The sequence below is a fragment of the Podarcis cretensis genome, assembly GCF_951804945.1.
Source record: "Podarcis cretensis genome assembly, chromosome: 12".
Classification (NCBI taxonomy): Eukaryota; Metazoa; Chordata; class Lepidosauria; order Squamata; family Lacertidae; genus Podarcis; species Podarcis cretensis.
Genome location: NC_137181.1, coordinates 15,401,170 through 15,977,885, shown reverse-complemented (window position 1 = coordinate 15,977,885; position 576,716 = coordinate 15,401,170). Strand labels below are relative to the sequence as shown.

Genomic DNA, 576,716 nt, shown 5'->3' with positions numbered 1-576,716 from the left:
TTTTTTAAAATGCCTTATTTATACTGCTGCAAAAAAAAAATAGCGAAAAGCATTTTCATTTATATAAAGGTGTGAACTAAAAATATGACATATATTAAGCAGACCTAATGTTCTTTTCGTTGCTCATAAATTACAACATTCCGTGGGGTTTTAAAATAAGCCATTTATTTAAAACAACATGGGACAAGGTGCAAAAAAAAAAAAACCTGCTCAAAATACATGCTCTGATCACCTATTATGCATCAAAAATAGAAATTTGGCAGCTTCTCTTTGAAGGTTACCTATTCTCCCACAACTTTGCTGTAAAAAGATGCCAGATGGAAGGTTAAAACTGAATGTGTGGATGAATTTTGTTTCTTTGCATCAGGGACAAAGATGTGGCGTTCCATATGCTGTTGTACCCCAACTCCCATCATAGCCAATGGTCAGGAATCATGGGAACTGTAGTCCAGCGGAATCTAGAGGGCCACAGCTTGCCTATAGGGATGGCAAAGGGAGCTTTTTTTCAGTGAGGAATAAACTGTGATACATTAAACCAAGAACTGCTACTCTGCAGCCCTCCAGATGCTGCTGAACTAACTCCCATTGGCCCTAACCAACATGGCCAATGATGAGGGAGGATGGGAATTGTAGTTCAGCAGCCTCTGAAGAGCTACAGTTTCAGATTTCACCATAGAAAACATTCTGGGACCAGACATATTCCAGACAAGGAGACAAAGGCTCCAGTCCAACAATGCACACAAGCCACAACTGTGGATGAGTAACTCCAGTCAGGCATTCAACACATTCAGTCTCCCTTCCCAAGGAACCAAGCAGTGGTATTACCAATTAGGCCCCATCTGCGCTATGCATTTAAAGCGGTATCATCCCATTTTAAACCGTCATGGCTTCTACCAAAGAATTCTGGGAGCTGTGGTTTGTTGAGGGTGTTGAGAGTTGTTAGGAGAGCCCTATTCCCCTTACAAAGCTACAATTTTCAGAGTGGTTAAGCTAGCAGACCTCCTTCCCAGGGAACTCTAGGAATTGTAGCTGGGGACAAAGTACAGTCTCCAGGATACTTTGGAGTAAGCTATGGTGGTTTAAAGTGGTACGATACTGCTTAGAATAGTGCAGATGGGGCCTTAGTTGATGAGGACTACATTTCTGTCCAGCACTGGTGGCAGAATTTGATTAAGAATGGTCCCTATTTCCACGTTATCTATGTCCCTAGGGAGGTCAGCTTGAAATTGTTGACAAGCAATTTGTGATAAAATCTAAGCCTACTTACTCATGAGAGGAACAGCCTGATCTGATTTGCTCAGTGGGACTTGCTGTCAAGTATGCAGACATGCCTGTTATCCATGGAGAGTTGGACCATAAAGAAGGTTGATCGCCGATGCTTTTGAATGGAGGAGACTCATGAGAGTCCCATGGACTGCAAGAAGATCAAACCTATCCATTCTTAAGGAAAGCAGCTCTGAGTGCTCACTGGAAGGACAGATCCTGAAGCTGAGGCTCCAGTACTTTGGCCACCTCATGAGAAGAGAAGACTCCCTGGGAAAGACCCTGATGTTGGGAAAGATGGAGGGCACAAGGAGAAGGGGACGACAGAGGACGAGATGGTTGGACAGTGTTCTCGAAGCTGCAAACATGAGTCTGACCAAACTGCAGGAGGCAGTGGAAGACAGGAGTGCCTGGTGTGCTCTGGTCCGTGGGGTCACAAAACGATTAAACAACAACAACATGCAGACATAGAATTGTAATCACTGTAACCAACACATAGGCACATAGGCAGCTGCCTTACACCGAGTCAGACCATTGGTCCATGAAAATCAGTATTGTCCGCCCTGACTGGCAGCTGCTCTCTGGGGATTCACACAGGGATCTCTCTCCCAGCACAAACTGGAGACACCAAGATTTGAACCTGGCACCTTCTGCATGCAAAGCAGAAGCTTTCCCTACTGCTGTAACAGGCATGAGAAGAGAGATGGCTGGACATGATGAACTCTCATAGAAGGACACAAGAGGGGCTGGAAGCCCAGCTGGTGTTGCTGGACAGCTCAGTTAGTAAAGCATGAGACTTAATCTCGGAGGAGTAGGTTCAAGCCTCACATTGGGCAAAAAGATTGTAGTGGGCTGGACTGGTCTCCTCCAACTCTATGATTCTATGCTAAAGCAAAGTTTCTTATGTAGGTTTGATCTAACCAGAGTCATAGTTTTGTTTTGTTTTATTTCAGGTTTTTGCTCTTGCTGTCTTTGGGTCCCTTTAATAATGTAAATTTGCACAGAGCTGATAATGGCAAATTGGACTCAGGAAAAAATAATGCTCTGATGATCAGGACCAGGTAGTATTATTATTATTATTATTATTATTATTTTAAAAAAGGAACATGACTCTGGAAAACAAAGTAGCAGCTTCAGAGTACAGCTTCTAACTGGTTATGGGGGCGTACCAGCTGTTCCTGAACTCTGACACCCTTCGCTTTCGGCTGTGCAGAGCTTACTTTATTACCGCCGTATAAAAAAAAGTTCTGCAATGACCTGAGTAGGCTAGGTTACCTTAACTTATGAAGAGCTGCATAAGCAAACCACGGCAAGGAGAAAACTTTCCCAAGTTGAGGAAGTTGAGGAACACAGCAAAGTGAGGCAGAAACTTAGCCAAGTACCAGGCAATGACTAACATACCAATAATAATAATAATAATAACGTCAGTCTTGAGTGAATGTGACTTAAGACTTAAGAGGAAGAAATTTTAATGACCTATTTTCAGGGCTGGGAGATCCAATCAATTCATCAGTTGGAATAACTGATTAAAATTGCCTCATTAATTAAAATAATTAAAATAATTAGCAGCATAGAGATATAAATAGTTGGTTATATAAAATACTTATTTTATTTATTACATTTGTACCTCACCTTCTCTTGAAAGAGTTGAAAGTGGCATCCATGGTTCCCCGCTCCCCATTTTATCCTCACAACAACCCTGTGAAGTAGGGTTAGGCTGAGAGATTTGGCTGAGTTGGGATTCGAACTCTGGTCACCCAGGTTCTAGCCCACTTCGCCATGCTGGCTATGACCAGCCTTGTTCAGCACTGGATGAATGCCTCTCTTAAGATGGTATCAGCCATGGTGCATGTGTACATCATTTAAAAATAAACTATGCTTCTTGATTCGGAAATACTATTTTATGCAAATTCATGTAAATTTAATCAGAAAAATAGTAGTCAGAAGCTCATATAATTAACTGAATTGGGTTGTGGCACTACCTGTTTCTCGTGAGTAGTTCTACTGCAAAATCGTGGGAAGTAGAAAGTTTGCCTGGATATTTCTCCCCCATTGGCTATTCCACTTGGAATAGTGGAATACAGATGGTTTTGAAAGTTGGAGGGTCACAGTTAAATTAGATGCATAAGGGGCCAGGATGGAGGCCAAAGAAAGACATCAGTACTGTCTGTGAAAGACATAAGAAGCCCCTTGGCTATAGTGGTGAGGTGAATTTGGAATTAGGGGAGTTCAAAATATGAAGTCCTCCAGTTTTGAAAGCCTCGCCCCCACTATAAGCTCAATCATGGCAGAGGCAGTTTTAAGGTAATGTGAGCTGCACGGTCACACGGGGTGGCATGCTAAAGGGAGCACCAACACTGTAGAACAGAGCGAGAGAGGTGGCATCACATAGGGCACCACTGATATTTGAGAAGCCAAAATCTGCCACTGATCCTGCCTTATGAAAGGGTTTGGGCTTGTCAGTGTTGGGATGCATCCAGGGAGACGGGGGCATTTTGCAGGCCCCCAGCTGGCTCCAGCCACCGGCTGGCAGCCAGGCAAACTCCGGTTCCCGGAACAGCATCAATCAGCGACTCGTGTCTCAGAAGCCTTCAGAGGACTTGAGCACGCTCTTATCTGCAGAGTGAATAACCTCTCACAATGGAAGAGGCAGACAGAGACATGTGTAAGCATTATTTACAAGCGTTTATTCAGCATCAGGAACAAAGGAAAAACATGTCTGCTTCCCTTTGTCTCTAAGCAAACAGCAATATAGCAAAAGCAATATACAAACGGAAGTTCCCAGCAGACTGTGCTGGAGAGTAAACAGGCATGTGACACACAACAGTCATGCCTGTTCCTTTTAAGGTGGAACGGAACTATATCCTAACAGTCAATAGTATTTTCCCCAGCCAGTCTCTCTACCCCTCACCAAGCAAAGCCAAAAACCAAAGCCCTGCCAGCCTCCTCTTTCTTGCTTCCAGAAGGGGGTCTGGCTGTCATTTTCCTCCTCCTTAGTCTGAGTTTTGCCTAGTAGAGATCAGCAGGTATCAGAATGGGAACAAAACTCAAATTAGTTTTGCTTATCGTTAGCTCCAGCTCCACCCACTGTTGGTCTGCCAGACTTCTGCCCTACCAGCTCCCAGTGAGCACCAGTCACCCTGATGTACAGGACCTAACTGTAAGCATAACTGGATTGGGCCCTTGCTCTGATTTGTTAACGTCTCTGCTGCCATTATGATGGCACTGGCAGCAGGGAATGGTCCTTAGTCTGCCTTGCACACTTGAAGAATAAATGGAGCACAATGTAAACAGTGCCTGGTTCCATCACTTTCTTAAGAGCCAAAGAATAGCACAATCAAAACTATCATCGCTTTCCTGTAATCATTTTGTCCATCAGAATGCAAGTTCTTTTAGTCTCTATTGCATGCTTTCTGTTTACTGCTCTGTGCATGCCCAGTAATTGCCATCCAGTCAACACCTCAAAAATGAGCATTTTATTTCCCATAATATCCTCGTTTTTCAAACCTCTACTTAAAATGAATAAAATGAGTTTGCACAATTTTAAATCCAAATGCATTAACTCAAATTGGTGCCTTGGAAATGAGAGATACCGTTTGGTAGACACTTCACATCCACAAACTAGAACAAACAAACAGCCAATCTATGCTTGTGAAATGCGTATATTCCATTTCAGCTCTTGTTCTTTCTGTGTGTGTGTGTGTGTGTGTGTGTGTGTGTGTATGGTTTGCAGGAGTCTGGGAAGGAGCCTTAATTATATTAGGATGGATCAGCACATTGCCTTCTGTGGGTCAAAAGACTCCTTCAATCCACTGAAGGCCTTTGAGTTCATATTTAAATGTGAACCTATAATTCACACTTTTCCCCCATTTTGATTACAATAACAATGAAACAAAACTAACATCCCTGTTCCCCGCCCTGACTCTCAGATAAAAAATTCAAGAGTTACCTAAGATCATTTTGCCAAAAGCTATTGTAAACAATGCAATAAATGCATACTAAATCTCAATAAAATCATTATTGTGACTATTGTGTTTTAATTGTTGTAACCTGCCTCTCCAACCCCCCTCTGTTTAAAGCCCATACTTGTTTGGTAAGTTTCTCCATGTTATAGTTTTCACTCAGGTCCACATATGCAAATAAGGGATTGAAAGTGACGTTCAGTGATTGGATTTTTACAGAAAGTTGTTACAGTTGCATTGTACTGGAGTTCTATATAAGCAGGCTGGCTGAACCCTTCAGTTCAGTTCTGGCCTGTGAATAAACAAGAGCTGTTTGAAGAATCGCTGTGTTGTCTGATATGTTCACCCACAACTTAACACTCTGCAAGAGCAGCTGAGCAAATTTGTTGATGCCAACAGTCTTTCAATAAATTATCCAGGCTCTTCCAGTTGCGTACCACTAGGCTACCTTGCTGCCACCAATGGAAATGTAATAAAAGCTTTATGTAGTAAGTCTCTGTTCTCCCCATCCAAAACCATCAACAGAGGTTATTGTGGGGGACAAAGAACTGACTGCTGGGTAATTGTGCTAATCTCCTGGATGATTGTCTTCTAAAATCTCCACACAACTGCCACAGGTGGTAGAAGGTTCTAATCTGCTCATATTTCTCCAACAGAGGAACATGGTAGGAGGTGCTGCTAGAGGACCCAGAGTGAGGGGAACTGGCAAATGTTGTATCCTACCTTCCACTGGCAAAAGTGATGCATATGTGGAATAGTGGTGGAAGTAGCAGTAGACAGTAGGCAAAGCAGGCCTCCTCACAGCCTGTTCGTGGTAGTTTGGAGTATGGGCTCCTGCTCACCTTGACCCTTCTCACAAGGAGTCAAGCATGGCTGGTAGCCTTTGCAAGCACCCAAGTTTGATACCTTGTGGTATCCTTAATATAGAGCCTCCATATAGGGGAACAACAAAGAGAGGGGGCTGTTGTCTCCAAGCCCTGGTTGTGGGTTCCCTGCAAGCATCTTGTGGGTTTCCTGGCTACTGCAGAAAGGACTTATTAGTGGGTTCCCTGTTGCAAAGGATTACCCTTTACCCCCAGATAGTGCTATGCTGAAATCTGTCTCCCAATTTGTCTGCAAAAGAGTTTTCCATTTTTCTGCCTTGTTCTCAGAACACTTGAGGATTTACTTAGAATTTCTTTTAGAGTTTCACTGGGAACAGGTTTTGAGCTTATTTTGCTGCTGCAAAATGGATGAGAGTGGTGTGTGTGCATGTTCCCTTTCCATTACCTGTTTCTCCAGCATTCTGCAGCCTCTTCGGCTGCCCTCACTGCCTGATCGGGGGGGGGGTGGAACCCACAGGAGGAGGTGCCTCATGATGTCTTTCCATAGGCTTTGATTTAAGCTTTGGCACCCAGGAAGGCTGCAGAGTGTGGACCATTGGAGATACTCTTTTTAGAAATGAAGGAAAGGGGTGTCATAAATGCCCCTCAGCAATCTAAGAAGTAAGATAAGATTGCCATATTTTGAGAATGGTCAGAAGATTGCAGGAGATATTCTGGCACATAAAAGGGAATTAACTGTGATCCAGTAGACTGAGGTTCCTGGAATCATCTGCTGAAAAATCTCAGCAGTGCATGTCCCATTTTACAAAAAGCAAAAAAACCAGTGCCTTAAAACATGAGCTTTCTGCTGGTTGTTTTTTTTTTTTTTAAGAGTATTTATTTAATATCACAGGTTGCTTTTCTGCTTCTTCAGTGCTGCAGTCAACTGCCTTTCATTATTCAAATTAAAAATTCTTGGGAGATCTTGCCATTGTCAACAGCCTTTGACTAGTTCCCTGTTCGAGGATCTCAGGCTTTCGCGAATCACTGTGGGTGGAAAAGTCAAGTTGGGGAATAAAGTTAAAAAATGCAAAACAAATCCCAGTTTTTGCCATGGCAACTATAAAGGCTGACCATCTTCAGTCATGAACAACTTGCTTCAGTGTGCTGAGATGTCCCCCCCCCCTTCCCAGAGAAAGCCCCCATCAAACTAGAATTAGAATGTGACATCTTAAATATCAGTTATATTTAGCATGGGCTGTTAGTTGTGCTCTCTATTAAATGGGAACTAATTCTCTTGAGGTCTGCAAGCCCCTCATATACCTCACAGTCACCATTATAAGCAAGGCACACACAGAAAGCTGCTTGCCTGGATTTATATCCAGAACATGTCCTTCCCAAGCTCCAGTCAATAAGCAGGAAAGAAAATGTTGTTGAGTTCTTGCAGAATTGGCAAAGGCTGGATGTTTTGCCTGGATTTGAAGGTTCTTTCACTTGCAGATGCATTTTGAACCACACTCCCATGTGTCTAAGCATAAGAGCCCCTTAGTGGTACATCTAGGTCAGCATCCTGTTCTCACAGTGGCCAACCAGATGCCTGTGAGAAGCCTGCAAGGTGGACATGATTGCTACAGCTCTCTGCTCACCTGTAATTCCCAGCAGCATGTATTCAGAGGCATGATTCTGGCTTCAGATGTGGTCTATAAGATATTTGGGGAGAGGCCTTTGGGCACCATTTTGGCTCTCTTCTCATCTCTAGTGTGTGCCAAGGCTCCTTATAGGGTTTTATGAAAGTAGCATTTCTGCTTATTGAAAGATCTGATTCTTGAAGTACTCTGCATGCTTCTCCAGATGTGCTAACTCGGGGGTCCATAGATACCTCATTGTCCTCAGACACACACACATGTTGGTGCCTCACAAGGCCCTCTGCCTCTCCTATTTTTTATTTTTTTAAATGAATTTTGTTGGGTTGTTCAAATTTGGATGTGCCTGTATTGGGGGGCATGTCTATGATTTTGAGATTTGGGTTTTGGGGGGAGCAGTAAAAAACAGTGGGTTTTTTCTTATCTGAAATGGGCATTTTGTTCAACATCATCTTAGATTTTCAAATATGCCCCCATGCAAAATAAAAATGAAGACCCCTGTGCTAGTGGAATAAGTTAGGGTGTATTCCTATACACCCCTGCGAGCAAATCCCGTTAAAAGTAATAGAACTTTCTTTTGGGTAGAAATGCATAAGATTGTGCTGTTAAGCCGCTGTCTTCCAGGACGACAGCATTCCTTACTTTATTTTATTTTGGCCTGGAGTCAATGGGAACTGTGCAATTTCCTTCCCTTCAAAACACCAGCAGTTGTGATTCTGTTGTTCTGCTGGCCCATTGATCAGGACAGTTGCAGCTCTGAAGCTGGCTGTATACCAGGCAGTCAAGATCTCTTTGATTAATCCCCTCCTGGTTAGTTTAAGTGAGAGAAAGCCCCCCTGAGGACTCAGGTTTGCTCTCCTCCTTTGCAGAGATCAGAGACAAATAGTTTCTTCCTGTGTTATTCTTGTCTTGTGTAAAGAGGATTTGTACAAGTAAGTCCCTGGTGTAAAGAGTATTGAAAAAAATGTTCTAAAGGATTAAAGCTTCTCTAATGATCTGACCCAGAGTGTGTGTGCCTTCGAACAGACTGTGCGGATGGAGTGAGGTTTCGGCTTCGAGTAATGAGGCACTGACTAGCAATAAGAGCCAGAGAGGATGTGGCAAAGGGGGGGGCAGGAACACTGAATCCATCTGTGTTTTATTTATTAAACTGAAGCCTGAAGATTATGAAGAAACACGGAGCAGAGGCTCAAAGGGGTGGAGGGAGGCAGCTAGACATTGCCTGAGCATTGCCTTACAAGTCTTAGCTATATGTCGGAAGTGCAGCAAGAAGGATACCTGTATAATTTCAGTTGGGAGTTCCACAGGATTGGGCCCACTACACTGAATGCACATCTTCTAGTGATTATAAGCTGTGCACCTGAGCCATGGGGAGGGGGGGGAGGGACATCAGTTTGTGATTTCTCTTTTTCAGAAAAAGAAACACGGTTTTCATGAAAATTCAACAGCAGTGTGAATTTCTCCAAATATACATGTTCCCCTAATATATACATTTTACAAAAGCAATTTTCCCCAATATAATGCATTTTTGTTTATTAGTTTCACTAATGCATGCATTTGTAGGCACACTTTGGCCCCGTACTGAATTATTATTATTTTTTGTACATATTACTTCGCTGGAGAACTGCATTGCAAAATTCAGAGAAGTGTAAATTCTGAAAGATGATTCTGTTTTGGTTTGTGTCTAGTTTCAAAAAGTTTGAATTATGTGGTTTCTGCTTTAAATGTGAACTGAACTGAGTTTCTCCCCCTGTGTGATTGGGTCATACTGGAAAGCTTCCCTGGGGTGCTTCTCTTAGCTATCACACTTTTATTTATTGTATTGTATTTTAAGACATATATCTTGGCTAATATATTATTATGAATAATATTAATAATGGCTAATATTGCCAATATTCTGGCATTAAGCAGCATGTTTGCTATTATTCTCGTTGTTAAAAAATAATTCTCATCGTCATCATGATGCTGCCGAAATTTGCTTCTAAGTGGTTTACAGAAAATAAAAACTGTTAAAATACAGAATTATCAAAATATACAATGATTCTAAAATGCACAATAAGACACTCCCTTCAAAACAACCTGGGTTTAAAGCAGGTGACTCAAGTTGAGAGTTCAAGGGAATGTCTGTGGAAGCAGGTATATCTTTTAAAGCTGGTGGCATGCCAATATAGATGGGACATCTCCTATTTCAGCAGAGAATGCATAATGCCCATCTCTCAGAGGTGGGCTTCACCACAAGCCAATAATAATAATAATAATAATAATAATAATAATAATTTTTATTTATACCCCGCCCTCCCCAGCCAAGGCCGGGCTCAGAGCGGCTTACAAGCAATAATAAAAACAAGTTGAATGATTACAACTTAAAAACAAAATTAAAATACAACATTAAAATATTAAAATGTAGCCTCATCGCAGGAGGAGAAGGAAAGGAAAAAAGAAAGAGAGGGAGGGAATCAAATTGGCTCCAAGCCAAAGGCCAGGCGGAACAACTCTGTCTTACAGGCCCTGCGGTGTGATGGCCTGGGAATCCGATTCAGAGGCTGAACCGGAGGAATCCCAGCCTGCACAGGAGTCCCCGCCTCCAGGGCCGGCTGAACTGGGGCAGGGCCTTGATGCTGAAGCGCCTGCACCTGTGCCGGATCCTCAGGAGCAGGCACCAGGTGAATCCACTCTGGCTCCGGAGGTGGTTGAGGACTCAGTGCCTACAGGTGAGTCTCCCCCTGGGTCCGGTAACCCTCCAGCCTCTCCTGAACTGCAGAGGCTCAGGGCAGAGAGGCGAAGGGAACTGGTTTCTCCCAGGAGGAGTACTCGCCTTAAGGCCAGGAGAGGCGGGTCTCCTGGGGGCCGGGACCGCCCCTGGCCTCAGAGAAGATAAAGGCCAGCCAGCCCGGTCCCAGGTTGCGGGAGCAATGTCGTTGAAGAGCTGTTTCAGCCAGCATCCAGTCCTGTTCCCCCAGAGTTCCTGTCCTTGCCCGGCTCCTTGCTGTGGACCCCGCTTCGCCCGAGGAGGACTGTCTGCTGACCCTCAACTCAGTTCCTGGACCTCGCCCCATGGTAACCTCCCCCCTGGACCAGCACGTGCGGAAAGAAATCAGATCCTGCAGGGCCCTGGTCTCATGAGGCAGAGCATTCCACCAGGCCAGAGCCAGAGTTGAAAAGGCCCTGTCTCTGGTTGAAGCCAATCTAACTTCCTTAGGGCCTGGGACCACTAGGGTGTTGCTATTTATGGACCTTGAGGCTCTCCGTGGGGCATACCGGGTGAGGCGGTCCCGTAGGTACGAGGGTCCTAGGCCGTGAAGGGCTTTAAAGGTCAAAAGCAGCACCTTAAATCTGACCCTGTACTCTACTGGGAGCCAGAGCAGTTTGAAAAGCACTGGGTGAATATGCTCTCATGGCAGAGACCCCGTGAGGAGCCTCCCTGCAGCATTCTGCACCCTCTGGAGTTTCTGGGTCAGCTTCAAGGGCAATAAATCAGGCTTCCTCAAACTCGTCCCTCCAGATGTTTTGAGACTACAATTCCCATCATCCCTGACCACTGGTCCTGCTAGCTAGGGATCATGGGAGTTGTAGGCTAAAAACATCTGGAGGGGTGAGTTTGAGGAAGCCTACCATAAATCATCAGGTAAGACTAACCAGGTTTCATTTGTTCTTCTTAATGTCTTTACGGGATTCATGAGATTAGGGATTCAAGTCCTTCACATGAGCGAGGGAGAGTGGGAACAAGCACATGAGCTCTTCCATTGCCAGCCCCATCACTCTCCACAAGTTGGAGGGATTAATGTCTGCAGCAGTGGCCCTCTTCTCATGTAGGCTCCTGGCACAATATATGGCCTTGGAATATGGGAATTCTAAGCCACACAGCAAGCTTCCATGTGCAGCAAAGTTTATCTGCTGCAGAAGTTTGCTATCCAAAAAAGGGAAGATGATGATGCTGCCTACAGCAGTGCAGTGGAGAAGGTGGGGGTCAATGGGTTTGCCTATGCTCTTCCCCTCATGCAATGTAATCATGTGTAGTGAACATCCAAGATATGTTGAATCTCAGACTGCTTTGGGGGAAGTTCCTCAGATATTGGATATACGAATGCTGAGAGTCACCTGAATGAGAGTGTTGACATTTTGCTTGTTTGTGAAGTGTGTGTGTGTGTGTGTGTGTGTGTGCGCACACACACACACACACACACACACACACTTCCTCACAGAAATCATATTGGATTGTCAACATTCACAGGTGAATGTCAACATTCATTCAACTTCAGGAGCTTCGCTTGTGAATTGTGCTGTATTACAAAACCTGTTCTTTTCCCTCCAAGACAAATGCAAAAGGAGAGAGAGAGAGAAGAAATCAGAGTATGGTTGCAATGAAAATGCAGCAGCACCCGGGGGAAAGAAAAGGAAATTGTCACTATACTGTCACTTTAAGGCTTAAGGCAACATTTCTTGTTTTTAACATCACAGCGTCATCCAATGTCACTTCTGATTCAGTAAACAGGACATTTTTGTATGGCTGTCAAAATAATCACTACAGCTCGGTGAGCCCTCAACAGCACAATTCAAACGGGATATGTTTATTTCCTATTTAGCTGGGCCTAGTTAAGGGAAGCTTTTAAATGTTGTGTCGTAAGAAGAACTTGAATGAAAAGTTTGCACTGAATGCCCATTAAAAGTCTCAGGTCAGGAACTTGTTCATGCAGCCATTCTCTGAAGAAAGCTGGCTTGGAGTCATCGACTGTCAACTGACAGGCAATAACTTCAAGCTTCACTTGATTTGGATTTTCTTTTGTAGTGCAGCTGGCCACCTAACACCAGAGTGATGTCAAGTGATTGACAGTGGGTGGGGCCCCATCCACCTATCAAACTGGTCCACCATGGTTGGGGAAGCCAGGATCACCTGAACCACCTGGATTCCGTTTGCACCTCGGTCTAGAGCAGTGTTTCCCAAACTTGGGTCTCCGATTTTGGACTACAATTCCCATCAACCCTGACCACAGGTCTTCCTGTGATGGGAGTTGTAGTCCAAAAACAGCTAGTGACCCAAGTTTGGGAAACGCTATAGAGGTATCCAAGTGCTGGTGGAGTACAATTCTTACTTTATCAGCTTTGCATTCTGTGCCTTTAGCACAGGGGTGATGAACCTATGACCTGCACGCCAAATCAGGCCCACCAAGCCTACTAGCCCCCAGGTTGTATTTACCACTAGCAACAGAAGCAAGAGCATTGAACAAGGCACCTCTTCTCCCTCTTGAATGCTGCCGCTGCAAGCAGTTCTGAGTGCTCCAAAAACAGGAAGGGAGAAATAGTGACTGGTCCATCCTATTCAAAGAAAGTGAAGCTGGAAACTTTGCCCTAATATTTGGGTGTTCACTTTACACGGCTCTTCTTTAATCCATTGGACTGTTTTTATTTATTTAGCACTTATGAAACATCTAAAGAGTAAAATGTTCAGAAGTAGCAAGGAAGTGACAGAACATGCCTTCTGTTGAATTAATGGCCTCTGAGAAATGCCCTAAAACTGAACTAAGCCACACAGCTAATACTCTATATGTGCATCCTGTGTTTTGTACAACAGCTGTTCCTCAAGCTAACGCTCTCTGAGATGTGACAGAATAAGGACTCGCTGCCAGTGCCAGTCACCCAGCTGCTGCCAGTTTTGAAGTGCCCACTCCAGAATTAGTGCCCACTTAAAGTAGCCTCTCCAAACCCTAGAAATGAAATTGCTTCAATGCAAAAATTACAGTGGAGGTGATCAAATGCATGGCAAACAAAGGATGTCCTCAAGGAAACAAACACCAAAGTGAAAATACAGAATATGAAATGATTCCTTACAAACTCTCTAGTTCTAGCAAAAATGTATTGACACTTCCAAAGGGTCAAGCAACTGTGGTGGCCTTGGGAAGAAACATACTCAAATGCTTACAGTCAGTTGTTGAAGCTGGGGAGGACAGCATCTGTTGCCCCATCAGAGGCAGATTTAGGGCAGCATGACCGGTTCCCCCACACTTGGTGTCTTACACCAGGCATAGGCAAACTCAGCCTATGCCTAGTGTAAGCACTGGTCCTGCTAGCTAGGGATCATGGGAGTTGTAGGCCAAAAACATCTGGAGGGCCGAGTTTGCCTATGCCTGTTTTACACAGACCACTGCTGAAACTCAAAAGACCAAAGGTTGCCACTGGTCCGGCAGGCTTAGTATATTTATACCAGGACAGCATGAGGCTTGGGGATCAAGCCTGTTTGGGATTATGTATTCTCAAGCTTTAGTGTCCTCTTCAGTAAATCAGGTCCTCCCTTAAAGAGGGCACGTGTTGCTGTGAGACCTGGCAACCAAACCCTGTGTTGTGGGTGGGTAAGATTGGATAGCCACAACACCCAATTGGTAGGTCCCTTGATGCAGGGTTTAATCAGGCCAATGGGACGCAAGCTAAACAGATCAAGGGACCTATTTATACCCATGCACGTGACCCAGAGCTTCCTCTTTTGGTGTGTGCATCAGAACACCCACCCACCTCTCCCTATATTTAGGGCTTTGCGCTTGACCTTGCTATGCCATTGTGTGTCGTCTGTCATTGGGACAGGGGCACGGCAGGAATTTCCCCCACTTGGCTGATTGGCTGGTGCCATTTGGGTTTCGCCTGCCGCATGGCAAATCGTCACAACTTGTAAGGTTGTGGATAGGCTCTGGTTCAGGTGATAGGGATGGGAGAATGCTCTCGCCATCCCTATGAGAAGGGTATCCAGGGACTCAATGGTTTGGTCAACCCTTGAGAGTGGGTTGTGCCCGTGCCTGAGGCATTTGGGTGGTGGAGATAGCCTGTTCCCAGCTTTCTGATTATCCAGGTGTTCACCCTAGGCTGATCTATGCTGGTGCCCTGGGTCAGCGCTACCTGCATGGCAGGGAGCTAGTCGAACCAGAGCCTATGCAACCACTCACTTGCTATAATCAATAAAGTTGTCTAAATTCTGCCAAAAACCAAACCAAAATTTGAGTCTTGTCTGAATGTATTTAAGGGGGAGGTTTAAAGGTCTGAACATGTAAAAAGGAACTGAAGTGTGCAATGTTGGTCCTTTCAACTGCTAGACAAGCCTGTGGACTGGTGAGGCCTGGTAAAAACCAATCCAGAGACTTGCTAGGTAATTGTTAGATCTGACATTGATCATTTCTACTTCTTCTTGTTGAAGAGAACTCTGGTGCTTGAGCACACGCAATATAAAATAGGTTGTGAAACAGAGATCTCTGTATTACTCTGTGGTTCTCAGTGCCAATCAGCTGAGGAAGAAGATGCAGATGATCCCATCATATTTCTTCCCTCTCCCTGCTGCCCAGCACCTGATTGGTGCTGGAAATATCTAAGGAGTAGCAGGGACATGGGTCTATGCAGTCAGTTGTTTCAAGCACCATTTAGCTGGCCATCACAGAACGGGTGATAGGATCTCAGCATCTTGGGGTGGGAGGTGAAAGAGTTTGAATTTCCCCAGTTCTGCAGTGACTTTCCAGGGTTTGAGTCAGAGGTGTTTCCCATCCCTTCCTAGGAGCCTTGGTAGGCTTAGCTTGTGTTGTACAGTCGTACCTCTACTTACATATCCCTCTGGATACTGAATCTTCAGGTTATGGCCACAGCAAACCCAGAAGTGTATACTTCTGGGTTTGCCGCGATCATATGCGCAGAAGCGCACCTCTAATTACGTAATTTTTGAGGTGCGAAGGGACCCCCAGAACCAATTAAATTCGTATCCAGAGGGTCCACTGCAATATGGACAGGATGCACCAAAGAGTTGTGTGCAACTCATTTGTGGTCCATCTTATCTCACAGATGGTGGCCAATTGCTTTCGCACATAGAAAAATGTGAACATGTGATGCTTGGAGCAGCCCCAAGAGTATGGTATGAGTTCATACTTATAGTTACATAATACCTGCCATCTTGAGATATTTGCAAGTTTGCTCAGGAGCATTTTTCATCTAGTTTAATAGGCTAAATTTGAGGCAGTTTGATGGTAATTGAAACAATGGCTATTGAATAATCAATGGACGTGGTGTCTGACTTGCACTAAATGAGTTGGCGAGTCCCTTTCAGAGTGATGAGTTGTTCACGTTGCAAAGCCAGTAGCACAAATGAATATGTTTTTTTGGAAAGCTCAGCAGAAACAGGATGAACATTGATGTGGACTTTGAGCTTGTTGCATCCCCAGGGCTGCTGATCAGGTAACAGTGCTTCATGCTCAGCATTTATATTCTAAAAAAATAACCCAAACAGCATGCTTAAAGGAAGAGAGGTCCACATAAACCTCAGCAGGTGGCAATGGAGATGGCAGGGGAAATTCATTGGTTGAATGAGTTGAATGAGAATCTACCAAATGCACATTTCCCAAAGCAATATGCAAACTGAAACATAGCTATCCTTTGAAATTCACACCTCTCTAAATTTTGTGATGCTGTTCCCAAAAGTGTATATTGGAGTGGAAAGTCTGCACAAAAATGCATATATGGGGTTTTTTTTGGGGGGGGGGGTGTTTAGAAAAAATGCATTACGTGAGGGAAAATTTCTTGCCAAAACGCATATATTGGGCAACATGCAGACAAAAATGGATGAAGGTTTTTATTTCTTACACTAAAGAGGTATATAAATTTTATGAAATATATTAAAATACGCATGACAATGTGTATGGATATTTGTGTGGATTTGTTTAAAAAAATGATACAAAAATTGAGTGAACTGTATTTAAGGTTGGAAAAAGGTGAAACTGGAACCAACACATGGATACATCCTCAGCGTTGCTCTTCTTAGAATGGTGAAGAATCTCCTAAGAAATTTTGTTAGTCTTCTCTGTGTTCTCTTTGCTTCCTCTGAAATTCCTCAAATACTTTATTGCAGTCAAGCAAATTCTCCCTTGAAATATTTTCACATCGAATGTTATTACATATATGTGTTTTAAAGCTACTAGTTTTATTTACATCTTGATAAATTTTATGAACATAAATCCTATGTTCATTCATCTTCCGATCAGTATTTTAAATGACTCTTTGATATGGTCTTATGTAAACTGCTTAGAGGTTTCTGTTGATTAAGTGGTAGATAAATCTTTTTAAATAAATAAAAATTGAACATTACTAGGCAGGATACAATGCAAGAAAAGCAGACTTCCAAATGCTCTCTGGCCATGCTCAGAAATACTGAGCTGATTATACTGAGTTTGCACACCATAAAAAAAACATAAGAAAAGCCTTGCTGGATCCAGCCTAAAAGCCCGTCTACTCAGCATCCTCCTCTCATAGTGGCCAACCAGTTTCCCATGGGAAGCTTGCAAGCAAGGACTGAGTGTAACAGCACTCTCCCCACCTGGGATTGCCAACATCTGGCATTCAAGGGTATCCAGCCTCCAAGAGTGGAGGTAGGAAATAGCCAGAGTTGTTAGTAGCCACTGATATCCTTATGGCTCCATAACATTCTCTAATTTCATCCTAAAGCCATCCAAGTTGGTGGCCCCTTGTTACTTCTTGTGGAGCATATTCCACAATGCTGTGTGTGGAAAAAGTACTTCCATTTGTTGATCCTGAACCTTCCAATATTGGGCTTCATTGGATGACCCTGGGTTCTAGTACAGTATTATCTATTTTCTTTTTACCAGTATTATCTATTTTCTTTTTATCTTATATACTTCTGTTGTATTTCCCCTTTACTTGTACCTTTTCTAAACCAAAAGAGAGAGCCCCAAACATTGTAATCTTTCTTCATACAGAAGTTTCTCCAGGTCCTTGATCATTTTGGTTGCCCTTTCTGAACCATTTCCAGCTCTCCGCTACTCTTTTTGATGTGATGTTACAAGAACTGTTGATAGTATTCTACGTGTGGTCGCACCAGAGATTTGTTTGATGGAATTAAGGTATTGGCTGCTTTATTTTCAATCCCTTTCCTAATGATCCCTAGCACGGTATTCACCTTTTTCACAGATGCCACATGCTTAGGCTGGCATCTTCATCAAGCTACCCACTATGACCCCAATATCTCTTTCCTCGTCACTCACCACCAGTTCTGACTTCATAAGCATGTGTGTGAAGTTAGGATATTGCGCCTCAATGTACCGTATTTTTTGCCCTATAGGACGCACCGTCCCATAAGGCGCACCAAGTTTTTTTGGGGGGAAATAAAGGGGAAAAGATTTATTTTCCCCGACACCAGCCCCCAGAACAGGCAACTCTCCACAAGCAGCGGGAGCCCAGCGCAGGGCTCCTGCGTCTTGCGGAGAGGTGCGCAAAGTCTGGGCACGCTGGGCTCAGCGCGCCCAGCCTTCGGCGTGCAGGCAACTCTCTGCAAGCAGCGGGAGCCCGGCGTGGGCTCCCATGGCTTGCGGAGATCTGCGGGAAGCCTGGAGAGCGAGAGGGGTCAGTGCACACCGACGCCTCTCGCTCTCCAGGCTTCAGCGAAAGCCTGCATTCGCCCCATAGGACGCACACACATTTCCCCATCATTTTTGGAGGGGAAAAAGTGCGTCCTATGGGGCGAAAAATACGGTATATCATTTTACTCTTGTGTCACCATCATGACTTGTATTTCATATTTAAGCTTGCTGATTTAAGTATTAGTTGTATCAACACAATAGGATATTTGCCTGAAACGTGAAATGTAATTGTTTCTAAAGTTCCAGTGAATATTTACACTTCTTCTGTCCCTAACATCTGTCCTGCCTCTTGGGGCTAGAATACAATGTACCAAAGAGATCTATGCGTCACACTCAAAACATGTGTCTCACTCACAGTTACCAACTTGACATCTTTAGAACATGCCCCACCGGTGAGGCCCACCTTTCAACATCTCTCTTCTCCAGCAGCAGATGTGTTGCATTGGAAAGAGAATTTTTTTCCCCACCAGCTAGCTGTAAATGCTAAACAGATCCCTGAGCTATGAAAAAGAACGCCCATCTGCTATGGATCTCTGCCACCCCAACAATAGACAGATGCTCAAACAGAATCAGGAGGAGTGTAAAAACTGCCTATAGGAAAATGCAAATCCATGTTTTGCTATGAACATCAATAATTGGACCAGGGAAAGATTTCATCAAGCTTGGCTGATTGTGCAACACACACACACACACACACACACACACACACACACGGTTCTAGCAAAGAATCTCTGTTGAACTCCTGCTCCCCCGGTCCATCTGTAGCCTGCCAGCCCTGTATGGAGGGTGCTTGGAATCTTCCCCACGCCCTGTGTTTATAGCCTTCCTTTCTGAGGCTATTTCACCAGCTATGAGCCACTTACAGTTTTGCATTTTACCCAGATTTAATGACTTGGTCTTCCTGTCAATTAGGAAGGCATCTCGCCTCATTACCAAGAGGCATCCTGGACTGCTGGAAGATGCTCTGCAGAGTGGATTTGGACCAAGATTTTCCTAGCCGTTATCGGGTACATATTTGGGTGTTTTTATTCATTTCCTTCAGATACCTCACTCTTGCCTTTCTGTTAAGACACCCAACATGGTTTGCAACTAGTTCTGACATCACGCAATAAAACCCACCATAAAACAATATTTAAAACCTGCAGTAGTCTAAAAGCATGCTTATTTTTTAATGAAAGCCATTATAGAAGCAACCATCCATTAAAAACAGCCTGGAGGAATAAAAGGTCTTCACTTGCTGCCTCAACGGTAGGCAAAGATTCTGAGGGCCAAAACTTCCAGAGATGAGCATTCTATAATGAAGACATTACCAGCGGAAAGGCTCTGTCCCCAGTCACTCCCATTCTATGCCCATGTTGCTAAGAGCACAAATTCAAAGGAAAGGACAATGGTGGGGAAAGAGACTACGGCAAGATTTTCCTTTAGGGTGTGGGAAATTTAATAGCAGCCACTTGACTTGATTTCCATTATTATGAGGGGGAAACCCCATAATCCCAGATGTCTAGTCAATTCTAATGAAATCAAGCAGAGTTGTCAGCTTTTCAAAAATGTTTCTTGTTGCATTTATATCCCACCCTTCCTCAAGGGGGATGTGTGTGGTTTCTCCCTTCCTCATTTAAACTCACAAGCCAGGCTGAAGGCTTTGACTGGCCCAAGGTCACCCAGTGGACATCATGGCTGAGTGAGGGTTGAACCTGGGTCTTCCAGGGGCCCCCCACCCGGCTCTCTGACCACTGCACCACACATGGTTCCATGTAAATGGAGATCTGAAAGCAATTGGGTTTGCTACATTGCCCAGCACACAAGGTTGAGAATCCTTCTATCAGAGACACACACACACACATACAGAGGTGACTGTCGCATTTATGGAGTGTTATAGCATACTGGTCACAGAAACAAAACCATCTACTCCTCTGGCCAGCCTTTGTACAATCATGGCTCAGCTCTGAGAAAACATCAGCATCAAGCACCGGAATAGCTGGGAAATCCATTAGAATGAAACATGCCCCCCTTTTTGTGTTCTCTCAAGCGCATAGTGGTATACATTCTGGAGATGAAATATACCTCCGAGAGACCTGCTACCAAGTTCATAATGTCAATCTTGATTTGAAATAGGTGAAAGCTCTGGAATGGATGAGTTTGAATTGCTGGCAGCGAGCGAGGATGGGAAGCAGCCAGGAGTCATTATGAAATGACTGGGGTAGCTCAGAGATGGCCACAAGGTTCTGTATTATCAGTAGCTTACTCTGTCTTCCAGACAATATCCCAGGGGTAGGGAAATGTCATATATCCCAGCCTGCCTGCCTGCCATGTTGATGGTCTTTAACAGTCAGTGCAATAAGGAGATGGATAATACATATCTTAGACAGTCCATTGTTAGACCATGGAACTCGCTCCCACAGGAGACAGTGATGGTGATCAACTTGGATGATTAGTAAGAAGTCGTGGAGGACAGAAATGGGATGAGGCCAGGATGGCTGGATCTGCAAGCTGCACACCATTCTAGTTCCCCACTATGCCATTCAGCAATGCAATGCTGGGGTCATAATAATTAATATGGTGTATGGATCACAGGCACCCACAGCAGGTTAAGAAAAGGGCTGCAGCTCTGTGGCATGCAGATGGTCACAGGTTCAACCCCTGGTGTCACCAGGCAGAGTAGAAATGCCCCTTGTCTGAATTCCTGGAGAGCTGTTACCAGTTACTGTAGACAATATTGAAGTTGATGGACCAATAAGGCATCTTCTTTTGTTCTTCTGTTCATTGTCAGCAGGTAAGCTCATCAGATGTAGGTGAGAACCCAGCAGAGGGGGCTCTCATACCTGAGGGTGAACATGAGACCCATTGCAGGTAGAAGCACTGAGAACTTTAGAAAAAGCCAGTGTGGTGTAGTGGTTAAGAGCGGTAGTCTCGTAATCTGGTGAACCGGGTTCGCGTCTCCGCTCCTCCACATGCAGCTGCTGGGTGACCTTGGGCCAGTCACACTTCTGTGAAGTATCTCAGCCACAGAGTGTTTGTTGTGGGGGAGGAAGGGAAAGGAGAATGTTGACCGCTTTGAGACTCCTTCGGGTAGTGATAAAGTGGAATATCAAATCCAAACTTTTCTTCTTCTTCTTCTAAATAGATTCAAGAGTGGTGACCAGATAAAGAAATATATGAATGCTACTGAACCCAGGCCAGGCATGTTTCAAAGGTGTTAGTGAAGCAGCTAGCAGGACTCTGATATTTTGTCAAGGTGACCTTAATCACTGGAGCTCTTTCAAAAGAAGGCACTTCAGGGCTCTCTGGCATCCGGCGCCACAGTCAAAACAGGTTACCACTATAGAATTCGAACAGAGCTGCATTTAGAGCTCTTAGCATAAGGGTAAAAGGAAGAATGGGGTTGTTAATTGTGTAATTGCATTTTTATAAAATGGTATTTATAGTTGGGGAAATTTATAATTTATATTACTGTAAGTTGTAATGGATTAATATACACTTATCAGCCTACGAACAGGCCCATTTCCATTATGCTGAAGCTTGCTAAAATGTGGAATAATCATGCTAATAGAATAAATGTACTGTTTGTCAAGCCATCATCTTTTTATGAGAAGGAATATTGGAGACATAAGCAGGGATAGACAAAGTGCATGGTGGCCAGGATGGGGGGGGGGAGGCAGGAGAGAGATTTGTCCAGAAATATGCTAATAACGTTATTCAGACTGATTCACTGCTTATGCTTATGGTGATAGTCAAACCCTTTCAACACACATTGAAAACGAATATACTCACCCTGAGTACTCCAACTGGCAAAGTCAGTCCATGAACGGGAACTGGTTCCGTTTCTCGATCTCTTCTTAGCCACTCTGGGGAAAGGCTAGAACTCAGCAGTAAAGTGCATTCTTTGAAAGCACAAGGTTCCAGGTTCAAGCCACATTTAGATTAGGGGGAAATCCTGCCTGGAGATCACTGCATACAATACTGAGCTAGATAACAGAGTAAGTAAATTTAGTTTAGGTCCTAGCTCATTTGTGGCCGAGGACTAACGAGCAAAGGTGAAGGCTTTCCGAAAGAGGTTCTGGGAGGTGAAAAGCAGCCTTGTTTGGGCGTATAGGTGGAGTCATGGAAAGGGGCCTAGTTTAGCAGTGAAGCATATGCTTAACATGCAGAAGATCTCAGCTTCAAGGTCCCCAGCATCTCCAGGTAGGTCTGGGAAAGACTCCCTGTCTGAAACCCTGGACCGCCACTTGCTAGTCCATGTAGACAATATTGAGCTAGCTGGACCAATAGTTTGACTCAATATAAGGCAGATTCCCACGTTCCCCCACTGAAGGGATGTACCTTGGTTCTCAAACGCCTTGGTTCTCAGACAACTTGGAACCCAAGCACTGCAAACCCGGAAGTAAGTGTTCCAGTTTGCAAACTTTTTTTGGAAGTCAAACATGCTCCATTTTGAGAGTTACACTTCCAATTTGAGTGCCACACTTTCATTTGGAGTGTCACACTGAGGTCTGTCTGTTTTTGTTATTTATTTTGTATTTTTGTGGCTCTTTTTTGTGTGTTTGACTGTGTGGAACACAGTTCAGCTACTGGTTGCTTGTGTGACTGCAGTACATTGTTTATTGCTTTCATTTTATAGATCAATGGTCTCATTAGATAGTAAAATTTATGTTAAATTGCTGTTTTGGGGATTGTTATTAAAAGTCTGGAATGAATTGATCCATTTTGCATTACTTTCTATGGGAAAGCGTGCCTTGGTTTTGGAATGCTTTGGTTTTGGAACAGACTTCCAGAACAGATTAAGTTTGAGAACCAAGTTACCACTGTATTCAGATTGCTGAAGATCTTAGCTATGGAAAACTAAATATCATTAGTAGGGACACATACAGGGGTGGGATGTTTGGTCTCAGCAAATCCAGTTTGGGACCTCTGTCAACATACTGCTTAATACTGCCCTGAGAACTGTTTGGAAATAACTGGGGGACACTAGTTAATCCCGAACTCCCATGTGTGGGGGGAACTAGAAAGAAAAGTGGCTGACTGCTGAATTTAAAAACAAACTAAAGTGTTTAAAGTCTGGGGGCCACTAGGTGGCGCATCGGAAGATGGCTGACAATAACATCTCTCCGACCCACATGAGGTAATTTGGAGGCTATGATGGGGGTAATTAGCCTCCTTAACCCCACCAGGATTGTGGTGGGGACGGCCCTTGCCTGCTGTGCCCTATACCACCCCCGAATTTGTGGGGGTGGGGGCACTAGGCACAAAGCCCTCCTGTGGGATTTTCGGCACTCCTTGAAGCCATCCCTGATTCGCGCCGCTGGTTGCAATGATCTTTAAAAGAAACAATTTGGACGAGATTAATTGCACATACATCAAGGAAAAAGGGGAGTCAAGACTGCTGACAGAAGAGATCTCTGATAACAAGACAACAATAAAATACGAGAAGATACATCAAGAAACGGTATGATAAATGACAGGGGGGAGGGGAGAAAAACCTGCTTTTCCCTTTTCTATGTGATTTAACAAGAATCCCCCTCCCCTAATGAGTCAGAAATTAAGGACTTAAGCTGTGGATTTAAGGCTGTGTGGAGATAAACTTTCGATCCAAAGCAATGTCTCAAGAGGAAGTTGGAAAGCTAAGAGTTTTGGAGTGACGCAATCAGGAAAAAATGCCGTTCGCCATTTTGTGAGGCATTGTGGAAGCTCTTGGGTCTGGGAGGAGTAAGAGAGAAATAGAGTTGTTTACATATCGTGAATCAACTTCTCGGTGGGACTTAAGAGCGACAAATGCCAAAATTCACGATGGAAAGAGTGACGTTATCTACGAAGGAGATATATGGAAACCATCTGGACTTAGTGGAGGAACGGGAAATCCACACAGGAATATAACACTTGCTATCGGCTTAAGGAGACTAACAGAAGAGATCGTAAAGGAAAAAGAGAAATTATACGAACAAGATATGATGTGGCAACACCAAGATAAGACTGGATAGAATTATGAACTTTGTTTGGACTGATTGGGACTGATTTGGACATTAACGCAGTAATAAGAAGATGATCTAAATCCCCCTTTGGATCTTGAAGTATGGGTTCCCCCAACAAAATTTAAAAATTTGGCTTTGTAATTTGGAATTTATATGATGTGATTTAATTTGATGTGATTGGCCAGTTAATAAAAATTATTTAAAAAAATAAAATAAAGTCTGCTCCTGGAAAAGTTTAAACAGATCTATGCAGCATTTTCAAAGTGTGGGAAATATATGTTGTTGGACCTTTAAATGCCGCAGTATTAAGCTCTCACCGTTCTTTCCTGCTTCTACCCCTCTCAGAGTGAATAGACTACAAACTTTGGTAAGTTTAAATGCTTTACTTAGAGTAATCACAGATCTCACTCATGCATCATTCAACACTACAGCAGAAACAATACAGGCAAGGTATTCTTGTTTGCAAAATACAGAAGAGGGAAAGAGAGAGGAACAGAAAACAAACAATGCTTCCTCCCTCTCCAAAGGTGAGGGAGTGTGACCTAGCCATGACTTCTCTAGAAATTTACAGCTCTGTGGTCCTTAACTCCTTCCTTACTAGTAATTATGCAAAGTTTGTTTGGCTGCATAAAATCTCTCACAAAACCATTTTAAAGAGCAAGGTATTAATGCCCTAAATAAATAAATAGACTGGGAGTTAAGTTTCCATCTAATGAACTTGCTTATTTTAAAAAATCAGAGATGTTTAGAATAAAACATCCACTTTCTTTTTTTTGTGGGGGGGGGGAATTAAGTTATGGGAATATTTGATTGTTTTGTTCTTCTCTTTCAAAATAGCTGTTAAGGCCATTTTGCCTTCCCACAGATTTCTTTCATGAAAGTAAATGCTACTTATTTGCTTTTCAAAGCTGAGGTGAAATTCATCCCCCGCAGGTGCAGCAATAATAGCAACACCCATGGTGGAAAATGCGTATTGTGCCTCTAATAATTATGCAGGAAACAGACTGCATTTAATATTAAAGAATTGGTATTTAAATATATTAACAAAAACATCCAATCAAGAAACAAAAATCCTTTCAGAAATGCACAGAATATTTAATGAAATATTCTAAAAAATGAAAATTACATACCATAGTTATTCACAAATAGCATGTCAACACTAAACTTGTTGTGCAGTACATGTCTACTCAGACGTAATGCATGTTGAGTCCAATGGGACTTGCTCCGAGGTAAGGGGCTAATTCTGGTGGCTGACTCTGTCTTTTCCACCTATAATACATTATGTGTCTGAGTGTTTGTTTTCATTATTTATTTCATTTCTATTTATTTAGAGAGTTTCTCACCCACGCTACATTGAAAACAAGCCCACAATGAGGCAGAATGTACAAAACAAATACACATATTTTGCGAAAGCAATATTACGTCAAAACTTGCCCTCCCATCAGATGACAAGGAAATAAACAACTATCTGACTTTTAGAAGACATCTGAAGGCATGCCCTGTTTAAGGAAGTTTTTAATGTTTGATGCTTTATTGTGTTTTTAATATTCTTTTGGGAGCTGCCCAGAGTGGCTGGGGAAACCAAGGCAGATGGGCGGGGTAAAAATAAATTATTTTTATCATCATCATCACATGCAATGAATTAACAAGATAGCAGTGGTGAGACACCTCCACTGAAAAGGCCCTCTCTCCTGAAACCACCTACTGCCCCTTCACCTGAGGACATTCAAAAACATGTTAGAATTCCTGCTCCATGATTGCAGTCATGGGATTTTTGTCTATCATATGACAGTGTTATGTTTTGACTCCACAGAGTGGGAAGTGATGGAGACAGGATGTTTGTGTTACTGTGTTTTGTTAAGTGGGACTATTGTCCTTTGTTTTTTCTCTTTTGTTGTCTGATGCTAGAGAGAGAGGGAGCCATTTTGCAGTGCTTCGTGTGTGTTTATATGTAAAGAAAGTAGATTAGCCAAAATGCTGAGTTCTGTTACGCAAGCTGCGCAGACTCTGCGGATCCCTAAGTGTGCCGATGTCTGTTGGCATCGGTCGCTGTGATGTTCGGGCAGAAGAAAGCTTTTGAAGCTCCCAAACAATCAACCAGGAGGGAGAGAACATGCTAGTCGGGCATGTGTCTCTGCCAGGGTCCTACTTGAGAGTAGGACAAGCTCCTGACAAAAAGATCTTGGGAATATGTAGAGAGGAGCAGTCCTTTGGGTGCTCCAGTCCCAATCAGTGGCGTAGCGTGGGGGGTGCAGGGGGGCCGGCCGCACCGGGCGCAACATCTGGGGTTAGGGCAAATCCACGGGTTAGGGGGCGCAAATCCACGGGTTAGGGGGCGCAAATTTCTTGCCTTGCCCCGGGTGCTGACAACCCACGCTACGCCACTGGTCCCAATCCAACATTTTTTTTAAAAAATAGCACATTGATTGGACCCAGAAAAAGAGAAGGAGCTATTCTGGGTGGTCAAGCACTGATGTGATGTGCTCATGTTACTCTGTCCCCCATTAGCAGCCTTGCTGACATATACTGAACTAACTGAAGTTACTAATCTTTAACTTTACGGGGGTGGGGCGTGAAATAGCATACTTTCACTGTTTCTTGTTTCACGTGGATCTCAAACAGCCTGGTCCAAAGAATCATACTTGGGAACGTGGGATCAATTTGAAATGATAATAAAAAGAGAAAGGAAGTTCCAGGTATGCAAGGTGTTTCTCACCCCTCATCTTTCCGTTTGGTGTCAAAAATGGATGCTACAGAAGGAAGCTGCCCCACTTCCAGTACCCACAAATAAATAGGCTTGTTTGAGTAACATAGGAGGTGAAGAGTCTGTTTATAACAGAAAGGAGTTTTCCAGCTATTTAGTGTTATCAATTCAGGGTGTGAGTGCGTGTAATGTGGGACGATTGCTAAGAACTCATTGTTTCTTCTAAATAAAAGGGCATGCTTCTGAATTTCTAACAAGTATAGAAAAATGCCTAATGAAAAATTATGCCATCAATAATGTAAAATGGGGAGAGAGAAGTGGAACGAGGGAGGCCTGCAGCATTATATTTATGTAAAAGAGCTGTTCCTACCCCTGCCCCTATAAAGAAGAAAAATTGTCTTAAACTGCAATAATTTCCCCCCGCAAACTATTGCTGAGCATCTAACTGCTGCAACGGCTATTTGGCACTTAGCAAAGGAGACATTTCTGCATAAGTTTAGACTTTGGGCCTTTCTGGGCGATTAAAAAGCATCTGATTTCCCCCTTCTGTGCAATACTAAAGCAATGCTCAATCAAGCACCACATAAGCAGTCCGGAATTTTGTCCCCTTGTATTAGGTGATGAATACTTAGCTGAGAAGGGATAATTTCGCCTTGTAGGAGGAAAGGAGCCCTGCTGCAACCTGCAAGTGCTCATGATAACTTTCACTTTCTAAAGGCCTACATGTCTTTAGTATCCAAGCTTAAAGACAAAGTGCAATCTCAGGCAGGTCTACTCAAATGCAAGTCTGGTTGAGTCCAATGGACTCACTTCAATGTAAGTGTATATGTAATTATAGCCTTATATGTTCACATAATGACAGTGCTTTTTCTCTGGGGGGACGCAGGTGTACACATACCCCTAAACCAGGGGTCAGCAAACTTTTTCAGCACTGTCCCTCAGACCTTGTGGGGGGCCAGACTATATTTTTTTTTTGGGGGGGGGAATTCCTATGCCCCACAAATAACCCAGAGATGCATTTTAAGTAAAAGGACACATTCTACTCATGTAAAAACACACTGATTCCCGGACTGTCTGCGGGCCGGATTTAGAAGGAGATTGGGCCGGATCCAGCCCACGTGCCTTAGTTTGCCTACCCATGCCCTAAACATTTTGTGAATCTTAGTCTGGCCTCATTGAGGGGAAAATGAGAGTACCCCTAAACATTTTTAACACTGCATAATGGTATGTGTGGATGTTTGGTGACCAGTACTGGTGAGAGACATTTCAGTGGCTAACTAGTTTTTTGTTTCTTTTCATGAATTTCAGGGATTCCTATAGCCTGGTCTCCAAATAATTCACTCATCAGTTACAGTTCTGTCTTGGCGCTCATTAGCTGAAGCACTGAAAGGTAAGGGGAGCTAGGCTGGCTTATCTCACAGAAAGTGCTTAGAAGGATGCCTCCACATTTTGCTTTATAACTTTCCTTCTAGCAGGACTAGAGTTTTCCAAGGAAGGCAAGCAGGCAGGCAAGGCCCTGGTGCATTTGCACCATTAAAATCTAGCCTTGAGGTCTAGATGCTAGATACTCTGAAGATGTCAATCAGCTATTCAGGACAGAGGGTTAAGGGGTTTTGCCCCTCCTTCTCTTTATTTATTATCCTTTTATTTCTTTTCTTCTCTCTCCTCTGCTAAACAGCTGATCGGCACTATTCAGAGTATCTGACCAAGACTAGGGGTGGATAAGAAATTTCCCTACATCATGCACCAAGTGAACTGAAATATAGCTAGCTGTCAAAATTCGCACTTCTCGGAATTTTGTGTTCCAGTTTTCCAACCAAAAGTGTGCACCAAAATGCATATATTAACAAAAATCATGTGGAGAACTATGACATATAAGATGACACTGCTCGCAAAAATGTATCTATTAGGCAACAACGAATACAAAATGTATGTTTTAGGAGACATGTGAATGAAACTGTATGCAATTTTTGGTGAGGTCTTTTTAAATTAAAAAAAAAAATCATGAATTGATGCTAAAATGTAGTGAGCTGAAGGTTGAAAAACGAGAAACTGAAACAGGTACATCAAGCCATTCATAGGTATATGTACCATCCGGCTACTTTGCATACATAAAGCTAGATCAGGGTCATGGTCCGTAAAAGGGCTTTTGGGTTTATTCGTTTACCTGTGCTGATCTATATTTATTAAATATGAAAGAAGAAACAAATAATGAGAGCATACCTTAATTATTGTTCCCCTGCTGTCATTGTAAAAAGGGGATGAGGTTTGATATAATCCTGCTATCTCATTTTGTGCAAAAAGAATCTTACAGCGTTCCTTGTGCAAAACTTCCATGAGATCCCCAAGAGGTACCAGTTAGCTGTTTGGCAGCTTTTGGCCTGCACCATTTTCTGCTGCAGCATCCAATTATTCACTGCATAATCTGCTTAGGCAATTCACCTGCTTTCAATTTGTGAAATGGAGCTAGCAGATGAGGAGACAAGGCCTCTGAGGTTCACTTTTATCCTCAGAGTTGACTAAGGAAGGATCCATGCCCATTTTGGACCACAGAAGATATAGCTGCCAGAAGAAAGCTGTGTGTGTGTGTGTGTGTGTGTGTGTGTGTGTGTGTGCATGCACGTGCGCGCACACACACACACACAAATAGAACAAAGAGATTTCCCTAGAAAGTGAAGGAATGTTTTATGAGCATAAGATTCAAAAGTAGAAATGACTACTTTCACATCTTCAGTCAATTCCTAAGATTATTTCACCGCAGAGCATATTGTTGTGCAAATAAAGTTCAGGCCAAACTTATACTGGAATCCATAAAGAACGAATTCCTCAACTACACTGGTACCTTGGTTTAAGCACAGTCTAGTTTAAGAACGATTCAGTTTATGAACTCCACAAAACCGGAAGTAGTGTCCCGGTTTGCAAACCTTACCTCAGTCTAAGAAAGGAAGCCGAATGGTGGAAGGGCATTGGCGGCGGGAGACCTCATTAGGGAAAGCATGCCTCAGTTTCAAAATGGTTTCAGTTTAAGAACAGACTTCCGGAACGGATTCAGTTCGTAAACTGAGGTACCACTGTACTCCTGAGTTATTGCTGTGGAGGGTAAGTTATGGTTTGGGATTTGATTGCAAAAGTGGTACTTCCTACTTTTTAAGCATGAGATACTCACCATCAGAGTACCACCTCATTAGAAACTGGCCTTAGCCCATCTGCAGCACATTTAAAGCTGGTTACTAGGCATCCCAGAAAGACGGGCTTCTTGCCGGCAGAATCAAAGTGGAAGGGATTCAGATCAGGAAGATGAAAATGAAAACATCCCATCCCATCTCCCCATCACATTATTCCGGGATTGGTCATGTTAATGTACAAATTCAGAAGATGGAAAGTGGGATAATAAAACTAGGACTTAAGAAGCCAGAATGATGAAAACAAACCCCTGAAATGGAAATGAAGAATGGATCATCAGAAAAGCTGACACTTTCAGTGAAAATGAGTTAAAGAAAGGTCAGATTAACTTTGGGATTTAGAAATACTAATGTGAAAGGAGGGGGAGATAAAAAGGAGTGAGGTTATTAAAGTGCTTATATACAAATGGAAGAAGCTTAGTAGCAAAGCTAGGAGAGCTGACAGCACACAAACATTTGGAATGGGTGATGATATTGCAGGACTAGCCAGACCTTTCCTAGGGAACGAGAAAGAGGAAGAGAGAAATACGGAGAGGATTATTGTGAAAGGAGATCGAGTTTTGAGGAGACAAGCAGAGATGAAAAAGAGGTTGGTGAGCTTCTCTTTCTGAAGTGAAGGGTTTGGCAGCTATGGAAAGCAGAATCCAGAAACCTTTCAAGTGAATGTTATTACCACTGACATACTGCATTTGATTCTAATTGGAAAGGGGGGGAAGGCTTTTTTATAAAGGTGCAATGTATTTCTTTAATTTTGATAACACCATTCCTTCCCTAGGAGCCCAGGGCAGTGGACAAGATAGAAAACACAATCCATATAATATTTTAAAATATCTAAAACCAAAACAAATGCATCCCTCTCCCTCCCACACACAAAACTCCCAGCTGCTGAAATTTCAGCTACCTGGCTTTGCCAGCTCAAAACCATATGTCTCTACCCTGCTGAAAAATCCACAATAATGCAGGAACAATAGCAATTCTTACCACTCAGCAAGATGATACATATTAGACATATTTACCAAATGGTTATTTGTACATTGTGGTAAGTTACCCACTTGGTAGCTGATCCATTGAGATTCACCCATAGATGCTGGTTTCCTTGTTACAGTGCATCTCTGTGCAAAACAGGGGCAATGCCTTCCAATCTCAAGGAAAACAGAGGAGCTGCAGACAGCCATACAAGATGGAATAGATCTTTAGGGAAACAAATATCAACACAAAAGCAGGAGAAGGCCTTTGATAATATTTCTTGGAAATTTATGAAGGAAAATTTGGAAGGGATGGGAGTGGGACGGGGTTTTGGAAATGGGATAGATGCAATTTATTCAGAACAAAAGGCTAAACTGATAGTAAACAATGTGATTACAGAAGAGTTCAAAATTGAAAAAGGAACACGACAAGGCTGCCCTATTTCCCCATTGTTATTTATTTCGGTCCTGGAGGTGCTCTTGAACATGATTAGAGGGGACCGGTTGGTTAAAGGGATTGAGGTCGGAGAGAAACAATATAAACTTAAAGCGTTTGCAGATGACCTAGTTTTGACTCTACAGGAGCCAGAATCTAGTACGAAAAAAGTACTACAATTGATTCAAGAGTTTGGTCGGGTAGCGGGATTCAAATTAAACAAGCAGAAAACTAAGGTGTTGGGAAAAAAATTGACAGTTACAGAGTCAGAACGGTTTCAGAAAGAGACAGAGTTAAATGTGGTTAAAAAAGTAAAATACCTAGGGGTGAACATAACAGCAAAAAATCTGAGTCTATTTAAAGATAATTATGAGAAATGTTGGGTTGAAATTAAGAGAGACTTAGAAACTTGGACAAGATTGAAACTTTCCTTGTTAGGCCGAATTGCTGCTGTAAAGATGAATGTATTGCCAAAAATGCTGTTTTTATTTCAAACATTGCAGATTGTGGACAAAACAGAGTGTTTCCGGAAGTGGCAGAGAGATATTTCTAAATTTGTCTGGCAGGGCAAAAAGCCCAGAATTAAGTTTAAGATATTAACTGATGTGAAAGAAAGAGGGGGCTTTGCCCTGCCAGACTTAAGGCTGTATTATGAATCAGCAGCTTTCTGCTGGTTAAAAGATTGGCTGCTTCTTGAGAATACTGATGTATTGGATTTGGAAGGTTTTGATAATGTGTTTGGTTGGCATGCATATTTATGGTATGACAAGGTTAAGATTAATAGGAATTTCAAGAACCATATCGTCAGAAAAGCATTGTTTAATGTCTGGACAAAATACAAAGACTTATTGGAAAACTAAACTCCAAGGTGGCTTTCACCATTGGAAGCTAAGGCCCGAAAAAGACTCAATATGGAGGCCAAATGGCCGAAATATTGGGAAATATTAGAAAAAGATGGAGACAACTGGAAATTGCAGAGTCAGGAGAAAATGAAAGACAAAGTGCGAGATTGGTTACATTATGCTCAGATTAAAGAAATTTTTAAGCTTGATAAAAAGCTAGGATTCCAGGTGGAAAAATCGAAGTTAGAAACGGAACTGTTAGAGCCTAAGACTAAGGTACTTTCAAGAATGTATAACTTGCTGTTAAAATGGAACACACAAGATGAAATTGTTAAATCGGCTATGATAAAGTGGGCACAGGACATTGGGTACAATATTATGTTTGAGGACTGGGCAAAATTGTGGACTACTGGGCTGAATTTCACTGCATGTAATGCTTTGAAAGAAAATGTAATGAAAATGATATACAGATGGTACATGACCCCAGTCAAACTTGCAAAAATATACCACTTGTCTGATAATAAGTGTTGGAAATGTAAGGAAAATGAAGGAACGTTCTTTCACCTTTGGTGGACTTGCCCTAGAGTGAAGGCTTTCTGGGAAATGATATATAATGAGCTGAAAAAGGTATTTAAGTATACCTTCCTTAAGAAACCAGAGGCCTTCCTTTTGGGTATTGTTGGCCAAGGGGTACTAAAGAAGGATCGAACATTTTTTATGTATGCAACAACAACAGCAAGGATACTCGTTGCCAAGTATTGGAAAACTCAAGATCTACCCACACTGGAAGAATGGCAGATGCAACTGATGGACTATATGGAACTGGCCGAGATGACGGGCAGAATCCGAGACCTGGGAGAGGAGACGGTGGAAGAAGATTGGAGAAAATTTAAGATTTATTTGCAAAAGTATTGTAAATTGTATGAATGTTAAGCAGGATGTTTGATCATAAACAATTGGGCACCATGGAAACAAATGAAGTGAATTATGAAGATAAGTTAAATTTATGAAAAAACTAAATTTTTAGATAATTATTGGGTTAATCTTAATGCACTGAAGATGAAATAAACATATCTAAAATTTAAGATATAACATTGTAAAAAGGGATTTTAAGGTGGGGATAAGGTGAGAAATTGCTGGTTTAATTTTTATAAATTTGGAACGTAGGAGCGGGAGATGTGCGGAAGTCCAAGGAGGATCAGAAAATATGTTATGACACATGACATTTCTGTATGTTTTATTTTGTTTGTTGTATTTAAAAAATCTTTAATAAAAATTATTTTTTAAAAAAAGGGAGTTTATTAAGTGCTGCCCAGGAGCCTCCTTCACTCTCCTACGACGCGGATATGCTCAGTAAAATTGGTAATTACATTACACAGACCCTAACTGCATCTAAGGGTTTTATAGCCTCCATATTATTTTTCACATCCTTTCTCTGAACCCGTTTTATAGTGTCAGCATAGGAAAGATTGGGCAGGGGGTTCTATCTTAAACAATGTTTGGCATTTCTTCAGATCATTTTTTTAAAGAAAATGGCGTGGATCTGACTGAAACTATAATTTGAGCAAAAGAAAATTTGAGCAGCAGCAGCAAATGAAAAGGGTGGGATAATCCACTTGAAGAAATCATGCATCCCTTTGTCAGGGAATATAAGAATGTCAGAAGAGCCTGCAGGATCAGACCAGCTAGTTAATAGTGCTGTGAGTCATTCCAGACCTTAACTGGAAGCATCTTCTTTATAAAGAAGGTGTGTTTGCATCAGCCCCATCCATGAATATAGCCCAGGAGTAGCCAACATGGCTCCCTTCAGAAATTGTTGGACTACAACCCCCATAGTCCCTGAGTATTGGCCATTCCAGCTGAGGTTGATGGGAAATGTAATTCAGCCACATCTGGAGGGCTCCATGTTGGTGGCTTTTTGGTTTAGAATAAAAACAAATGGGGGGGGGAGGATGAACCAGTTTAAAGAAATCCTTTATACACAGTTTTTTAAAAAGGTAAAGGACCCCTGACAGCTAAGTCCAGTCGCAGACGACTCTGGGGTTGCGGCTCTCATCTCGCTTTACAGGCCGAGGGAGCCGACATTTGTCTGCAGACAGTTTTTCCGGCTGCTTCCAGTGAAACCAGAGCAGCGCACAGAAACGCCGTTTACCTTCTTGCCAGAGCGGTACCTATTAATCTACTTGCACTTTGGGGCATGCTTTCAAACTGCTAGGTTGGCAGGAGCTGGGACAGAGCAACGGGAGCTCATCCTGTTGCAGGGATTCAAACCGCCAACCTTCTGATCAGCCCAGAGGCTCAGTGGTTTAGACCACAGTGCCACTGTTAGTGGTGAGTAAACCCCACTGAACTTAATGAGAATAACTTCCAAATAAATATGTGCAAGATTGCAATATAAGACGACGACAACAACAACAACTATATTCCTGGAGAGCTCCCAGAATTCTTTGAAGGAAGCAATGACTTTTTAAAGTAACATCATAGTGCTTTAAATATATGGTGTGGATGTGGCTGTTGGTTTCTGCTCTCTTCACTGTGCAGCGAAAGGCTTGTCACAAGACAATGTTTACATTCCACAGACAGCATTGCTGTTGTGTTTCTCACGGGAAAGGGAGACTGGATGTGACGTACACTGGTTTCCTGTTTTTCACTGTTCTCTCAGTGTGATTCTCTCCGTGCTTCAGAGGAGAGAGGATGCATTTTCTGCTCCAGCAGAGGCAAGATGTTTTTCTGTAAACTACCAGCTTTGAAATGTAAATAAAGCAATATAGAGCATGTTGCACGTATTCCTCATCATTCCGCTGTGCACAGGACACTATAAATCAACAGTGGCCTCAGTTTGGCACAACCTAACACTACAAAAGCACAACTAGGTTTGGGTGGTATTTAAGCAGGTTTTCCTCAGAGTAGACCTAGTGAACATAATAGGCCTCAGTTTGTCATGTCCATTAATTCCCATGGGTCTGAGTAAAAATTGGTTGAATTCCACCTTTTAGTTGGATGTGAGCCCCCACCTTTAAGATGCCATTACTCTTTTTACACATTTATGTTGGGTGAGCCTATCATCTGTGGTCACAACAACATCAGAGGGGAATAATCTTCTTGCTGGATGTTATATATAGTATTATATATTCTACTGAATCTGTGAGTACCTGAACACATTTGGCCACAGGGCACATTATTATTCTTCAAGTTGTTGCTTGACAACTTAATCCTTAGGGTAGTTCTAATGAAGATGAGAATTTTTCCCCAAGGGCGCCACTCAGGCATTAAAAAAAAGGAAGCAGAGAAGTAGAATATAAACTAGGAAAACAACTAAAAATAGGTGTCTTCCACCAGCTAATATGAAGCATGTTTCCTTGTATTCTTTGCATATGTTACCGGAAAAGGTGTGACAGACTTTTCTCATTTCTTTGAAAATCACTCCATCTCAGCAAACACACGCTCTCGCTCTCTTGTCAAACTAAGAACCTTTATGACTCTTAGAAAGTGAAAATCATAAGGAAGAGTTGTTCCCTCACACACACCCTAAAGCATAGCTGTCAACGTTCCCCTTTTTTTAAGGGAAATTCCCTTATTCCGAATAGGATTCCTCGCAAGTAAAGGGAAAAGTTGACAGCTATGCCCTAAAGAAATTTATCCATATCAGCAGCACTAGCTGGAAAAACACAGGGATGTAGCGAGTCAGACCAATGCTGCTACTTGCCGAAGATCCAGGACATACCGCCGCCTTCCGGAAATTCCCCCTGGGCATCACTTCTGCCTTTGAAATCCTGGTAATGTCCAGAAAAATCCGGACGTATGGCAGCCCTAATGCCAGGGACAGGCTGGATGAGGAGTACTTAGTAGTGGGAACCGCCAGCCCAAGAGCCCCCCTGGGAGGGGCTTGGACTGGCTAGATGAAAAAGACTAGTGGGAGCCTGCCTCTCAAGAGCGCCCCCCGGGAGAGCTCCGAAGATGGCACCTTAGAGCCTGGAGCCTGGTGGTGGGACACTGAGGAGTAGTCAGCAGAAGGGCCAAGCTGGGAGACATGAGCAATCAAGGGAGGTCAGGAGAAGGAGGGCCCTCCAGGACAGGATTAGAAGCTGAGAGTCACAGTGTGCACACACAGTCCCAGTCCTGCTGAATCTCCTCCCTCTCTAAGTTTCTGAATTTTTCTGAATTTTCTTTCAAGCTTTTTTTCTCTCAATACAAGTTGCTGGCAAGCAACTTTGGAGAGAGTAGTGTTGTGTAGCCCTCTGAAAACTTATAATATATTCCTTTCGTTGTAAACTGTTTTTAAAATAGTGGTGATACTTGCATACTTAAAATTACTTACTTACTTACTTACTTACTTAAAGGTTAAGGTACCCCTGACCATTAGGTCCAGTCGTGACTGACTCTGGGGTTGCGGCGCTCATCTCACTTTATTGGCCGAGGGAGCCGGCGTACAGCTTCCGGGTGTGGCCAGCATGACTAAGCTGCTTTTGGCGAACCAGAGCAGCGCACGGAAACGCTGCTTACCCTCCCGCCGGAGTGGTACCTATTTATCTACTTGCACTTTGACGTGCTTTCGAACTGCTAGGTTGGCAGGAGCAGGGACCGAGCAACAGGAGCTCACCCTGTCGCGGGGATTCGAACAGCCGACCTTCTGATGGGCAAGCCCAAGGCTCAGTGGTTTATACCACAGCGCCACCCGTGTCCCTTAATTACTTACTTATTTACTTACAAAGGTTACCTCAGACTCAGTTCAAAAATGGCACCAGTTATTTCCCTCTCACACATTTTGTACACTGAGCCTTAAAGTGGAGATCTTTATCCCAGTCTGCATCTAACTATCTTCATATGTGGAATTGGTTTTAAATGTTTGTATTGTTTTCATATATGGAACTGTCTTTGCTTGTTTTCACATTTGTATTGTTTTGCGGTTGCAACTGTTTTATAGTTGTATGCATCATTGCCGTAACCCACCAAGGGCCCTTGCAGAAAGGACAAGTAATAAATCTAAGTAAACATGCAAATATTTAAAGAATTCCTTTCTTGGTTTTGTCTCATGGTAACATGAAACCCAGCACACCTGGAGAGGTGGTTTTAAGCAAGAGTTATTTTTAAGCAAGCCATCACCTTGGAGCAAATAAATAATCAGAGGGGTGCATCAATGTGACCTGGATTTGGTGTTTTTATACGGAGATGAAGTACAGTGGTACCTCAGGTTAAGTACTTAATTCGTTCCAGAGGTCTGTACTTAACCTGAAACTGTTCTTAACCTGAAGCACCACTTTAGCTAATGGGGCCTCCTGCTGCTGCCGCCCCGCCGGAGCACGATTTCTGTTCTCATCCTGAAGCAAAGTTCTTAACCTGAAGCACTATTTCTGGATTAGTGGAGTTTGTAACCTGAAGCGTATGTAACCTGAAGCGTATGTAACCCGAGGTACCACTGTAATGGTTTTGAGCTGGGATATCCCCTGTTCAAATTTTACCTCCACCACAAACTCAGTAGGTAGCCTTATTCAACTCTTTTTCAGTTCCTCTTTTCCCGCCTCAAGTCACCATTTGCAATATGGGGGTAATAATAATGATCTACCTGACAGGTGGCATGTAAGTATCGCCAGGATAATGTATGCAAATTTCCTGGTGCGTTCCATGGCACTATATAAATACTAAGGATTAGGTATTCTTATAGGTGGCTATGTTGGATAAAGACAGGCAAAATTCAGCACAATGCATGCAGCTCTCAAATGGTTTAACAAATCTCTTTCCCAGTTGTATGGCACTTATTTCCACCCCATCACTCCCCCCCCCCTCTGTCTGTCTCCCCTGACATTTCACCCTCCGTACATTGCAGTTCTCAGCTCAGGATTTAAATCCAAAGCCGGGTTTTGTGTGAGGGGTTTTTATTTTTTTATTTTGGTGGCGCCACAGCCTTGAATCCAAATTGAAAGATGCAGTTCAGCTGTTCTTCTATAAATAGGCAGCAATTATAAAGAAATAAGGGTCAGAATGAAATGCCAGAGAGCCTTTATAATAACCTGCATTTGCTGTATTCATCGGGGGACATGAAAAAATACTTCATTCTCAGGAAAGTATCACAAACGAGGAATTTGCAAAGGCATAAAGTGAAAAAGTGTGTGTGTGTGCATGCGTAGATATAGATATAAATAGAGACATAGATATAGCCATGATGCCTTTTTAAATAAAAGAGAGAGAGAGAGAGAGAGAGAGAGAGATTTCTGCATTGATTTACAGGTGTCCTAACCTGAACTTTTTTTTCTGTTTCTGGTTCATGCTATAAATATGAAGCAATTTACAAGTTTATTCCAGTTTTCTTGGAGAAGCAGAATGCACTGCACTGAGCTAAACTTATTTTTTTTAAAAAAAAGAAAAAGAAAAATGTGCTAGAATGAAAGTTTACAGTGGTACCTCGGGTTGCATACGCTTCAGGTTACAGACTTGCTAACCCAGAAATAGTACCTCAAGTTAAGAACTTTGCTTCAGGGTGAGAACAGAAATCGTGCAGTGGCGGCAGCAGGAGGCCCCATTAGCTATAGTGGTGCTTCAGGTTAAGAACAGTTTCAGGTTAAGTTCTTAACCTGAGGTTCCACTGTATTTGGAAAGGAACAGTCTCTGAAATACATTCCCCACCCCTTCACCATGGATATGCAAGTCTTTGTAGCTAGTAGGTTCAGATGAATCTGACAATTTCAGTTTCTTCCAGTTTCTTCTTCTTACCGACCACTACTGGGTTTAGGGTAGATTGCTTCAGAATTTGCAAAGACAGAAGTCCATGCATTCCTATTACTCTACTGATTAAGCAAATAGTCCATTTGCAAAGAAAAAAACTCATGGTAGGAAAATGTGTTCAGCAGAAGATCTGAAGGGAACCTTTTTTATGCAGCAGCTTGGAGGGTCACAGGTTCCCCATCCCTACTCTGCACAAATACACATCTGAAAAAGGCTCAGGTTTCTTATGCTGATACCAGACAAGGCAATGCAGAGGCTTCATACTGCCCACCAAGAACAGGAGTCGATGTTGTCCCTTTACCCTTTATCTAACTTTAAGACAAGCTCAAGTGCCATACTGCCTTATACTAAGTCAGACCATTAGTTCACCTACCTTAGCGCTGTCTCCTGACTGGCAGTAGTTCTTCGGGGTTCTTTAACCCTATGTAGAGATGCCACAGATTGATCATAAGGCATTCTGCATGCAAAGCATGTGCTCTGCCACTGAGCTACAGACCCTCTCCAGAAAAGGAATCCACTTTGGAATAAAAACTATGGTTTTCCCAGTAGTGATGTATGGAAGTGAGAGCTGGACCATAAAGAAGGCTGATTGCCAAAGAATTGATGCTTTTGAATTATGGTGCTGGAGGAGACTCTTGAGAGTCCCATGGACTGCAAGAAGATCAAACCTCTCCATTCTTAAGGAAATCAGCCCTGAGTGCTCACTGGAAGGACAGATCCTGAAGCTGAGGCTCCAATACTTTGGCCACCTCATGAGAAGAGAAGACTCCCTGGGAAAGACCCTGATGTTGGGAAAGATGGAGGGCACAAGGAGAAGGGGATGACAGAGGATGAAATGGTTGGACAGTGTTTTCTAAGCTTCTAACATGAGTTTGTCAAAACTGCGGGAGACAGTGGAAGACAGGAGTGCCTGGCGTGCTCTGGTCCATGGGGTCATGAAGAGTCGGACATGACTAAATGACTAAACAACAAGCAGGATTTTTGAAAGAAAGAAAAAACGGAATTCAGATAAGGAGAATTTTGCAGGAATCCCTAATTTCCAGAAGGCATCTTGAAAGGCACTTCAATACATAAGGACTGTAGCTCAGAGCATCTGCTTTGCATGCAGAAGGTCCCAGGTTCAAAGCTTGGCATATCCAGGTAAGGCTGGCAGAGATCTCTGTTTGAAACCCAGAGAGCCAATGCTAATCAGGGTAGACAGCTCTGGGCTAGATGGACTGATTCACCTTCCTGTTTGTGTATTTCACAAAAGGCAAAAATGGGGTCAAAATCAGGACAGTGGTTTGCTGGAAAGAGGTGCCTACAGGGGCTATTTTTGGCAAGTAGCCCATGCAACTTGGCTACCAGGGAATCAGTTGCAGATCATGAGGGTCACCCAGTTCAGGTCCCTGTAACATTATTTCCCAGTAATGCCTCTGCTCAGCCAACTGTCAATATTTGTCTTCAGCGAGCAAGAAGGCAATAATTCTGAGCACAGCATCTCAAGGGAAGCTCTTTTAGACCGCTGCTCTTCATCACAGGTTGTAATTTGCGTGGTCCTGTTTTCGGCACACTTGATTTGGGAATCCCACTTAAAACTCCCTCCTGGGATTGCCTCTTCATGCCGCCAAGCAATCTTTCATTAGAAAAGCCACTTCCAAACTAAAACTCCATTTCTTGCTTGATTTAACACTCTCTCTTAATCTGGTGTTTGGGATTAGCAAAATTGCATGGGTAGCAGGATTCCGTGCGCCCTAAGAGCCTGGTGGAAAGTTTTGGCCATGAAATGCGGAAAATGAAATGACCTTTCTGGAGTGTGGGGGTGGGGGAGAAAGAAGTGTCTTTCGAGACCTTTTGTCAAAATCAAGCTTCTGTTCAGGACAAGGGCTGGCTTCAAAAGGAGCAAGAACACTCAAAAAAGGCTTTGCGCTTAATTGTTTCGACTGCAGGAAGGATACGTCTCATACACCTTGGGAAGAACGGTGGTGCATTACTCCTCTGGGTTGTTAGAGGGAGCTGATGTACCTTATGAAACTTTTGTTTTAGTCCATGCAAAGAGGAATCTGGATTTAACCCCTAGGATGTTTCATCTTCAATTCTTGGGAGGTCATGGTTTCCCTATCCCCTGCAAGAGAGAGAGAGAGAGAGAGAGAGAGAGAGAGAGAGAGAGAGAGGGATTACTACAGCAGTTTGGATTGGTGCTGAAATAGAAAACCTTCCAGCTTTCACAAAACTCTTCTTTAAATAAGATGTAGACATTAAACCTACATGTCTCTACAAGGACATCAAAAGAGCCTTGCTTTATCAGGCCAATGGTCCATCTAGTCCAGTCCTCTATTTTCACAGTAGCCAACCAGATGCCCATGGTAAACTCACAAGAAGAACCTTAGTGCAACAATACCTCCCAGCAACTAGTATTCCAAGGCATATTGCCTCTGACTGTGAAGCTAGAACATAGCCATTGTTTTAGTAGCCACGGATAGCCTTATCCCCCATGAATTTGTATCCTTCAAAGCCATTCATACAACACTATCCATTCATTTCAGCTTCCTGGTTCCAAGGTTGTTCCTTTGCCTACAACACCACTGTCCCAGAGGCTGCTTCTGAAATTTCCCCTAAGTTGCCTTGGAAAGAGATGCTCTGATAGCCCAACCTAGACTTTAACCCCCTTCCCCAATTTCTTAGCCCCTATGCTGCTTTCATTCAAAGCAGGCACATTGATATGTGCTTCAAAGAGTATCCTATCACCCAAAATATCTATACTAACTGTGAGTTAACGTGCAAAGCCAAATCACTAAACATGAGCTGATCAATTCATGCGACGGAATGTTTGCAGAGAGTAGATACATTTCCATAATAGTATGTCAGCCAATAATGCAGATAAGGTTCTTTCAATTCTCTGAATAATTTCAATACATATATCCTATACACAAATTCATGCCATGTTCCGGGAACATATATACTGAAATGAGCTTGCTCCCAATCAGGATTCTCACCACCACCAGTGAAATTGAAGCAAGATTTAATATTGTTTGCACCCTGCTATATTTCGAACATGGTAGCTCTTTAAAATGAGAAGTGTCATAATCTCTATCACCAAAATTTTCATGTTCAATATTTTTTCCTACATAAAAAAGTCCTACTGATAGGCCTATGAATCCATGGAAATAAGAGAGCAAAGGTTTACTATTGAATATAAAGTATTCTTACTGTATATCTACCTTACATATTTAGGGCAATGCATTTGACAACTGGCCTAATATGCCTCACGTTTGAAGCCTATTTATTGTTTTCTGTGTTTTCTTGGCTTTAAGGATTCTGGGCTGATTTATGCCCTGTTTTTATCTGATGATGTTTAGATTATTGAGTGCTGAATCTGTTTACATACTTGACTATGAAAAACTGTCATGGGAAGTCTGTGGAATTAAATCAGTGTTAATCCTTGCACTTCACACTAAGTGTCTGTTTTCACAATTCCCCTGGATTGATTTCTCTGGCCTGTACTAAAGGTACAGCTCTCATCTTTGGAGACAGATAAAGTCATGTGAGGAGCAGTGGAACATTGAACTTTAGCATACAATTGGCTGAAATCAGGCACTTGGAAATAAATGCTCAGAGTTTTACACAAGCTGTCCCATGTCCCACAATTACAACCTCCACTTGTAGCAGCATTTTTAAGGTACCGTGAATCTCCTGTCTGGTGAGACACTGAAATTCAGGTTGCAGCATCTGCCTTGTTTGGTATTCCCAGTTGTTTGACTGACCAGGCTATGAATCAAACCTTTCTGGACTGGAAGGACTATGATAGGGATTATCATCCCAGTTAAAACTTGCTTGAGCAGCATAGTTTTGCAGAGCTCAGCGTGTCTCTATATCCTTTGCTCCTGTCTGCTAGCTTGTATTCCAGTTTGTATGTACTGTAAGTAGTACCCACAAGGCATGATAGCAACCAGGCAGCCAAGCAGAACAGCAGGATGGTGGTTGCAGCACTGTGGACAGTTCCTAGTAAACTACTTGTTGCATCAAAAGCTGAAGGTGAACTGAGTGCTTATGTGCCTCTGCTTCCAGCTTCACCCTCTTGCTTAAAGAATGTATTCTTAAAGGGCCAAGCCCCTGACTTGAAGATGGTCCTGACTCCAGATTCGTGGTCTACATTTCTTATTATTTAATTATTATTCTTTATTTAATTTATATCCTGTTATCCAATCCAAAATTTCCCAGGGCAGTACAATGGGCCCACCACTTATGCAAGGGTTCACTTCTGGGGGTCCATGTGCAAAGGTAAAATTGTCCATGAGGTGAAGGGCTGCTTACCAGGGTCTGGGAAGGTTGCAGGACCTTGACCTTCCCAAATCCCAGTAAGGAGACAGTGCCCTCATGCCTCCTTCCCCAAACCCTCACTTACCCGGCTTTGGGAATACATCACAAGGGCTCTGGGATGCTGTCAGAGACCTTGCCCTGGTTCTTGAGGCTCCTGACCACACACTCCAGTCTCAGCTGGCTCCTGATCATCAGACTACCATCAGTGATAGGAGCCTGGTTCAGTTTCACAGCCAGCAGCATAGCAGTCTCAGACTTGGCCCACTAATCCCCCAACTCTGAGCTCAAAGTCTGGGCCATGACAGCTTGCTCCTCGGTCCTATCACCCAGCTTTTGCTTTGGTCCTGGTTTGCTTTTCAATCCTGTCCTTCAGCCATGACATGCTCTTTGGCCCTGACTCCTCACTTGCTTCTCAATCCTGTGTCCTGGTTTGAACTTTGATTCCACTGCTGCCTTTGTCTCATAGCTCCTTGTTTCCAGCTCAACACACACTCTTAACCCCTTCCAGAGCAGAGGCCTACCAGGATTTTGTATGGCTGCCTCACTAGATCTAGCTTGTAAGATATAGGAAAGAGGCGGGGGAAGAGACATTGAATTCTAAATTATACCTGGGTTGGATATAACTGCTCCAGTTTCTACAGAGTACTACAGAGTACTACAGTACTACAAAGTACTACAGCCACAGGGAAAGAACAGAAATGGAGCAGATCTCTAAACTATAGGTGTGCTTTTTCTCCTGACTTCCTTAGATTTTGGGGGATTATTCCCCTACTAGACCACTGAGATGCTGAAGTTAAGAATTCTCTGATCTAATACTGGATCCTTGATTTCCCTTCAACATTTAATTGAGGCTCATTTGTGACATGCTTGGCTTTGTCTCATAATGTAAAATTCTCTGACTGGATGATATATCAAGGAGAATTCAGCTAACTGTGCTATCTGTAGCTTACAAAAAAAAAAATTAACTACACTCTTTGCTGCATATCCATGCCTAATAACAATAATGATGATGATGACCGAAGTATTCCAGGGGGAGAAACTCTCCCTGGGATAGTTTGGCTGTCTGCATACCACCCCCCGTTTCTATAAATGAACCTTAACTGGAAGCAAAGAACTATTTGGAATGCCAAAGTCCACATTTTCCACAATGCAGCATGGCCAATCACTGTGGGACTCCTTCATTAAATGAGACAGTTAGAAACCACAGCCTTTCCCTTCTATATTGCCTGCAATAAACTATATTCAAAGCACTTCATATTTCATTAAAATTATCAGCAGAACAATTTTCATCTAATGTTATTTCTGCTTTTAATAAAAATGGGGGTCTTGAAAAAAGAATCTCCCAAAATGTATTTCTCCTTCTCCTTCTCTTCTTTACAATTATGGCCCTGAATATTCCCACAAACGAGGAAATGACCCATAAATTGAGTTATGAAGGTCATAGTCTATGAAGTACAGATATTTTCCATATTTCTACCACCAAAAAAAGAGAGGTATTGTCAGCTCTCCTTGACAGAAACGACTTTTGTTCATGCTGAATTTAAAGCCTATGTATCAGGTTTGGGGGGATAAAGATGGTTTTCAGAAGTCTGTATAGACTTTGAAGTGAAGGCTTTTAAAAACCCTCTATGTACTTGATTCTTTTCTTATTCCCCCCCCCCCCCCTTATTTTTAAGCATCCTAAGCCACCAACAATAGCCCTCCTTAAATCGCCAAGTAAAAAAGTAGTTTTGAAAGCTTTCTTTTACGCGATGCTACAGCTGTGACAATTAGATTATTTCTCTGTGATGCTGTCTATTGTTTGCTGATTAGAAGCTTTGAAACCAGGGAAATGATTAGATCAAAAATAGATGCTTTTTGGGGGGTGGGGAGGAATAACATACTGAAGAAAGATTAATGTTATTTATTATGATATCTCAGCTTTATTGTGCACATTGGTAAATATAAGCTTTGCTCCAGGTATCTCAGATGGGTGTCAAGTACTCTGGGGACACTAGACATGAGACTGCCTTATGCTGAGACTGGCCACTCCTCCATCTATTCCAGTCTTCTTTCTTTGCCAACCTGGTGCCCTCCAACAGTTTTGGACTACTAGGGGCTGTGCCCCTACTTGCATTGCTTGCCAACCCCACCCACCTGCCACACCTGCACCTCCTGGCAGCTCCTTCAACTCCCATCCCCGCTGTCCATCGGTAAGAGGTTATGGGTGACTCTGTCAATTTTGCTCCTCACAGCTCCTCATTTTTCCAATCTTAAATTCAGTTCTCCACATTTTTGCAGCAATTTGGGATTTCCTTCCATCGTCCTGAAAATTCATCAGCGTTCAGTGCGAATTTCTCCAAATAGAAACACATTTCTGCTTGCTATTTTGCCCAATAGAGACATCATTGCAAAACAATTTCCTCAGATGTAATGCGTTTCTGTATGTTGTTGTTGCTAAATACGTGCATTTTTATGCATATTACTCGGCTGTAGAACTACAATGCAAAATTCAGAGATGTACAAATTTTGAAGGATGGCTGTGTCTCAGAAAATGCAGTTTTGGTAGGTTCATATTGAAAAGCTACCTTAATCACACCCCCACCCCCAATCCCTACCTCTTTGTGTGATGACCCAGGTGAGGTGAGTATTCTATTCGGGGGGGGGGGAGCATAACTTCATGGCAGAGCAATTGCTTTGCATACATGTGAATGTAAAAAGCTAGCTTATACTGAGTCCATCTAGCTCTACCACAGGGCAAAATGTCCTGGATTTGATCCTCAGAATCTCCAGTTAAAAGAGGTGGGAAAGAGTCCTTGCCTAGGTTGCAGGCAGACTAGTCCAAGGGCCACCAATCTTTTTGGGATTGTGGGATGTGACGTTTGCCCGTTTGTTTGAAAATGTCTGTACAGAGGGAGAGAAAGGGTTAATAGGTAGACCAATAGGAAAGCCAGAGGTGGCACCTACCTGTTTATAAAAGGGCTTAGCCTGAGGTTTGAATTAGGTTTTGGGTAGTTGGTTGGTTGGGAAAGGCAGTCGGGAAAGCAGTTGGCAGACAGTTGGAAATAGAGAGACAGTTAGTGCAGTTGGTTCTTTGTAGCATAATGGCTGCCACATCTAAAAGAGCAGGAAAGAAGGTACGAAATAGTCCAGGCATGCCAGCCCCAACAAGGTGTGAGGAGGCGATCACCACACTCACTTCCAGAGAGAGGTTTTTGTGCTCTGCGCTTTTCAGAAGAGGTGAGAGTGGAGCATCCAAACCTGGCATCCAATGAAATGTGGGCATATTTAAGGGAAGACGTTCAAGACAGGAGAAGTTGATGTGGGTTTTTTAAAGGGGTATTTTCTGAGACCTTTCACAGGAACTATAAAAGGTGCTAGCAAGCACACTGGCACCCATGGGTGCTATGCTGAGGACCCCTGTTTTCTGCTTGATGCACTAATAGTCAGACTCAGCTGCCTGTAAAATCCCAACACACATTCCTATTACAATCCAGCAATTTTCTCTGGATGCATTTTACTAACCGTAATTTTTCAAAATCAGTGATAATAAGTCAGTATTAAGGTACTGAGATCATTGTCAGCTGTCCCCTGGAGCAGGCAATAGATGATCATTAATATATGGAGCGCTACGTTCACATTTAGATTGTCCCTGTCTACTTTTTACTTTATTTTTCTTTCACAGTCTAAGTGCGCTCTTTGTTTTAAACTTTGGAATTAGACAGGGACGCAGAAGATAAAGGAGATATTTAATTTGGGTCAAGAAGTTAAAAGGGGGCGAGGGAGGGGGAAATCGCTGATTACACAGCACTGTAATTTGCAAATGTATAATCACATTATATTTCCCTCTGTCTGGAAAAGCTCTAGAATTGAAGAGTGTGAAATCTAAATGGCACAGGAGGGGTTCCTGCTGGGGGATGAAATGCCACCAGAGTGTGGAACTTTTGCCAACTACATCGTTCCCCCTCAAGTAAAGGTTAAGCCATGGATGATCCTTTAGAAGGGGGAGAGGGGGAAGTAATCCTGCGTTTGGGTGAAGGTTAAGTGGAAATGGAGAAAATATTCTTCAGTGTTCTTCAGAGCTGTCGCTTAGATGCCTCAGTCCCCCACCTTGCCTCTCTTTAAATGCTGTTTATCAGAATTCTTTACAAACCACTTTAATTGCTTTCTCCAGTATCTGCCTGCTTAGTTACAGCACCTCTCGTTCTGCAGGTGTCCCATTGGAGATACCAAGGTTTTGGCCTCATCAGTCCCCTGCTGAGTCCTTTATCAGTTGCAGGCAGTGAGACTTCTGATTGGATTAGAGATTGATTATATAGTAATCATGCCATCTTGACAGGCAGACAGGCAGCTTGTGGTCAATGGGATCTTGTAATCAGCACTGGGATAATGAGATGCATACAGCTGGGCTCGTCGAACAGCAGGTTTCGACACACAAACCACCACTATATTTGGAAAGAGCCCATTTATATATCGGAGGGATGGCAGGGGAGAAACAGATAGGAGGCTTGCCAGGCAGAGACACTATGTTTTAGGTATTCCCCAGAGAGTTAAGGCTGCAGTTCAAAATCCAATCTGCAAAAGGCTCACCAGGAAGGACTCTGGGAGAGACTGGTGCTTGGTGTAGGAGATCCATCTTCTCACAAAAGCTGGGCCTGAATACATAGCCATGGTCCAAGAGAGAACATTGCCTCCTTGTGGATACTAATTCATCTTACTGCCATAGTATTAGGAAATGATCAGGGCCATAACGAATGTTGCAAGGTTTCTTTATTTTATTTTATATATTGCATTTATATTCCACAGCTTCACCCCAAGGAGCTAGCTCAAGGTCGTGCAAATGGTTCTCCCTTTCCTGATTTAATCCTCACTACCACCTTGTGATGGGACGCAGGTGGCGCTGTGGGTTAAAGCCTCAGCGCCTAGGACTTGCCGATCGAAAGGTCGGCGGTTCGAATCCCTGTGGCGGGGTGCGCTCCCGCTGCTCGGTCCCAGCGCCTGCCAACCTAGCAGTTCGAAAGCACCTTCGGGTGCAAGTAGATAAATAGGGACCGCTTACCAGCGGGAAGGTAAACAGCGTTTCTGTGTGCGGCTCTGGCTCGCCAGAGCAGCGATGTCACGCTGGCCACGTGACCCGGAAGTGTCTCCGGACAGCGCTGGCCCCTGGCCTCTTAAGTGAGATGGGCGCACAACCCCAGAGTCTGTCAAGACTGGCCCGTACGGGCAGGGGTACCTTTACCTTTACCTTACCACCTTGTGAGGTTGGTTATGCTGAGAGACAATGAGTGGCCCACAGTCACCCAGTGAGTTTCATAGCCAGGTAGGGATTTGAACTCTGGTCTCTCAGGTACTCATCTGACTTTCTAACTACTTCACTACATTGGCTGTCACACTGGTTGCGACTCAAATATTTCAATATAATATTCAATCTTGGGTGGGGAACCTCAAGCTCCAGGGACCAGGTGTGGCCCTCCAGCCCTTTTAACCTGGCCCTCAAGACTCTCCCAAGGCCACACCGTTCACCCTGCACTACTTTGCACCCTCATTCAGTGTTTTAGCTGGGCCAGAATGTGCCCTCAAACTCTTGTGTTGCCATTTCTTGGTCTAGATGTAGAATAGAGAGGGATATGAGAATTTGCGCAAAACTATATGGGATGCAGGTGGCGCTGTGGGTTAAACCACAGAGCCTAGGACTTGCTGATGGGAATGTTGGCGGTTCGAATCCCCACAACGGGGTGAGCTCCTATTGCTTGGTCCCTGCTCCTGCCCACCTAGCAGTTCAGAAGCATGTCAAAGTGCAAGTAGATAAATAGGTACCGCTCCGGCGGGAAGGTAAACGGCGTTTCCGTGCGCTGCTCTGGTTCACCAGAAGCGGCTTAGTCATGCTGGACACATGACCCAGAAGCTGTACGCCGGCTCCCTCGGCCAATAAAGCGAGATGAGCGCTGCAACCCCAGAGTTGGTCACGACTGGACCTAATGGTCAGGGGTCCCTTTACCTTTACCTAACCTACAGTATAAAGCTACAATTTGGATTCATTACTCCACCCACTTTTGCCTCTGGCCACACTCACTACTATGGGGCCCCTGGGAAGCAGATGTGGCCCTTGGTCTGTGATTTCCCACCCCTGTCTCAAACAAGCCAAATGCAGCAAAGCCAAATGCACTGATGCATCTCTCTTCCTGTTCATTTCTTGCTTCCGTTGCCCTCCTTCCAACTTCCTGTCAAAACAAATGAGATTAGTTCATTTCCCCGCACTGAGGGTAGTGGGAGAAGGGCTAGTGACAGGTTCCAGGCAGGAGGGACCTTCTCCTGCTGCTGTTAAATGGAAATGGAAGTTCTGTAGGCAGCAGATACTGCAATCCTAAATGTAAACCTGTGAGTTTTTACACTATCACTCCAGATTCACAGCAGTCACAAGAGATAGTGTGGAGACTCATATAGAGTTAGGAAGCTGCCATAGAATGACCATTGCTGCATTGCCCAGACTGAGTGGCATTGGTCCTTTGAGATTTCAGGCAAGAAACATGCCCAGCCATACCTGGTGATGCTGGTTGTTGTTGTTGTTTATTGAATTTATATACCGCCCTAAACCCAGGGAGCTCAGGGCTGTTCGCTGAATAAACTCAAGATATAAAACCCCAAAATACATAATAAAAATTAAAAACAATAACCCAATATCTCCCCCCCCCAAAAAAGCATATTTTAAAAGGGCATAGGAAGTCAATCAGATCAACCAAAGGCCTGGTTAAAAGGGAACGTTTTTGCCTGGTGCCCAAAGGTGTATAATGAAGGCGCCAGGCGAACTTCCCTGGGGAGAGCATTCCACAGACAGGGAGCCACTGCAGAGAAGGCCTGTTCTCATGTTGCCACCCTCTGGACCTCTTGAGTAGGAGCCACACAAAGAAGGGCCTCAGAATATGATCTCAGGGACACAGGGTAGGTTCATATGGGAAGAGGCAGTCCTTGAGGTATTGTGTTCCTGAGCCGCTTAAGGCTTTATAGGTCAAAACCAGCACTTTGAATTGGGCCCGGAAACTAATTGGTGGCTAGTTGAATCTGGGACCTTCTGCGTGCAAAGCAGATACCACAGAGCTATCACCTTTCACTATTATTAAGGAGGTTAAGACAATGCATGCTTTGCAGATCTTACCAGGCTCACCACATGGGTATCAGCTGGCAACTCATCTTAACTTCTTCCAAAGCCACAGAATCTCCATGAGGCAGAAAGCAGAGTTGATCTATGCAGTTCTTGGTCTCAGTGGCCCAGGCTCGTAGGGCAATGAGGAAGAAGGTTGCTTGATAAGTGGAGTTCAAATCTAGCAGGGCCTGGCATTGTACTGCACAGCTAAACACTGTTTCTTAAGTATATAGTACATTTTGAAAGGCGCTTTACTATCTCCTGAGAAAGAGAGCCATATTTCACCATTTCTCTCAGCTTGTAAACATTTGCAGGTAGTCATTATCGCATGCCCTCAGCTTGCAGGCTATAATTACCAAGCCTACTATTGCAGTGAATAGAACCCTAATCATGAAAGAAGGCTATTAACCTCGAGAAATTTAAGCAATATTATATATATTTTTCCCCATAAGGGTACATAACTACTAAATCTCGAATATATATGTCACACACACACTTTTTGTTAAATTTGGTTTAAGTTTTTTGTTTGTTTATTTTTTAAAACTTCTTTGGGGGATTAGGATGAAAAAAAGTGCTTTAGTTCCCCCAAACTCTGTACAGTTTTAAATGTCAGTTCTCGGAACATCTGAGTTCCTGAGTGGCTGGAATTAACAGGTTAAATTGCTTCATGAATTAGGAAGGGAAAGCCTTTCTTCCTGATTAGAACCTAAAAGTGACCTATCTTTCCAATGGATTGAACTGGCCCTCTCCATTCCTACAAACCTATCTTTTATGTGAAAGGGTTCATCTGAATCTGCCTATGGCTCCACAATTCCCTTAGCATCTTTGTTTGCAGCCCAGGACAGCCAAATTTACATCCCTGTGCATGCTTAAAGGTAAAGGGACCCCTGACCATTAGGTCCAGTCATGGCCGACTCTGGGGTTGTGGCGCTCATCTCGCTTTATTGGCCGAGGGAGCAGGCGTGCAGCTTCTGGGTCATGTGGCCAGCTTCTGGCGAACCAGAGCAGCGCACGGAAACACCGTTTACTTTTCCACCGGAGAGGTACCTATTTATCTACTTGCACTTTGACATGCTTTCGAACTGCTAGGTTGGCAGGAGCAGGGACCGAGCAATGGGAGCTCACCACGTTACGGAGATTCGAACCACCGACCTTCTGATCAGCAAGTCCTAGGCTCTGTGGTTTAACGCACAGCATCACCCATGTCCCATCATGCTTACTTAGGAGCAAATTCCAACAGACAGTTAGATTTCCTTCTGAAATCACATACTTTGTTCATTTCCTGATCCATGATTCCCATTCCCCCCCCTCCAAGTGCAACTCAGGTTCACAAGCCAAAAGATTGGAATGCAATGTGAAAAATGTGCCGCTGAAAAAGCCAAACCCCTGATCTTGGCAGTGATCGCCACTTCCTAATAGCAACATTGAAGATTAAGTTGAAGGTTGTCAAAAAAGCCCCTCGTCACATCATGTTCTGCTGATGAACTGACAGAGGACAATTTCGAATGGGTTTGTGAAATTGGTGCAGAGCATTCGACAAGGCTATGGAAGGAGTTGCTAAAAAGCACCGAGTGGCAGATTCACAGCCAGAGGAAGAGCAGTGGCAGAGGGCTACCAGCTCGTCAGCCAATAGGAGCGAGTCAGAGTGTAAGTATGAACAAACAACCTGTGAGAAACAAAAATTGGAGTTAACAAGGCAGTATGCTAGCAAGTGCCGAGAAATCATGTGAAATGCTTGAAGGGGTAACAGAACCTGAAGAGCGGGAGCAGAGGAGGCATCAACGAACTCTTTTACAATTTCTGCTTTAAAGCACTCAGTAGGCTTATAAGAAAGAATGTAGTGCATTTAAGAAAGGCAAAAACTGCAAAGTAAATGATGAATATTCTTAAGCCTTTGGCTGGAAATCAATAAGCTCAAGACATTCTCAACAGAAATTCTCCACACTCCGCTCAATTTGAGAGATGCTCATCATAACCAGTGGCATTGTATTATGAAGGCAAATGGCATCATCTGCAGGGGAAAATACAGCAGAAGACCAAGGTAAATGAATTTGGCCACAGAGGGACATGCCCCAGCCTGAAACTGCTTTGTTAGGAAGGGTTAAGGAGTAGATCTGTGATAGAGAGCCTCTGGTCCATGGGCCAATCTTGGCTTCCAGGGGATCCAATTTAGCCTGCAAGGCCATTGCCCCAAACTATGCCCACCCAGCCACCATCTGACACCACTGGCAATCTCAGCTGCTGGGCAGGACCTTCTCCCTTAAGCCTTGGAAAGCTTTCCCCCACCCTTTGATCCTTTCAACCTCCAAATCTGAGATTGAAAGAATCATCACAATCAAGGATTTGCAAATGCAGGGGATTTTGACAGGTGGGTGGGGCAATCCACCTGAGTAAAATGTGATGTTGTAGTGGTGCAATGTGATTGGCAGGTAGAGAGCCCCGCCCACCTTTCAAAGTGGGCCCCTGGAGTGGGAAAGGGAAGGTGAGCCAGGCAGGCTGGGAGTACCTCTGACAGAGGCAGGGTCAGAGCTAGGAAGAGATCTACCCCATCAACAGTTCTATCCTCAGCTTCTCCAGACTACGTCGGGAGAAAACCCTGTCTGAAATTCTGGAGAGCCACTGCCATTGAGTGCAAACAGTGCAGAGCTAAATCAACTAATGGTCTGACTTGGTATAAGGCTGCTTCCTATCTTCCCTGAAAACAGCCCAGCTCCAGATGAACTCTAGCCAATGGGCCAAAGGAAGGCAAGGTCCAATGCCTGTTCATTGCAGGATCTTTAATGTAGGTACAATAGCCTTGATAGATGGTGATAGATGATAGACAGTGCTGCTCCCTTCTGGGAAGAGACATAGATGTACTGCTATAGATGGGGAAAGGTCTTGTCAGGAGTGCATGCAGAAGCCAGGCCCTGTGACCAGTAGGGCTTTGCAGGACTGGGGCCTTCCTAAGTTTGTTCTGGAGAGGCAAGGCGCAGCCGCACAGGTGAGGCTGCTTGGTAACTTGCTGCACCTGGTGGCAAGAGCCAGGAAGGGATATAAGGTCAGCATTTCCCTTCGGCTCTTTGCCACAGCAACACATTTCCTGCCTTGCTGCATTTGGCTTCTTGCTTCCTGATCCTCAGACCTCGGCTTCTTGACTCGTTGCTTCTCGACCCTCAGACCCTTGACTTTGTGACTCCCTGCTTCCTGACCTTGGACCCCTGGCTTCTGGACTCTTGTTCCTGCTCCCACCCTGCCATCTTGCCCTCTGTCCCAATGTCCTCAGCCAGGACTTCGATCACCCGTAGACCGGACCATGACAGGTCTTCCAAAGCAGGACCTGTAAAGCTGGAGCTGGTGTTCCAGCTGCACACAGTGTGTTGCTCTTGTACCATCTTCAATATGTTCCACCAATAGTGTGTTGTCTATGCAGAGACTTAGGCTAAGCAAGCACAGGCAAACTAAGGGAAATAAACTATCATTCCCATCTCCCAAAAAGGTTTCATGATGGTTTTGCATTTGCTTTAATTTGTGTAGATCTGTCACACAGAATATTTGCAAAAAATATTCTGCTATGTCTTAGTCCCCCAGCCTCATGCTGCTTGGAGAGTCTCATAATGAGACATTGCCAGACAACAGGCAAAGCTGTCTCTATCACAGCAAGGTTTAAGTCCCATGGTTGTCAGTGGAACTTACTAGAATGTTTAGGTGCTCTTCACAAAGCCCTAAGAGACTCCTCCTTTGAATTTTCCACCCCTTCAAACCAGAATGTTCTCCCATGAAAGCAGATGTCCTAAGATATATGATGTATTAAGAACATCCCTACCTAGCTAGTGAATCATTTATAACTTGATGAGTTAAAAAAATACCACACCAGACTGCTTATTAGGCCAGAAAAAGGTCTGTTGAGGATTCCTGGTGGGACAGAGACACTACTTCTGAAGCAAATTCTCTTGGCTTCAATGGGAATTGTCGCAAGAGTGGTGGACATGAAAGTGAATTTTAAGTTATTGTAGGGCTATGAAGCTGGAGTGTGGCAATGGCTGCTACCATCTAGAATCAAACAATAACTTAGGGGTGTTACATAGAATCATTTGAAGGAGACTTATAATCTGCTATCAAGAGTCAGCTGCAGCCAGTAGCATTTCTTGTTCTGGGTGCCACATTTAAGAATGACGTTGACAAACTGGAGCACGTTCAGAGGAGAGTAGCCATCATAATGAGGGGTCTGGGACCCCAAACCTACCATGAGTGATGAAAACTCTTTGGGAACACTCAGAAATTATAATTTCATTATTCTTCAGATGTAATACCAACATCAGCCAACTTCTCATAACTTGCTACTACAGCTAATCTCAGTTTGAACTTCCAATATCTGTAGTTAAGTACAGTGTATTAGAATACACTGTAGAAAATACACTCTCTTTCTAAATCCAGGGACATCATGCATAAAAGCTCCAGCAAATGCCAGCACTATATTTTCTGCCTTCACTTACAATGTTTTAAAATGAGGTTCTTAAGATTCTTCATTTCTTCTTCCGATTTATTTTAAGGAAAGTGATACCATCGCGTTGGGGTATTGCTGCGGCCTCCATTACTTTGCTTTACATTGTCAGTTTTGAAGAAAAGATGCCATTTATCAGAAATGTGGCTACAGGTACAAATGTAACGGCTCTCAATGTGTCACTTGAAAAACATTATTCTGCAGCGCGGCTATAATGAAACCCAACCTCCATCTTCAGTTTAGAAACCATGGATTACGTATATACATTTTCATTGATCAGATATAATACAATAAACGTCAAGACACTCCTGGGAACTCAGATGGCTTCCAAACAGAGATGCTAGGGAAATGTTTTCACAGAAAGGGCCCTTATTGAAGAAAGGATGAGTGGATAGATAAGAATGCCAGCAGCACTCTTTCTTATGGGGAGAAAGAAATGTCTGCATAAGGAGGTTGAAGGTGAGGGTGAAAACCTAGCTTTGATTTAATTTCCTTAATGGTGATAATGTATGTATTTAAGGAAATGTGATGACTTATATGGGTATCCATTTGTCTATCGATCTATCTCTGTGATGGAGAACCCTTTCAGACCCAGAGTGCCATTTCTCCATGCACAAGTTTCCAGGTGCTACAATTCCAGGATCTGAAGTGGGTGTGTTCAGAGCCCCAAAGTGAGCAGAGCCAGGGAAATAGGTGGGTCTAGCAATGGATTTGACCTTAGCACCATAAGCTACTTCCCAGTCATGCAAAATCCAGAGGTTTCTATGCACACTCATCCATCTCTCCATCCTCTACCCAGGCAGGCAAGAAGAGGTATCATCACAGTCCACGTTCCAGCCAGGCAGAAACCCACAAGGGCTCCGAGCATGGAGACTGAAGTATGGCCTGGAGAGAGGCCCAAGGGCCACAGAGAGAAATCTAGAGGACCATCATTCAGCTCAAGGGCCTGAGATTTTCCATACCAAGCCTATTGGTACACGGCAGATAAAAACTCACAAGCAGGAAATGAATAAATAAAAGAACATCCACCAAAAAAAAAAGAAAAGAAAAGAAAAGAAAAGAAAAGAAAAGAAAAGAAATCAGAGAATATTGAAAATATTGTTATGAATTTAGCAGATCCACGTTGAGCACTTCCTTGGGAGTCCTGCCATCTTCCATTCTGTGGACATGACAAAGACAACATAGATGTCGCTGAGACAGGAGTGTGAACATGCTGGGAATGTGGGCTTAGAAGAGCACATCTTTGTTTGAGACTCTGTCCTTCCATGTGATGCCCAAAATCTTCATGATGGAAGGTGTTGTGGAGGGTCTTGAGTCATCGTTCCTTGCAGTTGTAGGACCACAGAGAGAAGAAACGCCATGGTGCATCTGCAACAGCAAAACGGGGCATTTGCATCTGCCCAAGCAGCAACAAAACATGTCTCTCTCCCTTATCAGTATCTACAGCCACAGCAGGCACTGTAACTCTCCAGTGGTTTGACTTCCCATCCAAAGACACACTCCTCTTTTGTCTCCCGAGACAGATGGATGCCACCAGCAAGAGTGAAAAGAGCATGCAAAAATGCGTTGTGGTAGGGACTATTGCGTTACAACAATGTGTCTATTAAGGCAAAATTGCATACCAAAAAAAAATTGTAGAAATTTGCAGTAAAATACAGGTGAATTTTTATGTGGACCTTTAAAAAAAAAAAATCACCAGCTAATGTAGAGAACCGAACTGAGCAAGGAGAAATGAGAAACTAACAGAAATGGAAAGAGAAACAGATCTTTCCCCATGCTCCACTTGTTAGGATCAACCCTGGCTGAATGACAGGAGCCACTGCAGTACTGATAAAAGTTTATTGATAACGCCCTCCTTTTAACTCAGATTTACACCATTGCAAAGTAGTCAGAGAGCACCATCCAGTGACAAGGCTCCTCCTGTAGCTTTTCAGAATCTGCACACAGGAATCCCACTCCAAGTGATACAACGTTGGGCACCCTCTTGACTCCACGATGGGCAGCATACATGCTGACTTCTCGGCATTTGGGAGACAGAGACACCTCAACCAGCCTCGTAAGTCGAATACAACTCAGATCGGCAGCCTAATCATGAATATGCACCATATCCGCCTTGATTCGTGGGGGCCTTGCAGCTCTCCCCAGCTAATTAACATGCCTCTTCTGAACAGGGACATAAAAGGGAAGGGAGAATATATTGCAGCTATGACAGATTGAGATTTCTCCCCACTAAATTAAATCTAGCTGAAGATATAATGCGCTACAGAGTGGACGGCCACGATAATAGGGGCTGCGGCGTCTCCCACACGCCGACGTATAAATTAATTCACTTCCCTCGCTACTTGGACTATTCTTTAAAAAGTCTTCTGTGCCAGGATCCGCAGATGCTCCTCTAACCACGGCTGCAACTTCCTCTGCTCCTGACAGTCAAAGGAGATGCGCCGTGTCACAATGCATTGCCTGCACTTTGCCAGCGCTCGCATTGCACTACATGTCGCATCCCGTCAAATATAGGTTGTGTCGTTTCCCCTCCGCACTCGGGTGATTCCACCCAACAAGACGCCTCTGGCGGACATGTCTCGCTGTGACATATTTCCCTTTCAATCAGACCTTTATCCGGTTAGGCCACCTATTTGCCAAAAGACATTTCCCATCCCTGCAGGACATGAAAGTACCTGCGATATCCATAGGGTGGGCGGGTGTTTCTTTCCCCCTCTTGCCCAATTGTTTGTGAATGACACAAAAGACACCCTGCTGGTTATTATCCCTTTTGTTGTTTTATAGAGCTCCCTCTCTCCCTTTTTAAATATATATATGTATTCTGGCAACCTAGGGCCATCGGTACTGAAACAAATTCTGTACTGACACTTCTGCTTTTATAGCTAAATTGATTTTTTCCCCTTTTCTAATTCCTGTATTTACTTCCATTACAAAACACCACCAGGGCTCCCACCTGAGTAATGCATCAGACAGCTGTGTAAAGAAGCAGTGCATCTGCGGGGCCTTGCAAAACATGGCCTCAATATAAAAAACAGCAGGGAGGTGGAACCGAAAAAGATGGAAGGGAATGGAGGAGTGGGAAAGGATGTTTTTGTTTTATCTATGTTTCTGGTGTACATATAAAAAAGGAGAAATCGTGATTAGGAAATTATATTATAGGTGCTTTCTTGGAACGAGACTTCCAGAACTACTTTTCATAAGTGTCATTGTTTTATTATCATGGAACAAGCGACATGCATGCCATCACATGTTACATCTTAGCACATGGAAGCATATGGCTTTTACCTCTGGGAAAATATAACTCAGGTGGAGAACCTGTGACCCTCCAGATGTTGTTCAACCACAACTACCATCATCCTTCTTGACCATTGGCCATGCTGGCTTGGGCAGGTAGGATTTGGAGTCCAACAACTTCTGAAGAGCTACAGATTCCACATCCCTGGGAAGAATGGATGTAACAGTGGCTATGGCTATTTTGTGTGAATTGGGTATGCACCTCAATAAAAAGAACAATGCACTGTGCCTTAAAATAACTGTAAACACTAATTGCATTGTTGTTGTTGTTAGACTCATCCACAAGTTTCATTTTCTAGTCACATCAGATCATTCCTGCCAGCAAGTGCCTCATCTACCAAATCCTAGTGCCCTAGGAAGACTGGCAGAATGGGACTGTACCCTTAATCCAGGGGCCATGGGCACTTTTGGACTTTTGAGCAAGTGCTATGCTTGCCAGCTCCTCTGGTCCCTTGTCTTCTCCCTTCCCCAAATCAGAGAAAGAGAGAGAAGGCGCATGGGAAAGCAATGAATGTCAGATCCATTAAAATCCAAGTCCTGGAAAGCTGAGAGATTGTGTCTCTCTTCCAACTTCCTCTATCAGCTCTGTGTACTTTTGAAGGGCGGGGGGGAGGTAGCCACCCAAATCACCTCATGGTCAAGACAGGTGCAAGTTTAGAGGATTTGCACACACCAGGGAAAACCTGTCCTCATTCCGTTCCAAGACTAAACAAAAGTATTTTTGCACTAGGTTTTTTACGCTGCTTTTAAATGTTTCGGTCCTGGTGGGTTGTATCATTTTATGGTGTTTTTAATTAGGCAATTTACATAATTTATGAGAATTATTCTAATACTTTTTTGTTTATTATGTATTGTGTGTTTATATTATCTTATGAAGGGTTTTTTGTGGGGGGTTGTTTTGTTGTTGTTTTTTTTTGTAAATCACCCTGTGACCATTTACAATGAAGTGCACTACAGAAATCTCTTAATAAATAAATAAGATTAATCTGTTTTATTGTGTGTCTTAATTTGCTTTTATCCTTGTTGCAAGCCACCCCTGGGAAGCCAGGTAGCATATAGTACCTAACGCAAACCGAGTATGCAAAAATGCTAGCTTTACAAGAGGCACTACATTAATGCATGTTGTGTGGAAAGGATGCAGAATGCATATGTCTGCAAATTTTGTGCAAGAAGAGCTGCACCAGCCAGCCTAGAAGGCAGGATGCAAAGTCTATTTTTATTATTATTATTTTTTAAAAGGAATGTATCCTATGATAATGTTGGGAATCATTATCTGGGGGCGTGGATCATTTCAAATATTTCAGGCAATGTCTAGTTTCAGAGGTTACATATATATATATGGAAGCAGTTTTTTCCAGAACACTTGTGGAGAATGTGAGTGCTTAAAACTAATTAAACGTGACAGATTTTAGTCTTTTCAATGAATTCACAGTGAATTGCAGTGATTAGAGAGTGCACTGGGTGCGAGCGGCTTCTCTTTCAAGGTTGTTTTATTTATCGCCTTGTTTCTAGTCACTGTTTCTACTTAAAAATGTAAAGAACGTGAGGTTTATGGTGTAGACACTGGATTGAAATCAGGGCTGACCTTGCATTAAGGTTGTGTGAGTGTCAACGTGGTGGGGTGGAGTGGCAGGGTATTTCCCTAAGTCAAATTCAATTCAAATCGAACCAAGGTAAATGTATACACTCAATCAGCATTCCCGAGTTTTCATATTTGGAGAGGAACCTTAGTATCTTCTGCAATGTCACAGCAAACAGGCAGTCATGGCTGGTGCTCATTGGGACTGGTAGGGTGGCACTGGCAAAGGAAGGTGGGTGCGGGGGAGCGCAGTGCTCCATGGGTCATCCCTGAGTGGGGGTGACATTCGGTGCGCCGCCCACCTGCAACTCGGACTCCCACGCCTACCGCGAGCCATCGGGGGAAGGGAGGAGCTGCTGCACCGCTTTGCTGGTTCCTTCCTCTCCCCTTCCCACTCACCTGCCTCCTTCCCGTCCTCTCCCCTGTGTAGGAATAACGGAGGGCGACGGGAGGTTGGATGCAGGTGAGTTGTGCAGAAGCATGCTGGCAAGCGTGCTCCAAAATAAGCTGCCGGCTAGCTCTGTAGAGGCTCCTTTTATTAGCAGAAGTCAACGATTGGAAACAGTACTGAAACCACCCTGAACATGACATATTTCCAGTAAGGCACATTTCCAACATTAGCAAAGACACGTGTCAGCAGGTGTTTCCCTAAAATGTTTTCCCCGATACTTTATTACATCTGCGTCCCCGGTCATGCTCCAGCCAAGCATTATGTTTAGTAACCAAATAGTCAGGGGGGAAACACTGTTTTCTAGCCAAGAAGGCAAACGTTCAGGGAGTGTGGGCGCAACGCTCCTTGACACATCGTTGAACGTCTGGTGCGAGGTTTGCCTTCGCAAACCGGAGCGTTACTTCCACACCCCTGCCTTCCTGCCTGCCTCCTCCAGCTGGGAGCATGGTGCAGCAGTTCCCCCCCTTCCCCTGACTGCTGGCGGTAGGTGAGGGAGTTGCTGGTGGGTGGTGTGCCGTTGCCCCGTGCTCCCGGCTGGAGGAGGCATGCAGGCAGGGGAGAGGACGGGAAGGAGGCAGGCAAGCGGGAAGGGGAGAGGAAGGAAGTGGGATCGGTGGGTGCATGTGCAGCTATCCCGCACCTGGGAGGGCACCGTCCGTGCCCCTCGGGAATGTGCCCACCCTTGTCAGCGTGGGCATATGCTCCACCCCTGTAGGTTGGAACACAGGGAGGTCAACAGTAGGGGGCACCAATGCCAATATCAGATGGAGCCATCTCATCCTCCTTCTTGGTGAGTTCTACAAACACAACACTGAGACAAAGGAGGATGAAGCTGGCAGCCATTGCACTGTTAGAATTCCTGCTCCATGATTGCAGTCATGGGATTGTTGTCTATCACATGACAGTATATGTTTTGACTCCACAGAGTGGGAAGTGATAGAGACAGGATGTTTGTGTTACTGTGTTTTGTGAAGTGGGACTGTTGTCCTTTGTTCTTGCTCTCTTTACTGTCTGATGCTTGAGAGAGAGGGAGCCATGTTGCTACGTGTGTGATTATATGTAAATGAAGTAGATTAGCCAAAATGCTGAGTTGCTGAGTTCAGTTATGCAAACTGTGCAGACTCTGCGTATCCCTAAGTGTGCCAGTGTCTGTTGGCATCGGTCGCTGTGATGTTCGGGCAGAAGAAAGCTTTTGAAGCTCCCGAACGATTGACCAGGAGGGAGAGAACATACCAGTCGGGTATGTGTCTCTACCAGGGTCCTACTCGAGTGTAGGCTGAGCTCCTGACATGGATGGAAGGCAGACATGTGGGGACTAGCTGAAGGCAAGCTGAGGTTGGTGGGGCAGCACCCCTTTTGCCCTAATGGACCAGCAGGCAGGCTAAGCACACCCCCCCCCCCCAGTTACTAGAGCCACTGACCGCTGCTATTACGGAAAAGGTCCATTCTTTCGTAGCCACCTTCTGGCCTGCTGCCTGAGGCGGCATGTACAGAAGCGCACGTAGAGCATGGCAGGAGGATAAGCTGAACAGTTAAATGCAATCATGGATTGGGGTGTTCTTTGTTGGGTTGGGTTTTTTAATTAAAAAAACTGGCTTAACACCTTTGATGCAGTGGAGACAAGCTGAACATATTTCAGGAACATTACACTTCGCCGACAGGCTGGAAAAAGCATCGCCTAATTTTTAAACAGTTAGCTCTCCTTTTTTGTCATTTTGAAGACATGAACATCTGCAAATCGGAACTTTTGCGCGGCAAGCAAAGTTAACCTCTCTGTGCACCTTCAAAGTAGGAGAACAGATGTTGCCATACCATTACCACGCTCCAGCGTTTGGAACACGTTATTGGCAGCCGCCGCTCCCTCTCGATTGAAAAATACAAGGAAGGGAAGCTAATGCAGAATGACAGAGAGCGAAAAATGCCATATGAACAAAACTGTTGGGGTGTAAAGCTTGCATATTAATGGGAGGGATTATTTATTTATTTATTTAGACGCATCTTGCCGAATATATGTTGATGAAAAGAGATATTCAATTGTTAATTTGGGCAGAATTGGATTTTAAAATAAACAAATACCTTGTCTGTAGCAGCAGAAGCACAAAAAGAAAAATAGCTTTCTTGAAGGGTTTAAAGCTAGACATAGGTAAACCACTGATATTATATTGGAGCCAATAATGATTTTCTTTTTTGAGATTGGATTTTTAGAGAATCCTAAATTGACTCATAAGGTTTCGGTGCATGTGCGCCTATACACTGCCACCAGGGATTCATAGGGTGAGGGCAAGCCATGAATAAGACCACATATATTGAACAGGCTATTAGAATGTAGAAGAGGAGAAAGGCCTTAACAGTTCAGTGGTGAATGTGGGTATTGGCCACAGCCTTGCCTGCTTGGCACCCCCCCCCCCAAGAACAGCTTCCTGGTCACATGACATGTGCCCTCCAACCAACCACAGTCTTCCTTCCTATCTTACAGTGGAGGATGGTGCTTGTAAGTACCCAAGCAGAAGTGGAAATTCTGGAGTCAAGCGGTAGGACATCATGACTGGGACTGGAAGCACCACCACTGAATAGGAAGCTGTCTTCTGCCATGATCACTAGCTCAGTCTCTAGGGCATGAGACTCTGAATCCCAGGGTTGTGGGTTCGATTCCCACATTGGGTGATAAATTCCTGCATCACAGAGGGTTGGACTAAATGACCCTCATGGCCCCTTCCAAGTCTACAATTCTATGTCAGAGCATTGGTCCCTCTCCCTCAGTATTTCCATCATTGTCTGGCAGTGGCTTTCCAGGGTTTTAGGACAGGAATCTTTCCTCAGCCCTACTTGGAGACACCAGGGACTGGATCAGGGAACTTAAAGCAACTGCTCTGCCACTGTGCTGTTGCATCCCTTCTACAGTAATGGGGATAGTACCATACATTTAAAGAACATGGCTTCCCCCCAAAAAAATTCTTAGAACTGCACTTTGTTTGGAGGGCTGGTAATTGTAGCTCTGTTGGGGGTAAACTAACATGCAACAACAGTCTTTAGTAAAGAATGACTTTCCTTAACTACCCCCAGCCACCCTATAATGAATTCCAAGCTTTGCTTTCTATCCCTTCTCTCTTGAGAATTTTCCCTTTAATATTTTCCTAATTTTGCTACCATCTGGTATTTGAATGCAGGTTGGTCAAGATGTATTTTTGTAACTCTGTGTCTGATATCAGGTGCATGGAGGGCTACAGAGGGTGGTATTCAACCAACTTTTACTCAAAGTAGACCCATTGGAACTAATGGCCTAGTCATGTTCATTCATTTCAATGGATCTATTCTGAGTAAAAACTGATTGAATACAACCCTAAGGCCTGGTGGCAGGTATACAGAAAGAAAGTCCTACAATTCCTTGGCGTATCAACATTTCAGAAACCTTACATTTCCCCTCCGTTCAGAGGTTGGGTCCTTGAGAACTGTCTCGTCACATTGGATCAGTCTTGGTTGCCTTTCAAAACTGAATCTGGACAGTCTTCAACTCTTGGCAATTCAAGATGTCTTTTTCTCTTATGCTGACAGACACACACTGCCAGTCTAGTTGTGAAATAAATTCCATGGCTGTCTTCCATCGGCTTTATTTTTAAAATCTTCCCAAAATAGCTTTTGTTCTTTTTAATGAGGCATCCTTATTAATATCAGTCTTCTTTCCCCCTCTCCTTCAGAGAAAGACGGTTGGATCCAGTGCTAATCCTGTGCCAAGCCGGCCCATTCAAGTTAATAGACATGATGAACTTAGGTTCATTAATTTCACTGGACCTATTTGGAGTAAAAAAAAAAAAAACCAGCACTGGATACAACCCATGGCTTTTTTCATGTTCAATTTGTGATGGAGGACTATCCCCACTCATTGTAAAGTTGAACATTCTCTTGCAGGTTCAATGAATACCCGCCTCACCCAGTGTTTTGGTGTGTCCATATCAGGTACCCATTCAACCAAGTTAGACTGCTGGTTGATGATGCCAGCTAAAACCAGAACTGAGGCCTTATAATTTTCTGCCTTCAGTCCACCTTTCCGGAGTTTCACCACCTTGATTTGAAGACTGCATCTTAAAGGGCCAGCTGCATGGCTTGAAGGCAACTGCTTCTTCTCTTTGTGTGCCCACATGAAGTGGAAGTTGGGCAAATTGGGCAACGTCTGTCTGTCCTCAGCCAGCCCCCACCTGTGTGCCTTCTTAGTTCAGTGTCTGGCAGTGTCTGTCAACTCCCTCCTCCTTCTAAAACTTTGTGTTGTGCTTGTGTTGCCTGGCAGGGAGGAAGTTGGGAACAAAACTAGAATTAATTGGCTCTGCCTAACATTGGCTCTGGCATCAGCTTCACTTCCTGCTTTTCAGCCCAATTAATGGGCACCAGCCTCCACTGGCTCCTTGCACCATTGGGCAGGTATCATAGTGCAGGAAGCACTAGGCTTCTCTGGTGGACCAGCCTTAGGTGATCTAGGGGATCATCTGTGAAGATCCCAGCTCAGGCTTTGCAGACTCTGGACCACCGGCCTTAGGTTTGGTGGAATCCAAACTACCAACATCAAGAGCCTGGTCTAATTCTTTGCTGATGCCACAGGAGCTCCAAGCGGTGGTGGCTTGTGCCCATTGGAATCAGTAGGGGAGTTTGCAAGGAGGCCAACAGTAGGGGGAAGTCAGAACCAATGACTGACAGAGCCACAACCAATCATAGGCAGCGTTGACTAATTCTAGTTTTGTCCATGTCAGGACAACCATTCACATCTCTTGGGTGTTAAGAGCAGCAGAGGGAGCCTTCTTAGTAGTTCCACCACCCAGAGAAGTTCAGTGGTGGTGTTCCAGGAGCGGACATTCTCTGGGCAGGCCAAAGATTTATAGAATTGTTTTTTAATATTGTTTTAATTATACTATACCTTAATATCTCTTTAACTATTATCTTTTGTATGTTTTTGTTTGGAAAATGGCCAGGATCTCCAAGGATATGCTACCAGGGAGCTGGCTTTAGGTACCAGGCCCACTGGCAGACCAACTGCAAACATGACATGAAGGCTGACAACATCAACCCTAGTGTGTGGGAATCCCTTGCAGAGGACCACAGTGTCTGGAGACAGACCAGAGGAGGAATGACCACAGAGAGGAGCACAGAGACAAGAAATGCCATGGTGCATCTGCAGCAGCACAACCAGATGCCTTCATCTGCCCCAGCTGCAACAAAACATGTCTCTCCCATAACAATCTCTACAGTCACAGCAGGCGCTGCAGCCTTCTATGAGTTTGACTCCACTCCCAAAGGTTCAGACCTCCATTGTTTCCTGAGACATACAGATACCAACAATATCCATCTGTGTTTTATCCTCCTTTTTAAAATTATTGTGCGCCACCTTAAGTCCCAGTTCTGGGGGAAAGGTAGGATATAAATAAACATAATAATGATAATAAATAAGTTGTGGAACTGCCTCCACACAGAGGTATGTCCGGCACCTTCATGATACAGCTTTCAGAGAATGCTGAAGACACACCTCTTTGACAGCTAAGATATAGGTTTTCAGAGCCCACCTTATTCCTACAATTGTAATTTGCTTTAAATGGTTTTATGAGACTGAATTTTAAATTGTTGTAGACCGCCCTTCACAATGAGTAAGAAATCAAATAAATCACAATATAGTAACCCATTCCAGTTGTTTCTGTGTGAGGAAGGGTGTGCTTCTCCCCACATATGTGAGTTAATATGTCTTAAAATCTTTATCAAATAAAGTGACTGGAGGATTAGACATATTTGATAACCTTGCCTAGGACTACCCAATGACCTCTCCTTTGGGTTGCATCCAGTCCATGGCATGTGAGGGCATAGAAGCCCTAATTGCTTCACAACTCAAACCCACATCCCATCATATTTCCACAAAAGCGGCAGATAGGGAGTTCATCAAGGCTCTCCATCTTAGATAACAATGTGGTTATTCTTTAATGCTGAGGAAAGGAAATTACACTTCCCCAGTGTGTTACAGTTATAATGCGGTTCCAAAATGGTATTTCAGCCCCAATAAGTCCAGGCCAGCCTGTGTCACTTGATTGTCAAGCAGAACAGCTCATTCGACAGAGAATTCAGCCAGCCAAGTGCTCCAAATTGCCCCTAAAATCAAAATACAGGATTAAATCTCACACAGTTTTCTTGCGGGCACAATGGTAATGGCTTGTCAAACTATAGCAGCTATTAAAGAGGTGAATAAAGCATAAGGTGAGATTTATAATAAGCAAGTTACCATTCCCTTCTCCTTTAATTGTCATATACAGTGGTACCTCTGCTTACAAACGGGATCCGTTTCGGGGTGCCGTTCGCACCCCAAAAAGTCTGTAAGAAGAGCATCACTACTGTGCATGCGTGAAGCGTGCAGATCACTCCTGCGCATGCACCTTGGGAGCTCTGGGGAAGGGAGTTCCTCAGGATTCCTTCTCTAAAGCAGTGGTCCCCAAACATTTTCCCCCACGGTCACTTGAAAATTGCTGAGGATCTTGATGGACCACTTAATGGTTTTTCTGCCTGTACAACTGTACAAGGGCTATACAAGATGCTGTATGATTTTTTAAAAATTGCATTCACAAAAGCAAAATTCTGGAGGGACTTGCCTCCAGTCACTGCTTTATTTCTCTGAGGAAGGCAGAGCCTTCTTCATCACTTCTGGTCCATCCCACTCATCTTGCAGGTAGACTGCTGCATTCAACCATAAGGACTACCTGAAGGAAGCTCATGGACCACTGACGATCCGCAGACCACACTCCTGACATGCCCCACTCCACCGTATATAAGCCATTCCTTTGTGAAATCAAGATAATAACTTTGGACATCAATGCATGAAACATCCTTACAATGACGCCATCTTTGAAAACATGGCAAACATTGCCAACAAATACAGAGAACTGAGTGCTCATCTTTCAGGTTGGATGGCTTCTTCTTCCAGCCAGCTCTTCTTCTCTAGCCCCACCTACCTGAAAGCCACTCAAAACTCACCTGCAGCCCTTATATATTTCTTTATTAGATTTCCATACCACCCTTCATCTGAGAATCACAGGGAGATTTACTAAACAGGCAACCCTCATTTTGCATCGGGGTTACATTCCAGACACCCACATGTGTTGGCAGGACCCACATAAAAAGTTCTGCCCTGCTCTGCCCTGCCCCTGTCCCACCCTTTTAGTGACATTTTCGGGTCACTTCTGGCTTCAGCATCATGCACATGCTGTTAGAATTCCTGCTTCGTGATTGCAGTCATGGGATTGTTATCTATCACATGACGGTATATATTTTGACTCCCTCCACAAAGTGGGAAGTGACGGAGACCGGATGTTTGTGTTACTGTGTTCCGTGAAGTGGGATTATTTTCCTTTGTTTTTTCTCTTTGCTGTCTGATGCTAGAGAGAGAGGGAGCCATGTTGCAGTGCTCTGTCTGTGTTTATATGTAAATAAAGTAGACTAGCCAAAATGCTGAGTTGCTGAGGTCTGTTATGCAAGCTGTGAAGACTCTGCGGATCCCTAAGTCTGTTGGCATCGGTCACTGTGATGTTTGCGCTGAAGAAAGCTTTTGAAGCTCCCAAATGAATGACCAGGAGGGAGAGAACATGCCAGTCGGGCATGTGTCTCTGCCAGGATCCTACTCAAGAGTAGGACGAGCTCCTGACACGTGCCAGAAATTGCATGTCACTTGGATTTGTATTGATCGGGAGTTGCCTGTATAAAAATTCAAAAAGTCTGGGTTTCAGTCTACTAATTCACCCTGGTTCTTCATTGGTTATTTCAAAAGGTCTGATCTGTTTCTTTTCCATGATATGCTATTCCTTTCCTTAACAATTGCCTTGTTCTCTTTTGGTTTGTTCTGCCAAACTATAGGCTCGTAGCTTTGAGTACTGAAGTTGCAATTATCAAGTGATCAGAAAGTAAGCAAACTAGTAAGGAATGATTCAGGTCATTTGTGACTCTCGTGTTCGGCACAGCGATAACTAAGACTGATCAAAACTGTCAGAGCTGCCTCTAGGTCCCAGCTCACAGAGGACCAACGCTAGGCTGTAGTAATGTACAAAAGTCTTTATTGAAGTTCAGTTTCCATTTCAAAGCCACAGCGTGCAGCCCTATGTCTTAAACCCTAGATCGGCGAAGTCCCGTCTGAGTCTCCTCCCCTATGACACCAGTTTAAGATCCTAGCCCTGCTCCACCTTTTACGCTGCTCTCTCCTCTTCTGGGTCCTCCTGCCCGCTGGGGCATTGCCCTTTCTGGACTCTTCCGACGCTGAGTCGCTTAGCTCCTCCCCCTCCCTCCGGCGGGCTTTAGGATCTGGTTCCCAATCCTCATTCTCTGCTGTCCCGCGCTCCTGTACATCTGAACTTGCCTCTCGCGCCAGCCCAGTGACCTTTCTCCTAACCGTTACACTACTTCGGTCACTGCTTCCCTCTTCTGGGACACTGGCCGGATCTGACCTCTCCTCCGTTGTCCGACTTTCTGATGGAGGCGTGGTCAGCCCTGCCTTATCTTCTCTCCCTGGTGGGGAATGCACTGGCCCCGATCCTTGGGACTCTTCCCCCCCCCACTCTGCTCTGGTGGGGAAGCTGGTCCTGATTTCCAGCTACTGCTCTGGGAGTCCCTGCTGCCCCCTTGCTCCTGGTGTGTTCCCCTTGGGAACCCCCTACCCCTGGCCACTGGCGCCCCCTTCTGTGAATCTTCTGATTCGCTGGATAGGCTCATGGAATCCCTCGGTCCACTGTCCTCTTCTCCTACGCTCCCCTCGGATTCTTCCCCTTCGCTCTCCATCTCCTCTCTTCCCTGTGCCTCTGCTCCTGAGCCCCTGACAAAAGCGTTAGCTTAACATGCCTCTTTTAAATGGCTCCCCAGCTGTAATGCACTAGCAATTTATTTTCTATACTAAAGCTTTTTTGAAAAGAAAAGAAAAAAGCTTTTTAAAAAATCCAGTGCTGTACATACAGTAAATAATGATTACATAAAATAGTTGATGAGCATTTATTTGGAAGGAGTCTGCAGCAACCAGATTAATTTGGCTTACAGTGTATAGAAAGATTTGAAACCATAGGTTAAATTTGACTTGGGGTCCCAAGAGACACTCTTCTCAGTAGGCATGCTACTCTCATCAGATGTGCTTTCATTTATTCCACTGTCCTTCATGGTAAATTAATAATCACTAATACTGAAGAAAAAGCTAATTATTTCCAACATGTATGCCAGATTTTATTTTATTTTATTTCACATTTGGGGGGGGGGGGGTGTCAAAGAAACAAGAAAGTATCAAGGGAGTAGCTGAGAAAAGAAATGTTGCTAGCGTTCAATAAATATTAGACCAAGATTGGGGCCCTTCCTTGCTGAACTTCCAGCACCTAATGGAGACTTTTAAAAATGATTATTCCAGCAGTATTTTTAATTGAATTTCTACGCATTGGTTAGAGATTATTGTAATCAAGCGGTATATATATTGTCAAAATAAAATCTACAGTATTTTGTGTGTGTGTGTGAAGTGAGTCCCAATTTTTACTGAGTCATCTTATGGTACTAGTAACATTATTCCTTGAGATGGTATAAGTGTTCTGAGGTAAAACTGAATTTAGCTGTAAACTACCACATTACAGCATAACAATGAATGGCAGGGTGCGGCTGCCAGCTACCTCTCAGCAACCTTTCACTTAATATTCCTCACATTCTGCCCTGAAACAATAGCACTGCTTTTACGAGTAAGACAAAAGAAACGAGAGGGTGTCAGTTTAAATTCCTGTGAACTTATTTCCCTGCTTTGTGTGCTGAAACCTCACCTACCAGAGAATGTATTTGTTTAAGATGGTGATTATATCTGATTATAAGCTTATATTTAAGAAGCTAATATATACTTTGCCAAGTGTTGCTTTATCACACTTTAGTGCTTAAATATTATAATCCTACTCTGTGTAAATGGATAAAATACCAGCCAGAGCAGCTCCCAGCGGGGTAGCCTCGTGTCTCATTGGAGGACGGCTGCTTCCAAATGGTTCTTTTTTAAAGTGGTATCTGTGCAAAACAGGAAAGGAGCGTATCAGCTTTCCCCAAGTGGGTGCCCTTGAGATATCTGAGGCTACAGCTCAGATGGGAGAGTTGTTTACTTGAACTCCCAGCACTGCCTCCCTGTGGCATACCAGGAGGGGTGGAGTGCCAGGGAGGTCGACGTGGCGCAAATGCACCAGCAGAACTTCAGGATTGGCTCTGCTGCTTTCTTTGCACCACACCCACCTCACCCAAACCCATGCCTGGTACACCACAGTGATGGCAGTGATGGAAGTTCAGGTCACCAGTGCCACCGCACCAACCACTACCAGCTAGAGGTGCATTCAGACAACTAAAGGTAAAGGTAAAAGACCCCTGACAGTTAAGTCCAGTCGCAGACGACTCTGGGGTTGCGGCGCTCATCTCGCTTTACAGGCCAAGGAAGCCAGCGTTTGTCTGCAGACAGTTTTTCCAGGTCATGTGGCCAGCATGACTAAGCTGCTTCTGGCGCAATGGAACACCGAAGCCAGAGCAGAACATGGAAACACCGTTTACTTTCCTGCCAGAACGGTACCTATTTATCTACTTGCACTTTGGGACGTGCTTTCGAACTGCTAGGTTGGCAGGAGCAGGGACCGAGCAACAGGAGCTCATGCCGTCATGGGGATTTGAACAGTTGACCTTCTGATTGGCAAGCCCAAGAGGCTCAGTGGTTTGGACAACAGCGCCACCCGCGTCCCTTTCAGACAACTAGAGGTGCATTATTTTTCCTGATGATAATGCTAGAGCTTCCATCATGTTTTCTACTGTTCCTGTCACACTGCAGTGCATTCTTGCATTCTGGACCTGTGGCTGTTTGACTGGTACACTGGCATGTCACACGAAATGGCATTCACAGCAGTGGGCATGACAGGGCACAACAGCAAACAATCATTGGACATTGTTGCTATTCCTCCAACCTTTCCGCCCATGTGTGCTTCTCTTCCTCCATTATTCTCCCATGAAGACAACAGGAAAGAACTGTATGCCAGTATACGGCCCCATTTTGTCACTTCACTTCTTAATCCTTCTTAATGAATTTAATCCATTTGACTCCCAAAACAGTTCAAAAACCAATGCCACGGAAGCCGCGTTGGATGTGAAGCTTCGAAAAATGTTTGCAAACCAGAACACTCACTTCTGGGTTTGCGGTGTTTGGGAGCCAAAACGTCCGAGTACCAAGGCATTCGACAACCAAGGTACGACTGCATGGAAATTAATGATTAGGGAAACAGAGTAAATACAACCTGGGGGTGATGGAAATTCTAGCCTAATTTATCAGGAGGGCACAAATTTGAGGAAGTCTGGTGCATATAGAGGACTGCCATTTTAGCTCTTTCGTATGCAAAAGACATCTGATAAATCTTGCATCTGATGAAGCAGGCTCTGCCATACTAAAACTGCTAGTTTTTCAGGAGCTCTAAATCTGTTTGGTTTTTTGTTGCTGTTGCAACATACCAGCAGGACTGCTTCTCTGGGACTTGGAAAATAGGTGTCTCTTGAATAGCAAAGTTCAACAATAGATTTCCAGCCGTGAAATTTGCAGTAAATGGGAAATGGAGTGAGACCTCTGAATTGATTCTCCTTGGCTAAACTTAGGTATATTGTTTAATATCTGGTGCATTTTTAAGTGGGATAGCAATGATCACCAATACTAAAAAAAAACCCACTCCAGCCTCCCCAATAAACCACAAAGTGCTTCCAAAGTTTGGGAAATGTTCTGATCTCATTTGCCCATTTCCAACCTTCTTGACATCTCACAAAATGAATTTCACCATACACAGATTATTTCATGCTCTTTTCAGCTAGAAGGCCTGAGGACATCTGCAGAATATTCATCATCAAAATGCTCAAAGGGGGGGGGGAATGGGAAGGCAAATTCATGTGTTCTCAAACACAATTCTCATCAAGGTGAGCTTAATTCGCTTCTGTTTGTTTGCAGGTTGGGGGTACCACTTAATGTGCAAATTCAAGAGAATCCATTTTAATTCTACTGGATCCAACTTTTACCCAGATGTCGTGGAAAAGCAAAAATATATATATCTGTGTGTATGTGTGCAGTGGTGGACCTTGGCATCCCAAATTTCAGTGGTGCCCTATGTGACATCAAAATCTGAGTGCCCCTGCCTCTCACCTTCCATTGGACTTCATAGTTGTGGTGCCTACTGCAACACTCCAGAAACTACCCGCCCAATGCAACTGAACCATTCACACTCCCCTAAATCCATCTTTGGTGTGTGCTTTCTATCCGTTGGTGATGGGGGGAGAATGGACCAGAAGGGGTGGTGCTCACAGCACCCTCTCAACATTCCAAATGTACCCCTAGGCACCCTGCAAAGGAGCACGTCACAGGATTGGCCCCTCTGGTCTCAGTAGGGAGTGCAATGTCTCCTTTCCCCTCCCCTTCCTGACATAGGTTTAATTATGTTTATTTTTAAAATTCTGATTAGTCCTGCCCTTGAACTCATCAGGAACCAGATCCAGGGCAGGGTAGGTGGTCCCCAGATTAACTAAGAGTAGGTCAACCTGATTTGAGACCCCAGATGTAGACCATGAGGCATGTGGGGGGCTGTGTACAGCCCTAATAAATGCACACACACACACACAAAATAATGTCTAATTTTGGCATTAAGCAGTACAGTCGTACCTTGGAAGTCAAACAGCTTAGTTCCCAAACGTTTTGGCTCCCAAATGTTGCAAACCCAGAAGTGACTGTTCCGATTTGCGAACTATTTTTGGAAGCCAAACATCTGACGGGGTTTCCGGGGCTTCTGGTTGGCTGTAGGTGCTTCCTGCAGCCAATCAGAAGCCTCACTTTGGTTTTTGAATGCTTTGGCAGTCAAACGGACTTCCCGAATGGATTCCGTTCGACTTCCAAGGTACGACTGTATATAAATTTAATAATAATAGCAGTATATTATATAGCAGGAAATATTATTAGTCATGCCAGCTTAGTATTTTAAAATTGGGAGGCACTTTGTACAAGAAGGAAATTAGTACTAACAAGAAACAGCTATTAGTAACAAGTACTAATAAGAACAGTATTCTGTTGCCTTCACTGCTTCCAAATGTCTATATGCAAATAATAACTCTAGTCACTAAAGAATTTTGACATGTAGCTGCAGTGATGTCCAGCTATGGCACCAAAGCTTCATTATTATTCCCCCACCTCATGAACTACCTCAGGATCTGATGAAGGCAACTAAGAAGGAGCCAGTCACTGACTTGTAGCAAATGATCCATAACAGTGGTTTCAACAAGGTGGCACATTTTTGAGGCATTTGGGGGGAAAGGAGCCCAAGGAGAAATAACAAAAGAGGAGGAGACTCCTGTTTTGAGCTGGCTAGCTAGCCTTTGAACAATATTTTTTTCTCTTTCACTGGCTAGCACCCATCTTTTCCTTTCCCTTTTAATTGCTGCTGAAACAGAATTCTTCCATAGACTTGTTAATAATATTATCTTTGTTTTATGACTTCCATTTCTTTTTTACAAAGAGCTGTGGATTTTTCTCTCTCCTGACTTCTTCTGATAAGCCCATGCGCTAGAAGGAACACAATGAGACTATTGGTGCAAATTACTGAACAGATAATGTTGCCTGACATTAAGGTCAATGGTGTTGTTTGCTGTGGGAAAGGTAGTTAAATTTAAATAAAAGATTGCTCAAATTAGGGGGACCCAATGTCATTGGCTAGACACGGGTAAAATTATAAAAATGCTAATAGGTTCTTCTATCATAATAAATTTATTTGGTTGCTAATAAAGTGAAGGGGAAATCCAATCATGGTTAAATATATAGTTGGCAGTTTTCACATCATTATCTAAAGACTGGACTTTAATTTTTGTACTCATACAATGGGCTACAATGAGAAGTTCACACAATTTGGATGCTTTTCTCATTATGAGTTTCTCAAAACTTTCTTTCTGTATTACTTCATTTCTTTGCGGACTTACAGGACCAAATTTTACAAATTATGTTTCTGCTCTGTCCACAGTCCCTGTCAAATCTCAACCTTGGCTGGATAGCACAGGACTCACATTGGCAAAGTCTGTGAATAAGGTTAGCAAACGATTTTCATGAAGCACAAAAAATCAACCCAAAAGGATAGTGAATATATATATATTTAACATGGATGACAACTGTTTTACTTTTCATTGTTTTTAGAAAAGTAAACAGTGGGACCAAAAGGCCACAATATGCAAGAGATGTAATCTTTGTCATTCTTGTGGAAAGACTAAATGTGTACGAGACCAGCACTGGGACCATTTGCAACATCAGGAATTGACACTAGAACAAGGGGACACTCCCAATTTGTCGCCTTTTGATCCCACTGTTTACAGTTTGACTGAACCACCCTACAATCTTTCTATCTTCACCATGCAAATTTAACACCTAAATCCTAGGAGAGAAAGCCTTGATCTGCATTAAATCCCACTCAAACAGAATCAAACTTACAAATAAATTCTGCTTCAGCTGTTTCAAAGGCAAGTCTCCCTGTGAAGTTCTTTTGTTGGACCATTCTGACATGCATTTCAGAGCAAGCTATTTGACCAAACTCATGCCTGCCACCTTAAGAAACACCTTTATGGATCTCAAATTCCAGGTGCTGCCAGGGATGATGGGAGTTGTAGTCCCAAAACATCTGGAGGGCCGAGTTTGCCTATGCTTGCAATAGACTATGATGAATGTTAGTGACTTCAGGTTCCCCATTTAATTAAAAAAATACCAACAACCCTGTTTGTGAGAGGAATTCCAGTTACTACTTTTCTTCAACAGCTATGCAGTGTCTCTCAGGCTGGTGCTTCCTGATTTGTTTGAAAAGTTCTGTCATGTTTTTCTCTTTAAAAACAAGCATTTATTTTGGAAAATGTATTCACTTCTACTGACTCAGTTACAGCCTGGACGTTGTATGGCTCAATTCTGTCTCAAAGTCTTCCCTTCAGTTTGTTGTCTTGCCAGCTCAATTCTCTACGCATTCATTCAGAAGTTCAATAGGGCTTACTGTCAGGTAAGTGGGTATAAGATTGCTGCCTACATGTTTTAACAACTCATTTACTCTGAGTTATGACAGTGGAAGAAAAGTGAAAATACAGCACACACAGAGGTAACCAAAGTTGTTGGTTGTGACTTGCCTGGACAACAGCAGTGGGACCATAGCTCAGGAACAGACCCTGTGTACTGCATTCAGAAGGTCTTGGGTTCAGTTCATGACTTCTGCAGTTATCAGGATCTTAGGAATTAGGGCTTGGAAGGGTGTCTTTTTGAGGCACTCAAAAAATGATGCCAGTCACAACAACCAACATGTTGTTGTTGTTGTTTAGTCGTTTAGTCATGTCTGACACTTCGTGACCCCATGGACCAGAGCACGCCAGGCACTCCTGTCTTCCACTGCCTCCTGCAGTTTGGTCAAACTCATGCTGGTAGCTTCGAGAACACTGTCCAACCATCTCGTCCTCTGATGTCCCCGTCTCCTTGTGCCCTCCATCTTTCCCAACATCAGGGTCTTTTCCAGGGAATCTTCTCTTCTCATGAGGTGGCCAAAGTATTGGAGCCTCAGCCTCACGATCTGTCCTTCCAGTGAGCACTCAGGACTGATTTCCTTAAGAATGGAGAGGTTTGATCTTCTTGCAGTCCATGGGACTCTCAAGAGTCTCCTCCAGCACCATAATTCAAAAGCATCAACCAACCAACATGGTGCCCTCCAAAGGCTGTTAGACTCCAACTTAGCTGAATACCAACCACAGTTTATTTGTCTAAAGATTGTATAAGAGTTGTCTAAAGATTGTATAAGAGTTTGCGGCTTTCTTTTTCCTTCATATGTGAGTTGGATGGACTAAAATTCACATTGTTACATTACAGTATTAATGCAGTCTACTTTCCCCCCTCTAATTCAGTTTGTACAGGCAAACTGAACAATGCTGCAAAATACATTAACACCAGGTCATCTGCTTTGCATTTCCAACAATAGGACCACATTTTCATAAAGGGTAATGTTAAGCCACAGTGTATGTTTTCCAAGACGTCGCATGTCTTTATCTTAAAATTCAAATTAAGTCGACAATAGGAGATGGCTAAGAACTGGACCATAATTATCCTTTCCTCCATGATGTGTGACACACAAAATAACCTTTTCTTAAAGAGGTCAGGACATTTGAAAAGGAAAGAGGATGAAGACAGCAGGGTTTTCTCCCCCCCCCCCTTTTTATTTACGACTATTATACTAACATTGCTGGATGACTGCTGCACTAGAACAGAGTTTCAGAAGGAGTTTTGAAGAAATTTATGATGGCACAAGCTTTCATGTTTCCACTCCTACAAGATGCTAGGAGGGGGATGACATGGAGCAGAACATTTTCCCAAGTTTGGAACCCCATCCTGAAGGAAATACAGTCCACTCCCAAACTTTTTCTTTTTCTATTTTGCTGGCCATTTCCTCAAGGAGTTGCTGTTTTTTTTAGCCTTCTGTTTTACTGCTTTCCTGCCCAGTTGTTTGCTCTGTGGCTTATGGAATTTTATGGGTAATTTTACGGTGGTTTTTACTTGTATTTTGTAAATATTTATGTAAATTATATCAATTGTTTATTATTTATTTACTTTCCTTTATTCATAAAAATATTCACACGCTGCCAATTCACATAAGAAGATATCAAGTCATAGACAATATTAGAAGTGCAATGAAGCACCATAAAAGCAATGCAAGGCCTTTTTGGTGGCTGCTCTCAGACTTAGGAACACCCTTCCTAGAAAGGTTAGACTGGCTCCCTCCTTGCTGTCCTTTCATTGGCAAATTAATTCCCGCAGGCTTTGGGGGAAATGACTGCTTTTAAGGAAAGGGCTTTTAAGAGTGCTGCACTGTTTTCACTATCTGCATTTTGTTTTCATATCATTTTAATTCCATTATAGTTTAATTACTTTTTAACTATTGTCTTCTCTATGTTTTTAGCTTTCCATGTTTTATTCATGTATGTTTTGTGAGCCAGTTCTGGGAGAAAGGCAGGATATGAATTTTAAAAATGATAATACAGTCGTACCTCTGCTTACTTATGCCTCTGGATACGTAAAATTCAGGATGCAAACATGGCAAACCCCGAAGTATTTTTCTGGGTTTCACTGTGTGCACATGCACAGAAGTGCTCTACGCACCACACACATGCACAGGAGCACTAAACCATGCCACGCACATGCGCAGAAGCGGTCCTCCAGTTGTGAACTCCTCAAGATGTGACCGGACCTCTGGAACGGATCCTGTTCACAACCGGAGGTACCATTGTACAAAGCAATCCTTAAAATGAAAGGCCAATAAAGATTGAATAACAAAATAAAAAATAAAAAGCAGGTAGTGCAATAGATTCAACACTTTGGCTCGCATGCCCTTGGGCCTTCTCATACTACAATAATGAATACCATGCAGCCTTTTGAGATCACCAGGTGTGGTTGACAAGAGCTTCCCCCCTTATGGAAAAACACAAGAAGCATCTCATGCATGTTTAAATGGAAATAAATATCAGTACGTACTGATGGTCACTTCCTCACAGAAAATCTTGCTCACAGGAAAGCATGGGTAGGATAGCAGCCCTACATTGCAATTGTATAAATTCCTACTCAGAATTAAGCCCTACTCAGTTCAGAGGGCCGTGTTAGAACAGCAGCAATTGCATCCATCAGCTGTTGGGGGAGAGGGTCTGAATTTAATCCCATCTCCTTCCTAAGTGCATTTGCCGCCGCTGCTTTTTTAAAAGAGGGCTGCCCATGCACAATGGCGTAACTGTGCTAGGTGTCTCGACTGGACTTAATCGTCCAGGGCTCCTTTACCTTTTTTACCTTTATAGGAATTGTGCAGAATTTATAGTATCCCTCCACAGGCGGATTCTCAGTCAATTCTGCCTCTCTTTCTCTATTAAGAGAGGTTTTCAGTAAAATCTCCTCTTTCAGTGTGAAGGTTGTCAGGCAGGGAAACATCCCTCCCTGGACACTAAAATGGCTCTGTGTAGCCATGTGTTTCCAGCTGCCGCCTAATCGCTCAGAAAGACGTCCTTCGTGTTTATAGCTTGCATCACAGTCAGAAGCCCAAAGGCAGATGATGATTTTTAAAGGCTGCAATCCTATGCAGAATCAGACACACCTAAGCCCACTGATTCCAGCTGACCTAGACCTGCTTAACGCAGCATAGGAGCCAACTGGAAATGGGCTAAAAGTGATTATCATCAGCATTATTATTATTATTATTGCAAATTTTAAAACCCAAAGAAAAGGTCTTATCCTTCTATTTTTAAACCCTGTGTAATTCTGTGATGCTTTTCCATTTAATTAATGTGCCAGTATAATAAAATAACACACAAAATCATTATTTCATGACATTAATGAAGTCTACTTTTCCAGTGCAATTTGAATAGGCAATTGAACAACAGTGCTCTAAAACACATTAAAACCAGGTCATCTGCTTTGCATTCCTAACAATATGCCCACACTTCCATGAAGGGTAATCTTAAACTACTTTTTTTTTCCAGAGCAGACATTACATCTTTATCTTAAAATTCCAAATGTTTCAACAATGGATGATTGTAAAGAACTAGACAATTATTTTTCAGCACCCATTGATTAATGACTTAGTCTATGACACAGAGAGAAAGTGTAGAACAAAGGAGTCTATTATAATAATGCATAGGCATTAAACCATCTTCATTAATGGGGCTTTTTTGGCTTCTGCTTAGCATAAAACAAAATGCACCATAAAGAAAGTGAAGACGTATTAACTTGAGATGTCTTTTTAAATGCAATTGACAAAAGGCATGCATGGAAGTGGTATCCCTGGTACTCATTTTAGAAATATTTGTGCATTTTCTATTTGCAGTTCCCTGAAGGAGAGCTTATCTGAACAGGGGTTGAGGTTTTCAGAGATGACATCCCATTTGAGAGGCCCAATCCTAGCAGAACCTGCAAGAACAAAACAAAACAAAAAATCAAAGGCAAATGTTCCCGTACTCTTACTTACTTTACAATGGAACGAATTTAGTCAGGCACCTCATACCATCCTCTGAAAACCTCCTTTCTGTGCAATTATTAAGAACTCAAGAGACCTGCTTTCCTTTGCATCTGGTCACTGTGCCTTAGCCACCACCTCTAGCATCACAAACACATCCAGCATATTTTGCCTTCAAGCGCCATTGGTCAGTCAGTAGACACATCAGTTACCATGGCTAGGCTATAGGGTAACAGGGAATTTAGTGCAGAGAAGATGGGATCACCCAATGGACCACTGGCTTTCCTGGCAAGTAGCTGTACATGGGCAGCAGAGATTAGACTTTTCTAAAAGTCACAGCTTACCAGGACTTAAGTTCTCATAAAAAGAGCTAACTGACACGGATGGACCAATTTGTGTATTTTGGTTTCTCATCTTTCCAGTCTTAAGTTCAGCTCTTTACATTCCGAGATCAGTTTGTGGTTTGGTTTGGGGTTTTTTTAAGTGCTCATGGAAATATCTGCCTTGAAGTGTGGATTTCTCCTAATTTTTGCAAAGCAGGTTTGCAGAATATGGTGCATTGTTGTTTGTTATTCTCACTAATATATACATTTGTATGCATGCTTTATCCTTTTTGTAAGCATTCCTTTGCAAGATTTGAAGATGTGTGAATACTGAAGTAATATGTGTTTCAGTTCACATGTTTCAGAAACTGAATGAGGAAGTTTCTCCTTTAAATGCAAACTTGATCAAATTTGTCCCCCACTCCTACCAACTGAGCATACCCAGAGTATTGTAATATTATTGCATCAATAGATGCTACTTTTCCTAAATCTTCAAAGTGCTTTATACATATTTATGCAGCAATCTTTATAAACTCCATTTACATATACCAGCATATTATCATTCCTATATGATGGACTGAGATGACAGGATAGAGATGAGGGAGAAAGTCAGTTCACTATTAATGTGAACCAACCTAAACTGTACTTCCCAAAATAATACATGAATCAAAACTATCTTTCAAAACTTGCACTTCTCTGAATGTTGTGATGTAGTTATGCAACCAAAAAAAGTGTGCGGAAATGTGTATTTTTAAACAAATGTACATTAAATGGATATATTACAGACAACAATATACAAAAAAAATGCATTACATTAAGGTAAATTGCTTGCAAACATTTGTATATTAGGGGAAATTGGCACAAAAATGCTGATAAATTCTCTTGCAGACTTTAAACAAAATGAATCACACACTGGTGCAGAAAAATGGCAAAGCGAAATTAAGGCTGGAAGAATGAGAAACCGAGAGAAACTGAAATTGACAGATGCATCCATCCATAACTGAAAAGCCAAAATGAGCTCATGGCTTAGGCGAGATTTAAAGCAGTGATTGGTTCCACCAGCGCATTTGCTTAATAATTGCTTACCCTATGCTGCCTCTCCAATTCAGAACCTAAACTCTCCAAGCATCAGGCTTAAGGCTGCAGCATTTCTGGGTCCAAGGGCACAGCATCCAGGTAGGACTAAGCTCTGGTGGGACAGCTAGGTAATTTTAGACTTTGAACTTCATGGTGTCACGGCTGTGTCCCCTCCCCTTTCTTCAGATGGCGGCATGTGGTACTTTGCTTACTTCAAAATGTAGTAAGTCAATCCTACTGCATTTGAGGGCACTTCTTCTCATTCTGCTGGTGGGGGCCCTTCCAGCCCAAAATATGTGCCTGGCTAGGGATGAGGGGAAAGTATGATTTAGTTGGCATCTAAAGGCATACCTACCTAATCTGAACTAATTGAAACGACACATGAACGAAAGCACAGCCACCCTCTGAAATTTGCACTTCTCCGTATTTTGCAATGCACTTCTCCACCCAAGTAATGTGAGCAAAAATGCATATATTAGGGTAAAGTGTGCATAAAAATGCATTTACTAGTGAAAATAGCACACAAAAAATGTTATGGGAAATTGCTTTGCAAAAATGTGTATATTAGGCAAAATTTCATAAGAATAGGTGTATATTAGGAGAAATTCACACCAAAGTGCTATTTTTTATATAAATTGCAAAACAATGTGGAAAGGTTGAGAACTGACTTTCAGACTGGAAAAATGACAGAAGGGGAGAAACCGAAACTGACAGATTGTCCTGACAAGTCAACCGCCAAGCTCCAGTTCTGCCTACATTTTTGAAGATGAATCAATTCCACATAAAGGAATCCCCATGATCACCTATGCTGTTTGAGCAACCCTGTTCAAGACAGTTCTGCTCAGACTTTGGGATGGATATTCCACATAATGGACCCATACAACTGTGACTCCTTGTCTGTAATTACAATACAGGTTACATGTTTGAGAATGTTAGTCTTGTTCTCTGTGTTTGGATCTATCATCTGGCAAACAATTGTGTGAATGGCCCTGAATTTTTATGCCATCATAGCATTTATAAATCCATAATCAGCTGAATGGGAAAGAGAGTGAAATATGACCAAGTCAGAGTCCAGACTTCGAGAGGAAGAGTCAGGCTGAGTATTCAGGAGATTAGTGAAACGTATGAATAAATCACAGTGAATGATTTGACGAAGTTAACCTCTCTTTCTGCTGGTAGAATATCAATGAATAGATCTCACTACCACTTGCTTCATACATTGTCTGTATTCATTCATTTTCAAGGAAGGCCTTTGAATGATTTTGTTGTTGATGATGTTATGGGTTCTAGGATGCTCTTCAGTATTAGATCAGGGTTGCTGGGCTGTAAGTGGGGCAGTTCATTCATTTGAATGTGAAGCCCACTGTAACACAACAGCTCAAATGAATTAAAAATAAATTTACAAAACTATCCCATTAAAATCCAATGAAAAGGGCATAAAAACCTAACAGAGGCAAAATTGCACAACCTAAAGCCATTGTGTTAACCCCTTCCCAAGTCAAGAAATAAAGGTCTTGCAACATTCTTGTGTTAAACTAAAATTGTTGTTGTTTAGTCGTTTAGTCGTGTCCTACTCTTCGTGACCCCATGGACCAGAGCACGCCAGGCCCTCCTGTCTTCCACTGCCTCCCACAGTTTGGTCAAAATCTAGCTATTCTCATCAAAGGGACTGTCAGAAATAGATATGTGGTGGTTTGCTAAAAGTTGCCTCTTCTTCACAGCAAGAAACTGCAGAGGAATGTTTTTCAGTGTGAATAAGCCCTCTTCATAACTGCATGAGAAGTACCCTTCTAGATCAAGCCAGCATCCTGTTCTCACAATGGCCAGATACCATGGGAAGTCCTCAAGCAGAACATTGGCTCATCCGCACTCTCCACGTTTGTGATTCCCAGCAACTGGCATTCAGAGGCAGACTGTCTCCTACACTTGAGGTAGCACAAAGGCATCCTGGTTACTGACCACAGATAGCCTTCTCCATGAATTTCTCTAATTTCAGGCAAATGAATTTCAGGCATTTTAGGTTGAAGTTATGCAACTGCCCAGAGGGGGCAGTGTAGACAATTGCACTAGCTCTGCCCTGTCACCATTCCTGCCACCCTCTGTAATCTGGAGGATGGCTGTCTACAGCCAGGAACCTACTCTACTCATGTAGGCTCTATATGTATATTTTAGAATCCTGATTTTTCAGGGTTCTAAATTGTTCAGGATGCCTCCTCTGAACAATAGGAGGTACCCTTCTTCAGACATTCACCCTCTAATACATGGTGGGCGACTGGAATGGTGAGGCATTGGAGGTAGTATACTTGCTTCTGGTGCTGCCTCTCATGCATTTACACGGGTGGCGCTGTGATCTAAACCACTGAGCCTCTTGGGCTTGCCGATCGGAAGGTTGGCGGTTCAAATCCGCATGATAAGGTGAGTTCCTGTTGCTCTGTCCCAGCTCCTGCCTACCTAGCAGTTCGAAAGCATGCCAGTGCAAATAGATAAATAGGTACTGCTGTGGCAGGAAGGTAAACGGTGTTTCCGTGTGCTCTGGTTTCTGTCATGGTGTTCTGTTGTGCCAGAAGCGGTTTAGTCATGCTGGCCACATGACCTGGAAAGCTGTCTGCGGACAAACGCCAGCTCCCTTGACCTGAAAGTGAGATGAGTGCCGCAACTCCATAGTTGCCTTTGACTGGACTTAACCGTCCAGGGGCCCTTTACCTTTACTTAGCTGTATTACAGAATATCTAAAGACGACTCTAGATACTTTTGAAACAACCACCCTGGGGCTGTTTGTTTCTGTGATCTGGTCTAACATGGAACAGCCCTTCCTGGTCTTTACCACTCCGGCTATAGGTTAAGGATCAGATGTTTGAACATTCTTCCATGTGGAAATCTCTTTACAAGTTGAAACTGGTCTGTCAGGAAGGTTATATAAGTGAAGGGGGGGAATCTTCCTTTCATGCAATTTTTCCATAAGTATTGAAGTAGTTATGTGGGGAGGCATTCAAATATTTGGCACCCCCCTCCACCTACGGACTGAAGTGGTATAGTCCAGGAAGCACTGCACCACATTATATTCCTGAACATGGCGCTCAGTCTTCTCACTTCAGAGCATAAACTAGCCAGAAACATTCTGTATTGTATCTGTATTCTATAGCATTGTTTTGTAGCTGAAAAGAAAGAGACTCTCTGTTTGAAATTCAGTTTAAGGAACAAATGCTACAGTATTCATTACAGTTTTAATTACCAAAGCTGATATTTTCGTTCTCACCTGAGTGACAAACCGTGGAGCCATCTGATTTTTTTTTCTGATGCCAGTTCCACTTGGGGTAATGTCATATACCACACAGCGTATCTTAAAACAATAATTGCTGTTAGTTTTGTTTTGCAGCCAGATGTAACAGTGTGTTGATTAAGTATTTTTTTAAACTTTAATTGCACAAGCTTAAATGTGTGTGTCTGATAAAATATTTACTGACAGCTTAGCTGGCAAGGACATGCATGGTTCAATAATCGTGAGTGGTGGCGCAGTTTGTACATATTTTATAACTTTAATTTGCTGGTCAATGTTTATGACTTAACACCACTGCATCTCATCTTGTATTCTGTGGCGTTTATTGATAAACAATCATGGTATGTATTTTAAAAAACTTTTTTTAAAAAAAGCTCTCGCCTTCTTTATGATCTCACTACCGACGCAGAACAAAAATTAGCATTAATTAAAACGCGTTTATCGCACAGCGGCCCATTATTTTAGACATGGGCACATGAGAGAACACATTGCATTACAAAAGATTTGTATTTTTCTGTGTTATACTTCCCCTCCCAAAGTAGTAATTAAGTTGCTTTAAAAATAGCAGAGGGCCTCATTGTGATAAGTGATTCTGCTCTCGTCTATCAGCTAGTTTGGAGGCTATTGTTCTTACCAGATGTCTTTTATTATCTATTTTTATGCCTTCCTCCCCCACTTCCTTTTATATCATATCTCGACGAGGTCCTTCACGGGATCATGCAACTAGTAGCACCTCAAAACTCCAGGAGTTCTTCCCACAGCTTCATGGCCTGATCCTTAACTCACCTAACAGGGGAGAGTCTGCAGCACAGCAGCAGACCACAGGCAGATGTAGATAGATGTAGATCCCACTTGGTCATTTCCAGGTGGGGCTGGGAATACCCACTGCCTGAAGACTGAAGAGCTTCTGCCAACCCATGTAGGCAGTACTGAGCTAGATGGACCAATGATCTGAGCTCTGCAGAAGGCAGAGCTCTATGTTTCGCTAAGGGACCTGGTTGGATCATTTTTTGGATTTTCAGATTAAAATTTTGCAGTCGCATATCCAACGTACAACAAAAAAACAAGGTTCCAAAGGATCTCTTGGACTTCCCTCCTCCCCTTTGTGGGTCCTGTTGTTAATCATTTCCTCCTGCATCTTTTATAAGAATCCAAATCTTTTATGGGACGCAGGTGGCGCTGTGGGTTAAAGCCTCAGCGCCTAGGACTTGCTGATCGAAAGGTCGGCGGTTCGAATCCCTGCGGCGGGGTGCGCTCCCGCTGCTCGGTCCCAGCGCCTGCCAACCTAGCAGTTCGAAAGCACCTCCGGGTGCAAGTAGATAAATAGGGACCGCTTACCAGCGGGAAGGTAAACGGCGTTTCCGTGTGCGACTCTGGCTCTGGCTCTGGTTCTGGCCAGAGCAGCGATGTCACGCTGGCCACGTGACCCGGAAGTGTCTCCGGACAGCGCTGGCCCCTGGCCTCTTAAGTGAGATGGGCGCACAAACCCAGAGTCTGTCAAGACTGGCCCGTACGGGCAGGGGTACCTTTACCTTTACCTTTAAATCTTTTATCTCTCTATTGTATACAAAATTCACCATTAAACTACAAGTGATATTCCAGTCCTGCTAACGATTTTAATTGTTTACAATGGCCTTTAAGATAATTAAAAAAAAAAAAAATCCCCATTCCTTTTTAAAATTTGGGTCTTCCTGATTTCTGACTCTTCCGGTCATTTTAGCCATTTCGGCATAGTCCATCAACTTGATCTGCCATTCTTCTCTGGCAGGGACTTTATCTTCTGGTTTGAGCTTCGTAGTTGGAGGGTGGGATGCAGTCCAGCAGGACAATCGGCTGATCATTGGGACATCAAAGCATCAAAGTGTGGTGCTCTCTGCAAGGGGCTTCCAAAGAACCCTGTTCTTGGAACTCAGCAACCAAAGGACTGTTGGGGCTTCATTGCATCACCTGACATAACTGTGAGCATAATTGTCCCACCAGCCAAATCCAGTCCCCCACCTGTCATAAAGGAATTCAAACCCCTGTGTACAGGAATGCCTGGGGTCTGATTCTGACTGGGGCACAGTACCTCCTGCTTGGCTTTGACCAACTTTGACCACTGGAATCACTATGCAATCCTTCCCTTACAAACTGCCCCCTTGTAGTTGGGAACATTTAGGGCATATTGGCCACATCCACCCATTTCCATTTGATTGGAGTGAGACCCATTGTCAGAGAGCAATGGCTGTGGGACTTTTACCAAGCCTGCTTAAGGCATGCTTTGTGATTCATCTGGCTACGAAGGCTGAGGTAGACAACCTTATATAAGAAGGTAGGAGTGTAGGGAGCTGTTTTACAGTGACTCAGACCACAGACCTATCTAGCTCAGTATTGTGTATGCTGACTGACAGAGGCCCTCCTGTAGAAAGGGGGAGGAATATCATTCCAATTTGCACTTCTTGATCCAATGAGCAAACTGCAACAGAGCTCTCATTCAAAATTTGCACTTCTCTGAATTTTGTGATATGGTTCTCCAATTCAGAAATGTGCAAAAATGTATATATAGTAATGAAAATAATGTGCCAAGCTTCTTCATATTAGGGGGAATTACTTGCAAAAATGTGTACGTTGGGCAAAATTGTGCTGTATCGGGAAGTTTTTGATATTTGAAGTTTTATAGTTTTTATATTTTGCTGGAAGCCACCCAGAGTGGCTGGGGAAACCCAGCCGGATGGGTAGGGTATAGCAGCAGCAACAACAACTACAACAACACATATTTACCCTGGCTTTTGACACCTGAGATATGTGTGTTCAAGACTCTTGTGAATTTAATATTTTAACTGTTTTAATTCTGCATTTTAGAATTTCTGCAATCCTCCCTCCACCAAAATCTCCTGTGGAAGACTGGGTGGGAAGAGGAGGAGGAGGAGGAGAAAAAAATTGTATAGACTTTTTTAAAAGAAAAAAAGAATCACAAATTGATGCTGAAATGGGGTGAACTGAAATTAAGGTTGGAAAAACGAGATGCCAAAAGCCAGCAGTACTTATTATGGACACGGCAGGGGCAGTCATAATACAGAAGAAATTTCAAACAGTCCCTGCATGATGCATGCGTCTTGGGGGAGCCTGCTATTAAAAGTACTTGAGAACATTGTTTGGCAACACAGCCTCACAATTTGTTCTATGTATCAATAATTTTTTAAAAAAAGAAATTAAAAGTCAACCAAACCAATCCGTTTCCCAAATCCATGCCATTTTCAGTCCTAGCCTAGCACATCAACTACATTATTTGACCTTAGCAACTCTGCACACAGTACAGGCAAACAAGCTTTGAGTTATTGCTGTGCTACAACATAACAATTCCATTGCTATGACCCCTGGTGTCTGGCAAAATACAGTAGAACAATAATTGTCAATCCTTCCTGTACAATGTGTAACGTTTGACAGAGGTCAGCATTAGCTACATGACCTTTGGCTGGTACTCAAAGAGGTAATATCTCTTCTCCAGTTCAGTTGATAAAATGTTAAATAGAATCAATGTTGGCCACGCTTTTGTGGCGCTGGAGACAAAACCAATTTTTTACACTAAAGCGTGCTTTTTAACAGACAGAAAATAGCTTCGGTGACAGCCTTTCTCCAACTACCTTGGTAAATATATTATTTCAAATGTCAAAAATTTAATTTTCTCAAGAAAAGTGGCATAATTCTTATTTCCAATCTGTGGAATGGCATGATTAATATCACAAGGCTATGTGCGTTACATGGAATGGAATGGGTTTTGCAAGAGGTCTTTAAGCAGGAGAGGAGGAAGGGTGAACTGATTCAAAACTTGCACGTATGATCAGCTTCCAGCAGTAAATTCCTTTGTTATCCCACGGACGTTACCAGTTCTAGAGGCACAACCATAATGCCAGTGTGCAATTGACTAGGCAGCAGCAAAGTCATTAGGAGTTAATCATTTTCTCCATGGTTTTAAAGATGAGTGCAGAGCTGCTGAAAGTAACATGCAAGAGACAAGGGTGTCCATGCACAAAGGAGGTCAGGGATCTCAGAATAGGGAATCTTAGCAGAGGGTGCTTTGCCCAACACTATTTCCTCTTCTGTACAATTATTAAATCTCCTTTGCACCAGGCCTGACTGCCCTGTCACAGAGCATGGCTAAAACTGCATTCAGCACAGTCCTAAGGCCTGTTCGGATGACAATTGTGTACACAGTGTGGTTTCAGCAAGGAGCAGGGGTGGACTTTGGACTCTCAAATTGTAGTGGCACCCTGTGTGACACTGAAATTTGGTGCCCTCCGCCTCTCACACTCTGTTCTACAGCATTGTTGTGGCAACCCTTACTGTGCAGCCGAACCAGTTGTGCTAATGTTAGGCTCGTCCTACTCACGTGTAGGACTCTGGCAGAGACACATGCCTGACTGGCATGTTCTCTCCCTCCTGGTCAGTCAAGAGCTTCAAAATCTTCCTCCAGCCCGAACATCACAGCAACTGATACCAAGAAGCATCAGCACACTTACGGAACCTACAGAGTATTAGCGGTTCACATAACAAACTCAGTAGCACAGCAGTTTGGCTAATCTACATTTATTTACATATAATACACCCGGAGCATTCTGCCTTAGTTTCTTCCTCTTTCTCATCAGACAGCAAAGAGAGAAAGAACAAAGGACAATAGCCCTACATCACGGAACACAGTAATACCAAAACATCCTGTCTCTGTCACTTCCCACACTGTGGAATGAAAACATACACCGCTATGTGATAAACAACAATCCCATGACTGCAAGCACAGAGCAAGAATCCTAACAGTGTTACCCTGAAACCATCTCTGCAAGGGAAGGGATTGCAGCTGCAAGCCATACCTCCCCAGGCTATATGCACTCTCACTGTTCTTGTACCCATACCTCAATGGTAGAGCATCTGCAGGAAGTCCCATGTTCACAGAATTGTAACGTTGGAAGCAACCACGAGGGTCATCTAGTCCAACCCTCTTCAATACAGGAACCTTTTGCCCAACATGGGGCTCGAACCCACAACCCTGAGATTACAAGGCTCATGCTCTACCGACTGAGCTATCCACATTCAAGGACCATTTGATTCCTCATGTTTCACCTTGATCACCGAGATCCTCACCACCTCTAGTGGTTCCCCCACACCCCTGAGTGTTGGTTGACCCTCACTAGGGACCAAGTCTTGAATACAGCAGATCCTGGCCTGTGGAACTCTCTGCCAGTAAGGGTTCAGCTCTGAGTGCAGCGAGACTTATTCTCTAGTTAGCATCTTTAGGGCTGCAGGCATTGGTGTGAACAGTACTAGGGAACTCAAACTACGGACTCCAGCAATAGACAATAACAGCTCATATTGCTTAGAGTAGTCATGCAGAGCTCTGTCTCTCATCCCGTCTTCCTTGCTTTGGGACAATCGGCCTGACCTTGACCTTCGTCCTCCCTGCCAACTTTAAATGCTGAGTTTGGTCCAATCTAGACTCCATACTCACCTCTGTCCCTTCCAACCAGCTGCTTGTAGGCTGTATCTTGTAGGGCACAGGTAGGCAACATGCCATTCAGATGTTGTTAGACCACAGCACCCATCATCCCTGACCTTTGGCCATGCTGGGTGGGCCTCATGGGAGTTGGAGTCCAACCACATCCAGAGTGCATGATGTTGACTACCCCTGCTGTAGAGAACTTCCATGAGAAATAGAGTACAAGTAAACAAGAAAGATTTTCTTATATTTTGTACTTTTATAAGATGCTCGGAGCCTTGATCTCTCAATTAATAACTTATATTTTAATAGTAAGACAGGGTTGTATCTGTCCTGTCTTAGCACCAGGTCCTTACAAGAAGCACCAGAAAAGGAAATCTGGTGCTGCTGAGTGACTGGCTGATGGCGCTTTGATCGTCTGTTTGCTTTTGTGATCGAGCCTTGCATTACCTCTCATTGTTTTGTCCCAGTAATGGAGATCATCAGGAACAGCTGAGAAAGGCGGCCTTGGGGATTCGTCCTTAATGAATTCTGGAAATGACTCCCCTTACAGTTTAACAGGGCAGAACCACACATTATGAGGAAATCACAGGGGTTCCGAGCCTGCATTTTTGCTCATTAGGAAAATGCCGGGTCAGGGGGACAGGGATGGGCATTTGTGGCAGAGAACTGGCAAGGAGAAAGAGGTGTTTAAACCTTCACCCACCCACCCAATCTTTCAAGCAAATGTCCTCCCTCCCTCCACCATATTAGTCTCTGAACCTGGAAATAAGCCCAGCTGAGAAGAAAATGACTTGACTCAGGGGGAGTATTTATAGGGGAGAATTGGCAAGCAAGAGAACAGTCAAGCAACTCCCTTTCCTTTTTCACTGATTCAGTCTTTCAGAATGCTCCCTTCACACTCTCTGTTTGTGTTGCATCGGCAAAAAAAGGGGGGGGGGTTGCTTGACAAATTGTATTTGTTGAGGTAATGTGTGGTTCCACATTAGTTCCTATTGCAGTCTGAAGTACTTGCAGACACCATTGTTTGCTGTGTCAGATGTAATGACCAACAATGGTTTGCCCAAAATCAGGAAGCTGTTAATCAAAGGGAGTTTGAAAGGAGTGAGAACAGGGTACAGAACACATTGATGTCACACCAGGGCATACCTTGGTGCCATATCTGAATTGATGCCCCCAGACTACTACTACTACTACTACCATGATGATGATTTACCTGCCCTCCACCCTAAGGTGCCAGAGTGGATTACAACAATTAAAACACAATATTTTATTTTATTTTCATAAAAAACAGTTTAAAACAACTTACTATCACAGAAATAAAGTGAGTCCTAAAAATGCACACACGCAGCGCCAAAAGTCAGGTGCATCTCAAGGGCCAAATTTGGTTGAATCCTGCTCCATTTGACTTCATTCACATATTCCCTGCCCACACAGCTGTCATAGGCTTTAACCCCGCCTTCCTGTTCATCATGAGTGACATCAGCTGATAAGTGGGCAGGTATGATTTGGGGGGAAATGGCCTTGTGGTCTCCCAAGATTGGCCTGCAGGCTAGAAGTTCCCTGCTCCTGACCTAGAGAATACAATTGTGTCAGAAAATAGACTGTACTTATTTCCAATTACCCTCTTCACCATTTATAATATTGCTGTTTTGTGCTATAACTGTGGCACAACTGGATGCTTTCACCTGCCCCAGCTGCAAAAAAACCATGTCTTTCCCACATTGGTCTCTACAGCCACAGCAGATACTGCAACCTTCCAACAGCTTGACTTCACTCCTCCATTGCCTCCCAGGACTGACAGATGCCAACAATGCAATGATGTGAAAACCAGTCTTGAAGCACTGAATGGGTTTTTAGTCATTTAGTTTAGAAATTGATTGAGAAATGGCCTTTTGAGCAAGTGTTTTAAATGGACGGGACATGCCCCACATATCATCGTTAAGATGGGCAGAGAAAACCATAAATAAAACTAGCTTGACATTTGAAGGAAGGGGAAATAAACTCATAAATGGCAGGCAGCATTGATCAGTGATAATGAAATATCAGCTAAGTACACAGAGTGCCTTAAGTTTTCCTCCTCTGTTTTGATCAGGGTCAAATGTTAAACTTAATCCGTAAACCTATAAATGGGAATCAGGCCAGAAAAGCTTGGGGAGCTGAGATTTTCAGAACAGAACTGCTGATGCTCAACTCAAATGTCAGGCCCCAAATAAAGAAAGGATTCTCACAGGGCTGTATTCCGAAATAATATTAAGAATCAATAGGTATGTTCAGGTACTTTCCACTTAATGAATTTTAAAGGGGCAAATAAGAAAACAACAACAATCTGTTGGCTGCAAGGCAGCCAAAGCCTAGGCAGCATGTAAACAATATACCTTGCTTTTCTGACCATAGAAAATCACCCTCAAATCTAGACCTAATTTGGTTTCGTTATATATTTTAATTCCTATGCATTTGTTTAGGAACATAGTACTCTGCTTTATGCTGAGTCAGACTGGTATTGTCTACACCAGGGTTCCCAAAACATGGGTCTCCAGCTGGTTTTGGACTACAAATCCCATCATCCATAGCAAGCAGTACCAGTGGGATCAGGGATGATGGGAACTGTAGTCCAAAAACAGCTGGAGACCCACTTTTTGGAAACCCTGGTCTACACTATCTGGTAGTGGCTCTCCAGGGCTTCAGACAGGAGTCTCTGACAGCCTTACCTGGAGATGGCAAGAATGGAACCTGGGACCTTCTGCATGCAAGGCAGCTGCTCTAGCACGGAGCTACGACCCTCTCCCTTCTTTCCAAGCTATTTCTAGGGCCTTCCTATTCACCCCCCACATATAGGATTTCATGCCGCAAACACACTTCTATAAGAAGTGGCGCCCTTTTTAAACAGTAGTACGTCCTGTTTTAAGGGATGCGGGTGGCGCTATGGGTTAAACCACAGAGCCTAGGACTTGCTGATCAGAAGGTCGGCAGTTCGAATCCCCGTGATGGGGTGAGCTCCCGTTGCTCGGTCCCTGCTCCTGCCAACCTAGCAGTTTGAAAGCACGTCAAAGCGCAAGTAGATAAATAAGTACCACTCCAGCGGGAAGGTAAATGGCATTTCCGTGTGCTGCTCTGGTTCGCCAGAAACGGCTTAGTCATTCTGGCCACATGACCCGGAAGCTGTACGCCGGCTCCCTCGGCCAATAAAGCGAGATGAGAGCCGCAACCCCAGAGTCAGTCACGACTAGACCTAATGGTCAGGGGTCCCTTTACCTTTACCTTTAACTCCTGTTTATCAGATTCTAAGGAACCCTTATGCACCATTCACTCTCTCCAAAAAGACATCCCTACTGAAGTTCTGATTATATGGACATTTGCATTGAATCCATTTAATTAAATGACTAGTCCATTAAAAAAGGAGGCTTTTAATCAGCTCAAAAGTCCACCGTCAATGGACAGTCCTAAGCAACACTGTGAGATGCTGCAAATAGGCACCCAATAACATTCCATAGAACCTTTGGGGTCTTTTCTTTAAAGCACAAATCATGAATTTAATGAACATATGCACCAGCAGAGCTATTAATCTTATTAAAATTCCTGGTTAGGGGTGTGTCTGACCCCTTGCAGGAGGCAGGTGAGCAAGTGCCAAAAAGGAGCCATTTGTGAAGGGGGGGGAGGATCTGCTTTCTTGGTGCAGAAATTGCACACAATGGAATAATTTGCCCGATTTCCGGCCTCCAACGGGTGGGGGTGGGGATTCTTGATTTAAATGAGATTCGGTGTCTTGCCCACTTGGGAGGTGGTCCCTCACATGCCGGATGAGCGGTTAACAGCGTGAATTGCATTGTAATGCAGAATAAATGAGGGCTGACCACCTGCCCCCCGCCATCGTATTCAGCCGGGCCCTGCTGCCACTTGCAATTACAAAGGACACGAGCGAAAGACACTTCGGTACTAGGGGAAGCATGACCTGTGTGGCACCGCTCATTTTGCACTGCACTTATTCAATACACCACTGCCCTATAATTTGCGATAGCATTGTTATCTGTTAGCCGCTTACACAGTCGCACCTTCATTATGTCCCTGGATGCCAGCGTCGGGCTGCCTGTCACATCTATTGATTGCACTCAAACGGCAATTTACATGGATCACTTGTGACCGTCCTCTGGAAGGGGGGAGGGGAGTGCGGCCAAACACAATGGATATCCCTTCAGAGGAGTCGTCAGCTTTCTCCTGGGGACCTCAGAGGCACAGCAAACTGTCTCTTGGAAACCAATGTGACTCTAAGCACCACCATCAGCAAATATGCCACAGTTCATCAAACTCCGAGCTGGTTCTTGCTTTGCCCAAAATGTCAAGGTGCCACTCTCTTCCCTGCTGTTTGCTAAATTATTTGTGAAGTTGCTTAAGGCAAGCGAAGGTCAAGGAGGTTATCAGACGGGTGGTCTTTGGCTTTCCTTCCTGCCATCAGCAATATCGGAAACCGCTCGTTCAAAAGAGGGGTTTGTTGTTGTTTTTTGCTCCATCTGAGCTTCAGCTGTAGAGGTAATAACTGTTTGTTACTGGGAATTACCAGTTCAGTTCAGGATCAAAGCAGGATTTCTTGCTTTGGTGCTCCATGTAATGAAGCTGATAAACAGAGAAGGGCTTCTGATGAAGATGGCAAGGACCTCAGCTGGAATGCCTTCAAAGCCAGCAATGCCTTTGCCCAGCTTGGGTTGGTGCACCAAGAGCATCTGTTCCTGGGGAAGTCAGACCAGCCCTTAGTTATACCTGGACTGGGTTACTGCAATGCCTTCTACATGGGACTACCTTTAAAGTGTACAAAGAAAGAATTAGTAAAAAGAATGCAGTGGGGGTGGACATCAGTGGTTGGACATGTATCATGCATATTTCACCTGTCCTGAAAGGGCTGAATTGGTTGCCAATTTGTTTCTGGGCCCAGCTCAAAATGCTGGTGCTGATCTTTAAAGCTCTAAGTGGTTTCCTTCCAGGCTACCTGTCAGGGATTGGTTGGACACTGATGCTGGTTGGATACTGATGAGTAGGCTACGGGTGAAAGGGGGCCAGAGACTGACTTGCAAGAAGGGATCAGTGAACTGGGGAGCCTGTAGCAGCCAGGAGGTGAGAGTCAGAGGCAGGAGAAGCTGCAGGATTGGAGAGGGAAGAACAGGCACAGGAGGACAGAGAGAAAGGTAAGGTCCCCACCTCTCCTGCTCCACTGTCTCCCAGGACCAGGTGAGGATTGGAGAAGGAGGAGCAGAATCAGATTACACACAGGCAGAGTCATCACCTGCTTGTGTGCCACTCAGGTTGGGGAGATATATAAGCTGAGATTGAGGGTGTGGCCTCTCTGTTGTGGCAACTGCCTCATAAGGTGCACACCTAGGAGTAGTTGAGAGACGTAGGACTGATGGACATGCCTTTCCCTAACCTGTAAATGTTCTTGTGACAATAAAGAGTTAATTCCTCACTCTGGACATTCCTTGCCCGATAGAGCTGTGGCAATACCTTAGAAACAGCCCTCTTCCATATTAGCTTGTCTGGACTTCATCATCAGACAGAGAGGCAGTTCTCTGTGTCTCATCTATATGTGAGGCTCAGCTAATGGGAATCAGAGAAAGGGCCTTCTCTGTGGCTGCACCTAAACTGTGGCACTCTGTACCCCAGGAAACTCAGTTGGCTCAGTCAGTTATGGTGTGTCAATGGAGGTGAAAACTGTTTAAGCAGGTAATTTATCAAATGAGTTTTTATTATGAAATGAGCTGCCTGTTTTTATTATATTGCCATTTTTAAAAAAATCATGTTGTATTACATTCTTGGGTTTAATTGTTGTCAGTCACCCTTAGTGTTATGTGGGCATCAGAAGGACAGGATATGATTTTTAAACATAAATAAATAGTCATAGTCAATTATTTATATACCACATTTTCTGCAAATACACCCGTGCTCAAAGCAGCTCACATTAAAAAAGAAAAAATAGTCTAGATATAGTAGAGCAATAACAATATGTAACAGAAAGTATTACTGCAAAATAACACTAATGGGTGAATATCAACAATTTAGCAGTTCATTTAGCTTATCAAAATTTAAGTGAGCATAAAGGTCAAGTGCAAACAGCCAACAACTTTGCATCAAAAGTAGCCCCAAAGCTCATAACATGCAGATGCTCTCCTAGGCTGGATCTCAGCCCTGGTGTGCCACACGAAAGGCAGAGATGGAGGGCAAATTAAACGGACTATGGGGGAAACCAGTGGGAATCTGCCGCCACCTTATTCTCCTGAGTAAGCAGCTCACAGAGAATCTCCAAGCTGCAGCCCTGGTCACTCTGATCCTTAAGGGTAGCCCAGTCCTCAAGGGCAGTAGAGAGACGTTTCCAAATCCCATGTCATTTCTCGTCAAATCCACTGAAACACCCATCACATGTCTTTCCAGGGAGTGCTTCATGTGCACGAATCACTTAAAGCAAAAGGGGGGGGGGGAGCCAAGTTGTTGGTAAGTCAAAAGAAGGAGAGAAATGAGTGGCACCCAGGTGCGAAGTGCTCAAATGCATCGTTAAATGAAATGCATGCCTCTTCGAGCCTGTCTTTATTTAAACATCACAGGTAGGTTCTTGACACGTTTCCCGCAGCTCCGTTCCATTTATCACATTGATTAACATACCAAGCCATTAATTCTATCTGCCTTTTTAAAAATATATATATATATGCTATTCTTTTTGCTCTGGGCCCAAGACTCCAGGTTTCCGACCACAGTTGCTATGGGTAACTGGTCTCCCAAGGGAAGGCCTTCGCAGTCTGGTCCTAACCATGTTAACTTGGAAACCAGTCGCACTGCTGAACTCGGTGGTTATGAAGGGGTAATCTCATCAAACTCAGTGGGACTAACCATCAGACCTCTACAGCCAATGACAGGCTTGAGCAGAGTACAGCAGGGTGGAGGCGGCTGGGACGCCAGGGCAATGGGGCAGTGTACCTCCTCATGGCTGATGTGAGATGCAACTAGGGCTCAAGGTCATTTGTGAGTTGCCATTCCTGCTTCAAAGATCGCAAAGTATTATAGTTCAGTGGCAGAACATAGGTTTGATCCATTGCAACTCCAGACACAGCTGGAGAAAACTGTTGTTTGTTGTTGTTTAGTCGTTTAGTTATGTCCGACTCTTTGTGACCCCATGGACCAGAGCATGCCAGGCACTCCTGTCTTCCACTGCCTCCCGCAGTTTGGTCAAACTCATGCTGGTAGCTTCGAGAACACTATCCAACCATCTCATCCTCTGTCGTCCCCTTCTCCTTGTGCCCTCCATCTTTCCCAACATCAGGGTCTTTTCCAGGGAGTCTTGGCAGGGGGTTGGACTCGATGGCCCTTGTGGTCTCTTCCAACTCTATGATTCTATGATTCCCTTCTCATGAGGTAGCCAAAGTATTGGAGTCTCAGCTTCACGAGCTTCACAATCTGTCCTTCCAGTGAGCACTCAGGGCTGATTTCCTTAAGAATTCATAGGTTTGATCTTCTTGCAGTCCATGGGACTCTCAAGAGTCTCCTCCAGCACCATAATTCAAAAGCATCAATTCTTCGGCGATCAGCCTTCTTTATGGTCCAGCTCTAACTGTAGGACATGTCATTTTAGGGTGAGAAAACTGTAGGACGTGTCATTTTAGGGGGTGAAACCTAATTTTCGCAAATCTTCAGTAAAAGGTCTTAGGGTGTGAGGATAAAGCTCAGGGCAACTGCTTTGCATGCAACAAGTTTCGGGTTGCATGCAACAAGTTTCGGGTTCAGTCCATGGCATCTCTAGGTAGGGCTGAGAGAGACCCCTGGCTGAAACCCTGGAGAGCTGCTGCCAGCCAGAGTAGACAATACTGCCCTAGATGGAGCAGTGCTCCAGTTCTAGATAAGGCAGCTTCCTTTGCTTGTATCCCCCTGAGTGCATGTACAGTTTTGTTTTCTTGAGATTTCTGTTTGTTTTCTCAAAAGTTGTGAGTCATTTAAACTCGAGAACAATTGAGGAAGATAAAAGAGAAGAGAAGCTTTCTCTTGGTATTTCGGTGTTGGCTGAAACCAATAATTCAGTGTCATGGGAGATGATCTAGTGAGTCAGCAAACATGAAATATCTACAGAGGACCCTTTGTTCAGCTCTTTTTCCCCCACCCAGTGCCTCAGGTTGTCAACAGGAAGGCATAAAATAAATTTTAGATTCTAAATAAGGCATCTTTATATAAGATATCAATACATCTCTGGGATGAAAAATGGATGGAATCTGAGCCAGGCACTGATGTAGAATTTCGTTTTCCTGAAAGTGCTTTAGCCTGTAACCCTGAGGAATGATGCTAATGAAGTTGATTTAGTACCGGCGTGGGGGGTAGGGTGGGAGGGAATGATTAAAACCATGTTGAACTATAACATCTTTGGTTGGCAGAGTTTGGGGAATCATTTTCTCCTGACTTGACCCTGACTTGAGTCTGTCCAGTTTGTCTTTTTATTTAAGAGTCTTCTTCATACATTATCTGCTTCAAGCACACGACTGAGGCTTTATTTTTAAGTGTGCCCAAGAGTGAGTGTGGCACATTCTTAAGCTGTAAGCAGGACAAGCTGAATACTTTGAAAGCAAAGCATTCCCCAAGTTACAAACTCTCTTGCACCCTGGCAGGGTCTTTGTGAAGAGAAAGGGGGACAACAGCAGATATGTTTGTTTATTATTATTATTATTACAGCTAAGCAGCCAGCATAGCAAAACCAGAATTTCTGCAAAAAAAATTTTTCCTTCCAGTAGCACCTTAAAGACCAACTAAGTTAGTTCTTGGTATGAGCTTTCGTGTGCATGCACACTTCTTCAGATACTTCAGATTCTTCAGATTCTTCAGAATTTCTGCATAATTTTTACATAAACATTAAAATGGTCCAAGTGGAATTTAACAATCAATATACTAATTAAATAGATTTAAAATATGTGTCCAAGGAAATATATACTCCATTAAAAGTTTTGTTTTTAAAAAAACAGGAGAATTTGACTGTGAGCTGTTTGTGGAGCTATATAATCTTTTGCTTTCTTGGCTATTGCACAAAACCTAGCTACATTTTTGGTGACAGCAGATATATTGTCAGGAACATCATGGAGGTAGTAAGCCAGAATTCTCTTTTTAGCAAGCCTGTCTGCCATGTGAATGCAGCCTTGGAGTTCTCCAGAACACGAAGGTTTTCTGACTCCCCATCTTCCCACCAGTTCAACCAGGTAAAACTCCCAAGACAGATTAGACTTGTGTGACTGGAACCACAGCTGCAGCCATGCTTGGATAATAAGTGCCCCTGTGTAATCCTGTTGACCTGTCAGCTGCCTCTGATATTGTGGGCCACGGCATTTTGCTGACCCGCTTCCTGTAGACACCGGCTGGGCTGAGCAGGCAAAACTCTCTTGCATTCCTGTGATATACTCAGTCCCCAGGGAGTGCAACTGATGAGCTGCACCCACTGACCCGAGAGTTATTTCTCTTGCTTGCATGTGCTCAGCTGAAGAGAAAAGCCTTTATCGAATGCTTTGTTCAGCTTGTAGCTAAATATGACTAGATGTGTCTTTAAGGATCGCTGGTGTTGGGAGGCTCCTAGTTACACCCCACCTGATTGGGTCTTCTCCACCAAAGCAGGGGTGGGGGCATCTTAGCCCTGGGGGGCCAAATGTTGCCCTCCAAGCCCCTCTATGTGACTTGGGATCAGGGCTGGATTTAGCTTTGATGAGGCCCTAAGCTACTGAAGGTAATGGGGCCCTTTATATGTCCAGCTGTCCTTTGTTAACAACAAATTGTCACTGTTTTTTTGTGTTGAATATATGCTATATGGTAATTTATGGATCTAATAGGTATCTAAAGCCATTTGCACATGCAGAATGAGCAAACCAGTGATATTTTAGGGAGCAGGCTAGCAGGCGGGGCCCATTACTTACATTATAGGAGCCTACACAACACAAAACACTTACTGTATGTAGGTTTTATTTTATTTCTTTTTTATATTATATTTTGGAAATGTACATCCAGTTTTTTTTCCTTTAAATGTTTTTTGGGGCCCCAAGAGAGTGGGGGCCTAAGCTTGTTTAGCTTATACATAAATTCAGCACTGCTCAGGATGCTTCCCAGGCTGCACCCCATCATTGGTCCTGCTTCACACCCTCATTGAGTGGTTCTGCCGGGTTGTAGGACACAGAAGGGCATGTGAGTGTGTGCAGAAAGGCCAGCCAACTGCTCAAAGGTAACATTTATATTGTACTCATTCCTCCACCCACTTTGGCCTGTGCTTCCCGGAAGGCTGCCCTGAAAGAATAGACTAAGAAATAGAAAAAAGAAAAAGGTTTCCCCTTCTTACCTACAGCTTCCTATCACTTGGGAAGCAATGACAAAGTTGCCATTTCACTGCAGCTTTTCATTTTCCTCTGCTTCTGCCTTCCTCTAATATTGTGTCCGCCAGCGAAGTTCATTCTGTTAGTTTGAAATTATAAGGGCCTCCCAGCGAGAAGTGCATCACTCTGTCTGCATGCTCCGTACTTTGAGCTTACTTAACTTCTCTTGTACTGTCCCCTTTTTTTTTATTTCATACAAAAATGCCAAAGAAAGTGAAAAAGCTTTCATTCAGGGAAAGGGGCAAGTGACTGTGGAGTTTAAACCTGGCCTGTTGTTGCAGCCCTGGCAGCTACTATTCCAGAACGTTCCTTCCCCCCTTTCCGTTCTTTGAATTTTGCTTGCAGGTTAATGAGAGTTCACAAGGTCTTTATCAAAGCCTCAAACCCTGCAAATTGCAATTGCTGCAAAAAGAGAGTGGGGGGAACCTAACAATGCACTTGATGTACAGAATCAGATCAACTTCAAAGAGAGAAAGGCTTGCTTGGCTTGCTTGGCGCTGAGTAATTTCTCCCCTTCTTCCAGATGACAAATGTTAACCAGTGGGTATGGATCCGCTCCCTTCTTTCTTTTCTGAAACCCCTGGATGCTTGGCCTCTCGAGCTATAGGCGCTCTCTCTGCAAATAGTCACACCGTCAGCAGCTCTTTGGGAGAAAGTAGGGCAAGAGTGGATTAATGCAGGAATTTTGTAGCAGGAAGCTCTGGTGTCTCACCTGTATGAGCTCAGGACTGCATTTCGGCCCTGCTTCAGTGCTCTTTGGCATCCTTTATCTCGTAAAGTCTAGAGACCTCAGCTTCTTTCCCCTTGCGCCACCCCACCTCCCACCCGGTGAGGCAACAGAATGAACTGCCAGGCAAAACTGAAGGCACAGAGTCATCCTAAACCCTTTTAAAATGTGGCTCTTTTCTGGTGTGTGTGTGTGTGTGTGTGTGTGTGTGTGTGTGTGTGTGTGTGTGTTACTGGGTTGCTGTTTTTATTCTGATTATATATGTTGTGATCATTTCTGTGAACTGCCCTGAGACCTCCGTGTATAGGACGGTATATGAACTCAATCAATCAATAATAACCAGCCTAATTTCTGCGCTTTGGCATTTTGCTTCATCCCACCCACCCTACACTGTTTTTCTTCCAGGTTGATGAAAAGTACTAGAGAGCTCAAAAGCCTATTGTATTTCTATCCCATTCATGGTTCTCCCCCTCCTCCTTTGTAGACTCACTTGCAGTGCCCCACTCCCATAGGGGGGAAACCCAGGTAAACAATTTAAAATTGGCCGCAACATTTATTGATTACAGATGCAGGCAGGCTTTGGCTCAGGCACTGGGTGCATAATCATTATCAGCCTCCAGATGGAGGGCTGACGCTTAAGCAGGGACATGCCTGAGGTGCCATGCTTGGACGCAGTTGGCCTTCGTTCCCAGGTGGCGGACCTGAGTGAAGACTTCTCCACTCTGGCCTGCCAACCAGGCTCCACTGCTCTGATAGGGCAATTTCAAACTCCAGGATGGCAGCCGGCCATGGAGGCATCCCAACAGCCAGATGCCATGGTGAAGTCATTTTGTCCCCTGGGTGTGTGAGGGGCCACTGGGTGGCAAATGCCGCCCACCTCTGGACCAGGTAAGAGGCCATTAATCCTCACAACCACCCTGTAAAATAGGTTAGGCTGAGAGGGAGCGACTGTCCTGAGGTCACTCAGTGAGCTTCATGGCTCAGTGGGGACTTGAACCCTGGTCTCCCAGGTCCTAGTCCAACACTCCAACCACTATGCCACAGCAGCTCACATTTGATAAGTTTTGTCTTGTATCAACCCACCTGTGGATTTTGGAATGTGTGCTTCCCTCCCTCCCTCCTACCACCCCTTATGTACAAAACACAGGTACCTTTGCTTTTCATGTTGCCTTGGAGACTACCAAATCTAGTCATTCAGGGCAGATCCATGATCAAAGGGAAATTGTTTTCTAACTCCAGAAGAGGGAAATTGCATGTTGAACATTACATCCCCACCAGCCACTAGACAAGGCTATGCAATTTGGCTTCAGTTAACTCTTTTACTGAAACATTGCCCCAAATTAACCTCCAGTCTTACCAAAATAAGGACTTCCATGTTTCTTTTTACAGCTGGTTTTTGCCTCACCAGCAATACGTGCCCTGTTTAGGGAAGCTTTTAATGTTTAATGCATTATGGTGTTTTAATATTTTGTTGGAAGCCGCCCAGAGTGGCTGGGGAAGCCCAGCCAGATGGGCAGAGTATAAATAATATAGTATTATTATTATTATTATTATTATTATTAGTGCACTCCACATGAAAGAGATCCAGGTAACATCAGAGCATTTCCAAAAATGGGGATCAAACTTTGCTTTTCTGAAAAACATCATGAAAAGGTGGCCACAAGGAGAATGAGTAAGAACAACTCTTTTAATATAACACCATTTGTGGAGAGAGAGAAACCACACAGCATGTTAATGCACATAATGCAGAACTGAAGAGACCCCTAAATTCCCCTCTCAGAGCTTCAACTCTCCGTGTTCCCTGTGAAGAGGGGTTGATTCTTAAACCATTCTGAAAACTGTAGCTCTGGGATGACAATAGAGGTATCCTAACAACTCTCAGCTCCCTTTCCAACCACAGCTCCCAGAATTCATAGGGGGAAGCCATTACTATTTAAAGTGGCGCTTTAAAGGTATGGTGTGGAAATAGCCACAAAGAAATCATGGGTCCACACACACAAGTTTCCTGGCTGGCCAGCTAGACATTCTCCACACACACACCCCAAAAGAAGATTTATCTCACCAGAATAAAAGAGGACATCAATTTGTGCATGTAGTAATTTATTTGTTTAGGCACACCTTTAGAAATAATTGCTATGATTTTTCAGTAGAAATGCAATGCCTCTTACCATAACTGAAAGACACCAGGTGTTTTATGTGTCTGCTCAGTCTGCTGACCAGATACTGCTAACTAACCATTGATGAGCACCTTCAAGGTCCCACTGTCATTTAAAGCTTTCTTGTGTTGAAATTAGATTTGGGACTGGGAGGCTCTTCAAATACAGGACAGGCCTCTGAAGTAGGACACAAGCTACATTTGACTTTTTTGTGTAAAATAAAATAAAAAAACCCGACGAGGCTCATTTCCTTTCCTCTGAAATCAATTGGACTTCTTCCTGAGCCAACACGGATAGGACCTGTGTTGTCTGCGCAGATGCAGAAGAGTAACAAAGTCCCCAGACTACGTGAGTACAATTTTACTTTCAAATGAAAGCTTGCACGAGGGGTGGAAGAACTCAGCGAAACTTCACGGGCATCGAGGACTTGAAATAACAAGTTTGTAATAACCGGAAAGTTACTGAGAGTAAACCATTTCACATCAGGGGAGATGACCTAGATTGAGACCAGAGAGTTTTGACTTTATTTATTTATTTTTTTAGGCTAAAGGGGGGGGGCAATGAACATGGCCTGGCTGTTCTCACAAGACTGAGTGCAGGCAGAGGAAAGATTAATCAGAATGTGAATAATTTAGCATAATTTTCCTTGCCTCCAAGTTCACAGATTTTGCTTCCAATATCGCTCTTTAAGGAGATGGATAAAGAAATACTTTGACAGGTGCTTCATGACATAGAATTGTAAGAGTTGAAAAGGACTCCAAGGGTCATCTAGACCAACCACCTCACATTGCAGGAATCTCAGCTGGTTCACACATAACAGATGACCATCCATGGTGCAGCTTATCAGGCCCTGGATAGTTGAATTCATTGCCACCTTATTACCACCTCTTTCCCTATATTGGGTTGCAGCTCCCTCCTTGCATTATTTATTCTGTTATCACCAGGTTGGGCCCTGCTTTCCCTTTGGGTGAAGACAGAGGCTAAGTATGTGTTGAGCATTTCCACCTTCTCTCTGTTTAGAATTGTGAAACTTAAAATGCAGTCTTCTGAATTTGGCTTCATGGGAACTGATGATTAAAACAGTACATATTGTATGGCTGTTTTGCAAGGATCTATTTATTTACCAGATAGTTGTGCCCATTAGACTGCACACCCTCATTTTCTCCTATAACAACAACAACAACAACAACAACAACAACAACAACAACCTAATTACTGACTCTTTAACTCAAATCAAGATGTGAAATTGCCTCAGTCTCCATTCTTCTCATTTCTATCTCCCAAAATAGGCTTCTCACTCACCTACTTTTTCCTCAAGTTCCTGTATTTCTGAAAGCTTTCTCCATTGACCCCCTTCCTCAGTTGTGGCCCTTGCCTTCTTTACCTGCTGGGATCACTTCTCAGTAATTAAACTGCTCCTCAGAACCACTCCTATCTCCAGATCCAATGTGATGTTTTTTATCTCAGCCAAACTGACAGCTTCCCTCACCTCATAGAACGGTTGCAAAACAGGTTCTAACAGCTTTTTCTCCACCAGGTTGGAATGGTTTTGAAAAACGCTGTGCCATCATCCCTCCAGTCCAGCTAATCAATGATACAAGCACAATACAATATAGGGCAGGGCAGGGGGTGGCTAACCCCTGGCTCAAGCAATGTTTCCTGCCCCCTCAAGACCCCACTGACCTTGGTGGCAGCAGCAACAAGAGAGAGAAAATCAGAAAGGTTTGCTGCATGGACAGGAAAGTATAATTCTTACCACTGTGCCCTGCTTGATAACCCCGCTGCTCAGTTGATCAACTATACGGTGCGGGGCATACTGCACAAGGTTGCACTGCACATGACCAGTCCAGCAGTGCAAGGAGGCTATGGAATGGAGAAGTGGTGGCCATCTTCAAGCCATAGGGATGCCCCTTTAAGGCTCTGAAAGGGAGCTTGGAAGAGGTGGTCTGGAGACAGTGGCTTAATCGCCCCAGTCTGCTCCCAATATTTGTTGGAACAAGTTTCTCATTTGCTGCTCTCCGTGGTCCAGTATCTTCTGAACAGCCTTGCGGTGGGATCTGGCACTAAACCAGAATTCAGTACCTCAAAGAGTTATGTGGAGGAAGGAATGCCAACAGGTCTAGCTTGATCCCTGTGCTCCCTGGTCTTTGATTGCTGAGTGTCCTTTTCTCTAACATGCTTAAATCCTGCAGGATCCCAATGGGGAAATTTCATAGGCAAGCGAATTTGAGCTGTGACTGTTTGCATGAGGATATTTCCACTTGGTTTGGTTCAGCCCTAGAATCCCAAAGGTGCCCCCTGGGAAAGAGCAGTGGTGTGGCAGACTGGTTAAAGGGGAAACCAGTTGTGTTGCCCTCTGTGCCTTTAAATCTGTTGCCTAACTTTTGTTTTGCCAGCGTTTATATTTCATGGTTTCTGAGTTTCTCAGTCGACAGCTGTTTTCCTGCTCTCTGTCCTTCTTTCTTGGCTTGCTTAAGCCTCTCCGTACCCATCAACTAATCACACGGTTTCCTAAACACAGCAGTTTAGAACCTCTTCATCTCCCTTTTTTTTCTCATCCGTTGCTCTGAACTAAGCAAAACCAAAAAAGATTTCCCTTATCAGCTCATCAGCCATGTTTGTATATAGCACTAAGCCACAAACTATGGTTTAGTAAGCCATACCATTCTGAATTTGTAAGAAAGCAATCCTTTTAGTGTGGCAGCATCCATACTTTGGAACTCCCTACCTATTGACAACAGGCAGCCATCTCCACATTGCAGTGGTACCTCGTGTTAAGAACTTAATTCATTCTGGAGGTCCATTCTTAACCTGAAACTGTTCTTAACCTGAGGTACCACTTTAGCTAATGGGGCCTTCCGCTGCTGCCGTGCCGCCACGGCGCAATTTCTGTTCTCATCCTGAAGCAAAGTTCTTAACCTGAGGTAATATTTCTGGGTTAGCAGAGTCTGCAACCTGAAGCATCTGTAACCCGAGGTACCACTGTACTCCTTTCAGCACCTGCTCAAAACATTTTTGTCCAAACAAGACAGGAAAATTGGCTTCCAGGTGGAGAAATCGAAATTGGAAACAGAATTGCTAGAACCCAATACTAAGAATGTATCAAGAATGTACAATTTGTTGCTGAAGTGGAATACAATAGATGAGACAGTTAAATCAGCTATGATTAAATGGGCACAGGACGTTGGACATGACATTATGTTTGCTGACTGGGAACAGTTATGGACCACCGGTATTAAATTCACGGCATGTAATGCCTTAAGAGAAAATATTATGAAAATGATTTATAGGTGGTACATGACCCCAGTTAAGCTTGCGAAGATTTATCATCTGCCCAATAATAAATGTTGGAAATGTAATGAAACTGAAGGTACCTTCTTTCACCTTTGGTGGACCTGCCCAAAGATTAAAGCCTTCTGGGAAATGATTTATAATGAAATTAAGAAGGTACTTAAATGTACTTTTCACAAGAAACCAGAGTCATTTCTCTTGGGCATGGTTGGCCAATTGGTGTTAAGGAAGGATAGGACTTTTTTATGTACGCCACTACAGCAGCAAGGATCCTTCTAGCAAAGTATTGGAAGACACAAGAACTCCCCACACTGGAAGAATGGCAGACGAAAGTGATTGACTTTATGGGATTGGCAGAAATGACTGGCAGAATCCGTGACCAAGAGAAAGAGATGGTGGAGGAAGACTGGAAGAAGTTTAAAGCTTACCTGAAGAACTGTTACAATATTGATCAGTGTTAAAATGTCAAGGGGAAGGAAGATGCAGAATTACAGCTGAAAATGTTTGATGACTTAAGGTGAAATTGAGAAATTTAATAAATTTAAATTTAATTGGCTAAAAGGGTTGCTGAAAAACTATAAAATAAGGATGCAAAAAGGGTGAGGTATGGGGAAGTCCGAGAAAGGAGGCTTATGAAAAGGAGGTTAAGAATCTATATTTGTGTGTTTGTTGGTATTGGTTGATGCTTTTATGTTGTTGTTGTTGCTTTGTTTTAAAATTGGAAAATTAATAAAAATTATTATAAAAAAAAAAAAAAATTGTCCAGGCAAGCCTACCCAGACATGTAAAAGTTGACATGGTTTTTCATCTAGTTTTAGCTTATTATTGCTTTTAACTATTTTCTAATGTTTTAAATACTTGCTTTTAACTGATTCCCCTGCTAACTGTATTTTATTATTTTCCTAAACCATTTTGAGGTTTTATTACAGCCTAGTGGTATATAAATGCTTCTATTATTATTATTATTATTATTATTATTATTATTATTATTATTATTTTACAATGGGTGCTGCTTTCTTCACCCCAGCAAGATATGAGCCAACAGTGTGACGCGGCAGCTAAAAAAGCCAATGCAATTCTGGGCTGCATCAATAGGAGTATAGCATCTAGATCAAGGGAAGTAATAGTGCCACTGTATTCTGCTCTGGTCAGACCTCACCTGAAGTACTGTGTCCAGTTCTGGGCACCACAGTTCAAGAAGGACACTGACAAACTAGAACGTGTCCAGAGAAGGGCAACCAAAATGGTCAAAGGCCTGGAAACGATGCCTTATGAGGAACGGCTAAGGGAGCTGGGCATGTTTAGCCTGGAGAAGAGGAGGTTAAGGGGTGATATGATAGCCATGTTCAAATATATAAAAGGATGTCACATAGAGGAGGGAGAAAGGTTGTTTTCTGCTGCTCCAGAGAAGCGGACACAGAGCAATGGTTCCAAACTACAAGAAAAAAGATTCCACCTAAACATTAGGAAGAACTTCCTGACAGTAAGAGCTGTTCGACAGTGGAATTTGCTGCCAAGGAGTGTGGTGGAGTCTCCTTCTTTGGAGGTCTTTAAGCAGAGGCTTGACAACCATATGTCAGGAGTGCTCTGATGGTGTTTCCTGCTTGGCAGGGGGTTGGACTCGATGGCCCTTGTGGTCTCTTCCAACTCTATGATTCTATGATTCTCCTTTAATCAGTCCCGGATTACCAAAGAGGCAGAGTTCAGCACCGGCCTATGGGCCCCACGCTAATTAGAGGCCCCACAACAACGGATCAGAATAATTTTGATTTGATCTTGAAAGAAAATTACAATCAAGCTTTCTTAGTTTTAGGTGATAATTTGCAAAGGGGCCCCCAAGACTTTTGACTGCCTAGGGGCCTCCACAGGGTTTAATCCAGCTCTGCCTTCATTGGATGTTCTGAAACAGAATGGATGCCCCCTTATTGGGGATTATTTAGCTGCAGTTCCTGCATTGTGTGGGGCTGGACTAGATGACCCCTTGGATCCCTTCCAAGCCCATAAATCTAAGATTCTATTCTTCCTATGCTGCCATATTCTCCCCGCATGCATCCCATCCATCTAATCCAGATTTACCCTTCCCCAGGAAAATTACGTGTGTATATATTCAGACATGCTGTGTGAAGGATTATGTGTGTGTTTTTATTTTGGTACAGTATCATTTATTAAGTATTTTATACGTTTACCTGAGAGTGAATCCCAGTGAACATAGTGGGGTCTACTTCTCAGTAAACAAGCCTAGGAACAAAACTGCGTAGGAAGGCGTTTTGGTTTGGGGTTTGTTTGGTGACTGAGCGAAAGATTGCACTTTCTGGTACTGCGGTTTGTAAAGCCACCAGCTTAGGCACTTTACCGAATTCCTTTGAACACAGTGGAACTTATGCGTAAAAATAAATAAATTGCAAGAGGGGAGTAAAAAAAAAAAAGAGTTTGCAGTAAACTAAGCACTGAAAGAAAGGGATGTTGCTGGGGATTTTTGGCCATTTTTGTGTGTACTGTCCTTTTCATAGCTACATTCTTGCACCCGGGTAAGTTTCGTAGAACGCAGTGGGACTTAAGACGTGCGAAGAACGGCACCATCAGACTGAAAATCTCTTTGCGCGATTACTCGGGAGTAAGGCGCACGCGCACAAAAACCATCAACTCCGCGGGACGCACTTCTTTCCCAAAAGGGGCAGCGGTGCGTTCCGGGGGAGGATGCGTCGGATCGGACTGTATAAGAAACTCTTCCGCCGGCTTGTTGTAGTACACCGGCCGACAGGCTGCCGGCGGGGCTTTTGTGTTTTCTTTTTATTCCCTTTACAACAACTCCCCTCCGGGCCCGTTCTGCCTTCTTTCCCTATCAGGTCCCGGACACATCCATCAGCCCCAATGGGAGCTGAGTGTGCAAGCTGACAAGGGATGGATGGATGGAGACCGGGGGGGGGGGCTGGTGTTAGGGATGAAGGGGGGGGGGTGCGCGCTTCTGCTGGTGGTGCTGCTGATGTCAGAGCCAGGAGACAGTTGTGATTGGATCTAATTAGACTTTGCAGCAGCAAATAGACGCGCTCCCTGCATGATCGCCTTCAAAGTGGCTGCTGGGGCCAAACAACTAGGAGAGAGGTGCAAAAAAAAAAAAGGAGAGGGGGGAAAAAGAACGAGAGAAAGAAACAGAAAGAAAGAAGAGAGAGAGAAAAAAAAAGGGGAAAAAAAGTGGGCGCCGTGCATTTCCTGTCCCTGATAAAGCAAAGGCGCCCTGCGAGTGAGGGAAAGCTGCTGAGGAGGAAGAAGAGGGAGGGAATCACAGGTGAGCCTCCCGGTCGTCGCCTTTAATTCATTTATTTGGAAACTCTACCTGCGCCCGGCGCGCTCTCCGTCCCTGGCTTGGGAAGCGTCGCAGCGCAGGCACTTGAGCACAGCTGGCCAAAAGCAAAAAAAAAATTAAAAAGAGGCGCACGATCCGCGCGCAGCTGCTCTGGGTTTGCTGGTTCATAAAAGTCCCACCCGGCTTCGTAGACCTCGCAAGCGGCGGCGGCGGCGGCAGAAGCAGCACCACCACGGGCGATCGGGAGCAGGGAGGGGGCGTCGCAGGCAGGCAGCCGACTTTTCTCGCTCTCGCTGCGCGGTCCCCGAGCCAGGCGAGCGCGGAGCCAACGCGCTGCTGCTGCTTCTCCTTGTTGCCTCAACTACCGGCGATGACCTCCGTCCTGGGCACCGGCCGAGCACCGGGAGGGCCGGGGAGCCAACTGAAATGCAAGTCCAAGAGGAGGCGGAGGAGGCGGTCGAAGAGGAAAGGTAAGCGCTGCCTCTTTATCACTCCCCCCCCCCTTCCCCAAATTTCCCTTTTGCCTTCGCCTTCTGCATCTGTTTGGTTCCTGGTTTGATTTTGGAGAGGTTGGCGGGGCGGGGGACATCCTGCTTGTGCCGACTTACTGCGGGGACGGGGACGAAGGGATGGCTTTTTGGTACTCTTGTTCCGATGTGGCATCCCCCGAGCATCTTCTGGGCGCCTGGTTTCGGGGATGGGCTGTCTCAGTTTTTTCACTCCACCTGCGTTTACCTCCGAAATCCTCCCCGCACCACCACCCAAACAGGCAGGTAAATGTCTGGCAGGCGGAGTGTGCTTGTAAAGGGGGGGATTACAGTATATATTTTACGTGGGGGATTATTTGCGGAGGGCTAAAGCCAAGAGTGATGGGAAGAGAAAGAGCTTTTTTCTCCCTCCTTCCCATGTGCTGGCATCAACACAGTCAGATTCCGCAGCGCAACTCAAAACATCTCTAGCAGGTGATTCCTTTGACCCTGTCAGAGGTAAAAAAAATTATCACATGATTCGTAAAATGGGTGAAAGTGGAGGGGGGGACTGGACTAGTCTGAGACTCTGAAAGGTTTCCAGATTGCAGGTTTTTCATTTGTCTCCTTTTTAAAAAATAAAATAAAATGATAACTATAATCTCCGTCCCAGTTGATTGTGACAGGGTAAGTATGTAGTCTTGCTGCAAGCTGGTCGTTTGTTTGCTTTTTAAAAAGGTGTGAGGATAATGGCATCTCATCTGATCACGTTTCACCTCACTGGGTTGTATTTTTTTAAGCGAAGAAGCAGGGTTTGTGCAGTTGGCGGGGGGAGCAATAAAAAAAGGCCCCCAATCTGGGGACGGGCTGCACCTGGCAGCTACCAGTTGTCTCGCCCTTGCTGTGAATGGGCTTTTCTTGCCAAGGTTTGTTGTGTTTTTTGAAAGTTAGGGAGTGTGCTGATGCTGCTCTGATTCTCTAAGGGAACCAGCGTTCTATAAATGGCAGAGGAATAATTATCCTAATCCAAAAAAGAAAGGAGAGAAGCTGCCGGATGTCATAAAAAGCTAAAGTCTGCCTGAGATTAAAGGTTTTCCCAAAGCTGTCCTGTTTCCTCGTAAAGGAAGGATGAGACGGTGCCGGCATATTGCTAATGCTGTCTCCACAGTTACCATTAAAGATATTGTGAAATCATAGTGGAAAGTCAAGTGACAGGCGCAAAGTAAGGCAGAATCTCACTCAGGGACGTATGTTCTGCTGCAAAGATGTTCAGGGCAAAGTCTCTTATCAGAGCAGCAAAATCCACCTAGTCTAGAGTTGTCTGAGATAAGTTTATGTCGGCTCACTCAATCACCTCAAGACTCTTTTTGCAGTTGGGATGGAAATGTTTCTTCCCTCTCTGAGAATTAAGCAGTCAGTCTGTCAGAGGCCTAAGATATAGAGGGCACAAGTTTGTGTTTTAATTGTTGCCTCATGTATCATCAAGGCCACGGTATGTATATGGTGGTTAGACAAGTTTTGGGAGATGCTTAGAATGAACACATCCATTCTTATTTAATTCGGCTGTTTCTATGCTATATCTTCTATCAGTTAAAACTTTCCACAGCAGGCAGCCATGGACAAATTAAACTGTCAGATGTGTCTGTAGGAAGGTCAGTGAATGAAAAGTTTTGTGTATGCCCTCTTAATCTCCTCTTTGGGTTTTAAGTAAAAATCTTATTTGTAACTTTGGTTACACAAGGAACTTCTGGAAGTGTCCTGAGTTTCAGAAATAGTATTTGAAGCATCAAGGGGGGGGGGGGATTGTCGAAAAAATTATTTATAAAACTATAAAACTTCTTTCAGTTGTTAAATCTCCAGTGTTGCATACTTGTACGCCAGCATTCTGCCTGAGATTTCACATTCTACCTGTAAGGTATCTATTGTAAAAAGGTATCTATTGTACAAAGTGCATGTCAGTTAAGCACTGTCTGCTTTCTAGGAATTTTAAACTTAGTGACATTCTAAATTTGTCTCTTGAACGGAATCAATAATTCATTTCAGCCAATATCTCTGTGTTAAGATAGCTTCCTGTGCAAATTTCACAAGGCCGCTCTATTTCTAAGCCAATACATTTGAATAAGAAAAAACCTGTAATGAAGATTCCCTCATTTCTTACACTTTCCTCTTAATCTCTCTTAGTGTTACTGAGTAACAAAGGATTACTAACGAAAAGAACAAGTTTGACACATGTTGGCTACTTTGAAGATAGTTAACAGGAGTATGGTATTAGGAGTTCAAAGTCTTAATAACAATGTTAGGGCATTATTCGATCATTTAAGAGAGCTGTGTTCTGGGACCGTTTTATAGTTTGTGTTACCTTTTCGGATAAAAGGTAGCAAAGGGTTCATTTGACAAATAGATCTCTACTTGAAGACCCACAGTTTATAAAACAAGGTGGATATGGATGTATCCCAACACTGAAAATTACATTAAAAAAACCAACTGGGTTTATTTAAAAAAATGCATTTTTTAAAACCCAGTTTATATTCCACCTGTTGAATTTGATAGTTTGATAATAGTTTTGTAAATTGGTGTTTAGTCTGCCGTAGAAGCAATATGATGCTAAGCAATCCCAAGTAGGGTATAGAAGTGGTTCATTTAGCAATAATTGTATAAACGGCAGATAAGAGCAGATCTCTGTAAACAACGTGAAGGAATATTTGTTGCTGCTTTTCAAGAAAAAAATGCATCAACATGGTATAGTGGGGAAAAGTGCTTTTATGTCACATACATACCATTTTCTCTTGGAAAATGGTGAAATATTTCTAATGATATGCACATTTAATGATGTTCCAAAGCATACTTTACTGCATACTCTTCTACTTTTAGAGTGCTAAAAGCAACAACCTATGTCTGCAAAAATGTTTACATCCACTTCATCATTTAGATGCTTGGTGATACCTTGATACATTTCAGCTTTGCTTTGAACAGCGAAAGAAAATAAAAGGCTCATATACACTCGCTGTTCAGCTGACAAATGTGCATTGATTATATTTGGAAAACTGAGAATTCTACTGAAAATGTCTGTGTGATGGATTGACATTTAATGCTGCAAAGGTGTGCTGTTTATTTAACCACCCGTGTGAAGCTAAAATGGCTGATCTTCATTTGATAATACTGTTTCCTCATTTTCCCCCATATACTTTCTAGGATTCCCAAACACTGCAAAGGTGTAAAGTTAGTTTTGTAATTTACAACCTCCAAGTATCTGCTTCTTCTTAGAAGCACTTTGCTATTGTGAATTTTCTCAGGAGGAGAGAAACCTTGATTCTACATTGGATGGAAGAATTTTAAAAAATCAGTATATATTTAGAACTAAAAGATCTGCCTGAGCAGCTTCTCAACTTCTGCGACTGATTCTGAGGTAAATCTGTCGCATGACTTGCAAACGTCGAAGTAATATTGCTTTGTTCTTGGGGCCCGATCCAGCCAAAGTTCCTTTAAGTCACACTGATTTCAGTGGGATACAGAAGGATACATGTAACTTTTCCTGCTCTAATCAATTAAAATTAGAGGTGCTTAGCTTGGGCTATAGTATGTTCTTGCTGTGTGCTTGTTCTGTTATCTTTATAAAAGTGTATCATTCAGAAGATTTTAAAATTCAATCATTACCAAATGCCCTTTCCACAGATGCATAACGTGAAAGTTTTTCTGCTTGCCTCTTGAAGTCTGAAACCATAATCTGAAAGCAAACCTTATGGATTTCAATAGAACTTGCTCGGAATAATGTTTAGAAACAAGGTACCACTTACTGACAGCCAATTGGCACATGATTGTAAGCATGCAATATATTTGCTCCATCGTTTGGAAGGAGGGGTGGGAAGCTTGGATATAGGGAAATATGTTATCCTTTTTCATAATCCGTCTAAAGTAAATGAGTGCCGAAATTTATAGAATTATATTTCTCTCTCTCTCTCTCTCCAGCAATTTATTGCACTGTCAATCTGTGGTCTGAGTTGACACTGGAAAACGGGTCCAGCACTTTGGAAGAATTTGCCGTTGTTTAGATTTAAAGCTCAGATTTTGGGAGAGTTTTGGGGGTGATGAGTTTTTAAATGCAGTAGATTTTGATAAGCATGCTGAGAAATTGTGGAGTATGTACTGTACAAAACTGGGTATCAGCCATGTAAGGGTTTCTAAAAATAGCTTGTTTAGGGACACGAAGCCCTTGGAGATGGCAAAGGTGTATATAAGCATGTATGCCAAAAACACCACCAACAAAAAAAAAAAACTTTCAGACACCACTTAGTAGTAAAACACACACACACACACACACACACACACACACACATTAGTTAGGGGGTTGAATTTTTTCCTTGTTTGCTTGTTCCCCAGCAGCAATTAAGCTGACTCATTGTTTGCATGTGGGCTCCCGGGGGTTAGACTAAATCTGAGGCATTTGGAGGGAGAGAAGTAAACATACAAAGTTAAATGCTACTATCTGGAAGGAGAGGCAAGGTTAACGCTGGCAGAGCAAGCACAAAGGGTTGGCAGCAAGAGAGCCAGATATGTGCAGCCAAGTAGAGAGGGTGTGTGTGTGTGTGTGTGTGTGTGTGTGTGTGTGTGTAAAAAAGAGATTGTGGTGCAATGAAATTTCTGTGAAAATTAATGAAATTAAGGAAAAGGCTACTGAGTCCATGCGGATTGCCATTGTGCATTATCCCTGTTACATCAAGGTAATAAATGTGTGTACTCCATCTTCAGCTAGATTCGGGGACAAATGTCTCCCCTCACAATAGGCTGGGTGTCAGGCTTCAGGGTGTGCACCTTACCTTACCTTACCTTACACGTCCACGACCCCGACAGCTTGTGAGCAAGGATTGGGATTTGGAGATTAAAATTAAATTGATTAAAACTTAATACCCATCTTATTTTGGGTTTTCCCTTCCCTCTCTCCCACCCCGGCTTTCACCTTTGATTTCTAGTGATCTGTTAGGTAGCAATTTGCAATGCCTGAACTTAACGTTTAGAATGAGGGGGAAATTGTGGAATTCACAATTCCATATCTGCGCAGTGGCGGAGCATTGCATCAGTAGTAGAGCTGCCTCTTTCTAGCAAATAATAATAATAATAAAATGAATGGGGAAAGGCTGGAAAGAGCAATAAAATGAAGTATTCTGGCAGCAACAATAAAAAAGGTAAATGGGGTCCAGGTGAAAATGTGCAATGAAGGAAATTAATCACTTATTTGAGTACTTGGGCTGTTTTACCTTCCAGTATGTATTTAAAAATAAATAAATAAATAAATAAAAGAGGGGGGAAAGAAATTTGGTCTTGTTTCTTAAGGGTTTTTGTTTTTGTTTCTCCACCTCATAATTGCACAAGTACTTCATGCTTCATGTATCCAAACTCAGGAAATGATTGTTCAAATGAGTGAGACCTCTTGGATCAGCTGAAATCTCACCCTCCACCCGTATTCCAGCTACTCTAGCGGAGTTTGCGTATTAATTGAGATGAATAGAGTATTTACAAGATTTGGTGACGGGAGTGCCTGCGTTGATACTGACATGTGTGAAATGCCTGGATATATATATATATTTTTTTAAGAAGTAAAGGCTGTGCACAAATGTTTAATGAAAGATCAAAATGCTATAAAGAGAAATCTCTATGGGGTTCCTTATGCCTCTTCCTTCTACTTTACAATAGGATAGACAGAACTGCAGTACCCAGGAAGAAAATTACTGAACGTAGAATCTGCATTCCGCTTGAATATTTCCCTCCATCAAAACAACCCTCTTTTATTTCCCGCCTTAAAGTTATACTCCACCCCATTGCTCTTGCTGCACTTCACTGAAGCCCACATTAGACCTTTATAGAAAAGAAACATTGCTAAGTAACAGTGAATAATTAAATTCAGGAGGAGGAAAGGAAGGTGCTTTCATATGGGTCAAGTACCCTCTACAGAATTACCCGGGCGATGTGAATAATAGTGAACTTGAATTTCTTCCCAGCTTTATAACCCAACTGTCTCTCTCATCTTGCCAACTGTTTACAAATTTAGTACTTGTGTGTGTGCGTAAATGATGAGTTATCTGAGAAGAGGGGAAGTTTGATAGGCAATACAAGATCCATCATTCTCCAAGGGCCTGGAACGGTCTTGTCACATTCCTATGTAAAACCTCTCTGACTCTTGCAAAAGTTGTATAATTTCTGATAGTGGGGAATAAAAGCACACACGCGCCTCCTTTATCTGATCTTTTCCTGTCTGTTTGCATTGTCCAGGAACACCAGCAACGTAGCAGATTTTTTCAGAAAAGCAAGTTGCGGCGACTGATGAAGTGCAACAATTTGCTAGTTTTTCAAAGGTGGCTCACGACTGTCAAATAATATGCCTTTAGTATGAATGCATCAAATAATTTGGCAGCTTATATTGCTTGGCCTTTATAACATCACTAATTTATTAATAGCCTGTTGGAGGCTTTGCTTGCAGTATATGAAAGTGCTATTAATTTCGGCTTCAAAAATGTAATTGGTTGGTATGAAGAACAGAGGCTCATCAGTCAGCTTGATAGATCTCTTAAGGCAAGTTGCCTGCCTCGAACAAAAAAAAGCTTCCAAAATGTTAGGCTATAGTAAGACTTCAATGAAAAATAATATGGAAATGAGAGAGGTGGGGGTGTTATGCCCTTGGCTATATCACATTACTTTTGGTCAAATTGTTTTATAAAAGGTGATGATAAAAATTATTACAAAACGTGGAAGCAGCTTGTTTTCCTGGAAAACCTGAAACGGCAGCAACGCTGATGAAATGATGCGTAGTTGTGGAGGAAGTAAATTGGGAGGGGATTCTCCTGTCTGAAGAAAGGAGAACAAAGAGAGTCACTGAAAAAAAACACAATAGCTCCACGGCAGGAGGGGCTGCCTTGTTCAGTGTGGGGGAATTCAACAGCCATGGAGGGAAAGAGGCCTATGCGTTTATTGGAATCCATGTTAGGTGTATCAAAGCCACTGCTTTGGGACGAACAGTAGGAAACTAGGCAAAGTGAACTCTTACCAATTTGCCATTAACTTTTAATTCAGGCTTCACGGTGAACTGGTACTAACATGTAGTAGATAAAATGGCCAACAGGAATAATAAGAAACTGGCATGTGGGTAACATTAAACTCAGAAGGTAACATTAAATTTAGAAAATGTGTGAGATTTTCTTTTTCCCACACCCTCCTGAAAAATACCACTTTGTATCATCCCTCCCCATAATCTTCATTATTATAATTGGTGGTGGTGGGCATTATTTTCCTCTCTGCCTGCCCTGCTACCACCTGAGAAGAACACGAGGTCCTGAGAAAGGGGCAGGTGTAAACTGGAGGCTGTGTGGCCAACAGTGGTGCTATCACTTGCAGTAGCAAAAAGAGAGAGGATTTTCGGGGGGGGGGGATAAATAAACTGCACTAATGATGGGCCCCATCCCAGAGAAGCCTCCAGATTTCTCCTTCCTCCCAGGAGAAATTTGATGAAATGATCCTCACCATTTTTCTCCTCACACGTAGGGTAGAAAACTTCAAGATGCCATGTGTGCACAGTTCTAGATAACACTAATCATAATGATTTTATAATTTATATAATAATGATTATATAATGACTATTTGTATAATTTATATAGTTGCTCATTGACACGAGTGGCAAAAGGTGCCATTAATAATTTTGTCACTCGTGTCATGAGGCTGATAAATTTTGAGGATGCTGCCGCCATCTTTGCGAGCGGAAGATCACGACGGGGGCACTGTGCCTTGAGCTCGCCTAGGCCCAAAGCACAGGGTTGCGACACCTTCACCTGCAATGCGCAATGGCATGGCGGTTTATGCACAAGCATGATGCATGGCAATGGGTTGAAGAGGAAGGGGCAGAACTGGGATGGTAATATGCATGGCATCCCCAAAGCATTGTGGTCAGCATGGCACGGCGCGTTAAGCACCAGAGCAAAAGTAGGGAAGGCTTTCCTGGGAAATTGCAGTTTGGGCGTTCTAGCCGGGAGTGGGGCTTGCTTTTCAACTTGGCTTGGACATGCCAAGGCTACAGTTCTGCTGTCCTGTTTCAGCTTTGTAGATCTATAGGATCAGAGTACTACTTGCTTAGTACTAGTGCCTAGTAAACTTAGGGTATACGCTCACAAAGAAGCTTCCTGTGTATAAGCAGATTAGCATCATTGTCTTCCATTATGTTCTTCTGCTTTCCCGTCAAATGGCCACAGCTGAGTAGATAGGGACACACAGCGCAATGCTGTATTCTCACAGCTGAGGAAGCTAGCGACACTTCCAATTTCCGAGGAAGTGACCGCAGCTAGTTTCCCAGGAACCATGCAATTAATTCGGTACATCCAAGTCATCTCTGAACTTCAAGAAACATAGAGACACCCCTCCACCCTCCTGCATTGCAGGACGATACCACTTTTACATTTGCGGGGGGAGTCTCCATTGTAGAATGTGACACTGGTGCTGAAAGGGAAAGCATCCCACTGGGAACTCACGTGACCTGATGCCTAATGCAGCTTTTTATCTGCTAGCCTGCATTTCCTCCAGATACCTTATTCCAAGATCTGCATCACCTTTGGATGCTTCTCAGCCTGCTTCCATGGGAATCGCCTTCTCCCACGAGCCAAAGTCATCCAGTAAATCTAGATTCACAATTTCCTGATCCGCAAGTTATATTCTTCTGACGCCTCACATGTTAAGGGAGCTGTTGAGAAGCTTGGATCTGTGAACTAGCGCTGCACAAACTGTGCTGCTTCTGTATGTCAGTCGCTTCAGAGATTTGGGAGTAATAGTCCGGCATGTAAAATGGCTAGCACCCTTCTTTTCTGTAAGAGTATCCGATCCCTGCTCTACATCTGGGAGCTCAATTAAGACTGCAAGCATAAGCCAGTCAGATCAAGAGTTGCAGGCTGGAAGTGGGTGGGGTGTTCAAGCTGTGCAAAGATCAGTTCCAACCTGCAGGCTGCAGGTATGCATGGATTTGTATCTTCAGGAGAAAGTTGTTGTCATTATCAGCCGCATCCTTGGCTCTTCGAGTCCATATGAAATATTCCCCATGGACAGCCAAGGCCACCTGAAGTTGCTGGGCAGTGCAAAGGGCAGGATAGGGGAAGTTGAATTAGACAGACTACATATCCAGCTGCTTAGAAGTTGCAAAAGGTTGGTTTGGTATTTAAACTGTGGAGATCTCACCCCTCTTGTGTTTTAGGCATGAGCCTGAGGGATGGCAGTCCCGGCATGACGCTTTAAAGCTGAATGGTGGATTACAGTAAATAGCAGCCTCCCTGATAGAAGCAGGCAGGCTCGCTGAGATTATTTTCTGGGCAAGGCGATGTTCATTGTGAGAGACAGTGACCCAGTTGTGACCAATGTCAACACAATGTGATTGTGCAGTCATGAACGTGGTTCCGTTTAGCCTTATTGAATCCATACAGATTGCAAACCTCCTAATCAAATTAAGCAGAACAGGAGGGGGGAGCTATCCTTTATCCATATGTATTTTCAGAGAATTTCATAATATGTAGCTTGTAGATGCCATAACCAATATGGGGCACAATGTCTGATACTGGTCCCACCTGAGGGACTGGGAATTGGGGGAAGCTGAAACAAAATCTCTGCTTTCAGTGAGTTTTTTTGCCAGAGAATTCTAGCTTTCTGTGTGTACTAAATATGTGCTAGTCTAAAACAGTGGGTGCAAAGTACAGTTAAGGAATCTAGACTATTAAAATTTAGAAATTGCATATGAAAAACTGTAAAATGGAGTAAATGAATGTCACCACCTAATTATGTCGTATTCACTGATACGGGTGCCATTACCGGTCTCCTCCCCCTCTGCCAGTCATTACCAGCTCTTTGCATGCTTCAGTTTATATGAATGGTAACCTGGAAGCCGCAGAGGCAGTGGGAAAACATTAGAGGTCTCTATTGTTAAGCAGAGCAGACAGTAATTAGATTGCACCTTAGTGCTTGCTGTTTACATCTTAAGTTTAAAGGGGAAAGTGGGAATAAATGTTCCCTAATGTCATTGACGGGAGATTTTCCTGCAGCTACAAACCACTGCACCAGACATATTGATTAATCTGTGGTGTACCATTTATTTATGCTAAACATCTGATGTTTGCTTCTGCAATCTGGTCTTTCAAAGTCACGATAATATTCAAAACGTTGGCATCACCCACGTGGTTTTAAAGCCACAAGCCAGCCAGGCTACTTAGTTTATCTTGCTCTCTGCAGTTTGCACAGCCAACATGGCATGCACCATTTGTGGTATGAGCACGGATTCTTGACTTTAAAAAAAGAAACCCACACCAACTCATCCCCAAACTGGGGGGGGGGGGGTGAGTGAATATGCAAACATGGTGCTTGATTGCATTGGTGGATTTTACATGTTACAGGAAAAGATTGTGGGTCTTTCTGCATTTTCACAGTGTGTTGACCACACGGGAGTATGTATAATCTGGGGAATTTACATTGGGAGTCTCGATTATCCAAGGGTCCCTATGTGTCTTTTGTATATTTACACATACATGCACTGCCCTCCTTACATCTGTGAACTGTTCTGGTTTGGAGAGCAGGATAAAAATGTATCAAATAAATAAATAAGCATTAATCAAAAGATGTAGGTGATGCGCAAATGCAAAAACAGGGATACGCTCTGAAGAAATTTGAAGCTATTTGTTGCCTTTTCTAAATTGGGAAGCATTTGTTTTCAGCACAGAAACATGTGTGTGCAAACTGCTTCCACCTCACTGAAAGTCTTGATGTATGTACCTGGGGGATAGGAATGCATAGATTAGGACTAGGTGACCCCCCCACATTCATCCAAAGCTGTGACAGAGCCCTTGAATGTTACACATGCATATCTCTTGGGATATTATGTATGTGCTCTGCTCCCAGTCCTGTTTAGATGGGGTATTGCTGGATGGTTGGTCCAAGCAGTTTGGCACCTCTGCCTCGCCACTGCCTATTGCTGACCTGTGCCATTCACTGAGGCTCGCTCAGATGACGGCCCTCCAAAGTATTGCCCAGATGCAATACATTTGCAGTGGAGGGGGTCTTCTTTGGGATATGGGACCTCTGTGCACTTACACACTGTCCTTTTATCTCCACTAGATGATTCAGTGCACCTGACACCCACAGGTTTTACTGGCTCTAAGACTTGGGTGTTTATAGAATGGTGACTTATGGCATGAATTACTCTGATTTTTCTGTGTATTTTCCCTTAAGAGGTGTGTGAGTGTGGGTGTGAATGATGCAGTGGAGACAGAGACTGGGCTAGCTAAAAGTCAAAAGTCTACCATGGCGGTGCTTAAAAGTTGTTCTTGGCATTTAAATATTTGAAGGCAAAGTAGAAAGAAATTGGTACGTTGGCCCCAAGAAGAATGATGAGTGAATTGCACAGACTTGACTAGTTGAACTGTAAATGGTTGAAGGAGGATAATGCAAGCCTTTGAGTTTCACTTTTGGCCTTCTTTGTAGGACAGAATGGAAAGGCAGTAGAATCCCAGGCGTGTGTGTCTACCCCTGTAGAACAGGGCTACGAAACCTGTGGTCCTCCAGACACTGATGGACTAGGGGTTCAACCAGTGTGACCAATGGTTGAGGATGATGGGAGTTGTAGTCCAACTACATCCGCAGGTTCCTCATCCCTGCTAAAGAGAGTGTAAGCCAGCTTCCAATTCAGAAGCTTCAGTCACTTGTCATGTCTCTTCCTCCCAGTGTAGCCCTTCTGCTCTAACTAATGAAATATCCCACAAATCTGGAAAGACAGACGATATCATTTTGCTGACTGTGTGGAGTAAATGAAAATGCAAAGAGGGCGCGACCCTCAGCTTAGTGTAAATTTGGCTTAGATAAATAGTGTACTTGTAGAAGAGCCTGGTTTAATCACATTCAGTTCAGCCAATCTTGTAAAAATGTGAAATAGCCAGAAGCACAAGACTGGAGATCTTGTGCTTCCTCTTAACCTGTCCCCACATCATCTAGGTTAGAGGAATGCAAAATATCCATTTTGGCCACAATTGTGCAGGAGGCTGTCCTCTGCAATTGGCTGCCTTACAATTCTTGGACAAGGGGACCGGGAGAACATATTGGTAATCAGTGCTAATTTTCTAGATAAAGAACTGCCAGAACTCCCCATGAATACCACCCTCGTTCTCTTAAAATGGCACGCCCTTGCGAGAGGTGCCGGAACTGAGTTCTGATGAGTTCCAGCTGGAGGAAAGGCCCTGGACCTAACCAGCACTTTTGTCCCTCTACTCACATGTTGCACTGGTATAGCACCTGAATAGAGCTATTGTTTTGGTCAAATCAATTCCTTTAATAATAATAATAATAATAATAATAATAATAATAATTAATAATAAATTATTTATACCCCGCCCTCCCTAGCCAAGACCGGGCTCAGGGCGGCTAACAACCAATAATAAAAACAAGTTGATTAAAATACAATTTAAAAGATTTAAAAGATTTAAAAGATTTAAAAGATTAAAAGATTAAGATACAATATTAAAACAATTAGGGAGCAATCTCATCATAGGAGGAGAAAGAAAAAAGAAAAAGGGGGAGGGAATCAAACTGAAGTTTGAAGTTTTTAATATGTGATATTTTAGTGTATTTTTCATCTCTGTTGGAAGCCGCCCAGAGTGGCTGGGGAAACCCAGCCAGATGGGCGGGGTACAAATAATAAATTATTATTATTATTATTATTATGATTCTGAGCCAAAGGCCAGGTGGAACAACTCTGCCTTACAGGCCCTGCAGAAAGAGATCAGATCCCACAGGGCCCTGGTCTCAAGAGACAGAGCGTTCCACCAGGCTGGAGCCAGTGTTGAGAAGGCCCTGGCTCTGGTTGAGGCTAATCTAACTTCCTTAGGGCCCGGGACCTCTAGGGTGTTGCTATATATGGACCTTAAGGTCCTCAGTGGGGCACACCAGGAGAGGCGATCCCGTAGGTACTTTAGTACTCAGAAAATAGGTAGCTGACCTAAATATTCATCACATTTGTTCCTGCTTCTTTAAAGGACACTTTGTACTGTTCTCTCTTAAGAGTCTCTTATCTCCTCACAAGAACTGGTTGCATTAGTGGCCAAGAACAAGTTGCAAATTATTTAAAGTAGCGCCTTGAGGACAGGTCACTTTGCTGAATCTTAAAGGAAAAGGTGGGATGGTTCTGGAGTTGGGATGGCTAATCGCGAAACTTCTTTCTGATTGTGCAAATAAGGGGAAAGTGAGAAGAAGAATCTAAGTTAGGACACTGCATGGGGGGGAGCTTCGTTTTATAATAACAAATAAGCACCCTGCAGAAGACAAATTATTTTGCCTCATTTGTTTAGACACACAGCCTCCTAAGGCTTTGCAGAATGCTAACCTAAGGTCTATGTGGAAAGCACACAGCAGAAACTGCCTGAATCTATTGCAGCTTGGTCACCACCAGATATATGCCTAAAATATAAAAGTGCCGAGGAAGCTGCTGTCTTCACAGTGGGTACTTATTAAAACAAAGTCCTGCAAATCCTACCCCCCATGCAAACAACCCCAAACCCATGTATAATTCACGTAGTATAATTGTCTTTGCCTTCAACTACCCTCCATCAAAACTGTTCTTCTGTAGTCTTCCATTGCTGGAATCCTTTTGCTTAAAGCCCAGTTTAAATACTCCGCAGGAGAATTTTGCAAAGAAGGCACAGAGATGAAGAACAGGTTGTATTTCATTTGCTCTCCCTATTTGCTCTTAAGATGTGTGTACAAAGTAGGGGTAGGTAAATCTGTTGATTTCTGTTTCCCAGTTTTCCAATCTTAAAATTGGCTGCCCACCTTTCTGCACCAGTTTTTTGGGTTGTTGTTTTTTCCCAAGTTCTCACAAAAATTCAGGAGTACATTAGTGCCCATGCATCCAAATATACCGTTTCTGGGTGGTAAACATCTCATGTGCCCCATCAGCGCAATGATTTCTGCTTGCACAACGGGACTTTCCACCTCTTCTTCTGCACCCTCCCCAAATCTCCAGATGGTTGAGGGAACCCCTAGAACTGATTTAGGGCCTGTGCTGGGAAGAAGAGTGGCGGGGGGCGGGAGTCCTGTTGTGTAAGCAGAAATCCTTGCCCTGATGGAACGTATTATTCACCACTGTGTTAGATGCAACCCAAGCTATGCAATTTTCCTTAATAGGTGCAGAATGCCCTCCTTGGTGAGGTGGGTCTGTCTCCCTCTTCATGAACTTTCAGGAACAACTTTAAAACATTCCTGTTTACCCAGCAATTTGATTGCTGAAAGATACTGTTCCTGGCCACCCTGAAATTATTAGCTGTGAGGGTATGTTGTTGTATTTACACACACTTTTATCTTTATTCTATTTTTAGCATTGATGTTTTGTCACATTGATGTCCCTTTTAAAGGAAGGGTGGTGTAGATCTTTAAATAACACAAACATATTTGCATGCGATTTTCTTTAACTTAATGCAATTTCATATGCTGTCTTCACTACTATATGCATCAAATGCACAACCTCCCCCCCCCCCCATTTTTTGTACACATTACTTAGCTGGGGCACCACATTGCAAAATTGGGAGAAGTGTGAATTTTGTGATTTGGCTCGTGTCTCATTTCAGGAATTAGGCAGCCTGAGATAAGAATGCAAAGCAACTTTAATTTCTGCTCCATCACTTGCACAAATGCCTAAAAAGTGCAGAGGCCTGCAAACAACTCTGGACTAGTGGAAGTGCACAGAAGAGTTGTGCATTTACCTCACAGGGAGAAGATGTAACTGTACTCACCACTTGAACTTTGGGTGTTTCATTCTGGCATGTGATTTTTTGGTTCAGACAATGTACCAGAAATGCAACAAAGCTGTGTGCATTCTGTATCCTGAGACAAGTGGCTGGGAAGTCTCCTTGAGACAGGTCCACCAAGCATAGAGCTCAGACAAATTCCTTCTTGGCTATTTAGGTAATGGGAAGCTGTCACTCTTAACTGTTTTCCAACCACTTGCCAATATGTGTTTGAACATGATTGGGGAAAGCACTTTGTGGATGACAGGTTACTTAAGCCAGATTTCAGGGTGTTTGCTGCTGTTCTGCTCTCTGTGTGCATGGGTGCTCTGCAGAGTGACACGAGCAAGAGGAACAGCAATAGAAAGGGCAGGTTGCGGTCTAAACTTACGACAGTAGAGGAGATGAGAGCGAGGGAAAGCAAGATATGGGGGATAATAAGGATTTTTACATTAGTATTATTTTCAGTTTCAGTAGATGGTGTTTGCCAAATAAATAAATAATAGATAGATAGATAGATAGATAGATAGATAGATAGATAGAATGGCTCACTTAATAGTGGACTGATTTTATGCGTTCTGCTTTTTTTACTGAAATCCTGAGACCCACCAACTGGATCTAGGTGCATGAGATATCTAGAATGAAATAATTCTCAGCCCAGCAATTTATTTTGACTGCCAAACATGAATTCAGCTCCCAGTCCTGCCACAGGAATATCCACTCCAGGTGCCGCTTTGTAGTTTTCTTCATTTCAGACACATAATTTGAGGGGGGGGTGTACATTTTGTTGTTGCCGTTGTTGGTCAGAGATCCTTGCTGACCTACTGCAAGTTGCTCAGAAATCTACCAATCAACCTTCTGTCAATAATAATAACAATTTCATTTATTACCCCCCCCCCATCTGGCTGGGTTTCCCCAGCCATTCTTGAGTACCTGTGATTCAAGTTGTTATTTACACAAGGACAAGTTTGGTTGTGAAAATATCTTTCCCTTTAGACTCACTGCAGAGGTGGGTATATCTCTTTCTCAAGTGTCTTTAGTTAGTTAGGATTGTATTCAGTGCCACAAGAGTCACATTTGGCTTGTGCGGTGGGACTTCCCTTTTCTTTTCCGGCAGGCCCTTGAAATCTGCTCCAGCAGGTCCACTGCTAACTACCTGGAGAAGATTTTGAAGGCCTGCTGGAACAGCCCAATGGCCCATCTAGTCTATCATCCTTTTCTCACAGTGATCACCCAGATGTTTTAGGTGTATATTAAACCATCCCTCTGCTCCAGACTGACTGCTCCATAATCTACTTTTGAGAATACAAGAATTGGCGGTTGGGCCTTTTTGAAATACGTATCCAGATGTAAAGCAAGTCTGGTGTCATAGTTAGAGTGTTGGACTAAGACCTGCCATTTAGCTCAAAGGGGGGAACTTGGGCTGTCTCTTGCCCTAACCTAACTCACAGGTTTGTTGTGAGGATATAGTGTGAAAGGGAAGAGCTATTTATGGCCCTTGGGATCCTTTGTTTGTTTCTTTTTACATTGATGTGCCATTTCTCCCTTATGTTAATGTCGGGTGCTCAGATTTTTGTATTGCAAGGACTGTAACGTTTAAAAGAAAAGGAAAGACCAGCCTAGCTTAGCTAATTGTGGCAATACTTTCTGTGACCAATCTCTTCTCAAAATAAGGAAACCTGGCTTAGATATATAAAGGTAAAGGTAAAGGTACCCCTGCCCGTACGGGCCAGTCTTGACAGACTCTGGGGTTGTGCGCCCATCTCACTTAAGAGGCCAGGGGCCAGCGCTGTCCGGAGACACTTCCGGGTCACGTGGCCAGCGTGACATCGCTGCTCTGGCGAGCCAGAGCCTCACACGGAAACGCCGTTTACCTTCCCGCTGGTAAGCGGTCCCTATTTATCTACTTGCACCCGGAGGTGCTTTCGAACTGCTAGGTTGGCAGGCGCTGGGACCGAGCAGCGGGAGCGCACCCCGCCGCAGGGATTCGAACCGCCGACCTTTCGATCGGCAAGCCCTAGGCGCTGAGGCTTTAACCCACAGCGCCACCTGCGTCCTTAGATATATAGTTTGAGACTAAGGGCTTATCCATACTTCTGCTTGTCCCCATTTTATTTATTTATTTATTTTTACATACATGCATGCATACATACCCCGCCCATCTGGCAGGGTTTCCCCAGTCACTCTGGGCAGCTTCCAGCAAAATATGAAAATACAATAATTTATCAAATATTAAAAGCTTCCCTAAACAGGGCCGGCTTCAGATGTCTTCTAAAAGTCAGATACAGTGCTACCTTGGTTTACAAACTTAATCCGTTCTGGAAGTCTGTTCTTAAACCAAAGCCATTCTTAAACCAAGGTACACTTTCCCTAATGAGGCCTCCCACCGCCGGTGCCCTTCCACCATTCAGCTTCTGTTCATAGACCAAGGCAAAGTTCACAAACTGGGACGCTATTTCTGGTTTTGCGGAGTTCATAAAACGAATCGTTCATAAACAAGACTGTTCTTAAACCGAGGTACTACTGTAGTTGTTTATTTCTTTGACACATGATGGGAGGGCGTTCCACAGGGTGGGCGCCACTACCGAGAACCTCTGCCTGGTTTCCTGTAACCTCACTTCTCACAGGTAGGGAACCACCAGAAGGCCTTCAGCCGAGAAACCCTAGAAAGCATGGGGCTGAGAGGTTTTCCGCTGTTTCCATGCTTTCTAGACACTGGTCTAAGAGGTTTTCCATTAGCTCTGCCACTTTCCCCCAGAAAACCTGCTCTCATCACTGAATCAGAGCAAACATTAAGCCTCAGAAAACCAAATTGATGTTGTCTCTGATTTAGCAGTAAAGAGTGGGTTTTCCCAGGGGGGATTGCATAAGCAGAAGTGTAGATGAGCTCTAAGGCACCAGCCCTAACTGTGGGCATAGCCAGGACAATGTTGGGGGGCGCAGAACCTCAGTTCAGTATTTTGTATTGATTTACTTGACTGGAGGCAGCTGCCCCCCTGCCCCCAGTCTATACCCATGGTCCTAACCAACCTTGAATTGGGTGGACTTTACTCTCAGCAGCAGTGGCGCATATGCCCAGCAGTGGAACATATGCCCAGGGCGTGCATGCTCCCGAGGGGAGCAGGGGGAAGAGGGTGCCGTGCAAGGCACAGGATAGCCACTCGGGTGCACAGATGGTGGGCATCTGGCGCACTGCCTGCGACTCCCAAGCCTCCCCCAGGTGTCAAAATGAAGAGGAATGCCGCTGGCAAAATGACACAGCTCCCCCCTTCCCCCTATGGCTCAGGGTAGGCTTGGGAGTCGTGGGCAGGTGGCATGCCAAATGTCACCCCCCTCAGCGAAGACACATGGGGCGTTCCACCCCCACCACACACCCCTTCCTCTGCCCCTGACTCCCAGGTAACTGAGCCAAGGACCACAGCCATAGCTCCTTGGCCTTCAAGGATTCCACTGTGCTCAAAAACTATGCAAAAGTTCCTGTATATTCCGCTCTCTCTGCAGTACATGAACAGCAAGACACAAAAACATGAGCTGAGTAAGGATGAGATTGTCGGCCTTGATGCGGCACCTTTAGCTTTTGTGAGTTCAGTTTTTAACATTTGACCTGCGTGGCTGAAAATATAAGCAGTATTAAAACAGTCATGCTCATGTTAATATATTTACAAACAACATATGTTGGATTTTCCTTTTCTCCTGGTATTCAGCAGCAAGTCAATGTTTTTTTTAGTGAAGGTTACACTGATTTGGAACAATGCACAAGGCTAAGAAAAAGAACCTGTTCAGCAATCTCCGAGTTTCTCTGAATGAACAACTGCTGTTGCTTTTGAAAATATGTTTGCCTGTTGATAGATATGCAGAATGATAAACCACCAATTTTGGGGGAGTAGCGGGGGGAGAATATACCTGTAACCCAAAATGGAATGCTATCTTAAGCTTTCTAGTTCAAATTTTAGGAGTGATCATTTATATCCCATAGCACTACTTTATTTGGAGCATCAAGAATACATAAAAATACTTTGGATACAATAATTAAAAATAGATGTAAAAATCTATTGTAATTCCTTGGTAAAGGAAGGTTTGGTTGTACACCGTTTGAGATTAATTTCACCCACCGTGGCATTCTTTTATCAACTTGCCCAAATAATGTAGATTAAAGTGTAAATTCCATTTTGGCTGTCTCAATGCATATTCATCAGATGAAAGCCCAGACAATTATTCTGATAGTTTCTCCGCCAGATGGAACCTGTTTTAGGATTTGACAAGCACTTGATTTGACAGAATAATCCCTAAGAAATTTTCTGGATTATTTTTTTTCCCCCTGGTTTGGGGAGAGGGGGAGTTGTGTCACAAAAAAAAGTGAGAATCTAAACAGACTTAGAAGTGATTTTGCTATCCCTTAAATGTTGGTTTGCTTCACTCTCTCTCTTTAAACATTTTAAAGTCTTAAAATATGCTCTTTTCCTTTTGGGCAAATAAAACTCTCCCACAATAAACAGCGAGCCACCAAAATAAACACTGCACAAACAACTGAAAACAAAAAAGCATTCGCAGGATAGAGTGGTTGTCGAAAGCGGCACAGTTGTCTCACTTCAATCCCTAAACAGCATGAGAAGCAGAAGAAATGTTAGTTTTCTCACCTGTTAATATAGTGATAATCTCTGATTAGGTATAGGGGAATAAGCATTGTTGTTGTTCCTAAAAATAAAAAGCAACAATTGGGATAACAAATGTTCAGTCCGGACAAACTTTCAAATGAAAAACCAAACACATCATTAGTACCTCCCCATTTTTAAGAAAATTACATCAAGAATGAGATCTGCCATCAGAAGGGTGTTTGCACTGCAGAGCAGACAAAAATGGCTTTGCTGTACTGTATTGTAGAAAGAAACAAAATACAAAGGGGGGGGGGCAAAGGCTAAAAACAGGCAAGATTGGGCATTTTTGTTCCACAAAGTCTATTACATATTCAAAAAGACCCATGTGCTTCAACTAGTAGCAGCATTCCTCAAGGACACAATATTAAATTTCCTCTATTAAGAAACATCTCCCATAAAGACTAGCCCTTTCGGTGGGTCTTTTGCTTCCTTTTGTCGTTCGATGTTGCCCTCTCCTTTATCCATTTTGCCAATTTGTACTAGGAAATGAGGGGGAGGCGGTGTTGAAATCTCCTGGAATTCCCAGTGTATGTTTTGAATGCCTCTGTTCTTCTTGGCTCAAAACTCACTCAGTGGCTCAAAAAAAGATTACAGTTAGTATGGTCAGTTTTGAACCTGGTAGACCATTTTTCTGATTAGGCGGGACAGCTGTAAAAGAGGTCAGGCCTCCAGCACCTTGAAAAGATATGTAGAAGAGGGAATTTCAGCAAATGTAGCTTGTCATAAAAGCTACAGCTGCTGAAATCAGCTCTTATTCATAATTGAGCCCAGTATCATTTTCTGTCTGCCCCATCCTATTTAAAATAGCTGAGCAAGGCACATAATTCTATTTTTTATTATTTTTAATTAAAACATTATATTGCCCATCCTTGAAATTTCCAGGATGTTTCTACAACCATTTTCATAAAAACAATACATTAAAACCAGAAAAAAGCCATAATACAAAAATGCAAACTTTAAAAGCTATGTAATAACAAGCAGATGCTTCAGTCAATGCAAAAGTATTCAACTGGTGCTTAAAACCAGTCAAGGCTGATGCTTGCCCGACATCTAAACTTTGGGTGCTACCACAAAGAAGGCCATTTCTCTGATTGCTGCACGTTCGCAACCCAACCCGCAGTGGCGCATCTGTGCACGTGCGGGTTGCGATTCGGCGCTTCTGCACTTGCACAAAGCGTGATTTACTTCCAGGTTTTGGCGGGTCCGTAATGCAAAAAAACGCAACTTGAAGTGCCTGTAACCCAAGGTATGACTGTATTTTTGCCATTTTGTCACACACACACCCCTCAGTGATGACATCTGGGGTGACCCACAGCCCCCTTCTTACGCAACTGCAGAGGGGACCTGGAACTCAGAAGTCACCAAGCCCCTGCTCCCCCTTGCTTATCTTCCCACCCATGCTACCAACTCTTGTCCGCAGGCTTGCAGAGCACACAGTGAAAGCATCCTTGTGGCACTGCCAAACAACAGGGGGCGGAGCCTAATGGCCCAGAATATTGGGTCAGGGCAGAATCTGTCCCGATTGCCCAATGCCAGGAACGCCATCAGCTATACCTGGAGAAAAATACATGCTCCCACATTAAACAACCGCATCGTGAAAATAATGGTAAGACTGGTGTAAATTATTAGAGTGAGGGAAGGTAAGCAGGTGGATAATTCTTTTGTTGAAAGATGAATCTCCTGATGCTACAAAAGTCAAGAGAATGTTGAGCCACAAATATTGTCGGGAATACTGTTATGTATCTCTATTTATTTTCTCCTTTTTGGTCCTTTCTCATTCTGCTTTCTTCAGACAACTTGTGCACTGTACATTTATTTATTTGCATATATTTTGAAAATAATTTATTTAAAATAAGGCCATGGTCACCTTAGATTGTAGCAGCATGAAGTGGTGGCAACTCAGTCAGGTAATATAAAATTATTATTATTAAAATTATTATAGTTCAGGAACAGTTATAATGGCTTCATCTTCTTTTTTCTTCTTTTTCGTGAGTGAACCAGACCAAAGTGATCATGATGATCTATGTGTGGGGAAAGGAAATTCGGCTTAATACTTTAAGAGATAGGAATGGGAATTGGAAGTCTCACCTCTTTTTCACATTACGTTAGGAGCTTTGAACAAAGAGGCTAGCTTTATACTGCAAATGCTTCTTATAATCTAGCCCACACCCAGCTTTGGCTGGGAAGTGTTCTCATTTTCTTGTACATCCACACTCCTTGAGCAGGTGCACGTTCTTGCTCAGGTTTTGGATTATTGGTTGTTGTTGATTTTTCACATTATTTATTTAGATATTTATAAACGGCATTTTCATGGAAAATAAAACAAGGTGATATTCAACGTAAAAAGACACAGTCCTACAATAATGGAAAGAATAAGTTACTTAAAAAATAAAAATAAAAATCACATTCCCACAGGTTTGTCCGAACAATAACAGGAATGCCTGAAAGAAAGCAGGGAGGAATTCTACCAAACTTCTACCAGCAAAGAGTTCCACAGGGCAGGGCCTACTAAAAGCTCAGTCCCTGGTAAAGGCTGGCTGAACCTCAGGAGCTTGGGGAAACCACCCAAAATGCACCATCTGAAGGTGTTAATTCAGTTTTGTATTTAACAACTTAACTGATCACCAGAGGTGACGAGGAACTCAATGCAGGTTAATGAGCAGGGTGTCAAAGATTTTTTTCAATGAATCCGGGGACACTTTTTTTTTTTGGAGCTGAGTAGCAACAGGGAGTCAGTAGTGGGGATGATGAGGCAAAAGACCCTGGGCCCAAGCACACATGCATATTGTATAAAGGTGCAAAGCCCTTCTTTCGCACCCTGTGAAACATAAATGTGCAGTTTTTAAAGAACTGGACAATGCACGCCACCCGCCCATGACTCCTGAGCCTCCCCTGAACTCCTGCCCCCTTCCCCCTGTTTTGACAGATCAGGGGAGGCTCGGGAATCACAGGCGGCCAGCCGTTGCCCAGGAGGCGCCAGCCTGATAGTGCAGTTGGCTCTGGCTGGCTTCAGGAACTGCTTTCTGCTGTGACGCAGGAAAAATGGCGGGTGCCATGGCAGCGAGCAGCTCCTAAAGCCAGACAGAGCCAACTGCGCTACCAGGTTGGCTCTGGGCTGCTGAGGCTGCTGCTGCCACGTTTCCCGGGGACAGATTTGCAAATCTGGGGACTGTCCCTGGGAACCGGGGACGTCTGGTAACCCTATGATAGATGTAGAGTAAGCAATGCCCCCTTGACCACCACAGCCAGCATGAAAATCTGAGCATCTGACAGTGAGAGGTGGGGTGATTGGCCCCTCCTCCATTAGCCTATTTGGTAGACTCTTAGACTTTTCTGTCTATAAGAAGCCTCTGTACAGAGCTATATGAAGGGGGGGGCAGGGCACCCCAGGTGCCATCATGGAGAGGGGTGACAAATTATCAAGGAACAATTACTGCCCTACTATGGCGGTTTATTAAAAACTTTTTTAAAAAAAATGCCTGCTCCAAAGGTCTTGTCTTAGTACACTAGGGATTATATAGCTATATATGAAATTTCATGCATATCAGTTAATATCTTGACCCTCCTCTACGAAAATAGCCGTTTAATTGGCTGTTTTCCTATGTAGTGAAGGCTGAAATTTCAATTCAGTGGAGCAGGCATTTTCAAAAAAAGTTCAATTTGCAGGTTTTTTAAAAATAACTTTTATTAAATAAATAAACAATAAGTATAAATAATATAACACAAGCCAAAAAACAATCCATCCTGTAGATTTAAGTAATGTCCATAATCGCCTACTTGTTATCAGAGGCCCAGAATCCACATTCCTTTGTAAGAAAATATGAAATAACATAAAACCATTTTTTTGCGAGGGAGGGGAATCAATGGGGGGGGTGACAAGAAATTTTCTGCACCGGGTACCACCTGACTTTCCTAAGCCTCTGCCCCTGTGTATAAGACTACCCCTATTTTGGGGGACTGAAATTTTTAAAAAATAGGGGGAGATGGCACAGAGTTGTTGAGCTTTTGGGGGAGGGATTACCCAGGGTGTCAACAAATGCTCACCCGCACATGTTGCAAAATCTGCCTCCCATCTGTCCCATCACAGGCAGAAGCCACCAATCGCCCACCCAACTGTTGGAGTATCAGCCAATCAACACCACCCATTGACACAGCAACCAATAACACACACAGTATCCGCTGACAGCTGTGGCAGCAACCAATCAAACACCCATGTATAAGACGATCCCCACTTTTTAGCATAATTTTTCAAGGGAAAAAACATAGTCTTATACATAGAAAAGTATGGTATGTTTCATTGGTTGCTAAAGTCTGCATGGGTCACATCGACACCATATATTTAAAGCACTCATGACAGTGCTATAAAAATCACGACCTCAATCCAAATAATGCTGGGAACTGTAGTTTAAGGGAGCTGCGAGTTGTTAGGGGAACCTTAACAGACTAAACTTCCCAGAATTCTTTGCAGGGAAGTCATGGCTTTTAAAAGTGATATGAGTGCTTTAGGTATGGTGTGGCCACAGGTTCTCAGCAGGCAAAAAATTGTGGGGCAGTAACTTTCTGTTACAGGGCCATGTTCATTTATTCTTAAAAGGATGAGAAGGGATGGGGGATACGGCTTGCATTTAAACTTCTGCTTCTCCTTTAGCTTTCCCATTTTTCTCCCACTGGAAAGTGAGCGTTCTGCAGCTTAAAAGCTTGTGGGCTCATCAACATAGCCAGGCAACAATCATAGACTGAATCCTTCAATACTTCATCTAATAATATCCCCATTAATGTAAGCATTCACAAGTATCCTTCTAGTGACGTGGCTGTTAGCCTACATAACGCATTCAGCGCCTGACATTACAGTACTCAAAGTTTCACCCTTGGCTTTGAAAGCAACCCAGCTCAGTGTGCCTCATGAAAACTAGGACCAATATTGGAGTGTAAACTTGGCTTGAGGTTGGCGGTTCTCCTGTTTTTTAATTACCTGCAATCGGGAACCGCAGGCGTCAAAATGCAGATGCACAATAACCTTTCCTTTTTCACATTACGGCTGCTTACACATCCTTCAGCCATTCCTCCATCCCACCTCTAGCCCTGTCTGTTTTATCTCCTGCTTTTGAATTCCTTTCTGCATATATAATCTTGCTTTTTATTCCATTATGTTATTATGTTAATAGATTAATTAGCAATTTGAGGTGCAGGCGTTGCCCCCCACCCCGCTTCAGCCATTTGTTACCTCAGCGGAAAAGCTGAGATGGAAATTCAGCCCTGTAATTAATCACCTCATATCTTTTGCATTCTTCATGAAGAGGGTTCCCTTCCCCTCACACACACACATTTTTTTATCCAGCCATTCATAAGGCCCATTCACAATAGCCATTATCCTAGTATTAGGCAGAAGGAGGAGGGTGTAGGATGTAAAGCTGGCCTCTCCCCCACAGATCACTCGGCCTTTTGAATGTTGTTCTTTTTTCCCCCCTTTTGCTTCCTAGCATGATTTCCAGGACGGAAGCCAGAATGAGCAGGCATCGCTCTTTTGCCAGCTTGACAAAGAACGGGTGTTGGCTTGCAGCGAGCCTGGCTGTGTTATACATGCAGTCGGTTCAGAATACAGTCCATGTAAAATGGGGCAAAGAGATCAGACCCTTTCAGAATCTCTTTGTGTGCCCTGAGCTGAGGTAATTGTTGGGAAGATCAATGGCTCAATTTAAAAAAAAAAATTGCTCATACCCTGAGATCACCTGCCAGCATCTCCTTCCAGGTGCTTCTGTTGTCCGCAGGTGAGGCGACGGGAGAAGAGGCATTTTTTGTCATGGCATCCCATCTGTGGGGACCTGGCCTAGCTCTGGCATCACTTACTTTCTGGAGCCAGGAAAGAACCTTTTACAGTGGTACCTCGGGTTACAAACACTTCAGGTTACAGACGCTTCAGGTTACAGACTCCACTAACCCAGAAATAGTACGTCAGGTTAAGAACTTTGCTTCAGGATGAGAACAGAAATCATGCTCCGACGGTGCGGCAGCAGTAGGAGGCCCCATTAGCTAAAGTGGTGCTTCAGGTTAAGAGCAGTTTCAGGTTAAGAACGGACCTCCGGAACAAATTAACCCGAGGTACCACTGTAACTCTCTTAGGCATTGTAAAAACATTTTAAGTTTTGAATTTTTCTAGTTCATTGGTTTTAGGTTGTTGCTGCTTAAATATTGTAGCTCTTAGCACTGTTCTGTTCTAATACAGCATGCTGGCCTTTGTCTGTCTGTTTATCTGGCTTTATAATCCTATAAACTGCCCCCAGATCTTCTGATGATGGGTGGTGTATACAACCTTAAAGAATAAAAAAAAATCTTGAGGTAAGATTTCCTAGCTGATGCTGCATTCATATCACACATTTGCAGCTCAATGCTTCCCAAAAGCATCAGGGGAACTGTAGCTTACCATGTAGAGAACTACAATGCCCAGCACACTTCCTTTGTGGAGCTACCATTCCCAACAACCTTAATGAACTAGGGTTCCCAGGATTCCTTGGGAGGAGGAAATGTGTTTTAAGTATCTAATGTGTCCACAGCCTCAGATGAACCTGCAAAGGGCTTTGCTTTGTCAGGTTGTTGTAACCTTACTTTAATCTGGGGTGGGGGGAACTTTTATCAGCCCAAGGGTCACAGTCCCTTCTGAACATCCTTGTGTCAAAAGGGGGTGGGGCCAGGGTGGAAGAGGGCAGAGCAGTGGGTGCAAATTTTACCATTGTACAATAAGCCAGTTTTTCTTTCTTCTATCTAAGCCCTCCAAGTGTCCCTATTTTCCGGGGCATCCCTGATTTTAGAGAAGCCACCCTGGTTTCTGATTTGATCCCAGAATGTCCCACTTTTCCTTAGGACATCCCTGTTTTCATTGGAGAAACGTTGGAGGGTGTGGTAGTGTGTCCCTATTTTCACTGGAGGGTATGGAGTTATACAACCACTGAGCCATCTGAAGGCTATCCTGTATAGGGAAGGTTTTTTTTTAAAATGTTTAACTCTTTATTATGTTTTTACATATGTCAGAAGCTGCCCAGAAAGGCTGGGGCAACCCAGTAAGATGTGTGGGGTATAAATAGTAAAATTATGGAATGGGATGTGCCTATTTTCATCAGAGAAATGTTAGAGGGTATGAAGTAAGAGGCATTATCTGTGCTGAGTAGCACATGCCAGCCAGTCAGAAACACTGAAGCTGGGTGTGCAGCAGGGCCAGTGAGGGGTGGGTGCTCCCACAGGGGCACAAAGAGAAGTCTGCGGGGCTGCAATTTGGCCCCCCAAGCCCTGCCTTCCCTACCCCAAGAGCTGGTGCATCTAGACAGGCAAACTAGGTGGCTTTTTGGCAAGGCACAGTTCGAGGGAAGCCTGCCTTGCTTCACATATGTTTGCACAGCATGGTAAACCATAGTTAATGGTTTAATCATGTGCACAGTGTGCTGTGCTGTCTGCTTCCTCTCTGCTCATACTGGGGGTGCCTGGGGAAGCCAAGATCTCTGACTTAGCATCCTGCATCCGCCATAGGGACTGTGATTTGATTCCTCCCAGCATGAGCCAGGAGGAGCGAGCAGAATGAAGCAGGCACAATTTAGCTTCTGCACAGTAAACCGTGATTTGTGGCTTGCTGTTGATGCACAAGCAAGGTCAATGGAAGAGTCCAGGCTCTTTCAGGGTGGGCCAGCATCACACATGAAAAGTGTGCCCGAGAATTCTCTAGTATCTTGCATAGGATTCCAAGGGTGCTCAGGAAACTCGTGGCAAGTTTAGGAGACGCAGATCTTGAGCTGGCCCCTGCCTACTCCTCTTTTACAACCTTTGTTTTCCCATTCTTATTATTGTGGGACACGGGTGGTGCTGTGGGTTAAACCACAGAGCCTAGGACTTGCCGATCAGAAGGTCGGCGGTTCGAATCCCTGCGACGGGGTGAGCTCCCGTTGCTCGGTCCCTGCTCCTGCCAACCTAGCAGTTTGAAAGCACAAAGTGCAAGTAGATAAATAGGTACTGCTCCAGCGGGAAAGTAAACGGCGTTTCTGTGTGCTGCTCTGGTTCGCCAGAAGTAGCTTAGTCATGCTGGCCACATGACCCGGAAACTGTCTGTGGACAAACGCCGGCTCCCTTGGCCAATAAAGCGAGATGAGCGCCGCAACCCCAGAGTCGGTCACGACTGGACCTAATGGTCAGGGGGTCCCTTTACCTTTACCTTATTATCGTACATGCCCAACCTCCCTTGCCTTGTGTGTTCGTCTAGCAGTGGATAAAGTTCCCAGCCCAATGCTGCCCAAACCACCATTTAGTTTTTATCTCCTAAAAGATAAGAGGGGGGAACACAGCATCTCTATGACCTCTCATCTGGCAGATTAACCTTGGGTCATAAAAAGGACCCCTGACTGTTAGGTCCAGTCGTGGCTGACTCTGGGGTTGCGGCGCTCATCTCGCTTTACTGGCTGAGGGAGCCAGTGTACAGCTTCCGGGCCATGTGGCCAGCATGACTAAGCTGCTTCTGACGAACCAGAGCAGCGCACGGAAACGCCATTTACCTTCCCGCCGGAGCGGTACCTATTTATCTACTTGCACTTTGACGTGCTTTGAACTGCTAGGTCGGCAGGAGCAGGGACCGAACAACGGGAGCTCACCCCGTCGTGGGGAATCAAACAGCCGACCTTCCGATCGGCAAGCCCTAGGCTCTGTGGTTTAACCCACAGCGCCACCCGCGTCCCACAGGGAAGAGCAAATTCCCAACCTTTTGAGAAGGCCCCTTTGCCATCTGTTCCTGTTGCTGAACAGGCCCTGTATTTGAAATGGCTTTGAAAGTGACTTGAAATTAACGCTGCGTACAAACCATACATTTAACACAAGAATCCAGGGAACTGTTGTTTGTTAAGGGTGCTAGGAACTGTAGCTCTGTGAGGGGTAAACTGCAGAGGCCAGAATACTTTGGGCTAAGTAAAATGCCTTATCCGTGCCCTCAGCTTCCAATTTGACCTCCCTGAAAGAACTTGGAAAGCTTCTTTTGTGTGTGGATAATGCTGAGGGGGTCTGTAGTTCTGCTCCATCAGAACGAAAATCCACACAAGCTTCCTTTGTTGATGGCCTCAGGTTCACATTTGTTGTGTAGCCATGCAGTGGGGTCAGGATGAACCCCTTTTGAACTTACTCTTTACAATGCAAGCACTAACAAGGGCACATAAATGTTGCCGTGAAGTCGTGCCAGCCCGAGAACACGCTAGAACGAATATGAATCTGATATTTATTTCCTTGTTCCTTTTTTATAGTACTTTAAGTCACTGTTTCCATCTCTGACTGGGTGCACCAATAAGATTTATCCATCTAGGAAGAACTAGTTCTCACCAAATGTCCCATAATTTATGTAGCAATTACTGTTTACTTGCTACCAAAGCAAAACCACTTATGGATATGTCAGAGCAAGGAATGAGGGCTTCTAATTCAACATGAAGCATTTCAAGTAGGGAATGCTCAGACAGTGGAACTTAAAAGGTTCACTTCACCAAGCACAAATGCTTTGTCTACAGCATTCATAGGATAATAAAATTGTAGAGTGAGAAGAGAAGTACCCGGGGGTGATAGAGTCCAAACCCCAGCAATGTAGGAATCATGTTGTGAAGTGTTGACCAAGAGGCCTTCTCCTCCAGCTTCCCCACCCCACCCACAGCACAGTTCCGTATTTCCTTCTCTGGGATCATCATCTTACAATATCTTGGCATTTTTCTTACCTGTTTTCTACCTGCTTGCATTCCATGATGATGCAAATTGGGAGCAGAGGGGTCAAACAAAGCAGATGCTGACTATTTATGCTTGTGCATCCTTTTGAACTTCACTATTTTGGAGCAAACTCTCCGGATTCATCAGTCAGAGGGTTGGGTGTTATTTTAAAAAGAAAGAAAGAAAAGAAGGTTACAGCGCAAAGATTGTGACATATGACTACAATATAAAAATTATAAAAGCTGAACATTAGAAATATCTACAGAATACTTGTGCTGTCTGATAAAAAATACACTAGACATATCTAAGTGTACTGTTATAACCATTTTCCATAGATTTAGCACTTGCTTTGGGTGTAATAATAAAGTTGTTAAAAGTATATATGGCAACAGAACAGCAAGCATCTAAAAGTTAAGCTTATCAACCTTTATGTAATTGCCAGAGAGTTTGTGGAACAGATAATATCAGGTAAGTGGGAATAAAGAATGAGGCTACGCATTATCTTGAACTTGTGTGTTTCAATGGTTTATGAAAAGGCTCCGCCTTTCAATAAATTTCTGAGGTGCTCATCCTTCTTTGTCTCTTCTATAATAAGTAAGTTTAGCTAAGAAAGTCAATTGATGCTGCATCATCACATCAAAATACCCCAGGGGTATTTTGTCCAGGCAGTGGTCAAGGGGCAACTTGAAGCAGTGACAAATTGCGCTTTTTTTTGCTGGTTTTAAAAAGGAAAGGAGGAAAGCTCTCAGCCACTCCAGATTAATTCATTCACCCACCCTGCAAAATGTATGGAAATTACTGGTCCTAATATTTCCAGGGCCATCTATCAGGGCTGACCCACCCATGAGGTGAACTCTCACAGGATTTTGCCAAAAGCTGCTGCAGCTATGTGACTCCAGGAACCAAGGCTTTTTGGTGGGGGGGCGGGGGAGGGGACAAGAGCAGTGACATCATCGTGTTTTTGCCTTAGGTGATGAAGTGGGATGGGCCACCACTGCCATCTATCATGATATCCTTCTGAATAGGCTATCTGGGTTAAAGGCTGGAGGTACTGGACTGCTCCCCTTGGTTGGCTGGTCCCAGAAGGCAGTGATGGGGAAATTTTGTTCTGCCCTGCATCAATGATGGCATAGATTTCCACAGATATGTATTTCCTGCTGTTTAACATCTTGTATGAAAACACTGGGATAATGTCATCTGGGGTATGAGTGGAGGTGTCTCCAATTAACAGTGACACCTGGCTGTACACCTCTCTTTTTTCGTCAGATTCAGGTGAGGCAGTAGCAGTTTTGAACCTATATTGGATGCTGTAATGGACTCGTTCCAAACAAGACAGTGATGTGGTTGGTTAAGTGGTTTTCAGCCCATTTTGGGCCTTCCCAATTAAAGGAGAAATTGTAATTTGATGGTGCTCTTAAGCCCTAGAATCAGGGCATAGCTGGCCTCAGTAGCCCAGAGAACCTTTCATCAGCTTTCACAATGATAGATTAGCTATGACCCTATATGAGCAGGGAAAGCCTTTGAAGAGTTATCCATGCTCTGGTAACCTCCTGGAAACTTGGAAGCATATCAAAATGGGGCAGTGAACTTATTAATGGAGGCTAGTAGAAGTGATCACAAATACTTAACCATCTCCACTGGCTTCCATTGTGTTTCTGGGCCCACTTCAAAGTGCTGCTGTTAACCTTTAAAAGCCCTAAACATCTCCTCCTCTACATCCCCATCCAGCCTATAAGATCAGAGAAGCGGACACGGAGCAATGGTTCCAAACTGCAAGAAAAAAGATTCCACCTAAACATTAGGAAGAACTTCCTGACAGTAAGAGCTGTTTGACAGTGGAATTTGCTGCCAAGGAGTGTGGTGGAGTCTCCTTCTTTGGAGGTCTTTAAGCAGAGGCTTGACAACCATATGTCAGGAGTGCTCTGATGGTGTTTCCTGCTTGGCAGGGGGTTGGACTCGATGGCCCTTGTGGTCTCTTCCAACTCTATGATTCTATGATTCTATTCTATGATTCTATGATTCTATCGAAGACCCTTCTCCAGGTTGTCCTGCCTTCTCGGGTGAGACAGGTGATGGTGCCCTGGTCATAGAATTTTCTCCACAGAAAGGCTTACCTGACACTGACATGACATGGTCATTTCAGCACCAGGCGAGGTCCTCCTTATTTTCCAAGGCCATTGAGGTTGTATGTTTTGAGTGTCTTTAGATATTTGACACTAATTGTTCCCCCCTTGCAATTTTTTAGACTGGTTTTATGCAGATCTTGTGCTCGCTCACTCTCTCTTTTTGCTTTGATGGGTGGTTTTATGTGGTTTTGATGGTGCATTGGTATTGCTTTTAAATCTATTTTTGATTGTACTTTTTATTTTATTGATTTATAGGTTTTATGAACTGCCCAGTGGGGATTGATGTGAGGTATAAAAAACGTCAAATAAATAAGCAGGTCTATAAATTCCCTCTGGGGATGGGGCTGAGCTCAGCAAGTTTAAACAACAGTTTTACTATACATTTTGGAACATAGTAAGCTGCCGGATAGTGACTCAGATCACTGGTCCATCTAGTTCTGTATTGTCTACATTGTCCTAAATGGGATCAGTGATGGCAAGCAAGGTTTCCTGAAGGTCTCCTTGTCTTACTGTCAATCTTCCACTGCTGTGCACAGACAAAGAAGAGGGTTGTGTGTGTTTCAGGATTCACTTTCCCTTCATGCAGCCAAACAACCATGGCCATCATCCTGCCCAATCAGAGCAAGCACCTTAGTGTTCCAAAGAAGGCTGTGCAGTGCACATATAAGCTGTGATATACCAAGTCAAACTATTGATCCATCTAGATTAGAGTTTCCCAGACTTGAGTCTTCAGCTGTTTTTGGACCACAGTTCCCATCATCCCTGATTACTGGTCCTGCTAGCTAGGGATGATGAGTATTGTAGTCCAAAAACAGCTAGAAACCCAAGTTTGAGAAACCCTGGTCTAGATTATCCTTGTCCAACAAGAAGCTGCCTGACACTGACTCAGACCATTCATAGGTCTAGCTAGCTCAGTATTTAGCTTGGCTTCCACTGCCAGACATGGTACACAGACCCACTGCTCAAGCAGAATGAAAAACTTCCTTCCAGAAGTCAGCACACAGGCTAAGCAGTAGCCCCATAGTACAGGCTGCACAATACATGAGTCTACGACAGAGCTCAAAGGTAGATGACCAAGGGCTCACCCACATTTACCTTTTGCCCCATGCTTTCTGGGCAGAGGTCTGTGCTTTAAAGTCCAACCCCACCTCTGATTAGGCCAGCCCTGCTGGTTCACCAACTGCCTCCTCCATTGCCATGGAAACCTCATTTTTGGTGGAGTGGAGATGGACTCAGATGGCTGTCCCTCTCTTCCTTTGCTGTCCAGCCACAATGCAACAGAGCCCTTCTCCAGGTCGGCTCCTCAGCCTTCCCCATGCCCAACCTCTGGTTTCTCCTCCTCCGAGGAGTTTGGGGGGCTGGTTGATCATTGACTATGATGACTGAAACACCTGGAGGAAACCACATTGGAGGATGTTGAGCTCTAGCTCAATATTGCCTTCCCTAACCACCAGCAGGGTTTCAGGCTGGAGTCTTTCCCAGAGCTATCTAGAGATGCCAGTGATTGAAATTTGGGACTCTGTGCATGCAAAGCAGATGCTCTACCACTGGGGTAAATCCCTTTCCCTAAGATTATTTGTTATTTATTAGATTTATAGATCACCCTTCATCACAAGATCTCAGGGTGGTTCACAGATCTGAGATCTTAACTCAGGCATAGGCAAACTCGGCTGATGTTTTGGGACTACAACACCCATCATCCCTAGCTAGCAGGACCAGTGGTCAGGGATGATGGGAGTTGTAGTCTCAAAACATTTGGAGGGCCAAGTTTGCCTATGCCTGTCTTAACTGGAGCTACAGCAACAAACCAAGTTTAGCATTAGCATGTCATGGAACAAGTCACAGAATTATAGAAGAAGAATTTATTATTTATACCCCGCCCATCTGGCTGGGTTTCCCCAGCCACTCTGGGTGACTCCCAACAGAATATTAAACATGTGATAAAACTTCCCTAAACAGGGCTGCCTTCAGATGTCTTCTAAACATCGGATAGTTGCTTATTTCCTTGACATCTGGTGGGAGGGCATTCCACAGGGCAGGTGCCACTACCAAGAAGGCCCTCTGCCTGGTTCCCTGTAGCTTCAATTCTTGCAGTGAGGCAACCGCCAGAAGGCCCTCGGAGCTGGACCTCAGTGTCCGGGCTGAGCAATGGGGGTGAAGATGCTCCTTCAGGTATACTGGGCCGAAGCTGTTTAGGGCTTTAAAGGCCAGCACCAACACTTTGAATTGTGAAGTTGGGACAAAAACTCCAAGGATCATCTAGTCTAACCCTCTGAAGTGCAGGGATCCTGCCCACAGCCATCTTTGAGGTGGACTTGAACCACCAACCTTTTGGTTAACAGCCAGGTGCACTGCTCCATTGTGCTCATTATCTTTGAGCTGCTTAAAATATATCCTCCAAGTTGTTTCCAGCTCAGGTCAGAAATATCCTTCCCCCCACCTCCCCTAACAGCTGTTGGAAAGCGTTGAAAGCATTCTGTATTCTGATCATTTCAAATGGAAACGGCTAACAAAACATGTATCAATATAAGGACGTAGAGGGCAGCAACGCTTCTGGTGCTGAGGAAAATTAATAAAGCGACTCATTAGCATGAGTTCAACTTGCTCCTCTTCTCTCTTCTCATTCATTGCCACAGATCCTGATTAACTGTAAAATATTCCCGGGTTTAGGACACACCGTCCTCCACCAGCAGCTTTAGCAGAGAAAGGTTATTAGCATTGAATGGGGACTGTTCTCTCAGGAGAGCTTTGCAGATAAAATGACCAGGGAAAGAAATAGCACAACTTCTCAAATTAGCATAATTAGTAATTATCTCTTAATAGCCCCACTTGGCTTTAGAGACTTGGCACTTGAAATTCCGCTTAAAGTTCAGTGAGGAAAAACAAATTTCACGCTGAAAATGTCTCAATAACACAGCTGAGCTGCTGAGGTAATCGTCTGGTGTAGGTGAAGGGATGAAGATGAGCATATGGATGGACGGGGCAATTTTCCCGTGTTTGTGTATGTGTCAAAAGTGCTAAACAAAGGTCTGGATGGTGCAAAGGCAGACCTTCATTTAGGTCAATTCCTTTTATTTCTCCCTCATGGAAAAAAAGAGAGACAGAGGAAAACACGGTCATTAACTAGCAGAAACCTGCAGTTCTTTGCTCTAGAATAGTGCAACTCAGCCCTCCCCTAAAAAGAAAAAAAAGACCTATCAAAGGGAGAGGGTGGGGGGGAATAACAGACAAGTTAATAAAGAAAACAGAAAGCTGTATTGCAGCTAGCCAGCGGCAGATTAAAACCTTTCTAATACAACTCCTGAATGTGAAGACTTCAGGCCAAAATCAAATAGGGAGAAATGATAGCCTTATTTCCTTGTCTTTCCTGGTTTTTGGTGGAAAAAAGCAACCCTTTCAAGATGTTGTTGGCATTTCTGAAAGTTATGGGTTGTTGTGTGTGGTTTTTCTGTGTGCATGGTTTTGTTTTGTCTTTTTGCATTTGTCGTACTCAAAAGCCACCAAGTCGTCTGCTACCACATCACAACAATCTGCTTAGCTGATTGTGAGTTACTCACCAGCGCGTCAAATTTGATTTATGCGTTGCATGGTTAGCTTAGCACAAATGTGGAATCTGAAGCCGCAGCTCTGGATTATAGACGTTGTCAGATCTTTATGTTTATTTGTAGACAAAGAAGCACCCCTCAATGTGCTTCATGCCCCATGTGCATGAAGCAAATGGAATCTCCTCTAGGAATGGCGATCAGGAGAACTTGTCATGCACTCAGTGGTAGAAAACAGAGGCATAGCTCTTGTAAATGTTGAGAGATCTTGATGTAGAAGAAGAATGGAAGAAGCTTTGGTTATCTGGACGTGCCCAAAGATTAAGGTTTTCTGGGAGATGATTTATAATGAAATGAAAAAGGTATTTAAGTATACCTTCTTGAAGAAACCAGAGCCCTTTCTCCTGGGCATGGTCGGCCAATTGGTGCCAAAAAAGGATAGAACTTTTTTATGTATGCAACAATGGCAGCAAGAATACTTATTGCAAAGTATTGGAAGACACAAGATCTAGCCACCCTGGAAGAGTGGCAGATGAAGGTGATGGACTATATGGAATTAGCGGAAATGACTGGCACAATCTGAGACCTGGGAGAAGAGTTGGTGGAAGAAGATTGGAAGAAATTTAAAGACTACCTGCAGAAACACTGTAAAATTAATGAATGTTAAAATGATGTTGGATTGAAAATAAGTGGCATTAGCAACAAAGTTAAAGAGCATGCAAAAATGAATTGATAATGGGCAAAAATATAGAGTTATAATATGTTAAGATATAAAGATGAAAGAGGGTAAGGATTTGCTGATTTGATTATATTAATGGGAATACAAAAAGGGGAGGTGTGAGGAAGTCAAAGAAACAAGCTAATGAGTTTAAAGTTATAAAAAATGGATTTGTTTTAACTTTCTTTTTTCTATTTTTCTATTTTTCTTGTTTTCTGTATCTTGTATTTTTGTTTGAGAGTTTTTTCCTTTTTTGTTTTACTATGTATTTTTGTATTTATGACTTTGTAAAACCTTAATAAATATTCTTTAAAAAAAAAGAAGAAGCAGCTTTGGTGTATCTGCCCGATGTTGCAATAGGACAGGATATGGGAGGATTTCTGTGCAGTCAGCTTGAGAAGGGAGGGATGCATTAATAGCAGAAGTTAGAGTTTGCCTGCTATGTGGGTATTTTGGATGTGCTGGTAGGTATTATGGTCTCTATACATTAGCTGTTTCCATGTTATATTGAATGTGTATGGGTGTTTTCAGACTGTCGCTATCTTTGGGTAGAATCACATAGCAGCAAATTGAGGTTGTGTGATTAAAGTTGCTTTGGCGCTCTTGTGCGAAGAACCTGTTTTCCCACCTGAAAATGGGCTGTTTGTGGTAAGGAAAGTGATGGGGAAATGCGCTAGAAAATTTCAGATAACATTTACTTGATATCCACAACCTCTCCACAAACGAATACTCATGAATAATCAACAATCAACATTGTCTGACTCCCCCCCCCCAAAAAAAAACTTTGTGCAAATAAATCAAGATGAGTGCTCAATAACCAGGTCACCTGGAAGCTACATTAATAACATATCCAATTGTTTTGTGTGCTGCCCCCCTCCATGGAATTTGTATTGATTTTTTTTTTTTGTATTTGACTTTATTTGCGATGTTTTTAGATTTTCTTTGAAATGTGAAGCCGTACATAAATAACCTAAATAAGCTTTCAAATCAGCAGTAGGAAGAGACTTTTAGAGGAAAAGGAGCTGATAAGCAGTTGAATGCAAGAGACGTGCTTTTTCTACTTTGACAGCCAAAGATCTGAGAAGGCCTTTTACAAGGAAATACATCAGGTGGCTGTTGGGTTTCCTGTCAAGTTCCTCTGAAGAAGCTTTATGGGGACCAGTTTCTGCCTTGTGTATTTTCAATTTAATGGGTTTTATTTTGTGTTGTAAGGCATGTAGACAACATACAGTAGCTGAAAGTGGGTTTTGGGGCTCCGTTAGTTGCAGAACTTCAGGACCAAGGACTTCAAGACCCCATAACCCCCACTTGGAGGAGGGTTGGGAGCAAATGAAGCCCAAGGTTCAGGCTGCTGCAACTGCTGATCTTGGATATTTAAGGTGCAAAAGGTGGTGGTGGAAGAACTTCAAAATTCCAGCCATGCAGCTTAAAGTGATGGTTGAGATCTCAGTAGTGGGAGTGGACTGGGAAGGCACCTGCCTGCCACCCATTCTGTAACTGACACTGACAGGAAGTAGGAAACGTCATTAACAACATAAGCATGGTTCCAATCCGACTTCCTGTCAGTGCCATTTACAAATGGCAGCAGGTCACCCAGTTTGAGTTTGGCATAGACCCCTCTCAGATCAATGGAGTTGCATAACCTAAGTCCATAGATTTCAGTAGGTCGTCTCCAAGTTTGAATTGGCTGGGTAACACCCTGTACAGTGGTACCTTGGTTTAGCAACTTAATCCGTTCCAGAAATCCGTTCTTAAGCCAAAGCGTTCCAAAACCAAGGTGTGCTTTCCCATAGCAGCAGGGGACTCAATTTACAAATGGAACACACTCAACAGGAAGCAAAACATGTTCTTATTCCAAGGTAAAGTTCACAAACCAAAACACCTACTTCCAGGTTTGCAGTGTTCTTAATCCAAGTTGTTCATAAACTAAGCTGTTATTAAACCAAGGTACCACCTTATTATCATTATCATCATTCCCACTACAACTAGGGACTGCCACCATCCATCATGCTGCTCACCATCCATGACAACTCCCCTGTCCTTACACCTCACCCAGCACCCCCAGCCCCTCATGATTCCTTCAACCCACCCATCCTCTCACAGTTCCTTAAGGGAGGTGCCATGGTTCCTTCGGGGCTCCTTTATCCCCTCATGCCCCGATATCCTCACAGCCTATTTGACCTCAAGTGGATTGTGGGCTCACAATACTGAATGCATGGTTCCATGTGGACATGAGCTATGGGGAAATCACTGACAGTGACTCACTCAAAGACCTCAGTGATCAGGCAAGGATCACACAATCCTTGAGGGACCCTGGACCCAAGTTAAGGAATCTTGAACCTGGCCCAGTAGCATATGCAGGTTTTTGAGCATTGGAGTTATCTTCTGGCAAAAGTCTGTCTCACTGCAGGATTTTGCATGAGCTGCAGCCTCAAAACCAGGACTAAGGGTGTATTGATAAGAATAAGAAGATAAGGTTTCCCAGCCACTCTGGGCAGCTCCCAACAGAATATTAAAAACACTATAAAACATCAAACATTAAAAACTTCCCTAAACAGGGCTGCCTTCAGGTGTCTTCTAAAAGTCAGGTAGATGTTTATTTCCTTGACATCTGAAGGGAGGGCATTACACAGGGCAGGAGCCACTACTGAGAGGGCCCTCTGCTCTTGTTCTTCCTGGGAGGCACCCCGGCTGGTGAGAGAGGCCATATGTGGTAGGAATATTCTGGCAAAAGGGGGCCAGTCGTTTGTCCCATGTTGCAAAATGAGGAGTGATGTGAAATTATGCCTCTTAAAATTAAGAGTTCCCTGGCAGCCCTAAGGTCAGTGGTCTCCTGGGCTGGGTAGGAAGAAGATCCCAAACCCAGGACAGTAGCTGCTATGTAGAACAAAGTTACTGTTAGGGAAAACAAAAGAGCTCTCCATTTTCCTCCTTAGAAACAAGCACTGCTTTGGTGTCAAAGGGCCCAGAGTGTTTTCCAACACAGACAAAATACGAAATATGAAGATAAACTGCTCAGAGCAAGTTGACAGCTATTATAAAACCAAGAGGCTGACACTCTTGTGACCAGACGAGGGGGAAAGGCCTTGGCTTGAAAACTCTAATTAAGGCTGGCCAAGGTCCATTAGCTCATCTCCACTTGTAGCGTCTTGATTCACACCCTATGGATCACCCTTATTATACCAGTTCTAGGTGAGAAATGTGATTAAGCAATCTGCTAAGGCTGTGTTTTTCAGCCGTCTCTCTCCGGCTCTGAAAGCTTTTCAAACAACCCTTTATCAACCCATAAAATCCAGCTCAAAATACAGAAAAGTGTAGGAAGGCAAGGAAAAGGAAGAGGATGCAAGGAAAGAAAAGAAATAGAAGTGGATCAAAAGAGATGAAATGACATGCTGAAAAAAAGCATATGGAAATGAGGACTGAATTAATGGCAAATGTGGTGTGTGTGTTTTTCAAAAACAAAAAAAAGATCTACAGCAAAGTCAGATGCAAATATTTACAACAAGCATGAGGAGCAGAGGAAAGGCAAGGGAGGACAGCCACACAGAAATCAAGCTAATTTCTTCTCACTCTCCGTCTCTCTTGTGCTGATCCAAACAAAGGCCTTATTCACGGCAGCACAGCAGTTGCTTCAGTTAAGCAATTCTGAAGGTCTGAGAAATCTCCGGTGTCAGCCAGAATCTGTCGGGAGCCATTGTGTAATATCTACAGTATATTTTGGAAAGTGGTTTTCTGTCTGTCTGTCTGTCTCTCTGTCCATTGCTTTGTTCTCTATATATTTGGATGCCTCTCAAGGTACTGCTGCCAACCTCTGCCCAAGGGTTCCCAATGTGGGGTGGGGATCTTCGTTGATCTCTGGACACCATTTTGAATCAACATGGCAGACTGAAATGTGATGTGGTGGGTTCAAACTCATACTCAAACTCAAACTGTTTAAAAAACACCATGGTTTTTTTGGTTTCTAAAAAATCTCAGGCAGTGCCAAACAATGCCCGCTGCTATGTATATTCTATGCTATGTGATGTGATGTGTGTGTGTATATATATTTTTATATATATATACACATACATATACACACACATATATATACATATATATACATATACATATAAGCTTCCCAATTTCGTTTGATCATATACCAGTGACTGATTATGTGCCTTCTGATCAGAGATGGAAAAAGCCAAAATTATCGTGTAACCACTGCATTTTATGAAATCATTGTGTATGATAATTTATTAAGATTTATGGATTTGCTGGGCACACCCTGCACACCATATATGGCCCCCACTGTTAAATCTCTTGGGCCTCATCCACTCCATTCATGTATATCGATTTTATGCCATTGTTTTCCCCAAAGCATCCTGGGAAATGTTGTTTGTGAAGGGTCTTGGCCATTGTTAGGAGACTGTAGACCAAAATTATAAAGTTTTATTAATGTTCCTTCCTGGCCACCTAGAGGAGATCTTTACGCCACCGGCAAAAGTGGCTGTTTACAAGTTTAGCTTAACGTATTGAGCTGGACCTGAGCGAGAAATGAAGAGACATCAATAATTTTTCCTCTTCACAGACATATTTGCTGTGCTGTAGGTGCCATGCTGAAACTATATTTTATGACCCCCAGGCATTTGACAGCGGATTCATTTGTTGTGTTGTGTTTCAATGTGGAAACCTACGGTACCTTGAGGACTAGGAAGTGGAAAGGGCCATAGTTCAAGGGTTGATCATTGACCTTGCATGGCCCCAGGTTCAGCTTCTGGCATCTCCAGGTAGGGCTGGGGGAGACCCTGGCCTGAAACCCTGGAGAGCTTCTGCCAGTCAGTGAAGGCAATATTGAACTAGATGGACCAGTGGCCTGATTCAGTATAAGGCAGTTTTCTATGGTCCTCATATGAAGTACTTGTTTGTGCGATTGTTACCAAATTAAAGGACCTGCTGCGTCATACCCTCCAAGGGTGTAAAATTCTGCCTGTGTTTGCATTTATGTCAAAGCATAGGATTATGTCAAAACATAGGATTCACTCAAGAATCACTTCCCATGACTTCCATGGCATACCCTCCAACATTTCTCCGATGGAAATAGAGACGTCCCAGGGTCAGCTTCTGTAAATCCAAGATTGTCCCTTGAAATTAAGGACACTTGGAGGGTCTGCTCTAGATATGAACACTATATCCAGATTAACTGGTTTGTTAATTTTAAATAATTATGTGAAATTAAAAATAGCAGCAAAAAAATGACTCACCTCTATTCCTTGCCTCCAAATACCTGCCCAAATGAAAGTGTCACTATTTTATTTTATTTATTTATTTTTAAAGAAATTATTGGTTTTACATAAAGGTTATACATAACAAACATAACAATTCCAAAAAAAAGAAAGAAAAAGAAATAAGGGTTCTCTTGAACCTTCAGACCTCCTTCCCTCCCTCCATGGGTTCCATTTCTAAATTTTATTCCTGCATTTTTTACTATAATCTATCTATTACATAGCCATAGTATCCAAAATTCATGTTATTTTACAAGTGTCATTGTATTCCTGCCAATGATTTCAGCTGTTTACAGTGGTCTCTCAGGTATATTACAAAATTATTCCAGTCTTTCAAAAAAAAAATAGTTGGTCTTCCTGGTTTCTGATCTCTCCCGTCAATCTTGCCATTTCTGCATATTCCATCGGCTTGGTCTGCCACTCTTCTCTGGTCAGTAGTTTTTCTTCTTTCCACCTCTGGGCTAAGAGCATCCTTGCTGCTGTCGTTGCATACATAAACAGTCTTTTATTTTCTTTTGGTAGTTCCGCACCGAAAGTGTTGCTATCTTCACTGCTTCCTCCTCCTTCACTCCCAGAATGCATTCAGACTAATTTGGCAGGTCTCCAGTGTAAGGAAGGGAGTTCAGTGAATTCTACTGAGAATACCAGCAGCTTCGTCTTGAAAGAGCCATGTGCCCTTAAACATAGTGTACAGATAGACAGGGCTGTCTTAAGCATATGCACCTCTGAGGTGCAAAGATCCACCCAGCACCCCCCAAAAAAAATTAGTTTAGCTCCCAAATTAACTTTTGTTATGCTTATGTCAGACACAACACTTATGCCTTATCTCTTGTTTACAAAAGAAGGGAGGAAAAAGAAACAAACTTTTTTATTTGCTCATTTATACACTTACCATTCGTTGTAAAATGAAGAAAAAATGCAGCTTGTGGAATTCACAGTGTGTGCTCTAGGCGCGTTTTTGCGGAAATGGAAAACTAAAATCGAGTACTGAAACACATGTGTAGTAGAGCCCTAACTACTAAGTAGTTAGTCAAAGAAAATGCCGACAATTAGCGAAAATAAACATGATTATTTTTAACCATTTCTCTAAACGAAATTGAACTGTAAGTGATGAATTTAAAACACAATTTGCAATGTTTCACTCGCGGCACCTTTGTCATGACTGATCTCGAGCCACCTGCCTGCCGCCGGCGCAAGATCAGGTGTGTCAAAGGTGCTGCTGACCCTGCTGCTGCACAGCAGCTCAATACAATACGTAACATAATCTGAGGCAGCTTCAGCAGCGGGCACCTGGTGCCCCCCAGAATTTGGCGCCTGGGTGCCCCACACCCCTTGCACCTCAGGGTAAAGACGGCCCTGCAGATAGATGTTGTTATCAGGATCCTGTTGGTGCTGTGGGGTCTTTGAGACATTGTAAAGGGAGCAATCTCCTGTTGGGATTGTGAATTGGGTTCTCAGTAAGGTGCCCATTTGTCCTCTTTTACCAAGAAGAGTTTGGATTTGATATCCCACTTTATCACTACCCATTCTCCTTTCCCTTCCTCCCCCACAACAAACACTCTGTGAGTGAGTGGGGCTGAGAGACTTCAAAGAAGTGTGACTGGCCCAAGGTCACCCAGCAGCTGCATGTGGAGGAGTGAACCAAGTTCCCCAGTTTACGAGTCTATCGCTTTTAACCACTACACCACACTGGCTCTCTGGACAGTCGTTTGTTTGAAGGTGTCTCCTGCTTAAAGGCCTCTCTGGTTCAAGTCTGGTTTCAAGAAAACTGGTAAGAAGGGAGATGCCGTGCAGGGAGTTTGCATCAGGTAACACCTCGGCAACAGACTGAGGGGGCAAGCAGCAGGTCACTTGGTCAGTCTTACTCAGCTATGGTGAGATGTATTTCTATTTGAATGGTAGCAATTAATTCCATACGTGCATCTATAAATTAGCATGTGGAATTCAGTGAGCTCTGTTGCCCTTTTCTTTTCCTCTTTTTGGGCAATGTGAAAGCCAGCTGCCCTACTTATTGCCTGTGGAATAATTGTGTGGAAAATGTAGTGTCTTGCTGGAGTTGTCATTAAGTGTGTGGCCATGATGTTCCTGGTTTCCTTATTCTGATTTCCTCCCCTGACCCCTCCTTGTGGCTACCAAAGCAAAACCAACAGCTTCAGCCAAGAGTCCGAGCATCTGAAGTACCACCAGAAGCTATACGGCGAACTCCATTTGCGACGCACTCAGAGTTAAGCACACGCTGTATTTTATGGACTTGCTAAGAAAAATATCAAGCATTTTAAAAGGGCAAGTAAATTAGAAAACCCAGCAGACCCAAGAAGGTCTGCTTGCTTTCATCTAAAGAAAGTAGGTCAATGTTTTATGCTGTTCTCATTAATGTCATTCATTCCTTGATTCTTACTAATAAAATCCAATGGCTAGTTAAGCATTAGAGATGGGCAGGAGTTCCCCAAAGAAATGTTCTTTTTAAAAAATAAATAAATAAGCAAATGAAACGTTACCAAGCTATATAGCATTTCTACTTTGCTTATCCGTGTATACCAGACGACTAAAAGATGCAAGTGGCAAAAAATAAGAAGTACATTATATTAAAGTAATATGGAACGGCCTCTTTTAGCATGATCTAGCATGGGCGTGCTTTGGTCAATGGGGTCACGAAGAGTCGGACACGACTAAGCGACTAAACAACAACAACAACAACAAAGTTATTTGATTTATAATTATTTGGTTTATTCTACCGAGGGGGGGGGTGTTGTTGGATTCATACTTCATGTTCTGTGCTGATGCTTATGTAAAATGAGACTTCCTTAATTCTTCTATGCTGTGTTGATTAACCACAATGGAGCTGTATACACATTGGTAGCTCTGCATTGTGTTTGTGGAAACCTGCGACTCTCCAAATGTTGTTGGACCCCTTCAGTCTGGTGGTCAAGTAGGATGGGACTTGTAGTCCGGCCAACAACATCTGAAGTTCCACAGGCAGGGACGGAGGAAGGGGGGAGTTGGTGGCGGGTCGCCCTGGGTGTCACCACTGAGGGGGGTGACAAAATGGCGGAAGGCACTCACCATGGGGCCTAGCCACGCATCTCTCCTGGGAGTTATGCAGTGGCTTGGACACCCGCAGGCTCCGCGCTGCCCCAAACGGTCCACCCGCTGCCCCCCCAGCAGGGAGACTCCTCAGAGGCCCTGCGGAGCATCTTGCCCCAGCTTACCCAGCCCCGCGGGCAGCTGGCCCCGCCTCCACGGGAGGCTGACCCTGCCCCTGGGCGCAGGGCACACGTGCTGCCCCAGGCACCGGACTGGCTTGCTCCACCGCTGCCCACAGGTTCCCAATTCTTCCTCCATATAAATTAATAAATAATAACACATTGGGGGGGGGGAGAAAAATCAATAGTTCTAACCTGGTGAGCTCTGCACATTCACATCCTACTCTCATCCAAACTCTTCTGCCCTTAGCAGCTTCCTCAAAATAAGCAGTACACGCTGGAAAAGTAATGCATGCACAGATGCAGAACTGTATTTTTGTATAAGGGACGAAACTCTCTTCTTTGGCCTTTCGTTTTATTTTACAGTGGTACCTCAGGTTACATACGCTTCAGGTTACAGACTCTGCTAAGCCAGAAATATTACCTCGGGTTAAGAACTTTGCTTCAGGATGAGAACAGAAATTGTGCAGCGGTGGCACAACAGCAGCAGGAGGCCCCATTAGCTAAAGTGGTGCTTCAGGTTAAGAACAGTTTCAGGTTAAGAACAGACCTCCAGAACGAATTAAGTTCTTAACCCGAGGTACCACTGTACTTACTTATTTTAGGACTACATTAATGAGTTCTGATCTGGCTCGAATGGTGGGCAACTAGTCAAACAGAGCAAACTGCTGGTCCCGGCAGGAGAAGTTGATCACCATGCCCATCAAAGGATGCAACTTTCCACTTCAATGGTTGCTACATGAAGGAGGGTGTACATTAGGCCACTTTCTATAATTTTCTCCAGATCAGAGTAATGTTGTTTGGAAAGCAGAGAGACAAGGACAGATCTGCTTTTGAAACAGAACTTTTGATAATTTTGAGCACCTACGATATGATAATAGGGCAACATCTCCCAGAACTTGTAAAATATCTCTTAACTCAGAGGCCTAGCTTTGGTTGCCTGTGTCAGACAAACAAACAAACAAAAGACTAGCATCTCTGCTTAGCCTTGGCAGCCACCACAGGGGGGAAAAAAACCTCCTCTCCTTATTTTCTTCCATAATCACAGAAATTCCACCTTGCCTGCTGAGCCAAGGACACCTACCAAGCAATTTAAGGTATTAGCAAGTAGAGGGGCCTTGTAATTAAGGGATAAATAGGACAAGTGCCCTATTTTACCAGGTAGTAATCTAGCTGGTGAGTGGATAAAACAACATGGCATGCTGTGTTTACTTCTCCCTATGTAACTGTCAAAGTTTACTGCAAGCCTTTGCGTCTACCTAAGTAACCTAGGTGCACTTTTGAACCATTTCATTCAGACTTGGTCAACACATAGTTGCACACTGAAACTGTCTGCCTTGACAGGTTTTTTTCATTTGTTGTTGTTTTGTATAGGCAAATTAGTGGTACCTTGGGTTACAGACGCTTCAGATTACAGATGCTTCAGTTTACAGACTCCGCTAACCCAGAAATAGTACCTTGGGTTAAGAACTTTGCTTCAGGATGAGAACAGAAACTGCACAGTGGCAGCGCGGCAGCAGCGAGAGGCCCCAGTAGCTAAAGTGGTACCTCAGGTTAAGAACAGTTTCAGGTTAAGAAGAGACCTCGAGAACGAATTAAGTTCTTAACCCGAGGTACCACTGTATTCTCATCATGAATGGAAACATGTCTGTGGGAAGGCAACTTTGAGAGGGTCCTAGATTTTGGAAAGGTAACGATCCTAGTGTTCTGAAAAAAGAATAACATTGCTGGGATACGGCTCTTTACCTGCGAACTGGGGCAATGTATTCATAGAAATAGACTTGATTCCTATTTGTCCATTCAGTTTCATGGGATGAGCAGCAGGTCTGTCTGTAAAGATGGACAAATCTGTCAGCTTCAGTTTCTCAATAATCTTACATTAAGTTTGTGGCTTTTTCTTTGTATGCTCTTCTTCCTAATACACTCATCGTCAGAAGCAATTTCCCCTAATCCCATGCGTTTTTCTATGTATACTTTCCCCTAATATATTTGCTTTCGTCCATATTGCTTGGCAGGAGAACTGCACTGCAAAATTCAGAGCCGTGTGAATTTCAAAGGGTCTCTGTGTTTTGGTTTGCATATTGCTTTGGAAAAGGTAAATTTAGTAGCGCTTCATAAGAATTGCAAATTCATGCCCTAATCCCTATCAGTTGTTGTTGTTTAGTTGTTTAGTTGTGTCCGACTCTTTGTGACCCCATGGACCAGAGCATGCCAGGCACTCCTGTCTTCCACTGCCTCCTGCAGTTTAGTCAAACTCATGCTGGTAGCTTCAAGAACACTGTCCAACCATCTCGTCCTCTGTCGTCCCCTTCTCCTTGTACCCTCAATCTTTCCCAACATCAGGGTCTTTTCCAGGGAGTCTTCTCTTCTCATGAGGTGGCCAAAGTATTGGAGCCTCAGCTTCAGGATCTGTCCTTCCAGTGAGCACTCAGGGCTGATTTCCTTAAGAATGGATCGGTTTGATCATCTTGAAGTCCATGGGACTCTCAAGAGTCTCCTCCAGCACCATAATTCAAAAAGCATCAATTTTTCAGCGATCAACCTTCTTTATGGTCCAGCTCTCACTTCCTTACATCACTACTGGGAAAACCACAGCTTTAACTATACGGACATTTATTGGCAAGGTGATGTGTCTGCTTTTTAAGATGCACACAAAAAATACATGTACAGGTGTGGAAGGGACACAAAGAACCATCTAGACCCAACCCATAGCAATCCAGGAATCATAGCTAAGCTTCTCTGCTTTGCCTGACATCATTCTTGCTCCATCATCCCACTACCCCTAGGAACAGATTATGTATAGTAACCACAAATGGAAGCTTTTCCGTTTATAATGCTCCACTGGAATTGCCTCCCCAAGCAGGTTTGCCAGGCTGTGTTCATGCTTTCTTTTCAGGGCAAAACTGATCCAAGCACCCTTAACATTTAGTTGTTTTGATGTGCACACATTGGTTTTTCTGCTGGTTATTTTAGTCGCTGTGCTTTGATCAGTTTTATTGTTACCCTGTTAATACGTTTTTAGTTTCGAAGCTGCTCTGAGAGCTTTAGCTGAAGAGCAGCTATAACAATAACCCTAAATATGTCCTCCCCCCCAGAGAAAATGTTCAAAAATGTTTTTGGATGAGACAGGTGTGCACGGAGTAAGAAAGTGTGGCTCAGTTGTCATTCCTGTTCCTCCTCCCTCTGAAATTGTACGTAATGAATTTTGCCAAGATCAAAATTGAAAACACAGGTGAATTTTAGGAAGAACGAAGGTTCTGAAGTCCTGCCATCCCTTTCAGGTTCTCTCAGATGTGACCTTCTCAGATAAGAGATATTCCTTTAAGGTAGCAAAAGATGTCTGGCAATAATGGGCACAATACGCTGACCCAGCAGAACAATGGGTCCTTGGGAATCTCTTCCTGTAAACCGCCCACTGCCTTGTTAACTGCAAATATCCTATACAAGGCAAACATTACTTAAACATATTCCTGGTTTCATACAAATTGGCTGCTCGGCTGCTCTGTTGTTATTGTACAAAATGCACAACCTAAGAAGTGCTCAGACAAGGATCATTATAAACCCCTTTCGGCGTCTGCTTTCTGAGCCTGCCTTTAAGTCATTTTACTCAATAGATTAACTCCACATAGAGTACAGTATGTAATTTATTTATGTATGTCTATTTAAGGTATATATAAGGGGGGGGGTGTATACACACATACATACACCTTAAGTAGACATACATAAATAAATTACATACTGTACTCTACGTGGAGTACAGTATATGCACACACTGCCCTTTTTAACAGCTGTGCTGTGGAGGTTTGCAATGCAGATTAAGACCAAACAACAGCAGTACAGAATAGGCAATGGACACAGGACACAGATGGCGCTGTGGTCTAAACCACCGAGCCTCTTGGGCTTGCCTATCGGAAGGTCAGTGGTTCAAATCCCCGCAATGGAGTGATCTCCCATTGCTCTGTCCCAGCTCCTGCCAACCTAGCAGTTTGAAAGCATGCCAGTTCAAGCAGATAAATAGGTACCACTGTAGCAGGAAGGTAAATGACATTTCCCTGCGATTTGGTTTCCGTCATGGTGTTCCGTTGCACCAGAAGCGATTAGTCATGCTGGCCACATAAACCCGGAAAGCTGTCTGTGGACAAACGCCGGCTCCCTAGGCCAGAAAGCAAAATGAGCACCACACCCCATAGTCGCCTTTGACTGGACTTAACCATCCAGGGGTCCTTTACCTTTACCTTTTTTTACCTATATGCAATGAAACAATTAAAATGGCAAAGTGTGAGCTTCATTTCCTTTATATCCTTCCAATACTTTAATACATTTTAATTATCTGAGAGAATAAAACATGCCTCAACTTGACACCTTAAGGAACAACACTGGGCAGCAGGAAAACCACTTTCGGGAGTGGGGCTGGGGGAGGTCCACAGCCAGGGTCCAACAGATGGCAGCAGCCATTCGCATGATCTCTGAAGGGGGTGGCAACACTCCTAAGAAGGGCCTTAATGGAAGATTTTGATGTTCAGGGAGGTTGATATGGGCATGAAATGTGAGCTGAAGTGCCAGAAGATCCATGTGAGAAGGACCAGGGAGTCCATGTTTCCTCCTCCTAGCAATTGCTGTTGTAGGAGGATCTGGCATTTTAAGATTCCCAGTCCAGGGTCATGACACACACTTCCCTTGTTCTGTACAGCCATTCCTCAGCACTACCCTCATGTACTGACCATGAGGATAGAAGCAGAACCTCCATCACCACGCTCCCCATTCACACAGTAGATCTAACTCTTAAGTTTCTTCTAACTTTAATGAACACACCTAGGACTGTTCTAGTTTATATTATCATCACTAGTTCGAAAGAATCCTTGTGAGAGGAGTGTTAAATTATATAAACCCACTGGCATCAAATGGTGCTGAAAATCTGTTAATTCAACAGTCTCACACTTTTTATTGTTTATCCCTTCTGGCAGTATTTAAACTTTAAAATGAAACACCCCAAAATCTAAGATGGCAGCATTTTTAATCGATTAATCAGACTAATCAATTTAAACCTTTTTTAAAAAATAATAATACCCCAGTTAAATTGCTCCAGGTTTGCAAACATTCAATGAAGATCAGGCTATAAATACTGTAAATAAATAATAATTAATTCCAAGTTGGTGCCTCCTGGGTACCCATCCCCTCTTAAAAAAAAAATAGAACAAATAAACAATTATAATCTATATACAAAGTTCTATGTACATTAAGGCAGCAGTCCTATACACACTTTCCTTAGACTAATCCCACTGAGCTCCAGTGGGAACAGAAACACACGGCCCATCTGCACTATACATTTGAAGTAATACTGTACCCCTTTAAACCGACTTGGCTTCTCCCCAAGTAATCCTGGGAACTAAGGGTACTAAGAGTTATTAGGATGCCCCCTATTCTTCTCACAGAGCTAGTTTTCAGAATGGTTTAACAATCTCTCTTCACATAGGATTGGGCTCCATGATTTCTTAAGTCTGTTTGAACTGCTTTAAAATAACCAGCAAATAAAAATAATTCCTCTTGCTTCAGGACATAGGAAGCTGCCTTATCCTGAGTCAGATCATTCATTCATCTAGCTCAGTACTGCTATTTACTTACTTACATTTACACCCCACTTTATTCTGGAATTCAAGGAAGTATAAATAAGGTTCCCATCCAGACACTGGCCCCAGACATGCTTAGTTTCCTCAAGGTTACTGCAGCATGTGCCTTCATACTCGGGGACCTCAAACTAAGTTCTAGGACTCTTGTCTGGCCCCTCACATCCAGAAATCATCTTCTCAGCAGTCTTCTATATAGATCAATCTCACCATATTTTTTTCCATTTCACTTTTCAAGCAAAAAAAAAGTGTTGTTTTTTTTTTTTTTTTTTTTTTGAGGGAATGGGAATCTTCTCCCCAATCTTTGATCATTGACAATGCCCGCCATGTTGAACCTGCATGCTTCCATTATTCTCCCCTACCTGTTACTTATGTGCCATTTTTCGTGCCTTATAGAACGATGCTAGCTAATCAAGGATGGTTAGCTGATCAGACTTGGCTATCCATTGATATTGCCAAGAGCCCGTCAATTGAATTGGGAATTTATGTTTTTAAAAAACTTGTGGGATGGGCAAGGATGCCTTTCAGCGCAGATGAAAACATTTGCAAAATGTTCAGTTGGCAAAGCTATGTAGCTTGCTGAAAGTGTAGCGGCACTAGAGAGTTCTTTTATCTACTTCTCTCCATAAATCTTTGTAGCTATTCTTCCAGGCCATTATCCTTGTGTTTGTTACTGTACTTCACGCAGTGTTTTAAAAAAATACTTTGGTACTGAGGGTGATGTTTTGTGGATTCTTCTCGCCCATTTACCTGCCTCGAAATCTCCTTCCTCCTCTCTCCTGCTGGCTTATAAAAATAATTTCTTACAAAGTCGCTTACTCCTGCTCCGAACTTTTATTGCAATAGACACTGACCTTTGAAAGCACCAAGCCTACAGGGGTCTACATTATAGGCTTAGATCCCTGGGTGCCCCTTAGCTGTCATAATGAAGGAAGTTTACTGTGGGAAAGTGAATGGAGCAAGCATGTTTTGAAGCATATGGTAATTATCTGCTATCTGTGCAAAAGATATAAAGTGTTGTTTACCGGTTGTGAAAAGAGCATCTGAGAAGGGAATCCCTGGAGAAGTTGGGAAGGGAGATTTGGCACACTGTCTGCTCTTCAGATGGCTGGTAATAGACCCTATAAATTTGGAATATGCTGTTGTTAATCAGCAGAGATTGGAGACGGTTGGCTCATAATGTTTCAGTTTAAAGGGGCAGGTGATTGTCTGTGCCAAGCAGGGGTTTTTTTTTTCCATAACTGTAATTGAATTATGCAAATGGTAATTGCTGGGGGGGGGAGTGTAAATGTGGGAAAGGATGATGTTAACTCTTTGACGTCAGCCCAGTGCATTTAATAAAGAAGAAGGGAAATTCCCGCAGACAGAGCTGTAAAATTGGACTTGTAAAAAAATGAAAAGTATAACTAGCCCATTGAAGGGAACTTTCCAAAATGATGGGGCCCACTTATTTAATCTTTCTGAATGAGCGTAATTCAGGCGGAAGTGTTTTCCATTTGCTTGCGCCACTCATGCAATCTGCTTCTGACAACTTTTGCCTCCCAAAAAGGAGGAAGAATTGTGTCGCTCTCATAAGGGGGAGCCGCACAGCAATGTGAAAATTTCACAAACGTTTAATCCAGGGCATTAAATTATTCAAAAAAATTGCCAAGCCTCATTTGAACAAATCTCCTTTAAACCACTTTAGCATCTTAATACCAAGAAAATGAGTTGTGAAATTCTGGCGGCACCATTACCAGCAGCTACAGTTCAGGGGTTGTCTAGTTCTTCCCCCACCCCCCCAAAAAAATTCTCCTGTGCAGTATGCAAATGATTCAGCTCGTAGCTGTTGAAAATCCACTCAGTGGCAAAATACTTCTTCTTTAGGGCTCCCCCAAAGAGAAATTTAATTTATCCATATATATTTCTCTGCTGTGCATATTTTCATTTAGGTTGCTTTTTTAATGTGTGTGTGTGTGTGTGTGTTTTGGTTTCAGCAATGGGATGTACAACACCCTTTCCATTCAATGACAGGTAGTTAAAGAGGGAGTGGGTACCAACATCGTTACCACTCTTTTATATGTATGCCATTGGGTAGTCCAGTCTCCACACAGATTCTTCACACAGCGCATAGTTGAACTATGGAATTTGCTCCCACGAGAGGTGGTGTCAGGGAACTGCCATCTGATGGGCTCAAGGAGGTTAGGAGAGACTTAACAGCAGAGGAAGGAACCAGCAGGGGGAGAGAAGGAGCTCCGAGGGAAAGGGAGTCGGAAGAAGGGCTCTGAGACACTTCCAGCGAAAACAGTGAGGAGGTTTCAGGACCTCCTATAGGGACACCCACACCTCGCCGGAAACTGTCACGCCGAGAGTCCAGAAGACGCGTTTCCGTTAAGGAGCTTTTATGTTGGAAGAGATTCCGCAAACGCCCACTGTCGGATTCTGCCAGCGACTGAGGGAGCCATGCTTAAGGGCTCCGCTAAAGACAGAGTTTTGCTAAGCTGAGCAAATTCTGAGGGACTAAGCTTTTACGCACAAGCAGCTCATCATCCCATCACAGCAATCCGACAGTCTCTGAAAGCAGCTTGTGCAAGGAGAGGCATCATGAGCAACCCAGCCGGAGCCGGAGCAGCGGGAGGAGCTGGAGAGGGTCCAAGCCTGGAAGAAAGGTACAGGATGTTGGAGGTCCAGCTAGCTCTGCAAACGGCTAGGCTCGAGGAGAGGAGGGCTCAGGATGCAGAAAAGGGAAAAACCACCCCACTCACGAGGAAGGTGCCAGGATTGGTGCAGAAGTTTGGGGGGGATCCCAGGAACTATCAAGCCTTTAGAACAGAGATGCAATATGCCCTCAATCTGCAGTTTGATGACTTTCCTGATGAGGAATCGAGAGTTGCGTTTGTGATTGGGCACCTCGAGGGAGGGGCGAAAGACTGGGTGAGGCCCCTGATGGCAGTGAATAATGACGCCTTAAAGGACTCGAGAAAGTTTTTTCGCACCATGGATCTGATGTTTTCCAGTGAGATTGAGCAGGGAGTGGTGCGCAGACAATTAATGGCGTGTAAACAGGGGAGCCGATCTGTCCGTGAGTACTGGACTGAGTTCACCATGCTGATCCATAAATTGGGTTGGGATTTGTCGGCGGAACCGATACAAATGCTGTTCGAAGAAGAACTATCTTCGGCAGTGAAGGACGAACTTTCCCGGGCGCCCAGGGCGGAGTCTATGGACCAGCTGACTAAATCAGTGCTGGCCATAGGAGCACGCCAGGAGGCGAGAGCTTTGGAGAAGCGGGAAGGGAAGGGATTTTCGCATTCCAGAGATTCCTGAGCAGCATTCCCCGCCAGCAGAGCCGATGGAAATTGGAACAGCGCGCGCGCGCTCAGTTTCAAACCCCAGCGAAGGGCGGAAGAAGGAGGGAAAGAGCGCCAAGAAATGTTTTCTCTGCCAACAGCCAGGTCACTTTGCCAGAGTCTGCCCGCAAAGAAAGGAATGGCAAGGGATGGCGGGAGCTGTTGGAGGGGAAGAGGAGGGGGTTAAGGAGCAAGTAAAAGCCAACGCCTGGCTGCCACCATCGGGGCACAGCAGCCAGGCCAAAGAGCAGTGAATGTGCCCACGCCGGAACCCCCAAGACCAGCGCTTGTAATAGAGGTGTTGCTTGAGCTGCCAAATGGACACCCATTAAAGATAAAGGCGCTATTGGACTCAGGCAGCTCCTGCAATTTTATGAGTAAGGAGTTTGCAGCCGAACACCAGATACAGACTATCCCTTTGAGCAACCTGTTGCAGGTGACCACGATTGATGGGAGGGAGCTGTTGGGGGGAGAAGTTAACCAACAGACTGTCCCAATGATAATGAGGGTGGCAAGACACACCGAACTGATAGCGTTTAATGTGGCCACCTTGGGAGGAGCACCCATTATTTTGGAGATGAGCTGGCTGGCACTGCATGATCCGCTAGTGGGATGGCACCAGAGGGTAGTTTCCTTTGGGTCAGCGCATTGCATGGCACACTGCAAGGAAGGGGAAGCCCAGGCAGGAGCTCAGGCCACACTAGCAGGGATGGAAGTAACAGATAAAGGGAAGGTACCACGACAATACGCCGACCTGGTTAACGTCTTCAATGAAAGAGAAGCAGATAAACTGCCCCCGCACAGACCCTTTGACTGTCAAATTAACTTACTCCCAGGAGCACAACTACCAGTGGGCAAGCTGTATGCAATGTCAGACCGGGAGATGCAGGAGTTAAGGGAGTTCATTGACAAGAACCTCAAGCGAGGTTTCATCAGAGAGTCACGCGCGGTGGGGGGCAGCCCAGTGTTCTTTGTGGACAAAAAAAATACTGATAAACCCAGATTGGTCGTGGACTTCCGGGCCCTGAATGCAGTGTCAGAACCAGTGGCTTTCCCCATGCCCAGAATTGACGACATTTTGACCCGCGTGAGGAAAGGGAAAATCTTTACCAAGCTGGACCTAAGGGGGGCGTATAACCTGATACGTATGAGAAAGGGAGACGAGTGGAAAACCACTATGTTCACCCCCTTGGGGGCCCTTGAGTACCTCGTTATGCCTTTCGGTCTACAAGGGGGCTCGGCCTGTTTTCAATTGTTCATGAATCACGTCCTGGGACCATTGCTATACAAAAACTGTGTAGTGTTTTTAGATGACGTCCTGGTGTACTCAGAGAATGAGGAACAGCATGTGCGAGATGTAAGAGAGGTATTGAGCAGACTGCAAGAAAACCAGCTGTGGGTGAAACTAGAGAAGTGTGAGTTTCATACCAGAGAGGTGGAATTCCTGGGGTACCGGTTGTCAGACAAGGGATTGGCCATGGATCCCAGCAAGGTTCAAGCGGTACTGGAATGGAAGACACCGAAAACTAAGAAGGACGTGCAAAGGTTCTTGGGCTTCAGAAACTTCTATCGGAAGTTCATCAAGAACTTTGCCCACTTAACGGCGCCCATCACTGATTGTCTCAGCAGCAAGAAGAAATTTGTTTGGACGGAAGAGGCGCAGGGGGCGTTCGAAAGATTGAAGAAGGCGTTTGCGTCGGAAGAACAACTTTTGCACGTGGATCTACAGCAACCCATGAGAGTGGAGACTGACGCGTCAGACCGAGCGGTGGGGGCGGTGCTTCTACAGCCGGGAGAAGACACATCGGAGTGGAGACCGTGTGCCTTCTTCTCGCGGAAGCTGAACAAATCCGAGAGGAACTACACCGTGTACGACCGAGAACTACTCGCCATTCATGAAGCGTTCCGGAGATGGCGACACTTGCTGATTGGAGCGCAACACAAGGTCCAAGTGCGCACCGACCACAAAAATCTAGAATACTGGAGAACTGCCCGAGTACTGAACCAGAGACAAGTGAGATGGGCCCAGGAGTTCTCCAAATTCCATTTTGAAATTTGCTATGTGCCAGGGAAGGAGAATGTCAGAGCAGACGCTCTCTCTCGTAAACCAGAGTATTTAGAGGGAGAGGGGGAGCCAGAGGAGAGACATATCATCCCTGAGGACCACTGGGTGTGTGGGGCGGCATTGGTGGGGCAAAGAGAACTGGTAGAGGAAATCGAGAATGATGCATACGCCCAAGATAAAATCAGAGGACTACGGGGAGGTGGAGAGAATACAGGGGGGGTTGAAGAAAGGAACGGAGCGTTGTATTACAAGGGGGCACTGTACATACCGGAAGGTGAATTGAGGGGTTGGGTACTCAAACAATTGCACGACAGCCCCACCGCGGGGCACTTTGGGCAACACAAAACCATGTGGTTGGTTACCAGGGAGTTTTGGTGGCCCAAAGTGTGGGAAGACGTACGGGAATATGTTAGGGGGTGCGACCGGTGCCAGCGAGCAAAAGGGGAGAGGTTGGCACCAGCGGGGCTATTGGAACCCTTACCCACACCAGAAAGGCCATGGGAGGCAGTATCCGTAGATTTTATGATGGATCTGCCAAAGTCCAAAGGTAAAACAGCTGTCATGGTGGTTGTAGACCTGTTAACCAAGATGTGCCACTTTGTAGCATGCTCACATGCGGTCACGGCAGAAGAGACAGCCAAACTGTTTGTAGAACACATTTTTAGGTTGCATGGCGCCCCCTTGAGGGTGGTTTCCGACCGAGGGAAACAATTTACTTCCAGGTTCTGGAGGAAGCTCATGAGCTTGCTGCACGTAGAAGTCAATTTTTCGACTGCCCGACACCCAGAAACCAACGGGCAGGCGGAAAGAGCAAACGGTATCCTCCAACAATACTTGAGGTGTTATGTCAATGACAGAGAAAATGATTGGGTAGAAAAGTTGGCACTGGCGGAGTTTGCCTACAATAATGCGGAGAATGTGTCCACAGGGATGAGTCCCTTTTTAGCAAACTATGGGTGTCATCCCAGGGCTTTTCCAGGGGAAGGAGGTGAGAGGTGGAGCGTCCCAGCAGCAGAACATTTTGGAGAGGAGATGGAAGCGTTCCACCGTCAGCTCCAGCTCAACCTAGAAAGGGCCAAGGAAGAATACAAGAAGCAGGCAGACAGGAATAGAAGGGAAGGTGAAACCATAAGGGTGGGGGATCAGGTGTGGCTGTCGACCCAAGGGTTGCCGTTCAAAGGGGGTTGCAAGAAATTGAGACCCAAAAGATTGGGACTATTTGAAGTTATTCAACAGGTCAATCCGGTGGCGTTCAAACTCAGGTTACTTAACCACATGAAACTGCACCCAGTATTCCACAGGTCATTGTTGTCACCACACAGGGGGGGAAATGAAGGGTTGTTGACTCAGGGACCAGTCATAGAAGAAAGGGAGCACAGCAACCATGTGGCGGAAATCATTGACTCCAGGTGGAAGGGTAATCAGGTGGGGTATTTGGTAGCTTGGGAAGGAGAACCAGAGTCAGAAAACACCTGGTTAAGTGCAGAAGAAGTCAATGACAAGGTTTTGATAGAAACGTTTCATCAAAGGTTCCCAAGGAAACCTCAGTCTGTAACGAGGTTTCGGAGGGAATATTTTGGCACCACCGACGAGGAAGAGGAGTTTGAAGGGTTCCCGGAATCAGAGCGGGAAGAAGAAGTAGACTCTGATGAGGAGGAGTACTGGGGGGCCAGGGACAGCAACAGGTGGAGGGAAGTGTTCGAGACTTCAGAAGAGGAGGGAGGCTCTTTCAGGGGTTTTGCATCCTCACCGCCCATGGAGGAAGGGACGGGAGGGGGTGAAGGGGGCCCTGGAGGGGAGGTGGATGTCAGGGAACTGCCATCAGAGCAGGTGGTGGAAGGGCTCAAGGAGGTTAGGAGAGACTTAACAGCAGAGGAAGGAACCAGCAGGGGGAGAGAAGGAGCTCCGAGGGAAAGGGAGTCGGAAGAAGGGCTCTGGGACACTTCCAGCGAAAACAGTGAGGAGGTTTCAGGACCTCCTATAGGGACACCCACACCTCGCCGGAAACTGTCACGCCGAGAGTCCAGAAGACGCGTTTCCGTTAAGGAGCTTTTATGTTGGAAGAGATTCCGCAAACGCCCACTGTCGGATTCCGCCAGCAACTGAGGGAGCCATGCTTAAGGGCTCCGCTAAAGACAGAGTTTTGCTAAGCTGAGCAAACTCTGAGGGACTAAGCTTTTACGCACAAGCAGCTCATCATCCCATCACAGGTGGTAATGGCCACCGACCTGGAAGAACTTAAAATTGGTTTAGGCAAATTCATGAAGGATAAGGCTATGCTGTACCTCCACCGTCAGGGGGCTGTATGCCTCTGAATAGCAGCTGCTGTGAATCAAAACTGGGCAGAGCACTGTTGCAGTTGAGTCCAAGATGGCCTTTGACATGATCCGTTCAGAAGGACTGAATGCTAAACCATATCTTGCTTTTTACAAAGGAGTGTGGTCCTGGCTTTCTCTGCGTTTGGAGCCTAAATATTACTGGATATTTTGTGTACTGCTTTTAAATAACTTTAATAATGCTGTGAGAGAGAGTGACAGGCAAGCTTTCCAAAGCTTCCTTCGGATTATCTCAAAAATTACCCAAGGTGCTCCGAAATAATGAAATAATAATAAATCCCAAGTTGGTTTGAGGTCTCGGGGGGGGGGGATTCTCCCCTACACCCAGACACACCCACACAACCCTCAAAAGAAGCAGGAGCCTCTTTCTATCTGCCACAATACATGCTCAGTGCACTCCTCATTCTGCACTTCTGACACCATCTTGGGTCCACAAACTAACTAGAGGAATGAGGAATGTCTTAAGAACAATTTTGGGACCTATAAGACAAACTTGTGCATCAACTTCTAGGCCCTTGGAAGTTCTCAAATTACCAACTTCTTAATTCCAAGGGTACAGCCCATCATTACTGTAGGTTCAGCATCTACAAGGGGGGAATCATCTTACTATAGATCCAGATTTGTCCCCCATCTCTACCTAGAGGGGTAGTGAGGTATTGCCCACTGGAGGACTTCAAGCAAAAGCTGAATAGACATCTCTTAGGGATGCTCTAAGCTCCGTTTATTGAGCAGTGGGTTAAATGGGATGGTCTACAAAGCCCTGTCCATCTCTATGATTCGTAATATCCATTCTTCGCCACTACCACACAGTGATTCATTCTCCTTCCACCACCCTCCCACCTTCCTATCCATCCTTTCTATCCAGCCCTGGCAGAACTAATTCACCCACTGGTGTGTGTGTGTGTGTGTGTGTGTGTGTGTGTGTGTGTGTGTTAACAAAGGCAGAATTGATTTGCATGCTGAGAAAGTAGAGCACCCTTCAGCATGTGCTATTTCATCTCCAGCAAGCAGATCTGCCCACCTTTGCAAGGAGATGCCAGCTCATTTGCAGAGCAGAGCAAACAGTTTGATTTATGAGCTAAATGGGGGGTTTCCGATTTTGGATGGGGGAGCTAAGCAGCTAGATTAAGGCTGTTTGTTTGTTTTGCAGCATCCATAGTCTCAGCCTCCCACAGTTGCTCATTGTGACTCACAGTTGTTGTTAAAACGCGCATACAAAGATGGACACAGTAAAACGGATTTAAAACTCCAATTAAGTCATACAGAAACTGGCTTCAGGATTTCTCTCTCCACTTCCTTATGCCTATTGGCCCAACTCCACTAGCAAAAACCTTGTATATTAAATAGAAATGTGATCTAATGAAAGAAAAGTTTACTTAGATCAAGCAGGACCCAAAATATGGGCAGATCAGGCCAGGATCAGAGAGGGCTGCTTTCTGAACTCCAGTAGAATGAAGTCCAACTGACAGAAAGCTTCTCAAGAGGTCCAGGGTCGTCTTCCAGAATGCCATCTGTGCAGTGACAACAAAGCATTCTACAGTCTATAGCAGACCCTCCAAGTGTCCCTATTTTCCAGGGGCAGCTGCAGATTTACAGAAGCCGTCCTGGTTTCTGATTTGATCCCAGAATGTCCCACTTTTCCTTAGGACATCCCTATTTGCATCAGAGAAATGTTGGAGGGTATGGAGTTATGCAACACCACCACCCCACCCTACCCCCGAGCCAAGGAGATGACTACATAACCTTTAGAAGACATCTGAAGGCAGCCCTGTATAGGAAAGTTTTTAATGTTTGGTGTTTTAAATATTCTGTTGGAAGCCACTCAGAGTGGCTGGGGCAACCCAGTCCAATGGGTGGGGTGTAAATAATAAAATTGTTATTATGGAATAGGATGTCCCTATTTTCATCAGAGAAATATTGGAGGGTATGCTATAGTAGTGAGCAGGCTGAAAGACATTAATGGATTGGACAAGCAATCTGTTTTTTTTAGTTTTTTGGTTTTTGCTTGCTTGCTTGCTTGATTGATTTGTCACATTTATATTCTACCTTTCCTCCAAGGAGCTCAAGGTGTGGCATACATGGTTCTCTTCCTCCCCATTTTATCCTCAAAACAACCCTGTGAGGTAGGTTAGGCTGAGAGACGGTGACTGGACCAAGGTCACCCAATGAGTTTCATGGCTCAGCAAGGATTTGAACATGGCTTCCCAGGTCCTAATCCAGGCATAGGCAAACTCAGCCCTCCAGATGTTTTGGGACTACAACTCCCATCATCCCTAGCTAACAGAACCAGTGGTCAGGGATGATGGGAATTGTAGTCCCAAAACATCGGGAGGGCCGAGTTTGCCTATGCTTGTCCTAGTCCAATGTTGTAACCACTATAACACTGCTGACCCTCCCTTATTGCATGGCATCATGCCCTGTAAGAGGAAGAATGTAGACCTGTGATCCTCAGCCCTTGCCAATGCCTTCATTGTGTTCATGCTTTGCAAATGAAATGCACCTGAAATAATCTAGGGGACTAACAAGAGAAGCAATGGCCCATAATCCTCTATTTTACAGAAATCTGGTGGGAAAATGAAATACCTGGTAGAATGATGCATAACTAGGGATTCCTGCTTTTACAAGCATCAGTGACAATAAGCTAGACTTCAGGAGCACATTAGGACAAACACATTCCTTCTTTTCCCCAGACCAAAGAATTCCATACACTGTATAACACAAAGTGGTAAGTAGCTCAGGACGAGCTTTCTTAAATAAGGCTATTGAGCATGGCCAGAATATTAAGCTATCAAAATTCTCATAATGTATATTTTTTTAATGCCTTAGGACTGTCGGTCTTGCAACCACTTCCTCCAGATTAGGCTCATTTTACTTTGATGGTGTTACTTCAAAGTCTAGTTTTGACGACTGAAACCTTGGCCCATAAAAGTAAATGACTCACAAAGCAGAGATCATCAAATGAGCCCCTGGCCCAATGGGTAATAAGAGCATCACATTCTACCAGGTCAGTGATTCACTCACTTGGGAGTTTCTCTGTAGGCCTTTGAGGGGAGAAAAATTAACGTACTTCGTAAGGACAGTCTTGGGCAATAACTTGGAGGTTAACTGCTCTGTAACTATAAATTTATGCAAGTGGTGATCACTGTGCTTTAGGGGTACATGTGACATTATCATAAAGATGCAGGCTAGGGATGAAATCCTAACTGCCCTCACCCGTGCATAAACCCTATTCAGTGCAGTGAGACTTACTTCTGAGTAGACAGAGTTAGGCTTGTGCTGTTATTATATAGGAACCTAAAATTGACTGCTACCTGCTGCCTGGGATGACATTTTCAACCATTCATTGAGCTGCCGTGCTTTTTATATCTTCCGGTCACAAGACGACTAGACTCTGGGAATAATACCCTTTTCCACCAAACCGATCTGCCATTTCTGCTCATAGCAACTGCACTGTTGAGCAGTTGCCCATTTCACAGGTCAATTGTGGTTTTAGTGGCATAGGAATGAGCTGCAGCAAAGCCCCCTCTCATTGTCTCCTTCTCTGGCGTGGCCATAAAAAGACAAGGAAGCTTCTGCTTCCATTTTAGGTTACGGCAACTGCAGATTAGTGTTATGTATAAATCCTAGTTTATGTCTTGCTTACAGCTATGGTTAGTGAAATAAAAAGCTTCATAAACAGTGCTTTATTCCACTATAGTTAAGGTATACCACAGCTTGTCTGGTTTTGGACATCACAATGAGTCCAAAATGGAAGCGAAAGCTTCTGAATTGCTTCTTGCAAGCCTGCTGGGGGAGTAAAGGAAGCGCATGAGCCTGGGACTTATTGGGGTTTATCCTCATATGCTAGACCATGGTGTGAGCAAAGTCATTAACTAGCCCTTTCACTCAGCACATAGAATGCTTGTGAACATTCCCTGTCACAGCAGAAAATGAGCCAGTTTTGTTAGGGGTCTAACAACAGGGTTGTCACTTACTAGAGCAGGCATAGGCAAACTTGGCCCTCCAGATGTTTTGGGACTACAACTCCCATCATTCCTGACCACTGGTCTTGTTAGCTAGAGATGATGGAAGTTGTAGTCCCAAAACATCATGAGGGCCAAGTTGGCCTATGTCTGTGCTAGAGACTCTCTTATTTTAATACCTGCATGGTAGGTAAAAATTCAGTCAGTCCAGCTACATCCGTGCACCTCCATACTATCACATTTATGATTAGATCTATTCATGTAATACCAAGAAATACCAAGTCTCCCTTTCCCATCCATGCTCATTTCATCACCATCAACTAGTTTTGCTTCTAGCTGGATTATGCTCTACTAATGGGGTTACTTTGAAGATTAATCAAGTGCTGACCAGAGAAAGCTTTCTGCAGTCCCGTCTGCAAATTTAATCACACTTGGCTGGAAGTAAGTTTCATTGACTTCAAAGAGACTTACTTCTGAGTAAATGTGCCACGGGTAAGACTGCATCTTTAGGGAATGAACAGTAAATATATCTCTGGTGATGGTTAAAGAGAGCGTTGCTGGTGTTTACAGCTAGTTAAATCTGTTGGGTGGGAATAATATGATTTTGTTCTGCTACAGTCCATGTTTGGTATCTTTTTTAAAACAAACAAACAAACAAACAAACAAACAAACAAATAAATAAATAAATAAATAAATGTAGATTCATTGGCAAGGTTTGCACACAGATGTAGGACATTAACATAGTGGATAATTGGATATTGCAAATGAATTACCCAAATGCAAGTGACTAATGGGATAATATCCCCAGCTGATGGCGTCTACACTCCTCCATCTTTCAAAGGAGAATAAAAGTAGCTAGAAGTGCACAGCACTCTCTTGAATGGGGCTGCTCTTTTTTCTCAGTGGCTCTCTGTAGATTGTAATTAAATGCATGGTGTGGTGTGCATATTTATATATACACATCCCACACCTACACAGTTTACCTCCATTAAATTACACTGTATATAGCAAACTGACAGTTCGGTCCCAACACTAGTGAATCATATATGGGTATTATGGTGGTGTTCTCCTTTTTTTTTTTAATGGTGTTGCTGTTCAAAATTATACAGCGAATTAGGCTGGTAGACCTTTAACTTTATGCCTTCAGGGAACAATCTGTGCCTGATCTTGTCTGCCTTGATATACTGTCATGTTGCAAAGGATTTCTTGGATGTACAGTATACTCAGTTCACAACTGCCTATGGCTGTTGAGACACTGTCTTGTCCCGTGCGAACTGAGTACTCACTCAAATGCAACCAGCACTCCCACTCAGCACTACAGTGCAGGGGGAAGCAAAGAGTGGCTTGTATTGGAGGTCAGTGTCCTGCCAGATAGAGAACTCAAACTCAGGTTTTGGTTTCTGCTGGATTCTTGAATGCAGAAATCTGAGCAATGCATAGCCAAGGCAAGGACAAAAGGCACAACAGGCGACTTGTGTGGTTAAGTGCAAGCTGAGAGGTTGACTCAGCAAGATACCTGCCCCCTGCCTCTTCCTTTTGAAGAGTGGGATGGGCACTGTCCTATTTTCCCAAATGTGTGCCAACTATCTGCCTTGTAACAGGGAAGAACCACAGTCCACATTGAGATATTAGAACTTGGATGTGCAGTTCAGCAATATCTATTCAGCAGTTACGCCAGGGATAGCTCTCCTTGGGCTAGCTAAATGTTGTTGAGATCCAGCTACCAACATCCCTGACCATTGGTTATGTTGGCTCGGGCCGATGGGTAATGAAGTCTGCAGAGCTCAGCTCCTGACCCATGCAAACAGTACACACATGAATTGCACCCCCATTCTAGCTCTCTAGAAATCAGTCTGCAGACTGGGTATGCATTTTATATCCTCCAAGAATGTGCAACCGTCTCTCTTTTCTGATCCCAAGCCTGCAGCCTGCTTATCTATCTTTTCCTTATCACCGAAAAGTATGGAGATCTTATGAAGTGTGTATGGCTCGAGACATTAATTGATTACTTAATGTGGCTTAATCAGTTCATTAATCTCAGTTTTTAAAGGTTCAGACTTAGCCAGCAGCTGGGAAGCACTTTGCATTCTGGGAACTGAAATAGCAGAGCAGGGTGCCCAAGTTCTCAGGGTTTTTTTCCTGACCTGGGACCACAGCATGAAGCAGAAATAGACCTTCTACCCACCACCACACATCCAATGCAGAGTGAGTCTGTTTAAAATCAGGCCTGTGCAAAATAAGGGTGAGCCAGCTGCATCAGCAACCAAGGCAGCATTCTGGGCTCAAAAGGTTCGGCTTCAGCCTGCACCCACCAAGAAATCTCCCTAATCCACTTTCCTGAGATCCTTTGTCTTGCTTCCAAGCTGGAACTTATTGCAAAATTAGTGCTGCTCATGGCCTGTAAATTTTTCACAGCGACCACATGACACCCGCATCAAAATCCCATCCCATGTTATCTTCCCGTTTGATCCAGATTTCTTGTTTCCATGGAAAATCTGAATTAAATGATACCTGCAGAAATGATAAATCCTGATTAAGTGGGAAACGGGGTATGGGATACCATTTTTATGAGGATGAGCTCATGTGGACATTGTTAAAAAAAATTGAAAGGATCAACAGCACCAAATCCACACAAAAAAACTGCCATGCAGAAGTGCCCCAGTAGCACATCATGCGCACAATGCTCTATCCATGCTTGCTGTGGTGCCCAGTAGTGGTGGTTTTCAGGAACCTTGCCTGCTGCTCTTCTATCTTGGTAATTTTGAGGGAGGAAATTTGGTGGGGAAAGTGGCTACATAGCTGTGTGGTCCAAAACAGATGGATGCATTCCTGGCTATTGGAACCATTTAAGTGTAATGCTTGAAGTCCAGAAATCCACATTTTTAGATTCCACCCCATCACTAGACTACTGTATTTTGCCTTGTAAGCAGAACACCTTACTGAGGAGTCAGGCATCGTATAATGTTGGTGCCCTTTAGTAGTAGCAAATAATTCACAGTTATGGACTGTTGCCTCAGGGGTAGCATTTTATATACAAATGTGTGTTGGTTGTGTATATGTTGGGTGCAAAATTGGAAAGCCAATGTGGAGCACCTTTACTTCTTCAATCCTGAAAATAATTTGGTCACTGGGGAGGCGAGATCTGAGTGTCTACCATTTTGAGCAATCCTGTAGTACAGAATGGCAAGTTACTGTACAGAAGGAGGTCATGGGTGTAAATACAAATGAGCATAAGAGATCTGTAAATAAAACTTAGCCTGCAGATGAAATGATAGTTACCATCATTGCAGGCATAACATTTTGAATAAAGTCCCAGAAATAGTAAATGGGAGTTAGAAACTTGGCAGAATTATTACTATAGAAAGAGGAGTTGAGGTTTCCCCGTGAAAAGAATGTGGCCTTCCATTTGTTGAATACACTGATAGCAAACCTGCCTGGTTAGATTCATGAGAGGACGTTACAAACTGACATGTTTTAAACTGCCAGCGAGTCTCCAATTATTAATAAACATTCCACTGGGTATTTAGCTGCAGAAACTAAACTTACTTTTTAGCCCTGTTGAAAAATGCATAGTTTGCAGTACACTGCTTTCGAAATGTAGAATAACTTTTCTTGACACCTTATTATCAGTAGAATTAAGATGTTACCATTTATTTTCCTAAATGGCCTGATTTGTGATTGTGTGGGCTGTTGAAGGGAGCATCTGTGTCAGTGGAAAGCTTGGTTTGAGGCAAAGTTAGGTGTGTGTTTTTTAAAAGGGGGAAATGAGCAGTGTATTCTGGGATTTTATGACATCAATCAAATGGAACCATCGGTATGACTTCTCATCCCCATACAGGGTAGAAGTACTGCAGGAACTTTTCATATCCCATCCCTAAATATGCAACAGCAGCTATATGCACCAGGCTGTGTTGGGAGGCCAAGGAACTACAGTCAGAGATGAAGTATGAGGTGTGCAGATCTGGATTTGAAGGCCAAACATCTGGGTAGCAAGCAGCTTAGCCCAAGAAAGAATTACCCAGGCCAAAACTTTGTGGCATGAACTATACTATTACAGAGGCTGAACCCATAATTCTGACCAGAACTCTGTTTGTTTTTGGAGAGAGTTTATGCTTAATAATAATAATTCCACTTTTTTCAGAACCAGGGATTGAAGGATGTGTCTGTTTCTGTCAGCTACACTCAAGAGTTCAGATAAATGTGAATTTTGAAGATGGCTGTGTTTTAGTTCCAATATTGTTTTGGAAAGTGCGAATTTGATAAATTTGACTTTAGATGCAAACAGAATAAAATTTTCTCCCCGTATTATATCTGAGATTGACCTGCCTCATAGAGTTATTAGAAGGATCAAATGGAAGGTAGGAAGAAGTCACCTATGCTGCCTTGAGTTACTTGGGGGGGGGGAGGAGAAATGAAATAAATTCTCTCAACTTTTCTTTTCTTAAAAAAACGTAAACAAAAAACCTTCTTTCCCTTTTCCATTTGAGTAAAACTGATTGAAATTTGGTAGGGTTGCCAGCAGCCGGTGTCGGGAGCCAGACTTATGGAATGACCTGCCAGTTGGCCAACCCTGGCTCTCCTGGCATTCATTCACATCCACCTTTCTGGGGTGGTTTTTGATTCCTGAAAGTCTTGTTAGAATTTTTTGAAGACTTGTTCTGAAACATACAAACTTCCTCCTTGGTAGGAAAGTTATTTGATTGATTGATTGATTGATTGATTGATTGTTGAATTTATATCATTAGCAAAGCTGAGACGCTTTTGAAAAAAATAATTCCCAGAGTCACTTGCAAAGTCAGAGAGTCACTTGAATGTATTTTGTTAGGGGTAACTCTTTGAGTTTGTGAGCTCCTTCTGCTGGCTAGTGTGGATGTACCAGATGGACTTCCATGCTGCTACATTAATTTTAATGGGGTAGCCTTGAAAGACGGGCGGTTGCCTACGTCTGCCAAATTGTATGGGTTTCATATGCTTTAGAAGAAATATTAGGGCTTTAATTGAGGGCCAGGCAGGACGAGAGAGGAATAATCACTCTAGGGCATTGGGCAAGAGAAGGAGGAGGATGTGAAGTGGCAATGAAAGTGTCCACTAATATAAAACAGTTTTATATCTCCTTTTAACACAACACACATACAAAACTGCATTCTTTATGCTGACATCAGCTGCCTTGTGTTAGAAAGTACTAACCAGTTGCAGCTTTTAAAAAATGAAAAAGAGAAGGGGTTTTAATTTCTAAAGCAAACATGCCAAACAGAAGCGTTTTTTATTTTCTTTTTAAACTGCAAAAACAGTATAGTTGACCATACAGAGGTATATCTCACAAGGTTCCCCTAAGACATAACCAAAGAACCCAAAAGATTCTTTAGCAACGTGGACACTGATTGCGCCAATAAGCCATTCATAGCTCAATCTTAAATATATTTGCCCTATACTGTAGTAGGTTCAGGCTGTAGTTATAAATAAACATGCCTAGGATCGTGGTGGTAAGTCTTATGATGCGGAAGTACATATTGGCTGCAATTCAGTACATCCTTTAATTTTTGTAAGGCGTAGTGAAGATCTTAGAGCAGCTTCCTGGTGCATCGTGAGAGATGACCCTAGTATTTGGGGCTTTGACAAAAGTGCACCCATTAGTTCTTCCCAAGTCCTGAATACAAACAAGTAATTTCAGTTAAGGACTATGGTGTAACAGCTTTACACACAGGTTTTTTTTCTAGCTCCAGTGTGGACATAATTGATTGTGCTTCCAAATGCTACCTATACACACAGCAAAATAGACTCTTGTGCAGTGTTTTGGAGAAGATTCACCAAAAAGTTGAAATTCATTGTTAGAGACATTCAATATTAAACTACGCAAACAAAACCCAAAAACCTTGGTCTTTTGAGCTCATAGGTTTTACCAAGTTCATAATTCCCAGAGGACTAGATTTTTTTAAAAAATAACAACATATGGTCTAAAACTCAAGGGGAATCAACCCTGCGCTGGACCTTTAAAACTTCCCAGGTGATGATCATACGTGATGTTTGCTTAGTGGTGTCACTGAAGCTCATACCAGATTGTTTGGGTGACAAATTTGGCTACCTCCATAATGCTTGGATGTGTTCTGAACTGAATACCTATTCACAGGGAAGATATTCTCTGGTTCAGGATGCAAAATGTGATTCTGAGTACACGTGGTCACTACTTTAGAAGTTCAACACCAGTTGCTATACACATACACTTTCTAATCTTAACCCTGTACTCTCTGTGGATCTCTGTGAAGTGCATGAAAGGGCTATAGGATCAAGCATCCTTTGGTTCACTTCCCCGCTCCTCCACATGCAGCCGCTGGGTGACCTTGGGCTAATCACACTTCTCTGAAGTCTCTCAGCCTCACTCACCTCACAGAGTGTTTGTTGTTGGGGAGGAAGGGAAAAGGAGATTGTTAGCCGCTTTGAGACGCCTTGGGGTAGTGATAAAGCGCAATATCAAATCCAAACTCTTCTCTTCTTCTTCTCCAGAAATTGTTCAACTCTGAGCTCCCATCCTGCCTGACCATTGGCCATGATCTTCTATCTCTTCTCTCTTTGGGTCCATTCTCCCAGTTAGCATTTCACATTTGTTCCTTGTCTGGACCCCAAGCCCCTCTCTTGTTTCTCAGTGTGTTTGTTTTGGCATAGGTGGTAATTGAGTTTCCAAGTGGTGCAATAGGAAGATGTGTGTGTGTGTTGGATTATCGGTGTGGAAATATCAATATTACAAGCATTCAAATTATTTATGAAGAACAGACAATATTTGTCTGGAACACTTTCCAAGAAAGTTCATAATTACAAATTGATTCCAAATTGAGACAAGCTAAGTTTGGTGCATGTGTGAGATTGTTATAGAGAGAGAACTTTTTATGCTCTTGTGTTGTATGCATATTAAGTTGTGGCCTTTTGGTAAAGGGTGATATCTGAATTTCAGTATCTTTTTTATTTTATTTTCCTGCATGGAAGTTAAGAAGTTGTGAAATAAAATGTAACTACGAGCTTGAATATATCTTCCTTCTTTGTCGATGCTGGGACTTCTATTCTGCAGTCTATTACGGCCATATCATTAATATGTATTACATCAGTTCTGGACAGATCCTTCACCATTGCTTATCTCTTTAAGAAAAGACCTGTTGGCATATCCTTTTAAGTTCAGCAAAACCTACACCAGCCCATGGTCTTCTGCAAGCAATACAGATTTTAAGTCTGATTGGCAGGAGAAACCCTGGGGCTGCCCACTAAAGATGGTCATTATCCTTTTTATTAAACAGGTGTTGGAATGAATTGGTCTTTTTAATTGTAATGCAGATTTACAGTGCATTAGGCAATCCATTTTTCAATTTAGTGTACTGCCTCTGATAAATTAACAGATGTCGATTGATTCCCCCCCTCTTCCTCTCCCCCTCCCCTCCCCCGACTTTGGTCCCCGTGTTTACACCTGACAGCCAGTGCTTTATAGTTGAGCAGTTATTTGAAGTTATAAACATTATAATTAGCAATTTTTTAATTAGGCTGACAATTAACAGGAGATTTGCAAAGCTGCTAATTTGACATGTCATACTCTCCGCAGTGTTTGTTAACCACCACTTGAGTGAATTCAATTGAATAGAACCAGTGGGGAGAAAATATTTGATCTCAAGTCAACCCTTTTCTCCCACTTGTGGGCGATGGTGGTTGGGTTTTTGTTTTGATTTTTTTGGCATTCGGGGGTGGAGGTGGGAAGAAAACTTTAGTGGAATGTGATGAATTGACAAGGACCAACAACCCATCCTGCACTATCTTGAAAGTACAGTGAAGTGTGCCATAAGTAACATGCTTTAAAATATGTATGCCAGGAGAGTGTAAAACAACCCAGGGCTCCAGAGCTTCTCTTAGTGGTAGCTCTGAAAGGCAAAATTCAGCAGAGACAGATTTAGGGGGAGTGTGACCCGTTCAGGGGTGCTGGGTGCAGAGCCTTGGAAGATAGCCACAACTATTATGTAGAATGGAAGGCAAGAGGCAGGGGGCGTCAAATTTTGGTGTCACACAGGGCACCGCTGAAATTTGAGACCCTAGGATCTGTATTCAGAATTGTGCGACTCAAAGCTCCCTGCCCAAGTTCATTACAAACCGAGCCCTAACCCTACCCTAGTTCAGACCCAGTTCATTATTGCTATTAATTACCCACCCTTCACCCCCAGGTCCCAGGGCAGGTTACAACATTAAAACACAATACAGTGGTACCTCAGGTTAAGTACTTAATTTGTTCTGGAGGTCGATTCTTAACCTGAAACTGTTCTTAACCTGAAGCACCACTTTAGCTAATGGGGCCTCCTGCTGCCGCTGTGCCGCCGGAGCATGATTTCTGTTCTCATCCTGAAGCAAAGTTCTTAACCCGAGGTACTATTTCTGGGTTAGCAGAGTCTGTAACCTGAAGCGTATGTAACCCAAGGTACCACTGTATTAAAAACAGTTGAAACTAATTTGCAGTCATAAAAATAAGGGGGATCCTAAGAATATACACCTCAGGTGTCAAAAGCCAATGTAAACAGGGACATGTTCAACATCACCAAAAGCTACACAATTAAAGTACCAGACCACACCTCAGTGGGGGAGAAGGTCTGCAGCTTAGCGGCTCACCCCTCTCCTAGGCTGCCACCCCCCCCCCCAAGCTTCTGAGAGTGGGGGAGCTATCAAGAGGGCCCACTCTGCTGATTTCAGCACCTGAGACGGTCTGCCGGGAAGGAGCCGCACTCATGGGCCATCTTTGCCATTGTTGCTTTCTTTTCTTGCCTATATAAGGCACTGGCTGAAGCTCTAATGGGGAAGCTTGACTGGGTGGCATGGAGTCACTAAACTTGTCTTACTGGGACAGAGAGAGCAGTGGGGAGGTCAGTGTAGTGCAAACATAGTGGCAGGGTCCATTCCGCTGGTGCATGTTAACCAAACCAGCCACCTTGCCACCTGTCTCCTCCTCCTCCTTCCTTTTGTTCATTTTCATTGCATTTTTAACCCAAGGCATTGCAAATGTGCTCCTGTAGGTGCTTTAAAAAACCCAACCCTCTTTTTATTCTCCAAGGAAATGGGTTGGAGCTTGTGGTATGTGTTTTAATACGTAGATGATGTTCCAAAATCTGGAATTCCTATCGGACGACAAATGAAACTGAGCCAGAGGGATATCAAAATGCTGAAACCATAACAGAGCAGAAAGGGGAGGATCTGCTCATTTCCACACTTAATTCTGGAGTCACAATGCAGTTTGTTTAGTAACACAGACCAGCTACAACTTTGTTTTCCTTTCTATCATAATGAAGACACAAAGGCCCACTTAAGAGTAAATGTGGAATCGATAGCAAATGAGTTGTAATTCTGTGTGAGCATTAGCAAGTTGCTGTTTAAGGTTTTCAAGTCCAAAATAGGCCTAATTTGTTAGATGTTCCTGAGTTTTCACCCAGTGCATATTTGAAATCAAACCTCATTGGTCAGGGTTAGGATTTGAGCTTTTTTAAAAAATAAAAAGTTGATAGCCTGACAAATCGGAATCTGAGTTAGCAATCCTTGACTGCACCAAGGATCTTGCTCTGCATCGCTCAGCACAAATACGAAAATGATGTGGTGGTCCATTTTTTTTCTCTCTTTTTTCACTGAAAAATTAGTAGATCCATTCCAAAGTGGGATGTTTCTGCATCTCTCAAAAGTCAACTTCATTCTTGGAGGCCTCAATATAGTCTACAAATAACTTATCCAGAGCAATCCAATCCCCTCAAGTATAGTCAGGTTCCCCCCAAAAAAGTTGGTGCTGCGCTGGTGAAGCTTCAAGGTCTTCACGAGTATGGAGGACATGCAGCTGGGTGCGTGGGGGCCATGGATTTGGGTTGTGTGTCATCCTGGGGGGTGAATGTGCTTCTTGCAAAATCTGTGGTTGCTGTGGCCCTTTCCCTTTTCAGAATAATCATGAAATGGCAATGTAGTTAGATAGATAGATAGATAGATAGATAGATATAGATACAGATACACATACATACATACACACACACACACACACATACACACACAGTGGTACCTCAGGTTAGGAACTTAATTCGTTCTTGAGGTCTGTTCTTAACCTGAAACTGTTCTTAACCTGAAGCACCACTTTAGGTAATGGGGCCTCCTGCTGCTGCCGCGCCGCTGCTGCATAGTTTCTGTTCTCATCCTGAAGCAAAGTTCTTAACCCGACAGTGGCATAGCGTGGGGGTGCAGGGGGGGCCGGCCGCACCGGGCGCAACATCTGGGGGTTAGGGTTAGGGGGCGCAAATCCATGGGTTAGGGGGCGCAAATCCATGGGTTAGGGGGCGCAATTTACTTGCCTTGCCCCGGGTGTTGACAACCCACGCTACGCCACTGTAACCCGAGGTACTATTTCTGGGTTAGCGGAGTCTGTAACCGGAAGCGTATGTAACCTGAAGTGTATGTAACCCAAGGTACCACTGTATATAACACACAACATCATTGTTTCTTTACCTGGTATGGGAGGACTTCCAAAAGCTTGAGGTTGTGCATGTGAACATTTGAGATGGGGGGGGGGGGGGAACGACCACAACTATTGTTCTCCTAGTAACAACAAGATGCCTATGGGAACACTATAAGCAGGACTTTAGTGCACACCAGTGCTTTCCTGAGTTGTGCTGCTCAGCAACTGGGTTGTGTGTCATCCTGCCTCAGAAAACAAAGGAAGAACATCCAACTCTACAATTCTATTCTTCTTTGTGGCCTCCTGTGCTGAAGACCACCACCCGTAGCTAGCTGCATTCTGATCTCACATTACCTGTTGAATGGGTTCTGATGTTGTTGATTGCTATCCATGCCTTCTCACTGGGATTGGGAACATTATTTGTTGACACGTGTATCCCACCCTTCCTCTGAGAAGCTCAGGGTAGCATATGTTAAAGTGCCCCATTTTATTTCCTGATGAAATTAGGCTGAGAGAAGGAGTGTTGCCAGCTCAAGGTCAACTCAGCTTTGTGGCTGAGTGGGGATCTGAACCCAGCTCTCCCCAGTCCAAACCTAATACTGCACTGACTGTTACCCCTAAAATGCTGACCCCAGCATCATAAAGAGAGAGAGAGCAGTAGCAGCACTAACCAATAGCCCGGAAAGGCATGTAAGCCACACTTTAATTGAGGGGAAACTGTTTATTTTGAGCTGTTTGTTTTAAGCGCAGGAGGATTCCTAATGGAGCCATCAGACCTCGCTCATTGGCTAATAGTTTAATTAGGCCCATCTGGTGGAGGCTGTGGAGAGAACTGTCCCAGCTCTGATATTGGCAGAGAGGTAATTTGTCATTCCTTGGCCCCGGTGACTGGCACGCCAACGTCCTCAAAGCCAAACAGAAGCTGCGCAATCTGTCTCACATGAGAATAGCTGAGAGCGATTGTGGAGGCATTCTGAGCCGTTCACCTTGGCGCACCTGAGGAGAAACGGCACACTTCCCGTTTTGTACCCTTGAGATAACCTCTGCGCAGAAGTCAGTTGCGAGTTTGTGAAAGTCAGGTCAATCTTGCCTTCGTCAGCCAAACTGTAATAATGAAAATCTTTTTTTTCCAGAGAAGAATAAAAGAAGGGAGGGGGGTGGAGAAAGAAAACCATTTAAATGGTAATAATGTCCTCTATCAGTGTCTTGTAGAATATCCTGGCTTCTCACTTTAGGTACCAGAGAAGAGATCTGATGTAGCTCTGAGGAACCTTTCCTCAGTTTTTATGCTGTTGTTGACCAGTGAAGGCAAAATGGGTTGAGAATTTGTTGACACTGAGCAAGGTCATAGCATACATTTAAAGCACTCTTATACCACTTGACCAGTCATGGCTCTCTCCTGTCCCCACCATGAGTAGAATTTTATTCATAATTTTCTGTTCCTTTTTTTTTTTTTACATTCAATCAGTACACCCATACTTCCCTTCCCTCCCCCCCCATTGTTCATTTTACCATAATTATCAATTACTACTGCATATTATAATTACTTCCTATTTCCCCCCCTTTCTCATTATATCTTTACTTAATTTGGACGGCTGAATTTACTCTAACCCTGCTAATGTTTTAACCTGTTTACAATGGATCTTCAAATATTCTACAAGCATTTTCCAATCTTCCAACCTTCCAATCTTGAAGACTCTTTCTTCCTGTTCCCTTATTCGATTAGTTAGGTTTGCTAATTCTACATATTCCATCAATTTTGTCTGCCACTCCCCCACCATGAATAGAATAGTGTAGTGGCAAAATACAGAAATGAAGGGCCCTTTCATGATAGTCTCAGCCATGCCCCTCACAGCCACACCCCTTAGAAGATTAGTCAATAATCTTGTAATTAGGCAATAAAAATAACTGGGCAGCAATCACTGCAGATCTCCATGTATTGACTGTTTTCTACACATGCACATGGGCAGATTTGAGGTGCTCCAATATCTTCTTTCAGAGGGCGTTAAGTTACATTTTCCTTGAAGTTCCATTGTGCATATCAAAACTTACACATCATTCTCTTCAAACCAAAGCACCTTGTGTTTGGGGTGTGCTTCTCACACACCTTCTCCAGATTGACCCTAGGAGCCAATCCTCAATGGCTGACTCAACTCCTTTCACTCTGATTGGCTCCAATCAGCACAAAGGGTGGGAAGACTCAGTGACTAAAAGGCTCCCCTTTCATGCTGAGTGGGTGGCTTGAGGTCTCTGGGGACATAGACCCTGCCACAGAAATAGTGATAGGTCTTCTGCCCATGACCCTGGATCACTACATTTCTGTTCTCTCCCCTAAAGAATCCTGGGAACTGTATGCTCGGTATTGCAGCTCTGTGAGGAGTCTCCTAACAATTCTCAGCACTCTTAACAAGCTGCAGTTCCTAGGATTCTTTAGGAGAAGTGGTGTAAGTGTGCTTCATATGTATGGTGTAGATGTGACCCAAGTCTGTGGTTTGTTCAATGTCTGGAGAAGCGAGTGCCTGGAAATTCTGTGTATGCTGATTTGGCGTCTATGATGAAAGACAAGTGGCATATAAATGTAATAACAGAAACACCTGTATCTTCATGACAACAGAGAGCTGCTTATGTTCAGCCTTCATTTTTCTGAAATCGCAATGGTTGCCTTCAGAATATTCCTGTGAACCTACTTTTGGGAGGCTTAGTTAAGCATTTTGATAGCTAGGCTTCGGGAATCTTGCTTGACTGCATAAAACATTTTATGTCTGTTTATCCTGCAGTGTGTGTATGTGTGTGTATATATATATATATATATATATATATATATATATATATATATATGAGACACCATTTCTTCTTTGGTTCATGCTAATATGACCATCTCCCCCCCTTCCCCCCCCCTAAAAATGAAACTCCCTAAAGGAGCTAACTTGTCAAATATTTCATCAACTTTTTTTTAAGGCACATAATGTGGATGCTGACTATACTGAAAGCAAGCACAAATCCCAGCCAATGCAAACGTAGCGTTTTCCACTACAAATGACACTTAGTGAGTATGAGTGGCCCCAGGGGAAAGATCGCAAGCCTTAGAAGAAGAAAAAAACCCAGAAAGAAGGAAAGAGATAGTCAATAAATCATTGCCTTTTAGAGATGTCATCTACCTATCCTATAAAAGTAGGTAGAGTCATTGAATATTTGCAGGGATATATTGATGCACAGGGATATAGGAAGCTGGCTTACACCGAGTCAGAGCAATGGTCCATCTCAGCGGTGGCTGGTGCCCATCAGGGCTGATGGGGCAGAATTCAGGTAGCCCAAACAGTAGGCAGAGCCCAAGTCAGTGGAGCAAACTAATTCCAGTTTTGTCCCCATTTTCCGGCTGCTGAGTTCTGTAAGGGGCAACACATAGACTACAGAAGAGGAAGCTGAGAAGTAATGCTGTCCCTGGGGCTGGATGAGGGCAGACTGGAGTTAGTGGAGCAGTTCTCTATTTGCCCTAATGGACCAGCACAAATGTATGGTGAGTGAACCATACATTTAAAGCACATTCCCCACCACCATCACCAAAGAATCCCAGGAACCATAGCTTAAGGGTGCAGGGAATTGTAGCTCTGTGATGGGTAAACTACAGTTCCCAGGATTATTGGGAATGTATGGCATCTACTCGGACAAAGCACAGTCATACCTTGGTTTTCAAACAACTTAGTTCTCGGACATTTTGGCTCCCGAACGCCGCAAACCCAGAAGTGAGTGTTCCGGTTTGCAAACTATTTTTGGAAGCCAAACATCCAACAGGGCTTCCACAGCTTCTGATTGGCTGCAGGAGCTTCCTGCAGCCAATCAGAAGCTGCGCTTTGGTTTCTGAGCAGTTTGGAAGTTGAACAGACTTCCAGAACGGATTCCGTTCAACTTCTGAGGTACGACTGTAATGGCATTTCCTTCTAATTATGAGTGGTAGATTTGGCTGTTAGAGTTCAAATTATAAATATTACATTGCCACAAAAAGCGCTTATATGCAGGTAATCGTGCATAGATGAGTAAAAATAAGACTACCAGTATCAGAATGCCTTTATAGAAATCTAAAGTGCAGTCTGATTTTGAATAGTCTGTGATTTTTTTCACATCTCAAGAAAGGCATTGTAAGAGCTGGGAAAGGTGTGGAGAATGGCAACAAAAATTATCTGAATGTATTCAGAGCTCTTTAGTTTAGGACAAATGGTGGCTGGAGGCGTGAGAGGGGGCTTTTGAATATTATGGTGTCATCCAGTGCAGCTGACTCAACAGGTGATTCAACATAGAAAAAAACCATAATTAAGAACTAATTAAACATTGTTAGGAGTAAATATGCATATGGAATCTATTAAAACCATACAAATAATGACAAAATAAAAATCAGCACAGCACCAGTCCTATTAAAAGCAGCCAGTTCCCAAAAGCCTGTTGGAACAAGAAAGTCTTCACCTGCCAGCAGGAGGACAGCAAGGAGGGAGCCAGTCTAGTTTCTCTAGGGAGAGAGTTCCAAAGTCTGGGGGCAGCCACTAATAAGTCCCTCTCCTGCATCCCGCCTATGAGGGTGGCAGATTTATATGAGGGACTTGTGGGGAAAATCTGCAGCCAAAACGACAATTTATGTTTACTGTAGAAGTGTATAAATGGGTTAAGACTCAGAGAGCAGAATTCCTAGAGAAGACACCTCTGTGATGTCATTTCCCATAATTTATGTGGCAGGAAACTGAGAAAAGGATTTTAATCCTTAGCATTTCCTCTTTGCCCCAGATCACTCTCTCTTTTGTTTGTGTGCTGATGGAGATGGACTTGTCATTTACTCTCTCCTGAGAACAAATGCCATCTTAGTAATTTTAGTATGTAGAAAGTAACTTGTATTCTTCGCCGTACAGTGGTACCTCGGTTTACAAACTTAATCCATTCTGGAAGTCCGTTCTTAAACCGAAACCATTCTTAAACCGAGGTGTACTTTCCCTAATGAAGCCTCCCACTGCCAGTGCCCTTCCACCATTCGGATTCCATTCTTAGACCGAGGTAAAGTTTGCAAACCAGGACACTACTTCCGGTTTTGCAGAGTTCATAAACCGAATAGTTCGTAAACAGGGTTGTTCTTAAACCGAGGTACCACTGTAGTTTGCTGAATCCTGGCAAGACTTACAGGTGAGTAATTTTTATATTTTCTTAGGCTTACTACACAGTTTGTTTCCTGATTATTTTTGTAGGAGGGAAAGAGGATGGCCCCAGCCTGATGGGGCTGTCTGGATAAGTGTATTTAGGGCTAAGCAGCCTAGTCTCTAGTTTCCATTTTAATTCTGCAAAGCGGTTGTAATATTTTAACAAAGGCTAAAGTTCCAAATCTCACTCACATGAGACTGGGGAAATAAATTAAGTTTAATATATCATCCCCTACTTATCAAAATCCATCCAATAGGGATACAGTTTTCCAGATAGCATGGACCTAAGCCATGTGCTGCGTTCACTAGTTTTTACTCACAGTAGACCCACTGAAATTACTGGACCTATGCTAGCCATTCTTTGTGTTTAGAGGTGGCATGCCTCTGAATTTCAGCTGCTAGAGAGGGGTGGGAACAGTGACCTCCACTGCTTGCTTGTAGACTTCATAGAAGCATCTGTCTGCTTATTGTTGGTAATGGGATGCTGGCCTCAGTGGCGTAGCGTGGGAGGTGCAGGGGGGGCCAGCCGCACCGGGCACAACATTTGGGGGGGGCCGCGCTCACACTCGCAGCTCTCTGCCCCTACCTGGCTCACTCACTCACTCTCTCTCTCACTGCAGTGCTGGCTGTGCGAATCCGATCCGAGCTGCCGGGTCGCCACCCACTGTGGAGGGGGAGGGTGCCAGGCGTGCGTTGCGGAGCGGAGCGGAGAGAGAGCGAGGGAGGGACTATCTGGGGGAGGGACAGTGCAGCGGCCACCCAGCGCAGCGCTGAGCGTGGGAGAGAACCACATCCGACCAGCCCAGGCAGCAGCAAGAAGAAGCTGGCAGCGGCAGCAGGTTAGGGGCGCAAATTACTTGCCTTGCCCCGGGTTAGGGGGCACAAATTATTTGCCTTGCCCCGGGTGCTGACAACCCACGCTACGCCGCTGGCTGGCCTTAGGTGAACTTTGGGTCTGGTTTTCATTGGCTGAGAGGCAAATGTTCAACTAAAATTCTTTTAAGCTGCCAGAAATGTTTGGGGGTTTGAGAGGTAAGACGAGCACCCAAGAGCAGTGGCCATCAGTTTTAACATTTATTGTGTTTTGGCAGTTATCTCTGCTGGAAAATCCTCTAGTCGTGTGTGGATCAATTAATGGTACTCCTCCAAGGCTTTTCTGCTCATTTGGAATTTAATTATGCTACCAACACAACAAAGCCCTTATCCAACGATGACTGGACACAGTGCCGGTTCCTGTCCCCCGAAGAAGTGGGTTCTCCCACACACCCCTTAATACCTCAAACAACAACACACCAGGTAGAACTTGCCATGCCGATGAGTAGGAACGGTTCAATCTTTGTGGACGCCTCAGGATCCTTAGATGACATTCAGGTGGAGGATTGAAAGACAGATACAGCGAGGGGACACCATGCCAGGGAAACAAAACTCACTAAGCTAGTCCCTACCACAAATGATCTTAACAGCCCACTCCACCTCTACAAAAACATTCATTCCATTATCCTAAAGAACAAACGGAGGAGTCTACCGTTATTCCCCTCACTTCCACATCTTATCGTGGAATGTGGCGGGCTGGCTGTCTAAGCAGGGCGATGCTGATCTTCTGGATTTCCTCTCAAAATTCCAGATTATTTGTTTACAGGAGACCTGGTGCCTAGACTCTCATCTCCCTTACTTAGAGGGCTATGTGGCTTTTGCTACCCCTGCGAAAAAACTAAATAACCGTGGCCGACCTAGTGGCGGTCTGGTCACTTTTATTCCTATAGAGCAAGGGTACAAGGTGCGACAACTGCAGTGGATGAAGAGCAACAATTTTCAGATTTTACTTATCTCCAATAACACAGGAGGAGATTTTCTATGTTTCAACGTTTATATTCCCCCCGTGTGTACTTCCTCTCAGACAATACAAATCTGGGAAGATTTGGAGTCATGCTTGGAGAAGGCCAAAATAGAATTTCCTGACTGGAACATCCTGCTGGCAGGTGACTTTAATGCCAGGATAGGCAGCGACATCAACTCGTATGGCTCCAAAACCCAGTTTTTACCACAGGCAGACTGGTTTATCCCTTGGAGCTCTGATGAAAAGGTACTGAATAAGGCAGGTAAAATATTACTGGAGATTGCCTTTAAGCATAATTTGTACAACCTGCATGGTACTTACTTGGATAGAGCAGGAGGTTTCTTTTCTTTCATCGGCCCTCGTGGTGCAAGTGTGATTGACCATATCCTGGTCTCTCCAACAATTTTGGAGAGGGCACAGGGTCTCAGCACTTTCAACAGAACTGAGAGCGACCATCTCCCTAATGCAATCTCACTAACTCCCCTCGAATCTGGGGGATTACAGCATCTACATTGTGCAGACCCTCCTCAAGCACCGGCCCCACGCAGGCGTAAATGGAACAGCGAGCTGGAGCTTAAAATTAAACAACACCTGCACTCTCCAGATTTATTGGTTCTGAGAGACCAGTGTCTTTTACCTAACTTTGATCCTTTTTCACTATATCAGCGGATCTCAGAGTCTCTTTCCCCATTACTTATAAACACCAGGCCTCCCAAACAACATAACAAATTGGGGGTTTGGTTTGACAAAGACTGCCGGAAGCTAAGATCCCTGCTCAGGAAACAACAAAACAAGGTAAAACAGGAGAGGACTCTGTCATCTATGGTAAATTTCCACAGATGGTGCTCTTACTATAAAAACACCTTAAAACTCAAGAAATCCCTTTATAGGAAGGAACAATGGGAGGCACTTGATAAGGCGATTAAATTGCGAGACGATAGAAAATTTTGGGCAATAATAGCACAGGGAGTCTCATCCAAAGGAAAAATTGTAAACAACAGTATTTCATCTGATGTGTGGCTTCAACACTTTTCCCAGCTATACACACCTTCAAATACTGCTAATTCGAGTCCGTCCCTCCCATTGAAGAATGACCATCTAGCTAGTTGGGATCCTGTTACGGAATCAGAGTGCCTATAGCTAATTAAAACATTAAAAAATGGCAAAGCTCCTGGTGAGGATATGATCCCCCCTGAGGTATTTAAATCAAATGCCCAATGGTGGGCCATCTTTTTGGCCAAACTTTTTACGGCAATAAACAACACATGTAAAATTCCAGCAAATTGGAAACTAAGTGTGGTAGCCCCTATCTACAAGAAGGGAGATATTCAAGATCCAGCAAACTACCGCCCTGTAAGCCTTCTGGACATCGCATACAAACTTTATACCCGGTACTTATTAAACAAGTTGGTAGACTGGGCGGACCACACTAACCTGTTCAACCAGGAACAGGCAGGATTTAGAAAGGGCCACAATACGATAGGTCACTGTATGGTACTACAGACCCTGGTAGCTAAATATTCAAAAGTGTATAAGAGCAGACTCTTTGTGGCCTTTGTAGACTTGACATCTGCCTTTGACTCAATCTGTAGAGATAGACTATGGAAAAAATTATATGAAACAGACATTGATAGACGACTTTTAAAAATTCTCAGAGAGTTACACACAGATACTACAGTTAAAATCAGAACTGGGCCATCGGGAACTCTTACGGACCCACTGCCATTGGGGAAAGGGGTCAAACAGGGGTGCCTGCTAGCCCCATTTCTTTTTAACTTTTATATAAACGACATTGTCCAGTACATGGCAAAGTACAAGTCATCGGCTCCAGCCCTCGAAGGTAAACGTCTGAATATATTGTTATATGCCGATGACATGGCTTTAATGGCACTCACCCGAAGAGGCTTACGCAGCATGTTGGAGGGGATCGCAGCCTACTGTTCCCATAACTCACTAAAGATAAACTATGACAAAACAAAAATTGTGGTGTTCACTAGAGCTCGCCACACTTTTAGATGGTCTTTAGACGAACATGTGATTGAACAGTGCCCTTTTTTAAATATCTGGGTGTTACTTTCCAGGCTACATCTAGTTGGCTAGCCCACTTTAAGGCTGTAACCATCCTAACACGAAGAACAATTGGTGTCCTGCTTAGTTTCTTCCATACCCGGGGAGGACAATTGGTGATCCCGGCATTAAGAGCTTTTGTTGGGAAAGCTATTCCCCAGATGTTATATGGGGTAGAACTCTGGGGGTGGAACCAGAGGCTGTTGGAACGGCTTGAAATTTTGCAAAATTATTATCTCAAGAGGATTCTAGGCCTTCCTCAAGGAACCCCAGCAGCTTTCTTGAGGGTGGAGGTTGGATTACCCTCTGTGTCTGCCAGGGCCCACTTAAGATTCCTACGATTTTACATCAACCTTGCAAACACTTCAAACACCTTATTGGCCAAACAAGCCTTTGTATCTCTTCAAAAGAACACCACTTGGCGTCAAAACCTATCTGAGATCCTGGTTAGATACACCCTACCGGAGTTTAATACTCTCAAACTGTGGAGCCCGGACAAAGTTCGGGAATGGATCCTGGAGAGAGACGCCCTGTTAGACATCACAAAAATACAGAACCCAGGGTCCTCCCACTGGTTTCCGCGACTGAAAACAGTCAAAACCTGCGCCAATTACTTGGCGAATATCACCAATCCCACCCTTCGGAGAGCTTTCACCATGGCCCGTTTTCAAACCATTCCCACGGCCTATCTGTCAGGCAGATATGCAAAAATCCCAGTAGAGCAGCGTATATGTCCTTGTCATATGAGAACCAAAGAGGATCTCACACATTACATGTTGTATTGTCCCATCTATTCGACCTTCAGGGATGTGATGTTACAAACTATTCCCAAATCAATAGTCAACTCTGAGGACCAAGTAAAGTTTTTACTGGTGGACGCCGATCCACGGATTTCTCACGTGGTAGCGGTCTTTGTGGTGACGGCTATGAAAACTAGGGTATGGTTCCTGGATGAAATGGTGAGGTCCCTCCCATTGCTCTCCTAACCTGTTGCTGTATCTTCTTTCCTGAATGGTGGGGTTTTTTTGGGTAGTTTCCTTTGCTGGGATAGCATGGCATGAATTTTAGCTTATTTTATAATTTTATTGTTTATCTTTTTAATAATGTTTTATGGTATTTTGTGTAAAGGCATGGACCTCACAAATTCAATAAACTTGTTGTTGTTGAATTAATGGTACTAATGGGGGGCTCCAGTGCTGCGTTCAGTGTTTTCCTCCTGACACAAAGCCAAGTATTTGCCCGCCAGGATAGCCACTGAAGACAGATAACGGATGACCTTATTGTGTTTGTCATAAAACCAGTTGCTCCGGTGCAAGGGAGAGGGATCAAAATAATCTAGCTTCTTAGGGTGTGTGTCCCCTGCCCCACTTTCCTTATAAAAGGGATCTGAACGAAAAGCCAGAAATCTTCATTTTCCCACATAGGAAGGGGGAAATGCAATACATACAGAAAAAGCCTCAGACTATCCATTTATCTTTATGGGCAATGATATGGTTATTTATCTTTTTTAATTATACCTCAAAAGGATCAGGCAGAAGCAATAAATAAAACCGAGCAACAACAAAAAACGGAAATGACACACAGAGGGGAGAGGGGTTGGCTGCCCCCTCCATAGCCATTCCCACCCCACTGCAGGTTTTGGAAACAGATATGTGGCGCAGTAGGGCTTTTAGCACCCCCACTTTTTCTGCTTGATATATACAGAGCTGCTATATTTCTGGAATCAAGCAAAACACAGCTGCCGGCTGATTAAGGGTATACAGAAGATGGCAGGATAACATTAGTATGATGCATGGGCTGTTTCTCTGGGACCAGGCAGCTCCCATATTTAGTGCCAGACACACTCCGCACACAGTCACACCTGAGAACAGCAGAAATTATGGTGCCTTCTATGCTGAAGGGATGGTCCCTGTCTGGGAAGCTACAGTGTGGAAGGGAAGGGAAATAATTTTGTGTTATGTTTATTTTTACATCACAGAAACTGCAACTGCATACACACCGTGGCATGAAAAGCATGCTTCCCCGTCTAGAGAATCCTGGGAATTGTAGTTTAAGGGTGCTGCAACCTATAGCTAGGTGAGGGGTAAACCACAGTTCCCAAGATTCTTTGTAAGGGAGAATTATGCTTTAAATATACTGCATCTTTGATTGGAATTTTGCAGAAGAGAAACAATTTCTAGGGCAGTAATTTGAAATTCTTTTCATACATGTCTGTTTATCCGGCTCACACCCTGATAAAGCATGCATCTGAAATGTTAACAACAACAAAAACAACAACAACAACCTGTTGATTTAAATCTGACAAGTGGGGGTTGAAACATCCTGGCTCCTGGAAGATTAGACAATTGTGTGTCTGTGTGGCACATTTACATGTGATTCTCCACCCCACTTCCAGCATGAGTATGAATCTCTGCATCAGAAGCTGTCAAGCTGAAGCAGACCCCAGACACTCAGCAAAAGGGGAAGGAGAGTTGTGATCTGGGGGGATTATTATTATAATTATTCATTTATTAATGGCTTCTTCTTCGGTGTTTTGCTCCCTTGCAAGAAGCTCACAAAGCGACTTACAGCAAGATATTTAAAATCTCGTGTTTAAAAAAAATCAACCCAAATAAAAGCCACCTATAAAACATGAGCAATAAAACATGAAAATGCATTAGAGTCAGGATCAAGACAGAACACAGTGGGGTAAAGTTTTGATCTGGATACAAGTGTGAAGGGAAACAGGAAACAACTGTGGAATTGGAGTGAGTGGGATGAGATTATGCTTCTTTAAGTCTTTTTATATTGCTGTTCAGTATTGTTTGTTTTTACTGTTCCCTCTCTTTTTCCAGCACCAAATATTGACTTTCTGCACTGACTATCCAGTGTGGCTGCTTAGGATAGGGACAGTGTGGTGCAGTGGTTAGATTCTCAGACCATGGTTCAAATCTCCACTCAGCCATCAAGCTCACTAAGTGAACTTGGGCCAGTCTCAGTCTTACAGGGTTGTTTTGAGGATTAAATGAGGACTACCTCCGCACATGTAGGGACGCGGGTGGTGCTGTGGGTTAAACCACAAAGCCTAGGACTTGCCGATCAGAAGGTCGGCGGTTCGAATCCCCGCGACAGGGTGAGCTTCCGTTGCTCGGTCCCTGCTCCTGCCAACCTAGCAGTTTGAAAGCACAAAGTGCAAGTAGATAAATAGGTACCACTCCAGCGAGAAGGTAAACGGCGTTTCCGTGCGCTGCTCTGGTTCGCCAGAAGCGGCTTAGTCATGCTGGCCACATGACCCGGGAGCTGTACGCCGGCTCCCTTGGCCAATAAAGCGAGATGAGCACCGCAACCCCAGAGTCGGCCACAACTGGACCTAATGGTCAGCGGTCCCTTTACCTTTACCTCCCCACACAAGCCTCATCCACATGCCTGGATTTAAGGTGGACACTACACAGTTACCCACTTGAGTGAATTTGGACTCCCATTGAGAGAGGCATTTATGGTGCTGCAGTTTAATTTTGGGAAAAGAAAATAAGGCACCAGGGAACTTGAACCAGGGAGTCAGGTGGCAGCGCACAGGGACCTTATTCTATGCAGTGCCAGAACAGCTCTCAAGAATTACCATCCAATCCCTGAGCTTTTCAGCTTGCCCAGGAACATGTGACTTATGGAACCAATAGAGACCTGGCTGGTCCTATACAACTCTTGCTCCAAACTATACTCCTTATTGTGACGATGGAGTAACATCTTTTATATATATATAATTTTTTATTGATTTTAACATATCATTTTCAACAATAATTAAACAAACTTTTACATCTTGTACAAGTTTTTGACTTCCATCAATATCATCTGAAAACTTTCCCATCTAATCACGTAGTATACATTTCTTATTTTCCCTATTACATTTAAGTCTTATAACTAATATATCTATTCTTTTTCTAATTTATAATGTTTCATATATTTCTCCTTACAAAACTTATTGTAGTCCTACTAGCATAATTTGTTGATTACAGTTGCTCTTCAAATAGTTCATATATTTCTTCCAATCTTCTCTAAATCACAGGTTTCGAATTCTTCCTGTCATTTTGTCCAATTCTGCGTAGTCCATTAATTTTGTCTTCCATTCTTCTTTTGTTGGAATTTCTTCTTGCTTCCATTTCTGGGCTAACAATACTCTTTCCGCTGTTGACGATGGAGTAACATCAAAGACTTCCCTCTCCCCTCTGACCTCTTTGCCCTCGTCTGCTCATTTGGCCCCAGCCCTGATAGCCAAACAATTCCATGTTTGTGCTGGCTAGAGAATGCCACTGAACAGAATCTCCAAGGGCGAGAGATGCTGCGTCTTGAATGAGGTGTGTTCGCAGTGCTGTGCCACATTCGGCACCCTGTCTCCAAAATATGTGACATAGTTGTCGCAAGCAAACATTGTGGAGAAAAGACAGTGTTGAATGGTGTCTCATCACTCCTAGCTACACATTATGGACAAGGGAGGTCTGACACCTTCAGCATCATGTCAAGATCTACCCTGAGTGTTCATGCTGGTATTTGGACCAGAGAAACTGAATCTTTTGGTGACAGTTTTTGGAAGGCCTGGTGCATTTCTGTGTTCTTCTTGACAATCTACAACACGTGTGTGTGTGTGTGTGTGTGTGTGTGTACTGTCCAAAAGAAGACACCTGTATTTCTTCCCTTCCCTCAGTCCCAAAGTCTTGTTAGGAACTTTCCATGATAGATGCAGGTGGCTAAAAACAGTGTGTGTTTATGTGTAACATACAAGCAAGTGCATAATTTTTTTGCTGTAAGCAAGATGCTAAGGGAGAGCAAAACCCTGATCGAAGCAGCCAGCTTAGTTACAGTGACAGAGTGCTGCTCACAGTACAGTAAATCAGGGGCAGAACAGCTTGGCAAACTTGCAAGCATGCTGCAGATTGAGCAAAGCCCTGGAGAAATACTTCCTGCATTTAAAAATTATGCCTTGGACATACCTGTTATATATGGGGAATTTGGTGATATATCCTTGCTGTCACCTGCAAAATGCATTGTGGCAAACACATTATTTTTATTAGATATTTTTTGTTTTCTGAGTCTCTGAATTCTTGATCTCTAATTATGCCTACATACCATAAACCTAAAATAGATTTTGTAATATTTCCAGTTGCGCACAGCAATTGTAAGACACTAATTCAGTAGGAATTGTGAGCTACCAAGCCTATTTCTTTTAAAACGTGTAATGTTAGAGGAATTGTATTTCAACTAATGAACAAACAAGTAGGAGTGCATATTGGAGTAATATGATTTTTTTTGTTTAGTTTTGCTTGCGCATTTGTATTTAAGCACACAACTAAATTTACTGATTGGCTCTGATTTTGTATCGAGAGAAATTCCCCTTTTCTCCATCACTGCCTAGTGACGTAACTATTACTTGTTTCTTGTCAACAAATCACCATCTGAAGCTATAATTTGTTGTTGGCTTATGGACCTTGGCATTGCTCCATCTAAGATGATCACCAAGCTGTGTACATGAAGCAAGTATAGCTGGGGGGAAACCCCAAACTTTGGAGGAACAAGTTACAGCTTGCTTAATTTTCTGTGAGACAAAAACATGGCTCTGTTAAACAAACCAGGGCTTGGTGCTATCTGCAAACCAAGCCACTGTGTCATTTCACTGTGTAGCTTGAAGATGCCCAGGAGCAGAAATTGGCATTGTACCCTTCCAGTGAGGGTGACTGAGGAATAATCTTGACCTTGGGCAAATGGAAACTGCCTGGTCATGTCTTGGGAGCCTGGAATATTGGCAGAAGGTTGGCTCTTGAAAAAAGTCCTTATATGCCAAGGTGGTATAAGGACTGCAATCAGTGAAGTGCTAAAAAAAGTGTTGTTAGCGTGTGTCAGAGCTGCCTCTAGGTCCCAGCTCACAGAGGACCAACGCTAGGCTGTCGTAATGTACAAAAGTCTTTATTGAAGTTCAATTTCCATTTCAAAGCCATTTCAATTTCCATTTCAAAGCGCGCAGCCCTACATCTTAAACCCTAGATCAGCGAAGTCCCGTCTGAGTCTCCTCCCCTCTGACACCAGTTTAAGATCCTAGCCCTGCTCCACCTTTTCCGCTGCTCTCTCCTCTTCTGGGTCCTCCTGCCCGCTGGGGCATTGCCCTTTCTGGACTCTTCCGACGCTGAGTCGCTTAGCTCCTCCCCCTGCCTCCTGCGGGCTTTAGGACCCGGTTCCCAATCCTCATTCTCTGCTGTCCCGCGCTCCTGTACATTTGAACTTGCCTCTCGCGCCAACCCAGTGACCTTTCTCCTAACCGTTACACTACTTCGGTCACTGCTTCCCTCTTCCGGGATACTGGCCGGATCTGACCTCCCCTCCGTTGTCCGACTTTCTAATGGAGGCGTGGTCAGCCCTGCCTCATCTTCTCTCCCTGGTGGGGAATGCACTGGCCCCGATCCTTGGGACTCTTCCCCCCCACTCTGCTCTGGTGGGAAAGCTGGTCCTGATTTCCAACTACTGCTCTGGGAGTCCCTGCTGCCCCCTTGCTCCTGGGGCGTTCCCCTTGGGAACCCCCTACCCCTGGCCACTGGCGCCCCCTTCTGTGAATCTTCCGATTCGCTGGAGAGGCTCATGGAATCCCTCGGTCCACTGTCCTCTTCTCCTACGCTCACCTCGGATTCTTCCCCTTCGCTCTCCATCTCCTCTCTTCCCTGTGCCTCTGCTCCTGAGCCCCTGACAGCGTGATAAAACCGAGTGCCCACATAATTGTTAATTACATGATTACATATGTGTGGCATTGAAGTACACCCACATATTTGTTTTCCTGGTTCAAGAAAGGATAGCAGAGATTGCTGTGTGTGTGTGTGTGTGTGTGTGTGTGTGTGTGTGTTTCTTAATCTTTTCCTGTAGTAAATGGTTAGCAGCTGATGCCCACACACTCATTCATTATGTAAATAGGACAAATATACCTCTTCTCCCTCCCTCCCCCTTTTTAAAGGCTCCGTTGTGAACAAAGACCCAGAGCATTTGCAAGCACTGGTATTAGATTGTTCACATCATTAGTTTAAATGAGATCGCAATTATGCCATCTGCATTCAATTGCGCTCCATTCAAACCTTGTCATCACCTTTGCCAAAGTTAACATCTTTTGGGGGGTGTTTCTCCGCATTTCCAGCCTATTTGAAGACACCAGAGTTGAATTTAGGTTTCATTACTTAAAGGTGACCGCATTGTTGGATTTCCCATTTTGTTTTAAAATAAAAGTGAATCTGTCTCTTTTTGGAATAATGAACCTGATTTCTCACTCTGGGCTTTTAATAAGATTCTCTTCCCCCACCCCCCACCCATTTACCTTAGCTAATTTTATTCATTCTACTTTGTTATGTCTGACAGTTCACAAAGTCGTTTAACATGAGCTCAATCCTTATAAGAATTCAGATGCCCCCTTCCAAGTTAACTGTATTCTTACAGATGTGGAAATGAGACTGGAAGCTGTAGTCTTCTCGGGCTAAGATTGTCTCTAGGAATTAAAATTGAAGCTTCCCATCTTGAATATGTCTGTAAAAACACAATTTTTGGATTAACAGTCCCTACTTTTGTGGGCTTATACTCTAAAAAGAGATGTCACACACAAGAATAAGGTATCTGCAATGGAAGGGTTAGAGGAATTATATCACATGACTCAAATATATAAGTCTTCAGAATCTGAAGCTTGGGTGGTCCTTGTAGACCAGGAGTGGGAATCCAATGGGAGCCTCCAGCCCCCTCTAGCCCAGGCCACACTCCTCACTAACCCTGCTTTGCACCCCAAGTTTTTTGATTCATTGAAACATGTCTGATAATTCTGATACAGCATGTGTGAGCATGTGCAGAAACTAGCCTATTGTACAAAGCTAAAATTTGCATCAATGCTCAGCAATGATATGTGGTCTTCTGAAGTTGCCCAGAAGGGAATGCAGCCCTTAGGTGTCTCCAGGTAAGGCTACTAGTCATTGTTGACAACGATACTGAAGTAGATGGACCAACTGTAGAGGTTGGTCCATTAGAGAAAATGGGGCCCTGCCCCATCAAAATCCGTCTCCCTTCAGCCAGCTTGTGACTGGCACTGCCTGTCATCTGCTTCTTCCTTAGTCCTTGAAGATCTCAGCATGGAGAAGAATGGGGACAGAACTAGAATTTGTTGGCCCTGACTGTCATTGACTCTTGCTCTGCCTACTGTTGGTCTCCCAGCCTTCCACCCTACCAGTCCCAATGAGCCCCAGCCTCCACCGTGGACCAATGATCTGACTTCTTATAAGGAAGCTTCCTATGCAACAGCAGGCATTTTGCCCTGCAAGTCAGCTTTCCCTCCTCTGACTATCTTCCCCTGTGCTACGCTGTTGCACGAGAATATCACATGGGGTTGTGATGGGAAGCTCAGGTAGATCAGAGTTTGGTCAGGCGGTGTAGCAGAATTCCTCCAGAGGGGAGTGTCTCACAGAGTGTTGGACTGGAGCCTCACTCTGATTGGCTGCAGGTACAGCTAGTCAGAGTGGGGTGGAGACAGCACTTTGTGTGTACAGTGGTACCTCGGGTTAAGAACTTAATTCGTTCCAGAAGTCGGTTCTTAACCTAAAAGTATTCTTAACCTCGGGGACCACTTTAGCTAATGGGGCCTCCTGCTGCCACTGAACCGCCGCCACCCGATTTCTGTTCTCATCCTGAAGCAAAGTTCTTAACCCGAGGTACTATTTCTGGGTTAGCGGAGTCTGTAACCTGAAGTGTCTGTAATCTGAAGCATCTGTAACCTGAGGTACCACTGTAATTCACCCTGAGAAAAAGATCTGCAGGCAGAGAAGTCAGTCTCTGAGCTGGGTGTTGGAGTAAAATACAGTGATTAGTGTCTTTTAAGTGTGTACAGACAAGTGAGAACTGGGAAGCTGAATTTGAGAAAGGGGAAGTGGAGTTGTGAGGAAACAGTCTACTTGGCTCTCAGTTCCATAAGAAGGGAAAAGATCTTCTGGAGAGAGAAGAACAATTCCAACCCAGTTAGAAGGGTGTGGGGATCCCCTGGTCTAAAAGAGGAACTTCAGTAGTGAGATTTATGGAAGGTTTGGAAACCAACAGAAAGTGTTTTTTAATATTCTGTTGCGAGCTGCTTAGAGGGGCTGGGGAAACCCAGCCAGATGGGCAGGTTATAAATAACAAATTGTTGGTGTTGTTAGAATCATGGAATCATAGAGTTGGAAGAGACCACAAGGGCCATCGAGTCCAACCCCCTGCCAAGCAGGAAACACCATCAGAGCACTCCTGACATATGGTTGTCAAGCCTCTGCTTAAAGACCTCCAAAGAAGGAGACTCCACCACACTCCTTGGCAGCAAATTCCACTGTCGAACAGCTCTTACTGTCAGGAAGTTCTTCCTAATGTTTAGGTGGAATCTTTTTTCTTGTAGTTTGGAACCATTGCTCCGTGTCCGCTTCTCTGGAGCAGCAGAAAACAACCTTTCTCCCTCCTCTATGTGACATCATTTTATATATTTGAACATGGCTATCATATCACCCCTTAACCTCCTCTTCTCCGGGCTAAACATGCCCAGCTCCCTTAGCCGTTCCTCATAAGGCATCGTTTCCAGGCCTTTGACCATTTTGGTTGCCCTCCTCTGGACACGTTCCAGTTTGTCAGTGTCCTTCTTGAACTGTGGTGTCCAGAACTGGACACAGTACTCCAGGTGAGGTCTGACCAGAGCAGAATACAGTGGCACTATTACTTCCCTTGATCTAGATGCTATACTCCTATTGATGCAGCCCAGAATTGCATTGGCTTTTTTAGCTGCCGCGTTACACTGTTGTCTCATGTCAAGTTTGTGGTCAACCAAGACTCCTAGATCCTTTTCACATGTACTGCTCTCAAGCCAGGTGTCACTCATCTTGTATTTGTGCCTCTCATTTTTTTTGCCCAAGTGCAATACTTTACATTTCTCCCTGTTAAAATTCATCTTGTTTGTTTTGGCCCAGTTCTCTAATCTGTCAAGGTTGTTTTGAAATGTGATCCTGTCCTCTGGGGTGTTAGCCACCCCTCCCAGTTTGGTGTCATCTGCAAATTTGATCAGGATGCCCTTGAGTCCATCATCCAAGTCGTTGATAAAGATGTTGAATAAGACCGGGCCCAAGACAGAACCCTGTGGTGTTATACCACCTTGTTTCAGAACCAAAGTATTAAGACCTAACCTGTAACACCTTTGCAATTAGTTTAAGAAACTGAAGTGAAAATAAGCTCTGTGTTTAGAAGCCTGTAACATCCACTGAATTTAATATGCAAGGTGATTCATTATGAAATATACAGTTAAATGGAAACTGTATACTTCATTATGAATCACCCTGTATATAAGTCTACTGTTTATTGAAAGAATTCTGTCTCCTGGAGCATCTTTTGTTTTACCAGTTTTGTTGAAAAATAAAATTTGTTCAGCTTCCCCATGTCTCCAAGTACCAGAGTTTTCCTTAAAAAAAGTACCAGCAGGAAGAGGAGGCACATCTAGTGGTCCACTCTCAGTTCTTATAGAGCCAACTTGGTGAATTCCAGATATTGTGGAACTCTAACTCCCGCCAGCATGAGAGATGATGGGAGTTGCAGCCCAACAACATTTGGAGGGGGCCACAGTGGCTACCCCAATACAGATTCATGGCAGGGCCTGATGGTCCCCTGGACACAGAAAGTTTTTCTTCCTCTATTTAATATGCTAATTTAGAGAGTTGTGGTTGTAGAATCTTGTTATCCTTTGGAGCTTCTGGCGGTTCATTTTGTGATGCCCCTAGATTCCCTATTTACCCCTGTGCTGTGCACATAAAGCAATGGAGAAGCAGCATGGTGTTCCATTTGATATCAGCCTGGAACAGCAGGCTGACTCCATGGCTTATTTATTTGACTAATGCTGCAACAATTGCTATTATTCATTGTTTGTACATCTCCAACCCATGTGTGGGGAGGGGAGACTCCGGCATCACATTAACAAAGTGTGCGTAGTTGTTTTGCATCTAAATTAACATTTGAAACTTATGGCTTTGAAAGGTAAAAGCAAAAAACACACAGAAACCACATGTCACCCTTTCCCCCAACCCATCAAGCCTTCTTTCTCATTCAAATGAATCCCATCTTTATCAATGATTAGAAGTCTGTTCCTTTCTCCACTTAGCATCTGATTTAACACTGTGCTTTGAGAATCATAATGCCATCTAACTAGAGCAGGGAAGAGAGTTTTCGCCGCTGCTGCTGCTGCTGCTGCTGCTGCTGCAAGGCGCCCCTACATCAAGGAAAAGAGAACCAAAGATTCCCTTCCCTGTTTATGACCTGACTCCAAATGATACACTCTGCTGGAGAGAAGGTAATTTAATACCCATTATTATCATGCAATCCCAAGTCTTCTTTTGAAGCTATCAGCTTCAAAAAAATCAGCTCCAGCCACCTAAGTTCAGTCAAAAACCTCAGCTGAGCTTTTATCCCAAAATGACACAAACCTGCTCTCCCCAACATATTTCTCCCCGCATCCCTAAATTAGCCCCCCCCCATGTTTTTCCCCTTTCCACTAAACAACAGAGAAAAACATATTTTGTGACTCAAACAGATACATCAGTGGCAGAGAAAGCCAGGGAAGGAGGGAGGGAGAAAGGACATGCTAATTAAATTACTTAGACCCTTAAAAAGCATTTGCTTCCCGCTCTGAGTGGTGTGCAACTTTGCCGGCATGTTAATTCAGTTGTAAAGTAAATTATTTAAACTAATTATTAATAAATCATTAACTGCACATTTTTGTGAAGTGCTCCTAAGCTAGTAAAACACGGGGATGTGGTGCAATCTGTATCAGTAGGGAGAAAAGGCTTACACACACAGGCGCACATTATTACACAGGCTGTTTAAGGAAGCTGACGTTTTTCATTTCATTCTCAGATAATTGTGCAGGCCTCTTTCTCTGCTATTCATTTCGGCGCACTTGCTGTTGATCCTGTGTCTTGGTCTCGAGCCTTACCAACAGAAAGGGGACTTGCCCATTGTTTGGCAGCAGATTTGGACTCCAAGGATAAGTCTCTTCCAGATTTGGACTCTGCCCATCGGTGGTGTTTGCTAGGCACAGGAAGCTACTTAATGCTGAGTGAAACCATTGGTCTGTCTAGCTCAGCATTGCCCACGCTGACTGGCACTGGCTCACCAGCTTTTCAGGCAAGGGTTTCTCCCAGACCTACCAAGATGTCAGAGACCAGGCCGAGGAGTACAGCTCCGATGAGGAATGGTGGGAGGCTCCCCCTCCCCCTGCTCCTGACCAGGATCCTGGAGCTGCCCAGGAGCAGTGGAGCAGTATAGATTTGGAACAGTGGTTTGCCAAGGGGCATAGTTCTGAAGACCAAAGTTGGGAAGGACTGGGGGGTGAACAGCAAGGTGAAGAAGAACTGGAAGAGAGAGAGCTAACAGACTCTATCTCGCTAGAAGGTGTCCAGCCTATCAGTCCAAAGCCACATGGAGCAGATAAGGTGGCTGCACAAAAAGCAAGGTGGTTGCGAGATCAGGTTGCAAGCAGAGGAAGTGACTAGGATGGAAGTGGGGGAAAACCTTAATTGGGACCACCTTTGGACTCTTTGGAGCTGTGATCATTAAAATCTCTTTAAATGGTAAGAGACTAATTTTGCTTTGTTCTGCTTATCCATGGCCAAGGGGAGGGAGGGAGCCGCTTTCCTGAAGCCTGACACCAGAGATGCTGGAGATTGACCATGGGACCTCCTGCAAGTGAGGCAGGTGTTCTACCACTGAGCTAAGGACTTTGGAGATGCATTTCAGATGGATGCTGTCTGGGAGACTCTCCTTGATGTGCCAAAGCCTGAGAGGATGGAGAGAGGGCATAGCCAGAGGCTACAGCAGTTAAGATGCTGGCTCCAGCCATAAGAGTACTACTGGCAGCAGTAAGGACATCTGCAGCCATTGCTGACACAACTGGTCCAGGAGACATGCAACAGTTTTGTGGCCAAGGTGGCAATAGGGATGGATGAATTTGTCAGTGTTGGTTTCCCTCAGTTTCTCATTTTTGCAAGTTTAAGTTCAGTTTTGATTCCAATATCTGAATCAATTTGAGAATCTACAGCCAAAAAGAACAACGTTTTGGCAATATGAGTTGTTGTTTCTCGCACACAAAATACCTCTTGCTTTGGAACCTGGCCAAACTTCCTGGGCTTGCAGGACAGTGGTCAAGATTGGTCTTACAGCAATGAAGAAAATGTGGTATATATTTTTCACCTTAGCCAGGACACTTAATTCGTTTAAAGGGTAATTGTCAACTTTGTTTCACTCATAGTAGACCCATTGAAATTAATGAGCATGACTGTTGGATCCATTAAGCAGGTCTGTTCTTAGTAGAAATGGTATACCACCCATAAGATTTACTGTATATCTTTGCCTTTCATCACAATGAGTGATCTCAAGCTGGGTTGCAAAAAGTTAAAATGCAATAATCCAAGAGAATACCATTAAAACCATCAAAGCAATCTGTCTAGTTGCACTTGCGAGAGGTTCTACTAGGACACTACATTGCTAAGAGCTATCAATTACTATTATTTTCTTGTGAAACAGAAGAGACTGCACAAGATTTCCTTAGAAAGTGGGCCAAAGGAGTGCCTCTTGGAGTCACTTCAGCAGCTTCTCAGAAGAGACACTTAAAAACTAGAGCTGTATGAAAAGGGAAATTTCATACCTTTTTACCTTAAGAAATTTCTGGTCTCTGAAGCCCATTCCTAAAAGTAAGAGATTTCTTTTGTTTTCGGAGTGGAATAAAAACTGAAACACCAGTGGGTGTTTGTTTGTTTGTTTAAGAAAATGTATGCCACTTGGAACCTGAAACATTCAAATAAAACACTGTGTGTGATGCCTTGCACCGGGCATTGCTATGAGTTCTCCTTTCAGGAAAGAGTATATGAGCTACGTCCTCCTTGGCATAGTGATGGGTGCATACAGAAGGACCCCTGTTCTATCCTGGTATCTCTGTTAGCTCAGCTGAGAAAAATCTTCTGCCCAAGACCTCAGAATGGAGGGTTACTCTGTCAGGTGACATAGATAGCAGGAGGCTAGATGGATCCAATTGATTTAAGCAAGTTTTCTTGAAAATTTGGATTTGAAAAAAAATCAAATTCTCCACTCCCACCCCCAGGTTTTATTACAACTTTTTAAATTTCTCAGCTGGCAAAATGCATCATCTTCTTAGATGACTGGGCAAAATTCAAATTGGAGACTTTTCCTTTAAAAGGATCCATGAAATTCAGGTTAGGAGAACTCCACTCAAAGCTCTGTTTTCCAACTTTATATTCTCTGCACATGTCAATTGCACAGGACTGAGGTGAGAAGAGAAGTTCCAAGCGTCCAAGTTCAAATATTGTTCAAATACTAGTCAAACATTTTAAAGGACTAATTTATTAGACCAGTAACAATGAGCAGAGAGAATTGTGCTTATATGGTTACATTAGTTGCATAAATTACAGTGTCCTGTCCTGTTTGGGAAGCTTGCCAAGCCAGATCGGAGGCCCTTATTTCTCTCATGGCTAATGCAGTGAAGCTAGTGGAAATACTGGTTCCTTGTCCTGGTTTGTGCCACTGTAGTAACCAGTAGGAAAAGCTGGTCCATTTGGTTTAACTGGTGTTGTTGCAAGGAGAAATGCACAGAAGCCCCCTGGAGACAGCCACAGGGTTCCTAAGTGAGGCATAAATGCACGTGTGACCTTGACCACTGAAGGCTGAGGAGCAAGAGGCCCTCACTGCTGCCGCCGCTGTTGAATGGTCCCATGGGGCACTGTAGATTGCCTCTTATATATGGGTCTTCTTGACTCCATACGAACATAAGAAGATCCCGCTGGATTAGGCCAATGGCCAGCCAACATTCCATTCTCACAGTGGCCAGCCAAAGAGTAGGAAACCCGCAAACAGGATCCAAGCACAACAGCACTCTCCCTTCCTGTGGTTTCCAGCAACCGATATACAGAAGGATTAATGCCTCCAGCAGTGGAGACAGAGCAGAGACATCATGGCTAGCAGCTGTTGAGAGCCATATCATCCCTAGGATATTTAACCAGGCCAGGACATGGCCAAATAATGAACCAGCCAATTAACAATACTTGGCAGGCATTCTGGCTCCATAGCCCTGTGAAACTCTGTTTTGGACATGGAGCAAAGGCCATCTCATGCTCTTCAGTGTTTGGTAATGTTCCACCTTCTGAGTAGGTTGAGTATTCCCAAGTCCTGAGAAGAATGGGGTGGCCTCTGTTCTTCCAAAGGACCCATGCACGCATGAGAATCCTAACATTGCGCTTGAGGGCTGCTGCATCAGGGGTGCATATAATTATATATATTGATGTGCTTCAAATGTAGTTTGAAACTATGCAAATGAGCCATGAAAGACCCCGAATTGGTTCAGTAGCAGCAACCTATTCCATTTCAGAAATGTATTAGTTTCAGTTAATATGCATTGGATCTCAGAGAAACACTGAGACTATCTTTCAAGGGCTTCAATAAAAATTGGCTTCTATAAATACCATCTGGTTTACTTCAATGCATCCAAGTGTAGCAAAAGAAGGGGGAAGGCAGCAAGCAGTTCAGAAAAATTAAAATGCATTTGTTTTGAGGTGTGTGCCTAGTGGTTTGGGTGGAAAGCTTTGTTGGGGATAGTGGGGGATTTATTTATTTATTGACAACGTGAGTATCTGTTGATTTATTTAGACTGCATTGTTTCCATATGCCAATGTTGGTTCCACTGCTAATGAAATGGATTCAGCCAAAGTGGGGGGGAGGGAATAAATGTAAACCAAGGAAACACATGATGCAAAAAATGAACAAAGCCACTAAAATTAGCACAGAATAAATAACTACAAACTGAATGATCAGTATATGCATATGTATATAGTAACGGTGTAACGTGGATCGCAACTGCATCACTGAATTGTGATGGCGTAGATGAGGCATTTGTTTGCTTTTGCAGACTGAGTGTCTTGAAAGAATCCTTTTCATGTTGACTTGTGGAACAGACAAGTCCCAAAGCATGCTGAAGCGCATCTTTCGGGTGACACCGTGCTTCCAGCATTCGCTACTGTGATATCAAAGCATCTTCTTTGATATCACAGAAAATGCTGAGTTGAGTTTCCCCAACGGTGTGTTGCATCCATCCTACCTACCTTGGGTGCACATGCAGGAAGATGGCAGAATATCTTGCTCCTTTTCTTTAAAGCAGTGGGAACTAACTTTTTTAAACCAAGGGGCTAACATTCCCCTTTCGCCAACCCTCTGGGGCCACCCAATGGGCATGGCCACCTCACATTCTTGCAGAGCTTTCATCCCACATTCTCTGCTAGTTCAAGGGCAAGTTTCAACATTGCCAGGCAGAAGAATCCCAGGCAACAGTTGCACTAGTGGAAACACATTGTGTAATCAATTGTTGAACAAAGTTGCATCCTCTTGTACAACAAGATTATGGTACATTGCTGCAAAGTGTTTTGCCTGCTGGAAAAGAATGACTTTACTGTACTTTGGCTCCTTGATCCAGGCTTTGATCACCTTCAGTTTAGCTTGGAAAGTAACATGCAGCCAGGGTACTAACGAAGCTCCATCATAATATGCTTCTCCTGATCTGTATTTGTCAAGAGGTGAGCCACCCCGATTCTTCACTAGCTTCCATTTCTAAAACATATTTGGGGGGCAACTTACACAGAGCAGATGGCAGTCATCTGTCTGTGCAGTTAGTCCACAAAATAGGTTCTGTTGGATGCTCTAAAAAAGATAAAGATAAAGGACCCCGACAGTTAAGTCCAGTCATGAACAACTCTGGGGTTGCGGCGCTCATCTCGCTTTACTGGCCGAGGGAGCCGACGTACAACTTCCGGGTCATGTGGCCAGCATGACTAAGCTGCTTCTGGCGAACCAGAGCAGCGCATGGAAATGCCGTTTACCTTCCTGCCGGAGTGGTACCTATTTATCTACTTGCACTGTGTGCTTTTGAACTACTAGGTTGGCAAAAACTGGGACCGAACAACGGGAGCTTACCCCATCGCGGTATTCAAACCACCGACCTTCCAATCGGCAAGCCCTAGGCTCAGTGGTTTAACTCATCTCCTTAACATCTGATGGGAGGGCATTCCACAGGGTGGGCACCACTACCAAGGAGGCCATCTGTAACCAGAAACTTAAAGTCATAATCTATCCCCTTGTAAATTGATGTTCATATACCCTTTGCAACATAAGATATAGCTCTGTAATAGGGACAGACACCTCTGGCCCTGCCAGATTGAGACCAAACTAGAACGCTGACAGTTAATACCATCTCAAAACAGCTTTTAAAGCTTGATAATCTGAGGTGCCGCTAAATTATTCTAAACTTCTTGGTTGCCTTTTTTTGTTAACTATCAGTTGCAGCTTGCTGCTTTGGCATGCCGGCTTCACAATGCCATTACAGTTGCGGAAAGTGAGACTGTTTTGAAAACATCCCTTCGAGCTAGACAACAATAATTAACAGCATCGCAAGTGTTGAGAGGCAACGGGCTGATAATGACTCAGCCTAATGTCGAAGGAATGCCATTAATCATGGATAATACCCATAGAGTTTAGGATTTATATGCGGTTATTTAAAAAGCACTGATGAGGCCCCCTTTGCAATCCTGGATGCAGTGTGTGTATGTGTGTGTGTGTTAAAATATCTCCTCTCCATATTCAAAAGAAAGCAGAAGAGAACTCTTGGAGGAGCGTATCACCTAATATGTTTATTATTGCTCCATTATGCAGTTATTCACTGATATTCTTGGAGGATGGCGGTATCAAGGACAAGCAGCAGCTCCGTCTTTCTAATCTATGCAGAAGACATGACAGTTACCAGTGTATATAGTGGGGAGGGCCATAGCTCAGTGGTAGAGATTCTGCCTTCCATGCAGAAGGTCCCGGGTTCAATCCCAGGCATCTTCAGGTAGGGCTGGGAGAGATCCTTCTCTGAAATCCTGGAGAACTGCTGCCGCTCAGGGTAGACCATGCTGACCTAGATGGACCATTGGTCTGACTCAGTATAAGGCAGCTTCCTATGACCTCCAGATCAGGTCTCTGAATATTGGGCAAAAAGTACTTAGCTCATCTGGGGATGCATTTTCAGGAGTGCTGGAAAAAATGCCTCCTGTTTTCAGCAGATGTTGGGACCTATTGCTAATGCAAATTTGTGTGTATTGGTGCTGACCTTCCTGGTGCCATTTTCTGGCTTTTCCTCTTTGTCCTCAACCTCCTTTTCCCACGCCACCTTTTAAATGTTATTCACTCTGGCAACCCTTGTGATTTTTGTTCAAGCACCTAGCCTCAATATAGTGGATGCTTGTTTACAAGGATTGCCACAGCCCATTGGATCAAACATTGTTGCGAGAAAATAAGGAACGTGAAGTGGAAGAAGAAAGGGGAAAGGTGCAAGGCCTTTATTTAGTTTAAATGAATTTCCACCAATAGGGCTTTCAATGATGCGTGTGTGTTTCCGTTTCTCATATATATATATATATATATATGAAAGAGCAGGTCTAAAAGCAGCAATCAGCAGCCAATAGATAACTGAAAATAGATTAAGGGACACCAGAAGCTCAGGTGGAAAGGGTATCCTAAGCCTGACATCCAGAAGCTAATAATGAAAGCACTAGGCAAACATGCCTATGAAGCAAGTTCATAATCAGTCTGCCATCAAAGGAAAGGAAGCAGCAGATGGTAACAAAGGGGTTCTAAACAGCATCACAGCAATGCAAATGTTCATCAAAGGCAATTTCCCCATCATGGACAGCCATGGGAATTTCCTGCTGCCACATCTCTTGGGTTAATCTGTTAGCATATTGCATTTGTCTGTGGGTGTGCTTGTCCAAGGATGGTCTGATCTGCTGAAATGGCTGTAAAGAGGAAGGGCTCTGTGAATTAACACCCGAGATGTTCTGCTCTTGAAGCAAAACCCAAATGTGGCCATGTCACTGTTGGAGATGCAAAATTAGTGGTGGCTGAATGGCACATGCTATTGTTCAGTTAAGCCAATAATTCAAATCAGATTTGATTCATATTCTCTTTATGACTTTGAATGGGAAAATGAAGCACATCTGCAGATATTATGTGTGGGTAAAACTGGTTTGGATCCACTGTGTCTTGAAGCAAGCCAAAGTAGAAATGGTCACCATAATAAATGGGCATTTTTACTCTTCTTGCCCTCCTCCTCCTCCTCCTGCCACCTTTCGTTGCCTAGTTTGAAAGTGGTTGATAAGTTATTACACTCTGTACAGGTGTCTTCATGATTCATTTTTTAAGAAAAGAAAATGTGCATATTCTTTTTCTTCCTTTTGTTGCACCTGCTATCATGTTCCACTTGATTGATCCACTCTAACTGCTATTTGGCAACTGACTTGAATCTTAACCTGCTGAGTCTGAAGCGAGTTGTAGCAAGTTGGGAAGCCATCATCCACTGAATCCCAGAATGCCCGGATGAGAGACAGAACATACATACGCACACATTGCAAGTCCAGTTTGTACTCAAGCATAGGTGTGGCAGGAGGCACCCTGCCTTAATGCTCATTGGAGGTGCTCTTTTGAGTAAGTCAGTTAGGGACACCTGCAGTGATCTTTCAGTCCATTCTTCACAAACAAATATACACACCCAAGTAGCATAGGAACCTGCCTGATTCCAAGTCAGATCATTAGCCCATCTATCTCAGTACGGCCTGCACTATCTGGCAGTGGCTCTCCAAGGATAAGTCTCTTCCAGCTACACCTGGAGACTTCCAGGATAAGTCTCTTCCAGCTACACCTGGAGATGCTAGAGACTGAACCTGTGACCTTTGGCAAATTAATAGATGGTTTGCCACTGAGCTATGTCCCTTCCGCAGCTGAAAAATCCAAATAGTTCCAGAAATAAATTTCGTAAATAATAAATCAGTAGCCTGGAAATATCCTGTAATATGCGGCTTATTAAAAACAACTGAACTCTCATGCCACACAAAAACCTCCTTTTGAAGATTTGTTTTTGTGCACTGAGGCTGTTCAAAAACACTGTTGGAAAGGAGTCCTCAGCGTGACAAAAAAAAAAAACAAACGCAAAAGCCCTCTATGAGCAAATCAGTAAAAGCCAATTGCAGCAAACCAATATTGCCAACCTCAGCTGTAGCAGTTTAGAGCCAATTCCAATTAAGTTTTCGAAGCCTTTCCTCCCCATCTCTGCTGAATTTTGTGTGTGCATGTCTACCAGTGTGCCAGTCTGGTCTGAATGTTGAGGTGGTGCCATATTTCACCATGGATCTTGCTCCCAATTTAGCATGTTGCCATGATGATATTTTTTGAAGAGTTTACACTTGTTTTCTGGATCCAATTTGGACCATGTTCTGTGCTGCTCCAACTAATATTGAAAGTCGCATATTCCTCCCAAACAGCTCCAAAGATCAGTCATGCCTATTGGTTCTTTCAGCTCTTTTAACAAGGGGAACATTTATAATTGAACCAAGCATCATGGTTGGTTAGTGGTTTATATCCCACCTTTTTCTCCAAGTAGCTCAAGAAAGTGTGTGTGGCTCTTCCGCTCCTCAGTTAATCCCCACAAGAAGCCTGTGAGGTAGGTTTGGCTAAGAGGCAGTGACTGGCCCTAGATCATCCAGGAGATTTGAACCCTGATCTCCCAGGATCTACTTTGACACTCTAACCACTACACCACACTTCCCAGGATTGCTACCTAAAACATCAGCCTTATAGCCAATGTTCCTTTCTCTCCCTGTAACACTTGGGAAATAAGTAGCATGACATCATTGTTATTTCTTGTAGGTCGCCATTTCCCCACCCCCCACAGTGCCCAAGATTGATGCTACATCTGAGGCTTTTGGGTGAGGGTGTAAATAATGGAAGCCACACCCTGCTCCAACATGTGCCATTTTTTGCTTTGCAGAAGCAAGAATTCAAATGGAAAAGCAATGCTTCAGCTCAGCCCTTCAAATAAATTGTCTGCTTTCTATTCCACCTTAAGGGAATCTGAGATTCTGTCTTTAAAAAATAAGTTTCTTACTATGTGGTTGTTTTTTAAAATTGCTTTACCCAAATGCTGATCCTCCTACATGTGAGAAGCACAAGCCCATCAATGTCAATTTACAAATAAGATGCAGAAAGGAAGTAGCCCCTTTCACCTGCAGCTATGACTCTGTGAAATATGCTGTACTTCCTTTCTATCTCTACCCCTTTCCCCCAAAAATGGAAACTGTGAATCAGTGTTTTCGCACTTCCAAAATACTTAACAACTCGCTAGTGCACTGCAATGAGCCCAAATTTAGACAGCAAGCATTCATGTGCATAGGAAACACTTGATAGAGGTGGAAATGAGCCTGTTGAGTATTTTAGATACACATTTCCTTGGGTTAATTTTACCAAAACTCCAATATGGAGATGATCTAGTGCTCTAGTGTTGCTGGAGCTTAGGCCTGCTTTCATGCCCATTTAAACTAGCCACAAGGGGGCCCATTCACATATTAAGGTAAAGGTAAAGGTACCCCTGCCCATACGGGCCAGTCTTGACAGACTCTGGGGTTGTGCGCCCATCTCACTTAAGAGGCCAGGGGCCAGCGCTGTCCGGAGACACTTCCGGGTCACGTGGCCAGCGTGACATCGCTGCTCTGGCGAGCCAGAGCCGCACACGGAAACGCCGTTTACCTTCCCGCTGGTAAGCGGTCCCTATTTATCTATTTGCACCCGGAGGTGCTTTCGAACTGCTAGGTTGGCAGGCGCTGGGACCGAGCAGCGGGAGCGCACCCCGCCGCAGGGATTCAAACCGCCGACCTTTCGATCGGCAAGTCCTAGGCGCTGAGGCTTTAACCCACAGCGCCACCTGCGTTCACATATTAGACAGATGCAAACCCAGGTTTGCCACTGAGCACACCATAAACAACAGTGCTGAAGTGGTAAATTTTGAAGTGCAGGAGCTCATAATGACAGCTGTTGTTGTTGTTGTTTAGTCGTTTAGTCGTGTCCGACTCTTGTGATCCCATGGACCAGAGCATGCCAGGCACTCCTGTCTTCCACTGCCTCCCGCAGCTTGGTCAAACTCATGTTGGTAGCTTCAAGAACACTGTCCAACCATCTCATCCTCCATCGTCCCCTTCTCCTTGTGCCCTCCATCTTTCCCAACATCAGGGTCTTTTCCAGGGAGTCTTCTCTTCTCATGAGGTGGCCATAGTATTGGAGCCTCAGCTTGAGGACCTGTCCTTCCAGTGAGCATTCAGGGCTGATTGCCTTCAGAATGGATAGGTTTGATCTTCTTGCAGTCCATGGGACTCTCAAGAGTCTCCTCCAGCACCATAATTCAAAAGCATCAATTCTTTGGCGATCAGCCTTCTTTATGGTCCAGCTCTCACTTCCATACATCACTACTGGGAAAACCACAGCTTTAACTATACGAACCTTTGTCAGCAAGGTGATGTCTCTGCTTTTTAAGATGCTGTCTAGGTTTGTCATTCCTTTTCTCCCAAGAAGCAGGCGTCTTTTAATTTCGTGACTGCTGTCACCATCTGTGGTGATCATGGAGCACAGGAAAGTAAAATCTCTCGCTGCCTCCATTTCTTCCCCTTCTATTTACCAGGAGGTGATGGGACCAGTGGCCATGATCTTAGTCAGCGGCGTAGCATGGGTTGTCAGCACCCGGGGCAAGGCAAGTAATTTGCGCCCCCTAACCCGGGGCAAGGCAAGTAATTTGCGCCCCTAACCCCTAACCTGCCGCCGCTGCCAGCTTCTTCTTGCTGCTGCCTGGGCTGGGGTATTTACGGTAAGGTAGCCACGGCGGCGGTGGCGGGTCCGTGTCAGGTGATCTGAGTCGAGTTGCCGCTGGCGCTGGCGCCCAAACGACACCGCTTGCCTGGAGGAGGGCAGAGAGGCGAGGAAAATGCAACATGGCCCAGCAGCTGCAGCAGCAGTGGCGGCGGCGGGGCTGTGAGGAGGGGCTGCCTGGTGCGCCCTCTGCGGCCCTGACACGCAGGGACCGCGGCGAGCGCTGAGAGATGCTGCCTGCCGGACGCCTTCAGCCCGGACACGCGCACAGCTCGTCGGTTCCGCGAGACATGGGGCTCTGCTACAGCCTGCGCCCGAGACTCTTCAGCGACTACGGAGGCGGCGAGCGCACGCCCCCCAGATGTTGCGCCCAGTGCGGCCGGCCCCCCTGCACCCCCACGCTATGCCACTGATCTTAGTTTTTTTGCTGTTGAGCTTCAGACCATATTTTGCGCTCCCCTCAAAGAGGCACAGTGCATAACACCCAATTTAGTAGGATCATCATACATGGTTTAAGTATGTTCAGCATGACTGCAATGCCATGGATATCTGTCTGAGAGTAAGCTCCATTGACCTTGGTAGTGATTATTTCTGGTTCAACTTGCAAAATACACTGAGCTTTAACAATAGATCATTAGCAACCTTTACCCTTTTGATTATAACTTGCAAAGAAGTGTTATCATTTAAATTGCTGGCATGAAGTAGGAACCCACTCAAATAAAAGAAGTATCCAGCCACCACTTGATTACAGTCCTACCTTGGAAGTCGAATGGAATCCGTTCCGGAAGTCTGTTTGACTTCCAAAACATTCAGAAACCAAAACGCAGCTTCTGATTGGCTTCAGGAAGCTCCTGCAGCCAATCGGGAGCCACGGAAGCTCCATCAGACGTCTGGCTTCCCAAAATAGTTCGCAAACTGGAGCAGTCACTTCCAGGTTTGTGGTGTTCGGGAGCCAAAACTTTTGAAAACTAAGCTGTTCGAAAATCAAGGTACGACTGTATTTCCCTCATTCTCTGACTTTCTCTATGCTAATATGTCACAAACAGCAGGAAAATCTGAAAACCTCTTATCACTTCATCCATTTACCACAGCAAGGGTCCATCTGCCATTCTATCAGATAATCTAATCAGTCCTGCTTGCGGGGGGGGGGGGGGGAGAGAGGATATGTCCAAGAACTGCTCTCCTTGGCATTCCATTTCCATTACACCACTGCTAAATGGGGATTGGAGCCAATCCTGGCCCTCTGCTTATGGATGCATTTCATCTATTCACACATTTTAAATGTTAGATGCACAAATGTCACAAGACCTTTCACTCTTCCCTCCAGATTTCTAGTTCAGCTGACACTCAACATTCCATAGCTGCTACTCACTGAGCTGTTTGGAGCAGGTTGGCCCCTTGGGTGTGGTTCTTTGGAGTTTTTTAAGTATATTTCTGAAAACCCAAAGGAGTCCAGGAATGTAGCAATCTGTACTTAAGATTTGGAAGTTGAGAGGCCAACATGAACAAATCCATCCATGCCAAGTAAGAAAACTTGGGTTTTTGTTAATTGCACAAGTGTTTCTGCACCATTTTGCCTCTGATGTTTCCTCACATAGCAGGGGTGAGGTGGGGGAATATGCCAAAGTCTGCATTGCTTTCTGTCAGAAAGGGGGGGGGGAATGTCGTTTCTCAACTACCTGGGCTCTTGCGACTCTGAATGAATGTCTCGATATGTGTCTTACACTCATGATGAACATTTAATCTTCCAGGTATAATATTCAGTCAAAAAAAGTCATTTTATTTCCAGCTGAATAGGCATTCTATTGTACTGAGCAAGTCAAACAAAGTTATTATTTGGCTCCTTGCCAAGATGTACAGTATAGAAAGGTCATATTTTTAATAGCTTTATACTCCATAGTAATCAAATTTGTAAGCCTGGAGAAATAAACTACTCAAATATATCAGTGTGCATGTTTAACCACTGCCGTGCTGAATTCAGAGTACAACGGAAAACCATGTTTTCCACTCTTATCTTTATTTGCTTTGTACACGAAGGCATAACATGCTAATCAAAAACTAACAGCATCCAGTTCAATAAGGTTTTTTATTATTATTAACATCTTTCATTGAAGGAAGTAGCAGATTTCTCCAATCAAAAGGTCTCTGACAGACATTCAGCATGCATCCAACACTGGAGAGAGGGGATGCTTCTACTTCAGTTTCAGATCATTTTCTCTTCTTAAAAAAGAAAAGAAAATCAGCAGTATGTACTGCAAGTTTGGTGCAAACCCCTCCCCTAAATTTTGTGCGTATAGAGGACCTTAGAGGAATTTTTAAGAGTTCAGGTAAAATATGTGAACATCGAAGCACAGAGCAGCAACAACTTGAAAAGCAAAACGCTAACCTTTCTCCCAACCTTTCAAACAAAGGAAAAAGGAAACTTTCTTTCAGCGTTCCAGCTGTAGGCCTTTTTAATTTTAGATTAGCTTCTATTTTTGCAATTTTGCGATAGCAGTTGTTATAAATTGGCTTAGATTTGGTGCGCAATCTGATTGGCTGGAAGAGTTATTAAGGAGTAGCACAATGGCTGAGAGTTGAGAGCCTGCCAAAGGGACTAATTAATGTCAATTGTATTGATGTTTTTCCCTGATACGGGCCCATGTCAGCCTTCAACAACAATGACAAGTTATCCTGCAAACAGCAGTACCTTTTAAGGTCCTTGGTCTCATTTGACCCAGACAATCAAGGACTTAGAAGGGAACGTGTGCCACTTCCACCATCCCCAAGTTTACTTTGCTTGAATTTTCGACTGTATCAAACCTTCCTGCTAGATTTCACTGACCCCTTGTTTGTAGATGGCTGTCATGAGGTGCAGTAGGTAGCTTGGGCAACATGCAGGCACACATTTCAGGCTTTAAAGAGAGTAAGGCAAAGGTGGCCTTTAGCTGACCCCTAGTCTGGGGGCCTTATCTGCACCACCACCCCATATAAAACCATTTTTTCCCTTAAACCTCTGATGGTTGGCTAAAGATTTCTTCTCCCGTTGATCGGTCCCTGCTCCTGCCAACCTAGCAGTTCGAAAGCACCCCAAAAAGTGCAAGTAGATAAATAGGTACCGCTCCAGCGGGAAGGTAAACGGCATTTCCGTGCGCTGCTCTGGTTCGCCAGAAGCAGCTTTGTCATGTTGGCCATATGACCCATAAGCTGTACGCCGGCTCCCTTGGCCAATAAAGCGAGATGAGCACCACAACCCCAGAGTCGTCCACGACTGGACCTAATGGTCAGGGGTCCCTTTACCTTTTCTTTTTATATACCACTTATTGTAAGAAAAACTCTAAGCAGTTTCCAAAACAAATATAATATGAAACATTAAAATTATCAACAAAAGCAGGTATTTAGAAACATTCAAAAGATAACTAAAATTGATAGTAAATCTCCTAGCTGTCAGTGGAATTTGTTTCTGAGTAAACATATCTGGAGAAGCATGAAGAGATTGAATCCTTTTTTTCTAGCTAGAACTGGCGCAAGAGTCTGCACTGCCTATGGTAGGGGATCCTGACATCCCGATGAATAGTTTAATTTCTTGGCGATGGCATTCCAGTCAAGGAGCTGCTGCTCCTCTAAAATGCTTCTGAGTTTTAGTTGACAGCTGAAGACTCCTTTCTTTCTGAAGGCATTTTCTGGATGTTAGTGCCTGTTTGTTGCTGCTTTTTGTTTTCTTTCTGGTAGCTGGGATGGACACATCACATTTAATTCTGCAGTTTTATTGTACAGTGGTACCTTGGGTTAAGAACTTAATTCATTCTGGAGGTCCGTTCTTAACCTGAAACTGTTCTTAACCTGAGGTAGCACTTTAGCTAATGGGGCCTCCCACTGCCACCACCTTATTTCTGTACTCATCCTGAAGCAAAGTTCTCAACCCAAGGTACTATTTCCGGGTTAGAGGAGTCTGTAACCTGAAGCGTCTGTAACCCGAGGTACCACTGTATATGTTTGTATGTTGACTTTTTGATGGAACCCTTTCTAGGATTGCTGTTGCATTGAAGAGCAGGTAGTAACTATTTTAACTAGATGAATGGTATGCCTGAGAAAATAGCATCACTCTTCCTTAGGAAACAGAGCATCTTGTGGCTCCCTCGTATGAAGTACTCACTCGTTTTGAACATGATTCACATATTTATGCGGTTGTGATGGTAAAGAGAAAGGTGAGCAGGTTTCATGAATTCGATGATATGCTGTGTTGTTGCAGGTTTGGTATTAACTGCAGTTTTGTTTCTTAAAAAATAAAATTAAGCCCCCAACTTCCTGCTGCAAACAGACCAGAAAGAGGAAGTTCAAATAAGCCCAATCAAATTAGTTAAAAACTGAACTGGGACCATAAGGTTTGTGAATTGCATCAGCGTAACCATTGGCTTTCTCCAGAATGTTTTTGAAGCTGAACAAGGGATGTGTCATTGGAAAGGCAGGTTGATTGTCTGTGAAAAAGTATTAGTTAAGCTTGGAAGAAGATACTCAATGAGCGTGAAATTCACAGCTACACACAAGTCCACAACTTGAATTTGTCAGAAATAGAAACTCAAGTTGATATATTGTTTTAATCCTCCGTGTACTTTCGCACATTTTTTTTTCAAAAAAAGTTAGGAATGGAAGTTGAAGCCAGAGTTGGAACTTAATTGCTCAATACTTTAGTCCTGAACACCTTAATACTTCACTCACAACACATAATTTTAATTTTCTGCGATGGATGCAGAAAGAATAAACTTGGTTCCCTCAGCTGTGAAAGGGAGGGGAAAGGCAGGCAGAAGCTACAGCTACATCCCATCTTTTGCCTGCAGCTCTCTCTGTCTGCCTCTTTCCTCACTTCTTCAGCAAGAAGCCCGCATTTTTTCTTCCTCCATCAGCCTCCATTGCCTCCCCACTTATTTCAGAGCCACTTCACTGGGAAGGCCGCTGCCACCGAAGCCAATGGTGTATAATTTAATTTGCACAAGTGAAATGTGTGAGCGTTGTGACTGCATCATATTTTCAAGGTGGATCTTTAACAACAGGCAAGAATGACAACTTTACCCCCCCCCATACTGTTATTTCTTAAAAGATACTGTTTGTGTCTTGTTCACTTGTGTCTTCATTCATTTGATAAACATTAGGACACCATGTTGGAAGATCAAATGAAGAACAAAATTGGGAGAAATGTTCAGATAAGTGATTGGATCCAGACCAAGTTAGTTGTGCTTTAGTCCCACTGAAATCAATGGCATTTAAGTTAGTCGTGGATAATTTGCCAGACTGATTTCAGTGGGATTAAAGTACAGTGGTAAAGGTAAAAGGTAAAGGTACCCCTGCCCGTACGGGCCAGTCTTGACAGACTCTGGGGTTGTGCGCCCATCTCACTTAAGAGGCCAGGGGCCAGCGCTGTCCGGAGACACTTCCGGGTCACGTGGCCAGCGTGACATCGCTGCTCTGGCGAGCCAGAGCCGCACACGGAAACGCCGCAGGGATTCGAACCGCCGACCTTTCGATCGGCAAGTCCTAGGCGCTGAGGCTTTAACCCACAGCGCCACCTGCGTCCCTAAGTACAGTGGTACCTTAGGGTAAGTACTTAATTCGTTCCGGAGGTCCGTACTTAACCTGAAACTGTTCTTAACCTGAAGCACCAGTTTAGCTAATGGGGCCTCCTGTTGCTCCCGCGCCGCCGGAGCCCGATTTCTGTTCTCATCCTGAAGCAAAGTTCTTAACCTGAAGCCCTATTTCTGGGTTAGATGCGTCTGTAACCTGAAGCGTATGTAGCCTGAGGTACCACTGTATTGCAAACGCCATGTACGCAGTATACTTTTAAAGCACATTTGAAGCACATTTCCTGCCCGCTCAAAGAATTCTGGGCTCTGTAGTTTAAGGGTCGCTAGGAATTGTAACTCTTGGAGGGATGATTATTTGAGTTATCCTCCCCCTCCCCTTTCATTATATTTTGCTCATAGTGGCAATTATGTTTGAAGGGACCACTTCAGGCATCTCTGGTGCGTTACCAAAGGCAGCGATCGGCTCTTTCTCCTAGCATGTGCCACCTCAGGCTGCCAGACAGAGCAGCCCCTAAAGAAAGCAGCCAGACGGCATTGCTAAAAGGGTCTCCCGAACAAAGCCCCCTCCAGAGTAATGAGAAGGGCAGAGTTTATGCCAGCAAGCCGAATTGCCTTTAATTGCCTGCCTTTAAGGAGACTGATAGATTGAAGGAATAATGCAAGTGATGTGTACTTAAACCAGACGTGAAATCACCTAGTGATTCCTTAATTGCATTCATTTGTATGACTATGCCACCAAAAAAAGGGGGGGGAGAAAAGTTGCTTTCTGCAGTAAATTGAAGGCAAGAGTCTTGAACCCAGTGTTTGGTTTGCACGTTTAACAAGGGCATGTGGTGGAATGGAGGAGGAGGAGGAGGAGGAGGAGGACAGGGAAGGTAGAAAGCAAGAGGAAGGACGAAGAATGAAAAATCCTCAAGCTCCACATGCAGTACGCAAAGTAAGGCCTGTACTTTGCAACAAAAACATTTTCAGAAGAAGCGATTGAAAATCTGTAGTGTATTCCCAGTCATCAAAACTGCAATTGTGCCGCACAGGCTTCGAATCCTTTTTTGGATCATGCAGGGATTCCAGGCAAAAGGGGGGTGTGTGTGTGTGTGTAACTGAAAAATGCTCTTTAATGCTTCCTGCAAAAATTCAGAACGACAAAACAGGCAGGTGAGACCAATGAACTGCTTGGCAGGAAAATAATGTCTGTGGCCTCTGTCATTTGACATGTCTTTCGCTCGCTCCCTCCTCTCCTCCTCCTCCTCCTCCTCCTCTCCCCCCCCCCCCCACCTCCTTTCATTTTCTCTCTCTCTTTTTTTCCAAATTATGTATTTATCTCCTAACCCAAGGACAGCAAATGGTTAAGAGCCAAAGACAAAACCCACTGTGACGGGCAGGTCTCTGTGCAATCATCAGTAGAACTAGCTATTATAGCCAATTTAATAGCTTGAAAATGAACTCATTAGTGCTCTTTTATCAGTGGAAAAAAAGTCTATTAAATCCGGATGTGTGAAGGAGCAGCACGGAGGCTCATTTCCATCCCGCTTGTGACCTGAACAAATCGGAGAAATGGTTTTCAAGGGACAGGGTCAGGCTTGACTGCAGTACGATATTTTCCCCTCTAACAGGAGCCAACCAGTTTCTTTCCTTCAGGTTTCTGGTGCAATTAATTTTCATTTGCAAACTGTTCGTCACCGCTCCCCCCCCCCACCGCTTTGTTGCCGTCGCCCATAAACATGCATCCTTTTTCCTTTCTTTCTTTTGCACTCGCCATGTTGGCTTGCACAAGAGAGTTGCCTTTCCGAAGTGTGCATGAAGAACGCATTGTCAGTAGGCGAAAGCCAATTCATACTTTTGTGTGGTATAAATGGGTGTTTACAGCTGTGGGTATATAAAGGGGAAGATGGCGTGTCTTCTGTTCTGAATAGGACGCACACGAGAATCCCACAGCTAATCACATCTCCTTAGAACATGTCCACAAGGATTTGATAGCATAGAACTCCCTTGCACATATTACATGTCTACTACATTGATCCCAGCACACCACAGTGCTGCATGAACTGTGAAGTGGGTTTTGTTTTTACTGTAACCGGCACTTAATGTGAGGCGTGTAATGCTCTTCACCATGAGAAATTCAGACGGCGTGTGGAGAAAGATGAGATGCCACTGTTTCGCCGTCTCTAGAATTCCCGCAGAAAGGTCTCTTTCTTTCTTTCTCCCTCCCCCTCTTTCTTTTTCTCCCTTTCTCTCTCTCCCTCTCCTGCACCAGGTGCTTTGGTCAACTGTTAGGTCCAATAATGGAATTAAATTACATTTCAGATTTAATCCCAGATATTTTATGCACATGTAGTTAAGCGTAAATTACCAATACAGTCTCAACCTGCTCCGAAACATAACCTTATTATCCCAGCCGTAGCTTTTCAGGAGAATATAAATTCCACATCATGGTAAAAATACCTCCACAGCATGCCATTTTTTTTCTCCCCAGTGAGTCTCAACAGTAACCTGAGACTAGGGAATTTGCTCGCTCCTGTCTTCCACACGCACAAAAATTGTGCAGGAGACACACACATACACAGCCTTGGAGGGAAAGGATGCTATGCCAAGGACTGTGGAACACCCCCTCCCCAACTGAGCTAGATTACATTCACCCCAATACTGCTTGAGAGCATTTCAGGAGGGAAATTTCCACACACAAAGCCCCTTGAATGCTTATGTCACCTCCAACACCTTATCAAAGGTGTTCAAACATATATAGAACATGGAGCAGTTTATCATACCCCCCCCCAACATTTCTCTGATGAAAATAGGGACTGTGGTCTAAACCACAGAGTCTAGGGCTTGCTGATCAGAAGGTCGGTGGTTCAAATCCCCGTGATGGGGTGAGCTCCCGTTGATCGGTCCCTGCTCCTGCCACCTAGCAGTTCGAAAGCACATCAAAGTGCAAGTAGATAAATAGGTACTGCTCTGGTGGGAAGGTAAACGGTGTTTCTATGTGCTGCTCTGGTTCACCAGAAGCGGCTTATTCATGCTGGCCACATGACCCGGAAGCTGTCTGTGGACAAACGGCAGTTCCCTATATAGCGAGATGAGCGCCGCAACCCCAGAGTCGTCTGCGACTGGACCTAACATTCAGGGGTACTTTTACCTTTAAAGAAGAAGGAGGAGGAGGAGGAGGAGCTTTTTTATTTAAAAATGTTTAGGGGTACTCTCATTTTGACTCAAGAAAATCATCATTTTATAGTTCAAATCAGGAAAAAGAAATACAGTAAACGGTCAAAAGTACAAAGATTTACAAAATGTTTAGGGTTACACGTACCCCTGAGTACCCCCAGAAAAAAGCACTGATGGTGATGATAAGTATACCCCATGAATCTGTCTGGGTTTCCCCAGCCACTCTCTGCTGCTTCCAACATATATGAAAATATAATAAAACATTAAACATTTTTAAAACTTCCCTATACAGGGCTGCTTTCAGGTGTCTTCTAACAGTTGCATAGCTACTTATTTCCTTGTCTCAGGGGTCGCATAACTCCATACCCTCCAACATTTCTCCGATGAAAATAGGGACGCCCTAAGGAAAAGCGGGACATTCCAGGATCAAATCAGAAACCAGGACGGCTTCTGTAAATCTTGGACGATCCCTGGAAAATAGGGGCACTTTGAGGCTCTGGGTTTATATGAATGTGAAACTGCCTGGTTGGGTGTGGGTACGATGTTAATATCAAGATCACGCCAGGCAAACTTGATTTGCAGCTGAAATGAAACTGCATGCTTTGTAAGTGTGCGGGAAACACTGTGGTGTGAATGAAGCTTGCCTGCTGTGGTAAATAAATGCTACTGCTCTGGCTTCGCTGTGTGGAAATAGGCAGTTGCAAGTTCTGAGCATGGAAGTGAAGGTGGAGAAGTGGGGACTGGTCTGTTAGGGCGAATGGGGCACTGCCCCACCAACCTCAGTCTGCTCTCAGCCGGCCTCTTAAGTCTCCCAGCCTGTTTTCCTGCTTAACAACCACTCCAGGGAACAGCCAGCTTCCTCCCCCTTATCTCAGTGTTGCCCCTGCAGAACTCAGCAGGGAAGAAGATGGAATGAGCTGGCCTGGGTTCCTCTTGTTGCCTCTGGCACCACCTGCTGCTTGGCTCCCTGCCTTCTGCCCCACCAGTCCCAAGGGGCACCAGCTACCATAGAGAGTTTCAAGATGGCAGAAGGGGCATATGGCTTAGCATGCTAGTGGCAGACATGGGGGCTTTGGGCAGGAAGGAGTACCATCCATTTCTCTGCTGCTCTGGCCAATGATACCATTGCTCCCACTCTTTAAGAAGTCCCACACTGCAGCCTCGTGCATCGCCTCTGCATTACACCATTGTTTCCACAGCTGGGAGCTGCAATGCTTCTGAATACCAGTGGCTGAAAACCACAGGAGGTCCTGTTGGCAGGTTTCCAGGTGTCTGGTTGGCCACTGTGAGAACAGGATGGTGGACTAGCTAACCCACTGGTCTGATCCAGCCAGCTCTTCTAATGTTTCAGAGTGTTTGGGACCCTATGAACACAACTGCCATGTTATAATCCTCCTTTACAAACAGCCCTGAAGGGAACAGCCTAGCATTGCCCTTTCCATATTGCAGACCCTCCATGTGTTCCTATATTCCAAGGGCAGCGCCAGACTAACATAAGCCATCCCAGTTACTGATTTGATCCTTTCCCATAGGACATCCCTATTTCCATCAAGCAAATATTGGAGGGTATGGTAGGATGTCCCTATTTTCATTGGATAAATGTTGGCCTGTATGGACCCTCAAGCCAAGGAGATAAGTATACAACCTTCAGAATAATAATAATAATAATATTTTTTTATTTATACCCCACCCTCCCCAGCCAAGGCTGGGCTCAGAGCGGCTTACAAACAATAATAAAAACAAGATGAATGATTACAAACTTAAAAACAAAAATAAAATACAACATTAAAATAATGGAACATTAAAATATTAAAATGTAGCCTCATCGCAGGAGGAGAAGGAAAAGAAAAGAAGACACCTGAAGGCAACCCTATACAGTGGTACCTCTAGTTGTGGACTTAATTCATTTTGGGGTGCTGTTTGCACCCCGAAAAGTCCGCAACTAGAGCACCTCTTCTGCGCATGTGCATGGCGCGATTGAGCGCTTCTGCGCATGCACGGGCAGCAAACCCGGAAGTAAACACTTCTGGGTTTGCCGCATTCGTAAGCTGAAAGTCTGTAACAAGAGCAGAACACAACACGAGGTATGACTGTATAGGGAAATGCTCAGTGTTTTATTATGCTTTTTAGCTATGTTGGAAGCTGCTCAGAGTGACCAGGACAACCCAGTCAGGTGGGTGGGGTATAAATAATAAAATTATTATTATGGAATAATAGGATGTCCCTATTTTCATGGGAGAAGTGTTGGAGGGTATGATATTGTAGGTTGGTCTGCTATACTATACCAGCTTTCTTTCTTGATTTGTTTATTTTTTAATCTGCAGGAAGCATAAGAATGTGCCAGATGCAGCGAGGGGGTTGCCTCAGAAAGAAACTTTGAATTTGCCTGCCTGCTCTCAGAGAGTCTCCACATTGCAGCCACATTACAATAGCACCGCCAGCTTATTATAGAACATTGTTACCTGTGTACAATCGCTGCAGAGGATCGCTTGAATACCTTTGCTCGGCTAGGCTTTTGAGTCTGGTGCATTATAAATGTGTATGTAAAATTTTAAGTATGGCCTCCCCCTTCTTCTTTTTTTTCCCCTTTCTCATTCACACTGCACATCTGCAGGCTAGTAACAGGTCTAAGCATATTTATTGCTGTGAACTTAATTTAGTGTTATCTGTAGTCCTATTTTTCTGTTTCAAAGGCTTTCTGCATACATCACTGGAATTGTTATGCTTTCACAAAGCAGAGGGGTTGGGGGGGAGGCCTTTAAATAACATGCACTTTGTTAACATGCTGCCTTTTATTCTCTTTTCCTCACACAGTATGTACTGTACAAGAAAAGAACATGGTCACCTATCTCCTTGCTAGAGGAACTGTCATTCTTAATTCATTTATACAGGGTACTTAAGAGGCCTAAAGCAAGGCAAGATAGCTTTAAAGGGAAATTAATGTAGTTTGACTGTAGCAAACTAGGGATTCCCCACCCCCACTGTATAAAATATTCTTCTTAAAGAATAGGTCACACAGATCTTTCCAAGTCAATTCGTAGCAGGGGGGAAACCATTATTGGAACATCAGGCCTACATTTTAGAGAAGCGAGAGAAGACAGCTTGCAGAAATGTAGCACATAGAAAAGGAAACTATTTTGAATTGCTTTGGAGCTCTTTCCTATACCATTCCTTGAGGGACTCTTTCCACTGGGTCTTCATACTGGTTGGAAGGGTTGCTTCAGAGGCTTCCAACCAAGATGAGTGCCTACAGATCAGAGGTAGTCAATGTCATCCCAGCCAGATGTTGTGGGTCATCCCCAGCCAACATAGCCAACGACTGAAGGATGTGATGGGAGTTTCAGTGCAGGAACATCTGGAGGGTACTGTGTTGGCTACCCTTGCTATGCATTTGTTTTTCTTTTTTTTAAATAATATTTATTACTTTTAAACCTTACAAAGAAGGAAAAGAAAAGAAAAAAAAGCAAAAGCAAAAGAAAGAAAAAACAATACATTACAATATATACAATGCAACATTAACACATTAAACTAAACAAAACAGAACAATGCATTTATTTTTCAAGTAGTTGCCAGTAGGGTTGGAGCCTTGCACTTGCCATGAAGGTTAGCTGGTGGTGACATCTCACGAATCAGCTCAAACGAAGAGATCCATCACAGCATCAGGAAATGTTCCTGGGCACATCCATTCCATCATTACTTCTTGTCCTTGTTATTCCTTCGAAGTATTCGTCCGCCACCCAATAGCAACAACCACCAAGCAAAATATTTTTGCCTTTCAGGCAACCTCATGTGCAACGCCTCAAAGTAGTCCGAAAAGGAGTTAGCCCGGCATTAGTCAAAGAAGTAGTGTATATGATAGGAATGGGGGACACATTCAGTCTGACTCAGAATTTATTGCGAAAGTACCGTATTTGCACTATGCAAGTTAAAACACTGTGCCGTCCTTTGAAATCTGCACTTCTCCGAATTTTGCAATGCATTTTCTCAACCTGAAATGTGTAGATCGGGGGGGAAATAAAATGCACATATTGGTGAAGCAGCACACAAAAATTTTACTGTATTATGGAAAACTGGAAAAATGTGTGTAGTGGGCAAAATCCCATAGGGAAAAAAAATGTGTATATTTCAAAAAATACACACTAAAATGCTGATGAATTTTTTTTTTAAAAAAAAAAACACAAGCAACCAGCAAACTGATGCAGAAATGTGATGAAATGAACTAGAGAATGAAAAAGGTAGGAAACTGAAACTGACATAATGATCTATACCGATAGATATGTTGCTGTTGAAATGTGGGTTAAGGCTTTCAGTCTCTGGGAGTTCAGATGAGGACATTTCTCTTCCTGCAGCTATCACTGCTTAGTGCTTCTATGGGAGCTATCCATTGCTTGATGGAGTATGGGCTCTTTTGACTACTTTCCCCCATTCCTATTGCCTGAGGGGTTTATGGGCCCTTCAAGAATCAAATCCCATTTCTGTCTACGTGGACAAGAAAAAACATAAAACTATCTCTGTTCTGTGGCAATATACATTAAAGCGATAGCAATAGGTAGAATGCCTCATATGGGAAAACATGATGATGCTATAACATTCTCGCTTGTGATTTATTGTTTCCACATCCCCCAAAATGGCAGAACTCCTTACAATAAGAGAATGGTAATTAAGCATTGTTTTGTATCGGCTTGAAAATGTCAATATGATGTTAATCAAAGGCATAACAACAAATGGCTAGTGGCTCGTGCATCATATCATTATTACTCTGCCAGCCTAATTATTTTAGGATTGTTGTGTAAATCTTTTGAAAGGTCACAGAATAGTGTCTAGTTTTTATTAGATGGGAAAGAAAGGGGCTGTCCAGGAAATATGTCACTTCTTTTCTTGTTAAAAGCCTTTTATTGCTTTGTTTTGTGACACAATGAACCACGGATAGTTCACTTCCCATGTCCATCATCCCTGCTCATTGGCCATGCTGGCTGGGGCTGATGAAGTCCACAACATCTGCAGGACTCTATAATGGCCATCCAAATAATAATAATTCTATTATCGTATAAGTCTTAGGCATCTGTATCAACTGTAGAAAGGCAATGGAAAGTGTCAAGGCTTACTCAATTGATTTGATAGTTTCTTCGTTCAAAAGGCAGCAAAGAAGTTCAAGAAGTCTATGTATTATTATCATTTTTTACTGGAGGTGGGCAGGTCCAAATGTGGCCCACAGCCAGATTTCTTACAGGCTGCTGGCTCCCCTCCCAGCTGTAAGTTGTTCAGCAGATAGCAGCTGACAGGGGATGTGGTGCAATTGCTGCTCCAGAGCTACCGCAGGAAGATCAAAACAGAGGGCGAGACACAAAATGTCTCAACAAACTTACTGTTCCTTGGAAATTGTGAAAGGTATGTGGGTGCCCTGATTCCCCTGGGTTTATGGGTGCCCTGCCTCCCCCTAGATTCCTGGGTGTTGGGGTTTAATCAGTGTTTAGAGAAACAAGGTGAGCTAACAGGTGGTTGGATTTAGCAGTGTAAAAAGGCAGACTAAGCTTATTTTCCAGACCAGGGCATTACCTGAGGGGGAGCCATTAAGGAGTACAAAGGTGATGATGACCAGTCATCAATACATCAAAGGGAGATTCTTGAGTTTGGGCAAAAGGAGGTGTTTTTCTGTTTGGCTGGAGGCAGTTCTGGCTTATGGAGAGGCGAGAGAGTCCAGTTCCCTCCATCATTCCTTGGACCATAGAAATGGCTGTGTTTTGTGTGTGCAGTTTTTATGTTGAGTGTGTATTAATTACAGCAAGTTAATTATGAATTGCGCCCTCCCCCCCCCCAAGGTACTCTCCCCAACATAATACAATGTGATCCTTTAGGCAAATTATTCCCTTTCTTCCACCTCCTTCCCTGTCAACGTTTTATTCCCTGTCAGCAGAAGAGCAGTGAGTAAAAGGCAATGTTATTTCACCAGCCTGCAAATTGCCCTAAGTATTCAGATGGCTACTTCCATCAAAAGAAAAAGAGAGAAAAGTTCTGCCTTGAATAAATTGCTATGATGCTAACAAGGCGACAGCAGCAGCTGATAATGATTTGCATTTCCCCAGCCCTCCCGGTGTCACCGTCTCCTTATTCCGAGAGATGAATTTCATAAAGCCACCACAACAGAAAGCACAGTAAATACTGCAGCTCTGCCTCTTGAGCTGCTGATTCCTAATGAAAGCAAGCTCTGAAGAAGGCAAGGCATGATTATGTTGATTTGCAAGAGGAGAGAGATCATATTTTTTCCTGTGAAGATTATCAGCTGTAGAAGGAAGTATTATTGGTTTGCTGTATTTAGGGAGCAGACAGGTCTTAAGGTTTCAGCACCGCAGTGTGGCTCCATATGTTCTCTCTCTCTGTGTGTGTGTAATTATTTTTATACAGTATATCTGTTTCTAGCCTCCTGCGCCCCAAGGCTGAGCAATGGGTTAAAATGACCATTTCACCAAAGGGAAATAGTGACCCAATGTGGTGTAAATGTTGGGATGTTGGACTAGGACCTCGGAGACCACGTTTGAGTCCTCACTCATCCATGTATCTCACTGTGTGACCTTCGGCCAGTCACTGTCTCTCGGCCTAATCTACCTCACAGGGTTGTTGTATGGATGGAAATGGGGAAGGCAGAACCATGTGCACCACCCTGAACTAATTGGAAGAAAAGGTGCTACATAAAAGTAAGAAATGAATAAACTATAAGTGAAATAACTCTGTTACAGATTCAGGTAGATAGCCGTGTTGGTCTGACGCAGTCGAAATAAATAAATAAAAATTTAAAAAATTGTCCAGTAGCATCTTAGAGACCAACTAAGTTTGTTCTGGGTATAAGCTTTCATGTGCACTTCTTCAGATACACTGAAACGGAAGTCACCAGACCCTTATATATAGTGGGAGGGTGGGGTGGGGTTTTTCTCAGAAGGGTAGTAGGAGATGGGTGATTGACTCAGTGACTGACCCCACCCCACCCTCCCACTATATATAAGGGTCTGGTGACTTTTGTTTCAGTGTATCTGAAGAAGTGCACATGAAAGCTTATACCCAGAACAAACTTAGTTGGTCTCTAAGGTACTACTGGACAATTTTTTAATTTTTAAAAATTTATTTCAACTCTGTTACAATTAACATTCACTTTGATAGATGTCTGGCAACTTTAAGCAGTTGAGTTTCTTTCAGAGTCTGCCTTGGGGTTTTAGAGGAGATCTGGTGAGGCTGTTATCCCTGCAGCTAATGTCAGCTTCTTCTCTTGTCAGGCCTTAACTTTCAAATAATGTAGTTTGGTCACTTCATTTAATTAATCTTTATGCACCCCCTAAGTTCATTCCACTCTCCCTCTACAGAGCTGTGGAGTTCTGCCACTCAAAATTCTTACCTTACTTCTCTCCCCTCAGAGTCCAGAATATTTTCCTCTTTTCCTTTGTGTTCCTCCTTCAGGGTAGTAAATGCTTCCAGTTGCTGGCATTGTAGGCTACAGAGCTTCTCAGTTATATGACTGCTTCTCCCTTCTTAGGGTTTATCTAAGGCCACATTCACACCATACACTTAAAGCACTGTGATGCCACAGCCATGGCTTCCCTCAAAGAATTTTGGGAGCTGTAGTTTGCTGAGGGTGCGGAGAATTCTTCGGCGACCACCATTCCTCTCATGGAGCTACAATTCCCAGAGTGGCTAAACAACCAATCCCCCTTTGCAGGGAACTCCAATAATTGTGGCTCTCAGAAGAAAATGGGGGCCTCGTGTGTGTGTGTGTGTGTGTGTGTGTGTGTGTGTGTGTGTGTGTAAACACTCAGCACCCGTAACAAACTACACCTCCCAGAATTCTCTGGGGGAAGTCATGACTCTTTAAAGTGGTAGCATGGCACTTCAATCACATGGCATGAATGTGGCTTAGGTCTTTATCTACTGATACAGGGGAGGGCAAGACTCCCATCCCTGCCCTGTCACCTTCCAGCTCAGGTATGTCTGCACTTGGCCATGATGAAGCCAGAGATGGCTGATGGGAGTTGTCTGGAGGGCACCTGGTTGAGGAAGACTGTTCTCACTTATATTTCTATAGTTATATATTTGGGGGGACCCCCTAAACCCTAGAAATTAATAAATGGTAGGATTTTGATTAATTGAGATATGCATGGAAGTACCAGCTGCAGAGCTGTGCCAGGCAGAGAATCCCTAGGATGGCTTATTGCAAATCAGCCTGGCTAGCCTAGTGAAGAACAAATCTGTTAACATGACAAAAGGTGTTGAAGGGCCCATCTGAGGAGAATGCTTTGGCCTGGGGAGACAGATGGTGCCAAGCTGATGGGGTGCATGTTTGAAGTGACTAGAAAAAAGATTTTTTAAAGCAAAGTGTTCTGGGAAGAAGAGGGGGGAAGAAAGACTGGGAACCATCTTGGGCAGGCTGGCTGAAGGCTGGTTGAGAGAGATGTCTTGGACTCTGGAGCTGCATTGCTGTAAGATTTGAACTCCCTCCATGCAGACTGAGGTATAAATAGGTGAATAAACCTATTCTCCTCTGTCTCTCAATCCTCCAAAGCCGAGTGCCTGAAACCCTCTGGAATCTTGCAGAGAGTGGGGGTGGCACCCAACATTTGTAAAATATATATATATTGATACTGCATCCACACCAAATATTGAGCACAGTTTACATGATCCTTAATTTCAGGCCACATTCGTTAATTCTCTCCCTCTCATGTGATACATATGTTGAGTGTAAAAAGAGGGTGGGGACACCTCTAAGCAGATCTCTTTCTGCCTAGAAAACTGGCTCCCACTCAAGGCTCCATTTGCCTTCTATTTTCAGGAATGTTAACATTGCATTCTTTAGCGCTGCTGGGTTGCCGCTTTTCTGGCTGTGTTAATTATGCACTTGGATTCACTACCCTGCCACCCTTCCCTCCAACTAACAAGTTAGCATTTTCAATGGGCTTTAAGGGGCCTGGGAACAGCCAGGGCTTAACAGGCTCAGGAACTGTAAGGGATTCTTACTTTTCCTATGGTTCTTTCGTGAGCCGTGTCGCCATGGCGACGGGCTAGCCTCTCTCTCTCTCCCCCGACAAGTAACAAAGGCGGCAGAGATGCCGTAGCCAAAATAGTTCAAGGGCTGGTACTGTGATATTTTTAAAAGATCCCTTTGCCATGACACTCGGTTTCCTTTTTCTGTACTTTTTCTTTTCTTTTCTTTTTTGCCTCATTCCCTCTTATAGCATCGTTGATCCAGCTGCAAGAGCTGGCTGGCAGGTCCCAATGGAGCCTTAGCCCAGTTTCTCCTCCATGAACTACTCGCTGACAGAGCTGGCATCTGCCTCCCTTCTCTGTGTCTCCATTTCCCACCCCCCTCTAGCCTACAGATACTAAAACATTTGCCTGCCTTCGCTAACAGTCACTTGGGGTTTCATCAGCTCTCATTGCCTAGTTCGATGTGCTGAGTTTGGGGAATTTTTTTTTCTTCACTGGGGTTCAGAAGCTTCCCTCCCTGTGGGGTTTTGTGATCTCTCTTGTGTCTCAGATAAAAGTATATCATCTGAGCATTTTTTGGCTCTGCCTTGCTGTTTTACGTTGTTAAAGCTGGGGGGAGAGAAGCACCAGTGGATCTGTTTTGACGGCATTAAAAAGGCTTTCTTCTTTGAATTATAGCATTTTTGCTTACTTAATTGCACTTCTATGGTGGGTGGGTGTGTAATGTAAACCACTCTACTCAAGATCTAGTAAGGGTGATTCACAAGTCTTTAACACATAGTACAATGTAGTAAAAAAAAAAGATGATCATGGCACAAAAAGCAGAGGAAAGATTTCAAAAGTCATTCGAAGAGGCAAAACTGTTTTGTTTTGTTTTTGCAAAATGCAATGTCCTGCTGAAATACTATTATTTTCAAAGCAGGCAACAAAATGGCCACCAAAGGAGGGCCACCAATGATAAGATCCCATCCCTCATTCCCACCTGGCACAAATCTCTTGGCACGGAAGCACAGAAAAGAGGAGGAGGAGGAGGAGGAATTTGGATTTGATATCCCGCTTTATGATCAGGGGTCCCTTTACCTTTACCTTTATCACTACCCGAAGGAGTCTCAAAGCGGCTAACATTCTCCTTTCCCTTCCTCCCCCACAACAAACACTCTGTGAGGTGAGTGGGGCTGAGAGACTTCAAGAAGTGTGACTAGCCCAAGGTCACCCAGCAGCTGCATGTGGAGGAGCGGGGAAGCGAACCTGGTTCACCAGATTACAAGTCTACAGCTCTTAACCACTACACCACACTGGAGAAGGGCCTCAGATTTGTTGATGGCATAATTGGATCAGTTGCAGAGCAAGTATACAGTACATCACCTTACGAAGGTAGAAGTTCTCCTGTATTGTCCCTTTGTGTCTTGGGGCTATGCATCTAACCAAGTTGTTGAAGGCAAGGGAAGAAAGAGCTGTAGTTTTGTGGTAGATCACATGCTCTAGAAACAGAAGGTCCAAGCCCTGACAAATCTAGGTAGGGCTGGGGTAAACATCTGCCCCAAACCCTGGAGAGCCATGACAGGTTGCATTTGGCCTGTGGGCCAGACATTCGCCATCTCTGCTCTAATGAATGGCAGACGGGAAGCTTCATTATGAATTCTGCAAATAGGGGAAGAGTTCCTCATTGGAAGCTAGAAAGAGGAGCTCTCCTCCCCCCCCCCCCCCAGTTCGTTTCACAGCTCAGTACCAACTTTTGAGCTTAAATATCATGTTATTTTGACCTTTCGTGTTTGCCATTCTTTTTTATGCCCATCACCATGTATAGCTGTTATGCACTCTTGAGTTTCGCCTGGATTTTTTGGGGGTTTTTTAAAAAAAATAAATAAATCACTTGCTATGTTGAAATAAAAATGCTATTGATGCTTCTCTCAGTTCCATTCTGTTTTATAAATGGAGGGAGAAACCCTCTTGATGCATGTGACTTTGATGTTAATCCACAAAGGTGGAAACGGAATTTTTGCACAGCTGTGGAGCACATAGCGAAGATTTTTCACATTGACATGATAAAGCCTTACAAATAAGTAGGGCTGAGCCAAAATGCAGGGGGTGGCGGTGGTTTTGCTGATTTATTTATTTTTTAAAAAAAAGCTTGCAGCAGCAAATGAACCCTCTTTGGTGATTATTGAAGGGCACTAAAAGGTGGATTTAGATCTGAGAAGAATGCCGCCCTGCTTTTGCAGTCCTATCTGCAGGCTGCAAATGCAGAACGGTGTTTTCGGTTATTTTCTTGCAGGGGTAGGAGACAGGAAAAGGTTAATGAGTTTGGGGGGACTTATGGGCAAAGGTGGGAGAAGCAATATTTTTATCACCCCCTTTCCTTTAGAAATTCCTTTCAAATTCCATTCCCTAACTCCTTCAATCCGTGCAGAGATGCTGCAGTTGGGAACCAAGCAAGCCACAGTGTTCCCCCACAACCCAACCAAGCCACTGTGGTTTGCTCTGCTCAGAGCCGTCTTTCCCATTGGTGTTACTGGTTCATTGCGCCAGGGTGCCAGTCTCTCAGGGGCACCCTAGCGAAGGAGGGAGCTTTGCTAGCAGCCTCCCCTTTCCTTGCACACCCTCCAGCTGTGCCCCACCAACTATATGGCTGGCTGGCAGGCATGCAGCTTCCTTCCCAAGCCTCCACAGGAGGAAAGCAATGCCCACAGAGGAAGCTGCGCCTCCTAAGCCTCTGCATCTGCTAAAGATGGCCCTGCTCCTGGTCGTTGTCCTCCTCCAGCTTCCTGTCGAAAGGCGGCGTGCAGCCTTCCCGGGTGCCCTGACTCTGCAGAGCTTGTCCGCCAGCATGTTTTCCTGCTTGATCACCACCACCACGCCAGGGATTGGGACAGTGGGGGAGGCAGAGGACATTTTCTACCGCCCCCTCCCTTGTTTTGGAGTTGCGAGGGGGGGCGTCAGAGGGATCTTTGCACCACAGCGCCGGATATGCTTAAGACGGCCCTGGCTCTGCTCTTGACTGCATCAGTTTCATACATCTTGAAGCAGCACGAAAGCCATCTCTAACTCCCTCCTGCCCCTTGGTTGGTGGCCATTGCTGGCCCTGTCTTCCATGAATTTGTGCAGTCCTCTTTCAAAACCTTCCAAGTTGGTGGCCATCCCTGCAGGAGTCAGTTCCATAGTTCACGTCTTCATGCAGCACATAGTTACTTTCTTTTATCTGCCCTGCATCTTCCAACATTCAGCTTCACTGGATGTTCACAATTTCTAGTCTTATCAGAGACGGAGTTGCTTCCAGCGCTGTTGCAAGTTCTTCCCTTCCCTGCCTTCTTCACAAGCAGGGCTATCATTAGGCAACTAGGCAGCTGCCTAGGGTGCAGATTTCAGAAGGGAGCAGTGCTAACCTTTGAGGGTCAAAGTTTCTGTTCTGTCTTATGAATTTCTGATACTATTTTATTTTTATATTTTGAATAATTTTATCATTTTTGAAGTGATTCATACATTGGAATTGGGGGTTTTATGTATATATGAAACAGATGGACTGTAGAGTTGATTGGGGGTTATGCTAATGCATTAAATTTTAAATCTTACAGTCACTTCCTAGTTTCTTCAATTTGGTTCATTCTATACTTATTTTTTAGCATTGACTCAGCATTGGCAAGTTCTAACTAGCCATGTATATCAGATTTAGGCATAAATGTTAAGCCATTGAGCAAAACAGGATGGCAGAGTTGGATCAATGCTTTGAAACCACCTGGAGACCATATTGGTTGTCTATATGATGCTTTAATGGAGATCTTTGATGACAAAAGCCTACAAGGTTTATCTGGAAATACTTGTCAAATTGAAGCTAACCCCTTGCTGATGAAATTTGTAAGTTTGCGGTATCCCTTGTTACATGGTACAACATCCTTGCTGAAGTCAGTCTTACAAGCAAGCTATTACAAAATATGGAAGCTGATTTAAATTCAGCTACAAGCCAATTGCAAGTGACCAAGAATTACCCCATGGGCTTCAAGTGATGAGTGTTTTCAACAAGTTTTAATAGATGCTACTGACATTGCAAAGGAGCTAGAAATACTAACAAACTTTGAACAGAACATACTAGAAAAAAAGCATAGGAGAAAGAAACAGCAGTTTGAATATGAGAAGGGGCATGGCAAGACCAAAGCAGAAATTCAAAGTAGGTTTTTACTATGCCGTCTGAGACATGGCCATACAATCTGCTGAAGAGAGGTTCTAACAGCTACAACAATATAATTCCCTATTTGGCTTCTTCTGTGATATATACAGTATCAACAGCAACAAAAAAAGTCTACTGGAGAGGTACTTAAGACCTGCAAGAATTTGGAGAAACCATTGGTGCACAATGAAAACAAAGATATTGATGCTGAAGATCTGTGCTATGAACTTACAGCAATAGCTTGAATACTTCCAAAGTCTATGCTTCCACAAGGAGTACTTCTCTTCTTACTACAACAAAAAGTCCTGGATAATGTGCCTAACATTTCTGTTGTTCTAAGGATCTTTCTCAAACTTCCAGTATCAGCGGAAGGTGGTGAATACAGTTTCTCAAAGCAAAAATGTATATATAAAAAAAACTCAACAATGTTGCAAAAGAGACTAGTTGGCTTGGCAACTATATCAATTTAATGTGCCCACGCATCAGTAAGTAACCTGGAGGAATTGCAAAGGAAAAGGCACACAAAATGAGATGTTGAAGTGCCTGAAACTGGAACTTTTAAGAAACTTAAATTTTAACATCACAATTCCCAAGATTCCACAATCCCACAATTCAAAATTATTTGTGTGCTAAAACATTATATTTTTTTTGTATTTGTGAAACATAGTCAAAGACTGTTGTATTTGTAGTCCTGCAATTTAAAATAAATCTAGCAGTTTCGAGTTTTGTGCTTTTCATTTTTTTTCTACAAAGACACCTGCTTTGGAAAACTGAAGTTAGCACTGCGTCAGACCAACACAGCCACCTACCTGAATCGGGAAATAGTGTGTTCGTTTTCTTGGAGAGCCAGTGTGGTGTAGTGGTTAAGAGCGGTAGTCTTGTAATCTGGGGAACCGGGTTCGCGTCTCCGCTCCTCCACATGCAGCTGCTGGGAGACCTTGGGCTAGTCACTTCTCTGAAGTCTCTCAGCCCCACTCACCTCACAGAGTGTTTGTTGTGGGGGAGGAAGGGAAAGGAGGTTGTTAGCCGCTTTGAGACTCCTTAAAGGGAGTGAAAGGCGGGATATCAAATCCAAACTCTTCTTCTTCTTCTTCTTGATTATTATCCTAGCACTTTCCCCCCATTTTCTAACGGTGTTCCTTTCACACTGCAGCGCTTGTTGTGTTATGGAAATGCGACTTTTTGACTGATATACCAGCAGGTCACACTAAATTTGATTCGTGCGAGGGGGCATGGGGTGGCCCAGCAACTAAATGTCACTGGACGACATTGCTGCTGCTCCACCCTTTCTGCACGTGCATGCGTCTGTCCTCTTATGATTCTCCCATGAAAACAGCAGGAAAGAACATTATGCTGGGAAACCCACCCAGATTTTGTGACTTTATTCCCATGATTTTCTTAATGGGTTAGTGGGGTTGCAAACACTTTTTTTTTTCTTTCTGGATGCAAATAACATGGAAATAAGCCTTCAACTTCCACTAGATTTCTAGTAAGTTGTTTCCTATATGCAAAGACCACAGCGGGGTTTGAAGTGTAAGAAAAGAGCAGACTATGTTAAGAAACAGGTTAAAGAGGATGAAATTAGGTAAAACGGAACCTTAAAATGCAATTGTATGTAATTTGGGTTACAAACATCGGTGTTGGGTGAGTGGGAAGTCACTAGTTTTGTTGAATTGGAATATAACTGTTGAGTAGCAAATGTAACTTTCAATATGGAAAAAGAATCTTATTTTTTAAAAATTAACAATTGAAACTTTGTATGAATTCCTTGAAGTTTCCCTGGGGATAAGAAACAGCTCTAAAAGTCACACCCCTGATTCCATCCTTATTGCATGTAATATGCCCGGCAGTGCACACACCTGGACGCTTAGAGCAGTGCAGAAATGTCTTTTGTTTTTCCTTTCATAAAGAATGTGCTCTGGAGGTACAATAGAGAAGCAAGAGGAGAGATCCAGATTTTTTTAAAAAAAAATTCTTAAGAGGTTTGAGATGCATAAAAATCTCTGAGTTTGGGGAAGTTCAAACTAATTTTATAAACCGTTCACCCAGCTCTCCTTTCCGTTTCCCATCTCATTTTCTCTTCTAGCTAAAAACAAATACAGCAAATACCAGCAGACCTTGAAAAACACATTAAAATTGTGCGCATGGTTCCTCCTTCTTTCAATATATCTCTGCTAAATTGAAACACTGCTATATTTCCAAAGTGACAGCTTTAAAAGAGAAAGATGACACTGGGCTTGAACTTTTAAAAAAGGAAAACATCCGAATTAGCTTGGTTTGTTTTCAAAACTTAGAGCAGGGAGGAGCCCTCTGACCTCTTGTGGAAAGAACACTTATTAGCCACATCTCCCAGATAGATGCTGTGTCACCAGTTCCACAGTGTTGCGTTGTGCCCTGACTTTCGGAAATGGATAATAATAAGAATCACAAACCATGCAGCTTGGAGCGGGGGGGCGGGGTGAGCTGTAATTTTGATTTCACATTCAAATACGTGTTTCTTTAAATTTGTTCTGGGATTGCCAGTTATGTTTGCTCACCTGAGCCTTAATCCTTTCTCTCACCTCATCATGTCAAAATTTACTTTGTCTTTTTATGCACGGACATCAGCAGGAAGCTTCGTGTGGAGACACCAGGGTGGAGTCTCTCTGCCTTGTTCCCTGACTCCTTTTTATGCATTAAAAAAGATAAGCAGTAATCTTGTGCACTCTGCCAACCAGACATGTGGGTTTTTTTGAAGTTGGCTGTCTGTACTTGAGTGCCACACATTGCATGAGAAACCTCACTTAACGCCAAGGGTGTGCAAAGCTAGTGCATAATCCTGCCATTCATTAGAACTCACAGCCATTGTGTATGCTACAATCCTGCAAAAGCATTGGAAAGGTGCAGAATGTGCAACTGGCCACAGGATTTGGCTTTCCCGTTTCCCCCTTATGGTAGCAAAGAAGCACTTGGAAGCATTGTGCAATGCCTGCTGAATTTCCTTAGCGCATAAGAGATAATGGCCCTGCTGGATCAGACCAAAGGCTGCCTAATCCTGCATTCCCTTGAAGGACAATCAGGTGGGAAGTCTGCAAGCAGAATATGAGGGCAACAGGCATCTCCCATTGGACTTGGTACAGTGGTAGCTCGGGTTAAGAACTTAATTTGTTCCGGAGGTCCGTTCTTAACCTGAAACTGTTCTTAACCTGAAGCACCACTTTAGCTAATGGGGCCTGCTGCTGCTGCCACACCACCAGAGCACAATTTCTGTTCTCATCCTGAAGCAAAGTTCTTAACCTGAAGCACTATTTCTGGGTTAGCGGAGTCTGTAACCTGAAGAGTCTGTAACCCAAGGTACCACTGTATGGGTAAAAGCCTCAGCACCTAGGGCTTGCCGATCGAAAAGTCAGCGGTTCGAATCCCCGCGGCGGGGTGCGCTCCCACTGCTCGGTCCCAGCGCCTGCCAACCTAGCAGTTCGAAAGCACCCCCGGGTGCAAGTAGATAAATAGGGACCGCTTACTGGCGGGAAGGTAAACGGCGTTTCCGTGTGCTGCGCTGGCTCACCAGATGCAGCTTTGTCACGCTGGCCATGTGACCCGGAAGTGTCTCCGGACAGCGCTGGCCCCCGGCCTCTTGAGTGAGATGAGCGCACAATCCCAGAGTCTGTCAAGACTGGCCCGTACGGGCAGGGGTACCTTTACCTTTACCTTTTACTAACCATCAAGACTACTAGCTCCCACTGCATGCCATTGGCTGCCAATGGCAAAGCAGAGAAATAAGCAACAGGGTGTACTCCTGATATGAGTGAGTGCACTTAAACAATACAGGGGGTGGATGTAGAACTTAAGATGTTGAGTAAGTAGAACACCCATCTTCACTAAATATCACTTGCTGGAGGAGGAGAAGGAGCACAAGCAGAAGAAGACTATTATGTAGCATCATGCCCTTCTTGTGAGCTTCCTGGAGGCATTTGACTGGACACTATACGAAACAGGATGTTGGGCTGGGTGAGCCTTCCCCAGCCTGGTACTCTCCAGTGTTGTTGGTTGACAGCTCCCATTGTTGGACATGCCGGCTGCATCTCATGGGAATTGGTCCAGCAACATCTGGAGGGAACCAGATTGGAGAGTGATGAGCTTGATATTATTATTATTATTTATACCTCGCCCATCTGGCTGGGTTTCCCCAGCCACTCTGGGCGGCTTCCAACAAAGTATCAAAATACAGTAGTCTGTTAAACATTAAAAGCTTCCCTAAAGAGGACTGCCTTCAGATGTCTTCTAAAAGTCTGGTAGTTGTTCTTCTCTTTGACATCTGGTGGGAGGGTGTTCCACAGGGCAGGTGCCACTACCGAGAAGGCCCTCTGCCTGGTTCCCTGTAACTTGGCTTCTCGCAGTGAGGGAACCGCCAGAAGGCCCTCAGCACTAGACCTCAGCGTCCGGGCAGAATGATGGGGGTGGAGATGCTCCTTCAGGTATACTGAACCGAAGCCGTTTAGGGCTTTAAAGGTCAGCACCAACACCTTGGGTTTGCTGGATGATAGTATGGGAGTCCCAATGAATTCTGTAGGGCTTTGCCCCTTGCCATGGGTAAAAAAGCTAAAAATTATAATGTAAAAGAAATGGAAGAGAGAGAGAGAGAGAGAGAGAGAGAGAGAGCGCATGTCATTCTGCTTGATTTGCAAAATTGATTCAGGTCTCAGAATTAAACTTCACCCATGGAGAATTTGGAGGGATCTCTTTTTAGCACAGAGTGCCTTGATAACAGTTCTACGAAAAGGAGGGACAGAGTTAAGGCAACATGTGCCTTTCAAAGGCAGGATTATCAATAGCATTTGAGTTCATGGTCACACAACCTGAAAACAGATTTCCCATTTTTCATCTTTAATAGCTCTCCTAGCTGGCTAGCAAAAGGTGTTTTCAGTCTCATTCATTTTTTGCAATACTGCCAAAACCGGTGTCCTTTTTTACAGAGTGTGGATACTTAAGAAAATTTATTGTTCCTACACATTGTTTTGAAGCTAGATAATGACTTTTGTCAAGAGCAACCATAATATTTTGCATAATTCCAATTTTAATGAAAAATAGTGGTTTATATACTGATTTCATTTGACTTGTTCCATTTCAGTTTTAGAACTCATTAAAATGTAAATGATAGCAATGGAGAAATCATTCAATTTACGTTTTCATGGGAGTATGAAAAAAAAAAAGACCCGCCCACCTCCCAAGCAAACATTTGGTGCTTGCATCAAATGCCTAGGGAGAGAGATAAAACAAGGCCAGTTGGTGCCTCTGGAAAGATAATGCACTGCAAACCCAGGCATAAGAACATAGCTGCCTTATATTGAATCCAACCATCGGCCTATCTGACTCAATATTGTCTACACTGACTGCTATTGGCTGTCCAGGTTTTCCAATGTGATATTCCCAGCCCAATCTGGAGAGGCCAGGGATTGAACCTGCGATATTCTGAATGCAAAGCAGACACTCTACCACTGAGCTGTGGCCCAGAGTTTCCTGGGAAGAGGGATCAATGGATAAGCCATTCTGGGAATTATAATTCTGTGCGGGAAATAAGGGTCTCCTAACAGCTCTCATCACCCTCAATAAATTACACTTCTCCTGTTTAAAGTGCTATGATTCTGCTTTAAATATATAGTACAGATGGGGTCAGAGATTCTGTCTTTCCGTCTTACAATACTAGAACTTTAACCACCCAAGGAAAATTGATGAACAGACAAAAGGAAGCACTTACTCCATAACCAACTTAAGGAATTCGCTGCTATGGGCTAAATTGGCTTTAGAAGTTGCTTAGGAGTTTATTGCATTTTTATTTCTTTGGAGAACGGGTACGTCCACATGTTCTGTATATTGAGCATTCACCCTGATTAGTCTGCAAGGAGATATATGGTGTTGACTAGCCAATGAGCATTTGTTCTGATTTGTTTGTGGTGCAGTTAGATGGTGTTGCATCAAAGCAAGTGTTCTGCCACACTTTCCCAGTTTATTTCCCTATCGCTGTCCTTCTCACAAAAATGTCGATCTTTAGGAGAAGCGTGTTTGTTGCGCAATCCCTTTCTTCCAATCAAGCATTATTGCGCAATCTGAATTTGCCACTATGTGATTGAATCCTGCCTTGGGTGTGTCAATGGCTATTAGCTGCAGCAAATAGGACCTGAAACAGAAAGTGGCAGTGTGGAGTGCTCCCTGCTCTGGATTCTATCTGCTCCAGTCCGTTTTGTCTCCCCACTTCCAGCTTCCATTTTTCACCCATTCAGCAAACATTCCATGGCTACTGAGTATACTCTGTTGCCATTTGGCTACTTTGGGGATTTACAGACTCCCCCCCCCCCATGCACTCACACTTTTAGGGTTCCCCCAGCAGATTTATTACAGTTTCACAAACCTTGATTACTGATATCTCTCTTTGTATATAAAGGTAAAGGGACCCCTGACCATTAGGTCCAGTGGCGGACAACTCTGGGGTTGCAGCGCTCATCTTGCTTTATTGGCCAAGGGAGCCGGCATACAGCTTCCGGGTCATGTGGCCAGCATGACTAAGCCACTTCTGGCAAACCAGAGCAGCGCATGGAAAAGCCGTTTACCTTCCCGCCGGAGTGGTACCTATTTATCTACTTGCACTGGTGTGCTTTCGAACTGCTAGGTTGGCAGGAGCAGGGACCGAGCAACGGGAGCTCACCCCGTCGCAGGGATTTGAACCTCTGACCTTTTGATCGGCAAGCCCAAGAGGCTCAGTGGTTTAACCCACAGCGCCACCTGCGTCCCTCTTTGTATATAGATGCTGCCATATATTTTTTTTCACATGAGGAGCGACACTCACAGCCTGAATATGTGACACAGAGGTAATGATGCCTAAATGAAACCTCAAATGGAGTATATCTGTGAATGCAAGATGCTGGGACAAGCAAAAGAGAAGAGCAGTTGCCTAATTGTGAGTTGCAGAGAGAGAGATTTTGCCCCCCCCCCCCCCCCCGCCGTTGGAAACAGGAAAAAAGGCTGCATGTACTCACAACCTGATCCTTCAGGGCTCTTTTTATATCATAACCGTGTGCAGTTGGCTGGTAAACAATAATAAATGATAACAGCTTACCACTGAGAGACTAAATTTTGTGGTTTTTGAAAAAGGCCTAATTGTAGCTGAAATACCCACAATACAGCCTAGCGCAGTCACTTTCCTTCTCATCCCAAGGTGCTCATCCGCTATTTAATCCATCTCCCCACCCCATCCATCACGTAAATGAAATGTGGAACAGCCCCATGTTTCTTCAAGAGGCTATTAGCCTGCTAAAGCAAGTATTTGAGTCTTGATTAGATTAAGTAAGTAGACATGGACTTCACATTACAAATGTACTTTCCATTTAATTTATAGCTCAGATGTCAGAAAATCTGATGAACCATAATCAGCGATAAAGCGATACCTTGGTATCGCCAGTCCCAATATATTAAGGTCACTAGTACAGTGCAGTAAAGTTGCTTAAGTCAGTATTCCTATACGCTTTTTTATTTTCAGGAAGTCATAAATCTCAGATATCCCCCCAAAGCGGGGGTACTTCTGAGCTGAAACTGCCTCTGCAAAGGTTTGAACAAAAAAGTACAATCTGCTTTCAGAAAATACCATCTCTGTCTTCTCATATTCCTAGACCTGTGTGCAGTGTTGTCACACAACCCACATCAAGCCTGCTCAAAGGCAGCTTTAAGAGCTATTCTATATAACTGATGGGCACACATCACTTCCAGGAGTGTATCAGTGGAGACTGGTGACCCACCTAGGATGTTTTAAGGCTCTGGTTGCACAGGCCAGCATTGTTACATTTGGGGTGGTCTGCACAGCTAGCACAATTTGTGCATTCAGAGTCACACCTTTCTAAAGAAAAGGTCTGACATTTCCATGCAGATTGCATCGAAGGGCATCTCTGAACCCGAATCAAAGCTGAGGAAGCATTTGTGTAGTCTGAAAGTCCAGAATGCTGGCAAACTACAACTACTGTCACATCACAGATCAGATAGTAAGTGGAAGGCAGGAGCTAAGCACCAAATTACTGAAATGAAAAATCAAAACGTGAGACCCCAAACTGGGAACCTAGCGAAGAAATTATGGAAAGCACTACAGCATTGTCTGAAAGCACCACAAAAAATGACAATGAGAACTAAGATAGACTCAACCACTGCCCTGTTGCACACTTTGTATGTGCAGTTTCACAGTTTTTGTATCTGAACTAAGATAGACTCAACCACTGCCCTGTTGCACACTTTGTATGTGCAGTTTCACAGTTTTTGTATCTGAACTATCAGTGTAGCCTATCTCACAAGGCTGTTGTAAAGATAAAAGGGGGGGAGAGCTCCTGGGAGGAAAACCAGGATAAAAATATGCAACAGGTAGAAACAAATACTGTAATACTTTTAGCAAAAAGCAAACCAGTGATGACAGGCAGACAAGCAGTGGCTGAGTGGGGAAAATGGAAACTCAAGGAGAGTGGAGCATTGCAATATTGTGATTTTTTTTCTCAGTAGGAAGGAAGCCTCATTTATCCAAGGGAGTTACTTCTAAGTAAAGCGTACCAAAGCCAGCAATTGTATTTTATACTGTAAAGGCCGCATACTTGGGGAGTGAATGAAAGAATATGGACACAGAGGAAAGTCCTTAAGCAGACATACCTCACTACACAGACAGGCTCTCATCCCCTGTCCAGCATCACACTAACAGAAACAATGAGTTTCTTCTGCTTTTGTTTTTTCCTGCTGCTCTGGGTAACACCCTCCCTCTCCACCAGCATTCCTTACCTAGATTATTTAGCAACAGTGATTAAATTAATAAGCACCCTTAGCAGCAGCATCTTATCTTCCTAATAAGCATCTGAGCATTGCCTTCACAGTTTGCTTTCTAACTTTGTTCCTAGATGTCCAATCGGCTTATTACTATTACTATTACTATTGTTATTATTATTATTGAAAAGCTAAGAGTCTGGGGTCCTTGTTGGACTGGGGCCCAGAATATGTATACCCCCTATTGACCACCCTGACTCCAACCTAGTAAGTCATAGCCTGCACAAGCCCAGTTTTGACTGACATTGAGTGGGAAGGTTTGAAGGGGGGTTGCATTTCCTGCAACTGATCACAAGGGACAGTGTAACCACATTCAACTGAACAGGTTTACAAGTGGCATCTTCAGACCTTCCTGCTCCAGGTTGGAGAATCACAGTGGAGGGGGTGGTGTGCATTGAACTACAATTAATGAAACCTGATTGAGGCTAAAGTATTATTTGATTTGGCAGTAATTTCCAGAAAGAGAAGTATCAAAAGTGTGATTCTAAGCCTTCAGCTAATTCCATGCTCAGATGTTCTTTCCTTTCCTTTCTACTTTATCCATATGCTTCAGCGCTATGCTCCAGCATTCAAAACTGAGTCAGAGTACTTATTAGTATCTGGATGAATCATAACACCACCATCTTTTTCTTTCAAATGTCAAATTGGTGTAGCAGCAAAGCCAACCCTTAGCATTTGTGGAACCTACAGTTTAAAAAGTTAACTACATTGTCAGCCAAGTGCTGAAAGAAATTTACTCCATTAAACAAAAGCAGTCTTTTAATTCCCTTTGGTTCCAACCATTTGCTTATCATGATCTAGCAGTACCCTGCATCCCAAATCAAACCTGCCAGCTGCTTAGAGTCACAGTTGCATTTCATTTAGTTCCTAAAAGAATCACCCCAATGTCCTCTTCCAACCTCAGGCAGGTTACTTTAGAGCTTTGCTGAGTGGGTGATATTTTTTTCTCGCTGTCTCTCTTGACAAGAAAGGGCAGCCAATTAGAAGTCTACAGTCAAATTTAGTCCCTCAACTCACTGCTTCTTGGACTCGTTGCCTGGTTACAGTGTTGACACTGATGACTCTAGGTGGTTGTCCAATGCCCTCCCTTGCCTTCCTGCCTGCCAGTAGTTCATAGCCCTACATGTCCATTGGCCCTATGTGTAGTTCTGCCCCAGGTCTATATACTTATTGACTCCTCTTTTTTCCAACTTCCTGTTCCTGCTTTTCATGTCATTGTCTATTTTGCCCCACTTCCTTTCTCTTGAACAACCTCCCCTGTACTCTACTCTTCTCTCCTATGTAGCTTACAGTTTAACATCATCTTAAGTGAAATTTCTTCAGTCATCTCTCGGATGAGGCCCTGGTTACCTCAGTGACCTGACTCCTCTGCTTTTCTCCTCATATATTCTCATCTCCCACCTACTGTTCTTTCTTCACCTTTCTCAGGCCCATTTATACCTTCCTTCCTTCATCTCCCACACCTTCAGACTTTCTGTCCTTAGCTTCTCTAGCTCTCAGGACCTCTTCCCTGTCCTTGTTTTTCTTTGATACCAGACTAACTAGAACACCTTCCCTTTCCCTCACAGAAGCTGGACTGTGCAAATCCTATTGTTCCCCCAGACATCTGGGCCTGATGTGCCACCCTGCACAGCACTCAGCCAATGAGTGTCTGAGGCTTCAATTCTGCAAGTGCACCTTACACAACTGTGATTAAAAAAAACAACCCAAGACTGAAATGGGGGTATGAATTGGGGGTACTACACAGGGACATAAGGAAAGGTAAACTGGAACTCAACACATCTCCTGAGCTGATTTCTATAACAGTCTGATAAGAGCAATGTTTCTTTTGCCCAACAGCAGAGAATGCAGGGTGGGTTCACACCCTGATTCCTCGGATGTCTCAGCGCTTGCAGGAACGTTGTAACACTCAGCTCAGCTCGCGGCTGGAGGCGACAGACAACCGCCTCACCACGTGGCTGGAGCCGCCACACGGTAAGTTTTTTCAAGTGGGCATCACATGGCAAAATGTTAATTCTCTGAGTGCTTTATCAGTGTTTAATTTTCATTTGAAATGGAAAAAGAAAGAAAGAAACCAATCTTCTTTAAAAATGAAGAGGGGAAGGGGAATTTCGGCTTTGGGTGTGGAGTGATGTTTTGTTACTATGAGGATACAGTCTTAACTGGAAGCATCTCCTTGATTTGTTCAAATATTTATACCCCAACTGTCTTCAGCAAGTTTGGCAAGCTTCTGCCCTTGCAGATACACAACCCCAAGAACTGGAAGGGATTCAGGGTATCGCCCAGACTGACCACCCCTCTCAAAATAACACGCAAAATGCAATATATCATACAAAAAAAATGTTCTGCGGAAACATATATATTAGGCAAAATTGCATGTGAGTTTTATATCTCCTAATGTAAATTAGAAAAAACCCACACAAAAATACTGGTGAGTTGTCATGAGAGCTTTTTATGTGGGGGGTGGGGAAGAGAGAATCTCAAACTTCATGTAGGAATGTGGAAAACTTTATTTAAGACTAGGAAAAAATGAGAATCTGGGGTCCGGGAACAAAATTCCAAATCAGTTCTTTGCATCTCCTGTTGTGGGTGGATATCTTTTTTATTTCTTTCTTTTAAGAATCTGGCTGGTAATGGTGGGAAAGCCCTTTCATTCTCTGAAACCTTGCAGATCTGCTACCAGTCAGAGTAGACAACACTAGGTTAGGTGGACAAACAGTATGATCCGGAATAAGGCAGCCTACTAATCCTGGATGGTGCTAGTAGTGCTACTAGTAGTGCTAGCTCAGAATAAAGTTGGAAGTTGGTAGCTGAGCCTCAGGTTGAGACTTCAGGTATTCTGATGCTCAGTGCACACACATTTAGATATCCTGTGAGACTCTTTGGTGAAAGGTGGAGCTGGTAAGAGACCAGGACCAGTTCAAGATCTTTTGCTACCACAGGCAAAACAAAACAAAAAAGTACAAGAAGATTCCCTCTCTTTCCACATGTAGAATCAGCCAGTGTTTGGCTCATATTTTGGCAGTGGGGATGGGACAGCATCCTTCTCTAGACCTGGGAAACAGCAGCTAGTTTAGGGGATGCAGGGCAGTCTAGTTTAGGGAGAATCCTAAGAGACTACCCTCCTGTCCCCCAGCATCTGCCACCTGAGGCAGCTGCCTAACTGTGCCTAAAAGTAGAGCCGGCCCTGGGAGGGATAAGAAGGCGCCTTAGGTTGCGAGGTCTGTGCTTGGGGATTAGAAGCACCTGTTTTTCTCTATTACATGCTCTGGCTCCCTAGTTAGGTTTTAGGTGCCCTGCAAGACCTTGGGATAATGAGCTTTCTCCTGCATCAGGTTTGCCAAATTCAGTCTGTAGTTTTGATGTATGAGGATGGAAAACATTAAGGACATTATACACACAAGCACACCGTTTGGCATGGGCTGTTTCTTTCCCCACAATTGATTTGCTGCGGTGTCTTGTAATTTATTCATGCAAGGAAACAATGATGGATGGTGTAAATTATTCTTCTTTTTCCCTTTTGACTTAAATAATAATTGCCAATATCTCAGAACTGTATGGAAATATAGGGGGAAGTCAGTATCCACAAAGTGTTGTAAATTGTGGTGTTTGGTGGTAGCTTCCCCCACCTTCCTCCTTCAAAAGACATATTTTTTTAAAAAAAAGTTTTCACTACTAAGGTATTGCCCTCATTATGAATGACATTGCTCAAGTTGTTATTCTTATTTTGCAAAGAGGGGGTTCGTAGAGCATCTTAAGGCTGCATAAGGTGTGAGGAATCACATCTAGCAATAGAAGAAAATTAACAAAACACTTTAATTTAAACGCTAGGTTCTTCGAGTCTGTTCTTCTTGAAAGCTTAAGTTCCTTGTAAAGTTTTCAGTCATTTTTCCTTAAGGCAGTCTCTTCCGCAAAGGAAAAAGTTGGACACCCAGCTAGCAATATCCCCTAGGCAGTTTGTGCTAAAAAGTGAAAACCATAAAAGCAAACGATAATCTCTAAAAATCAAACAGAGTAAAACCAACCACTGATCAGAGCTAACTAACTAAAATTGACAATAAAAAGCATACAGTGGTACCTCGGGTTACAGACACTTCAGGTTACAGACAGACTCCGCTAACCCAGAAATATTACCTCGGGTTAAGAACTTTGCTTCAGGATGAGAACAGAAATCATGTGGCAGCAGCCCCATGAGGGAGGCCCCATTAGCTAAAGTGGTACCTCAGGTTAAGAACAGTTTCAGGTTAAGAACGGACATCCAAAACAAATTAAGTTCTTAACCTGAGGTACCATTCTATGGTCAGCTGGCTGCCTCCCCTGCCACAGCCCCAACCTGGCAGCTGCTTGCTCCCTTCCCTTGATTTCTTCATCTGTGCTGCCCTTCTAGCCGCCATGATGGTGGCGGCGTCAGTGGTGGCAGAGAGAGGCCAGCCAGATTGGCACATACATCGACCGCCTCTGCTCTGAGAGGCGCCTCTGCAGACCGCCTCTGAGAGGAAGTGTGGTGTAGTGGTTAAGAGCGGTAGATTCATAATCTGGGGAACCGGGTTCACGTCTCCGCTCCTCCACATGCAGCTGCTGGGTGACCTTGGGCCAGTCACACTTCTTTGAAGTCTCTTAGCCCCGCTCACCTCACAGAGTGTTTGTTGTGGGAGAGGAAGGGAAACGAGAATGTTAGCCGCTTTGAGACTCCTTCGGGTAGTGATAAAGTGGGATATCAAATCCAAACTCTTCTTCTTCTGCTCCGGCAGAGAACTACTTCCCCCACATACGAGGGTTCCGCTTTATGAGGGTTCATCTTTCTCCCTGAGCTCAGCGGCAGCACTGGAGGGATGTGTGTGGAAAGGACATTCTGGGATCAAGTAAGAAGCAGGGATGGCTTCTGTAATTCCAGGAATATCCTGGGGAAATAAGGACACTTGAAGGGTGTGCCAGTGTACCTTATAAAGTTTTACAAGTGTTGCTGCATTAACTTCTTTCTCTGACTCCACCCACTAGCAGCCCTCAGAAGGTTGCCACCAAGCGAATGTGGCCCTCAGCCTGGAAAAAGTTCCCCTCTCCTGCTTTAGCTGCAACAGCTGTTGTCCTTCCCTGTAGCAAATGGCTCAGCTTGAGCCGTTTTGGTCGACAAGCACCTTTGTCTTACCTTCCTCCTTTTCCGTTTTACTATTATTCTCGCCAAAGCATCTACGTGACCTTTCTGCTGGCACAATCGTCGTCCGGATTGCATTTCCTAATTGTGCCGCAGCTTGACAACTCCACAGTTTGGTCTTGGGCCAAGAGGGATATTGTGTCGCCGCTCCTTCTGGTAGTCATGAACCCTCACGTTCACCTCTTAAGGCCTCTTGCTGGGCAGCTGGACGCTTTTCAAGGATAGCTGTGTTGACTTTGAAGTCCAGCCAAGCTGATGTAGCACAACCTTCTGCTGCAACCCTCCGAGGAGCAAAGCAGCCTCCCCACAAAGTACTTTCATATGGCGGACTGAGCAATGTCTATTGAGGGTGAAGGGGAAATTAAAGTCCCTTGGTTTCCCCTCCTCCTGCCTGCCAGAAGTAATGGCCCATGTACACCAACGGCAGATCTACTATTATGTTTAGAGGAGGGACAGCCAGAAAATTAGCTCACTTCCCATGTGCACTGGGTATGTTTCTGCTGCTACAGCGAAAAGGAAGAGTGAGGGAATTCTCCTGCTTCAAAGCAGAGGGCTAGCTGCAGAAAAACAAAATAGTATCGCCACCAATGGCACCTCCAGGGTCACTTGAAGGTGGTGATATTGAATATTAGCCCAGTTGCCATCATTTCAAATTTGAAAATATTACCTTCTTTCCATCTGTCCTTCAACCCTGGCCTCACTATTAGAAATCATCATCATCTAATAGTAATAAGAACTAATCAGAAAGATTTATATACCACTTAATAAAATTTTCAAGCCGTTTTCAGAAAATAGTATAAAATATTCATAATGAAATTTCTGTTCATAAGAAAATAATGATAAAACCAACTCACTTTTTTTAAAAAAGTAGACATGATAAATTTTTAATATATATTTAGATAAAATGAACAACTTTAAAATTAAAAGTGCATTGTAAAATTACAAGGCCGGGTAGGCTTAATAATTATATAACTATGCAAAATGTATTGCATTAGGGGAACTTGCTTTGCAAAAATGCGTACCATAGGCAAAATTGTTTACAAAAAATGCACACACGAATTTTGCACTAAAATGCTGGTGAATTTTCATGAGGCCTTTTTTAAAAAATTGTGAATTGATGTAGAAATATGAGGGCCTGAATTTAAGACTGGGAAAATGAGAAACAGAGAGAAACTGAAATGGACAGATCTGCCCATCCCTCTCTCCCTCCCTCTCCGGTGGTCACGAGTTGTGCAGGCCTGATCTATACAGCAATGCTAAATGGGAGGGTTTTGCAAGATCTCTCTTACGCATCTATCATTGTGCTTCCATCGTCTCCCACAGCAGTGTTAATGCAAGTGGAATTCCCTTCCCCTCCCTTTCTGGCTGCACTGCTGGCTGTGCCACTCGGGTCTTGACTTTAAAGTATTGTGCTTTTTATCCCTTTGCTCCAGTCTGCTGCTGGTGTTAATGTTTAGTGACAGTTACTCAGTGCTAATGATCACCTTTGGGGATTTTTCAGAGTGCTTGCCTCTTGCTGGTCACTGGTGAAATGTAATCAATAAATCTGCCAACCCAGCTTTTCATGCTGCCTTTCCTCTTGGAATTGAATGAACACCACTATTACTGATTTGTGACAGAGTCCCCCCTTAGCAGCTAAGGGAGCCCCCATATGGTATTCGGCCAGTCCGACTGATCTGCAAAATAGTCTGGTAAATCTGAAATGAGTGGAAGGGAGAAGAAGGACTGTGGCTTGCCACATAGTTGTTCCGAGATATGTAAGTCCTGTTTCAAATAATACACAAAGGAAAATCAGGACAGAAGGGTAATTTATGGCCGTGTTCTGATTTGTTAAAAGTGTGCTTCTTCCACATGTGCCCATTAACATGCATTTTATAGCTACAGTGCTGGTGTTCACAACATGCTTTCTTTATGTATACAGGCAGCCCCCCATTTATGCGGGGGTTACATTCCGAGGCACCGTGCGTTTAAGTGAAATTGCATATATTCAAAACACAGTTGGAAAAGCCTGGAAACACATTCTAAACCTCTGGAAACCCTTGAAAAACTATTTTAAAAACCAGCAGCACTTACCAGACTGACTGCCAAACTGCACCAAACTCCACCACAATCACTCCCTCCAAACCTTCTTGCTCAAACTCTAACTCTCCACAGGCCTCAGCGGTCGACACAAGGGCTCCTGGGATTACTAGGGGCTGTTTTTGCACCTTTTCTGTCCTTTCTGGGCTCTTTTAAGGCCATTTTTGCCATTTTTAAAGTCACTTCCGGGTTCAGCACAATGGTCACGGTTACACATTTTGATTGGTCATTGCCTGTATATATGTATGGGCTAAAGGGACGCGGGTGGCACTGTGGCTTAAACCACAGAGCCTAGGACTTGCTGATCAGAAGGTTGGCGGTTCGAATCCCTGTGACAGGGTGAGCTCCCATTGCTCGGTCCCTGCTCCTGTCAACCTAGCAGTTTGAAAGGACGTCAAAGTGCAAGTAGATAAATAGGTACCACTCTGGCGGGAAGGTAAATGGTGTTTCCGTGCGCTGCTCTGGCTTGCCAGAAGCGGCTTAGTCATGCTGGTCACATGACCCAGAAGCTGTACACAAGCTCCCTCAGCCAATAAAGCGAGATGAGCGCCGCAACCCTACAGTCGGCCACGACTGGACGTAATGGTCAGGGGTCCCTTTACCTTTACCTTTATGTATGGGCTACAGTCATCATTCTCTGCCTGCTAGCACAATGGCTCTTACACTGGCAGGTGCATGTGTTTTTTATGTTGTCTTTAATGATAGGATGGTATCTGCAGAATACCCTCTCCTGCAGGACACAGTGGTCATTTGGGTATGTGGGGAAATGAGGAGGGGTTGGGTCTGTAGGAGGTGTGGTGATCTTTTAGGCGTTTTGTTGAGGACAGTGCTGTGTGAGCACTGTGATAAACCTACATTTGTGAGCAGTGACGAATCCACAGTATACTGCAATCTGGCAGTGCAGTAAGTTCATGCCTCAGTGGTATATGTGAACGTGTTTTGGGTGTCTAGCCTCTGACAATAAAGACCAGTAGCCACAGAAGGAATGAGCTCCTCTGCCAATACTGACAGCTCCTCAAGGGTGCTGGGTGCGAATGCTGGCCCAGATGTAACCCACCCTGTAAGTTAGCTCTGGTATCCACTGGATATGGTACTGCATGTTTTAAGGGGCACCAGCAGAGAACTTCATTCTTCCTTTGCTACCTTAATACCTGCTCAGTTTTCTCATTTGAAGAATGCACCCAAGAATAAATTGGCAGTCCCTTGAGATTACAGTGGTATCTTGGTTCTGAAACATAATCCGTTCCGGAAATCCATTCCAAAACCAAAGCGTTTCAAAACCAAGGTGTGCTTTCCAATAGAAAATAATGCAGAATGGATTAATCTGTGCCAAACTTTTAAAAACAACCCCTAAAACAGCAATTTAACATGAATTTTACTATCTAACGAGACCATTGATTCATAAAATGAAAGCAATAAACAATGTACTGCAGTCACACAATCAATCCATAGCTGAACCGGGTTCTTCACGGTCACACACAAAAAGAGCCACACACAAAAAACGCAAAATAAATAGCAGAGACAGACAGACCTCAGCATAACACTCGAAACAGAAGCGTGACACTCAAATCAGAAGCATAACACTCAAAACGGAGCACATTCGGCTTCCGAAAAATGTTCGTAAACTGGAACACTTACTTCCAGGTTTGCAGTGTTTGGGTTCCAAGTTGTTTGAGTACCAAGGCATTTGAGAACCTAGGTACCACTGTAGTGGGGTTTGTGGCATGTGAATAGTTTCTCCACCTCATGCAAGACGTACTAATTAAAAGGATGAGCAATGTTTTCTTGCCTTTTGAACGAAATACCTACGGACACTGTTGTCTGTTTATTACAGCAGATCACAGTGTAAGCTGACATTTATTTTTTAATCAATGACTGGCATTGCTATCCTTTCCAGCTGCTTTCTGTGGAGTAATAAACGACATTGGGATGGATGCCAAACCCTTTCCCAGAAATGCATCTAGCAACAGTGTTATTTGCTTTACAAGTTCCTGACATGGGTTGAATATCATCTGTAGTTTAATGGAGGGCCTTACTTACCATTAATATGTGTGTGTGTGTGTTTGTGTTTGTGTATATTCCGGGGTGGGTTGGTTGGTACTTAATTGAGATGGCTTCTGATCCAACAGAAACCTCAAACAATCTCTTCCTGCAGCTTTACAGAAACAAACCTGTTAGCAAATTGAGGTAGATGTTGATAAATTTAATGAAGGACTTTGAGGACACAGCAGGCAGCTAGGCAAGGACAGAGCAGGAACAGGAAAACCATATCTGCTCCCAGATGCAAATAAGTCTAATGCCATCTACTGACTAGATCATATAATGCTGCTATCCACATGTGTGTGTTTGTATTATACAGACATTTGTTTCTTATATATGGCCACATTTGCAGTGGGACCTATGTGTCTGGTCCCAAACGATCTGAGTTATATACATTGTGCTTTATGGTGCTGTGATTGTACAGTTTGAGCTCACATGTTAGGGCCAAATGCAGACACACACAATGATCAACCCGTGGAGTTTAGGCGCACCTACCAAATGTGACTAAATGTCTACAAAAATGCATATGGCAAAGTGTGCATAAAAATGCACATATTAGTGAAAATAACATATAAAATGCATTCTATGAGACCAAGTTGCTTGCATATTGTACATATTAGACAAAATTGCATAAAACATATTAGGGTAAATTTGCACTAAAATGCTGGTGGACTTTCATGAAGATTTAAAAACAAGTCACAAAAAATTGAAAATTGACATGAAAAGGTGGATAACTGAATTTAAGACTGGAAAAATAAGAAACTAACATTAACAAATACATTCATCTCTACCTGTAATTTGAGCAGGGCATATCAGCCTAAGTCCATCCCATTCCATTTTTCTTGACTCTCATAGTTGCCTGCCTTGATTTGGGGGGGGGGGTGAGGGAAGAGGAAAGAATTCATGAAAGTTCACATTTAAATTGTATGCATTGTTGCATACATTTTTGCATGCATTTCCCCTAAGAATGTTTTTTCTTTTTTTCCTGTAAATATGCATATTTTTTCCACATTGAAACTTCACTGCATAATCCAGAGAGATGCAAAATTCGATGGGGAAGGAAGTGTTGAGTTAGTAGGGTCATGACCATCAAATTGAGTCAGTCCGCTGTGAAAAGGAGACCAAATGAATTACTTATCCATTGATTATATGTATATGTATAAAATTTAAGTATATGGATATCGTTTATGTATTTTGTTATGTGAAGCAGTTGATATGCTTTTATTGTACTTCTTCTATGTATACATAACCTATTATAAACTGCTTTGAGATCTTTCAGATTGTAATTGGTTTATAAATCCAAATAATCCGTACCTCTAACTCATCTTCCTGTTCAAATACCCAAATTATCTTAGCGATGTCTTCTTCTGTCATTTGCTGAACAGGTCCACACACAGCAGCAGCTATTTTTATCACTGTATTCCAGTAGATTTCAGTACATGTGAGGTTTAAAAGATTGTTTACGACTGCCTTTCATCACTATAGTTAATTCTGCTACTTTTCTCAACTATGCTCTGCATAGATTTTTTTTTTTGGGGGGGGGTTATGGGATAGAGAAGAAATAAGGACTACACCCAGATTTAATGCAAACTGAATCAAATTCCTCCTCCATCCCTAATTACAGGTAAACACGATTTGACTTTCTTCTGTCAGTTATGATCCACAGCACTGGCCCTAATGAACTGACATTTTTTAAAAAATTATTGTTCTTCTAAGTGACTTTAAATATCCTATTTAATAGTTTCTGTGGGATCAGGGACTGAAGGAGACGAAAACAACCAATGGATTTCTCCACCGCAAGAGCCTTTTTTTATATAATGTTTCATTTATTTTCTTTCCCCCATTCCTTACCTGGCACAGCTGTCCTTTTTTTGTGAATTTATGGTGCATTTCTGGGCCTGTAGGTAGAAATGTCCTTGTGTTTCTCTTGGGAATAATTGGTATGAAGGTAAACATTAGCTGCTCTGCTTGGGGTGTTTCTGAGCAACACAGAATAAATGTTCAGGGCCTAAAGTGCAGGCATGTGATTGGCAGGTCTATTACAGCTGCCCTGTGCTCTTTCTTGTATTCCTTTTTATTAGTAATTACGATATAGGGACTCAGTCTTCGGAACACTGGGCAGGAGGCTTACCGACGTTAATGAGATGGTTGTCAATAATAATCACCAGAAGTCGGGGTTTAATTTGGGACCAAAACTTACCCGGGCCAGAACCAGAACCTAGAATCCATCCCTTGGACGCAATGTAAAATTTACTCTCTGAGCACTCTGAGTGTGAATGCCTCTGAGCACTGGAAAGACAAAGAGGTCCGGCCCTATCATAAAGTGATAGAACATTTATCTTTTGCTTTGTTCACTCGTGCGTCCTTTCCTGCTACACAGGGTGCCATTTGCATTTTTCTATTCAGGCACAACAATATTTTGGGCCACTTCTTTGCTCATCCATGAGTAACTGCAACCAACCCAACTCCCCAAATTGGCTGAAATGAAGGGGAAGGGCTTCTAGCTACAAGGGTGGGCATGAATCACAGCATAGATGAACTGTTGGCTTACCTGGGAACCCTTAACTACGGCGGCCTTCCAATGTTGTTGGACTACAATTCCCATCACCCCTGACCATTGACCCTGCTGGCTGAGGCTGAAGCGGTTGAAGTTCAACAATATCCTCTGACTCGCTGGGTGGCAATATGGCAGCATCATGTTGCAGGTGCATTGCGACCACGGGTTTCTTTTGCAAATGTGCTTTTGGGTGCAGCTCCCCTTTTGGGTACAATTCCCCTGAAGAAAGGGCAACTGATCCCAGGATCATGAAAGATCTGTGCTGTGAATTTTTAGCCGTCAACGGGTGGCGCTGTGGGTTAAACCACAGAGCCTAGGACATGCTGATCAGAAGGTCGGTGGTTCGAATCCCCACAACAGGGTGAGCTCCCGTTGCTCGGTCCCTGCTCCTGCCAACCTAGCAGTTCAAAAGCATGTCAAAGTACAAGTAGATAAATAGGTACCTCTCTGGTGGGAAGGTAAACGGCGTTTCCGTGTGCTGCTCTGGTTTGCCAGAAGCGGCTTAGTCATGCTGGCCACATGACCCGGAAGCTGTACGCCGGCTCCCTCAACCAATAAAGCGAGATGAGTGCTGCAACCCCAGAGTCGGTCAAGACTGGACCTAATGGTCAGGGTCCCTTTACCTTTTTTAAATACATATTTGTTTGCCTAGACCAGGGGTCGGCAACCTAAGGCCCATGGTCCCCCGCCGCCCGCTCGGTCGGCTCCTGTGTGCCGCACTAAACCGGCGCAGAGCAGAGCGGGGACTGCCTTCTGCAATGCTGGCCGGCTTCCCATTGGCTGCAGGAAGCTCCTGCAGCCAATGGGAAGCTGTGCACGCCTCCTCCACACTGGAAGGAGCACCGGAAATAGCGTTTGCGCATGCTTGTGTGCGTGCGAGCACTCTGGCCCACAGCAGTGTCTGTGGGACCATGAACTGGCCCAAGCCACGAAAACTTTGCCAACCCCTGGCCTAGACTTTGGGGACATAAATGTGGCATGGGATCTAGTAGTCCCTGGTATTGTGCTTCCTGTATTGTGCCATGATTTTAATTTTGTAGTTTCAGTTATTCTATATAATCATAATCATCATAGCATTGTCTCTCCAGAAGCTTGCCTAATTCACCCCACACCCAGGGTTGTACCTTGCTAAATGCTGCTCAGAGCAGACATACTGAAATCAGTGAAGCTAAGGTAGTCATGGCCACCAACTTCAGATCTACAGATACCATGATTATGCCATGAGTCTCTCGTGCATTTCCCTTAAAAGCATGTCCTCCATTTGCAGCTGCCTCTGGACCTTCCTTTTTCTGCTTGGGGGAAATGGTTAAAACACACACACACACACACACACACACACACACACACACGGTACATTTCAGATGCCTCAAATTACTAACACCAGCAACTCTATTAAGACTAACTTTTTTATGTCCGCAGTCCTGATTCCTGTTGTATGTTTGTCAGCGCCATCACAACTCAGTAAGATTCTTTCTTTCTTTCTTTCTTTCTTTCTTTCTTTCTTTCTTTCTTTCTTTCTTTCTTTTTTATGTTGTGATACATATATGAAATATTTACATAGTACTACATATACATTATATTTGTAAATTCACATTTTCACATTTCTTTATGTACCAACATTTAGTCCTTTCTTATTTTCTTCTTATTTCTTGCCCTATGTCTTCCCTCCACCCATGCGTGACTTTCTTGTTTTTATTTTATAACTTTATTATTGTGATTGTATTTTTGTATCTTAATAATTAAACATACATTCTTGTATATCTGTTTAACTTAACTTTGTGAAATCAGTCTATGCATATCAATACATTTTTGTCGGAGCATCTTTTGGTCATGTATTCTTCTACACACTTCCATTCCTGTTTGAGATTTTGGTTAGATTGCATTCTAATTGTTGCCGTCATTTTTGCTAATTCAATCATATCAAAAAAATTATGTTGCCAATCTGTCACTGATGGTACTTCTTCTGATTTCCAATTTTTAGCAACCAATAACCTTGCAGCGGCTGTTGCATATAAAAAAATTCTCTTCATGTCTTTGGGGGTGTCATTTGTTATGATTCCTAAAAGGAATGCTTCCAGCTTTTTACCAATTGTTGTTCTAAACATTTTTTTTCCAACTCAGTAAGATTTTATCACGCACAATGTATTAACTGGTTGCAAAATCGTAACCTCGGCATTTTGGCCATAAGCAGAAAATTCAGGGCAAAGTAAAAACCCCATACTTAACTCAATGCCATTGTGTTGGGAGATGTTGAACTCTGGAACATTTTCACAGCATGGGCATTTTCATCCCTGCAATCCAGAGGGCTGATGGAGCGAATTAAGAATGGTGAGGAAACGCCTTGCTTTTTGTGGACTTTGTCAGGAATTATTATCATTACCTGAAAAAGCAGTGCTAGCAGTTAGCATTCAATAATGGAGGGAACTTTGTGACAAATCAGTATCATTTTGTCACCAAAAGGGGAAAAATGTGGGAACTTAGTCATCTTCTAAGAGCCTGCTGGGTCCATTTAAGACCAGCGTCTGAACATCATCTGCCCACCAGTATAGTATGACGTATTAATCTTTTTTTACTGCTTTGCAGCTTGATTTGTGGCTCTCATTTCTCTACCCCGAAGGCTATGGTTTTCTAAAGTGACGGTTACACTCAGATCCTTACAGGGAGCAAAATTACATACATAATACATTTATGGATCCCTTTTAGTTACTCCGTAATGGATTCCGTATTATGGATTTCTCCCGACCCCGAAGAATTTTGTAAGAAAGGGAGCATTAGGATTTCACAGAGGTTATGACTCCAGGCGGGATGTTGCTAAGCTCTTGTTCCCATTTCCTGGCAACGAAATGAACACAGATGGAACATCGGTGCAACTTTATTAGGTATTTTACACCACTGCCATCCCCAGAGCTTTGCTTTCTTCCTGGTGTTCATAAGGCCCCTAAATATCAGTCGCAGATTTGGAAACGTACCCAGGACATGAAAAGGCAACATGATCAAAACAAAGTGGCGTTTTTATTGTATATTATTTTAAGTGTGCTTTACCGCCTTGACCTTGTTTTCCCTCGTAGCAACTATGCGGTACGCGGCACATGCAGTGCCATTTTTCAGAGGGAGAGCTGAGCGACTTGAAGGGCACCCAGTGAATCTGTAGCCTGGCGAACGCTTTGAAGCCTGGTCTCCCAGCTCCTGCCCTCTTATCTGCTGCAGCAGACTGGCTCCTCATAATAAGAACAACATTGGGCGGGAGTGGATAATACTCTGGTTTGATTGCTCCCTTGCGCATGATGCAGACCAAGAACATGCCTGTCCCACGTCTGATGCCCCCAGGAGTCTTGGCATGTGAACATCCTTTAGTGGCACCCAGTCTTTGCATTGCTCTTCCCACGCTATATGGGAGGCAACTGCAGTAGGAGGCTTCCCGAGAATGCTTTAAAAAAAATGGTTTATTCAGGCTATCCCCAGTTACCTTACTTAACATTTGAGTGTTGCATTATATTCTGCAAACTTGGGATTCTTGAATGTTTGTAATGATTTTAACAGTTACATAACTAACTAAATAGCATCCCGTGTGCACCCTAGAATGTGTACCGGGTTCTAAGAAGCAATGTCGAGAGGTTCCTAAGCAGAGGAATTGATGAGAAAAGAGTTCCCAAGGTTTCAAAAATGACTGCTTTAGCATAATGACCACTGCTAAATTTCAACTTCCATAGTTGTGGGGTGGGTGGGTGGGTGTTTTAAAAAGGAAAAGTTGAATGTAACTTCCCCCGCCCCTTGAAGGATATAGCCTATGCCTAGAGCCTGTCAGCAGGATAAGATGAAGCATAAAGAATGTGAATAATTTTAAAATAAGTGGCCAGTCATCATTAATTCATTTTGTGCTCATTACAGTGCCATTAATCATGATTTATGCATTGGGTACTAATACGGAGTTGCACTGAAACTCTGGTTTGCCTCTAATTTTATTTCAAGAAAAATAATTGGATTGCTTAAAATTTGACCTCTTCTGCCTTGTTTCTCAGTTTTTCAGAAGTGATGGCCATGGGGAAATTAATCATTTTGGTGATTGGCAAACGAGACCCACAATTTTTTTTCCTACCTCTGAACCTAAATCTAGGACAGGGCAAAGTAAAAATCTGGGAGAGGCGACATTAAATTGGGTGGTGGTATCATTCAAATCAAGCTGATACATGCATTGTACCAGTGACCGTAATGCTCCTTAGAATCAGATGCAATGATTTAGTTCCAAAACTACTTTTTCTACTACTCCTAACTAAAAGGCCCTGCTTGCCACGGCATACTTACCTTCACAATAGCACACACACAAAAATTCCCCATGGAAGAAAGGACAAGCGAATGGCATAAGTGTCAGGACTCTCTTCTGGGATCTTGGAGTATGGACTGGAAAATGGCTCTCTAACTATGGCTACTTGTGCTAGCTGTCAGATTCTAAAGCCACTACAAGCACAGGGAGGCTTCACTGACATGTGTGTTTCCTCATCTGAGGTGGGGTTTTTTATTCTAATGTCATCATCAAAATGGCTTTATTTGCCTCTTTACCATATGTGTACACCAATTTTCAACCGTAATGGTTCTCAAAGAGTCCAAAATGCTGATAAAACAGCAATGTTCAGTTCAAGGAGCAATTAAAACTGCTATGAGCAGGTAAAAGAGAAGAAGATAGAAAATGTCAGCGTCAGTGCTCCAAAATTTTCAGGTGAGGTCCAATCAGAGGCTCTTTACTCCCCTCCTGAACTATCAAGAGGAAGTACCAAGCACATTTCAAGAAAAAAGAAATTTTATTACGTGGGGCCGCTACTAAAAAGGCCCTGCTGCTTGTCACGGGCAATCTAAACTCTTGACGAGCAGGTCTTAAAGTCCAGTCAAGCAGGGAGGAATGTTCAGGAAGGTTCCTGGCTGCCACCAACTATTCCCGCTGCCTCTGTCACCTCTAGCAGATGAGGAATGTATTTTCAGATGGGGGGAGCTTAGAAACATTTTGAGTTAAAGCAGGCAGAGTTTATGGGAAACTCACCCATCTCTAATCAGTCTTGAATAGCCAATTCATAGGTTGCTTAACTATGCAAAGATGGGGAACGCATTGGAACTTTTGTTCACATGGAATAGTGAACTCCTCTGGCCTGAGGAGCTGCCACCAGGGGTTGTCTAGTTGACAGGGATCCATGACGAGGCCTTCTCAGTGCCATTTGCAGAGGCGCCGACTTGGGCCCCAGACTGCTGCCACTCTCTGCCATCTCTGTTGGGGTCCACTGTAGCCGTGCTTTCATGGTAGCGGTGGGGATGGGCAGTGGCAAGGTTGAGGCTGCACAGGTCCACCAGCAAGAGCACTGGATTGACTCCACCACTTTGCCAACGCTGACCACGCCGCTGCCCTTTCCAACCCTGCGCCATCTTGATAAATGCCAGTGACACCACAGTCGGGAGGTTGGCAACACAGCACCACCCTGTGTCAGGGAGCCAGCCAGCAATAAATCACACAGAGTACATGAAGTTAACTCTTTATTAGAAGAAGCAGGGCCTGCTCATGGGAGCTAGGCCTAATGAGCACAGCAACTCTTCTCAGTAGGTCTTGCCCCTATGATGTAGTTGCAGGGGTTCAAGGTCCCCGCTTTCCCAAAGCTGCCTAAATCTCTTCATCCCCCAAGTCGTTCCCAAGCAATCTGAGACTACACTGATGTGATTGTCTCTGCCTCTCCCTTTTCATCCCTCTTCTGGTCCTGGGAGACTGGAAGGGTGGGGAGCTTGTTGCAGCAGGAAGAGAAGACACCCTGGCTTCTTCACCAGCCTGATTCATCTCTGCCTCTTGGTCTCCCTCCTCTCCTATTTCTGCTTCTGGACTCCTCTCTGCCACAGACTCTCCCCTGCTCAGTAAGCCCTGTAACTGCTACCAATACCTCCTACCCCAGTCTTTTCCCTCTGACCACTCATTGTCATCCCACCACCAATCCCCGGGCTCTGAGCCTTCTTCCCTTGGGGTGGGGGTTCCCCAGCTGCTGCCTCCCATCCTTCCTCTGGGTCCAGTCAGTCCATAACATCTCACCATGCTGAGGGTGGGTCAGTGCTGCACAGGATAGTATATGAAGATGTCAGCATCCAACATGGCAGCTGAATCTTTGGCAGCATACTTGGACTTTTCAAATGCCACACTGAACCGGGGCCTTCAGCATGTGGGCTTTTGGGTGCCTCCTGTCCTAAATCTATTAGCTTTACTCCCATGGAAGATTGCATTCAGAAGATTTGGGGGCTCAGAGCGAGCTCTTCAGCGGCATTCATTTTTTGCTCCCCTTGCTGTGATGCTGATAATAAATAAGCAGCTGCCACAAGATATCAGAGGCAGCCGTCTTGAATGCTGCTGGTGTCATTATGGTTAAAACTGCTATATAGCAGAATGACGGAGGCTGTCTCCTTCCCAGGCTAAAATACAGGGATACATTTAATACTTGACACATTTACATCAACCACAGTTGCTAGATGTTTGAGGTTATGGTTCCTTCGCTTTCTGTTTTAACGAAACCTAAGCTGCCAAAGAGAATGTAGGAGAGAGAGAGAGAAATTTCCTCTGATAGCTGTTAAAATCCTTCAGCCTTTTCCACTTCCCACAGCTGTAGGCAATAAGCAGTCCTTTTGTTGGCCAGTTGGTATATGAGCTAAACTAACAGGCTACAGAACGTATCAAATCTGTGCCAATTTTGAGGAGGATATTTTTTTTTATTTTTTTTTTTGGTCTCCTAGGCTTGGCCAGGGAGGACTGGTGGAAGGAGTTATGCACGCCCATTTCACCCTGACATCATTATGTTTTCCACACCCTAGAAGAGAGAGAAAAACAGAGAGAGATAAAAAAAAGTGAATTTGTTAAGCACCCCAAGAGCAGAGCGGTAGTCAAGCATGCAAGCTAGCAATCATAGAAAGGAAGACAGAAAGATACATTCTCCTACAGAGCAATCCTACACATGCAGCTACTCATAAGTAAGGCCCATTGAGTCAAATGGGGTTGACTGCCAGATAAGTGTATACAGAATTGCAGCCCAAGTATGTAAATTAGTAATATATTGGAGTACTCCAATACTCTTTTGCAGGGGTGCCAACTTGAATAAAATGTTTGGGGGGACCAGGTAAGTCCTGCCCCATGTAACTGACCACATGACATGGCACACACACACACAGTTTGAATGGCAGTGCCCATCAATTTTGGTGGAGGGCCTCAAATATTTTATTGGGAGGGTGAAGGGACCTCAGCCCCTAGGACCTGGCTTCTAGGCTGTGTTGGAATACAGTGGTACCTCGGGTTACATATGCTTCAGGTTACATACACTTCAGGTTACAGACTCCGCTAACCCAGAAATAGTGCTTCAGGTTAAGAACTTTGCTCCAGGATGAGAACAGAAATTATGCTCTGGCGGCGCAGCAGCAGCAAGAGGCCCCATTAGCTAAAGTGGTGCTTCAGGTTAATAATAATAATAATATTTTTTTATTTATACTCCGCACTCCCCAGCCAAGGCCGGGCTCAGGGCGGCTTACAAGCAATAATAAAAACAAGATGAATGATTACAACTTAAAACAAAAATAAAATACAACATTAAAATAATGGAACATTAAAATATTAAAATGTAGCCTCATCGCAGGAGGAGAAGGAAAAGAAAAAAGAAAGAGAGGGAGGGAATCAAATTGGCTCCAAGCCAAAGGCCAGGCGGAACAACTGTCTTACAGGCCCTGTGGAAAGAAATCAGATCCTGCAGGGCCCTGGTCTCATGAGGCAGAGCATTCCACCAGGCCGGAGCCAGAGCTGAAAAGGCCCTGGCTCTGGTTGATGCTAATCTAACTTCCTTAGGGCCTGGGACCACTAGGGTGTTGCTATTTATGGACCTTGAGGCTCTCCATGGGGCATACCAGGAGAGGCGGTCCCGTAGGTACAAGGGTCCTAGGCCGTGAAGGGCTTTAAATGTCAAAAGCAGCACCTTAAATCTGACCCTGTACTCCACTGGGAGCCAGTGCAGCTTGAAAAGCACTGGGTGAATATGCTCCCATGGCAGAGACCCCATGAGGAGCCTCGCTGCAGCATTCTGCACCCGCTGGAGTTTCTGGGTCAGCTTCAAGGCAGCCCCGTGTAGAGCGAATTACAGTAGTCAAGCCTGGAGATGACCGTCACTTGGATCACTGTGGCCAGGTTGGGGCGGGAAAGGTAAGGGACCAACTGCTTGATGCGGCGAAGGTGGAAAAATGTCGCCTTGGCTGTTGCTGTAACTTGCGCCTCCGTGGAAAGGGAGGCGTCAAGGACCCAAACTCTTAACGGAAGGCAATGGCACTAATTGGGCCCCCGCAAGAGAAGGTAGTTGGTCCCTCATCCCCATGCCATCCCGACATAGCCATAGGACCTCTGTCTTCGAAGGATTTAGTTTCAATCGGCTCCCACGAAACCATCCAGCCACAGCTTCCAAGCAGTGTGTTCGGGGCCGAGTTAAGAACAGTTTCAGGTTAAGTACAGACCTCTGGAACGAATTAAGTACTTAACCCAAGGTACCACTGTACTCTACCAACAGTGATTCAGCAGGCACCTTCTGTTTCAAGTTTTAAACCCCTTCTGAAAACTTTTCTATTCTGTCAGGCTTATATGCAGGCAATGAAGAATATACCTTTCCATAATAGTTAAGTTGGTTTCTCATTCCCATTAATACGTTTTTCACTGCCTAGGGAGCCTCTATACCATCGGTGGCCAAACTTGGCCCTCCAGCTGTTTTGGGACTACAATTCCCACCATCCCTGACCACTGGTCCTGTTAGCTAGGGATGATGGGAGTTGTAGTCCCAAAACAGCTGGAGGGCCAAGTTTGGCCACCACTGCTTTATACCAAACCAAAAAAATGGAATATAAACAAACCACAACATAACAATGGTCAACTTGTAGGCAAATTCCTGAAGGAATACAATGTCAAAACTCACTTGAAGGGCATTTCATGGGGCTGGTTCCACTACCCAAAAAGCCCTGCTTCTAGTAGCTACCTGCCTTACTACTGCCTCTTAAGCCAGCTCAGAACCCTTATTTCAGGGCAAGTTTGTAGTTGTCTTTGCTGATGGGCTCAGTGTCCTGGGTGGGTCAAGGAGCAAGAAGTGTCATGCTGACTATGTGTCTCTCCAAAAACAGGGGGATGCAGGTGGGGTGTGCTGTTGTGTTCAATTCCTGCTTGCAAACTTCACATAGGCATCTGGTTGGCCACTGTAAGAACAGAGTGCTGAATTTAAGGGGCCTTTGAACTGATCCACCAAGGTTCTTCTAATGTGCCAGAGGCACCAGCAAACCAACAGTTTCTGCCATAGCCCCCAATTTCATTTACTTACTTCAGTTATTTATATACCACTTAATTTCAGCCTTCTCCAAGGCTGTACTTGTGTACTAGTGACTCAATACAGGGAGAATTTAAATTTAAAAAATCAGCTAAAACTAGGGATGGGACAGAAATTTGATTTAGTTTGTATTTAAAGGTGAACCTGCCCAACCCTCAGTCTCTGAAACAAGACAAGAAGTGAATCACAGCCGCCTTTCGAAATCTGAATTTTGCAATGCAGCTTCCTGGCCAAGTATTATGTACAAAAATGCATATAATGGGGTAAAGCATGCATTAAAAATGTATGTGGAAATAGCTAGCAAAGCATAATATTAAACTGCTTGACAAAAATGAGGCAACATATACAAAGGTGTCTCTTAGGAAAAATTCACACTAAAATGCTGAAGAATTTCCACAAGGGTTTATAAAAAAAACAACACTACCCTGATGTGGACATGTGGAGGATCAGAGAAACCCAAACTGACTGATTTGTCCATCCCTAGTTAAAACTCCAAAATCAGAATTCAACTAAAATGCCTGCTGGAATGAATGAATGAATGAATGACTGAATGTAGGCACCCATTGTAAGCCTTACCACATTGCTTAGAAATGCCAGTTCTTGCAATTCCACTTCAGTTTAGACCTGGTGTATCCGTAAAGAGGAACGAGTAGGCAGAACAAGTAGGTGGTAGTATGGATTGTATGATCCTGGCAGGAAATTACCTCAGAAAATTACTTTCCAATGCTGAGCGAGAGTCATTTTCAGCTTAGGCACTTGTCTGCCACTATCTTTGAGCGTTGCCTCTGTCGCCTCTTAGCCACTTGATTCTCTGATTTGTCTTCTAATTACAAAAAGAGGAGAAAGTTGAACTTTGTCCCAAGCTGCTTCTCATTGTTCTTTTCTCCATTGTTATACTGTGAGGCTTGTTGTGGCTGCTTTTATTTCTGCATTGTTTTGTTAGCTGGAGATCAGCAAAGGTCCTTTTCTTCTCGTGGGAGGAGAGAATATGAATTCACACAAATTTTCAAAAGCACAATTAAATATGAAAATAGCTTATATGGAAAAACCTATCCATGAATAAACTGCCAATTATTAAAATATGCAATCTGCAAAAACATTAATCCAAAGCATTCTTATCCTAGCATCACTTTTTTAAAAAATCCTATATTTTTATTGAGTTTATTTCTCGAATATCTGTCCTTAAAACAGTTTACAATAAAAATAAACAACGGTCAATCCACACTATAACAATTTGAACATCACTTGATAAAAAAATTACTAAAAGCAACTCCTTAACTATATCCGGCATCACAAAATGGACTCAAAAATCCTTCCTGTGTAGCAGATTTTTAAAAAGGAAATTTGAATCCTTGTTCATAAATGGGCACCAAACTAGGTTTCTGCTTGCTCTCCTTGTAGACTTTGGTTTTCTGTTAAATAGCTAAATATAAGGTGGGCCTTTAGCTGGGCCACCTGGGATCTGTCAGTGTAGCCCCTTGAATATGAAATTCCTTCCAGAGAGAAACTTGCCAGATTTGTAGCAGAAGCCTAACAAGTATCCTGGCAACTGTAGTTTGTCCTAAATGGCCTCAACTCTGTATACCTGAAGGAGCATCTCCACCTACATCATCAGGTCCAGCTCCAATAACCTTCATTGTGAGAAGTCATGTTACAGGGAACCAGAGGGCCTTCTTGGTAGTGGCACCTGCCCTGTGGAATGGCCTCCCATTAGATGTCAAGGAGATAAAAAAAAACTTTATGACTTTTAGAAGACACCTGAAGGCACCCCTGTATAGCGAAGGTTTTAATGTTTGCTGTCTCACTGTGTTTTTATCTTTTGTTGGAAGCCACCCAGAGTGGCTGGGGGAACCAAATCAGATGAGTAGAGTATTATTATTATTATTATTATTATTATTATTATTATTATTATTCTGAGCCACACACTGTTAAATTAAGGACCCATGCTACTTCTGGGCCTTAAATCTGTCTGGTTTGTTGGTTTCGTTGTTGCTTTAATTTTAAATGATATTTTTCTGTTTACAAGCATGTTGTCTGTTGCTCTGGGTCAGGGGAAAAAAAGTAGGTTCCAAACTGACTGACTGAATGAATAAAAACAGTTAAAAAGATTAAAAACAGAAACAGCTGGAGGAAGGCCTTTTCCTGGCGCTCCCCACAAATTCTCTCTGTGCTCTCGTCTCATCATCACATGCCCTTAGCGGGAAGACAAATGATGCCTTGACTTCTATTGACTGTGAAGAGACCACCCGGGTCAGAGGCAAGGAGATCTGGCGAGTCCAGCCATCCGAGAGAAGCCAGCCACACCTCATTAGTAAGCATGCAGGTAGTGAAGGTTTTAGATTTGTTTCAGGCCCCATTGCGAAAGGTGCCCTGACAGCTTGAGTTATGTTGACAGGTTCCCCTCACAGGAAAGGAGTGTGTCACGCAGGAGAGATGAAACATGTTTCACTGTCATCCTCCACACAGAATAAATGGATGGCCTAGAATCTTTCCATCGGCAACATTCCCATCTGGGGGCAGAAAGAGGGGGGGGGAGAGAAAGGAGACTTGAGTTTGATGTTATAAATCACCATAATTTGTTACAATTTCCAAAGACAAATATGACAGGGTAGAATTACTTTGCGATGCTGAGACAGTCATTTGCAGAAGCCATAAAGTGTCAGTATAAATCTAAGGACAAGATATATTTAATCTGAGGAAACGGAGCACAACATCCCCTTGGTATCTTCTGTTTACAAAGAACTTAGCTGCACTGATCGTCGCGTTATTGCGAGTCGCTTCTTCTGTTTTTATTCTTCCAAATGAAGCTGCCTCTCGTGGGAGCACTATAACAACTTCTAGAGGATTCTCACAATCATTACCGTTAGGAAGGGAGAAAGCTCAACCCAAATATTTATGATGTCAACAGAGGAGGGGAACAGATCGCGAAGCTCAAAGGCATACAGTTCTGTACATGTTGAGATTGATTTTGGTCGTGGAGTGGGGCCCAGAAGGTGGGTAGATATTCTCTTATGGAACAGTATGTATTTAATCCTCTATTTGTTTTATTTCTGAAGTTCCGTGCTGCCTTTCTGCCCTCACAATGGCCCCCCAAGGAAGCCCATAACAATACAATATAATTTGCAATTAGCCAGGAAGTAAAATTCTTGTCTTCTTGTGATTCCAGCTTCAAAACGTAGCAAAAATAACTTTGCGAGAAACAGAAACCCAGCTTGAAATTGAAAATTATAGGTCTTGGCTGCTTTAAGTACCCTGATAAAGTTCAGGATTCAGTTAAAACTTCTTATCCTTTGGAGGAAGTTATTGCTTAATTGTGTTTATGGCTTGCCAAGCCCAACAAGTCCCATGAGCCATTGATTGATTGAGATTGAGATTTGCTAACAAACACCTTTTTTTAACAGGCATAAAACAAAACTCAGAGCTTTAACAAACGTCCAGGTGGACTACCAAATGTAAAGGGGATAACTTGCCATACAGGCCACAAGTCATGCAGGCCCAATACAGATTTTTCTTGGCACTAATGTTGAATGACTATTCAGGGTCATATAGTCATATAGATTTACATAATCACATGCTGAACCATTATACCCGCATACTGCACACCCTCCAAGTGTCCCAGAATTACAAAAGCCATCCCAGCTTCTGATTTGATCCCAGAATGTCCCTATTTCCCCTGCCAGTGCCACCACTGCCGAGCTTGGGGAGGCTGATGAGCCTGCACTTGTCCTGAGCCATGGCAACGGCAACAGTGGTGGCTGTGAGAGAGCATCCCATGGCCTCTCCATGGCTGCTGCTGCTGCCAGCTCCTCCCTTGGGCAACTCATAGTGGCAGAGCAGGCAAGGAGGAGCAGAGGCTGCCACTGCCAAGGTCTAGCCTTGTGTCTAGCCACTGACTCTGAGAGGCAGGCAGAGGGCAGGGACACCCTGGGCGGGGAGAAAGGGGCAGCAGAGCAGAGTGCAAGGAGTCTTGATTTTTTATTATTATTTTAAAAATGCTTTGTGTGCCCATGTCTAATGTTTCCCCTTAAAAAAATTATTGGTGTGGGTTTTTCTTTTTTGTAAATCTTCTAAAGAATAGAATAGAATAGAATAGAATAGGGATTAAGGGGTTTTCTCAGGACGGTGGAGGGTGTGTATCAGTGCTGGATTTATGTATAAGCTAAACAAGCTATAGCTTAGGGCCCCACTCTCTTGGGGGCCCCCCAAAAAATTAAAGGGGAAAAAAACCTGGATGTACATTTCCAAAATATAAGATAAAAAACAAAGAAAATAGAACCTCCATACAGCAACAGTGTTTTGTGTTGTGTAGGCTTCTATGATGTACCATATTTTTTGCTCTATAAGACTCACTTTTTCCCCTCCTAAAAAGTAAGGGGAAATGTGTTTGCGTCTTATGGAGCGAATGCAGGCTGCGCAGCTATCCCAGAAGCCAGAACAGCAAGAGGGATTGCTGCTTTCACTGCGCAGCGATCCCTCTTGCTGTTCTGGCTTCTGAGACTCAGAATATTTTTTTTTCTTGTTTTCCTCCTCCAAAAACTAGGTGCGTCTTGTGGTCTGGTGCGTCTTATAGAGCGAAAAATACGGTAAGTCATGGGCCCCGCCTGCTAGTCTGCTCCCTGAAATATCACTGGTTTGCTCATTTCTATATATAGGATGCCTACATTCTGCATGTGCAAATGGCTTTAGACGCCTATTAGGTTCATAAATTACTGTATAGCATATATTCAACACAAAAAGCAGCGACAATTTGTTGTTGACAAAGGGCAGCTGGACATATAAAGGGCCCCATTACCTTCAGTAACTTAGGGCCTCAACAAACCTAAATCCGGCCCTGGTGTGTGTGCTGTGTCCCATTGGTGTAATTATGGTGGCTCTCGCCCTTCTTCTGATAGGAAATGCTCTGCGGGGGGGGGGGATGGGGAGTTGAGAAGGGTCAGTTAGGGGAGTAAGAAATGTCCCTATTTTCATCTGATGGATGCTGGAGGGTCTGGTACAAGTCCACTTCTTTCACTCTTCTTACATCTGGGAGCTCAGGTGTCAGGGAGGAGGGAGTTGTTGGGGTGGGAACCATTTGACCATTTTCCTGTTAAAAGGTCAACTCAGGGGGGGCTTGAGGGGGTTGGGAGAGAGACGCTGCTGCCCTTCTGCAGAGAAAGAAATCCCCTCGGTTGTGTGCACTTGGTATTTATCGCAAGAGAACACAGAACTCCACAGAACTATTCAAGGACTCTCTCCCCATTCCTGTGATTTCATGAAACGAAATCAGCCGTTCAGATGAAGTGAGAGCTTTGTTAACCAAACTGTTACATTATTGTTAATCAGTATTGCATCCCCACCCCCCTCAGAGAGAGCATCTTGCCCATTACCCAATAAAATTAGAGACGGAGAGGAAGATATGGATGTAAAGATCTAATTTGGCCCCTATGCCAACCTCATATCCAAGTCTTACGTTTTCCTGCTTCTCCTCTAAATCCTCATTTTAGTTTTTCTACCCCTCTAAATCCTCACTTCAGCATGTCAGGAAGTAGATTTGAGTATTGATAAGACAGGGATGAGACGTGCGGTGGAGTTTTATACTATGCTGAATAAATCAAACCCCAGAGGTGCTGTTACTTTTTTTTCTTTTTCTTTTTAATCCTTCAACATGCAAAAGTCAGACAGAAGTGATGAAACAGCCTCCCAGTCTCTTAGCTTGGAGATTGTGATGTGTTTATTCTGCTGCTGGGAAGAAACCAGGAGGCACATTTTAAACGTGACACTGCAACAGTACCTTCAGCAGATGCTAACAAGAGCAGTGCAGGATTCCCCTCGCCTCTCCATGCTCCTCTCTGTAGGGGGCACCTTGTTTCATTCTTCGGAAAGTTGCTATTCACAGAGCAGAGCATCAATGTCAAAGCAGCTGCCAGAAGTTAGCTCCGCAGTTGTCTTCTTTCCTTTCTGTTTCTTTTCACAACAAGAAGCCCTCCGTTTACCCAATTCTTGCTAAGACGAATGACGAGGGCTCTTCACAGCCCATAGAGGGAATGTGTGCTTTTCTCTCTTAAGAGAGATCTCAAACCTGCTTGAGATCCTAAAAAGGAATGGGGATTAGTGAAAAGCATCATTGACTTGGATGAGGCCTTGTCATCCATTTGGCCCAGCCCCCTGCTTGAGGTGGGCAATTCACAGCTACCCATAGCAGGTGGTCACCCATCCCCTGCTTGAAGACCTCCAGTGATGGAGAGCTTTCCAACCCCACCGAGGTCATTAGTCCCATTGTGGAGCTGCTTTTACCATTCTGGTAAGATTTAGCTGAAATCTGGCCACATAAGGTTCTAAACAAGGAGCCTGTGTCTGTAGAGCAGACTTCCCATTTCAGACCTTCTCCTCCAATGTGTGAAGCCCATCACTGGAGATCCAGCAGTGGTGGTTTGTTCAGCAAGTATGACTCCACTCTCCTGCTCCTGTGATTCTAACGATGGCAGACTTGAACACCTGAATATGTCTGAAATGTGCCAGCATCACCTCCCCCAAATATTAAAATAACACATTACTGTAAATCACAGGGACACCGAAACAGCAGCATAGGGCAGCCTTTCTAAAACTTGAGTCCCCAGATATTGTTGGACTACAGCTCCCTTGCTGGCTATGGGTGATGGGTGTTGTAGTCCAACAACATCTGGGAAACTAAAGTTTGGAAAGGCAAACATTGTAGGTTGCCTAATGCTAGATCAGTCCAAGAGCCCATCCAGCTCAGTATTGTCCACAATGACTGGGGGCAACTTTCCAGACAGCTAGTCTTTTTCAAAACTATCTGGGGGGATTCCAGGGATTGAACCTGGGACCTTTTGCATGCAATGCAGGTGCTCTACCATTGAGCTATGGCTTTTCCTCCATCAGAGTTGGTCAACAACTGTAGTTGTTACAGGTGCTAAGAGTTGTTAGGAGGTCCCCTGTTACCCTCACCGAGCTTCAATACTTAGGACTTCCTTTTGAAAAGGGATTGATGGTTAAACCACTTTGATCTCCTAACATCTCTGGGCACCCTTAACAAACTACAGCTCCCATACTTCATAGAATCACAGACTTGTAGAGTTGGAAGGGACTCCAAGGGTCATTAGGTCCAAAGCCCTGCACTGCAGGAATCTCAGCTAAAGCATCCATGACAGATGGCCATCCAAGGAAGGAGTCCACAACCTCCAGAAGGAGTCCATTCCGCTGTCTATCAGCTCTTACTGTCAGAAAGTTTTTCTTGATGTTTAGTTGGAGTCCCCTTTCTTCTAACTTGAAGCCATTGGCTCAAGTCCTACTCTCTAGAGTAGTGGGAAACAAGCTTGCTCTATCTTCCATGTGATAGCCCTTGAGATATTTCAAGGTGGCTATTATATCTCTACTTAGTCTCCTCCTTTCCAGGCGAAACATATCCAGCTCCTTCAACCGTTCCTCATAAGGCTTGGCTTCTAGACCCTTGATCATCTTAGTTGCCCTCCTCTGCACACCTTCCAGCTTGTCAACATCCTTCCTAAACTGTGGTGCCCAGAATTGGTGTGGTGTCCAGGTGTGGTCTGACCAAGGCAGAATATGGTGGTACTATTACTTCCCTTGATCTGGACACTATATTTCTGTTGAGGGAAGCTATGACTGGTAACATAGCAATGAAATGTATGATGTCCAGGACTAACAGCTGTATGTGTGCAACCCCAACCTTCTTTCCAAGTCATCTTGCCTAACTTAGTTTCTCCACATACGCTCACCTGCTAATTGTCCCTCCCCCACACAGCCACCCAGTGCTGAACCCTTGCCTTCCTTGCTTTGGCTTTCATCCCTCCAGGTTCGACACACCTTTTTCCTCGCAGGGACTGTGAGAAAAGCCATTTTTTCAACTCCATGGGAGGCAGCAGTAATCGCCAAGCAGGAGCCTCCCTGAGGTGAGGCACCGTTCTTAATGGAAGGCATTGAGAACAGCGGTGGCTTTATGTGGCACAAAATGCAACTCTTTCTAAGTGTCAGCTGGCCGGCCCACCGCTGTGCAAACCATTAACACTGCCATTCCCACTTCTCTACCCCTCAGGACTCAAACAACCTTTAGTTCGGTGTTTTCATTTTGGAAGGCGTCTTCAGGACTTCTAAACTATATATCTCTCTCTATATATATATAATATGGAGGGGGGAGGAGAGAGAGCTCGCACACTTCCCTTTCTATCACCTTTTGGAAGCTGTTACTAAACAGTATAAAGCTTCTACCACTGTGGAAATGGTTTGGGGGCAATGTCAACAAGAAGGAGAGGGAGCTGCGAGAGGAACCTGAGAAAAGTACAGGAAACGCTGCAAGCTTTTTTCAGTCAGTCAGATTGAGAAATCTTTCTCTTGGTTGCAGGTTGCAGGTTGATGTTTATTTGAAAGGGAAGGAGGGAGGAAAGAGGAAAAAAGCAGGGATCCAGCTCACTGGAGAATTATTTTAGCTGCCCAGCACGATAATCTTTTTGTGGTTTCAAATTCTTGCCATGCGTTGCACATGGGTTTTTGTTGCAAGTTAGTTAGTTAGTTAGTTAGTTAGTTAGTTAGTTAGTTAGTTAGATTATCTCTACACTGCCCTGCATCCAGACAGATCCAGGACAGTGTGCAGGAACAATAAAACATGATAAAAGCAAAATGTAATCCATCAAAAGACAATGGAAACTAAAACAAGAACAGCTGAAACTGAAACCAAAAAGTCAGATTATAGACAAATGTAACCCCTTTAATATATCCAGTTAAACATAGAATTGTAGAATTGGAAGGGACCCTGAGGCTCACCAAGTCCAACCCAATGCAAGAATATGCAGTTGTCCCATATGGGGATTGAACCTACAACCTTGGGGTTATCAGCACCACGCTCTAACCAACTGAGCTACCCAGGCTGCATAACCAGACACTGAACAGTGTGCAAAACCAACACCAGTCAAGTGTCTCCAGCGAAAACATTCCAGACCTCTTCCAATGTTCAAGCACATTGTGAAACTGTGTCAGCATGTCTCCTTTTCTTAGCTACATTTATTATTGTACATTTGTGGGTTGGGGTAGCCATTTCCTTTAATGATTGTTTGGTTTTTTTAGAAAAATAGTTCTACTTTTAAACGAGAGCAGGTGTCTGAATTCATGAGGCACAGTGGAGTGAATCTAGATGGTAAGACCTTCCATCCCTTGCAGCTGAAGAAGTGGTAGGTTTGGATTAGCTTCGTTCTCTAATTTGCATCACTTTGGGAGCTCAGAGGACCCATCTACACTACAAGCATATGCTGGTTTTATACCCAGCATGCAGCGTACAGCATACAGCAAACAAACATGGATACATACACACAGAGAGAGAATTATAGCTTGGTGAGGAGGTCAGTTGTCATGGACTTGATGGGCACAGAGGAATGGTGGGGTATAGATGGCTGTGGGGAGGCAAGGGATTTCGGTCTCAGCAACTGATCCATGGGGCAGGACTTACCAGGAATGCGCTGCTGTTCCTATTGTGCCTGACACTCCGCCAAGGCTCTGCTGATCTTTTTCTTGCTAGTAAAGACAAAATAAAAAAATTCCTTCCAGTAGCACCTTAAAGACCAACTAAGTTAGTTCTTGGTATGAGCTTTCGTGTGCATGCACACTTCTTCAGATACCTGAAGGCATGCACACGAAAGCTCATACCAAGAACTAACTTAGTTGGTCTTTAAGGTGCTACTGGAAGGAATTTTTTTATTTTGTTTTGACTATGGCAGACCAACACGGCTACCTATCTGTAATTGCTAGTAAAGAGTTATCTCCAACTTGCACAGTGTGATTTGCTGCCAGCTCACTCCTGACAGCAGTATAAGAAGGAACAGGCGTGCGCCCCTCCCCAGTTGATGCATACATCATTTCCCCCACCCCCAGTGGCAGCTCATACCCATTGGAACTGGTGGGGTTAAGCCCAATGATAACTGGAGTCAAAACCAATAAGCGGCAGAGCCAACTGATTCTAGTTTTGGCCTCATTCTCCACCGTGCTGAGTTCTTGAATCTTGAAGCATTGATTTGGAAGGGAACACAAGGATCATCCAGGCCACCCCTGTCAAATGCAGGAATCTTTCACCCAATGTGGGGCTCAAACCCACGGCCCTGGGATTAAGAGTCTCATTCTCTACCAGCTGAGCTAACCTACAATGACAATACTGAGACAAAGAAGGAGGAAGATGACCAGCCGCTCCATCACTGGACTGTAAGTAAATAGGAAGGCAGGCAGGTACGGTCTGGCTGAGGGCAGACTGAGGTCAGTGGGGCAGTGCCCCACTTGCTCTAAAGAACCAGCCTCCCCGACTATAACACTATGGCTTTTTGTTCTAGATCCCAAGAGGATGAAGTTTCCCTTGGGAGATTGCTAAACACTTTGCTAGATCTCCCCATTAGCAAACATTCATGATGTTCAGCACACTTTATCATGGATCATTACTTCTTCACTTTCAATGTGTGTGCCAAGACCCCCTTTTCTCGGCAACGAGATATGCATTCTGAAAATAATTCCCTTACTCCTCAAACCTTTGATGTGCCTTAATAAACAATAAATCTCAATTGCTTAGTATCTTAAGCAACAGAGTTGTTTGCATTATAACACTTTAGAGGTGTAATTTGCAGTGTATGAAATGGTGGCTGGTGCCGGGAGTGGGGGCGGGGAAGAGTCCATATTACATTCAATATAGTGCTATCCTTGAGAAGTGAATGCTGTAAAGGCACTGATATATAATGCGGGTGATAAAGATTGGGAGTTGATGTATTTGTGAGGGATGGCAGAGGTGTATATCAAAACTAGAGGGCCAAGCTTTGCCGTAAATAACAATGGCATGAATTTGTGAGGTGGGCCTGGGGGACAGGTGGAGTAATATACCACCAGGGGTGTTTAAAAAAAAAAGAAAAGAAGTGTTCTTGATAGGAATCAAATTGAATGCCCCTTTATATCTGCTGAGCAGCTACACCAGGAGCAGCTGGACTGCAGTGCTCTCTCCACATAGTGAGAAAATGAGTTGTATTAGCAAACCAATAAAAGCTCAACTGGCAAATGAGCCTGTCTCTTCAAGGCCAGACTAGCCTTCTGTTGCAGCCGCTCTGATGCTGCTTTCTGAAGCTTCTCATCCAGGAAGCTCACTTGGGGAAGCACTACTGAAAGGAACGGGGGTCTTACATAGCTACCTTTCTTTTCAATGGGATCCATGCAGAATAACTCCCTGGAGAAGTCTGGTTTGGAGTGGTTGTGGGGGTGGTGCTTATTATTTATTTACTTATTACAGTGGTACCTTGGGTTAAGGACTTAATTCATTCTGGAGGTTGGTTCTTAACCTGAAACCGTTCTTAACCTGAGGTACCACTTTAGCTAATGGGGCCTCCCGCTGCCGCCGCGCCGCCGCTGCATGATTTCTGTTCTTATCCTGAAGCAAAGTTCTTAACCCGAGGTACTATTTCTGGGTTAGCAGAGTCTGTAACCTGAAGCGTCTGTAACCTGAAGCATCTGTAACCCAAGGTACCACTGTACATTCATATCCCAGCTTTCTTCCAATGAGCTCAATATGGCATTTATGGCTCCCCATTTTTATTCTCAAAACTTAAGTAGGTTACACTGAGAGCTTTATGGCTGAGTGGGAACTTAAAACCTAGCCTCCCAGGTCTAAGGCCACATTCACACCATTCATGTAAAGCACTATGATAACACTGTGAACAGTAATGGCCTCCCCCAGAGAATTATGGGAACTGTTGTATGCTAAATGCCCTCCAACATTCCACTGATTAAAATCAGGACACACGTCCTTTGGTGCCAAGCTAGCTGACTTGCATGAGCACACGGCACCAAAAAACAGGACCTTTTGGCATCCAATCAGAAGCCAGGATGGCTTCTGTAATTCCAGGATGTCCTGGGAAAATAGGGACAGTTGAGGGGTATGTTGCTAAGGGTGCTGGAAGTTGTTAGGAGACCTGTATTTCCCTCACAGAGCAGCAATTTATGAAGAGGGGTTAATTCAGGGGTCAGCAAACTTTTTCAGCAGAGGGCTGGTCCACTGCTTTCCGGCAGACCTTATTGAGGGCCGGACTATATTTTGAAAAAAAATAATGAACGAATTCCTATGCCCCACAGATAACCCAGAGATGCATTTTAAATAAAAGCACACATTCTACTCACGTAAAAACACCAGGAAGGCCCCACAAATAACCCAGAGATGAATTTTAAATAAAAGGACACAGTCTACTCATGTAAAAACACACTGATTCCCGGACCATCCGCGGGCCGGATTTAGAAGGCAATTGGGCCGGATCCAACCCCCAGGCCTTAGTTTGCCTGCCCACGGATTAATTGTTAAACTGCTCTGGGAATTGTAGCTCTGTGAAGCCAATGGGGGTCTCCTAAGAACTCTCAGCAATCACCATTGAATATATTTTACACTATTCTTTTAAAAAAAATCTCCTTGCCTTTATGACTGTTTTTATGGTGTATTTTAGTTTGCTGTTTTGTTTGTTGTATTTGCAATTGTGTGGTGTTGTTATTTTAAAAAATATATATTAAAGGCACTGGCTTCTGAATCATCCCAGTTCTCATGTGGCTGGAGAGATTACAGCCATTGCAATGCAAACCATCAAAGGATATGGTTGAAATAATCACAGTCAGTCTTGCAGCTCTTTCATACAAATGGCTTTTCATGTGGACGTGAATGCTTTGGAAGCTGCCATCCAGGTGCTGCTTGTGTAAAGGAGAGAGGGGAAACCAGACTTTGTGTCAGCAATGGGATTTTTACCAGGGTCTTCTAACAACAAACCTATCTTTGTATCTGCTGAACTACACGGAATTTGGGGGGGGGGGGAGTGATGCCTCACACAATCAGTCCAGACCATAAAGTTGCTAGTTTGAATTAGGCATTTTTGGTGTTGCATTTTGTGTGGATGGTGGTAATGGGGTAGGGGGTAGCTAGGTGGCTTTCGAGGTCTCTATTCAACTCTATGTTGCTGTGTTTTCTGTAAAATATTAATATTTAGCTCAACCCTTCATGTCTACAAACTGCTTTTCAAATGCTAAACTCAGAAGACTCCTTTTCATTTACCCTAGGGGTGGTCATGTAACACAGCTGAGCGATACTAATTAGTAGGCAAATTAGATACCTTTATCTATATCTTTTCCTTATAGAAATGGCAGATATGATTTTGCAATTATCCCTCTAGGCCTCCAAAATGTCATTTTCATTAATTGTAGGCAGAGGAGGGAGCAGATTGAACATGAGTACAGATAGCTGCATGGGTGTATCGCGAAAGGCGATATCTATCAAGCAGCCTTTTACCCCTCCAGACAATCAAAACTTGTAGCTGACGTCGACCGGGGCCACAATATGAACACTTTATCTGCCTTGTGCTTCAGTGTTGTTGAGGAAGGGATGCAACGTTCAGAGATTTCTAATTTCCCACACCACCACCTGACAGCTTAACAATATCATATGCTTGGCGGTATACGGCTCCTTGCAGGAAATGTATTTTTGGAATGTTGGCGGTGTAAACAAAGGAGAGGCATTTCAATGTTCCACATCTCCATTAAAGCTACCTGTCAAACTGTGAGAATTAGAAGCTGCCGTGGACTAAACTAGAGGTGGGCACAGTGGCAGAGCGTGGCAGAGCAGGGTGGGGGGCATGGCATATTGTGTCAAGTGTGAAACAGGACACACCACCTCTGCTCCATACCCTTAAATGCATAGCTTCCCCCCCACTAAGACTCCCGGGAACGGTGGTTTGCTTGTTGTTGTTGTTTAGTTGTGTCTGACTCTTCGTGACCCCATGGACCAGAGCACGCCAGGCACTCCTGTCTTCCGCTGCCTCCCGCAGTTTGGTCAAACTCATGCTGGTAGCTTCAAGAACGCTGTCCAACCATGTCGTCTCCTTCTCCCTGTGCCCTCAGTCTTCCCCAACATCGGGGTCTTTTCCAGAGAGTCTTCTCTTCTCATGAGGTGCCCAAAGTATTGGAGCCTCAGATTCAGGATCTGTCCTTCCAGTGAGCACTCAGGGCTGATTTCCTTCAGAATGGAGAGGTTTGATCTTCCTGCAGTCCATGGGACTCTCAAGAGTCTCCTCCAGCACCATAAATCAAAAGCATCAATTCTTTGGCGATCAGCCTTCTTTATGGTCCAGCTCTCACTTCCATACATCACTACTGGGAAAACCATAGCTTTAACTATACAGACCTTTGTTGACAAGGTGATGTCTCTGCTTTTGGTTTGCTTAGGGTTCTGGGAATTGCAACTTTGTGAAGGCAGTCATGTGCTTTAACTGTGTGGTGCAAATGTCACCAATGTCTGTAGTGCTCAGGCCTCTTCTCTCTCCAAACTGTGACATTCGTGAAAACCACCTAGTGCTGATTTGAAGACGTTAGCATTTAGAATCAGCCTGGGCTCAAATGCCACCCTCCAGGCCTTTCTAACAGGCCGTAGGGACTCTGACCTGGCTTCCGCACTAGGTCACACTTGTCAGCACCACACTCTCCCTGGCTGCTGCTGCATGTTCTTAAACTGTGATGATGCCTCTTACTGGCCTGGATGGAGAGATGTGTGCATTCAAAACTCTGACTGATGGCAACCTACTGCACAAAAATCTGAATCACAACTGCTGCTTTGCCCAGTGTGGTGTAGTGGTTAAGAGCGGTAGACTCGTAATCTGGTGAATCGAGTTCGCGTCTCCGCTCCTCCACATGCAGCTTCTGGGTGACCTTGGGCTAGTCATGCTTCTTTGAAGTCTCTCAGCCTCACTCACCTCACAGAGTGTTTGTTGTGGAAGAGGAAGGGAAAGGAGAATATTAGCCGCTTTGAGACTCCTTCGGGTAGCGATAAAGCGGGATATCAAATCCAAACTCTTCTTCTTTCACCTATTGATAAGGGGAAAGAGGGTCAGGGGCTATATCCTTTGCCTCTGAATCGCTCCTGCATATTCTCTGTTTAATAAAGCAGCCGTCTCTTCTTCTCTTGAAGCCTGCTGTGGTGCATGGTTGACACATGACTAGGTGCACAAGGCACCCAGTTAAGAACATTGCATGGTGTCAGAGTTGGACCTGTTCTCCACTGGCAGCCCTGCAGAGTGGTTATGGCACAAACAGAGTCTCCAGCAAAGCTGGTGCTTCAGGGTAATGTAGCAAACAGCTGGAGAAAGGTGAAGCAGAGTTTGTAGCCCACAGTATTACTTGGGGTGCAGATATCAGGGATGGCAGGTGCCAAAGTTCCCTATTTCTGCATGTGTCTAGGGACATCTGAGGCTGATAAGCAAAATAGATCAGTTGTTACCAGCAAGTTTGAGGCCCTAGGGATTCCTATAGTCCAGGAAACCCATTTCTCAATCCCAGCTCTGACTTCACTCATTGGCTAAAATCACTGAAATGCAAGAGTAGCCAAGCTGTCCTTGTTTGCACATTTTGCTTCAAGAGGGTTTAAAAACTTACTTTTTTTGTAAATGAAATTTTATGGCCTGAGCCCACTGTTGGCATGGGCCATTGTTCCAATTGCATCTATTGTAGCATTGTTCCAATTGCACCATTATAAGCCAGTCACAGGCTTTGAAATATGGGCATTGGATTTTATGCAGGAATATGTCATATGGGCATGATAACATGATACTGTTAACATCAATAGGATTCCCCACTTGAGAACAGAGACACTGCCTGAAATTCATGAGCATTCTTTTTTTATATAAAAAAAAATATTAAAAGTTTTGTTAATACAGTAGAGAAAAGACAGAACAAACAAATAGAAAAAGAAACAAACATAAAATTTAACATCTTATAATAACCATCTTTTCTTCATCTTTTAGACTTCCTCACATCTCCCACTCTTGCTCTCCAAATTATAAAACCTTAACAAGCAACTTATCACCTTGTTTCCATTCTTATTGTGCACATTTCCAGTGTTTTGTCCCTAACTTTAAATGCTTTTATCTAGGTCTTACATACCCGATTTTAACACGATGTTCGTTCAAAACTTATTTTTCTCATAAAATTCACTCATTCTCATAATCTTCTCTACTAACTTTATGGGCCCTGTTATTTTCAAATCTCTCATCCTTCTTAGCACTCATATAGTTTACAACGTTTTTGTAGATAGTCCTTAAATTTCTTCCAATCCTCTTCCACAGCTTCCTCTCCCAGGTCTCGGATTCTGCCGGTCATTTCTGCGAGCTCCATGTAGTCCATCAGTTGCATCTGCCATTCTTCCAGGGTGGTCAAATCTTGAGTTTTCCAATACTTAGCAACGAGTATCCTTGCTGCTGTTGTTGCATACATAAATAAAGTTCGATCATTCTTTAGCACCTTCTGGCCGACGATACCCAAAAGGAAGGCCTCTGGTTTCTTGGGAAAGGTGTACTTGAATACCTTTTTCAGCTCATTATATATCATTTCCCAGAAGGCCTTAACCTTAGGGCAAGTCCACCAGAGGTGAAAGAACGTTCCTTCAGTTTCCTTACATTTCCAACACTTATTGTCTGACAAGTGATAAATTTTCGCTAGCTTGACTGGGGTCATGTACCACCTATATATCATTTTCATAATGTTTTCTTTCAAGGCATTACATGCCGTAAACTTCATACCGGTGGTCCATAACTTTTCCCAGTCAGCAAACATAATATTATACCCAATGTCCTGTGCCCACTTTATCATAGCTGATTTAACTGTTTTGTCCTGTGTATTCCACCTCAGAAGCAAGTTATACATTCTTGAAAGTAATTTAGTCTTAGGTTCTAACAATTCTGTTTCCAATTTCGATTTTTCCACCTGGAATCCTAGCTTTTTATCCAATTTGAAAGCCTCTTTAATCTGAGCATAATGTAACCAGTCTCGCACTTTGTCTTTTAGTTTCTCCATACTCTGCAATCTCCAGTTATCTCCATCTCTTTCTAATATTTCCCAATACTTTGGCCATTTGGCCTCCATATTGGGTCTTTTCACAGCTTTAGCTTCCATAGGTGATAGCAACCTCGGGGTCTTATTTTCTAGTAAGTCTTTATATTTTGTCCAGACATTAAACACTGCTTTCCTTACAATATGGTTCTTGAAATTCTTATGAATCTTAACCTTGTCATACCACAAATATGCATGCCATCCAAAAGCATTATTAAATCCTTCCAAATCTAAAACATCAGTGTTTTCAAGAAGCAGCCAATCTTTCAGCCAGCAAAAAGCTGCTGATTCATAGTACAGCCTTAAGTCTGGCAGGGCAAACCCCCCTCTTTCTTTAGCATCAGTTAGTATTTTAAACTTAATTCTGGGCTTTTTGCCCTGCCAGATAAATTTAGAGATATCTCTTTGCCACTTCTGGAAACACTCCGTTTTGTCCACAATCTGCAATGTCTGAAAAAGAAACAACATCTTTGGCAATACATTCATTTTTATAGCAGCAATTCGGTCCAACAAGGAAAGTTTCAATCTTGACCAGCTTTCTAAGTCCCTCTTAATTTCTGACCAGCACTTTTCATAATTGTCCTTAAATAGACTCAGATTCTTTGCTGTTATATTCACCCCTAGATATTTTACTTTTTTAACCGCATTTAACTCTGTTTCTTTCTGAAACCTCTCTGACTCTGGAGTTGTCAAGTTTTTTTCCAGCACCTTAGTTTTTTGTTTATTTAGTTTGAATCCCGCCACCCGACCAAAATCTTGAATCAATTGTAATACCCTTTTTGTACTAGATTCTGGCTCCTGTAAGGTCAAAACTAGGTCATCTGCAAATGCTTTAAGTTTGTACTGTTTCGCTCCGACCTGAATTCCTTCTACCAACCGGTCCCCTCTAATCATATTCAGGAGCACCTCCAGGACCGAGATAAATAACAGAGGGGAAATAGGGCAACCTTGTCGTGTTCCTTTTTCAATTTTAAACTCTTCTGTCACCACATTGTTAACTATCAATTTGGCCTTTTGCTCTGAATAGATTGCATCTATCCCATTTTCAAATCCCCGTCCCACTCCCATCCCTTCCAAGTTTTTCTTCATAAACTTCCAAGAAATGTTATCAAAGGCCTTCTCCGCGTCTATAAATATTAACACTGCTCTTGTATTAATATTTGTTTGCAGAAGTTCTAAAATATCAATAATATTCCTTGTGTTAGCAAACAAATGTCTTCCTGGGAGAAAGCCTGCCTGGTCTTTATGGATCACATCACTTAGAACCTTTTTAAATCTGTTTGCTAGAATGTCTGCAAAGATTTTGTAATCCACGTTAAGAAGGGAAATGGGGCGGTAGTTCTTAAGTTGTGTCTTTTCCAATTCTGATTTAGGTATCAATGTGATGAAAGCTTCTTTCCACGTTTCCGGTGCTTTCTTCCCCTCCATAATCTCATTGCAAACCTCCATTAGTGGGTGTATCAAATAATCTTTCAGCGCCTTATAATATTTGGAGGTAAGCCCGTCAGGCCCTGGAGATTTGCCCAGTTGCATGTTCTGAATGGCAACTTCAATCTCTTGTGTTGTTATTTTACAGTTCAGGATTGATCTGTTTTCTTGAGACAACCTTGGTAGTCCATTCTTTATCAAAAATTGTTCTATCTCCGCCTCATCTTGCGGCCCTTGAGTATATAATTGTTTAAAGTATCTCTGGAAGCAGTTCCTGATATCCACGGGGTTCTGAATATTTCTTCCTTCGATCTCTAAATTAGTAATCGTGTTTAATTTTTGTCTCTTTTTCAACTGCCATGCTAGCAGTTTTCCACATTTATTTGCCGAATCAAATGATCTTTGTTTCATCAACTTAACTTTCCACTCCACTTCCTGATTTATCAATTTGGAGTATTGTGCTTGGTGAAATTTAATTTCTTTCAAGATCTCCTTTGACTTCGGTTTCACTCTTAACTTCTTCTCACAATCTTTAATTTTCTCCAAAATCTTATCTTTTTTCTCATTTTGAGCTCTTTTCTTTACGGCGTTCTGTTGTATCAGAAACCCCCTCATGACCGCCTTACTTGCATCCCAGATGATTCTTTTTTCCACCGTAGTGTTCAAGTTTATCTCAAAATAGTCCTTCAAAGCTCTTTGGGCCTTTTTGGTAATCTCCTGATCTCTGAACAAGTTGTCATTCATCTTCCATCTAAAGGAGCCGGTTGGGATTAATCTCATGTCCATCTTTACAGCATTATGGTCGGAGCAGGTCTTTGGGCAGATTTCCACCTTTCTCGTCTTCGGTGCCAGACCTCTAGTTATCCATATTTGGTCGATTCTTGTCCATGTCAGTTGGGCTTCAGAAAAGAATGTTCCCTCTCTTCCCAGGGGGTTCTTTGTCCTCCAAATGTCAATCAAGTCCATATTGTCAGTCAGTTCAAAAAAGGTTTTAGGTAGTCTGCCATCTTTTGTCACATTAGAACTTTGAGACTTGTCCATGTTGGTTGATGCCACTCCGTTCATATCTCCCATCATAATAATGTTGTCATAGTCCAGATAGTCCAGCATTATCTCATGCAGCTTCTTATAAAATTCCTATTTCCCCTCATTTGGTGCATAAATTCCCAATATCAAAAACTTTTCTCCCTGATTCTGTATCTCAATAGCCAAAATTCTTCCTTGGTCATCTTTAAATAGAAATTTTGGTGACAGGCTCTCCTTTGCGTATATCACCACTCCTCTTTTCTTAACTCGGTCCGAAGAGATAAATTCTTGGCCTAGTCTTTTGTTTATTAACACTTTTCTATGGAGCCTAGTCACATGCGTTTCTTGCAAGCAAATAATATCCAATTGTTCTTTTCTCAATATGTGAAAAATTCTCCTCCTCTTTTCCGGGGAATTACAGCCGTTAATATTCCAACTCAGAAGTTGCAGAGACATCCTGAACAAATCTGTTATTCCTCTAGAGGTGGTATCTTTTCCGGTTCTTCAGATCCCGAAGGTGCAGGTGCAGGTGGTGGTCCAGACCCTGGAGGTACTTCAATCCCTTTCTGAAGGTCTTCTCCGTGGGCCCTAAATTCATGAGCATTCAATGCAAGCAATCCTTCTACATTTCTTGAGATTTGTTTTCTGACCCTTAACAGTTATTCCACATCTATGGTTTCAGTGCTTTCTGTATAGCTACAAAACGATTCATTGCAGGAATCCACCCCTTTTATTGTGCTGCCTTTAAAAAAAATATGATATCCCATGATTTTGAGCAAAATAAGAAGCTGGCAATACATCCACTTGCTGATTCCTTTTCTATTTGAGTGGGGAAACCATTTTATAAAGATAAATATGTATTTGAGGACTTTCCCAAGGAGAAATGGAAGGAAAGGTTTGCATCTGTCAAATATCTTCTCACAGATCAAAGTAGAGACAGATTAAACAAGAATCTGCTGCTAGCTTCAGCTGGATAATTATTAGTGCTGCTCTAAAAATTTTTACATCCGACCATTTTAGAAGAAAAAGTGGACTTTTGATGAGACAAAAATACTTTTTTTGGGGGGAAGGGAACTTAGGCTAGTGGTCTTACATATTTTTGTTCACATTGGTTTGCATCCCCAAGAAGCTGCTCTTCTCTGAGAACTCTTTGTTGTATGATCCCAGCCAATCAGGCATCATCACCATGATGTCATCATGCCACATGATGATGCCATAGCACCACAAAGCCAGTCATATTTGTCTGTGTGATTACATCAATGTGAACTAATGAAGACCTTGCATTGCTCTCACTCAAGGGCAGGGGAAATGCATCTTCTCCACTGCACAGATACCCAGGCTACTGCTGCCTGCGTTGCCTCACTTTCGCAAAGAGATGAGGTGAGAAAGTGGAAAGCATGAATTACTCCTGCTTCTTCCTTGTAATGATCTCAGGCAGGCAAGCAAGCGCCAATAAGAATGAATGAATCTCTGGCAGTTTTATAGTACGTTTGTTTACAATTAACACCCAGAGAGCAGTTCTGAGCCTGCCTCTCTTAGCTACGAGTTGGTCACTCTGAGTCTCCTCCCCTTTCGCAGCACGAAGGGCACCAAAGTCCAGTCCTTCCTCTCTTGTGCTTCCATTGCATTTTAACCCTTTCAGCTCTTCTGGTTTGGGGAGAAGGTGGGTGGACTCCGCCCCCCGTCTCAAACAAAAAGCCCTCTAAACGCTGCCTCCCTCCTGGTTGCATAGCAACCCCCTCAATGCCATCTATCTTTCCCCTCCCCCCCCCGCCTGTGAGCTTTCCGAGTCTGCTGCTCTATCTGAGTCTGGGAAGTCTTAATGAAGGGGCCCGAACTAACCCACCCCTGCATTCCCTCATCTCCAGAGTCTGAGTCTTGCTCCCTCTGTAATGGCATTCTTTCATCTCTATAGTCAGACTCTTCCCAGGCGTTCGATTCGGCCACATCTCTGACATTCCTCCTCTGCATGTCCATACACCAAAAGCCTGATTTATGCATCTTGATCTCTCAGTGACTGCAACCTAAAGTGAGAACTTGCACATGTGATACAACACATCAAGCCCCACAGAAAAGGACTTTGATATCATTGCTCCAGCTCAGTGCCTTTCAGTGGAGACTGTTTGCACATTCAGCTGTGAGCTGAAGAAGAGTAATAAGTCATTAACCAACAAGTGATGAACATGAATGCATGAGCAAGCGCTTAGTTTCCCTTCTGCACAACGCTTGGGATGTTGGCGACTTCCTGTCCCTTCCTTTTTGTTTACTGGATTTTCTTCCCCTGGTCCTGTCTTATTTGATTAGCGCAACAGATAGGACAGGGCCACTGAGAATGCATTGTACTGTCATATTCTCTGTGTGCAGTGGACAAAAGATTTTCCATTTCATACATCATTTACAGCCTTCTCTGGTGATTCCACAGAGCCAATGTATATCCCCTTAGTACACTGAGTGGGAGAAGGAGGCAACACACTTTTTCTTACTCTCTCTCTTTGACAGGCGCCCCGTAACCTTTGCCTTTTAGACAGGATGCCAAGGATCCCATCCATCAAGGAATGCAGCCAGGTAAACAATTATTTCCATGGAGATTGCACAAGTTCCTTTGCAAAGCTGCCCCAGTGAAAATGACTGTGGGTTGGGCACCAGCCAAGCCTGATGGATTGCTTGCAAAGAGTTACCTTCGCAGGCATATTTCATGAACGTTAAGGGCTAGATCACACAGAGGTAGGGATGGGGGAGGATTAAATCCAGTTCACATTTGAAAGCAAACCTATTTTTACACCTCCTTTTTTAAAATAATGATTCTTTGTTTCAGATTTATTTCAGAGAGCACAAGTCAATGATATACACATGAACCACATATAACGAAAACAGCACAACTATCCCGCATGTTCAAGAATAGAAAATTACCACAGAAATGGTTAAAAGCCAAAGCTGCAGATCCTGGGGAAAGTTCTCTCATAGCTTAGTCCTCAGACTTTAGACCAACAGATGTCTAGGCAAGAGGTCTAATCAAGATGATTTGAGGGGGTCTGGAGAGCAAAGAGTCTCTTCTTTGACCTGCCACATGCCATAAGAAGGGTTGCCACAAATTGGTCCATTTTTACTTATTTGCACTTTCTGAAACAATACGAGTACTGACAATAGAAATAGGTAGCATGGCCCATGAAGCTGTTGGCAAACAGAGGTTTGGGATCAGGGCCAGATTTAGGTTTGATGAGGCCCTAAGCTATTGAAGGTAATGGGGCCCTTTATATGTCCAGCTGTCCTTTGTCAACTACAAATCATCACTATTTTTTGTGTTGAATATATGCTATACAGTGGTACCTCTGGTTATGTACTTAATTCGTTCCGGAGGTCCATTCTTAACCTGAAACTGTTCTTAACTTGAAGCACCACTTTAGCTAATGGGGCCTCCCGCTGCTGCCGCGCCGCTAGAGCACGATTTCTGTTCTCATCCTAGAATCATAGAATCATAGAGTTGGAAGAGACCACAAGGGCCATCGAGTCCAACCCCCTGCCAAGCAGGAAACACCATCAGAGCACTCCTGACATATGGTTGTCAAGCCTCTGCTTAAAGACCTCCAAAGAAGGAGACTCCACCACACTCCTTGGCAGCAAATTCCACTGCCAAACAGCTCTTACTGTCAGGAAGTTCTTCCTAATGTTTAGGTGGAATCTTCTTTCTTGTAGTTTGGATCCATTGCTCCGTGTCCGCTTCTCTGGAGCAGCAGAAAACAACCTTTCTCCCTCCTCTATGTGACATCCTTTTATATATTTGAACATGGCTATCATATCAGCCCTTAACCTCCTCTTCTCCAGGCTAAACATGCCCAGCTCCCTGAAGCAAAGTTCTTAACCCGAGGTACTATTTCTGGGTAAGCGGAGTCTGTAACCTGAAGTGTATGTAACCTGAAGCATATGTAACCCGAGGTACCACTGTATAGTAATTTATGGACCTAATAGATCCATACACAACACAAAACACTGTTGCTGTATGTACAGTCATACCTAGGGTTACAGATGCTTCAGGTTGTGCATTTTCAGGTTGTGCACCATGCCGAACCCGGACGTACTGGAACGGATAACGTCCAGGTTTCAGCGCTCGCGCATGCGCAGAACTTAGGGAAGTTATCTCCCAATCACTCCTCTCCTGCAGGAGTCCCTCCTGCCCTATCCCACATTGACCAGAAAGGCTCCCCAATGCACAGGAAAAGCATTTTGGAGGGATCACAAGTGGTGGCTGCACAGGGGGAGGAGGGGGTGAGAAATAGTCCATTTATGAAGTTCCTTAACTTACCGTATCTTCAACCCATGGGGATTAGCAACTCGCTGGGAGAAAAACCATTAGCACATTTGCCTTGAGAAGCTGATTACAGAGAAATAATCTTTCTACTCTGCTATGGAAAGTACCAAAGCTATACATTAGAGCTACAAAATTGCAACCAAGGATTTTTCTAATTAGTTCAGACAAATTCCACATCCTCACTTGGTCCCTTGACCCATGGTCCTTTAATGTCCAAAGCTCCTTTTTCCAGGGTGTCCTCCTTACCACGATCACACGTCCTTTCTTTTCCCTAGACCAAAAAACTCACTTTCTCATGCTTTACTCAATTACTCAATTCTTTTTCTCCCCCACCTGTCCTTTCCTTATGGCTCTGTTTGCGTGTCGAGACCCCGCAGCCACCCCCTCGTTGGAAATAACTCACACAAGGACACGGATTTTAGGTTTATGTTATTGGGCAAATTTTGGCCACAACTTTATTGAAATTACAGAATGTGAGTGGTATTGACTTAGGCATTGATTGGGCCTGACTATATCTGACTCCTGCCCATTGTGCAGGAAGTCCAGTAAGGGTAAGCCACCGGTAGGGGGAGCCCTGTCGATGCAATCCAACTCAAACTCCCCCTGGTGTTCCCATCGGGGTCGTGTCAAGGCCCTAGCCCCACAACCAGGCTTCAGACTAGATCAACACCCCCGGATTCCTTTAATGGAATACCCGTAAGCATGGAGGGTCAGGCGATGGCCACACCTCCCCTCCCCCACACAAGGTCAAACAATGCCTAACCGCAACCCTAACAAAGTTGTGACAATTGCTACGAGGTAGGCGAAAACCCTGACCTTTGGACTTGACATACCAACTTGCTGCCAGGTAGGCCAGGGGTTCAGGACACTGGAGCCCAACAATGTATGAAAGGCCTCAGGTTCATCACTGTTCTAATGGCTTGCTTGACATTGAACCAAGGGAGTTTAAAATGGCACATTGTTCTTTTGCACTCTTCGTAGATGAGATCATTTCATTTCTAGAACAATTGCTATGTGTTGCATTTGCAGTTAGTCTCTTCTCTCTCTCTCTCTCTCTCTCTCTCTCTCTCCCTCTCCCTCTCCACTCCCCCCTTATCTCCCATACTTTCTGGCTCCAGCCATGAGTGACATAGTCCCTCATGCGCTTGGCATTGAGGACTCCTAACTCTGAATTTAAAATGGCAGATAGGAGATCTTTCTCAAATGGTGGCTTGACTGACTGGGCCCATGCCTGTACACCTCACTCGGAGCCAAGTGGGCAGCGAGATGAAAAGGGGAGGAGGGAGGAGTGTGTCTGTGGGTTTTAAGAGATGAGGTGGCTTGCTATTTCAAATTAATATTGACTGTCCAAATACTCTGCCACTGCAAACTCCAAGCCTGAACAAATGTCTTATAAAGGCATTTCCCGACACTACATTTAGGTTCCCTGTAATGGAATTTTAATATAAACGCTTGTGAATTTAATATAAGTCTTCCCCCTCCCTCCCCATCATGCACTTTATTGAAAATCGCACAGTGGAGTCTATATTTTTTGCATCCCCATCGGAGTAGTGTCTACAGAAGGGTACTTTTTTTGCTGCTGCATGCCAGATGTTTCTGATGCTGACACTTGATAGGGCCTGAAGCCATTAATATATATTCCCAAACCACTTCTGAATGTTTGAATTGCAAATCCATATAGTGCAGTCTTCCTTAGCCATCAATTTCATGAGCTTAATGGGGGGAACCCTGTATATACCGCACATGCTGATAAGCCGGATGGAAATCAATCCAATCCAATCAAAGCCAAATTCCTGTAGAATACCCAATGAGGTTTCACCTCGGCAAAGGTTATTTGTCCAGGCAAATTTCGACTCATATTGTGTTGAGTTTGGAGGCAGGCGTGAAAACGGTGTGAAAGTTTTCTCAAGTCAGTGATGAATTGATGGTGATGCTGAAAATATCCTTGCGACTTTCACAAAAAGAGCATGAGAATTTTCCCCCCAGACTGTTCCAGCAACAGTTCAGTGAGAACTGTTATTTCTAGAGTTGCTTGACCATTCATCCACCTTCTCTCCGTTAGCAGCATAGCCTCCCCTTTCTCCACAGAACATTTATGCAATCGCTCTACAGTTGTCAATACACAGAAGTACAGTGGTACCTCGGGTTACAGACGCTTCTGGTTACAGACTCCACTAACCCAGAAATAGTACCTCGGGTTAAGAACTTTGCTTCAGGATGAGAACTGAAATCGTGTGGCAGCAGCGGGAGGCCCCATTAGCTAAAGTGGTACCTCAGGTTAAGAACGGTTTCAGGTTAAGAACGGACCTCCAGAACAAATTAAGTTCTTAACCCGAGGTACCACTGTATTTTTAGTTATTCAGCCCATCTGCCTTTTAACTGGTTAACAGCACTGTCTGTCACATCTAGGGATGGAGGAGAAATTTGGTCATGTTTGCACTGAACTTGCATAATTTGTAGTTCTTGAAACAGTATGCAAACTGAAAAACAATCTCCAAATGTTGCATTCCCCAGTCAAAAAATGTGTACAAAAGTGACATATATTAGGTGAAGGTGTGCATTAAAATGCTTTTTTTAAAATAACATCTTTAAAAAAGCATTACATTTGGGGAAATTGCTTTTGAAAATGTGCCTATTAACAGAAATGTGCACTGAAATTATTTGCCGTGTTATACTAAAAACAAATGTTTCAAAGCAACTTAAAATGGTGATGGATTTACTGTGATCATAATTGTGGTTACCTTTCTGAGATAACTATAGTTTAATAAGCAAAAGCAACTCTCACTGTCAGAAAGAATTGCAAACTTTACATTAACATTAACACACCTGAATTATAATATTTGAAAGACCAACTTGCCCCATATGAAGACCCGCAATATGTAGGTTCTGCTTCCAGGGTCCTCCTCTGGGAGCCTCTACTAGGAATGTTTAGGTAGGGAGAAACCAAGAAATGGACCTTTTCCGTGGTGGTACCCTGAGACAGATTCAGAAGGTATAATTTAGGAATTCAGGTTAAGACCTTTTTATTCTGCAAGGCTTTTAATGGGTGACCAGTAGCTGCTGTGGTTATTGATCAATGTCTGATTTTGTCCAGTTGAAGCTTCCTTCACTCATTGGTGCTCTTGATTGACTGTTCTTATTGAGACGGTTTTTAAATTTTTATTTTAAGAAGCTGAAATATATGCACATTTTAAACAAATACATAAATAGCCTTTAAAATGAACCAGCATGTCCTTATACTCTAAGTCCCACTGATTAAAATTGTTCCTTACTAGCGTAAAGTCTCGTTGAGTAAACCAATTAAAGCCTATAGCCCTAATTTGTACACAAACAAGTAAAGAAATAAAAATTGCATCCCTTACCCAATTTAAATGTGTGCTTAAGGATGCAGAATATGGTTCTCAGAGCTAATCATCATGCTAATCCCTTAACAGGTCTGATATACTCTTCTTTCTTTGGCGATCACTCGTAGCGGTTTTAACAATGAGTCCGTAAGTGACTGTGGAGGCCAATTCTGGATCCACACGTCCTTCCACAGTTGGGACATTGGTTTCCAGGCAGGAGTTGATCACGGTGTGGATTTGCCAAGCATGCCTTGCCTGATATACTACAAGATGCTAAAGCACACCCTGTTACCTGAATAGGGTTTTTTTTTTTTAAATTGAACTTCATTTTTTCAATCATACATTGTTCTGGTTGTTTCCATTTTAAAAGAGATACACAAATAGTAAATAAGCATCCTGGGAACTGAAGTTCACCCCACATAGAACTACAATTCCCAGCATCCTTAAATTAAAGTTCCCAGGATTATTTCATGGAATCTGTCTGCTTTAAATGGATGGTGTGGGTGTGAGCAAATTGTGACACTGAACTCTTAGCTTTGTTTGCTGGAGTGAGGAAATGACATAACGTCACAAATTCTCTTTTACTTCACCTTAAGGCGGGGGGAGGAAGAACAGAACATAGGGGCTACTGTTTTCAGCAGTGGGCCGCAAGCTGTCTTTTGAATGTTTTATCTGATATTGTAATTCTTATGGGTTCTATCCAGCGCTAATGGACCAAAGTTAGTCATAGCCATTAATTTCAGTGGGTCTACTCTGAGTAGGACTTCATTGGCTAGCCCTCCAACCAACGAGATGATGTTCCACATCCTTGGTTCTTAGCTAATGTTCTGCATCTTGCCTTGTTGTTGAGAGCCAGTGTGGTGTAGTGGTTAAGAGCGGTAGTCTCGTAATCTGGGGAACCAGGTTCGAGTCTCCGCTCCTCCACATGCAGCTGCTGGGTGACCTTGGGCCAGTCACACTTCTCTGAAGTCTCTCAGCCCCACTCACCTCACAGAGTGTTTGTTGTGGGGGAGGAAGGGAAAGGAGAATGTTAGCCGCTTTGAGACTCCTTAAAGGGAGTGAAAGGCGGGATATCAAATCCAAACTCTTCTCTTCTTCTTCTTCTTCTTCTTCTTCTTCTAATCTTGGGGAACTTCCTGAAAAGTGCAGGTTCCTGCTGAAGACCTGTTCTGTTGTGGTAACTTACAAATCACTAATGAAGCTCAACCTTCTAAACAAATCTCAGTTTAAATCATCATTTTTATCCTAATAATAATAATAATAATAATAATAATAATTTATTATTTGTACCCCCGCCCATCTGGCTGGGTTTCCCCAGCCACTCTGGGCGGCTTCCAACAAAGATGAAAAATACACTAAAATGTCACATATTAAAAACTTCCCTGAACAGGGCTGCCTTCAGATGTCTTCTGAATGTCAGGTAGCTGTTTATCGCTTTGACATCTGATGGGAGGGCGTTCCACAGGGTTGGCGCCACTACCGAGAAGGCCCTCTGCCTGGTTCCCTGTAAGTTGGCCTCTTGCAGTGAGGGAACCGCCAGAAGGCCCTTGGCGCTGGACCTCAGTGTCCGGGCAGAGCGATGGGGGAGGAGACGCTCCTTCAGATATACTGGATATACTTCAGATATATAAAACTTTAAGAGGGAAATACAAATGCATGCATTAAAATACTGCGCGGGGGGGGGGGGGTGGAATCTATTTAGGAGTCCTTTGTTTTCACCAACACTCCCAAGTATTCAAAACCCAAAAGAAATATCAGAACAGCATTTGTTATTTAAAGGACTTGCAACTTCCATAAACAGGTTTGCACTTAACACTGAATTTTAGGCATGTGGTTCATTGTAGCAGATTGAATAACCCCCCCCCCCCCCCCCCGCAATTCTGTTCGGTCATTTGTTTCATTGGTCATTGTCATCCCTTCCGGTGTTTTGCGAATGTTAACCTTGCTACTGTTGATATATAAAGATCTGGTTCCTGAATATTTATAGAAGGTATATCTTTTGTGGCATTGAAGAGGGGGAGGAGGGGATCAGGCAGCAGCCACCAGTCTTTCATTTAACATGTTGCTCCATCTTCTAAAGCTATTTTTATATATCTGCATATTTTAGCCAGAGACGCAGCTTAGAAGTCTTAAAAGAAAGCCATCCATGAAAAGTAGGCTTAAATGGGATTCATGACTCAGTTCCTATTTCATCATTTTATACAATTCAGGTGCTTTGTTCCATTTTGCAGCGAAGGGGAAGGAAACCTACAACTTTAGAAATCTGAAATCCCCCAAGTCTGACTCTTGACAAAACAAGTTAATAAACAAGGTGGTATCAAGTGTCTTCCTTAGTTTCCTTTCAAGGTTTGGGGTTATGTTTTTTTAAAAAAGCGTATTTGAAAAGATATGTATGATTCCCAGAGGAAGAAAAGGAAGGCTACAGCAAAAAAAAAAAACACCCCAAACCAAACCTTTTTTGTATTTAAGTGCCATTTTCCTCCTATACAGTAGATCTAGTTGTTCTTTCTGCCACCCCCACCCCCCCCCACCCCCGTTTTTAATTTGAAGCCCTTCACTGCCCATAGAGAGTTAACGACTGGTTTTGTTCTCTGAGAAGTTTATAACCAAATACTTGCTACTGTAGGGCTTCAAAAAGAAACCCACCTTTTTCTCAGCAGTGTTGTATCAGCAGCAGTGAGACTGGTTTCCTTGCAAAGATTAAACTCCTGGCTGTGTTTGGATATGGCACTAAAATTGCCATCAGTGCAGGTAAATTCTTAGATGATCTAAGACAGTTTTCTAAGGCTGCAATCCCAACCTCATTTAATTCAACAGGAGTTTCTTCTGAGTAAATTTGGTTAGGCTTGCAATGAAATTCCCAAAGAGGGGAAGCAAAAGATTCATTGCACAAACTTGTATCCTGATGTTGCATGTTGGGATTAAAGATGGGTCTGACAAGACTGGAGACCACTAGCTTATATGAACTGAACTCAGTGCCACCATTTTCATAGGTTGTATCATGTCATGCCTGTTGTCTTTGTCCATGGAGACATCACCTTGCCAACAAAGGTCCGTATAGTTAAAGCTATGGTTTTCCCAGTAGTGATGGAACTGAGAGCTGGACCATAAAGATGGCTGATCGCCGAAGAATTGATGGTTTTGAATTATGGTGCTGGAGGAGACTCTTGAGAGTCCCATGGACTGCAAGAAGATCAAACCTATCCATTCTTAAGGAAATCAGCCCTGAGTGCTCACTAGAAGGACAGATCCTGAATCTGAGGCTTCAATACTTTGGCCACCTCAGGAGAAGAGAAGACTCCCTGGAAAAGACCCTGATGTTGTGAAAGATGGGGCACAAGGAGAAGGGGACGACAGAGGATGAGGTGGTTGGACAATGTTCTCGAAGCTACTAGCATGAGTTTGACCAAACTGCAGGAGGCAGTGGAAGACAGAAGTGCCTGGCGTGCTCTCGTCCATGGGGTCACGAAGAGTCAGACACAACTAAACAACTAAACAACAACAACAACAACAACAACATGTCATATTCCACCCTTAAAAAATTTTCTTGAATGGTTGCTGTGGTTGTTCCATTTATATTCCATCTTTCCTTCAATAAGTTCATGCTTTCCCTCCCCCACTACTTTATCCTCACAACTGCCCTGTGGGGCAGGTTAGCCTGAGGGGGGCGGGAATAACTGGTCCAAGGTCTCTCAGTGAGTTTCTTGGCCAAGTGTGGATTTGAACTTGGGTCTCCCAGTTGTTGTCCAGCAGTCTAACCCAGGCATACGCAAACTCAGCCCTCCACATGTTTCGGGACTACAACTCCCATCATCCCTAGCTAACAGAACCAGTGGTCAGGGATGATGGGAATTGTAGTCCCAAAATATCTGGAGGGCCGAGTTTGCCTATGCCTGGAACCACTACGCTACACTGGCTACCTGATAAACCTAATGAATAGATGTGATTCTTCCTTCCCCTCCCCATTGCCACGCACATAAAATAAGGTAACCTTCATGATGTGGTAGGTTTATTAAAAGCAAATAGTCATCTCAAGCTACAAATCCTGTGGACTACAGTGTTTTGAGTAAATGACATTTAGCAGCTACATAGCTCTAATGGTAAAGAAAACAGAAGGTGCTCAGTACTTAAACCTCCATCCCAAAGTGAATATCATTTTCAATATCCTGGGTGTGAGGGGAGGAATTCATCGAAGTGTTTGCGCCTTTGCAGATTTACTCAGAAATAGTTAACGGCAAGAAAACATTGGGCTAAATTTATTGGTTATTGTCTCTCACGATTGCATATACTTTATCAGGCTCCAGAATGGCATAATCTCTGACAGTGAGGAAATAAAAGCATATTAGTGACCCCCCTGATGAAACGTGTTTACAAGCAAAGTCAAGGAGATGGATCATTCTATCTGCAAAGTGACATTTCAGGCCTACATAGTGGCTGCCATGAGTCACAAAAGCATGTGGGCCACCTAATGTATGGGGAACGGCACGGGTCTGAAATGGGATCTGGTAATTAAGCACAAACCACTTTGGTGGGGGACACCAGTCTCCTCTCTGGTACATGTTGTACATTAAATTCAGATGGTTGGCACCAGAGAGTACCATTTAGCAATGGTCAAAACTTCCAGTTTTTGTAGCCCTCTCCTTCTCATTTTTAAGTTCCACACTCCACATTTCTCCCTCAGTTTGCAAGTTTACTTAAATTCTCATGGGGACTTTTTTTAAACCTGCATTTTAGGGTGCATTTCTCCTAATAACTGCATTTTTGCTTGCAATTTTACTAATGTATACATTGTTGCAGTGCCTCCTAATGGTCTCTTGCATGTTGCTTTCATAGTCATTTTCATGCACACTTTCTTCTAATATATGCATTATTTCATAGATACTGGTTTGTTGGAGAAGAGCCTTGCAAAATTCAGAAAAGCACAAACCTCTGAGGATAGCTGGACTACCTTTCATGTGTTGTTTCATGAAAATGCAAATTGAAGCAAATCCCATAAATAAATAAATAAATAAATAAATAAATGTACCCAGCCTATCTGACTAGGTTGCCCTAGCTACTCTGGGCGGCTTCCAACATATATAAAAACATAATAAAACATTAAGCATTAAAAAAACTTCCCTATACATGGCAGCCTTCAGGTGTCTTCTAAAGGTTACCTCCTTGGCATCTGATGGGAGGGCGTTCCACAGGGCGGGCGCCACAGCTGAGAAGGCCCTCTGCCTGGTTCCTAGTAGTATGTCCTTGGGTAGCTGGGGCCAAATGTAGAAAGCTGTCAGTATCTCCTGAAACTGTATCTGTGTTGGATAAGTGAAGATGTAGCCCAAAACACCTGGAAGGTACCAGGGTTGGGAAGGCTGCAGTACAGTATATACAATCAGTGGAGGCTGTTGCCCATGGGTAGGCAAACTAAGGCCCGGGGGCCAGATCCGGCCCAATCACCTTCTAAATCCAGCCCGCGGACGGTCCAGGAAGCAGCATGTTTTTACATGAGTATAATGTGTCCTTTCATTTAAAATGTATCTCTGGGTTACTTGTGGGGCATAGGAATTTGTTCATTTCCCCCGAAAAAATATAGTCCAGCCCCCCACAAGGTCTGAGGGACAGTGGACCGGCCCCCTGCTGAAAAAGTTTGCTGACCCTTGCAGTGTTGCCCATTAGGATTGGTGGAGCAGAAGGCCCACCCAACAGTAGGTGGAGCCAGAGCCACCGGTAGGTGGAGCCAACTAAGTCTCGTTTTGTCCCCTTCCTCCTCTCTGCCAAGTTCCAGAGCAGGAAGCTGGAAATAGGTAGCTGATAGGCAGTGCCACCCCCTGGGCTGGTTGTCTGGAAAAGGCAGAAAGGTGGAGGCAGACTGAGTTTGGTGAGACAGTGCCCTTTAGCCTTAATGGGGCAGCCTCCAGTGTATACAGTCCCCATGATACGAAGGAAAGAAGGAGAAGGGTGAAGTTGTATGGCTATGATAACGTAGCCAATGCACAAATACTAAAATGTGTGACAGACTCAGGGGTGCTGGGGATTACCAAAGACAATTTCCCACAGCCTGCTCAAAAGCTTCATTAAGTGTCTGGCTGGCTATTGGCCCCATTTTAATCAGTTGCTGGATATAATGCAGGTAACTACCTGAATGTCATTTCCAGCTTCTAATGCCAAGCGTCTCTTTGAAGCTTGCCTCTCTGTTTACGTGCATCTTACTGCCTGCAGAGATGCGCCGACATGAGTTATAATACATCGGAACGGATCCAAATGGGCACTGGGCACCACCTCTTACAATCTTTTTCCTTTTTCTCCTTTCCAGTTTAAACAAGAGTGGAGAGGCAGTTACTGGAACTAGAAAATAAACGTGTGATATAGTGGGAACTTGTCAGGGAGGGCGGGGGAATAAAACGCCAGCAAGGGACAGATAAGGGAAAATCAAGAGCTTTGTTTAAGAGCCCAACTCAACAAACCAAGCATAAAATCCTTCCTCTAACCTCCAGAGAAGATGGGCAGAAATTAGAGAGATCAGTGAAGCACCACCTTTGCCTTTTGATGCAGAGACTGTCTCAGAGCTGCTGGTTGAAAAGGTGGAATCCTAGAGAGGAAGAGGGGCTGTAATTCATGGTGAACCCCAAGTATAGCTGGACGTGCTTGTGGTATGACTCTTTAGCAGGGCAAACCACTTAATTTCCTTGAGCTTCAGAGGGTCCAGAACAGGTCAAAGTGGAATGAATAGAGATGGCTGGCTTGTGTGAATGGACATCCTGAGATAATTAAATAGCAGAATTCAGGAGGCAAGGGTGAACGAGTTCAGAAGGAAAATGGTTCGTCTTGGTGAAGAATACTTGGAATATTAAGATATTGTTCCACTTTAGCTTGGCTGCAGTGATTTCCCACTGCTTCTAATTTCAGATTGCATGAAGTGAAAGGTATTTGTAGTAGAAGCCAAGTGAGACAGTTCTTACATGGGAAAGTAGTCAAAGGAAACTCAGTGGCTTCTGATATACAGGAAAACTGACTGGATTAGTACTGTGGAGGCTTCTGGAAATATTGCAGAGCCTAAGTGAGCCTACCTCAAATGGCTTTATCGGTTCCTCAGACCTAGGAAAGGGTTGATGGATAAACCCTAATGGATTGCCTCTTTTGGTATGAACATGCTGAGACCCCATGGTCATCAGCTGAGGCCCTCTTCCCAGTGTATATGAAGGAGCATCTCCATCCCCATCGTTCAGCCCGAACACTGAGGTCCAGCTCCAAGGGCCTTCTGGCAGTTCCCTCACTGCAAGAAGTGAGGTTACAGAGAACCAGACAGAGGGTCTTCTCGGTAGTGGTGCCCGCCCTGTGCAACGCCTTCCCATCAGATGTCAAGGAAATAAACAATTATCTGACTTTTAGAAAACATCTGAAGGCAGTCCTGTTTAGGGAAGTTTTTAATGTTTTATTGTGTTTTTAATATTCTGTTGGGAGCTGCCCAGAGTGGCTGGGGAAACCGAGCCAGATGTGCAGGGTATAAATATATTATTATTATTATTATTATTATTATTAACCCCTCGGTGAGAGGTTTGTAGAGTGGTGATGTGGGAGAGGGCCTTTTTGGTTGTGGCTCCTTGTCCGTGGCATGCTCACTCCAGCAGGGCCCATCTGACACTCACAATAACATCTTTTCGGCACCAGGTTCAGACCGACTCTTCTCCCAGATATTTCATTATCTTGGCCCATATACTGTGAGGCTTATTTTTGTTGATGTTTTACATTATTTTGGTGGGTATTGTTGTGGGTACCTATTATTGACAGTTGCATTATTTTTTAAAAAAAAATGCATTTACTACATCTTCTGTGAGTTGCCTTAAAGACTGTGGTATATGAGGCAACAAATAAGTTATTGTTGCTACTAGTTGCTACTAGTATTTTAGATTTTGAAAAGTTCTGCCTTTCTATAAACTACCAAGGAGGGAGCACAATGAATCTTGAGGCATGGAGTTCCAAAGAGATGTTGCCACCAGTTCCCAGTCATCCCAAGTCTTAACACTGGCCAAAGAAGGGACCCAAATAACTTGGAAAATCCCATTTCATACCTTCCAAACACCTCTTTCAAAGGCTCCCAGAAAATCCCTAGAACCAGAACCATTGCCAAAACCAATTTGGTCCCCACATATGAGTACAGTGGTACCTCGGGTTAAGAACTTAATTCGTTCTGGAGATCCGTTCTTAACTTTAGCTAATGGGGCCTCCCGCTGCCGCCGCGTGATTTCTGTTCTCATCCTGAAGCAAAGTTCTTAACCTGAGGTATTATTTCTGGGTTAGTGGAGTCTGTAACCTGAAGCGTAACCTGAGGTACCACTGTACTGAAAGCTGCCTACATACTTTCAGAATATGATTTCATAAAACTGAAGGATAGAGACCCTGGTGGCTCAAGGGATTTGCCTTGGTTTTTTGGGATAGCATAGGACCTTCTGTTCAATGTTATGCCATGTCTATTCCCCTGCACAACTGCTGTTCAGACTTTGAAAGTGCTTACATTACGAAGCCCTGAAGCTGGTAATGAGTTAGATTCAGGCAGTCTGGTGGGTGCTGCCAAGCTGAAAAGAGATCTGAGCAGTCGGAAGTGTTGAGATGCCTGTGAAGAAAGATACTCTTGTTACTTTTTGCTTGAGAAGGAAGATAATGCAGGCTCCTTGCGAAGCTAAGCTGTATGCACTGCAGCTCCTTGATTTGATAGAAAATAATTGAATTGAATTGGCCCTGTATTTTGCTGGAGGTGGACATGGGATGGAGCGATGAGGACGGTGGACATAAGAAACACTACCTGCCCTGCATATTATGGTCCAAAGTAAACATGGCAATAGAGGCTCCTTGCTCAGATTCCCCCATGCCTTTTTTAAAAAATAATAATAATAGTGGTCACAAAGGAGAATGGGGGTCATGATTCGGACTGGAGCCATGGAACTGAAGGAGGGTTGCTTTCCCAATCCTAATTCCCTCACCCATCCACACAGCAGCTCTTTGCCTCATGGAGAAAACTTACAGGGCCTGTGTGGTGCTGGTAAGATTCTCTCATGGGACAAACAACAGCTCCAGTGAGGCAATTTGGATCAGGAAAACTCTCGTGGGCGAAAAGGGTCACACACCCCATGTCTCCTGTATTACGAACCTGATTCAGATCTGCAGCTGCCAGTAGCATTAAAAAATAATAAAAAATAATGAGATATCTGATCATGGATCTCCCAACCATATCAGGTCTGATTTGGTACTTTGAATATGAAGGGGCGCAGGTGGCGCTGTGGTTCTTGGGCTTGCCAGTCAGAAGGTCAGTGGTTCGAATCCCTGCGACGGGATGAGCTCCCATGTGTGTGTGTATGCAAATCCGCCTGGGGTGGTGGTACCAAACTGGGTCCTTGACCTGGGTGAAATAAAGCCTAGTTTTGTCCCTGCCCAAAGCATTGTTTTTGGTGTGCAGGCCTCAGATTTTCCGTTTCTGGTCTCAAACCAAGAAAGTGTGGCTCCTGGTTCAGACATACTTATTTGCAAGATTAATCAACCAAGGTTTTTAAAATCAGGCAACAGCCCTAAGAAAATATCCAATGATGTTGTGGGAAGCTGCTTTTATTTATTTATTTATTTATTTATTTATTTATTTATTTATTTATTTCAGTGGTGCCTCGCAAGACGAAATTAATCCGTTCCGTGAGGCTCTTCATATAGCGGTTTTTTCGTCTTGCGAAGCAAGCCCATTGACAGCTTAGCGGATTAGCACTATTAGCGGTTTAGCGGCTTTTAGCGGATCAGCTGATAAGCAGCTTAGCGGCTTAGGAAAAGGGGAAAACAGGGGGGAAACCCGCAGGAACTCGCAAGACATTTCGTCTTGCGAAGCAAGCCCATAGGGAAATTCGTTTTGCGAAGCGCCTCCAAAACGGAAAACCCTTTCGTCTAGCGGGTTTTCCGTCTTGCGAGGTGTTTGTCTTGTGGGGCACCACTGTAAATTGCCTGATTCCGAGAGCTTTAAAACCTGAATGTTTTGTGCCATTGTTTTAACAATCTTTTTTTGAACGGCGCCTGGTAAAAGGAATTTACCACAAGGCAGCCAGTAAGGAGTAAGTTTGTAGCAGAATGAGGAAAGAACTTGATCTCTTTAGGAACCTTTGCAAAAGGGAAAAGGAGTACTGTATCCTACACTTTCTGTCATTAATAGTTCACCAACGTTTTTTACTTATGAGCTGTCAGTAGAAACATCGTTAAAATAATGGTTTGAAATAATTCATTCATGTCTTAAAGCTCTCCGAGTCTCTGAGCTATTTGCTATTAAATGGTTGGAGATAGATCTTCTGCACTAGAAAAATAGTCTTTTAAAGGGAACAGTTTGATACCAAAAAAAAAAGTTTTATACCTGTTATGATTTGTGTGTGCTTCACTTTCTTAAAGGGAACAAGTTTTTTAAAAATAGGTCTCATGAATTCTATTAGGGAATGTGGACGTGTTGCTCTGATGTTGTATTCCCAGTGACTTCTGTGCCATGAGAATGCAAGTAATTATTCCTTGTTAATCTGTATATAGCTCTGCTTTGAGCCTCTCTATTCGAAAGCACATCAAAGTGCAAGTAGATAAATAGGTACTGCTCCGGCGGGAAGGTAAACGGCATTTCCGTGTGCTGCTCTGGTTCGCCAGAAGCGGCTTAGTCATGCTGGCCACATGACCCGGAAGCTGTATGCCGGCTCCCTCAGCCAATCAAGTGAGATGAGCGCCGCAACCCCAGAGTCAGTCACGACTGGACCTAATGGTTAGGGGTGCCTTTACCTTTACTTTATTTGACCCTCAGGACCCTCTCCAGGCCACACCCCTTTAGAGGCCACACCCACATTGGTTTTCTTAGCTTGGCCGGGAAGAATGCAGCCCTTGGGGTGAAAAAATGCCCCCGCCCCATTATAGATGTTGTAGCGGCCGCCATCTTAGAAGAGTAGGCCTCATCATATGAGAATTAGGGATGCTTCTTCAAGACTGCACACATTCCTGGGATCAAGGTGCATTGATCCCAGTAGGGATTGTTTCTGTGTAAGGATTGCACTGTTCAGGTAGAACCATAGAATTGTGGAGTTGGAAGAGATCCCATGGGTGATCGAGCCCAGTCCCTTGCAATGCAAGAATCTCAACGAGATCATACATGACGGATGGCCAACCCAACCTCTGCTTTTAAAACCCCATCTGTCATGCTTGAGAATTAAAAGCTTTTATTTACCAAGTGTAGTTATTCGCCTCCACTTTAAAAGTGTAATTTCCCATAAAGTCTCATCAAAGAGTAACCTTTATGCATTCAGCAAAATGTGCTGCCCAGGTAATCAACTAATATTTTAGTTGGTTCTTTAAAAAAAATAATTAATCATTTGGTTAGATTAATTGCTTAAATGTTGCTCCCATTTCTTGTGAATCTTCTTTCATTAGCATACAGTATTTGTCCTTCTCCTAAGGTTCCCCTCCTCTTGTGAGGTAGTTTGGACAGAAAGGGAGAAGGCTGCACGGCTGAATGAGAATTTGTATGGAAGCCTCCTTGGCTCAAATCCAGCAGCTTATCCTCCATGCTGCACTAAATTCCAGGTGAGACTTCAGAGTAAGAAAGCAGGGGAGGAAAAAATAAATCTGGCTGAAAGCATCTAAATACAAACACTGGAGTGGGGAGAGAAATGGATCAATAATATCAATCAATCCATCAGTCAATGCTTGCATTTTGAAACATCAAGCCTGTTTTATGCTTTATATTGGGCACAAACACTTCTTCAACACTTCTGTATATCCTGAATGGATAGATGTTGTGATCTGGTTTGAAGGCATTCGTTTTCTTGCTGTTATAGATGGTGTTAGGATCCCCAAAGCTGGTCAACAAATGCACTTGCATTATCAATGCTGCTCCAGTGGAGTCAACACTTTGCGACTTGTGGTCCAAATCTTTTCTTGACGTTGGCAAGAAGCTGTGTATTAAGGCTACTTTTCAAAGGTTATGTTCAACCAACATCACTTCTTCCTTTGTTGAGATTGCAAACAGGCACACAGCAAAAAACGGTGCCAGCCCAAACACTAAAAGTCACCTTGAGCATACTTGAAAAATGTTTGCAGATCTCAGAATGAAGGGTAGGAAAGAGGGTGAAGGGGTTACTTCACAAAGAACTAGCAGATGATTGGATTGAGGTGGGGAACATTGCTTTGTGGACAATCTTTCAGGGACCACATGGCACAGCAAGAGATGGGGTTGTTACCTTTGTACCATAGACAGCATTCCATCCACACAAAATTCAGAGGGATCCACACACACCTCTCTCTCTCCATCCAGGCAGGTAAAAGAGGCATTGTCACATTTCAAGGACAGTTTTCAGTCAAGTTGAAGCACTCAAGGAGAGCACAGAGCAGAGCCAGTAAAGCGGTGAGATTTGGAGAGAAAGGGTGTGGCCTGGATAAAGTTTCAAGAGCCAGATGAAGAGGGGTGAAGGGCCGCTTTTAGCCTCTGGGCCTGAAGTTCTCCACACCTGGATTACCTCAGGAAACAATCAACCTTGATACAGAACTGTGCAGAAATGACCTCTTGAAATCGTCCACCTTATTCATGGGCAAAGACTTTGGAGAGGTCATTTCTTCAGGAGAAGAACAGTAAGGGTGGATCGACACACAGGGGGCGGGGGGCGTGCAGAGAGTGACCTGCTAAATGGATTTTCCATATTCAGATCACCACATTCTGAGGACAAACACTGGGACAGAGCTACAGCCTTTATGCCCAGCAGATAAGTTTCCCAGAGGCTAGCAACTGTTGGAAACAATATGTTGTCCTGATCCAGCACAGCTCTTCATGCCCCTAAACAATTGTTATGCCATAAACCAGGGAAGGGGAATCTGTGGCCCTCCAAATGGACTACAATTCCCATCAGCCCCAGGCAGCATGGCCAATGGTCAGGAAGGATGGGAGCTGTAGTCCAGCAACATCTGGAGGATCACAAGTTCCCCACTCCTACAGCTGGCTCATTTCAGAATGGGTTGTGCCTGTTAGTAGTTATCTAAAAGAGGGAGGGAGAGTCAACTTTAGAAGGTCCAGCCCTGGGTGTTCCTCCACCTCTCAAAGCTAGGCTATGTCTTGGATCTACACATAAAAAATCCAAAAGCAAAGCAGCAGGGTGGTTACTGCTCTCAGTGTCATCTCAAGTGAGATTTGGGTGAGAGAACTTCTGGCTAAAGCTAAACAGTTATGAGGCCAACAAGGATTCAGATAATTGCTTTGGACTCCTATCACACCAGATGACTGTTAATCAGCTCATGAGCTGTCTCTCTCATTCCCAGATCACTTTTTTACCATCAAAGGGATTGAATAAGAAAGTGATCTGATTGCAAGGGTCACAGAGGTTGGGGAACAGGCGCAGACATGAAAACTAGTGTCAGACTCAGGCGCCTGCAATCTTTTCCCCCAATCTGAGATTCACATTCTCCCCTGGGGTCACATGGGTGGGGCCAGAGACAAAGGTGGGTGGGTCAACATACCTTAATTGTCCATGGAGTCTCTCCTCCTGTTTGTGGGTCTGGGGGTAAGTTTGAGCCAAGGAAAGGGAGGGTTGAGAACTGACACATATGCCGTCTCTGAAGCCCAAACACATATAACACCCAAAGTGGTACAAACAACATTGCAATCACACCAGTACAAATGAGTTTCTTTGCAATTGCCCTTCACTTCATAATTTAAACAATTCTGTTCGCCTGGCAACAACACATTTATTTATTTTTTAAAAAAGTGACATTGTGCCGGAAAACCCAAGGTATTGCATTTTTAATCACGTTGTCAAACGATTCTCGGTGCTATGAAAACCGTATTATTTGCTCCCACCACATGACTGGCTCAGGATAGTCAATGATCTGTGGCTGGGTTGCTCCAGTGTGATGTATTATAGTTCTTACAATTTGCTGCAGGCAGAAATCTTAATTAGGGCCTTTCCTGAAGAGTGACCTTCAGCAACAGCATCACTGAACTGGTGTAAAAATAGACAAAAGGCCTAATGCTGTTAAAGGAGCTCTGCTAAATACAATGGCCCCCATTGTTATTTGCTGTCGTTATCAAACGGATTTGCTGACCGTCTCCACCATTTACTGTGGTGCCAAGACTCACCCAGTTTCTGCAAGACACCTGACAGACATTTATAGCCCAAGATTTTCACTTGCCCATCGTGTTGCACTTGTGTGGATTCATGTTGCTGTGCAAAGAGAAATAGTAATTGAGCTTATGCCACAATAAATATGTTGGGATGGCTTTACTCCAAGTAGACCCATTGAAGTTCACGAACAGGACAAAGTTCAGTCATTTCAATAGGTCTACCCTGAGAAAGACTTAATTGACTACCAACCATCATCTTTAAGGTGCCACCTGCCCCTTTGTGAGTTTCATTATTGGTAGCTATTTTGGCTTCCTTTGCAGAAAGGCTCTTTAAAAAACATTTTCATCAACATGAACAAATAAATCAAGCACAGAGCTGCCCGAAAAGGTGTGGTGCCAAAGCTAAGGATGGAGGAAACTGTCAGTTTAGGTTTCTCTTCAATTCTCGTTTTTCCTGCTTTAAGGTCTTGTTTTTCCTACATTTCCACAACAGTTTGCAGTTTCAAAGAAAAAGCTTGTAAAAATTAACCATGATTTTCTTGTGCTTTCTCCTAACACACTTTCGTATGCAAGTTTGCTATCATCCACATGCTTCCCAACCAATTTTACCATTCATTTTTTGTATCTTATTTTCATAATATGCAATACCTGATTGACTTCCATTACGTGAGGCTAGCATATGGGGCATTGTCGTTTTAAATATTTTGTATTGTGGATGTTGAATTTGAAAACCCAGGCCTTATGAAAATGCAGGTGAAACAATCCTGGGGGGGGGGAGCATCTCTGAGCTGCATAAGCTACCTTGAGTCTTTTTTATTTTAAATTTATTATTTTTTTGGTTTTTCAACTTAACATTTTACAGAGATACTACCTTGATACTCTTCTCTGTCTATGGGGGGAAATCTATGCTGCAGAGTGGGGGCAGCTATGGGTAGTTGGAATGGGGGGAAGAAAACATAGGCAGAGGCCCTGTTTGAAGCTTCCACAAAGTTATTTTCAAAGTATTTTCCCCTTCTCATCTTCAAAATTGAAGTGGCTTATCAAACTCAGTGGTGTCTGAAATCGGATTTCCTTATCCTGAAGTGTATGTCACCCCTTGGCTTGTCACCAAAGAGCGCTCAGCTGAGAAGAATGAGATAGGAGTTTGGTTATGTGGTGTGTGTGTGTGTGTGTGTGTGTGTGTGTGTGTGTGTTGAAGGCAGCGGAAGTCTTAGGATGAGCAGGACCCACACTGTTGACTTGCAGTGCTTATTTCGGCAGTGCCAGAGACGAAATCCTCAAGGTGTCCGAACATCTTGCACTGAGCTTCTGTTTGTTTCAAAGGATCGGGCTACACAGGAGCAACTGTGCTTCCAGGATCTGCCAATCTCTTTGCCCACTGAAGCCACAGGCCTCCATTTAAGGCAGGGTTCGCCATGGCCTGGCCATGGAACTTGTCAGTGCCAGGCTCACACCTGGAAGATGTGAAAGAAGAACAGCAAACTATGTGCAGAGTGCCTTTTCCTCACTGCTTGTCCACACTGCCGTTTGTCCCGTGCCTAGAAAGCATGCGTCAAAGCGTGATCTCTAAAACTTTAAATGGCTCAGGTCCGCAATACCTGAAGAACTGCCGCTCCCCATATAAACCAACTGGGACTCTGTGTTCATTATCTGAGGCCCATCTGTTATGTACTGAGTTGAATAGGATCCAAAAGGCAGCAGTCTGATTGGTCCTAGAACAATAGGGTCCAGAATGCAGCAGTCTGATTGGTCCTAGAACAATGCAGCAGTATGATTGGTCCACAGGAGCCAACCATACCAGCTCCAGTTGGAAGTGAATCCGCAACCTGATTGGCCTACAGGAAAATCCCAGAATTAGCCAATCACGTGCGGCCCATTGTGTAAATAATGTATATAAAGCAGATATTTGGGGGGAACTTTCATTCCTCACTACTATGAGCTGAATAAAGAGCATGAAATCCACACTCGACTCCAAGTATACTTCACCATCTTTGTGTGCCTTCTCCACAAGAGGTCTGGGGAGTGACAACACAAGAACAGGCCTTTTCTGAAGTGGCAAACCAGGGAGGTTCGCCTGGCACCTTCCTTATATATCTGGAAGTCTTGCTTCATTGAAGCCTAAGAATGATAGTGATCATGGGGACAGGCTGTTGACCCCTAGCAGAACAGTGAGGAAGGTTCAGCATCAGTGGCAGACCTTGGGATCTCAAATTTCAACGGCATCAAAATTCAGGGGCCCTCTGCCACTCAAATTCCATTCTACATGATAATTGTGGAGCCTCCTGCAGTTCTCCCAAGGCTCCATGCCCAGTGTGACCAGTAGCACTCTCCCTTTGTTTAGCATAACCCTTCCTCTGGTGTGTAAGTTTTATTCTGAGGTGGTTTAAAAAGATGACGCACATTTACACCTGCAATAGAAACTGATCCAGGCCAAAATTCCCTGCCTATTGTCTCATTTGGCTCGATGTGTAGAATCCCTCTCAGATACAAGCTTGAAAGTAACATGTTATATATAGTAATTGCTATTTTTAAAAGTATTTATTATTTGCCACATTAAGCTCTGAAAGATGAAGGAGAGCAGGCTGATTTTGTCTGGCTTTTTATTTTTATCCCAACTCCTCCCTTTCCATCATTCTTCCACTATGAAAAGTGAAGCTGTTTCTCTAGCTCAACATGTTTTGGAATACAGCTCCCATCATCCTGGACTACTGGCTGTGCTGGCTGGGGTAGATGGGAATTGTAGTCCAGCATAGTAAGAGCTGGACCATAAAGAAGGCTGATCACCGAAGAATTGATGCTTTTGAATTATGGTGCTGGAGGAGACTCTTGAGAGTCCCATGGACTGCAAGAAGATCAAACCTATCCATTCTTAAGGAAATCAGCCCTGAGTGCTCACTGGAAGGACAGATTGTGAAGCTGAGGCTCCAATACTTTGGCCACCTCATGAGAAGAGAAGACTCCCTGGAAAAGACCCTGATGTTGGGAAAGATGGAGGGCACAAGGGGAAGGGGACGACAGAGGACGAGATGGTTGGACAGTGTTCTCGAAACTACCAGCATAAGTTTGACCAAACTGCGGGAGGCAGTGGAAGACAGGAGTGCCTGGCGTGCTCTGGTCCATGGGGTCATGAAGAGTCGGACACGACTAAATGACTAAACAACAAATGTTATATTGGTATGTAGAGAGAAAAGGTAGCTACTTTTTGGATAGTAATAAGGCAGTCGTAGTAGGTCAGCTCTTAGGAGGAAACACACATACACACTTTATTGCAGTCCAGAGACTAAACGACTAAACAACAACAACAATATTTTGAAAGGCACAACATTGACTGCCCCTGCTAAAGTTGAGCCTTGTCTCTGACAGCATTTCATCTGCATGCTAACCTTTGATGGAAACAACTTTCAAGTTCCTTACAGCCTGTTTGTTTTTAAGACAAACTGAACACACAGGTGTAAAAACCTATACGGCTGTGGGTCCCCCTCATTGCACATTTAAAGGGTACTGTTATTAGTGCACCTTCATTTGATTACCAATGGCAGAGTAATAATACCATCAGTGGCTGAAATGTAAGTGAAAATAACCCTTTGTTCTCATCCCCCTCCCCCCCGCCCCTCCCACAGACTCTTAACAGCACTCCCGGGGACAATAACCTATGAAATAGATTAAAAGCCTGTTAAATGCTATTTTCAGCTTGGCAGATCACCAAGCCCCATGTAGCCTTAAGCTCTGCTTCCTCGTAAATATGGCAAGTTTACTAGAGCCATGTGACAACAATAAGGTGCGGTATTGAGGGTGATTAAGGAACTGAACCAACGAAATGCTTTTAGGTCAGTAAACGAAACTGATACGCCTTTGGAAGACGAAAAATATGACAGATGGCTGAAAAGCCCAAGAGGATTTCTGGTTTGGATTGGTATTGGCACAGCACAGGTGGGATATGTAACAAAATTTTACAGTATGGAGTGCTCCTGTGCTGTCGACTATCTACGCTCCCCTCCATAATACTCAGCTCCATTCCCCCCAACAACAGCCAGCATTCAATGGCTACTGAGCATGCTCAGACTTCACTGTGCTCCCCCCCCCCATTATTTTTCTAAAGGTTTGTAAGAGTTCTTTGGTCTCTTATGTGCATTCTACAGTATTGATGCATCCACATTTCCCCTCCCCAGCCCACAGTGGTTTATTAAAATACCATAATAGGTGTAAAGAAAAGGAGCAGCATCCTGTATTCCAGTTGAGCTCTCCCTCTTAGTGGCTGTACAGGTAGGACATTGTGTGGATAATGCCATTATATATTTTAACCACTAGGTGGCACTGGGCTTAATGTCTGCATGGAGACAGGAGGAGTGCTGAGCTGTTCTTGGTTAAGAGGATCTAATAAAGTTCTTGCACTCAGCTACGTTAGTAAAAAAATAAAACATTATAGATGTGTTATAACACTGACACCAGATGGTGCTGTAGAGCTGAAATCGGAACTCTATGAAATTTTCCATTGTGAGCTTTAAAACGTTTTCCCCCACCCTAGAGTATTTCCAGAGCGTTTTTTTATAGCTGTGTAGATGCAGCCCTTGTCTAGTTTCTTGACTGACGTGTCCTCTGAGCTTCCCATGGCAGACAAAGAACAGGGGCTGTAGCCACCTAAGGGCATCTTGCCTGAAAACACCCCTTCTCAGCAAAATATATAAAAATGTAACAATCCTGGAGCAGGCACTGGAAAATGACAACCTTAGGAACTCCCACTAAAAAATGAAAAAGGCATTCAAAGGTAAAATAGGGACAGCAATTTATTAAGCAAACAAATAAGGGAGTCGCTTCAAAATAGGGGTCCTTTGTAATGTATGAGCATGAGGGAGGTGCAACTCTTTTTTAAAACAATGGGATCATTTCTGCTTTTCTTCTGAAAACTGTAAATCACTCTGCCGGCCCGCCCCACCCCTCTGCAAAATCACCGCTAAAGTCACTAAAGGAGAAGGAACAGGTATGTGTTTCTGATGGGAATGAAGTCAAATTGCAGCATTCCAAGGCCACAGCACTGCCTGTTACCTTAATCTCTAAAATCATGTGTGTCCAGCTGCTTGCACCATAAATTTCAGAGACACGCTCCTTTGAGCTGCCCAGTGTTTGCCCAAAAGTGGAGGGGGGAGAGAGAAAAATCCTGCCTCGTCTTTACAACGTTAACTAGTTCTTTTTTAAATCTAAAACCTGATTGTAAAGGGTTTTTTATTTTTAGGCCGAAGCATTTATCACCACTAGCTGACAGCACAGGAAAGAACAAGTTAGAGTTTTAACCTTGTAGGTCAAAAGCAGGCAGTTATCAATGGCAGCTTGCAACAGCTTCAGAAGCATTTAATATGGCCCTTTTATCCAGGGTGGCAGTAGATACAGCCTTGAATGTCCACGTGAGGAAAAACTATGGCAGGAGTTTAATACTCTATGACACGCAAATTGCCAAGGGGGAGAGCATCGTTTTCTGTCTGCCCCCATTGAGGGAACATTCTGTTGATAGGAGATGCTTGGTGAAAGACAACAGTGACATTTCAAAGCAATCAGGAGCCTACACACACACACACACACACACACAAAATGAGAGGAAAGATAACTGCCTTGAATATATATTATTGGTGTTCCCCTCCCTCCTTCCCCCAGCCCGGATTTGCTTATTACAGTGATAAATGCAGAATGAAAAAATAAGTCATCTCATACAGTTTACCTGTGGCTTTCTTCTTTTTTTGGCTTGTCACTTTTCAAACACGTCTTCAAGGATTCACCCCTTCCTTCGTCTCCCGCCCTGCTCTGCTCCCCAGCCGAATGTGAGGAAGATAGCCTGCATGTGTGAGATAATATTGTCCTGGGAAATATCTAGTGGATTAATGCATTTTGATGGAAACTCATGGGAAATGTTGCTTTGGGTCCCGTTTCGTGCAAAAAACACGTCGCCTGAGGAGCAATGTGTTAAGCACGATCTGTGTGGGTGTTGAGATACACACATGTATCCGTGAAGGCAAAGTGGGCCTGGTCACTCTGGTTCTCAAATGAGTTGGACGCTGGCTCTATTTGGATCGTCCTGCTGTATAGAACAGCCACACAGTGCTGCCTAATGAAGGAATGGGTTGTCGTCTTTCGGTTACTCCTATAAAACGCTTCCTGCGTTAATTTTTCTAGTCTTGTTTGCAAACCATTATTTTGATGGATTGGTTGTGTGGATACAAAGGCTCTGGTTTAGCTTACGGGGATAATTAAATCATGTGGTGGAGGTTTAAAGTTTGTGTGTGTGTGTGTGTGTGAGAGAGAGAGAGAGAGAGAGAGAGAGAGAGAGAGAGCGCATACACGGCTGCATTACCCAACAGGCAAACTGAACAAATGCTCAGGACGCCAATACAGCAGGGACACTGACAAAATAGAGAAAAAAAATTTAACAAAAGAATTTGACATTTGTTTTTTTTAAAAAAAATCATTGAAGTAGTCATCATGGAAGAATCATTAGATATCCTTACACGCCACACCCTTCCCTCACTAAGGTAAAGGTAAAGATACCCCTGCCCGTACGGGCCAGTCTTGACAGACTCTGGGGTTGTGCGCCCATCTCACTTAAGAGGCCAGGGGCCAGCGCTGTCCGGAGACACTTCCGGGTCACGTGGCCAGCGTGACATCGCTGCTCTGGCCAGAGCCAGAGCCAGAGCCAGAGCCGCACACGGAAACGCCGTTTACCTTCCCGCTGGTAAGCGGTCCCTATTTATCTACTTGCACCCGGAGGTGCTTTCGAACTGCTAGGTTGGCAGGCGCTGGGACCGAGCAGCGGGAGCGCACACCGCCGCAGGGATTCGAACCGCCGACCTTTCGATCGGCAAGTCCTAGGCGCTGAGGCTTTAACCCACAGCGCCACCTGCGTCCCTCACTAGTGCCCTACTAAAGGTAAAAAGGTAAAAAGTGTCCTACTAGTGTAGATCAAAATAATGGGAGGAAATCAGATTCTGTTATGTGCTGCAGTGAATCTGTTGTTGTTGTTGTTAAATTTTATTTTGCGGTTTAATATTGTTTTACTTTGAATTATATTATGGGGGGGCACCATAATATTTTCAATGATTTTTGTTATATATCTGGAGATGGTAGATAGATAGATAGATAGATAGATAGATAGATAGATAGATAGATAGCAATTTTGGCTGTTAGAAATGCAAAGCCAGGGAGTGAGCCCAGAGAGACAAGAGAAAAACCCAGACTCTAGGATATCATTGCTCAATAAATGGATGACCGCAATGAAGCGAAGCCAAGACTTACCCATGATGGTTCATCAATAATGGGTGGAAGTATATGATGTGTCCAGAGCCACTCACCAGTCTGTGTCACTTTTACAGCTGTGGCATTGATGGAGAAAGTGGGGCTCATTTGTCAGTTTTCATAGTGTCAGGTGAACATTCACACACTTGGTGCTGGAACGTGCTATTGAGAGGACAAAGTAGATTAGACCCACCTTTTTCCCCCTCTTCATCATATGGGCTTCCAGATAAAGAATATTGGCCAAGGTTTCATTTTAAGCATGCTTTACCTTAAACCACATCCTTGCAACCACCTGGTTAGGTAGGTCAGTAAAATAATGTCCTATATTGCCTATGTGAAGTTCAGAGGGGGTGGGGTGTGTCGAAACTCGCTTATTGGGCAATGGTAAATTTTACATTTGTTGCTGTGTTACGTTTGCCTCTGACCCTGCCTGTGTGTTCCATAGAGGGTTGTGCAGAAGGGCTCATGGCCCCCAGGTGAAAAAGATTCACCTGGATGAACCCGGATGGCCAAAGTCAAGAGCAGCATGCTAGGCTCTTTCCAAGCAAGACTCTTCTTCCATTCTTCAGACCCCATAACCTTCAACATTTCTCCAATGAAAACAGGGACATCCTATTCCATACCCTCCAATATCTCTGATGAAAATCGGGACGTCTTAAGGAAAAGTGGGACATTCCGGGATCAAATCAGAAACCGGGACAGCTTTTGTAAATTTGGGACTGTCCCTGGAGAATAGGGACACTTGGAGGGTCTGAAATCCCCAATAGCTGAGGGAGTAGCCTGCAGCCTGCTGTCCAGTGCTGAACCATCACTGCTTCTTTAAACTTTTAAGATTCCTTAGGATTTTCTGGCTACTTCTAGGAACCTTGTCCGTGGTGAATTATAGCCCTAAAGAAAGAATAATTTATCTTTTAGGAGAAGGGGCCGGGGGGGGGGAAGGTTACCTATTGTTCAGAGGTGCCGTCTACCAAGGATACATTTCCAATTACTCTGTTTTGTGAACTCAGAGGAAATATCCCCTCATGTCCTGTCCAGGTTCAGTGCATTACAAAGGTAGGAGTTAATTGAAAGAGCCGCAGACAACAATTGTACCCTAGAGCCTCTAAATGTCTGCTGGCTGACTGTGGGCAGTAGTAAACCGTGTGTGTTTCTCTTTAAAAATGATGGACTGCGTGGCGGCGTTGTCAGTCTGCCCTGGAGAGCCTTCTCGACTGACGTGTCAAGGATTCTTTCTGTAACTGCTTTGTAGTGGAGTCAATTTTCAAAACAAGAAAACTTGGCAAGAGAGGCTGGGGGTAAGGGCAGGAGAGCAGAACAGAAGGACTAAAACTTCATCTCTGGACTCAGCCAGAGCCAGGCTCGCAGTAACGGAGGGGAAATTGTGGGGAATTTCTGCAGAAAACGGTTTCAGGTGGAATTGCTTTGATCCAGCACACTAATTGCTTGGCAGCAAGGCCCGCTCAGAGCCAGGGTAGGCCCAGCTCAGTGCATGATGGGTAATCCTGCATCAAATTAGGCTGCTTCCCATTGTTGGTAATTGTGACCATTTATATCTCTGAAGGAGCGCAGGGCTCACAGCAGGGACGCAATATAGAGGGGAGGGAGGGAGGAATGGGGTTAAAGAGAGGATTTCAGCCCTTGGTTGCGATCCCTACTGAGCCAGAAAGGTCACTGAGTGGCCTTGAGCCTCACAAGATCACTCTGCTTAATCTGTCTGAATGAGTTGCTTGTAAGGATAAAGTGAGTATTCCCCGCCCCCATCTATATTCCCCTAAGCTCTTTGGGGGAAAGACAGAGTTCATATGTAATTAGGGGAAAGTCTGCCTGCCCAGCTGTTACTTATTTGTTTTCTTACACTTGTATCCCTTTTCTTACACTTGTATGCTTATATCACAAAACCCAAGATGGTATACATGGGAGAGCCATTGCGTAGTGGTTAGAATTCTAGACTAGGAGTTGAGAGACCAGGGTTCAAATCCCCACTCAGACATTGAAGTGAAGGACATGAGGTAGGAGTTGGTAATGCAGGTGAGCTGTGCATAAGCAAGCTGCCAGCTAGCTCTGACGAGGCTCTTTTTATTAGCACAATATGCAAAAACCAGTCAGATACATTTTGGACCGTGCCCTTTACACCTTCCAATCATGCGATCATGGGGTGGTACAAAGTTATTTTGGCACCTGCTTCCACCACATCACTTTCCCCTTGAACAATGTTTGACGAAGGAGACAAAAGTCACAGGCAGGGCATGGCAGATCACTGAGAAAGCCAAAGGTATAGAGGGCATGATGTTCAGAAAGCTGTGGCTTGTCTGCGGGTGGAAGTGTGCTCCACACCCGGCGGTCATTCCTTCAAGACATGAAGCCCACTGGGTGACTTTGGACTAGTTGCTGTCTCTCAGCCTAACCTACCTGTGAACCTAGCTGAGATCTTAAGATGGACGGTATACAAATTTAATGAATAAATAAATAATACTTCACACGGTTGATAATAATATTTACAGGAGATAACTCATCTAGGCACTGACCAGACCCAGATCTGCTTAGCTTCACAGCAAGGTGGTGGCCTCATGTGCCTTCAAACCACATCCTATATATTTATTCATGTGCTGCGTTTCCAGTCCCCCGTTCCTCCAGGCAAAGTGAAGGCAACTAGCCCATGGTCAGGAAGCTTCATGAATGACTGATAAATTGAACTCAGGCCTCCTGAGTCTGTAGCTCAGCCCCCTAACCATTACAGCACGCTGGCTCTCCTCTATATTTATAACAGTCTCCAGATCAATGAATTGTTCCTTTAATCCTCATGCTCCTGCTGAAATATAAATGGTAACAATCACCAAAGGTAGGAAAAAACTTAATTTGATGCCATAATACACACCATGCATCGCACTGGCATACGATCAACCTTTTAACTTCTGGAGTAGACATTTTTACCAGCCTTCAACAGCCTTACAAATCCAGCTGACTCACTGCAATTTTTTCCCCCCAGAATAACCCAAATGTCCCTGCAAATATAGTGTCACTCTGCCAAATTCAAACAGCAAGAGCACATCAAGATGCATTTTCTTTATTTCTGTACCCTAGGAAAAGAACCACAAATTTGGATTGTAATCTTACACCACACAATTTGGTTGTTTAAGCCCCATTGCAGTCAATAGGATTTAAGCACCCTAGCAGTGCAAAATTGCAACTTTGGTAAACAAACACACACCTCACAAAATCCTTTATTTTGCACCGACAATGCTATAAACATTTTTTTCCCTTAAGGAGCTTGGATTGCTGCCCATAGCCATGAAGCAACTGTGTAAATAGGATTATTACCAACAGCCAGGCCACACCAACATATTAAAAATCCATTGCTCAAGAAATGAGTGTTATAAATAGCCAGCATCGTAACTCAATACATTAGTGCACTAGACTTTTGATTCCTCTGTAATTATAGAATGAAAGCTTCAATCCCTGCAGTGAGTGAGCATTTAAAATTACAGCTGAGGTAGTAAATTACTGGTCCTCAAATCTCCTCATTGGACAGTTCATGAGAGGAAACTCAGACTCGTGTCAGAACTGGATTCCCCTGGTGAGCTTAATGTGTTCTATTTAAAAGTACTACAGGAAGTAAAGTAAGTGTTAGAATTATATTCACCAGGATCAAAGACCTATTATTTTTATTTCTAACTCAGGTTTGAAAATCTTCTTTTGAAGACATTTACCTGATTTCTATTGATTTTACAAGCCCTGTTTACAAATCCGTAGAACAAATTCTCCCTCTCTGGTTGTTTTGAATTTGTTGGTGCCTCTTCCTAGACCTAGAAGTCTGCTCCGCTTCCTTGTGGGGAGGAGAGATGGTGGACCACGCGGCCACCCACTCTCCCCAGGGGTGGGGGATGAAGTCCCGCGTTGCCCTGGGGATCCCAGCCATGTCAACACTCAGCCAGCCAATCCGCTGTCTGGTGGGGGCGTGACCGGGACCATTTAAGAGGAGGCACAAGCCAGAGGGCTTCCTCTTGGCTCGCTCCTTCAATCTCCCACCCTCCTTCCCTTTTTTGCAGGTTTTCATTGGCCTTGCTATGGACCTTGGTTGGTCGCCGTTGAGGGGCCTGGTAGGAATTTCTCCATTTGGCAAAACTGGCACGGGCCATTTGGTTTTTGCCTACCTCGTAGCAATCGTCACAACTTTGTAAGGTTTTGCGGTTAGGCATTGTTTGACCTTTTGATGGGGAGGGGAGGTGTGGCCATCACCTGCCCCTCCAAGCTTAAGGGTATTCCATTAAAGGAATCCGGGGGGGTGGATCTTGTCCGAAGCCCGGGGCGGGGCTAGGGCCATGACACGACCCCGTCGGGAACACCTAGGGGAGCTCGAGTTGGTCTGCATTGATGGGGCTCCCCCTTCTGGTGGTTTTCCCTTACTGGACTCCTTGCGCAGCGGGCAGGAGTCAGATATAGTCGGGTCCATTCAATGCCTAAGCTAATTACCATTCACATTCTGTAATCAATAAAGTTGTGGCCAAAATTTGTCCAATACCATGAACCTAATATCTGTGTCCTGGTGTGTTTTATTCCTCAACGAGGGGTGGTTGCGGGGTCTAGACACGCAACCTCCTGGACCAGAGCTTCTCCCTGCTAAATTGAACCACGTTGGTGTAGGACAACGCTGGGGAATCTTTACAACGCAAGGGTCACAATCTTCCATGGTGGGTGGAACCAGAAGTGAGTGGAGCAACAACTCCTCTTCTTCTTTTTTTCAGTAGGCTAGTTTTTCACATCCACTCACACCTCTTCATCCATCTGTTCAAGCAAACAAGAAGCACCAGAGTTCAAGGAACACACTGCCGCCAAGCAAAACCTGGAAGGTGGGTGTGAAGCAGAGCTGGTGAGGGGAGCCGACATTTGACCAGGGGACAGGGCTGAGGGCCATATAGAGGCCTGGGGGGCTACTTTTGGCCCCTGAGCCCAAGGTGGCACATCCCTGGTATAGGAAGAAGTAGTTTGATCTCCTGGGTTCAGATGTTGGCTCTCCTGGAGCAAATAAAGGAAAGTACTTCTTAACACAGTTAAACTATGGAAGTTCCTCCCTCAGGAAGTAGTGAGGGCCACAAAATTCAATAGCTTTAAAAGAGCATTAATTGAATTCATGAAGGATCATAGAGAGGATAATGCTATTTTTTTCTATAATTTTTGTTTTACATTTTAGAATATTCATTTAAACAACCTTAACATATCAATGACTTCCCTTCTTCTCTTTCCATGGTTCATTTTGCATAACATAAATCCCTGCGTATTTTACATAAACTAAACCATTCAGTATTCCGTTATCACATCCATCAAAACTTATTTACACTGTTGAATTTATCTTAATGCTGCCAACCTTTTAAAATGTACACAATTCTCCCCCCCCCATATATTCAATAAACATTATCCAATCTTCTTTAAACATAGGTTCTTCTTGTTCTCGTATTCTGTATGTTAGGTCTGCAAGCTGTGCATATTCCATCAGTTTAAGTTACCATTCTTCTTTAGTTGGGACCTCACTCATTTTCCATTTTGGGGGACAGGATAATGCCATTAATGGTTTGCAGGCTTCCCACTAGGGCGTTTGGTCAGCCACTGTGTGAACAGGAGGCAGGACTGCAAGGGCCATTGGACTCATCCAGTATGCCCTTCTTATGTTCTTAGGAACCTGGAAGCTTAGCCATGCAAAGTGCATGAATTATGCTCCTTCCTTACACAGAAATTTATTTTTATTTATAAAAATATAAAAACTGCTCGAATATTATTACTTTTTAATCACTAAGTGGCGGGTGCGAATTTTTGCAGCTCTAAGGCGGAGGAAGGAAGCTGCCTTTCTGAGGATGCTGAATTCTTTGCACAATGCAAAACCAAATTCTCAAAAACATAACCCTGTTCATGATCCTTCCGTAAAGCTAAGTCACTCCTCTCTCTCCCCATTAGTCTGTATCTGCCTCTCTTGTCCTGTCCTCCGTGGATTTCAGCCTTATTCATCTTTTGTTGAAGGTTGGATATCTCTTGCTCTTTCAGCCTTTCCACATATGGTCTGTTTGCATATTTACTTGATAGCTTGCTGCTACTACATTTATTCCAAGCTGGAAGTTATTGCTCGCTTAAGACATGCAGCTTTATTGCAAGCAATACTTGGGTTTTTTCTGCTGTAGATACACAGCACATACATTTGTTAGGGCACAACAGGAAATCTCACCAGACAGTGATGTGCATGTCAGTTAATGAAGTGTGTCTTTCAATCGTGCAGCCAGTTGAAGGTCTTTGACAGAGAAAGCTCAAAAACAGATTTTGAAATGCTAAAAAAGGAGTGCAAAGGAGCTGCATCTATTCCTGATGGCTCACCCCAAGACTAGTATTATGAGCTTTTTTAATAACCTCATTTTTCATTACTGGATCATCCCAGTTGCCTTTTCTGAGTGCTGCAAAGACTAGTCAAGAGAAAATATTTATTCAAATATATGTTACAATGTGTGTCCAAAAAACGTGATGAATGTTGATATTCAAAAGTGAATGCCAACAATCCCATCTGAATTTTGTGAATGTCAAATCATATTTTAAATATCCATTTTTTGGACAAACACCAACAAATGCTGACAGTCAATATCCACTGTGCATCACAGTATTTTTGCATTTTTGTTAAAAAAAATTGCCTGGGATTATCGGCATTAACACATGAACACCAACATGAACAATCTTCTGTATTTTGAATATTTGCTGTATTCGATTTCTAAATTGGTTAATGATATAAAGGGGATTTAAGGGAAGAATCTATGCATTATGGTGGGGAATCCTAATGAGTTGAAGTGGTGTGTGTCCAGAAAAGGGGGCTACCCCATTCACTTAAATAGGAGTGGTTCTATGTACAGTGGTACCTCAGGTTACAAAAGATTCAGGTTACAGACTCCGCTAACCCAGAAATAGTACCTTGGGTTAAGAACTTTGCTTCAGGATGAGAACAGAAACCGTGCGGCTTCGGCGCAGCAGCAGCGGGAGGCCCCATTAGTTAAAGTGGTACCTCAGGTTAAGAACTGTTTCAGGTTAAGAACGGACCTCCAGAACGAATTACATTCTTAACCCAAGGTACCACTGTATTTAACACAGAGCTGTCCCCTCTTCAAAGTTAGCAAATGGGCCTGAAAACGGAAGCACCTGCATCAGACCAGAGCATCCCAAATTGGACTTCCTGCACCTGCTGCAAATCAGTGTATCAGTGCCTTTTCCATTAAAGTTAATGGAGCAGCCCCTGGAGAGGGGGGCTTTGTATGAGAAGGGGGGGAGTGAAGCTCTTGCACCTGCAGTAAACCAGTGTATCAGTACCAGGGCCGGATTTAGCTTTGATGAGGCCCTAAGCTACTGAAGGTAATGGGGCCCTTTATATGTCCAGCTGTCCTTTGTCAACAACAAATTGTCGCTGGTTTTTTTTTGTGTTGAATATATGCTATATGGTAATTTATGGACCTAATAGGTATCTAAAGCCATTTGCCCATAACAAATATGTGCAACACAAAACACTGTTGCTGTATGTAGGTTTTATTTTGTTTCTTATCTTATATTTTGGAAATGTACATCCAGTTTTTTCCCCTTTAAATTTTTTTGGTGCCCTAAGCTACAGCTTGTTTAGCTTATATGTAAATCCGACACTGATTCAGTACCATGGTTTCCCAAACAGAAACAGAATTACAACCTCACACCTACAACAAGAGCAGCTCAATTTTTAATCTGTATGTAACCAAGCAGGAGTGGTTCTTCCTCCTCCTCCTTTATACTTCCAGAGTAGAAAGTACTCAGTACATTCTCAGAAATACTCTGTCCTTCATTCCGGTTTAATAAAAGAAATCAGACATTTGCCTTCCTCGAGAGGAAACACACTGTGCACTGAGCCTGTGGTGCCAAAGGTTTTTGAAAATGTAATTTTCCAACCTTCCTGCCAGACATCTGATAAGCTGAGATAGCTTGCGAAAAAAATTAGGGTGTTTACCAGGCACCTGTTATGCCCCAATACATGGCTGGCAGTCAGATTTCAGCCTGGGCTTGTGTGTCATGCCAGCCGACAAACCTCTCACCAGGCAGACTGTCAAAGGGAGTTTTTCTCCCTTTCCACATGAAAGAGATCAGAGTAGATTTTTTAAAAAAGGACAAACAAGCAAACCTTAAAAACTGACCTTTTCTACATTTCCTTCCCTCCTGTAATAAATACGTCATTCTCCCCGCGCATGCCCCCCCCTTCACATATTTTAGGGACAATTCCAAATGCCACGTTTCCACGGCAATAAAACTCAAAGTGTCGAAGTGGCTGCCAGCTGAGGAGGCCCAACTGGAGTAGAGGACCTTTAAACCTGTTGTGAGTTAAGAGCCTGGGGTTACCCAGAACTCCACATCCACCACTTGCTAAAACCAAGAGGGGAAAACACTCTCCAGAGCAACGTCACTCTTAAGCTGCTCCCGAGGGCACAGATGACATAGTAAGTTACTGAACGAGCACACAGACGCCGATGGGGTATCAGCTGGATAATGAGAGAGCAGGTCCCATAAAGAAGCCAAAAAAATACCCCCTTTGTCCCTCATTACTACAGGGCTGATAGTTCAGCTCATAAATTGCCAGGTCAATAAATTAAATTGAAACTCTTTGGTCTCTGTATTTTGAGGTTCACTCCTCTATTAATTATCCAACAAGTGTACATTAAGATAATCGTTTTGGTTTGAATTTATGCTGCCTAGGAACCCAGTCCTTTTTAAATTAATGAACTTTGTCCCTAAAAAAACACAGATAGGCTTTCCTTGCCATGTAAATTGCCTTGTACCATCAGGCATAACTTCAAAAGAAAATGAGAATGCTAGAATTCTTGCATGCTCTCCAACATTTCTCTGATGAAAATAGGGATGTCCTATTATTGCTATTGCTATTGCTATTGCTATTGCTATTGCTATTGCTATTGCTATTGCTATTGCTATTGCTATTATTATTCCCCCGCCCATCTGACCGGGCTGCCCCAGCCACTCTGGGTGGCTTCCAACATATATGAAAACATTGTGTGCTTTCAAACTGCTAGGTTGGGAGATAAATAGACAAATATGTACCACTGTGGCGGGAAGGTAAACAGCGTTTCCAAGCGCTCTGCCTTTCGTCACGGTGTCCCATTGCGCCAGAAGCCGTTTAGTCATTCTGGCCACATGAACCAGAAAGCTGTCTGTGGACCAACGCCAGCTCCTTTGATCTGAAGCGAAATGAGTGCCGTACCCCATAGTCACCTTTGACTGGACTTAACTGTCCAGGGGTCCTTTATCAGTTACCTATAGAAAACATAATAAAACATTAAACATTTAAAAAACTTCCCTATAAAGGGCTGCCTTCAGTTGTCTTCTAAAGGTTGTACAATTACTTATCTCCTTGGCTTGGGGGTTACATAACTCCATACCCTCCGACATTTCTCCAATGAAAATAGGGACGTTCTAAGGGAAAGCAGGACAATCTGGAATCAAATCAAAAACTGGGACGGCTTCTGTAAATCTGGAACTGATTCTGTTGCCTTCTGAATGCAGTTTGTGGATCTGTGCTCCATGGTGGGAGAACACTTGAAGGAGGGGGCAGGAAGGCCAGGGATGGTTGCAGCCTAGGTGTGTGTGGTTAAGGTAGAGTCCCAAGGGTCAGAAACAGGGCATATTTTTTCTCTGTGCCCCAAATCTCCTCTGATTGTACTTCTGGTTGCTTGGACACTTTACCCCACTTGTGTTGCCTCCTTCTGGCAAGTTATTTGTACAGCCTCTCGGACCAACTCAATCACAGGCTCTTTTCTGATCTCAGCCAGACAAGTGTTAACAAAACATTGGGTATTCATATTCAGGCCTTAGCTGTTATCCTCAGCTTTTCTCTCTGGCCTTTTCCTCATACCACCTCCCTTCTCTTCCAACTCCTCAGCTGTCTAAACTCATCTGTCTTCCCCTAACTGACAGTTAACCCCATATGGCAGAGGCCTTTTGGGCCACATTTGTCCCCCCTACCTGACCTGAGGTTCCCGACCCCTTCCCTAAATAGATTCTGCTTACATACATGTCACTGTGTCCTCTGTGTTCAACTCTAGGCAAACGCTTCATCATGTTCTCTATGCCTTAGGTAAAAACAGCAATGCCTTCACCACCCCAAATTCTTGGTGTTTAGTTCGGAATTATAACACTCCCATTGCCTTAATCTCTTAAACCCTGTTCATCGCATGCCATTTATATAGGCATAGGAGTATGTCAGGGAACTGCCATCGGAGCCAGAGGGAGAGGGAGGGCTCCAGAGGGATTCCGGAGAGCGTCCCGGGAGGGAGAGAAGCAGCCCATCTTCTGGGGAAGGAAATCAGCGTAGCACCAGTGGAGAAGGGGGGCAGATGGGGGAATCGGCGAGGTGGCTCCATGACTCCTCGCTGGAGACCAGGGAGAGCACGGGTCCTCCGCTGCCCACACGCTCCCTGCGCAGAAGGCTTCCGCACAGGGAGAGTAGGCGGAGACTAGGCGTCAAAGAGCTTCTTTGCTGGAAGAAGTTCAAGAAACACCCACTGACGGATTCTGCCAGCGATTGAGACAGCCACGGGTGAGCCACGGACAGAAAGGGTTCACTCAGGCAACCCAGCCAGGTGTGGTGCCGATTTTACGCACGAGCAACCCCTAGAACCATTACAGAGTATTTCAGATGTATTGTTGTTTTGCTTTTTTCCTCTTCACAATCTCTTCTAATACTAGTTGAGCTCTCTCTCTCTCGCTGTGTGTGTGTGTGTGTGTGTGTGTGTTGTGCGATGAACCTAATGAGCTTATACTGCAGCAGGAGATGGGGCTTTCCATATGTTGTTAGACTCCAAACATGCAACAGCCCCAGCCAGCCTGACCCATAGTCAGGAATGATGGGAACTGGAGCCCAAGAGCTCTAGATACCTAGATAATGACCACAACAGCAACAACCACTTCCTTGTCCCTCGTTCTTACAGGGCTGATGTTTCAGCTCATAAATTTCCAGATCAATAAATTAAATGGAAACTCTTTGGTTTCCTCATGTCCAGGTATTCAGAAGCATTACTGTAGAGGCCTGATGTTTTCTCTCTGCCCCCTTCCCTTCTGTCTGAAGAAGCGTTCTGGAGATCTCAGAAACTTGCCCGCTACTTTGTGACACTTTAGCTGATCCTATTGAAAGGTATTCCCCCTACTATGGCTTTTTTAAAAAGTGAATTCATATGGGCCTCCGCTTTTCCCCTTTTAATTCTTCAGTCTTTGCTTACCCACACCAATGCAATAAAAGAAGTGTGCATTTTGCTTTTTTTATATCACATCAAAGCAACGTCAGTTATTTAATTTGCTCGTATATGAAACGAGTCAGATATCAGAACTAACATGCAAAGTAGATCATTGCTGCTGTTTACTAAGCAATTACCATGCATAACCCCAATAAATTAAAATTCCAAATTCAGAAAGCATGAGGCCCTGCTATATTTTAAAGTGACATCAGATGATTAAATTCTTCCCAGGGGCTGCTTGCTATGCATCTGGCAAGAAGAACCAGGAAGCATCTGCTTCCTAACAAGTTGCCTTCTTTTCCCTAGGACATCCCACTAACAAGCATCTGTCGGCTGACTGTGCATATACGCAGGACTTGGATCGCACAGGTACAGAAGCTGGACCTGTGAAAGTCACATTGCAGGGAGCTAGCGCAGTGATTCTTGGCATACAGAGAGAGGAAAGGGGCAATCAATCATTATTGAGAAGAAACAGGGCCTTTGGTGTGCTTGCCCCAAGATTCAAGATTTAGATTAGAGGACAGACCAGGGGCCCAACAACATGGCATGCTTAAAATGTTTTTAACTAATGTGCTTAGAACTGATTGTGGCTACATAACGCACTATACCTTCAAAGCACATTTCCCTCCCTCAGAGAATTCTGGGCACTGTTGTTAAGGATTGCTGGCAATTGTAACTCTGTGAGGGGTAAAATTCAGTGCCAGAAATTCCTTGAGAAGGAAAATGTGCTTTAAAGGTTTGGTGTGTGTGCAGTGCCACTTAGAACAGCAGCAGTGGGAAGGTTCAGATCTGAATCAGGATTGCAGCACTGGGGAAGGTGTTTTACAGAGGCGGTTTTTGGGCAGTGCAACCTGTTTCCCTGCATAGGATGCCGAGCCAATAGACCCCCTTTCTGCCTCCTTCCTAAAGCCTAGTAATTACTTGCTTTGGGAAAGAGGCATGCGGGCTCTGGCAGGGTCCTAGAGCCTTCGCAGCTCCTCCCCAAAGTCCTGCAAGTGCATGCCCAGCTTTGGGAAGGAGCTGGGAGGGCTCTAGGACTCTGCCAGAGCCCTCGCACTTCCCTCCCAAAGGAGATGCAGTTACTTGACTTTGGGAAGGCGGAACAAGGATTGGAGGGCATCACATTTTGGCCTTACACAGGACACCATATGACCAAGGTCCACCCCTGCCATGTCTCCCCCTCACAAAAAAGCCTCTTTCATTTTCACTGTTTTTTTGCCACTGTCAGTACTATCAGCATTACATGAAATTTCTAGGCAACTGATCTTTTTTTAAGCTGCGGAAAGGGTTAAATGCCCACCCCTTGCTCCATGGCCCTGATAGGGATTGTTCTCCCCTACACCTTCTTTAGCTATACAGTTAAGATGGAGGAGAAGTATGGTGTAGTGGTTAGAGTGTTGGACTTGGACTTCTAAGCTTCTTACACTGCCAGAGGTGGTTCCCATGGTTTGAGGAGTGATGTGTCAGACAGGAGTGGAAGCTCAGAAGTGTTGTTGTTGTTGTTTATATAAATTGTATATAATATAAACCATAGATCTCAGGGCGGTTCACAACATAAAATTACAATATACTTGCAGAATCTCCATTGCCTTGAATCCTAGCCATGATTGTGTCCCAGAGGTTTTGCTCTAAGGATATAGCTTCATGATGGGCTGCTGGAGGAAGGAACTGCCAGTTCCTCTCCGCTGTGCTGCAGCACCACTACTGCAAGTGGTCAACAGGTGGTATTGCAGTTCCCCAACTCAGCCAGAATCAGGTGACCACTTGGTCCTATAAATATGGTTTCTCAATCTGAGTGGCATGTCTTTGAGGCACAAACTATTTGGACTTATCACTACAGTGGTACCTCAGGTTACATACGCTTCAGGTTACAGACTCCACTAACCCAGAAATAGTGCTTCAGGTTAAGAACTTTGCTTCAGGATGAGAACAGAAATCGTGCTCCGGCGGTGCAGCGGCAGCAGGAGGCCCCATTAGTTAAAGTGGTGCTTCAGGTTAAGAACAGTTTCAGGTTAAGTACGAACCTCTGGAACGAATTAAGTACTTAACCCGAGGTACCACTGTACTGCTTGACACCAGGAAAGCATTAGATTTAAATAAACAGGTCTGGGGACCAGTTCATGCAACACTTTGAGTCTCTCATAGTATGGGCTCGCTATGACTATTGAATCCATTGAGAAGACTGTTTCAGTGCCCAATTAGACGGGTGCTCAGTATATATGACAAAGTTTCCAAAAAAAATATTAGATGACTGACACAATGAACTGGATACGCAAAGAAAGAATGGCAGCCGCTTTAAGACAGATGCAACACTGAGCCCACACAAGCTTAAAAAAGTAATGTGAATCATGCTTCATGTCTTCAAGTTCCATCATTTGTTGACTAGTGATGACTTGCCTGTGCGAATGAGACATTACAGATTATCGGGGCAGATGAAACTTTTCCATTTTGATGGCAACTCAGAGAAAATACTTTTCAATTGACAGTTCACACATTCGACCAGGAATCATTGTGTCATGTGATCACGTTACAAGTCTATGCTTGCATGTGTGAACTAGCACACAGAAGGTCAACAAAAATATATGATGTTTGCTCCAATGACTTTAAGATGGGCCCATTCATGACAATGAAATCCAGCCAGTAGAAGTTGGCAGGTCAGGGTGGCTTCCTAACACCAGGTCACTGCCTGTTGCAGATGGAGGAGATGGCAGGGAGGTTGGTGCAGCAGCAGGACCCACCTGATGCTTCTAGTGCTGTGTCTGCACCATGCTGGCCTCCCCATTGCCTTGCCCCTTTTTCTTTAAGTAACTGGCAGCAACCACAGCATTGGAAAGCGAGGTAGGCTGTGCAGCCCTGCCCTGCCCCACTGACAGCTACTGAACCAAACCCAAATGATTCACAGGAGCAGAATTCATATGGAAGCACCCCGGTTTCTGCCTTAAAGTCGTAATCAGAATCTGTATGTGCATCAACAAGGCGCCAGGAACATTTTAGTAGGCTAAAATCAGTTACTCAGTATATTTTAGGGTCACAGAAGGTGAAAGATGATTACTGGGTGGCACTATTATGAGGATGTCAATAGAAGATGTTAGAGATGGTTCTGAACCATGACAGTAAGCAGCCTATTGACTGGCTGGTCTCTCTAACAATCTACGAGCATTGATTTAACATTTATTAAAAGCATCTCACAATCATTTCCATAAGAGAATTTTCATCTGCTGTGTATCCTCAAAAGGGGTGCTTCTCCCTCCCCCATCCTCAAGGAATCTGGACCATAGTCAGTGGGTGTACACTGGATTTTTGGTTTTGTTTTCCAATAACGTCCCCACAAGAAGCCATCACTGTTAATTAGGGACCACTGGAATATACGGGATCAAATCTCATCTGGCCATTTTATTGGTACTCTTCCATGCAGTGGAATCATCAGCTCAGCAACATTCTAACAACAATGCCAAAGGAATATTGAGAGGTCAAAAATCTGGCACAGGTTTTCCTTCCATTGCATAACGGAGAGTCTGTTTGTGCATGCAGATCTGACTGCAAGCCAGCAAAGGGCACAATGATAAATGTCTTTACACTAACAGAGACTAACTCACACAAAAAAACCACCCCACATCCGAAACTCCAGATCCTCATTATCCACCTAAGTTTCTTTTTCAAGATAAATGAGATGCCAGCGGAGAAGTAGCACACACTAACCCTTCAAGGTTAGTTTAACTAAACACATTATTTAAATGCAGCAGTAATATGTTTTGGGTTGGTTTTCTCTTTTTCTGCCATGTGCTCTCCAGGGCAGGTTGACCTTGCAACCTCTTCTTCAACGTCATGCTGCCGTTTCAGGGTCTTTCTCCTTTCCCATTCTAAATCCAAACTGTGAACTTTAATTGATGGGCTCCTTAAGAACCAATTAAGCTTTGCATATAATACCATTTAGGTGAAAAGGAGATGGAAGGGCAGCTTTACTTAAATTTATTATTTATAAATTTATTATTATTACTTGTAGAACCAAACTGAAAGCAGAATAGCTAAACCCAAGGTTATCGTTCCACACACAAAGAAGTGGCCAGGTGGAAGAACGGTGGTTAATTAAGGAAGATATGGATGCAAGATGGATGTGTCCCTCTTCATTTTTAATGGACAACCTTTTAATTCCCAAACAACATGAGATCATGGTATATCTAAAAGGCCATCTTCTTCCATTCAAGGCTTATCAAGCAGAAGCTGTACTGATCTTCTCAGAACGCCGGCTTCTCTTACCATCTACGTTCCGAACCCTCAGAACCATGGTTTCAGATTTCTTATTTTAAACCACACTCACTAATAGACAATAGCTCATTTGCCAAATTCAAAATACCTCCCAAATACTAGTGACATACCATATAGTGTCAATTGCCCCACTAAGCGTCTATAGCTTTTCAAGCTTCCTATATGCTTGTGCAGAACTTCTAACATCCCAATCTCCCTCCATAAGCAGTTTTTTGCGTTTGTTTCCTGTGCTTCTGCAACAGAGAGACATCTTAAGTGGAAAGAGCGTGCAAGACAGTGTTCATTATGTCCCATACTGTGGCCAGGGAACTGTCCAGAGTAGTGTTGCTGTTAAAGTATTCCATCGGTGCTGCTTCATGATTATTTACACATTTATAGCATGCTCTCGTGTGATCTCCAGGCCACAGTGAGGGGTTGCCTCACTCTTAAGTTCTGGGTTCAGAGATACAGGAGGGTGGTCCAGGGCTGCTCTGTTGCCCACCGCAGTTGAGCTCTACGAGATTTATCAAGCTCCTCATGGGCTGTGATGTGAGTCAAGATATTTGAGCAAGACAAAGGGATTCCAAAATGGATCTGCATTTTTGTTGGCACTGTCGTTAGAAAGTGTGGGTTGATCGTAGCCAATATTTGACATCTTGCATACACGCCTTGAATTCTATGTGGATTAATGGCAGCACTTTTCTTATGATGATGCTATATTAGCATACCTCTTCAGCTGTTGTATGGGACATTGTATCTATTTTTACGTCCTACTGTGTATGTGAGGGGGGAGCAGTTATTGCAGTGACACTTGCATGCTATTACCTGTAGCCATGAACTGTGCAGAGTGCACATAATTTCAGCAGCCATATGTCAACTACATAGGAGCGCTTTATACAGGTACCTTTTTAGGTACTGGGATATTTGTTCTGATTTCCATCCTTCTACTTTTCTTTGATATGATTAAAAAGACAGCATTCACTGCCTCCCTCAAAAGTGATCCAGAAAAAGAAAAGAGTTTACTACTTTCCTGGGCAGGGAAAATGACCAAAGGAGGTAGTTTGACAGACTACACTAGGAACAAGTTTCACAGTGAGGGCAGAAAACCAACCAGGAAACTTGGGAAAGCACAAATTGCACGTGGAGGGAAATGGGCGAGGAAACTCCAGGTGTAAGATTTTAAATTTATTCCAGGCCCAATTTGGAACAAGCCCTTCCTGGGGAATGCTTTTTGGCAGCGTTTGTGCCCTCTGCATCTCACCAGGTGCTCAATGAACCTTGCCCTTCATGAGAATTGCTGCTACAAAGGTGTCCCTGAGAAAAGATTTAATCCAGAAATGCATTGAGGATTGAATAAATGTCATTTCAAACACCTGGAGTTTTCTCCCCCTCTTCGCCTTCACAAGGAGGGTGCCACACCCCAGAAGGCCCTGCCATAGAATGTAGAGGCACTTACAATTCAACCAGAAAATGTGTCTGTATCTACAAAGACTGCCTTGATCTCAAACCAAAGCAAAATACTCCTAGCCATACTTTTTACCTAGAAGTAAACTCCTTGATTACCGTAGGAATTACTGTCACATCAGTTAATTGTTGGATCTCAGCCATCGCTGCTTCTTTTCAGATTTTTAGTTTTATCTGTGACAACCTTGCCTAAACTGTGCATTTCCTTCCCACATTATTCATTATTATTTATGAAATCATCATGGCATAATGTTGCTTCAAATAATATATCCCTATTTTGAGGTGTGTGTGTGTGTAGATACAGTTATAGATATATAATGTGCACACACATATCTCACAGGGTGGATTATTACCTCGGCAACATAAAACCCGCTCTGTTCTTTGATTAACTTGATTAATATTCCTGTCCTTATAATTCTCTGCCTACGAAGCTTTGGAATACAAGGGGAACTGAGCGCTAGAATATTTCTCAGCTCCTTATGTTCAGCAGGAGTTTTCCTCAAGGGAGTTCCCTTTACGCAGGATTGTCCTCTTTATGATTTATAGTCCACGAGGTCTCCTTTTTATGCCTCCAGTATTCAAGCAGATAATAAGGGAATCACTGCATGTAATTTCTGCTCCTCCAAATGAATCCATAGGCCCCTTTAAGATTTCTTTCCCCATGTATCTGAAGAAGTGTGCATGCACATGAAAGCTTATACCAAGAACAAACTTAGTTGGTCTCTAAGGTGCTACTGGACAATTTTTATATATATTTTGACTGCGTCAGACCAATACGGCTACCTACCTGAATCTCCCCACTGCGTATGTGTACAGCCTACCAATAAGCCTTATTATTATTATTATTATTATTATTATTATTATTATTATTATTATTATACCTGTCATGGCCTTGACAAGCCCCTTGTTCTTAGAAGATCCCAGCAAGTTGTAAAACAAGGGAGTTTAGTGAATCCTTCAAGGGCCATCATGTTCCTGGCAGGCTTGTGTTTGTCATGGTTTGGCAAAAGCTGCTCAGCCTTTTTCAATACCAGTTGCTTGCTGGGAATCACCAGCAAAGGTTGCTCTGCTGCAGTCAGGTCCTGTTGGTGGACTTCCCACAGGCATCTGCTTGGCCGATACGAGACCAGGATGCTTGGCTAGATGAGCTTTGGGCCTGATACGGCAAGGTTGTCTTGTGTTCTTTTGCCTGTCCAAACATGACCATGATTATTAATATGCCTCACAGTTTTAAGTGGGCAAGGCAGACCACAGTAAGGAAGTATAAATGAACCTTCCCATGTACTTTGATCTTCAGAGCAGACCCTTCTGCACCTCCCACCTCTATCTAAAATGCAGTTGTCAGGCACAAAGCACAGGGCCTTCTTTGTAGTGGCACCAACCCTATGGAATGTTTTGCCTTAGAAAATCAAATGGCCGAAGGACAACTTTATTACTTTGGTGTGGTTTCCTGTGATGGGTTTAACTACAGGATAAGGTGCATACCATCCAACTTTTTCAGATCCAAAACCGGGATGCACATCTTCTGGGACGTGCTCCCGGGCAAGTCACATGACCTGTGCCTCACTCTCACATTGAAAAAGCACTTTTGGGGGGGAAATCTCACGTGGCACCAAAAAAAACCCCAACCACGAGAGTGCAGTGTGAGAGCACAAGACAGCACGACACCCAAAATGGCTGCCATGATCTCACACAAAAAAACAGGATGTCCCGGGGGCGAGGGGCACTTGGCAGGTATGTATGATGTCTGCTTGCTGTCTTATCGATGGTGCTTTCATCTCTGATCTTCACATTGCCCATTACCTGTGCTCCACTGCAGAGGCAAAAGGCAGGAGATTATTCATTGATATGAATGGCATAGGATTCACATTTCCTGTTTTTGATATAGGCCCTGTGTTTGTTTTCTCTCAAGGGAGCCCATCTACCAGGGTCTTCTTCCCTGTACAAGGCCCACTGAAATGAACATGTTCTGCTGGACTGAGTCCCCTGTGTGCAAAGTTACCATTGTACTGGATCTCTATCTGAATGCTGACTCTTACATCCTAATTTTACTCATTTGGGTGGAGAGAGAGAGAAATTACAACCTGTCGTTTTTGGAAACGAGATATTACCCCTTTGCCAATGCAAGCTGAATTTGGAAATGTTACATATTCTTCTCTTTGAGCAGTGAGAGGTTATATGACAACAACAAAAATCATGACTGTTAAATATATATATAAAATGCTATCTGGGGGTGTTGGGGGGGCTGTTTCCCAAATGTTGCTGGCAGGGAGCTTGAGTATTTCATTCCATCTGCATTTCTAAGCTGGCCATTCCGTTTCACACTTCCCAGACAAATACTCAGATTGAAATGCAGTTAGCCATCAGTTTTTGCACTTCTCCAAATTATGCAACACTGCTTTTGGCACATTAAATCCACTTAAAAAAAGTATAGGAAAAAGTAGATAAACACCTAACTGGGTCGGTTAGATTATTTTAGGTCAGAATGCCTACAAAAATACATCTCTGAGGATAGAATGCCTAACTAAAATGTGTATTTTATGGGGTGGGATTTCTTTAAAAAATGCTAATTTTTTTAAAAAAACGCTGAATGATGGGGAAACAGGATGGAGCAGACTTATGAATGAACAAATGCAAAACTCACACAGCCCAGAAACAGCCTTTTTCAACCATTGCTGTTTAACTCTATATATATACAGTGGTACCTCGGGTTACACACGCTTCAGGTTACATATGTTTCAGGTTACAGACTCCTCTAACCCAGAAATAGTGCTTCAGGTTAAGAACTTTGCTTCAGGATAAGAACAGAAATCGTGCTTTGGCGGCGCGGCGGCAGCAGGAGGCCCCATTAGCTAAAGTGGTGCTTCAGGTTAAGAACAGTTTCAGGTTAAGTACGGACCTCCGGAACGAATTAAGTACTTAACCCAAGGTACCACTGTACTGTGCTATACATGATTTTCAAAATTTTATACCAATGGCTTTTTAAACACCAGGATGAATGGAGCTGTTGTGCCCCATATTTTCTGGCACGCATTACAAACTCAAAGATTCATATATCAATTATCTGTTCATGTAGTGGTCTCGTAATGACATGAGTTCTTTCTGTAGCTGTTGACAGCTATACAAGAGATCACAAGTACACACAGTTCCTTTTCATCCTCTTGTCACATTAATGGGTTATCCAAAAGGCAAAATCCACATTAAGCAATAAAGGGCTCTCGTTAGATCCCTGACAACCACCAAAGAAAGTAGAACAAAAAAAAAAAATATCTCTGATGGTAAGTAGTTGAAAGACCTAAAATAGAGCAATAGTTAAACAAACTTTGGAAAAAATATGAAAGCTTTGACATTAACCATTTTAGTGCTATCAAGGCAAGGAAGACAGTAGTGTTATAACTTCCCAAAAAGTTGTCTTGTTTCTTGGCAGAACTACAAGGCACCAAAGGTAGGGGGGTTAAAAACAGGTGGAATGAGGAGGCGCAAATGCAGGGGATAATTGGCAGGGAGGAAAGGGTTAAGCACCCCAATGCTGCTGCTCCCACTCCGTTCTTAACCTAAAACTGTTCTTAACCATTATTAACCAGAACAATGACTCCTGCAGAAACAGAGGGTTGCTTTTACACGCTGCATAGTCAAAGCCTTATCACTTGTAAGCATGCCTCCAATTTTTAAATTTTTCACAAAGTGTACTTTGACTTGCAGAAGTTTAATTAATATAGACTTCAACAGTACCAGCCCTTCCAATCCCTGGTGTTGCTGTTTTTAGGATGTCACCAATGGGAAGAATATATGGCTGCGATCCTCTGCATTCTTACTTGACAATAAGTCCTATTTAACTCAGTGGGACTTCTAAGCAGACTGGAACCATTAATTTATGGGATTCAGTTCCATAAGATGTGGTGATTGCCGCTAGCTTAAGTGGGTTTTAAAGGGAGATTTGACTTCCACAAGGCAGGGTAAGCAACATTATGTCCTCCAGATGTAGCTGGACTTCCCCAAACCATCTAGGTGGGAGAATGCTGCTACTAGGTAGGCCTTTGGGTCTGATCCAGCATGGGTCTTCTTTGCCTAGGGTTGCACTGTAAACCTCTTCTCTCCCACCAAAGGATTTGGAGTCACCAGGCCTTGAGGACTTGAGCAGACATTAGTTTAACTGCAGCTGAGATGAAGAGGCTTCTCGAAATCCAGAGACGTTCGGTGCATGAATTTACATGAGGATTTATTATCTCCAGCACTTTTTCTTGAAATAGGAATTTGTATAATAATAATGAATTACAGGCAACAGCCTCTCCCTCTAAAATTACTACATCGTATTTGCACAAAAAGCTCTCACTTAGTTTGCAGGGGATCCTTTCTTCAAGCAGTAAGAGGAAAGGGTGAGGGGGGAGAGGAATGCATGTAAATCGTTGCAGCCTGAAAGCCACAAAAGAATTAATTGTTTGCAAAGGAGATAACATAAGCAGCATGCTTGTTGGTTTTGACGAATGCTGGGATTCCCTTCTCTCTTGATTGACTCAGGTAAGTGGAGGCGAGGGATTAGTAGATGGCATTCAGATGATGACCTAGTCTGTGTATCTTTTAGACAAGACACTAAGACAATAACACTTTCAATATACAAATTGAAACAGCCTTTCCTTCATCCCCACTGCCTGATGCTCTTGGACTCAAACTCCCATCAGGCCCAGCCAGCACCAGCAATGGTCAGGGGATGATAGGAATTGTAGTCCAGCAAGTTCTGGAGGGCCTCAGATTTCCCGTTCTTGTCTAACCCCTTACCTGTGTGGCCTTTATGTTCTGCCTCCACCTTCCTCAATAGTAGGTGAGGAAAGAGGCAAACAAAGGGACTTTAGGCAGAACATGTGGAAAGAGTTGCATCTTTCTTTATTCCAGCTTCAGCTAGAGATGAAAAGATCCCTGGGTAACAGGAGCCAAACCTAAAGCAAGTTAACGATTGCAAAGGTTTGGGAGTGTGTCCGGTAACTCTTTGCTGATTTGTTAGCAAAGCAACCTGCATGAAATAAAAGATTTAGGGCACACAGATTCTCTCTTTCTCCCTATTAGAGTGGCCACTTGCACATTGCCCACTCTACTCCTGAAAACAGGGAAAGCGTCACAAAAAAAGAGAAGAGACAGGTATGCATAAAATTTGCATCAGCTAATGTATATATAGATTCACATTTTAAGCAGAAATACAATGCATCTCTATTGCCCACACTCGCAACCATATTTTAGCAGGCACAAGGCCTTCTCCCCCGAGAGTTCCAGAGGGTAGCAACATGAGAACGGGCCCTTTTTCAGTGATTCCCCGTTTGTGGAATGTTTGCCTGGGACCTTCATTATACAGATTTAGGTGCCTGGCAAAAATGTTCCGTCTTCAACAGGCTTTTGGCTGGCTAGCATCCTACAGCCTTTTAGATGTGTTTGTGGGTAGGGGAGGGGTGTTATTGGTTTGTTTTGTTCTTGTTTTCATTATGTATTTTGTATTTTTATCTTGTATTTTTATTCTGCGAACAGTGGCGGAGCTTCATGCTCCGGCACCGGGGGGGGGGTGGAAAGCAGGCGAGGGCATGGCTGGTGCACATCCTGGGGGCGTGGCGCGTGTCCTGGGGGCGTGGCACACCGTCTGGGGGGCGTGGCGCCCAGCATGGGCGGGGGCAGCCATGATGGCACCCCGCCGGGATCGCGCCGCCGGGGACAGTGCACTCCCCCCACACTCCTCTTCCTCTGCCAGTGGCTGTGAACAGCCCTGGGATCTTCAGATGAAGGGTGGTATACAAATTTGATAAATAAATAAAATAAATAAGACGAGGAACATGCTTTTGTTTTATTTTTATTTATTTTTTGAGAAAGGAAGCTGAATTTGGCAACCGGTGCTGCATTTTGGTCCCCCCCCCCCAGTGTATTAACGGAAATAAGGCATATATACAACTCTCAAGTAAAACTAGGATAGTCAAAAGACAAAGAAGGGTCAAGTTGTTCCAACAGCTTAGGCAGGGCACAGGAGACATTTAAAAATCCTCGCTATTTCCAATTTACTAGGAGATCAAGATAACATTTCCCTTAACATCCCTAATAGCACACAATAGCGTTGCTTATTCAGGAAGCATTCAGTCTTGAAAATGTGCATCCCTCCCCCCCAAAAAAACCCATAATCACCACATTTTCCGATTTTTCTTCCACCCAAATTGCATCTATACGGATAGGTTGAGATTAATACAAAGTGTCACAGAATTACAGAACTCAACAAGGAACGTCTTCTAAGAGAATCTTCTCCTTGACGGAGAACATAGTCAATAATAAATCAAAATGCTGGAGGGATACAAGAAGCAGCTGCATTTTCATCCGGGGAAAATCAGAGCTTTTTATTTAAATGGAATCGCTGATTTAAAGGCAGAATGTAAAACCTTAAATGACAGTTAAGGCATGCTACCCTCAGGGGAAATTTAGATGTACCGAGGTACATTATCAGTTTTAATATGAGCTTTTCCCCCCGACTTAAAGCTGTTCAATTTAAGGGTTCTTTGAAGGCTGGAATTAAGCATTACGCTCGGTTACTTACATTATACAGGGATCCTGCTGGTATGTTCCTGGTCAGAACACAATATTCAGCAAGAAGAGCCAAATTCTGCTAATTCAGAGGTGGGGAGCCTGAGCTTCCCTGACTGCCAGATGCTGTTGGACTCCAAGTCCCAGCAGCCTCAGTCATCACGGCCAGTAGGAGTGATGATGGGAGTTGTAGTCCAGCAACATCTCTAGGGCCACAGTTTCCCCACCCATCTCTTGATTCATTGTGAACCAGCTAACATATGCAAGCTGTTGTTATTTCATTACTTGTTCTATCAAATCGGTTGGATTTGGTTGTTTAATTAAATTTGGGCTTGAACTTCATGCAATATCAGGATGTCTCTAGTGTGTGAGCATAATGTTTGTGTGTGTGTGTGTGTGAAAATTACAGTAGATTAGAATAAATGATAAAGAAGAAAGGAGAGGGAAGAAAGAAGAAAAATGAGAATACATAGTATATCAACAATAATGAAATATCATTAAAATGTCATCAGAATTGCAAAAATATATAATGTATACATACATAGAAAGTCCTATTGTATCCTTCTTGTATCCTTCATGAGTCATTATGGTTTTGATAAATACTTTCCAAATATCAGTAAATTTGTCCATAGAGAATCTTTGTCTGAAAGTGATCCACTCATAGGTTGCGAGAGCTGTCATGCCATCTGTCCATTGGTCAAAGGTAGCCATTTTTTTCTTTTTCCAATATATCAGTATTAATCTTTTTGCAGATGTGAGGGCCCAGAGATGTGTCATGATAAGGAAAGAGCTGAGAAGAGTCAGCAAACCTTTCCAGTTGAAATCTCAGCCCAAGATATTGTGATTCCTGAAGCAGGGATCCTTTGAAGGGATCCTTTTGTGGAGGGTTAGGGTTAGGAGCAGAATCAGCACCCAACTTCCCTAGATAGCTGCAACAAGAACAGTCATGCAACCTCTGTTTGGCATTCTTCCCTGTTGTTGCAAGCAGTCAATCAATTAACGAGCAATTCGTGAATGAAAGTAGCTTCTGAGAAGCTGATCAGATTTCAGTAGAGACGTTCAACCTGGCCGTAAATAAATTTGGATAGCTGTAAAAGATTTATTGTCATTATAGTGGGGAGGTTACATCTAAAATTGCCATCCTGCCTTCCTTCTACTGAATAAATCATTCCAATCCCCTCCATCCTCATTTGTTTGGTTCATAAGCTATCTTCAGAACCCAAACCAAAATGGTAAACCAAGCAATAAAAATAGAGAATGACAGGCAGACCGTTTCTTGTTTGTATGTAACATTTTTGCCTGAGGATCTCCTCCATAGACCTAGACAGATTGGGACAATTCCCAGAGAAGCCTGTTGTGAAAAGCTTCCAGGTGACAGCGGCAGCTAGTAGTTATGACAGTTGCTACTCCCACCTGCTGAGAACCACCTTTCATCTCATGTTCAGCACAACAGCACAACTGCCACCCACCTTCCCTGCTGCCACCTTCCCTTCAATGGGCCTGGTTTTCTCTTGCATTCTGAGCAGCCAGGAGGAAGAAGGGAGTTAGGGGAAATGAGGGGAATCACATTGCATTATTGTGCTACGTAAAAACAGGAGGAAAGCATCTGAAATCCCGTCCTTCCAATAGACAAATTCCCACAGGAGTCTATGGAAGGAAACACCATGGTGACTGCAGCAGCTAGTACAGGGTTCCCAGCCCTTATTGTCCAAGAGCCACATCTAGAATTCTAAGAAACTTTTGGAGGCACTGCAAAATACCCGTTCTGTAGGGCAAGAAACCGTGTAATGCACAGAACTTTACCACCACCACGTAAAAACAGGTAAAACACACATCCAAACAAATAAAAAGCAGACCAAAAAACAGGCAACAAAACTCCAAAACAGGGCAGTCGTCCTCAACAAACAAGCAAAAATAAATACATTGTAAACATTGGTTGGGCACCAAGACAGGTGTCTTGACAACTCCAAGGGGCCCACAGGTGCCACACTGGGGACCGCAGAACTAGCAGTTCTGACAGCTAGCTGCAGTCAACTGCAGAGAAGCTCCTGCAGGGCATGGATGTTCTCATCTTTCTTCCACCCAGCTCCCACCACTTCAAAAACTGAAGAGGGGTGGAGCAGACATCCCATTTTGATGGCTGCAGAGTCCTCTTGTCCTGCAATGGTCTTCTTCTGCTATGGTGGGGAAGAGAGAGAGATACCTGGGGATAGCCTGCTCTGTGTGCTTCCTGGTTTCCTTCAGAGCCTTTCTGCATACCGTCTAAAAGTTGCTTATTCTATCAGCAACAGTATGACTCTTGCATCCTCTTTTGTGCCTTTGAACATTTCCTCCACCTTTTTCGTGGCTTCAGCCTTTGCTCAAGAATGACATTCTGGGTTTAATCCTCCCATAGGTCAGACTGCAAGTCTGCAATCGATTCAAGCTCATTGTTTACCTTCCATTTATCCCTCTCATCTTTGCCAGGTTGTGATGAATTAAGGGAGCAGAAAAGCCGGGAAGTCTGGAAAACTTCAGGTGTTAGTTTCCCCCACCCCACCCCCACCCCACCTTCCAGTTCAGCCTTCATTTCTCAGCATGTTTTTAAGGGAAATGTAGAAGCAATGGCAGAAGCAAACTCAACGCTTGTTTCCATAGAGAGTACATTGTCCTATTTTTGGTTCCAAGCAGAGTTATATATATATATAACACGTTGAGTCCCACCAGATATAAGACCCTTAAGGTAGAACAGACTTGCAAAAACCTGTCACATCCGGTTTGCACTGAGCGAAAACACAGTGGACAAGCGTTTTCCGAATAAGGTTTTATTTAGCTGTCTTAACAGAAGAGGGTGGAAATATGCATATGTTGTGTAATGTTTAAATAAATAAATAACAAGTTTACCTCTTTTCCTGTGTAATTAGATAGCACAGATTTAAGGGTGCCTAACTGTGCATAGTAGCAGAGCTATTCTTTTCTGTACTGTTAAAGATATATGAAAGCCGACCTCCTTCCCTACAAGACCCTCTTAGGTGTTAAGATCAGCAGAGGTGGGGCCACCTCCCTCAGAAATTAAGGGGATGGCAGGAGAGGGCATTCTCTGTGGCAGCCCCTAAGTTGTGGAATCTCTTCCCTACGGAGATTCACCATACAGCATTTGGTGAATGTTGACAATTATTTTGCCTGTTACAGAATGAATCTTCCATGCCTGTTTTCAGTGGGAGAGAGAGTATTGTGTGGACACCAGGAAAGGCCCCTTCAGATGCACCACACTGAAACTCTGGCATTAGAGATTCTTAGCAAGGGCTGGGATCAAGACTGGGGCATCTGTCAAGGGCTGGCACCCCGCATTGGGACCCACTGACAAGAGCCCCCTGGATGAACAGACTCCCTGAAAGTGAGGAGTCCGTGGAAGGGAGAGTCGAGCCCAGATCCTCTCCAAAACCTGCAGCCAATATTGTCACACACACACAGAGAGAGACAGAGAGATTAAACCTCCAAAACATTACAGTTGCCAAAGCTGGCTGTTAGATCTCTTTGAACCTATTACACAGATACATACAGTGCTAAAGGAGGCAAGAGGGTGTAATCACAGTTGAAGTTTCAGTCCTGTCTTTTGAACAGAAAGCTTACGCAAGTTAAAAGAAAGAGAGAACACGTTCACCAGATTATTATTATTATTATTATTATTATTATTATTATTATTATTTTCAAAATGCATTGATCTTGCATTCTTAAAGATTTTGTTTCCTTTGGGCTCATTACTGTGGGATGTAAAAATGTATTGCAGTCAAATACAACTTTCCTACAATGCAAATGCTGGGGAATGATTTGTCTCACTCAGGAGAAAACTTGCTATTTCCTCCTGAGATGGGACAGACTTCCTTTGCATGCGACTTAATGTGGGTGTGGCCTGTTCTTGGACAGAGGAGCGCATGGCCTCCACGTTCTGCTCTTCTTCTTGTTCTCCATTTTTGCTGAATTGCAGTCACTTGAGAATATATCCCTTATGGGATAGTTTAGGGAAGCTTTTAATGTTTGATGCGTTACTGTATTTTAATATTTTGTTGAAAGCCATCCAGAGTGGCTGGAGAAGCCCAGCCAGATGGGCGGGGTATAAATAAATTATTATTATTATTATTATTATTATTATTATTATTATTATTATTCACATAGTTTTATGTTGTTCTGTAAATTAAGTCTGCCTTCAGGGATCTTATTATGAACTGGATGATTGTAAGCAAACTAGTTTTATGTTAACTTTAATCAGATGATCGTGTTTATTCTTTTAGGCGGGATATAAAAAGGGATCTTACCAGGAATCCTAAATAGTGAGGCTCAGACGAGTCTGCAACTAGCTAACCACTGTGTAATTTAAAAGGGGGGGTGTTTAGCGACTCTGCTAAGTCATAGAACTCGCTGGTGCAAGTTAGGAAGGATATCAAAAAATAATATACCCTCTCCTGCCTCCCTAAACATCCCCACAATTACTTCCATCTAACAAACTCCTCTTGATATATTACTGTTTGTGTCAAATGTGATCAAACACACACAAATGCTTCGGATAAACATGCACACATACTCACATGCTTTCCCTTGTCCTTTGATTTCTAAATCTACAGTCTATCGTTTCAGAGAGCGAGCACCTGAATGCAGTGACAGCTGGGCACACACACACACACACACACAGACACAGGTGGGGAGGGCAGGGAGAAAGAGGATAAACAGAGTCTGTCTCTTATTCAAATGGTTTTGCTTCCTGCTAGCAAATGTGGTTGGCCTCCCTGAGATGCCTGCCTTGTACACTTGCATGCATATGCCTGCCCCACCACCTTCCCCATTTGATGGCATTTGGAACAGCTGGTGATTTCCACCGGTTAACTCCCCAGTGGCCAGCAGCCTCAATTTGTGACTAGCCTCGTCTTCAAACATCTCGGGGCAACCAAAATGCGACAGGATGACAGATAGCCCTCCCGATGGATACTGACAAACAAATTAGTGGCAAGATGCTTTGCAGAGCGTACCAGATGTGCTGGGTCCTATCATATGGAGCAAGCGCTGAAAAGCTGTCTGTGCCCCATCTGTGCTTTTCAAGCAGCCACGGTTTATGGAATAGGAAGCACTGTAAACATTTGGTCTGTGTTTTTAAACAGTCTTGGGTCTTGGCCTTATCATGCACTGAAAGCTTTTCCTACTTAAAATTCATTTTAATGAGAGAGAGAGAGAGAGAGAGAGAGAGAGAGAGAGAGAGAGAGAGAGTGTCTGGAAAATCTAGTGCCAAATTAAAGAATTATCTGAAAGTCGCAACAAGTTTTAAATGCTGTGGGTTTTCAGGAAAGGCCTGTAGAGATCAGGACTGCATTCAATGCTGTTCTGTCCCTTGACGGGACCTGAGTGTTTGCTTCTTATTTCCTTAATGCGAAGTGTGTTGTTTGCTAGGCATGGAAATGGGTTTGAGACAATGTTGGTGATTTGTTCCTTAAACACAGCAGTGCTGTCCCCACGTGACAAACAGGAACAGAAAGTGGTCCGATGAACAGACAGACAGCTGTAGAGGATCTTAGGGCATTATAATAAAATATTATGCACTTCTTTTAACATCTAAATTACCTTTCTACCACATGAGACCTTCTGATCACACTGCAAATATAAACTAAGGGAAATGTTTCATGCGGGTCACTGTATGAAACAATTTGAAATTCAGAATTATGAACAGTTAGAGCGGGGGTCGGCAAGGTTTACCTCACCTGGGCCGGTTCACTCCAGCGGAGATCGCTCTGTGGGCTGGATTGTGTGTGAGTGCGCATGCCTGCAATTTCCGGCGTCTGTGCAGACACGATTTCTGGTGCCGCAGAAGCGAGTCCCCAGCCGTGCCATGCCAATTTAGTGCAGCGCGCTGTGCCTCGACCAGCAGGCAGCTCGGTTCGGGGCAGCTCGTGGGCTGGTTAAACGACCCCCCTGGGCCACTTGTGGACCATGGGCCTTAGGTTGCTGACCCCTGAGTTAGAGCGAAGCATGGTCACAGGAATAGGGTGGGTCCTAAATACACGCAACTCAGGTGTCAGAGGTGTAAAGAGGTACGTCTTTAGCATTCTCCAAAAGGTGTATAGAAGAAAAGAAGAAGAGTTTGGATTTGATATCCCACTTTATCACTACCCTAGGGAGTCTCAAAGCGACTAACCTTCTCCTTTCCCTTCCTCCCCCACAACAAACACTCTGTGAGGTGAGTGAGGCTGAGAGACTTCAGAGAAATGTGACTAGCCGAAGGTCACCCAGCAGCTGCATGTGGAGGAGCAGGGAAGCGAACCCGGTTCACCAGATTACGAGTCCACTGCTCTTAACCACTACACCACACTGGCTATAGTGAAGATACCAAACACATCTCTGTGGGGAGGGAGTTCCACAACTTAGAGAGAGAGGCAGGTCCATACATCCATCCTGATCTACCTTCTGCCCTGCCCTTCTGTAGAAAAAAAGGGAACTATTAATCCATCTCTCATTTATGGAAGTAAAGACCTAAAAAACACATTGTTGGAAGCCTGGAGCAGATCAAAGCACCATCAAGCCCAGTGTTTGGCTCCAGCAATGCTGGCACCTGTGGGTAAACTGTAATGGACAAAAGCATCCCTTGTTATTTGTGTGAAGGTATTGTAAACCCAAAGTATATTGGCACATAATAGAAGAAAAACACATAGACCACAAGCTCCTTTTATTTACATCGTACAGATAATGCCAGTGCAACCAGGCTGTACAATTTCGCAATTCTGGTGCATTCTTGTGCCCTCCATCTTTCCCAACATCAGGGTCTTCTCCAGGGAGTCTTCTCTTCTCATGAGGTGGCCAAAGTACTGGAGCCTCAGCTTCACAATCTGAGTGCTCACTGGAAGGACAGATTGTGAAGCTGAGGCTCCAGTACTTTGGCCACCTCATGAGAAGAGAAGACTCCCTGGAGAAGACCCTGATGTTGGGAAAGATGGAGGGCACAAGGAGAAGGGGGCGACAGAGGACGAGATGGTTGGATAGTGTTTTCGAGATTACCAGCATGAGTCTGACCAAGCTGCGGGGGGCAGTGGAGGACAGGAGTGCCTGGCGTTCTCTGGTCCATGGGGTCACGAAGAGTCGGACACGACTAAACAACTAAACAACAACAACAACAAAACTCTGGTTTAGGCAGATCTTTTCTTGCAGACAGCCATACAGAAACTGGCCAGCAAGCTACAGCTTTACAGACTGAAGAATAAAACCCAGAATGATTTGTGACAAGTCACTGTGCAACCCCCGCCCTAAAAACAAGAATCAACATGAAAAGAAGAAAAAATTAAAATAGCACAGGGACTCCTCCTTCCTGACTTTGCCTATTTAATGCACCAGAATTGCGAAATTGTACAGCCTGGTTGCACTGGCATTATCTGTACGATGTAAATAAAAGGAGCTTGTGGACTATGTGTTTTTCTTCTATTATGTGCCAATATACTTTGGGTTTACAATACCTTCACACAAATAACAAGGGATGCTTTTGTCCATTACAGTTTACCCACAGGTGCCAGCATTTTTATAAAACCAGAGTTTTATAAACCTATTATGTCGAAATACCCTCTGTTGTAAATAATAATTAGATAAATACACCAGAGCACTTGCTACCCAAATAACCTAGGAACTAATTAGTGGCTGCAGGGAGGGTTGCGAAAAAGCCCCTTCCCCGAATGTCTTTGCTGTTCTGACACCGTTTGGCCTCAGTTAATAGATGGGAAGAGCTTCTGTTGGGAGCGGCTGCATATTAGGAGTTTTGAAAACCACTTTGGCAGAGAAAACACAGGGAAAAGATGCAATGTGTGCTAAAGGATAAATGGGAGCCTTTTCCACTAGTAGGTAAGGGGCTTTTAAATTCTCATTTGATCGTTTACAAAAAAGCCTCCAACTTGATTGTTAAATGTTTTCTCTTGTGCTTAAATTTCATGCCGGAGATTATTAAAAATTGACTTTACTGTATTTATTTTACTTATCTGCTCCAGCCAGGCTGTGCTGAACTCATAGATTGGGTGAATTATTAATTTTTTAAAAGCCATTTGTGTTGGGTTTTTACACTGGCAGTTTCTCTCCGTCTGCAGGGAGAAGCACCTCCAGTCCTGAAGTTGGAGATGAAATGCTTTGATTCATCTTTAATCTAAGATTTATTTTTTTTAATGTGCATGTGTTCAGAGTCATAAGACATAATGACAGTCTCCAGTGTAATGCTTAACTAACTGCTTGTTAGTGTTTAACATTTAGAAGCGTGTGATGAAAAAGGGGAAACAATATGGATTTCAATAGGTTACCCAAGCAGTAACGTTGAACAAAATAATTCATTCTGTCAGATAACAAGATCTATTTTGGAACATAATTAGAGCTAATAAAGGTTACTGTGCCTACAAACCAATATTAAACACCCGAATTAATAGGTCCCCATGCATCTTGAGTATGGACTCAAACTTTTAATTAAAATCCCCTAGAAGCACAAAAAAGTATTTTAAAAGGACACACAGTTAAATAAAGAGGAATTTTGTGGCCACACTATCTTCAGTGTCCATCATCTGGTAATATCCAAGATTGACTGCTGCCATGCATTGCCCATGGGGTTGCCTTTGAAGACTGTGTAGAAGCTTCAGTTGGTTCAAAATACACTGACAAGGCTGCTGACTAGGACAAATTGTGAGAACATATCTCACAAGTATTGATGGGATTTCACTAGCTTCTATTCCATTTCAAAGCACAATCCAAAGTGCTGGTGCTTACCTTTAAAGTCCTAAAGAGCTTAGGACTCTGATACCTGAAAGTACACTTGATAACGACACCTGACAAGGTGTTCTTTCGTTTTAAAAGACTAAAACAAACAAGATGTCCAAAATGTAGAATAAGAGAGTTCCCTTAGGCTGAGTGATGGATTGTGTCAGGAGGTGACAAGAGTGTGGACCATAGCCTGGGTTTCCTTCTTTCAACATTCATTCAACGTCTGAAGGGTCACAGGTTCCCCTTCCTTAGAATATTTCAAACAAATAGATCATACAAACATATATATCAGTCTTGGTGCATTATACTGCCCTTCGGTGAATGTGTGTGAATGCAGTACCACTAAATAGGTCTTTTATTTTGGAAAGTATTGAGAGGGTCCTTAACTTTCATCCATTAAGCCTTGTTCGCAGTGTTCCGAATGGAGAGCTGTTAACTGGTGAGGCTCAAAGTTAATAATTGCAGATTAAATAATTGTTTGCACGGTAGGAAAATGACCGTAAACATCTGCCACACTTGCAAAAATGAAACTTCACAGGTCTAGTCAGTAAACACCATTTATCGGAAGCATGCTGGAAATTCATGTGTGAAAATCTGTCTGCATGAAAATATGGGGAGAGGGGGGAAGAGGGGGAAATCCAGATTCCCATGAAATATTTCATATTTCTCTGGGTTCCTAAGCATTATTATCATGGAGTAACTATCAGAAATATATACACTTTGCATTTGCTTATGCTCTAAGAAAGTAAAATAGTCATGACAGCTCCAGTTTCATATAGATGTTAAATAGCATAGGAGACAGCTCCCTTGTGGGACCCGCATAGTCCAAAAGTCATTGAACTCAATCAGGCTTACTCCTGAATGGCGATGCATAGGATTCTGCTGGCATGTGATTCTATTGCTCAAACACATTTGCCTGCATTTCATTCTGCCCAATCCACTGTTAGTTATCCTGTTAGTTATCCCATCTTCGTCCCAATTCAGTGGGAAGTGAGATCCGTCAACAGAATGTAATAAGTAGTAAATTATTGTTGCTGTTAAGAAAATCAATTAGCGAAAAGTAATACATGATCAGAGGCAGAAGAAGAATAATTTTTGGTATGATTCATCTTCTTCCATGCAGGCAGTAGTGTGAATGTCAGGAGACCCCTGCAGAGCTAAGCTGAGCTGTTGAGCTCCCACTTCTGGCGACACACGCACCACACCAGCCATTATTCAGAAGGAGAGGCCATGTGTCTCTCAGGTTGTCATCCAGTCATTTCACACCTTATATACAGGCTACTCATGTCTCGGTGGACCATGCCACAAGCACCACAGTGGAGGGACCAGCCTTTGTTGCTTACGTTACTCTCTTAAGTGCTGCATACATTCAGGGCTCAGCCTAAATAAAACAGCTGCATCAAATATTCACCTATTTTTATTTCTGTGCCAAAAATGTGGGGAACAAAATGTTTTCTAGAACCTCCATTCTTAATAATGGAGAGTGTTCGTCTAATTTCCTGCCCTTGGTTAGGACTTTCCGCACCCCACCTCACCCAATTTTTTTAGTATTTTTTATTGTGTGTGTGAATATATATATATAGATTGATTGATTGATTGATTGACTGATTGATTGATTGTAAGCCATTTAATTTTTTTCAATGATACTCCGGCATGCAAGTATTTTCTATAAATAAATATATGAAGGTAAAGGAAAAAGGTAAAGGACCCCTGGACAGTTTAGTCTGGTCAAAGGCAACTATGGGGTGCAGAGCTCATCTCGCTTCAGGCCGAGGGAGCTGACATTTGTCCACAGACAGCTTTCCAGGTCATGTGGCTAGCATGACCAAACCGCTTCTGGCACAACGGGACACTGTGATGAGTACCAGAGCACACAGAAACACCATTTTTCCTTCCCACTGCAGCAGTACCTATTTATCTACTTGCACTGACATGCTTTCAGACGGCAAGGTTGGCAGAAGCTTGGAGAGAGCAACGGGAGCTCACCCAGTCGTGGGGATTCGAACTGCCGACCTTCCGATTGGCAAGCTCGAGGCTTAGTGATTTAGACCACAGCACCACCCGTGTCCCTTATAAATATATAAGGACAATATAGTCAGCAGAGCAAGAGAGCAACCCAGAGTTGCAGCACCTTGGACAGCTCCAGTTCTAGATCCAACCTGCTCAACTGAGCTATGTATGTATTCCTGCTGGGTCTCACTAGGAGTGGAGAGACTTGAAAGGATAGGTAACCTCTGACAGGGGTAGACCGGAAGCTTTGTACAACAGCCTGTCTGCTTTGTATCAGCAACACTGCACCTGCTTTTGCCTTGTAGCATTCATAACAGAAGCGCAAGCAGACTCAGAGGACCTATTTATGCAGGACTGAGCTGCAACCCAGACTTTTGGTAACCCTGATCTGTATTGGGTGCTTTCTAACCAAAGCCATCTCTTAGCAGCCATCCCTTCTGTCGCCCTTTTATCAGCAGAGCCAGCCTGCCAGATCTCACAGACGACAATGGCATGCGTTGGAAGGACAAATCTACACAAAGGGTTATAGATTGTATCATTCAGATTAAACTATTGGAGGAAAGCTTCCGTCAACAAAGTCCCCTAAAGGGGAGTTTGTGAAATGACCTTCCTTCACTCTCAAAAAAAAGTGCTCGAATTTATCCTTTGCATTATAATCAATCCACCGTTTGGTGCAATTAACTGAGCACCTTATTTGAATTAGTTTTTTGGACAGGACCGTAGGGCACAACTCACTGTACAAGCCCCACTGAAATGAAAGGGGGAGCGTTTTCAAAAGTCTTAAGAGCAGTTCCACACATCGCATAGAATGAAGGGACTGGATTTTGGACGGCACACCTTCAGAACGCTGGTTTTTGAGTGGCTTATTAAATGCTCCCTACAAGTTTCCAGCATGTCGTGAATTAGCATATCAAGAACATAAGTACAAAGGGGAGCCTACGGGATCAGGCCAGTGTCTTGTCCAGTATCCTGTTCTCATAGAGGCCAACCAGATGCCGGTGGGAAGCCTGCAAGCTGGACATCAGTGCAACACATCACTCTGCCCACTGGCAATGCTCAGCAGCTGGTATTCAGAGACATAAGACCTCAGACTTTGCCATCGTGGCTAGTGGCCACAAATGTCTTTCCTACATTTCTCTAATCCTCTTTTAAGTGGGCCTCTCCATGGGAGCAGATTCATGCATGAGGCAGCAACCTTTTCGATAGCAGATTGAGACCTTCGTAATGGGTATTCTATGGGATGTGGGTGGTGCTGTGGTCTAAACCACTAAGCCTCTTGGGCTTGCCAATCAGAAGGTTGGCGGTTTAAACCCCCTGATGGGGTGAGCTCCTGTTGCTCAGTTCCAGCTCCTGACAGCCTAGCAGTTCAAAAGCACACCAGCACAAGTAGATAAATAGGTACCGCTGCGGTGGGAAGGTAAACGGCATTTCCGTGCACTCTGGTTTCCATCACGAAGCAGTATAGTCCTGCTGGCCACATGACCTGGAAAGCTGTCTGTGGACAAACGCTGGCTCCCTTGGCCTGAAAGTAAGATGAGCGCCGCACCCCATAGTTGCCTTTGACTGGACTTAACCGTCCATGGATCCTTTTCCTTTTTACCAATGAGTATTCTGTAGTTCTCCAGCTTTTTTCTGATTTACAGGGCAGAGAATAATTGTTCTGATCACTTTGACGGCTTTTGCTTTGTTGGTTTTACTTCTGTCCTTTTTATAGTTAATAAAGCAAAGGTAAAGGGACCCCTGACCATTAGGTCCATTCGTGACCGACTCTGGGGTTGCGGCGCTCATCTCACTTTATTGGCCGAGGGAGCCGGCGTACAGCTTCCAGGTCATGTGGCCAGCATGACTAAGCTGCTTCTGGCGAACCAGAGCAGCGCATGGAAACGCCGTTTACCTTCCCGTCAGAATGGTACCTATTTATCCACTTGCACTTTGATGTGCTTTCAAACTGCTAGGTTGGCAAGAGCTGGGACTGAGCAATGGGAGCTCACCCCGTCACGGGGATTCGAACAGCTGACCTTCTGATCGCCAAGTCCTAGGCTCTGTGGTTTAACCCACAGCACCACGTGCGTCCCTTTTATAGTTAATAGGATAACTTTTATTACAAGTCACTTTGGATATGCAACTATTTTAAATGAATGCAAAATAATCCAGTGCATTGCTTACACTACGTGAGTGTCTATGAGAGAGAATGCAGGTAGTTTTCCTGGTTTTGGCTAGAGCACCTGTTTTCTTTCATTCTGGCAGAAGACAAGCTTCTTGGCATTAATGCAGCCTCTAGCTTTTGCCATGTATAAGAATCTCACATATTTTAATCAATGTACTTGGAAGCTTAGCCATGCCTTAGTGAATAGGATCACTAACTGTATAATTACAATAATGATCAGTACTTAAGTGGATTAGCACCAGTCTGTTATTGGTAGCAGCATGGAAGACTGAAAACATCATTTGGAAGCAGTTGGGGTGTTGATTGTGCCAGAGGGATCTTTTTGCCTGTTGCCCCTTGGCAAAGAGGTGGGGAAGCAACCCATAAAGAAAAAGAAGTAGGTTAAACGGACGACACAATAGGTTTATTGCTTCTTTTGCATTCCCAGAAGCTTGTGGATAAGGAATGCATTGCAATGTTGTTGGTGTCGTTAATTAACACAGTTACAGCTATGGCGTTGAGCAGAAGCTCTCATCATTTATATGCCCGGAATTATCCATTAAGCATTTTGTGGACTATGATCATGAATGTTTATATATGAAGCAAAGTAAATATGGCACTGAGAGATGGACTGAACCAAAATTTAATGTTTCTAAATACATTCCTTTGTCCTGACCCTGACTTGCAGGTAGCGGCAGCTATGGTATAGCAAGAAAGGGAATATAGGGGAATATTGCTCCAGGTGGTGGTTGCTGTTTTTTAAGCAGGAGGTATGACATCATCTGCTTTATTGCTAAGGTATTTGACAGACCCTCCTTGCACTTGGGCAAGTGACTGAGGTGTTGTGTTTTCCAATAGTTTGAGATGAGCCCAAGGAAAGTCGGAGAATACGGCTAATAATCAAGCATAGACTGCATACTTTCCCCCCTTTTCTTTGATGAGGTTACTACATCATGCTAGCACTTTACATGGTAAGACTTCTTTACCAGATTTGCTTTTCTTCCTTTCTTCTTTTGTTGAAATATTTCTATTTACCGGTAATTACTGCAATAAGATACAGTGGTACCTCGGGTTACAGATGCTTCAGTTTACAGACGCTTCAGGTTACAGATTCCGCTAACCCAGAAATAATACCTCGGATTAAGAACTTTGCTTCAGGATGAGAACAGAAATTGCATGGTGATGGCGCAGCGGCAGCAGGAGGCCCCATTAACTAAAGTGGTGCTTCAGGTTAAGAACAGTTGCAGGTTAAGAACAGACCTCCAGAATGAATTAAGTTCTTAACCCGATGTACCACTGTATAACAGAATGGAAAAAAATATGGTTAATGTCCTTTGTATACACTTGGACAATAATTCACAAATTGCTAAATTAACATTCCTAAATTAATGGGAGTTAGAGTTTGCATTTCAGTTGACTGAAGATCTCTTGTGAAAGCTCAATGTGCTTTGCAAGTTGATTTTATTCTACTGTATAAACGTCTATTCTATGACTGCCAGCTGCTCTTGCTTTGATCCCAATGAACTGGGTATTATGCTGTGCACTGCCGCTTTAGCAGGGGGGGTGTATTTATAGAGCAACCCAACTGCCTGCATTTTTTGACTCTCCATGATGCGCTCCTGCACTGCATATGTGCCGTAACATCAGGGGTGGTGAACCGTATCTGACCAGCATACTTGATGCTCAGCTACCTCATCCCCTGCAGGTCATATGGGTGGGGCACAGCTTGAGCCACACCTGCAGAGGAAAGTCCTTTGCACCACCAGCATCAATTCAGTTGGTGCTTATGGGTAGCCCCACTTTGCTGCAAGTGAATATCCCAATGGGCTTCCTGTAAGGAAGTAGGGAACTCTGTAGAGTAGCCAATCCCAGTGGGTTTCCTGTAAATGCTGATTGGCTGTAGTAGTGAATATCTGAGAACTGAGCAAATATGGGTAGTCTGGCAGAGGCATAGGAAGTCAAGCCCAGTTCACCAAGTATAGGGGCCATCAGCAGAGAGAAAAGGCTATAGAAGAAGAGGAGTTTGGATTTGATATCCCGCTTTATCACTACCCGAAGGAGTCTCAAAGCGGCTAACATTCTCCTTTCCCTTCCTCCCCCACAACAAACACTCTGTGAGGTGAGTGAGGCTGAGAGACTTCAGAGAAGCGTGACTAGCCCAAGGTCACCCAGCAGCTGCATGTGGAGGAGCAGGGAAGCGAACCCGGTTCACCAGATTACAAGTCCACTGCTCTTAACCACTACACCACACTGGGAATGATAGCAAAACCCTGGATGGGGTGAATCCAGGGTGGGTATGTCCACCTCCCAAAATAATGAAAAGGGTACAAGAACCATCTTATGGTGGTTCCTGGAGCACTGTAGCTTGCAGTTACAACAATGAGGTCCTTGGATACACTGTGAGATGAAGCACTTGAAGAGACTGTGTTTGATTGATTCTCCATTCACTGAGGGCTGGTTTCTGGTTGTATGCACCCCCTGTTAGAAAGAAAATAGGCCGCTTAATCAGGAGGTCTCTTCTCGCCAGCTGCCGTTGCCGGCACCCTCCAAAGGGAGACGAGCAAAATCCAAAAGACAATACAAAGTAAGTGCTGTTTTCCTGCTAAGCTAATCAGTTCTGTCTGAGGATGAAGGGATGTGTGCCAGCTGAAAATCAATGCCCTAAATCAACTTGGTGCGCGTCAGAGCACCGCCAAAGTGTCAGCTGCTAACAAGGGAATAAAGGAAACTGTTATTGGATACTTAGGACTCTTTTGTAAGTGCATGTGTAAAATAACATATTTAATTTAATGCAAAGTTATAAAGCTAATTGGGCTTTATGGGCATTTCATCAGGGAAGCAAAGAGCAAGTTGCCTCCTCCCTCCCCTGCAACAACTGTTTAATCCTTCCTGGATTGCAGATCGTCCTTTTCAGGCATTTGTCTGTAACTTACAAGCACAATTTTCAGCGGCTTTTCCTTCTGTGACAGAGGCTTTGGGGAGGGGACGTTCCTCCCCTCTGCAGCCTGTGGCTTCATAGGAACACAGGAAGCTGTCTTGGTGGTCCATTTAGCTCACTACTGTCCACATGATGGGCAAAGGATCTCCAGGGTTTCAGGCAGGGGATCCCTGGGATTGAACCAGAGACCTTCTTTGTGCAAGGCAGATGCTCCACCACTGAGCTTACTGCCCCTAGCATGCCATTCTTCTCCCTGCCTGTCCAATTCCCCACATTTCCTTCTCCTCTCAGACAGGACTCCAACTGGTCTGTTCCACTTTACCTCTTTCCTCTCAACCTCTCAGGTCGCAACCTTCATTTCTTAAGCCCCACAATCCCCCCATGACATTTGCAGTCTCCTGTTCTACTTGGCTGTGTTCACACCATACACTTAAAGCACAGGTGGCACTGTGGTCTAAACCACTGAGCCCCTTGGGCTTGCTGATCAGAAGGTAGATGGTTCGAATCCCCGCAATGGGGTGAGTTCCCATTGCTCTGTCCCAGCTCCTGCCAACCTAGCAGTTCGAAATCACATCAAAGTGCAAGTAGATAAATAGGAAGGTAAACGGCGTTTCCGTGCACTCTGGCTTCCATCACAGTGTTCCATTGCACCAGAAGCAGTATAGTCATGCTAGCCACATGACCCAGAAAGCTGTCTGTGGACAAACACTGGCTCCCTCAGCCTGAAAGCCAGATGAGTGCCGCAAGCCCATAGTCGCCTTTGACTGGACTTAACCATCATGGGGTCCTTTACCTTTTACATTTTGAAACACACATGCACCTTGCAAGAGTTTTGGGGGCTGTAGTGCACCCCCTCACCAAACTGCAGTTCCCAAAACCCTTAACAAACTGCCGCTCTTGGGATTCTTTATGGGGGGAGCCATGTGTTTCAAATGTGCTTTAAATAGATAGTGTGTATGCAGAACTAGATGCTGTTTCTTCCATTTCCCCTCTCCCTTGGCCTGTCTGCCCAGCATGCACCGCTAGGATCTGAGCAGTTCAATGGGGTCAGAGCTCCCTCCCATTATATCAGAATTGGTTTTAGATGTTGTAATTGTTTTTATCTCTTGTGTGTTTGCAATCCTTGGCTCCTTTAGGAGAAGGAGGGGGTGGAATAGAAATTTAAATAATAATAGAAGTCAGGGTCATACAGTGATGCTGATTGGCAGGAGATTCCAAACAGACCAAAAAGAAAAGAAAAAAGGAGCATTTCTTCATGTAATTAATGCCTGCAATTCACACCCAAAATGTGGGGGTGGCCACTGACTGCTTTAAGGAGGATTAGTCTCTTTCCAGATGGGGGCTTAATATTACAAATGGGCCCTTCAGATTTCATAAACATTGTCAACAGCTTTGAAAACAAACAAACCCTCGCCTGGTTTTCTGTGGGAAGCAAAAATCCAGATTAAATTGAGGGTATGGGGATTTGGGCTGGCAGTTTAAGGCCAATGGTGCCAGAATAAACCCTTGTCTGGAAGCACCACCAACTGATAGAAAAGAAGTCAAGGTTTTCTAGGCATGACCACTCAGAGAGAGTCCTGCTTGCTTCCAGCTCAATTCTACGCAGAGTAGATCAAGTTAAGTTGTTGCAGTCACTCAGCAGTTTATTCAGTTTCCCTGATGTCTCCCTAATTGTTAATTTCCACATTATATTCAGACTTTCACACGCAGTAAAAGCCACTTCCATAAAGTTAACAGAATTATGTGTGTGTTTAGCACTCATTTCCATGTTATTTGATTTGAGGAAAAAATCAATTTGCAGCCTTCTTAACAGGGAAAATCATGGGAGCAAAGTGGCAAAATTTGAGGTAGCTTTCCCGCTGTTTCTGTGGAGAAATCATGGGGGAACATAAACAGGCGTGTGTGGAAAGGGTGAGGGACTAGCAGTGTTGTTCAATGATGTTCATTGTTGTGTCACACCATGTCCACTGGTGTTAACAAAATTTTGTGTGCTGTGCTGGCATATCAGTCCAAAAGCCATAGTTCCATGGCCAAAGGTACTGCAGTGAGAATGGAACTTTAGAAAACACAACAAAAGCGCTAACATTTTAACCAGGAAAACTAACACACAGTATTCCCCATGTCTTGATGCACTTTTAGTCATGTCCATTAATGTCAGTGAGTCTACTCTGCAATCCAGCTCTATGCTTTTGAGTTCTAGCTTCCTGGAGCCACAGCAGGAGAGGGCTATTGCCTTAAAGTCCTGCTTGTGGACATCCGATGGGCATTTGGTTGGCCAATGAGGGGAAGAGGATGGGATGGAGCTTTGTTTTGATCCAGCAGGGCTCTTCTTTGGTCCTTATCCATGGACAGCAGGAAGCACAGCAAAGCTGACTTGTCCTTCTCATGCAGATCATCTCTATGATCTTTGGACCACAGAGATTCCCGCAGCACTTGAGTTTCAGCAACAGGATAGCTCCTTTACATAGCAACATAATTTCTCCTTTTGTGTGCCTAACTTTTGCATCCTCCTTTTGTGTGTGTGTGTGTGTGTGTGTGTGTGTTTGTCCTTTCCAATGGAAAGATGGGGGGAATTAAAAAAGGAATCCCAAGCTCTCTCTGGTTGCAATAAGTCTACTTCAATCTATCACCAGAGGCTGCTAGCAGCATCAGATTAGCCTGATTTCCCCATCTTTCAAAAGCGTTGCTTTTTTATTATTATGTTTTACTGCATGGTGTGAGGTTTCTTTATAAAACTGCCCACAAGCAAGCCATACGGTTCTCGTTGCTTATTTACACCCATCCCAAATCACCCGCAAAGCGTTGCCAGCCTTGCAATGGCTAACTCTGACAGACAGTGTTTCAGAGAAGAGCTGTTAAAAAAAAAAAAAGTTTAGAAAGCAGCATAAGTGCCAACAGCTCAGAAAATAAGCTAAAACTCATCTCCAGAAAGTGATTGGACTGTGTTAACATTCAAGGGGGATGTTGACAGCACAATGGAAAAGGACCGAGATGCACAACCCCCATTATTATCACTGATGGGAGTCGCATGTCATGTGTTGTTCCTCCCCCTCAGCGCCAACCTTCTTCCCAGGGTGTGCTGAGTGCCACAAATCTTCAGCCATCTGAACGAATGAGAGAAAGAAAATACCTGCAACAGAGGACTAAGGCTAGGGCTTCCTCGGCAGGGGTTCAGAAGTTGAGGGCATGCCTCTCCTCCCCCCCGTCGCTGTCTTCACTTCCACCCTAACTAACCTTGGGTTGGGCATAGCAGTCTTGAGCCATGGACTGTAGCAGCTGGACCCATGTCCCTTAAAGGTCTGCCCTGCCCCTTTGGTGGCTTGGTGAAGGAGGATGGCTTGCTGCAGCACCACCAAGGTGGATGGCTAGATGGTGGCTACTACAGCACTCTAAGCAGGGTGTTGGGTCCCTGATCCTATAAAGAAAAAAGAGAAGTCTAAACAGTGGTCCCAGTGCAAGTAACTAGCTCATACAGAAGTCTTTCTATGCAGTTGTGGGCCATGGGGAAATGTTCACCTTTGGCTTCCATGCAGCTGAGAGATGCCTGGTTCCCTCCACAGCCACGTCTCCCTTCTAACAGCCCCAAGCCATGGTGATGGCCACTGTCTGTTCCTCCCCCTTCCCCAACAGCCCCAGCAGTGCAACCATCTCAGCTTTTCCCAAGAAGGCTGTCAAAGCAGTGTCAACAGAGGCACTCTCCAGGGTTGTCTCTCTGCATGGTGCCTCACACGGAGGAGGGATCCTACATCATGACGGTGGATCCTTCCTCAGAGTGAGGTGCTGGGGGCACAGATGGACTTGGAGAACCTCAGGTGATGGAGTGCCAAGGGTGCTTTGCTGCGGTAAACTGAACTTTTCTCACTCTCTTTGCTGCTCCACAGCCTCAGCTACCAGGCACACCCTTTTGCATAAGTAGGATGGGGTGGCTTAAACCAGGCATAGGCAAACTCCGGCCCTCCAGATGTTTGGGACTACAACTCCCATCATCCCTAGCTAACAGGACCAGTGGTCAGGGATGATGTGAATTGTAGTCCCAAACATCTGGAGGGCCGGAGTTTGCCTATGCCTGGCTTAAACAATGGCCCACCCATGAGGCAAGGTGAGGCAAGCACCTCAGGTGGCAGGATTCACAGGGTCAACAGATCTGCCCACTGTTGCTGACACTGCACCCCCCCCCTTCCCAGTTTAGATCTTTATTTCCCCCTTATTCCTGATGTAGGTCTTCACTCACCTCTTCTTCCCTGGCCAGGATGAGGAGCCATTTTGTGGTTCACCTCATAGGCCAAAACGTCTTGGGCCAGCCCTGGTTGATAGGGCAGTGGGCCTGTGGGTGGCAAGCAGCAGGTAACCGTGATCTGCCACTCTCCTGATATGCTCCTGAGAAGCTCACTCCAGCTCATGGTAGGGTAATCCTGCACTGAGATCAGCAAGCAAAACTTTGTGGATGTCCAGGAATATCACCTGACCTACTCTGGCTTATCAGTGCAAGGAGATGTGCTTGATTGACATAGCCAGTTCTTATGTAGTTTGACATGAGCTAAATTCCCACCTGGCACCCTTCAGATCCTGTGAACTGGCTATCCATACAGAAGCAAGATTGAATTCAGTACAAGGGTCTCCCGTTCCATATCACTCCTGCTCCTCGAGGGCCAGTTTCCCCACATGCCCATTTCTAGTATTAACAGCTAAAGTCAAGCCATTGTTAGCCTGCCCTAGTCCCTCTTAAATAGATTAGCATGCCACCACAATCACCTCCTTTTAAGAATGCACCAGCAAAGCCATTTAACATTTTGCCCTTTTAAGAGAATCCAGAAGCAGAATGAGCAGCAAAAGATCAACTCATGGCATAAAGCAGAGGCCAGGAGAGGATTAGGGTTAAATATGCATTATTGCAAAAGTACAAGAGAAGAAGGTCATACCTCCCCCAGTCTGTAGTAGATACAGGATTAAACAGAGAGCCTTTAATCACTAATCACTTACTGTACCTTTCAGAGGCAGTACATAAAAGACAAACAGCAATGAGTCAGCTCTTGCTGCACAGCCTACAAATCAGTGGGAAGCTCAACAACAGCCGCCAGAGACATGGAGCTTAGGATATCACTTTTGACTAGCCAAGACCATCAAAGCCCCTAGATTTCTGAGGCAGAGGCAGGTGAGGAGATTGTGACAAGGTCCAAAATGTTGTGGCAACAACTGCCGTCCCTGCCTCATGCATGAAATACATGCATACAATACAACCACAATCCCTGCCTCATACAATAAGAGCTCTGCTGTATATTACAGAGGATTTGATTGTCCATAAGCAAGGAGTGACTAACTCAATAGCCTGTAGGCCATCTGTTGCCTAGACCAATGGACTGGATGTCTCAAGCTATTCACTTGAGACTCATCCTGGTTTTAGGCAGCCAGTTCTAGGGAACCCCAACTATTGGCCATGTTGGCTGGGCCTGATGGGACTTGGGAGTCCAACAACATCTGGAGGGCCACAGGTTCTGCACCCTGTCTTCGGCTCAGATTTCACTTGATGTTTGCCATGGCATCAGCATCTGTATGGATAGTTTACAGCCAGGCCATAACATCCACCCTTCTGTCTGCTTCTGGATTCAACACAAGTAATAATAATAATATTAATAATAATAATAATAATATATTTTATTTATATCCCACCCTCCCCAACCAAAGCCGGGCTCAGGGTGGCTAACAACAATAAAATAATACAACATTCTAAAATCATTTCATTATAAAATTAATTCAAATCAAATTGATGGCAACCATTGGGCTAGAGTTCTATGAAGATTGCCAAAGGAGGGAGTCAGGCTGTGCCCTTTCAGGCCCTGCGGAAAGATGCCAAGTCCTGCAGGGCCCTAGTCTCTTGTGACAGAGCGTTCCACCAGATTGGAGCCACAGCCGAAAAAGCCCTAGCTCTAGTTGAGGCCAGCCTAACCTCTGTGGCCTGGGACCTTCAGGATGTTTTTATTTGAAGACCGTAAGTTCCTCTGTGGGACATACCAGGAGAGGCAGTCCCGTAGGTACGAGGGTCCTAGGCCGTATAGGGCTTTAAAGGTTAAAACCAGCACCTTAAACCTGATCCTGTACTCCACCAGGAGCCAGTGCAGCTGGTATAGCACCGGGTGAATGTGATCTCACAGCGAGGACTCCGTAAGGAGTCTCGCTGCGGCATTCTGCACCCGCTGGAGTTTCTGGGTCAGTCTCAAGGGCAGCCCCATGTAGAGCGAGTTACAGTAATTCAGTCTGGAGGTGACCGTCACATGGATCACAGTGGCTAGGTCAGGGCGAGAGAGGTAAGGAGCCAACTGCTTAGCTTGGCGGAGATTAAAAAATGCTGCCTTTGTTATAGCTGCAATCTGCGCCTCCATGGAAAGGGAGGTGTCGAAGATTACACCTTGCTTCCTCTGACCTTCAGAGCCCTCCATGGTGTTGTCCCCTGTTTCATTTCCAGTCTTCTGTCCCAAGACATCCCCACCCATGACCTTCACACCTCCTGCTTTCTTACACTCAGCCATTTGAAGGTCTCCTGTTTCCTCAAAAGGCTCTGCCTTTTACTCCCTTAGTGCCACCCCCCGCAAAAAAAAAGTCAAGCCAAACTTTCAGCATTTTGAAAAGTTTGTGTTTAAGGTCATTAAGGTGTGTGACATATTTTACTTGCACTGCTGTTTAAACTGTGATGGAAGTCACAGTGCACAGTGCACGAACACCAAAAAAAAATCAATATTACATTGTTAATCTGGTGTTTAGCTAGCCGTGCATGCTGCTTTCAGGACAAAGCCAATATAATACAGATTCTATTCATTAGAACACAAGTAGGCTTCTCTGGTAAGGTTCAAGTTATTATAAAGGCCCTCTGAGCCAGAGTTCAACCACCTCTGGAGGACTATAAGTTCCCTACCCTGATTTGAAAATACGATACTGCTTTATATCATGTGCAATGCTGAGCTCTCAGTGGCCCGCTGAATTTATACATAAAGTCTGTTTTAGCAGCAGTTTCCACAAATGAATGCAAATGGGTGTTTGACTAGACATCTCTTGCTAGCAGTCCTTCAGCATATCATAACAATCCACTCTAAACCATCTTAAAGACGTACAACCATTTACAAAATGAGGAATGTTTCATTGTGAAATATTCAGTTTTTATTACTTCCAGTAAATAGCAAAATAAGGGGTATGTGTATTATATATCTAAAACCCAAGCATGTGAGATGGATTTTCAGTAAGTGAGGCAGTATGTGTGTGTTGCTCTCCATTAGATTCCACAGAAATCAATCTGAAATCTGGTTTGGGCAACTAAAATTGGATCTAAAACTATTTAATTTGGTTTCAAGAGTGTTTTCCTCCCTTCTGCCGCTGAGCCGGAGGACACGAAGAGATAAAATACCTTGAGTTATTATCACTTTATGGGCACCTCCATCTCCGAGAGTGAGGATTACGCCATATGATGCGTTTCTCAGTGGTTTGGCTTGGACTGTATTGGCAGTCAACAAATAACATGTTTTCTCCCAAGTCTTTTAACGCACGGATCCTCCTTTTACTTTGGCACTTTCAAAAAATATACTTTGGGGGATGAGCCACGGCTTATAGACTTAATCGGTGCAGGAATTTGTGTAATAGAAATGTTAAAAGGGGAGAGGGCGGAGGCCCCACCATCAGCCAGCCTTTTTAATTAATGATTGTTGTCTTCTTTAAGAATCGGTCCTTAAGATTGGCTTTGGGTCCCTTGTACTACGTCCCACTGCTGACAGAGGCCTTGCAAGTGGGAATAAGAGACAAAGCCAGGGGCAGCCAAAGGGATAAACCTGGAACTGGGTTGTGTGGATGTGCTGACAAGAATGCTGAATAGGTTTTGCTCGTGCCTGTTTAGGGAAGTGCTTAATGTTTAACAGACCACTGTATTTGAATACTTAGTTGGAAGCCGCCCAGAGTGGCTGGGGAAACCCAGCCAGATGGGTGGGGTATAAATAAATTATTATTATTATTATTATTATTATTATTATTATTATTATTATTATTACATCATACCTCGGTTACAGATGCTTCGGGTTGCACGATTTCGGGTTGTGCACCATGCCAAACTTGGAAGTACCGGAATGGGTTACTTCTGGGTTTCGGCGCATGTGCAGAAGCACTAAATCGTGCTTTGCGCATGTGCAGAAGTGCTGAATCACAACCCGCATGTGCACAGATGCGGCACTGTGGGTTGTGAACTCTGTGGGTTGTGCATGTGCTTCCCGCACGGATCACGTTCTCAACCCGAGCATCCACTGTGTTGTTGTTGTTGCTGTTGTTGTTATCGTCATCCCTGGACCTCGCTGCTGCCCTGCATAACCCCAAGTAAACAGGAGTGATGCTACAGTTGGGAGGTTGAGACCACAGCCCCCCCCACCAGCTGTTTCTGGCAAAGCCTTTTCTGTTGTGCTACCAAAACTGCAATATCCTTCCTGGGGAGATTCTGGTAGGATCCTCCTATTCTTGCCTACAGATGAGTGCCCATCACCCATCTGTTGCAGCAGCATGTGACTGCTCTTGTCAAACTTTTAACGGTTCCACTGCTGCCATTGGTGAGTTTGCTATTCTGTAAGTCTATTGTGTATTGAACGACAGGTTTTTAAAGCAGGTTGTTAGCCACTTTGGATATGTAGAAAAGCAGGATGGCTGAGAGATAAGGCTCCTCATTCAGTAACCTGGAATCCTGCAAGATTTGCAAAATGGTAGGATGTCTCCCCTCCCCCCACCGATACCCTTGTTTAAAACAATCCCACTTTAAAAAAAAAAAATCACCAATGTGCAAAGTAGCTTAGAGGAATCAATTAGAATAGAATGATAATGGAAGCAATTCAGTAAAACATCATTAATGCTGATGTGGCAAGCGACCAGTGACCATCTGTCTAATCCTTGCTACATAGTCAGAAAACGTTTTAAAACACAATTATTAATAGTCCTCATTAACGTCCATGCAACAAAGAGCATGCCACATGAGGATTTATGAGGATTTGGGCAAGAAAATGATGAAATTTCCATTGATTTCCTCGAATCAGGGGTCAATTAACAATATTGCTAAGCTGCTGCCTTCCAGATGTTTTGGACTACAACTCCCATCATCCCTACGATCCTCCTCTCAAGTGCAGGAGCTCTGTGCATGAGCATTGCTATGTCCAGGCAGCCCTAATATGTGAGCCTTGGAGGCTGTCAAGATCTACCAGCAGCAGGGGCAAAGCTAGCCTGTGAGGCCTAACAACCAACCACATGTGATTTAGCTATGATTCATGCATTGCAACCGGTTGGGCTACATGGCCCTTGAAGTCCCATCAAAATCTCTGTTATTTCCAACACGTGGAGACATCATCTGTACTCCCTCTCCGCCACATGGGAAAATTAAATTAGTTACATGAGCCACAAAGGAAGAAGTCTAGGGGGGCAGAATTATAGGAAATACCAAACATGGCTGGAGGAGTAGATGAAAGGAGGAGCTTGGGCAGAATAGAGGAAATAGGGGGTAAACGAAGGAAATTATCCAGCAAGCAAGATAAACGTCACTGTCAGGAGCAGAAAGGTCAAGAGCTTGGCTCTTCTGCTGTTTCTGAGCATGGGAAGCTGTTTGCGACAGTAATGAAGCACAAAAAGGAGCATAAATATTGCAGAAAGGGCTGTTTAAGCTTCGTTGCGATGTACTTAAGAGAGTGGATTTTATTGCAAGCAAGAATGCCTGGAAACGGCCATCGTCAGGTTAAACTGCATGGTGTGTGAATGGAAATGGGTGCTTCTCCTTTGTGGCTCATGAACATGTTACTGTATGAAATGGATTAAGGGGCCTGACTTTTGATGAACACAGACACAGCAAATATATACACTCACTGAACCAAGATATATTTTTATTCTGGTCCTTATGAGGAATTGACAGATCTGTCCATTTTGGCTCTCATATTTTTCCAGCCTTGATCTTTCCTCCTCTCTCTCGTTGTTCTCCACAGAGCCCATAATTTGTCTGCACTGAGTCCACAGGGCAATTTTTCTTCCCTCAGATCCCTCGCTCAAGGGAACCCTCCCTCCACAAATCTTCAGCAAATATTTTCATTTGCCCACTTCTCCCAGATGCAGTGAATCTTCCATTTGTAAACCGTTGGGATCAAATACTAAACAATCACTTTTGTCGTCTTTTATTGACCTAGCCGCAGCCTTGCCTAAACTGGGAGTACATTTTTTACATGAGACAAAAATTAATCTTCTCGTTTCGATCTCACGGCTGTTTCAAAAGTAGCGGCGGAGGCGTTGCAAGCAGCAGGCTGTGAGGATTTAAGGGAGGTTGTGATGCCTCAGCACGTAATCTGATGGGGGCAAGGGGGAGGGGGAGGGTTGCACAGGTGCAAAGTTCTTCAACTTTGTTCAGTTTCACTGAATGTCTGATTCCATCGCAGTTAGCATTCTGACTGCGTTCTCCATTTTTAAAGACTGGGCACTGGGCACGGGGTTAGCTGCTTGGCTGTTAGGCGTGACCTTCCTTATCAGTCAATTTAGAGGACAGTCAAAGGAACAAGGTATAATTCCAAATGGAGCAAGATCACAAGGGGGGGATGGGGAAGGTTAGGAATAAGTGAATCTCTCACGTTTTCTCTGGTTCTCGTTTCACTTTTTAAGTTCAGTTTTCCACATTTCCACATCAATTTGTGGGGTTTTTTTTTAAAAAAAGTTCCTCACGAAAATTCAGAAGGATTTAGTGCAAATTTCTTCATATACATATTATGTGCATTTTTTTTGCTAATATATGCATCTCTGTACACAATTTACCACTGTAAGTGCATTTCTTGGCTGGAGAACTACACAGTGAAATTTAGAGCCATGCAAATTTCAATGTTTTACTGTGTTTTCACTATGCTTCACTTCATGTATGGTTTTGGGAAAGTGTGAATTGAATAGGTTTGCCTATGAACGCGAACTGAGTTGAATTTCTTCCCCATCCCTAGTCGAGGGCAATGTGGGGCAGAGAATGACCCACAAAAAGCAGGCCCAGGCAGATATTTCCTTGCCCAGGCATTAGGAGTGGGACCCCACTCACTAGCTCCCAACCCCAACCTATGCCAGTTTAGTAGAAGTTCTGAAAGGGACTTCTATACATACATAAGGTCAGGAACCCCAATCACATAGGGGGTCTGTTGCAAATGCAAAGGTGAGAGCTGGGCTAGCAGACATGGTCTAGCTCCCACTTCAGTGAATGTGGTCAGGGGGTGGGGGTGCCTTAAGGCTATAGAGTGTCCCCACTTATTTTGTTTCTTGAACTACCCTGATTCACAGTTCTGGTTTTCATGGAAAGCACAAACATTGTTTTACCACTTCAGTGTGATGACAAAACTATGGTTTTCCTCCAGCAAGTGTCAGGGCAGGGAAAGTAATTGTAGAACAGGCTCTCCGTGTTTTTGGCCTACAACTCCCATGATCCCTAGCTAGCAGGACCAGTGGTCAGGGATGATGGGAATTGTAGTCTCAAAACATCTGGAGGGCCAAAGTTGAGGAAGCCTGTTGTAGAGCATGAGCAGAGGACGGAATAATGTGTGAGCTTTAGGCTCCTTCCAGGCTGTATAGCACCAAACCATGGCCTACCATTACATCTAAACAGAGGCACAGAGGAAGTTTTTCTTTCTTTACAAATGATACTTGGCTGCAAACACGGGCTCTATTCAAGTGTTACAGCCGTCACATGGTGATAACTGCATATGGGGAGAGCAGGGAAATACTAGCTCAACCCCATGCAACTTGGAACCCTGGATAACCATGGTTTAAAACCATAAAGGGAGCCTGTTGCAGACTTTCAACCTCCAATGGCGATGCAACAGGGGGATCAGGACTCCATGATCCCAGCCACGCTCTCTCCACATTGCATGGCTTTTTCAACAGAGCTAAGAAAGGAAGGGATTTTGGTGCACATGGGGGAAGAAGGGAGTCAGACAAAAGCCTGAGGCTCCTTCCAGGCTTGTTCTCTTAGTGCCAAGCATGGCTTGGCATTACGACAGAACTGAGCTGCTGACTTTGTAAGGTGCATGGGCATAACGCCTTGCTGCATGCTAGGGAGACTTTCCTTCAGCTTTGTTCTCTCCATGGAAAAGGATTACTGCATTGCTTAAACTAATATATGAATGAAAATTCCTACAGTCTCAAGCAAGCACTTTCTATTGAAGTACAAATATGGGTAATTCTTAACATGCAGAGTATGCTGCACTAGGGTCTTGTGCTAATGGGATTATTAGCATCCACCCAGTGGAAGGAAGGAATTTTGGCATGTGGTGGAAGCAATCTATAAAGGGACACAAAGGTGAGCTGATTGATCCAACAGCAAATCCTAACAGATTTCATCTGGGGAGCTCTGCATATATAAAGGTCCTGTCTAAAACAGAGAAAAATCAAAAGAGAAGTTTACACTTGGAGAAATGCAGAAGTCCCACGGTGTTTAGCCATGGGCAGTTATTCTTTACAGTACCAATGGCACTTCAAATTATACATATAATAAAAATGTAAGATTGTTGTCATGCCGCAGTTTGCTTGTTCACAGTTGGCACTGTGAACTACAATGTGGTGGGTGGGTCTGTTGCTTGCAGAAGAACAGCTAGAACAGGCTGCAGCAGACCACCTGTTCAACTGGTTCCCCTCCCTGCCAGCCCCAGAGCCTTTGACCCTGGAATCCAGATCCTCAGGCCGATCAGCAACATTACCGTTCACCTTCCTCCTCCCTGGCCAGCTTGAAGATCTTCTGCTGCCACCATTGATTAGAATGATAAGTTGGCCCAGGAGGAGGAGGAGGAGCATGGGGTGGAGGAAAACAGCCAAAAAAATTAGCTAGCTAGCCTGCTGCTGCTGCAACCAATTAAGATGAAATGTCAACCTGGGTAAGGTGGCAGAAGATCCCTAAGCCACTGCTTTTGGCTCCCTTCTCACATTGCTCCTTCTGCTGGGCAGATTCTTCTTCCTACTTGGCTGCAATGACAGCATGAGGTAGCGAACGGGAAGGTCTAAGCTGGGAAGGTTAGAAAGTTCTATGGCAGTGGAGAGTGGCAAATGATGTTAGCGGGAGCCCAGCCCCCAGTTATACTTAAGCATAAAATGAAGGGTTCCTGGCCTCTTAAGAGCTTACCATCCAAACATAGCATTTGGTGAAGACAACAGTGGAAGTGACCTATGGTTTGGGAGGTCAAGGTAGAAAGGGGAAAGGGGAAAGGGGGGTGGACAAGAGCAGCAAGGGATCAGAGCATAGCATGTTGGAACTAGGTTGACACACATTTCATACGTATGTACTCTCCCCCTCCCCTCCTCTCGTTACAGAAAAAGTAAGCATTTTGTCAACTTTCATCGCGCCCTTCAAGTATTTAAGTCCTGGTGCAGCAAATATGGAAGACGAAGACAATTTAAGTAAGCAGTTTCTCTTCTTCATATTGAGGTGAATAGTAGAGCCAATAGGAAGTTCTGTATCATATGTGTATGTGGCTGAGTACAGATTTTTTAAAAACAAAACGCATTTTGGTAATGCGCGTCATCTAAGAGCCCATCCAAACTACCATTTCAGCCAAGGAGAAAATCAGGACAGAGAATATCAAAGTGACATTGTCCTGGTATTGTGTGGTCCTCATGTATTCCTGCTTGCATAGGGCACCCAATAACAAGGGAGTGTGGTTCTTCATCCTCTTTCCCTATTGGGTTCTGACCGATGGCATCCTGCCATGTTGTCTTTCGGATTCATCACATAGTGCTTGTTTACAGAAAACTTTGCAACTGGAATCTGACACCTTTCAGTAATAAGAATTGATAGCTCTATATCTGGCGATAGATAAAACCTAAAAGATTCTTCTTATGGTTATAATGAAACATTTTATGATAAGAAGCTATTCATGATAAAATTAGAAATTATTGAGGATGATGGGTATGCATAAATTTATACTCATGGGAGGTGTATATATTATATACAGTATTATGTTTGTTTTATAAATTGTATTATATTTATATTATATTTTGTGTATGCTTATCTCTCTCTGTGTGTAATGATTATTATTTAGAGCATTTGTACCCATGGTTTTTTTCCCCCTGCCATAAAGACTCCTGGAGTGGCTTACATGCAGTCAATTACAGTCCCAACCCGAAGGCTTACTATCTAAGAAAACATGGCACACAAGGGAAAGGGAGGGAAGAGGAAGAAATCCAAGCCAGGCACCCATTCTTAAACAGTTGTTCTTATAATGCCAGCTGGCAGAGTTCAGAGGTAGGAGGTCCCTGATGGAGCTGGTCTTCCAGGAAAGCTGATTGAATGAGCCCTGTTTCCCATCTCCCACTAATACGGTCTAATGGAACACATGGATGAGCGTGTATGGAGAGAGATAGAGAGAGAGAGAGAGAAGATAGGATACCTCCAGTTATTCAAATGACATTTTGGGCAACTGCACAGGCCTGTTGGCATAAAAGAAAAGTCTTCAAGAGATGACACCAAATACCCAACTCCTAGTGGAGGCCGGTTGGGCCTCTGTAACAAGAGAGACAACCAACAGAGAAAGAAAAGAGAATTGGCAATTGATTTATACACTGTACTTGTCCTGCCACATTCACTGGCACCAGCGGTATTGACACACAAGCCCATTCTGTTTGGAAGTCTGTGCACATTCTCTTGCTCAAGCCATTCCATTAGCAAAACAAGTGCACTGCTAAGGGGCTAACTTAGCGCTGCAGTGAATGCCTCCTATTAAGTTTCTCTCTTTTTTTTAAGAGGGTAAGAGGCAGGAGATCCAAGACCCAATGCAAAAGAACCAGGACCCCCTGAGCCACCTGCTAGTGATGCCCCCAGTGGAGAAGAGGATGCACAAAACAATTCCCTTCTGTTCTCCGGCACCTATTTTAATGCATCCAGAACATTGTCGTGCCCTCTGCCAGTGACTGCTGGAATATGAAGCTAAGATAAGTCACATTAGATAGAAAGAAAAACTGAATAATGAAGAGAAAGTGGAACCAGGTGGGGAGTGTGTGGCATATTATCATATTCACCAGCCCAGACATTAATTTGTAAGTGTCATCTTACCTTTTTGTTGTAACATGTTGGTGGATTTGGGGGAAGAGGGAGGACGTGCTCCGATCAAACGATGCACTTCTGTTTATTTCAGCATCAGCTGCCAGATGGCTCTTTTTACCAGCTGGAAACTATGAAGGGCTGTCCCCTTAGAAATTATGGGTGAATAAATTTGTCCCTGTGATGTTAGTAATCCCTTTTTCTATTCTGAAGCCTCACACACAAATCCAAGACTCTGTATGCCTAAGGCTGCAACTAACTACACCTTTCCTGGCGAACACTTCCTTCATTATGCAGAGCAGCAACAGGGCGCTCTGATGTGTGCAGGAGAGAGCTTTGTGACTTTCTCATTTGCCCCTCTCATTTCCCTCGGAAGCTCACCTGCTCTGCTATCCAGTCTCCTGGATCTGAAAAAGTGGCAGGTATGAAAGAACCTGCCCGCTATCTTATCACAAACAGAAGCTGGTAGCTGGGATGCTGGAGTTTGCCCCATTGTCCAGGGGAGCTGGAGGCTCTGGTCTTTCCTGGTTCTCAAGCAGGCTTCCTCTGCTTCCTCCTGGGACAGGTAGCCTCATGGGGGTAGCTCATCATTTCATGAGCAGCTCTGAAGTTTCCAGCTCCTTCCCACTTCTGCTTTTGTGGGGGTGATGAACAGGTTTTGGGATCTAGTCAAGAGCCCAGGCAACTGGCCTGCTGGATTCTGGTGCTGCAGTTGGCAAGCTGAAGGATCTTCAGGACCAGTAAATTTCTCAGGGTTGGTGGTGGTGGGGTCTCAGGTACTTTCACCATCTGATCAAAGCTGCTTGACTTTGGGTACAAAGTTCCCAACAAAAGCGTCCTGACGCCCAACCGCTTTTCTCCAAAGAGTTCCCAACCCATGTTTCATCAATTGCAGATGAACAGCTGGAACTGAATCTGAGAACATGTCTTTGCCACTTGTCATGGGTGGTGGTTTGCCAGGGGCTTGATAAACTTGATACCATTGTCTTGACTGGGCAATGGTGGGCAGGGGGGACGATGACAGGTGGATATTCCCATTGCCATAAATATGTTCATCTTTGTTATCACAAACTCATGTAGGTGGACAGATATATATGTTGCATCTTGCCTTGGATGATGCTTGTATGTGGGCATCTGTGTTCACAACTGCACATTATTCATCTTCAGTGTATGAGTACATATTTAGCGTCCTGGAAGCAGGACCTGAAATCTGCATTTATTCAACTGATCCCCAGCAAAAGCTTTAAAAATAAAATAAAAATAAAGAAGTCTCATCAGACCCAGCAGCATCTCTGGTAATATGATATAGCTGCTGGGTTGCAGCCCAGTCCTGTCATGATGATGAGCTTCCAAAGATTGCTTTCCCAGTGAAATTCGTTCTTTCCAACAGTATGTCAAAAAGTGATGGAGGTGAAACCTTTTCCCCTCTGTCCTCAACGTGATGCAGATGGGCAGCAAATAGCCTGCTCTGTGCGAGAAGGGCAAAGAGAAAGAGAGAGCTATTGGCAAGCTGGCAGCAGGAAATGAAGGGTCTCAAATTCGCCTTTCTGAATCCACAGGCAGCAATCTGACAAAGCCAGTCTGCATTATGAATGCAGTGAACCTAAATGATTACAGATACCTTCATGGGTGCCCTAAAAGAAGTGTCTGTGGCCCAGGTTTCAGCCTGATAATGATGCGTGAATAGCAGCTGTTTAAGCCAAACAGCCAACACCACAGCTCAGTGCTTCACTATAATACTTCTGAGAACAAAAGCTGTAGGGCAGGTACTGGCAAAAGAAACCCCACCCCCCAGCTCCCCAAATTGTCTTCTTTGGGACACAGGGAAATGTTGCAAGGAGATTTTCACAAGGGAAATACTAAAGATGTCTCTCTTTTTATGCCAGGCCTTCAGGATGTCACTTTGATTCATGCAACTTGCAAATATACCTTTGAGGTCTCCCTTCCGATCCATGCAGCTCCTTCCACTAGATTTCCAAATGCAGGAAATTCACATGCCACCCTTTAACATGAAAATGTCCTTTTTGGAGCATCCAGCATGCTGGGGTTTTGTCTCCTTTCATCATCTAAGACACGCATACAGATAATATGCCAGTGCTGACTGGTGGTCAGAAAGTAGGTGGAGTCAGAGCCAACAACCAGCAGAACCAACTCTGGTGGCAATACTGAGACTAAGGAGGAGGGAACTGACAGGCAGTGTCACCCCCTGGACTGGTTCCAAGTAAGTTGGCAGGCAGGTTGGGGTTGGCTGAGAGCAAAAGGAAGTTGGTGGGGCAGTACCTCATTCCCCTAATTGACTAGACCCACCTATTGTGCAGTTTCTTCAAGATTGATATTTCTTTTCCAGCAGGAATGGTTTTACAAAAGCCAGGGAGAGGCAGGAAAAACAGAGTGCAATTTTCACATCTTCATTTCTGACATTTTTTACTTCCTGGAATGTAAACAGGAAGTGGAAGGCACTTGTGCTTCCTGTCCACCTACCCACTCCATTCCAGCTTCCTGACATCCAAAAGCAGCTCCTGGAGGTGGAAGTGACTTTATGGAGCCTCTAAGAAACTAAAGCTAAAGAATCTTTGACCTTGCTTCTGAGACTTTTCCTTGTAAGGGTACAAGGGGTGATATCCCTTTGCCATCCTTGGACTTGGGAAGGAATGCACTCCCAAAGTCAAGTTTGCTAATGACTCTTTGGCTTTGCATCTGTTTTGTTTCTCTGTAAAAAAAAAAGCAAGCGAGCAAAGGGTACCAATTTCTGATTAGACTGCTAGTATGCAGAGTAACCTATGTTTAGCAAGAACATTCAGGTACAGCTCTCCATTTGCCAAGTGCTTGTGTGGGAGAAGTAGTTGTGTGGCAAGGAAGAGTCAGTGGTGGCTGGTGAGCATTGGAACTGGTAGGGCAAAAGGCAGAAAGACCAACGGAAGATAGAGCCAGAGCCCATGAAATATGGAGCCAGGACCAATGGCAGGCACAGCCAACTAAGACCCGTTTTGTCTCCATCATCCTCTCTGCTAGAAGGGCAACAATGAGGCTAAGGAGGAGGAAGCTGACTGACAGTGCAACTCCCTGGAGAAGGTTGACCAGTCAGAGCTACTAGATGGCCAATGTAGGCTGGTGGAGCCTTAATGAATGAGCCTCCCGTGGGAAGGGAGGTCACATGGCAGATATCTACTCAGGCATCCAGTTTCCTCACCCAGTTTTCAGTCCAATGAGGCTCTCCTGTATAACGATTCCGAGCTTTGTCCACACTTGCTTGAGATATGTGGAGCAGCGCACCTCATCTCAGATGAGACTGGGCACAGTTTGGTCTGCTAGCATAAGAATGGTTCTCCTTTGCAGGAAGGGATTGGACTAAGTAGCATTCTCATCCTTCTCGACTCTCTGATTCTAAGCCGCTTATTTCATTGCTTAATTCCGCTTATAGTTAGGAAGCTTTTCCTGATGTTAAATCTAAACCTAGGAAGGCTTGTAAATCACAGGACAATCGGGGGGCAAGCTGTGCCTGGGGGCTGATGCAGCATGTTTAAGCTGCCCCACTTGTGCAGGCCCCCATGTGCTGAGCCTTTGGGGCAGCCTGTCATGTGACAATGCACAATGACATCAGAAAGGGGCAATATTCAGAAATGAGTGGGGGGCAGGGAAGCACCAATCTCCCAGGATGTTTTGTTACTGAACTTAAAGTGGCCATTTTTGAACAAAGAAATTTCAGAAGGAGACACCGGCATGAGATGGCTAAATTGCTTTTTTTTTTCCAGGACATTATGTTCTGTCACCTGTGGCCTGAATCCACAGAATGGGTTTTTAAACCCAGTACAGTGGTACCACAGGTTAAGAACTTCATTTGTTCTGGAGGTCCGTTCTTAACCTGAAACTGTTCTTGACCTGAAGCACCACTTTAGCTAATGGGGCCTCCCGCTGCTGCCGCCGCACTGCTGCTTGCGCGATTTCTGTTCTCATCCTGAAGCAAAGTTCTTAAACCAAGGTACTATTTCTGGGTTAGCAGAGTCTGTAACCTGAAGCGTCTGTAACCTGAAGTACCACTGTACAGGTGTGGATTAGTTGACAAATGCCAAGATGTTTGTTTTATTGTCAGCCCCACAGTGATTCCGTACATTTAAGCTTCCATAAATTGTCACATCCTGTTGTATTTCATTTCCCTCTGACCTGAATGAGTACCACTCCCCCTCCCTACCATTTCTGGTATCAACACCTGACACACTAGGGCAGCTGCTGGGGCCTCAGAGTCCTAGCAGGGCATCCCAATGCTGGCACCAGCCCTGGGACCGTCACATCAAGCAGCTAGGTCTGCAAGCTTGCACTTCAATTTTCCCAGTGCCCTGGAGTGATACTGCATCAGGTTCTCTGAAGCATTGTGGGAAATAGCTTGGAGTGAAGCTGCCATTGTTAGGAAAGTCTGAGCGTTGCCCATTACATAAGAGGTAGCCACCAGAGGGCACTTGCTTAGGGCCAGGGGTGCCAACTTGAATAAAACATTGTGGGATCCCAGGTAAGCCCTGGCCCACATAATTGATCACATGACGCAATGCACACACACCATTTGAATGGGAATGCTCCTATGCCTGGGGCCCTGCTCAGACTGGAAACAGCTCCATTTCTATAATGCCTGCCAACTGAGGATAGTGTTTTGTGCATCTGGTGAAGTGCCCTGCGCATAGAAGCTTGTGCTACCATATATTTGTTCATCTTTAGGGCTTGCCGATCAGAAGGTCGGCAGTTCGAATCCCCGTGATGGGGTGGGCTCCCGTTGCTCAGTCCCTGCTCTTGCCAACCTAGCAGTTCGAAAGCAAGTAGTGCAAGTAGATAAATAGGTACTGCTCTGGCGGGAAGGTAAACGGCGTTTCCATGCGCTGCTCTGGTTTGCCAGAGGCGGCTTAGTCATGCTGGCCACATGACCCTGGAAGCTGTACGCCGGCTCCCTCGGCCAATAAAGCGAGATGAGCGCCACAACCCCAGAGTCAGCCATGACTGGACCTAATGGTCAGGGGTCCCTTTACCTTTACTTAAGGCATCACAAAGCTCTGTTGTGGGGGCCACCAATATGGTGCCCATGTGGGTGCGCTTCTGCCCATACATGCCTTCTCTGCTGCCACCAGGATCCCTTCCTTCAGAAATTCCCCCCACCAGAAACGGGCTTGAGAGAAGCATTCTATTATAACCATTAGACTAGGTACGGTGGGTGGCTAAGTTTGTGGTGCACACTTGCAAAATGGAGAAGATTTGTAGCAACACACACACACACCTTCCTCTGTTGTTGTTTTGTAAAATGGGTACATGTTTCCGAAGGACTCCTTATCCTTTGCAAGGGAGGCTACCTGGAATGTGTTGCTTGCAGATATTTATAACGAAGCGATCACCACTCCTTTGTTTTCTTTTCCTCACCCAAAGTTCACGCTGTCTGGCAGCAGAATAACCTTTGAGAGGCACAATAATATCGCTTCAGATGTAGCATGGAGTGTCGGATGGCTGGTTCTTCTGAACCCTTGTGACCCAGAGACAAAGGCAATGTCATTGTTAGTGGCACATTATAAATAGTCCTCAATAGCACTTCATGATCCACGGGTTAACACCACCATGCATAATGACCAGAAACGGGAATTGAATGGGGAGGTGCATGAGTGAGAGAGAGGGGGAGAGAGAAAATAATAGAAAAAGAATAGAGACACCTAGGAGGAATATTCCTCAGTGACAGAAGAATAATACAAGAGAGCAATAACAGAGGCACCTAAGATGAAATTTCACAAATGCACAGCTAAATACATTTCACTGTTGGCTCAGTCTCCTGCTGCTAAATGAAATAAAACCAAGATGAAGGGACAAAACATTTCTGCAGTCGAACATGAAATGATAGACCTGGTCTATATATCTGGTAAAATGAGATCAAGTCCTGAGTGGTAAAACAAACTGTACCACTTCGGGGGGGGGGAGGTCTTTAAAAAAAAATGCTCTCCCACATTAAAATGTTCCCTGCCAGAAGAAACTGGTAAAATGGGGATAAAGAGACTATTACCTCAACTGGGCTTTTTTTCTGTTTACTCAGAGGAGTTTGCTTTGTTTTGTTACAATGTGGAGCAAGTTCAGAAAATGATGCTCCCTAACCATTATCTGAAATGGAATACAGTTGTACCTTGGGTTACATATGCTTCAGGTTACAGACTCTGCTAACCCAGAAATAGTGCTTCAGGTTAAGAACTTTGCTTCAGGATGAGAACAGAAATCGTGCTCCGGCGGCGCAGCAGCAGCGGGAGGTCCCATTAGCTAAAGTGGTGCTTCAGGTTAAGAACAGTTTCAGGTTAAGAACGGACCTCCGGAACGAATTAAGTACTTAACCCGAGGTACCACTGTAGTTTGTTCTACTACCTCATTTTGCTGAATGTGTGGATTCAGCCTTGGTTTTCTTCTGAGGTTGAGATTTAGGCATCCGGGTCCTTGTTGTGGAGGCTACAGTCACATTCTTCTGCTCAGCATCCAGATAGCAGCAGCACAGTCCAATCTCAGGCTCAGATCAATCAATCAAATCAAATTGATCACCCCATGTATATTCCTCCTTTCTAAAGAGACTACCCAAGGCAGCTAACAACCACAATAATAGTTTTGAAAAGGCAATAGCCAATAGCACCATTTTGTTTTTGGAAGTCGATAACAAATTAAAACAAATACCTCCTGAAAGTCAGTAATGAGGGTGACGCAAGCATCTCACGATGGCTATTTTCTACATCCACTGGCAGAGGCAGTTCGCCTCTGAAGGCCAGTTGCTGGGAATACCGCTTACCTTCCTGTAACATGAGGTTGCAGAAAAAGGGCCAGCCTGCCGCCATGGAAGTGTCAACATTTGGTCTTCCAGCTGGAGGGAGACGTAACAGCCCTCTCCCTCTGCTGGAAAAAGTTTGAATCAAGCCCGTCTGCCAGATTAACCAATGGCAGGCGGGCCTGGGGGGGTTGGGGTGAATCTGACTGGGCCCCCATGAGTACTTCATTCAGGTCCACTCCCTGGGGATAAAAGTGGGCTAGCCTCACGCATGGGCACCTGGTTGGCCACTGATGGACTAGATGGGCCATTGGCCTCGTCCAACAGATCCTTTTCATGTTCTCATAAGAGCATACCCCATTTTTTCACATGAGAGCATGCAATCTCGCCCAGGAAAATGAGCTTTCTTTGGGGCTGCAATCTCGCATAGGTCACGTGACTTGCAGGGGAGCATGGTCCTGGAAGACTCATGTCCCAGTTTTTCACTTCAACATGTTGGAGGGGATGTAAGAGGTGTTTGCACATTGGGACTGCATGCAGTTATTGCAGGAGGAATTGTGATGTGTTTGCTGCCTGCAACCCATGGCTTTTGCTTACACATGATAGTAAACAGCACATGGCTACACGTTATTGCACTATTCACAAGTCATTTTGCAAGGCCTGATTCTGTGGGCTGATTTAAACCCTACAAAATGGCTTATAAATAGTAAAGAGCAAGTTTGGGCAGATCTTTCTACAATCACAAGGGGATATTACTCTGCATAGATTTGAAGCAAGAACAGTGAGAAAACTTTCCAATCTCAAAGGGAATTATTTACTTTACATTATCAAAAGTGCTTACTCTGTGTGTTCATGAATGCATGTGGAGGCCTAAGAATACTTTTTTATGTTCGCAAAGCCATGCAACCAGCGTCATGAAAGTAAGTTGGGGGGGAACAGAGTCAGGAAAAGGCAATATGAATTATAAATACAAATAACCCCCTGTGTTTTCTTATTCAGTGGTGCAGAATCAATACAAATTATTTTCAAACCTGAACAGAGTGTGAAACAAGAGCTATCTTTCTCTCCATGCTTTCCAGCTTCAATATCATTATGTACGATAACTGAGTCTGTAAAAACCTATTAGATGAAGAGAGGGGAGAGATATGAATTTCAGGACCTGCCCTGCTTTCCTGTAGACAAATATGTCTGGGAACAAAATAGGTTGCATCCATATGTGCATGTGGTTGGTGGAAGACTGTGTGTTTAAAGTTAGTGTAGAAAGAAATACATCATCCCTGTGAAGGTACATTGGGTTGGTTGTTCTTCGTTTTTTAAGCAGTGCATTTTCCAAATCAGCCCCAAAGGCCAGGAGATTCAAAGTTAATAAATTCAGAGTTAGTGCGGTGTAGTAGGAAGAACTAGGAAAATCCAAGTTCCAATCACACTAAAGCAGCCTTCGCCAACCTGATGCCCTCCAGATATTTTGGACTCCATCTACCATCAATTGTGGTCATCACAGACCTAAACATCTAGAGGACACCACATTGGAGACTACTGCACTGAAGCATGGAGCTCATTAGGTGACCATGTGGAGTGATTTAAAATGGCCACAGTGTGAAGTCTGTAAGAACACAAGAGCCTGATGGATCAAAGCAAAGGCCTGCCCAGTCCAGAATCCTCCTTCCTGCAGTAGTCTATCAGATTCCTATAGGAAGCCCACAAGGTGTGAAAGCATCAGCCCTCGCCCACTGTTGTTTCCAAGCAACTGGTACTCAGAGGAGTCTTAGTAGCCTTATTTTCATAGCCACTTAATAGCCTTATCTTACCATGTGGTAGGGACGCAGGTGGCGCTGTGGGTTAAAGCCTCAGCGCCTAGGGCTTGCTGATCGAAAGGTCGGCGGTTCGAATCCCTGCGGCGGGGTGCGCTCCCGCTGCTCGGTCCCAGCGCCTGCCAACCTAGCAGTTCGAAAGCACCTCCGGGTGCAAGTAGATAAATAGGGACCGCTTACCAGCGGGAAGGTAAACGGCGTTTCCGTGTGCGGCTCTGGCTCGCCAGAGCAGCGATGTCACGCTGGCCACGTGACCCGGAAGTGTCTCCGCACAGCGCTGGCCCCTGGCCTCTTGAGTGAGATGGGCGCACAACCCCAGAGTCTGTCAAGACTGGCCCGTACGGGCAGGGGTACCTTTACCTTTACCTTACCATGTGGTAGTGACTTCCATAGCTTAACTATGGGAGCATAGTTCAGCTGGTAGAGCATGAGACTCCTAATCTCAGTGTCATGGGTTCAAGCCCCATGTTGGGCAAAGATTCTTGCATTGCAGTGGGCTGTACTAAATGATTCTCAGGGTCCCTTCCAACTCTATATGATTCTATGACAGGCATCCCCAAACTCGGCCCTCCAGATGTTTTGGGACTATAACTCCCACCATCCCTAACTAACAGGACTAGTGCTCAAGGATGATAGGAATTGTAGTCCCCAAACATCTGGAGGGCCAAGTTTGGGGGGTGCCTGTTCTATGACAATTATGTGCTATGTGAATGAGTCTTTTCCTTTGTCTGACCTGAATATCCCACAAGCTTCACTAGATGGCTCCAAGATTTCCCTCCCAAGAGAGGGAGGGAAAATATCTCTCTTCACTTTTCTCCACTCCACATAGTCAGATCATAAGCTATTCAACTGGGGTTTTGTCATGTTGATCATTTTTTTAAAAATGGGGAAGAGGAGTCGTAATCAAGTAGCTATAATAAAGATGGAAATCCTCACCAACTCCCCAAATGAGGTCTTCCCATATCGATTCATAAATATATTGGTGAAATCTGTTTTTCACGCTCTTATTCTTTGATTTCACAAAGACACCAATAATGTTGGCGGACTTTCTCTTTCCTTTTTCAAACAGGTACGAGCAGTGCAGAAGTAAAGGAGAATCGTAACATTGGCAACCTAGAAGATCATCCAATCACCTCTAACGATAGGTCAAGGGTGGGCGCTTCCAGTATCAAAAGGAAAAGGCCTCTAGAAGAGGGCAACAACGGACACTTCTGCAAACTCCAGCTCATATGGAAGAAAGTCTCGTGGTCAGTAACGCCAAAGAACGCCCTGGTTCAACTACATGAACTTAAGCCAGGTTTACAGTATAAAATGGTCTCCCAGACAGGCCCTGTCCATGCACCAGTATTTGCAGTTGCCGTGGAAGTAAATGGGCTGACATTTGAAGGCACTGGACCAACGAAAAAGAAGGCCAAAATGAGGGCTGCAGAACTTGCCCTCAAGTCTTTTGTTCAGTTCCCCAATGCATGTCAAGCTCACTTTGCCATGGGGAATTGTTTCAACCCTTCCACAGACTTTACGTCAGACCAGGCGGACTTTCCAGACACTCTGTTCAAGGAGTTTGAACCATCGACGCACAGTAAGGACTTCTCGGTCTACAACCCAGTTAATAATGAACTGCTTTCTACAGCCTACCGGCACGGGAGGTTGCTATACCACACCTTGGACTTAATGGGCCACACCAAACAAAACAAGCGCAAGATGGCGTCCGCCGCTGAGAGCGAAAAGAACCCAGTGGTGTTGCTCAATGAGTTGCGGTCAGGACTGAGGTACGTCTGCCTTTCGGAGACTGTGGAGAAGCAGCACATCAAGAGTTTTGTGATGGCTGTAAGAGTGGATGGGAGAACATTTGAAGGCTCGGGACGTAGCAAGAAGCTGGCTAAAGGTCAAGCAGCACAGGCTGCACTCCAGGCCCTCTTTAACATTCGGCTGCCCAGTCACATTCCCGGCAGGAGTAAATGTAATCATTTGCCACAGGTGAGAACTCTCAGGTAGCCACCGCCCAGCTGAAGGAGTTCTTTGAGATTAATGTGATTTGTTGTTCTAGCCCTATATGGTGACTTTATCAGAATGCTCTCCTCACCATGAAGTAAGTAAAACCCATCTTCTCACAGAAGCCGCACACAAAGACCTTTGCATATGCTTCCATTATTACCTCATTAAGAGCCATAATATGGCTTATTTTCTAAAGAGGCAGCAGAGAGTACAGAAATTTGAAGGACCGTCAATATTTCAAGCACAGATTGTAACACAATTGCATGTAATGAAGGCAGAGATCTGCTTCTTTTTCTTCTTCTTTTTTCGTTGTTGTCAGGGTGTAGTGTTTCTTAAGGGAATAACCAAAAGTAGCATTATGATATGGCGCCCTTGTTTCTTATTCTATCAAGTTGTGTTTAGAGATAAAGGGGACATCATTCTTAAAAATAACCCATGGTGCACAACATGCCTCTCCCCGCCACGATCTCATCCCCAGACAATTCTGCTTCTGGCAAAGCTTAAAGATCTTTGTGTGTGGTTGTCAAATGTCTGACTGAGAGAAAGGAAAATATCTCTACAGTGTCTTGCTGATTATATGTTTTATGTGGACCGACACATATAAAAAAAGCAAAAATATACAGCAGACGTTTATGACTGCTGAATCACAGATAACAAGCTGAACAGGCTTCTGTTCTCACATTTGGGAAATGCTGCTAGTTTCAAGGAGTCTCGTGTTTTCCAGATAGTAATGTGAAATATATATGTCTTGATTGGTTAGAAGGCTGTAGAAAGATTTAGTAGGCCTGAATGTCGTCGCCTCCCTTCTCTGTTCAATGTGACCCACAGTTCTCATTTCTGCCATGTCTTATTGTACTTTGGCCAGATTTTCCATACAAGTGGGATTTCCTTTGTTTTCCTTCACCTTTTGAAGAGAGCGGTTGGAGAAAGATAGGGCACTTGTATGTACTCTCCCTGACCTTCGTATGGGTTGTCTCTGAAGTCTTTCTCGTTTATTGCTGTTGGTTGTTCTTGCATATTTTCGGAACAGGATTGTAAGTTGGCACTTCAAGAGTTAAAAATGGGATTTGGAATCCATACCTTCACCCCCAAAAATCGTTTTCTTAGGAGAGAGCTATACAATCATATGTTTTGCTTGCTGCTGTGCATGATGAGATCAGTGTGCTGTGGAGAGGGGTTGTATGGTGAGCAGTTTTGCCTTGCAGATAGGAATGTAAAGAGGCAGCAATTTCCACCCCTTCATCTGTTCATCACAGTCAACACTGTTTCCGTTCTGCTACAATTCAGCTTCCACTAAAACTTGTTATTTGTCTTGCTGCCCATGATGGCAGAAACCATTGGTGGAAGGGAAACGTCAAAAACAATGCACAAAATTATGTAATTCTTTACATAAAATCTGTGGACTTAGAAAACCCCAAACAATAGCAAATACTGCTCATATTCACTTGTGTGGTTTCTGTTCCTGACCTCAGGTGAACTTGCAAATTTCTGTTCCCATTTGTGTTTACGGCAGAATTCTCTGACATCTCTAACTCCAGGTCAACTCTTCTTTGCCTGGTGTGCTGCTAATGTGTATTTTCTTTTATTTTTGCCTCACTCTCATGATGGTAAAGCAAATGGGCTGTCTTGAGAGTCCAGTCACCTTTGTACATTTGTTCTGCTTTTAAATATATTGAACAAACTGCGGACTCACACATGTGTGGGCTGTAGGCATGTCTGGTTTTGAACAAGGATGCTGGGTATTTTCTGTCCTGTTTCCCAGCACAGAGATCAAGGCTTATCAAATAACCATGTGGAGCTGAGTAGTCAAATAAAACAGTCCCCACACCTCAGTTTTTGAACTGGGGCTGGGGGAGAGTGAACAACGGCTAGGGCAAAGGCAGAAACATTCACATGAAGGGCTTTGGCTTAAGGCAATATGAGCAAAGTGCCGTCGGCAGACCTAAGACACATGCAAGCATTTTGAGATACAGCGAGGGCATACCTCAGTGGCTGTGCTTTTACACTGCTTAAGGTGAAGGTAAATAAGTTAGAGTGCACACAATCGGGACACAGGCCTAGACTGGGAATATTGTTTATGAATGAAACTTTCTTGTGGAGCTACTCTTGCTTCAGCAGGTGCAAAATGCTTGACTTTTGATGGGGGCAGATGACCACTAGCACATAACCCTGGTGCTTAAAAGCTTGCACTGGCTGCCCATAGATCACTGGGCCATGTTCAAGACTCTGGTATTAATTTACAAGGTTCTTATAGGACCTTGGGTCCAGGATAACCTAAGGACCACCTGGCCCCTTATATCCTGGCCCAATCACTGAGATCTGGAGGGGGGGAGCCTCTGTTAGTGTTTCCCCATGGCTCAGATGCATAGCTCATAACCTCTAAAAGCCAAACATTCAGTGCTGGTGGGCCCATGACTGTGGAACTCTCTCCCAAGCGTGATACCTGTTTACTTGAAGCATCTCCACCCCTGTCATTCGGACCAGACACTGAGGTCCACCTCCGAGGGCCTTCTGGCAGTTCCCTCACTGCGAAAAGTGAAGTTACAGGGAACCAGGCAGAGGGCCTTCTTGGTAGTGGTACCCGCTCTGTGGAACGCCCTCCCACCAGATGTCAAGGAAATAAACAACTACCTGACTTAAAGAAGACATCTGAAGGCAGCCCTGTTTAGGGAAGTTTTTAATGTCTGGTGCTTTGTTATGTTTTTATATGTATTGGGAGCCGCCCAGAGTGACTGGGGCAAGCCAGCCAGATGGGCGGTGTATAAATAGTAACATTTTCATTTATTAATTTATTTCATAAACTTGTACACTGCTTGGTTGTAAAGAATCAAATCGTTTTACAAAAGGGTAAACAATAAAATTTAGGGGGGAAATTACAGCCATACTTAAAAACCTGCCGAAACAGATTAAAATTACCTCAGCTTTCTAAGCATCTGGGTAGGCTAGTCTAAATAGGAATGTTTTCAGCAGGTGCTAAAAAGAGTCGAGTGAAGGCCCCTGTTTGATATCAATAGATAGGGAATTCCAAAGTGTAGGTGCTGCCGCCACACTTGTTTTATTGCTTCATTTTCTGTATAGTGTGTTGCTATATACAATGCATTCAGAAATGCTAATGATTAAGCAGTACATAAATGTCTTAGATAACAAATAAATAGACATGTAATAGGCTACCACAATACAAATACAGCAAATAGGTGTTCTGACATATTCAGCTGATGGACATACAAAAGAATACAAAAGAAAATTTGGGGGGTACTCCCTCCCCCAATGTAAATCACACACTACAGTTAAAAATACACTAAACCAGAATCACATCTCACCCGCTTACCTAAGATTTTTGGAACCTGGGTCATGTTTTCCTGGCTGCCAGAACAAATTTTGCTACTTGGATGGTAATGAATATGCCTTTGCCTGCAAGCACGGCATATATCTGGTCTAGGATGGGTCTGTTTGACAGAGACTGGAGGATACAAGTAAGATAATTGTGCCTAGGGTGCTCATATAAGGGGCAGCTTAACAGGCAATGGGAGACATCCTCCATCTCGCCGGACTCACAAATAACAGAGTCTTTGGCAAGCTGGAATGTCATTAAACCTCCCATCCAAGAAAGCAGAGGGCATATATTGGAGACGCAAGGCTGTAGATGGTTTTCTTCAAGAAGCAACAGTAAGGATTATAAAATAATTCTCCAGGCCAAATGTCATTCTGTATAATAGATACCGATAAGAATAAAACATTTGTGCAACTGAATACAAATCGCTTAAAATGGAGGTGAATTCTCTCCCTAAACATCTGCTTAGCTCTAGTAGAAGAAGAAAGTAAAGCTCCAGTGCTAATCCCATAAACGTGTAGGATACTTCTGACAATATTTACTCAAAACAATTGGGCTAAACTTTGCAGATGTACTTGAAAGCATTTTTTTTTTTTTTTTTGGCAGGCAGGAGTCATTCTTGAAAACAAGCTTCTGACAATAAGAGGCAAGTGTAACATGAGCGCAAGTTTCCATAAAGATTGGTCCAGTTTTTGCCCATAAAAGAGTCATAGCAAGAGCTGCCCAAGTGGCCATGGGATGCTCCCTCATAGCAGGAGCCACCTGGTACAAGTCTGGCTCATCCTCTTCCCTAAACTCAGTGCTGGCAGCACTGACAGGGGAAACAGGGACATTCCAGGATCAATTCAGAAGCCAGGGTGGTTTTTGTAATTCTGGGACTGTTCCTGGAAAACTGGGGCACTTGAAGTTGATGTAATTCTCATAAAGGAATTCTGCACCACTTCCAAAATACAGTGGTACCTCGGGTTAAGAACTTAATTCGTTCTGGAGGTCTGTTCTTATCCTGAAACTGTTCTTAACCTGAGGTACCACTTTAGCTAATGGGGCCTCCCGCTGCGGCCGTGCCGCCGCCACACGATTTCTCTTCTCATCCTGAAGCAAAGTTTTTAACCTGAGGTACTATTTCTGGGTTAGCGGAGTCTGTAACCTGAAGCGTCTGTAACCTGAAGTGTCTGTAACCCGGAGTACCACTGTAGATACACTGGTATACCCCCATGTCTCAGTGCCATACATACAACTTTCCTCAGAATTACCTTGGTTGTAGGCAGGGGCGGAGGAAGTGGGGTGTGGTAAGGGCGGGCCACCCCAGGTGTCACCACTGAGGGGAGGTGGCAAAATGCTGGGCAGCACTCACCGCAGGGCCTGCAGCACGCCCGAGCCACGCGTCTCTCCTGGGAGTGATGCAGTAACTTGGGCACCCGCAGGCACCACGCTGCCCCAAACGGTCCACCCACCACCTTCCCTTCAGCTGTAGGGTGGCTGAGTGGGAGGAGGCAGGCAGACTCCTTGGAGGCCCTGTGGAGCATCCTGCACCGGCTGGCCCCGCCCCTTTGCGCAGCGTAGGCGCCCAATCAGCTTGCTCCGCCACTGGTTGTAGGAGCAAAAGGGCACTCTCGCCTATAGTGGTTTCTAGCCACTGTCTCCAACAGCGCATGCAGAGCATAGTCATGATGGCTAGTAGCTATCAATAGTCTTCTCCTCAATGAATTTGCCTAATCCAGGAACCTCAGCTCACTGCTGCCACTGCAATCATCAGGAATGGCAAAACAACATTCAAAACAACTCCTTCTGGGGGTTTCACACATTCCTGGTAAATATTCCTGAGACTAAACAACTTGAGACAGAAGAGTGTAGCACTGCATATTTTAGGAGATGGGAAGAGAAAGGAGACTTTACATGTGTTCTGGGTGAGGCCACACATACACACTCACAATATGGGAATATCATGAAAAGGCCTTGAAACACAGTTCATCAGATCACCATTCATTCTATCCTGGCAGCAAAAATCGTGCAGAACCAATCGCTGATAAGTGCTAAAGTCAAAAATTGCTGTCCCTCCTCTCAGGTAAAAGAGACAAATATCATTAAAAATTAGTGGTTTTAATTAAAGCCTTTCATTCTCTCACAGCCTTACCCAATTTTGCAGCTCGTTAGCATGCATTTTAGCTATCTCACCAGCTTTAAAAGCCCATGCATCAGTGCTAGAGTGAGTGCTGGTTACTCAGTCCTTTTAAGCCTTAAGGAGACTGATTTCTTCATTTAATTTCTTCTATAGGATTGCCCTAAGTTATAGATTGGTGTATAGCAATTTTTAATTAAAACAAATATACAAGCTAGTTTTCATTACCCAGGGTATAAAATTAAGTCTAACAATCCCAGAGCTTTATAAACAAAACCATTGAAATCATTCTAAATGTGCTTCTGTCGTCAGTAATTAAACCTTATGCATTTCCTAAGAGTAAGGCTTAAAAGGCTGACACTGTAAAATAAGCCAGATTTTTCTTAAAGGCACAGACTTTTACAACCCAGCCTGCAATTTCTTGTGGATAAGAGAGTTCCAATGCATTTGTGAAGCTCCTCATCTAAAGTCACGCACCATTCATTTCAAGAGAGACAGCTGATCTGTGTGTGCATTGTTATAACAGGAGCTTCTTTAAAAAATCACTTGATCTAGCACTGGTTCACTGATATTCAAAGGTATAGTCAGCCTCCGATAGCCTTACCTTCCATGAATTTAACTTAACAGAAATGATCTGGCAAATGCTGGGAACTTAGTATTCCAGCAGGGGCCTCTGGGCCTGACATCATAGGCCAACTATGCCTCTGAATATCAGTTGTTGGATGTTAAAAGAGAGGAGAGGGCTGTTGCCCACAGGCTCTGCTTGTGGGTTTTCCCATAGACATCTGGTTGGCCTTTGAGATGCTGAACTAGATGGGCCTTAGTTTGCATAATAATACCCCTGCCAATGCCTAACCGCCCAAACCAAAGGTGTTGTGACCTCTTGCTACGAGGTAGGTGAAAAAACCAAGTGGCTTCCAAAATAATGCCAATTAGCCAAGTGGAAAAACTCCTACCAGGCCCCTTGCAGCAACCAACCAAAGTCCATAGCAAAGTCCAAATGAAAACCTAGAGGATGGGTGGGTGGGAAACTGCAGCTGACTGAAAGAAAGGGGAGAGCACGGGCTGCCCCGACCTTAAATGAACTCTACTAAGCCTGCCCCCGCCGCCAGCCAATTGGCTGGCGCGCTGAATGATGAATCCCGGGATTCCCAAGTCCCGCGGGGCTGTAGCCAGCCCCGCGAGGATGTAGGTGGGGCATGAGCCCGCAAACCCCCCCCCTCCTTATGTCGGGAGTGGCGTTATTCTTAATCCAACCACAATTAAGCACCATTTATTTTAATGTGAGATGTTTAGAATCCCCCTTTGAAAATTAATGGGACTCATGCATTTCTTACCCTGGCTGGATGATATGCATAGAAGTCACCACCAACTTCTGTTTTTTTGAAAAGGCAGGGAACATAGTTAGACAGATCAGCATTTTTTAAAAAAGCAGAATTGATTCCCTCCCTTTTAAAAAGTTTTTATTTGTTTGCCTGCCTGGGGCGGGCCACGTCTTCCGAAGAAGAGTTTTGTGTGACTTTAAAGCTTGCATCCATTGTTCCAAAGCACGGCTCAGCTCAAACAAGTCTTGCCTCACTTGAAGATAGCGAGTGCCATCTCACTTGAACATAGTGGGGCCCATTATGGCTCCTGCTAACTTTGACTTATTTCCTCATTTAGAGCAACCTCTCCTCTGCAGGGAGTTGATGGCAAGGATCTGTCCACCAATTGGGTAGTGAATTATTACTGCTCTGAGGCATTATTGTGAGAGGGGCTTGTTCGGAAACATTATTACATCTCGAGCCAAGGAGCAAGGCTATTTATTAGATGAAAGCTTGGAGTCTCAGTCCAGAGTCATCATCTCATAAAGATGTCTTTCAAAGCAGCCACTTTTACAACCATCAGAGACTCCTCGGGTCTTTTTTGTCCAGCTCTGCGAGAAGGTGAGAAGGGGCTGCGCTTCAGAATCCTGCCAGCCCTCATTAAAGCGGCTCTTCGGCTTGCACCCCCTCCCCCATATTTATAAAGGCTTCATTATGATCTACTTTACACCAGATAAGAGAGTGTGCCCTGTCCCCCCAGGCAGGGCCATGGGATATGAGTGTGCAGCCTGTATGAACGTCCATCTCTCTCTCTCTCTCTCTCTCTCTCTCTCTCTCTCTCTCTCTCTCTCGTTGGGTCCCGTGCAAAACTCCTCTGCCGGAGCTGGGCTGCTGCTGGCATCCGTTCCAAAATTGCATTCTTTATCTATTTATGGCTGGCATTCAGTGCACATCAAGGAAGCTTCAAATTTATTCTAACAGCTTTTCATTTCCAGAATGCAGAGCAGCAGGCAGATTTGAGCTACCACTGAGTTCTGACTCCCTCTTGTGGTGTTCCTGACGAACATGAACATGATGTTTTCATGTTCAGCTCGCTGGGAAAGACTGAAAGAGTAAGACACACACAAAAAATATCCCAACAATGGAGCACTCCAGAGTGTTCATGCAGCCGGTCAGGGAAATATTCTAGTGTCTCTTTGGTCCTGTGCAGCAGTCAATAAGAGACATTTTAACTACAGGACTACATCCAGTAATTCTGCAACACTTTCTCATGTTTCACATGCATGAGATGGGCTGAGTTTGCATGAGACTGACAGCGTCAAACTATCTATTGCTTTAAAAGTATGTTTGAATCTCATGCTTGAAATCCCCAAAAACTTTTCTTTCTTAACAAGCATCCGCATGACAACCAATCTATCCAGATCAGGTCTACAAGGCTTTAGCACAACCACAAAAGTCACTTGTTTCCTGCAAAACAGGAGCTTTGGTAAGAAATACCAGGTTCTGAAGTTGTTTATTTTCTGCAAAATAGGAGCTTGAATCAGGAACAAAGTTGGAGTTTGGTAAATATATTGCGGGGTGTGCAGAAAGAAATAGCAATACAGTACTGCTGTTTGAAAGGATGAAGAAAGCAAAAGGTATACTACTCATGGCAACAAAACTATTCTGAGTACAGGTTTCATGTGTTGCCAGTTTTGAGACACTAGCCTCAAATATTTTAGGGTGTGTGTGCAAAGAGACCTTGACCCGTAGGAATTGGCTCCTATGCTTGTGGCTCTCAAGGAACCCTGATATGCGGCTTAATCCTTCATGGGCCAAGATCCTGGAGACAAAGTACTTGGGGGAACAGGGCTGCCGAGATGGAGGCTTCAATCTTGTGCTCCTTTGTGACTTTCATTTGCACCCCCATCTCCTGACTTTAAACATTATTAGGCCAGATGTGCATTGAAAAGCAAGGGGCTGCTAATGACAAACATCATTTGAACTTCATAGCAGCAAGGCTTGGTGTAAAAAAAACCCACTTGTGCCACACATCTGACATAACATAATCAGCCATCATGAGAGTATGCTTGGGGCTTTTTAAACATTATCTTTTTTCTGTATGCAAAGATGTCTGCCGCCCTCACTGTAAGAGAGAAAGGGTTTTTTATATACATAAAAAGTGTGGGTTGCACTTACTGAGACGCAGGAAGCCAACAGAGTATTTATGGCATAGCTCAAACACTGTTGCTGTTCATTCGACACTTTATCCCTAACCGTTCTGAGGGAGCACAAAACCGTAACAAATAAATACACGATAGCAGAAATTGCGTAGCTAAACACTGATTATCTGCAAGTTACCTGTTGCCTGCAATCCTCTCTTTCCTATTCGTTGAACTGCTGTGATGTCACAGAACTCAGAGAGCAGCAAACACGCACACAGTCTCGCATCCAGGTCTTGATGAGGATCATACCTGCTTAGCTTCTAGGGACAAAATGTGGTTTCTCTGGGCATGTAGTTTCCTTTCTGTCAGTGTTGGGTTTTTTCCTGTAGCATTGGTGTCCTAGGTAGAGATCATTTCTCCTCCTAAGTAGCAGAATGGTAGATTTACAGAAGTTCCATAAATCAAAATCACAGTGTTCCTGTGTTGTCATAGAAACTCCAATCAGGAAAAAAAGAAGACGGGCTGATTTGGGGAATGTGTGCATTAATGATAATAACAGTCATGGGAAGGAGATGCCCCCTGTATTTACAGGGTAAAACCTCCGGCAACATACTTTACATGTAGCTGTGCTTTGATGGAAATTAACACAGAAAGATATAGATACTGCTATCATCATGTACTGTAGAGCAATGACGGGAGATAAATGAGTACCATTCCTCCAGCCTCCTTCCAAAAAGAAAAGCAGGGGAAAGCCTGACAGACCCAAGTGCATAAATTCACCTCTTTAAATTTTGCATTCATAAAAAAGAAAGTGGGAGAGCTCAGTAAAATGTCTGTCAGATTTACTAGGTGTCTTTGATGTTGCTGTTCTGAAATATTCTCTTCTGCAGACATGGAAGAGCAGGGGAAAGAATGTAAGTTTTTGTGCTCTGTTGTTTTTTTTAAGAATAAAAGACACAAGAACATTCTTGTTGATGCAGCTGCGGGTTGATAGTCCATGTACAGGCCAGAGCAAAATATTAAGTCCATCCGATCCCTTTCATATTTCAGAAAAGCTAGAAAACAAGGTAGGAGTTAAACCTTGAGTTCTGTAAACAGCACAGCAGCACCTTAGGGAGGATTGTTGTTGAAATAAAGTCAAAACGGAGCAGAAAATGAACATTGGGATGCTATGCTCACCTATCCAGGGTGACCTGTGTGAATACAAAGGATCAATTAAGTAAGCATGCAATAGCGACCGGTTCGCAAGATAAACACCAGTGGCACCAGACTGATCAGCGGGGAAGAGACGAAACGTCGCAGAGGCAAGCTGAAAAGAGGCTCCCTGTGTGCCTTTGACAGAAATTGATCCGAGTAAATTAAACACTTGTTCTGCAGTGCTTGAAGTTACTGGGGAGGGGGTGGGAATATAAGGCGTCACCGATATTGGAAGCTAGGCTCCTCTGTTGTTGTTTTAATCGGTTTCGGAAAAGGCGTGCAATAGTGAAGCTTGCAGACCTTAAGGCAAAGTTGGAAGTTTTTCTGGGGGATTTGAGATCCAGCCACTGGGTGGAATAGAAACAGCGCAGGAAGGATGGACAATTGGATAAAAAGGTAAAGGTAAAGGGACCCCTGACCATTAGGTCCAGTCGTGACCGACTCTGGGGTTGCGGTGCTCATCTCACTCTATTGGCCGAGGGAGGAGGCGTACAGCTTCCGGGTCATGTGGCCAGCATGACTAAGCCGCTTCTGGAGAACCAGAACAGCGCATGGAAACACCGTTTACCTTACCGCTGGAGTGGTACCTATTTATCTACTTGCACTTTGACGTGCTTTCGAACTGCTAGGTTGGCAGGAGCTGGGACCGAGCAACGGGAGCTCACCCCGTTGCGGGGATTTGAACCGCCGACCTTCTGATCAGCAAGTCCTAGGCTCTGTGGTTTAACCCACTGCGCCACCTGCGTCCCACAAGCCTCGTTGGTAGTATTACAGAAATCTGCTGCAGCTGTAATACTACCAACTAGGCTTAGATCAGTCTGTTTGTATCACTCGGATCTGTATCTCAGAGCTTCTATGTTAGATAGATGCGGATTACAGCCCCCGCTATACATCGAAATGAGTTCCACAACATTTGTGCTGATTACCTTAAGTTTTTATCTGTGTTCTTCAAGGTGCCAAATTGCTTGCTGTTTTACAGTTTCCTATCTGGCTTTGCACTCTGTTTACATGAGCCCCGTGTAGCTGCAAAAGTGGAATCAATAGGACAGAGATCTACAGCACCTGTATCGCAAAGGTTACTGCAGTTTGGAAAATAGCTGATGAAGGCTGGATGTAATGAGCTGGAACACCCTGAAAGTAATTCCTATCAGCGCTAAAGACAATCATATAACTTCCCCTGACATGGGTAATCCTCAATAGACTAAGGAAGTATATTTTTCTCCCCTCTGGAAGAGAGTTTTGCGGTTTGCCGAGAGAGTTGGCGTGAGATATGGGGAATAGCTTCCTAATAGCTCATGATTAATTTGTGGGGAAGGACTTCTATGAAGTCACAAAGGTCATCACTGGAAGTAATAACTACAGGGTATCTTGCTCACCATCTGCATATATACAGTTTGAACCTAACCATGCTTGCTTGGGTGCAAGTCCCAAATTCAGCAGGTCCCACCTGATTGCAGTGAAGAGTGGAAGACCTTGTTCATGAAGGTGCTCATCACTTAACTTCAAGTTATGGAGAGCTCAGCTGGTGGAGCATGAGATTCTTATTCTCAGGGCAAAAGAGTCCTGAATCACAGGGAATTGGGCTAGGTGAGCCTTGTGGTCCTTTCAGACTCTACGATTCTGTGTACATCAGAGTGTGTGCAGAGCTCTTTATAAAGGGCAGGGCCTTGGTCAACCCCTGGTATCTGTAGTCAGCTGGTAGGGCCCGCTGATGATGCCCACATGTCTCTCCACTTCTTTACAAAAATTGGCCTAATACTCCAAGCTCAAATGGGCAGCTGAGTCGTTTTCCCTGGAGCAGCACTGCATTAAAAGAGAAATTTAAAATGTGGCTGGACCCGACTCAGAGTGCTGTGACTGCTGCGGGTAGCGCTGTGGTCTAAACCACTGAGCCTCTTGGGCTTGCCAATAGGAAGGTTGGCAGTTCGAATCCCCATGACGAGGTGAGCTCCCATTGCTCTGTCCCAGCTCCTGCCAACCTAGCAGTTCGAAAGCATGCCAGTGCAAGTAGATAAATAGGTACCACTGCAGCAGGAAGGTAAACAGCATTTCCATGCACTCTGGTTTCTGTCATGGTGTTCCGTTGTGCCAGTAGCGGTTTAGTCATGCTGGCCACATGACCCGGAAAGCTGTCTGTGGACAAACACCGGCCTGAAAGCGAGATGAGCGCTGCAACCCCATCAATCGCTATTGACTGGACTTAACTGTCCTGGGGTCCTTTACCTTTACCTTACTGCTGCCTTCCACAGCTGCCACTAGATAAACCTCCCAGAGCCTACTGATGGAGGAGAGGGGAAGGGCCATAGCTTATGGTGAAGCACCTGCTGTGCATGCAGAAGGTCCCAGGTTCATATCCCTGGCATTTCCAGGTAGGGCTTGGAATGTTCACTTTCCTGAAACTCCACCGGCCCTGACCCCACAAGGCACCATGGCCAAGAGGGCTCATTTCTCCCTTGGCGCACTGGGCCCCAGCTCACCTTGCCCTCCAGGCGCTCGTGCATGCCTGCCCCAACTGCCTTTAGCTCATGCAATGCCCCTGGTGAGGATTACTGGGATAAGGGCTTTCAGAGAGCCCAAACTCTGGAATATGCTTCATCTTGTGTAGACAGGCCTTTTGGTATGTTGGCCTGCTTAAAGTTTCTTGCTCCTGGTTGGTGATTAAACAGTCATGGCTTCCCCAAAAGGAACTAGGAACATTGTAATTTTATCTTTCACTGCTGTTAGCCGCCGCTGACATGTAGTGGTGGGATAGAGAGGGAAAGTGGAATAGAGAAATGGAAATAATAGTTTTCTTTTTTGTGTGTGTTGGGGTTTTTTACAACTGTTGTAACCGTTGATTTGTTTTTCTTTTTGGTGATCTAATGTGAAAATTAATAAAAAGAATTAAAAAAAAAAGGAAAGGAAATAATGACTAAAATAAGGAAGAAATGATCCCACATACATCCCTCTGAGCTCCATGGAGGAAGGGCAGGTATTAATGTAATAAAAAGTGATCTCACATGCACACGTGGTAAAAAAGAAGGGAAAATAATAATTTGGGCTTACCTATATTTAAATTGGAAGTTTCTAACCACCAATCCCTTGTAATTCTCACCTGTTTTAATAATGTTCATATTAGTTCTGAAATAGCAGCAAGGAGCATTGTATTCTTGACAGGGAAATATGAATATGGTGACACAAATCATCGGCTTTCAAAGCGTTTCAGTACCATGTAGAGACTGCTGAAATACATATTCTGATACTCCTCCTATGAACTGTATTTCGCTTCCAATATAGTTTATTGCGCTACTTTGAGCGGGAGAATGGAGCATTCTGTCATATATTTTCCCCCCAGCCAAGTCTCTGGTGTCTGATTCCTTCTCCCCCTTTAAAGAATTGTTTTTATCATCTATCTTTTACTTTGTATCACAGCATTATCTTCCCCTGTTAGAGGTAGAAAATGAATGGACTTAAAGCATACAAGAGACTGACAGCAAATCATCCCTTTAGATGCTCCCTTCAGAATGTCAGCGATACCCTAGATGGAATAGTGACTAAATAACTCATGGTGAGAAACACTCTTTTCTGCAGACAGTTATTAAATTGGAGGCATTACGGGAAGGGGAATGTAAGGCTCATATTTGCCTCAGCGGTCATTTTTCTTTGGCTATGGATATCGGCCTTACTTCTGCCTCTGCTAAGAAGCAGCTATGAAGTGGGAAGAAGGCCAGGCCTTGACAAGAGGACAAGATCCACTGGGGATATTTCCTGGACAAGACAGTGAGAGCTACTGGGCCCACTCCATCCTCATTTGTCATACAAGCATAAAGGGGAAAATTGGCTCAATGAGCAAGAACAGAGGTGGCGGCCCTTCAGAGCTACCAGCCTCCCTCTTTGGTCGAACGCCAACATGACAAAGCAGACTTTGCATGAATCACCACAGCCTCATCACCCACCCCCATAAGGTCGCGATAATTTCCACTCATCTTGCCAGTTCAAGTGGGCTTTAATCTGGCTCCAGTTGCCAGCTCTGCCCCAAAGAACACACCCATTATATTTCAAGCTCTAGTATTATTTGCTGTGAGAATATAATCTATTGTACACAATGGTTTACATCGAGGCTCTGAAACCTGAAACCCTCGAGGTGTTTCTAGACTCTAGCTCCCAACAAGACCTAGCTAGCATGGATGATGTGAGTTCAAGGCCAGGTTTCCCAGCCTTGATATTAAGTAATATTTTTCTCTATCTAACAATGATTTTTGGGACGGTGGAAGCAGCATGTCTGACATCCAGCTACCTAAGAAAATAATAAAGCAGAAGCTGGGTACTTCTTTTCCATTTCTTTAGTGGTTTAACTATTGCTTGCCTTTAGAATCTGAAGTGATAACTCACATTTCAGATTGCTAGAGATATTTTTCCAATGTTCTGTTCTGTGCACTTAAGGAACTTGTCCATTAATTTAAATGGGTTTACACTGAGAGTGGGTGCATGCAGGGCCGGAGTTAGGTTTGATGAGGCCCTAAGCTACTGAAGGTAATGGGGCCCTTTATATGCGCAGCTGTCCTTTGTCAACAACAAATTGTCCCTGTTTTTTGTGTTGAATATATGCTATATGGTAATTTATGGACCTAATAGGTATCTAAAGCCATTTGCACATAACAAAATATGTAGTTTATCAAAGTAACTGATATAGAAATGAGCAAACCAGTGATATTTTAGGGAGCAGGCTAGCAGATGGGGCCCATTACTTATATCATAGGAACCTTGTTGTTGTTGTTTAGTCGTTTAGTCATGTCCGACTCTTCGTGACCCCATGGACCAGAGCACGCCAGGCACTCCTATCTTCCACTGCCTCCCGCAGTTTGGTCAGACTCATGTTTGTAGCTTCAAGAACGCTGTCCAACCATCTTGTCCTCTGTCGTCCCCTTCTTCTTGTGCCCTCAATCTTCCCCAACATCAGGGTCTTTTCCAGGGAGTCTTCTCTTCTCATGAGGTGGCCAAAGTATTGGCGCCTCAGCTTCACGATCTGTCCTTCCAGTGAGCACTCAGGGCTGATTTCCTTAAGAATGGATAGGTTTGATCTTCTTGCAGTCCACGGGACTCTCAAGAGTCTCCTCCAGCACCATAATTCAAAAGCATCAATTCTTCGGCGATCATAAGGAACCTACACAACACAAAATACTGTTGCTGTATGTAGGTTTTATTTTATTTGTTTTTTATCTTATATTTTAGAAATCATAGGAACCTACACAACACAAAACACTGTTGCTGTATGTAGGGTTTTTTTATTTTTTTTTTATCTTATATTTTAGAAATCCAGTTTTTTTCACTTTATTCTTTTTAGGAGCCCCAAGAGAGTGGGGCCCTAAGCTATAGCTTGTTTAGCTTATACGTAAATCCGGCACTAGGTGCATGTTTTTAGGGACTGCCACGATGAGTGCCCACACTTCAAATTTTACCCCAATGCCACTGGACAGAGTGATGGTTGCTTATCCTATTAGTCATCAGCGGATAGAATCCTGATCTATGGTGCAACTCATCAATGGAACCACCACACATTTGGAAGGGGTGTTTTAGAAAGAAAGAAAGAAAGAAAGAAAGAAAGAAAGAAAGAAAGAAAGAAAGAAAGAAAGAAAGAAACAGATGAGTGAACAGGAAAATAAATATAAGGAGAAAGATCTGAGGTTACCAAATTAACTGGTGGCAGGAAGCTCTGGATCTGAAAATGTTGAAGACAACTAGCTTATTATAAAGTTGAGCCGAAATGTCTCAGAAGACATTTTTCTAGGAAGATGTCGGGGGGGGGGGTGTCCTGGAATTTTTTCCCTCAGAACCAAAAAGCCTCCAGAAAAAAGGGGCTTTTACAGAATTTTCACCAAATATTCTTCACCATGTTTATCTTTTTGTGTTGCTGTCACTTCACACAGTGCCCCCCACTTTCCCCATACAGAAAGAGAAGCACCAGTTCCTGTAGCATTGCTGACCTGATTGCTTTTGCTGCCACACAGGAGAGGCAGCAAAAAAAATACCCAACAACCCTCAGGAAAAAATGAAGATGATAATGTTACTGCCATGCTAATGGTGAGCCTCCCCTCTGAGAAACTGTTGGAGAATTTTTGCTCCCCCTGAAGAAATTCAGCGAACTGCTCCCCTCAATTTCTCTGAACACTAATAGGATGGAGACTTTGTGGGGGGGATGTGCCCAGCTCTCGTTTATTCTTCCATTCAATTTGGTTTTCTTTTCATTAGGAGATATCAAGTTGCCACTGTCTTTTATAACAAGATATAAGCTGTACCAAGGTAGAAGTTTAGGTCCATAAGGCTGTGAAGATTCACTGTGCTATTAAAGGTAGTAAATAAAGAACAGCACTGGCAAAATTCATTCTGCAGCAAGCAAGAGGAGCAGAAAGGAACATAAAAGCTCTGCAAGAAGCAGCAAGCAAGTAAAATAAGAAACACTGTCCAGTTATCGATGGACACAACACTTTTATTGCCCTGCAGCCACACTCATGAAAAAATATTTCCTTATCTGCTCTTTTGCCCAGGAAGGGTGCAAATAGGCAGAATATTATGCTGTAGCCTTAAGAGAGAGAGATGTTTAAAATATATTGCACATCAAGAGTGCAGGAAGAGTTCAAAATGCTTCCTTCCATTAGCAGTGTTCTCAGCAGTCCATTTTCAGTTTTTACCCAAGCTGCCTTTTTATTTTATTTTTAAAAAAACTGTAATAGTAATAAGTGGTACAGTGGTACCTCGGGTTACAGACGCTTCAGGTTACAGACGCTTCAGGTTACAGACTCCACTAACCCAGAAATAGTACCTCGGGTTAAGAACTTTAGCTTCAGGATGAGAACGGAAATCGCGCAGTGGCGGCGGGAGGCCCCATTAGCTAAAGTGGTTCCTCAGGTTAAGAACAGTTTCAGGTTAAGAATGGACCTCCAGAATGAATTAAGTTCTTAACCCGAGGTACCACTGCAATAAAATGTTCTAATGTGGAGTAGAGGGAGCCAGCCAGCCACCCTGAGTTCCTGGATACTCCATTCCATTCCTACTCCCTAGTGCCTAGTGGTGTTCCAGCTCTCTACCTCCAGCCAAAAACGGACCCAAAACAGACCATCTGCATTGTGTCCACAGAATATGCTCAGTCATTACTGTTGGCGGTTTCCTCCCCTAGGATTTGAGGAGTACTTTTGAATACCTTAGCATTCATCTCAAGCTGATGCTGCCTCCCACTTACATGTGGATAGTGCCCTTTTTGGCCACGTAAGGATCCACAGACCTGGAAAGCCTGAGTTCCTCGTAAGTACACATGATACTGCTTAACATTTGTAGAGTGTTTTTGTTCAAAGCATTTCACTCGCAAGATCTAGTTGCAATCCTTACAACAACTGTGTACAGTAAATCTGTACTATTATCCTTTGTAGGAACTGAACTCCTTTTTCCTGACATTGCACCAGGTTTTTAGCTATCTTTTAGATTTTTTTTTAATTTCTATTTATTTTTATTTTGCTGCCAGAATTCACATTTGCATCGCCTTGGAACTGTTTCGCACAGAACAGATTCTGTAAATGGAAACCGCTCCATGCATATGAACTGTCACCTATACTCACATAGCCATGGGGTCAGGGGAGACTCATGCAGTTTCTACAATCATAGTGCCCCTTTCTCAGGCTGCTGCAATCACACGCAGCATGGCAGAGGTGTGTCCATGCTAGGGACGGAAGGATCTGTCCGTTCTCTCCATTTCTTATTTTTCAATCTTAAACTCCCTTCTCCACATTCTGCAGCAATTTGCAATTTTTTAAAAAATCCTCGTGAAAATCACCAGCAAATTTCTTCCAGTGAACACATTTTTGCAATTTGCAATTTTGCAAACAATTTCCCCAAATATAGTGGTACCTCAGGTTACATACGCCTCAGGTTACATACGCTTCAGGTTACAAACTTAAGAACGGACCTCCAGAACGAATTAAGTACTTAACCCGAGGTACCACTGTACACTGCATTTTACACATTACTTTCACCAACATCTTCACTTTTATACACACTTTCCCCTGCTATATGCGGTTTTTCATCAACATTGGTTGGTCGGAGAAGCGCACTGCAAAATTCAGAGAAGTGTGGATTTTGAGGAGAGCTACATTTCTAATTTGCATATCATTCTGGAAAGTGTAGCTTTAAATGTTTACTGAAAAACGTTGTCTCCACCCCACCCACCCCTCATCCCCAGGCCATGCGCCATGTGAAGGCACCAGACCAGTTCACACATCTAACACCCCGACACAACCAGGTGCCATCACCACCATTGACCTGGCACCCTCCTAAGAGTGATGTAACTTCACCTTTCTCCACCTCATCAATTATCCCTATTATCTATCCTAAGTATCTGCTATAGTGCATTTCATACAGGAACAAAAAATGGCAGTGTGCTATAAAGAATATGTGGCTCTATGATATGCTCGGCACCACCCAGCTGTAAAAATATTTTCACTTTTAAGATGTAAGATGCAAATCATTTCTCCTTTTTTTAATGAATCCTGGCTGAAGCTGAAAATTAAAAGCTCTAAAGTAAAGTTCATTTATACTGTAAAATCCTTGGCATTAATTGCTCCTGAACATTTCTGTGTACTCAGAAATCCTGACATAAAAGTTTTAATTTCTATGCAAAGTAGATAGGATGATTGAGTTATAATTAAAATGGTAATTATACCCTTAATGCTCCATATTTGACTTTTGGGGGAGGAGGGGAATCGAATGCTACAGAGATGCTATTTAAAGATGGGGGGGGGGCTGAAAATGAATATAGTTGAGAAATTCTAAATCTTTTTACGATCCAGTTATTGATTCCTTGGATGCTTATGTAAGTCATCCAAAATTATTCCTCCATTTATTTTTATCAATGGCAACAATAAAAAGTAATTGTGATGTAAAAACCCTTCAAAGAATGAAGTATTTCCATAGTTTATACAGAGAGTTGTCAGCTCTTTAACTGCCTCTGCTCCTGTAAAGACACACAGTAAGTGAAGCCCTTCAGTGCACACAGATAAGTGATTGAGAAACATTTCACCTTCTTAATTTCTGGTAGTGCAGCTGCTGTTACAGGCATAGGAGCATGGACAGGAAAAAGTTGGCAACCAAGACGTTGAGCTGATTTGAGTGTTACTTTTAATTTTTGCACTTTCAGTTCCCACCATTCCTATTCTGCCTTTCTATGAAAATAGATTATAACAATGTTCAAGTCAATAAGCAATACTATTTTTTTAAAAAAGCAAGAAAAATAGAATTAAAAAAAAAGTAATCTACAACAGCACGATGCATGCTTTTCTAAGACTTGAGGAACAGACCTAGGTTTACCTCTAAGTAAGCATCCATAAGAACAAGAAATAAATACACGAAATGTTAGAGGGAGGGGAGTGAAAAAGGGTTACCAGAGTGCAAGCCACAGATTTCCCCTGTAGCAAGTGGTGGCATCCAAAAAAATAAAATCGGGGGCTGGGACAGAAGGAACAAAGTGTATTTCTAAGTGAGCAAGCCGTGTCCCACGTTAAGAACTCTGAAAGAAAAATAGCAGTCTGTGTTAATGGCAGGAATCCAGCAATAGAGGGTAAGTGGGGGGGGCAAGCTGCTTGTTTGGGGGGTGCCTACCTTACCTCCCCCCTTCCCACTCATGCCTATACCTTTCCATTTGTTGCTGATTGGAAGATTAGGCAGCCCAAGCATCTCCTGATCATTACCCCACTACCCACAGTACACGAAAGAGAGGCCCTACCATTAGATAAAGTGAGGATAAACTCAGGTGGCAGATGCTGTTGATCTTCCTCAGCTCAACTTCCCCACAGTGTATGCGTCATGCCTTCTCTTGGTCCCTCTAAACTAGCCTACTGCGTCTGGTCCAGGGAAGAATGCTGTCCTGTCATCAGTGTTGAAGTACAAGTTAGTTTTTGAGAATATGAAGGCTGGGGGAATTGGCAAGGCCCAGCCAACAGGGGAAAGGGGGATGTCGCTTAACCCTTCCCATGTCTGCCCATTCTCACCTCCAAATGCTCTGCTTTCCTCTCTGATGGACTAACTTGCAGTTCTGGAATTCAGCGATTTGGTAGCGGGGGATATAAAACTGCTGGGGAGTTCATTTGCAAAGTGCAATTGGCAGGTGGGAGAAGGGTTAAGCATCTCCACTTCCATCTGGTGCTGCATTCATCAGTTTTGAAGTTTCAAAAACAAGACTGTCAAAATTGTCACAGGCTGACATTCTGATCTCTTGGAGCACAGTGTTGTGCTCTTGAACTGCCTTTGTTAGCTTGGCAAGTGTCAGATTTGTGCTTTGCAGGCTGATGTTTCCTTTGATTCCTCATTGACTGTTTAGAGGTGTGATATATATATATATATATATATATATATATATATATATGGGAAATAATAATAACAAGGAGCACCTAAAGCAATACATCAAATGTCAGATGTGGCAGCCTTGTGGAACCATATCAATATAACATGATATATGGCTTGCTGGGAGGCTTTTGAAACATTGGCCATGCCAGAAATGACACCCGCTATGCTTTGCACTCACTCAGCCATGCTCTGTGCCCAGAGCTGCAGTAAATGAATGCAGGAGTCATCATTATGCATGCAGTGTGTGTGTGTGTTCGTAGCAGCCCAGCATGGAAAAGAAGAGGCTCCACTGAAATCACTGGGACATATGAGGAGGAGGAGGAGGAGATTTATTAAACCTCTATACTACCCTATACCTGCAGGTCTCAGGGTGGTTCACAAGATAAAAATACAACATAAACACAAAATACATAATCAAAATATAAACCGAAACAGTCAAACAATCCTCCAACACACACAAAAAGCATTTTAGTTTTTTTAAAAAAAGAATCAAAAAGCACAATTAAAAAGCAGTTTAAAAGAATGTAAACAGTACTCTCTGCTGGGCAGCAGATGTCCTTTTGTAGTTTGTCAGGCCCTACCCTAGGCCTGGTGAATAGAGGCAGGAGCAGGACCCTCAGACTCTCAGCAGGTGAGAGTTGTTGTTGTTGTTGTTGCAGTTGTTATGCACTGAGTTTGCCATGGCTACGAGCAAGTGTACCTGAAGGAGCATCTCCACCCCCATCGTTCTGCCCAGACACTGAGGTCCAGCACCGAGGGCCTTCTGACGCTTCCCTCACTGCGAGAAGCAAAGCTACAGGGAACTAGGCAGAGGGCCTTCTCAGTAGTGGCAGCCGCCCTGTGGAACACCCTTCCATCAGATGTCAAGAAAATAAGCAAGACATCTTGCTTAGAAATTAGAAGACATCTGAAGGCAGCCCTGTTCAGGGAAGTTTTTAATGTGTGACATTTGAATGTATTTTTGATCTTTGTTGGAAGCCGCCCAGAGTGGCTGGGGAAGCCCAGCCAGATGGGCGGGGTACAAATAAAGTATTATTATTATTATTATTATTATTATTATTATTATTTTGTTTTTGTTAGAGAGAGGCAGGCATTCAGAGTGTGGGGTGAGTGACGGGGTGAGCTCCCGTTGCTCAGTCCCTGCTCCTGCCAACCTAGCAGTTCGAAAGCACATCAAAGTGCAAGTAGATAAATAGGTACCACTCCGGCAGGAAGGTAAACAGCGTTTCGGTGCGCTGCTCTGGTTCGCCAGAAGCGGCTTAGTCATGCTGGCCACATGACCCAGAAGCTGTACGCCGGCTCCCTCAGCCAATTAAGCTAGATGAGCGCCGCAACCCCAGAGTCGGCCACGACTGGACCTAATGGTCAGGGGTCCCTTTACCTTTTTAAACAACTTTCAGCACCCTGAACAAAGAACAGCTCCTAGAATTTTGCGGGGGGAGCTATGAGCTGAAAGTGGTATCATAGTGCTTTAAAAATATGGTATGAATGTGACCTGTGTGAACGCCTACCCAACCATTGTTGACAGGCAGTGTGCCTTGTCCCCACCGTAATGACACATTTTACCCATAGGACAGGAAGGTGAAAGGGCACACCCAGAGATCTCACCAGAGTGAAGCTAAGCCTGTCATTTACCCCTGCCCTAGGACATGAGAAGGATGAGGCCTTAGGGTTCTGAAGTGGTAGAATTCTGAACTTCAGATTGTAGGTGGCAGAATTGCTTGTTTTAAAAAATGTCCCGCTAATATAGATAGGACCGACCCTATTGTCCTGACTATAATTTGTTTTAAACTGATTTCAATACTACATTTTTAGATTCCTTTAACCTGCCCTAAAACCTTATGGCGAAGGGCTGTTGTTGTTTTTTTGTTTTTTTTTTAAATGTGTTACTTATTTCCTACTTGCAGAGAGACACTTTTTGGCTAGGAGACCCTCCATATAAATGACATCTCCCACTAGTTGCTTGACTGGTCCAGCCCAGTCTGCAGTCACAGGAGTCTAACTGCATGTACAGCCAGCTTTTAGTCCCAAACGCCCCACCACCACCACGATTCTCAACTGGGCCCTAGATAGCAGCAGCACTTACTTTGCCTCACGGGCATTCAATTGGATTCGTTGAGAACTGAGCTATCCACAAACCCCCTCCCCTTAATCTGCATATTGCTCCATTGGCATCTTTGACGATGAGATGCATGAATAGCAAAAACATGGGCTTTTAAGAGAGTGGCAAAGAGATAAAACACTGAAAACCAGCTACCTCATGTTACTTTTGCTTCATGATACATTTTTTCAGGTTGTGTTCCGCAGCAACCCGGAAGTACCAGAAACGGTTACTTCCGGGTTTCGCCACTCGCACATGTGCAGAAGCGCCAGATCGCACCACGCACCTATGCAGATATGGCGCTTCAGGTTGCAGGCTTTTCATGTTGTGAACGGGCCTCCAGAACAGATCCAGTTCGCAACCAGAGGTACCACTGTATATGTATGAATGTGTGAATGTGTGTGTTTCTTTCCGTGTGTCTATGACAGAAGAGATTATATGCCTTTCTCCCAAAAGCATCCATTTAATCCATTTATTTTATGAGAAACCATTGCAATACTCTGGTGATCAGCAGCAGCAATAAACCTTAATGAATAGATGATGAAGATGCCATCAAAGCAAAAGGGAACAGTTGTTAAAATAAATAAAAGTCCATTTTTGTAGTGCCCTTTCTTTTTTTCAAATGCCTCACTTACGGCCTCTTGAGAAGCCTCTTGAGATCAGCAACTGAGGAACTGCAACTCATTTTACTCAGCCTTACAACTAATTAATTATTTTAATTCCTTCTGATCCCCCCAGTCACACCTTCTCTGCCGATCCTGAGTGGCAATGACAGGCGAGGCTGGAGATGATCTGCATGCAGTTGAAAAATACGGTGCACCACAGAACCCTACATTTAGGAGAAATATACATAGATATATATACTAATAGCCATATGGCAGCATGCAGAAATCCCACACTCTAGACCCCAGAAAATCTGTTCCAAGTAAGAGAATGAAATCCTGAAATGATCAGCATTCCGCATATAGGATTTGAAGTGGAACATGCCGGCCTCTGATTACAAATTTCACAAGGGAGCAGAAATCTCTCCAGTAATATCTCCGGTAGGGAATGCAGTGGTTGTCAAGAGGTAAGTTGCAAGACAGGAGCAACCACTGCAGATCCAACACCACAGATGGTGCTTTCATATGACCTTACCTCAAACAAACAATTGAAGCAGTTGGTGCTCTCTGCATATATATTTTTTTCAGTAAGCAAAACCCTTGAGATACCTTAATAATCCTTACAACAACTACCCTGGGGCTTGGCTTTTCCCATGAGCTCTGCAGCTAGGGGTCATCTCATTTGCTTCTTATCTATTCCCTCTTATCTTTCTTGACGCCTCTTCCAGATATACTCTTGCAGGCTCTGGTCCATAAGCTGGTATTGTTGCTAGGAAGCAAGGCACTAAAACTGAGAGAATGTGGGTGAGAGATAAAGCGAGGGATGCTTGCCAATAGTCATAAGGGTCATAGTGCTGAAGTCAGAGGGCCTGGTTTTCATGCAAAAGGTCTCTGATTCAATTGCCGGCATCTCCAGGGAGGGATGGGTGAAATCCTGGAGACCTAATGGACCAGTGGTGTCAGGTAGCTTCCTATGCCCACATATAGGCAGCTGGCTTCCAGCTTCCAGAACCCACCCTTTGCCTGCACACGTCATCAAATGACGTGAAACTCAGTGATGCAAAGGCATGTGTGATTTAGTCCTCTATATTTGGCTTTGGGAATTAATCATCAAAGCAGATTAGCTGGCGACTGTTAGGGTTGCCATATTACAAAAAGTAAAAACCAGGACGCCCCAAAAGTTGAGCTTTTTTTTAAGGAAAACCCACAACATTTAATGACTTGCCTAACATCCAGGACAAGGCAATGCCTTTCAAAATTCCTGCCAGATGTCAATTCTGCCTTTGAAATCCTGGACGTATTGCGGCCCTAGGGACTGTAGCAGTTTCTTTCTCTTGCAGCTTGTAGTGCAAACCCACTTCGTCAGGTGCAGGGACTGCAGGAACCATGTTTGCTCCTGTTATGTGGTGGGACATAGTCGTACCTGAAACTGGCCCTGGTGGGATGCGAGAAAGAGGCAGCAGCAATGTAGGTCAGATAATAATAATAATAATAATAATAATAATAATAATAATAATAATTTTATTTATATCCCGCCCTCCCCAGCCGAAGCCGGGCTCAGGGCGGCTAACAACAATAAAATAGTACAACATTCTAAAATGATTTCATTATAAAATTAATTCAACTCAAATTGATGGCAACCATTAGGCTAAAGTTCTGTGAAGATTGCCAAAGGAGGGAGTCAGGCTGTGCCCTGACCAAAGGCCTGGTGGAACAGCTCTGTCTTACAGGCCCTGCGGAAAGATGTCAAGTCCCGCAGGCCCCTAGTCTCTTGTGACAGAGTGTTCCACCAGATTGGAGCCACAGCCGAAAAAGCCCTGGCTCTGGTTGAGGCCAGCCTAACCTCTCTGTGGCCCGGGACCTTCAGGATGTTTTTGTTTGAAGACCGTAAGTTCCTCTGTGGGACATACCAGGAGAGGCGGTCCTGTAGGTACGAGGGTCCTAGGCCGTATAGGGCTTTAAAGGTTAAAACCAGCAGCTTAAACCTGATCCTGTACCCCACCGGGAGCCAGTGCAGCTGGTATAGCACCGGGTGAATGTGATCTCACAGCGAGGACCCCGTAAGATCTACAGGACTTGTGGCTCACCGAGTCAAATACATCTCATCAGCCATGTATGGCAACCCACCCAGGTCTTGACGACCCTCCTGTTCATGGGGACAGGCCATAGCTCAGTGGCAGCACATCTGCTTTGTGTGACGAAGGTCACAGGTTCAATCTCCAGGTGCAGCTTGGATTGTCCCCAGTCTGAAACCCTGGATAGTCTCTGCCAGTCAGTGCAGACAATACTGAGCTATATGGACCGATGTTCAAACTCAGTATAAGGGAGCCTTCACAATATATGACTAGTGGTGTCTGCTCCCTCAGCATCCTCTCTAGAGCTAGAAGCTGAGGGAAATGCCTCATCTGTTCAAAGTGTAAACTCATCCAGAGACTGCCATGGGAGAGACAGAACATGACAAGTCTTAGGAGGTGAAACGTGAATGGAAAGCACTGCTTTGAGATGCAGTTTCCATGATACACACAGGGAGGGGAGGGAAGGAAATGTAATGCAGTGAAAAAGTATGTTGATATTTCCTTAATGTGCACGTTATTGAAGAGTAAGATAAAGGAGTGTGGTGGAGTTTATTAAAACACCAAACTGTATTAAAATCACTGTGGACCTCCAAAAATGCAATGAGCATTTAAAGTTGTTGACTAGCACTGAAAAGCACTAAGAGGATAATTGAGAAGCCCGTTAGAAGGTAATTAGTCAACACAGAGGCACATGGGAAATGCATTCTGATAACTAGCAGTTCCCCCAAGAAGAAGAAGAAAAATTCAGATTAAATCTGTTTTGCTACTACAATAACAGCTTTCCTTGCTCAGATAACCGGCCAAACAATTTGGCAAAAACACATTTTGTTTGTTTGTTTACATTTGTTTACATTTAAATGCATATGCCACCTTTCTCCCAGAAACAACCCTCAGAGCAGCTGACAGCGACAACAAAAATGTCAAACCGATAAAAACAGGGAAGCAGCTTGCAAATGCATCAAACGCAGTTAAAAGCTAGAAAACCTAAACTATTAGCAGAGATGAAATGCAGCGCACTCAAAAAACCATAAAAGTCAAAGGAGAGACTTTGGGAGGTGGGTGACAATAAGAAAATTATAGAAATGAAACTGCAAAAGCAAGCCATAGGGAGAAGGGACGTTTTAAAAAGTCATACCTCTTCTCTCCTTGGGGCAAGGTGTCCCTTGAGAAGCTCCCTGGTGGCCACCTGGAAGGGAGGAGAGAAAGATGGTCCCCACTTTTTCCTGAGGTAATCTTGATGGTGGACCCTGACACACAGGCACACACACCTGGCGCTTTGAAAAGGAACACAAAACAGCCCAGCGCTGCAGGCCTCACCTGCAAAACACCCGCCTGATTAATTGCCTGACAGAGTCTAAGACGTGGCCTGTCACAATCTTACCAGACAGTAGTGAGCTGGTCAATAGCAGCAAGACATGAAGAGTTCAAAGGGGGCTTTTCTCAGGGGCTTCATCAGCCTTCTCGGCCTCCCCCCGCCACCGTACTTCCACAGGAAATTTCTCTAGACTTGTTGCCAACACTGCAGCCTAACAGCAATCGAGTGCACCAGGCCCTTAATATGAATTTTATTTATTCACTTAATTATGCTGAAAGTGCTAGATAGTTGTTATATGTGTTTTTATTTATACATTTCATTATGCCTAATGGAATGTATGCGGCGTTTTGCTGCCGCCACTGTTGTTACCAGATGTATCTCACAACAGCCATGTATACAGCAAGATAAGAAGAAGCCTCAACAGCAGGTCAGATTATTTGTAACTCAGAATTGTCTAGTTTGACTGGCAGCAGCTCTCTAGGGTCCCAAGCAAACATTATCTGCTCCCTATTACAGTGGTACCTCGGGTTACAGACGCTTCAGGTTACAGACTCCGCTAACCTAGAAATAGTACCTCGGGTTAAGAACTTTGCTTCAGAATGAGAACAGAAATCGTGCGGCGGGAGGCCCCATTAGCTAAAATGGTACCTCAGGTTAAGAACAGTTTCAGGTTAAGAACGGAACTCCAGAACAAAGTAAGTTCTTAACCCGAGGTACCACTGTATTTCAAGTGAAATGTTGGGGATTTGAACCTTCTGGGGACAAGCTGTGTGTTCTATCAGTGTTTTCGCCTAGCCCCTAAAGACATGTAATGATGGCACCAGGCAAGCCTCTCTGGGGAGAGCATTCCACAGATGGGGAGCCACCACAGAAACCTCTGAACATCTCGGGGAGGGGAGGACATAGAGAAGGGCCTCAGATGGCAAGCCCACAGGCAAACACCACCTACACACACACACTACTCTCTGCCGGTCTAAGTTCACAACACCTATGGCTTTTTCACCCTGGTATATGGTGGGGACAATAAAGTATATCAAATGCAGCTCAAACAGCTGAAATCACAATACCAAATCCCTCTTCTTTTCTGGCTGTCAAGTGTCACATTTTTCATGGCCATTTATTCTTGAGAAGAAAGGGGGAGAAAGCAGCTTGCTATATACCGGTACATTTTACTTGGTTGATACAGTCGTACCTTGGTTGTCAAACACCTTGGTACTCAGACGTTTTGGCTCACAAATGCCAAAAACCTGGAAATTAGTGTTCCTGTTTGCGGACGTTTTCTGGAAGCCGAACATCTGTTTCAGCTGTCAGCATTGTTTCTGGGGCCAATAAGCCAATCAGAAGCCGCGCCTTGGTTTGCGAACATTTTGGAAGTCGAACGGACTGTATTAACCCATAGGAAATGGTTCCTCGTGGAAATTTAACAGCATTTTTGTGTGATTCCCCCCCCCCCCATGTACGTATTTTTGCTATGCAATTTCTCGCACCGTAATGCATTTTTGCAAGTTATGTTCACCAATATATTTCTCTATATGCACACCTTACCCCCAGTTTGTGCATCTTTGTACGCATTACTTGGGCGACAAACTACGTTGCAAAATTCAGAGAAGTGCAAGTTTCGAAGGATGGATGTTTTGGTGCATGTCTTGTTCTAGAGAGTACAAATTAGGTGAAATCACCTTTACAGGCAAACTCAATCAAATTTCTCCCTAGTGCATGACCTCTTCTACACAACTCATAAAGATGCTTAAAGATGCTGGATCCCTGTCCTCTTTTGCCCCTGGCCACCCTAATAAAGAGAGAGGCCTCACCAAGGCCTCCACAGTCCCCGGGCCATCAATGGCTTTCAAAGGTCAACATCTCTCATTGGGTTACCTTTGTGTAGGATGTGGGTGATTTCTTACAGCATAGAGTACACATAAGCCCAAGAGGGAAGAGTACCTTTAAAGGGCTATTCTGGGGGAAATCAGTAAAAAGGTTAGCAGGTGAGTAACCCATCCCTACCATATCTTTCAGTGATGGTTTCCCCATCCCTGGGGGGAAAACCCCTATTCAGATGACATGTTTGTGGGCTGCCTTGCATTGAGCTGTCACCCATTATCACCTCTGAAATCTCCTTCAGATCCGTGGCCTGTACGTTCCTCCAGTTGACTGTCTGCAAAGAACAAAGTTTGCTTTGGGTTCTTGTTTCCTTGCTCTGTCTATTGCCTTTCTCTCTCTCTCTCTCTCTCTCTCTCCCCCCCCCCCCACATCCACCCCCAGCTGCCTTTTGTTGTGCATTTACAAGCCCTTGGAAGACAACACCCTGCTGACACTTTTAGAGAGGCATCAGCGAGTAGAAGTCTGTTGTACAGGCTGCAAAGCCATCTGGACTATGCTGTTGAAAAGGTTGGACATGGTTTTAGGCAAGATTTTATCACATTGGAAGCGATGGGTGGGGAGGGGGAAGTGAAGAGAGAAATCTCCAAGCAGTACATCTTCCAAGGTTGATGTCAGGGTTTTTTTGGTGGGTTCTGTTTTGTTTTGTTTTTTTGTTCAGTTGCAAAGCTAAATATATTGACAAACAGTTGAAAGACAGTAAGAAAGGAGATCTAAATCTCCAGAGGACGGTTTGTCAAAGGTAGTGGAGTATAAACAAAAATAAAGAAGTCTGGGCTTTTATCAGAAGCTTGCCAGGCTTCGATTTGTGTTGAGGGTTTGTCTTCAGTCCCAGAATCCTCTTAGGACATGGGTGAGAAAGCTCACCTGGAAAGCAAAAAAGTTGCTTCGCAAAAGATAATCAATAATCAGAAAGTGCTAATAAACAGACGGTTATGTGGAGCTGAGCTGATTTAGTGCCATTTATATCAGAGAAGGGAAAGTCTGGGAACTACAGTTCTGCCCCCTTCAAAACTACACTTCCCATAATTCTTTGGGGTAGGCCTGTGTAAAGTGGCATAATACAGCCTTCAGTGTTTAGTGCAGATGGACCCTCTGAATGTTATGGAGCTTAAACAAATGTGTGCTTTTTAAGCAACAAAAAAAGTGGGAGTGGGGTTGTGGTTTTGTAGTATGAAGAAAATGAAGAGCAAGTCAGTGTGACAGAAGTAATTCCTCACCGTGGAGTACTTTGGGCCAAATGGGATACAGCAAGTTAGTGGATGTACCGTATTTTTCGCTCTATAACACGCACCCGACCATAACACGCACGTAGTTTTTAGAGGAGGAAAATCCGTAGGCATGCCACCCGTAGGCATTCCCTCCATAACACGCACAGACATTTCCCCTTACTTTTTAGGAGGAAAAAAGTGAGTGTTATGGTGCAAAAAATACGGTAATTCATTTGAGTGCCCTTTGGGTTACATTCATCTTGGCAAGTGAGCTATGATCCCAAAATTGCCTTAAAAACACATTCTGAAGACACAAGTGATATATGAAAAGAGCCAGATGTTAAAACACTGCTTGCTTTTTATCTGAAGAGACAGAGGCTTTTTATTATTATTAAAAGAAATTAAAAAACCATATAGAAAATAAAAAACACTGCGTATACTGACACACTTGAACATTCTGAATTCTCACTAAGGATTATAGCAAGGGCCATGCATAGAAAAACAGAATACAACCCCACTGCCCAAATGAGGAATTTACAGCTTCCTGAGAATATTGGTTTTCATTATCATGAAAGAAAACTTTATAGTCCTTATAGCTGAGGAAAGAAGATTTGATTTTTGTTAGTAATACCTGGTAGAAATAAAATAAGTTGTGGGGGCTAACAAGGATTTCGAGAAACCAAAGAATCATGTTTCAGTGTCATGTACACCTTTATTCTGGAAACATAATGAATGATTAAAATCAGGCTAAAACAGGGCTTTTTTTTAAAGCCAGAACTCAGTTCTGGCACCTCTCAGGTGAGTGCCATTGTAAGAGAACAAGGGAGGCTTTTTTTTTCTTTAAAAAATAAAAGCACTGAGTAAATATATATAAATTTGCTATGTTTTCATATGTATAGAATTGTGCAGGGAGATTATAACCATGTCTATAGCCAAAGTCAGCAAAGCATATGTTCAGAACACACTGGTCAGCCACTCTATTGAATAACTGGTTGGTTGTGGATGAGCCACACTCTTGAAGCCTCTACCCTCCCACCTGTAGAATGGGAACAATAGTTTTGAAGCATTTTTAACACCTTCCATTGCACTTCCCCCCAATGCATGACACAGAAGACACAATGTTGTGAAATAGCAGAAACACCTTAGTAGTGATAACCCTAAGCCCACAAGTGTTTTGTGTTCATACTGGTGTTTGCGGGAAAATTCTGGGTCCAGATTTGCTTAGGAAAGGTATCCAAGTGACTTTGGACCTCGGCCTGTCACTGGTATTGTGACAGGAAGGCGCTACTACTGTACTTATTCATTGTGAGGAAGCCATTCATTTGGATGCAAGTGGTGAGATGGAGAAATAAAGAAACTGAGATGTTTCTCAGACCAGACGAAGCATTGATTTTTATTACCGAGATCGGGCTTGTAATATGAATTGAAAATCTAATTTTATATATATTTTTATAGCGCATAAAAGGCTTTTCCAAGAGTTAGCCATTCCCAGGTGCCGGTGGCTTTATAGAGCTTTTATCTAGTTAAAGAAAACCCAGCCGTGCTAATTTAATCTCTGTAGTAGTACAACAGCTTGGCACCTGAGGCCTGTCCTAACGCAGCCGTAACGCTGCAAATTGAAGAAGAAGAAAAGGCCTCCATTGTTTTGTTTTGAATTATTCAGTACTCGCAGCCAGCCTTGTGTTTTTTCCCCCTGTAGGGATAAGCTTTTGGGTTAAGGATCAGTAAAATGAAGGAGGGAAGAGGCAGGGACTCGCTGGCGGGTCCAGGATCATCTTCGGGGCGTGATTCTGCAAAATGGGCATTTACATTCTTCATTACCTAAGCAACCACGTGCAAAACTGGAGTCAGAATTGGCAAAAAGAAAAGAGGAGAGAAATCAGCAACCTATCCCAATGATCCACGATTCCTTGAGGGAACAACTGCTATTTCAGTCGAAATGCTTGTTTGCTCTCGATTCATTGAAATGGGGCTTGTTTGTTTGCATCTTTTTAAAACCGAGAAGACAGTACAAACAGCAATGAATCAACCTCAAATGGAAGGGCTCGTCTGTTAACATCCTCACATTAACACATTAATGTGAAGTTAAAGTTTCTAATTAAACCCAGGCACAACATAAAGGCAAGGAAACAAAGTGTGAGTCTTTAGAAAAGCTGGGGCGTTTGGGGTGTGTTTTCTTCCTCATCATCATCAGCCCCTTTGTGCTGACTTATTTCCTTTATTCAATTAAAAGTGCTTGTCCCAAGCGGCAGTGGTGGCTGCAAGGGAGCCTCTAGGGAGCAAGATGGCTGCCCATTGCCTCTCCATGGCTGACGTTGCCGGCCTCCTCTCTTGGGCTCCTTGTAGCAGTTGCTGGAGAGCAGGTGAAGAGGCAGAGAGACTGCGGCCGCTGAGGGACAGACAGAGCTGTCCTTGAAAGAGAAAGTGGAGCGGAGTCTTGGTTTAAGAAAAAAAGACTTTGCGCACCTACATCTAATCTCGTCCCTTTCCAAGATGTATTTATTGGTGCATGTTTTTCTTCTTGTAAATCTACTAAAGAATAAAGGTAAAGGGACCCCTGACCTTTAGGTCCAGTCGTGGCCGACTCTGGGGTTGCGGCGCTCATCTCGATTTATTAGCCAAGGGAGCCGGCGTACAGCTTCTGGGTCATGTGGCCAGCATGACTAAGCCGCTTAGGGCGAACCAGCGCAGCGCACGGAAACGCTGTTTACCTTCCCCCCGGAGCGGTACCTATTTATCTACTTGCACTTCGTGCTTTCAAACTCCTAGGTTGGCAGGAGCAGGGACCGAACAACGGGAGCTCACCCTGTCACGGGGATTCGAAACGCCAACCTTCTGATCAGCAAGTCCTAGGCTCTGTGGTTTAACCCACAGCACCACCCGCGTCCTTAAAGAATAGAACACAATAAAATAAAATCGGGATTAAAGGGTTTTCTCAGGACAGTGGAGGGTGTGCGTGCTGTGTCCCGTTGGTGTGTTGGTAGTGGAAATGGTCTGCAGCAGGCATCCCCAAACTCAGCCCTCCAGATGTTTTGGGACTACAGTTCCCATCAACCCTGACCACTGGTCCTGTTAGCTAGGGATGATGGGAGTTGTAGTCCCAAAACATCTGGAGGGCCGACTTTGGGGATGCCTGGTCTGCAGGGACATAAATGGGAATTTGAGGAGGATCAATTGGGCGGAGTGAGAAATGTCCCTATTTTCACCTGAGGAATGTTGGAAGGTGTGTCATCTGCTACTCACTTGTTGGCACTGTTTGAGTAGGTCAAGCTGCAGGGCCCTAGATTTTGGCTTCAAAGTCCAGCCTTAACAGGGCCACCGAAACAACACAGCATAGAAGAATGGGAGCAAGAACTTCAGTCCACACTAGAAGCTGTAAAAGTGGACTAAAAGGGTCTTAAGAGAGAGGAGGCTGACTGAGTATCTCTATAAAGAGAATCCCATAACTTTCCAGGCAATCCTATACATGTCTGCTTAGAATGACCTGCTATACATTTCTAAACTCGTAGGTAAGTAGGCATAGCAGGGTTGTGGGCCCTGTGGCCCTCCAGATGTTGTTGGACTCCAAATCCCATCAGCCCCAGCCAACATGGCCAATGGTCAATGCTGGTGGGAGCTGTAGTCTAGCAAAAAGAAAAAAATCTGAAGGGCCACAGGTTCCACACATGACTGCAACCTTAGTGAACCAAACCAAGATATGCACAGTCTCTGCCGTCCTTTGGTAATTTACTCTTTAAAGACCAGGACTTTAAATGGGCACATCTGAAATTGCTCCTAGTTACTCTTTCCTGAAGTATTCTGTCATTGTTGTGTGCACTCTTTAGCCTATAAAAGCAGAAAAGCTAGCAATGGGGTTTTCCCCCCCCTACTGAAGTACAGCACATGTCTACCATCCAGTAACTCTTTTTCTGAACTCCAAAGCTACATTATTCATCTCACTGCCCACTGTGGCTAATTACGTATCTTGCGTTGTCGTTATGGTGTTCTACCAGCATTCATTTCGGTGCAAAATAAACACAATGCAAATGGGGAGAATTGTATTTCTTGGACTGATTTCCATTCTGTTTGCACACCTGTAAACAGGCGAACCGTGGCAATTTCAGCTCCAATTTCTGTTTTCGTTGGAATTCTCCAACATCTGTAATCCTCGTGAGGATTTTAGCAACTAGTAACATCCAGTGTATTCCGTTTAAAGGGAGGGATTGAACAATTGTGTTTAGATCTTGTTGGGATTTTTCAAAATTAAGTAGAACAACAGCACTGCCTGGTAGCACTTAAAAACATTCAGAGCAGTGCATTTTAACGCATGCTGGTACTACAGATTGCTATTCAAGTAACATGAACACGTTCTGAATGATGCACGGACTGCTTTAAATAGCTTTTCCTCCTTCTAAAGATCTCGGAGGCAAAAATAGCAACAGTTTGGAAGGCAGATAAAGAGACCTTAATGGCCCCTGCTCTGAGGGTGGATTCACAGCCTGGGTACAAAAAGCATTAAAATAACGAGAGTGGATGAGTTGTGTGCATCATCTTCTGGGGTGAAGTCTGAAGAGGGAAGACATACGTCTCCACTGTAAGAAGATGTGTTGACACCTGATATGCAGCCAACTTGTGTGTCCCTCCATGAGGGACGTCTATGACCCTCTCCTCTTTATAGGTAACCATGGAAATGTCGACCGAGGAAGTCTGACTCACTTTCGCTTCCAGTTTTGGGGCTTACATAACACTCAACTATGTGCTCACTGAGAGAACCAAGAACAGCCAAAAAAAATCTTTTCCTGAGGTGAACATTAGGTGGACTTAATGTCCCACTTTACTTCAGTGGGAGGAAAATGCTTGACCTGTTTTGCATGTTATTTGTGTGCTTAATTCTCCAGTAAACAACATGAGGGTTTTGGGTTTTTTAAATCTCTGAGAGTAAATAATACAGATGATTGTTTACCACAGTTGTGCAGAATTTATTTTAGTCTGAGGCCCACATTCCCTCATGGGCAAACTGGAAGGGGCCACATGCCAGAGGGGAGCAGGGCCAGAACCAAAATGTGTGGTGTGTATGCAACTGGGGTTGGAAGAACAAAGGCAGAGGAAGGGGTTTTTTCTGCTTTGTAAGCCGTGGAGAAAGAGAGGTGGAAGAGGACAGAACAAAGCTGAAAGAGAGCTCCAGGGTATGGTTATTGTATTGGTAAGAAGGAGAAGGAAGAGAAAGACCATCCTCAGTCCTGCCCTATGATGAGTTGGGGCAGTGAACCTAATAGGAGGCCCAGAATACTCTGTGGGTGAAGAATGTCCCACAGGCTATGCATCAAAAGGGAGAGAGAAATAATTCAGCACAGGGTTCCTGTTTTCCCATTGACAAGAGTCTGCATGAGGATCACACTAAGCTCGTTGCTGTTTAGTCGTTTAGTCGTGTCCGACTCTTCATGATCCCATGGACCAGAGCATGCCAGGCACTCCTGTCTTCCACTGCCTCCCGCAGTTTGGTCAGACTCATGTTTGTAGCTTGGAGAACACTGTCCAACCATCTTGTCCTCTGTCGTCCACTTCTCCTTGTGCCCTCCATCTTTCCCAACATCAGGATCTTTTCCAGGGAGTTTTCTCTTCTCATGAGGTGGCCAAAGTACTGGAGCCTCAGCTTCAGGATCTGTCCTTCCAGTGAGCACTCAGGGCTGATTTCCTTCAGAATGGAGAGGTTTGATCTTCTTGCAGACCATGGGACTCTCAAGAGTCTCCTCCAACACCATAATTCCAAAGCATCAATTCTTCGGCGATCAGCCTTCTTTATGGTCCAGCTCTCACTTCCATACATCACTACTGGGAAAACCATAGCTTTAACTATACGGACCTTTGTTGGCAAGGTGATGTCTCTGCTTTTTATGGCCCAGAGATCCAGGAAATCTTAAAGCATGATTAACTCATGGTCTGCATTGAACTTCTGAAGTATATATATTAAAAAAAATACCCCACAGATTTTTCTTTCTTGGTTCATGCAAAGAGGGAAGCTTTTATTTTATTTTGGGCATGGAGGCGTAAATCCCTCATTACCAATGAAAGATATTCATATAATTTTACTCTGCTCAACATTTGCCTCCAAATGTCAACAATTTACTGAAAAATGAACTGCTGGGGGTGGCGATAACCAATGGTGCTCTTGATGGTGCCTGTTTGGTGAAAGATTTCATCCCACCCATATGCAAATCTAACCTTTCTAATATTTGAGCCCAATAAGCCCAAAGACGGGGTTTCAGTAGAAAAATGTTTACTAAAGACTTTCTTCCTTTACAATCTATTGATTTTAATATCCTTACCATTCCTGTTGAATGTCAATATCCCCCTGCAGACTGCCACTACAAGCCTGAATCCATTTCATTTATTTATACCATTTGAGGAAAAAAGTGCTGAGAAATGAATAAAAAGTTCTTTCTTGCTGGTGTCCTAGCACTGAGAGTCGCAACTTGATCATTTGTTTCCTGCATGAATAACTGGGGGTGTTTTAATATGTCCAGGACACGGGTGGCGCTGTGGGTTAAACCACAGAGCCTAGGACTTGCTGATCAGAAGGTCGGCAGTTTGAATCCCCGTGACGGGGTGAGCTCCCTTTGCTCGGTCCCTGCTCCTGCTAAACTAGCAGTTCGAAAGCACATCAAAGTGCAAGTAGATAAATAGGTACCGCTCCGGCGGGAAGGTAAACGGCGTTTCCGTGTGCTGCTCTGATTCGCCAGAAGCGGCTTAGTCATGCTGGCCACATGACCCGGAAGCTGTATGCCAGCTCCCTCAGCCAGTAAAGTGAGATGAGCGCCGCAACCCCAGAGTCATCTGCGACTGGACCTAATGGTCAGGGGTCCCTTTACCTTTTTTTTAATATGTCCATCAAGGACAAGAATGTCAGAAGAGCCCCACTGGATCAGACTGAAGGTCCAACAGACTCAAAAGAAAGGGGCCAAGCCCTGTGGCTGTGCATGCAGAGGTTCCAGGTTCAAACTCTGGCATCTCTAGGCAAAGCTTTGAATTACCTTTGTTGAGTCGCTGAGTTATTAGACAACTGTGAACTAGATCAGTGGAAGCCCACATGGTGCCTTACCCCCCATTTTATTGTTAGTAGATGTTCAGGCATTATTTTGACTGAATTGGCTTGTTTCCCACACATTAATTCCCTGATCAAACACAGCATCATGACGCAACAAAGCTTGAAGGATCTGTGAAGTCTCAAGGCCAGGTCTAGCTGTCAGGGACCCTCAAACAACTTGGCCTAGGAAGTGGGAAAACTCTTCTATCACTTGGTTTTCCTCATAAGCTAGCTATGAGCAAGCATGACAGAAGTTCTAGTGAAGGACTGAAGTACCTCAGAATATGCAGGAGTGGTTCCATTATCCATGAAGCCGCAACCACCTATGTGCTTCTCCATGTTTCTATCTTCCTTCTTTCACAAGCTAACATACTTCCATAAAAATGGAATCAAAGGCCCAGGATGCCACACACCCCCATCATACCACTTCAAACACCTGCAAAACCTTTCTGAAACGAGTATGCACAACTTGAGCAAAAACATCTCTTACTACACAATCTTCTGTGGCCTAAGTTATGTTGTTATAGCGGTTGGAGTTCTCTGGGGCTCACAATTCGACCTTAAAACACAACAAGGGGATTATCCCCTCCCCGGGAAAACTGATATTTGGTTTTAAATCAGAACAAACATAAGTCAGGTTTTCAGCAAATTGCTGTTTTGTTCCGATTTAAAGCTAAATATTGGGTTTTTCCTGGGAAAGGAATGGGGCAAAGGGGAAATCTATTAGACCCTGTACTTTCTAGGCACCGGATAAAAGGATGAGCCCGAGGTCCTTCTTTTCCCCAGTTTCAGTCAAAGCTGGTTTGGGGGGGAAAGCATCGAAATTATTTCCTAAGAAACAGTAGGATAGATACAGGGTAGATACGAATTGTGATGAACGCTGTGTGTCTACCATTTTTCAAATCAGTGGTGGGAGCGCTCTGGGTCAATGGAAGCATGTGCAAAGCCTGGCAAGACTGCTACATTTTCTGCTTCATGATGTTTTTCTTTCTCTTTAATAACCACTTGACTTATTTCTGCTAACTTCTCATGTAATGAATTTAGTGTTCTTCAAAGTCCCTGGTCAGTCTTTTGAGTTCAGCAAAAGCCAAGTCCTTTTATTGTTTCTCTCTACCTCGAGCCAATTTGCTGTTTTGCCTCGACTTGGGTCTCTTGTGCTTGCTTTAGGATTTGCTGCCAAATGAGGCAAAGGAAACGGTGGCTAGTGAGATTTCTAAAGCCAATGTTAAAAATTTCATTTGTTCTCTCTTAACATTTTAGGAGCAGTTCTTCTAGGAGGCCTATGTGCCTCCAAGCTAATTAACTCCTAATGAGTGTGAACCACCCAGGGATGTTTACATGAAGGGCACTACAGAAACAAAGATGGACCAGATTGTAGAGCTGGGAGAGATTAGCATTATGGTTTGATCCTTTTTATTAAAAAAAAAAGTTATTGAAACATTCTTCTTTTCAATACTCTCTAACTGAAGATGATAAAAATCAGCAATCCATACTGATTTTTGTTGAACTGAATCATTCCCATCTCCAGACTATTAGAAATGGCAACTACTATTTCCCTCAGGGAATGGGTTTCTAAGTTAACTGCCTCATTATGGTGCTGGGAAATTTCCTATCAGGTCAGGAACTTTGGTTGCCACACTGGCTCACATGCTTAAGCCATGCAGAGATATTTGCTCTGGAATGTCCTTTCTCTAACACACTTGCTTTTTGTTTATGGTGTGTGGTGGTTTATATAGCTTAAGATGATCTGCACCTGGCCTGGTGGTTGTACAGTCTTGATCAGATGTTTCCTAGTGGCTGAGAGGGTGAGGCCCTGCTTGAAATCTTGCCTGAACTGTGCCTGCATTACCTTAGGTAAGCTGCTGGCCTGGTTTGAATGTAACACCACATCATAGGGTAGTGTTGCATGAAAAAGCCTGCTCAAGTTTTGGAGTCTTCCCACTCCTCTAAACTTCCTGCATGGCTGCAAGGAGGAAAGTGGACGCATCCACTTCCTGTTTTTAACTATCCATAGTTTACATCCAGACATGAGGAACTGTGGTTAGAACAAGCCAGGATCTGACACCACAGTTTGATCATGGCTTGTTTCAATAAGCCATCATCTATAAGACTACAGGGCTTCCTCTTCAAACATAACACTAAGCTACATATACTTAGTTAAAAATAAGAAGTGTGTGTTTCCAATTCTTTCCTTTTGGCTCAGCTGATGAGAGGGTTGCATGAAGCACGGCTTGGGCAGGTTCCTTTACATAATGATGGTTTAGCACAGGCATAGGCAAACTCAGCCCTCCAGATGTTTTGGGACTACAATTCCCATCACCCCTGACCATTGGTCCTGTTAGCTAGGGATCATGGGAGTTGTAGTCCCAAAACATCTGGAGGGCTGAGTTTGCCTATGCCGGGTTTAGCATTATGCCTAAATCAGGCCACTATCTCTAAACCTCAGTCCCACCGTTATCAATTGCATATCCGTTTAATGCATATCCCACCTTTACACCACCATCAATAATGATGTTGATGATGATGATGATGATGCAATGTGTGAATGAGGTGCATTAGATGGCTAGGATGGGCCACAGCATCTGATCAAACTCAGTTACAGTCTCAGGTTTGTGGCCACATGTTTTGAAAGGCTGTGTGTGTGTGTGTGTGTGTGCTGGGAAAGAGGGTGTCTCTGGGTGCTCAGAGACACGATGATAACATTCACTTTAAAAGGAAGACTCGGAGCGGGAAGCGAGGAAAGATGTCAACAGCAGAGCACACGCATGACTTACATCTGTGCTGGGACAGCTTGATCCATGTACTGTTATACCGAGACAGCTTTTTCTGTATTTATTTACAGCAAAGCTTAATAATTAATGAGCACTTATTATTATAGCTGCTCCAGAACCATATGGCAGGCAGGATGTGAACAAATCTTTCGAGACAAAGCACTCGGGTGGAAGCGTGTTCTGATTTTGCTCCTTTATGTCTGAGCAGAAGGCAGAGGTGTTCTCGCAGCATGAAATGTTTACTTACAGGGTTTCATTTAGAGAGGGGGGGGTTCCTTTTCTTGCTTAGCCCATTCCGCCAACAAATTTCAGGCAGGTCCTGGGCCAGGTTCTTTTCTCGGTGGAACTTAGGCTGAGCAAAAGAGAGGCCTCAGGTACAGAGCGGGAAGTGCAGGATTTGCAAGTTCACAAATGATCTGCAAAGACTGGATTGAAAGGAACAAACTTTTAGTTCTGCTACTGCAAAACTAGATAGAAAACCGAAGATAGAAAAATGCACCTTGGCTTCCTTTCACTGCTGGTCTCATCCAGAACTGATCCTCTCCCTCCGCTTCCAGATCTCTTTATAGTTCCTACTCACATTACATCTGCTCCATGGTGGATCAGAGCCACAAGATGAGCCTCAATGGAATCCAACTTCATACCCAGTTAGTTAGCAATATCAACAACAAAATAGCTTTCTCCACCTAAATTTGTTGTTGTAATCTGTCTGTCTCAGGAGACAATGGAGGAGTGTACCTTCAGGGGTCAAACCATTGGATAGTTACAGTGCCTGCTGTGGCTGTAGAGACTGATACAGGAGAGACATGTTTTATTGCAGGGGGGGATGGAGATGAAGGCATCCAGTTTTGCTGCAACAGGCGCACCATGAAATTTATTTTCTCTGCATTCATCCCACCTAAATTAGGCTGTTGGAAACTAAGGAAGCTAAGCCAGAGAGGACTGTTGCATGAAAGGGCTGTGAGATGTGGTACTGAAAACATATTCCTTGCTTTAGAAGGTGCTCAGAAGCACCTTTCTTTTCTTTTTTTTAAAAAATAATTTTTATTAACTGGCCAATCACATCAAATTAAATCACATCATATAAATTCCGAATTACAAAGCCAAATTTTTAAATTTTGTTGGGGGAACCCATACTTCAAGATCCAAAGGGGAATTCAGATCATCTTCTTATTACTGCGTTAATGTCCAAATCAGTCCCAATCACACCTTTCATTCTAGTTTGTCTCTGGCTGGCAGATCTTGAGCTTCTAGTAATATGCAGTGTAACTCTTTAACAAGCCTGAAGTCTTACCAATAACGAGCCAGGCAACATCTATGCGAGTCTCCAATGGCGGTAGCTGTAACTACTGGTAGAAAAAGTTGTGTGTGTGTCTGTGGAAGCAATAAGATTAATTTCACACTGAGGTTTAAAGTGGTGCCATTGTGCTTGTTGTGACCTGGATATAGGCAATGACAAAGCCATTTTGATTAAAGGAGAAAGGTGGCAAAGAAGTTATTTTATTGACAGTTGCAGACCATTGCTCCAGTCCAGCAGAGTGAAAGAACGGCTTCTGCTTGTGTCTTTTCAGGAATTCGCGGATTCCCTCTATCAAATGATTACGCAGAAGTTTCAAGAGGTGACAGATAATTTTGCTGCCATCTATGCACGTCACAAATCCCTTGCAGGAATCGTCATGACCAGAGGTAAGCGCAAACTTTCTTTCATGCTGGTTTGCAACCTTATAATTTGTTTGGGGATTATTATTTTTCTAGGTCCTGAGGGATTGCTCAGTTGGTAGAGCATGAGACTCTCAATCTCAGGATCATGGGTTTGATCCCCAAGTTGGGCAAAAGATTCTTGAATTGCAGGGAGGTGAACTAGGTGGTCCTCATGGTCCCTTTCAACTCTACAACTCTATGATTCCATGGTTCTTCTAGTGGAAGATGAAACATAGTTTACACTGGCCACTAGGGGCGGGAGGTAGTTTCTGCATTTGTGTTTGAGGTCTTTATAGTATTTGAATTCAGTGATTCAAACTTCTTATATTGTAATGGTTGCTCTGAGACTTTGTGCTGTACAGTGGAGGTGAGGGACCTCAGGCCCAGAGAACAAATGTGACCCTCCAAGCCTCTGAATCTGGCCCTTGGAGCTCTCTTCATGCCACATGCCCTCTCCCCAAGCCAGTCCTGCTTTGCATCCTTCTTGGGTGTTTTTGCCTGGTTGCAATGTGACCTTGAGCTTAATTTTGCTTTACATTAACTTAATGCTTAACTTTCCTCAATTCTCTACAGCAGAGTGGTCCAAAGTGCAGCTCTCGGGCTGCATGTGCCTCTTGGGGCCTTTTTGGGTAGGCTTTGGCAACATTTGGCGTCCCTCCCATAGCCCTTATGTTGCTTTCCCAAAGCCCAGTAAGCAAGACACTGGGCATTGGGCAAGAGGCGCAAGGCTCTGACAGGGTCCTAGAGTCCTTCTGTCTCCTTCCCAAAGCCTAGTTAGCACTTTCCCAACTTTGGGAAGGAGGTGGGAGGGCTGTAGGACCCTGGTCAGAGCCTAGGACCCTGGTCAGACTCCTTCCCCAAACCCAGCATCTCACTTAGCTGGCTTTGGGCAGTAAGTACAATGGCTTGGAGGGGGGCATCAAATTTTGGCCTCATCCTCAACCCAGGCAATGTGTGGTTCATGGGTTCCGTGTCAAAGTACTCTTGCAGCCCACTTGGTATGCAAAGTTGGACCTCTCTGCTATACAACATGATTTTAGAATGGTAGCACTGAAGCTACTGCTATGTACTATTGTTAGTTGTTACTATTTATTAGCATAACTTATAACCCACTTTTCAGCTCAAAGAGCCCCAATACAAAATACATTTAAATGCACAATGTACTATGTCAACAAAATTGCCGCAAACACCTTAAGAGCAGCACAAAGATAAACAACAGAAACTATCTTTGCCTAGTTCAAGTTCTAAATTAAATCCCCAAGATAAAGGAGCATTTGCTTGCTTATAAAAAGTTAACATAGATGTGGGTCCTGGGAGGGCTAGGGGCCATCACAGAAAAGCCCCTGCTCCTGATAATCCTGGCACTCAAACATGTATAAATCATAAAACAGAGTGAGGGGGTTCATTAAATGATTGAAGAGACTATAATTATACAGGCAGCATAATTCCATGCTACCTTACCTCAATTAATTATTTTGTACCCCACTTTCCAGTCAAAAAAATTGTTCCCAAAGCAACATGCCAATACACAATGGAACCAACCCATGTCCTGTTGCAGGCTGAGTTGGGGGGGGGGGGATGTGGATAAACAAAAATGCTAGTTGCCAAAGATAAAAAAGTATATTTATTGGGGTAAATCCATTCTGGATAACTAAGAACGTCCGAAGCTGAAATCATGCTACAGTGCAGAAATGCATTGTAGGTCTAATCTCACAAATTTTATATTTATGGGGGTTTTTTTCCAAATCGTTTTAATAGCTGTGGTATTGTCATGATGCACGAAAATTCATGAGGCTTCTAAATTCTGCAGGCAAAACTTTGGATTCTAATCCAATCCCAGGTGTTTTGTCTCCTACGTAGTTTTTACTTCAGCTTGCAAAAGTACAAAGGCAGAAAATTGTGTATCAAATATAGACCATTATCTCATATGCATATGTTTCGAGCTTGACAGACGATTTTTCAGAGAAGGCAGGAGGTATCCAATGCATATTCAGAGGGGGCTTGCTAAATTATCTGGAACAAACTGGCACTGCACTGTAGACTCAGGCTGTGCAATATGTTAACTGCTATGGGCTCTGACTAGATCGCGAGGCAGAAGTGAAGCACTGTTCAGTCTAGGGCAGAATGAAGGTCATTGCAGTCAATTCCGTCCACCCCTTCATTAAAGAAGCCATAAATATTCAGGGCAGATAGCTGACCCATGGGCTCATAAAGATCCCAGACACAAGATACCCAATATCTGTTCTTGCAAGGGCCATGTTACTTTCTGGACAACATCTGAGCCTCCACAAAGATGGTCACCCATGAAAACCAGCACCCTGTGTGAGCAGAATTCATGTCCCTGCACATAGATGGGCTGGTCCACCCTGTCTGCGTCCCCCTGTGCTACACTGCACTCCTCTCCAGATGATCCCATGAGCCTCAGGAGCAGCTTTTGAGGATGTGCAGCATCTGTGGTGAGAAGGGGGATCTGAAAAAGGTACTCACGTGCATCACACTTTGAATCCTGGCCTGCATGTGTCATTGTAGCAGCCCAAATCGGATGCAGCCAACCAAAGACTTTCTCTTTGAAGAAAGTCAGAAGCTGCTCAACTCTCCTAGCATTAAGGAAGGCGGGAAGCCTCCTGAGACCTTCTGACTTTTTCCCAAGACTTATCTCCAACGGGAGAGAAGAACCTAGCCTTCTCCCAAGTTTTCCATGCATGCCAAAGGACTTGGCAGTCTTGGCTCTTGCAAGTGGGACAAAAAGCAGGTGCAACGTCTGTGTATCCTAGGGAACTCAGAGATGGGAGGAATCTTTCACCTTGTCCCAAGTGCAAGAGAGAAGAGGCCACTGTGAAATGTTCTGCGCCTAAAGGAAAGACAGAAATATATATAGAGAGAGAGAGAGAGAGAAGTTTTGCATTCGTTAGACAGTCTTTGATTTGGGAGTGTCTTGCTAGAGACCTAACCTAGGGCTTTTTAAATGTTTTGGATTTGTAATGGCAGATTTCCTTTCCACCTGCAATTACTGGACATAATAAAGAGCCCCTGCCACACATTCTAAGGCTAATCTATTATTTCCAAAGAGAGTGGGGGGAAGCCCTCTGCACACTTACAGTGAATAAGAGGAAGGCTGGTATTTAAACACTATTTTTCCCATTTGAACTTGATACATCTTGACAGTTTAAATATAGATAGAGACATCTTTGTCTGCTTTTCTCTTCAAAATACATAATCTAAGAAGTTTGGTCCTCTTCAGAGAAGGAGGCGAGGAAACTCACAGAAGAGCAATATACATTGATTTTTTGAGTTCAATTTTCTCTTTCTCTTCTCTCTCTTTTTTCCCCTGAAGCTGACAATCACTTTGATCTTAAAAGCAAGCAGGGAGGCCTTTTCAGTTATCTTACATATGAAATAAAGATGAAGTGGACAAAAGGGGCTCTAAACAGCAATTTCATGCTGTGATAAAAGATGGCAAATTATCGCCCATATCTCATGAAATGGATCTTAATGATTGCTAAGTGAGGTAGCAGGAGAAAAGTAAAAAGTTGGCAATCTGTCTCCATGGATCCTTCCAGTCATTTTAAGATTCAGAAGGCAGGGCACCTAAAGGTAATCAAGAATATTGATGGGCAATTGATTCCTGGCCCTTAGTTTACTGCCTGGTAAAATGTATTAGCAGACTGATACAATAGGCCAGCGATTTAAGGAGCCAATATGCCGTCGGAAGCATTGTCAAAACAGAAAAGCCAAGCATGCGTGCTTTACAAAACTCCTCCACAAACAAGTTCTGGGGGGCTGCGTTACATCACACACACTTTGCAACAGGGGGAGCCAACTTTTGGGGGCCAACAGGTGCATTTGAAATTTTGGGAAAGTGCTATGGGCATCTGTCACACACACAAAAATGGCTGCTGTAGAAGATGTGGAGTAACACAAATTAGCTGCCATGTTTTAAAGAGCAGAGGAGGGCGTATGATCGCAAAAAGGTGTAGGACTTCCTCTCTGTCAATGAGAAAAAAGGCAACAGCATCAGCCACCACTGCGCTTGCTTACAGGGGGAAGGTCTTTGAATCTTTGCACCTCTCCTCACGAGGGAGGGGCGCCCACTCTGGAGTCCAGTGAAATGTGGGCAGGAGAGACCAAGCCATTGCAAATGGAACTGAGGAGGAGGAAATGAGGTCCGATGACAGAGGGCTTAATGGGGAAGCAAAACTGCTTAAAGAAACAGATCTCAGAAGGGCTCTGAGGATGGGACAACCGAAGCCAACTGAAGTCAACTGAAGAGCTGACCAGGTGCTTCCTGAAGGCAAGAGAAGCCCCTGGGACTCTGAAGACCCTCAAGATCCACAGAAGGAAGGTAGAAGCTCTCACAATGAAGCCTTGAGATTGTGCCTCTCTGCATCCATGTTTACCATACTGTGATTTGCCTGCCCTAACATAGCGTATGTGTAGACTACCTATCCAGTGCAGTGCCACTATTGAATTGGAGGGTCAAAGGTGCTGCGTTTTTCTTGGTTTGCTTGCTTAACATTTTGTTACGCCATCCTTCATACAAATCCCAAGGTGGTGTACATCAATAAAACACAACCTCATAAAACAGTGCATTAAAACAAAATGAGCGAAAGCACGTGGCAATCATTAAGTAGTGGGTTGACAAAGCAGGTGACACAGAGATTTCTCCAAGTAGTTCTTTTTAAGTAAGCTGGAACTGAACTGAACTGAACAGCTCAGCCGGCCTGCTTTTATAGGCAGCCAGCTGTCAACATTGTAACAACAACAACCCAGAGTTTCCCACCTAAATTAACTGGCGTGGACCTGAGTGAAAACTATATACACAATACGCCTGGTGGCCAGGGTAAGAACTTCAATACTTAACAGCAATAAATAAGTATAATGCAGCAATAGCCACAGTAGCTTTGTGACAATAACCTCCCAAGGTTTGGCATCAGTCACCCACAAAAGGCTGGGTGGGTGAATAAAGCCAACTTCAGGAGTCACCAAAAGCTCAGCAGAGCTGCTGCCTGCCCAATTTCAAGTGATCTGTGTGGAACACTGCATGCAGATAACTGGGGTCAGGGCTTGCTCCAGGTGGCCCTGGGCAAAGGATCCTCTAGTAGATCCCATCCTCTGCCAGCTGGCCCTGGGAGGCTCCTCTGGCTGTGGTAAAGTGCTGCAAGCAGTCAGCCAACCTTTGAATTTTCCACAGTGCCCCAGAATTAAGCTTATTCTGAGGCTTGGTGGGAAATCCATCTACTTAGTGCAGCTTGGTCTGCCATGTTGGGGTGTGTGGAACAGGGGCAGGGGCTTGGTTAGCATTAGCAGGGGCCTGGTGTTGACCCTAACCTATGTCCATGAATGAAGAGATGATCAGGAGACCCTTCACAGAGGGATGATTTCCCAGAGTGCTTCAACAGTCAGTCCCTCTTTGAGGGAAGGGGAATAAAGTTCTCTGAGCAACTCTCAGCAGCCTTCACAAACTTCAGCTCCCAGATTCTCTGCGGGAAGACACAACTGTTGAGGGTGGTATATGATACTGCTTTAAATGTATGGCACAGGTGGAGACTATAATCGCAGCTTCCTCTGTCCCACTGCAACACATTGATTGAGGCATGGACAGAGCCTGAATGAATGGGCAGAAGCATGGGCAGAGGTGCATATGATTCTGCTAAATCAGCGTACTCTCCGCCAGGGCAGCAGTTTTCCTTCTTCTCTGTTCACAGAGGGGACAAGGGAGTAAATGAAATGGGCCATAGAAACCAGAAGCGGAAAAGACTGCTAAGTCATCACATCCATGCCTCCGCAAGTGCTGGATTGCTCCCCGTACTGCACCCCTGAGTGCCTTTCTTTCCCAATTTTAGATTTAAATGTACCACTTAGCAGCGGGTCTTTTGGCTCTTCCTTGGGGAGCCCTCCTCCACTCTAAGTAGCCTTTGTTGTTAATAATAATCCCCTCTCCTTCTTGATTTTCTTGCCTTTGATTGTGCTGAAGCCATCTTCGTTATAATACAACAGTTGCTTTCTTTCCCCGCTTCACGCAAAACCTTCTCTGGGTTTACACCTTTCGCGAGTTTCCAGACCATTTTCCTCTTACCTTAGTGCATCAATTAGTGCAGTTATACATATTTGATTATTTTAATCTCTCCCGTGGAGCCATTCTCTGCTTGCAAACATTTAATCAGTTCTGTTGCCACTCTGATTTATGCCCCGTTCTGTCAACATCGGATTCGTGGCGATCCTGAGCAAGAGAATTCTAATTAGGGATGACATAAGGTGGCTATTCTTGCGTGAAGAGGGATGTAAAATGTGGCGCACTGCTATTTTTGAACTCCCCACTGACGTGAAGAGAGCTGATCCAACATAAGAGCAAATTTGCCTGAGAGAGAGAGTCCTTTTCTCCCTATGAGCCCACTCCCTGTGAGGTTCATTAGGATCTCTAGGCCTCAGGATCAGGCCTTGTCTTAGGCTCTGCTTCCAGGGCAAGAAGCCCCCCAGGGAATCCCCACACTGCTTTTTCTAGTTATTATTTGTACTTTTCAAGTTCATACATTTCATTCGTTTAACAATCAATTTAACATTTCAAAGTTTGACTTCCTTCCCCCTCTTTCTGCAGTTCCTTAAATTTATTTTTTAATATCTTCCACGTATCCAAATTCATTTAATTATCTACTTGATTATATACTCTTATGAAACTGCAGGTTATTCTAATAATCTTGCCAAAGCTTTTATCTGTCTGCAATTTATCTGTAAATATTCAACAAACCATTTCCATTCTTTTATAAAAGTTTGTTATCTTGGTTTCTTATTCTTCCGGTAAGTTTTGCCATTTCTGCATATTCCAGAAATTTTTGTATCCATTCTTCCTTTGCTGGGACTTCTGCTTCTTTCCTCTTTGGTGCAAGTAGGATTCTTGCTGCTGTAGTAGCATACATGAATAAATTTCTATACAATTTAGGTAGTTCTGTCCCTATAATTCCCAAAGGAAATTATAGAGAAGCGGACACAGAGCAATGGATCCAAACTACAAGAAAAAAGATTCCACCTAAACATTAGGAAGAACTTCCTGACAGTAAGAGCTGTTCGACAGTGGAATTTGCTGCCAAGGAGTGTGGTGGAGTCTCCTTCTTTGGAGGTCTTTAAGCAGAGGCTTGACAACCATATGTCAGGAGTGCTCTGATGGTGTTTCCTGCTTGGCAGGGGGTTGGACTCGATGGCCCTTGTGGTCTCTTCCAACTCTATGATTCTATGATTCTATTCTAAAGAAAAAGCTTCTGGGTTTTTTAAAATGAAAGTTATTTTGAACATCCTTTTCAATTCCCCCACTATGCTGCCCCCATGCCATCCTGGCAATTCCACTCTCCACTCACACTTCCTGCCCCTTGCCGCTACCCTGCATGGATGGCACAAGCCATAACCAGCACTGGCATACTCCAGGAAGCAGCTGAGCTGCCGGTGCCCCCCTCTTCCTGTCACCTGCTCAACTCCTCCCCAGGATGCAGCTGGAGGGAGGAGAGGAAGGGCTGGCTGTCAAACTTCACATGGATCTTCCATTTGCAAGTTTTTTTTTCTGCACACAGCGCCCAAAGCAGCAGGCCTTTCTCTTTCTTTCATATCCTCAGCAGAGGATATGCGGTTGCTATGGAAAAGCAGATCACAAAAGAAAGCCTGAAATGTCTGGTGGAATGTCGCCTAATGCAAAATAGTGACTTTCTTAAGATGGATGTTGATTTAGTGGAATCTAGGGTGGCAATTGCAATTTTAAAAGACAGGTTCCTGGAGTTCTGGACAGATGAGTTGGTGGCAATGTAAAATGCCGACAGAAGTGTGATGTGATGGTTTGGGTTCACTTCAAAGAGAGTGCCACGGAAATAAGCATAATGGACACAGGTGGCACTGTGGGTTAAACCACAGAGCCTAGGACTTGCCGATCAGAAGGCTGGCGGTTCGAATCCCCGTGACGGGGTGAGCTCCCATTGCTCGGTCCCTGCTCCTGCCAACCTAGCAGTTCAAAAGCACGTCAAGGTGCATGTAAATAAATAGGTACCGCTCCGGCGGGAAGGTAAACGGCGTTTCCGTGTGCTGCTCTGGTTCACCAGAAGCGGCTTAGTCATGCTGGCCACATGACCCAGAAGCTGTACGCCGGCTCCCTTGGCCAATAAAGTGAGATGAGCGCCGCAACCCCAGAGTTGGCCACGACTGGACCTAATGGTCAGGGGTCCCATTACCTTTACCAAAGGGTAATGGCATTATGGACAGGTTTCATAGTGGTTGGGGCAGTGAGGCCTTAGACTGCCATTCTAAGCATGCTGATGTAGAAAGTGATGTTTGCCAACTGCCTTCAATAACATGAACTGGGTGAGGTCTGTTTTCTCCTGCATACCCCAATATAGCACCCCTTTCTCTTTTTTCAATATCCTTGGCAGAGGATGGTCTAATGGACACCATAAAGTCACTATGGGAAAGGATGGCACAGATATAGCCTGGAATGAGACTACCTTGGCTTTGAGAAAAGTTCAGTTGAGCTCTATTCCAGAAATAATAAAATGAATAAAATAATCAAGAGTGGGGCTGGAAGTTCAGCGTGATTAGAAATCACACACACACACACACACACACACACACACACTTGATTGATTTGTTAAATGGAAAACAAACAAAAAAGAATAGCAAATTATTGCCTACCAGCTAGATATGAACCAACACTGAAAATTACATGAAATTGTACCTCATGAATAATTCACAAGGATGACTTTAATCTATCATTATTTCCAGCTCTCTCTTTTTACCGAACAACTTGTTCACGTCAGTCATCACTATTAGAGGAAGGGGGAAATGGGGGGAAACAGATCTGTCTTCCCCAACTGATGCCCTACAGATGTTTTGGTAACTACCGCTCACGTCAGTCCCTGTGCTAGCCATCTTCATATGGTTGTTGTTGTTGTTGTTTAGTCGTTTAGTCGTGTCCGACTCTTCGTGACCCCACGGACCAGAGAACGCCAGGCACTCCTGTCCTCCACTGCCCCCCGCAGCTTGGTCAGACTCATGCTGGTAACCTCGAAAACACTATCCAACCATCTCGTCCTCTGTCGCCCCCTTCTCCTTGTGCCCTCCATCTTTCCCAACATCAGGGTCTTCTCCAGGGAGTCTTCTCTTCTCATGAGGTGGCCAAAGTACTGGAGCCTCAGCTTCACAATCTGTCCTTCCAGTGAGCACTCAGGGCTGATTTCCTTCAGAATGGAGAGGTTTGATCTTCTTGCAGTCCATGGGACTCTCAAGAGTCTCCTCCAGCACCATAATTCAAAAGCATCAATTCTTCGGCGATCAGCCTTCTTTATGGTCCAGCTCTCACTTCCATACATCACTACTGGGAAAACCATAGCTTTAACTATACGGACCTTTGTTGGCAAGGTGATGTCTCTACTTCTCAAGATAGCCATCTTCAAATATCCAAAGGGCTGTCACATGGAGACACAAATAGGATTGGGTGGCTAACTTAATTCTGCCCTTTCAGATTTCTGTCAATTTCTCCCAAAGTCTCATCCCTTCCAGAGAAGAAACTGGGAGTTCCTTTACCCACCCTAGCAGAAAGGTCCAACAAAAATATTTGGTTTAATGAAGGTGCACTGTAGTTCGTTGCATACATACATTTATTTATATATTTCTCCCAGGGCACATGAGCTTCCTTGTTTCATGGATCTCTTAATCAGGCAGAACAAGCAGGTAGAAAAATTTCATCTTTCAGAGAGAGAGCAAATTAGGTTACATGGGACTGATAACATTTGCATTGCTGATAATGGGTTATTTACAAGGCTGAAATCATTTGCATTGCTGATAAGAGTCTATTTGCAAAGCTGGGTTACAAGTAACAGAAAACATTTGCAATTTACAAAACTATTTGCTAGTGTATTAGAGACCGATTAGGGTTTTAAGGAAGGGTTCAGTTGAGGCCAAATTCCTAAAGAAAAAGGAACTTAACCCTCAAAGTGATTTTCAGCTTCAGCAGATCTTAGGATTGCTTTAACAACCAGTTGTCATCGTATGGTAAATGGTTCCTTGAAAGCTGAGGCTTAGAGCCCAGCCTGATTAGCCACTCCACATATTCACAACTGTCCCCCAAAACAAATAAGGGGAAAGTCCATAACTGACTGTTATCAAGAACATACTTTTTATGCATCCCACTTCCAGTACTCCAGTTATCTGTGGTCCCCCAGATGTTCAGCTCCCATCAGCCCTAGCCAGCCAGCATGACCAATGGGATGATGGGAGTTGTAGTCCAACAACATATGGAGAGCCATAGGTGAGCCACTCCTGAGTTTTAAAATCCCAGATAGCAGCGCTGGCAAAGACACTGATGTCTTAAGATGCTGGAGTTTTGCTTCCAGTTGTATATCTAAGTTATCAGGAATCTAAATGACCCCGGTAAGGCCTTGCCTCTTTTAGTTTATTTATCTTCTGGAAGGTCCCCTCTTACTTCTCCCTCCCCCCAATTTAACTTGACCCCAGAGTGGGAAGAAGGTAGATTGGGATCTACTGATATATCTCTGGGAAATTTGCAGTAGATCCAGTGCTTTTTTTTCTAGAAAAAAATGTTTAGAGGTGCTCTCTTTTTCCTACTCATCTTGAAATACTGCCCCTCAAGAGGCCAAACTTAGATTCACTAAATGTTTAGAGGTAAGTGTACCCCCTGCATACCCCCCCCCTGAAAAAAGCACTAAGTAGATCACCAAGATTTCTGACTCCCAGTCGTTTAACCACCACCACCACAATAAAACAGCCTCCTCGCCACCTACACCTTCTAAATTAGGTGGCTGAGATGAAGAAATCTTGAGGGGGGAAACCAGGAGGGGATTTTCATGAGGCAGGAAACTCACTTCTGGTACTGAAAACAAATTTCTGGACTGAGCATGAGCTAGAGCATGGGTAGGCAAACTGAGGTCCGGGGGCTGGATCTGGCCCAATCGCCTTCTAATCCGACCCGTGGATGGTCCGGGAGTCAGCGTGTTTTTACATGAGTAGAATGTGTCCTTTTATTTAAAATGCATCTCTGAATTATTTGTGGGGGATAGGAATTTGTTCATACATTTTTTTTCCAAAATATAGTTCGCCATCCCCTCCCAAGGTCCGAGGGACAGTGGAGTGGCCCCCTGCTGAAAAAATTTGCTGACCCCTGAGCCAGAGGAACCCTGTTCCTGAATTGTATTTTGCTCACTCCCAGACATTAATTTGCGCCCGGCACTCCAGCATTAGTGATATGTCATGGTTTGGCTTAGCATTACATGCAAACTGGGTTTTTATGTCCCTTCTCCCCACTTTAAATTACCCCTTCTCCAGCACATGGCTGACAAAGCAACTCTTCCTCCTTATTCTCCCCTATTACCTTGCTTCATTTCCTTTTCAAATTGAAAACTATTATAAGGGTTTAGCCCAATATTAAAACCCTCCATTTATAAATTGTTCACCCTTTATATCTAATTTCATCCAGTCTTTCCCCACTCCCCCCCATCATCCACAGGAGGTGTAAGGCTTTATTTCATGCAGTGATTTGAGGGGGAAAGAAATATATTCAGAAGACTTTGTCAGACAGATGTATCAGGTGTCAAGGTTATAACAAAGGATGGAGTTCAGTTCTCCCGGTTTATTTTAAATTGTGTGATTCTAGGGTCAGTGAGTCTTATAATAAGGCTTTGCAAAAACTGGGTTAAAGCAGGATAAAAACAGTAAACTGCAAGTGTGTGTGCATGTGTGTTATGATTAATTCTTTTTAATGGTTATTTGATTACTTAGAGTGACTGTAGCATTCTTCATTTGGTCTACCAGGAAAAAAACAATTGTTATTACACTGCAAATCAACTCTGAATGTTTCTGCTATTTACAAATCAACAGTTTGGATCATGTTGGATCATGCATCTTGGATCATACGTCTTTCCAGATTATTGCTTTTTTTACCCATACATGTGAAACATTTTAAGTGTATACCAATAACTGCCATGTCCACATGTGGCAAGCAGGTGTTTCTATCAGGGACCTGGGACTGAGAGTGGCCACAGAACTCTACCACACGTAGATGCAGAGGCAATCGTATATGAGTGATGCACTACTAAAAATGAACTCTTACGTGGTTAACATTACCCAGATTCCTTTATACCCAGAGCCTGCAAATCTACCTTAAATCCTGGTTTCAGATTATGATTATGAGGGTAATGGATTTTATCTAATGGATTACAAAAAGTATGCAGAGGAGGGTGACCAAAATGATCAAGGGTCTGGAAACCAAGCCTTATGAGGAGGGGTTGAGGAAGTTGGGCAAGAGGAGATAGAGAGGAGATACTCGTAATCTGGTGAACCGGGTTCGCTTTCCCGCTCCTCCACATGCGGCTGCTGGGTGACCTTGGGCAAGTCACACTTCTCTGAAGTCTCTCAGCCTCACTCACCTCACAGAGTGTTTGTTGTGGGGGAGGAAGGGAAAAGGAGATTGTTAGCCGCTTTGAGACTCCTTAAGGGGAATGAAAGGAGGGCTATCAAGTCCAAACTCTTCTTCTTCTTCAAATATCTCAAGGGCAGTCACATGGAAGAGGGAGAAAGCTTGTTTCCTCCTGTTCTGGAGCGTAGGACCAGAACCAGTGGGTTCAAGTTACAAGAATGGAGATTCTGACTAAACAATTGGCAGTAAGAGCTGTTCAGTGGAACGGACTCTCTTGGAAAGTGGTGGACTCTCCTTCCTTGGAGGTTTTTAAGCAGAGGCTGGATGCCCATCTGCCATGGATGCTTATTTGAGATTTCTGCATTGCAGGGGGTCAGCCTGGATGACTCTCAAAGTCCCTTCCAACGCTACAATTCGACGATTCTATGGATCATTAAAAATGGTAGCGGAGGGATCGAGTTATAAGAGTTGGTGAGGATTTGGAGGCATGAGCCCCATGACAAGGAACACGGGAGGTTAAAAGAAAAACCGTAAAATGTTGCAAACTATCTGAAAACGCAAGACAGAAATCTAATAAATAAATATGGCAATATGCTTCATATTGGGACAGACACATAAAGTGTGACGTTCTTAGTGCCTGCCCTGCAACTGTGGAATTCCTTTTATTCGGAGAATGCTACAGCCTGATCCTCTTTCAAAAGCACTTTTAAGATCATCTTGGCCTGAGCTAGCTTTTGGAGGTCACCACTACAGTCTATTACTTGGAATGATTTAGCTGTTTGGTTAATGTTTCTCATAGCTTGATTTATAACTGACGGCTGAACTCGCTCCCCCCACCCCTGCAGTGCTGAAACCTACCTTGAGCCTTAAGGAATCATTTTTTTTTTAATAATAGATTTTATTAAAATTTTGAAGGTTACAGAAAGAAAAGTAGACAAAGTTAAACAAAGAAAGCACAAAAAACCAAAAAAACCACAAATCCAACCTTTACATAACTTTCTTTCCTTTGCTTATTTCCTTGACCTCCTCACACCTCCCTTTTTTGTATTCTAGTTCGATTAGATATTTCAGCAAGTCCTTTCCATCTTTGTTTTTATCCTTAAATTTTATCTTGATTTACTATAATTTTACATTCTCCTCTTTCACTAATTACCAATCCATTTTACTTAATCCTTTATAACATTTCTGCTAAAACCACATAGCTTCATTCCAACATCCTTCTAACATTCCTTAATTTTACAATGTTTCTGTAGATAAACTTTAATTTTTTTCCAATCTGACTGAGCCTTAAGGAATCAGAACTAGCTAGGTTTCCAAATAAATAAAAGAAAGGATAATGTTTTACGCTAGGAGGAAGAATGCTTTTATCTCTCTACAGATGGAAACACTAGTTTCCTTGCAGATGTGCTTCTGAATTTATGTTCTATTGCTACGAGCATTTTCCGTTATGCACGATTCCTTCAAAAGTATGCTGACGATGAGCTGTTGTTAATCACTGCAGTCACTCATTAATGCTGTGGTTCATGGTCTAATGGCCCGTGGTTTCAGTGCAGCTATGAAAGGTGGCATCAGGCCCCACATTATATATAATGAGTCAATAACCATCTGGGTTGCCAAGACTCAGTAGAGGGCAGGATAAATTTGCTCCACTGGTCCTCTCCACTTGATGCTTCCTCCTTTCCCTTTCTCCAGATCACTCATATATTTACTGTTGTAACATACCCTCCAACATTTATCCGATGAAAATAGGGATGTCCTCTTCCATAACGATATTTATAATAATTTTTTTATTTACACCCCGCCCATCTGACTCGGTTGCTTCAAACACTCAAGGTAGATTCCAACACACATAAAAAATAAAATAAAACATTAAACATTAAAAAAAAAAAAAACTTCCTTATACAATCGTACCTTGTTTTGCGGCCAGAATCCGTTCCGGAGCCCTAGCCGCTAACTGAAAAGGATGCAGGGCAAAGCACCGTGTCTGTGCACGTGCGCAGAGAGGTTTGTGCTTCTGCGCATGCGCGAGTGGCAAACCCGGAAGTAACCCGTTCCGGTACCTCTGGGTTTGCCGCGGACGTTCGTCGGGATGGATGCTAGACAAGGCGGACGTTCGCGGAGGTATTACTGTACAGGTCTGACTTCAGATGTCTTCTAAAGTTGAATAGTTGCTTATCTCCTTGGTTCGTGGGCCTCATAACTCCATACCCTCCAACAATTCTCCAGTGAAAATAGGGATGTCCTACGGAAAAGCAGGGCATTCTGGGATCAAATCAGAAAATGGGACGGCTTCTGTAAATCTAGAACTGTCCCTGGAAAACATGGACACTTGTGTGTTTTAAACTGTTTTTGTTTATTTTGTTAGTTTAATGTGTTAGTGTTATGTAGTGTTTTTGTATTGTATTGTTCTTCTTTTTTGTAGTGTTTAAATTGTCGGAAAAGTAATAAATATTATTTTTTAAAAAAGAAAGAAAACAGGGACACTTGGAGGATCAGATGTAACCTGCCTGAGATCTGAGGACAAAGGCCAGGAATAGAAGTTATTTAAAATAACCAAACAAACAATGGAGCTTATTAAAGCACAATTAAACTGAGCGTAGAAGGGTAGAGCAGGGGGAGATCCAGCCTCAGATTTTATTCTGCATGCACCTCTATCTGGGCGAACAACTAACACTTCAATAGCAGCTGATGGGAGATAAAACAGAGACCCGGCCGACAAGGAAGGCCTGTGTTTTCTGTACAACTTCTAAAGAAGAGCAGCTCTAAAACTCCCTTACTTTTTATTTAGTGCTTCCAGTGGCACAGAAATGAAAGCTCACATTACAAGGGATGTATGTTGCCATCATAAAAAACAAAACAAAAAACCACCCTAAACCCGGCAGGCTACTATTTATCAGTACTGCAAGAGATTCTTTTATTACCTCCTTACAGGGATCCTTACTACCTCTTGCGATGTAGTTATTGATTTCAACAAGTAAACTTTCTGGCTGGCTTTTATCTAGGAATTAGCAGTCCGGACTGAAATGGGATCCCACATTATTCCAGTAGTGTCGAGATGCGAGATGGCTGCATATTCCAGGAGCCGTGTAATCACCCTATTAGAGCTGTCTCCACTGCCACATGAAAGCGTGGTCTTTAAGTACTCGAGCAATTACGAGTGTTAACGCTGGCAGGCGATTCTTTAAAAAACCGCCGGTGTGGTGCGGTGCAGTGTGGGGTTTTGTGTGTGCGTGTGTGGTTGTTATTTTATTATTATTATTTATTTATTTTGCCTCCCTGCAGGTTTGGATGTCCGGCAGGCTCAGATTATTGTGCTGACATCGGGTACCAAGTGCATAAATGGAGAATACCTTAACGACCAAGGGCTCGTGGTCAACGACTGCCACGCGGAGATTGTGGCGCGGAGGGCCTTCCTTCACTTCCTTTACTCGCAGCTGGAGCTTCACCTGAGGTAAAACTGCGCTTGAGTGGTTCGGTTTCGATTTAGTATTTGTATTCCGCTTCTCCAGCAAGAGCATCGAGCTTAAAGAGGATCACAATAAATCAGTAGCGCTGGAGATTGGTGAACGTTTCTCTCAAAATAATAATAATAACAATAACAACAACAACATTCCCCCCAAAAGAGCATAAAATAGGCAAAACCCAACAAATTCAGCAAATAATTAACAGATTCCAATGCAATCTCACAGCAATTCAAATAATGTCCAAGAAATGACAACCATGTGATATTTATGCAGAGAATAAAATAGAATGAAAAAATGAGTATATGTCTGCCCGCCAAGTGAATAAAGGCTGGGGGAGCTAAAACCAGGAAAGGAAAAGTATTCTATACATATACGTATCAGGCACTGCCAATGTGGCATGATGTCATGAACTGGCAGGACTATGGGGAGGAGGAAGAGGAAGAAAGTCCTGCTCCAAGCCTCTTCCCAGAGCTAGCCAGCCCCACCTGGCCAGCTAGGGAGCTGGGCTGTGGGCCCTTGCTTGCCTCAGCCTTCTGGAGCACCACTCTCACTGCTCCCTATGCCTCAGAGGCCATCATGTTTGTGAAGTCCAGATGTTGCAATCAGCACGCAAAGTACAGAGTTTGCTCAACTGCCCGTGTTGATGGACCTCAGCTTTGATGCTCCGGCATCTCTGCGGGGCTGTGCTCCAGTTTGGACTTTGGACACATGGACTAGCTCCTGGCTTATAAAAGCTAGCCGGGAAGGACTGGGCGATGGGCTTCGTGGGGTGGTGAATGCTTCCCTCCGTGAGGGAGCCTTCCCAGACCCGCTGAAAGAGGCGGTTATTAAACCGCTTCTTAAAAAACCATCTCTAGATGCGGCCACGATGGCCAATTATCGCCCAGTCTCAAACCTTCCATTCTTGGGCAAGGTGATTGAGCGAGTGGTTGCTGAACAACTCCAGCCTGGAAGAAGCGGACCATTTGGATCCCTTCCAGTCGGCATTCAGGCCTCATCATGGGACTGAAACTGCCTTGGTCGCACTGGTTGATGACCTCCGGCGGGCTAGGGACAAAGGTGAGAGCTGTTTCCTAGTTCTGCTGGATCTCTCAGCGGCGTTTGATACTATCGACCATGACATCCTTCTGGACCGTCTTGAGAGGCTGGGAGCTGGGGGCACTGTCATACAGTGGTTCCGCTCCTTCCTCCTGGGCCGTGTTCAGAAAGTGGTGGTGGGGGATGAGTGTTCAGACCCCTGGGCTCTCACTTGTGGGGTGCCTCAGGGTTCTGTCCTCTCCCCCATGCTTTTCAACATCTACATGCAGCCGCTGGGAGGGATCATCAGGAGGTTTGGGCTGGGTGTTCATCAGTATGCAGATGATACCCAGCTCTACCTCTCTTTCAAATCAGAACCAGTGAAGGCGGTGAAGGTCCTGTGTGAGTGCCTGGAGGCGGTTGGAGGATGGATGGCGGCTAACAGATTGAGGTTGAATCCTGATAAGACAGAAGTACTGTTTTTGGGGGACAGGAGGCGGGCAGGTGTGGAGGATTCCCTGGTCCTGAATGGGGTAACTGTGCCCCTGAAGGACCAGGTGCGCAGCCTGGGGGTCATTTTGGACTCACAGCTGTCCATGGAGGCACAGGTCAAATCTGTATCCAGGGCAGCTGTTTACCAGCTCCATCTGGTACGTAGGCTGAGACCCTATCTGCCTGCAGACTGTCTCGCCAGAGTGGTACATGCTCTGGTTATCTCCCGCTTGGACTACTGCAATGCGCTCTACGTGGCGCTACCTTTGAAGGTGACCCGGAAACTACAACTAATCCAGAATGCGGCAGCTAGACTGGTGACTGGGAGCGGCCGCCGAGACCATATAACACCGGTCTTGAAAGACCTACATTGGCTCCCAGTACGTTTCCGAGCACAATTCAAAGTGTTGGTGCTGACCTTTAAAGCCCTAAATGGCCTCGGTCCAGTATATCTGAAGGAGCGTCTCCTCCCCCATCGGTCTGCCCGGACACTGAGGTCCAGCTCCGAGGGCCTTCTGGCGGTTCCCTCATTGCGAGAAGCAAAGCTACAGGGAACCAGGCAGAGGGCCTTCTCGGTGGTGGCGCCCGCCCTGTGGAATGCCCTCCCATCGGATGTCAAGGCGATGGACAACTACCTGACATTCAGAAAACATCTGAAGGCAGCCCTGTTCAGGGAAGTTTTTAATATGTGATATTTTAGTGTATTTTTCATCTCTGTTGGAAGCCGCCCAGAGTGGCTGGGGAAACCCAGCCAGATGGGTGGGGTACAAATAATAAATTATTATTATTATTATTATTATAGCTCTGGACTGGGGACTTGACCTACTGACTTGCTGCCAGGTAGGCCAGGGGTTTAGGACATGTAGTGGTAGTGATGGCTGCAGTGCACTTCTTAGTGCCTCATCGGCAGCTCCTCCTGATTCTTTGAGGTGATGTTGGTCTCCTCTCACCTCTAGGGAAGAAATGGTGTGGCTGCCCTCTGGGGTCTCCTGGCCTCTGCACCTGCCAGGTGTGATTCAGAATGGGGATTCAGAATGGGGCCCTTTCCCCCACCCAGTGGCGGCCTTTGATTCCCACTTCAACTATTTCCAATATGATCCTTATTCCCCTTCTGTTCCACCTGTAGATCTTCACTCCCATCTTCCTCCCTGGCGGTGGTGGTAGGGGGCATTTTGTGGCTCGCCTCAGGTGCCAAAAGGTATTGGGCCAGCGCCGTGTGTATATGTTTGCAGGTTGTTGACATGCAGCCAAATAACTCTACACAGGGAGTCGGATTTAGTCGAGAGACACTTTATGCCAGCCTATTTTCTTCCAGCAGCTATTAGATTTTAATCACAAAGCCGTGTTTCACGAAGCCTCTTGGTTGTTTTTGATGAATGCTTTAAACACAGGCCCGATAATAGCAGTAAATGACCAGCGAATGAAAGACTAGCCGTCTTCTCATTACAGGCATTTCCCTCCTTCGCGGCTGCTGAGTCATCCTGGGGAAGGTTATTTACGATGAACACGCTCTCTTGTATACTGTTGATCATTAATACGTTTGTTGGGTCTTAAAAGAGCTGCCCGTTGGTGCGTGAAGCAGACAGTCACCCTGGAATCCAAGCAGGATACCGTAGCGCTCCCTCTGTCTGACAATAAACGTCACAGGGCTGGAAACAAAGGGAGAATTAGCTTTTCCTAGATGTTGCTCGGTCACGAACGCCTTTCCCTCTGTAGTTTGGCCCTTTAGCCAGGTTTGCTCACCCTGAATCTAAGGGCCAAACTATGTGATATTAAATGCTTGAATGCAGCTAGTTATGTACATTGCTTATTTATATCATAGTCACAGGAAAACCTCTGGGCAAGAGGTAGATAACTTCTTTCAGCCTGAGGGCCACAATCCCTTGTGAGGAAGCTTCCTGGTGAGCCAAAAGTTCAAATTAATCTCTGGGTTTTGTGAAAGAAGCTCTTCACTCTGCAAACAGGGAGGAGTCCATGTTGGGCTGTACCTGTAAATACAGTGGTACCTCTGGTTACGTACTTAACCAGAGCCAGTGTGGTGTAGTGGTTAAGAGCGGTAGTCTCCTAATCTGGGGAACTGGGTTCGCGTCTCCGCTCCTCCACCTGCAGCTGCTGGGTGACCTTGGGCTAGTCACTTCTCTGAAGTCTCTCAGCCCCACTCACCTCACAGAGTGTTTGTTGTGGGGGAGAAAGGGAAAGGAGAATGTTGGCCGCTTTGAAACTCCTTCGGGTAGTGATAAAGCGGGATATCAAATCCAAACTCTTCTTCTTCTTCTTCTTAATTCGTTCCGGAGTCCATTCTTAACCTGAAACTGTTCTTAACCTGAACCACCACTTTAGCTAATGGGGTCTCCAGCTGCCGCCACACGATTTCTGTTCTCATCCTGAAGCAAAGTTCTTAACCCGAGGCACTATTTCTGGGTTGGCGGAGTCTGTAACCTGAAGCATATGTAACCTGAAGCGTATGTAACCCGAGGTACCACTGTATGTAAAAAATTCAGTAATTGTGGTGTTTTTCTTTTTTGCATCTCTGTTCCATCTGGGCATTGATGAAATGTGGCATATCAGTAACAGAGCAAGTGGTCATAACTTTAAAGGAAGAGAGTAAAAGCGAGAACCAGAAAGAGATCGGCCGTAACTTATAGTCTCTTATAGTCTCTGCATTTTATTTTATTTTTTCATTTTTGGGTGTACATTAAATTATTATGTTTTCTCTGCTTAGCAGTCCCTGTGCTTGCTTTGGGTTAAGAATGGCATCCTAGCCCCTGAAGACAGAAGTGCAATCACTGTATCTTAAGCTCCGTATTGATCTATCTCCACAGCACATTCGGTTACGTTATTATGTTATTTGGATCGATGATACATTCCTTTTGTGTAGCGAATTCTCAGAGCAACACAAAACCTTGTTCAGAACAACTTCTACAGATGGCTCTCTCTCACACACACTCTCGATTTAGCCAGGAGCCGATGCTTCTGCTCTATTGAACTACACACACACACACACAAATGCTACCTACCCCCAGTACCTTCTGAGTTGAAACGACTGCAAAGCTAAGTTCCCTTCCCTTCCACAACATGGTACGGTAATCCTTTTTATGCCTTGTTCACACATGATGTTGATCGGGTCTTTGGGGTTTAGCTCAAAAATAGTGGGGCATGTTTCAGAATAAAGTTGAACAGAATTTCTACTCATAGTGAAAGGATGGCAAAAGTGTCTAAAGGCTGTCCCTCCTTCCTCTTGCCCACACCCTTCTCATTCCTCTTCAGGCAGTATTTTCAAAATAAGCACAATTAATTTATGGAACTCACTGCCGCAAGGCAGAGTCATTTAAGGCCCCAAGCATTTGTGGAGACCACCTTCAGATTCAGAGGCAAATTGAGTATAACCACTGCTTTCATACATGTCTAAGGAAGCATACCTATATTAATTTATGCAAATATTATGCAAATGTGTGCTCACTTTTGGTGACACATTTCCTCTTTTTAAGCAATGTGTAAGTGACCATTCTAAAGACTAGGCATGAAAATGGGGGAGGCATCTGTCTTTTCTCATGAAGCAGGGCACCCAGAGTGGCTGGGGAAACTCAGCCAGATGGGCAGGATATAAATAAATTATTAATATTATTATTATTATTATTATTATTATTATTATCATTATTAACAACAACAACAACTTATTATTTATATGCCACCCATCTGACTGGGTCTCCCCAGCCACTCTGGGCAGCTTTCAACAAATTAAAACATTAAGCAGAGTAAAACATCAAACATTAAAAACTTCCCTAAACAGGGCTGCCTTCAGATGTTTTCTAAAAGTCAGATAGTTGTTTATTTCTTTGACATCTGATGGGTGGATGTTCCACAGGGCAGGCGCCACTACCGAGAAGGCCCACTGCTTGGTTCCCTGTAACCTTATTTCTCGCAGTGAGGGAACTGCCGAAAGGCCCTCATAGCTGAATTTTGGTGTCCGGGCTGAATGACGGGAGTGGAGACACTCCTTCAAGTATACAGGGCTGAAGGATGTTGACAAAATGAAACACAGCAATGAACACTAGGCCATCTCTGCCCATTGAGGTCAGGTAACATGTTCAGGGGTTCTGAGTGATTTTGCCCAAGACTTTAGCATCAGTTGACAAAGCAAGGTTTTCTTTATTTTCACCTTTCAGGAGTAAACAGTGGGTGGGAGGAAATACTACAAGGAGGAAGCTGTGCCATCGCTCCATTTTATCCAGGAAGATAAGTAACTATACTCCTATGGAACTGAGTCCTTAAAAACTTACCTCTCCGTCCCTGCTGTTAAATACCACCAGGTTTTCTCAATAGCACAGCTTAGCCTAATAATACAAGGCAATGTGTGACACTTTCATGGTCCCCCTCAGTTCCCAGTTGATTTTGCTTTGCCATTCCATCCAAATGAGGAAGGGGGGAGGATTTTTGCTTTAAAGCTCCTGAGTGGCAAGATTTTTCAGGTACTCGATTGTTCTGGGGGGGGTTTGTGGCAGGGTGATAATGCAATTAAAGTGGTTGGGAGATTTCACAGAAGGTGGCAGGCAAATGAGAGAGCTGCAGGCGTCCACCCTCTCCTCAGGAGATCCCAGTGGCTCAGCGTTCCTGTCAAGCAGGGTAATGTGCCTGTAAATTTCACTCGACAGAAAACGCATTGTAGCATCAAAAACCGACAAAACAAGCAAAGCATGGAAGAGTGACAGCCAAACGGTTTTAACAGCAGGCAGGCTGTGGAGGAGGTAGAGGCTCGGGCTGGAAGGCAGGCTAGTCAAAAGCAAACACAAGGCGCTGCTGAGGGTTGTTGACTGTGCTTGTGGAAGAGAGAGAGAAAAAAATGCATTCAGAGTTAGAAGGAAAAGAGCAACCAGCCTGGGGAAAAAGAGAATGTCGGTGAAATCTATCAATGTGAGAAAAAACCTCCTAGACCAGGCATGGGCCAACTCGGCCCTCCAGATGTTTTGGAACTACAACTCCCATCATCCCTAGCTAACAGGATCAGTGGTCAGGGATGATGGGAGTTGTAGTCCCAAAACATCTGGGCCGAGTTTGCTTATGCCTGTCCTAGACAGACAGGCAAAATTCCTGTTAATCGAACCTATGAACCTGAAGTCCACTTCACATGCTAGCGTATCCCTACGCCTGCTGGAAAATAAATGTGCACGACAAGGTAGATCTGCACCAGATATTTAAAGCTTGTCCTGTGTACTTTTGAAGCGTGCGTCTTTTCACAAAGAATCCTGGGAGCTGTGGTTGGTTAAGGGTACTGGAAATCATAGCTCTAGGAGGGGGAAAACTACAGCTCTCAGAAATCTTTGGGGAGAAGGATTGTGCTTTGAATGTATGTTGGGTGTGCCATAAACTTGTGAAAGGTGGGCTGAGTCTTTATTTTGCTTAGAATGGGTGTGTTGGGAAGCCATTCTCAGGGTCTCAGCCCACGTACCGGGAGAAATAGATTTACCAGCTATTCCTGCATAATCATTGGTCATAAAAAATAAAATAAAGAGAGAGTGTGTAGAAAGTAAGAAAGTTTTCTGGGGGGAGGGGTGGAATTACCATGCAGTGGTACCTCAGGTTACAAACGCTTCAGGTTACAAATGCTTCAGGTTACAGACTCCACTAACCCAGAAGTAGTATCTCAGGTTAAGAACTTTACTTCAGGGTGAGAACAGAAATCATGTGGTGGCGGCACGGAGACAGTGGGAGGCCCCATTAGCTAAAGTGGTACCTCAGGTTAAGAACAATTTCAGGTTAAGAACGGACCTCCAGAACAAATTATGTTCTTAACCAGAGGTACCACTGTATATAATCATAACCATATTTACACACACATTCTTGGTGCATGCATGTTTGTGCTTTTCAACTTGAGGAACTGGGAATACTGCACCAAGGGTATTTCCAGAGAAGTCCAGTGTCAGTGCATAGCATCCTTCAGCAGCTACTAAGGCCCAGCGGTTGGGCAACAGTGGCAGCAGTCTCTCCTCCTCCTTGCCCACTCTCCAGCAGCCGCTATGAGCTGCCCAAGGAAGGAGGCCAGTGGCGGCGGCCATTGAGAAGCGATGGGATGCTCCCTTGCTGCCACAACTGTTGCTCTGGAAAAGCTCCAGATCATCCTCCTCCCTGAGCTCAGCAGCATCGCTGGCAGGGGAAACAGGGACATTCCTGGATCAAATCAGAACCTGGGATGTATTTTGTAATTCTGGGACTGTCCCTAGAAAATTGGGACACTTGGATTGTATGTAACTTGAGCTGGCCAAGGCTCCCAACACAAAACGATTTGCAAAATTAGCTCATTGTATGCAAAATATGGTTGTGTGAATCTATCCTAATAATAATAATAATAATAATAATAATAATAATAATAATAATAAATTTTGTTTATACCCTGCCCTCCCCAGCCAGTGCTGGGCTCAGGGCGGCTGACACCAGTAAAATTACAGTAAAAACATAGGGGGGAGGCCAATTTAAAATACAGGTTAAAATGCAATTTAAAATGCAGCCTCATTTTAAAAGTAGCCCATAGATCAAGACCATAAGGGGAGGGGAACATAAGGGTCAGACTGAGTCCAAACCAAAGGCCAGGCAGAACAGCTCTGTCTTGCAGGCCCTGTGGAAAGATGTCAAGTCCCTCAGGGCCCTAGTCTCTTGTGACAGAGCATTCCACCAAGTCGGAAACAGTACTCAAAAGGCCCTGGCCCTAGTTGAGACCAATCTAACCACCTTGTGACCTGGGATCTCCAAAGTGTTGTCATTTGTGGACCTTAAGGTCCTCCGCAGGGCATACCAGGAGAGGCGGTCCCGTAAGTACGCAAATCTACTCTAACTTGTAAATAAGTCTCCCAATATTAGAAGTCTGGGAAAGAACTAGTTTGTTGGGATGTTAGTAGCCTGTGCTTCCATAGCAGCTGTAGATGAGGAGACCCCCTCTCCCCTCCATGGCCAACATGGAAATACATGCTTGTGTTTTGTTTCTCAGTTTTCCCATCTGCTCAAAAAGTTATTCTGAAATTAGAGTGGTGATTGAGAAGTAAGCCGAAACCTTCAGCCTTTTATAAGCTGTAGGCAAAGGTGTGCTTCTTGAAAATGTTTCAGATTTATCTGTCATTCCAGAATGTTGGGCACCAAACTTCAAACCATTTATTTTTCCCTAATCCCACTTAAATCAGTGAACAGTGATAATAATGGGATAGTTGATTTGATCGACAGAAAAATTCAGAAATTCTCTAGCTAAAAAAAATCAAATCTCCTTAGCAAAAGAAGGTTGAAATAAAACCATATTGTCAAAAAGAAGTAGCAATCTTGCCATGCACACAAAAAGTATTTTAAAAAGTGAATTAATGAAGACTAAAATCTCGAGATGTGCCAGCGTTGTCGTAACTGACAGTTTTAAACTTTCGACATGTTGTATTTCCATTCATACTAGCTTTCAGAGTGGGGTTAATATTGTTTCTCCAGCCTCAATTTTTGACCATAACTTAAGAAAACTTAAACAGCACAATCCTGTGTATGTCTACTCAGAAGTCGGGGCCAGTACTGAAAAGGCCCGACTAAGGTTGCATTCTGAGGTAGAGAATAGTGCCTTTGTTTTTCTAATTATGCTGCTAGTGCTCCTTTTCCCTTTTCTAATGTTCCTTTCACACTGCAGTACGGAACTGTGGCTATTTGACCAATATTCCAGCATGTCACACTAAAGTTCATTCATACCAATGAACTTTGACAATATCATTGGACAATAATGATACTCCCTGGCCCTTTCCGCATAAGAGTGATTCTATTCCCCCATTATTCCCACTTGAAAACAGCAAGAAAGAACTGTATGCAAATATATTGCCTCAAATTTCACCCCTTAACTTAAGGTTACCAGATGTCCCCGTTTCCCGGGGACAGTCCCTGGATTTGCAAATAAGTCCCCATACAAAATCCATTGAAGTTCAAAAGTGTCCCCGGATTCATTGAAAAAAAATCTGGTAACCTTACCTTAACTCCCATGATTTATTTATTTTTCTGGAATCAAATAACACAGAAATGATTGTTAAACATGTACCAGATTCCATTCATTCTCTGGAAGTGGCTTTTACATAATGCAAATATAATGAGGAAATGAACAGGGACATGGAATAAACTGCTGTATGAATTGATTTGGTTTTAATATTTGAATTCCGCTTTTCCAGCAACAAGCACTGAGATCAAAGTGCCTCACAATAACGACAGCATTAAAAGTTAACAAACATTACAATCATTATACTATCAAAAACACAGTAACATATAAATAAAAGCAAAACAAAAAATCCATTAAACAATACAATTCAGAACAAGCTCATGGCAATACAAAGTAGTTGAATGAGCCTTACCACCTGCGTATAGGATTGCAGCTTTCCAGTTATAAAATCATAGTTAGCGGTTTTCTTAATGATAGTATTACTCACCAAATACAAACAAAAAGGGAGAATTCGTTTGCTATTCCCCATCATTTTGTGGAAAAAAGACTACTCTTTTTTCCCAGCAACTGATAATTTTGTTATTTATATGCCACCTATCTGATTAGCATGCCCCAGTCACTCTGGGCGGCTCCCAACAAAATATTAAAAACACAGTAGAGCACTGAACATTAAAAAACTTCACTATTTAATAGTACTGGCACCAGTCACTCTTTTTGTTGCTGCCAAAGAGAGAGTTGAAACACACCCAGCTTTTGACTCTTCCTTCTTTGATCCTTTTCTGGATACAGAACCAATTATTTCATTATTATTATTTGCATTGATAAATAATGACAATATTCTGATAACGTATTTTGATTCTGATTTTATTTTATTGTACGGCTGTTTTAAATTGTTGGACCTTTAAACTCAGACACCGTGAAGATCATACAAGCATTACCTAGAGAGATGCTGCGATACAAGGTATTATAAGGGAAGAAAATATAACAAAGAGCCTGCGAGCTATCCCATAGGGAGAGCAGAATTAGTTCTGATTCGGAATGTAACAAATGACCTGCAACCTTTCTCTATGATCCTAGCAAACGACAAGAAGACGGCGAACGATCAATCTTCGTGCGGTTAAAAGAGGGAGGCTACAGGCTAAAAGAGAACATTCTGTTCCATCTGTACGTGAGCACTTCGCCCTGTGGAGACGCACGCCTCAACTCCCCCTATGAAATCACAACGGACTGTAAGAACTGTACTTCCCTGGTTTGGTTTCAATTCAGCTTTTCTCCCCCCCCCCCTTTTTTTTTTTCCTTCCCTTAATGTTTTCCTTCTCTGTTTCCCTGTTAAGTAGATGATGGCTGACTATGAAAATGATGCAATGGTTACACCTCTCTCAATGGGCCAGTATAGAAATAATATGGGCTGGTTAAAGAACTGGGAGCCAGTTTCAGGGACAAACTTGCTCTTTGCAAGTTCTTTGCCTTCCCTGGAATAAATTTGCCATCTTAACCACCGTTAAGCAGTTCATCAGCACTGGCATTAACCCCAGTTAACTAGACTTCACCCCTAACTAAGATCTGAAACAACAGTTCGAAGGAGCTTGCAGATCCTAAGTCAAGGGAAACCTTTCTTTAAAGCTAAATGCAGTTAATTCTGGGGAACCCTTATTAACCCTTACTAATGTTAAATGAAGTTAATTCAGCTGTTGTCAAGCCTAACCAAGCCAGCTCTTGATTCCTTAACCATGGGTATGGATCACAGTACTAAAGCATAGTAAGTAAAAGCAGCAGCTCGTAGTCCTATATTACCATGAGAAAGCCAATATGGTGCCTCCAGATGTTGTCAGACTCTAATACACATCAGCTGTAGCCAGCTTGGACAAATTGGCACACACACCGCTTTAGCTATCTATTAACATTTGTGTCAGGGGTTCAGGAGCAGAAGCACAGGGAAGAGGGGAGATGGAGAGCGAAGGGGAAGAATCTGAGGGCAGCGTAGGAGAAGATGACAGTGGCCCGAGAGATTCCATGAGCCTCTCCAGCGAATCGGAAGATTCACAGAAGGGGGCGCCGGTGGCCAGGGCAAGGGGGGTCCCAAGGGGGACACCCCAGAAGCAAGGGGCCAGCGGGGACTCCCAGAGCAGCAGTTGGAAATCAGGACCAGCTTCCCCACCAGAGCATAGTGGGGGGGAAGAGTCACAGGTATCGGGAGTAGCGTCTCCCCCAGCAGGGAGAGGAGAGGAGTCGGGGCTGACCACGCCTCCATCGGAGAGTCAGACAACAGAGGGGAGGTCAGATCCGGCCAGTATCCCGGAAGAGGGAAGCAGTGACAGAAGTAGTGTAACGGTCAGGAGGAAGGTCACTGGGTTGGCGCGAGAGGCAAGTTCAAATGTACAGGAGCGTGGGACAGCAGAGAATGAGGATTGGGAACCGGGTCCTAAAGCCCGCCGGAGGCAGGGGGAGGAGCTAAGCGACTCAGCGTCTGAGGAGTCCAGAAAGGGGAATGCCCCAGCGGGCAGGAGGACCCAGAGGAGAAGAGAGCAGCGGAAAAGGTGGAGCAGGGCTAGGATCTTAAACTGGTGTCAGAGGGGAGGAGATTCAGACGGGACTTCGCCGATCTAGGGTTTAAGATGTAGGGCTGCGCGCTGCGGCTTTGAAATGGAAATTGAACTTCAATAAAGACTTTTGTACATTACGACAGCCTAGCGTTGGTCCTCTGTGAGCTGGGACCTAGAGGCAGCTCTGACAGTAAGTCCCGTCTCCACTATACCTCGCAACGCGAGTGGACGCAGCGAGGGGCGAAGATTGGTGCTTCGCGAGCTCACGGAAGCAGGACAGGATGACGACCGAAGAACAAATGGCAGCCCTGCAAGACGCAGTGACAAGGCTTAACATGGAGATATTAGCATCCAGAAAGAGAGAAGACGAAGCAGCCGCTGCCTGCCGGGATCTGCAAACCAGGTTGGAAATGTTGACCAAACAGGGGCTACCGGGTGCCAGACCAGAGGGGATTGGTCTAGGAAAGAGGGGAGGCAGCCTCATGTCTCATTTCGATGGGAGCCTGCAGCAGTATCCTAACTTCAGAGCAGACGTAGTTTATGCGCTCAAGTTACTGCAGAAGGACTTTAAGAGATGAGGAGGAAAAAGTGGGCTTCATACTAACTCATCTCCATGGAGAAGCAAAAGCGTGGCTGCGCAATCTGTGGCGAGATAATGACCCAGCCCTCAGAAATGCGGATGCCTTTATTAAGGCGATGGACGCTTGTTTTTTATCAGCAGTAGATGTAGATGTCGCCAGAAGAGAGATACATGGACTGAGACAAGGCAAAGCCACTGTAAGACAATATCACTCCCGCTTTTTTGCATTGGTCAAAACGCTGGGATGGGAAAAAGACTCAGCTGCCGTCCGGGACCTGTTCTGGGAGGGGCTAAACGGGGCTGTGAAAGACGAAATTGCAAGGGGGGAGAGATCCCAGAGCACTAAAGAAGTGGTCCAGAAAGCGCTGGCGATAGGAGTGAGGCTGGAAGAACGTCCTGGGAGCAAGGACGAAGGGCGTTGGGGACGCACGCCAGCTAGATCACCTCCTTTCTTTCCCAAAGAAACAGTGCGCGCTCAGTCCACGCCTCCACTGGGAGGGGGAGAGGAGCCGATGGAGATAGGTGGTGCCAGGGCTCAGTCAGCAGCCAGAGCCCTCACACCGGGAGCAGTCAAAACGAAGGCTCCTAGAGGGAACAGGAAGTGTTACGTCTGTGACAGTGCTCAGCACATGGCGAAAGAGTGTCCCCAGAGGCTCCACAAGCACACTGCAGCCTCAGCAACAGTAAAGGGAACAGTTCACCAGGAGGAACCACTGCAGGGAAACGACGGAGTCTGGCTGGAGGCACAGGCAATGGGGCCCAGTCAGACGAGTCAGTGAAGAAGTCCCCAGAGATCTTACAGCCCACAGACCCCCTCCCGCCCAAACCGGTGGTGCAACTCACTGCATCACTCCAGCTACCCAATGGACTTACCATGGAAGTTCCTATCACCATTGATTCTGGTAGTAATGCGGACTTTGTAGGAGTGGACTTTGTCAAGCAACATAGCGTAGCACTCCTGCCGGCCACGATGCCCCTGCACGTTGTCACGGTAGATGGCAGAGAGCTACTGGGAGGACAAGTGGTACAGCAAACGCCGCCAATGGTGATGCAAATTGGAAATCACCGCGAAGTCATCAGCTTCAACGTCACCCAACTGTCGGACACCCCCATAGTGTTGGGCATGAGTTGGTTGGACAGGCACAGTCTGGCATTAGCATGGTACCAGCGCCAATTGACCTTCAGCTCCTCCTACTGCGCAGCAAACTGCATACTGCCTACCCAGGAAGATGAGGGGCAAGAAGATGGACCGCAGTTACACTTGGGCATGTTGCAAGCGGTACCCGACAAGTACAGAGGGTTTTTGGAGGTCTTCTGCGAGAAGGAGGCGGACAAACTGTCCCCCCACAGACCATACGACTGCAAGATTGACCTCCTGCCGGGGGCGACGCTGCCGACTGGAAAACTGTATTCCATGTCTGAAGACGAACTGCAAGAGCTCAGGGAGTTCATAGATCACAACTTGAAGCGGGGATTCATCCGGGAATCCAAAGCAGTGGGGGGCAGTCCTGTGTTCTTCGTGAAGAAAAAAGACACGCCCCAAAAGAGGTTGGTAGTTGATTTCAGAATTTTAAATTCGAAAACCAAGCCCACGGCTTTCCCGATGCCCAAGATCGACGACTTGCTCGCGATGGTGAGGAAGGGACGCATCTTCACCTAGTTGGATCTACGAGGGGCGTACAATCTTATACGCATGCGGGAGGGCGACGAGTGGAAGACGGCCATGTTTACGCCCTTGGGCACCTATGAATATAGGGTTATGCCGTTCGGTTTACAAAATGGCTCCCACTGCTTCCAAGCCTTCATGCATCACGTGTTAGCGGGGCTCCTCTACAAGAAGTGCGTCTGCTTCCTGGACGACATTCTGATCTTCTCAGAATCGCAAGAGGCTCACGAGAGAGATGTCAAGGAAGTCCTGCAGAGACTACGGGAGCACAGACTTTACGCCAAACTGGAGAAGTGCCAGTTCGACATGACGGAGGTGGATTTCCTGGGCTACAAGCTGTCCGACAAGGGACTCGCCATGGACAGCGCCAAGGTACGCTCGGTACTGGACTGGAAAAGCCCGCGCAATCGGAAGGAGGTCCAGAAGTTTGTCGGCTTTGCCAACTTTTATCGCAAGTTTATCAAGGGTTTCGCTATGCAGACGGCGGCCATCACAGACACCCTCAGCTCCAAGAAGAAGAAGTTCATCTGGACGGAGCAGGCGGAGCAGTCCTTTCAGAAACTCAAGCGTCTCTTCGCTTCCGAAGAACAACTGCTACATGTGAACCCCAGCAAACCCATGAGGGTTGAGACGGATGCCTCCGACAGAGCCGTGGGGGCAGTCCTGTTGCAGCAAGATCCGCAAGGGAACTGGAGGCCGTGTGCTTTCTACTCCAGGAAACTCAGCAAGTCGGAGCAGAACTACACCATCTGGGACAGAGAGTTGCTGGCCATTCATGCAGCCTTCAAGGCGTGGCGGCACTTCCTCATCGGAGCCAAACACACAGTGCAAGTTCGCACGGACCATAAGAACCTGGAGTACTGGCGCACAGCGTGGTTCCTGAACCAGAGACACATCCGCTGGGCGGAGTTCTTTGCGGATTTCGACTTCAGGATAGAATATATCCCCGGAGACAACAACATCATGGCTGATGCGCTATCCAGGAAGCCGCAGTATCTGGAGGAAGCAGCACCAGTAGCGGCCAAACACATTTTCGCACCTAAGGCGTGGGCATGCGCCTCGGCCACCGTGGACCTGGAAGCAATACGTCGCGAGCTGCGAACGGATTCCTTCGCACGATCCAAGATGGAGGAAGTGCGCAGCGGCACAGCGAAGGACGACGAGTTCCAGATACGCGACGGACTGCTCCTCCGCAAAGGGGCCATCTACGTGCCGGGAGACGACCTCCGCGCGAGAGTACTGCAACAGTTACACGACGCACCCAGCGCCGGACATTTCGGCAAAGACAAGACGGTGGAATTAGTAGCCAGAGACTTTTGGTGGCCCAAGATGCGGGGAAAAGTCGCGGATTACGTCACGAGGTGCGACACATGCCAAAGGGCCAAGCCAGTACACAGACCGCCGGCGGGACTGTTGGAACCGCTACAGACCCCGTCCGAACCGTGGGAGAGGGTGGCCTTGGACTTTGTCACTGATCTGCCCAGCTCGAGGGGCAAAACAGCAGTACTCGTGGTAGTCGACATGTTCACCAAGATGGCGCACTTCATTCCTTGCGCAAAGGTGGCCACAGCGGAACAGATAGCCAAGCTGTTCATAGACCACGTGTTCAAGGTGCACAGCCTGCCACGGTCTATCCTGTCCGACCGGGGGCACCAGTTCATCTCGAGTTTCTGGCAGAAGCTGATAGGAATCCTGAACGTCAAGGTCAACCTAGCGTCGGCAAGACACCCGCAGACCAACGGACAAGCGGAGAGGGTCAACGCCATCATGCAGCAGTACCTGAGATGCTACGCGAACCAGCAGCCCTTGACCTGGGTGGACTACCTACCGCTGGCCGAGTTTGCCTACAACAACACGAAACACGTGTCCACGGGGGTGACACCGTTTTTCGCCAACAATGGGCGACATCCCAGGACCTTCCCGGGCTTAGAGAAAGAGGGGGAGGGGGAGCCGCAGGGAGCAGAGGCATTGGCAGCGGAGTTACAGGAGGTCCATGAACAGCTCCGAAGGCAGTTAGAGCTAGCAAAACACGTTTACAAGATGCAGGCAGACAGACACAGGAGAGTTGGGGAGGACATACGGGTAGGGGACTGGGTCTGGTTAGCAGCCCAGGCAGTGCCGGCCAGATCCTTAGCTAAGAAGAAGCTCGGACACAAGCAGCTAGGCCCTTACCAAGTCGAGGCACAGATCAACCCAGTGGCTTTCCGGTTGACACTACCAGAGGGATCCAGAATGCACCCGGTCTTTCATAGATCGGTGCTCACGCCCTACAAGGCACCTCACAGGTTTCAGGCACCAGGGACAGCTCCTAGCCCGCTCAGAGACGCACCCACGAAAGGGGGGTCGCCGAGGGCGGAGCCGCTCAACGAGGTCACGGAGATTTTGGACTCAAGATGGGGGGAAGAGGGGGTTGAATATCTCCTCGCCAGGGAAGGTACCCCGGCCAGTGCCAACAGCTGGGTACTGTACTATGCGGTGGAGGAGCACTACCTCAAAGACGAGTTCCACGCACTTTTCCCACACAGGCCCATGCCGGCGGATTATTTCGACAAATATCTTTTCACACCCACACTTTCAGCCAGCACGTTCCGGGGTTTCTCTTCAGCTGAGGACACGGCACCGGAGACTAGCTCCCCAGAGGGATCCCTCTCAGGGTTTGGCACAGGCGGCTCTTATTGGTGGGAAGATCAACCTGAGGTGGGGTGGCGCAGAGAACTGCCGAGCGGGCCTGCGCACGCTGCGTCACCCCAGGCGACAGGGGGAGAGGGGGTCATGGACGTGTTGGGGGAGGATCCGGGGTTCGAACACACCGGCAGAGAGATGGAAGCAGAGGAGATCGACGTCGACGAGCCCATTGAGGACTGGCCGGATCCAGCCGGCTGGCTGCACACCACGGGGGAAGAACTGTATCCTGCACTCACCCCCACAACACTGGAGCACCCAGAACCCACACCAGAAGAAGGGGAGGGGGGAAGGGGGGCTTCGAGGGGGGGATGGATGTCAGGGGTTCAGGAGCAGAAGCACAGGGAAGAGGGGAAGAATCTGAGGGCAGCGTAGGAGAAGATGACCGTGGCCCGAGAGATTCCAGCGAATCGGAAGATTCACAGAAGGGGCGCCGGTGGCCAGGGCAAGGGGGGTCCCAAGGGGGACACCCCAGAAGCAAGGGGCCAGCGGGGACTCCCAGAGCAGCAGTTGGAAATCAGGACCAGCTTCCCCACCAGAGCATAGTGGGGGGGGAAGAGTCACAGGTATCGGGAGTAGCGTCTCCCCCAGCAGGGAGAGGAGAGGAGTCGGGGCTGACCACGCCTCCATCGGAGAGTCAGACAACGGAGGGGAGGTCAGATCCGGCCAGTATCCCGGAAGAGGGAAGCAGTGACAGAAGTAGTTTAACGGTCAGGAGGAAGGTCACTGGGTTGGCGCGAGAGGCAAGTTCAAATGTACAGGAGCGTGGGACAGCAGAGATTGGGAACCGGGTCCTAAAGCCCGCCGGAGGCAGGGGGAGGAGCTAAGCGACTCAGCGTCTGAGGAGTCCAGAAAGGGGAATGCCCCAGCGGGCAGGAGGACCCAGAGCAGAAGAGAGCAGCGGAAAAGGTGGAGCCGGGCTAGGATCTTAAACTGGTGTCAGAGGGGAGGAGATTCAGACGGGACTTCGCCGATCTAGGGTTTAAGATGTAGGGCTGCGCGCTGCGGCTTTGAAATGGAAATTGAACTTCAATACAGACTTTTGTACATTACGACAGCCTAGCGTTGGTCCTCTGTGAGCTGGGACCTAGAGGCAGCTCTGACAATTTGTATAACACTTTCCATACCAATCCCACGTGTTGTGTGGGGTATCTGTGTATTTCTCCATGTTTTAATTGAAAGCAGCAATAAAGGAGCCATCACTGGATCTTGGCCAAAGAGGATAATCATCCACCCCCATGTAGGGAGCAGGTTACAATTGCGCATATTATCCCCCTAGTTCCTGGGACTGGGGGCAATTTTGAGTGAAGAAATGGCACTGCAACCCTGATCCAGTTCAGGTCTCCATGTGGCTGCTTTTCTACCTCTTTGAAGAAGTTGGTAAATCTGATCAAGGATCTTCCATAGAATGCGTTGTTTGGCCTTTGCACTCAACACAGAAAATGTATGTCTCGCCTCTGTCATCCATGCCTTGGTAACCTCTGCCAAGCATTTTATGTGGGAATTCCCTTCAAAGGGACTCGGAAGCTTCAGTGGTACAGATGCTATGGACCTCTCCTTGGGAATGTGGGGAGTAAGAACCTCCGTCATGATTTCAGTTAACCACAGTTAGCCTCTGGGAAAGCCAGCCAGGATCTGAAAGCACAACCGGCAGAATCCGAGACCTGGGAGAGGAGAGGGTTGAAGAAGACTGGAAGAAATTTAGGATTTATTTACAAAAATACTGTAATTTAATTGGATGTTAAGAAGGATGCCAGACCATAAACAATTGAGCACCATTAAATTAGACGTAATTCGGATGATAAATGAGATTGAGGAAAATATAAATTTTTTGGAGAATTATTAGACTAAATTAAATGAATGAGATTTAAGAATGTACACAAGTTGATAAATTGCTGGAAAAAGTTTTATAACGATGCAAGTGGGAGCGGGGGACGTGAGGGAGTCCAAAGAAGCTTTGAAAATATGTTATGATACATGTTTTATTGTTTATTATTTGTGCACTTTTGTATTCAAAAAATCTCAATAAATATTTATTTTAAAAAAAGGATCTGAAAGCACATGGGCAGATCTGACCAGATTTGCAGCTGATGCAAAGGAATCTGGAGACAAGCAATCCGTACTCCGTTCCCTCACTCCATCAACCTTAATGGTGGTTAATGCTAAACAGGTTTCTTCTTGTATCAGGGTCCAAAACCAAGATTAAGTTTTGGTTTCTGGTCCTAGTTAAACAAGAACCCTGGTTAATGTTATTCACAGTGAATGCCAGAATGCAGAAGCGGGGTGAACTAGACCTGGGAGAAGTTGGTGGAGTGCATACTCCAATAATTGGCTCCAAATCTCACGAATACAATCAAGATAGAATTAGCATTACCTCTGCTCTTACCAGCTGTCAAAGCTCTAGGCCACTCCTCTGCCCTCTCTAAATTTGTGAGTGTTATATATGCCTATTCCCATATGTGCTAGTGGAATTCTGCCTGCCAAAGCCAGTAACATGATCCCAGCATGCCCAGAGGGGACATACAGGTGTCTCTGCACTGAAGTACAAAACTGCTTTGTATTATTTACAGATAGGTAGCCGTGTTGGTCTGCCATAGTCTGCCATAGTGTGTATCTGAAGAAGTGTGCATGCACACGAAAGCTCATACCAAGAACTAACTTAGTTGGTCTTTAAGGTGCTACTGGAAGGAATTTTTTATTTTGTTTTGCTTTGTATTATGTTATGCAAAGTTTGTTCCAAAGTTATTTGAGCTTTGATCTGCCCCATTCTCCTCCTCCTTGTCCATTATGCGTGAAATGCCCTCTAAAACCACCTACGGCACCTTCTTTCAACTCCCTCCTCGAAACCCATCTTTTTTCCCCAGCTTTCCCCAGGAAGCTGCTGGCTTAGTCCTCATTCTCAGATGAATCAAAGCCAAAGTGCATTTGCTCACATAGTAGTAATAATAATAATAATAATAATAATAATAATAATAATAATTTATTATTTGTACCCCGCCCATCTGGCTGGGTTTCCCCAGCCACTCTGGGCGGCTTCCAACAAAGATGAAAAATACACTAAAATGTCACATATTAAAAACTTCCCTGAACAGGGCTGCCTTCAGATGTCTTCTGAATGTCAGGTAGTTGTTTATCGCTTTGACATCTGATGGGAGGGCGTTCCACAGGGCGGGCGCCACTACCGAGAAGGCCCTCTGCCTGGTTCCCTGTAACTTGGCCTCTCGCAGTGAGGGAACCGCCAGAAGGCCCTCGGAGCTGGACCTCAGTGTCCAGGCAGAACGATGGGGGAGGAGACGCTCCTTCAGATATACTGGACCAAGGCTGTTTAGGGCTTTAAAGGTCAGCACCAACACTTTGAATTGTGCTCGGAAACGTACTGGGAGCCAATGTAGGTCTTTCAAGACCGGTGTTATATGGTCTTGGCAGCCGCTCCCAGTCACCAGTCTAGCTGCTGCATTCTGGATTAGTTGTAGTTTCCGGGTCACCTTCAAAGGTAACCCCACGTAGAGTGCATTGCAGTAGTCCAAGCGGGAGATAACCAGAGCATGCACCACTCTGGCGAGACAGTCTGCAGGCAGATAGGGTCTCAGCCTACGTACCAGATGGAGCTGGTAAACAGCTGCCCTGGATACAGATTTGACCTGTGCCTCCATGGACAGCTGTGAGTCCAAAATGACTCCCAGGCTGCGCACCTGGTCCTTCAGGGGCACAGTTACCCCATTCAGGACCAGGGAATCCTCCACACCTGCCCGCCTCCTGTCCCCCCAAAACAGTACTTCTGCCTTGTCAGGATTCAACCTCAATCTGTTAGCCGCCATCCATCCTCCAACTGCCTCCAGACACTCACACAGGACCTTCACCGCCTTCACTGGTTCTGATTTAAAAGAGAGGTAGAGCTGGGTATCATCCGCATACTGATGAACACCCAGCCCAAACCTCCTGATGATCTCTCCCAGTGGCTGCATGTAAATGTTGAAAAGCATGGGGGAGAGGACAGAACCCTGAAGCACCCCACAAGTGAGAGCCCAGGGGTCTGAACACTCATCCCCCACCACCACTTTCTGAACACGGCCCAGGTGGAAGGAGCGGAACCACTGTATGACAGTGCCCCCAGCTCCCAGCCCCTCAAGACGGTCCAGAAGGATGTTATGGTCGATCGTATCAAACGCCGCTGAGAGATCCAGCAGAACTAGGAAACAGCTCTCACCTTTGTCCCTAGCCCGCCGGAGATCATTAACCAGTGCGACCAAGGCAGTTTCAGTCCCATGATGAGGCCTGAATCCCGACTGGAAGGAATCCAAATGGTCCGCTTCTTCCAGGTGTGCCTGGAGTTGTTCAGCAACCACTCTCTCAATCACCTTGCCCAAGAATGGAAGATTTGAGACTGGGCGATAATTGGCCATCGTGGCCGCATCTAAAGATGGTTTTTTAAGAAGCGGTTTAATAACCGCCTCTTTCAGCGGGTCTGGGAAGGCTCCCTCATGGAGGGAAGCATTCACCACCCCACGAAGCCCATCGCCCAGTCCTTCCCGGCTAGCTTTTATAAACCAGGATGGGCAAGGATCCAGGAGACAGGTGGTTGGCTTCACTCGTCCAAGCAGCCTGTCCACATCCTCGGAGGTAACAGATTGGAATTGATCCCACACAACTTGACTAGACAGGACTCTAGCACTCTCCCGCCCTGGCCCTGCTCCCACGGTGGAGTCTACTTCTTCCCGAATCTGAGCGATTTTATCTGCAAAAAACTTTGCAAAATCATTGCAGGAGATCATGTGGCCCGTACTGGGCCCCAATGTCGCAGGTGGTTCCGCTAAATTGTGAACCACCTGAAAAAGTCTCCTGCTGCCACTTGGTAGGCTCGACGTTGAGCTCTAACCTGTGTCCGGTCAGATTCGGAATGAGTTATCTGCCACCGGCACTCTAGCCATCTCAACGATTGTTTCATCGCCCTCAGATCCGTGGAAAACCACGGGGCTGTCCGGGCTCCATGCAATCGGAGAGGGCGCTTCGGAGCCAAACAGTCAATAAAGGTAAAGGTAAAGGTACCCCTGCCCGTACGGGCCAGTCTTGACAGACTCTGGGGTTGTGCGCCCATCTCACTTAAGAGGCCAGGGGCCAGCGCTGTCCGGAGACACTTCCGGGTCACGTGGCCAGCGTGACATCGCTGCTCTGGCCAGAGCCAGAGCCAGAGCCGCACACGGAAACGCCGTTTACCTTCCCGCTGGTAAGCGGTCCCTATTTATCTACTTGCACCTGGAGGTGCTTTCGAACTGCTAGGTTGGCAGGCGCAAACAGTCAATAGCCCTGGTTAACTCCACATTCCAGCGGGCCACCAGGGAATCGGCTGAAAGGCCATCAACATGGGATAAAGCATCCCCTACCACTCTCTGGAAACCATTTGGATCCATTAAGTGGCGGGGGTGGACCATCCGAATCGGTCCCACCTCCCTGCTGAGGGGATGGGTCGCAGAGAAGTCCAGTTGCACCAGGAGGTGATCTGACCATGGCACTTCTTTCATTTCGCTTTTACTTAGTGTCAGATCACCAACATCCATAGAGGTAAACACCAGGTCCAAGGCATGTCCGCGGCTATGGGTTGGGCCAGACTTATTCAGGGACAGCCCCATAGGGCCATGCTTTCCACGAAGTCCCGAGCGGCCCCTTGTAAGGTCATGTCGGCATGGATGTTAAAATCCCCTAGGACAACCAAGCTAGGTGTCTCCAGGAGAACATCCGCCACAACCTGAAGCAGCTCGGGCAGGGAATCCTTGGTGCAGTGGGGAGGTCGGTACACCAAAAGGAATCCTGTACTGCCCCTATTGCCCAACTTCCAGAACATGCACTCGGAAAACTGGGTCATCCCAATAGGACGCCTGGTGCAAACTAATGACTTCCTAAAAATCACTGCAACCCCCCCTCCCCGCCCACATGACCTGGGTTGCTGTGCGTAAGAGAAACCTGGTGGACAAGCAGCGCAAGGACAGGCCCATCTGCTTCATCCAACCAAGTCTCTGTTACACATGCCAGGTCAAATCCCCCATCCATGATCAGGTCATGGATGGCAGTGGTCTTATGAATCATTGACCTGGCATTGCACAGCAGCACCTTCAGGTCATGTGGGTATCCCTTGCTGATTCTAGTATCCATCCGGTCAGGACCAGACCTGGAGGCAGGGATAGTCCTCAGACAACGACTAAACCTGCCTCCTCTGTAATGACATGGTCTGGTCTTAGCGTAACTCCTCCTCCTACCCGTGATCACTGAGATCGGTTGTCCCAGTGCATCCCCCCCCTGTGGAACATGCCCCAGCCATTTTGTTGGCTGGGACCTACTCCCCGGCAGCCCTGACCCCTCCCCTTAAGATCAAAATAACACCTTTAAAAAAAAAACCAATAAAACAATACGAACAAAAAACAGTAAAAATTACAAAAACGTAAAATCAAACAAATTCCCAGGCCCAATAAACATCCATCCCAACCCCACCCACCCCACATACAAAAAATTCAAAAGAAATTTTTAAAAACATTTTAAAAGCACTCTGCACCCCTCCAGCAGTAACAGCAACTGTCCTAGTGCGGCCCGTCAGGCCCCGCCCTGGGCCAGGTGGTAAGTGGCAGGAAGGAGCAGGGCCCCCAGACACACACAGGAGAGTCCTCCTGGGCAGCAGAGCGCAGCAGTCCCTGTGAGGCTTCAGGCCCCACCCTGGGCCAGGTAGGTGGTAAGCGGCAAGAGCAGGGCCCTCAGACACTCACACAGGAGAGTCCTCCTGGGCAGCAGAGCGCAGCAGTCCCTGTGAGGCTTCAGGCCCCACCCTGGGCCAGGTAGGTAGGTGGTAAGCGGCAAGAGCAGGGCCCTCAGACACTCACACAGGAGAGTCCCTTGTTTTGTTTTTCTTGCCTCCTCCACTCCCTCCTGTCTCGCTGTTGCTTTCCTTTTTGAGAGTTAGCTTATAAGAGGGACCTCTTTCTCCTAGTGCTTCTCTATGAGGCAGTATGTGACCTGATAGTGTATGTACATGACAACAGCAATAGTACACTTTTTAGGTGTGTTTTTGAAACTCTTCCAATCACAGACTTTGGAAAAGATGAAGAAGTTTTTCCAAGGGGGAAACTTGATTCCTCAACTTTTTACATGAGAAAACTCAGCCAAGGTCTTCCCCCTTTTCCACCCCTTTTGCTCTCGGTTCATTTTTCTTCCATAGCCTGCATTTTTTGCTGTTCTAGACAGACCAGCAGAAGCAGGCAAATCAAAGTCTGCCCTGAGGCTGCCTCTGCTGTCTTCCCCCCCAGGCTGCTTTTTCTATCTTTTGCTAACATGTTGTCTTGCCTTGTGCCATTGACTTCCTGATAGCCCAGCTCCGATTTTATCCCACAGTCCCGTCAGGTCTGAAACACACCATTGCATCTTCTCTGCATGTGGTCTTCTTCCTGCTTGCCTATTAACCTACAGCTGTGCTGGAGTTGTGAGGCAGACACATTTCTGTAGTGCTTCCATCGCAACAGGATCGGCAGGCAGCCACGACATCTGGGTCGTTGGGTTTGTAGGTAATCTGAGGGTGAGGCACAGAGTCAGGATTCTTCCTCCCCCAGAAGAGAGCTAGCAGGGGACTACGCTGCACAGAAACATGTCTCTCAAGGAAGAACACAAATAGACATGTCTGCCACAGGCTCTCTGGCATAAACAGTAGGGCTGCCCGCCTGTTGAATCAATACATTTATCAATTAAAGTTTTAGTTGGTCATTTGACATTAACCTCAGTTAATTTTGATTCAGAATAAGTTTGCTGTCAACAAAGCCCCTCAGCAAAGGTTCCTTTTTGAACTACTGAAAAAAAAAAATACAAGGTTACTTGTAATTTGATAAGGCTCATTGTTCATTCCATATTACAGTACCATTTCAGAATAAAAATAGGTTGTTGGGGTTTTTTTTAAAAAAATTGTACCCATAAGTGGTAGCACACCAAGATGAGGAGGAAGGTGTTTCCTTTTCTTTCCAGGTATGTATGCTAAAGGTAAATGGGATGTGGGTGGCGCTGTGGTCTAAACCACTGAGCCTCTTGGGCTTACTGATCAGAAGGTCGGTGGTTCAAATCACTGCAATGGGGTGAGCTCCAGTTGCTCTGTCCCAGCTCCTGCCAACCTAGCAGTTTGAAAGCACACCAGTGCAAGTAGATAAATAGGTACCACTGCGGTGGGAAGGTAAACGGCGTTTCCGTGCACTCTGCTTTCCGTCACAGTGTCCCATTGTGCCAGAAGCAGTTGTCACATGACCCAGAAAGCTGTCTATGGACAAACACCAGCTCCCTCAGCCTGAAAGCGAGATGAGCGCCGCAACCCCATAGTCGCCTTTGACTGGACGTAACCATCCAGGGGTCCTTTACCTTTTACCTAATGTATGCTAAAATGCTTTAAATCACTGCCCCAAACCCTTTATTTAAATGTGTCAGAATGATGAAAAAGTTTGTTGTTTAATACAGGGAAGCAGATGGGACGCAGGTGGCGCTGTGGGTTAAAGCCTCAGCGCCTAGGACTTGCCGATCGAAAGGTCGGCGGTTCGAATCCCTGCGGCGGGGTGCGCTCCCGCTGCTCGGTCCCAGCGCCTGCCAACCTAGCAGTTCGAAAGCACCTCCGGGTGCAAGCAGATAAATAGGGACCGCTTACCAGTGGGAAGGTAAACGGCATTTCCGTGTGCGGCTCTGGCTCGCCAGAGCAGCGATGTCACGCTGGCCACGTGACCCGGAAGTGTCTCCGGACAGCGCTGGCCCCTGGCCTCTTAAGTGAGATGGGCGCACAACCCCAGAGTCTGTCAAGACTGGCCCGTACGGGCAGGGGTACCTTTACCTTTACAGGGAAGCAGAAACCTAAGTTTCCAAGCTGGTGACACGGAGGTTACTCATCTTATGTGCATCAGTGTGGGTAGGTGGATGGGGGGGAGCAGGGTGAAGAGAGACCAGCCAGAGCACAGAAAACCCAAAGTATCCTACGTGTGCACAGCCCAAGATGCACTGTGGGCATCTTGTTACAGTGAATGCATGACATATTATAGAATAGAATCATAGAATCATAGAGTTGGAAGAGACCACAAGGGCCATCGAGTCCAACCCCCTGCCAAGCAGGAAACACCATCAGAGCACTCTTGACATATAGTTGTCAAGCCTCTGCTTAAAGACCTCCAAAGAAGGAGACTCCACCACATTCCTTGGCAGCAAATTCCACTGTCGAACAGCTCTTACTGTCAGGAAGTTCTTCCTAATGTTTAGGTGGAATCTTCTTTCCTGTAGTTTGGAACCATTGCTCCATGTCCGCTTCTCTGGAGCAGCAGAAAACAACCTTTCTCCCTCCTCTATGTGACATCCTTTTATATATTTGAACATGGCTATCATATCACCCCTTAACCTCCTCTTCTCCAGGCTAAACATGCCCAGCTCCCTATAGCCATACTCCCTTTGAGTGCTGCAGCACAAATGGCACAGGAGAGCCACAGTGACGCAAAACATTTGGCAATATCTGAAACGCCGTATCTAGTACACAAATCTGGCCAGACCTTATGTGAATAGTGGAGAGTCTCCTTCGAGTCCTGGCTTTTGTTCTTGTTCTCTCTCTCTCTCTCTCTCTCTCTCTCTCTCTCTCTCTCCCCAGCTGTGTTTGCGTCTCTCTGTTGTGTGACTATAAGAAGAGCAGACCAAAATCCAATATATTTAGTCCAGCATAGTGTTTTCAACAGTGGCCAACCAGATGCCAATGGGAAACCCACAACCAGGACATGAACACAACAGCAACTGGAGTAGAATCAGAGCTGTAGAGTTGGAAGGGCCCCCAAGTCCAATGCAAGAGTCGTATCTAAAAAAATCCCTGGCAGATGGCCAGCCACCCAGCCTCTGTTTAAGAGCCTCCAATGAAGGAGATTCCACCAACTTTTGAGGGAGACTGTTCCACTATCGAACAGCTCTTACTGCCAGAAACTTATTCCTAAATAATCGAATACCTCTGGTTTTCAGAGGCATGCCGTTTCAGATCCTGGATGTCGTAATGTAGCCCTCATGACTAGCAGCCATAGAGAGCCTAATCCTCAATGAATTATAAGTAAAACTATATTCCGTTATGCCTCTGTGCTTCTCGGCATTCATTTTGGAAGCGTAAATACAAAATGGCAGCCAGGATTTTTAAGCTCGTTTAATTGAGGTGCTTCTCTCTCTTTTCCCATCAGGTGTCCATGCTTTGCCCTATGGGCCCTGCAACGCCTTCAAAATGGAGGTGCTCAAGTGCTAATTTTAGATGAGCGACGCAATTAGCAATTAAAAATAATGCTCTTGAAACCTTCGAGCTGCTCTTGCTTTGATTGGTATCTCCAAGCAAACCACCTGTGCAGAATCTGAATTCCTCTGATTAATTTGTGTGTTTTCTACTTCAGACATTCTGTTATAATCCAGACCCAGAAATGACAAATTACTACTAATAATAATAATTTATTATTACGGTCAGAGACTAGCTTGTAAAACACATAATGGGACTGCACTCCCAGAAGCAAAGCAGACATTTAAAAAAAATTATTAAAGAGACCAAACAATTTGGAAGAAAGGGGAAAGGCTAAACTTCAGAAAATATCACATTGTATTGTTATTTTCCGTCTTCAAGTACAACTGTGAGGTTAAGGACACAGCCTTGCTGTTTTTCACTTTGAGTGAAAAACACTTCATCAAATGCATGAAAATGGCAAAATTGAAACCGGTTCTACTCCACAAAAGCATATGTCTGAACGCACTGTTTAAGGTATAAGGTAGGCTTGCCATATTTCAAAAAGTTGAGCTATTTTAAGGAAACGTCTAAAAACAAGCAAACAAACCCACCCACCCCCTGCCGTCGCCAGCATCTCCAAGAGCTGATTCTTCTTCTTCGAGCAGGGAAAGAAAGGAATTTTCACCATGCAATTTTTTTTATTTATTTTTTTAAAAAAAACAGAACCATGCCCCCCAGAAAAACCTGAAAACGGCCAGACCCTAATGCACCCCTTTCTCCAACACAGCCCTCTCATCACTTCCACTGCCGCCGAGGTGTAGCCTTCCCCAGAAATCTTTTGATTATTTTTTAAAAAAACCAAAGGGGGGGGAGCGGAGAGAAACACACACACACACACACACACACACACACACACACACACACAAAAACAACTGGTTGCCATACATTCAGGAAATTCTGGAGATCTCTTAACATTCAAAAAAAATTCCCCCCAGAAGCCAATTTAGGCATCCAATTTCCATATATGTCTGGAATTTTCCAGACGTATGCCAAGCCCTAGATATAAGATATCAGAGAGATAGTTGTTGGGCTTTCTTTTTCTTTACATTTTTCTTCATTTTTTATTTTATTTTACCTTTATCAAGGTTAGCTATCTGGAATTCATGCTCCACTGTATTATAACAATGCTAAGAGCACCAAAACTGTACCTTCAGCTTGAATCCCTACCTATTAAAATTGTCCTTCACCAATTAGTCAGCATAATGCCTTGTTGACATCTGCTTGTAGGTTCCAGCCCTATTACAAATGCATTTGTCATCCGAAGGATTAGTGGAATTCATTGCCGTTTGAACTCGCTTTTGTTTCCAAGCGCTCTATCAACCCTTTATAAACAAACTATCGTAATGAACTGAGAAGCGAGTATAAAAGGGAGGGTGCAAGAGGCCTCACGCCCCCCCCCTTCATGGCGGGGGAGTAGCATGCAGTGAAGCAAAGAAATAGAAAATGAACTTCTGAGGCAGCCACACGTAAATTTCAGACAGGTTTTTACTCTTGTGATTCTGTTTAATCACCATTCATTTCCAGCATTATTATTTTTTTTTTAAGGTGGGGGAGTGGAGAATTCTTAATTTGCTTTTTACTAAAAAATCCATCGTCTGTCATAACACAAAGGCTGACTAGTTGCAAATCATTGCAAAAATAATTGAACTTACGGTATATTGCATTTTAGATTTTTTATATATATAAAAAGAGAAAGGAAAGGAACGGGGGGGGCAGGGGAGGATTTATCTCTACACATTCAAAGGATCAAAATTGATACTAATAATTCTGCACTTCCTTCTTCCCTTTTCTCTGACGCTCTGAGCAGTGATTTACACATCTAATGTCTAGTCAGGCACACATCATAAACCCACTCCAAATGATTTTTAAATTGGCCCTCTCTAATGCTGGGGTTGGGTTGACATCTTGTTCCGGATGAAGTAGCATCTTCAGCTGACTTCTCCCTCCCTCCCTCCCTCCTGCTCCTTCCTACCTCCTCCTTTCCCCTCCCCGCAGCAATTAGCGAAGATAATCAAGGGGGAGAATAAGCGATACAAAAATCAGGAAGACTTAACAGCCACAGAGGCTCGGATCAAATTGAAGAGGAGAGCAGCAGCGGGCTGGAGCTTGTGGCTCACCAGTGGATGAGTAAATAAATATTGAGAGGTGTGCCTTTTTAAAGAAGCTGAACCAAAAATAGCAGTTAAATAACAAGTTAAGTACAGTGGTACCTCTGGTTGTGAACGGGATCCGTTCCGGAGCCCTGTTTGCATCATGAGCAGAACGCAACCCACGTCTGTGCGTGCATGGGTCACGATTTGCCGCTTCTGCACATGCGCGTGACAGCATTTTGAGCGCCTGCGCAAGCGGCGAAACTCGGAGGTAACCCTTTCCAGTACTTCTGGGTCGCCACGGGACGCAACCTGAAAAGACGTAACCTAAACTGAACGAAACAAGAGGCATGACTGCAACGGGAAATGAGGTGCCCATTAGCTGGTAGAAAGTGGTCTGCTGGCCAGAGCTGGTCCAAAGCTTTTGGTCTAAAATGCTGGAATTCAACATCAGTTTGCTCTTTTTGACGTATTTTGTGCATGGCTTCTCAGGCTATTGAGAGGGCTGACCATGTCCAAGCCCAAACCTGAACCTCTGAATCACACAGGCTCCATTGATTTTACAGTCAGGTGGTGTCCAAGGCAGTGGTGCACTCTGGGCAAGTCTCTGGGACTGTGGACATTGCTTTCTTTCATGGATGCAGTAAGAGGTGCAGTTTTTACTGTTAGGAACAAGTGATCCGTTACTCCCATCAGAGAAGTCTTAATTGTTTAGTTTCAAGCTGCAGTCCACCTGGCTCATTTGCTTGAACCGTATGAAGGTTCTGTTCTCTGTGCACATCTCGATGGGGCGCCCTGTCTTCGCTCTTTCAAGTCTGCATGATGTGGGCTAATCTTTGGCAGGCTGACTAATGTGTCTTGAAGAATCTTGCCTTAGGGCAGGCGGTTGGGCTTGGTGACCCTATGGGTTTTCTTTCCATCCCAAACAAATGAACATGAGCTGTAAAAGTAGGTCTCAGATGTTCCCGAAATCTGCCTGGAATAGGAGTGAAGTTTGCAGAATGCCTGTCAAGAGCAGGCTCTTATTTGTGTCTGAATCCGTTTGCATTTGGTAATTATGCCTGTCAATGCACCTTGCTCAGGCTTTGATCCTTGTCAGCTAACATTTACTTAGTATAATCAAAGTCATGCAAATTGCAGTGTATTCAACCCTGTCCTGGAATTGCTGGTATTTTCAGGTAGCGCCTTCCATCTGTGGGCATGTCTGTGTGTGTATGTCTCCCTTCTGCCATTTCTAATTTTCAAGCTTTGAAATACAGAAGGAAGTGCAGTGCTTTGGTTGCAATTTGAGGACTTCAGATCTGAAAAATCAAAGAGTAGGCCAGCTAAGGTTAGAAAAAGGAGAGGCATGGTTTACGTAAAGCCTCTATGAGGTTCTTTGTTGGTAAGGATGAAACAAGGAGAAAATTAGGCAAGGTAATGGAACATCTGAAAGCTTTCCACCAGAGGGCACTTATTCCTGAAATAAACAGCACTGGTCCAGCCGTTCCAACCCTCAGCATCCAGATGTGAGCAAGATGGTAGCATGGCAGGCCAACTGGGAATGCTGTGCTCAGTCTGCACAGCTGGCACCTGCAATTGCGGCAAAGGCAGAAAAGGTGCTTTGCCTTTCCTCAGGATGCATCCTCCACAGCGGGCAGTATCTGACACAAATGAGCCAGAAGCTAGGAAGCCAATTGCAGGATACAGCCTGGCAATGCAACCCTATCCATGTCTACTCAGTGGTAGTCCCATGAGTTCAGTGTGCAAAATCACAGCCTAAAGCATCCAGGAAAAGAGAATTAGTCAGTAGCGGGTGGTGTCCATTGGGACCCATAGGGCAAAAGGCAGAGACCCCAACAGTAGCTGGAGCCAACTAATTCTAGTTTTGCCCAGGCAAATAGAGCTTCTGTATATATCAGCCACATGCAAAATATCCATGGCTGCTCCTTCCCTCAGCTGCACGCCCAATCTCCAATTTCAGACATCATCATATGTCAATACATCGCACTGTTTAGCTGCTGATATATGTTGAAAACCAGATATCGCCCAGCCCTAGTAGAAACGAACCCACTGTACAAAAGTATTATTCATTGTTCCACCCATTTTTGCCTTTGCCTCCACCTACCACAAGAATGTGGCCCCCAAAAGGTTGCTCAGGCTGAGCAAGGTTGCCCATCCCTGGTGGAATCAAATGGGGCTTTCTCCCCTGTAAATGTATATAGGGTACAGCTTTAATGTGCAAATTCCAGATTGTATTTATGGAGAGAGAGGGAAGTAAGACACTGCTACAGCTGCCCTCTGCTCCCACTTGGCCCATCACTGTTCACCTTAGAAGAGAAATATAAAAGCTCTTGATCTGTTGTTATCACCGATGACGCTTCCTTTCTATTCTTTCCTTTTTCCATTCCAGTGAACAGCATTAAGCACATAGTAAGGAAGTACCGTGGGCATCTTCGAACGAAGATTGAATCTGGGGAAGGAACCATTCCAGCCCGATATCCCAGTGCGGTGCAAATGTGGGATGGTGTGTTATTGGGAGAGCAGCTGGTCACCATGTCTTGCACAGACAAAATTGCCAGGTAACTTTATAGTGAAATTGCTAAGCGGTCGGGCAGCAAGCAAGCATGGAAATGTCATTAAAATTATAAACGGTGATTGTTTTCTGGTGGAAAATTTAATTAACTCTTAAGGAAATGGTAGCCACCATAATCACCTATCATGAACATTGCCACAGCCATGCACTTCGATATCAGAATATGTTCCACGTGCATCAGCTCTCTCACATATATACAGGAGCTACTGGATCAGAGCTATAAGGATTTTGATAGATTTGATCTTTGGTAACTCAGGCTTCCCCTGGGGTGGTTGCCATCTGTTCCTCAGATGTTTCAGAACAGTGGTTTTCAGACTGTCTAGCTTCAAGGACTTTGACTTGCTTGATGAGGACCCTATTGTGCATGGTAGAGGATTCTGGGGTATGCAGTGTCGGTTCACAAAGAGCACTGGATGGGCAATTGCGATGTGGAACACACTGTGCAAAATGCCTAAGGCCAACGTTTAATGACAGACTTGAATCCTTCCTGAATTAAAACAGAGGAACTGCAAACCAAAGGATAAAATGTGAAACCATGCACAGGCCTTAAGATTTTGTACATATGAGGATGGTAATGCTTTTTGGAGGAGGGTTTGTTTGTTTGCTTGTTTGTTTGTTTGTTTGTTTGTTTGTTTGTGAAGGTTTGATGCTACAGCACAAAAAATGCTACTTTTTGCTCTCACTTTTCGTAGCTGATCTGTTTGAATATTGTACAGTCACAATTGTTTTTTACATGATTGATCCAATCATAGGAATGAGGAAAAAGTCCAATGGTGATATATTGAAATAATCTGACACACAGACTATGAAAATATTGCAAAATAATATTGTTGGGTTAAATCTTCCCCTGTTGTAATACATTTTCTCAAAGAGGGGAGGGAAAAGTCTCCAACACAATTTCCCTGTTTCTTCCAAGAATGACCAGAGTTTCAAAATCAAATTTCAGGCAGAAGAGAATGATAAGTAAATTAAGGGTTCCAAACCATATTGTCACTGCCTCTGTTTTTCTGAATGTCAATAGACAGTAAATTAAATATAAACTCAGAAACCAATATTATATTTAATATTGACAGGAAATTCAATTGCAATACAGTGTGTCCAGAACTTCATTTTCTCCAAAGAAACCTGCCTTCATCCACTACAAAATCAGTCTACAGTATTTAAAGATTTCTTACATTCATCCACAGCTGTAAAATATGGCAGTCTGGTGTCATGTTCTGTGTTTCCAGGATCAAAGGCAAAACCTTTGTTTTGATGTTCAAAAGTATTCCAGTTGTGAATGTTATGACTTATTAATGATATGAATATGAACTTGGGTTTTAGACAGCTCTTAACAAGTTAATGTGAGAAGAAGAGAGGCAACAGAGGTAAAGTTCCCCTTAGTGATCACTCACCCCCCACCAGGGCTCTTTCTAGGAATGGCTAGATCACTCTATTTGTGGCCCATGTCCATTTCACATGTGTTCATTCATAAATCCATTCTATCCCATTTCCAAATGAATCAAAAATTATTTTTAACCCACACAAAACTTGATATTTAAATACATATGTAAACTCTTGTTCAAGTACCCCCAAAATCTTAATGTTTAAATTCTAAACATATTTTATCCTTAAAATATATGCTTTTAAAGCATTTCAGTACTTTCTGAAAGGAGAACTGTATTGTAAAATGAAGAAAAGTGCATATTCCAAAGGATAGTTGTTTCAATCTGTGCATTACTCAAGGAGATACAGATCAGGTCAACTTGCACTGGAATTCACAGAAACCAAATCCCTTAAGCATCCCTGGTTCTATCTGAGATCCTTTCCTTGGGGACCTCTTTCTGATTCTGAGTTCAGTCTGGGGGTGAGGTTCAGACTCTTCCAGGTTTCTTGGCTGTCAAGACTTCCTACTTCATCTTCCACCTGTCTTTCCTCTAAATTCCACGCATTACACATGCCACAAGGACGCTGTCAGAAATGTCATAATTCCTGCCATCCCCTCCCAGCCATGATGTCTAGTGACATCACCTTGCGAGAGTCCTTGCTCCTACCCTGTGCCATTGGACGTGCCTGATGGGAGCAGGAGAAACTCACAACTCAGTAACGTCACACCCTATATGCTAGATGTTGCAGTAGGGTGAGGAAGAACTCACTGTGGGAGTGCTATTTTGGGTGGCATCCCTGCACTGAGTGGAATGTATAAGCCACCTTTCAAAGGAAAAAAACTGCTCGTGTTGCTGTCCAGTCCCGGTGAGACTGAACTCACAGAGGGGCTTTGAAGGAAGCAGACCCGGCAATGGTCTGGAGTGGATAGCAAGAACAGGTAGCAAAACAGGCAGGGACCTTTGTACAGTAGACTACATTCATTCATACACACATACAAAATCAGATATTTCCACACACACCCGTACGTATCTGTCAGGGACTCAGCGGGAGCGCAGGGAGGAGAGGAGATGGAGAGCGAGGGGGAGCAATCCGAGGGCAGCGTAGGAGAAGATGACAGCAGCCCGATAGATTCCATGAGCCTCTCCAGCGAATCGGAAGATTCACAGAAGGGGGCGCCGATGGGCAGGGCAAGGGGGGACCCAAGGGGGACACCCCAGAAGCAAGGGGCCAGCGGGGACTCCCAGAGCAGCAGTTGGAAATCAGGACCAGCTTCCCCACCAGAGCGTAGTGGGGGGGAGGAGTCCCAGGTATCAGAGCCCACATATGCACCACCAGCGAGAGAAGATGAGTTAGGGTTGGCCACGCCTCCATCGGAGAGCGAGGGAACGGTCAAGAGGAAAGTTGCAGGCTGGGCGCGCGCGCCAAGTTCAAATGTACAGGCGAGCGGCACAGAAGGTAGCCCAGATAGGGAACCAGGTCCTAAAGCCCGCCGGAAGGAGGGGGAAGAATCATCAGGGTCAGCGTCAGAGGAGTCCCGAAAGGATGAAACCCTAGCGGGCAGGAGGGCCCAGAGGAGAAAGGAACTTAGGAAGAGGTGGAGCAAGGCGAGAGTCTTAAACTGGTGTGGAAGGGGCGGAGACTCAGAGGGGACTTCGCCGGTCTAGGGTTGAGACGTAGAGCTGCGCGCTGCGGCTTTAAAATGGAAACTGAACCTCAATAAAGACTTTTGTACATAACTACAGCCTAGCGTTGGTCCTCTGTGAGCTGGGACCTGGAGGCAGCTCTGACAGTATCTTTCCAGCCAGGCAAGCAGGAGACACCATCACAGTTCAAGAACACATTCCAGCCAGGCAAAGGCATTCAAGGAAGGCATGGAGCAAGGCTTGCGAGAGTTGTGTCCTGGAGAGGTGGGAGAGTCCTTGGAGTCCTGAGGGCCAGACAGAGAGAGTGCAGGAAGAGGAGGAGACTTAGGAAGCTGTGGGAAGGATCTTCAGTCCTCTCAACTACCTCCTACCAGGAAAAGTTGGTGCTCATTAGGCCTAGGAGGGGAGGAGCCTTAGAAAGGGTAGAAGGTGGGACCTTTAGTTCTGGCAACTGCTCTACAGGGATAAGACCTACTGGGAAGTGTTGCTGAGTTGTATATCATTTCCTTGAATAAAGAGTCAACTTCACTGACAACTGACTGTTTCTTCATGCTAACCTGCATCTGACTCCAGCCTTGACATTAACTCTATTTATTCAAAGAAACAAACTAGCTCAGGAAACCACCAAGGGTGAGGGGAGCTGGTCACAGCAGGAGGGGGAGACCCACTGGCTTATTAATCAGTCTGCTTCATCACTGCCTCTTGGACCCCTCCTCTCTAACTTCCTGTTCTGCCTCTGGTCCTGGACTGCTTTCTGCCACAGATGCTTCCTGCTCACAAAACCCTGTTGCCTCTTCAAATTCTGACACCTTCTCCCCCCAGTCAGCTCCCTCTTCTCCCTCTGACCACTCATCATCGCTCCACTACCAGTCCCCTGGCTCTGAGCTTTCTTCCCTTGGGGGTTCCCCAGCTGATACCTCCCACCATTTCTCTGCATCCCACCAGTCCATAACATCACCATAACAGAAACATATATTTTGGAAACTGGGCATCCTTATATCTCCCCATTTAGACTAGTCCCCTAAATGTTTCTGGTAAACTGGTGTATTAAAGTCTGGTGCCTCCTTTCCAAAGCCTGGGAAGCTTCTGTCTTGCTTAGGGAGGGAGGTGTGATCTCACACATATGTCACCCTCACAAGCTAGTGCCTCTGGCCCTAAATGTTCCCCTGCGAAAAATTTCACTGCACACCACTGATCTCATGTGTTCATATATTGGCTGATTTGATTTTCATGGGGTCCAAACGCTCAAACGAATTCATATATGCCTAAATGAGATTGTTGAGTAAGCAGTCCTTTGATTGAATTGTCCTTCGGGGGTTTTAGCGATTTGGAGAAAAATTCCACATCAAGAACATTGGCCCCAGTTCCTTGAAAACAGCCTACTTTGCATGACTTACAAAGAGAAGGAGAACCAGAGGAGCAGTTTTCTGATATATTGGAAAGAATTACTGGAGCTGAGCAAATAATGCACAATTAATAATTTATCCCAACAGCTGTTATCATACTTTCTTCCTCACAAGGTATTTGTAAGCAACATCAAAAAAGCATTTCCCTCCATTCAGTTATCATTCACAGCATTCAGCAGTTTTTGTGCATGTTAATCCCAAGTAAATTATTTGTTAATATTCAGTGCTACCCTCTGCACTCCGATTCCGTTTTAAGAACATGAGAAGTGCCTAATACCATATTTCTGGAAGATATCAGCCACAGACTTAGCTGGCAGTGCCATTGGGCAACTAGGAGCCATGATTTAAAATTCCCCACAATTATCCTGATATGATTTAAAATGGCAATTCCACAGACTCAACTTCCCAGTGTGGGGTTCAGCAGCGTCAGTGGGCCCTGCCAATGTGCTGACAAATGGTCTGAGAATACATTATATATGGGTAACAAGAAGCTAAAGTGGATTGCACTTCTGTTTGGGGACAATTTGAGAAGCAGACAGAACAAAAAGCAACAGGGAGTTGCCCAGAGGAGGATCTAAAATTTCTAAAACTTCCTGGGTGTAGTGTATGTGTTTTTTAAAAGATGTCTCCTCTGTCAACTGATTGGTACATAGGTCAATGACTTTCCGGGGGCTAGGGACAGAGCCCTACTATTTGCTGGAGGTAACCATGCTTGGTGTTCCAGGACCTGGGACAGCAACTGATGGTCCATTTCAAGCAGTTGGATCCACCCAGGTCTATTGCCATAAGTAAACGTGATGGGGCTTTCAGGAGCTGGCTGTTCAGGACCCTGGACAGCAACTCCTATTCTTAAATGCAATGTTAGGCAGCTGCAGAGGATTACTGTACTGTTCCGTGTGTAAGACATGGAGTTTTTTTTACCCAAAAATAATGTTAAAAAGGGGGGGTAGCCTTATACACGAGGGCAATCTCCCCCATTTTCTTCATTTTGAGTCCCCCAAAATAGGGGACGTCTTATACACGGGGGCGTGTTATACATGGAAAAATACGGTATTTTAAAAGGTGGGGGGAAGTGTCATCTACTGAATAGAAGACTAGCTTTTCTCTGATACCCTCCATGTCATTACTGGCATTTCAATTATAGACAGATGGGGACCACATATGTTTGTAGGAATTAGATGTACCAAAAGCAGAATGACCACCCCAACTTCTGTAATAAATATAGAAGTAATGGCAGTGGACAAAACACCCCTAGTACCAGTGTTATACTCCCCATATCAAAAACAAGGAGCTATAACAGCCCAGTCCACAGTGTAATTTAAGCCAGTTCAGATCACCTGGATTCTGTGGAGATAATTTGGTTTAAATCCATGCATTTGCTCCTCTATTATGCAGGTAAACCAGCGGGTTTCTTTTCCAGTATGACAAAAGTTATTTAAAATATGTTATCCAAGTAGGGAACATGTCCTTGAAAGGGGCATTTTAAAAGTCTTGCACAATTAGAGGGGGGGAAATCAAACAATCCATCATATGTCTTACCTAGACAAGTCAGTTTGATATATTGAGAAGCTGGAATGTAACAGCACATTTACTCTGCATAATAATGTTAATTTTGAAAACGTTGCCCATGGAGAAAGCAGTAAAATCACAGCAGCATTCTTGCACCTAACAGAAGCAAACCTCCTCCAGAACTCAGTTTTGCCATAGATACTTTTGTTCCTGAAGAGGCATAAATTGTTCCTATGACTAAAGCTAATTTACTTTCCTTTACCCAGTTAGGCCTAGTTCACTTGAAGAGAAGAACACATGATAAAAGTGGTTTTACTCCTGGTTTTTGGTCCGAGATATCCAGAAGCTCCTCTCTGGGCTTTGAAATGAGTTCACTACCTGGGGCTGCAATATTGAATCGGTATAATCGGAAGATTCTGCAAGTAAAACTTTAGTTCAGGAGCTCCCAAACTGTGCTCTGCAAACTTCAGTTAGGTGGTCCATGGTGTGTCTGTGGATTTGTGGTTGAAGACAGGAAATAGCACATCCATCACACTGAATATTCATATTGATTTTTAATTTATTTCCATTGCTTCTTTTGTTTTTTCTATTCTATGGAATTCAAGTTGCAGTACAATAAAACACCATGTATAGGAAACAAAAGCCATAATATACAATTAAAAATCATGCAGTTTCTAGCACAGACCATTACAATTGCTACAAGAGGCAGGAAAACACCGTATTTTTCGCTCTATAAGACGCACCCAACCATAAGACGCGCCTAGTTTTTAGGGGAGGAAAACAAGAAATAAGAAAGCAACGCAAAGCCTCCTGAGCGAAGAGGGAGCGAAGAGAAGGCTTTGTGGGGCTATCCCTGAAGCCAGAAGAGCAAGAAGGATCGGTGCTCACCGATCCCTCTTGCTCTCCTGGCTTCAGGGAGAGCAGCGCAGCCTGCAATCCCTCCATAAGATGCACACACATTTCCCCTTACTTTTTAGGAGGGGAAAGGTGCGTCTTAGAGAGCGAAAAATACAGTAATTAAGCAGTTCATCAACACCCTCAGCAATTTTCAGGTGGGGGAAAGTTTGGGACCGACGGCTTTCATTGATTAATCAATTGAAGGGGGTAATTTAAAGGGTATGAATGAATGTTAATCAATCAATTGAAATTTAGCCAAAGAGCTGCTCAATTAAATACAGAAAGAGTTGCCAGAACTCACCATGAACTCTTCCCTTTTTCTCTTATCATGGCAATGGTGCCTAGCTGAGAGCTGCTGGAACTGAGTTCCAGCTGCAAAAAGCCCCGCTGAAAGGTGATATATAAATAGAGTAAATAGCTAAGGCTGTGACCTTAACCTCACGTGCCCATGACCCTAATCCTAACCACCACTGAATTCAATAAGACTGACTTCTGAGTCGACATGGTTGGAATTGTGCTGTAACTGTATTTTTATTGCATGATAAAGCGAGAAGATATGTGCATTCACAACTTAGTAACTTCTTACTTGTACCTCCTTCTCTAACAACCAATTGTAATTATTCCTCCTCTGTGCCTAGTGATGCCATGACATGATAAGCTTATGTGGGGTAAATGTCTGAGCAAGAGAAACAGGAATTGCAAAATGAAGTAGCTTTTTTCTCGGGGAGCAGGGCAGAAGTGGTTAGAGCTCTTAAACTGCTCAGTGGATCTTCATGTTTAGAAACAGCAAATGCGTCTGAATACTAGCTGTTGAAGAAGACATCATTCTGGGACTAGATAGATCCAATTCAACGGAGCTTTCCCTACAGCCAATAAGTAGCCATATTTAAACATTGGATATTTTTCCCCCTGTGCAGATACTATGCTTCTTCATTTCCAGCAAATTAAATGAGGCAGGTGTTTTTTAATCTGAACATCAAAAATGTTACTGAGTTCATGCACATATTTCTGCCCCGAATAAATCATTGCTTTCTAATGATTTTAGTCTATTACTTATCAAATCCCAAACTGTATAACTTCAGAGAATTCGACACTGTTTTCCATGCTTCCATTCTTGGAAGGGTTTTTTCCAGCTAAGCTCTGCCTTTAACAGCACAATCTTTTGTGTGTCCACTCAGAAGTAACTCCCATCGATTTCCCAAGTAAATGTGTACACTATTCAGCATGTAGCCTAAATGAGACAGACAGGTAGACATCTGTAGAAATGACCACACACATCTATGCATATCTTTTCTTCAGCAGCAGTGGCACCACAAAGTTATGCAAATCTGATAAGAGCAAAGCAAATGTTTCATAAAACCAATGACTGTTTAAATGGTGGGACTAAATTGTTTGTATATAAATATTACCTTTTATCTTCCATTTGAGTTTTATGTAGGATGAACACATTACTTTAATGACCTGCGTTTAGAGAGGAAGAGAGAGGGGCAGTCTCACTCCAAAATCCTCAGCAGCCAGATGGCTGCCTTGTCTTCCATGAGATTAAAAGATGTTTCTCATTGGCAGACCCTGCTTCTGAAGCAAATTAATATAGCCAACTAAACTGCCTGTGGTTTGCTCTTTTTCGCGTGTGGAATAAAATTTCAAAAGAACTTCTGAAAGCAATTTTTGTCACAGGTTCTGTGAGCAGATTGCTCTCCAGGTACAGCATGCTGGTTTTAAACATTCAGTAATTAATGGAAAGTATTTCGTGTTAATTGACTGCTTCAGGAAAGGGAAGTATAATGGCTCCTTATTAATCATGGAAAGAGACATACAGCACAGAGGCACCGCAATTATTGCACTAACGGTTGAGAAATGTTAATTAATGAAAAGAACAATGATGTAAGAAATTAGCTACATAATGCTTCCTGCTGGTACAGATTTGCACTTTAAATGCGTTTTTTTTTTTTTAAGCACAGCAACCACTGGATGTTGCCTTAAATAGCAAAATCTCTCTAACCCTTTCTGTAGTGCTCTAAAATGTCAAGCATATTTCAGCTCATGAGCAACTAAGTTTGGAAAAAAAACAACCCCGCAGTTTTTGTGATAAAGCATTTCAGGAGTGCTGCTCAAGAATGGAGCAAGGCTTTTTGTAAATGCATAGACTGATTTCGTTCAGAGAAAAGCAATTAACATATGTTATTGTTGCTCTTATTTTGGTTATTTATACCCCACAAGACCTTGTCAAAATAAAAAGCCTTCACCTTGCTTCCTAAAGACCAGCAGAGAGCCCCATGGGCTTAATAGAGGACAGCTTTGCACAAACAGAGCCACTACTGAAAAAGGTCCTGCTCTTAGTGGGTTAATTGTATTTATCACATTCATCCCACCTTTCCTCCAAGGAGCTCAAGGTACTGCAATGCTTCTCCTCACAACAAACTTGTGAGGTAGACTAGGCTGAGAGACAGTGACTGGCCCAGGGTCAGCCAGAGGGCTTCAATACTGAGTGCATGTAACTCTAATCTCAGACATAGAAGGCTCCCAAAACATAGCCTTACCTGGAAATGTTCGTGCACAGGAACACTCAAAATAGAGTTCTCTAAGGTACCATTGACCCAAGATGCTTAGGGCCTTAATAGTCAACATTAATGCCTAGAAACCAAGGGCCAGATTAAGAACGGTGACAGCAGATTGGTGTGTTTTAAGATGGATCTGTCCCAACCAAGTGTGAAGGGAGAGGGGTGAGTGTCCCTTTCAATAGCAAAAGGGTGAAGAATGAGAATTCTTGAAACTGCCTGCAGCTTACATTGCTTTCGATTACCACCATCACCACCCTGGTGCTTCTCAATCCATGTAGGCAAACAAGGACCCCTACTCTCCCCTGTGTAAGACTCTGTGTACACATCACAGTTTATTCTGGCTCCAGCCCACTTCTGCCAGGTGTTTGACAATGAGTACACAGAGTAGGACCCTGGCAGAGACACATGCCCAACTGGCATGTTCTCTCCCTCCTGGTCGTTTGTTCAGGAGCTTCAAAAGCTTTCTTCAGCCCAAACATCACAGCAACCAATGCCAACAGACATCAGCACACTTAGGGATCCGCAGAGTCTTCGCAGCTTGCGTGACAGACCTCAGCAACTCAGCATTTTGGCTAATCTACTTTATTTACGTATAAACACACACGAAGCATTGCAACATGGCTCTCTCTCTCTCTAGCATCAGACAGCATAAAGAAAAAACAAAGGACAACAGTCCCACTTCACGGAACACAGTAACACAAACATCCTGTCTCCGTCACTTCCCATTTTGTGGAGTCAAAATATACACCGTCATGTAATAGACAAAAATCCCATGACTACAATCATGGAGCAGGAATTCTAACACACAGGATGTTAGCCACAATCCATGCGTATCCCACTATTTCTTGAGAAATGCTTCTGCTTCGTATGTTTTCCCTCAGTCCAGCTTGCATCCAATATGAAACACCCGCTGTGATTAAGCTGAGATGCATATCTTTCAGTCTTCTTGCGTGTGCACGGAGGGCATCTTCGCTGAATAGGAGTCCAGGGGGTGGGGCTACAATTTTCAGCCCGAGAGCCACATCTCTCATGGGCAACCTTTCTTGGGGCCACATGCCAGCAGTAGGCTAAATTCCAGCCATGGAAAAACCACATACTTCTACATGCACCCACAAACATCTCTTTTTGTCCTCCCTCCAGGAAAGCAAGTGAGATAATCACAGTTCAAATGTGGTTTCAGCCAGGTTAAAGAATACTGGGAGGGTTTGGAGCAGTACTGGTGAGGTTTGTGGCCTGGGGACAGCCGTCTATGGCTTTTGGAGAGTCCCCAAAGGTAAACTAGAGAAGCCTGTTTGTTCCGTATACCTCCGCTGCCAGAGGCAGTCTGCTTCTTCAAAACAGTTGCTGGAAACTGCAGGAGGAGAGTGCTGTTGCCTTCAGCTCCTGCTCATGGGCTTCCCATAGGCATCTGGTTGGCCAATGCCACTTGGCTGGTCCAGCAGACTCTCCTTATGTTCTTATGGACAGGTAAGGTTCTCATTCCTGAGCTAGGGAATTCTGAATTTCTGGCCTGCATCAAGGTCCACCATCTGTCACAAAAATTACAGTTGGAATCAGCTGGAGACGCCTGATATTTCTCCCGAGGATAAAAAGGCAAATGAAAAAGGGTGCTCTCTTGTATCTTATTTTGTCACCTGCCAAACCTCTTTCTCACTGCCGAATTCCTCTTGCAGGTGGAACGTCCTCGGCTTACAAGGTGCTCTCCTCAGCTACTTCATCGAGCCTGTGTACCTGCATAGCATTATTGTGGGGAGCCTCTCTCACACCGGACACCTTTCACGGGTAATGAGCCATAGACTAGAAGATGTCGGTCAACTGCCAGCCTCATACCGGCGCAATCAGCTGCTCCTGAGTGGTAAGGACACCCTTGTTTGGAAGCATGAACCGCCTGCTTCCCCATTGATGGTGCTGTTGGGCTCCTACACGGAACATAACCAAGTGTCCCTTCACAGCTTGGGATACTTGCTTTCTTCTCACTTTCCTTTGATGCTACTGATGATTAGACATTTTACCACACTAAGAGCGCAGCCCAAAAGTAGGTCCTACTGCTGAGGTCCCCAACTTAGAGGCTGTGGACCCCCCCACAGCACCCTCGGCGCCTGCCAAGGTCCCCTGCCCCTCCCAATTTTTTGATGTTTGGTGGGGAGGGGTCACATTTTGAGGGGAGCCCTGTTTATTTGGCCTCCGTTGGGGGGAGTTGTCTGTTTGGAGGGTGATGGTCATCACCTGGATGTATGTGAAATGGGTATTTTGTGGTGTTAACCCTGGTTTCTTAGCTTTCCAAATGTGCCCCCATATCCAAAAGGGTTGGGGAACCCAGTTCTACCGTGTTGAATGGGTCTTACTCCCAGGAAAGTGTATATAGGATTGCAATACTAACTGAAATAGATTCTTCTTACCTCTCTGCCTCCATTCCTGTTGGCTGTCCTCCACCACAAATAATTCCTGTCCCAATAATTTTTACTGTGATATATTTATAAGCCAGGGCAGAAGCTATAGCACTCACTTTTCTTAAACTGATCACCATGATCAAGGGCATCGCTCCATACCCCTTGGTAATACTAGCAGGATTTCTGCTGGATCCAGTTGTCAAGGAGCAGAGGATCATATTTGGTTGTACCACAATGTAGCAAAGCACATTATATAAAGAAAACTTCCACAAGTCCAAAGTCAGATGGTGATGGCTTATTCTGTGACCGAATCCTACTAGACTTCTTAAAAATGGCTTGCACCATTGAGCATGATTAAACCCATCTCTGGCTGACCTGAAAGGCCATATAGTTGGAAGCAATCATTATCCAGTACAGCAATCTTTCCATTATACTTGGCCCTTTAGTATGTATATCACCACTCATCCAGATACTTTAAAGCCATAGCATAAGTGTTAAAACCAAACTAGAGCCTTGAGTCATAAAATTTACTTAAGAACAGATTTAAACCTATTCCCCATTCAGTGGTGTGCTAAAGCACATCAGCTGAACGAACTAAGCTAAGTACCAGGGAAGAGAATTACTGAAACTGGGAATCCATTTGCAAAAAGACAGGGTGCGAAGCAAACGAAGAATCTTCATGCAAATGCCCAACAGGTAAGGGTAGATTTATGGGTGTTTCACTTGGGAGGCTAGATTATACCCCAAACTGGGCTGCCACTGAAAACTGCAGCCCTGTGTTGAGTTTCCTGTTTTCACATGGCATAACATCATCATGTTAGGTGTTCCCTCCCTCTATACACCATTGGTTGCCTCTGCCAAGGGCTGGGAAACACACAACATCATGATGTCCTGGCAGCAGACCTAAACAGGTCAGAGGAGTTGAACAACGAATAGTTTTATTAAAGAACTGTGTTCCAGAGGTCTTCTCCTCTTTAGCCAACTTCTCCCTCTGTTTCTAGCCTTATCTACAGGTTAGAAGATATTTTGGACCATCTGTAAGACTTCCTGCTGATCGGAAGACCTCCAACTACTACTATAATTTCCACTGTTATTTTAATTGTGAGGTGATTCGCTGTATTTAGCTTTCATAACAGACCTCTGAGGCAGTCTTTTTATGGTTCCCATTTAAGAAATGAGGAACTGAGGCCTAGAGACAGTGATTGCCCAAGGCCAAAATGTATCCTCATGTCAGATTTGATATAATGAGACCATTGTACAGGTCCCAGATTCAAAGCCAATGCTTCCCTGTTGGAGTAGGATTAGAGGAAGTTACTATAGCACAGGGTTGGTGCTTTCCTACAGCACTAATGCATACCGTCCAACTATTTAAGATAAAAAAATGGGACGTGTGAGCCACATTGCGATCTTGTCCCCCAAAAAAGTGCTTTCTGGGGGGTAAGATCATGGCACAAGAGATCGCAGGACCAAAAATGGCCACCACAATCTCACACAAAAAAATAGGTTTTCCCATTTTTCCCTGGGACACATAGCGGGTATGCTAATGTTTCCAAATTCCTTGCATCTCCTTCCACAAGTTTTCTTAGAGAAAAGACAGGGGATTAGATTCTCACAGTCTCCATTCCTAAATCAGCAAATATTGATGCTTGAATTTTAGCTTCCACAAGTTTCTGTTACTCTTTGTTTTCCATCAGAAGTGATTCTCTATATTGACAGTAGTTATCTGGGGACAGTGTGCAATTTGCTTTTGTATTCTGCGTTCATTGTCAATGCATGTATGCAAAGCTGTTAATTTGACTGAATGCTTTGCTTTCCTCTGGTCATTAGGGCTGCTGCGTCTATGTTTGTTCTTCTACCTGTGGCTTAATTCCAGGCAGACCTTATCTTAGCAAGTGCTGTCATATTCTGGCATTCCATCTGCTAAGCTTTTAGGTGATAGCTTGACAGAGACTGGCGCATTAGTGTCAAGTCATACATTCAGATCTGCTTGCAATAGACTCAACACGGAAATATTTAAATAGCACGACAGTGTCAGCACACACATTTATATTACTATATCTCTGGTAGTTTTTGTCTTTAAAAGAAAAAGCGGGGAGGAGATACAAACTGATCGGTTATCCTGGTGAAAGAATCGAAATTGCTATTAGAGTGACATAAATGTGATTAAAAGCCCTGTGTGAGATGATAACTCAATTATGTTTCCATCCAAACTCATCTGTATATACTAGTTTAGGGTACTGCCACTTAGCCAGGCAAATGGATGTTACTTATGACAGCAAGCCAAGAAATGTGAAGGATCTTAAACAGCTGTCAATGAATTTTACTTGGGCATTTCCAATTGACTCTGAGGGGGGGGGGGTAATGAAGGGAATTACTGCAGGGTAATTTACTGAGATGAACTGGCCTAACATAATCATTGACACTTATATAACCTGTATCAGCTTTCCCTAACCTGGTACATTCTAAATATTTAGGACTGCAACTCTCATCAGCTTCCCAGGCATAATCCAAAATATTCAGAGGACACCAGGTAAGGGAGGCTGATCCATATTGTATTATACTTGTGACAGTGAGGTTTCTGGTACTGTTTTCTGAACTGGCATGTTGGCGCATAAAAATAAATTATTAAAGAAACAAGTGATTCCCCTCCCCCTTTTGATCCTTAAAAAAAATCCAGTTTTGAATTAAAAAAATAATCACCTGGTTTAAAATGAATTTAATAGAAACACATGCATTAAAACCATTAAAACCTACGCTTTGGTTTCTGAAAAAAACCGAATCATGGTCATCATCTGTCAAACACACTGAGCTTTTCTGTGTAAAACAAACACACGCACACACATGCACACGGGGAGGTGGTGGGAGATGTGATTTCAGATGCTGTGTGTTATAAATGAGCCAGGGACCAGCGTAGGAGATGCCATATTGCATCTCACCAGGATTATCTACAGAGCCCATATGTGCGATCTTATACTCCCTATTATATGCCCTCCAAGTCGCTGAGCTCTGCACTGTGTTCAGCTGTCAAATGATGAACATTAATGACTTTACCAACTCAGCAGCATGAACATTTACTTCCCATTTCACGGAGGAACGCTATTTTCATGCACAGGAAACACCAGCACCTTCCTTCCTTCTCATAATAATAATAAGAAGAAAAGTCTCTGGATTCCTGCAGCACAATCAGACGCTTGCTTTTCTGCAACATGCACCCCACTTCATTGAGGATTGCAGGAGTCTCGGGACCAAACTAAATATTATGTGGGAAAGCTATGTCATCAAATCTCCTGATTATGTTTTTTTAATTGTAGTAATGTTCACCCCCAACCGCTTGCCCCTCCCGTCTCCTGTCTCTGCTCTCCGGCCAGACTAGGACGCCCAGGGCAAGGTTGGCGGGCTAATTACTTTTTCCAAAACAGAACAAACACGACCCGGTAGGGCTGCCACCACTCCCTCTTGTCCAGGGGACCCAGAATCACAACCCAGGGAGAAGGCTGTGACCCGTTTAACCTGGCTGTCCCCCTGTTCCGCAAGCTGCATCCACAGACTTGCAGGCAGTTCTACGGTAGAGTGTAACCAAGCGTAAGGCTAGGACTTAGCTATTCCCTCCGGAAAGGCACACAAACTAAAACAGTTTCATTCTTAAAAGATTTATTTTAAAAATAACATAAAAACATGCTAGAGTAGCAGGCACTCTTTTGAACGTTACAGATAAGAAAATAACAAAGGTACATAGTATAACTAGCTATACATACTCACAAGCTCTAACACACAATAGGATAGCTGAAATCTTTAGGACTCTGCAAGTTGAAGGCTTTTGAAGATCTCCATTTCAAAGGACGAAACGACGGCTATTAGGATGGAACAATAGAGCCGGGCATCTTTGCAAATTGCAGAGCGATGGCATAGTCCGAAAGCAAAGAGCAAAGATCAAGACAATTCCCTGATCTTTTATTCACAGTTCGCACTTAGCGTCGTAACTTTCAAGCCAATCATAAGACTCAAATTATTTTTTAATACACCAATGACCGGCTTGCTGGTCAATCAATTTACTTCTTGACAGCTGGGCCAATTTGAAATCCAAACTTTAAATCAAAGGGGTTCCTCCCTTCCGTGGAAATTAGCCAGAGACACATCCCCAAGCAATTCAAGGACAGATAGCATCACTGAGGGGGGGATGTTTACACCCTCAAACTCAGGTGTTAGATCTTTTCATTAAATCAAGGCTTCCTTGGTTCCAATAAAGCTTTCAGCTAAGGAGCCATCTAGTCTAGAGTTTAAAGATACACAACTTCTTTCCCAGGGTCCTTGTGGCTGATGAAACTCCCACAAGGCTTCACTCCTCTTACTTGACCAAAGAATAATTTTCTAACTAAGACTAACTTTACTACATTAATTAAAAAAAAATTGCCTAAAAGTGCCTGCAGGTGGGTTGGGTGGAATTGGATCAGGGCCATGATTCTGGGAAATGGTAGGTTTACCTTTCGCATCGACACATCCCTCATACCAGAGTTTCTAGGGGGTTTTGAATGTTTTATTTAGTTTTTCAATTTCATTGTTCTGTATGGGACAATGACAATAAAGATATCGTATATAAAGATATCGTATATCGTATCGTATTGTATACACACTATTTCCTTGACGGAAATCAAGTAAGAAGGCAGTGCTCTCTTTGCTGTACAGGGAACAGCCCTCTGTTTGAAGATGGCCTCTATCCGAAGGGCTGTTTAAAAAGGAGGAGACCAAAGAAGGGAGAACAGCAGGGGTCCTGAAATTCCCCATCAATAACATCTGGGCCACAGGGATTCATTCACAAGCGACCTGGCCATGGTCCTCCCTAGTATGCTGAGACGTACCGCATCCCTATTTAAATTATAGTAATCATGTGTAAACATGCATATGTAGATTTACATCAGCATACGCCAGTTTTATACAGATCAGTGTCCGATCTTTTTTGGGCTTAAGTCAACCTTCCCCCTCCCCCCTCTAAAAGTGGCTAAGAGCAGAAAAAGCAAGTGCAACAGATGCCTCCTTCCCCACACTCCTGCCCCACAACTTAGTGCCTAACAACTTTAAGAGAAAGCATACAAGTGATGCTAAGGAAAGGGAATGGGGGGGGGGAGTAGAACCTCCCCAGTGCCGCGGCACTGATCCAGTTCTACATTTGACAGAGGTGGTACTGATGCTAAAAAAAAACCACCAGAACTTTCCTCTAAGGCAGGCATGGCCAAACTTGGCCCTCCAGCTGTTTTGGGACTACAGTTCCCATCATCCCTGACCACTGGTCCTGTTAGCTAGGGATGATGGGAGTTCTAGTCCCAAAAAGCTGGAGGGCCATGCCTGCTCTAAGGCCAGCTAATGAGTTTGTAGCTATCATTACAGATTGTCAGCTGAGCTGCCAAGCCGCTATCTCACCTGATCTGAGTAACCTTATTTGTGCCCCACAATATTACCTAGTCCTAATTAGCCTGTTTTGTAGCTGCCATCTTCCAGCACTGACAAGAGCATGCTCTTTGGGCCTCCCCCTGCCGTGCAGTAGACATAGTCCTCCTGGATCATGGGATGAGATTCTCTCTCATGTACCTGTAGTACTAATGAAGTTAACAAAATTAGATGGCGGGGATGAAGGAAGATGTGCAATTGTTTTTGTTTAGGAAGATCTACAATAATTAGGGAGCTATTCTCTTCCATTGTTCACTATGTTCAGGAATATCTCAGATTTTAACTTTGTTTTTATTCTGTTTTTACCCTTGGAAAAGTTTTGATTTTCAGTAGTTCCCCCGCCCCCGCCCCCCTTCTAAATCTAATGGCTTCTCAAAATCGCCCAGCAACGTACACACACACACACACCCTCATTTGGGGGAAGGGCTGTATGAATCTGACTTATAGCAGATTTACATTATTTTGAAACTTACCTTCTGCATAGTAGTGACATTCTTCTGTGAAGCCATTCAGAACAGAAGTTTTCATGCTAATCTATTTCCAGGTCTCCCAAAGATAACCATGGTTAACATTGACTGGAGTCCTTCTTAACCCTGGTTTCAAATCCTGGTTAGTGTTTTAACTCTAGTTAGCATTAGGGCAGATGTAATACTACAGGCAAAAGTACACATGATGATGGCAGACCTATTCCTTTAAATGCACCTCTGCCTCAATCCCATATAAAGCACGATGAGAGCTAGTGCGGTTTGAAGCAGCAAATGGGTATGTGGGCGATAGGGATGGGCAAATCTGTCCATTTCAGTTTTTCATTTTTCAGATCTCCGCATTTCCACATTGGTATGCAATTTTTTAAAAAAAACTCCTGAAAATTCACCAGCATTTTGTGTGGCTTTTTTTTCTAAATGTACATGTATAGTTTGCACATTTTTGCAAAGCAATTTTCTCCAATATAATGCATTTCTGCAAGTTATTCTCATGAATATATGCATTTTAATGCACGCTTTGCCCTATTATGTGCATTATTTGTACACACTGCATGGCTGGAGAACTGCACTGCAGAATTCGGAGGAGTTCAAATTTCAAAAGCTGGCTGTGTTTCAGTTTGCCTGTTGTTTCAAGGTGTGAGAATTAGGTCGGTTCACCTTTAAATGCAACTGAATGAAACTTCTCCCCCATCCCTAATGGGCAAGAGAGTCCTCTTTCCTCCACTCTCTCACTACCTTTCTCCCACAGCCCCCTTCCCATCACTTTTGTTAGAGTCAGGTTTATTTCTGCTTTGAGGGGATGGTCTGGGAGGAACAAGAAAGCAGTCTTTTATCTACTCCTGGACAGTCTCTTTTTTTTTTCCTTTCTAAATCTAAAGACCGGGTGCTAAAAACAACAACAGAATCTTCTATTATGTTTTAATTCATAAGCTGCTTTACCAAAAACAGTTGTGCTCAAAACACCTTGAAACACATACACACACATACAACAACAACAACAATTCTGACCTATAAGATTTGGCAGATTTAAGCCAATCCCGTCAAAATATGAGAATAGTTTATGTGTAAAAAAAAGAAAGTTCCATTTCCTATCTTCCAGGAGGAGCAAGGTAGGGGCTATTGATCTTAATGCTTTGATGTTTTCTGCTTCCCCTTCGACAGGAGTGAGCAACGCCAAGATGCGGCAGTCAGGGAAATCACCTGGTTTCAGTGTGAATTGGATAGCGGGCACTACAGACCTCGAGCTTATTAATGCAACAACAGGAAAAAGGAACTGCGGGAGTCCTTCACGACTCTGCAAGCACCTGTTTTACACTCGATGGGCAAAGCTTTATGGAAAGGTAAGCCCCCCCCCCCCGCCTTGGCAAAAGCAAACCTATGTGTCCATCACAATATAGCATTCCCAGCCATCTCCCTGGCCTTGAATCATCAGCAAAGCACCATTTCCTACAGCAGACTCTGTACTCGGATATCGATCATAGTCCAAAACACATGTGGTGCCCAGCAAGTGTGCGGGGCAGAGAATCTCTGTGTGTTTGTGTGTGTGTGTGTGTGTGTGTGTGTAAGAAAAGAAAAAGAAAGAAAGAAAGAGAGAGAGAGAGAGAGAGAGAGAGAGAGAGAGAGGAAGGTGTTTATATATACAGTGGTACCTCTGGTTGCGAATGGGATCCTTTCCGGAGGCCCATTCGCAACATGAGCAGAACGCAACCTGCGTCTGCGCATGCGCGGGTTGCGATTCGCCGCTTCTGCGCATGCGCGTGACATCATTTTGAGCATCTGTGCATGCGCAGTACCCTTTCCGGTACTTCCGGGTCATCACGGGATGCAACCTGAAAACGCTCAACCTGAAGCAAACGTAACATGAGGTATGACTGTACATACAAGTGGAGGATATGATCCAGGCTAATAACCACCAACACGTGTATTTTTAAGTAGAATGCAACATGCACACTTGAAAGGCAGTAGCACATATTGAACTTAGCTTATCTGAGTGCCAAAAAAAAAAGTATTTTGGAGAAGTAATAAAAATCCAGAATATGCAATAATCTAGTGATCTGGAGGAGCCCTAACACACTTCCAGGGTTTCTGAGGCATTAAAAAACATAAGAAGAGTTCTGTTGGATCAAGTCAAAGGTTCATCTAGTCAGGTATCTTATTTCCAGTCACAGCCAGGGAGATGCTTCTGGGAAGCCAATAAGCAGGGCATGAGGGCAATAGCCTTCTCCCATTGTTGCTCTCCAGCAAATAGTACTTGGTGGCATTGTCGCCTTTGGACTAAATAGCTCATTGGTAGACCGATCCTCCTGGCATGCATTTGCCTAACTCTTTCTTTAAAGCCATGAAAACCAGTGCCATAAATTAATTACACACTGGTCCTGCTATTCAAACACTCATTATAAAACACAATAATTCACTTACCCAACACACCACCAGTTCAGATATCCAAACAGCTGGACCTGCATGCAGTACTGTAAACAAATAAGCAGTCTTAAGCACGCCTTACTTTTTGTGTTTTCCTGGTCCACGGCATGTTTGTCAGAAAACATGGTGGGTGGTGGAGACAGGGGCGTAGATCAGACAAATAAGAGCATTCTTTCTCTTCCTTGTTTGCCTTTCACAAGGTTCCAGAGGGTTTCCCCTGGCTTTTTTCACTATTTGGGGATCAAAAGCCTGTGCTTGGGAACACGTTAGAAATATTCCCATAGGAATTGATGGAAAATGCCAACAACAACAACAACAATTGTACCCTGCCCATCTGACTGGGTAGTCCCAGCCACTCTGGACGGCTTCCAACACATATAAAACATCAAACATTAAAAACTTCCCTATACAAGGCTGCCTTCAGATGCCTTCAAAAAGTTGTATAGTTACTCATCTCCTTGACATCTGCTGGAGGGGGGTGGGTGTTGTTGTACAAACACTCGCCTAACAGACCATTTCCTGAGAACGCATTGTGTTCCCATAGCAGGGCCTGCCTGCGCATGGTAGTTGAGGAAAGTAGTATGTACTTTTTGCCTTCTCCCAATCAACTTCCTGAAATGATGTGAGCCCTTGAAGATCTGCGTTGGCATAGGACTTTTGGCAGTAAGAGAGTGTGTGTTCCAAGTAGACATGCTCAAGGGCAGAATACAATTTGCAAATATTGTGCCCGATTTGAATAGGATACATTTATTGGTGACATCAGAGAAAAGCGAAGTGGTAAATAATTTACCCCATTCGCCTTTGACATGTCATATATATATTAAAAGCATTTCTATCCTGCTTCATGATTAAACCATCTCTAAGCAATATACAAAAATACTGTGTTTTATTGCTTTTATGCTATGGCATAAAAACAGAGATGCAATATAAAAACTAGTAAAACACTATTATAAAAAAAAAAACACAGATCAAAACAGGAATTCAATAATAACCACGTCTATTCTTATGGGACAGGAGTTTGGATCAAGTTTGCTTCATTTATGGCAGAGGGAAAGGGCATTCTGTAGTGCTGTTGCAATGGTGGAAAATGCCCCTTTGTACACAGGCTCATATTCCAGAGTAGTGGGAGCAGAATCCCACAGAAAATGCTAATTCACTCTCCGGATTGAACTTTCACCAGGTCTACGGCTCTCCCAAGACTTCTGATTCCTTTCCCAAAACATCAAATTCTCTCACTCTTGGCTTGGTTGCGCTATGTCTTTTGACAGGTCAGGAAGGAGGCGATTGATTTAATCCTCCTGCAAAACAAAAAGTTCTTTCTCTCTGGGCACCCAGGTGCGCTTGGGGTGATTATTGGACTGAGGATGTGTGTCTTTGTCTCTTAAGATGGTTTCTGGCAGGCAAACTCAGGGCTGGTGAGCATTTCAGAACATTCAGATGCCATTCTCCCGCTCAACAAGACAGCCTCTCAGCTGTGGGCAAATCCCAGATGCTCGATTACAGCCCTCTCTTAGGCATGTTTCACAGTATCTCTTATTATAACAGATTGGAAGGAAGGGAGCCGATTTTTCCTTGCATTTTCTCTCAGACTGGCCTGCCTGAAGCCTTGAATGACTCAGAGAGGCTTTCCTTTTTTCCTTACTTTTCAGAGCTTGTGTAGAAGGCTATTTATTTATTTATTTTTAAAAAATAATTATCACCTCCAACTATAAAACCATATAAACATTTTAAAAAGAGAGAGAGAGAGAGAGAGAGAGAGAGAGAGAGTAGAATACATTAATAACTATTTTAGGCTGTGCACATTCTAACCTGTTACAAAAAGGTAGTTTTTCTCAATCCAGAACAGTTCATGTTCATCCTCAACATGCTGCTTTCAATCTAGAATGAGTCTAGATCCTGCTGCCCTCAAGGGTGAGTGTGGTTAGTTTGATATGCATTTGAAAACCCTCCTCTTGACTAGGGAATCCTTCTCCTCCCAGCCCATACCCCAGGTGAATGAAGAGCGAAGTGGTGATCTTGGTATACACTCAACTACAAAGTCCACCAACCTGGGTGGCTTTAAAGGAGAATTAGACAAATATTGGAGGGTAGGGCTATCAGTGGCTATTGGCCATGACAGCTGTATTCTCCTTCCATTGTCAGAGGCATTATGCCTCTGAAAGCCAGTGGCTGAGAATCACAGGCAGGGAGAGCTGCACTCGGGTCATTCCTGTGGCATCTGGCTGGCTGTGCTTAGAGCATAATGCTGGATTAGATGAGCCTCTGGCCTGACCCAACAGTTCTCCTCTTCTGTTCTTATTGCTCATGGTGTAAGTGGGGCCGCATTGACTGCTGGAAGGGCTTTTGAGCAGCAGGAGCTATGCCCACAGCAGCCAACTCCTGTGCAGACACATAATTAATTGGATCAGAATCAGAACTTCGGCCTTTAAGTCTCAATTTTTGTATTCAAAGAAATGTTTCAGTCTCCACGGTTGTCCCACTAAATGTTGGGATTTCAAATATAGCAAAAGGGAGCTGACGAGACATTATAGGAATGTCGGGTTTATGAATCTGGGCTGCACGTTTTGAATCTGTATTTCCCCCCAAAGACAGTAGGGGCTGAGGCCTATGCATGAGCCCCAGGGCTTTGGGAAATGGTTGGCTCTTAAATGCATAGTCAAAGTTCATATTGTGGGGACTTCTGCTTCAGTGAATACCCAGGATGATTTGGGAGTTATTAAAAATCAGTAACACATCTTTCTTCAAATCTGGATGAAACATTTTGACTTGAATCATATTTGTAGGTGTCGGGGAAGATGAATGGCACCAAATAAATCCACAAGATTCTCAATTTTGCTCTCCTTTCAAACTCCCAACCAAAATGTTTGGGATATACGCACACTAACAAGAGTTTGGCCATCAAAATCCCTTCCCAGAAGCTAAGGGAGACCCATTCAGAAGGAACAAAACAATGCACAGCGGGGGGGAGGGGTTGCATTCTTTGTACTTTATTTAGTAAGACCTTCCGCCACAAAAAGAGGAAAGCAAAAAAAACCCAAAAACCTGGTATAATTTATAGTCTCTGCACCACAGTTCACACTTCCAAGTAGTGTGTAAACTAGGTTTTTGATCTCCAAAATCCTGCTTCCCACTCAGGACAGTGTTTTTTGTAGGTTGTTGGCACTAAGCCTGCATGACGGAATCGATATCATGTCCAGTTTTTGGTTCTCAACCCTTTCCATTGTTACTTGAAACCAACACGTAAAATCTTAAGCACAATTTGTTTGTAGCTTACGGAACCATTTTGTACAGCTGCTGTTCATTCATTTGCATTTTGGGTTGTTTTGGTTTGTTGTTTTTTCCCTTTGCACTCCCACCCCCACCCTATCCCATCTCTCTTACAGCTGAGCACACAGATATTAAGCCATGGAGATCTGCCCTCTGTGTACAGCGAGGCCAAACTGCTGGCGCACACATACCAGTCTGTCAAGCAGCAGCTGTTTAAAGCATTTCAGAAAGCCGGTCTGGGCACCTGGGTGAAAAAGCCCCCGGAGCAAGATCAGTTCCCGCTAACTGTGTGAATCATTTGGCACTTCTGTGCCGTGACCCCATCAAGCTGACTGAAGATGGAGAGAAGGGCAGGAGAGGACCGCAGGAGCTGGCTGCGTGACGGATGCTATCCCAGACTTACCTCCGGTAGAAGCATCTCAATTTGGAAATCCTAACAATGCATTAAGTATAAGATTACGTTCTGATTAATGCACTGAATTTGACTTTAGGAAACTGCTTTTGCATACCCTTCTTCCCTTCTCAAGGATGTACAAAGCCCAGGTTACAAAAATGACCTTCACTGTTTGTTCCTTGTTTCGTAGCACATTACAGATCACTGTAATTATCCAACTGGCACCTGCATTTCGGGCAACAGCAGGTCCCGCTTCTAGCTAAAAGAAAAAAGAAAAACCCTGCCGTGTTCCCCTTCATCGTTAGTGCAATAATTAACATTGGAGAATGAGAGGTTTTTCTAGGTAGTAAACACATGCAGGTAACTTTTAGAATCAGGACGCCACAGAAGGTCACCGTTTGCACTGAAACACAAGAGGAAAGCCCTCTCTCTGTGTTTGTGTGTGTGAGTGTGTGTGTGTGTATTTGTGTCTAAAGGGTTGGGATAATTCAAACAGATAAAAATACAACAAATATTATGCCCCTGCATCTATGAACATAGGCTTGAAAGTGTGATCAGTGTCCACTAACATCTTAAAACCCAGCAGAGATGGGCAGAGTCATCTGTTATCAGGGAAAGGGGCTTCTGCTGGCCTGAACAGCAGCTCTGATCACCTTTCCAAGACACCGAATAAAGTATGCCAAAAACAAGCAAACAAGCCTAGCAGTCCCTTTCTGCTGGATGAAACTGTAGCATCTGCACAGACACAATTTCATGGAGGACAACATCCTGTGAACCAAACTCTCAGAAACACCCATAGCTCCCCAGTTCCCATAATTGCGCTGGCTGAAAAAAAAGAGACACCAGTGGTTCTTTCTCCATGTGAATAAAGACCAAGTGCGTCACATGAAGTTATTTTGCAACATGTGAAATAGTCGCATAAGTCAGGACACACTCGTTTCTGTAAATGTGCAAACTGGTCCCTAATTTGCCAGTACAGCAGTCCTCTGATACATGAGAAATGTTATTTAGGATGCCCAAATAGAAACATTATAGAAAATCTAAGCAACTCCAGAATTAACCTCTACCCCAATTGTAGTATTGTTTTTGGGTTTTGTTTTGTTTGTTTTTTTTGTCTTTGCAAATGACAGGATTTGCGGGTATACCACCACTGTTTTGTTTTTAACCTTGTGGTTTTCATGAAATGTGTATATATTTAACAAGCTGCTACTTAACTGTGACCTGTCTTAGTGTCCTTTCTTAGAGCTATCCAATACTTTTCAAACACAAGCACATAGCTCATTCTCACTGCCCTCCCCCACTGAATTTCCTTTATTCTATACTTTCTTCCTTTTCGCCGGTAAAACTAGCCATATTCAGTAAATACATTAATGCATCGATGCCCAGGCAATAGTAATAGCTACACCATTTTGATGAAATTTTTATTTTTTAGATTATAAATTACAAGATGTATCTATAGTGTCTTGTACAAATGATATGATTGTGATAAACTATAGTTTTTAAAATTTAAAAATAAAAAGAACTCTTCCCCTTATAGAAATGTTTTCAAAAAAAAATAATACATTCCATATTAACTACCAAAAAAAATTCCTTAGAGTAGAAATAGTAGAAGATCTGAATTGCTTTAATGAGTTAGGAATGGATACTAATGATATTTTAGGATAGAAAGTGCTCCATTTCTAAAATAAGACGTAACAGGCCTTAAGCCTTTCAAAAAGTTGTTAATTTGGTCTGGAAAGCATTTTGCCCTTAATCCTAGATTTGTGGGGTGCAGTAGGGAAAGAGAGATTTGGGTCAGAATCCAGAGAAAATGGTTACCTGGGTCTTTCCCCCCTTTTTTTTGAAGATGGGGACAGCATTTGCCCACCTCCAGTCTGCAGGGACCTTTTCTGTTTTCCTAGAATTCTCAAAATTCTCAGAGACTATGGAATGAATGGAATTTCTCCAATGACCTGTGTCCTATGCAGCCTGACCTTATGCATGTTTGCTAGGAAGTAAACCCCATTGACCAGTGGTACTTTACTCCAAAGTGAATGTGTAGAGGATTGAAGTCTGAACCCCACTGAATTGCAATAGGACTTTTGCGTCATTGAGGGCCTGTACATATTTGGGGAAATCACATGGTTAGGAAAGCATGTGGCTATCACATGTTTGAATGCTCCCACTCATTCCCCCCCCCAAAAAAAAGCAAAAAAAAACCCACCTTGCACATTCAAACCATACTAATTTTCTATGCAGGGAAATTAAAAAGTAAATGGGAAAAAGCAGAGCTGGGACCAGGTTTCCGGGAGCTCCTGGACACAGCATTACTCCCCCTTCTCTTTCCTCATCAAACTGCACACCGCTCAGCTCAAATCCCCTATTGTGAGAGAAAAACAATACAAAATACTGGATTTTTGAAATTCCCAGGCAGAAATTAACCTATTTTCTATCTCTGAACTTCAAAGGATTTGTGATGCTTTGCCATTCTAATGATACGTGGATCTTGTGAATAGTCTCTCATAGCCTGGGATGCCACATGTTCAACACAGTGCACAAGCCACTGAGAAATAAATGTCAATCTTGCCTGTTTTGTTCTTTCATCCACTTTAGTTTTCACACACACAAAGTGTGTGGAGGGTGTAGAGCCCATCTTTTCCTGACATTTACAGAGAACATCTGGGGGTGGGGAGGGAGTTTATTTGAAGTCCTAGCATATTACATTTCTCCATCAAGGTTTTCTACTCAGAACGTGCCCATCTGTGCTGAGATATGAGCAGGCACTCAAGTCTTGACCTTACAAGGCCGTAATAACTCTGTGGCACTGTTCTATCAAAGCAGCAAGTCAAACCAAGAACAGGAAAAAAGATTAAAGGATTCTCTCTGCTATTTTTTTAAAAACATGAAATTCAATTTCTCTCCCCAAAAAAGACATTCACAATACAATAATTTGGCTCCAGCTCACCTATTAAGAAAGGGTACTTAAGTGTAGAAAAATGGCACACTGAGGAAACTTTCATCACAGGGCTCACATGCTGATGGAATGAAAAGTTTCACATAAACACAAACACAGTGGGACGCACTGACCTGCCTCAGTCCATCAAAAACCCTCATAAAATTTTCAAAAAAGTTAAGTCACCATTGATGTGTAGTGCAGAATAAACATTCATCAAAGGAATAGATTTGATGCTGTTATTACTGTTACATGTATGCCCATTCCTTTCCTCCAAGGAGATCAAGGTTCTGCATACATGGTTCTTCCTCTCCTCCTTTTGTTCTCACAACAACCCTGTGAGGTAGATAGGCAGAGAGCTAGGCTCAAGGTCACCCAGTGAGTTTCGTGACTGAGAGGGGATTTGACTCCTGATAACACCGGCTCTCTTAGTATGATAAACATGGAGCCTGTGGTGTAAGGTTCAAACAGGGGCCTTTTAAAGAACAGCCTGTATGCCAAACAGGATTGATATACTACTTAATCACCCAAATCTCTTGGCATAACATATACATTAAAAATACAGATAAAATCATATTAGTCTCGACATGTGGTGTCACTGTAAGGCATTACAAAAAGACAACTTCCCAAATTAAAGAGATAAACATAAGACCTTCCAAGCAACAATTATGGTGAGGAGAAAGAATATACAAAAATGAAAGAAAAATCCTTCAGATTTGAACACTAAGCAAAGCAGAGAGTAAAGGAAAAATAGAACAGTGTCATTAAGACATACAAAGGGAGATTTCATTGCACTCTCTTATGCCTTAACAGATCATTGTAACAAAGGGAAGTGGGGGAGAAAATAAAATATAAAGGGCTGTTTTTTTCCCTAAAAGGGTTTTCCAGCAAGAAGAAAGATCTGAAGTGATTTACTCCCCCACTCTTTATAAAGAACCCAAAGCTATTCCCCACACAGGCCAGCATATTGAAGGGCATTATAGAAGTACTTAGTAGGTAGCGCAAAATAATTAAATATAAAGAAGTTGGAACTCTGCACATGCTTGACCGCATACATGACAGTCCCATGATTGGCACAGCACAGCAAACTAAGCAGAATTCTAAACCCACTTCCTTTCCTTGCCCTTACCTTCGTAAAAGGTAGCTTTCATCCAGCACCTCGCCCATACAATGGGACTTTCTGTTATAATGTGAATTTTGGCGAGTGCAAAGGGAACTATATCGTATGAGGCCTGAAGAAAATCAGAGCTCTCAAATGTTTATCGGACTACAGCAAACCTCTATGAAAAGTAGAGGTTTGAAGCAGCCTCCGGATTTCTGCAGCACAGCCCCTGGCCCCAATTGGCCACCTACAAAAATGCCCCATATAATATGCCCTGAAAAATATTTGTGGTGTTTTCCGAGTTTACTCACCCTTTGTGTTAATCTCCCACCCACCCACTCCTGGGATCTTCTCTGGGCAGTGCAGCCCAATACTGCAGAAATAAGCAAATTGCCAAACCATCTCTTGTCGTTGAAGGCAAGGCAAAAGAAACAAACAAGAAATGTGGCAAAACTCTGTGGGCTATGTTTGATAACTCTATTGAAAGCCCTGGAAGATTCTTTTTGTTTGACTCCACGGCCCCCCAAGTTTGATTCCCCCGTGCGATGCTCTGTTGACGCATTCTGACAAAACCTATCACTCAGCACCCCCTCTGCATTTCCTGAAGCAAGGGAGAATGACTCGTGAGGATATTCTAAAGGGAAGACAATGTACATATGCGAGCATGAGTGAATGGCAATACTGTACGAATGGATGTACATTTGTAAGATTTGTACAAACAGAATTAAATCTGAATTTACAGATGTGAATTTGCTGCTAAGTTCTGTAAATTGCACTTCAGTGATACCTGATAAGTGAATGTTTCTGTTATAAGTGAATAAAACGCCGAGGAAAAGATATGCTCTCTCTCTCGTTGAACTTTCTTCATTCTGCCCAAAAACTAAGAGGATTTTACTCCAGGTCAGACACAAACTCAGCTTGGTGCCACCACACCCCACAAAAAAAGACAGACACACCCAGGCCAAGCAGAGTGGAACAAAACCCCAGACAAGATGCAACATTCTGCTGCTACTTGATCATTCATTCCAAGTGGCACCAGCTGAACAGCTGCAAGTGGGCACCATGCCCAGCAGAACTCGCTTAGATTTCTTGTGCAGGTCATCTTATCTTTTTAATAATATTTGTATCACTGAGGGACTCCTGTGACATTTCACAATGATGTCATTTCCAAGTTCAAACTGATGGCAACTGGGGTGGGAACCAAGGTTCATGGTAAAATTCAAAAACTTCTTTTGGTATATTTTATAAATTTAATAGTGGGGAGGATACTGTGCTATGCTTTCCAATGAATATAGGGCAATGCTATCAATGCAGGTCCATCGCTTGACTGCACGTCACAGTCCCTTGAAGTATAAAGTCAGCTGGATCCCGAAAGATGCAGGCACACCTCTGTCAATCATCTCTGGCAAGGATGAGGCACTTTTGGCCTTCCAGGTTTAGTGGACTCCAAATCCCATCAGTTCCAGCTAGCATGGTCAAGGATGATGGGCACTGTAGTCCAATAAAAAGGGAGCACTAGGGATGGAGAGGATTCGGTTCAGTACTCATTTAAAGGCAACCTAGACTAATTCACACTATATAGATAGATGATAGAGATATGGATAGATAGATGATAGATAGATAGATAGATAGATAGATAGATGATAGATAGATAGATAGATAGATAGATAGATAGATAGATAGATAGATGATAGATGATAGATAGATGATAGATGATAGATAGATGATAGATAGATAGATAGATAGATAGATGATAGATAGATAGATGATAGCTAGCTAGATACACACACACACACACACACACTGTATTTTTTCTGTGTATAGGATGCCCCCATGTATACGACGCGGCCCCCCTACTTTGGGGGACTGATTTAAGAAAATGGGGGGGGGAGACATATCTGTGTCTAAGACGACCTCAGATTTTAAACATTATTTTAGAGTATAAAAACCTAGTCTTGTACATGGAAATGTACGGTACGTGTGTATATGTATATATACTTACATCTACATCTATGTGTGTGTGTACTTTTTATATTTTAGAGTATAAAAACCTAGTCTTGTACATGGAAATGTACGGTACGTGTGTATATGTATATATACTTACATCTACATCTATGTGTGTGTGTACTTTTTATTAGTTTTCTTACTTCACAAACACACACAAAAAGTTAACAAAATAATAAAGTAATAGCAAGATACATACATCCAAAAATTCGTAAGTTCTTACAAGAAAACTTATGCCACCATGTTCTTAATTCACACTTCCTGAAACAATACTCAAACCAAAACACAGCCCTCCTTTGAAAGTCACACTTCTCCAAAGTCTAAAATGCAGTTCTCCAGCCCAGAAATGTGCACAGAAACACATGTACTGGGGCGAAGTGTGCATAAACATGAATACATGTGTGAGAAAGAACATGTGTGAGTGCTCCAGCCCCCTGGCCCCATCACCCTCCATGAGTTCCTGGAAGAAGGAGCCTGCTCAGCTCACACAAAATCCCCACCCGTTTTAGAACTCTGGAAAACTGGGTTCTAACATTTGCCGGGAGCTGCTGTTGTTTAGTCGTTTAGTCGTGTCCGACTCTTTGTGACCCCATGGACCAGAGCACGCCAGGTACTCCTGTCTTCCACTGCCTCCTGCAGTTTGGTCAAACTCATGCTGGTAGCTTCGATAACACTATCCAGTCATCTCGTCCTCTGTCGTCCCCTTCTCCTTGTGCCCTCCTCCAGGAGCTGCTACATGGGTCAAAAAGGCTTCCTGCTGCAGAGGTAATCTCTCCAACTGATGGAGGGCACCAGGGCAGTGAAGGTGGGTGAAGACTAGTTTGCCAATCTCCATCTCCCTCATTGGGTTGGGGCGGAGGGGGGGGGTGGAGATATAAAAGGCCTGGATGGGTTTCTGTTGGATTTGTTCTTTTCTGCTCCTTCCCATTCACCACGCCTGTCACTAAGTTTCAATCACAGCCGAAGTTTCCGGCATTGTTCCTACGATTTAAAACTCTGGTTGCTTTTATTAGTATTCCACCCCACACAGCCCTTGACTAAGTACCCAGGAGCAGAATAAAGATTATACACAAACAATGAGAGCAGTCTGAGGAGACCTTCAGCTTTCCCTTCAACAGTTTGGTACAAGCTTGCTGCAGGCTGAAATCAAACAGAGGAGGACACTCAGACGGGGAGGGCAGCAGAAGGGGAGGTCATCTATGTCTTTCAGTGGCAAGAAAGAGCCTGGTCTATTTTTAATCACAGAGATGTGTTGATGGATGGTTCTTTCCCATCATAGATCCTTTTATTCAAAGACAACAATGTTTCCTAGTTAAGGAATTCCTAACGTAGGCCTTCAGATATTCACACAGGATGGGAAGCTTTTTCTTACAAACTGTTCTTCCACCTAGAGACGGCTGAGGGAAACCCAGCCAGATGGGTGGGGTAGAAATAATAAATTATTATTATTATTATTATTATTATTATTATTATTATTATTGGCTTTTCATCTATTTAAATTGAAGGAGCATATTACAATATAATTGTTCTATTATTGAAGGACATGCTTAAATGTTACATTGCAAATGGGCCTCTCGGAATGTCTAGCTTGGGCAGATAGAGATAAGGAACAAGGATTTCTTGTAATACCAGGATGAGGAAGGTTGCAGGAAGGAGGGAGAGAAGACCAAGACCTTACATGGTAATAGGAACTTATTATAAGTTTCGATTTCCCAGAAATCAGGTGACTTACAAGAAATCAGGTATTCTATTTTGCAAATCTATATAAAGGGGCGTACCCTGACTACTGTGTACAGGTTGCGTACTGATCGCCCTGTGCCTTTGTTCTGCATATGCACTTCAAATAAAAATCCTGTTAATAACCTGCAAGAGCGTTTTGCCGCTTTGTGTGAATCTGTGCTTCAGGGACCCAAATAGCAGATATGTGTGGTCCTTCAAAATGAGGGGCTCTTAATTGCACCACACAGTTAAAGCAGCATTACACCACTTTAACCAGTCATGCTCTCCCCCAAAGATTCATGGGAACTGTAGCTGTTAAGAGTGCTGAGATAAATAAGCTCAAGCCTGCACCTCTAAAATTAAGAAGAAATGCTAAAGTAAGGTTTTTTTTAAAAAAAAAGATAAAGGACCCCTGGTTAAGTCCAGTCAAAGGCGACTATAGGGTTGTGACACTCATCTTGCTTTCAGGCCGAGGGAGCTGGCGTTTGTCCACAGATAGCTTTCCAGGTAATGTGGTGCAATGGGACGTGACGGAAGCCAGAGCACACGGAAACACTGTTTACCTTCACGTCGGAACAGTACCTATTTATTTACTTGCACTGGCACATAGCTGTCAACTTTCAGATTTGAAAATAAGGGATCAGCAGCCTCACCAGTCCCGGCGACAGTCTACAGGCTATCTAACAATCCGGGATAGCAGCGGGAAACGGCGTTGGAATAAGGGAATTTCCCGCAAAAAAAGGGGAAGGTTGACAGCTATGCACTGGCGTGCTTTTGAACTGCTAAGTTAGAAGGAGCTGGGACAGAGCAACAGTGGCTCACCATGTCGTGGAGATTCGAACCGCCGACCTTCTGATCGGCAAGCCCAAGAGGCTCAGTGGTTTAGACTACTTTGCTACCCACATCCCCCCCAAATGCCAAAGTGCCCTGTGAAAGACTCAGAAAAACAGAAGCCTCTTCTGAAGGGGGAGAAAACTATGCAGCAATTGGAGTACCATCTCAGCACAGCGCTAAGCATAAATCAAGCTTTTATGGAGAGAGACTGTTGATTCAGCTACCTCTGTATTCTCTAATGCAGGCTTCACCAACCTGGTGCCCTTCGGATGTTTGCTGAGGCTGATGGGAGATGCAGTGCAAACATCAGGAGGATACCTGGTTGGTGAAGTATGGTCTAGGGACTGGCAGTGCCTTTCTCATGATTAAATTTAAATATGAATAGCAAATGCTGTTCCATTGAGATACAGTACTACCCTGAAGAAAATACTGGGCTAGAGCTGTTGCTGATTTGCAGGTAGCATTCAATCGCATGCCAGCCAATTCTGGATGTGCAGTTGAAGCAGTTTTCCGCACACTGGTGCAACAAACACACTAATAAATAAATACTGGACTTTTTACAATAAGGCAAGTGTACTGGAAGGTATGGCCTAACAATTGCTTGATGCAATGTTATGTAACCTGCTCAAGAAACAATTTCAGAGGATTTTGCTCAAGAAATAGGCAATATCATATAAACTCCCTGCAAACTTTGCACAAAGAAGTCCCAATGAATGTTCAATAAATGGGCCATCTGGAAGCAACTCTTTGAATTGTTTTCTGTTTGTTTTGGGTTTTAGCCATATTGCTACCTTCCCCACCCCCCACCGCCAAAAAAAAAAAAGGCTGCACAGTACATTCATTTATTTGTGGATAGTATATATGTGACTATTTTTAAATCCAGTTTCTCTGAAAGATCATACGAGATCTGTATTTAACTCACACTTTGCAGATATGGATTGCTTTGCTGTGTGTATCCTTTGTGTTTGTTGGAATAAATGGAAAACACAAACTCTGCAATATATTGTCTTAACTGAGGGTTTCACTGCATGTCTGTTTCTCAGATAAAATAAACAAGTCCTACTGTTGCAGTTAAGGCTTGATGGACATGCCTCTGTACTGGATAAATGACATGTCACTAGGAAAAACCACTTTTTAAGCCCTTTGATTCATGCTGCTTTGGAATGCCTTGAACCAGACTACTTGCTTTGCTTTCAAGAAGGGCTAACAGAAGTGGAAGGGGAGAGGGAGAATTTGAAAATTACGCACACTAATGTGCAGCGCTTTCAGAGATCCAGAGAAACCAAATTTCACACTTACAGTCCCTAGACTTGGCTGAGAGTTTCAAGCATCAAAACTGAAAAGTTTCACTGACAGACTTCAGTGAAATTCAAGATTTAATAACCTAAACTTTTGCAAACAAACAGCCATCAGAAAGATCAATGGCTGCAGTCTTGTCTGTGCCTATGCTTTTGAACAATTCAAAGTTATGCTGGAAAATGGAGCCCAATTGGGTGACTTCCCCCTATTTGCCTTATTCTGCTGCTGCCATGTCACAAACCAGTTTGCATCCTGGCAAATCAACGGGATGTATCAGATCATATTGCCAGAATGAAAATACAGTGGTACCTTGGGTTAAGTACTTAATTCGTTCCGGAGGTCCGTTCTTAACCTGAAACTGTTCTTAACCTGAAGCACCACTTTAGCTAATGGGGCCTCCTGCTGCCGCTGCAGCACGATTTCTGTTCTCATCCTGAAGCAAAGTTCTTAACCTGAGGCACTATTTCTGGGTGAGCGGAGTCTGTAACCTGAAGCGCATGTAACCTGAGGCACCACTGTACTACTATTTGCATTCATAAGAACCACACTACAGTGGACGCTCGGGTTGTGAACATGATCCGTGTGGGAGGCACGTTCGCAACCTGCAATGCCGCGTCTGTGCACGCACAGGTTGCAATTTGGCACTTCTGCGCATGTGCAAAGCACGATTTGGTGCTTCTGCGCATGCGTGAGCACCGAAACCCAGAAGTAACCCATTCCAGTACTTCTGGGTTTTAGCGCATCCATAACCCGAAAACGTGCAATCTGAAGCAGCATCTGTAACCCAAGGTATGACTCTACTAATGAAAAAAGCGGCATCAGAAAGAATCATTAACTAGAGCTTGGCTCGCATTCATTTTGATGTTCACACACCACATACATGCCTGGTTCACAAGACACACCAAGCGAAACCATGGCTTAGTTAAACCCTGCAAACATGGGTGCATCTAGAGAGGTGCTCACAACTGCTTTGCTCCTTCCTGGTCATTTTTGCTGCTGCCCACAGCTTAGCCAAGAACAAACCTTGGCTACAACTTCCAGTTAGTAAGTAAGTAAGTAAGTAAATTTTTATTTATACCCCACCCTCCCTGGCCAAGACCGGGCTCAATGTGACTAACATCAAATACCAAATACATTAAAACACAATCAAACAATTGATTAAAATACAGCTTAAAAATTAGAATCAGGATAAAATTAAATGATTGCCCATGAATTACAACCATAGGGGTCGCAAACCTCACGTATTCATCAGGGCCAGCTATCCTTGTTGGTCCCACATGAGCTGATAAAAGAGCCAAAGAGGTAACTTACAGGGTCCCATAGAGGGGAGTCGAACTGGGCCCAGACCGAAGGCCAGGAGGAACAACTCCGTCTTGCAGGCCCTGTGGAAGGATGTCAAGTCCCACAGGGCCCTGGTCTCCTGCGACAGAGTGTTTCACCAGGCTGGGGCCAAAGCCGAAAAGGCCTTGGTCCTGGTTGAGGGAAGTTTAACCTCCTTGAGGCCCAGGACCTCCAACTAACTAACAGTGCAGAGAGAGGTTACCCACTGGCCCCAGCTTGGACAACTTGCTAAGCCACAGTGTACATCACCACAACTATGTTTCCTTGTGGGCCAATTTCCCACAAAACTGTGCTCAAAGCAGCTCACAACTTATGAAATGGACAACAGCATTTCAAAAAACCCAATAAGTATGATTTAAAATAACCATAGGAAGCTGAATAACTCATTATTATCAGATAAGCAAGGGGTTTCCAGGGTCTCAGACAGAAGCCTTTCCCCATTGGAGAACCCCAGGACCTTCTGAAAGCAAATCACATGCAGTGCCACTGAGCTACAACCCTTTTTCATGTTAATAAGTAAATACATCATTTAAAAAAAAAAAAACAGCCCATGCAACATTATATAAAACAAGACAAACCAACTGAATTTAACAGCTTCCAACTATACATGAGAGATAATAAAGTCTAACACTAAGAAAACAAGGCCAAAACAGAACCCACAAGAATGGCTAGCTATGCATTGCCAGTAAGAGGCTTTGCCTCACGAAAAACAGACACCAATCAGAATAAAATTTGCATATGGTAATTATATGTACAGGTGCAAATTTAGAAATAATAATTATCAATAAATTAGAATTTAAATAATGCTCACCATAGTGGAGGAGGAACCAGGTGTGTCTGCTAAGTCTGCTGACCTTCTGCTGCAGCCTCAAGACTCCTGCTATCCCTTTTTACTGCTCCTTATCTTCAAAGCAGACTTGGGCTGGGCAGTCTTCAAAATAGAGAGCTGTGTTCTGTGAAGTAGGACCCACAATCCACCCAACTGCACCAGCAGTGGCTGTGAGTCCTGGAGGTCCTTGCAAGCCTTTCTCCACCTGGCCTGGGAGGGCGGGGCCCAGGCTGACTCCAGCTGCAAAAGCTGAAGCTGCTAAACAGACTCTTGGGGATTGTTGTTGTTGTTAGTGATACAAATTTTCCTGAATCTTTATTTCAGCTTATTTATGATTGATGTGGAAATTGTTTGGTTTGGTGTTGTGCTTTTTGATGTTTCATTCATTGTTTAGGTCCATTTTTGTTACGTTTGTAATAATAAAAAATTCATGTTGTCAGGCGCCTTGAGCACAGCTTTACTTAGAGAAAGGCGACATACAAGTAAAATCATGTCTGAATGTGCTTCCAGGAGTCTGGAGAAAAGACTTGCCCTCCTTGCCCTCCCCAACATCAGCCTGTAATTCCCTTTTTACGACTTTGAGAATTGTTTTCTACTATAAATCAGGGGGCCCCTTTGTCTAGGAGAAAAACATTCTGCCAAGGTTCTTAGGCAGCTGGTCTTCTGCCTGGCATAAAACATTTATGAATTTGAACTCATTTTTAAAATACAAGCCCTGATTAAACATATAAGCTTTAATAAAAATGCAGGCTTATGATTAGATGCCTCAGAGCATGATGGGAAATATCTTCCAGCCTGAGGGCAACCTTCCATTGGCCCTATATCAATGGTGGGAGGAGCCAGAGGCAAAAGAGGGCGTTGCAATGAAGGTGAATTTCAGCTTTGTACAGCAAGCTAGTCTCTACTTCAACAACACATACCCCTCTCAGCTCTTCAACCAGGCAAAGAAAGAGGCGTTATCAGAGTACAAGGACAAATTCCAGCCAGGCAAAAACACTTGGGGGACGAGGCAGTGCAGTGTGTGGCCCGGGGAAAGTTTTATGGTCCGAAGAGAAAGGCCTGGTGGGCTGCTTTTTGGCTGCTAGACCTAAGGTTCCTCAGCCCTGCAGTTGCCCAAATAACTTTTCTTTATTCTCAGCAAGGAACTTTTCAGTGGTCCTTAGGGTTCATCTATGCTCTTGGATTTATCACCTATCCCGACTTGCCAAAAGAGTTGCACAGCAGCTGTAGTCTCATGGGTGTTTTTTTATGTCATGTTTCTTTTTTTAAAAGAAAAAAGAAGAGCAAAAAATACAAATCAGTTGTTTGGATGAAGCATATGGATGACTTCTGTATTTCTAAATCTCATTTTCTTGAAAGATAAACACCAGATTTGTATTTGAATCACACTTGGCAGGCAAGCACCCACCCACACAGAGAAAAGCTTTCACATGGGGGAGCTGCCATGTTACTTCCAACACAGAAGACTGGCTGGTGTATGCAATGGGCTACCATATGTGGATCTGCTTCCAGGAATGAAGGAAGACTTTGCTGTGTCTGCATTCTTAAGCAAACTGGCCTAATTTTCCCCTACCTGGACTTGAAAGCAATTATCCTTTGAATTTTGCACTTCTCTGAATTTTGGCCATGAAGTTGTTGGCACAAATAACATTCCAAAATGCATAAAAAGATGCACTGTTTAGGGTATGTTTTTAAAATACATTGAAATAAAATGTGCTTTTAGGTAACCATTTTGCGATTAAATAAGCACATACTTAAATATGAATTTTCATACAGGGTGGTTTTTTTTAATGTGGAAATGCAAAGGAACTGACTTATGAATGAATGCATACATTTAAAACACTATGATGCCACTTTAAAAAGCCATGGCTTCTCTCAGAGAATTCCTGGAGCTGTGATTCACTAAGCGTGCTGAGAGTTGTTAGGAAGCTCCTATCATTCCCCAACCCTCCAAGCTGCAATTCTCTCTGAAGTGGGGTTGATTGTTAAACCACTCTGGAATTGTAGTTCTGGGAGGGCTTCCTAACCACTGTCAGCACCCATAACAAACTACAGCTCCCAGAATTCTTTGAGGGGAGCCATGCCTGCTTAAAGAGGTATCGTAGTGCTTTAAATGTATGCTACTCAAAATGACGGGACGCAGGTGGCGCTGTGGGTTAAAGCCTCAGCGCCTAGGGCTTGCCGATCGAAAGGTCGGCGGTTCGAATCCCTGCGGCGGGGTGCGCTCCCGCTGCTCGGTCCCAGCGCCTGCCAACCTAGCAGTTCGAAAGCACCTCCGGGTGCAAGTAGATAAATAGGGACCGCTTACTAGCGGGAAGGTAAACGGCGTTTCCGTGTGCGGCTCTGGCTCGCCAGAGCAGCGATGTCACGCTGGCCACGTGACCCGGAAGTGTCTCCGGACAGCGCTGGCCCCTGGCCTCTTAAGTGAGATGGGCGCACAACCCCAGAGTCTGTCAAGACTGGCCCGTACGGGCAGGGGTACCTTTACCTTTACCTTTACTCAAAATGACATCCCTCCAGCAACCTCTTCCCATCTCCCAGCCATTCCATCAAACTACAGGACAGGTAGAGCAATAGGGCTTCATGGGTTCTCCATTAGCTCGTCTTGAAGGCCAGGTTCATCAGGTTTCTCCAGCAGGTTTTTGCTCCTCCTGCCCTTCAAATCCTTCCATTCCATTTAGTCCTTACAGGAAGCTTGTAATTACGGCTGAGTTTGCTGTTTTCCTCCTCCCTCCCATTGCCTTTTCCCTTTGTGATGTTTCTTTTATATTACAACCCTAAGGGCAGGGACTGCCTTTATCAGTGATATCTGTAAGCTGCTCTAGGAGCCTTTTTTGTCTGAAGAATGAGATTTTTTTCATTTAAAAAATGCTTTAAACAAAGAAATAAGTATAGATCACTTCCACCTTGTTGGGACATCAGCCTGTTGTACTTCTGGGTCACCTCCTCACCCACAGCGGCTAACAACAGTAAAATAATAAAAAGGTAAAGGTAAAGGTACCCCTGCCCGTACGGGCCAGTCTTGACAGACTCTGGGGTTGTGCGCCCATCTCACTTAAGAGGCCAGGGGCCAGCGCTGTCCAGAGACACTTCCGGGTCACGTGGCCAGCGTGACATCGCTGCTCTGGCGAGCCAGAGCCGCACACGGAAACGCCGTTTACCTTCCCGCCGGTAAGCGGTCCCTATTTATCTACTTGCACCCGGAGGTGCTTTCGAACTGCTAGGTTGGCAGGCACTGGGACCGAGCAGCGGGAGCGCACCCCGCCGCAGGGATTCGAACCGCCGACCTTTCGATCGGCAAGTCCTAGGCGCTGAGGCTTTAACCCACAGCGCCACCTGCGTCCTTTCCAATATTGTAATTGCCCCTAAACAAAAAAACTGGCAAACCAAGGCTTCTGGTTTTGCATAGAAATGTTGGATTGATAAAGACTGGAGATGGGGGCACCCACAGCAAGAACTCTTGTTACTTTCCTCATAATGCATGGAAAGAACTTACTGGCTTGCCCGATTCTGAGTTTCTTCTCTGGGACACTTTGCTGCTAACTGAATTCTGTTGCTGCCTCCCTTGTCACCTGTGTTGCCTTTAAAATAATAATAAAATAAATAGTAAAATAATACAGCATTCTAAAATCAGTTCATTATAAAAATCAGTTCAAATCAAATTAATGGCAACCATTGGGCTAGAGTGCTATGAGGATTACAGAAGGAGGGGGTCAGACTGTGCCTTGGCCAAAGGCCTGGTGGAACAGCTCTGTCTTGCAGGCCCTGCGGAAATATGTCAAGTCCCACAGGGCCCTAGTCTCTTGTGACAGAGTGTTCCACCAGATCGGAGCCACAGCCGAAAAAGCCCTGGCTCTATTTGAGGCCAGCCTAACCTCTCTGTGGCCTGGGACCTTCAAGATGTTTTTATTTGAAGACCGTAAGTTTCTCTGTGGGGCATACCAGGAGAGGCAGTCCCGTAGGTACGAGGGTCCTAGGCCGTATAGGGCTTTAAAGGTTAAAACCAGCACCTTAAACCTGATCCTGTACTCCACCGGGAGCCAGTGCAGCTGGTACAGCACCGGGTGAATGTGATCTCGCAGCGAAGACCCCGTAAGGAGTCTCGCTGCAGCTTTCTGCACCCGCTGGAGTTTCTGGGTCAGTCTCAAGGGCAGCCCCACGTAGAGCGAGTTACAATAATCCAGTCTGGAGGTGACTGTCGCGTGGATCACAGTGGCTAGGTCAGGGCGAGAGAGGTAAAGAGCCAACTGCTTAGCTTGGCGGAGATGGAAAAATGCCGCCTTTGTTATAGCTGCAATCTGCGCCTCCATGGAAAGGGAGGTGTCGAAGATTACACCCAAACTCTTAACAGACAGTGCTGGCACTAATTGCCCCCCGCAAGAGATGGGAGTTGCCCCCCCAATCCCATATCGTCCTGTCCCAGCCACAGGACCTCTGTCTTTGAAGGATTTAACTTCAACCGGCTCCCACGTAACCATCCAGCCACAGCTTCCAAACATCTGGTCAGTGTGTCTGGGGCCGAGTCAGGATGGCCATCCATCAACAGATAGAGTTGGGTGTTATCAGCATACTGATGGCAACCCAGCCCAAAACTCCAGACAAGCTGGGCGAGGGGGCGCGTAAAGATGTTGAAAAGCCTCTTGTGACAGAGTGTTCCACCAGATCAGGGCCACAGCCGAAAAAGCCCTGGCTCTGGTTGAGGCCAGGCTAACCTCCCTGTGGCCCGGGACGTCCAAGATGTTTTTGTTTGAAGACCGTAAGGCCCTCTGTGGAACGTACCAGGAGAGATGGTTCTGTAGGTTCCCTCCCCATGTCGCTCATAATACGTACGTCATGGACTAAAGTGGCACACTCCTGAATTTTTCCACATGCCCAAATAAACACAGGTGTTAAGTCCTTGTGCCTTTATGGTTTTCATCATGGAAGTGAATAGCCACCATCTCCTTTAAAAATAAGGGATGTTTTGCTACATTTGCTGCTGTCTCACAAGCCACTCATATATGCTTGCAATTCAGCAACGGGTGAAACATCTTGTTGGCCTGAGGCTCTGAAAGATAAGTAATGCGGCCTTGGAGAATGGGGATTAATAATCACCAACTTCCCTTTGCTGAAATAGTTCTGCATGAATACCCTGCTCATGCTAGCTTCCCAGGTAATTAAATCCAGCGTTGGTGCAGTTTATGTGCTCTTTTATCAACACTCTTCATGACCCTGGCTGCTTCCATTAGGCCATTTAAGATCTTGTTTCCCTGTCCTGCCATGAGAAAGCTATCAGCCATTTGCTTGTGCCAGTAAACTTTCAGGCCTCTAATAATGTTGACAGCCAAAACCCTGCTAAATATGATGTTGAGATAAAATGGTGATTGACAAGGTTCATATATGCTGGTTTTATAGGGGAGTAATGTACATGTCATTTGTCACTAGTGTGCAAAACTCTCTTGCACTCCAGGCATTGGCTGGGCTACTATGACACCATAGTATGTTTATGAGCATTCACACTGGGTGTTAGGGGAGGGGTAGTATCTCTGGTGGGGGACACACCATGCTCCTTCTGGGTACTTTATTCATCTTTGGTCGCCACCCTGCACTCAGCTCTCACCTGTGGCTCCTAGAAGCTGTCATCATGCAACAGCGGCAACACACCAGGAACAGCACAACTGGCTGGCTAAACCAGGTGATGGGTCTCAAACCTTCGGTGAGTTAGGGACTTACAATAATAATAATAATTTATTATTTATACCCCACCCATCTGGCTGGGTTTCCCCAGCCACTCTGGGCGTCTTCCAACAGAATATTAATAATAATAAAAAATCAATAAAACATCAAGCATTAAAAACTTTCCTAAACAGGAATGCCTTCAGGTGTCTTCTAAAAGTCAGGTAGTTGTTTATTTCCTTGACATCTGATGGGAGGGCGTTCCACAGGGCGGGCGCCACTACCGAGAAGGCCCTCTGCCTGGTTCCTTGTAGCTTCACTTCTCGCAGTGAGAGAACCGCCAGAAGGCCCTCAGAGCTGGACCTCACTGACTTCCCTTGCATGTGAAGACAGCCTCTAGTGGATTGAACAGATGAGACCCATAGTCTAAAAGTCAAGAAGGCGCTTTCTGCACGTGCTGTAGAGGGAAGTGAGGGGCAGAGGGGGCTCGTCCACCTGGGAAGGTAGCACTTGCAGGAGAAGAGAAACTCTGATCCTAAACCTCTGCTACCTTGTGGGATACCTTCGGGAGAAGAATAGGCTAAGGAGTAAACCTTGCTCAAATCCAGAGTGGAGTCCCCAAGACTGTTGGATGACATCTTGTATGCCTCCTTCTGGCAGCTTCTGTAGCCAAGCTGGTGCCAAGTGTATTGCTCTGCTTTCCATTAGACCACATCAGCAAGACCGAGAGGGAGGTCTTGTTATCTGGACAGCCCAGAACCTCCATACACACTGCCCAGGCTTGTGCCCCAGAAAAGTCAGTTTTGTGCTGCTAACGCAGCAGTTTGACTTTGCGCCTGGAGAAACACTCCATTGTGTCTCGAAACAGACAGGTGCCAACAACAGCAAAAAAAACTGCCGAAGAGGAAGGTTCAATCGCATAGCAGGGTCAGCCTGTGCTCATCCTGCTTCCTTACACCATTATGATTTTCAGCACCAGAGAGGGGGCACGTTATAGGGTCGAGCTTCAGCAAGCTCTTCAACTTAACGTTCTTCTGGGCATCCTCAGCTGATCTTCATGGGGAAAGGCACAAGTCCAATCCATAGCTGTCAATTCCCTTATTCCAGCGCCATTTCCCGCTGCTTCCCGCTGCTATCCCGGATTGTTAGATATCCCATAGACCGTACCCAGGACAGGTGAGGCTGCTGATCCCTTATTTTCAAATCTGAAAGTTGACAGCTGTGGTCCAATCCCTAGCTTCTCCTGATAAGGTAGGAAATGCTCCTATCTGAAACCCTGGAGAAACACTGCCAGTCAGTGCCGACAATGCTGGCCTAGATGTACCAGTGGCCTGATTCAGTATAAGGCAGCTTCCTATGGAGGTGACATAAGACATTTAGCCTAAACGAACACTGAGAATCCGTGCTGGAACCGGCCAAGTTTCTTACTCCAATCTGAATTATTAACAGAACCAACATTTTAGCTCCAGGCTTCTAATGTATATATCAATAAGCACACAGACACACAAATAGAAAGTTCTGCCGATTCAGACTCTCCATCTGTGCATAGAATACAGATGGATTGTTTTCCGTCGCAGTTTCCTGTCAGAGCTGCCGCTACTTCAAAAAAGCTCTGGGAATGGCTGAGGTCCAGATGAAGCCTCGCGTTTCAGGGCAAAATGCTGTTTGGAGATCTCCAGGGCAGATCTCGATTCCGGCTTCTTGTGTTCTTACATGCTTGCTGGGCCTCTCAGGCCTGCGGGGGGATGCGAGGGCGTGTTGCCGAGCTCAGCGCATCGTTCCAAGAACAGAATGTTACCTTGCAGCAGTGTGCCCTACAAAAGGATGCAGAGCCGGAGGAATCCCAGCCTCACGCAGCTCATTTAGATGGGCTAAGATAAAGCAAAGGCATCTAATCCTTGAGCCAATGTGAAGCTATACAACTTAGGGCATAAGTCCCCCATCCAATGAAATGGGATTGGCTTTGGAGAATACTCAGCGTATTGACTGGTACTGTTTCCATACTTCTGCTGAGATGCAACTTTCATGTCTGAAGCACACCCAGGCGAGGCGTCTAACTTGGGAGACAGGATAGCAGCCTTCAAAGGATCCCACAGATGAGAAGACTCAAGTTCAGGGGTAAACTTGCATGCTCTCTTTAGCCGATTGTGCCTTAAAATGCTGAGAAAGGGATATAGCTCAGTGGCAGAACACTTGCAGGAAAGAGCCTGTGTTTTTAATTACCCCCAAAACTGTGCTTGGCCTTCAGTGTCAAGTGTTGAGCGCTGCTAGAGCTCAGTGTGCAAAATGGAGGCAGAGATTGCAAACAGCTGTTGGTTATTTTACCAATACAGATATTTGGCTAATAAACAGCCCAGTAGGTGTCTGCCTATGTTGGCAGTTGGCAAATACATTAGGTGCATTAGCATGCATACACAACACTTGCTCCTCTCAAGCCATGAAGGCAAGAGTGTCTCCCAGTTATAGCTGGTGTACACCAAGGTTTGCGCCTTCCACTGTGGTTGCAAGAGCCTGCAACTTACATAATTCACCAGTAGTGTGAAGCTAAAGGAGCCTAATATTCATCATGTACCAGGTGCCTAGCAGGCTGGGTACACAGGTAGCAGTGGGAGCTGCACAGGTCAACATCAAGCCGCCCTCCCCACCATAGCTGTCAACTTACAGATTTGAAAATAAGGGACCAGCAGCCTCGAAAATAAGGGATCAGCAGCCAAAATAAGGAATTTTCTGGGCACAGGTATGTTCAACTTCTGAGCCCCTCCGAGTCAAAGGCAGAAAGCCCAGCCAGCAGCCAAATGAAGGCACATCAATAAGGGACAGCAGCGGGACATATTCTATATAAGGGACTGTCCCACCAAATAAGGGACGCTTGACAGCTATGCTCCCCACCAAAAAACCAAAAAAAACCTTATATTTTTGATAGTATACTGCATTGTCCCATTTCAGAGTGAGAAATGCCGATTTGCTTAGGGTTGGAATTCCACACTGAACAGGAAATCCGAGTCACTGTGAACAGCTACTGCGAGACTTTAAGGGCGAAGTGAGCTTTGTGTGGCTGCCAACGTTGTGAAAGTCTCGATAGTGGAAATTAATTGCCAGCTGTTACTGGAAGCTCATCATCACCTCTTTCACCTTCACGGTCCTCACCTCCTATTTTCTCCAGCGCTTTCCCTTGCACTCTCCAGACATCTTCTTGGACGTCACCTACAAGCAGCCCTCGGAACAAGCAAACATTTTACAGCCCAGCAAGCAAGTGTCAAGAGCTGCAGCTCATCCAGACTCCGCCGTCTTCAGGTCTGGAGATGTCAATGCTTGTGTCTGGTTTTTTGCATTAAATATAGCGCCGGTCAAGGTTTTCTTAGGAGCAAACTCCAGAATTGTCGGCCGAGAGGCTGGAACATATTTTGCCACACAACACAACCCCTTTCTAAGCAGCATTACTAACACTGTGTACACACCATACATTTAAGGAAATCTCTCCCCGCCCCAAAGAAAAGAATCACACGAACTGTAGTTTGTGAAGGGTGCTGAGAATTGTTGCTCTGTGGTGGGTGAACTACAGTTCCCAGAATTCTCAGTATGGGTGCTTTAAAAGTATGATGTGCGAGGAGTCTAAGAGTGAGTGGGCCACAGTCTAAGCATATTCACACTACAGATGTGACAGTCACTCTCTCTTCTGAGGGCATGTTTGGTACTGTGATTCTGTGAGGGGGCTAGAGGTCTCCTGGAGGAGACTCTCTTTTTGGGGGAGGGAAATGGTATAAAATCAATCTAAGTCTGTAGGCCTAGATGCACATCAGAGTTCTTCTGACGCGGAACTGATGCCCTGCCAAAATGCCCCCGCCCAGATAGCAAAAACAAACACAAAAATACCAGCTGCGTAACCAAAAGAGGGAATCTTTAAATTCCGACACATTTCCAATGCTACTCTTCCTTAGGGGAAGAAGAATTGCTTCACCAATAAGCAAGGCAGTTGGCTCCCGCTTATCCATTTGATAAACTGCAAAGGCCTGTCTTACATGTAACTTGAGTGTCGCTGCTTAACCAAGTGATTCCTTTGCAGGTACCTGCTAAAGAGAAAAACAGTTTACAGGCAGTAGGGGAGCCTGAAGTATCAAGGACAATTTCTGATGAGGCAGTGAACGAACCACATACAAAAAGACCCCATTAGCCAGTCCTTAACGTTCGGAAGTTACAATGGCTACAACAGGTGTTCAGTGGCAAAAGGACCCTGGGACATACAAGCGAGAGCAGCCCACATCACTGGCTGAGACCAGTTATTTCCCAGAACCCTTTTTCTTCAGCGGCTATTCAGCCTACTCATCATTAAACCTTGCTGTGCCTTTATGAGGCATCAGGGCCCCAAACCTCCCTTGTTGGCCTGTTCCCTCACCATTCTGTCTTCCCCTTTTGTATCACATCTATTAAAGCCTGCAGGCAAGAACTGTGTTGTTTTCTTAAGCGCCTAGAAAAGTCTTAAGCACAATCACGATCATAATAATGACATAATGGAGCAGGGTGCTTTTTTCAAAAAAAAAATAAAAGCCGGGGCCTGAGCATGCTACAGGCATAGCAGCGCACAAAGGAGCACAAGTTCTGACGGGTTAGGCACAGCTGCTGCTTCCAATACTGCTGCTGGCTGGATTTTTTAGGAAATTATCCTGGTTAGGGAGTAACAGAGCAAGAACTTGGCAGAGCAGGCAGCCAGGGACGATACTGGGCCTTAGGTTTACAGGGCAGTGTTTAATGAACTTTGAGAGTCAAGTGAGGATATCAAGGCCTGAGGCCTAAAGCACAGGCTTCACAAAATAAATAAAACACTTCATGTACAGCCTCATCAGCTGCCTCTTAGCCAGCTCTTGTGCATTCTTTAAAGAAAGTGTTGCGTTTGTACTGAAATTCTCCCTCTGTTCACTTCAGCGCAGGGGTGTCATTGTGACCAATTAGCAAAGAAGAAACCTGAAAATATTCCCAGCCTATTTTTGGTCCACTGCTCTTGGTGTCTGTCATTATTTTGTGGACAGTTGTTTTGCCAAGGAAGTTAGGGACCATGGACTAAGTATCCTTTGAAAGGGACCGGTTTGGGGCCAGTTTACTTGAAGGATGTCCTTAGCATATATAGGCTCTATGTGAAACTGGTGCTTTTGCAAGTGCCACAAAATGGGTGCCTTTTAGCTAAGTTTTACTCAGAGTAGGTCCATTGAAATGCATGAACATGCCTAAGGTCCATTAATGTCAAAGTGTCAACTCTGAGTCAATCTTAGGCCCAGTCACTCCATGTTTAAAGCATTCCGACAACACTTTAAACATGTCCTCATACCCTGCAGCTGTTCCAGTGGGACATCATGCAAGATCATGCTCGCCATTTTGGGCACTGTAATTTCGGCCCAAATAAAAGCGAATCTTTTGGGTTCTCGTGCAGGTCACGTGACTTGTGCCAGAAGCACAGCCGAGAAGACGGACATCCCGGTTCGGGGACTCAGCAAGTTGGAGGGTATACTTCCTGCAAAGCATTCTGGGAGTTACAGTTTGCTATGGGTGCCGAGAATTCTTAGGAGACCTCTGTTCCCCTCTCAGAGCTATAACTCCAACAGTTCTCTGTGAAAAGTGGGTTGTCAAACCACTCTCTGGAAACTGCAATTCACAGAAATCTTTGGGGAAAGCCATGACTGTTTAAAGTGGCATCATAGTGCTTTAAATGTATGGCACGAATGTGTCCTACGCTGAATTCCACCCAGTGTCTTTTCTGCTGTTGTGAGACACCAATCTTCAATGCGGCAGCAGCTATTTTCTCTGGAATTCTCTGCCTATTCATATTCGTCAGGGGTGTATGGGGTGTTAGGGAATGGGTAATACCTCTGATGGGGGATATCTTGGTCTCCTTCTGGGGCAGTTTGTCCACCTTTGGTCCCCATCCTGCACTCAGCTCTCACCTGTGGCTCCCAGAAGCTTTTGACAGTGGCCACATCTTGGGAAACAGATCCGATTGGCTAGCTAAACCAGGTGAGGGCAGCTGATGGGTCTCAAACCCTCAGTGAGTTAGGGACTTCACCTGCATGTGAAGCCAGGCTCCGGCGGATGGAGCAGTGGGTCCAATGGTCAAGAAGGCGGTTTCTATATGTGCTGCAGAGGGAAGTGAGGGCCAGATGGGGCCCATCAATCTGGGAATGTTGCCCATCAGAAAACTCTGACACTAAACTTCCACTGCCTTGCAGCTGCCCTCATCCTTTCTAAAGGCTTTGGGAGTAAACCCTGAGGAAAAATCCGTACCCGCTGCCTTGTAGGACACCTTCAGGAGAAGAAAAGGTTAAGAAGCACACCCTACACACATCTGGAACAGTGTCCCTAAGACGGTTGGATGATGCCTTGTGATTCTTCCGCGATTTGACTTCATCCCCATAGGCCCACTCCGTTGTATCTCAAGACAGACAGATGGCAACAACAACATTAGTCAGAAACCTTCATTGTACGGTTATTGACGCCTGCTTTTTTTATAAAAAAAAACTTTTTGCTTAGGCAAGCCATGTAATTTTACTATGTACATTTTAAACATAAGTCTGATTTTATCTATATTTTAATAAGTTGATTGTGTCTACAATTTCAATGTCTGTTTTTATCCCTTTTTTAATAAAAAAACAGCAACAACACACAATAGCTTGTATTATTTTATGTAAACCCCTTCATGAAAGGCGTTAAAGTATCTCATTGTTCAGTACGTTGTTTGGTTTTCTGGGCAATTTTTCTCCTATAATCCATGGCTTATATTAGGTTTTGGGGGGTTTTTTACATTATATTACTGTATTCTATGCCTTTTAACATTCCGTAAACTTTGAAGTTTTAGTAAGCTGACTTGAGGTTTAGGAAAGGGTACGGCATTATTTTAAAAGTAAAAGTTACAGCATGTTCTCTTGGTTGTTTTCAAGGTAAGCGTTGATTGAGGCATGTTCTCATGCAAAGCATCTGTCTTGACAGAGCAAAAATTACGAATGAATGAAAGCAAGTAAGTGCATTGTTCTGATGATGCCTTAAAGGCACATAAATCCTAACCCTACTCACATTTTAGCCTACTAGACAAATAATCTCTAAATGTAGTCTTATACTTAAACACACACGCTTTTTTCCTTGTATGTCTTGCCCTGCCCTCTAGTGGAATTTAACACTAAGAGCACCTTATTGTATGAAACTATTCTCACACACCATGGTTTGACACAAGAAAAGGTTGTTGTTGTTGTTGTTTAGTCGTTTAGTCGTGTCCGACTCTTCGTGACCCCATGGACCAGAGAACGCCAGGCACTCCTGTCCTCCACTGCCCCCCGCAGCTTGGTCAGACTCATGCTGGTAACCTCGAAAACACTATTCATCAGCTCTGGATCTACTTGTACTTGCCCTCCGCTCTTCCCCAGTAGCATGTTGGACGCCTTCCGACCTGAGGGGCTCATCTTCCAGCGTCATAACTTTTATATGCCTGTTGTCTTTGTCCATGGAGTTTTCTTGGCAGGGATACTGGAGTGGCTTGCCGGTTCCTCCTCCAGGTGGATCACGTTTGGTCAAAACTCTCCACTATGACCTGTTCATCTTGGGTGCCCTGCTCGACATAGTTCATAGCTTCTCTGAGTTCTTCAAGCCCCTTCGCCACGGCAAGGCAGTGATCCATGAAGGGGCAAGAAAAGGTTGCTTGAGATCAAAACAGGGAAGAAGAAACAGTGAATGAACAGCAGAGTGAACTTGGCTTTCCAAGGAAGGAAGGAAGCACAACTGCGAAACAGTTGAGATCAAGAAGGCTGACCGTCAGCACATTTAAGAAAACCCTCATACATGTCAAGTATTTTCAGAAATCTTCCACGGATAAGAGGTATCTCGGAGGCAGAAAAGCAATATGCTGACATATAGTTAAGTGGAATCGAGGTGCATCTGATGAAAGCAGAGCAAAAGCAGGCACATATGCTTGTATACACAACTCAGAGAGACACACACACTGGAGGGCAGTTGGTTAGAGCGTAGTGCTGATAATACCAAGGTCGCAGGTTCGATTCCCGTAAGAGACAGCTGCATATTCCTGCATTGCAGGGCATTGGACTAGGTGATCCTCTGTGTCCCTTCCAACTCTACAATTCTAGGATTTTGTGATCCAGAGGGCACTTGGGAGAATTTCCTCAACAACCCATTCTAACAGAACTCGCTTAAACTCCCATGAGGTTGCAAATAAATTGGTGGAGAACTGCGTGAAGGGAAACAGAAATATGACACTCCAGGCCCTTGGGACTTTCTTAGGCCATACCCCTTACCAGCACTGCTCTGCATCTTCATCGTTTGCCTAGAAGATGTCCCTGAATTGGGATAACGCCCCTTGTTTGCCTGGATGGAGAGGCAGGTATGTGCACATGTATAAACCCCTGACTTTCGTGTGGCCCAAATCTAGCCTAGTGTACATAGCAAACATCCATTTCATCCTCCCAATTTTGCTTATGAACATTGGGCCGGAAAAGGTTCCTATCTGGAAGTTTCTGCCTCTCGGCTGGGATGTCCTGTATTTCTCCATCAGCGGCAGTCAGTGACACAGAGCTGTCTGGATCAAAGCTGTTGTGAAGATGGGACTCTTCTCTGGAGCTGCCTAAAGTTTTGCAGATGTTCAGATTTAGGACACGTGTGCACTTTCCCTTCCTAGTGGTGTGTTACCCTTAAAACACCCAGCCACAAAACCAGGCAGCCTGGATTTGTTGAGCAGAAACACAAGACACCAGGGACTGACGGCTGACTGGGTCTATAGGCAAGCACAGAGCTAACGACAGATGTTGTGTCAACTTCGCAGCGCAGGCCTGCCAACGGATTTGCTATTCTAGAAGCGGGCACAAGCAGCCATGCCAAATTTCCTGCAGTTTAGTGATATAAAGCAGGTTATGAAGCATCAAAACCAGACAGGCTTCCTAATTCAATTCAGTGCGATGGAAATCAGGCTCAGGAGTGGGACGACTTAAGGCTCTAGCCTTAAGCAAAGATCCTTTCTGGTTCCCCCATAGACTCTTCTCGGTTAACTCACTTCCCTCTTCGTGTGTTCCTATATTCTAATCGAGATATGGATGCTATTCTGTATCAAGGGTGAATATGGTGTCCTCCAGCTGTTTTTGGGCTGCAGCTCTTATCAGCCTCAGGTAGCACGGCCAGTGGTGGTGGAGGAAGTTGAAGTTCATCAATATCTGGAGGTCAGCATGATGAGCACCCCTGTTCTGGACTGTAAACCTCTCAAAGGGATGGAGATTCTTATCCACCCCCACTTAACTTCTCTGTAAAAGAATGGCACAGATTCAACCCAATGGCATCTCCAGCTAAAAGATCCCAGAAAGGCTGGAATAATATAATAATAATAATTTATTATTTATACCCGCCCATCTGGCTGAGTTTCCCCAGCCACTCTGGGCAGCTCCCAATCAAGTGTTAAAAACAATACAGCATTAAATATTAAAAACTTAAAGACGTCTCTGTCCGAGATGTTGGAGAATCACCACCAGTTATAGGAGGCAGAACTGGTTCAGCGGCTTGAACCTATCTGTGTTCCTTTTGTGATAATTTTTTTTTTTGGGGGGGGTGTTATTGATTTGTTTTGCTTTTGTTGTTTTTATTATGGTTTGTTGTTGTTGTTGTTCCTATCTTGTATTTTTATGCTGTGAACTACCCTGAGATCTACGGATGAAGGGCGGTATACAAATTAATAAAATAAAATAGAAAGGGAGCGATGGCTTTAAGCCACTCAAGAGTACAGTGGTGCCTCGCAAGACGAAATTAATCCGTTCCACGATTTTCTTCGTCTAGCGGTTTTTTCGTCTTGCGAAGCAAGCCCATTGACAGCTTAGCGGATTAGCGCTATTAGCGGTCTAGCAGCTTTTAGCGATCAGCTGAGAAGCGGCTTATCAGCGGAACAGCTGATAAGCGGCTTAGCGCTTAGGGAAAGGGCGGAAAAAAGCGGGGGGGAAAGCGGGAACTCGCAAGATTTTTTCGTCTTGCGAAGCAACCCCATAGAGAAATTCGTTTAGCGAAGCGCCTCCAAAAACGGAAAACCCTTTCGTCTAGCGGGTTTTTCGTCTTGCGAGGCGTTCGTCTTGCGGGGCACCACTGTATTAGCAAGCACTGCAACAAGTCTGCTTTAGTCCCCTCTTCAGCCCCTGAGCCAATGGACACCATCTGTCTTGTGAGAAGGAAGAAGAGAAGCGAGGCAACATCCAAACCTGCAATCTGGACCTGCTTCATCCCCTCCCCACCAGGACCCATTCCATATCACATTATTTATTACAGATAGGTAGCCGTGTTGGTCTGCCATAGTCAAAACAAAATAAAAGAAAAAAATTCCTTCCAGTAGCACCTTAAAGACCAACTAAGTTAGTTCTTGGTATGAGCTTTCGTGTGCATGCACACTTCTTCAGATACACTGAAACAGAAGTCACCAGACCCTTCTATATAGTGAGAAGGTGGGGAGGGGTATTACTCAGAAGGGTGGTGGGAATGGGTGATTGGCAGATAGCTGTGATGAGCCTGTTGACGACTCTTAACGACTGCAATAGGTCTTACAGGAAAAAGCAAGGGGTGAGAAGGTGAAAAATGGCTTTGTCATGTATAATGAGATAAGAATCCAATGTCTTTGTTCAGACCAGGTCTCTCCATGGTTTTAAGTTTGGTAATAAGTTGCAATTCAGCAGCTTCTCTTTCCAGTCTATTTCTGAAATTCCTTTGTAATAGAACAGCTACTTTGAGATCTTGTATAGAATGTCCTGGGAGATTGAAGTGTTCTCCTACTGGTTTCTCTGTCTTGTGATTCCTGTCGGATTTATGTCCGTTTATCCTTTGGTGTAAGGTTTGGCCTGTTTGTCCAATATAGAGAGCTGAAGGACACTGTTGGCATTTGTTTCAGTGTATCTGAAGAAGTGTGCATGCACACGAAAGCTCATACCAAGAACTAACTTAGTTGGTCTTTAAGGTGCTACTGGAAGGAATTTTTTTCTTTTATTTTGTTTTGACATTATTTATTGTACTATTTTAAAATAGCACACTACTTTGCATGCCAATCTTAAAGCTCACACAAATTCCCGGAGGATATGTCTACCAATGCCTGCTAGCCACAATGGCCATTTTCTACCTCCATTGCATGGCCCTGAATACCAGTTGCTTGGAATCACAAATGGGAAGATCGCCGTTGTGCTCAGGTCCAGCTTGTGGGCTTCCCATGGGCATCTGGTTTGCCACTGTGGGAACAGAGTGCTGGAATAAATAGGCTTTGATCCAGAAGCACTCTTCTTGTGGGTTTATGATGCATCTTGGCTGCGCGTCCTGGAGGATCTGCTCCCTGCCTTGCAGGTCATTTTCTACCTAGTCTGGGAGGACAGGACAGACTCCAGCTGCAAAAGCTGAGGCTGCTGAACACTCTCTTGCTGGGGTGTTGTTGGGAGCTTTTTGTTGGGAGGGGAGTTGTTGCTGGGTAGTTTTTGTTTTGTATATTTTGGATCTTGTGGAAATTGTTCTGTTTGGTTGTGTATTTTTAAACATTTTAAAGGTAAAGGTGAAGGTACCCCTGCCCGTACGGGCCAGTCTTGACAGACTCTGGGGTTGTGCGCCCATCTCACTTAAAAGGCCAGGGGCCAGCGCTGTCCGGAGACACTTCCGGGTCACGTGGCCAGCGTGACATCGCTGCTCTGGCGAGCCAGAGCCGCACACGGAAACGCCGTTTACCTTCCCGCTGGTAAGCGGTCCCTATTTATCTACTTGCACCCGGAGGTGCTTTCGAACTGCTAGGTTGGCAGGCGCTGGGACCGAGCAGCGGGAGCGCACCCCGCCGCAGGGATTCGAACCGCCGACCTTTCGATCGGCAAGCCCTAGGCGCTGAGGCTTTAACCCACAGCGCCACCTGCGTCCCTCTTCATTTTACTTACTGTTTATGACTACTTTTGTTATATTGTAGCTATGTATTTTTTTTCATGCCTTGAGCATGACTTGAACGGTGGAAAGGTGGCATACAAATAAAACGATATATGAATGTATGTATATAAATGTAACCCAGCCATCTGTCTAGGCTTGCTAAGGTCCAGCATATAAGAAAAGCTTTTGCAATGTTATGTGTGGGCTGAAAATATTAGAATGTAATTATACATAACTCTGTTCACCTCTGGCCCTGCATTATTCCTTCACTACCCTTCAGTGCTCTCATCTTAATACAGCTACAGAGACCAATCATGAAAAAACTCTTCCTTGCTTATGAGCCATTCATGGTCAAATGTGTGACCCAGTCATTCCTTTGTTAATCCTGTTATGTTACTGACATAATTATCTCCATAAGAATCCTCTTTCAAAGATTACTGCTTACAGGTTGGAGTCCAGGAAACTTCCTTTTCCAGGCCTTCAAATATACATTGGAGTTGGAACTTTTCTCACTTCCTAAAACATGCCTCCTCCCCCCATGGCTCTATTGCCACATTTTGTCAGCAAACTGCAGACTTTCGTGCAGCCTAAGAATCATCAAGCTTTCTTAAGCAAAGGAATTTCTAAGCAAGCAAAATAACAAGAGACTTGGCCTTTGTCTCATTCTCACCAGACCTGATTGGCCTTTTGCCCTTGGGACAGTGGTGGCTGTTATTCATTGCAGAAGGGACACCACAAGTGGATGGAGCTAGAACCAAAAGCAGACAGAACCAACACTTTCTAGTTTCCTCAACCAGTTCTACAAGGCCAACACATATGCTAAGGAGGAAGAAGCTTACAGCTAGTCTCACCCCCAGGACTGGTTGTAATTAATGATGTAGGCAGGTGGGGGCTGGTTGAGCAGAGACTACGGTTAGTGGGGCAATGCCTCAGTTGCTCACATGGCTCAGCCTCCACTACCTTGGCACTGTGCTCTTACCTGGACTTGCATCTTCCAAGGAACCCAACTATATCAACAGCTGCCACCTTCAAGCTGGTACATAACATGGTCTCTTTCCCCATTTGCAGAAGTTAGAATCAAGACATACAAAAATAAGAACTGTGTAAGAGCTCAGCTGTATGGTAACAGATCACAGAAAGCAAGCTACACCACATCTGATTAATTCCATCATCTCTCTGGTTTACACAGCAAGTACACCAAAATTCCAAATTCCCTTTTCTTTGTGGATTAGCAGCAGCCTTGTATTGTGCTATACGTCTTCCTCCGAGATTGGTTCCATTAAAAAAAACCCTTTGTTTTCCTTGGCTTCTGATAAGTTATGCTGCAAAGGTGCAGATAACATTTCGACAAAGCTAGATAAGAAATTAAAATCAGATTAAAGCTTATTCCATCACTTTTAAATAGCAAAATGCACCTTCTCTGGGGATGTTGTCTTAGCCTGTGAGAAAGCCAAACATTAAACAATGTAGTTATATTAACTTATTTACCATCCCCGCTTGCTGGCATTTCTTTTGTTTGAAGAAGCACACAGAATGTCAGAAAGTGGGAACTTAATATATTAGTAGTCTTACAGTAGAATACCATTCAGGAAGGCAAACTGGACTTGCATTGACAAACCCCAGCTATAAATTGAGTACTGTGCCAATATTTATAATTCTGTACCCCAACATGCTCAATTTTGCAACCTGCATAAATTTTGCAAATAAAACCTACCTGAATCCTTTGTTGTGTGTATTCTGCTCACGGAGGTGGGGAGAAGAGGTCATACCATTGGCTTCTCTTATTTCAGCCAGCATCACAGATATGTACATCTTCTCAGCTATAAGGACTAGGACAATCTTTCCCAACCTGATGCTCAATGGATATTTGGCCTAGAACTCCCATCAGGCCTGACCATTGGGCTTTGCTGGCTGGGGCTGATGGGAGTTTAAGTTCAAAAAATTGGGGGGGGGGGCCTCATCAGTGAGAAATGCTGGACTAGGAACTTGCTTTTTTCGAAATGAAATTTGAGATTCTTAAGATGCTGAATCTCCCCTCCCAATATCGTATTTTGCATATTTGCTTTGCTTCCCTCGTGCCTGCCCATCCACACAAACAAAGCACCCTGGTTATAACACTTTAAATGTCCATAGCACGGCCTGCTGCAGTCACCCTGGCCAACCGTTCACAGCACTATAAGTATATTCAAGAACAGCTCTTTAATTTTCGTTTGCTGGTGGATAAGTCCTTATAAGACAGCTTGGCTGCCCACACCCAATTAAGTGGTGCTATTTTATAGCAGTGCAACCAGTGGACTGCTATGTGCAGTATCCATTTTGCACAAAATCAGCAGATGGTGCTTATATATCAAGAAAGTCTGGCTTTACATTTAATATTGTTTATGGAGCACCATTACTGTTTTAAAACATAATTGCTTCCACCTTTGTTTAGGTACAGTCACAGGGGACCACGGTCTTCCCATTGCCACTATACCACATCAAACCCCTACTCTGCCTTTAATACAGCCTCTTCAACTTTTAAGCATTACACACAAGGGACTTCCATATAATTTGGAGTTGGTACAGTGGTGTTAAGAAACCTGACCATGTCAGTATCTGCACATTTCCCAATAGCCCTTATGGTTCCTGAGTGGCTAGACACTTGCCTGTAGATCCCCCAGCTGTTTTGGGTTCTTCCTCTCAAGCCTATGTTATGTCCTCTTAAACAGAAGGAAAGAGGAGCAACACGGTGTTCCATTCCCATTTCCATTTTCATGCTTGCAAGGATTCTTCTGTGAGAAATGTTTAACTCCAATAACTTAATATGCCTGGCCTCGCCTGTGCTGCCTGACAAACCCATAGCATAAGGCCTTCAAGATGCTATTGATGACAATTTTGCAAGAATATTTCAGGAAGGATGTTAACTATGCAAGATGTTTCCATAGCAATCCTAACACTTCATTTTTATATGAACGCGACAATCTTTGGATCACTTGTCAATCTTGACTTCAGCTTATTGTAAGCTGTATCCGTTATTTCTGCTCAGCCTGTAGAGTGTTTCGTGATACTTGGAGGACTGTTGTATCAAAATAAATTGTACTGAATCTATGTTTTGACTCGTTTCTTTAAGCAAAGAAAAATCAATTTAACGTAACACTGGGGAAACAAGCCACATGGAGGATGTTCATAACCTGTGTAGCAAGATGCAATTAAAGATTTGCTTGCACAGAATAGGGTACGAAATGGAAACGTATAAATACCTGTCAAAGCCACTTTTAAGTTATACACTTCAAAATGTAGGGTGCATTTTGTAACATAGAGAAGTCCCATTTCCTACAGCTAACTTGGCTTTCTTCCTGCCAGCCATGGCTACAACTTTTTCAGACCCAGGAACCACCTTGAACGCAAACACGCCATATCTTAAATTTTTAACCATATATTTTTATGATGGTAGGGTTCCTTTTGTGACCCACCTTAGATCAGGCCATGACCCCATCAGCTGAGGACCATTGAAAATGACAGCTCCGCATCTCATTCTTGCATTCTTATCTGTAATGTCTAGAAATATGCAAAATGTGATTAACCTCAAGCTGTGAATTTTCCTGACCCATAAGCAACAGCTAGTTAGTGGAACCACGGTAATGAATATCACTGTGTTGTTTCTAAATGTTATAGATAAGGAGGAAAAGGACCCATAGGCTTGTTTCTTCAGCAGCAGCCCCTTGTGTCTGAACATCTAGTTCCAATTCAAAGAGCAGAAGAAATTGGGGAGGGGGCAGGAATTCACCTGAAATACCGTATTTTTCGCCCTATAGGGCACACCGGCCCATAGGACGCACCACGTTTTTTGGGGGGGAAATGAATAAAAAAAATATTTCCCCCCCCCCAGCCCCCAGAACAGGCTGCTTTTTGCAAGCCTTGCGAGCCCGGCGGCAACTCCCGCCTCTCGCGCACTGACGCCTCTCGCTCTCCAGGCTTCAGCGAAAGCCTGCATTCACCCCATAGGACGCACACACATTTCCCCTTCATTTCTGGAGGGGGGAAAGTGTGTCCTATAGGGCGAAAAATACGATATATTGGGGAAAATTCCACTTGGCTGCTTTCACTTAAGACATAGAGAGCAAGGTGAGACTTGCACAAATCAGGTCATTTAGAGCTTATTAAAAACACGCATTCGGAAACAATGCTGAATGATTTAATGGCATTTTCAAATTGCAACAAAGACACACATTGAACATCTAAAAAAACACAATCAAATCACCAGAATATCAGTAAACAAAAAAACAAGTGGTTCTACACTGACATACGAGTACAGGATTTTCTTCCTCTGCGGAAGTTGGTTTTCAAAGACTTAGGCATCAAAATAAGATTTTTCTGATTTCTGAAATAGGTACAGATGTTTTCATTTTTTAAAAAATGATGTGCACTGTTTGAAGACCACATATACACAGAGAAAGACAGACAGACACAGGTCTTTGTGATTTGCCCAGTGTTACAGCGATCTTATGCAAAACTAAGTTTCAATACTGAAAATATGTAACAGTCACTTTCCTTCTATGTGAAATGCAAGACATAATTAAATCAATACTCACAGCAGTTATTAGAACACCTGTTCATTATCATGTGAAGACCAGAAAATGTGAAATGTATAATTGTTTTCACTGCTACCATTCATCTACTGTTGGGACAGGCACCTGTTGCCTCAACACAACACTTAACTAACTTGCTCCTTTCAATGAAGCCAAGACATGTGGCTGAGTGGGAACAAGCATGTACCTCTGCTACAGGAGGGTGGTCCTTTGGTGATATATAAAGCTTAGTGACAGTGGGCATCAATTTCACGCTCCACTGTTGTTATTTCATATGTATTTTAAAAATGTAAAGACTCCATTCATATGAACTGTCCATGCAACTGGCAGCCATCATCTCCCACTGAAGGTGGAGAGCTATGAGCCCAAGCCACTCAATGGGTGGTTCCCAAGTCAATGAGACCACTGAGAACCCAAGCTCTACGCTAAGGCAGGTCTAGACATTCTAAAGGAGTTTGTTGCATTCAACTGAAATGCCTGCAACACCCATTAGCTAGGGAGCATGTAGGCAAAACATTGTCTTTTAACAAAGATAAATAAAGGAGTGATGTGGCAAGATTGCTTCTCTCTACACTGCTTCCCCATCCAGTCACTCTGTGACAAGACCCAAATAGAAGCACATGCTGCAAAACGATATAATAAAACATGCAATAAAGCCATCCACAACTCATTTGAGTTTTGCCATCGAGTATGGGTAGAGGATGACCCAGATTAGGGAAGCAAAAAGCGGTATCTCTTATGGATTTTAAATCAAATTCCAAGTCATTATTTACTTATCATTATACATTTGATAATATAATCACAAGCCTCAGTCATTTACTCGTTCCAGGCTTTAGTGCTACATCACAGATTCTTTTGCCCCAAACAGATCAAGCTATTCACTTATTATATGTTTCTTGCATTAATTCTCTTCTCCATAAACTACTTTAACTCCTATATGACATGCTATAACGTTGTGTCTCAACTTGCTATGATTTCAGCACTCTCATAAATGGTGCCTCCACTCTCTCCCCTAGAGTCAGCTTCTCAAGTTCCTATTGGACAGTGCTATGGAACACAATAACTGGAGGAGGAAGAGGAGAACTGATCAAGGAAGTGTAACTCAAAGTAATGTAGGGGAATTAATTTTAAACCTTTTATAAGCAACCTACATTACCACTTTGATTATTTTGGCTCCAACCCTGAGATGTGGACAGACAGTTTAGAGAAGCACTGCCTGCCCTCAGCTGCAAATGCAACATCTATGAAGGAGTCCTAACGTACGGTCTCATTAACCTTCTTCAAGACAGTTGGCTATCAGAGGTGCTTGGAAATATTAATCGCACATATCAAGCTGACAACACAACTTAGGAAGAGCAAAACCCATCTAAGGACCGCCTGTCGAATGGTGTGAAACAACACAAGGACCTTCCTTCCAAGTTAACAAGTTACGTCTTGACAAAGTACAACCTTGAAATTTGGTATGATTGTCTTCTACTCTTTATGACAGCACATTGGAATGAGACCCAAAGTGTGTTATCAAGGTCAAACAGCAAGATTCATAGTAGCCCCACATTCATTTTTGAGGTAGCACACTTAGTTGCAATGGCCAGGATCCAAAGAACAATGTTAGCATGACCAAGGGTTGGGGCATGTCCAACGAGCTTCCTTACTTTTGTCCTTGAACAGCAGACCCGCTCCCAAGCACCATGCCATATTACAATCTGCTTGTGACAGGCCACTTAATTTCAATAGTGGCTTGCCACATTTATTGGCATGTATAACTAGTCTGATCTTTTGGATCTCTGGCATAGTGTTGTTGGCCCAAAAACAGAACGTTGATGGGAGAGGTCCCATTTTGAAATATGTTAAACACAGGGGCATTCTTTAAAAAAAATACAACCCAAAAAACCCCTCAAGATTTATTCTTTTTTTATAATAAAAAAACTTCACAAAATGTAGCAATGTAAATCCTTCTTAGATATAGGCCTCACATTCTCTAGGAAATTTCATCTGCCGCTTGTGGTTTATAACAGCTGCTATAAACTAAAGTGCTTAAAAACTTGCTCAGATTGCCGTGATTATAATATTTTGTAGTTTGCAGTTATGTAAAATACCAAAACACAGAATGGTGGCTCCAGCCAACAGGGTAAGGGTGAACCAGTTAGTTCTTGAAATGTATAGGAATATACTCAACATGGCAAACCAACATTCTATGCCCAATGCTTTAAAAAAAACTGTATTTTTCCCTTAAATTGGGAATTGAAATAAATACTCCAATAAATAAATACATTGGAGTGCTCAAATCAGACTCAAATACTACATTGGAGTGCTCAAATCAGCAGGAGTGCTCAAATATAGATGGGAGGGGAAATCTCCACCATACTTCTGAAATTCACCCTTCATCTTAAGTTTAGCCCTATACGCTCCTTAATCACAAGGCAGATATGTAAAATGATGAGGGAAAGGCAGACTATATATTCTTCACAATAAGTACACAGAATTCACATTTAAGTCAAACATAATGCCCTACTGTTCATCTAGGCTGAATAACTTATGAACACTTATATGCTCCATAGGAAAGCCATATATCCTTCTACTCACCAGTGGATGCCAAGTTATAAAAGTCCATATGCAAGAATCTAGCTTCTTTGAAAAGGTCACATATTTTTTCTGTACATTTCATGCAAACTGTGCACAATGTGGTAACAACATTTGCAGCACACTCCCTTTCAAGGTGCACCTTTTATGTTAACAGCAGACCAGCTTACAGGAAAGTCTGCACAAAAAAAGTCTATGGCAACAAAACTGAGGGGTCTGGGAAAGAATTCTTTCAGCATCTCATTTTTCCTGAAGCAAGGCAGGAATATTGATGTTCCACCCAATAGCCTGCCGATCAAATCCACAAGTGAACAGATTGCAGATCGGGTGGTCTTCGCTCCATGCTGAACAGCAAACCATTCTTCTATGCCCCTGTGACAACAGAAATGCCTGTGTTAGAATATTGGCTCCCCTACCCATCCCTGCCTCAAGTCAGCCACTTCCCCCTTCCACCTCCAACATTTCAGGGTGAAAAGGAGAAATGCAGGGAGGTTCTGAAAGTTCTTCATGATCCTTTTTCACTCCTTGGCATCTCCAACTGGGGGTGCAAAAGAGGTGGGGGAGGAAAAGGCTTTCAAAGTTTCCCTGCACTTCTCCTTTCCACCCTCAAGGTTGGGAGGTGGAAAGGGAAAGCAGGGACTTACGGTGAGTTACAACCCCTCCCTATGTAGAAGCCCAGATTCCAGTTTATCTGAGGGAAGTACTGGAATGGAAAACACTCATTTGCTTCTGAAATAAGAACCTGAAGGCCATGGTTCATTTCTGCGGGCCAATGGCCCCAATTGAAAAGAAGGTTCTTATTGGTACTGTGAAGTCGCATTGTGAAATCTTACTGAGATGTTCCTAGGAAGCAGTTCATAATGAAATGAATAATAATCCTGCTTTAAAGGACAAGACTTTGAATTGGGCTCAGAAACAGGCTTAATCCAAGGCAGTTGTTTTACACTGACAAGCTGTGTTCAATATATGCAACTTGACGACTGTTAAAGACATTATCTTTGGATCAGGTATTCTGCTATCAATATTTCTAATTATGCATACACACAGAGAAAAGAGGTTGGGAGCAGGGATCTTTCTTACATATAGAACTCAAAATTCTGGTACCTGTCTGTTGCTGCGAGGGAGCCGTGCTAATCGCACTCCAGACATGTCAAATAATCTAACCTGCCGGTTGTCATGTGGAAGGGCAATGATTCTTTGGCCGACACAAACATTAATCCTGCACAGGAGAGATAAAAATAAGCTAGGGAGCTTGACAAATGAGAACCGACAGTTGTTCAAGTTCACTGAAAATGATTTAATTGGAGGTTTATCTTGTACACATTTCCCGCAAATACATATTACTTTATTTTTGCAACGAAATCAAGTACTGGAAAAACACTTGTTTCTAAAGATGATGATGATCAAAATTCACACTGCCGCTGCCACCACACACAGCAATGTAGAAAGAACGTCAATGCAAGGGTTTCCTCATGCACACATGAATTTACTTGGGTTCCCATCACCACCAAGAACTAAGGAACATTTCAGAAGGTCATACATCCAAATAAAATGCTTTAGCTGAATGAACGAGAATCTTTGGATCTAGGCCTTTGGACATAGGCCTGTTACATAAATTCAGTTAATTGTTCATGAAAATTCAAATATTTTCAGTTGTGCAAAACAGGTTAAAAAAACAAAAAACAAAAATTCTAAGATGCACCAGACTAAGAGGCCTGAAACTGGTTTTGCTTTGATGTCCACAGAATGGTCCAAAGACATATGATAGCTTTGGGTCTGGAACCAAGCTCTCCACTCAAATAGGAGCCACACACTCTCTTTAGGATACAAATTAAGTAACTAGTCTGTCCAACCCAACATGCATGTGGGATCCCCACTAAGAATTTTTAACTGATTTGCATGCAATACTCCACCTCTCTACAATTCTCTCTCTTTGAAGAGCCCAAGTGTCATGGGCACCACCATTCTGAACATATAGCACCCATTGTGCCTAGTCTAGCATTAGCAAAAAAAAAAAAAAAAAGTAATAATAATTCATGAAAATCAAGCCAATATCTCCTATATTTAACCAATTGGACTGTTTGGGCTTACCTGTTTACTGCAGAATCTGTGCGAATAGTGGCAATAGGCGACCTCATATTTTTCAAGTCCCAGACTTTCACAGTACGGTCATCACTACCCGAAACAACATTGTCTCCCACAGTGAAGACAGCTGAAGTCACAGTGCTTAAAGGGAGGGGGGAACATTAGAGCCATATTTAACATTATTACCTAAAACAGACATGCCATTTTTCACTTTTACAATACAACACTATTCCGGGGGGAGCGGACAGAAGCAAACTTTAAATCCAATGATTTTAAAACTCTAACAAGTGAATGACTACTGGAAACACAAAGTTTGTAGCTAAAAGCTCCAGAGCACCGAGATCAATCAACAGCATCCCTTATCAAACAAGAAGTTTAATATTTTTAACATACAAGTACATGTTAAAATAATGCAACTGATCTCTTCCACAAGAGATGAGACTTCATAAGATATATAAAAATCACCCTTCAGTCATAAGGAAAAAGTGGACGTCATGTTTCTGTGTTATGCCTACTCTAGATCAAGATTATTATTTTTTTTTAATGCCATGTTTGAATTACTATTAGCAAATCAAGGATCAGAGGATAAAAATAAGTAACCCCAGAAACCAGGAGCATGTTATCTATTACATCTGAAAGGACAAAGGACCGAGGTTTTAAGGTATTGCTTTAATTCTAGTCTACAAAGCCTTGAGCTTGTTTCCACCTACACAGCACGCTAACAAAGCCTTTCTTTCCCTCCTCTGGTTCATTACAGTGTGCTTCTTAGCTCAATTTCTATGGATCGCATTTAATGACCTATCCTGTATAGCTTGAGGGTCATGCACATCAATTGCTCAGATTTTAGTAATTTTAATTTAAGGTGTCAAGTTGCTCCTGTCACTTCTATTGTACTGTGAGAATTTGATTTCATGTCCTATTCAGCCTACTGATTGAGATTAGTATTACCCAAGTCACAATGGACTAGTATGTGCAGGCCCTCTTAATTTAAATTGACATCAAATTAAAGTCTAATTAGATCCAAACACCATTATGTCAGTGGTACGAAGTTTTTTAATGCTGTATCAGAGTGCCACAGGGTAATTATGTGGCAAGAACTAAAGGTCTTCACTTGAGCTTTCCGAGCCCAATACCCAATTACAGATGCCTATGCGCCTGACCTACTGTGGAGGCACAAGCAATTAAGAACAGCCACAGAATCTATGGAAGATCGCCACTTCCCATACACATTCACAGCCAGGAGAACGTCTTCGTCTCCCAAACTATATGCATTACATACGGAAATAAGTCGCGCAAGCGGAGCATTTCACTGTTCCACAACGTATGACAATAGATTTGATTCTTTCATCATGCATTAAAATTATTCATCTAGTTAAGATTTAAAAGCTTGTATTTTCGAGAAACCATTCAAAGCTCTCTGCTTTTCAACTTCTTCTGCTCAAGGACCTGAACACTTTTTTTCCCACTTGTTTAAATTTGCATCTCAAACTGCATCCCAAAAGGTTACAGTAAAAGTTGCATGTGTTGTTGTTGTTGTTGTTGTTGTTGTTGTTGTTGTGTTTGAAAAAGGCAGAAAAGACCAGAGATTAACTCTTTACTAGCAGTACCCTTATCTTATGAATGCTAGATAACTGAGAAGATCAAACACAGCTAGTATAAAGATTTTATGCAGAAGAAGTAGATTTTTAAAACATGTAAGATTGCATTATATCTTCTGGACCACCGCCTTGCCGACGTGGGGATCCAGGGCACAGTCCTTCAATGGTTGCGCTCGTTTCTCTCTGGTCGGGGACAGAGGGTGGCGCTTGGGGGGGAATTGTCATCGCGCCACTCCTTGGTGTGTGGAGTACCTCAGGGTGCGATACTCTCCCCAATGCTTTTCAACATCTTTACGCGCCCCCTCGCCCAGCTTGTCTGGAGTTTTGGGCTGGGTTGCCATCAGTATGCTGATGACACCCAACTCTATCTGTTGATGGATGGCCATCCTGACTCGGCCCCAGACACACTGACCAGATGTTTGGAAGCTGTGGCTGGATGGTTACGTGGGAGCCGGTTGAAGTTAAATCCTTCAAAGACAGAGGTCCTGTGGCTGGGACAGGACGATATGGGATTGGGGGGGCAACTCCCATCTCTTGCGGGGGGCAATTAGTGCCAGCACTGTCTGTTAAGAGTTTGGGTGTAATCTTCGACACCTCCCTTTCCATGGAGGCGCAGATTGCAGCTATAACAAAGGCGGCATTTTTCCATCTCCGCCAAGCTAAGCAGTTGGCTCCTTACCTCTCTCGCCCTGACCTAGCCACTGTGATCCACGCGACAGTCACCTCCAGACTGGATTATTGTAACTCGCTCTACGTGGGGCTGCCCTTGAGACTGACCCAGAAACTCCAGCAGGTGCAGAAAGCTGCAGCGAGACTCCTTATGAGGTCTTCGCTGCGAGATCACATTCACCCGGTACTGTACCAGCTGCACTGGCTCCCGGTGGAGTACAGGATCAGGTTTAAGGTGCTGGTTTTAACCTTTAAAGCCCTATACAGCCTAGGACCCTCGTACCTACGGGACTGCCTCTCCTGGTATGTCCCACAGAGAAACTTACGGTCTTCAAATAAAAACATCTTGAAGGTCCCAGGCCACAGAGAGGTTAGGCTGGCCTCAAATAGAGCCAGGGCTTTTTCGGCTGTGGCTCCGATCTGGTGGAACACTCTGTCACAAGAGACTAGGGCCCTGCGGGACTTGACATCTTTCCGCAGGGCCTGCAAGACAGAGCTGTTCCACCAGGCCTTTGGCCAGGGCACAGCCTGACTCCCTCCCTCGGCAATCTTCGTGGAGCTCTGGCCCAATGGTTGCAAGTGGCTTGATTTGAATTAATTTTATATTGAATGATTTTAGAGTGTTGTGTTGTGTTGTACTGTTTTATTGTTGTTAGCCGCCCTGAGCCCGGCTTCGGCTGGGGAGGGCGGGATATAAATAAAAATATTATTATTATTATTATTATTAAGTCCATTTAATCCAGCACTGCATGCTCCGTCTGACAGGGGTCTCTCCAAGGTCTAAGAAAGAAGCTTTCCCCATTTTTGCTCTCTGAGGCCCTGTTTATCCAGAGATGCCAAGGACTGAACCTTGTGCATGCTAGAATGGATGACTGCCATAATTCAGTGATTTTCTCAAATGTCTTGTATGTATATATGTATGTTTATTCAATAAGATTTCTTACCCACCCTTCACCCTAAGGATCTTGAGTGGGTTACAACAATAGAATACGCAATTATAAAAATAACTAAAACCATTACAATTATAATGCACATCAAACCCCTTCCAAACGGAACAGAACAGCTGAATTGGATCTAATCAGATTTCTGTTCTGGTTAAATCCCCTCTATTTCCAATTTGTGCTTGCCACTCTCCACCCGCTATTTTCCTGAAATTCTCCATTGGGCAAATGTACAACAATCATTTGAACCTCTGAGCAGCTTTGGATATCCCCTTTGGTCATATCACCGAGTGAAGTGCTGAAGTGTCATTCAAATGCAAATTACACTCTGCTCTACCACTTATTCTCAACATCTGATCCCAGGGAGGCAGTAAAGATGACAACCCAATGTCTGGCATTAGTTCAAAGTGGATTGGTGTGAACAAGAGGGAGATGCTGCTATTCAAGAGTGCTTAAAATCTGTAAGGGTTATGTGGCCTATTCTAGGTAAGGCTGCATTCGCCTTAAAGGTCTGGGTGGTTGGTTTGGGTCTCCTTGGTGCAATAATTTCCTCACATATTCAGGTAAAGAGGACTGCCTTTTGCCAACTGGTTTACAAGCTGTAAGCATTTCTAGAGGAGACAGCCCTGGCCTCAGTTATCCATGCCTCAGTTATCGAAGCTAGATTACTGCAATACTAGCGATGCACAACCGCCTTTAAAAGATAGTCTGGAAACTTCATGTGATGCAAACCTTTTTACAGTAACATACTAAAACCTATTAGCAAATAGGAGGGCACATGGCTGGCTTTCATTTCAAAGTTGAGAGAATACAGTTACATTGATTTCAGAAACCAGAGTAAAGTCTCAAGAATATTTATTCACCATAAATACCATGTCTTAAGCTAGGTGTGATATGTGTATGTTGATTTGTCTGTAAATGTGTGCGTCATTAAAGGGTCTCATTTTGAAAAGGGGGCTCTCAATAAGTATAATGGTCTGTTAATAATTATTACTAAAAGCTGAATAACCCTGAAGGATGTACACTTTTTATTTCTATGTAAAAGAAATACTTCCCAAAGCACTCCCAAATCTTCGTGTATGAGCTTTCCTTTATCCAAAGACTGAACACCAAGAAAGTCTGTTTTCCTTGCAAGCACTTTGGAGTAAATATAGTCTTTAAGAATAATAAGAGTAATAAGCTGTAACAGGAAAATCAAAGTTTCTTATGGATCTTAAAGACTAACTCAATGCACTAATGCAATTTCTTTTAACTAGAGAGCTGGATTAGTTAAGTCATTAGAAAGATAATAACGCCACATGTGGTATCATGGAAGCTGATCTGTAACCAGCAAGAGTTGGCTGTTTTTAGTCCCAGCTTGCAGTTCTGGACATGCTGATTCCTAGTGACTTAACTCCTAGGTGTCATGGGCTTTGAAGACACTCAAACTCAGGATGCAAGGGAGAAACGTGCTAAGAGGAAGGCAAATCCACACTGTGATCAACTCCCACCGGGAAACCAATATCCCTACTATGGAAGGATGTGTGGATCCAGAATTGGCCTCCACAGTCACTTACAGAATCAATGTTAAAACCGTGTTTATGGAAGACAATCTTACTCAGCTACAAGTGATCGCCGAAGAAGAAGAAGATACTTAACCATAATGGTTAGGCTCTAATGCTTCTGAATACCAGTTGATGGAAACCAAAGGGGGGAAAGTGTTATTGTGCTTGGGTCCTGCTTGAGAGGCTATAAGAACAGGATAGTGGACTAGTTGGCCATTGGCTTGATCCAACAAGCTCTTCTTATGTTTATTACAATTGATTGGATGGCTGCATGGGTAGCATAAAAATATGTTCATTTTTAACCTCACTCACCTAATAAGAGTCGCCACTACCACTTCCCTGTTCACTTCACACATCTAATGAAGTGGGCTCCTGCCTACAAAAGCTTATGAACCAATAGATTTGTTAGCCGTTAAGGTTCCAGCAGACACTTGGCTTTAAAAAATTTAAAATTGTATATACTCATGCACACAAACACCTGCCATGAATTATTTCAATGAGCAGGAAACATCCTCACAGATTGTTCACTAACTGCATAAAGACATCGAAGCAACCCTTTAATTACCATGCTCCTTTATAAGCAGTCTGTCAATTTAGGTCCTCCACAAATGGCACCTCATGGCACAACAACACACTAGGAACCATTCTTTCTTGTCCCAAACCTATTACACCTTTCAGCTAGTTTAACAGGTAGCTTTCTTTGACACTGGACTACAAGATCGCCATTCCTGCAACAATACAGGAGCAAGGCCAACTTTTATACATATGGACAAAATTGGAGGCTTGAACTCTAAAGTCAATGGAAAGTAGGGGGTTAAGTAAAGCACTTGAATTAATGTGTGGAGGCTTATTGACAAAAAACATACTGCCCAAAGCTCAATCTGTGCCGAATCTGGAACACTTAAATACAAAACTGGGGGAACAGAGGGTAAATTAAGATTTCCCCCACTTTCTTCTCACTCAATGCTGGGTTCTCTAGCAACCGTGGCAACTTAAAACAGTGGTTAACATCCCCTCGGCTAAATTAATGAAAAACGTCAACAAAAGATCATTAAGACTCTGTGTTAATGGAACGCTAAAAGGCATTAGGCTTTTCATAACTCACGAGTGGGTGACAGGTATCTTTGGGCATAAAAAAAAAAGTTGGCAAAGAGACAGTAATCTTACGACACCCTTAAACTGTGGGTCCCCCACAGGGAACTTGGTGTGCTACTACCATTCTCTGGAAAAACTTCAGACTCTGCCAAGCCCCGGCAAAACTCATTTATCTTGTCGTAGAGAGCAGCCGAGCATACACTTCCAGCTGACAGAGTGGCACTTTTTCACCACACACCACTGCCTGATCTGGAACATTCTGCTCCCTCCGTGGGTCTCAATCAACGGAAATACTGTAATGCTAGCACTCCTCATTAGGACGAACAGCTGTCTCCCCAGTCACACAGAGACACAAAACTGTTTTGCATAACAATCTGCTGAAATTTCACACTCATGGGGGGAAAAAATATGATGCAGAAAATGCTGGACCATGAAATGCTGATGCGGTGTGCTGTTTGGAACCGCTTCAAAAAAATTAACACTGCAGTGCCCATTTCACTCACACAGCATGATATTTTAGACAGGGTTGCCGGTGCATTGTGGGGGGTGGGGGGTGGAGAGAGAACCAGATAAATCCATTACATTCTGGGAAGAGGTATGCCTGCTGCAAAATGCTAACATGTCGAGGCAGAGATTGCAACTGGTTTAAATGGTAGTTCGTGAATAATTACCATTTCCCTGGCATGAAGTAATCCTTATTGATCAAACGGCAAACGTTAGCAAAGTTAGCCATTCAGAAACATAATGCTAATGGTGAAGAATACGTGCAGAAACATTTGGCTGGCGGGCGGGAGAAACATGAGGACGAACTCTGAGTGGGGGAAAGTCAGCCTGACCAAGTTGCCAACCATCAGAATATATACCCCCACCCCACCCCTAAATCATCGTTAAAATGAATGGGGGCTTTTGAAAACAAGAAGCTCCTATGTAAGTTCTGTTATCAAAGGACGCAGTAATGGTGAGGAATGCACAGGGCTATGCCATCGCTGATGAAGCATTCCAGGCAGATTGGTAGATGTGGACACATATGTCCTATATCTGACACAGCATATGTAGAGAACCAGTAACACGAGGCCTACTGTCACCTATTCCATGGAAGTGAAATCAGACTGGGTGGGAAGAGATGTGGACCACTGCCCTGGCCTCCCACTGCTCCAGATCCTTCTGTGGCCAGTTAGGTCAATACATGTGTACATGTGTCAAAGCACATCCAAAGCCTTGCTGTTGTTATATGCATGGATACAGAAGAAGAAATGGGATTTGAATGTTGAATATCTACCTCCGCATAAATTTAAGCTAAAGGGTTTTCTTTCCAAGAATCTAAGAAATGCCAAGGTTCCCAAAATCTCATTAGGATTTTACTTACAAGCTACTATACCATATAGACCAGGCAACTGTTCAAGATAAACTGAAACATGTATGTGTCATTAAGGAAAAACACCATTCTTCCCTAACTACTCCTATCACAGAAAAGTCTTAAATATAGATTTTTCACCCCACAGATAAAGATGAGTAACTCACATTTTGTGGGGAGGTCACTGCTTTCAAACAATAATTCAGTCTTGAGTACACATGCACTTATGTATTAGAGTATTCAGTGAGACCAAGTGATTATATCCAAGATCAGGGCATCAATCTTGCATTTCTCTACAGTGTACAAGCTTCCTGGCCTACAAACGAATGTTAAAATGTTTGCAGAAGCTTATGTATGAATTTCCCTTTTCAAAGCAACTAAGCCTGCAATCATAACCACACTTAACTGGAAATAAGCCCCACTGAATTCAATAGGACTTACTTCTGATTAGAAATGTTTAGGATTGCAATGCAAGTTCTGATTCCAGTTTTGGTTCTTTCTTAGTAAACATGCATTAGTAAGATGTATTTTTAAAAAACAAAATCTCATCCTGGTATCCTTATTTTCTAGCAAGAATAAACACAGCTGAATTTTCTTAGCCTTAGTCACACTCTCCCTTGCAAACACCCTCTTATTATCCAGTGTTGAAAAACTTGCCATGTCAAGCCTTGTTTTATATTTTAATCCTGAAGTACTACATATACCAGTATCATGTGGAAGTTTCCAACCATCACTTTCTTACATCAAGTGTCACCAAGCCACAGAAGCAAACATTTTCTACCTGCACTTAATCCTTCATGCTGATCTTTCTTATCTAGAGAAAAAAAATATATGTTTCTAAAACACACAAATTTAAGCTAAGGCACCCGAAAAATCCTATTGAAAAAAACCATGTAACTTAAATTTTAAAAAACTAAACCGCAAATTGCTTTGTTTTATAGTCTACATAGCTAAGCTTCCCATTCTTTATAGAAACTGCGTATGCCTGAAATGTTAAAGATAGTGTTTTTCAGGTTTAAAAACAGAATTAAGGCGCCATCTGCTGGAACACATCCAGATTATTCAACCCAAATTGGTTAATTAATTTTTAACCACAGCTGTAGAAAGCATAGCTTGCATCTGTAAATCAAAAAGCTTAAAAATTTGCAGTTGCCCACTTGTCTGGGGCAGCAAATTTGCTAGCCCTATCTTTCAGAACAAAGAAAACTGCACAATTTCACAGAAGAAACTGGATGAAAGCACTTAAGGGTCCCATAGATCACTTACCGTATTTTTTGCACCATAACACTTACTTTTTTCCTCCTAGAAAGTAAGGGGAAATGTCTGTGCGTGTTATGGAGGGAATGCCTACGGGTGGCATGCCTACGGATTTTCCTCCTCTAAAAACTACTTGCGTGTTATGGTCGGGTGCGTGTTATAGAGCGAAAAATACGGTAGGTTTTTGTTTTTTTTAATGTACCAAACATATTTTGTGTTATCTGCTTTTTTACAACAGAAAACATATATGTGCACACATTAAAATGGAGTAAATAGGCACAGAATCATCAGATTGGATCCACAGAACTGTGAGGAAGCAAAAGCTCTTCTGCAAATACTCGCACGAGGCTTCACAATGCAACATTGACACAGGCAGGTTCAGCTACCACTTGTGCATGATTCTTAGTCTTTAGTTTTACTTTTCTACATGAGATGTAAAACAGTGCTTCTGTCACTGGGAAGCGCCACCGATTTGTGGAAGGGATCTAATCCAATATATATAATATAATAGATAACCGATAGATCTTTACCATCTAACGGAACTACCCTTTTAGCATCAAGAGATGCATCTTTAATTAAAAGGATGTTCCTTCATTATAAAACTAATTTCATAAATTTAGTTTGAAAAGAGAGACGTATTAAATGTGCTATATTATTGCACCCTGGAGAGGCTCAAAGAAAACTTATGAACCAGTCTTCTATATAGCATCTTTGGGTTTAATCAGCTACCATGTAGCACGTAAACATAAGCCAGCTCAGTTGTTACTTGACCCTGGATTCTGCCTGGGATGAGAGCAAGCCTCAAGTGTACATGCTCCAGCCATCATGGGAGGAAATATCTCAACTAGGCAATCTAGTGTTTATTTCCACCAAAGGTCTTCCTGACCCCAAGAGCTAAATCTTGTTACAAAAGTTTTTCAGAGTGCCTACGTACACACTGAGCTGCACAAAATCAAGCGATAACAGATGAAGAGACAGATATACATGAGGATGTATATCTGAATCATGAGGATGGTGTGTAGGACTTTTCGCTTGTAGACTAACATGACTACTCCCTGTTTAAAGGCAAATTCCTAATTCATTGATATAGTGGGCTACAGATAAAGAAGCAGACAGCCACGAACAAAATGAAAGAATGTTGTCTGGAGATAAATGATCACTAAAGTTACTGTCAAAGTATTCCTTCGGGTGATACCAAATATCGCTAGGCTGCCAATCCATAAAAAGTGTTTGTCCTGTATACATCTAGTATCTTGATCATGCATACAATACAAATTGTTTTGTCAGTAGCTTCCACTTTACTGGAATCACTGGAGGGAATTTTGATATTACTAGCTCAAAAAATGCAACAAGCTGTGCTTTTCAAGTAGGAATTTCATCTGATCAGGGCAGGGGAGAGAGAACAGTTTTGGGGCACCGACATAATCACTTGTAGCTTCTAAGGAAACCAGCTTTTGAGTCTTTGGTACAAATGTTATTTTCCACCTTCATATGCTAAGTCTCGTTTTTAGCCTACCACATCTAGAGAACCTTAAAGAGTTAACCTGGGTGGTTTCTGAAGACAGTACACACAGCACACAACTCATTACTCTCACAGTCCCTCTCCTAAGCCATGTAGAATATCCTAGGCAGGAAGTTTAAAGCACTGTCATTAATACGGTTCACAGCACACAAAGCTAAAGTAGGCAACACAAGTAGGCTGTTGTAAGAGAGGTGGAGAGCTTTGATAAATTTGAAAGTTAGGCACAAAGACACTTGTTAGCATAAAACTTCATTTCTACTAATGGAAGTATTCACAAAATTATAGAATTGTGGAGTTGGAAGGGACGCTGAGGGTCATCAAGTCTAACCCCTTGCAATGCAGGAATCCTATCAACCTCTTAACATACGAACACCTTTTTTATTGAGCATTCTCGATTATGTTTTACACAGGAATTCCCCTTAGAAGCCACAAAAACTGGAAAAATATGTTTACAATGAAACAGAGCTTTAGAATCCTTGTCACAAGTTCAGGAAAATGCCCTAACCACTGTTGGTTCTTTCAGGTCAAGAGGCTGTCTTCAGTGGTCTTCTGATTAAAGTCCATGCTCCCCAGAACTTCACCAAAGGTAGACTGGGTCTGAAGAATCAAGGCAAAGAGGACAACTCTCTGTAGGTTCTTATGGTCTTTCGGGACCATATGCTGTTCTCAATCAACAACATTGTCTATAGTGTACTAAATAATGGTTTGATGCCCACCATCCCCAGCTACCTCAGAGCACAAGGGACATTTCATTGACACCAAGGATATGATCCTCCTTCCCAATACTCATGGTGACCCTTGCCAAAGTGTCAAACAGTAAACTGACCCCAGACGGACCTTCCAAATAAGGGCCAATGCTATGTTTTGACTATCCCAAACTCCGCTTTACAGATAACCACTGTACAACTAACTTGTGGGTTGGATCTTCAGCACTGATCAGTGGATGCCTCCCTCACTACAAGCAAAAATCCACATTAGCTAGATGATGTGGCTAACTAAAAAGAAAAAGAAATTATGTATATGGAGATCTGCAGTGCTCCTTACTTATGGCTAGACCTGCTAGGAAACTCTAGCACATTTGTAGGATGCTAATAGACTGGTAATAGACAGAAAATTATGAAAGAAAGAGGTTGTTTTTAATGCGTTCACCTCTATTTCTTGGTGTAAAAAGTTGCCATTATGGAATTCAATTTGTCCGAAAGGTAATTACACAGCTAATTACAGTGCTAACAAAGCAGCTTTTTAACTTAAGCAGCACTAAAAACTACAGTTGGGGGGGAAGCCTAGCTTTTTCATCTAAAGCAGATGCCTAGAAATGTTGACACCTCTCATTCCTTAAACTATTTATTATTATTCAGTAAGCTTAAATGCCATACTACAGCAAGGCTGACAGTTTACAGGAGCATGCAGTTATATATGACATACAAAATAAAAACAATTAACAGGGATATAGGACTCTAGCGCATAACCCAGTTCAGCTAAAAGCTTATTGAAACAGGGTGTCCACCTGTCACTTGAAGGTCATAAAGGCAGAGGAGTTGGTAAAACTTCCTGGGTAGGTATGTTGGGCACCACCACCAAGAAGGCTCCTGCTCATATGGCCAGGCACCACAGTTCGGACTGCAGAGAGAATTTATCTGGACAATCTTAAGATGTGAGGGATGGGGATATACAGAAAGAAGCTTCCTTCCGATAGGCATGATCTGTGGGATGTTAGCATCCAAAATGCACGTGTAAAGGGTTAATTGCAAGAGCTGTCATACACTCTGTGGCAGTTATGGCAGTTGGTACAGTTATGGCAGTTAGGAGAACAGTCTTAACAGTCAGAGCAACTTAAGAAACATCCACCTGCGCTGTATATTTAATCTGCAACTGCAAGCACACTTTAAAAGAGAGTGTGGTTTTTATGGGAGAGAAAAAGAGAACTAGTTAAGGGGTCAAACAGCCCAGGGCTGTCACCTGCATACTCTCCAAATGGAAACTAAGCTGTGTAGGGTCCAAAACAGCCCTTTGAATTGAGCCTAAAATCAAAAAGGTAATTACTGTAGATCTTTCAGCACCAGTTCTTTAATGCCGCCTGCACAAAGTAATATTCTTGCTACAACTTGTACAGTGCCTGTATAGAAGACCAGTGGGAGACCCAGGCAAGCTCACCTGAACTCTCTAAAGGAAAAGCAGATTAGTCAATTACTTGTGCTGACCTGTGGCATGCTGAGAGTCAGTGCGTGGATCCCACACTTCTAAGGTTTATGCTTCTGAATGTTACCTCCTTCATGGACTTTAAAGAACACTGCAGGGCATGTGATTCTACTGCCTTTACTTCTAGTCTTCCTGCCAACCGCCCCATTGTAAGTGAGCCCTGGCAAATCACCTGACATTTAACCTCAATCCTTTGTTGCTACTACTGTGAATAATTATTGCAGGGCTTTTGCATGTCATGTGCTCCATGTTTTGATAGTATCTTCCAGCTGTAATTTGAGCGGTTCCAACATTTTCCTCTTTTTTTATCTGGGGAGGATCATTATGATCTTCAAAAAAAAATTTTAAAAAATTTGCTTATGACTGCTTGCTACATGGTAACCTGGACCTAAGTCGTAGCACACACTGCAACAATAAGATTGCCACACTATCCTTCGGAAATTGAGTAGATTCATGTAGATTTGTCCCCGTTGCCTCTATCTGAGGGACTGCCAAAATCCATGACCACAGGCCATGCTGGCTGAAACTATTAAGAGTCACAGTCCAACAACATCTGAAGAGCCACAGGTTCCCAAGTTCTGTGTTAGAAGAACAGGGCTGCTCCAACATCCCCAATGGGGATGGCCGCAGGTTCCTCACACCTGTCCTGGGGTGACAGGACTTTTCCAGCAGCCTTCAAGGTGCAATGGGGGCTGCTGTTGGAAAACCAGCCCATTGTCTAATGGTGCTACCCTTTTCCATAATGCAGCATAGCTACAGTTTTTTAATGCAGCCTCTTGAAGTCTCATTCTCTGCAATAAGTAGATGGGTATCTTATCTTAATTCTCCTTGGCACTAACAAAGTTTTAATTGGGGTGGGAGAAAAGAGTTTTGATAAGAGAACATCTCAAAATGATTACTGTTAAAACCTGAAGAGGTCTGAAAGTATTTGGTACAAGTTCATCCAGATAAACACTGCAAAGAACTGAACAATGGAGGATAGTAACTCTCTCAGCACACCAGGTCTGGAACAAAAATATATACGAAGGATTAGACACATGAACTGGATTTTATATTTATAAGACGTAACACAGGTGCTGTTTGTAAGGAGGAAAAAGCTGGAAGAATGGCTTAATGGCAAGTGAAGGATGACAACTAGATACTGAATAAGAAATGATACAGCTACGGGAAGAAATGATGGACATATGTTTGCAACAGGAGAGGGAAACCTGATTTTAAGAAACTGCATTAAAGTAATTCGGTTTGATTTGAAATAATTTGGAAAAATAATAAAAATAATTATAAAAAAGAAAGTAAGCATCTTGTACAAGTAGCCCAACGCAACCAGCCTCCCGCTTAAAAACTTTAAGAAACTGCTGTCACTTACTCTGTATGGCCCTGAAAGACATTCACAGAATGGATAGAAGGGTCTCTGAAATCCCACAGGCGGAAAGTCGTGTCTCGTGATGAGGTCACCACAAGACGTTGGGTGGGATGCGTGCAACAATGTGTAAGTTCTTGGTCGTGTCCTACAACCACAGATGAAAATATTAAGGCATTGAGAATGCATGACCTTTCAATTCCACAAGCACTAGGGAGGAAAAACATCAGACACACAATTCTTCTGCTTTGGTGGCAAACAGGTGGATTGGAATTTTACTACCTACCCTAGATTCCTGGGCCATCATCGCTAACATATATTAGACTCCTCATTTCATCTAAAGGAATGCATTTAAGAGCATATAGATCCAACATTTTACCATTCCTCGGCAATACTGAATACAGTTTACTCTACAAAGATCTGCTAAGCACCAAAACAAAAATAGTCAGCCTGACTCCTGATTAACCATACAGAGATAAGAAGGGCAAGGAAGGTACTCTGAATGGGGAAATATCACCTGGCCAACAACCTGCTAAACTATCTTGGTGTGCCTTCTTCAAAAGTGCAGGGTTCATGTTTGAGGCAGATGCACTAGAAAATTCTGCATCTAAAGTAGTGCCTGACTTGCCCACGAGAAGTTAGTCTGCTCTTTGCATGTTGAGTTCTTTGTGGCTTAGACAAATTGTCGTCAAAGCTGACTTGCAGCAGCTGTTTACATTGACTGAATATAAAATTTAAGGCCTATGCTTAGAGCTGCAAAATCACAGGGCTGCAAGGAGCCACAAATCATCTAGTTCATCCCTCTACTTTAGGTACACACTGCAGTTTAATCTCCTACTAATTAACACACAACTGCCACATTACAGCTTGCCACTGGCGACAGAGCAGCTGCACACAAGTTATACCACGCCCAGTGGTATACCAAATTCCACAAAACTCTTCATTGGGCAGAAACTGGTCCAATAATCATAACCACATTACACGTTTCATTTCTTATGTCTAGTTAATTGAAGGCTTTGGTTGCACATCTGATGACAATCCGTGATATATTAAGCTTCTGTGGCTAGTATAGCAGGTGGAAAATAGCTATAGGAGAAAGCTACATAAGCAGAATGGCCATCTTGGCCCATGTTTTGTGAAAAGATCTCATTTAAAATTTTTAACTGATATACATTTTGTATGAATAAAGCAACAATCTGGCCATTTCTGCTTCACATATCTGTTATTAAAGGCAACTGAACTGCCCGATCACAACAGAAAAGCAACCGCTTTGTAAACAGTTCAAGTGCTAGAAATATATTCTACACCCCTCCCCCTTGGGAGTCTGTTTTCAGACTGCACACTGACCCTTTGGGAGAAGAGAAACACGGAAGTTCAAAGAAGAAACTGGGCAACACAGAGTACAAAGGACTCTCACATTCATAATAAACAATGGGGGTTACTCTTCCTTGTCAGGAAGTTTGAATTTCTAAGCACCGTGTTAACAGTGGCAGCCTAGAACCCACAATAAGCCTATGAAACAAACGGACAAAAATGAAACTTCCACACAAAGAGGTACCTGTCAGAGAGTGCACCAGTTCAGATGTCTCCACATCATACAGGTTTGCTGTTCTATCCCATGAAGCTGTCACAGCTTGCTTCCCTCCAACTAGCCAATCAGCTGCTATGACTACACCTTGGTGGCTTTTTAGGAAAGTTAAAGGAGCCCGGATGGTGGGACAATCACTAGAACCATCTCCATCTCCTTCAGGTTCATCTTTATCAGAGAACTCAACTTCATCTTCTCCAGACATTTGCTGTTAATTTTGAAAATATTTAACATGTATTAAAACTGCCCAAGTTGAATGTGGCTTCCATGATCCTTAATGCGGGGTTAATCTATCACAAACACAAGGGTTTCTGCTATCGGGATTCCCACTGTGCAATATAATGCCCAAAGCAGGTAATCTGGGAGACAGCTAGTGAGTCAGATTTAATGAGGCAAAGGATAGCTGAGCTGTTGAGTGTGTCCCTATTAGCATAGTCTCAACAACAAAAGAGGAGGAGATACTTGAAGAAGACATGGGATATAGGAAGTAAGTTCAATGCTGAGGGATATTTACTCCCACATAAACAAATGAAAATATTCACTCTTTTCAGATTGTAAATTTGTTTGGGGCCTTTTGAGATAAATTGCAAATCAGCAGTAGGGTTTTTAAAAATGTCTTCTGAAGTAGGTATGAGGAAGCTGGGCCCTCTTGGTGTTGTCAATATATTTTCCTTGAAGATCTTATGCAAATCTTGATTAAACAGTCATGCCCTGCAGTAGTATAGTGATGGGCATGTCCCCCTCTGTTGCATGAGGAACTGACTGCAAGCAACATAGCTGGTGGATTAACTACAGAGTGGCTGTGAATGCTAAGGGAGCATTATCAGCAGTGCCTGTTAGTAGTGTTAATACTGAGTTTCTAAGGGCAGAGGTAACATACCAACTAGCTTCCACTGAAGCTATCAATTAACAGCCACCTGAGCAGAGCTGCAGGGTGAGGCTGAAGGAATTTATGACACAGTCCACCTAGACGATGGTGCGCCAAAAAACATGTAGCAGCAATGAAAAATGTAATCAGCAAAATGCTAAGTAGGGAAATAATAATCACAAATTGTTTTAAAGGATGCATATTCTCAAATAGGTTAATATACTATTGCAAAGTTTTAAAATGCAGCATAAAACTTTTTTTCAATATCCAGCATCAAACTGGAGTTAAATCACTTACATTACAGTCTGCGGTAGGCTGAGGTGTGGGCAACTGGACCATGTACCTCCAGATATGAGCTGTCTGATCTCCTGAAGCTGCAGAGAAAGTTGAAAGAATATGGAAATATAGTAGATAATTCAGATGTCACACTCCCGATCCTCTAAACTATGGTACAGAGGATTTGGAACAAGTTGTGAGTTAGAGTGCTTTCTGTCCCACCAGTCCCCTTTCCTTTTCTCCCGTCCTTCATGCAAAACCTCTGGGTTTCCTCAAACCACGGTTTACCATAATGTATGAACAGGCAAATAGTTTTAACTGAAGTTTCAAACGATGGTTTGATCCTAGTTTACAAAACTGGCTTGCTCAAACTGTAACTTGCTGGTTTGCACATCAAGGTCAAATGGTGTTTGAGGAACCAGGTAAGAGGTGGGAGAAGGAAAGCTTGAACTTGTTCTCACTGCTTCAAACCAAAGAGGATCAGTGGTAAGGTCATTGCATTTTTACCATTTTAACTCAAATGCCTAAGTTACTTATGCATAAATAATACTTACTTTTGAACAAATACTGCTGCTGACCACTTAGTTAACATTCAGCCTAAATTAAATGTTCCATTATTTGGGGACTACACAATGTTCAATTAAGCAAAGAGAATGAAGCCAGCATGTTCAATTTACACATACACATACACACAAACTCTCTCTCACACACACATTTTAACACCTAGTCATACATATAAATAATTTGCACGTATTGAGAGGATTTTTTGGTAAACCACTTGGAGGTTTTATTTACAGTTAAGAGGCCATACAAGCTTTATATAAACAAACAAACAAACAAACAAACAAACATTCACCCCTTCCTCAGTATCAGTCTTCCTTGCTGCTGCATTCCAATGCAAGTTTCAATGTGTGTGCAAGTTCAGGAAACCTTCCAACATCCCTTCCCTCCCTCCTTAATGGCATTGTAAACAATTTTATGTCGTCTATGCAGCCAAAAAATAATTGCATCACTCCTTAGGAGGTAGGGTACGGGATGACCTGTAAATGCCTATAATACACACAGATTACAGAATTTTAAAAATTCTGCAGCTTCTTCCTTTTTGACCCTAAAGTTAATTACCTTTAAGTCAACAGATAAAAGTGCAAGCACCCCATATCTCATACACAGGCATATTTAAATAGAGCATGGCCAAAGAAAAGAGATATAAAACCTTGTTAAGGTAAGTGAGTCAGGAGAACAGAATGCTCTGGAGAAGATGCTCAGAGCTAGAGCACACATTTTTATTCCCAGGTTCAATCTCAGGCATCTCCAAGCAGGATGGGGAAAGATTCCTGTTTGTAACCCAGAGAGCCAACGATATTCCATGCAGAGTAGACAACAATGAGTTAGGTCAACTGATGATGGCAGCCCTGTTAAGGGAATCTTTTAATGTTTAGTAGATTATTGTATTTTAGTGTTCTGTTGGAAGCTGCCCAGAGTGGCTGGGGAAACCCAGCCAGATGGGCGGGGTATAAATAATAAATTATTATTATTATTATTATTATTATTATTATTATGCGGAATGGAGGGGGGATTTGGGAAAGACAGTACATCTTCACATGGCACAAAGCTAAACTGTGGGATTCACTGCAACGAGACATGGTGACAGCCACTAAGTTAAAACAAAATAAAAAAATTCCTTCCAGTAGCACCTTAAAGACCAACTAAGTTAGTTCTTGGTATGAGCTTTCGTGTGCATGCACACTTCTTCAGCTACACACGAAAGCTCATACCAAGAACTAACTTAGTTGGTCTTTAAGGTGCTACTGGAAGGAATTTTTTTATTTTGTTTTGACTATGGCAGACCAACACGGCTACCTATCTGTAACAGCCACTAAGTTAGATGGCTTTAAAGGGAATTAGACAAATTCATGGAGGACCAGGGCATCAATGGCTAATAGTCATGATAGCCATATGCTACCTACAAAATCACAAGCACTGGAAAGGGCTATTGTCCTCATGCCCTGCTTGTGGGCTTCTTGGCACTCTGGGAACAAGCTGCAGGGTCAAATAGGCCTTTAGTGTTATCCAACAAAGCTGCTCTTAGGATGTGAATAGTCCGACTTGGTATTAGGTGGCTTCCTATACAGTACTAACCTTACAGAGGTAATCAGCAAACACACACATGAAGCAAGTGGTAAATTGACCATTCATTCCTAAGAACATTGTGAATATTATTCTGTGAGCCCAAGATAATGCCATACCTGTAAGAGCCACTTGTTCCGTCGGATGAAACTTTATGGAATTTACTGTTTTTAAGAAAAACAACACCACAATTATTATGACAACCAATCCACAGGAAGTCCACACTGTACGTGTAGCTAAACATAGGGGCAGGGGGCACATCTGGACCTCCACTGTGATTTAAGATCTGTTCAGTGGTTTGTGGGAGGGCTGGGATGTACTTTAGTCATTTCAGAACCTAGGAGTTAAAATATATGCTTGCAGTTTGATCAGTGTCTAGTGTCATTGTGGCGTGAGGAATAACTTAAAGATAGAACTCCAGTGATTCTAGTGATATCTCAGAAGCAAGAGGACTAATGGTGGGGAATGTTCTTGTAGAAAATCCCAGAGCAAAGATTTCCAGCAAGAAGAATGGTGCTTGTTGGATCCAGTAAGAGATATTCTACAAACGATGCAAACTGAGTTAGCACAATTCCAGATTTTTCTGCTTTACACTGCAAGGGAAGGAGAGGGGAAATGATCCCCAATGCAAAAAAAAAGAACTCCCCATATCCAATTTAGCTAGCACATCAATGGAAATAGACTGAGTGCACTAGCTCACTATAAGCAGTGACCTTTTTACATGGAGCAGTCAGAAACCTGATTTCTCCCACTTGCATTCTGAAGTGGTAATGTTCAGAATTTTATCATCTCAGTCTGTGTAATGGGTAAAATAAATCTGATCTTCATGAGAATTTCAATAGAGTTACACAACAACTACCAAGTTTGAAATCTGAAAGCACATTTAGCAACCAAACATTTATATTGTAATTTCTTGCTTGCTCCATTGCATTTTATGGAAATGTTCAGATTATAACCACTGCGTTTCAAGTTTTTCCTTTGACTATTAATATGCTTCTCTTTGATTCAAACCATCTTAAGAAACTAGGTTGAATCCCACGGTGCACTTACATTCATCAAAGGGACACCTTCACCAATGAAAGAGGAGGAAATGTTCCTCATCCTTCTCCCCAAAAATATCTCCTGGGGGGGGGGTTGAGAAAGCCTCCAGAATATGGGGAAAGGTGACACAAAGGAATGCAATGGGGAAAGGGGAAATTGGCAGAAATTAGTGAAAGCCTCTGCCATACAAAACACTTTTCTGCAAATTGAAGAACTCCTTCAGTTCGCAGAAGGGAACAATTGGATTCAACCCAGTGGCTTTTGCATACTAAAACCATACATCTATGCATGCCATTGCAGGAAGAAATTATACATAAAGTTATTTTTCTGACATTCCTGTTCAACAGCAGGGATTTCATCTCACCTGATCCGGCATGCCCACCGTATTTCACAAGGCACTTCCCTGTTTCTATGCTCCAAAGCAAAGCAGTGTGATCTGTCAGAATTAAAAAGGAAGGGAAATGAAAGAAAAATGCTTTAATTTAGGCAATGGAGGCCCTGCAGAATTATAGTGACAGGTAACAAAGCATACAGCTACCAGTGAGACATGTGCTAGCAAAGTATGCTCCTGTATGTTGAGCTTGACAACAAAGGGAGTTGGAAGTTGTACATACAGTTATAAGTCAGAGAAAATGCATTTCAGGGGAGTCCTGTTCCTGTGGCTCTCAGTAGGAAGAAAACTTTTACAGTGATTGGAGGCAGCTTGTAGTTCAGGCTCATTCACACACACATGCCCATTATTTGATTTCTCCTTGCCTCAATACTCACAGCAGAATGCCTATTGGTTGCACAGAAAAACACTGATTTTGAAGTGTTCTAACTTCCCTGTGCTGTTCTACCTATGATGACTTATTCACACATGAAAAGCCCTACTTGGGGTTTCCAGTTACTCAAGTACAGCAGGATCCCTGCTGCAGACATTCATTCCCCAATGTCTAGGGCACTAGAAGACTGCAAGTATGGGGGCATATGGAAGAGGAAGGGGACGTTTCCCCCACTCCCTGCTCATGGGGGCTAAAGGGGGGGGGGAGAAAACAAGTGAGAAAGGCCTGAACCACCACCCAATTCTACAGTCATCAAGCAATGAGCATGCATGTCTGAGGCAGCCTTAGTGAATTCGGAGCTGTTGGCGAGGAAGTTAGCTGTACTTTCTTGACCAAGTGCAGGTCTCCAATTTCTCTGAATCATACCCTCCTGCTCTCTTTGATGTCCAGCAGATGGCGCTAGCGTATCTCAGATTCCTCATTTATCCTCTCTTTCAAAGATAAAAAGTTATATTGCCGTTATATGCACATTTACAGCCCCTGGCTCAAATAGCTGCCAGCATATTTCAAATTCTATGGTATTACCACTAGGCCCAATACAAGAAGTGTCCTTAGCAGGATAATCTTTCAGCAATGGAAGCACAGATAAGTCTTAAAACGGTTAACAGAAATTAGGCCATATTTCTAAAGTTTGGTTTTGGGGTCAATAGTGGGTAGGCAAAGAAAAGGAGGTGAAAGACAAACCTGAAATGGAAAAAATAAAGAAGAGAATGTAACAAGAGAAACCTGACACCTGCATAACATCTGCATTTAGATGTCCACTACCTCTTCCTGCTGTTCCCTCTTAAAGCCCGAGGTACACTATTTTTGTGACATTTTGCTTAACCTAATAAAGATACTGTCCCAGGGTATGACTTGAAGTCACTTGAGGCCACCACCTTGCTGAAGCTAAGCAGGTCTGAGTCTGGTTAGTGCCTGGATGGGAGACCTCCTGGGAACAACGCTGCTTGCTACCCTGGGTTGCATGATGGAAGAAAGGTGTGATGTCAGAATCTAAAATAAATACAATTTTTTTTTAAAGGGGCAAAGCAGCTACCTTTACTTTTTGTGTAAATGTTCTCAGTAAAACCACAATTAAGAGAGATGAATAGCAAAACAAGAAGGTATAAATGCAACAAAAAAACTGAGATCAAAACCATAATGGGGCCATATCTAGGATTTGATTAACACAAAAGACAAATGCTAGTCTGAAAGCATGCCCTGATTTGGAACAGTGTTTCCCAAACTTGGGTCTCCAGCTGTTTTTGGACTACAACTCCCATCATTCCTAGCTAGCAGGACCAGTGGTCAGGGATACTGGGAACTGTAGTCCAAAAACAGCTAGAGGCCCAAGTTGGGAAACACTGGTTTAGAGTAATGAGAATGGTCTCTTTCAGTCTTTTTTTTGGGGGGGGGGCAAAGCTAGGGTGGTGGTGAGAGTTTCTCCACATGTGTACAGTTTGGAGAAGATCTGGTCCCACCAACTAAAGAATCCAATAGGCAACCCTCTAAATCACAAACATGCTGTTTTGCATCTGATATAGGCAGGGCTAAGGGTCTAAATATGGGGCAGGATCTGAAGCCACCCATGGGTCATTAGTTGGTCATTTTTTTTAGTGCACCCTTTAAGATAGTACACCCTCATAAATAGCAATGGAGACAAAAAATAAAGAGTATTACCAGCAGATGCTGTCCCCAGCACCAATGGCTGAGTTTTCGTGACACTGACATCCCAAATCCCATCCCGATGACCAATATACTCTTTCACCAGCTGGCAAATGGCTCTAGACGTCGTAGTTTTGAAACTAGATACAATCTAAGGAGAGCAAGAGTAGATATGAGACAAGAAGAGATGTACAATTGTTTACTATCCAGCTCACAAATGCACAACATAAAAGCCATTAATACATTTAACTGTAGCACATTTTATGGATGCATAAGCTCTAGGATGTTCTCTCCTAAAAAATAATGGGACCAAATTTGTCCTGTGTCAAATCAGGACACTGTACTGTGCGCGCCAGAGCAGAATTTGGCCCAATGTAAGCATTTTAGGAGGTCATAATGCAGCAAACTCTCAGATTTTCCTTTCATCTCTCCTGATAAACAGGTCGGTATAATCTGAGGAGCACTTAGCTTTTCTTCCGTCTATGTTTTATATATGCCATACAAGTCTGTTTCTTAAATTCAGCTGGCCAAAAATGGGTAAGGTGCGGGAGAAGGAAAGAGCTGTGTAAAGATCTAAAGCTAAGAGCCATTTGAAATGGCAAAATAAAGAGATAAATCAGCTGGTTTTAACAGTACACTGGAAATAACAATTAACCTGGAAGCACAGCCCAGTTCCTTTTGCATGTTAATGAAACATTCTTTCCAAGAAACAAAACAAAAAGGGCAAATTGACAACACAAGGGAAAACTGGGGGGGGGGGGGAGAGAGCAACTAATGTTTAGAGATGAATCCCTTTGCTTGCCTGTTCTGGTTAAATGCGTTGGGGGGGGATGGTGAAAAACTTTAAAAAATTTCAATTGTTACATTAAAAAACAGTGAAGAGGAAAAAAGGAAACAATAGTTCACCACCCCACCCACCCCCAACCTGTGGGCAGAGAATTTTTGGTACTATTTGTATCAAAGAAAGAGCTATGTGCTTAAACACATAATTATGTGTCTTGATTTTGGTAAATGCTGGGAGTTCAGGTCAAGGTAGAAGAAGCCACAGGAGACAGAAAGAAAAGTACAGAAATATGCATTGGACCAGAGGCCTAGGGACTTTGTCATACCCTTTTAAAAGGCTCCTAGCATGGCCTGCAGCTCCCCAACCACTTTTCACAAGAGTTGCTGAACCATAATTCAGGGTCAGGAAGCAATGCCCCCAAGATACAAAGGTTGGTCCACCAATGGCATAACACAGCATCAGACTCCCCTGGAGTTAATTTAAACCCACAGAGCAGGTTTCAAGAAGTGTAGTGTTTGTCAAATGTGCAGGTCTGCTTGTGTTTGCAGCTAAAGGGGAGAGGAATGGGTTAGGGAGAACACCTGGACAAGGATGCGACTGACAGAATGGGAGGGAGTGGCAGATGCTTTGACAAGCAAGAGGACTTTGGGAGGTCCTCAGTGACATACGGGGAAGGGAACTTATATGGAGCAGAGTTAGGGGTGAATAGGGCTGTGGCAGAGGAGATGTGAAGGACAGCACGCTGGGGTTTGATGGCGAGATGTACTTACAGACCCTACTTTTGCACCCATGCTCATTAAAACTAATGATTTTGCGAAAAGTTATAAGGGTGTTCAGTTCCCCTGGCAGAAGATAAAAGCCTAAATGAAAATCCCATAATGCCGATTGAAGTCTCCAATGTCTAAAAAGGTTGGTTTATGTTACAATAATACTTCTAATATTCCCCACCAACAAACCACAGGGATAGGAAGCAGGCATGGTTTTCCAAAATAAATAGCAATATCTACTCAAGATGTCAGCTTTCGGGAGGAAACATACCCAGTGCTTTAAACTGGAAAGTATTTCATAGGATTTAGGTTTCCTGATCTCTCACCATCCTGATCTTCCTTCTCTGGCCAGTGCCCTCCTTAAAATGTTGCTCCCAGAACTGGACACAGCCTGAGCAGTGCAGAACTTAGCTGGGAGCAGGAGCACAATCAACGGGCAAGAGTGGGCACTTGCTTCCAATGGAAAGTAGGTAGGCAGGCTGACTGCACTGTCAGACCACTGAGAGAAGTGGAGAGGGAAGCTAATAAGGGAAGCACCTCACCTGGTGCAGCCTACCTCCTTTTCTCATTCACACACTGTGGACACAACACCTGCACAGTGGCTTCTAGCAACAGTGCAGCAAAGAGCATCATATACATAGCTTCAACTATATGCTGTATAGGCTCCCCCATGAATTATTTAACCTGCTTGGATGTGTTCATATTATTAGACTGGTTTTTGTGGGGGGTTGTTTGATCTAGTTCTGTTTTATTGCGTTTTATTTGGGGGGGGGTTATCTGAACCATTCTGGGATCTTCTATATTTAAAAGAAGCCTCCACTGTTGCGCTAAACCATGGTTTAGCTTAGCATTACATGCAAACTAGGTCAATGTTTTTAGGTGCATTTCTAAGAGCTGTTTTCAAACAGAAAGAAAACATGGCAAGCAAGTGTTTCAAAACATGTGAGTTATTCCAGTATACTTGGAAAGTTGGACTCCTTACTGAGGATATAATATATTCAAAGAGGTGAGCTCCCTTCTGAGCATAGGTTTGTTTATTGCTACACTCATGTATTTTCCCCAACAGGAAATTTACAGTGCAGCCAGTTCTATCCATGTCTAAGCCAGAGTTCAATGGAACCTACCATCAGGGAAGTGTATATACTATTTATTATGTATATATGCCTTCTGAACTATTTCAGATTATTAAAATCATTAAGAGAATTAAAATGCATGATGGGAGGCTACTATATGAAACTTTTTAATTAAAAAAAATTAAGAACTCCAGAAGCAGTATTAAAATTACAAGTAGTTATATAAAGTATTTGGTAATCAGAGTCTAGTTAAGCCAAAATCCTACATGCAACATGTACCATCTTGTAAGCAAACCGGGGGGGGGGGAGGTCAATTATTTCCAATTCTGTTATTACAAATAAGGCCCTAGGCTTGTTCAGTGATTAAAAAACAAAAGAAAAAGATGTTCTAACCATATACTAAATTAAATTCAGGGGGGAAAGAAAACAGGAAGGACTAGAAGAAGACTGCAATGCTATGGGTAGTGAAAGTATTCCATTTTCCCCCTCTTTATTAATCTTTATAATGATGAAATGAGACCTAGATGGAATCATAATTAAGTGGTTAATGAGCAGAATTGTTTCAAAGCAAGTAGAAGCAATAATTACTATGGATGCATTGAAAAGGAAACAGGTTAATTCTTGCAGAACTAGGTAAAGATTAGTACTTGAACCATAGTGTGGAATTAATCATAAAATTTTCAAGGCAGTATTAAAATGCAGTTGTCAGACTTAATAAATGTCTTCAAACAAAATGGAGTTACGCATGAGAAGTGGAACAGTAGAATTACAGCAACAGGACTCCGATACCTCTCAACTGTTAAATAAGAAGTGGGGAAGAGTCCAGCTAGGCTCCTGCACCCACCTCACCTCACAGAAGGAAATGAATTATGGGAAGATTTCATAAGTTCTTTAAACTTCTGAGGAAACTAAATATTCTAACGCTTTTGAATTCTAAGAAGCAAAAGTACTCAAGCATACATATAACCTCACAGCTTGTTATATTTTTTTTTGGGGGGGGGGGCAAATACATTATTTCTTCCTGCCTTTTTGGCTGCTTTATTTCAGTTGGGAGAGTCCTCCTGCCCTACTCTACAGAATTCTACAAATCTGTTACGGATATGGAAAGTATGTTAAGCTAGAAAGGCAATTTATTTTCAAATCCGATCCATTAAAATGAAGCACAACCAAAAGAAACAAACAAAAACCTGGTATTGGGATGACTGCAGATCATCATATAATGAGTAGGGTCTATCTCCAATTGATACTACTTGTCTGAGGATCCTGCCCCTTGCTTTCCTGCAAACCCACCCTGTTACTCAGTAGCACGTGCCACCAGCAGTTGTTCTAACGGCTGCTAGCCTCAGTAAGCGAAAGTATTCCCATTTGTTTCCATATCTGTTATGCATGGCAATCATGTTCCAAGCATAGATGTCCGTTTCCTTCTCCCAGACCACCCAGCGTATTGATTAGCAATCATTTCTTACTACTTATGCTGCTGTATGCCCCACCCAGGTGTCAGTGGAGCAGGACATTATCGCTCCCAAGCACTGCAGAACTGGCCCAAGGCCACAGCACATGTGAGCACCTTCTATGAAGTGCAAGTTAGTCAGTTGCTAGGCAGGCCTCCAGTTTAGTAGCATGGGATGTACTATAGCTGCCTGCCACTTAGTAATGGGCTTGGTACTCATGCAGACAGATGGGACAAGAGAGGGAATGGTTGAGCCATCCCGATTATGGCAGAGGTGGCATCTATAGCGGTGGGAGCAAAATAAAATAATGAATCACGTGGAATATTAGGTGAAGAGTAGTTCAAGCTGCAGCTCTTATGGGATCTTCAGTAGCAATCAGCAGTGCTTGTGAAGAAAGGGGGAACCAACTCATCCTAGTCCCACTGCTGCCATAAGTGTCTTTGGCTGGCATGCCTTTCCCGTTATCCCCATCGTGGCAACGAGCCGAGAATGTGATTTAAATCTTCCTGCCCATCACTGTACTGTGGATTAATATATCCCCCTTTCCACTGCATTATGGGGTCTGTAACTGCCTTCACAGGTATCGGTTGAAGCATCTACTTTTTACTTCTGCTTTAGGCAAGCAGCTCCCAGAGTGTTTGCTTACAGTGCTATGTGGCCCTTGAGCAGAAAAAAATAAAATAAAATCCCCCGCCCCCCCCCCCAATGTTTTGGAGATTGTATTTGAGATTAAGGTCCCTTTTGCCAGCACTGGTGAGATTGCTTCTAGAGAAAAGTTCTGCATCACTGACAGGATAGAAATCCCATGAACTGTTGAGATAATGCCTAGAACAGAAACAATCTAATGCAGATTCTCCCACCTGGCATGTTAGGGCAAGAAGAATCTATTATGATGTGAGTGTTACCCAGAAACAAGTTTCACTCAATGTCCAGCTTATGTAATTAAGGCATGGCTTATTAAGCCAGAAAATGCCTAAACCTTATATACGCACATGCAGCCCCTTGGCTTCTTCCTTCACACCAGCAGGGAAGGAAACCAGAACACTGCAAGTTCCCATTACGTGCAAGCTGGGAACTATGGCTTGTGGCTTCCAAACAAGCCAGGATGCAAAAGTCAGCACTGAACTAGTTAACTGCGCTTTCTTGGGCTTTTCTACCCCCCACTCAAATGATGCAGGAGCAGAAGAGGTCCTTACAAATGAACTAAGCTGCTGCATGTCCTGGCTTATGTAGTGAGGACTCGATTACACAATTGCGTTTTCTGTGTTGCTATCACACACAAAAAAGTAAGGTACACATTTGCTTAAATAAACTTCACAGTCATTAAAAGATAAAATCTTCTTAAAGGAATGTCCAAGGAAAAGACTATATCTTTTATAATTTTCCATTCGTTAATGTTATTCTCGCTGCTTAATAAATTGCATATGAGCTATTGTGAGGTTTTGAACTTTGCTTGATTTTAGTTCCAGCTGCAGCAGTCCTGAATTAGTCCTTTACTAAGTAGCCCAAGATTTTCTGCAGCATCTTCATAAGAAAATAAACACCAGTCTTTTTGCTACTTATTCTCTGCAATACAGCATATGCTGGATCCTAGGTACACTTGATAAGCTCCCCACCCACCCACTGGCTACAAAACCCCTAAAAACCAAGAAAAGCAGTGTGGAGAATTATACCAAATTTATTCAGTTTAATAAAGAAAGTAATGTCCTAGTTTGTTTTAACTGGGATGAACTCGTCAGTTTGTATTAATCCAGACTGGTGCTAATATCTTCATCAAATGTAGCAAAGGAATGTAATGAGGAGAAAGCTGCTTTTGGTTTTCAGATTCTGACCTCATCAATTAGTATCCAAAAGCAAACGCAAGAAATTGTTAAGGATGGGTGGCACAAGGTCCTCCAAGAGGGCACAGTTGACAGATATGATATCCATAGAAGAAAACTGGTTAAGATGGCATTCTGCATGTTCCACCGCTCACTACTGTTTAGCTGGGCATGCATACTAGCACACTGGGAAGCAAAGCAGTTACCCAGGAGTCTCCACCCCATATTTCCCAGCTTCCCACGTTGAAGTTGCGAGGTCCACCTGATTTGCCTGGGAAAGAATTTGAGCGCTACATAGCAAGTAAGAAGAGATAAGTATTCAGCACTTTCTTTAAAAGAAAAACAATTTATAACACACACGCTCTCTTAATAGTAAATGTCTTTATTTTAATGACTATTTAAGAAAGTGAACTGCTGTTCGTATTTAATAGATTAATAATACATTAATGCAAAATGGAGGAGATATTTACATCCCACAACATTCATACTGACATTGCAAACGATGTAGAAAGACAAATGAAAATGAAAATTAAACTGAAAATGAACACTAAACACAATTCATTATCAAATTTAAGCATCTCGGCATTTTCTCATAGGTTTGCACATTCAAATTACATCTGATTGATTACCAACTTTTTAATCTATTTGCCTAATAAGCGTGCATTAAAAAGAACGATCAAAAGTAAGCTAAAAAAACTACCCTGAAGTATTCTGTACTGAAGAATGCTCCACACACTTTCTTCAGCTCATTCCTGACCCAATCCAAATGGGGGGAGGGCCTACAAATTTGAAATCCAAGTCCTTTTCTAATTCCCAGTATGGCCACCTCTCTAAGTAGCAATGGTTTGGGCAACATTCAGAATAGAGTCAGCAGTGGAGATGGGAGTATAAGCTACAAGCCCTGCTGGATTGCAAAAGCTTTCTGAGTTTCCTAGAAAGAAGAAAGGCTGACCAACTCCAAACTGTGTTTATGAGGAAAAAAACACATGAGGTGGGAAAGTGGTCTTGACCTTAGCTGTTCCGGAAACCAGCCAGAAAGCTAAATAAGTAAATAGGGGCAGTTAGCAAATCCAATGTAATTTAATGATCAACACTGGGTAAGTGTATTGTGTCTGATCCTATATTTGATACTGCCACCATAGGAATTTAATATTTATTTAGCTCTGTTCACAGCAGACACCAAAAGTTTACATTTGAACCTAAAAAGCAATATATTTTGAAAGCCCTGTGGAAGATAACAGCATGAAAGGTTTGTATGTGACTTTCTGAGTAATACTTCCATGAGGCAAGAACACACTATTGATCGAAGTATCGATCAGGTCACTGGTAACTGCAATCAGAAGATGCATCTGTTCTATGAATCTACATTTTGAACGAGGACACAACAAAAATGATGTCCATGAATTAGTAAAATTCATGGGGGAAATGGATGTAACATCTATTTAACTTAACTACATTTTATTCCTACAGAATTCCTCACAATCAAAATGCTATTAGTTTCTATCTTCTATTAACAGGTTTTTTTAAACCCTGTCACAGCTCTCCCTTGCTGCAAACCTCCTTTCCTTTCCAATGCGTTCATTACATTATTTTGAAGCAACAATTCAGAGGAGCGGAAAACAGACGCCAACGATTTTGCTAGCCTTCACTAAGCATATCTACAAATAGAAAGTACTTAACAGAAAACTGCCAAATTTAGGCCAGCAGGTAAATACTGCAGGGAAATAAAATGTTCAGTGTGTTTCATACCTTGCTAGTAGATGCCTTGTAAGTAGTCTTTAATTTCTGAGACAGCTGACTGGTACTATGACTGGCTGTTAAGACAAATAAATTTAAAGGGAGTGAGTTTTTTAAGGCTGTTTCATTATTTTATTCAAACATTTGTGATAACACCCTTCCAACAAATCACCAACTTAAGTTATGAAAAGCCAACTAAGAGAGGAATACTTGTCCACCTTCTTCTTACCTTTTGTTTTCAGCTGTCCCTTGCTCAGTTCAGCTCCATCAATGGTTTGGCCTTCAGCTGCTAAGCGTTCATTAAGTGTATCAATCTCTCTACGTACTAGCAGTAGCATAAAAATCAATGTTAATGAAGGTAACAGGCATTCAATCACAACTTTTAAATTATCACACATTCCCTATTTCCAAGGTCTCAACTGTGCAGCCTAGTAGTCTCCAGTTTCCATCTACCAAAAGGGCTTTTTGCATCTGCGGTTTATCTGTATACCACAAGTAGTAAGCCTAATCTTAAACCAGCAGCCATCAGATTCAGACATAATTTCACAGCAGGCTTTGCCATGAGTAAGTTGCTTCAAAACTACAGTTCCAACGGGAATAACTCTGATGCAAAAGAGCCATTAGTAAATGCAAATAAAAATGCAGGAAGGAAAGACCACTATCTCTCTTCCACAATCAGCAAGTCACCGCTTGCCAAAGAGCTTGTTCCTGCATGTAATTCCACTCCAGATTGAAAGACAATGAACCCAGCATTAGAGCTTAACATATTTTTGCCAAGTTTAAAAAGAGAGAGCATCCAGTCTAGATATCTGGCACAGCAATCTTGAATCAATAAACACAAGTAATGATAATAATGGAGAATTATATATATAATACAGCCCTAAAAAGTAGACATAATTCTTCACAAATTCCAAGAACCCCACACTGGCTCTGTCCCCAACATCCCCTCCAGACATCAAGAACACCATCACAAAAAGAATGGGGGAGTTGAAAGGAAGAGCCAAGAACATGTAGATTCCCCCTTTCAGGTCTTCTGTTCAATGTGCAAAGATCTGGAGACGAAGTCAGCAGGGGTGGAGATGAACTCAAGGATGGAGGTGGGGGTAAAGCAGGCAGTTCTGCTGCCTACCCTCCCACATATTCTGTAGAGGGCTTATATGGCAAACATATTATTCCTTGCTATGCATAGTTACATTTTTATGCTGCCTTATGATCAAACTGCTGTGACTTTAAAATATTGAAGCGTAGCTGTTACTTAGTTAAATAAAGAATTAAACAGGAAGCCAGACATCCAAATGATCTGTTTCTATCTTTTATATATATAAAAAAACCCCTGCATACTGAACATGACAGACTGTACGCATCAAGTTAAGAGGAATTAGACACTGCAAGTGCTAGGACCTCAAACACGTGTGATACGTGGATATGTAACCTGGGAAATATAAGTGCCCATTCAGAGTTGTTACTGAGCTGTTAATTCACAATCATGTATGGGGGCAGGGGACCAGAATAATTAGCTGAAATATAATGCATCTGGTATATTTTCCATGCCCTTTATTTCAACTTTTCAAATATTTTCCCAATACATTATATAAAGATCAACTCACATTCGAGATTTTCAATGTAGAGGTTTTCAAACTCTCTCTCTATTTGGCCAAAAAGTTCCAGGAGTGTATTTCTTACAGATGATGGCAGTTTAGAATCCTTGAAAGAATAAAAAATATTAAAAATTATTGGAGTGCTTTATATTGCTTTAGTGCATTTTTGACCCTTAATGCCAATTCTGTAATTTTACTCCAAAATCTATCCTGAAATAATTTTTCCATTATACCAAAGAAGAGTTCAAATTTAAATCATACTTCGATCTCCACTGTCGGGTTGATTTGGGGGGGGGGACGACTATTAGTGAGTCACAGAACACTCTGCTAGATGGAGTGAGTGCTATTTTGCCAATTTTTTCAGCTTCTCCAGCTCCCCACCCCAAAAACTACTTTGAAGGGTTGAGGGACTCTCAAGAACAATTGAGCATGATTCAGTCATAAACCAAGTAGCATGGAATGGTGGGTGCCTCAATAATGACGACACCATAAACAACTGTCTTCTGAGCCAAGGCACAGACTTGATTCCCTGTTCAGCAGTGAAGACCAATGATGTGGCTTTGAGCACACACACCCCTTGTTTCACCTGAACATTCACAAAAGGATGTGTTGAGGATAAATGAGGCGAAGGACTGAATGCTTAGGCATCCCCAAGTTTTAAACTAGGAGTTATAGCCTTTTACATTTCATCACTCCTCATAGTATGGAAACCCTCCATGCTGCCTTGGCAAGTTTTGTTTTTGAAAAAAAGATATTTTGGTTTTTTTGGAATTATATGGAATTAGTCTTGCTGCTCAATAGATTGTTATCAAGCTACTGTAACTTGCCTTAATAGGATTAAGTAGAGAATTTAAACAAACATATATAAACAAACAAATACACACAAACTCCAGCCAAATTTACCTGGCCTTCCAACATCTCTCTCTGCAATCCTGACCGCTCCTGTTCAGAACTGTTTGTTCTTCGTATAGAAAGACTGTGAGATTTGCGTTTCTGCTTGGCTTGGCGAGCAGTGGCACAACTTCCACTTTCTGTGGGCATTACTTCAAAAAAATAACTTCCCAGAAGTTCCTAAGATAAACTAAAACCAAGTGTTAAATATTAGAATTTGCCTTATATAATGAGTTAGTCTTAGAAGAAATAATTGTAATGGAAAAATTTAAGCCTGCAAAATTCTTAAATCATTTTTAGGGAAGGGATATTTTGTTTTTGTATGAGGAAAAAGAGCTGCTTTTAGTTAAGATTATTTAATTCTGATTCTATTTAAAAAATAATGCTGCAGATATATGAAAGCAGGAGAATTGCAACCACATTCTCTGCCATTAATTGTTAGCTAAAAAGCCACTGTATAAATAAAAAAAATCATCCTCTAGACTAGAGGCCTACTAAGTGCCTTCGAAATGCAAACCCAGTGAGAATTCCAAAATGCTTGCAGCAAACAATCAAACACCTACTGCAGTTCAATGAAATGCATGCAAAGTCATAAACCCAGCTGTAAGTAAAGGAAGATGATGTTTGAAGGGTGGAGTCAGGTAATATTTAGTAGAATATTTAGTAAAATGTTGCAGCAGTTTACTAACTTGTTCTTTCATAAAACACCTTACACAAAGATTGTGCTATAATCAAATTAAAGTCTTTAAAAAGTTAATTCATTTAACATTTAATGCTACTAAGAATATTAAAACGGATTTGCAAATGTATCTTTTTTTAACATTTGCTCTATTCGAAAATCATCACTATGCATTTCAAAAGTCATCTGAACTGTGTTTAAATTACCTGACAGTACCTTCAGCCATACTTGCCCATGCATGAACCATACTGCTCCCATAAGAAAATCAAGTTGTGCTTCATTTAGGGAACAGTGTCCAAGAAACTACACTGTATCCAAATCTTTTCACAATTAATATGAATCTATTAAGCAAGAAACATTTTCCATTTCCTCCCCTCCTCAAATTCCATTTTAACAAGAGCTGAAGCATTTCGTCAATTAAAAACCTTTCAGTTAAGAAGATGGCCACTGTTCATCTGACAGCAGAATTTGTTCTAATACAAGAACTTACATAAACATGGGAGGCAGACAACACTTTAACAGAGGTATTCCTCCTCTCCCCCATGGGAAAGAATGCCTCTTCTAAAATGGTGTCTTATTCATGTGTCAATAATCTAAAGACAAATAATACTGTTCAGAATTAGAATTCTATTTGTATACCATTTTAAACAATTATAGCTCATAGTTAATCAATTAAATTTTCTTTAATTGGTGCCAGCTCTAATTTTAACATGTGAGTTTTCAGCTTCAATAACAGAACAATGGCTAATTGTTACTTTGAATCCAAGGTTAAAAGACTATCAACTCAGAAGGCAACATTCATTTCCCCCACCCAAAAAAGAATTCCAAAACAATGACAGTCCAGGAAAGAGACCCAGGAACTTGCAGAACAAAGAAGAAAGCAATAAAGTTAAGCAAAGAAGTTTGAGCAGCATTTAAAACAACTGTGTGGAAATCCCTGATGTAGGGAGATTTGACAATACACCAACTCTCAAATTAGGAATGAGAACTGTTATATACATCTAACAACTAGAAGACTGTTGGGGTTTGAAAAATCTAGGTTATGAAATCTACAGCCAAAAACAAATGCATGTTTTGCAAATTGCAAGGCAATGTAGTGTAAATAATACTTGAAATTAACACAGAAAAATACTACGTGACTCTGTTTAATTAGACTTACTAATTAAGGCTGAGGATACTGTATGTTTTGGTACATGGATATGAGCAAGGAGCATTCCTCTGAAACAACCTTTCCTACAAGCTAAACACCCTTTTCACATGTACTTTTCTTGTGACTAGCAACCAACAGAAGTGGTACCAGCGGTTTGGAAGATGTCTCCAAAAAGGTCAACCTGTTAGTGATAATTTCCCTCCACTAGTCATTATTAAAATTCTTAAGCTCAAAGCAGACCCAAGGGGACTTAGATTTTCCTCATATTTGTGTTAGCTCTGGCTAAAAGATCTACTACACTCATAGAACAGCTGAACTTAAATAATGTATTTTAATCTGATGGTGCAATTTAACTTTCCCTTTTAATCATGGTCAAATGTTCTGCAAAATGAACACTTTATTTAAGCCATTTTTCACAGCATCAGGAAAACAACCGGCTGTTTAGATACAGGCCCTTTTTTATCATTTCCAACAAGAAAGGAAGAGCCACAATTAAAGTGATACAAACCAAATTTGGAGAGATGGAAGAAATCATTTTAATATTTATTCATATTTATTCTAAATCATGCACCTACATCTACAAGGTGCTAAACAAAACACAGGAAAAAGTCAGGCCCCTGCCCAATGCAGTTTCCAGTGCAATTTAGACAAAACTAAAAACCTTCAAAAACTGGAAGAGAAGGACAAACATAATAAAGCACCATCAAAACCTTTGAGGGGGAAAAATACAATTTTAGAACTAGAGAAGTTATTTGCTCATAAAATGTTAACAGCTTAGTCAGTTGGACATCATCAATCTGCATTTCATTATACTAATGATCCTTTGCACATCTTCATGCACCGGAATGACTGCAAAATTCATGCATTATTCAGGAAAAAGACATGCTTAAATGCAAGCCCTCCTCCAGATCTTGCAAGAAGTTACACCTAAAGCTGAGGAGGCAGCAAGCAAACACACACACACACGGAAGACGGGGAAAAGGAGAAATTAACAAGCAGGATTCAAGGGCCCACTGACACGTGATATTTCTCCTACACCAACCACTGTTGTGTGTAATAAACATGTACACCACTGTATGTGACAACACAGTATATTTATCATTATTAACACACACATCACGAAGCCAGCGTAGGAAAAAATTCATGTGCAGCAGCTCCAAGCATACTTTAAGGCTGCAATCCAATGCTAACATACATGAAAGTAATCCCCAGTGAACTCAATGGGGCTTACTTCCAAGAAGATATATATAGCATTGTACTGTAAAACTATCCAAAAGACCGAACAGCCTTTAGCTTTTAAAGAGAGATTACTGAACCTTAAGGGCGGGGCGGAATATTATCCTTTAAGCTTTGGTAGCAAATCACTTAAGTTGGAAAGGTGATTTCTGTCAAGATCAATTGCCCTTTCACCACAAAAATCTTACAAATTTAATGTAAGAAATGGAATTAACTGAACAAGTCCTTAGCAAAACAGTATGGCACATGGAGATACACAGCACAATCCTATACATGTTTACACAGAAGTAAATCTCATTGAGTTCAATGGGATGTACTCCCAGATAAATGAGTATAGGATTGCAGCCACAAGAGGGGATCATTGCTGGCAGTTACCTGGATTCACCCTATTAAATTAGGTTTTCAAAATAATGGAAATTACCTGTCCAGTATATCAGTGTCATGTTAAATATCCTATGAAAACCATATTAAATATTGATTAGTGAAACAATACAAAAATTAGTCAAAAAGACTTTCACATTTTAAGTCAATTATTCCTGAAGCATGCAAAACTACCACCTATACTTTAATCTTCCTGCTATCATGCATGTTAAGGGCCACAATGAGAACATTAGTGAGAAATGAAAAAATCCACAGTTCAGATGTTGCAGTTTACGTTCAGTATGAGCTGACAGGTACGCTTACTGCACCATCATAAGCCTACTTCTTGAAAGCATATTCCATTTATTTCCATGAGATTTCATATCAGTGGAATTGTTTTAGAGTAAAGCCTTATTCAGGTGTTCAGCCTCCCATGAGGAATGAGTGGTGCCCTGCTATGCCCCCCCCCCATGCTATCCACACATTAGGGGCATGGCAGCAGCAGGACAGCTTTCCAGATACACACTGGCTAGCCCCATAAACTATGACCCTGAGCATTCGGGGTTGCAGCTCATGGAGACAGGCAACACACATTTGGCAAGTCGCCCCACTGCAGACATACCCCCAATGTATGGATAGTACTACGGAGGAAAAAGTACCTGCATGCAAAGACAAGCTCTAGTAAGTTGAGTGGACAAGACCAATAGTGGGTCTGATGGTCAAGAAAGCAGCTTCTGCACAAGCTCTAGATAAAGGGAAGTGAGGAGTTGGTAGAGCTCGTCAGCCAAGGAAGGTAGCCCATCTAGGAGAAGCAAAACTCTGGTCCCAAACCTCTGCTGCCTTGGGAGATATCTTTGGTAGAAGAAAAGGCTAAGGAGTAAACCCTGCCCAAATCTGGAGTGCAGTTCCTAAAGCAGTTGGGTGGCATCTTGTATGCTCCTTCCCACAACTCCTGCAGCCAAGCTGGTGCCGAACGTATTGCTCCACTTTCCTTTGGATTGCCATCTGGGAAGTCCAAGACCTCCATACTCACTGCCCAGGCTTCTTCCCCATGGAAGTCAATTTGGTGCTGCTAATGCAGCAGTTTGACTTCACCCCTGGAGATGCACTCCACAGTCTCTCGAGACAGATGGGTGAGAACCAGAGAAGGGCCGTAGCAGAGCACAGAGACATACACAATGTGGATGCACCCAGCCCCACCTCAATTGATTATAGACCTGTGAGGATAAATACACAAGTACAGATGTAGTTGTAATCCAAAGTATGCACATTCACTTGCAGGTAAGCATAGCGTGAACTGGATACATGGGATCTCTCTGCACACCACTAGCTAGGCCATACTGATCAAAATACAGTGTCAAAAGAACATAATCAGATGATTCAAGATAATAGGTAAATGTTAACTATAATATTACATTGTAGACAGGAATCTGCAGGAATTTATACAAACATCCCTGCGCGCATAAGTGAAAATCACAAAAGGGGGAACACCCTCTAAACACCCATTTTTTCCTGCTCTCCAGCTCTCTTCAATCCAGACCGAAATATCTACAGTTGAAGCTCTGGGGCTGGCTGGAAGATGTGCGCTTCAGCTGTTAGGTGTGGAGGCTGAGCAGCCTAAACAAATCCTTGCTGTGCCTCTGGTCTTTTGAGGGCTTTCTGTGCCCTCAATGACATCCTCGTCTGGCTCCAGGGAGGGTCTCCTTGGAAGCCCTGAGGACTTTTCCCCATTTCCTGGTACGTACGTATGTATTTCCCAGTGCCACACAGATACGCAGTCGCACACAAGTCAACTGTGCATTAAGTGGGGTGACGCCTGAATCTGGAGTTTCTCAAGTTCTGTTGGGAGTAGTCTCACATTCATAGGCCAAAAGCTGCAACTGTAGCCTTCCCATGGCAACATATGAAACTATCAGGTCACCTAACATAGGTCTGGTTTCTGTAAACCACTGTGGATGAACTTGACTGTGTTTTTTAATGTCCCCTTCATTTGTTGCAACTGTTTCGCATGAGGAAGTCAGATCAAGGTTTGACTACACATTTGAACTATATTCATTTGAACTAGTGTTGCACAAATGATATTTTCAAAGCTATTTGCTAACGTAATGGGGCAGCGACTGATGACTCCAACTCAAAACAGCATTATGGTAAAGGTAACATCACACTTGAGTATATAAGAACTAGTTTGCTAAGTTGCAAACAATACTCCCTTAAATGCCCCAAGCAAAAAATTTTGCAACAGTGATAAATCAGGTCCACAGTAGAAATATGACTTGCCTTAAGTTATTCACATCCTAACAAATCATCCCATAGAAGGTAGGAGAGATATAAAATATTCTACAACGGCAAAGAGACAACTATACAGTTTTTTAATACTACTATTCCAGTATCCGAATTATCCTTTACTGTGCATGTTTTATACCTTTAAATAAAACACACAACATCTATTTTTTATTGAGTGTATCAGATTATTTCTGATTATTTATTTCTGGAAGATAAAATGTAAAACAAATTATCATTTAATTGTCAAAGACGAAACAAGCATAGCAAGCATAAAAGATCAAGCAACAATGTTACAAGGTCACCTACTTTAGTAACAGTTGGTATTCCTAATATGCTTACTTGTCCGATCTTAAGTAATCAAGACGAGTTGTGTAATGAAAGAAAAAAATCCCTCAGGCATTCATGTTTCTGAAAGCCAAGAGACAATATCTCTTTCAGGAAATATCAGAATGTGGAAAGAATTACTAAAGCAGTGTGCTTCCTTTTTTGTCCATTTAAAATTTGAGGAAGGGAGTTTAAAGTTTGAGGAAGGGAGAGTGGTAGAGAGAGTATAAATGCAAAAGCAAGCTCCCCACCCCTTTCTGCTCTATTCTCCAACATACAGTTTGATTTGGCATTCAAATTTTAAACAGGCGTTATTATCAATAAATGAATACTTTCCTGGGAATGAAGAAGTGCAATTTAAAAGGAAGTGAAGCACTTGGAAGAAGTGTTTCCCTTAAACTTCTTTTTAACAAACAGACACAGAAGTTAACAGGTAAGATTTTCAGAGGGCTAGGCATGTTAATCTGTTGCAGAAGGAACAATAAAGAGTTTTGTTGTGCCTTAAAGACTACAACATTTATTGCAGCATAAGCAATTAGTTAAGATTGTAGAATAAAATTAAGCCTTGTTTAGCGGAGCAGGGATTTTCAAGCTGTGTTCCAAGGAAACTAAGAATTCTTCAAAGATTCGTTGCATTTACCACATACACAAAAATAGTAATGGTAGTCAACCTTTCCTAAATGATGGCTTGCTCACAACCAGTGTTAGATAACCAGTGTTATATAAGCTAATCACCACATGGCACCTTAAACCTAGGTTATGGATGCCACCTCTGTCTAGTCACTTGCTTATGTGGTGGGGTTTATTATTATTATTCATTTCTATACCCCTCTAAAGAATCAAATGAAACAATCCAGAATAAAACAGCAACAAGACATTTCCACAAATTGGCTGGCTGGCTGGTGCGCAGCTGCTTCTTTTGGTGCTTGGGCGCACAACAGAAAATGCTGCTGCGTACTAGCCATGTGATGGAGATGTCAGTCCCCAAAAATGTTTTGAACTAAAACTCCCATTGAAGGGACGCGGGTGGCACTGTGGGTTAAACCACAGAGCCTAGGACTTGGCGATCAGAAGGTTGGCGGTTCAAATCCCCGCGACAGGGTGAGCTCCCGTTGCTCGGTCCCTGCTCCTGCCAACCTAGCAGTTCGAAAGCACGTCAAAGTGCAAGTAGATAAATAGGTACCGCTCCGGCGAGAAGGTAAACGGCGTTTCCATGCACTGCTCTGGTTCGCCAGAAGCGGCTTAGTCATGCTGGCCACATGACCCGGAAGCTGTACGCCGGCTCCCTCGGCCAATAAAGTGAGATGAGCGCCGCAACCCCAGAGTCGGTCACGACTGGACCTAATGGTCAGGGGTCCCTTTACCTTTACCTTAAAACTCCCATTATTCCTGACCATTGGCCATATTGGCTGAGGATGATGAGAGTTGCAACCCAAAACATCTGGAGGGCACCATGTTGAATGGCATTGTTCTAGACCAGTACTTTAACTAGGGGTGGAGGCCTGAGCAGCACTCCATGTGAATTCAGAGCACATTCATGAAAATTCCCTAGAATCTTTTATAAATTTCAGATAGTCATCAGAAAGACAAGTAAACAAATCTGCAATATAATGACAATTCTGACCACCAAAATCAGCAGCCATGATTCAGGGAAGCAGACAGTTCTGTTTATCCAGAAGATCTCTTCACTTTTCCTGGTGTCAGTGTCCCAGAGGACAATTCTTCAGTCTTTATATAAGATTTGCCAAACCAGTTTGCATTAGGAACAGGAGTGGAAGGGCAGTATTAAAATAGAAGGTTGGGACAGGATCATAACAAAGAATATTAAGCCAGGAATGGAGCCAGTGGGTCAGTCAGTTAACTGAGGAAAGCCAGCAGATACAGGAAGGGAAGAAAACTAGCAACAGGAAACCAAGTTCTAATATGTTCTGGTAAAAAACTGCTGAGACACTGAGGCAGGAAGGAAACAGATTGAAACAGGATGCCATGTGGAAAGATTGGTACATGCATATCACCTGACTCGAGCACTGAAGTTCTCAGAGGCTACAGGAAAAATAAGCCTCATCTAAATTTTGCAATATGCATCTACCTATACCCAGCCACTAGCAAATGGTGGCCCAAAGAATTTGACTGTGATGACCTGACAGCTGAGTTCTTCTCACACACTATCCACAATGCAGTCTGCTTTTTAATTCAGGAGTTTCTGTGGCACAGCATGGGAAGCAGATGATTGGGTGGATAGGCCTGTTAGATGGGCTAATGACAACAGGCATATATGAAACAGTCCTCTGGCCTAACAGCTAAAATGTCCAACCAAATTACATGATTCTTTTCAACCAGTAATTTCCTGCAGTGGATTTTCACTTGCTGTTGAAATAACCTAATCGCTGAGTTCTTTCATAGCTTCCAAAGCTCTGCTAATTTTCATGAGCAAAAGCACATCATTGTTCACTTTCCTTATCATAAACACACCTGGCTGAAGTGCGTGCTTTAAAGCCATATCTAATCTCCATTTACTTTGCATAAACCCAGATATTTATCTGCACATTTCATTATTCCATTAACAATATTATCTCATTCTGTTACACGTCTCTCTTAATTCCGAGCTTGCCCAGTGTTGTTAAAAAGCCCTGACCAAATACGAAATTTCTTCACATATTGCTGGAATCCAATGATTTTTATAACAGCAGAGATGTGGTCTTGCTTTCCTCAAAATTAATAAAGCTTTATTCTTGCCTATTCACAGTATACTCGCAAAGTTTCTGCTTATTTTAATATTGATTTTGTAAAATAATAATAATAATAATGTTCATAAAATATAAATATGAGTAGGAAAATATGACAATTTGATTTGAACTTGAAGTCTACAAGCACTTGGAAAACACTCAGTCGTTTTCCTGATTAACAGCTAAATAGGAGGAAAGCACCTCCATCACTGGCTGATAAATACATTTTTTAATTCATCATTATGGGAATTTGGTGGCTATTCAAACAGTACCAACAATAAATCCAAAATGATATTAACCATGGTCACATTATATAGCATATATGTTGAGTACAATAACATAAAGTACATGTTGCTAATTAAAAAATGAGCAAGAATGCTTGTGAAGATTCCACATAGTTCAGAATATAAGAAAAATTCAAAGCCTACTTTGAGGTATTTTTCCAATCAAGCCATGTATAAATTTTATAAAATAAATAAAATAATGAAACGGAACAAAACTGTCAAATCTAGCAATTCCACTGTCATTTTTGCAACCTGGGGGATGTGCCACAACTTGCCATTCTAACCTAGTAATGCTGAAACTATCTGAGCTTTTTTATCACATACTCAGTAATACAATCTTATCTCAGCCATCCAGTCAGGAATGAGATTGTTCATGTCATACATGCACTGCCCAAGATATCCTCTGCTGCACTACTTTTTAAAATAAATTTCACCTTCCCCTTTTTCTCCTTGATGACAAATAGCATAAGGTAAAGAAAATTAGAATTCAACTAACCAGTGACAAAAGGGTTTTGAAAATTATTATTTTACCACTTTAATGCAAATGTGGGAGGATTATGTGTCAAGGGATATTGGAAATAGTTATTTCTTCCATAATCAAAGCTTGAGAATTAATAGCAACATGGGAAGCTGCCTGGTAACATGTAAGACCAACCAACCACACATCTCTCTCATTATTGCCAAAGTCTCCAGTGATTCAGAAAGGAATCTTCAAAGTCCTACTTGGACATGATGGGAACCTTTTGCAGACAATGAATGTGCTTTACCTATTGAGTTGGAACGCCTCTCCCAAATTTCTGTGTCAATATATGATTTTTTTTATGCTACAGTATTTTTAATTTTGTTGTGATATATATTTTTATTTGGAAGTCATGTCACGTTTGATTTTATCACAGAATAGGAGGATATAAATGCCCAAATAAACAATCACCACTGTACACAGAAACATAACCTGGAAATATTACAGCAGCACAGTAACCTGGGCATTTAAGATTTCTTGCTACTTCATTAGAAACAGAATTTCACTGTGAGATTCTATCAACAGTCCATCAAGATCAGCATTATTTTAAAATGGGTAGCCAGAGGCTACAGGGTGATTTATATGAATGGCAGAATGGCAATACCTATGTCTCATTAGTCCTCACAATCTGACAACCTACTGCCTGCATCACTTTTAAAGTGGGTTGCTTATTTCTGCATGTAGCATTAGTACCTTAAGAATCCATGATGCAGATGAAAGGCATGCTAATATTCTATGTATTGGAACAAGTAGTCAAGTTTAAACATTATGTTAAACATAATGCAAACATTAAACATCATGGGCAACACCCACATGGGTATTAAGTTTTTTATACGCTAAATGTTACTTCTTCTTGGGCCTAATATCTGGAACATACCATCTTTCAACACGATGAGTAGCAGCAACTAACAGATTGATCCTGCATCAATTTATCAATTCTTTTCAGCCATGGGGAGATTGTGGCCTTCATGAAACCTTAAGAAAATAAATTCCAAAGGGTGTGACATTCCATAGGTTTTGTGTTATATTAAATGTTTTCTTTAGCTTAGTTATCACAGACAATACTTATCCCCAGTCTATACATTTCAGCAAGAGACACCAAGAAACTTTATGTCTCTTAGGAACAGCTATTTTTCTCCTTAAGATCATCTCATTTCTAAACCTAAAGGAGATGCATCCTAACAACATTTATATATAGCCTGCAGGTTTATCAGAGAGGCTCTCTTTTGTTTTGGTTCAGGCAAACAGCATTAATCACTTGTTCAAGGGAAACAAATGCAAGTGAAGGCTTCTCTGCCATGAAATCATTAACCACATCACTGTTACAGAAAAGGTCTAACCAAACTAGGTGGCCCAAGTAACTACTCTGTTTGAGCTCCCACTGCATAATAAGTGAATAATGTTAATTTACCTTAATTGGACAACATAAAGATTGCTGAGAATTTATTTGAAGTGGTCTGAATACTTAAAAATGATATGTAAGTGATTACTACTGTTGGAAATACATATATGTGCTATGTGAATGCTTATTTTCATTAATAATACAGAGTTACAACAGATGCAACACTGTTTCAATTCACTTGGTATGAAACTCAAACATCGCAAGCCCTGTAGAATGCAGCCTAAGCTATTTCCAAAACTACAGAAAAAGCGCTATTATTTTATTACAGAGAATGTGTTTGGGGATGTGAAGTTCACTGAAACACTACAGGCTCTCTAAATCTAATTGGAAGCCTTCCACACACTAATTGCCCTGATTACCTCATTTGTTCAAGAAACATACACCTTGGAGCAAGGGTACTGGTGAACACCTCAGCATTCAAACAGCAGGATTCACTTTCAGGCTATTCAGAACAACCACCACTTAACTTAAGACAGTTAATGTGACCTTCTCTGTGTGTTTGTTTGTGTGTGTGAAATGTTCTCCCTTTTGAATGAGTACTGTAAATCCTCATTTATTTATCCTGGGCTTTCCCTGACCATTAGTACCAGCCGCAGATGTCCTTGGTTCTGGCTGCTCTGAACTTTTTAACCTAATAATGTTAGCTTGACTGGATTCCTGTACTGTTTGATGCTGTGAACGGTTTACAGCATAACGCCTTTCCTGTTACGGTAATGATAAAGCAGCACAGCTGTTATTGTTTTAAGTAAAATAAAGCAAAATTCGGCTGCAGGAAGCCCCCTTACTCCACCCCCCCCCCCAGCGCTTCTTTCTTCAAATACCCCATTCCTGTAAACCTGTCTATTTTATCAAACTTGATTTCTGCCCAGGCACGCACACACAACTGAAAAACAAAAAAAAAAAAAGGTTGAAAATGAGCACAGACATGTAAGGGAAACACAAAGAAGCATGCTGTTTACATGGGGTCCATCAACTCCCCACCCCACCCCCCACGTTGCGGGATATCCCTCAGCAGTTCTCCTAACCTTCACACACACACGAGGCATAGTGCACCTATTGCCACTTCACCCCAACCTTAATACAGATCTTGTCCCCCTCCCCCCAAAACACACAGACACGCTCCAGTTCCCTGTGGAGGAGAAGCAGATGGGATTCCTTGGCTTCCCCTCCCCCCGGGGGGCTGAGGGGACGTTTCCCCCTCAGGGATAGGAAGATGGCGGGGGGGGGAGGGGAAGGGAGAGAGGCTCGGGCTAAAGGCCCCCCCCGAGCTCGGCTCACCTCTGAAATCCAGCTGGGAGGCGGAGGGGGCGGGTCCCGAGCCCGGAGAAGGAGGGAAGGAAGGAAGGCGGGGAGAAGAACAAGCCAAGCCGAGGAGAGAGGGGGGGAGTAGAGGGGGGGAGGCAGCTCCGGTTAGGAGGAGAAAGAGGAGGAGGAGAAAAGAAAATGAAAAGAGGAGGAAGAGGAGGAGGAGGAGGAGGAAAAGGTCGCCGGTGCAGCTGGTCTCCCTCTCCGGCACGGAATGCGCCAAAACCGCTAGCTCCACCAGAGAAGCTCGAGCCCACTTCCGGTTCCCGCCGGAAGCCCCTCGGCCGCCTGCCAGGCGGCTTAGCCACCACATAGAGAGAACGAGAGAGGCGCCGAGGAAGGGGAGGGGGGGAGCCGTGGTGGAGTCGGCGCGCGTCACGTGACTCCGCCGACCGCCGGCCCCCCCCCCCCCGCCCCGGGGAAGCGAGGCGCTTTCTTCCCGCCCCGGGGGCGCTTTAAACCGCCTCTGGGATGGCAGCGAGGGGGATTCGATTTGCTGGGCGGCTGTACAAATCTATCCATAAATGTACACCTTTCAAAGAATTGTCGCTGCCATTATTACCGAGTTTCACTGGGTTCTAATATTTGGTGGTGGTGTCGTTTAGTCATGTCCGACTCTTCGTGACCCCATGGACCAGAGCACGCCAGGCATTCCTGTCTTCCACTGCCTCCCGCAGTTTGGTCAAACTCATGCTGGTAGCTTCGAGAACACTGTCCAACCATCTCGTCCTCTGTCGTCCCCTTCTCCTTGTGCCCCATCTTTCACAACATCAGGGTCTTTTCCAGGGAGTCTTCTCTTCTCATGAGGTGGAGTCTCAGCTTCAGGATCTGTCCTTCCAGTGAGCACTCAGGGCTGATTTCCTTCAGAATGGAGAGGTTTGATCTTCTTGCAGTCCATGGGACTCTCAAGAGTCTCCTCCAGCACCATAATTCAAAAGCATCAATTCTTCGGCCATCAGCCTTCTTTATGGTCCAGCTCTCACTTCCATACATCACTACTGGGAAAACCATAGCTTTAACTATACGGACCTTTGTTGGCAAGGTGATCTAACATTTGGTACCTGATACTTAAAACGGCAGGTTTCCAGGGCTGCAGGAGCATTGCATGCATGCTGTGCATTCGCCTTTTGACGTATGTGCAGAGCTTAGGACATTTTAGGTACTTCAGGTGTTGGATAGTAATGAGTTTTTGTTGGTACCCAGGGAACTCGCTGGAACTCAGTTCCGGCACCTCTCAGTTGGGCACCCTTGGCATTATAAGAGAACAAGGGAGGCGATCATAGGGAGTTCCGGGACCATTTCCGAGAAAAATAGCATCTGTAATCCCCACAACAGCCTCGCAAACCGAACCAAACAGGTGTTGTTTCACCTGTGGTAGATGATGGGGCTCAGAGAGGAACACGGGGAGATGCTTAGTGCTGAGCCATTTGTCCATCCAGGTCAGTACTGAGTATTCACATTGGCAGTCTGCAATGGATTCCCACACAGTGGGATACTGTCAGCCTTCAGGTCACGTTTGCAGACATCTTTGTAATGCACAGTTGATCTGCCAACGGGCCAAGTGCCTGAAGTCCGCTCTGGATGCCTTCATTTGCCCTAGCTGCAACAAAACATCTACCATATCTTCAATGTCAGTCTCCACAGCCACAGCAGGCACTATAACACCAATGGTTTGACTTCATGCACTCCTCCATTGTTTCTCGAGACAGAAAGATGCCAACAACAATATTATAATTTATTAACTTTGCTGGTCACTTTATCTTGCCCAGGACAACCCAAAGAAAGAGACAGATTTGTAGCTCAAAATACCAGCTCCCAAAGAGGGCTTTGTTTTTTTCAGGGTTGCTATTTTTTTGTTCCTGATATGGATGCACCTGGTACCTTCTGAATATAAAGTGTGCTCTCCCACCGAGCTGTGGTCATTCTCCACAATGAACCCTAGTTTACAAGGAAGAGCATAACAAGGAACCTGTTGAATCAGATCAATCCAGTCTAATCCAGTCAATATCCTATCAGAAGCCCTCAAATATGAAACAAGGACAATAATCAGCAGCAATGGTGCTGTCTCCAATGCTGGGCACTGGATTGCAATATTATTCCCAAAGGTGTGTTCAAGTGTTTGCCTGAATGCAACAAATACAAAGTATGGACAGCAGAATGCAAAGCCCCACCACCAACATCCTCATGTGCATGGCCCCTTGCCTCAAGTCTCCCCAGGTTGCATGAGGACGGTGTAGGAGGCCTTCTACTTACATTTCCTTTAATACAAGTAATTGGTGGCCGTGATAAAGCAGGGTTCCTGATCATGTGGAAGATACGCAAGCAAAATGTGAGAAGCCTCCTGCAGATCTTCCCAACACAACATGGTGAAAGCTAAGGACTGAAGGAGGCTTCTGTACATGCCACACAAACACACCGGATCCCCACCCACACTTTTGAGCCTTTGCATGTTCAGATGAATGCCTGAACACACCTATGCCA

General features: G+C 43.8%; 2 protein-coding genes across 12 annotated transcripts; one reads left to right on the top strand and one right to left on the bottom strand.

Annotated features, from left to right (window-relative positions):
- The first annotated feature begins 108,897 nt into the window (after positions 1-108,897).
- On the top strand, positions 108,898-495,960 carry ADARB2 (adenosine deaminase RNA specific B2 (inactive)). Of its 9 annotated transcripts, none has more exons than XM_079946707.1 (11): positions 108,898-109,581; positions 245,694-245,825; positions 366,084-366,170; positions 377,453-378,360; positions 419,429-419,543; positions 435,244-435,412; positions 445,954-446,105; positions 467,124-467,292; positions 478,364-478,545; positions 486,169-486,347; positions 490,812-495,960. In XM_079946707.1, exons 1-11 carry the CDS (start codon positions 109,482-109,484, stop codon positions 490,986-490,988), a joined length of 2,370 nt encoding a protein of 789 aa, XP_079802833.1. In that variant the 5' UTR covers positions 108,898-109,481; the 3' UTR covers positions 490,989-495,960. The 9 variants fall into 9 exon arrangements, with proteins under 9 accessions (XP_079802833.1, XP_079802832.1, XP_079802836.1 ...); XM_079946706.1 differs by having other exon boundaries at positions 245,691-245,825; XM_079946708.1 differs by lacking the exon at positions 108,898-109,581 and adding an exon at positions 109,664-109,884 and having other exon boundaries at positions 245,691-245,825.
- Positions 495,961-524,863: 28,903 nt separating this feature from the next.
- On the bottom strand, positions 524,864-574,516 carry WDR37 (WD repeat domain 37). 3 transcript variants are annotated; one of them, XM_079946916.1, is made up of 16 exons: positions 574,209-574,516; positions 565,453-565,484; positions 561,979-562,156; positions 561,085-561,181; positions 559,707-559,802; positions 559,490-559,554; positions 557,947-558,030; positions 551,861-551,996; positions 549,742-549,813; positions 548,456-548,500; positions 546,231-546,307; positions 545,036-545,273; positions 543,484-543,625; positions 529,945-530,079; positions 528,958-529,072; positions 524,864-528,225 (listed from the first exon to the last, which is right to left on the bottom strand). In XM_079946916.1, the coding sequence occupies exons 3-16, from the start codon at positions 562,114-562,116 to the stop codon at positions 528,094-528,096; spliced, it is 1,572 nt and encodes a 523-aa protein (XP_079803042.1). In that variant the 5' UTR covers positions 562,117-562,156; positions 565,453-565,484; positions 574,209-574,516; the 3' UTR covers positions 524,864-528,093. The 3 variants fall into 3 exon arrangements, with proteins under 3 accessions (XP_079803042.1, XP_079803041.1, XP_079803043.1); XM_079946915.1 differs by lacking the exon at positions 565,453-565,484 and having other exon boundaries at positions 574,209-574,515; XM_079946917.1 differs by lacking the exons at positions 557,947-558,030; positions 565,453-565,484 and having other exon boundaries at positions 574,209-574,514.
- Positions 574,517-576,716: the final 2,200 nt, after the last annotated feature.

Bases quoted from the DNA above. Each gene is read 5' to 3' on its own strand.
- ADARB2 (XM_079946706.1), top strand. From the start codon at position 109,482: ATGACCTCCGTCCTGGGCACCGGCCGAGCACCGGGAGGGCCGGGGAGC. The intron at 245,826-366,083 runs GTAAGTTTTTTC...CTCTCGTTACAG, and splicing joins GTGGCTGGAGCCGCCACACG to AAAAAGTAAGCATTTTGTCA. The intron at 366,171-377,452 runs GTAAGCAGTTTC...TTTTTCAAACAG, and splicing joins GGAAGACGAAGACAATTTAA to GTACGAGCAGTGCAGAAGTA.
- WDR37 (XM_079946916.1), bottom strand. From the start codon at position 562,116: ATGCCCACAGAAAGTGGAAGTTGTGCCACTGCTCGCCAAGCCAAGCAG. The intron at 561,182-561,978 runs GTAAATTTGGCT...TATTCTTTCAAG, and splicing joins GAGAGATGTTGGAAGGCCAG to GATTCTAAACTGCCATCATC. The intron at 551,997-557,946 runs GTAACTGCTTTG...TGCTCTCCTTAG, and splicing joins TATGGGGTGGAGACTCCTGG to ATTGTATCTAGTTTCAAAAC.